We start from the raw sequence: 576716 nt of genomic DNA, 5'->3' as shown, positions 1-576716 counted from the left end.
CTTTGATTCCCATAACTCTAACTTTACCCTGGCCTTTCCTCCCCCTTTGTTGGGTTGTGATTAGCATGGTGTAATGTTCCACAGTTAGAGTGCTGAATCACTGTATCAATGCCAAAATTTAAAGCTCAATGTTTTAATGTATAAAATGTTTATTGAAAATATCTTAAGTAAAATTTACCCCACCAATACTATTGTATGACATTAGTAGGACAGCATGAAGATACAATATCCACAAATATTTGCCAAATATTTTAATCACAGATTCTTAAAAAATGCTCAGTAGTAATTGGGCATAATACAGCCCTGAACAAATGTAAACAATTGTCAATTTAACTGGAGATTCAAACTACATTCATGTTTGAGCTAGTCTTCCCATTAGTTCCTGTAGGAGGAAGACTGGAATATATATCTCTTGATACATGTTCCACCAGTGGTTTCAAATGCAAAACTTTGAAATGACAAGGACTCCATAGCTGAAGCCACCTTTCTGTGCCAGGACTCTCATTGAAGGAACAAAGGTTTTAGACTTGCTTATTATGTAGTTTTTTCCATCAAACTAACTATTCTTACTGCCTTATTCATACAGTTAGTGGGATCTCCCTGTGACAGAGCTCCCATACTCCGGGAGTACTTCCACCCAGTCAGATTCCTAGTGACTTTCAGGGACCCTGGAATACTTCAGCCCCAGTAGACGAAGCTTGACTGGGAGCTCTCTTACCAGGTTGCCGCTATCTTATACCAAGCAGGTATTGTCCCCTCGGCCTATTCCTCTGCAGCTCTCCTTCCAGGCAGGTATCCACACCTATGCCTGCAATGTGATTAGCTCCTGCCTTTATAAAGGTATGTAAGCCTCTCAGGCCTAGTTCTTTTTGAATTGTCACAGGTTACAGAGACCATGCAGCCAGCCAACAGGTCCAAAGACTCTGTTATTAGAATCCCTAAACAAGTCCACACAGGACACACACAGTTCCAAAACAGCACATCTCTTTATGCCCATACAGCCTCATTTGCATATATAGGGTTAAATTAGTACGCCAAGTTCCCCTTCAGGTCCGCCACCGTAACCACTCCCAAACAGCACAGTGAGTCCAAGTCATCCAATAGCAATATGGTCTTGGGATAGAAACCAATATTCCAAGTCAGTCGATAGCAGTATGGACTTGGGATAGTAACCAATTACACATGCAGTACTGTTTACAAGTAAGGGTGGAGACAGACAATAACAAAGATGCCACTCCCTTAATTCTCCCATGTGGTCCTCAGCCCTTGTTATTGTCTGGCTGAGGACCACATGGGATAATTAAGGGAGTGGCATTGCAGCCACTTTGAACTAGCTTGGAACAATGGCCATGGAACAATGTCCTGCTGAGAAAACAACAAGACAGAAGGGAGGAGAAAATAACTAACAAACAAACAAATACATTATACACAGCCTGCACCTATAATGGGCACAGGGTGACTAAAACATAAGGGTAATCTGGGGACCTAAATAAAGCATACTCCGTCCCCAGTGATGGTGAATATCTTTCCAAAGGTAGATTAACCAGGTACCAGACCTCCAATCAGGGCCGGACTGGCCCACTGTGATACCAGGAAATTTCCTGGTGGCCCGTGGCACTTGAAGCCGCACAGTGCAGTAGCCCTTCCTACCCCCACCCAGTACACACACTCTCACATTGGGGCCTGAGGAGCACAGGTCACCCCTAGAAGACACTTTCCTTTATCCACTCTCGAGCAGCAGGTGCTGGGAATTGAACTTTCAATGCTGCTCACGAGTAAGACAATGAGCAGACAGCCGACAGGAGCCTGGAGTAAGTGCAGGGAGGATGGCAGTCCCAGTCTCTGCCTGAAAGCCTTCAAACATCGGAAGCATGTGACCTGGCAATCAGGCAGAGCAGGGCAGCCCACGCGGGTCTTCTGAAGTTTTGCTTCCTGTGTGTAAAGTGCTGTCAGGAAGGGAGGCCTGTGAGAGAGCTGGAGACAGGCTGTTGGGAAGGAGCTGAATACAGATCATTTCAAAGAGCAAGGTAGGCTCTGTGAGCAGTGGCATTTCATGTTAATTTGACTGATTCTTAGAGTGTGTGTATATTTAAGGGTGTATATATGTGCCACCTTAAACGGTCATTAGTGCCTTCATTTCTGGAATCTTAAATGATTATACAAGCTTTTGCACAGTGAACACTATTGGCTGTTTCTCTCTATCCGAGTGTCAATTATACCACGGACGGAAGAAACACAGACGAAGGAAACTCACCTTATATCCCATAAGCGGGGATCAAACCGCTGTACGCCCTTCATACCAGAGCGGGTCTTAGCTCTTGTAAATGTGAGTTTGCATTCAAGATTCTTTATATTTTTATCTCTACTATTACCAACATACTTCACTATTTGGCTTTCTATATTTTTTTGTCTCTTGCATATCAGCTGATCCATAAGGAAGAACATAATAAGGATAATTGCTCCGGACTGAATACTGCCATTCAATACAACCACAACAGACGTCTTTAGATAAGACTTTCTTTTTTACCCATTTATTTTGGACTATTTTATCTAGTTTTTGGACTATTTTATCTAGTTTTACCAGGCGCAGCCCTTATTCCTATTTTCTCTCTTTGTGTTGTGTCTAAGGGTTTTTGAGGGACTCCCTTATAGGGTTGCTGCCATACTTTGTTACTTAGCGCTAACTCGTTGTTTTGTTTTTATATGTCAGTATGTGTATGGGTTGGCATCAGTAACTACACACTAGTGTGTGTACCAGTGAGTATCCATTAATTACAAATCCATCTATATCTGTTTTTTATTTTATTTAAAATAACAGATTGAATTAAAAAAAAAATATATATATATATATATATTTTTTTTTTTTGCTTTATCTATGTGATTTGGTGATTTGTGGGAGTATTATGCCTCTATATATTTACACAATTGTATGTTAATATATAGGTATTATATATATATAATACCCATATATTACCGTCTGCCTGAGAGCAGTGCCAGGCAGTCGGATCACTGAGGGCTGAGGCAGGCAGGCAGCTGAAGGAGGGAGGGGCGGCTGGCTCAATTATTGCTCAAGGAGAGGGAGGAGTGGCCGGCCCATGGAGAGCTGTGGGAGGGAGGTGGGTGAACTGATGAAGTGGAGTGTCATGGCGAGGGAGCTGTAATCTCCTTGCTCTGCTCCCTCGCGCGGCTTGCAGTGATGCCAGTAGCCGGGTTATGATGTCACTCCGGCCCCTGGCTCACTGAACAGTGCACAAGAGGGAGCTGAGTAGGGAGATGACAGCAGCCCTACTGGACCCCAGTGAAAGCATATCCACTCCAGCTCTCTAAAGGTAGGGAGGCTGGGTGGATTTAAATAAAAAAGTAATTACTTGTGAGTGAGTGTGTCTGAGTGTCTGTGTGTGTCTGTCGGAGTGTCAGTCTGAGTGTCTGTCTCTGTGTCTGTCTGTCTGTGAGTGAGTCCGAGTGTGTGTGTCGGTCACTGAGTGGGAAACTTTTGCGCATGCACGGCAAAATGCCACTGTGCCAATTTAACCTCTCATGGAGATGCATTGAATCAATGCATCCGTATAGAGAACATTAACGTAGGTGCTGCACAGTGTGAAGCACTGACCCAGGAAGCACCTCTAGAGGCCGTCTGAGTGACTGTCGCTAGAGGTGTCACCAGGCAGCAATGTAAACACTGCCTTTTGTCTGAAAAGTCAGTGTTTACATTTAAAAGCGTTCAGGGACAGGATATAGACTTCAGAACAACACATTAAGCTGTAGTGGTTCTGGTGACTATTGTGTTACTTAAAATTTTGTATTATTGATGTTGATTTCTCTGGCTCCTAACTTTTCTAGCTGGCTGCTAGATTTCAAGCAAATTTGTCAAGACATGTGTGTATGTGTATATATATATATATATATATATATATATATATATATATATATATATATATATACACACAAACGTAATCTTATAAATTATTCACAAAAATAATTTGTTTAGTGGATAACCCTGCTCTTCTCTCAGTCTTTCATTCCCTTGTATCGAAGTATATCCAACGCAGAGTGCACGCATAGAATTAAGGACTAAACAAAATAAGATTAATTTAAATCAGACATGCAGCAACAATCAGTCAAAGTTTCATTTACATTACTGGACTATTCAAGTTTTGGGAATGAAACGTTGGGTTAATAATTTTCAATCCTTTGTGTTTTTCCACCTGTATATCTGTCACAGTTGGCACAATTAATGTTAGGGCTGGTGTGAAAAATTTCCAGGGCTGCTTTTTATTCCAGCCCTGCCTCCAAGTGGTCTGTGGCCTGAATTGGCCTGAGTTAGTCATGTAACCAGTCCCAAAAAGTTCATCCATACTGGCAGCCTCCTGGACAAAGTTCCACATTCTAGCTGTGATCTGTTGCAGGGGATCTGAGCTACATCAGATTGAAGTGTCAGTGGGTTGTGCCTCTCCTTTCCTCTTGGCAGTTACACACAGTTTCTAAGTTTGTCCTGCTTTAGGCGCATGGAGCCCTCATAGCCAATCAGCCTGTTGAAGTCTGGTATGGGAAGGCCAGACAGGGATTCCAGGTCACCCTGTGAACCTAATAAGCGCAGGGTGACAGAAATAAGAGGGAACTTGGAAGAGGAGAAAGGAAGTTCTCCATGAATGGCCCACTCTCCCAAACTCAAACCTACCCCCATATGACCCCACTTTCAGGGGACAACCATGACATCCACACACCCCAACAGCAAATCTAGAACCCTGTGTCTCCAACCCAGGATAGCTCCTGTCAAACTCCCTATAGCAAAATTCACTGGATATAAAAACTGAAAAATACAGGCCAGTGAATAGGTGCATTGTTACACACATCAACATTATCTTCTTTTACATACAAACTGCAGCATCCATTCACCTGAACTATGAAATAGTTAAAAATGTGGCCTTGTTAGTTATGTTCCTGTATAGAACACATATATTGGCTGCACTTCTGAGAACCTGTTCACAGTGTGGCAGATACGATATCCAGATGGTGCAGTTGGCTAGCTGTATTGGATGCTGGGAAATGTATCTGTGCATTTGTTTCAAAAACCAATTCCCTCCGGTCCTCTATTCCAATATCCTGACCCACTCAGATACCTATTATATCAGTCTGAATGTGATAAAACTAAGTCCGTACAGTATGCAATTTCCACAGTTTAGGGAGCAAATGTTATTATTATTATGTTATTATCTCCCATTATATCTTTATGAGAGTAAAAGCAGAAGGTATGGAATGCTTATCTACCAAGCTTGTATACCATTGATTTGACAGTGTTCTGATTTAGAAAATCGATAAGCAGTTGCAGAATTAAATGAAAAAAAATCACGGGCTGGATTCTCTTAGCGAAGTAAGGGTTAACTCTGATTACTGAATAGGAATTTTTCTGTAGACTTCAATGGATGAACATCTATTTAGTGAGTAGAGTAAATCCTCAATACAGCCCAGTGTATAGATTATATTGGTGTTACATAAGTTATTTATGTTCTCAAATTCTTACCTCTTACCTCTGCCAAATGGTTTTTAGTTTTCTAGTTTTCAGCCCATTTAAAAGCTTCTTTTTCATATTTTAAATTGTGAATAGTAACTGTGTCCTTCTTTCTCAACCGTTCCGATTTCAGAGGGGCAGTCACAATTTCAGGGACTTGTCCCATCATCCCGGCTTTGTTCCCAAGATTTCCGCTTTTGGGAACACTAGGGAACTGTTTCCTAAAAATTTGGGAACAAGTGCACTATTAGATGGCCTCTCTGCATGGCCCGACCTTGGTGAGGTGGCCTTTTTGATTGGTAGACAGTCTGGCGAGAATTCATGCTGTAAGTATCCATTTTTTTCTGCAGTCACTGTTAATTTGTCATTTTAATCTAGCAACACATTAAAAGTGAGTGCAAGAAATACAAGAATAATCAGGTGAGTGCAAGAATACTTACTGTCAGATGGCTGTAGGAAAATGAAACTTAGAGGCTTTACAGACACACCAGTTTGGAGTTGACTCATTCTTAGAAACATATATGCAAAAACAATCCACGTGAGGAACGTAACAGCAAAACTTAAAATGGGCTGTGAACTACTCTGCGATCTCCTAATGTGGGCTGAAGTGCGGAGAACTCCACAGGTGGCATTGGAGGGGCTACCACCCTTTCATGTCACCACATCGACAGCACTCTGGTTCCTAGGCTGGCAGAAATACACCATCTTGGGGCACTATGTCCTACCTGCTGCGGTCATAGACTAAATATAACCAGAGCTGTCTTGCTTCATTTATACTGCATGAACCTGTGTTGCGTTTCTTCAAAACATCCAAACCGCATAGTATTGTTTTTCTTTTGCAATTTATTTATAGTCTATGCAGCCTAGTAGATACAGTTAGAAATATTAAGCCAGATGTTTGATAACTGACCAGGGTGCTTCATGAGTATATTACTATTTCAACTCTTCATGTTTAGAAAATGTCACCGTTAACAAGTTTATTTTCAGTAAATTGTTTAGACACGCATGCTTAGCCTGAGTATGATATACAATAAAAAAAATTGCAATATTCTTAAAATGCTGACCAGCTGTTATGATATATTTTATCTTGTGCATGCATGTGTTCTTGGGGCATTGCAAGTTAATCTGTTATACTTCTAGGAACAACAAAAATTACAAAATGTAAAAAAAATAGAATTCCTAAATTTTTTGCCGAGCACCAAGCTGTAAAGCGTCTGTAGTGTCGGGATGCTTACTCAACATACCAAAACTCAGGGTTTTCTGGGAACTTCAACTATAGAAAGATATACAAACCAAAAAAATCCAAATTATTACATAATGTACAGCTGTATTGTGTAAACAAAAATTAAAAAATGGGGTGGGTGTATTAAGCAAAACTAAGTATAATTATTAAGAAAACTACCAGAGATTAATTAAAAAAAGACATGTCCAGCCTTGGAACAGATATGTTTACAGCTTGGGGTGTCCCATAATTATAGAAAATGTACACATAAGGTAAAATGGTGTGATGGGCTGGATTTATCAGATCACTATGGGGAATGAAAATAGACCTATTTTGTTTCACAGCCTTTTTTACATTGCTACTCTACTGGCTCTGGTGTAGAGGAATAAAATGTTCTGCTACCGTCTTACTCACTGATATGTTTCATGCACTTTACCAGCCTTAAAGGACCACTATAGTGCCAGGAAAATGAACTCCTTTTCCTGGCACTATAGTGTTAATAGGTCACCCCCACCTTAATGGCCACCCTCCCGCCGAGCTGAAGGGGGAGGAAGGGGATAAACACTCACCTTTCTCCAGTGCCTGGGGACTCTCCTACTCGTTCCGACGTCATCGGCTGAATGTGAATGTGAATTTCACAGTGAGAAGCGCGGAAGCGCCTCTAGCGGCTGTCAATGAGACAGCCACTAGAGGCTGCATTAACCCATATATAAACGTAGCAGTTTCTCTGAAACTGCTATGTTTACAGCTGCAAGGTTAACTGTAGATGGACCTGGTACCCAGACGACTTCATTAAGCTGAAGTGGTCTGGGTGCCTATAGTGGTCCTCCTCTGGCAAAGTGTGACAAGTGTTATGTTAATGAATTCTGTTGATAAATTTACAAACAAATAAATGAAAAAAATATACTTTCCGTTAAAGTTCCATGCTACCAAACTAATAAAGGGGTGTGCAGCCAATTATTACTGACAGAGTACTGTATACCTAACAAGCAGCTGCATAATGCTAAATTAAAACAAATAAAAAAACAAACATCCTCCTGCTCCCTCCACTAACTGTAAAGATCAGGAGCCAAAGAGTCCCACATCCACAGTTCCCCCCCCCCCCTCTCCTCCCCCCCCAAAGCCTCTCCATAGTGACACCATATACAGGGTGACCGAAAAGTAGTTATACAGTTGAACAATTAAATTCAGATTTTATTGGTACACATACACACTGACAAACGGCTAACTAGCTGTTACATTTCAGGCATTAAAATATCAGTGTGACAGTTTGAAAAAATAGTGAAGGGCAGCTAAATAAACTGTTTCTCTTTACTGTCATTGTGAATGATTTCAGCAAACTCGAGTCAAGAGCAAAGAAAGTGATTCTAAAGCAGTACTGGAAGACTGAAAAACTATACTCTATACCTACTTTTGAGCCACCCTGCAAATATATATGCATATATGTAGTGGGCTAGTGGAACAAATCATACCTGGACACGGAGCGAGAAACTATACCGGCTTGAATGCTACCACAACAGCAGACCCAACGAGAGAGGCTACATGAAACGTATGTAGGAGCTATGGATGAACAAGAGACCATCATCTACCCTAACACCAAAACAGCTGGTTACACAACGTTTGAACAGCTTTAAGAGAAATCTAGTGCCACAACTGGAATTAAACGGACTACAGAAGAAATCAATCATGCACCATGAGGAGGAAGAAATTCCCATAACCACATTCTTACCTGCACCAGAGAATTGCCAACCTAAATCCATACCCCAAGATGGCATAACAGATATAAGGGAAATGATCCTAGAAAAACTAGCAGTCATTGACCAGCGGACAAGACTACCGAAGATCACTGGAAGGCTACCACCAGACAGCATGCAAGCTGCAGTTAATGAAGCATTGTCCACAATCCCAACCTGCACCATCACAGAGACCAACAGGCTCATGTATGCCACAGCATTAGTGGTCCTCCAGCTACGTGACTACAAGATCAGGCTCAAAGAGAAGCAATGCCCACCATGGAGACTGCGACTGGAAGCCAAGATAAAGACAACACGGAAGGAAGTTAGCAAGCTGGATCAACTCAACAGAGGTGGAAAGATCAAAGATGGATCCTGGCTGCTGCGGAAGTAGAAGGATATGCCCATACCAAAGGCGCTGGAAACAGCTAAGCAAAGACGGACCGCACTGGCAACCAGACTGAGAAGATAGATTAGAGAAGCAGAGGCTAAGAGAATCAATTCCCTCTTTACCAAAGAACTAGGGATCGACCGATTATCGGTTTTACCGATATAATCGGCCGGTATTCGGTATTTTCGGCAATATCGGTATCGGCCAATATAGATACCGATATTGCTGACAATACCTCCTAGGACCGCCGGGCTCATTACAAGCCCGGCGTTCCTGGGGGGGGGGGGCGCAGGTAGGGTTTACTTACCTTCCCTGCAGCTCCTCCAGCTCCCCAGTGTAAATCTGGCGAGACCCACGGCCGTCAGAGCGTTGCTACGGGTTGCAACGTTCCGCGCGGCACACAGACCGCAAGATTTACACTGGGGAGCTGGAGGAGCTGCAGGGAAAGTAAGTAAACGCTACCTGCGGGCCCCCTCACTGCTCAGCCAATGCCACTGGACCACCAGGGACTGTCATATCCCCCTTCCCTGGCCAGGCAACAAGCAGGGAGGGGGGGCAAAAAAAATAATAAAACATAAAACATAAAAAAAACATAAATATTAAAAATAAACATAAATATTAAAAATTTAAATAAATCAAACATTAAAAATGTAAATAAAAAAATACCTCCCCCCCCCCCATTTTACACAAATCACATCCCTTCAGGAAAACACACACACACACACTGCATTATAAACACACACTACACACTCTGTATATAATGCAGTGTGTGTAGTGTGTGTGTCTATATAATGTAGTGTGTGTGTATAATGCACACACTACACACACTGCATTATATACAGGCACACACTACATGCACTGCATTATATACACACACACTACACACACTGCATTATATACACACACACACATACTACACACACTGCATTATATACACACACAACATTATATACACACACTGCATTATATACACACACAACATTATATACACACACTGCATTATATACACACACTGCATTATATACACACACACTACAAACACTACATTATATACACACTACACACTGCATTCACTATACACATACACATTACACACACTGCGTTTTATATACACACTACACACTGCATTCACTTTACGCACACTAGACTTCGGAACCAATTAGTTCATAAAGTCGGGAACTACCTCTACTTAGAAGGGAATTGGAAACAACACCAGAGAATCAAAACACCAACTACTGGTAGACCAAGCAGTCACAAGGGATTCTAAGACCAGACAGACTAAATCTGTACATGGCCTGGATTGACTACAAGTAAGCCTATGACACAATGCCACACACATGGATATTGGAATGCTTGGTTCTCTAGAAGGTCAGCAAGACAATAAGCCTTCATCCTCGATGGGCAAGTGGAAAACAACTCTAGAAGCCAATTCCAGGACAATAACTCAAGTGAACATCAAATGTGGCATATACCAAGCTGATGCACTATCCCCAATGCTGTTCTGCCTAGGCCTGAACCCCCTTAGCCAGATATTCAAGATTCAGGAGTGGAGCTACCATCAGCCACCTACTCTACATGGATGACATGAAGCTGTATGCCAAGAATGTGTCACGTTTAAACATTTGTTATGAAGGAACACAACTGCAGATTTCGTATAGTTGAATATTTATTAAAGAAAGTAAAAGGTAAAAACTTTAATTCCAAATTACAGGCACTGTAGCTTAAGTAGTAAATGATAACTGAAGTCCACAGTTAAAGGCACTGTAGCTTTAAGTAGCAAATGATAACTGAAGTCCACAATTACAGGCACTGTAGCTTTAAGGAGTAAACGATAGAAAATTGCAGACACTGAATCAATAAAGAGTCTCTTAATAGAGTTAACGGTTTAGGTGAGCAGTAATTACAATAGCTGTTCCATACTTTAACTTAAGCAAGCCAGATGCAGATAACTGATATGAAGTATGAGTTGAGTTTAGCTGTAACAGGATTGTTTTTACCGAAGGACTTTTGGAGACAGGTAATAACAGCTTTTAGATGCAACTCTTATCACATTGGTTTTACTTAGCTTCCTGCACATAGAACACTGGTTCCCGAGATATCCTCAGAGGCGTATGAAGATTGTTTAATCTTTAGTCTTGGATGAGGAGAGGTGAAGGGAACTTTGCAGAGTCTTTCAGTCCGGTTTGGTAGCAGAGGCTTTCACAATGAAGTTGTAGCCTGGTTGTGAGTAAGGAACGTAGTTCAATAATCCAGCCCTGATCAGCTGGTGCAGTCAGATTAAATAGGCAGACCGTGTCATAGAGGGGTGTGGCTAGACTCCGTGGAACCAGGAAGTAAGAGGATACCGTAGTTAAGGCATTACAGTACCCCCTCTCTAATGAGCAACCTCAGGGTGCTATTGACTTGGCTTAGAAGGGTAACGCTTGTGAAATTTGGAAATTAATTTGTCAGCATGAACGACAGATGAGTTTTCCCATGTATCTTCATCAATTCCATATCCTTTCCATCTGATGAGGTATTGTAAGGAGCCACGATGGATCCTTGAATCCAGTATACTTTGAATTTCGTATTCTTCTTCACCCTGGACCAATATGGGATCAGGAGAAGTAGTGACATTTCTTTGGAAAGGATCAGGATGATGAGGCTTCAACAAGGACACATGAAAAACAGGATGTAGCTTTAAAGTTGGTGGAAGTTTCAATTTAACGACATTACGGTTGATAACCGATATTATTGGAAAAGGACCAAGGAAAAGAGAACTTAACTTCTTTGATGGACGATTTGTAGAGATGTTCTTTGAGGAAAGCCAGACAAGATCACCGATTTTATAAGAAGGTGAAGGTTGTCTTTTTGTATCAAAAAACTTCTTTTGATTGGAGGAGGCCAATTCTAGATTCTCATGCAATTTCTTGAATAAAGAGGACATATGAGAGATTTGATTCGAATCGGAAAGATTAGATGAAGAAACTGTCTGAGCAGGAAATGAGGAAGGATGGAATCCATAATTGGATAGAAATGGAGTCATTTTACTGCTGGTATGAAAAGAGTTATTGTATGCGAATTCTGCCATGGGTAACCATGTTATCCAATCGTCTTGTAAGTGAGAGCAATAACATCGTAGATATTGTTCTAGGCATTGGTTGACTCTTTCAGTTTGTCCATCTGTTTGAGGATGATATGCAGATGATAGTTTACGTTGGATATGAAGAGTGGCACACAAAGCATTCCAGAATTTGGAGGTAAATTGAGTTCCTCGGTCTGAAATGATTTCGTCTGGCAGTCCGTGAAGTTTAACTATGTTATCAAGAAATATTTTCGAAAGTTCAGAGGATGTGGGTAACTTCTTTAAAGGAATGAAATGAGACATTTTCGTGAAGCGGTCTACCACCACTAAAATGGTGGTATGATGATGAGAAGGAGGTAATTCTACCAGAAAGTCCATAGAAATGGATTGCCAAGGTCGTTCAGGAATTGGTAAATTCAATAATTGACCAAATGGTTGATGATGGGCATGTTTTGATCTTTGGCATACAGAACAAGATTTGACATAAGATTCAATAGTTTGGTCTTGACGAGGCCACCAATAGTATCTTTTAGACAATTCAAGGGTCTTTTTTATACCTGGATGACCTGCCAGAGGAGAATCATGAATAAATTCGAGTACTTTAATTCTGAAAGAGGGAGGTACGTAAATCCGGTCTTTGAAGTAGTAGAGACCGTTTTTCTTGGATAATTGAATTGATTTAGGAAGTTCGAGAGCATCTTCACTGAGATCTTTAATGTCATCAATAAGAGAAGATAAGATTCCAATGACTTTAGGCGAAGGAGGTTCAATTTGAGTGTCTTTATGGATCCTGGAAAGGGCATCAGCCTTTTTGTTTCTAGACCCAGGTCTAAAGACGATTTGGAAGTTGAACCGGGAAAAAAAGAGATTCCATCTCACTTGTCGAGCAGACAGTGTTTTATTGGAGTGAAGATATTCGAGATTTTTATGGTCAGTATATATGATTAAAGAGTTCTGATCACCTTCAAGAAGGTGTCTCCAGGTTTCTAAAGCCGCTTTGATACTTAATAATTCTTTTTCTCCTGTAGGATAATTCTTTTCGGCAGGAGATAATGATCGTGAGAAGAAGGCAACAGGATGAAGAGGTTCTTGAGGAGTTTTGTGTTGAGAAAGGACAGCTCCAATTGCAAATTCCGAAGCATCCGTTTCAAGGACATAAAGACATGAAGGATTTGGAAGTTGAAGAATAGGAGCTGTTGTAAATTTTCTCTTTAATTCAGTGAAGGCAGTTTGAGCCTTCTCGTTCCAATTGAAGGGATGTTTTTTACTGTTAAGTTGATTGAGTGGGTGAGCTATTTCAGAGTAGTTTTTAATAAATTTTCTGTAGAAGTTGGCGAACCCTAGAAATCGCTGTAATTCTTTTACTGTAGAGGGAACAGGCCAGTTGATGATACAATCGACTTTTGAATTATCCATACCTATTGAATGAGGGGAGATGACATAACCTAAGAAGGTTATTTCTTTGACGTGAAAAACACATTTTTCGGGTTTAGCGAATAATTTGTGAGTTCTGAGTCTTGATAACACCCATCTGACATGTTTTCTATGTTCCTCAGGAGTGTTGGAGTATATGAGAATATCATCTAAATAAATGATGACACAGACGTCCAATAGGTCTCTAAAGATATCATTTATGAAATGTTGAAAAGTTGCAGGGGCGTTGCAGAGGCCAAAAGGCATCACCAGATATTCGAAGAGGCCATATCTTGTTCGGAAAGCAGTTTTCCATTCATCATTAGCCTTTATCCTGATGAGATTATATGCCCTGCGAAGGTCAAGCTTAGTGTAGATGGTAGCAGTTTTTAATCGTTCAACCAGTTCATTGATGAGGGGAAGAGGATAACGATTTTTAACTGTTATTTTGGTTAAGGCTCTGTAATCAATGATAGGACGTATAGTCTGGTCTTTGTTTCTTACGAAAAACATACTTGAGGCAGCAGGTGAACTAGAGGGTCTAATGAACCCTTTCCGTAGGTTTTCATCTAGATATTCTTTGAGAATTTGTAATTCAGCCTCAGAGAGAGGGTAGATGTGCCCAAAAGGTACTGGGGCACCAGGTATGAGGTCTATAGGACAATCGTAGGAACGATGAGGCGGGAGCGTTTCAGCTTCTTTTTTACTGAAGACATCTGAAAAGTCTGAATAACAAGAAGGTATGGTTGGTTTTTTGGAGATTTGAAAAATAGGAATTTGCTGTAAACATGTTTCTTTACAATAATGTGAGTTAAAGGTGATAGAGAAAGGAGACCATGAAATTTGAGGGTTGTGGTTCCTTAACCAATTGATCCCTATTATAACGGGATAGAGAGGTGATGGAATAACATCAAATACCAGAAATTCAGTATGAATATGATTGGTGGTTACCTTTAGAGGGATGGTTTCATGAAGAATCGGTCCCGAGGAGATAAAGGAGCCGTCAATCACTTTAACAGGAACAGAAATGGCTTTTTGAACACAAGGAATTTTATTCTTTGTTACAAAGGTTGAATCGATGAATACTCCATGTGCACCAGAATCGATGAGAGCTTCAGTCACAATTCTCACCTTATCCCACTGTATTACAAGGGATACAGGTGTGAACGGAGTGGTCGATGTTGAGGGGGGTGCACTGAAGATCGCAGAGGTATAGGCTTGTCTACCGGCCTTTGTCCGTTTTAGTAAGGGACAATCAGAGACCAGATGATCTTGAGAGGCACAATACATGCATAGGTTTAATTGACGTCTTCGGTTCTTTTCTGCAGGAGTGAGAGGACTTCTTATTACCCCTAATTCCATGGGTTCACTTGGTAAAGAAGTTTTTTCTGGAGCTTTTGAGGGAGTAAAAGATTTTCGGTCTTTAGAATGAAAAAGGGCTTTTTCTGCCTTTCTTTCTCTTAATCTTCTGTCAATGCTGATTGATAAGTGAATTAGAGCGTTCAAAGTAGTAGGGAGTTCTGTTCTAGAGAGTTCATCTTTTACAGCTTCAGATAAACCAATTCGAAACTGGTTGCGCAATGTGATGTCATTCCATTGCGTTTCAACAGCCCATCTTTTGAATTCAGCAATATAATCTTCAACGGGTCTATTTCTTTGCTGTAGTGTTCTGATTGTTAAATCAGCTGTAGCTTGTTTATTAGGATCTTCATAGAGAAGAGACATGGCTTCAAAAAATTCATCCAGTGAGCCTAAGATGGGGTCATCATTGTCCAAAAAGGTATGGGCCCAGAACATAGGTTCACCTCTTAGAAAGGAAATAACTGAAAAAACCTTAGATCTTTCTGTGGGATAAGCTCTAGGTTTTAAAGCAATCAATAGTTTGCAGGAATAAAAAAACTCCTTATATTTGGAACGATCACCATAGAATTTTTCAGGGTTACATACAGCAGGATCACTAGCCGAGAGCAGAGTAGTATGAGGAGTACGAGTTTGTAAATCTCTGACATAAGTGAGAAGTCTTTCGTTAGTGACTTGCAGGTCTTGCACATCTTGGGTTAGTGTATCAACTCTTTGATTCAGCGTAGTTATAGTAGAATCGAAATCTGCTGGATCCATTACAATGGCTGGATTATTCTGTCACGTTTAAACATTTGTTATGAAGGAACACAACTGCAGATTTCGTATAGTTGAATATTTATTAAAGAAAGTAAAAGGTAAAAACTTTAATTCCAAATTACAGGCACTGTAGCTTAAGTAGTAAATGATAACTGAAGTCCACAGTTAAAGGCACTGTAGCTTTAAGTAGCAAATGATAACTGAAGTCCACAATTACAGGCACTGTAGCTTTAAGGAGTAAACGATAGAAAATTGCAGACACTGAATCAATAAAGAGTCTCTTAATAGAGTTAACGGTTTAGGTGAGCAGTAATTACAATAGCTGTTCCATACTTTAACTTAAGCAAGCCAGATGCAGATAACTGATATGAAGTATGAGTTGAGTTTAGCTGTAACAGGATTGTTTTTACCGAAGGACTTTTGGAGACAGGTAATAACAGCTTTTAGATGCAACTCTTATCACATTGGTTTTACTTAGCTTCCTGCACATAGAACACTGGTTCCCGAGATATCCTCAGAGGCGTATGAAGATTGTTTAATCTTTAGTCTTGGATGAGGAGAGGTGAAGGGAACTTTGCAGAGTCTTTCAGTCCGGTTTGGTAGCAGAGGCTTTCACAATGAAGTTGTAGCCTGGTTGTGAGTAAGGAACGTAGTTCAATAATCCAGCCCTGATCAGCTGGTGCAGTCAGATTAAATAGGCAGACCGTGTCATAGAGGGGTGTGGCTAGACTCCGTGGAACCAGGAAGTAAGAGGATACCGTAGTTAAGGCATTACAGAATGAGCGGGACATTGACTCACTGATCCACCTAACTAGGATATACCACAAGGACATCGGAATGTCTTTCGGACAAGAGAAATGCGGGCAGATGATAGCAAAAAGAGGGAAGATGATCAGGACAGAGGAGTTGAAGTTCCAGAAGGCCAAACAGAAGATGCAGAGAACATCTACAAGTACCTGGGGGTACCACAAACACATGGCAACCATGAGGAAGAGGCAAGGAGGATAGCAACAAGTACATCCAAAGAGTCAGACAGGTCCTGAAGTCCCAGCTCAATGGCAAGAACAAGATCCAAGCAATCAACACATATGCCCTACCGGTCATCAGGTACGCAGCTGGAATAATAACCTGGCCAAGAGAAGAACTGGTCAAGACCAGAAAACTACTCACTATGAATGGAGGATTCCATCCGAAATCCAGTGCTCATCCTCCAGCTATCTTTAAAGCCCTTCCTAAGAGTCAATACACACGTGTTCGGAGACTTGTATCTGACGATCACATGGTTGAGAGGCGTTTGAATGAGATGACCACTAGATTTATGGAACGGGGTTATCCTTTGTCATTAACAGGAAATAGTATAGAAGTGGCGCTAAAGGATCAAATCGATGGATGGTGCAGCCGAAACCAAGTATATCACCACTATATATACTTAAAGAAACATGTACAACCAAAAAAGTTTAAGCGCACACACACACCAAACAGGAGTGATTACCTGGGGTATAGCAAATAGGTATCTCCTCCTTAGTACACAATGATAGGGTTTGACAAATGGAAAATCCCTATATAAAAAATATAAATACAGAGAAGAACATAGTGCAACCTGTATAGTATATGTACTTTAAAGTGAAAACTTGAGATGGAATCACTCACACTTTTTTGAGCCGTTTAGAAGTAGGCTCAGGACTTATACAGCTTTCATGTCACTTAAATGGGACATGCACATTTGCTTGGATCCTCAGGCCAGTTCCCCTTAGGTCTCAATGATCATCAAGTTTGGAGTCAGGAGTCAGGAGCCAGGAGCCAGGAGCCAGGAGTATCAGGATAGTAGTTTATTTTAACAAATAGTTAAAAGATAAGTAATAAAAAGCAATATTGCACACACAACGCGTTTCAACCAACTAGATGTGGTCTTCCTCAGGTGCTCTTCTAAATTACAATGGATATACCACAGTTTATATAGGGGAATCATTACCTGCTTAATTAATCAATTCACAACACTTGTATATGTAATTACCCTTATATGATCCGGACCGGATGTGGTCTGCCACCTCCAATATGGCTGCACATCCGGTTCGGAAGGGCATATTAATAGATCCAATATACAATATACAGAAAACAATCAATATAAACAATCAATACATCATATCCCCATCACAGTCAGCTACCATGATATGATAAAATCATGTGTGACTGTGAAAATAGGTATATCTAAGGTCCTCTCGATGTTCCGTTTCGTCACTTCCGGTGACGTATCCGAAAATGGAGTCCGCCCGTCGCGTCACTTCCGGTGACGCATATATCAGCCGAGACCGTCGTTCTTGCTTCTGGTATCATAATGAGGAGGCGGAAACACTCTCTTCGTTCTCCTGGGAGTATAGGAGTGTCCATTTTTGATTTGAGGACAAGGTGGCCATCTTAAGAGTGGGCAAACTGTCCTCTTATGAATATTTTCATACGCAAGGCACATATTGCATATAAGTAAAAGAAAACACAAAATATACATGTATTAATAACATCCACTATACAAATATAAATGCAACCTATTCTCTGACTCATTAATACAGATAATGAATGTACTGCATTATTTAGGGGTGCATCAATCTAACAATGTTAAATAGACCTTATATAAAAGTTCCTATACTAGGAAAAATATAAAAAATATAAAAAATAGCTGTCCATTAATAACCCGATCTCAACCGACTAGACCAGAAAAGATATAGAATAAAATAGTTATAAATAATAAAAAAATAAAACATCCTAAAAAGGACCGTTATAAAAATAGAAAAGATATATATGCTATAAAAATTCCTCGTAAATGAGTTCTCAGATACCATCAATTATAGCAGCTTATTGATCTCAAAATCAATGTTGAGACCTTTTGGGGCCAGAGAGCGTAATTCGAAAATCCACTTGGATTCTTTTAAACTAAGGGCTTTCGATATATCTCCACCTCTCCAGTGTCCCACTACTTTTTCAATAGCAAAAAAGCTCAGAAACTTAGGGTCCGAGCCATGATGTTGTAAAAAGTGTCTCGATACACTGTGGTTCGGAAACCCTTTTTGAATATTTCTCAGATGTTCACTAAGCCTAATTTTAAGTTGGCGGGACGTTTTCCCCACGTATTGATATCCACAACTACATTGTAAGAGATAGATGACATAAGTAGAGTGACAAGTAATTAAGGTTTTAATGTGGTATTCTTTTTTAGTCACTGTAGAATGGAATTTCTCTACCTTCTTGTTATTCAGTCTTAGGGTGTTGCAGCAGGCTCTGCACGACCCACAGTAGAAAAAACCTTTTTGTTCTTGTGTCCAGTCACTCAAAAAATTTCTTGGTACTTCAGTTTTAATAAAACTGGAAGTTACCATTTGTTTGAGGTTTCTTGCACCCCTGAATATAAATTTGGGCTTATTGCCTACAAATTGTTTAATATCCTCCTCATGTTGTAAAATGTGCCAGTTTTTATTGATAATTTTCTTAATGGCACCTATATTACTAGAAAAATTAAAAATAAAGGGGATCTGTTTTTGTTCACCTAAATTATTTTTACTTTTATATTGTAACAGGGGAGATCTGTCCATGTCCCCGACTTGATCTATTTTTTCCTGTAAGTCGTCACTCTCATACCCTTTTTGTATTAACTGATTTTTAAGGGACATAGCCTGACTAGTGTAGTCCTCTTTTTTGGTACAGTTCCTTCGTATCCGAAGGAACTGTCCTTTGGGTATGTTGTTTAGCCAAGGACGATGGTGGCAGCTATCCAATTCGATAAAACTGTTAACATCTACCTTTTTAAAAAAAGTTTTAGTCATTAAAACTTGGTCCTGGATAAAAACATTCAGATCCAAAAAATCAACATTATTATTGCTCACATTTTGTGTGAGGGAGATTCCCCACTCGTTATCGTTAAGGTAAGTAAAAAATTCTAAAAGGGTCTTCTCCGGCCCCTTCCAAATGATAAAAATATCGTCAATATATCTCTTATAGAGGACCAAGTTTGCGCCAAAGCCATGTCCCCCAAAGACAAAAGTACGTTCCCAAAAGGACATGAATAAATTCGCATAACTTGGCGCAAACTTGGTCCCCATAGCCGTCCCTTTAATTTGCATAAAGAACTCCTCCTCAAACCAAAAATAGTTGTTCTGTAGGATCATGCGAATTCCCTCCAAAATAAACGATTTTTGGGGGTCTCCATATGCCTCTGTGGCCTCGAGATAAAATTCGACGGCTTTACATCCTATATCATGTTGGATGATTGTATAGAGGCTAGATACATCGCACGTTGCAAGTAGATAATCCTCTTGCCAACTGAAATTTTTTAAGATATTCAATAGACTCATAGAGTCTTGTAGAAATGCTGGAGTCTTTTTAACCAAAGGTTGTAGGTGGTAATCGATATATTGGGATAATGCAGATAAAACCGAGTCTATTCCAGAGACAATGGGGCGCCCTGGGGGGTTGGTTACGTCCTTGTGAATTTTGGGCAATATATATATGACAGGAACTCTCGGATGTTCAGGGAGTAGGAAGGAGAATTCTTTCTTATCTAAAATATTGTCCTCCAAACCTTTCTCCAAGAATGTTTTTAGATTATTTCTAATTCCTTCTAGGGGATTATTCTTAAGTTTTACATATGTAGTTATGTCATTTAATTGTCTGTATATTTCCCGTATATACCAACTTTTATCGAGGACGACTATTCCTCCCCCCTTGTCTGCTGGTTTAACAACTATAGATATATCCTTTTTAATTGAATCTATAGCTTTTCTCTCTTGAAAAGAGATATTTTGTTCAAACTTAGTAAGGGGCTTTATGTTATGTATGTCAGCCAAACAAGAATTTTCAAAACCTTAATATTATCTGTTTTAAGGAAGGTGGGAAAAAAATCTGACTTTTTCTTTAAATCAGTGTGGATAACTCCCAAATTCCCACTCACTGGAGCTGAATTAACCAATGTATCTGGTATGATAGGATCTTGTTTATTAAAAAATTTCTTTAAACATAACTTCCTGGTATAGCGGTTGAGATCAAGAAAAACTTCAAATTTATTAGCTGGACAGCTCGGTACAAATTTAAAACTTTTCGATAGAATCCCTTCTTCTGCTTTAGAAAGGACTCTATTAGATAAATTAAAAATTCTTATCTCACTTCCCTCTGCCTCCTTTTTCCCGGCATGATCTCTCCCTCCTCTCCCTCCTCTCTTTCCTCTTCTGATTTTCTGGTCCTTTTCCTTGGGGTTTCTTTTATCGGGGTTTTTCTCCCCATTCTGTTCCCTAAAAAAACATCCTCCCTAGATTCGGTTCTAAGAGCCTCAAACCGATTCTTAAGGGGTATATATGGAGAATTACCCCTGATTGGGCTTCTCCTCCTATTATGAGAGGTCTTTCTTTCTCTGAACCTGCTCCATCTCTGAGGAAGTGGCGCAGGTCCAGGGAAATCGGATCTCAATCTTTCCGTTTGGGAGGTCTTCCTAGATTTCAAAGGTGTATTTTCCCGAAAATAGGGTTTATGATTGTAAGGCCTACGAGTATCCTCAATTGGAGATTGAGGAACTCCTTTCCCAACTCTATAGTTGTTATGAGACCTAGAGTACTGATGAGTATCGCTATTTCGATATTGAAAAGAGGGTTTCCCCTTAGCTCCTGGGGTCCTCGGTCTCTCTTTTTGTCTCTGATGATTATTCTCTTTTCTGGGCTTTTGGTAACACCCTAACCTCGTTATTGGCATAATCATCGAGATCCCTATTGAATTTCTTTTTTTTGTTAAAGATAAGACTTTTCTCAATTTTGTTTATTTTGATTGTACTCCCTTATATAAACTGTGGTATATCCATTGTAATTTAGAAGAGCACCTGAGGAAGACCACATCTAGTTGGTTGAAACGCGTTGTGTGTGCAATATTGCTTTTTATTACTTATCTTTTAACTATTTGTTAAAATAAACTACTATCCTGATACTCCTGGCTCCTGGCTCCTGGCTCCTGACTCCTGACTCCAAACTTGATGATCATTGAGACCTAAGGGGAACTGGCCTGAGGATCCAAGCAAATGTGCATGTCCCATTTAAGTGACATGAAAGCTGTATAAGTCCTGAGCCTACTTCTAAACGGCTCAAAAAAGTGTGAGTGATTCCATCTCAAGTTTTCACTTTAAAGTATATATACTATACAGGTTGCACTATGTTCTTCTCGGTATTTATATTTTTTATATAGGGATTTTCCATTTGTCAAACCCTATCATTGTGTACTAAGGAGGAGATACCTATTTGCTATACCCCAGGTAATCACTCCTGTTTGGTGTGTGTGTGCGCTTAAACTTTTTTGGTTGTACATGTTTCTTTAAGTATATATAGTGGTGATATACTTGGTTTCGGCTGCACCATCCATCGATTTGATCCTTTAGCGCCACTTCTATACTATTTCCTGTTACTTGCATACTATTTACCACTGTATAGATAAGGCTGCTTAGGAAAATGTCTATATTTGAGTTAAGACAAAATTGGTGCAATTTGGCACATGAAAAGTTTGGTGTTGACACTCTGATTGATGAACCTACAATTACTCTGAGTGACAACCTAGACGAAAGTATGTTTCAATTGGAAAAACTACTTATTCGTGAGTTAAAAATTAAATGGGAGATATTTACTTTGGAGAAATATCTTGAGAGAGAAATCACCCCTAGGGGGCTGAGGTTTACTAAGTTCCCCACATTCAATAGGGAAAAGGAGAGTTTTATTAAAATCTGGACTACTGCTTTAGAATCATTTTCAATTACCATGATTAATATCATTATCACCGAAAGAAGGGATAATTTACGAGAAATTGACGAGTTAATTAAGGGAATTAAAGTCAGACTAGAACCCTTTGTAGGGACAAAAGATTTTGAAAGTCTCTCAGAAAGGATTACAATCAAAATAAACAAAATTGAGAAAAGTCTTATCTTTAACAAAAAAAAGAAATTCAATAGGGATCTCGATGATTATGCCAATAACGAGGTTAGGGTGTTACCAAAGCCCAGAAAAGAGAATAATCATCAGAGACAAAAAGAGAGACCGAGGACCCCAGGAGCTAAGGGGAAACCCTCTTTTCAATATCGAAATAGCGATACTCATCAGTACTCTAGGTCTCATAACAACTATAGAGTTGGGAAAGAGTTCCTCAATCTCCAATTGAGGATACTCGTAGGCCTTACAATCATAAACCCTATTTTCGGGAAAATACACCTTTGAAATCTAGGAAGACCTCCCAAACGGAAAGATTGAGATCCGATTTCCCTGGACCTGCGCCACTTCCTCAGAGATGGAGCAGGTTCAGAGAAAGAAAGACCTCTCATAATAGGAGGAGAAGCCCAATCAGGGGTAATTCTCCATATATACCCCTTAAGAATCGGTTTGAGGCTCTTAGAACCGAATCTAGGGAGGATGTTTTTTTAGGGAACAGAATGGGGAGAAAAACCCCGATAAAAGAAACCCCAAGGAAAAGGACCAGAAAATCAGAAGAGGAAAGAGAGGAGGGAGAGGAGGGAGAGATCATGCCGGGAAAAAGGAGGCAGAGGGAAGTGAGATAAGAATTTTTAATTTATCTAATAGAGTCCTTTCTAAAGCAGAAGAAGGGATTCTATCGAAAAGTTTTAAATTTGTACTGAGCTGTCCAGCTAATAAATTTGAAGTTTTTCTTGATCTCAACCGCTATACCAGGAAGTTATGTTTAAAGAAATTTTTTAATAAACAAGATCCTATCATACCAGATACATTGGTTAATTCAGCTCCAGTGAGTGGGAATTTGGGAGTTATCCACACTGATTTAAAGAAAAAGTCAGATTTTTTTCCCACCTTCCTTAAAACAGATAATATTAAGGTTTTTGAAAATTCTTGTTTGGCTGACATACATAACATAAAGCCCCTTACTAAGTTTGAACAAAATATCTCTTTTCAAGAGAGAAAAGCTATAGATTCAATTAAAAAGGATATATCTATAGTTGTTAAACCAGCAGACAAGGGGGGAGGAATAGTCGTCCTCGATAAAAGTTGGTATATACGGGAAATATACAGACAATTAAATGACATAACTACATATGTAAAACTTAAGAATAATCCCCTAGAAGGAATTAGAAATAATCTAAAAACATTCTTGGAGAAAGGTTTGGAGGACAATATTTTAGATAAGAAAGAATTCTCCTTCCTACTCCCTGAACATCCGAGAGTTCCTGTCATATATATATTGCCCAAAATTCACAAGGACGTAACCAACCCCCCAGGGCGCCCCATTGTCTCTGGAATAGACTCGGTTTTATCTGCATTATCCCAATATATCGATTACCACCTACAACCTTTGGTTAAAAAGACTCCAGCATTTCTACAAGACTCTATGAGTCTATTGAATATCTTAAAAAATTTCAGTTGGCAAGAGGATTATCTACTTGCAACGTGCGATGTATCTAGCCTCTATACAATCATCCAACATGATATAGGATGTAAAGCCGTCGAATTTTATCTCGAGGCCACAGAGGCATATGGAGACCCCCAAAAATCGTTTATTTTGGAGGGAATTCGCATGATCCTACAGAACAACTATTTTTGGTTTGAGGAGGAGTTCTTTATGCAAATTAAAGGGACGGCTATGGGGACCAAGTTTGCGCCAAGTTATGCGAATTTATTCATGTCCTTTTGGGAACGTACTTTTGTCTTTGGGGGACATGGCTTTGGCGCAAACTTGGTCCTCTATAAGAGATATATTGACGATATTTTTATCATTTGGAAGGGGCCGGAGAAGACCCTTTTAGAATTTTTTACTTACCTTAACGATAACGAGTGGGGAATCTCCCTCACACAAAATGTGAGCAATAATAATGTTGATTTTTTGGATCTGAATGTTTTTATTCAGGACCAAGTTTTAATGACTAAAACTTTTTTTAAAAAGGTAGATGTTAACAGTTTTATCGAATTGGATAGCTGCCACCATCGTCCTTGGCTAAACAACATACCCAAAGGACAGTTCCTTCGGATACGAAGGAACTGTACCAAAAAAGAGGACTACACTAGTCAGGCTATGTCCCTTAAAAATCAGTTAATACAAAAAGGGTATGAGAGTGACGACTTACAGGAAAAAATAGATCAAGTCGGGGACATGGACAGATCTCCCCTGTTACAATATAAAAGTAAAAATAATTTAGGTGAACAAAAACAGATCCCCTTTATTTTTAATTTTTCTAGTAATATAGGTGCCATTAAGAAAATTATCAATAAAAACTGGCACATTTTACAACATGAGGAGGATATTAAACAATTTGTAGGCAATAAGCCCAAATTTATATTCAGGGGTGCAAGAAACCTCAAACAAATGGTAACTTCCAGTTTTATTAAAACTGAAGTACCAAGAAATTTTCTGAGTGACTGGACACAAGAACAAAAAGTTTTTTTCTACTGTGGGTCGTGCAGAGCCTGCTGCAACACCCTAAGACTGAATAACAAGAAGGTAGAGAAATTCCATTCTACAGTGACTAAAAAAGAATACCACATTAAAACCTTAATTACTTGTCACTCTACTTATGTCATCTATCTCTTACAATGTAGTTGTGGATATCAATACGTGGGGAAAACGTCCCGCCAACTTAAAATTAGGCTTAGTGAACATCTGAGAAATATTCAAAAAGGGTTTCCGAACCACAGTGTATCGAGACACTTTTTACAACATCATGGCTCGGACCCTAAGTTTCTGAGCTTTTTTGCTATTGAAAAAGTAGTGGGACACTGGAGAGGTGGAGATATATCGAAAGCCCTTAGTTTAAAAGAATCCAAGTGGATTTTCGAATTACGCTCTCTGGCCCCAAAAGGTCTCAACATTGATTTTGAGATCAATAAGCTGCTATAATTGATGGTATCTGAGAACTCATTTACGAGGAATTTTTATAGCATATATATCTTTTCTATTTTTATAACGGTCCTTTTTAGGATGTTTTATTTTTTTATTATTTATAACTATTTTATTCTATATCTTTTCTGGTCTAGTCGGTTGAGATCGGGTTATTAATGGACAGCTATTTTTTATATTTTTTATATTTTTCCTAGTATAGGAACTTTTATATAAGGTCTATTTAACATTGTTAGATTGATGCACCCCTAAATAATGCAGTACATTCATTATCTGTATTAATGAGTCAGAGAATAGGTTGCATTTATATTTGTATAGTGGATGTTATTAATACATGTATATTTTGTGTTTTCTTTTACTTATATGCAATATGTGCCTTGCGTATGAAAATATTCATAAGAGGACAGTTTGCCCACTCTTAAGATGGCCACCTTGTCCTCAAATCAAAAATGGACACTCCTATACTCCCAGGAGAACGAAGAGAGTGTTTCCGCCTCCTCATTATGATACCAGAAGCAAGAACGACGGTCTCGGCTGATATATGCGTCACCGGAAGTGACGCGACGGGCGGACTCCATTTTCGGATACGTCACCGGAAGTGACGAAACGGAACATCGAGAGGACCTTAGATATACCTATTTTCACAGTCACACATGATTTTATCATATCATGGTAGCTGACTGTGATGGGGATATGATGTATTGATTGTTTATATTGATTGTTTTCTGTATATTGTATATTGGATCTATTAATATGCCCTTCCGAACCGGATGTGCAGCCATATTGGAGGTGGCAGACCACATCCGGTCCGGATCATATAAGGGTAATTACATATACAAGTGTTGTGAATTGATTAATTAAGCAGGTAATGATTCCCCTATATAAACTGTGGTATATCCATTGTAATTTAGAAGAGCACCTGAGGAAGACCACATCTAGTTGGTTGAAACGCGTTGTGTGTGCAATATTGCTTTTTATTACTTATCTTTTAACTATTTGTTAAAATAAACTACTATCCTGATACTCCTGGCTCCTGGCTCCTGGCTCCTGACTCCTGACTCCAAACTTGATGATCATTGAGACCTAAGGGGAACTGGCCTGAGGATCCAAGCAAATGTGCATGTCCCATTTAAGTGACATGAAAGCTGTATAAGTCCTGAGCCTACTTCTAAACGGCTCAAAAAAGTGTGAGTGATTCCATCTCAAGTTTTCACTTTAAAGTATATATACTTTACAGGTTGCACTATGTTCTTCTCTGTATTTATATTTTTTATATAGGGATTTTCCATTTGTCAAACCCTATCATTGTGTACTAAGGAGGAGATACCTATTTGCTATACCCCAGGTAATCACTCCTGTTTGGTGTGTGTGTGCGCTTAACCTTTTTTGGTTGTACATTATCCTTTGTCATTGCTGAATGATCATCTTAACCAGATTAAGGATCAGAGCAGGGAGTACTTTCTTCATTCTCATAAACACCAACGAAATGACAATAGGTTAAAATATGTATCCAAATTTGGGAGGTATTCAGATGATTTGCAGAGGATTATATACAAACACTGGCATGTTCTCTCTAAATGCCACCCCAATATAGTGGAATTCTCCCAAAAGCCTATGTTTGCCTATAAAAGAGGCACTTCGCTAAAAGATAGGTTAGTTAAAACTCTGGTCCCTCAACCCAGTAGTGCTCCAATCAGATGCATCCTATATAAGATATAAGGAAGCCAATAATACTTGCAAAAAGGCAATTAAAGTGGCTAAACTAGAAAATGAGAAATTGATAGCCAAAGAATGCAAAACCAACCCCAAACATTTTTTCAAGTACATTAATTCTAAAAAAACAAAAAATTAAAGTGTAGGTACACTGAAAACAGAGATGGGTCTGTTAGTCAATGAAGACCAGAAAAAGGCAGAAATTTTAAATAACAATTTTTCTTTGGTATATATTAATGAGGATCCTATGGCAAGAGATATGCATATGATTGCTGCAACAAACTTGCAGATAACTTGTGATTGGATAACTCGAGACAAGGTGCTACAGCTATTAAAGAAAATTAATGTAAATAAAGCTCCGGGGCCTGACGGTATCCACCCACGAGTACTTAAGGAGCTAAGTGGGGAAATAAGTGAACCTCTGTATTTAATTTTTCAAGATTTTGTTTCAGGTATTGTACCGGAGGATTGGAGGAAGGCAGAGGTTGTTCCTATATTTAAAAAGGTTTCAAAATCCTTGCCTGGAAATTATAGACCTGTGAGCTTAACTTCTGTGACTGGGAAATTATTTGAACGGCTATTAAGGGATAATATTCAGGAATTCATTGGGAAGAACTGTGTTATTAGCAATAATCATCATGGTTTTATGAAACATAGGTCATGTCAAACTAACCTAATTGCATTCTACGAAGAAGTAAGTAGAAATATAGATCAGGGTGTTGCAGTGGATGTGATCTACTTGGATTTTGCCAAGGCATTTGATACGGTTCCTCACAATAGGTTAGTTTTCAAACTAAAAGAAATTGGTCTAGATGAATATTCTCGTTCTTGGGTAGAACATTGGCTTAAGGATAGAGTACAGCGAGTTGTCATAAATGGTAAATTTTCAAGCTGGACAAAAGTGGTAAGTGGTGTCCCTCAGGGTTCTGTTTTGGGACCGCTTCTATTTAACATATTTATAAATGATCTTGAAATGGGCATTGAAAGCCATGTATCAGTGTTTGCAGATGACACAAAACTTTGTAAAGTAATAAAATGTGAGCAGGATATTGCCTTGCTGCAGAGGATAGATTGGGGGACTGGGCACTAAAATGGCAGATGAAATTTAACGTAGAAAAATGCAAAGTTCTGCACTTCGGGGTTAAGAATGCACAAGCAATTTACACCCTAAATGGTAGTGAACTAGGGATAACCACACACGAGAAGGATTTGGGAATTGTTATAGACAACAAATTAGGTAGCAATATGCAATGTCAATCTGCCGTTGCTAAGGCCAGTAAGGTTTTGTCATGTATAAATAGGGGCATAAATTCTCGAGATGAAAATATAATTTTGCCTCTTTATAAATCGCTGGTAAGACCACACCTTGAATATGCTGTGCAATTTTGGGCACCTGTTCTAAAGAAGGATATCATGGAACTAGAAAAAGTGCAGAGACGAGCTACAAAATTGATAAAAGGAATGGAGCATTTTAGTTATGAAGAAAGGTTAAAAAATGTAAATCTCTTCAGTTTGGAAAAACGGCGCCTTAGAGGGGATATGATAACATTATACAAATATATTCAGGGCCAGTACAAACCATTATCTGGAAATCTATTCATAAACATGGCTATACATAGGACATGAGGTCACACATTTAGGCTTGAAGAAAGGAGATTTCATCTAAGGCAAAGAAAAGTTTTTTTTGGAATTCATTGCCGGAAGAGGTGGTTTTGTCAGAGTCTATACAGATGTTTAAATTGCAATTGGATAAATACTTGCAAAAACATAACATACAGGGATACAATTTCTAATTAGTGGGCTAGTAGCTGCTTGATCCAAGGAGACATCTGACTGCTATTTTGGGGTCAAGAAGGAATTTTTTCCTAGTTTGTTGCAAAATTGGGAGCGCTTCAGACTGGGTTTTTTGCCTTCTTTTGGATCAACAGCAAAAGCATATGTGAGGAAGGCTGAACTTGATGGACGCAAGTCTCTTTTCAGCTATGTAACTATGTAACTATGTAACTATGTAATTGTTGGGAGACAAGGAAATTTTCCCTGCTACAACTTTCATCACCCATACAGTGGTAAAAAGTATTTCATTAGACAACATTTCGTTTATGTGTTGAAGTGCCCTTGTGGCCTTCTTTATGTTGGGCAAACCAGTCAGAAATTTAAGATGAGATTTTCTAAACATAAGTCCACGATTAGGACTGGACTGACTGACTTGCCCATACTGTTGCATTTTGTTGAGGCGAGACATGGTGTCTCACAACTTAGATTCCAGATTTTGGAACAAATTACTGAATCACCTAGGAGGGGAGACAGGAATAGGAGACTTCTATTACGTGAGGCTTTTTGGATACGGGAACTTGATACATTATACCCAAGGGGCTTAAATTGTGAAAATGATTTATCTATGCTCATATAAGGAATGTTTGTTTGCTTTTATATTTTATGTTTTTAATTGAATTTTTTTGTTTTACAGGATCTCTTAGATAATTGGTGCTGGTTTCTTTGACACCCCTTTTTTCATTGTTACATGGCATGATACCTTGGAACTTTCAGGGACTACTAAAATATGGACACTAGTTGTTCTTCTTTCATTGCACTGTAGTTGCTTACAATCGATTAACACTTTTCACTTTAGTTGTGTATAACTATTAACACTTCTCATAGATGTATATAATTACGTTGTTAATGTATTTTATTGTTACATATTGTGATCACTACATTATTTGTTTCTACATATGATCTTTTTTCTATGTTTGGCACTTGCACTTTATGATTACTAATCTGCACTTTATTCATGTACACTTATAACATGCTAGTGATCTTAATTGTACTCTAGCACTTAATATTTGTGAGTTATGTATTTGCACATTAGATATTCACTTTGTCCCGGTCTTCTATATAGGTAACATTGATTGATATCCGATGAATATAATCAAATAGGTCATTTTTTTCTTAGTGTTTTTTGCTGGGATTAGTAGTTGATTATACATTTTACATCTTTACTCTAGATGGGGCCCCTTTGTGCCTAGGAGGAGGAGAACATATACTCTCTTTTTATTTATTATTATTTTTTTATTTCTTAACTTTATTTTTATATTTTAGTTTACTATTTATTATTGATTTTTTTTATTATTTACTAGTATTTAGCATGTATTATTTATTTACTACTTTTTCATTTTATTTTATTTTTTAATTTTTAATTTATTTTTATTTTTTATTATTATTTTGTATTTGTTATTATTTATTTATTTTTTTATTATTCTTTTCTTTTTTTACTTTTCTTTTATTCCTTTATTTCTTATTATTATAGTTGCAGAACTCATACTCTACTTGCTAGATATAGGCATGATCTATGATTATATTCTTAAGCTTACTGTATGTAATATATCTAGGGATCACATGGAGTCCTTCTGACAGGTTTTGTGCAGTATCTATGCGCTGTGTATATGTTTTGATACAAAGTCACACTATTTTGGACATCATGCCGATCCGTTTTCAAGGAAGTGCCGTGTTTGCGTTCCAGTGACATCATCTGCGTTTCACAGACCCGGAAGTGAGCCTCGGCCGGAAGATAGTGGATCTATCATATTATTTACTTGTTTATTTAGTTAATATCCTTTTGTTTTTCTTCTCTCCTCTACTCCTGGGCACTTATGGGTAAGCTACCTAGGTAAACATCTGGGTATAATTATCTACCTTTTATGTTGTCATGGGATATTCTTATTTTTACATATCTCATACTATCCCTAGCTATTTACACAATTATATAGTTGATTTTGTTTTTCAACTGATGTTTGATATATTAATGTATGTTGAATTTGATACAATGAATGTTCTCTGTGTTTGTTTTATAAAAATTTTCTGATATATGTTTTTTTTAAAAAAAGAAAAAAATTCCTTGGCTGTATCAATTAACAACTTTTGTTAATTAGTTAATTGAATCATGGATTGATTTCCTGTTTGTCATTTGTTTGCTATATAAGCACATTTTTCACCTTGTGGTGTTAGCTTGAAAAAGACCTCTGTTGGTCGAAAAGTTGCTTGGCGTTGCATTTTTTTCCCAATAAATCTGCATACGGCTTTAATTTGGAGTGCCTGTGGTCTTCTCTTTTTTTACATTATCCTGGGATTGCTGGTCCTGATCCAGAGCACCCTATCCACTCTGTGTGTATGAATCTGACACACAGATACACACACTGGCACATAGTGGCACACAGATAACACACATTGGCACACAGATAACACACATTGGCACACAGGTACAAACACTTTGACACACAGTGTGTATCTGCGTGTCAAGGTGTGTGTATCTGTGTTTGTATGTGCCAGTGTGTCTATCTGTGTGTCAGTATGTATCTCTGTGTGTGTGTGTATGTATCTGACATACAGATACACACACACACACACACACACACACACACACACTGGAACATAGCGGCACACAGATACACACACTGACAAACAGATACACACACCTTGACACACTGTGTGTGTATCTGTGTGTCAAAGTGTGTGTTTGTATGTGCCGGTGTGTGTATCTGTGTGTCAGTGTGTATCTGTGTGTGCGTATGTATCTGACACACAGATACACACACTGGCATGTAGTGGCACACATATATACACACCTTGACACACAATGTGTATCTGTGTGCCAAAGTGTGTATATTTGTGTGTCAAATTGTGTGTATCTGTGTTTGTATGTGCCGGTGTGTGTCAAGATGTGTGTATTTGTGTTTGTATGTGCCAGCGTGTGTATCTGTGTGTGTGTGTATGTATCTGATACTAACAAACAGATGCACACACCTTGACACACAGTGTGTATCTGTGTGTGTGTTTGTATATGTATGTGTTTGTTAAAGTGTGTGGTTGTATGCAGGGGCGGACTGAGAGCCTTTGGGGCCCCCAGGCAAACTTAGATCCCAGGCCCTTTGAAGGCCAAGGCTCTGGACTCCCTCGGCGCTGGTGATCTCTCCTCCCCCGCCGACGTCAGCTCCCGAGTGGAGCAGAATGCGCATGCACAGCAAATGCCGCGTGCGCATTCAAACAGTCCATAGGAAAGCATTTCTCAATGATTTTCTATACACGTTGGATGAGAATTTTGCATCCAGCGTCACAGATGCGCTAGAGGTTGGATTAACCCTGCTAAGTAAACATAGCAGTTTACTGCTATGTTTACATCTGAACGGTTAAAACCTGAGGGTCCTGGCACCCAGACCACTTCATTGAGCTGAAGTGGTCTGGGTGACTATAGTGTCCCTTTAAATATAACTCTCATATAATACGGCATTCCTTTTGGATATGTATATTGTGTATCAATGCATGTTTGTATTTGAGTCCGTGTGAATGTACTTGTGCATGTCTGGATGACTACATGTGCTTTTTTGTATATAGGGTCAGTGTGAATGCATATGTGACAGGTGACAGAGTGTGTGAGGGAGAGAGTGACAGGTGGAAGAGTGTGGGAGGTAGTGACAGGTGGCAGAGTGAGGGGGTACCTGGTGGCAGAGTGAGGGAGGGAGGTGGTGAGTGGTGGCAGAGTGAGGGGCAGACACAGTGAGGGGGGGTGACTAATGATAGAGGGAGGTAGGGGAGGAAGTGACTAGTGGCAGAGTGAGGGAGGGAAGGGATGACTAGTGACAGAGTGAGGGGATGACTAGTGACAGAGTGAGGGAGGGGGTGACTGTCACTAGACACCCCCTCCCTCACTCTGTCCCTAGTCACCCCTCCCCTCCCTATGTCACTAGTCACCCCTTCCTTCCCTCTGTCACTAGTCACCCCTTCCCTCCCTCTATCACTAGTCACACCCTCCCTCCCTCTGTCACTAGTCGCCACCTCCCTCCCTCTGTCACTAGTCGCCACCTTCCTCACTCTGTCATTAGAGTGAGGGGGTGACTGGTGACAGAGGGAGGGGGTGACTAGTGTCAGAGGGAGGGGGTGACTAGTGACAGAGGGAGGGGGTGACTAGTGACAGAGTTAGGGAGGGGGTGAATAGTGAGGGAGGGGGTGAATAGTGAGGGAGGGAAGGGGTGACTAGTGACAGTGAGGGAGGAAAGGGGTGACTAGTGACAGAGGGAGTGACACAGTGACAAAGGGAGGGAGGGGTGACTAGTGACAGGGAGGGGGTGACTAGTGACAGGGAGGGGGTGACTAGTGACAGAGTGAGGGGGTGACTAGTGACAGGGAGGGGGTGACTAGTGACAGAGTGAAGGGGTGACTAATGACAGAGTGAGGGAGGGAGTGACTAGTGACAGAGGGAGGGTTGACTAGTGACAGAGGGAGTGGGTGACACAGTGACAGAGGGAGGGAGGTGGTGACTAGTAACAGGGAGGGGGTGACTAGTGACAGAGTGAGGGAGGGGGTGACAGATTGACAAAGTGAGGGAGGGAGGGACTAGTGACAGAGGGAGGGGTGACACAGTGACAGAGGGAGGGAGGAGGTGACTAGTGACAGAGGGAGGGAGGGGTGACTAGTGACAGAGGGAGGGAGGGTGACTAGTGACAGAGTGAGGGGTTGACTAGTGACAGAGTGAGGGAGTGACTAGTGACAGAGTGAGGGAGGGGGTGACAGAGTGAGGGAGGGAGGGAGGGGGTGACACAGTGACAGAGGGAGGGGGTGACTAGTGACAGAGGGAGGGAGGGGTGACTAGTGAGGGAGGGAGGGGTGGGGTGACTAGTGACAGAGGGAGGGGGTGACACAATGACAGAGGGAGGGAGGGGGTGACTAGTGACAGAGGGAGGGAGGGGGTGACACAGTGACAGATGGAGAAGGGGTGACTAGTGACACAGGGAAGAAGGATTGACACAGTGACAGAGGGAGGGGGTGACTAGTGCCTACTTTTTTCTTTGCTCCGTCTGGTCTCTCCCCGGCTGCTGCTCCTTCACCTCGCTGATTGGTCTCTGTGTGAGAGGAGTAAACAGGAAGTGATGTCACTTCCTGACCCCGCCTCTCCCCATCACACAGAGCCGCGTGGGACAGGAGAAGTAGATCTGGTAGAGAGCTGGTGAAGCTGCCAGGTCTCATGTGAGGGGGGAGGAGGAGGGGGTGATTTACAGAGCGCTTGGTTGCTGGGGCCCTGCGCTGCATCAGGGGCCCCAGCAACCTATTAAAGGAAATTATTTTTTTAATTTTGCCGTTCCAGTTGGAGAGATCTCTGATCTCTCCAGCTGGAGCATGGCTGTGCGGCCAGGCCCCTGGCTGTCTCGGGCCCTCGGTCCAAGACCGATATGCCCGAGTGGTCAGTCTGCCCTTGTTTGTATGTGCCATTGTGTGTCTTTGTATCAAGGTGTATGTATCTGTGTTTGTATATGCCAGTGTGTGTCTGTGTATCTCACACACAGGTACACACACCTTGATACACAGTGTGCATTTGTGTGTGTGTGTATCTTTGTTTATATGTGCTGGTGTGTGTATCTGTGTGTACGTATGTATCTGACACACAGATACACACATAGTGGCACATATATACACACACTGACACACAGATACACACACCTTGGCACACAGATACACACATCTTGGCACACAGCATGTGTAAGTATCTGTGTGTCAAGGTGTTTGTATGTGCCGGTGTGTGTCAAGGTGTGTGTATCTGTGTTTGTATGTGCCAGTGTGTATATGTGTGTCAGTGTGTATTTGTGTGTGTGTATGTATCTGACACACAGAAAGATACACATACACACACACACACACACACACTGGCATGTAGTGGCACACAGATACACATACTGACAAATACACACACCTTGACATACAGACACACACACACACACATATGTTTTAATTTGCTGTTCACTTACCTCTTTTCTGGAGGAGGATCTTCAGTGCTGCTGGCTGAGGTTGGTGTGCTGTTCAGTCCCCTCTGCTCCCTCTCCAGGCGGCATGCTCTATCTGAGAGGAAGTGCTGTCACTTCCTCCCATCATCCCATATAACAGGGGAAAACGCTGCTGTAGTGGGTATTGTGCCAGGAGTGCCATGGCATCCCTTAGCCTACCCCTAATGTAAGAAGTCAAACCAGTTCACTATCGGTTTGACTTTTATCTGGGGTCTGGCAGGCTCCTCTTTCCGCCTCTGCTACTAATGATGGAGAGCAGTAAAGGGCTTAGCCCATTGGCTGAGAGCAATCAGCTGGCACTCTCAGCTAATGAGCAGCCCTGGCACTGCAGGGTTTGTTTGTTTTTAGCTAATGGAAGCTCCTACAGGAGTTTCTAGGACTCTCTTCCAGCTGAAAGGAGTAAAGAAGTGAAACCATTACTAAATGGTTTTTGATTACTGTAGGAGTTATAGTGCTTGAAGTGTACAGGTCAGGTGAGTCACACAGATTACAATATAGAATTATTATTACCAATTGTATTTTTACATAGAATCCAAATCAAGAGGTGTAAGTTTAAGTAACTTTTCTTTTTTTTAATAATAGATTTCTCTTACCTGCACGAGAGCTAGCTAAAATTCTCAAAGTAGATTAAAGTAAAAGCTTTTACTATCATTAGTTAAAATTAATTCTACTGTTTTAAAGGCTTTTCAAAAGAATTCTCTATAGAGTCCCAAATGTTCCGCTACCATTTTTTTGCATATAATTACTCCTGCAGAGATGTTTTTGTGTTGATTGACAGGCAAATGTTTCAGCCACACTCTAGTCTTTCCTTACAGTAACAAGCAGTGTCTATCCAGAGGGTGTAATCCAAAATGAGAGCAGCAGCTGTTTGTACTAAGCCTCGGAATGCTGGGTTAAATTAATAGATTATTGTTCATACCCCAAATCCTAATTGCAAATAAACATCAAACTAAATAAACATCTGCAACACTTTTGCAATTCCCTCATTACTTCAAGGTATTGTAAATAAAACATGGTGTTTCATTCAAACACAGAAGACTATACACTGCATTTATACTTCATAGAAAATAGATCTTGCCTCTGTTTGTGCCAACCATCTGCTAGTACATAGCATGGGTTTTAGCATTGACAGAGACCTAAAATATAAATAGCATCCACTCAAGTGGCCCAAATTGCATCATGTTTAGTCAAGAATTCTGGACAGTACAACGTCTATTCTAGTACAATATGTTAAAATACATGAATCTATAAATAACTATAATAATCTATATCTATAAATAACTATATATATAGTATATATGATGCCAAAATACCAGGGTATTACAGTATGCAATGGTACCTTTTTTTATTGGACTAGCATAATATTTAAAAGACAAGCTTTTGAGAGATACCTCTCTTCCTCAGGTCTGAAGCAATACCTGGGGAAGAGAGGTATATTTTGAAAGCTTGTCTTTGAAATGTTATGTTAGTCTAATAAAAAAGGTATCATTGTATACTGCAATAATCTGGTACTTTGGCATCTTGTCTACAGGACTAATACGGCTAATCGAATCTACAGTACTATATATTTTTATATATATATATATATATATATATATATATATATATATATATATATATATATATATATATATATATATAAGGCTTGGCCTGTAATTGTGGGAGGCACTTAAATTCCCTATTTAAACCCAGTGAGCCCCTGCTTACCTGTCTTCGACGATCTCGGAAGTGCTTCAGTGTACTTCCGGTTTACAGATCCGTGACGTCAGTTTCCCGCCCGCTGGCAGCCCGGTTCAAACGCTCTGCGGCTGTATTCGTGAGTATAACGCTTTTGCCTTACACGGACGGCATCGAAATCGTAAGTTTAGCCCTGTCGCTCACGGGCTCGGCTTCACTCCGCTCCTGCAATCTCGGTCAGTGTAACACGTTCAGTTACACTTACACCTCGTAGTCTCGTTTAGCCGGACCGGGTTGCCACACGTTTTTCATTCAGTTTGGTGCAATACCTTCATTCTGTTTAGTTTTCTGGATATTGTTCACATTTTTAGCTATAAATTTTGTAGTTACGTTTATAAGAGGGGTTTAGGCGGTTTTGTTGTATTGCCCAGTATTCTAAACTTCTGTATTTTAAGTGGTTTATATTGTCCCCTTAAAGTCATAAATAGCAAAGTAGAATAATAAGGGGTATGTTGTTTCCATTGATTTAATGGCTGTTCATGTCCTATTTTCTGTTGTAGTCCTTACTAGTACTGACACTTCTCGCAAGTGGCCCTTCGCGGGTATACGTGTTCGCAGCTTTGTTAAAGAGGTAGGCCTCTGTGTCACCCAGTTCATTTGTGTGTATATCGTAATTAAATAGTACGTTTCATAAATAGGTCACGTTTCTTTCCCTTTAGTTCCGTTGGTTCCCTTCAGGATAATAGTCCATTATTAGGTCAAGTAAAGTATTCCTTCCTCTGCAGGTATGTTATTGGTGTGTCCTGGGGGGGGGGGGGTTTGAGGTCTAGTTGTAATTCTCCCGCCAACTTAGGTATGTTCCCATAGGCCTCTTTGCCTATAAGTTTAAAGGTCCCGCAAGGCATAAGGTCAGCCCTTACGTTCGGAGGTTCAGGCCAATCGTCCCAACGCATAGCTATAGCCTTGCTTCAAAACTTAGTTAGGGCCTCACCAGTCACGGCCAAACGTTTTACTTCTTTTAAGTGTCACCGAGAGGCCAACACCCCGCCACCCACCTCAGTGGCACCAAGGCCCCACGAGCCAAATCATAGATAGTGCCTCTCATAGCCACTTGGCAAGTAGTTAGGGCCTCATCTGCCACCAACTGAAGCTAAGTTAATACAATTTCGCCTATGGGCACTAACCTAGTAAGCGGGGTCCCTCCAGCTGTTTACATTTCAGTACTAAACTCACCCTCTCTGCCCCCCTTAGAATGTCCAACGCTTCGGTATTAGAAGACAATCTGTCGGTTACCAGCACCCCTCTCAGGTCGGGCACACAGAGAAGGCAACCAACCCCTCCAAGTCCAGCTTCCAGCTATCGCTCCTGGACTATCCCTAAGATTACCGCTGAACTAAAAAAGAGGAATATCCCTTATCCGGCTTCAGCCAGGAAGAATGAACTTTTTCGTTTATTGAACTCTACTGAGGATAACGAAAGGCCTGGCCCTAGTTCACAGGTCAATGTACTTAATAGCCTGGCTGAGTTACACGCCATGATGGCCTCCCTAGTGTCCTCAGTTGCCACTATCAATAATAGGTTGGATAACCTGGAAGCTAATAATGTCCCTACAGTCCCCGAGATTCCCGGGCCGGTTGCCCAACCCACACCCGCCCTAGGAGGTAACAGTAACCCTCTACCGGCTAGGAAAGTTACTAACGTTATTAATCCTATTCACCTAATACCGCAGTCTCTCAGACGTGACATCATAGAGGGAAAGGATGTTAACTTGGCCTCGCTACTGATAGCGGCTCAAGACGTGGTAGAAAACAGGGCGTACACGTTTGAGGATCTATCAGTAGTAATGAGGGCCAGAGACCCTAGGTTGAATAGGAAACTTAACATTCCCGAGTTTGTCTTGGCATTTGGCCTATACAGAGACGTTATCTGTACTGCTTTTCCCCTCCGCAGAGAGGAGCTAGACTTATACCTACACAAGGTGATAGAGCTAGCTTATAAGTACGGGGGCTTTGCCTTTTACGACTATCACAAGTCATTCTCCTCTAGGTCAGCCGCTTCATTGTCTCAGTATAATACAGTCACGGACTGGGGTCAGCTGGACACGGAGTTGTTTCTTATGCATTTTGCAGGTCTCAAAACCCCTTCCTGTGCCATATGCTCGTCTGCAGCTCACTCGATTAATTTCTGTCCTGAAAATGTATCTATCCCCTCTACCAGTAACGCCAACTCCGATTTTCAGTCAACTTCCAACCAGAAGGAAATAAGAGACAAATTAGGCAGGCCAATAGTGTTCTTGGGCAAAGCTCAGGTCTGCAATAATTTCAATGCTGGGGGTTGTAGTTACAGTGCTTGTAGACTGCTGCATGTATGCTCGCTTTGTTTCAGGGCACATGCCAAGACGATGTGCCCTAACAAATTGTACCCTAAAAAGGCATCCACTCCAATAAACATACCGAGTTTACAACGTTACCTGGCTAATCATCCTTCTTTACATCTGGTGGAATTTCTCACGTCAGGGTTCACTCACGGGTTTCACACAGGCTTTGTCTCTCTCCCCTCAGGCATCTTGGAGTGCCCCAACCTTCAGTCAGCTCTCACAGACCCCGACACCCTACAAGTACTCTTACAGAAAGAAGTAGATAACGGCTTCATGATAGGCCCTTTCACTACTCCTCCTTTCTCCTCATGGAGAACTAACCCTCTAGGTATCGCCACGGGGAAGTTTAACAACAAAAGAGACTTATTATTGACTTTTCTGCACCACACGCCTCTCCCACACCTAGCCTGAATGCACTAATCCCGTCAGAAGATTTTTCTCTTCAGTACGCTAGAATCGATGATGCCATTCAAGCGATTATTAACTCCGGGAAGGCAGCCTGGTTAAGTAAGTCAGATATTACTAACGCCTTTAAGTTACTTCCCATTCATCAATCACTCTGGCATCTGCATGGAGTTAAGTGGCAAAACAACTACTATTTCGCTACCAGGCTTACTTTCGGCTCCAAAAGTAGCCCCAAGTTATTTGACCTATTCGCCGAAACGTTAACATGGCTTCTCCTGAACTTCTGCAGATGCCCAGTTGTCATTCATTATTTAGACGACTTCCTCACCATTGAACCACACCACTGCACTCCACGCAGCCTTAATCACTTGCTCACTCTCTTTAAAGATTTAGGTGTCCCCGTAGCCCTGCACAAAACTGAAGGTCCCAAAACCGAAATTACTTTTCTGGGGATTACACTCAATTCTGTCACCATGCACGCCAGCCTGCCCCAGGAGAAAGTAGACCGAATTCTGTCTTACATTAGCAACTGCATGTCACTAGGCACTTGCCCCAGGAAACAGCTACAGTCACTTCTAGGCTCACTTAATTTCGCCATGAGAATAATTCCACAGGGTAGGTCTTTCATTTCCAGAATCCTTTCACTTTTGCACGGTCTCCCTGACGATGACTCCACTACACCCTTAGACGAGTCAGCTACAGCTGACCTGAGAATGTGGCAGCTGTTCCTTTCCTCGTGGAATGGCAGGTCACTGTTTGCACTGTTTCACTGTTTCCGACGATTCCCCAGTACTCTGGACTGACGCTTCAGGTACCTTAGGCTATGCGGCCATATTTGGAGACGAGTGGCTGTACGACTCCTGGCCGATCGAAACCACATCACTCGAGAGTTTCAGTACCACCTCCTCTCTTTTTGAGATCTACCCTATCGTAGCAGCAGCTTACACGTGGGGGGTAGAGTGGAGGGGGCAGTCAGTCAGGTGTTTTTGTGATAACTTAGCTACCTGTAACATCATTAACAAGGGCCGCTCTCAGTCCCTCACGATCATGAACCTAGTCAGGAGACTCACTTGGCTAGCAGCTAATCTCCAGTTCTGCATATCCTGTGTTCACGTCCCAGGTATACAAAATACTGCCGCTGATGCTCTGTCACGCTTCAATTTGCAGGAGTTCTTCAGACTACATCCTACAGCTACCCAGCAACCCAGGGTACCTCCAAAATTCGAAGACCTGGTAATGCGTTAAGCTCTCTCTTACAACTAAGCGGCACGCTTGCGCAGGCGGGTCTATCCCTTAACACAAGGAAAGCCTATTACAGAGCATATGAACTGTTTATGTGTTTCGTTCGTAATTACTGTGTAATAAATGTTTTTTCTGTTGAAACCATGGTTGCTTTCACAACTTTTTGCCACTTTTCTCTTAATCTAGCTTAAGACACAATCAAACTCTACTTAACGGGAATCCAACACTACATGTTAACCTCCTTTCCCAACAAGTCTCCTTTCCTATCTTCCTACCCTCTTAAAAGTGTCCTCAAAGGCATTCATAACTTGTCAGTACACATACCCACTAAACGCCTTCCCATAGATAGTAAGCTATTTAAGAATATGTCCGATGTACTCGACACGTCCCCTTTCGAACATATCACAAACCTCGTTATCAAATCAGCGGCTTATCTAGCCTTTTATGGTTTCTTGAGACCCAAAGAATTCACTGTAGAGAGAGCTTCTGATTTCAGCTCGTGCCTCCAAAAGAAACACTTGATTAAAAAACTAGACCACTACACATTGTCCGTTACCCGTACCAAAACAAGCCAAACAGGCCCACCAGTGGAAATTAACTTTTATCCCACTTCAACCAAGTGGTGTCCCGTCCGTGTATTGGATAAGCTAGTAGCAGCCCAAGCTAATTCCGTTCCTGATAGCCTACTTCTAGCTATACTAGGGAAACCCCTGACCACAAAAATCTTCATGCTTTACATACGCACCCTTTTACTCCGCTTGGGACAAAACCCACGTTCATTCTCGGGCCATTCTTTTCGTATTGGAGCAGCCACAGCTGCCTCAGGTAATCATGTACCGACACACATAATTAAAAATATGGGGAGGTGGAAATCATCCGCATACAACAGATACATTCCCAATGCAGAGAAAGAGATAAGGCTGGCTTTCTGTGATATGACTAAATGATGTACCGCTTAATAAACGCATTTTGTTTTAATGGTTATTATTTTTGCCCTCTTTTACAGGCCTAACCTTACGTCAGTTTCGGCACACCTCAACTGACTTGCTATTAAGGAACTACTTATTTTTAACCCTGTTTTCCTTACGTCCTCGGAATGTGCCGTACACAAATAGAAGGCTTGGCCTGTAATTGTGGGAGGCACTTAAATTCCCTATTTAAACCCAGTGAGCCCCTGCTTACCTGTCTTCGACGATCTCGGAAGTGCCCCTCCCACCGCACCCTCAATTTTATCATTTTCCTAGGTGGGCCCTCTTTTACAGGCCTAACCTTACGTCAGTTTCGGCACACCTCAACTGACTTGCTATTAAGGAACTACTTATTTTTAACCCTGTTTTCCTTACGTCCTCGGAATGTGCCGTACACAAATATATATATATATATATAAAATCATTACACACACTTGTGGTCAAGGCATAAAGGCCGTAATTAGAGCATTTTAGAAGTAGGTATGTAAGGTCCCTATGTGAGACATATATAGTAATATGAAAAAAAAGTTGGTTGTGGTGTGCTGGAACCGAATATACTGATGGTCTGTAATAAAAGAGGGCTCACCCTAGATATGAGAAAATGGAGTGGTGGGAGGAGCAAAATGCCAGACTGAAAACGGTAATGGAGAGAGGTCTGGCGTCCTTAAAGGGACACTGTTGGCACCCAGACCACTTCAGCTAATTGAAGTGGTCTGGGTGCTGTGACCCTTTTGCACTTAGTGCTGCAATGTAAAACATTGCAGTTCCAGAGAACTGCAATGTTTACACTGCAGCTCTAAGTCTGCCCTCTGTGGCTGTCTACCAGACAGCCACTAGAGGGCTTCCGGAATCCAATCAGACTTTTGGTCCGTTATCCTCATGGACCTCCAGCGTCAGATTTTCCACATAGAAAGCATTGAATAATGCTTTCCTATGAGGAGGTCTAATGCGCGTGCGGCCATTGTTGCGCATGCACATTAGGTCTCCCCCACCAGCTGACGAGGGACATCGGCGCTGGATTCAAGTAAGTGGCTGAAGGGGTTTTAACCCCTTCAGCCCCGTGGGATGGGGGGGTGGCGCGATGGAGGGGGGACCTATTAAACCTATAGTGCCAGCAAACCGACTTTGTTTTCCTGGCACTATAGGATACCTTTAAGAAGGGAAACCAAGTCCCTCCCACAACTACAGACTCAGCCTTACATTTGTGGTTGGGGCATAAAGGCCGTAACAAAAGCATATCAGAAGTAGGTATGTATGGTCCCTATATGAGACATATAGTAATATGAAAAAAAGTCGGTTGTAGTGTGCCGGAACCGACAATGCGGTGGGCCTGTAATAAAAGAGGGCAAAAATGAATGTACCATATAGTATTATACAACCGACAAATTAAGCATATTACAATATATTACATATTCATATTACGGAAGGCTTGGCATATTCAGAACAGGTTGAGGTATGTATCTGGAGTAAGAGAAGGACCTCCACCATCCCTGGAGGTATTGGTAGCGGCACTGATGCGGAAGGAGTGACCTGCTTAATTAGCCGGAGTAAGACTTTATCTTACCGGTAGTAATATCCTGACATAAAGAGTGAATTTACTTGTCATTAGAGTATTGCCATGAAGGGCTAGTGGGGGCTGATCAGGGGAAACTTGAACAGAAAATACAAACAACAATAGTGTTCACCCTGGACACCAACACCCCAGTAAACTCTGAAAAACGTGATATATATATACACAAAACAAAGCAGAAATGGTGTGGTGAGATAAAGATAAAAGTACAAATAGAAATCTGTATAATGCAAATCAATACCTATCAATTTTCCATCTGGTGTTCCAGAATAACTATGTGTTTTTAAGATGAGTAGGATCAAATCTTCCATATCTTTTAATCACTTAAAATCACAAAAAACAACAACATATAAAACCAACAACACCAATAAAATAGGAAAGAATATTGCACTCACAAATGTAGTACCACTATAAGTGGTCAGTTGAGCATATAACAGGGAAATCAAAGCCCTGCAATAGATTGCAGGTTGGTCCCTGGAAACGGATTCAGTCCTCAGTCCACCCTCCTGAGATCCTTATTAGCATAGGTTTGTAGCTTATATATCCACATTGTCTCTCTTTGGCACACTTTCTGTACCAGGTTACCCTTTCTGACATCCTCCCTTACTACATCAATACCAAAGCATAAAAATTTGTGTTTATTAAAACTGGAGCAATTGTTACAGTGTCTAAGTACACTGTGTTTAACCTAGTTCTTAGTTATTGCACGTAAATGCTCTAAAACACATTCCCTAATAGTCCTAATGGTCCGTCCTACATATTTTGCTCCACCTGGACACTGAAGTAAATAGATAACGTTCTTAGTGGAACCATTGATAAAATTCCTAATCTCAAAAGTTCTCCCTGTAATAGTACTATTAAACGTTTTAATCGACCTCGGTAGGAATTTTATAGCATGACAGGAGGCTTCATATTTGCTTAAGTCTCTCTTTACTAGAACTCCACAGCAGCACATTAACATAGAGAGATAAACACCAAAGACAAAAACATAAGGCATCTATATAAGGCTCCTCCTAAGCCACCATTTCCTCTTTCTTTGCTGCTCCGCAGAACAGTACAGGTCAGAGTACCTCTGCCTCCTGGTTTTTCCTGGGTGGCTGTGTGTCTATTATGTGTATTTTGTGGTTTCATGCTCATGTTTTTGGGTATATAGTATTGCTGCCTTTTTTCTGTGGTGGTTCTGGGATTTGGGCATTGCTTTTCTATCTGTTATTTTTTGCCCTTTCTTCCCTTCCTTTTCATATGTTTCATTTTCTTTGTTTTTATTGTTTTATTGGTTTTTCTCCTTTATTGTGTTCCTGACTGGTTTACTTTTGCGGTCGCCGAGAAGCGGTCTTCCGACCGCTTCCCGTGCCGACCGTCGGGACCGCGGAGAAAGACTCCGGCGGTCCCACGTGTTCTCGTGCTGGTTCTCGCCCGCCGGCTTCGTCCGCCGAGCGGGAATCCTTTCTTTGACCTCCCTGCCCTACCCGCGTCCCCGCTCGCTTGTTACTGCTCCCCGAGCGGCGTGGGGACGGAGCGGGGTGTTGGTTTTTCTACCGCGGGTTCCTCCGCTGCTGGACACCCTTCCCTCCCCGTGACCGCGTGGCCGGCCACGGGGGTGTGCAGCTTGCTGTTCAGTCTCTGCCGCACGTACTGTTTGTTCCTTAAGGGTGTAGTGCTCAATTCTTTTTTTCTTCCCTTATATTTGGATATAACTTTGTTTCTTTTGCTGTGGGGAATCTAACCTATTAATTAAGGGTACATGAATGTTGCATTAAATGTATTTATTTTAATTTTTCATTTGTTTTAGGTTGGGCTTACTCTCAGCCCCCCCCCCCCCTCACCCCACCCCCCCCTGTTTGGGGTATTTTCTACTGGGTTTTTCCTCTGGTTTTCCTCTGAGCATGTTTAGGTGTCTCTACCTCTGCCTGCAGCTGGTTGCTTTAGTGCATGCTATTGTTTATTTGCATGTCTTTGCTGTGGTTGCCCTTGCTGCATGTCCCCAGGGATATAAGTGGCTCGAGTCGTTCCACTACACGCTTCCTGCATGGGATCCGCTTCGACCACTGTGCTGTTGTTGCACCCGGTTGCACCTCTGCCCTACACGCACTGCATGTCAAGATATACCTACACGGCTGCCACAGGGACCTACACTCCTGCTTCACATACCTCTGGGCCGGTGCTGCCCGTGACCATATATTGGCCTGCTTTGTCGGTGCCCTTATGATTGGCCTGCTTTGTCTGTGCCCCTTGATTGGCCTGTTTTGTCAGTGCCCCGTGATTGGCCTGCTTTGTCTGTGCCATATTACGCATGCTATTGATCTGATGGCTCCTTCCCCTGGAACAAGATTTGTTGAGCCTGCATGCGTTAATACTTGCCTCTGCCATACTAGGGGTGCTGCCCCTACTGCCTGCTACTGATACCTGTTCTCAGTCTCCTTAGGTATCACGTACTGTATCTCATACATCATGGAAGCTGCTGCGCAGGAGCAAAACTTGCAGGCATTGATTAATGCGGCTGTGGCCGCCTCTGTGGAGTAAGCCCTGGCGAGGGCTCTTCCTCAACCTCATACTGACCGGGGTGCGAGAGAATCCCCCCCCTTTTGGCAGACGACTCGGCTGAGTCAGACTCTCAGGAAAGAGAGCAGGCAAGTGCGCAAACGCGCTATTGGAAGGGTGAAGGCCCTGAACCACGCTCCCGGAAGGACAAGGCTCCGGCGAAGCGACATGGTTCGAGGTTATGAACCTCGCCGGCCAGGCGCCGTCGTATATCGGGCGCAGGGGAGGAGGCCTCCTTACCCCCCCTTTCTATGGCCGTGTTGGATGAGTGGCGGGCAGACCAGTCCCCTTTCTGTGGAGGATGGAGATTGGGACGAGGACCGTGGCGATGGCCCCAGTTGGCCCTGGGAGGACGAAGACGCGCCAAGGACAGAGGCCCCCTCAGCGGTGCCGGGAGACGACACCTTTCGGGATGCTATGGGAGAACCCCTGTTTGAACTATCTGACACCCCAGGTCCTCAGAATGGTCGTCGCCCGACCACTTGGCACAATTCGTGCGCTACTGGGTCCGTAGACCCCTGGAAAAGGAGGTCCGCAAGAAACTTCGGGCGTAATGCCCCTGGCCGTCCTGCCGGACAAGATGGCGGGGGACCCAGATTTTGACCCCCTGGTGGCCTCGTACTTGAATCGTACGGGTCGGGACCCCACGAAAAGGGTCGAGCGTCGCCTCCGGTCGGCACAAGATGTACAGCTGGACAGGCTGGGCCCCTTGGTGCAGGATGTTGGCCCTGACGGACGTGGCCTACAAGGATGGGACGACCCTGGACCCGGCCGTCATGCAGGATTGGGCGCTACGCCCCATTTGCCTTCTAGGCACTGCTAATGTGGTTTCTGCACCGAACGTAGGTAACGGCTCTGTTCCGTATGGAGACCAAGCTATCGGAGCTAGGGTACAAAGAATTGGGCCCCCTGGCTATAAGACCTACTGTTCAGGGAACTTTTCACTAAGGAGCTACAGGAATGCATCAATTTATTTGCTTCCCTGGATAAAGCACAGCCCTCTATAAAGAGGGTGTTTCGCTCACTGTTATCCCGGCTGGTCTTCGGACCCCACAGATCTCGTGGCCCATCCTCTTTTCCACCATACCAGCCCAGACCTCCCTGCACCCGAAGGGCAGGTAGAGGTCGTGGAGCCAGGCCAAAGGACGAGCGAGACTACCTACGGGTGAGTACATCGCCTGCCACTTTCAATCCCCCTCTATTGCATACAGACAGATTGTTTCACTGCAGGGACAGGTGGCAGGAAGTGTCTTCAAATGCAGGGGTCCATCAGTCAGTATGAGGTTAGGTCATGGACTTCGCCTCCCCACCGACGCCGGTTGGACCTCCGAGTGTCTCCTTCACCGCGAGAGTTCAACGTTCCTTGATAGCTTCGGAGGTTCGGACTCTGCTCACCCTTGGCGCTACCCAGCGAGCCTGGATTTGGGGGTTTTTCCTCAGCTCGTTTTTTCTAGTGAAGATGGAATCAGGGGAGCTCCGCCCGGTGGTCGATTTTCGGGAATTGAACACCTTCGTTGTCTGCTACCACTTCAAGTTGGAGGGCATTCATCTCCTTCGGGACCTCCCCCAGCCGGGGGACTTGTTCATGTGACTGGACCTGAAGGATGCTTACCTCCCCGTCCTGGTGGACAAGCGTGGTCGCAGGTGGCTTCGCTTCACCTGGAATGGCACCCCTCGCCAATTCACCTGCTTCCCGTTCAGTCTCAGCTCGGCCCCTTGGTGTTTCACCGAGCTTCTGACGCGCGTGATCGCCCGATTCTGGTCGGAAGGCGTCCGTTTCCTGTTGTTTCTGAATGATTTGCTGGTCATCTGCGAAGATCCCTCCAGGCTCAGATGTCACACACGTTCGGCGATTTCCTTCTTGGAGCTCCTGGGATTCATAGTTCATCTGCAGAGGTCAACTTCGGAACCTTCCCAGATGGTGGAGTTCTTTGGTGTCGTGGTCAATGCGACGGCATGTGTTCTCTGTCTGCCTTTGGCACCGATGGCATCCGCCGAGGAGGTGATGAGAAGGATCTTGAGGCAAGTTCGGTTTCCCCTTCAAGTGTTTGCTCGCGTGGTGGGCCTCCTCTCAGCCTCGATACAGGCAATATACCCGGGCCCATTACATTACAGGGCCATGCAACGGCTGAAGACCCCTGTTCTACGCATGTGACCTTCCTCAGACCGGATGGTTTTCTCTGTTCCCGGACATGGGGGCCGGACTGCGCTGGTGGCTTCTGCGCATGGCCGCTTGGAACGGCAAGGCATTATTCGGACCAACCCCGGATTTCGTGCTGGAATCGACTGCAAGCCTTGGGGTTGGGGTGCCACGTGCACGATCGGGTCCACGGGCGGCCCGTGGTCGGACAAGGAATCGGAGTTCCACATCAATTGCCGGGATTGTTTGCGGGTTCGTTGGCAGTTCGGCGCCTGGCAAGTCACCTGTCGGACTGTTGCGTCCACCTTCGGAGGGACAAGGTCTCAGCGGTGCAATATTCAGACCGCTTGGGTGGCGCTCGGCCTCACACACTGGAGGTGACGAAGGGGATCTCCAGCTTCTGCCCCCAGCGCAACGTCGCATTACAGGCAGTGTATCTGCCGTGGGGGTCAAACCTCACGAAGGATTGGTTCTCCAGACATTGGAAGGATGCCAGCGACTGGGCGCTCTCTCGACCCATCTTCATCGTACTCGTATGTCGCTAGGGTTTGTTCATGGTGGGTCTATTCGCCTCCGGGACGACCATCGGATTCGGTCGTGCTTTGGTTGACTCTCGGATGCAGTGTGCGCGGTGATGGTCGCGCTCTGACAGGTGCGGCTGTTTTCTCAGGAAGCATAGGTGTTTCCTCCTTTCGCCTCTATTCCCCAGGTGTTACTTCTAGTTTGTGGTCGACGTGTGTCCTTAGTGTTGTTGACTCCGCTATGGCAAGATCGGTCGGGTTCACTGAGCTTCTGGATTTTTCCTGTCGGAATCCTCTTCTATTACCGTCCTCTAGAATACTCCTCTTGGACTCTTTCGGGAGTGCCTGTTATGTCGAGGAGTCGTCACTTTCGGCCAGGGACCTTCTCTGGGATCCCTGAGCTCCCGGGACGAGGAGTTGTTTCCTCTCAGCATGGATTTTTCATAGTGTCGTTGGTGCTTGGGACAGGATGCTGAACACTTTTTCCGGCCCGTGACCAACTTAATGAGTGTCTTGTCCCTCCTCGATGTTGGGACGGTTGTGCCGTCTGGTTCTTGTGATTAGTCGTTTATTTAGGCGGTTGCGTTCCGTTTGGAGGTCTTTTTCCATCGGTCAGGACCCGCTGGTCTGCAGATTTCTTCGTGGGATGAGGCTGGCACGCCCTCCGACGCCTCAATACCCTTCCCTCTGGGAGGTAAGTATGGTTCTAGAGTTTTTCTTCGGGATTCGGCCGGAGTTCCTTGTTTTTTCCCTTCGCCAGCTTTCTACTGTGTCTGCCCTCTCTTTTGTGTCTGGTTTCGTTCAGATGTATTTCTGATGTCCGTTCCTTCGCCCCTGTCCAGTTTCGATGGACGAGATGGTTATTGACACTGGCAGGGGTGAATGCGACTCTTGGAGTGCATTCTTTTAGCGGCGCTACTGCTTCCGAGTTTTTCCTTGATGGGCGTTTTTCCTCGGGACGTTTTTTTGTATGTGGCGGTCCGGTCCCGTGAGGAGTTTTTGCGCCAGTTTATTTTGGACCGTCGGACTATGTTTCTTTTGCTTTGCTGTCGGAGCGTTAAAACAGCAAATATGAAGCCTCCTGTCATGCTATAAAATTGTAGATTATACTAGCTTTAGTGTAACTATAATCTTAATTTTATTAATGACAGGAGGCGAATATTTCCCACCCAGTTTGGTTTCTTCCCCCCCTTTTTTTGGATGGATTGCATTGATTGTATTGCTGTTGATTTGTCTGATTATCTGGGCTAGGTTTGGTAGTCTGGGGTGATGTTGTGGGAAGTGCATGTTATATTGTATTGACGGTCATTAGTGATGGATTTCATGTCTTTATTCTATCAGTACTGGATCGTGGGATTTATGTTTGATCAGTACATTTCGTTCACTAATCAGTGTTTTCGATTCTGTTTATTTCGTTTCAGTTTAATGGTTCGACTTCAGTTCATAGAATCGGCTGTTTGGCAGGATGAAGTTCAAGTTCATCCATTATCCGAAGTTTTTCCAGATGGCATTCATTGCTATGTTGAAAATTTTTCTTTATCTTGTTATTGTTATTGTTGTGTACGTTACTATGTCGCAGCGTGAAAGAGGAAATGGTGGCTTAGGAGGAGCCTTATATAGATGCCTTATGTTTTTGTCTTTGGTGTTTATCTCTCTATGTTAATGTGCTGCTGTGGAGTTCTAGTAAAGAGAGACTTAAGCAAATATTCGCCTCCTGTCATTAATAAAATTAAGATTATAGTTACACTAAAGCTAGTATAATCTACAATTTACACATCTTACAGTGACCACATTTATAAAAGCAATTTGGTTTAGGGGAAGGGTCCTGGTGTAAAAGAGATGGTAAAAGACTTGGCGGTAAAAAAGATTTAAAACTCCTGGCTTTACGATAAATGATCTTGGGTTTTGATGGACATATAATAAACATTATGAAAGAGATCCAATGGAAAGAGACATACATGTGGGCAATGGTGGGTGTAGCATCGTTATACATCGTCATTAATCACAAGAAGGGACTGAAAGCCATTAGGATGGCCTTACGACAGGACTTAGATATAAATGAGGAACAAATCTCTTTTATTCTTGAATGTATCCAATTTATTTTAACCCACAATTATTTTTTATTTGAGAATTCATTTCATCTACAGGTTTGTGGCACAGCCATGGGCACCAGGTTCGTGCCCAGCTATGCCAACCTCTTTATGACTATGTGGGAGGAAACCCAGATTTGGGTTAGGCATGGCTGGACGTTGAACCTAGTGATTTGGAAGAGATACATCGACAATGTGATCATTACTTGGGATGGTGCACACCATGACCTTTTAAATTGTATAGATTACATTAACACTAATGATCAGGGCTTGAAATTTGTGCCTGGAAATCCATAATATCAGTATTTGTATTTTGGACATTTTATTTTACGTCCGGCATACGTCTGGCATACATACAGACATACTGACAGACATACATTTATACAGGTAAACATACATGCATACTGACAGACATGCATGCATATACTGACATCCATACACACATACATGCATTCATAATGCCATGCAGACATACATACAGACATACATTCATACTGACATACATACACTGACATCCATACACACTTACATACATCCATACACACATACATACATACAGACATACATTCATGCATACTGACATACACGCATACATACAGACATACACACACAGACATACATTGATACTGGCATACATACATACATACATACTGACATACATTCATGCATACTGACATACATGCATACATACAGACATACATTCATAATGACATACAGACATACATTGATAAAGACATACAGACATACATACATACTGACATACATACATGCATACTGACATACATTCATAATGACATACAGACATACATTGATACTGGAAAACATACATAGTGACAGACATACATAGTGACTGCTATTTTGGGGTCAAGAAGGATTTTTTTCCTAGTTTGTTGCAAAATTGGAATGCTCTTCAGACTGGGTTTTTTGCCTTCTTTTGGATCAACAGCAAAAGCATATGTGAGGAAGGCTGAACATGATGGACGCAAGTAACATACAGACATATATACATACTGATAGACATACATACATTCATACAGACAGGCATACTGACATCCATACACAGACATACATTCATAATGACATACAGACATACATACATTCATACTGACATACATTGATACTGGCATACATACATATATACATTCATACATGCATACAGACACTGACATCCATACACACATCCATACATACATTCATAAGGACATGCAGACATACATACTGACATACACACACACACACAGATCTCATTTCTCAGCCACGCTCCTGTTCTTACCTTTTCTTTGCAGGAGGGTGGCTGGGGCTGATAGGAGTCGGTGCGGCTCTCCCTCTTCAAGGCCTCCACGCTGGCTCTACTCCCGCGCGGAGTGAGCTTGGAGGAAGTGACTACTTCCTCCCAGCAGCACTTGCGCTACAGCTGCACTTTTTTTTAAAGGGGCCCGGTCGCGCTATAACACGGCCACAGCGATGACCGGGCCCCTGAAGAGATAGGGCCCATCAGGTGGCCCTAAGTGCGTGGGCACCCGATGGGCCCCATCAGTGTGCGGGCCCAGCAGGTGCAACTGCACCGGCGGCAATTCCGTCGCTACACGTGGGGCCCGGGCTGAACAAGAGCTGAACAAGAAAATACAATCATTTAATTTGCCATCATGATGGCTACATATAACAAATACATATGAATTGTTGACCAAATGATGAACTTAGATACATGACTTAAAGGTTTTGTGGCCGAATGTGGGCCAAATGCTTACCAACAGAGTCTAAACAAGGTTATTTGGAACGATATAAACATCTATATAGAGAGTAAAGTAGTATGGAGTATTGCAGTATGCAATATGTATGTTGTAGAGTAAGCATGTCAAACATGCGGCAAACAGTGTGTATCTTTGCGGCCCAGGGCCGGACTAGCCTACTGGGATACCGGTAAATTTCCCGGTAGGCCGCCTGCCCTGAGGCCACTCCCCCTTCCCTGCTACTCACAGAGTGTGGCCTGCTTGAGCAGAGAGGATTGTGCAGAGCTGGACTGGGAGACATCTTAAGGTAGGGGAAGAGGTGCTTGGGGGAACCTTCCTGCAGTGTAGTATATTAAATAGGGGTGGGTTGTGGGAGGGGGCAGTGTATTAAATTGAGGGGAGGGAGGTGGAGCAGTGTATTAGATTGAGGGGGCAGTGTATTACAGTGGTGGGAGGGAGGAAGTGTATTAAATTGGAGGGAGGGAGGTGGGGCAGTGTATTAGAGTGAGGGGCAGTGTATTAAATTGGGGAAGTGTTTTAGAGTGAGGGGGCAGTGTATTCATTTAGGGGGAATGAGGGAGTCAGTGTATCAGAGTGGTGGGAGGGAGGGAAATGTATTAGAGTGGTGGGAGGGGGCAGTGTGTTAATTTGGGTAAAGGTAGGGAGAGGGCAGGGTATTCAATTGGGGGAGAAGTATATTTGAGTGGTGGGGGGAGGGAGCAGTGTATTAAATTGGGAGGAGAAAGGCAGAGGAGGCAGTGTATATTAATTTGAGTAAATTATATATATATATGTGCCCCATATGTACCCAGGATTACATATTGTGTGCATGAGAATGATTCAAGTAATTTTAGTTTGCATAGTATAATAGGGTATTGATGCATGCAGTATGTTACCGAGCATATTTGTAAAGCGTATTGCATTATGTTGTAGAGTCTAGAGTATTGCAGTATGCAGTGTATTGTTGAATGTAGTAATATAGAATATTACAGTAAGTAACCGGGTACGAAGTGCAGTACGTAGTATAAAGAAAGTTGCTGAATATAGTAGTATAGCGTATCGCTGTATGCAACAAAGTATAGTATAGCAGAGAATCGCTGTATGTTGCAGAGTTTCATAGAATAGAGTATTGCAGTACACAGTACATTACAGAGTACAACATTTTAGAGTATTTACACAATAATAATACCAGTACGGTAAAGTGCATTTGTCGTCTTTTACCAGTGTTTGATCAAATGTTGACCATTTGTTCTCATAGAAGTAAGATACGAGACTAGCGACTGCCCTTCCCTTGCAGCAAGTGATCAGTTCACACAATGAGAGAGACATATACCCAGGATAGCTAGGTGGTACTATACTAAATAGACATAGAAATAAGATATTTTTATGTGAACACCATTATTAAATGCCCTGAAAAGAATACTGAGTCGTTAAAACGTAGATCTGAGACAAGTGATATTTCCCCACCTTCTGGTAGTTGCAATATCATAGACAGTAAAGAGTAGTACGTCATGAAGGAGATTCTCTACTGTACTGGCTGGCTAACTAATGCCTAGTGGCGAACAAATTACCTTTGATGACAGGGGACGCCCTGTTAGTTGTCAAGTGGCTTGAGAGGCTATATCTATGCGTTGGCCCGAGGGGATTTCATGGACACCAAACGATGTGGCAGAGTGTTGGCCTCTCGGTGACTTGTAAAGCATAAGATAGAATGGGAATGACAGGTGAAGCCCTCGTTATGCTACCAAGCTAGGTGACTAGCTATAAGTTGGACTCCTCTGAGTATGAGGATGGGTTTTGTCCTTGCATGACCACTAAGAAAAATTAACTAGTGAACTCCTGAACCCTATAAGCCAGTATCCAGCTATTTAAACAGAAACCAGTCGTAGTTGGGAGGGTAGTGGAGTATGATAACATCGAACTGACAAACCTGTAGCGTTAGGTATATAGGTATAGAGTGAATAATAGGTAGCGAACAACGGGTGATACCTATGATAGTAATAATGTTTGTTGTAGACACATAATGCATAACTGCTGTTAGTGTAAAACAACAATTTGTTTACCTACCGATCTATGACTCATTGAACTAGCTGAGACCTAGTACCTAATGACCCAGAAAAGTGAGGTACTCAATTTGGGAATGAGCGTGAGGGCCGGATCGTGGACTCAATTAAGTATATTACCACTAATCTAAACATACAGTAGAGTAAGTGAAGTAATTTGCTGTTACAATCCTGAGCACCCCATACCCTGTAATGCAATATATGACAATTCAGAATCCAGTGACTATTAATATAGCCATTACTAGCTTATAACGTATAGATCCACCTAATTGAGCGTGCAACACAGGGGGTTTATACAGGAATCCTGAATATGATACCTACAGGACGTATAAAGAGTAATTTAGCTACCCGAGTGGAAGGAGACCACGCCTATGAGTTCCAGATAATATGCCACCTATCCACAGACTGAAGAAAGAGCAATAATTCTATATTTTAAGCTACAACAACCTAAAACAGCATTGTGTCAAACCTACATGATAAGAACATTACCTGGCCCTAACCAAGCCATTAACTTAACCAATCTTACAAGCAAACAAATTGAGAATTTAACATGAAATGAAAACTTAAAACAACTGATTGTAATACCATGAATCAACTACTAGAGGTCCAATATAATCCAGAAATAACCAAACGCCATTCTTCTATACAGTTCGTATGAATTCAGCATGCCAATTTACCAATGAAGCCATAATAGGTTGTTCGGTTGCAAATACACGAACGGCCCACTTATGGAGAGCAATTTTAGTATATGAAGCAAACATTCCTTAACTAAACATTTCGTGAAAACTCTAAGTATACGAACACCTTAAGCTAATGTATTTGTGGATATTAGAGCCTAACGATTAGAGCCTAACGAGCTGTGCACCTGCACATGCTCCTAAAACCAACTAGTAGTGAATCTTTAACATGAGAAAAAAATCATATCTGGAAAGAAGCTGAAAGCCTGGCAACCAACTAGCATGCGTATTAATCAAATGAAAGAAATAACGAAAGGATGCGTTTGAATAAGGTAAATATTAACACCATAGAGCCAACCCGTGATGACGCTGTGCGCCGGCGACTGAGATGTGACAGTTTCTCGAGCAGTCTACGAGAACCTAGAGGAACGTACAAGTGCCGGAGAGACCTGGAACCGCTGAAGAGATGCAAAATCAGGAATCGGGTAGTGTTTCCACGAGGCAGGTAAGTAAATGGCGATTTGCTTTACCGGAAGTCATGGTATGCAAATCGCCAGACTAAAAATGGTAATGGGGAAAGGCCTGGCGTCCTTAAGAAGGGAAACCAAGTCCCTCCAAAAACTACAGGCCCAGCCTTACATATATATTTATATTATAAAACATAAAATGCATTTCACTCTCTCTCTCTGTATACATATTTACCAATATATGGACCAATGTGTCACATATCTTAAGTCATTTATATATTCGTATAAGCTGTCATCTAGAGACACACAAACAAAGTACTCCAAGTAAAATCTCTAGAAAAGCATTACGCAAATAGAGCTAATCTATCTGATTAAGGTATTTATCCTACCCGCAGCACTACTTTCTGAGCTTATGACTCAAGCAGACATTTCCTGGTACAATGATGGAAGATAAATACTGTACAGTGGACAAAAAGAAGAGATCAGTGGGAGGGCAGAAAAATAAGTTGTCCTTTTATCTCAATGTAGTGGTCTGGGTGCCATACTCCTGTCATTTCCCTGCAACTGAAACATTGTTGTTGATCAGAAATTGCAATGTTTGCATTATAAGCATAGAAGCTCTTCCACCAAAATAACTGAGTTACACTGGGCTATGTCAATGAGATGGTCTCATAGAGACCATCTGATTGGTGCAGTGCAACATTTTGCAGTGCACTAGCCTCCCATATCTTTCCTATGGGAAAGCATTGGATTGTCTGAGATCATCAATCTTGGGAGGCGGAGCCAGCTATAGAAAGAGCACCATGGCAAGGCATAAAAGGTAAGTGAACTATCTTTTCACTTCACAGGTGGGGGCAGTAACCTAAATAGTGAGCAGATTACTGTAGTTAGGGAATACATGCTTTTATTCCTAATGCTATAGTGTTCATTTAATCAACGCTAAGCAGGTATTATTTTAGGTACAAAATGCTAAATGTTGAGAGACCTTTTGTTTAATTATTTTGCTCCTTATTTAGTATTTTGCCCTTGAATAGCACCTATTTTGTCTTGATAAATCGTTACAAGAAATATTTTTAATTATATCTGTAGTAAACATGTGTGATTTGTTTTGTTCCGAATTTACATTCGTATGAATTTCATGCCATTTGGGCATTCGGTTCCTCATGAATGTCCAAAGTGCCGAAGTCCCAAAACGCCGAACTTCCGAAGTGCCAAAGTTCGGTAGTTCGGAAGTGCTGGAGTGATTTGGATTTCTGAAAAGTGGCAAAACAAGTGAGAGGGAGGGAAAATGATGTGAATGATGACAGGAATATTGACCAATAAGCTAATTTGTTTTGTGCAATGATGTCATATCCTGGACGCGTCACATCGCGGCTGCCAGCGGACCCTGAAGGACGTGCGAAGGAGCTGTGCTGCAAGAGCACAGTAAGTACTTTGATACCTTACTGCCTGGCATGGGATGTTTGTCCCATGCAGTCTCACGCAGTCTCTACTGTGCATGGCTGCATCGGACAAACATCCTTAGCCAATTATTATATAGGGTATATAAAGTAGACATAGGCAATTAGTTTAGTTCCGAATGCACATTCGTACAAAATGTATGCCATTCAGACATTTGGATGCTTGCGAATTTCCGAAGTGACAGCGTTTGGCAATTCCCAAGTGCCGAACTGAACCAAATGCCATTGGTCCAAATTGCCGAAGCAGACACATTTTTTTACTTACCAGAATTTCCAAACCGAACTTAATTTTTTGCCCATGCATATCCCTAATCTGTAGACTTTGAGTTTAAAGGAAAGGCAACTAGTCAATCTGTTAAAACCAGTGTATTATCTTAAAACAAACAGCTTGGATCTGCTCCTTCCCAACACCCGACGCAGTTAAGGTTTTGTGACTACGCTCTGATTGCCTTTTAGACTGATATCTGTAATCCACGCCTCTTTCATTTTACACATGCTAGATTGTCCCCTTAAATCCATAATGATAGCCTCTTCCAGGCTTCTACCTGACCTCCTGCACCTCATCTCTCTTTCATTCCTTATGCCAGCTCTCTATAATATTTAGGGTTCAGTTAAAAGTGCTTACTTTAATGCTTAAAACTCCCTATAACAGTGTCCTATACATCCTCACTTATAAATAAGTCCCATTCTACCACCCCAATCTATAAGACTTCACCATTTTTATGTAAAACCCTTAACCAGACAAGCATACTTTATCCTACTTTGAGTCATTTAAAGGTATACTAAATGCACCCAAACCACTTCATCTCAAAGAAGGGGTCTGAGTGCAGTGCCCCTCTCTTTTCAAAACCTGTAATTTAAAACATTACCATTCTGTAAGAATGTCAATGTACACATTGCAGGGTTAACATGTGATGGAAATTGAATTCTGTGTGATTCACTCAGAAATGTTCTTAGGTTCTCTAAGATCTCATTATTTTTATTTTTAAGTCCTTTTCTTTCTTCTGACAGCAGCTTCCATTCATATTTTGTTGGCTGGACTACTTCTTCTCTCTTATATGTTAAGACATTTAGAGCGGCCCTGATCTGATTAATGGGCTTTATCCAACAAGACTAGGGAATTTTCACTCTATATTCTTTATACTTTCAAATATTACTATTAATACTATTAATGAAATATACAGGAAAGGGGAAAAAAATGAGCCCTTAAAATTTCTCCTAAACTCTAGCCCAAATTAAAATGGCATTCTCCTTATAAGTGAAAAAATTATTAAACCTTCCTCAAATAGTATAAGAAATATACACTCTATCTACTTTAAATTGCTTTATTGCTCTGAATACCCCATGCAATCACTGCCATCAAGGAATATATACTGGTGAAGGATGAGTTGAGCTTTGTGTTAATTGCTTTTTGTGCCTAATGAGGTCATTCAGACACGCCCATATAACTGTGAAAGATGCATATAAACAACTATACCTAATTTTGCATCTATAATAATGTACCAGTCTATGAGTCTCCACTACCTCTAGCAGGCCCTTTCATAATTTTGCATACAGAAAAAAAAGAGTCACTATACAACACACATGTTATGAGAAAATACATGTGTTTTGGAGCTTGGAGGAAAAACGAGACAGGGGGGATATGATAGAAACATTTAAGTACATAAAAGGAATCAACACAGTAAAGGAGGAGACTATATTTAAAAGAAGAAAAACTACCACAACAAGAGGACATAGTCTTAAATTAGAGGGACAAAGGTTTAAAAATAATATCAGGAAGTATTACTCTACTGAGAGGGTAGTGGATGCATGGAATAACCTTCCAGCTAAAGTGGTAGAGGTTAACACAGTAAAGGAGTTTAAGCATGTGTGGGATAGGCATAAGCCGCAGTGATGGCTATCCTTGACACCATAAATTCTTATCTTCCATCACATTCTATGCTTCTATGTTTTTTCCTTCTTGGGTATGTTTTGTGTGTTTGTTCAGTTTTATAAGGTGTCTGTGGGGTACACTTTTTTATGGTGGTTTTTCTGTATAGTACTCTTTTTTTTCTGGTCCTTTCATAGTTTTGCATGCAGAAGCCTGCACACTGTTGGCAACGCACACTGTTAATGAAATGAAATGCATGAAAGGAGCTTTCTGTTTAGTGAAGTGAAAAATTATGTCTGTTTGTCTTGTGTGATGTAATATGGTTTTCTGATTTTAAGGATTTTGAAGATTTATTTGCCTGCTTGGTGAATTTTCTTTGCTGTTTAAAAGGCTGGAAATTCATGACTTACCGTTCTTCTTTTTCCTTTAAATGAAAGAAGCTGTTCAACGAGGTAACATAAACCACACCGTGTCTTCTGATCGCTTGCTCGGCAGTTTTGTTCTTATCTTTTAAGTAGGAAAACTGCTGCCAAGTGCAAAACTAAAAATCTTAAAATCCTGCTGGCCAGGGATTTGTTGGATTTGCTCAGCACTCATTTAGGAAGAAGGTCTAGATTTCTCTAATTTCCAATTTCTTGGTTTGGTAAACAGCCGCTGCAGAGGTTTGGCTGTCTCTGAACATAATGCACTTTACCTTCTGATTGATTTTATTGTTTCCTTTAGATCGTATGCTTATTTGAGCAGGCTGTTGCCAACTGTTGTTCCTGTAAGTAAAACTAGACTTGTTGCAACTGTTTACCTTGTATACCATGTTAGCAGCTTCTAACTAATAGGCAAATAGACAATTTTGTTATCTTATTATGCAACGTATCCGTTCTGTAATATTGTCCATTGAAAAAAATAAGAAAAGGCCTAGTATAGTAAAAAAATAAAAAACTGGACTGCAGAGAACTCCAGATGGATTTTTTTCCCCCAAGTAAGTAGCTCATGAAGCAGACATTTGGCTGTTAGAGTAGGATCTGCCAAAGATGGGGTACATTGACGTTGTGGCAGGCTTATGCAATGTATGATCATATAATGTTACTAAACCCCCATTATTTTTTTCCTAGATTAGGTGTTTTTGAAAAAAACGAACAAAATCTGTCAGCACCAAAGTTGCTGTTTAGTGGCTAAGGGAGTGCGCTGGATCTTCTTTTTAGGGTATACATTGGCTCCCAGCAGCACCCTATTTATGCAAGTTTAGGTGAGTGCAGCCAGCCCCCTGTTCCCTGTTTTCTCATATAGCCTAGTATAGAACACAATACATGCATAAAAATATAATGGATAGTTAATTATTTCACTCAAAAAATAGAGAATAACATTTATTTGAAGTATGAGATATGTAGCTATCATATAATAATAGAATCAAACAGCATTTTTGCAAAACCAAATTTATTCCATAAAGCCTCACTCACCCTCATTTATACTTTAAGAATGACTAACAGCCTCTCCAAGGATCCACTAGCCATTCATTTAATGTCTTCACGTGTGTTTAAAATGACAGCTACATTCTCCATCCAAATAGTGCAGAAGTTTAAGTGGATTATACCATTTCTACAATCAGGGAGGGGGGAAGGATTGAACAGGCTTTTTCATTTCACGGTTAGCACTATGTTAGCATTACAGAGATTCATAACTATTGTTATAGTACTTTTAAAAAACCTTTTAGTTATCTACATTTAATATATTATTAAACTGTATTTACTATATGTTGGCATTATACTCAAAGGTAGGCATTGTTAGTTGCAGTTGAATGCCTTCAGGGACTTACATGTACATATATTGTGAGATATTTGACCATTTTTATTTATCTTTTTTTCTCACACTTATTCTACATGAGAAATATTTAATTTTACTGCAAGAAAAAGGACACTGTATGCCGTCTAAAGTTGTTTATTCCGCAAAAATATTTATAAAGCCTGAATGAATACATTAAAAAGAAAAATTGTGTAAATGTACATACTTTTATTTTTCGAGTTTGTTTAAAAACAAACAATCTATACAAAACAAAAATGCTAGTTTATTATATGCTTATGTGCTATTTATCACTTACTTCAAATACACATTATACTCAAGGATGAACCAGTTTTACTTATTTATATACAATTCCACATTTGATTTCTTTATTTTTCATTTATCATTGCAGAACAAATTGCTCACAGCCACACACTGTATGAAATATTTGTAAAGAAGTAGAAAACATTCTATCACTTGTAATACGTGATAAAAAAAATAAATAAATAAAAATATATATAAAAAAATAATAATAATTCGTTTTATGAATGCTATAATGAAAGCTGCTCTCAGATTAAAAACTTATGTCTGTATGTAAGCAAAATCAACATTTAGTAGGGAGGATTATGCTAAGTTTAGAGATAATATAAGAGTAGGCAAAAGCTCAGAAAAACTCTTTGATTAATCCCCACAAAGGGCTCAAACATTTTTTTGCTCATCTGTGCCCTTACAGAGCGTACCTATACCATTTGCTGATCACAGCAATAAGGGCAATCCAGACCTGAAATGCCAGCAACCCCAGATGATAATTTCAACGTTCTCTGGCCCTCGCCATCTGATGTAGCTGATACTCGTCTAGGCACAGTTTACGCTATTTAATAAAGGGAGAACTGAAAGTTAATGCAAAGCGACTTTCACATTTAAGGCCAGAGTAGGCTAACTGAAAGCATAGCTGACGTTTGAGAATGTTTCCATTAGTGAATATTTACTAAAGTGAAAATTCTAAAGAAATTCAAAGAAAATGTTTAATTTAATAGCCGCAATGGAATATACATATACAGTTTCTGTATATATCTGGGGCACCATACTGCTGCCTACTCAGGGCAGCCCAAGCCCAACCTCATGCTTTTCTTCTACCTGGCTACTAGAATGAAACTAGAATTATGTTTCATCTACAAAAGTAGATGAAAGAGGAGGGGCACAATGTATTTACATCCACTCTGCAGTGGTGCAGAGGACAGAATCAATCCTTGGCAGATACATGTGTTTCTTTGAAGGGTGAAAAGCAGCAATGTTGTGACAAAACCCTGTATTTCCTTGTCCCAGTTATTTTTCCTGCATTTGTTAGATTAATCTACTAAACACCGACCACCCCCCCGGCTCATTTAACTTCAAAGAAAACCACAAACTTAAGTGCTCTCTCTGTTTGGCCATCGTTCATATAACCAAACACCACATGAGCTGGAAAATGGCGGCCATCTTCTTTCCCGAAAGCAGGCAGTGGCACTTGGACATCGAGTATCTGGAACTCTAAAGTCGGACACTCACCCCCGCGAACACCAGTAACTTTGTACGAATGCCTGCTTCTATTCTCGACAAGCCATGAGAGCACTATACGGTGGGATTGTTTGCATGAAGTAGGCGAACAATCGCTACCTATGAGCCAGAGGAACCGTTTGACATTTTGTTCATTTTGGAACTCCTGAAAGTGACAGACCGCTACTCTGGAACTATTTTGGGTAGACTCTATGTGTGCGGTTGGTCAAAACTTTACCCCGGTGGCGATTTGGCTGTGTTCGTGGGAGCTGAATGCTATTTGCATATGTTTGATGCTCAGATCAAGACTATCCCCGGATATAATACTTGAGGGGTTCCTATGTGTGTTATGTGTATTTTGGGTTGTTTTATGTTTTATTTTCAGTACCTCTAGTGCCTGGGAGATAATTAGTTTAAGCGAAGTACACTCAATTATCTCCCAGGCACAGAGACTCCTGGGTGTGTTTTACCATACTTTTGCTGGGGGTCTGTGTATAAAAGTGGGCCATCTGGCCATAATAAAGCATTCCTGTTGTACCCTTGATCAAGTCACGATGAAATGCTTGATTTTTTCCACAATATGTTTGGATTTCGGGAGAGTACCAACAGCCTCTAGCATTTCGGGAGTGTGCGAACGAACGTATCATACGAAATACAAGGGGTCTGTCACATATGGAGCAGAGGGGAATATAGTGATGCTAGAAAGGGTTAAATAAACCCTAGTTTTATAGTTGCACCTATTTGATTAAACCTCCTTCTTTCTTTATTTATTTTTATTGCTGTAAAGTGAAAGAAAGGGAACATTCTAATGATATGCCTTATTGTGCATCACAATTTAGCTAATAAAAAAAAACTTAAAGATTAGTCTGCTTTCTCTATTTTCATTGATATTTTTTCCTTTTATTTTTAATAATAATAAACTGTAAGCTATATAGAAAGGAATAATACATGTCAGAAAGAGTAGGGGTAACCCCTATAATGAATGCAGAAGAAAAAAAAAAGTACATATTAAAACAAAACATTTACTAAATTTCCGGTGCATTTTCTATTATTTCCTAATTTTATAATCATACAACATTGAATAAGGGTCATGTTTTAATATTTACTGTTCTAGGCTGCCTTTCCTTTTTCTTTGTATATTCTTGTGTATTTTTTCACCCATCTGAGTCTGTACATCAAAAAATAGAGATAGCATATGTGTCATGATGAATAATAGTAATAATAAGAATAATGTTACAAACAGAATAAAATAATACAACTAAACCTTCATATTTGAATCAGGACATTAAATCTTTATGTACAGATTGCTGGAAAAACATACTTAGAGATATCAGCTGACACCAGAGATTTATAGCTTAAGACGTTTATTTGAGTAATCAATAATGAATGGATGAACAGATATGAGAAACATCAACAAAACATCATAAATTCTCTCTGATGTCAATATTTTCCATGATATTTAAAAAAAACCCATTATATATATATATATATATATATATACCATACCAGTAGAGAGCATTCAGGAGTGCACTCCTAGGACGTGTATGTATATATATATATATATATATATATATATATATATATATTCCAATGTGGTAATAAGGTGCACTCACAGGACTTTTTTCAGTAACTTACTTTATTCTAAGAAGTGAATTCCATGTGAAAATATCATAAATCGACGTTTCGACCCCTATAGGGTCTTTTTCAAGATCAATCTTACAGTGTACAACCATGCATATATATAGGTGTTTACTAATAGTCACTTACCTAAACGGTGTGTGTGAACAAAGCTCCCGCTCGAAAATCCGAAACCCGGAAGTGATTCTGTGCCACCACGTGACTGCGTGTGATGACGCGTGTGCGTCGTTGCCAAGCAACGGGTCTAAACAAAACATAGCCTCCAATGGAATACCTATTCCGCGGGCTGCGAACAGCTCTAGGGGGGCTCGATCGTGATCCTAAGTGCCAGTGACTGAGTGGTACCTGCCAATAGTAATTGGCAAGGTCCATCCCTGCTTCCCCATGGAGGATTACTGTAATTCATTATCTGGACTGTCCGAGAATTAATCAAGGACTACAAACAGAAGTGACATCACACGTGAAAAATTGTGAAAGTGACAGTGCTAAAACATGAACAATTAAAAATAAAAACGTCCTACCAAATCATCCTCGGACAGTCCTGCTGAACATAGCTCTAGAGATAATATGGTGCTGATTCTTATATAAGATACTAAGTGCATAAATAATGTCACTTTATACACATGTATATTGTATCCTAATACGCAAGTGGAGCATATAATACGTGCTACTATATGATAACAACTTAATATACATATTCTTAACAATTAATCAATATTTACAACATATAATGGTGCCCATCCAACCTTATGGACAAAATATGCACATATCGTGCTGCAGAATGTATACTGATAACCAGTATAAGGCCATAATGCCCTTCTATTATGGGCCTATTAAAGGTGAAAACGTAAACCCAGTTCAACTATACTGGACACTGTGGTATGCCTGATAGATTCCTTACCTATTATTTAATTTTAGTACTTAAGATAACGAGTCAATTATTGATTCACTAAATGAATTATAGTATCTATGAGAAACTTATTTGCAAACATAACCCCGAGGATTACGGTTATTTGGTGTCTCACAGCTAGACTGCCCAAACATGCCCTGAATATGTGCCTATAATTCACAAAAACATAGAGTATGTGTTATATTCGTTCAAGCCACGAGGTGTGACAGTGTCCAAAGTAAAAATCCAATATGCTTCTCTTTGAAGCAATATTTTAGATCTGTCCCCACCACGAGGTAAAGGTGGGACATGATCTATAGCCATGAATCTGAGTGTAGGAAGTCTATGTGATGCTGCAAGGTAATGTTTGGCTACCGGTTTATCCGTCTTTTGATCCCTGAAGGCTGTCATAATGCCAGATCTGTGGCCTCGGATACGATCTCGTAGGGTAAGGTCCGTCTTCCCTACATAGGATAATCCACATGGACAGGTTATTAGGTAGATGACGTGATCTGTAGTACACGTGATGTAGTGTGGAATTTTAATTCTTTTGCCACTATGAGGGTGGGCAAAGGAGTTGCCAGAGTTCATGTGGCTACACGTGACGCACCCACTGCATTTGTAGCATCCCAGTTTCTTCTGTATGACATTTTTCTTATAGCTTTGTATAGGGTCATTCCGAATTAAGATGTCTCGTAAATTTATATTTCTTTTGTAGCTGATGATGGGTTTCTTGTTGAATATGACAGGTAGTTGTTTGTCCGACTCCAGTATGTCCCAATGTTTTTCTATAGATTGTCGGATTTGTGTAGATCCAGTATGGTAAGTAAGTGATAAGTACATTTTGGGAATGTCGCTACTAACTTCCCCTTGTGTTTCATTAGTCTCCTGTGTCCATTTTTCAAATGCCCGAGTTTTGGCTTTCTCAAGTGTTTTTGGCTGGTAGCCTCTTTCTTGAAATCTGTGGGTCATATCATTCAATTGTTTCTCTCGGTTCTTTTCGTCGCTGTTGTACCTAAGGACACGCATATATTGAGAAATGGGTAGGGAGTCTTTGAAATGCTTTGGATGATAACTGGTGTTGGAGAGTAGTGTGTTTCTATCGGTTTTCTTGCGATGGAGTGAATATCCAAATTTATTCCCATCTTTATATATAGTGACATCGAGGAAAGGGATTGCTTCATCACTATGTGTCAGTGTGAACTTAACTGGTGATGTTAATTGATTGATATTGGCTACCATCTCTTCCAATTCTTTAGACGAGCCCTTCCATATCATAAGTACATCGTCGACAAAACGATAATAAGCTAAGATCTTGTCCGAAGATTGATGCAAAATATGTTGATGTTCAAATTGGGACATATAGGCATTGGCATAAGAAGGTGCCATAGCCGCCCCCATTGCAGTTCCAGTCAATTGTAAGTAAAATAAATCTTCGAATTTAAAGTAATTGCAGGTAAGTGCAATGCTTAAGAATTCTAAAAGGTACTCTATTGGTGGTCCATGATATTTTTCTGATATTTCAAGTATTTCTCTGAGGGCCTTTATACCCCCCTCATGGGGTATAATAGTGTACAAGCTTTGTACATCTAAAGTGGCCAGTATTATGTTATCTTGCTCATCCAGCGAGATCCCTTCCAACCTATTAAGTAGGTCTCTGGTGTCACGAATGCACGTCGGTAGTTCTTTAACGCTGTCTTTGATATGAAAATCCACATATTTTGCTATTGGTTCTAACAAACTCCCTCTGGCTGAGACGATGGGTCTGCCTGGGGGGTTGATGCTGTCTTTGTGGATTTTTGGGATGGTGTAAAGTACAGGATATATCGGGTGGTCCACAAATAAGTACTTGGATGTAGACACGTCCAAATATCCCATCTGTAGTCCCATCGTGATATGTTCTATGATCCTCTTTTGAAACTTAATGGTGGGATCGAACGTGAGTCTTTGGTAAGTAGTGGTGTCAGATAATTGATGCATAATTTTTGTCTTGTATTGATGGTATGACATTATAACGATGGCACCCCTTTATCCGCAGCTCGAATGATTATATTCGGGTCTTGTTTTAGATCCATAATTGCCTCCCATTCACCTTTTGTTAGATTTTGTCTATGATCCAGGGGTTTCTTGGTAATGTTTTCAGTATCTTTCTTTAATGTTTGCATAAAGGTTTTAATTGAGTTGTTTGTTGTCTTTACCTCCTTGATGTATTTCGGTTTAAATGGATTTATTGAATTGCCTGGTCGGATGTCCTTCCGGTGTTCATTATTGATGAGGGTTCGTTGTAATTTATACATCTCTACTTCCATTTTAAACGGCTCTGGTTTGGATACCGGTACAAATGTTAATCCCTTTATGAGTGCAGAATAATGATCAGCCTTCAGAATTTTATGAGAGAGATTAAAGACGTTATTATTGGGCATGTTTGGGCAGTCTAGCTGTGAGACACTTCTTGTCACCAAATAACCGTAATCCTCGGGGTTATGTTTGCAAATAAGTTTCTCATAGATACTATAATTCATTTAGTGAATCAATAATTGACTCGTTATCTTAAGTACTAAAATTAAATAATAGGTAAGGAATCTATCAGGCATACCACAGTGTCCAGTATAGTTGAACTGGGTTTACGTTTTCACCTTTAATAGGCCCATAATAGAAGGGCATTATGGCCTTATACTGGTTATCAGTATACATTCTGCAGCACGATATGTGCATATTTTGTCCATAAGGTTGGATGGGCACCATTATATGTTGTAAATATTGATTAATTGTAAAGAATATGTATATTAAGTTGTTATCATATAGTAGCACGTATTATATGCTCCACTTGCGTATTAGGATACAATATACATGTGTATAAAGTGACATTATTTATGCACTTAGTATCTTATATAAGAATCAGCACCATATTATCTCTAGAGCTATGTTCAGCAGGACTGTCCGAGGATGATTTGGTAGGACGTTTTTATTTTTAATTGTTCATGTTTTAGCACTGTCACTTTCACAATTTTTCACGTGTGATTTCACTTCTGTTTGTAGTCCTTGATTAATTCTCGGACAGTCCAGATAATGAATTACAGTAATCCTCCATGGGGAAGCAGGGATGGACCTTGCCAATTACTATTGGCAGGTACCACTCAGTCACTGGCACTTAGGATCACGATCGAGCCCCCCTAGAGCTGTTCGCAGCCCGCGGAATAGGTATTCCATTGGAGGCTATGTTTTGTTTAGACCCGTTGCTTGGCAACGACGCACACGCGTCATCACACGCAGTCACGTGGTGGCACAGAATCACTTCCGGGTTTCGGATTTTCGAGCGGGAGCTTTGTTCACACACACCGTTTAGGTAAGTGACTATTAGTAAACACCTATATATATGCATGGTTGTACACTGTAAGATTGATCTTGAAAAAGACCCTATAGGGGTCGAAACGTCGATTTATGATATTTTCACATGGAATTCACTTCTTAGAATAAAGTAAGTTACTGAAAAAAGTCCTGTGAGTGCACCTTATTACCACATTGGAATATTCATACTGACGCTGAGGTCGGCACCCAGGCAAGAATATTGAAAAAAAAATTTTGAAAAGGGTGAGTGCCAAGTTTATCTCTTTATATATATATATATATATATATATATATATATATATATATATAACAAAAGAAGGGGAAGGTGGCGCCACAGGTGAAAAAAAACTGATTATAAACTAAACAAGACCATATATATATATTTATTTTTATTTATTTATTTATTTTCCCACTCGTGAGGTTTTCAAAAACATCCCAGATTACCCCAAGAGAAGTGCTAGCATAATAGTACATTTTATAGAATGAATTGGCAGTGAAATCAATGTAAAAAACAATTTACAAATATATAGGAACACTGTTAAAAGTAGTAAAGCAGATTCCCATATTACAAGCTTTTTAACATACAGGGTTATTTACTAAGGTTAATTCCAAATTGAATGCCAATACTGCCGAGCTGGAAAAATTCTCGAAGTCAGCTGTGCTTCCAGTCTTCAAATTTGTAATTTACTTTGAACTCACTTTGAATTCTCACTTTAGTGAATTTCCAGGTAAACTTTATTCAAATTGTATCAAATTAAAATCTGAATGGCAAAAGGTTGGCCAAAACAGCTTATCTGGATTCAAGAGAATATTACCCGATTTGAAGCCTCTGGACCAGGATTTGCACCATTCAGTACAGATGTCCGCCATCCGGTGGTGTTCGGTCTGGCTGGAATCTGGACCAAATGCAGGCTTTTTCAAAACCTGAATTACAAAATCCGGACATTGTTGAATTCCATGAACATTGTGTGGATTTCGCAGACTTTAGTAAATAAATAACACTGTTAGCACAACCTAGACTGGGAGGGGATAACCAGGGTTCTGCCACAGTCTTCCTCAGCCTCACCAAACACACAGCACAGCGAGGAGAAAGTAAAATTGTATAACTAGAAACAGCCATATTGTTTCTCATCTTAATGTTTTATTCTGACTGATATGCAGGTAATACCAAATATTACCTCTGAAAAGAGGGCTACAGCTCCTGCCCTTCTGCCGTAGTACAAAAAATAAACAAGAAGGGACAGATGGAAAAGACATACTGTGTGTACTTCCAGAGCGATGTATACACTGTTACCTTAATTATAACAAAGAAAATATAACCAAGCTCAATAAGAAAAATAGTATAAAAAAGGGTGAGGTTAGCGCTAATAATATAATGAACAGGCAGCGACCTTTTAGAGGGTAACCCTCTAACGCTCTATATAAAAGATACACAGTAAAGAGAGAAAAAAGTTGCGCCAAAAATAAAAATAAATAGAAAAAATAAATAAAAAAATAAAATAAAAAATAAAACAGAATAAAAAGTATCAAAATATAAAAATATAAAAAAAATATATAAAATACAGAATAGTTCCAATGAATGTCTGGATATAAGATAGGTATAGTCACTTAATTCCGCTGTGGGGGTAGGTTCTTTTGTTGTAGTAGTTCCCAGCGTCTCGTGATATGAAAAACACAAAGTAAAAGGACTAATCGTGCGGAGTGTATTCACTTAGTGAGATGGTATTAAAATATGTTTGTTACACTCACATTTAGGTGAGCTATAGCCAGCTCAGGGTTTGTAGGCATATAGCGGTATAATCCCTGCTTACAGGATATATTGGTGCTTGTCCTCCAAGGGGTTCGTCCAACTCTCAGGAGAAGAAGGAGATAAAAACAGCAGATAGTGCTCTCTGATGGTATTTAAAGGTGGTGAATAAAATAAGATAAAATATACTCACAAGTAAAGTGCAGGTCACACTGCACTTTAGAAATAGCGTTAGTGGTATAATCCCCACTTCAGGATATTCAGTATAAAAAATAAAATAAATAATAATAATAGTGTGAAAAAATGATAATGGTACAAGTATCTAACCAAAAATCATTTATTCTTAAATAACACAATATTAAAAACCATTTAACGCGTTTCACCGCTGGGGCTTTATCAAAAATTGAATAAATATATATATATTTTTAATACCATCTCACTAAGTGTATACACTCCGCACGATTAGTCCTTTTACTTTGTGGTTTTCATATCACGAGACGGTGGGAACTACTACAACAAAATAACCTACCCCCACAGCGGAATTAAGTGACTATACCTATCTTATATCCAGACATTCATTGGAACTATTCTGTATTTTATATATTTTTTTATATTTTTATATTTTGATACTTTTTATTCTCAGTTTTATTTTTTATTTTATTTATTTTTTATATTTATTTTTATTTTTGGCGCAACCTTTTTTCTCTCTTTACTGTGTATCAATAAGAAAAATAACTTGAAAAATTATAATGTAAGTAACATTTTTCGAAACGCTTTTTCAATTCATATGCTGAAAATGTTTGTCTTGCTTTGTTGTTTCCATGATTAAAACAAACAATCACACAGAGTTCCTGGACATAGCCATGAAATGTGTATATGTTGTATGAGGTTTTGCAGTGTAAAGTGTTTTGTATAGTTTATTGTGTAGGCAGAGCCATGTGTTATATCTAAGCATTGTTTCAGTTGCTTTAAGAAGAGCAAAGCACTGTTTGATAGACACAGGCTGAAAACATTGCCAATTTATCCAGTAGGGAAAATAAAACGCAGAAACAAATTGTACCTATACATAAAAAGACTATACATTAAAAGAAAAGCTTTTAATCCAGATTTGGAAAAAAAAATCATTGCAAAGCACAAAGGAATTTGAATGCTAAAACCTTTTATTTAACTAAGCCTCATATTAGCAGTTACAAATGTAATCCTATTTATTAGATAAAATGCACAGTGGGAGGATATTACTGTATAATATTATAAAACATAGCAACGTTAAACTCTTTATATTATTAGAATTTTCACTTAACATCAATCAGTTCCACCATTATTCCACTCGGGAACGTGGGGTCAGGTCCTTCGAGTGCACTTGTCATGAAATAAGATATGATATAGTAGTATTTTATTGAAATAGCATCCCATCTCTACATTTCACCAGCCAAACTGATAGCAAGTACATAGATTTTGTTTGAATCTTAATGTCTTTTTTCCTCTAATATTGCTAAACCTCACAGCTTTTGAAATCCGCACACAAAGCATTTTGGGATGTAATGAGCATTAATTGGGTTGGTTCACACTCCGTCATGGAGGAGAAGGAAGTGGTCCTCACAAAAAGGGTCATTAAGGATCTTCGGCCTATAGTTGTAGCTCCTTTTGCCCTTATGCTAGTCTACCCCATCTGCTCCTGTTATCTCTCTACCCACCTGCACTAGCTTGCTCTGTAGCAGGCAACATGCCCCATCTGTCTATATTACCAGCCTCCACAACAACTGCCTGTACCAGAGACTCCACTCCTTTACCACTAAGTACACAAAGGTTACCAATGCGGTTTGAAAAACAGGCTTATTCGTCCTAAAGTAACTCAGGTTTAAAATAACACTCACTAGATGTAGATAAGTGTAAGCATTCTCAAGGTGCTTCCCCCGATGTAATGGGGGGCCAGCAATTCTCTCTGATCACATCCAGATAATTATTCCACCACAGGACTTCCACAGGTCAGGGTAATATTTTTTTAGAAATGTATTCAATAAAAAAGTAAGCAGTCACCAATCAGCATAGGATATGAAGAGCAGGAAAAAAAGTCCTACGCGTTTCATTCTAAATTAACTTCCTCAGGGACCGCAATAAAAACAATTGAAATGTATCAATACATATTACAAACAAACATATCCTAACCCCCCCCCCCTCCTTCCCTGTGTCCTTAAATAGGGCTAATCCCTAAGTCCATTGGTGGATTAAGTGGACGTGTAGATCCTCTTCTATTTGGATTGGAGATTGAATCTTCCTTAATCAGCTATTTCTAGCTTCTCCATAAAATTGGCGCCCTTTTTCGGCAGAAAACCGGAAGTGGCCATCATCGCCGAAACCGGAAGTGACGTCACAGGTACATTTGCGTTCTAAATGCGTTCCAGCGACCATTAATCTCTATGGCAACCGGACACACAAATTCAGCAACAATCCATGTAGGTCAGAGAAGAAGTAATTGAAGTTCAAAACTCTGCTAAAGGAACATGTGTTAGCTATATTTGACTCAAAACACCTTCATGCATTATTTATATATCACTATACAATGGATGTTAATAGCTTTTATAGCTAATCAAACTATATCATCTGTAATAACTCCCAATTCAACATAAATTATATTCATCAAAAATAGAACAATATAAAAATCTACTTTGTACAAAATAATAAAGTGCAGTGAATAAAAATGAAAAAGATGTTTCTCTAGATATGAAGAAAAAACTCCAGTCCTATAAATAAACACCCATGTCTATTATTTTTAAAGGGATATGGCAACCTAAATCCCAAGTATAGAGTGTTTGGCCAAACAATTCATTATATATCCCCATTCAATGGATCCACAATAATTATTCTGTCTCATATGTATAGACCCTTGGAACAACTTATAATAATAATCAAAATACAAAAAAGGTTTTATAAATATATATATATATATATATATATATATATATATATTTGTAATATGATAGAACTATATATAATCCTTATTATGAAAAAAATGTATAAATAAAAATATAACTCCTAACTGTAGAAAAAAAAACACAATGGGAGCAAGCACACATACCCATATTATATAGAAAAATATATATGTTTATGTATCAATTGTAATAAACAATATTAATCCAAAAAGCAAATTAAATCAATCTCTATATTTAAACCTCTTGGCGTGAGGGTATGTAGTTTGTGGATCCAGAAAGTTTCTCTCTGGGCTAATCTCTGGACCCTGTTACCCCCACGCCAAAAGGGAAGCACCCTCTCGATCCCCAGAAACCTGAAGTCCTTGAAAGAGAAAAAGGGGCACGATCGACAGTGGGCCGAAACGGAATGTGTCATTAATCCCTTTTTAATATTATTAAGATGTTCTAACAAACGAACCTTTAAGATCCTCTTTGTACGTCCCACATATTGCATGCCACACGGACATTGTAGTAGGTATACCACAAAGTCCGTGTGGCAATTTAAATATTGCTGCGCATAACGAAATTGTGTTGTTACAATATCACACTATGCTTCATTTTTTGTCTTTTCTGTAGATTTATACAGCCATATCCCGAATTGTTTGTTGTGGTTTTCTATATACGATATAGGTCGCTTCTGGGTAACGACCTAGGGAGGCTGTTATTCGTCATCTAAAGTTAACTACTTATTGTAAAATATTTTATTATTTGTGTTTTTCACCTTTTGGTGATACATTTGTTGGTTAAAATAAAACTCCATTGGAAAAATTAGTAGGTATGCCCCCAAAGAAAGCATGCACATATTTTTCTTGTTTCGATTTCTTTTCTAGGAAAGATTTGTTTGCAAAAAAACCTTTGCAAGCTCTCCCCTGAGTCCCCCGTGCAGAATTTCAGGTTATACCAGAGTATTATTATTATTATTATATTATTTTTATAGCGCCATCAAATTCCGCAGCGCTTCACAATGGGTGGACAAACAGACATGTAGTTGTAACCAGACAAGTTGGACACAAAGGAACAGAGGGGTATAATGACACGAAAAGCTAAGGATAGTATTAGACTAGTGACAGTTGCAGAAGAGGAATCAGTCGGGAGCTATTAACAGTTCAATTGATACGCTTTTATGAAGAAGTGGGTTTTTAACGATTTTTTTGAAGGAGTGGAGACTGGGTCAACATCTAACGGAGGAGGGAAGTGAGTTCCACAGGAACGGTGCAGCCCTCGAGAAATCTTGAAGGCGAGCATCAGAGGTGGGAGTACGGACAGAAAATAGACTTAAGTCTTCAGCAGATCATAAGGACCTAGACGGGATATACTTGTGTATAAGGGAGGATAGATAGGTGGGAGCAGCATTATGTAGAGATTTGAAAAGCATATTGACTGAGTTGTAGTATAACTGTGTAGGAAAGTGTTTAGGTGAGGTCAACTTAGCCAGGCTTGCCCTCCATGTCTCTATATGGAGCTAAGAAAATTGAAAAACAACTACAACCTCCCCATCCGTCTGATTGTTGGGGCATGGATTTCTATTAGTGTTGTTTTTTAATTGAAATCAAAGCACTATTATAAATAAAAAAATAAAAATGGCTGGCTCCAGGCACAGAAAGCACTATAGCAAGCTGACGATTATTATTTGTTTGGAGAGTTCCTTTATGCCCCACTTCTGGTGTTCCCTATGTATCATTAAATCTGAAGAAATGTCTGCTGTTGTATCTTTTATCATTCTTGTCTCCTGTCACCACCTGGAGTTTCTAACTATAGAAAAGGACAATCCGAAGGAGAACAAATCTTTACTGTTACCGAAGATTCATTTTATGAAAATAGTGTTCAGGATGCATGAGTGTATCACAGATCACCAAAGCAATGTCATAGGACTGGGCAACAATCCAGTAGTATGCTTTATCACACTGAAACAATTCAATATGCGCATACATACTAAACACTAATTTGATAATTTTATCAAACACATGACACATTAATTAAAACTTCTTCTAGTGGGCATCGCAGGACATACTTGAAAACAGGAGAAATTTATTGTTTCTCAATAATGTTTGAATTAAATAAATGTGCTGGTTTTATTATTATTTTATACCTCTACACCACTCTAATGTGCATTGGGCATAAGCGTTTCAGAGAACAATAAAATGTTTATTTTAATCCATGGACTGCCATTTATTAATCAATCATTTTCAATCCTGAGATCCGTTTCTTGATTCACCATTGAATTTGACACTTGCTTTATGTCACCTATGTGTCTATTGATAGCCATGGTGGAATCTCTTGCTGATTTATGTCACAAAAAAACTCACAGTTTTAAATTCTAGTGTTAGTAGTGTAATCAAATGCTGGGCCTGACAAAACCACTAGGAATTATAAATTATGGTACCTGCTGAACATCAATAGAGAAGAAAACATTAAATAGATGTGAAACCAGTTTGCATACTAAGTTAAGGTCACACGTTTTTAGAAAGACATGCTGCCATAAATCATGCTCGTCCTGATTCAATACTCATTAGTGTGATGCAACCTTTTGTGTTACTAAATGTTTGTATAGACTTCAAAAACAGGAACTTATGAAGATTTTAATAGGTTTGTCTACATATACAATTTTAACAATTTTTATTTAAACATTGCATGTTCTGTTATTGGCACATGATGAAGGTTTATTTACGTCTAAATAGTTATGACGCACATGATATGTAATCATGAGTTTATTATAGTATGTTATCGAATATTACACCTATGATAAAACTATTTTATAGACCAAATATTGCTCCCTGAAAAATGCCCCCTTTCTCTCAGGGAGGTATCACAGAAAGTAAATGGACTAAGTAAAAAATGCAGAAAAAGAAATCGAGAGAAGTATCCGAAAGCGGTGTAAAAAAATATATTATTTAGAAAAATCCAATATATTCATTAGAAAAAAATAACAAGTAAGGGAAATTATTAGAATAAAAATGAATTGTTCCCAATTCATCACTATACGTCTATTTGTCTGTCTATATTTAACAGTCCCTATAGTACTGTGCAGGAAATATTTGCCTCTGCAAAAACATGAGCCCTTATTGGCATGGAATTAATATTATACAGGAAATATTCCTTAGGGATTTTGGTATTAGTTGTTCCTGGGAATGTTTGCATTGCAAATTACTTCTGTGGTTCTATTCCAGAAAATTAAAAAAAATCTGGAAAGATTCAAAATAAAAATGCTCTTATGGTTAGTTGTCTATTTAATGGAAAAATCCATCTATTTGCTTTATATGTTGATATGATGTTGCTGATCCATATGACGTACATAATTTAAATGTTAAGCTATGTTGATTTATTTCCTGATTGGCCCTTCTGGTAAGCCACAATTTTGTTAATCTGTTTATTTTTATATTTGTTTCTAAACAATAAAAAAATAAAATATTCCACTTCATTGTTATTCCAGTCAGAGGTTCATCTCAGTGAATGAGATGTTATATTCTTAGCTTTAAAATGATCTTTATGAAATTAAATCACTTCATGGATTTCAAGTGGCCATGTTTCTATTTTTTATTGATATTAAAAAACACCATATTATGGCCACTTTCCAAAAAACAAACAAAAAAAAAAACTATTATTAGCAATCAGTTGTTCTAGAATTCAGTATAACTGATTTCTGTAGCTCTGAGACATTAAGCTATATTTAAAACTTAAAAATATTTAGAAACTTAAAAATATACTCAACTAATGTCTGGATAATTGCAATTAAAATCGAACCCAGATGTGCAGCCTTTTCAATTTGTGGTAAAAAATGACCTCTTTCATGACTAATCTGTAGGGGGGTGCTTCATGTTTGCACAATTAATGGTTTCTGTGTAAATTTCTACCCACGTGATGTCTACATTGTCATAAGTATTGTCAAATCAATGATTAATGTGTTTTAAATCCATGTTTTTTTCCATTAAAACCCAAAAGCCACCATATTACGGTGTCTTATGTACATTGTATACCGTGTGTATCCATTTAAATTAACTGTAAATTCACATGTCTTATTCTACCAAGTTAATATTATAATACAATATTATAGTGTAATGTCAGTTATAATACACTATTGAACAAAAGTTCTAGAGCCCACATTTATCATTAAATCGTTAATATTCCATTTAAACTAATTTAGCAATTACCTTCGTATTCTCTGTGCTTATTCTAACATTCCCACGTGTACTTCAGGATTTATCTATTTTTTTATGCTCTGGTTCTTTTCATCTATATGTCTACAATTCCTATCACATATTAGGTTTCCTCTATAAGATCTATGATTTCATATCTGCAATATAATTAAATCCAGCCACCAGTTTCCACTGGAGTTATAGCTGATACATTATGTGAAAGCAAATTTAACACAAGCACTTTTCCATTATGTGAACTTAATTTTATTTCAAAACTTTGCACAATGACCTCAGCTGAACCCCATTCCACTGAACTCAACCACATTTAACGTTCTATGTCACTACACATTCTCCTCATTTAGAGTCTCCTCCAACATACCAGCAATTCTATTCCAAAAAAATAGCAGATCTTCTTCAATTCAGGTATACTAAGTCATGACTATAAAATCGGGGCTGAGAATTTTCACAAGTAACTTTTCAGGCCTGCCTAGTAGCATATAACTTCACTTTTTAATCCCTGCCTTAAATGATTGTACTCAAGTGTAAAGGTAATGTGTTCTCCTTTGTACTCCAAGTCATTAACACTTCTTTACCACCCCAATCTCCCTTTTGTCTTTTTATTTTAAGCTCATTCTTTAAGACCTCCCATCTTCTGATTATTTGTACAAGCATGACCTAAGATTATACCTCCCAATGCATTCTATATTGTACTCGTGCTATGATTGTTGCAGACAGTTGAATGGTATCTCCAAAAGCAGAACAGCAGAAAACTAAGGCTGTACATTGTAAAAATTAGAACTGCTCCGCTGAAATCGGAATGGTTGGGAGGCATGTAAAGCAGCATGATCACCTCCAGCTCCTCAGAATAATAAATCTACAATATGCTAAACACAAGCACTTGGGAGACAACCAACAATTACGTTGAGAAAGAAGCAAGCTACTCGACAACACTACCTGAGAAGTGATTATGCAGTGAAAGTTACATTTTAGTCCATAATTGTTGAGGTGACACAATCGGACATTAAGGTTATCTTTCCCCTTAGTAACAGAAAACACCACCACCACAATTTGTTTAGGCCTTCCTACATTCTTAATGACCTTCATACAGGAAGCATTGTTCCTTTGTTGATGAGACAGGACATCTTAAATTAAAATAAAAAAAAGTAAATAATTTTGTGGTCCTAATCTTTACCAAGTACATTCATTTTGAAGTACTCTACAAAGTACATGTTTTTATATTCGAGTTGAAGCGTCTTCATACATTTGAAGTGATTTCTCCTCTTTTATTCTAGAGGAATACAAGGATGGTTTAAACAATTTTTTATTTTTTTTATTTTTTTTAAACTGCCTGAGGGTGAATACAAATGTATAATTTTCAAGATTTAACTTCTTGGCTAGTGCAAGTTAAAATCGAGAAAAGTAAGCGCAACACCCTGCCTTTCACGAATATTGATTTTGACTTGCAGAATTATAACTATCCATTAGAAACACTAAAACAATAGAATAAAGCTATAATAATTTACGAAGCTTTGCATGAAAAAAAATTATGGAAACTACACAAAACACAACCTACAGAGTTTAAAATCAAAACATAGTAATAATAACAACAGACAAATAATATAGTGTACACTAAATGATAATTAATTGTGACAATCCATGGCTTTCCATCTGATTATGAAATAAAAATAACTTTAATCTAGGCCAGGAAATATCAAGTCCTGTTTACATTGGTCACTGGTTCATCGCTTTACCAGTTTAAGCCACGTGGTCAAAATTTCTCTCATGATCAGCACAATTTTCCAGCCTTCTAATAGATAAAAAAAAAGTACCGATAAGATGGTAATTGTAATGTCTATTTATCAGCTGCTGATCAAACGAAGTTCATATGTGTACACTATTTTGGGTAAAATGTTACTATACTTAGATATTATGGTTATTACATTTGAAAGCAGGGATATGGGACAGTAAATGTGGTCTTATCCCTGTATGGGCATGCAAGGCAGCTGACCAGATGTGAGGGGATAAGGTATGTCAGTTTACGAAGATATTCTGATATTAATATAAATGTGTCCATAATGTAAAGAAAGAAAGTAAACTAGCCCCAACATACATTCATTGTTATTGTAAATATTCTACATGGATAATCAATGAAAACTTTAACTGGGCTATTCACTAAAGTGGAAATTCAAAGCGAATTCAAAGTGAATTTAAAATTTTAGAACACAATAGCCGAAGTGAGTTTTCCATTTCATCCATTTTAGCCTTAAATTCTAAATTCACTTTGTATTAATTTGAATCCACACTTTTAGTTAATTCATTTTTTTTTTCTTCTTCATTTTTACAGGTGATCTGTCATTCACAAAAACGCTCATTCTCTTTGGAAATTCCATCTATACATTGTGCTGGCAGTTTTGCTAGCAAATGTCTCAATTGGGAGAAAAATCTATTTAAAAATAGGTCTCTCACTACTCAGCCAAATCTTCAGCATAGAATCTTTTCTAACCATTTGACTGACAAGGGAGAGCAGAAAAGACCACCGAGAGGTCTCCCAAGCATACCAACTACAACGCATGTGCTGCAGTTACTATGGAAACTCCCTAGCCAACACTATTAACATGACTCTGTTCAGACCCTGGCATGTTGGCATACTGGCAACAAAGTTGTGTCATGTTAGAGGTAAAAACAAAACAAAAAACTGCTTCAGTAAGTGAGCTTTGACTTTGCTGTTTAATGAATGAGTAAGAGTGCTAAATCATTTATGTTGTATGAATTGGCACTAGCAGCACCCTTATAATCATGGGCATCCGCAGAGCAGACACTTGTATATATACATATATTAATATAAAAATACACTTATAATTAAATTACACACGTATATATATAATATATATATTGTATATATATCTATATTATTATAAAATACAAATAATAAGTAATTTAAATTATATAAAAAAAATTGAAAAATAATAAAAATGTAAAAAAATATATATATATCTATATGAAATTTTATTCTAACTGTATTTTGATATTAATATATATATATTTATATCAAAATACACTTAGATGAAATTGTATATATATCTACAGTTGCAAGAAAAAGTATGTGAACCCTTTGGAATGATATGTGGGGTGTTATTCAGGACAGATAATAGTGTTACAATGTCACTATTGATAAATTTTAAAAATGTATGTTTTAAAACCGCAATATCCTACTTGGACCCACCTAGGTGGGTCTGCCTTGACGTTGGCAGGTGTGCTCATCCTCTCATGGCCATTGGAGGTAACTAAAAAAACCTCAATTTGTTTAAAAATACATAGGGATTAAGGAGAGAGCGCAGGTAACTTGTTTTTCTTTGGTTTTTACTATATATTGGGGCTGATGTGTACTGTAGTCATTGCAGCCGCCCAGTGATGGGAGTGAGCGCAGGACTTATCTTTCTGCATTTGTATCCATTTTTTGTATCACTCAGCCTTGTTACAATGCAGCTGCCCATCCCATGTGTTCCCTATTAAGGGTTAATAATATATAGGGGCGTACATAAAAAAATACCCCTTTCTGTCTCAGTGGAGATTTTTGCCAGAGGCTCAAGGAAGCAAGGTGAATGGTTAGAGTTAGGACCCACCTAGGGGGGTCTGCCTTGAAGTTGGCAGGTGGGATCATCCTCTCATGGCCATTAGAGGTAACTAAAAAACCTCCATTTGTTTGAAAATACATAGGGATTAAGGAGAGAGTGCAGGTAACTTGTTTTTCTTTGCTTTTTACTATATATTGGGGCTGATGTGTACTGTAGTCATTGCAGCCGCCCAGTGATGGGAGTGAGCGCAGGACTTATCTTTCTGTACTTATACTTATAGCCCTATAACTTGCAAAAAAAAAAAGCAAAAAAGCATGTAAACACTGGGCATTTTTAAACTCAGGACAAACTTTTTAATCTATTTAGCAGTTTTTTCATTCACTTTTGTAGATGAGTAAAAGATTTTTCAAGTAAATGTAAAAAAACATTTTTTTCAATTTTTTATCATTTTTTTTTCAATTAAATTACATGAGATTATATAAATAATGGTATGTAAAGAAAGACCTTTTTTGTCCTGAAAAAAAACAATATATAATTTGTATGGGAACAGTAAATGAGAGAGCGGAAAATTACAGCTAAACACAAACACCACAAAAGTGTAAAAAGAGGCCTGGTCGCAAATGTACAACATCGCAAAAAACAGTCCAGTCCTTAAGTTAAGTTTGTACTGCAGAGAGTCCGAGGAGGGAGCATTTCCCAAGTAAATGGATTAATCTCATAAGAGCAGGCAAAGAGTAGGTTCTGCCAAGAATGGGTGGACCTGCCTTTGGTGTTGTTGCAGGCTTATGTAGTGTATGATTATATACTGTAACTAAACCCCCAATATTTCGTGTTGTCTAAGTTAGGTGTTTAAAAAAAAAAAAAAAGCCTATTGTATTTTATGAGCTTTGAAGTTGCTGTTTAGTGAATGAGTGAGCATGTTATACATATATATATATATATATATAAAGATTAAGTATTTATATACTTTTATATCTATGCGCAGTGGTGTATCCTGGTTTTCTGCTGCCCTAGGCAGGACAAAACTCAGGCAACCCCCTCCCCCCCGCGCCACCCTCACCCAACCCTTCTCCCCACCCCGCCTTCTAAATACACACACACATTCACTGACAGATACGCATACACTAGCTAACAGAAACACACACACTAACAGACACACAAACACACTCACTAACAGACACACACACACTCACAGGAAAACAAACTCACACTAACAGACACACACACTCACTAACAGACACACTCACTCACTGACACACACAGACAAACACTAACAGACACACACTTACAGAAACACGCACACACACTAACAGACACACACACACTAACATACACACACACACTAACAGATGCACACACACACACTAACAGACATACACACACAAACTAACAAACACACACTAACAGACACACACACACACACTAACAAACACACACACACTAACAGACACACACACACTAACAAACACACACTAACATACGCACACTAACAGACACACACACACTAACAGACACACACACTAACAGACACACACACTAACAGACACACACACTCACTAACAGACACACACAGACAAACACTAACAGACACACACTTACAGAAACACGCACACACACTAACAGACACACACACACTAACATACACACACACACTAACAGATGCACACACACACACTAACAGACATACACACACAAACTAACAAACACACACTAACAGACACACACACACACACTAACAAACACACACACACTAACAGACACACACACACTAACAAACACACACTAACATACGCACACTAACAGACACACACACACTAACAGACACACACACTAACAGACACACACACTAACAGACACACACACACACTAACAGACACACACACACACACACAAACAGACACACACACACAAACAGACACACACACACAAACAGACACACACACTAACAGACACACACTAACAGACATACACAGACACACTAACATACATACACACACACTCACTCACATTAACACATTTGTTTTTTAAATTTAACCCCCCCAGCCTCCTTACCTTTGGGAATGCTGGGGGGGTTCTCTTTCTCCCTGGTGGTCCAGTGGCTGCTGGGCGGGCGGCATTGGTGGGCGGCTGGCGGGGGAGCACTTCCTCTGAGCTGTCTGCTCAGCTCCCTCGCGAGCCGCAGAGTGAGGCTTGGAGGCGGAGCCGGAATTGACGTCATATTCCGGCTCCCAGCCTCACTCTGCGGCTCGCGAGGGAGCTGAGCAGACAGCTCAGAGGAAGTGCTCCCTCGCCAGCCGCCCGCCCGCCAATGCCGCCTGCCCAGCAGCCCAGCCCGGCATGTCAGTTAGCCGCAAGGCTAACAAGGCATTTGCCCTGGGCATTTGGGGGTGGCTTTTTTTGCCGCCCCCTGGAAAATGCCGCCTAAGGCAAATGCCTTGTTTGCCTCGCGGCTAAAACGTCCCTGTCTATGCGGCAACATTTTGTATGCTTACTATATAGTGGCTGAAAGCATTCTAAATTAAGGCAGTCTTACTGACAGTTTGCAGGCTAGCTGATGTACGGAAAAATCATTGTATCACCTAATTGCTGCCAGTGAATATATGTAGACAAATGCTCAACAGAGTTGACATCTCAAGGCTGAGGAGGTCAATCAAGTCCATGTAAGTCATGTTTGTGCTTCTGGCATTACTCCGGGCAGATTTAAGTTTGGAAGTACTAATCTACATATAAATGACTGTATTCTCCTGATAACCAATAATATATATGTATGTTATTGTATTCAGCCATTGCTCAAATCTTATCAGGTAGCATAAAGTGCTCCATAAAACCTCTAAACGCACAACAAAAAAACAAGAATCTCCTGTGTTTATGGAGCAGATATGTCATAATAAAGTGATCTGAAAAGTGTTGCAAAGTACTAAAAGTAGCACAAACACCTTGGAAGCCCACATAATCAGCAGGCACATTTCAATTGTGATTATTCTCCATTTTTATCTTAGCGCCACATTTTATATCATGATAATTTGATACATTCCACCCCTGCGGTTCCTTGGTTTAAATTTATGAGTGTGTTAGGATGAAGATACACTCAGTCAATGATGCTGGGAGAGAAGAGGGGGACCATGAATGTGGTCTGTATGTCCTGCATTTGCAGACCAAGTTTTCTGCTTCTTCTACTTTTTTAGAGCAGTGTTACTGGTTTAATACATACCCTCAGCACTAGCCACTAGCCACAGATAAAGTGCACCTCCCACTGGAGTACAACATACTATCACCTCCTCCCTAGCCAAAAGTAATATATGTTTTGTAATTAAAAATTTTACATTTATACTTGCCCTTCATACCATAATCCAGGCATATAACACAACAACTATAATAATAACAAAGTATTTAACCAGGAAAGGCACATTCAGATTACTCTGGTTTTCAAGTACATCCTGGGGATATTCCCTTAGCTCAACATCCAGGGGTTGTTACTATTACCCAATGTAATGGCACTCATTTTACCTTAGAAGGATGAAGGGCTGAGTCAACCCTGCCGGGATTTTAACCTGCAACCCAAGGGTAGAACAGATTCTACTGATGATGTATTAGCCCACTGAGCTATCTCACCAGCCTTCATGACAGCCCCTATCCCCCCCAACACTACAGCCCCATCACTCATATACCACAGACCATATTTTTCCCACATAGTAAATATCCTTTCCCCTTACACTCTACAATCCATATTCACCCATATAACACAGCCTTAAACCCCACACCCATTATCTCCCCACATACTAGTGTGGTAGGATGATGATGCACTCAATCAATGAAAAGGCACAATGAGTTTTAGTGAGATATCTCTTTGCATGCACTTGTGTATGATGTCATACGCAGATTTTGATTAATGTTCTGTAGACCTTCCTCATCAATGTGTTGTCCTGATCATGCAAGAAATTCCCAGCAAGTTGGTAGCAACACATTAACCTGTTACTGAACCCAAATGATCATATCACCCTTATCATCACTTTTATTGCATTTGTGCACATTGCAACAATCCAGATATGAAATAAAAAATGTATACAGAGAAACAAAACAGACTCACAGCCTTCATTTTAGCACAGCACTGCTGAATGCATAGAGTTACAGCCTCTATTCCCCATATTCTACAGCCCCTATTGCCCCCACCTACTACAGCCACAAGTGGGTGGGGAACAAAATTGTAGGACATGCTGGTGGCAGGCTTGGGGCTCTGCATGCCTCTCATAGTGCCCCACAAGTGTTTGGTACAAAGCTTAGCAGATACAGATTTTGACATCAACAGGGTTAAAAAGATGACATAACCTTCTGAACATTATCTACTTCAGATATGTTATTGGGATAAAATCCAGATATACCCTTTTTTGGAAAGAGAAATGGAATGACAAATGCTTTTTTGCTCCTTAAAATATTAATGTTAATGCACGTCTGTTGGAAACCAACCCATAAATGAGTTATTCCAAAGCACAAGTAATGAGGCTGAGCATTCAATAATTTAGCTTAGAAATATTAGATGGCCGTGTGTTAACGGCTCGAGACTTTGTTTTGGGAATCAAACGTTATGTGATCCTTGTCTGAGATACAAAACAGGAAGTGTTGAAGTGCAAAGTATGCAAAATACATTTAGTGTTGATAGTAATATAGGTCCATTTTGTCTACTCACTTTAGAACGCTATCAAAAGCCATTCATATCTAAGTTATAGTTAATGCAAAATGTTTAAAAATATTAAAAAAGGCAACAAAGGGGAATTGGTCATTATCTCCAACCCACCATCACTGCTATCAACATATATGTATGATTTAATACATCACTCCAAGCACTTAAAACACTTATACTTGCAGAAATATTGTATGTGTGAAGGGGGTGTCGTCTTTTGTTTTTCACAAAAAGGCCTTAAGTACCAGGGTGTAGCAGAGCGCTTCTCCTGACAAGGACTTTTCCTCCGCTGGATCTGTGAAGACAGGAACTCTGGAACAAGACGCTGTGAAGTGAATAGCTCCATCCCTACAACTGATTTATTCAGTACAAACAGCATTTTATGCACAGATCCCCAGCATGGGGTCTTCATTCAAAATATACACAAGCCCCTCCCAGGCGTCCCTGTGTCTGGGAGATAATTGAGTCAAAACAGAGTAACCCAAGTTGTCAAAATAGCGTTCAGATACATTTGGTAGAATGGAATCGCCATTCGGGTAACTTTCTGACCGGATGGACACGAGGTGATGTCCCAAAACAGTTCCAGAGAAATGAGGGCAATGGTTGGTCAACTTTCAGGGGTTCCTGTGCGAACACTGACAAATGCTCCCCCTGGCTTTCAGGGAGCAAATGCTCCCCCCAGTCAGCAGATCCTGTCTGCCAATCGTCATTTGTCTAGTTGGTTGGGAAGTGGGAGCAGTACCATCTTTGCCGAGGTTCGTGAGATCACATGGCTGAAAAGAGTTCCAGGTGTTCAACGACCAAGTACCACTGCCTGTGTTCGGGAGATAAAACAGCCGCCATTCACTGGAACACGTGCGTTCGGTCATACTAATGGAGGCAACCCAGGGAAAGCACTTAATTTAGTTGCATGGGATGGTTGGTGTTCAGGGTGCTGGAAGACATCTGGGGCAACTTATTGTGGATATCTTAAATGAAGGCAAGAAGATTAATGGGACTGTGTAGTGTCTGCATGAGTCAGTAAGTGTGTATGTCTGTATGAGTCAGTAAGTGTGTATTTCTTGTGGGTCAGTTTGTGTGTGTCTGTTTGCAAGCATGGATCAATATGAGTGAGAGTGTATCTGCATGAGTCAGCGAGTGTGTACTTTCCTGTTGCATGGGTCACTGAATATGCATGTGTCTGCACAAAGGGCATACATCGAAACTTTTAAATTTTGAGGGAGTATTATGCATGTGCATATATATATATATATATATATATATATATATACAAATAACATATAATATATATTTTTATATATATATATATATTAATATACGTGTATTATATTAATATGTTTATGCACTGTATATATATTATAAGCAGAAAATTATTTATACACAAGAATTACTAAAACACACATGCATTAATATACATGTGAGTGTACAGTCCCCTAGTGGGTATGAAGCCTAGTGGCCAGGAGTAGAATACATACATTGTTAGTGCATGGCAGGGGCCTCCCACTGATCTGGCTTCTTTGCTTACTGTCTTCATTCTTGTGTCCTGCTCTCTCCTGAGGTTTATCGCTGGTGAATCTTCTCCACCATGTACCAGACTCGTCATGTGGCTGGCCACCTTACCCACAATGTGCAACTGTGTATATTCTAGCCGGGCAACTAAGGAGATCTGATTTCTGTGCTCTCCTTGCTCTGCTCCCTCAAGCCTCTGTATTGATGAGGGGAGCCAGAATATGACGTCACTCCAGCCCCAGCACTATGCGATGGCTAGGGAGCAGAGTAAGGAGATTATTGCTTCTTCGCTGCCTCCATTATATGCCTGTCTGCATGACAGCCAGCCTACCCACTTGTCAGCTTTCATGGCCCCTAGGGACATCAGCCCTACTGGATCCCAGGGAAATAATCCACTCCAGCTCTCCCAACGGTAGGATTTAAATTAAACAAAATAACATAATAATTTGTGAGTGTGTGAGAAAGTTAGTGTGTGTCTGTCAGTGTGTGTGTGTGTGTATCAGTGAGTTTATTTAGACTGGAAAATGAGATTTAGTCTAAGGTAAAGGAAAGGGATTTTTACAGTAAGAACAATCAGTATTTTGAATTCACAACCTGAAGAAGTTGTTTTAGCAGAGTCTGTACAGATGTTTGAACAAAAACTGGACGAATACTTGCAAAAACATAATATTCAGGGATTTAACTTTTGATTTTGGGGGCAAAAGCTTATTGACACAAGGAGAAATCTTACTGTCATTCTGGGGTCAAGAAGCAATTTTTTCCTAGTTTGTTGTAAAATTGGAAAGTGCTTCAAACTGGGTTTTTTGCCTTCTTTTGGAGAAACAGCAAAAACAAATGTGAGAAAGGCTGAACTTGATGAACACATGTCTCTTTTCAGACTTTGTAACTATATAGCTCGTTAAAGTACTTAACCAATTCAATATCAACTACAAGTATATTGTTTTCATATTTTTTGCAAAATAGAATGTAGATCATAAACCCCACACTCAACCTCATTTGTACTCCATTTATGATTACAAGCCTATAGAGGATATAATGATATAATAAATGTAAAGTTACTGGAAATGTCAACTTAACCGCTGATTTCAAACAGTACAGGAAGTTTCACTGGATCACAATATCACAGTCAGAGAGGGGAGGAATGTATTGACTATACCATTTAACTGTCAGCATTACATTAGCATTCCAGGTATCAATAAAAATGACTATAGCAGTTTTTAGTTACTTTATATTTCACAAGTATATGATTTAACTGAAAATGTTGCCATTTTAAATAAGATGTACTGCTGGTAATACATCCAAAGTTCTTTCAAATACCTTTAAGCTTGACCTGCTGTTGTTACATCTACTGTATGTAAGAAAATTAGCATTTTTGCTTGTATACTAACATTTCATTTATGTAAAGTTTTGTAGGATAAGGAACACTGTATCCTGTCTAAAGCTTTTAATCTCCCTGATATTTTACGCAGGAGGAACGAATAGGTGAAAAGTAAAAATTGTGTAAATGTACATATTTTAAATTGTTTAATTTTGTCTTCAAAGCAATCTATCAACCATATACTGTGTCATGATATATTTATATGCTAGCTATGCAACCCATTGCTTCAAAGAAATGTTATGCCAATATTTGTATTCAATCAAAAAGTGCTTGGTAGAGAAGGGGTTAAGCAAAGGGAATGTAGATAATTATAACTCCAGTTTGCACTGACCAGAAGCCTACATGGCTCACTCTGTAAAATGCTTCTATAAAGGAGCCTTGGGAGCAATAGTTTGATGAACATAAAAAATGCATATTTGCAAGCATTACTATGCTTTGAAATTACAAACATACAGAAGTTTGAAGGTAGAATGGGACATGCCTTGTGTAATGAATAGGACTCTAATAAAACATTTAAGGGAAAATAGTGTAAGGATACACCCAGTGCTTTACTAAAGTCATTCCATGCCAATACTCTCCCACCACAAGTCTATGCAGAATAAACATGAATGTCTGGCTTTCAAACACCATGGCCACAAAAAATATACAACGATAGAGACTAAAATGGTACCAACTTTAAAAGGGAACTGAATTCATTCCCGTATGCTCCTGTCTAAGCATATCTGGAGATAAACAGGCCTAAAAGACCCCTACCAACATCCATAAGGAATAAAAACTCCCAAGTCATGTTTTGCAAGATTTTAAAGATTATTACATTGGTATATACAAATGTTTAATCACATTATTATACAATTCTCTCTCTTTAAGTTATACTCTACACCAGGGATGCCCAAAAGGTAGATTCACAGATATTGTATAACTACAACTGCCATGATGCTTTGTCATTCTAAATGCATTCTAAAGACATGCAAAGCATCATGAAAGTTGTAGTTCTACAACATCTGTGGATCTACCTATTGGGCAGACCTGCTCTTGTGGCTGTCTGATTGATAGCCACTAGAGACAGTCTTAGTCCTGCAAGGTAATTATTGATTTTAAAAGCTGCAATGATTACCATTGCAGGACTCAATGAGAATGGGACACTGTACCTAGACCAGTTAAATGAGCTGCCACAATAAATGTGTTTAGAAATCAGTTTGTGTGAATAAGATACGTTGTACTAGTGGCGACTCAATAATACTGCTTTACATAGTTACATAGTTACATAGCTGAAAAGAGACTTGCGTCCATCAAATTCAGCCTTCCTCACATTTGTTTTTTGCTGTTGATCCAAAAGAAGGCAAAAAACCCAGTTTGAAGCACTTCCAATTTTGCAACAAGCTAGGAAAAAAATTCCTTCTTGACCCCAGTGAGTGTGCTTGCATGCAGAATTACATCCAGGGTTCACTGGTTTGTCTCCCATGGTTATCTAGTCATCATGTGTTGTGTTTATTGTAAACACCGTAAATTAGAAAACTAATTATGTCTATGTTTTCTAATATTTCTGAATTACATACTGTTTAGTTAACAGAATTAGAGTTGTTAGCATGCAAATTATTCCATTAAATTTGACACATTTATATGCATCTACATATGAAAATATCACGTAATACATACAAGCTGGCTTTCAAAACCATGTGTGCATTAATATTATTATTTATATATATTTTTTATAGATTTCTTTACATAAAATTATAAAGAATCTTTTGAACCTGCTCCATTGTGTTGACTCTACAAGGCTTTATTCCAGTTATTGTGGGCAAATAAATACGTTCTGACTGTAGAGCTAAGGGGTGCTTGGCGGCCACCTGTCACAGCTAATAATTAATTTAAATACATTTTGAATTAATTATTCCCATTCTGTTGCTGTTATACATCTACAATACTGAAATCCTGCAGCTATGATTTAAATGAACTAAAATATGGAAACTCAGATGTTAATCTGGTTGACCTACTAACCAGTATAGACTCCAGTATGATGTTTGGAAAATCATTTTGGAAACAAGTATGTATATAATTTAAATTTCCATGGATGTAAACAAAGGACTACTGCCTTTTGCGTACAAGTAACATGAAAAGATGCTATAATGAGCTATGTGAAAAAAGTGCTACTTTAAAATAATAATAATAATAACAAAGTATTTAACCTGGAAAGGTTAATTCAGATTACTCTGGTTTCCAGGTACGTCCTGGGGATGTTACCTTAGCCCAACATCCAGGGGTTGTTACTATCACCCAATTTAATGGTACTCATTTTATCTACCTCGGAAGGATGAAGGGCTGAGTCATCCCTGCCAGGATTTGAACCTGCGACCCAAGGATTAGAACAGATTCTGCTGAGCTATTTCACCGGCCTACTGCACTTAAGTGCACAAAATACTATATGAAAAGTGCTACTTAAAAATAGTTCAGAATTTGTTACAATTAATAAAACTGTCAAAAATATTTTAGTGCATTAAAAAAATTCAGAAGAGATTAGGAAAATATAGGTACAGTTTTCCTGGTTATACAGGAAGAAGTATTTTGTTAGTGTTATAATCTAATGCAACAATTTTATATTGTTGGATAAGCTTTATCAATGATTCATTATTTTTTTATAAACTTTTTTAAAAAAAATTATATATTTTTTTGATAGTTTTTGATATATTGATATTTAAATATGTTTACCAAACAAAACTTTAAAGTTTATCCAAAGATATTAAATCATTTGGAAAGTTTATCCAACAATTCTATGTTTCTAATTTTAATTCGAAGTCTAAGTTTGACAATTCTGCTTTCGATACTTTGACATTGCCTTGTTTGTGACTATCCTTTATTGTTCTTCACTTTACCATTTAATTACTTTATCCTACACCAGAATCCAGATATCAGATAGCCACCATTTGAATGACATCAATCCTGTTTCCATTAGACTCAATCTTTAGTTAGCAAAAAATATTGCAGGTCCATTTGGATTGCAAAATCTATTAATTGTTTTCAAAATTTGCAGGTGTTAATCATGCATCATGTTATACATCCATCGTTGTTTTTTCTTTTATAAACTTTTTTTCAAAATAGTTTTCAATAGAAAATATTTGAAAAGATTTGCAGATGTCTGGATTTTCAATAAAGCCTCAGAACCAGACTAAATGTAAATCCGATTTCAGTCTGCCCAGATGCATTCGAAGTTGTAAGCAAATTACTGGAATTCTCAACCCAACAGTGATAATTAGACAGAATCACTAGCTGTCTTGCTACCAATTTGGTTCAACCAAATCTGAACAATTCGGATGAGTAAATTTGCAGGCAAATAGCTAGACGTTTACATTATTAAAAGTAGACATTGGCCCAATTTGATAGATAACTTATGGGGAGAAAAGGGTTAACTCAAAAAAAGCATCCAAAATACCTCATTATTTTTTATAATTGTAATACATCTATAATATAAGGATTTATTTTATAACTATGCACATCCTACAAAATTCAGTCCTTAGTGAATAACCCCATGAGTTCTTTCTGATACGTCTGTAATGGTACTGTGAGTTGATCCCAGCATTCTCTAAAGGACAGTATTTGTTTTTTTATTTTCCCTTTTAAATATCTGTAACCATTCATTGCCCTTTCTACAATTTGTCCATGGCTAGAGCATGGCAACATTAATAAGAGACATTTAATACTGTTGAATTTGCACTGAAAAATCCATTAGTATGGGGGGTTTTGGAACCAGAATTGTTTATCAAAGAAAAATACCGGTGCTGTTTCTTTCTTTTTTTTATATTGTTCTCAAAATGTATATGCTTAGAAACTATGCTAGTTAATGAATCAGATTTATGTCAAATGTGTTGCTGGTGGGGGGGGGGGGGGGGGAGGGGGGAGAGGCATGGGGGTGTGGGGGGCTGACCGGGACTGGTGTCCTTTGTGGGTTTTGGCACAATTTCATTGTTAGCCCTGAGTATTATTACACAATTTTAATACAGTATGGTGAAGGGTAAATACAGCATGAATTGCAGTTAAAGGACCACTATAGTGCTAGGAAAACAAACTTGTTTTCCTGGCACTATAGTATTAATAGGTTTCCCCCCCCCCCCCCCCCCACCCTCATGGCCCCCCTCCTGCCGGGCTGAAGGGGGAGCAAGGGGTTAAAATCTTACCTTTCTCCAGCGCCGGGCTCCCTTGGCGCAGGGGACTCTCCTCCTCCTTCGGATGTCATTGGCTGAATGCGCGCGCATTCAGTCAGTCCATAGGAAACCATTCTCAATGCTTTCCTATGGATGCTAGCGTCTTCTCACTGTGAAAATCACAGTGAGAAGCGCGGAAGCGCCTCTAGCGGCTGTCAATGAGACTGCCACTAGAGGCTGGATTAACCCTAATATAAACATAGCAGTTTCTATAAAACTGCTATGTTTACAGCAGACAGGGTTAACCCTAGAGGGACCTGGCACCCAGACCACTTCATTGAGCTGAAGTGTTCTGGTTGCATATAGTGGTCCTTTAATACAGCAGGTGTAGAGTGCATAAATATAGGTTAATTTCATACTTACAACTTTAATAACTAGCATCCAACTGCATATGGGGCCATTCACACTGCAAAATAGCATTAATTCACAGTATTTAACCGAACATGCATGGATCTGGTTCAGTTGGACCGAACACTGCCAGGCAGATAAAATCCAGAGCCGGATGCTCCAAATCTGACCATGCATGCTTCGTATCCAGGCCTGTATTTAAAAGTGTATCTGAATATTTTCCTGCTGGCAGTGCTAGCAGCCAGCGTGCAAATAGTTAGAAGTTAAAAACCCTCTGCACTGCAAAGGTTAATTATGTGGCGGCTAGCCATCACTTGCTAGCCAGCTGCCACATTAAATAGTTAAAAAAAGAATAAATAAATAAACCCTAGGGGGGTAATTCCCCAATATACCTATGGTGACAATAGGTGTATATAGGGTATCCTCCCTATGCCTATCTCCTAAATGTTAAAACTAGCAACTGGGCAGCCATAGAGATAGGCCTGTAATATAACAGGGCTTGTCTCTATGGCTAGGCATAGAGTGGCGACTTTAAATTAAAAAGTGATGGTGGGGGTGTTTAATTAAAAATATGAGGGGACATCCTAATCAGGTGAGGGCTATTAAGTTTTTCCTCCCTATGCCTATCTTCTAAATGTTAAAACTAGTGACTGGGTAGCCATAAGGATGAGCATATAAAATATTAGGGGTAGACTTAGCCCCCCCATTCCCCTACCCATAGGCATCAGGTAGGGGGCTTTACATTAAAAATGAGGGTGGTGATGTTTAATTAAAAAAATGGGGAGAAATCCTAATGGGGTGGGGACTATTAAGGTTATACTGGGGGGACATAGTATCCCCTCCACCACCTGCACATGGGCAGCGGGTGAGGATTATTGTAATATATTTTGGGTGGATCTAGTGTCCCCCATCCCTGACCATCCTTTGATGGTGGATGGGGGCTCTGTGGCGGACCGCCTGGCACCCAGACTGGGGGTGCAGGGTTTTTATGTGAAGAGGTGGTGCAGGATTTTTATATGAAGGGGGTATGAATTTGATGTGTAGGGAGTTTGCAGGGTTTTTATGTGTAGGGGGGGTGCAGGATTTTTATGTGTAGGGGTGTATGGTTTTTATGTGAAAGGGGGGTATTAATTTGATATATAGGGCGGTGCAGGGTTTTTATGTGAAAGGGGGATGTGTAAGGGGGAGCAGGGTTTTAATGTGAAGGGGTGGTGCAGGGTTTTTATGTGAATGGGGTGTATGAACTTTATATAATGGAGTGCCGGGTTTTTATATGAAGGGGGTATAAATTTGATGTGTGGGGGTGCAGGGTTTTTATGTGTAGGGGTGCAGGAGTTTTATGTGCAGGGGGTACAATATTTTTATGTTTAGGGGTGGTGCAAGGTTTTTATGTAAAGGGGTGTAGGAACTTTATGTAAATGGGGTGCAAGATTTTTATATGAAGGGAGGTATGAATTTGATGGGTAGGTTTTTTTCTAAGTTCATATATATACAGTTTACAAAAAAAAACTTGTGGGTGTTTCTAACATTTTAAAGAGGGGGGGGGGGGGGGTGAGAGGGTGCCAAACACAGGGTCCACCTAGGGTGCCAGATACTCTAGGTATGCCCCTGATCACATGTATCTTTAATCGAACTGGAACAGAGAAACTCTGGTTTGGGTGTTTAAGTTGCCTACTTCTCTCAACTGTATGTGCTAGAAACCTACTATCTCTACATTTGAAAAAAAAGCTTGCCTGAAAGGGATGCATGTCCTTTTAAGAACACAATTCTCTCTACTGTTCTATCTCTCCCGTTCTCTATAAGGTGCTAAACATACAGGGTTCTAATAAAACTTAACAATGTTGTAAACTCCTTAGAATGACTTGGCAAGTGAGTGATAGAATGTTTCACTAGTATAAAAATAATGAGATATTATTAAAGGGCTAAGTTAGGATGTGACAAGAATCAGGGCTGAGTGATGTGTTCTTCAGGTGGTGCCAAAAATATCCCCCAGGGAAGGATGGATTGCATTGCTAACATATAAAATTTAATGTTAATTCTTATCTATTTCCTCTTTATATTTCCCTTTACTTCACAAACACCACGACAAATAATCTACGCTAGAATAGGAAAGGGGAAAAAAATCATGGTTCTTATTAGTCTTCTTTTTTCATGTTTAGTAACTTAAACCCAGCAGTAAATATGCCTAGAAATAGACCCTTAATCCTTTATACATAGAGCTAGTCATTTTCAATATTAAATGTATATATATATATATTTTAACTTGCTCTGGCAAAAACAATGCATCAAAGTTCTCTCCTGAGAGTAAAGGAGTCTGGGACAGAATTTAAACAATGGTGCAAGTATAAACCCATGGCACTGATATGTTTTATTCCTATTTATTATCCCTATGTTGCAGACGCTTATGCTAATTTAACCCTTACATTGAGGTCTCTGTAATATCAAATGAAGCATAGTGAGCTGACCGCTATGATGGTTACATTTTGAGGAGCCTTGTGACAGAATTCTTACACCATGAGAAAAATCGTATATGTATTAATAGTCAATGTTCAAGATCCTGGGTACATGCCAGGAGGCTGCTTGCAGGATTTAATATTTCTCAGCTCGTGTGGGCCTTTGGGACACTTCTATTGTGCTGTCTTTCGATGTCAATAAATCAAAGGTATGAAGTCATGTCTATTATTAGCTGAAAATAATAATTTCAACATTGGTGCCACCGGGGCATTGGGCATTGTGAGGCAAATTCCCATAGGATGCTTAATCAGCACATTGCAGACCACATTCCCCAGCCCTTGATTAGAACATAATGCTTAATGAGATGTATGTAAAGCCTTTACCAATATTTAACCTTTTTTAACCCAGAAAGGTCAGCAATGCATTACAGAGGTCAGCAAACCCTGCTGGTATGGATTTAACTGTAAAAATCCTGGAAACGAGGGGAAAACAGCAAAGCTAATATTATCTCCTGTAGGGCTGTGAAAGCATTCAGAGAATTTAATTTTGGCTAGTACAGAATTCAAAGGTTTTTTTTGTCCACAGTGAGAAACTATTACTGAGAAAACAATCAATAAACCATTGATTTAAGTTATTCACATCACAGCATTACAGGTAGTGGTTTTGATTTATATTTCCTATGTAGGTGCTTGACTGTTAAATTTGTATCCACCCAAATGGTGCATAATTTACTAACTATTTCTGTTTTGGTCTTTTGATGGTTATAGTATTTCGGAGATAGTTTTATACATTTTCCACATATGTGCTCATTTATTTTGGAGCAATTTGGTGTCTGCTATAAACCGTAGTGAAAAATGCCTAAATGACATGCAAAATATATGCATTTAGTAATTCATCGAACACCAAGCTGTTTCTGAATTACCTCCAAATATGTCCATTCAGAAATTGGTTTGAAGATTTATTTTTCCATTCACAATAATGCACAATTAAACCTCAGTGAGAAGTCTTTGCAAGGCAGGTGCTCTGGGCAATTGCTGCCTCCTGAGTTTAGCTCCACTGAGCTAACCAAACCAGGAAGTAACATGACACTTGTCTGCTTGAATGCCAAGGGGGTGTTACTAGGTTAATATATAAAAGTGTCAATATCTATTGAAAACTGCACTTTTTGTGAAATGAAAGTAAACAGGATACACTCTTTACATATAACGCATTTCAGCAAGCCTAACTTCTTTAGTTGTTTGAAACTTCTAAAGGAAAGAATGGTTAAAGCACCATAACCATAGTGCTCTGGTAAGGAATCAAACTGTCTGTAAAAAGTTTGAGAGTTATCTGGATCTCCTCAAGCACAACAATTCTTCTGGACTTATCAATACAGCTGGTGGAAGTTCATATTCCCCTTTAACAATAACAGTTTTCTGCGATTTTTCAGAACATTTATTGGCTGAGAAGTCAGCAAGTTAGCAAGGAATCGAGAGGGAAGTTAGGAAAACTCTTGCGGTTTAGTAGTGGCCATTGGCACATCATTGTTTATGCATAATGAATGTGTTTGTCAGACTAAACTGTAAGCAGAGTTGTTACAGGTAAACATATCTCGGGTCAGGTCCGATCCTGGGGGGGGGGGGGGGATAGAGATGCATGGGTAGGGAGTGGAGCACTAGGCCCTGCCCTCACACAAGACTCTGGCCCTCACATTAGACCCCACCCATTGAAATATGCTCCACCCCTTGTATTAGGCTCCACCTATCAAACTTGGTGCCTTTGACCACCAGTGATCAGGATTTCCCTCTCTCTGGCCCAAGGTAAGCCTCAGGGATGCCATAACTCCAATTGCAACCCTTATGCCCTACAACCCCCAGTCCCTCATTCCCTACTACAGCCCCTTACTCCTTACTCAATACTACAGTCCCCACCACCTTACTCCCTTCCACAGCCCCTTACTCCCTGCTACAGCCCATAACCCCCTACTCAGTCCCTTACCCCCAAATACAGCCCATATCCTTACACTACAGCCCCTATTATCCCAACTTCAGACCATATCCCCCCTGTAGCCCTAAATCCCCTTTTACAGTCCCTTTACCCGACTACAGCCTCTATCCCCAACTACAGTCCCTTATCCCAATTTTACATACCATATCCCCCACTACAGCCTCTATTACCTAACTACCCTATGTTACAAATCGCTATTTGTAACTGGCCCTTTAAATGAGAAATTGCCCTGCTTCCCTGGATTGTGGAGAAGCATGTTTGCCAGCCTCCGTCCTCATGACTATGGCCCCTGGAAGATTGTGCCCCTGAGAACTGATGAACTTTTATTGGGTGTGTATGGCCCTTTAAGAACCGTCTGGGGACATAGTGTGACTTTGCTGAACAATACCCCTTTAAGACTATGTCCCCAGACCTGTAAAATAACTTGCCCCTGGCTCTCTCCCACTTGGTTCAGTAAATAGGGCTTACTGAACCAAGTACCACACAGGCGGACCACCCAGAAGTTAAAGTGTGCAGGCAATTTACCTCCCAGGCTGTGAGGTTACTGCCGGTTAATTGCACGTGGCGGCGGCCATCTTTGTTCAGTCGAACGCGGTCAGCGGTGTATGCTAAAGATTCTGTGGAACTGAAATCGGCTACACATTTTGCCGAACACCGCTGACCCTTACCTTCTCCTACACTTCGTTTTTCAGCTCCAGAGACTAAGTCCCGTTTGAAATGGGACTTAGTCGTTTTTTCGGCATGAAATTGACCGTCCGCACAGCCCAAATCTATGGAACTGTTTTGGGCAGGAAATTGTGCTTGCGGTCGGTCATAAAGGAACCTCCAGCTAACTTTTGATCCACTGGAGGGATTTGGCTGATTTTTGGAAGTGTTTATGTTTGATGTATGCTGAGTCTCCATATGTTATGGAGATTGAATGTATAGTTTTAAAGTTACAGTGTATGTGTGAAAACTGTATTTTTACTGTATGCTATAATTATGTTATATGTTTATCTGAGGGGAGGAGACGTGGGGGTGGTACCATGTATGTGATTGGTTAATTTCAACCTCCCCCTGGGAGTGTCCTGTGTGTACCTTTTTGTAATAAAAAGCAGGCTGGGTGTCCCAGTCCTCAGTTCTTCTTGACCCTTCAAAACGTAGCCTTGTCTCGTTATTGGAGGGAATTGCTGTATTACACTGGGGATTGCTATGCTCTGCATATTCCCCTGAGCTTAATCACTTAGCTCTTTTAAGAGCTTGTTCCGGATACGCTCTCCTGGAGGAGAGGTCTTCCCCACACGGTCCTGGAGGACAGAATCCGATCCAGGGTGGAAGGAAGACGGCGCGGCTCCAGTTAAGCTCCGGCGGTTGTGGAGCCTGCGGTGGTTGTGGTGTCGTCTGCAGTGCTTGGAGTCCTCTGAGAGCGCTAGGAGCATCCATCAACGGAGGGTACTCGGTCGGAGTACACGGAGCTCCGTTACACCCTACTTAAGCCATTATCCCTCTCACTACAGCCCCTATCCCTCCACTTGCAGCATCTATCCCCCACTACAGCCCCGACCCACTTTTATACACTATACCCACCAGTACAGCCCCTATTCCCTTACTACAGTTCCTACCTTCCACTACAGTTCCTATCCTCCCCACTTCAGCCCATATCCCCCACACTACAGCCCATTTCCCCAATTGTAGCCATCCTCCTTCCTTAATCTCCGACTACAGCCTCTATCCCCCCACTACATTTCCTAACTCCTCAATTACAGCCCCTATCACCACATTAGTCCCCCTCCTGAGATTAGATTCTGGATCTGCCCCTGGCACTGATAAGCTATTTTGGCGCAAATATGGCACCGATTAGCTATTTTGAGATTAAGATGGCAATGATTAGCTATTTTGGGACAAATATAGCACAGAGAAGCTGTATGGGGACAGAGATGGCAATGGGAAGTTGGGCACAAAAATGGCACTGATAAGCTTTTTGTTGGCAAAGCTGGCACTGTAGGAAGTGGATGACATGTTACCTGGTAAAGTTGAGGGGCCCAAAGAGGTGGAGTGCTTTCCATAGAAAATGGGTGTGGTTTGAAGTGTTATGTTTGTGAAGGAAAGGAGGTTGTGATATAAGCAGGCCCATCTGGGTGCTAAAAATAATCTTGCATCCTTGCGTCAGTGACCCCGGGATCGGTCCTGCTCAGGTACAGTTTGTCTTTTTGATTAACTGACCTTGTTGTCTCTATTGTGCTGATTTACACCTTGTTTATTGATGCCAGAAACATTTAATGTTCTGGCTCTTTCAAAAAGAACCACTAACATATGTCATATGTTATAGCTGATGGTTCTGAGTCTTTAGCATATATATATATATATATATATATATATATATATATATATATATATATATATATATATATGTGTATATATATATATATATATATATATATAGCTAACGGTTAGATGAAGATTTCAGTGTAGTTCTTTAATTCTTACATTTTGTCTCTTTATTTTTTTATGTCTACCCCCTTCTTTTCAATTAGTTAGTTATATGGTAAGAGGCACTACATACTAATCACTTTAAAGGTCCTATCTTTGTATGGGACCCCACAGCAGCAGTCTAACTTACAAAAAGAGGGGGCAGGCTTGAACGCTGATGGCGCCGGCTGCCTAACCTCGAAACTCCGACCCGCGCAGCAATAATGAGCGCACGAATTGCAGCACAGACTCTCCTAAATGGGGCGCACTAAACGCCCAGACACACACCAGACACCCAGGAGGCAGCTGACCACCCCGCAAAGCGGCTTCTTACGTGGTACCTCCACGTGCCGAGAAGACCGCTGAGCGCCGAGCAAGGCCCCAAGATGGAAGACGCCGCCGGAGATCGAGCCGCAAGCTCTGTCTCTGGCAGACATCAGAGCCCTAACTAACAACATGGTCACTAAAGCAGACCTGAAGGCCACATCTGACACGCTCCATGAGGCGATCCGAGCGGAAGTTGCCACACTGGGGAATGATATAGCCGCACAAGGCACCCGTATACAAGCACTGGAGGCCGCAGAACAATCGATGTCAGGCCGCATTGAAGCTAACAACCTGGCTATTAACCAACAAGGTACAATTCTCCTACACCTCAGGGGGCAGGCTGATGACCTAGATAACAGGGGACGTAGATCAAACATTAGAATCCGCAACCTCCCTGAGCCACACAACGAGGAAAATGTGGAAGCCACACTCACAGCACTATTCAAAGAAATACTGGGCCCAGACGCACCGCCTAACATAAGATTTGACAGAGCACACAGGGCACTTCGGCCACGAAGCACTGACAACTCGCCCAGAGATATTATATGTTGCCTTCACGAATTTAAAGTGAAAGACCTTATCATGTCAAAAGCCAGATCCAGACAAAGCTGGCCATTCCAGGGAACTGAGATAGCCCTGTACCAGGACCTCTCACCCCTCACACTAGAAGCCCGCAGAGCTCTAAGACCTGTAACACAATTGTTATGGAGCAGAAACATACCATACAAGTGGGGGTTCCCCTTTAGCCTGCTAGCCCGCCATGAAAATGAACGGGTACCCGTGAGGTGGCCGGATGAGGTCCCAGTGTTCCTGAGAAGGCTGGGCCTGCCGCACACAGAAGTGGCCGACTGGATATTGGGACCACTTGAACAATGACCCAACGACAGAGAGCCGCCAGAAGACGCAGAGAGGACTCACCGCGCAGACCTCTAGCGCATAGGCCGCGCAACCCAGCCCAACATGCTGAGTGAGAGACATGCTGACCCAATGGGCCAATGAGAAGCCCTCCCTTATTGGCGGTCCGGAGACATCGACAGACAAGAAGCAGGGGACTTTCTACCCCCCCATCTTTTGACATGCACTGACTGACAAGTTTTGGCCCTTACCCATCCCTCCCGAGACTCACCCCACCATGGGGCACAACATATGACGGAGGCATATAGCCCACTACTGACTGTGAACATGGCTTACGTATGCCCGAAATAGAGCAGATCACAAGCCGACAATACCGATACCACTGTACGTGGAACCGATGAGCCATAACCCGCCATATAGCTCTTGGGGAGGAAGATTGGGGAATCAGGAGAGACTGGACGGGCCTCTGTGACACCTGAGAACCACGCTAAGCGGAATGGCATGGTTCTGGGAGAGGGGACAGCACCCACAGACTCTAACTTCACAAGAAATGCCGACGGGGGAAGCGAACTAGAATGCCGAACACATTGGCAGACCAACGGACGAAGCGGGGGGAACACACAACAGTATTGGGTGGAAGCATTTACAGAGGTGGGGAGGGGCACATCGGATTGGGGACTAATACATGTAAAGACAGTACTTAGCCCTGTCCGGACACTTAGCTTGGCATACTGGATTGTGCAGCATGCCCTGTATGCTTACAGACTTTTCCTCCTGTCACACAAGTTTACTTATGCTGTGTAGTCGGCTCTAGGGGGAAGGTGGGGTGGGGGAGGAAGGAGAGGACGGAGGGGAGGGGGATGTTTAAAAAAAAAAAAAAGACTTGTAACTGCACGACACGCTCTAGAACGCGTTATCCTACACGAGACTTATCCACATACAAAGCCCCATACCGTACTAGACGAACCACACTGCAGATAGCAGACATGCCTGACACCGCGACCACGCACAGGCGGATGGTCACCCCCCCTCCCCTCGTCCGACACATAAGGCCGTAGACTCGACTGACAAAACAGCATGGGGACACGAATAGACACGCCCTACCCCAACCATCTGATCACTATGCCGAACACCAGTAGATAGACGACACAACAAGTTGAAACTACGAGATGCTCCGGACCGCCCAGAATAGGGAGACCTCACTGGCACAACATATATTTGACTAACGAACCAGACCCTAGATGGAGAGTACACCTTAGCGCACGACCCGATCGCTAAGTGCACAACTACAGGCACTCATTTAGCAGAACAGGAGCCCAATTCAGACACCAAGAGACACACTCACATAACTAATATCGCTTAGCGATTGCCACGGCCCGAACTAGACCCGAGTATACCAGGACTACTGGGGGAACCACGCTTCCAGCCGCTCCGGTTATTACTGTGTAGTGGTACAGCTCTGGTCACCCACCCAGTTACACGGGACTCTACCCGAACTAGGGAGAGACGACCCCACACACTGACTGTAGGGGCTTACACCCACACACACACTAACACACACTAGGACGACAACACACAGGACGCACAACTACACCTGTGAACGAGACAACGCGCCTCTCTCTTCTGCACCCCCCCGGGTTCCCAAACAGCCGCTGCATCCCCTGCACCTGTCGCCCGACCCCCTGCCTTTGCCTACCCGTGCTGCTGGTAGTCCGGCGAGCCTGGGTCCCTGACCCACGTATAGGAGGGCTGGCGTAACAACGCCTACCATCCACAATGGCTTACACCCCGACGCCTTTGACTGTACTTAAGCAAAACTACAGGGGACTCAATGCCCCAGAAAAGAGATCTCATCTTCTGAGGGATCTCAAGAGACAACACGTCTCAATTGCATTCCTACAGGAAACCCATCTGAAGACGGAAGCGAACACCCTACTTAAAAAACGATATTACCCGCAGAACTCTACAGCAATCACCCCTCTCTGAAGAAAGCGGGTACTGCCATCCTGATCGCAGCTAACCTCCAATTTGTGGCTTCCGACCAACTAGTGGACGCTGACGGTAGATTCCTCTTTGTGAAAGGGGACATGGCCGGGAAAACATACACATTTGCAAACATCTACGCCCCGAACTCGGGACAAGCCAGCTTTATTCGCAGAACACTGATGAAACTGGCCAAATTCGTAGAAGGAGTCCTGATACTGGGAGGAGACCTAAATGTCCCACTGGACCCCCTGACGGACACGTCAATGGGACGGAGTAGCATACCAAGCTCAACTATTAAGAACATCCTGAAGACCCTCAGGGACCTTCGACTCAGACGCTCCACCCAGTGGAACAAGACTTTACATAATACTCCACACTACACCACCGGTACTCCAGAATTGATTACATCTGCATACAGCAGGAGGGACTCACCTACTTCAGGAGGGCTGACATCCAACCTACGCCCTGGTCAGATCACAGTGCGGTGAAAGTGGAACTAGAATCACCCCTATACCACCCGACCAAGATGGCATGGAGACTAAACGATGCCCTGCTCCTGGACGAACCAACGAGAACGCAAGTAGCTGAGCATATCCGTCAATACTTCGAGGAGAATACGACGGAAGAACTGTCAGGCATGACTATCTGGGAAGCACACAAAAGCGTCCTGAGGGGACACCTAATACGGATAGCAACACAGAAGAAAAAAGATGCAGGACAACAACTAAGAGACCTCACCCAACAGATAGCAGACCTGGAACAGATGCATAAAAGGTCCCAACGTGACCAGACATATAAAGACCTCATCGCGAAAAGAAGACAGCTAACAGACATCATAGAACGCAGATATGCTAGACAACTGCAACGCTCAAAAGCATTCTTCTACAGACATGCCAACAAGGGTGGGAAACTGCTTTCCCAAATGCTACGGGGTCCGCAAAACAGGGCCCAGGTGCACGCCCTGCGAACCAGACGAGGCAGATTGTGCAATTCCCTGAAGAAATCGCAGAGGAATTCAAGTACTTCTACACAAACCTCTACAACATAGACGACTCAAACGGGGTGCCTGATGCCGCGCGAAAGCAAACGGACACGGTGAATTACCTGCAGGACTTCAACCCTGACGGCCTCACCCCGGAAGAAGCAGAAACGCTTGACGCGCCGGTGACAGAAGAGGAGGTCAAACTAGCCCTAAAAGTAGCTAAGAATGGTAAAGCACCAGGCCCAGACGGTTTCCCGGTGGAATACTACAAGAAATTCAGCGATGAACTGGTACCGAAACTGGTTAACGCACTAAATAGCCTACGAGACGGAGCATCCTTTCACAAGGAATCCCTAGCAGTGGCGATCACGGTGATCCCGAAGCCGGGCAAAAACACAGAACAGGTGGGGAACTACCGCCCGATATCTCTCATCAACACAGATGTTAAACTTTTCTCGAAGATACTGTCATTCTGACTACAGACATACATGCCGCGACTGGTCCACCCGGACCAAACGGGGTTCATCCCAGGCAGTGAGGCCAGAGACAGCACCCTCAGGCTCTTTGTGATCCAACAGGCAGCGAAACACCTCAAGAAAAAGCTACTTCTGCTATCCACGGACGCAGAAAAAGCATTTCATAGAGTAGATTGGCGATTTATGATGGAAACACTGCGGAGAACAGGCATCGGAGACCAGATGCTGCAGTGGATCGCAACACTCTATCATCAACCAAATGCTAAAGTCCGAGTAAATGGGGCACTCACAGATAGCTTTAACATAAAGAACTGAACCAGGCAAGGCTGCCCACTCTCGCCGCTTCTATTTGCGCTCACCTTGGAACCACTCCTGGATAAAATACGAAGAAACCCACGGATACTAGGCCTCAGCCATAGAACGCAGGAACACAAGGTCGCTGCTTACGCAGACGACATGCTGTTTTTCCTGGCTGAACCCCTGAAATCGATCCCTCAGCTCATGGCAGAATTCCAGACGTATGGCAATTTATCGGGGCTCAAACTTAACATACCCAAATGCAAGATACTAAATGTGACGGTACCAGTGGAAGAATGCGAGCAGCTGCGATGACAATTCCCGTTTCACTGGTGCACGGAGAGCATGAAATACCTGGGGCTACAAGTTACCCCCGATGCGAAAGATCTACACACCCCCCCTGACCACCGTCCTGGAGGACCTCAAAAGATGGAACTACAACCACATCTCATGGCAGGGACGTATCGCAGTTGTAAAGATGAATATCCTCCCTAGGATACTCTACGTGTTCCACACACTCCCACGCATAATCCCACAAATTTTCTTCAAAACACTCCGGACAGCGATCGTTGAATACATATGGAAGGGGGATAGAGCCAGGATAGCACACGAAAAACTGTGCCTTCCCAAAACATGGGGGGGACTTTCCCTACCGGACCTGAACAAATACTACCAAGCAACGATTCTACAGCGCATTAGAGGACTTCATATCGCCACACCTAATAAACGATGGACCACACTGTGCAAAGACCTAGCAAATAATCAGCTACACCAATACATCTGGCACGGTGGGAACGAGGCCTTGAACCCGCTAGGGGAAGACTCCCCCATCACACAAATGCTCAAATCTTGGACCAGACTGAGGAAGGCACCCTACATATCCCCCTCTCCCAGCCCGCTGATCCCCATCACCCACAACTCGAACTTAGGAGACGGTCTACCGCCGTCAGCGTGGCCACTGGACGCCCAAGAAGGCTACATCCCACTACATACGTTACTAACTGGAACCGGACTGAAGACCCTACGGGAAATATCAGGCGGAAGGACGACTACCCTCATGCACCAATTTCACTATGCCCAACTCAAGCATTTTTACCACAATCTTCCACACAAGATCAAGCTGCACAGGGACCTAACCTAGTTTGAACAACTCTGTTTCCAGACACCCGAGGCGGATGGCACTGTCTTGACCATATACCAACGACTAGCAACGGGCGAAAGGGAAAAGAAGGACGTGTTCAAAAGGCAATGGGAAGACCTCCTGGATAACAAATACATGGAGGGACAATGGGAACAAATATTGCTGCTACAACATAAAAGCTCATTGAGCACGAACTACCAAGAAATTAATTATAAGTTGTTATCTCACTGGTACCGCACGCCGTCTCTACTACATCGGATCAACCCGATGATACCAGACACCTGCTGGAGATGTGAAAATGTAACCGGCACTCTCAAACATATCTGATGGGACTGCGACAAGATCCAACCATATTGAAAGGAAATTGAAGCAGAAATACAAAATATAACGGGTGAACCCACAATCTTGACAGTGGACCTGGCCCTACTACACCACACGAAAGCCACTCTCTCAGGATACAAAAGGTCAATCCTCAGACACCTGCTAAACGCAGCTAAGGCACTGATACCAATACTGTGGAAAACACCGAACCTGCCGACAATCGGGCAATGGAAACTCAGGGTTGAAGACATACACAGGGCTGAATCCACAATAGCTAGTCTTCGGGGGAGACAGGAAAAACACGCAGAGCAGTGGAGACTATGGTATGTCTATTGCTCTCGGAACACATCTGATGCCTAGATGGGGGGTGGGGGGGTGGGAGACGGGGGATGGGGCACCTGGACTCGCCGGACGCAGCACCACTGATCACAAGCCTAGCCCCCCCGCCCACTGGTAGTAGCGGGATGGGGACCCAGGGGGGGAGCGGATACACAATGAGGCCGAGCTTACTCAGGACCCTGACAATGGGCAAACGGTAATAACTAAGACCTAAGGGGCGGGAATAGGGGGGCTCGCTACTAGATGACAGGAGGACAGACACCCCCATGACTCCCGAAACCAGGATACAAACTAGCACATAACACATGAGGAAAAACAAGGTGGGGAACAGCATCATCCACCACCACAGGTCTACACCAGCCCAGGGCATACGTACCGCACTCCCACGCAGAGATTCTCCACGCAACCACCACAGCACGCGCATACATACAAACCATAACAATACAGCCATACCCCGAATCACGGGGTCAACAGCATGAAAACACCGAGGTCCCCACTGGGCAGCAGATTGGATGCCTGGCATCCCCTGGAATGACTCACACCGAACAACTGCTCTGACAGTCACATAGATACCTGGTGTTGACGGGACCGGGAGGAACTGAAGGGGAAACAGCAATCCCAGGGGTGAACAGGACCCTACACTAGACCTCAAAAGACAGACACAACCTATGCTTTACAGAAGCAAACGCAGAGGGTTAACCCCCCTTCCCTCCCCCCCCCGACTCACGGGGGAGTCAAGACACTAGTCAACACGAACCATGGACGCAAGGGGGGCCTAGATAAAGGGGAGACACACCACACGGCACACCACTCCACACATACAATACCACACAGACTTAGACAAACATGAATGGAAACACTGCCATATAAAGATATAATAAAAAACAATAAATAAAAAAGGAAAAATATATTTTGAAAGACAACTAGGTAATGAAAATAAAAACGAACTGATAAATAATAACACTACGACAGACCCACTGTGATCAAGCTCACTAATTGTTAAAGGGACCTCTGCGTCCCGTTGTTCATAAGCATTCAAGTTAACTCTTAACACTTCACTAACTATATTCAGGCAAACTGGTTGATCAGGTTCTTCGGACCATATGGAGCAATGTAACCACTTTCACTCTACGAACGAATATATACCTAACTAAAGTGGATCTGCATATCCAAACCATATGTTATTGATGTCACCCAAATGGAGACCTGCGTGTCCCACTGCTACATCAAATAATTGCCATGCTTGCCTGTCTACTTTCTCCATTACTTACAATAAAACGTGACTTTACAAAAATAACTTACAAAAGGACTTGTAAGCACAGTGATAATTGTTCAATAAAATAAAGTGATATGATCAAGTAGAAGCTTATCTTTACATAGTATTAATAAATGCAATATTTATGTGCATGTCCCAATACCAAATCCCAGATACATGTAAAAAATACCAATATAAAAAAATAACAAGTATGCATCACTTTATTGCAGTTGTTTTTCTAAAGTGTTAAATATACACATTGCAGATCTGTATCTCGTTGGTTCTTATAAGAGAAGCATACTCCCATTTCCAGCAACAGGATTTGTCAAAACAATACTATTGTTGAATGTACAGAGAAGTAATTGGAAATGGACAGAGGGAGATATTGTAAAATGCAGGCAATTTAGTACAAATACTATATGTAACTCACTTTAAGATTAATCAATAACATTATGTATGTATATATATATATCAGGTTTTAACATTGAGCTATGATGAGTTATAAATGTGTTTTTACATTATAAAATTAATAACAGTAATATATAAGGATGTTACCGTTAAATGACTTTGAAAAAGCACAAAAAACCTGACATACTAAGTCATATACATTTGTATTTTCATACATTTCATACACAGGAAATCCACAACATGAGCACAACTTGTGGCAGTATTAAATACAATAAGACCTTAAGTAATCACCCAAAAGGGACCATGGCTATATGGTTCCGAAAATGATATCATATATCAAACCTCACCAAATGTAGGAGATGGATGTAAATGCTTTGAACGCATGCTTCGTATATCATACAGAAACCATTAAATGGCAAAAAAAAGGATGTTAACAGTCTATATTTCAGCATTCCTACCTGTAATTACATGCAATTATTTATTATATTTATTTATTTACAAAACATTTTACCAAGATGGATACATTGAAATTTCTCTCCTTTTTTAAGTATGTCCTGGGTCTTTGTCCACAAAACATTGCATTGTTACAGTAGGATACAATATTACAAAAAAATACAATATACAAACTATATTTATATATATATATATATATATATATATATATATATATACACACACATATATAAATGTAATACATAACAGGTAATAAATCTATTCAACCATGAAAGGTGCATTCTATGCCTAGGTATATTGATCTCTTAAAAGATTTTAGATTGAATGAAAAAAATGACTGTGTCCCTGAGGTTATTCCATAATTGCGGTGCTCTGTAGGAAAAGGAGGATCGAGCCACTTTATTAATTTTTGTATTGCGGTATGCTAAATATCGTGCTGGATCGGAGATAATAAGAGGTGGGAACAGCTGGGGAGAGCATTATGCTCAGGTAGGGTGGGAGTTTCCCAGAAATGCTCTTATGCACAAAGCTGGAAAGATGAAGAGTGCGTCGGGATTCCAGCGATAGCCAGTTTAGCTCTTTTAACATGTTACAGTGGTGGGTATAGTAATGACATTCTAGTACAAAGCGGCAGAATGAGTTATATAACATATTAGGTTTATTAAGGTGGGTTTGCGGTGCGGGTGCATACACCACATCCCCATAATCAATGACCGGCATTAGCATCTGTTTCCTTACTGTAGGACTTATGCAGGATTTGTTTCTGTACAGGGCACCTAGTTTTGGGTAAAGTTTTGAAGAGATTTTTTCAATGTGAAGGCCAAAGGATAGATTGGGGTCTAGCAACTTACCTAGATATTTAAAAGAGCAGAATTCAACAAAATGTAAACACAGGGGTGCAATGTGGTAATTGAGGGGTTAATCTGTGCATTTCAAGGCATGCTATAAATGCCTGTGTGCAAAGTTAAGAAAAAGAGATTTAAATATTCTGATTGTATAGTAACAATATAAGGCACTAAGCCAGCTGTGTCACTGTCATAGAACTGACACAACCACATTTGGTAAAGATAGTTCATATAGAACATAATAGATGTAACCACTTTAACCCTTTAAGGACACATGATGGAAATATTCCATCATGATTCCCTTTTATTTCAGAAGTTGTGTCCTTAACGGGTTAAAAGTAAACATGTCTATCTGGGGCAGAACTTCTGAGGCCCAGAGTTTCATTAACATTTTAAGCGGAGAGAGCAGAAACAGATGTTGAATGCCGTACAGGTAATTTTGTGCTTACTAAGCTAATTTATGAAAATATGATAATGTTTTGTGATTCAGACTAGTAAAGATACCTGATGTCACTGGCTGTCAAAGCATCACTTATCAAAACAAATTTCTAAAAAATACATTTTAGACAAGTAAAATACACAATTTCAATGATGTGCAGTCTTATCTTGTAATTCGATTAGATGTCAATAGGAGCCATTGACCCCCTTCTGTCAGCTGACTGCCTTCCTCAGGGATGTCCAACTGCATCCTCCAGCTGTTGTTGCTCTATATTTCACAGCATTGGCAAGGTTTAACATTGGGTTTATATGGAGATTAAAGGGTTGGATACGGTTGCAAACACAGGCACCATCACAACAATTATATATGTGGTATGGCATCATCATACAACAATCATCTAGATTGTGTACATGGTGTAGACAGGGCCGTATTAAGAGTCCATTCGGCCTTGTGCTGACAATTATGATAGGCCAAATTACAGAATCTTATTGACAGAAAACACTGATATAGTTATACCTCCCAAGCATCATGTATCTGGTGGAGGTGATGCTGGAGGGAAACTCACAGGATATAGCTATCAGAAAACACATATTCAATGCTAATCTCTCGCTTTCATATTTCAAGTAAATCCATGCCCCCTAACAGCAGTGTCCGGTGAAGCACGATTTCAGTGGGCAGGATAAAAGGGTGGGCCACTGACGGGAATCACATAACCAGAAGCACCAAAAGGGACAAACATGCCCAAAAAGAGGGTGTGTCTACGCAAAGATTTGGATGTTCAGCCTGGCGTGAATGCACATCAGGCTGCCTGCCAATCATGCAGGATGATCAACCAAGGGGATACTGTGCAGACAGTACCCTGAGCTTGGCATAAATGCATCTAATAAAGCGTTAGCTCGACTCTTTCTAAGGACTGTCCCCTAGCACTCCCTGGTCTACTCCTCTACTAACCTACTAACCTTCTTACTAGCAGGCAAAAGCTCCTGTTATACAGTCTAGGACAGAGAAAAAGTGTAGTGAGTATAAAAGAAAGGGAACATGCCACTGTGTTAGAGAGACTGAAGCAGCAAGAGCATTTGCATAGTGTGCAAAGTCAGCTTTATCTTAACTAATTTCATTGTCAGCTTGTCCAAAACAGTTTTGTTCCCCTACATCCCTCTTAAGTTTCCATACTTAAGCAAGAGCATGTGAATGAAGAGTAGTAAAAAATAAAATAAAATATATATATATATTGATATATATATAATTATTTTAATTTTTTTTTATCAATGGGCCTACTCCATAGGCATGGGCCTGGAACTGTAGCTCCATCAGCCCCTATGTTAATCCAGCCCTTGGTGTAGGATGTAGGACTTTGGAATTTACTCTATTTTCAGTTATGCAATTGATATGGTTTTAAAACTGCTTTTAAAACGTGTGTTTTAAATGAATAGGGTCACTAAAAATTATACTGTGCTAATTGATGCTTCAAAACTATTGTTGCAGATGGGGGTTATGTTTGCATAGTAACCCAAGCTCAAAAAAGACTTGTGTTCATCAAGTTCAACACTTAAACACATTTATAGGAATCTTTTAGGGGTGGAGTTAGCTTTTAGGCATGTCTGGAGGGTTTATGGTTTGGGTTTCATTAAAAAGACAAAGAGTTATATTTAGGGTTAACTCGGATTTAGGGTTGAGCAATATTTATTGTTAGAAGGTATATTTTTTCAGGGTACTGTTGAATGTAATGTCCATGATTCACTGCTACTCTAAGCCTCGGTAACCCTATGTTCCACTAAACTTGGAATATGAGTAGACTTGTGCATCACCTAGTTAATGTCACTTTCTCTCCTCCTTCTTCTAGCAGCTGGTGATTTCTCTCCCAGCCCAGGGCCCTTCGCCTACTCTGTACACACACTAAGACAACCAGAAACAACACAAACTCATCACAATACCCTGCCCTTTACCCTCATTTGCCAACATTCAGTGTGCACTCTAGAATGCCCGCTCTATCTGCAGCAATCTGAAATCAACAGCCATACATGACTCTTCACTCTTCATCTCAAACTCACTCATACTACTAGCACTCAGATACCTGGCTTTCCCCCTCTGATAGTGCTACTCTTGCCTCTTAATGTTTTGATGAGCTACAATTCTCCCATACTCCCAGACCCAACAACTGTAAAGGAGGTGGTGTAGGCATTCTTCTCTCTCTTCAATGTACCTTTCAACCAATCTCCCCTGCCCATGGCCTATCCTTTACTTCCTTTAAAGTTCACACTGTCCGCCTATTTAAACCCACTCCTTTAAGAATTGCTATCATCTACCGCTCCTAGCACTCTTGCACTCCTTCCCTTATACTGGGGGATTTCAATATTCCCAATCAACAACCCCAGCTGCACTGATGCCTTTTGTCTGCTCTCTGTAACCTCCTCCTTTGGCCTCATGCAATGGTCTAATTCAGCAACCCATACAGCGGGAAACACTCTTGATCTTGCCTTCACCAACCTCTGTACTGCCTCTAATCTCTCCAATATTCCTCTATCTGACCACCATCTGCTTACTTTTGACATTAGCACACTCAGGACTCAACTGACACCACCCTCTGCACATCAATATCACAAAACTCCAATGTCTTGACCTAGAGAACTTCTCCACTAGCCTCCAAACTCTCCTTTTACCTATCTCAAACCTCACCTGCCCTAGCTCTGCAATCCCCTTCTACAATTCCACCTTCTCCCCTCAACTAGACATCATGACACCTCCTACACTTAAATGCAGCAAGTGCCCCCAACTATAACATTGGCACACCAAGCTGACTCGATACCTCCAAAAATGCTCCAGAACTGCTGAACGCTGCTGGAGGAAGTCTCACTCCGCATCTGACTTTCTCCACTATACATTTATGCTGCGCTCTTACAGCTTGGCTCTTTCCTCTGCAAAAGTAAATTACTTCAATATCCTCATAACCACACTATCCCGAGAACCCAAATGACTATTCCACACTTTTAACTCTCCTCTTCGCCCTGATGCTCCTCCTCCTCCTACCGACTTAACCACCACAAACTTTGCAACTCAGTTTACTGACAAGATCTCTGCAATCAGGGAAGAGATCTCATCTCTCTCCTTCCACTTACAATACTTCCCCCAACCTCACTCCCTCTGCTGTTCTATGCTCATTCGTACCCGCTACAGGTTTCTGATCTGCTCCGGTCCTCCCGCCCCCACCATCTGCTCCCTTGATCCTATTCCCTTGCATCTCATCCGTACTCTGTCTCCTTCTCTTGCTTTGCCTCTTACTAAAATTCTCAATCTCCCCCTCTCCTCTGGCATATTTCCATTACCCTTCAAACATGCAACTGTAACCCTGATTCTAAATAAGCCCCACCTTGACCCTACCTCCCCTGTCCAACTACCGCCTTATCTCGCTACTGCATTTTGCATCCAAGATCATTGAAAGACTTCAGTGTATGTGAGATTAAAAGACTTCCTTGAGTCCAATTCTCTGCTTGACCCACTTCAATCTGGTTTCCACCCTCAGCACTCTGTTTAAACTACTCTAACCAAAGTATCAAACAATCTACTCACTGCAAAATCTCTGTCAGGATTACAGTATGATCCAGCACGTAGAATTGTGTAACACAGAGGACTGTTAGGTAACGTATACCGGACCTCAGAATGGCCGGACTAACGTACCAAAGAATAGTCAGGAATAGCCAAGGTCAAGGGACACAGAAAGAGACACAACGATAAGGAAAAGCCAGGGGTCAGGTTTGCCAGAAAACAGGGAAGTCAAAATCAATGCCAAAGTCAAATAGCCAGAAAAAACAGAAACAATAACGCGCTCTCGGACAACCACAAGGAAAACCACGACAGGGCACTGAGTAAGAGGTGAACTGGGCCCAAATACCCCATCTGTGGATCCAATTGGTTGTAACCGGCCTTTGACCCCAAAGGCAGTTACCAGGTTCCTATTTGCATGATTGCTGCTCAGCACAAACCCTCCTGTGTATTGATTGCTGCTCGGCACAACTTTTCCTGTCAGGACATTAATTTTGCTTAGCACAACATTTCCTGTCAGAACAGTAAATGCCATTAATCACATTTTTATGTGCGGAATACGTGACAATCTCATGGTCACTACTCTATCCTGATTTTCCTTGACCTTTCCGCTGCTTTTGATACTGTTGATCATCAACAGCTTCTTCTCATTCTCCGTATTCTCGACCTTCGAGATATTGCTCTCTCCTGGTGCTTCTCCTACCTCACCAAGCTCTCTTTTAGCATTTCTTTCTCTGGCTCTGCCTCTTCCTCACAACATCTCTTTGTTGGTATCCCCCAAGGTTCATTCCTTGGTCCCCTACTGTTCTCTATCTATACTGCCTCCCTTGGTAAACTCATCAGGTCTTGTGGCTTCCAATATCACTTCGATGCCACACAAATCTATCTGTCCTCCCCTGATCCCTCCCCGCCCCCTATTGACTAGTGTATCTGACTTCCTCTCTGCTAAACTGTTAATGGCTCTAAAACCCCCCACACTAAGTCTTCATTGAATACTATTCTACCAATCTACTTCCCTAATACTTCCCTTACCTTTTGTGTCACTTTACCCCAGTCCCTCTAGCATGTAAGCTCATTGAGCAGGGCCCTCAACCCCTCTGTTTCTGTGTGTCAAACTTGTCTCATTACAATTACATGTTTGTTAGTCCACCCATTGTAAAGCACTACGGAATTTGTTGGCGCTATCTAAATATAATAATAATAATAAATACAATTGTCATGTGTTTTTACAAACACAATTCACAGTTTATGACCCAAATTACTATATACAGTGTCATGTCAGTGGTATTGTAACACTACTAATGTCTAATTAAGCATGGAAAATATCAATATCATAAACACAAAATCCAAAATTATCCGTGTAAACATTCCTCTTAATTATTTTTGTTCTTACGTTCTCCACACTTGGTTTGACACAAAGATAATCACTAGATCATCGAGCTGATTGTCAGTTTTCATTGTTTCTGTGATATGTAGTTGGCAAGAATATACAGAAATTGCTCAAAAGGTCTTTTGTTAACATAAAGTAATTGATAATGAATGTAGCATAAGACTAAATATATGTGTGTGTGTACATGTGAGTATAATGCAAGTGAGTAATAAAATATGATGGATGACGAATATGATATAAACCTAAAGACAAAGAAGTGATAATATCTATGCATATAAGACAAGTAATAAGCAAAATAACCTTTTGTTATAGCTGAGGCTGCATACTATAAGGAGGTAAATTAACATGGAATGATGTGAAATAAACCATTGCAGCTTATGAATAAGAGAAACAAATTCACAAATAATGAATAAAAAAATATTATCTTAAATTAAATTATTCAGAATTATGAGTGATGTGAAATTTAAATCTAATACCAGTAGGATATCTGGAGCTTAAATGCAATATGCAGTAGATTCCCAGTGGCTTAAACCCTAAAAAAAAGTTTCTTAGAAGCTATATCACATCTGCCTGCTGAAAAGAACAGAATTTTTATTTTTTTAATTGTTCGTTCAATGAAATGTCAATCACCTATCATTGGCTCATTCCCAGTTAAAACATATTGAATGTGTTCTCTTCTTTTAATGTTTGGTGGTCTTGGGCGTATTAAAATTCTGCATTAATTAAATAAAATCACAGGAAATGCAATTTTTCACTAAGCAATTAATACAAAATGAGTGCATATGTTGCTTATCAGTTGTTTATTACTGGAACTCAGGAGGCATGAGTACGTTTAACAACATTTACACATTTTCTAGCACTTGTCAACATATCCCTATAAAGTGTAGCTTTGTATAGCTTATTCAAAATACACTATGATAAACTGATTCCTATGTCAGTAACCATGAGCATAGAAACACAACAATCGGGGTGGGGGGCAGTTTTCAAATCTGTGCCCCCTTTTAATGAGATTGCATACCTTAAACAAGAACGTTTTGTAAAACACAAATACACACGCTACACAACACTATATGTAAAACAAAACCACAATGCACCAGGACAATGGGATGTTTAATTCACTGAACAATGAATTATGGTGTAAAATGTCGTTTGGAATCGTCACAGTTAAATCTTCTTAATTTCTTCTTGTCTTCAGTTGATTGATATATATATATATACGTCTTTTGTATATATAGTCTTGGGCCAAATGCTCGCCACAATAATATATGTCTATATTATTGAAAAGTACTAATACGCAATCTGACTTACGGTTTCTTCAGGTTTATTCTTAGTTACGGATACATAATAAAACAACAAAGGATGTTACAGGATAATGGATGTTCAACAGCAGATGGTAATTGCTGGACTCCTGAAGTCCTTACATCTTTACATCGAGAGAGAACCAGAGAGAGCTCAGAGAGCCAAGAGCGAAGAGCGCAGAGAGCAGAGAGAGAGAGACCTCGTGTCCCTCTCTTACTATATAGAAGTGCCCATACTGACGTCAGAGCATACTCTTGCCATATAAGGAAATTCTCCATATAAAGACCACCCCAAATCTCTTATACAGCAAATTCCAGAGACCTCATGGTACAGAATAGGAAACACCATCTGTTCTGTTTAACCCATTAGACAGCCACACCTTAATATGTATTTGAATAGGAATATACAGAATATGCAATATTCTACATTTCCCTCTGTTTATGGTTTATTTATAAACCATAACAAAATGTTATTTACCTGTCCATTCATACATCATTCGTATCACATTTCATATCATATTCATTGGGTATAAGAAGAGATGTGTTCATAGCTACCCAGTATCTGAGATTCCTTGGAAGTATTGTGTATTACCCTGTTTACAGTTTCCTTTAGTGTATCCTCCTTCTGTTTAACCTTTTCATTTACGAGTATATAAATTTTTCTAATTCTACATTGCATAATTACTTGTAAAACAATACATATTATAGATACACATATAACAATAATAAATGGATGAAATAAAATATTTACAAATGTTGATCCGATAAACAATGTAAAGCAATCAGAAAGATCAACCTGCTCAGCTACAGTCATGTCTTTGTAGACAACAAAATCAAGATCATAACTTTCTAAATAATAACTGTGTATCACTATCATATTCCTACAGACACGTATTTTCATTCTCAATACTTGATATTACTTAAGTACTAATACATGTATTGCTTGTATATCCCGTCCAATTATACTTTCATGAATCGTATGGTTTCTAGCAACCTTAAAATCTTTAGGTCATTTGTATTCATGAATTACATTCCTATATCTTAATACCAGTAGTGATAATTGTATCAGTACTTTACAATCATAGTATTTAATTTGTATATTCAGTAGGCTTTCACTACCTGAAATATATCAACGCTACTTATAAATCTCATAATAGTTTGCAAACCTTCAAAGGTTGTGTTGTTATCAACCATGAAGTTTTATAATAATTCTTCAAATAATATTCATGGTGTTGACAATACTTATTGTTCTAGAAATTCTCCACCTGGAAATCTTTCTATCATAGATTTGTTTTTGTTTACATAATTATAATTTTCACTAAATTCCACCTTGTAGTAACAAACTTTTCATTCAACAGAAACATAGTTTACTTTAAAAGAACTTGGAAAGAATAATATAAATTAATTAGCATCACTCTTCTCATTAGACCTTAATTGTGATGACTTATTAATGTAATACATCTTAAATTAAAAGTAGGATTGTCCTAATGTTACCCAAACATTTCTTCTGACCAATCCGTATTCCTTAGTACACTTCAACTGACTAAATTAAAATAAAATAAAATAAACTTGGGGTCATACTGCCCAGAAACTCTTATTCCTAGTCTGTGTCTAACAAACTCAGGATAATCATCAAATAACATATTCATTCATTGGATATCACCATATCCAGAAACCTATTCTCCCTAGTCCATACCTTTATAGACTTAGGTCAAATATAATCGTGTACTATACTCATAACTAAACTTTAATTCAATTCCTCTTGGATCTCTGAACTCTTATATCCAAGGCATTCTTAATGTATACCATTACTTAATATTAATCAATATAAATTATCCTTCCTTAGTTTTTCTTCCTTATGTTACCATAGTTTGTTTTACTCCACCTCAATATAAACAAATTACTCATTATAGTTAATCTATGAAATACTATTGAACTCAATCTTTGTAGAATTAAGTAACCATGATCCTTATTTAATCAACTTCATATCTTATCTACTTCTGATACTTCTCATCCTATGTATAGGTAATAATGTAATAGTTCTCTTCATAATACTATCCTTTCATACACATTTATAAGTACTCTCTTTTGGTATTAATACTCATAACTGTTATATAACTTTTCATTGTCTGTTTTCTTTTCCGTTAATATTTAGGAATATATATGTATGTTAGTGTCAATCTTTTATTTCTTTGTAAGTCTGTTAATCTGTATCAAATGAACTCTGTAGAATCTTCCATCACAGTTTGCAGATCAGATGAAAAGTCTCTTTCCAACAGTCGATGTCCAGTTGTCTGAAGGAATGCTTTCCTGATTTATTGCCACAAGGATCTGTCACGCTTTAGCTACATTAAAACAAAAATATGTGCAGCATCAATACAATGGCTTACAATGTTTATATCTCATTATTATTATACAGTTTAACATTAAATTATATTGACTACACAAAACGTACTCATTTCTTCTCATAAGATCTACCATCTAGAGATCATTACATTTATGCCATGTGATGTATGATCTTTAAATTTCCTTTATATCAAGATCTTTCTGAACATTTTAATTTTCCAAACATTTTACTAATCATACCCCCCTTTTAAACTGTTTAATAATCTGGAGGTATAACCTAATCACATATCAGATGTTGCAAAAAAAAATATTGTTTCCCACTATACTTTAGCAATAGCGGCCATTTTGTCTTAACACTGGCACCATTTTGTCACATGAAACAAACTACAAAAAAACATATATTGTTTCCTACATCAAATGTATTTGTAAATCTAGGTTTTATTCTATCAAAACTTTTGTCTTATATATAGTCAAAACATATGTATGGCGAGGCTTTGCAAAATATAGTAATCCATAATCAGTCATGATATTAAAATCTCATTCTCATGAATTAAATCAAAGATTTTAAATCAACCTCAGAAGTAACAAAGAATAAATCTATTGTTTTTTACTTCTGTAAAACAATTGGAGTTACTGTATAATCGCATAAACCCAATATAACTAACTGCTACATTAGTGTATTTCATCCTGCCATATTTGCAAACTTGTTGTAAATTTTTATTTTAATTAATTAACCTAATACTTTTTTATAACACACATAAAAACAATGAAAAAACAGTTCAGACTAACAATACATTAAGACTACAAACTAACATAGATCTCTATTCTTGTGTGCTGTTCTTAATTCTGGAATAGGCCTGTGTACATCTGTTGGCACACATATCCATGCGCATTCCCTAAACTGATCATGTCTCTTGAAGTTATCTGATTCTTATAACTTTCTGTGTTACACTGCATTGCTTGTCTGTCTCCTAATTTTGATTTAGCTAAAATTGCTCTTATTTGTCTGATTATCAGTTTACAAGGAAAGGCCTTTATTGATTTATCACTACATGTATTTTGTCTGTCAAAATTTTCAATCAACAAATTTAATTTCTCATTTGCTTTTGATTTGATATCTCGGATAAAATATCTGCAAGACCTTAAATAATGTTGTTTATTGCACCAAAAACAAATAACTTTAGGAGTTATATTCTGCCTTTGATTGTTAACAGTTTTTTGTAAACAGTTTTTAGTTGAGCAAATAGGGAGTGGCTCAGCTGTCTGTATAATTATTTTACACTCTGTCCTAGAAAAAGGAGGAGGGGTATGAGGGGTGTCAGGTCTGAGTTTCTTTCTCTGCCTCATTCCACAAGTCATTTTAACCCCTTCATTATTGGTTACTCTGTTTAAGTTATCTAAGAATAAAGCAACATCATTCAAAGTGCTTTTTTCTCTAGCAATTACAATTGCAGTTGGATCTAGATATTGAAATTTTTTCACAAATTCATGAATTAACTGATGTTCAGGAAAATCAGCAACAAGTCTATATGCATTTTCAAATTTTACAAGAAAACTAAAAATATCCTCATCCTTGTGTGGTTTTAGTTTTTCCAACATTTCAATGTCTGCAAAATCATTCCCTGTTGTTAATTTTATTAATTGTGTTAATCTGTCTTGCTTATTTCCATATATTATTTTATCATTGTCCTCACATTTTACAGGCGTGGTCAGCCTACATGCCATTTGAGTCGGCAGCCATAATTGAAATAGTCTATTCTTTAGTTCGTCATTAAGGCTGTATTTGTCCAAATTTGACTCAAAAATCTCAGCATTAGTAAATGCATCCACTGACGTGTCATAAACTGGAATACATTTCACAATTTTCATTAATTGTTCATGTATTTTCAAATTACGTTTTGCAGCACTGTCTTGAAATTTAAATTTCTGCAAATCACTTTGTGAGGATACATTTTCAGTATCTATTGGTTCTGGTACTAGATTTTGTGCCTGTATTTTTCTTGTATTAACACACACTAGCTTTACTTCATTTCTAAGCTGGCAAATAAGATCATTTCTTAGTTCAACTCTATCCTCTAGTTCACAGACTGTTTCTGACAATCTCTCACAGTTACAGCATGTACTCTCTGTTACATTGTTACACTGTTCATTTAAATCTGATTTGTCTTCTGTTAACATATTCAAATCTACTTCTTTTTCTGCTGATTCTAAATTGTCTTGACCTGCATCTCGTTTACAGATCAATGCATTGTAAGTACAGACTAGTTTCATAAAATTTCTGATCTTTTGTTTTTTCTTATTAACAAACAATTTCTTGTCAATTTCACGATTGGCAATTTCACATTGTGTGTATAATGATTGCCACAAAACAGCATCTGAATAGCTGCTATTAAATGCTAACTGCAATTTACTTTTCTCTGCAATATCATTTATGAATTCCATGTTACTCACCAGATCAGTTATCTCTGTTTATTCCGTTGCTTCATCCACACAGCTGCGCAGTTTTAGGCTTAGATCTGGAATCTTGCCAATCTCTGCCACGTGCTTGCTTCTAGAATTCACGTTGTATCTTGTGCTTTTTGTCTCAGTTATAGAAAATAGTCGTTTGGAATCGTCACAGTTAAATCTTCTTAATTTCTTCTTGTCTTCAGTTGATTGATATATATATATATACGTCTTTTGTATATATAGTCTTGGGCCAAATGCTCGCCACAATAATATATGTCTATATTATTGAAAAGTACTAATACGCAATCTGACTTACGGTTTCTTCAGGTTTATTCTTAGTTACGGATACATAATAAAACAACAAAGGATGTTACAGGATAATGGATGTTCAACAGCAGATGGTAATTGCTGGACTCCTGAAGTCCTTACATCTTTACATCGAGAGAGAACCAGAGAGAGCTCAGAGAGCCAAGAGCGAAGAGCGCAGAGAGCAGAGAGAGAGAGACCTCGTGTCCCTCTCTTACTATATAGAAGTGCCCATACTGACGTCAGAGCATACTCTTGCCATATAAGGAAATTCTCCATATAAAGACCACCCCAAATCTCTTATACAGCAAATTCCAGAGACCTCATGGTACAGAATAGGAAACACCATCTGTTCTGTTTAACCCATTAGACAGCCACACCTTAATATGTATTTGAATAGGAATATACAGAATATGATATGCAATATTCTACATATGGCTAACTACATATTTTTTTGAAAATGTAAATAAAACAAGCTTTGTTGGAACATCAAGTTCTCCAGCTCAGCGGCTTTTCTAAACAGACTAATTAAGCCCAGTGTTTGCAGTTAAGCTAATTTGTTTGGTATCATGGTATTTGAATTCTGAGTTACATATTCTTGGTGTGTATTTGAATGCCACGTTGCATTCGTATAGAAATTCAGTGAGTGAGTTCAAGGTTGTATTTGTATGGAGTGTCTCTGTGTATGTATTTGCACAGAGTATGTCTCTCTGTGTGTGTTAATGTCTGTTAATGCAGAGTTGTACATGAGTAGTGTCAATGTATGTGAAATAGGTATGTATGGTATGTGCAACATCCCTCAATTTTATCATATCAGAGAGCAGCTCTTTCCATGTTAGCTTCTTCACTCTCTTTGTATGTCATCTCACTCTCCTTTTATATTGTCCCTACCTGTTTCTTTTCTTTTATTTCTCTCAATATGTTCAAGTCGCTCTTTATTCCTCCCATGTACATTTCCCAGTTTGCTTTTTCAGACTCCCGTGCTTATCTGAGCCAGCCATCTTTTATGTCTCTTTCACATTCTTCCCACCTCATCTCCATCGGGTGCTCAGTACTCCTCCATGTTTTAGCCCCAGCTAGTTCTGCCTGTAAATTCTTGGGTTCTTGCTGTCTCTGTATCTCTGCCAGATGGGAAGAAAATCTGGGACTGCTCCACAATGGCTGGTTCAATGGAAATAAAAATAGACATTAATAAAAACTAGTGCAACAAGGAAATCTCCTTAAAGGCCAGTTAGCTGTGAACCTAATATAGCATCCATGGCCGTGGCTTCATGATGAAGAGTAAGGGGAGCAAGTTAAATTGCATATCTGCAGTGCATGTACAGCAATATGGCATCTAACCTTTTCTTTAGCAGATAAGATTAACCCGGGTGAGAGGGTCTATCAGTGGATTCTTGTCCATAAAGGAATTTCAGACAGTGCTCCACCAGATGTTTTGCAAAAATATATATTATTCACAGTAGTTTGGGACCACTAAGATTTAATTTCTCCTGGGAGAATGTTGTTAGCTAAGCAATATGGTAACAATAGATTAACATTTTTTCCTCCATTAACTTTTTGTTTTTCAAACTAACAAATAGAAATGTGTCTCATTAAATCTGTAGTAGGTTTCAGTACTGCAGGGACCCTCACCGTCATTAGTGGCTGCCTGAGAAACTTCCTTGAAACTTCCTTGCTGCTTTAACCATGTACACGTTGTGTGCTGAGAGCTAATAGTGAGTCAGGAGTATCTAATATGTTTAAAAACAGCAACAGCAACAATTATTAGAAAGCAATAGTTGTCATAGCAGGAGTACTACTGAATGTGAGATCAGAAAAGGGAGACCCAGAGACTCAGAGAGTGGTAGAGTAAGACCGCGAGATATGAAGTATTACACAGAGTCGTTGTACTGTGTGGGATATATCTGTATTGCAGTTTCGTGTAATCCATCACAGTGACACTAGCTGTCTGTGTGTTGTAACTCTGTATCCACATGTGAATCTCTGTAATCAATACATCTCTGTGTATTGTATGGGTATCTCCTTATTGTGTTGGGTTCTATGCATGGTATGGGTATATCCTTTTTGTACTGGGTTCTCTATAATATATGGGTATCTCAGTATTGTACGTCTCTGTTTATTGTTTAGGTATCTCTGTATATAGCCTAGCTTTGAGTTTTGTATGAATATCTCTGTATTATACCTAGTTATGAGTAATGTATGGGTGACTCGTGCATTGTTTTCAGCTTTGTGTATTGCATGGGGACTTCCATTAGGGGTTGTGTACATGAGGTTAAATGAACAGATATGACCGGTCAAAAGATGGTTTCTATAGAGTTAATGGGAGGAGCCGTTTCTAGAGGACGAGGCCAGCACCCCACCGCCTTAATACATCTCTAGCCGCCACTGCTGCTAAACCTAGCTGGAGACCTAAGTAGGGCATGTAGAGTGGTGCCCCGATGTTTATTTTTATGCAACTTTAAATATGATTTGACTATCTGCTGGCCCCCTATAGCGCCACAGCAGCCTCCCTAGATAGATCAATGAGAATGACCATTATGTGTTTACGATCATTTGTGTAATAGTATTTAAATGCATAGTGCTGCCCTTATAAGCTACGTATATTCCATTAATATCATGCTTTGGTATTATCTTTTTACTCAAATGTTAAAGGGACATTATAGTCACCAGAATAACTACAGCAGGGGTAGGCCACCTATGGCACGTATACCATGCACGGCGCTCGAGGTGTCTTTGCACGGCACTCAAGGCTGCTAGAGCCAAACATGCTCTGGCCTATCAGGAGTCCCAGTGATATCTGCTAATATGAAAAGGTGGTGAAGGACCATCCTTAGTTTATGCATTGCAGCACGTAGAGGAAGTGATCTCAGATCACTTCCTCCCAGCACTTGTAAATGGGGATTCCACAATGTAGTAGAGCAGCCCGCAGCTGCTGTTGCACACAATCCGCACAAACTCAACACCACTGGCAATCCACATATATGCACACAGCCCCACATGCAACCTCTCACATGCAATACCCCAAACAGCCCCTCACATACACACACTACCAAACACAATGTGACATATCCATCCACACATACAATTCCACAAGCAGCCCCCATACACAGCCCACATTCATAGGTATTATACACGATACCACAAACTACTAGTGAACATATACAATATAATAGCTCATATACACACAAATCCAACGATACAAAACAACTGCAGTATAAATAACACAAGCAGAATACGACAACATACACGCCTCAATTTTAAAAAAAATCGGATCGGCACGCTACGGGACATCACAATCTTATTTAGGCACAGTGCTGCTAAAAGGTTGCCCACCCCTGAACTACAGCTTATTGTATTTGTTCTGGATGGAGACACTGAACTTTCCTCATAGAGATGCATTGATTCAGTGCAGAGACGCTGATTGGCCAGGGCTGTGTTTGGATAAGCTGACTCTGCCCTGATCTGATCTGGTTCAGATAATCACTTCTGATGATGACAGAAAAGCAGGCAGATCAAGAGCAGAGTCAGCAGCTGCAGACTTGAATACAAGTAAGATTTAAGAGTAACACTAAATGGGTCAGGAATACATGTGTGTTCCTTTAACATGAGACATAGAATATATCATAGATTATGCATTAAAGGAGACAGAGGAAGTGGCAGCAGGTGTCCAGCGGTCCGCAGGTAAGTTATCAAACTGTTTGTAAATAGTTTGACTACTTACATTGGGAGACACCATATCCACCATAGCTGTGTTTGTTTGAGTATTTGTGTATGTATTTCCAAAACAACATGACCAACATATGTATGTATTTGTGTAGGACGTGTGGTTATTTGAGTTTTGTCAGCACTCCAATAACATGTATGTTTGTAAATATAGGTACATAGTTAAATAGTAGCTAATTATATAAGCACAGCTTATTTGCTGTGTGCATGAGAGAGACTGAGCTTGTATGTGTGAATGGGGATACATTCATCAGTTCAAAACAAAAATATTATTGTATGCGTGCATATGTGTGCCTGTTTGTTTGTTTGTTTGTGTGTGCTGATTGTCTAATTGTGTGTGTCCTTGCACAGCTAGATCATGCTAAATCATGCCTTGTAATTAAATCTAAAACTGACAGTGCTGTATTTGTGGGCACACAAGCTCATACAGCACTATGGAAGGAGTGCCTTTGTACAGTTATTTTCTGTAGAAGCATTGCAAGTAATAATGTCGCCTGTACACAAACATGCTGTGGAGGTGAGTGTACTTTTTTAGTTACCTGCTGCTTCAAAAGTGTTTACTGGGGTGAGGGAATAAGAAATGGTCACCTTCAGATAAGTGACAATTCCACTTTGAATGATGAGATTATTAATCTTACAAACTGTTCTAGAGGCATATTTTTAGATATTTGGCTATATATATATTTATTTATTTATTTTAAAAAAAAATTATTTGAAATCAAAAAGTCATTACAAGTGAAAGAAGTTATTACAAGTGAAAGAAGTTCATCACACTGAGACAATGACACATAATAGGTTCCGGAATACTAGTGGTTGTACAGCGAAAACATGTGTTCATGCGTCGTTACATATGAGAAGGTCTGAGGACATCCATGTACACAAGGTCTATATACAAAAAGAATAATTTGGAGTTGGAGTTATGTGGATAGTAATGAAGTGTTTCCCCACCCGGATTAGCAGCTAAGGTGGTATAACCCCTGAGCATTGTGATTCAAGGGTGTGGTTTGGGGATTGGGTGGGGTGGGGGTTGGTAATATTCTTCACCCAGCTAAGTTTTGTACATGTGTACTTTAGGCTATTCCTTCCAGAGGCATTTACTGGAGGTCCATTCACTCTGCCTCGGACGGTCCTGGGTTGTGGAGGAAGGGGAACAGCGCCGTACCTTTGCCTTAGAGTGGTTTACCATATGTCGATCAGCAGTACATATTACAATCAGTAGTAAATATGAAGACATTTTAAACAATAAGGCTTCATCTGGTATGTACCCTAGGATTTACAAATTACAGAGAGTAAATATATAAATTTCGGTTGGTGATTAGAAACAGAGGTGATCATCCTAGCATCAGAATCCATTTCACCCCTATACAGGGTAGCCGGTATGGGGATGTGTAGGATGGAGAGTTATGTTTGGGTAAGGAGAAGTTCAAACTGGGTTATCCCTGAGGTATTTACACCAGGGGGTCCACGTGAGGGTATAATAGTGGTACTGTTTCGAAATGGAGTAGCACGTTTCCTCTAGGATTCTGGTGGTTTCAACTTTCTGAATCCAGTCCCTTAGGGATGGGGAGTTTGGTTTCTTCCAGAACATTGGGATCAGTTGGTTTGCTTTAGTTATTAGGTGTTGGAGTAGGGTATTTGGATATATTTTATGTCACCTGTAATAAACTGTAAAAGACTGGTACATCAACCTTGCCAGTGCTGACATCAAACACAAGCCTTAAATTAACAAAGAAAATTAAACTGGCATTATCCTTGCACTTAGGTGTGAACACTTGGCATTCCTTAGCTTGAGACATCCCTTGCCAATTCCTGTCTCCTTGGCATTGAATTAATCTCAGAGTCACAGGAACACAACGTTATAATGACTTACAAAATTATAAAATGAATAGCCAGTCAGGGAATGGAGACTAATCTAAAGATGGAAAATTCATTTTCAAGACTGAAAAATGGAGATGTAAGTGAGAATGCTTTATTAAAATGTTTGAAAACTGTTGAACATTTAAAAGGAGAATAACATATTACTAGGTTTCAATATTAATGCATGCTCTTTTTGGTGAAATTAATTTTAAAGCCAGTCCTGCAGACTTATCTAGGTACTTAATATACAGTTGTTATGGTGCAGAGAGCACACATACACCTTCTCCTTCGTAATTTCGGTAATGGAGCTTTGTACTGAGCAGAAGTCTCTCTCCCTTGTATAGCTCAGATGTCCAGAGTGATCATAGCTTGCCTAGCAGTCTACCCAAACATCAGCTTAGACTTGATAAAGGGTGAAGTCTGGGTGCACAGAAACCCTCATATTTATAGAGACTCAATGTATCCCACCCACTGAGACCAATTCAGGTAGGACACCGGGATATCAGAGCTCCAAGACCCCCTACCCCAACACAGAATCGATACAACCAGAACATCCATGAACAGATCACCCCCTCTGCTACCCACTGTCCTGATTCCACATATGGTGTCTAATATCCACTTGGTTAAAGATGTGGTTATGTGGTCAGCTAGGACTTCTGCATCTCACCCTGGTCTCAACCAGTATGCTAATGTGGTTGGGTGGCTAGAATCCTGGGCGCTCAAGTAAGCTGCATTTGCTGGGTAGAGGTGAAGACCTCAGGGATGGGGGGAAATAGTCACTTTGGCATATTTAAGGTTATTTTCTGACAGGGTCTATAGTCTGTGAGGAGGAGGCTGGCCTTACATGAGCCAGGGTAATGGAGGCTTACATTACAATATCATACTGTTTTTGAAGTAACGTGATCCAATAACGTGATCCACCCTCCCAGTGTCTAAAGCACGGATTGTAAACTCTAGTCCTTCATATGCTACTCGCCTATAACTCCCAGTATTCTTTGAACACAATGGATGACCAGAGTATCATGGGAGTATTAGGTCTGCAACAACTAGGAAGCCAGAGTTTGAAATGATTGGTCTAAAAACTGGCCTAAATTTGGCATCTTGGCTAACACACCAGTGAATTACCTCATTAGAAACTCAACTCTGGACAGCAATATCAAGCTGAGAGCACACTGCTAATCTGCTCCTATAACGAGCCCCCTTTACTGCCAGCCTATCATTGCTTGGACAGAGATAAAGGTAAGTGGGGTTTATTGGAAGATATATTATTTTTATGGCAATGCATGAAAAATCAAACCGTTCTTTGTATAAACATGCAGAGATCCTGGTAGTGATTATATTATGATGTTATAATGCAAAACATAATGTAAACATTAATTGTCAGATTGGTTGGAAGGCTGTTTTGACTATAACATTTTGTGGCACGTTCACTTTAAAATGTACATAAGAACAAAAGGAATTACTTATTATAGTAGAACAATGTATTTATTTTGCTGTGTTTTTTTAAGGCAATACATTAAAATGATTAAGTACAAGAAGCAAAAGATCTTCTTAATTCATGCATATTTTTGAGATGTCTTATCTGAATTGCAAAGTATGTTCTTGCATACGAACCCTTAAGGGGAATGCCATAAATTAACCCTTCTGCTAGTGGAAGAATTCACAGGGATTATGTCCTCTTAAAATATTGGTCTATCACAACAGTGAGCAACATAGAAATAGGAAAGTGTGTTATAAAAGCGGAATTGTTTTCATGAAAACAAATACAATTGCAATAATGCATTAACACAAGGTATGATTAAAGAACACTGGGAACAAAAGGAACAAAAGTGATAACTGATAAGATAAGTTAATTCACTAAAGAGTGAATCGCGGTGATCGAAATTAGAATTTCACAATTGGCCCAGATTGCCAAATTGTGACTATGGTTGACCTAAAGATTTTTTCCAAAACAGCTTTTGTCTGCATTTAACAATTCACTTTTAATGCAATACAATTCATTATTTAATATATAAACCCCTTATTGTGAATATCCATCTATCATCCATCTACCTGCTGATATACCTAATCTATATGTTTTAGAGTTATTGTTCTGTTTTCCTGTTTATCTGTTCAAAAATCACCCCTTCCCATATATTCTAGACACAGACAGGCCTCTTTCCTTTGCTAGACCCCTGAGTGTGCCAGTCTTTCTGGTCAGTACACATACCATCTGGCTATGTCTGTTAATTCTTGTTATATTTTATATTAATGATTTAACTAAAATGTAGTGAATTGAAGCTTTACTTGGTGTTCTACCTGCTGTTATTCTGAAGAGACGCCACATGGAAAGTAAAAAACATGTGGATTTGTTCCTCTGACTTTGAATAACGTTTAGCACCCCCACCAAAATTGTATACAAGCAAGTTTGATATGTACCGTATTTTTCGCTCCATAAGACGCACTTTTTTTCCCCTCAAAAGTGAGGGGAAATGTCTGTGCGTCTTATGGAGCGAATATGAAGTTTTACTTACCTGTCTTGTAGCGTTTCTCTGCAGCACAGGGCGCACCGCGGTACTGGAACTTGAATTTCATGTTCCGGTTTCCGGCGGGACTGAAAGGAAGTGCGCACTCAGCTCAGTGTGCGCACTTCCTTTCAGTCCCGCCGGAAACCGGAACATGAAATTCAAGTTCCAGTACCGCGGTGCGCCCTGTGCTGCCGAGAAACGCTACAAGACAGGTAAGTAATTATGGGACAAGGGGAGGGGGACAGTATGGGAGAGAAGAGAAGACTATGGGGAGGGGAGGGGAGGGGAGGGGGGATGACGACTATGGGGAGGGGGAGGGGAGGGGGGATGAAGACTATGGGGAGGGGAGGGGAGGGGGGGTGAAGACTATGGGGAGGGGAGGGGAGGGATGAAGACTATGGGGAGGGGAGGGGAGGGATGAAGACTATGGGGAGGGGAGGGGAGGGATGAAGACTATGGGGAGGGGAGGGGAGGGATGAAGACTATGGGGAGGGGAGGGGAGGGGGATGAAGACTATGGGGAGGGGAGGGGGGATGAAGACTATGGGGAGGGGGTGGGAGAAGACTACGGGGAGGGGGTGGAAGAAGACTATGGGGAGGGGAGGGGAGGGATGAAGACTATGGGGAGGGGAGGGGGATGAAGACTATGGGGAGGGGAGGGGGATGAAGACTATGGGGAGGGGAGGGGGATGAAGACTATGGGGAGGGGAGGGGGATGAAGACTATGGGGAGGGGAGGGGGATGAAGACTATGGGGAGGGGAGGGGGTGGGAGAAGACTATGGGGAGGGGGTGGGAGAAGACTATGGGGAGGGGAGGGGAGGGATGAAGACTATGGGGAGGGGAGGGGGGGTGAAGACTATGGGGAGGGGAGGGGGGATGAAGACTATGGGGAGGGGGTGGGAGAAGACTATGGGGAGGGGGTGGGAGAAGTCTATGGGGAGGGGAGGGGAGGGATGAAGACTATGGGGAGGGGAGGGATAAAGACTATGGGGAGGGGAGGGGGATGAAGACTATGGGGAGGGGAGGGGGATGAAGACTATGGGGAGGGGAGGGGGATGAAGACTATGGGGAGGGAAGGGGGGATGAAGACTATGGGGAGGGGGTGGGAGAAGACTATGGGGAGGGGGTGGGAGAAGACTATGGGGAGGGGGTGGGAGAAGACTATGGGGAGGGGGGGAAGACTATGGGAGGGGGACACTATGGGACAGGGGAGAAAAAAAATATTCTGAACAAACTGTCCCATAGTAAGAAACACTATGGGACAGTTTGTTCAGAATATATTGTTTTCTGGGTTTCTTCCTCTAAAAACTAGGTGCGTCTTATGGTGAGGTGCGTCTTATGGAGCGAAAAATACGGTAATCTCAATTACTTAATAAAGCCTGATTAAGATTTGCAAACTCCAGGATATTTTTTGAATAGTGTTCCAACTAATTCTATAATGCTTATAATTAGTAATCATGTTTTTGCTTAAAAATAAATAGGTTGCTATCTCCGTGTAAGAGACTTGACTGAAGCATTTGAATAAATGTTCACAAACAAAATAATTTAAAAAAAAAACACAATGGATTAAATCACATAAACACACAGTTTTAAGAGGACATGACAGTTGTACAGAATTCTAATGATGTTGCTGATCCTTTTTAAATGCCCTGTAATGCTAATTAAACTCTCACTGTACCTGTGATGATTTAACAGTAGTGATTTATTTTGCAGGGTCTTCCTGGGCTGTCTGTAATTCGGATAAATAGAGCAGTTACATTTCTATAATGTTTTGTATTATTTTTATATATACCGTAAATATCGCATTTTTCCGTGTATAAGACCCCCCCCATGTATAAGATGACCCATATTTTTTGAGCCTAAAATTAAGAAATCAATATTTTAAACATCAAATAGAACAACTTTGATAGTTTAGAGGTGACCTCCGAGGAGAACAACACACTTCTGACTGTCATGCCTACCCCCCTGTGAAGTTAATGGCTCTATAGTGCATGCTAGGAGACAACAGCACAATACAGCAGGTGGTGTGAGGGCATGCTGAGACATCACAGTCGTATTCCCTCTGCTCCCTGGTTCCCATCCCCCCCCCCCCCATAAATATAAATCAGAAAGCAACACCTACCTGAGGTGGGGCAAACCTTAATATGGCTGCTTTTTCTTTGGTGTGGCATTGTAGCAGATGCTCTTGTTATTGGGTTTGCACAGACTCACTCCGGACACAGATCGTAAGAAAACAGACTTAACTCTTATTCTACGCAGAGTCACAGTGTCCGACTAATGTCCAAAATACACTGTGCCCCAAATCATCAGCGAACAAGCATTTATATCATAAATGACGAGATTCATACGTAAAGAGGAAATGCAGCAAATATTACCCAGTTAGCAAGCTAGTACTTATCGCTACATATATTAGCTACTTGTAAGCATTCCTGGCATTCCACACGTGCGCCCTGGTTCTAAGTGTAAACCACATAAGTTCCAGATGTTTCTAGGATATCCTATAGCTTCCACCACATTCCCCCTTTGATGCTACAACACCTGGGTACTGGTGGCTGATATGTATCATTACTGTAGAGGCCTTGCATACCATTATTCTTCTTTTGGGACACAGACAGACATAATTCTTGGACTGTGTTTTGAGAGGACATCTCTCCCCAGGAGGTGAATGGGACAGTCTGACATGTACAGGAACTGGTGTTGAATGACGTGGCCCACCAAGTTGCATGTCCTTTCTTGTAACAATGGTCTGGTGGCCGATTTGCCAGTGGCCCCTACGATGGTGACTGTCCTTTCAGATGATGGGGCAATTGGTTTAGTTACGACTGAGTGTTGGGCCCCAGTGTCAACCATGAAAAGACTTTTCTTTCCCTCAGTTGAAAGTTCAACCAGTGGCTCTTGATGACCTAGGGGTATGGAGCCAGGCTAGCATCAGTATTCAGCTTCAGAGAACACAGTATAAGCCAGTCCCACGAAGCCCCTGTAATTCTGGTTAGTACGGTGGTATACTCCGCCAGTGGAGATGTATCCTGCACCTGTTGCAGTATATCCTCCGTCAGTGGACCTTCCTCTGGATTAATTTCCATGATAGTCATGCCCTCTTCTCCTCTGTTCGTTAGTTTGCCTTTCATCCCTGTTTCTTTTATTTGGACATTCGTTCTTCCAATGGCCTTCTTCCTTACAATATGCGCACTGGTTTCTGCTCAGGGAAGTGCGGCCAGTTCATCTCCCTCTTTGCACCAGGGCTCCCCTCCCCCTTCCTCTGTGGTTGGAGGACGTGCCCACAATGGCGGTGGCAAGCAGGTCCTCCTTCACTTTAATCTCCCTAGTTTTCTCTCGCTTTGTTTCCACTTCCCTATTCATGAAAACATTTTCTCCAATTTCCAGTAGTTGCGTAAGGGACTTACCGGCAAAACCTTCCTGCTTTTGTAATTTGCGTCTGATATCGCTCTGGGACTGGCTGAAAAAGGCGAGATTTACCATGTGGGAATTCTCAGTAGTGGTGGGGTTAAAGGGGGTGTAAAGACGGAAGGACTCATACAGCCTTTCAAGGAACGTACTAGGGGATTCATCTTAGCGCTTTAGCACTTCAGATACTTTAGTAATATTAGTGAGGTGTTTACCTCCCCCCCCCCCCCCGCTCCACCTGCTTTCATGACAGCTAGGATAGCCTGTTGGTTAGGCCGAGTCTTCGGCTTTATTGGGTTCCCAATTGGAATCTGCTTTAGGGAAGTGGGTGTTTGCCCAGTCATCGGGGTTGTTGATCTCGTCCATCCCCGAGTATGCCTTGAGAAACTTAAGGGCCTCCTGGGTAATACGGGACCTTTCTTCAGTATTGAGTAGGGTTGTTACGGTTGCCTCAGGCTAGCTGAGAGTTGGACCATTTGGATGTCCTTGTCCCCGATACTGGAGAGCGGTAGAAAGCTCCAATTCAGCATCTAGCGATAATCCTGCAAGTGTAGAGTATCCCTAGAGCTCTTAGCAGAGCTAGTGATCAGCATTTCCCTACAACACGAGTCGAGGCTGCGAGTTGAGGGCAAGAAATCTGGTTTATTGAATGGCAAGGCATTGCTTATATACACATTTTCAGGCCAGAGGCACACCCCTCTGCACCTGATGGTACACAGTGTTACAAGCAACAATAACCAATGGGGATAAAGTGCATCTTCTAAAACCCTCCCCTCTATCCTGGAGATAATTAGCTTAAATTGTTACACTAACTTAATTATCTCCAGGTACAGGCAATATTCTATATTTGCAGTTAAATGGAAAATCACAAAAAAATCTATAATTCTTCCAAAATATTCTTTAACTTATACATTCAACATATCCCCAGACAGCTTGGATCTGAGCGTATAAGATTTCCGAAAAGCGCTTAGATCTCACGAATAGAATGGAAACGCCATGGGGATAAAGATTGTCTGTAGGGCTGTTCGGCAAAAGGGCAACCCAGAAATCAGCTCCATAATGTCCAGCATAGGGTCAGTCTAACCTCCGTAGTCTCAAAATACCGAATGGCACGGTGTTTGACGCATTATACACAAACGGACGGGGCTTTGGTGGGGAATAGTGTCCGAAAATAGTACCAGAAGTTTGACGACCAAGTCCAGCTGGGCATTCGACAGTTAAAGATGGCCGCCGCGACATGTTACGGTGCATACGAACGACGACCACCCCGTCGATTGTCAATTAGGCTGTGGTTAACCACAATCTGCAACTCGGTGGTTCATAAGGGGCACACTCCTCATGTAGGGCGGTCGGTTGTTCGGTATTTTATTTGGTAGTTTGTTCGGCACTTGAAAGGTGAACGAGGTTAATAAGTGTGAAACTGCAGTTTCGGAGTGGTTAGTAGGTGGCACACGCCAAATGTCGAGTGGTCAGTCATTCGTGTATACGAATGACCTGGGGAAGGTTTTCGTGGATTTATAGCAACAAAACAGTAGCAAAGTAGCAAAAGGTAGCAGACAGAAGGTACTTTGTAACAAGGGTCATCAGTAGCTGCTGGCAATCTCACCACGTAAGGTTATGAGTATGAATGATAGATTGAAACAGATCAGTCATGGCCTGGGGCTTCTCCGTATAGGAGGGGTTGTTTGTTTTCCAATTCAGCAAGGCAGTAGTGGTGAAGGGGATATATACAAATATCTAGGGAGAGTTAACTATGTGACCTTCACCATCAATCATGGGCAGACCAGGTTGGGTTTTGAGGGGTAAGATTTTAACACCGGTTCTATCCTGGAGGTCATATCGATGACCAGTGGGGCCTTTGGGGGGTGTAAGGAAGGCCTCTGCTGGCAGAAGGGATTCTGTGCTGTGTACAACACTGGGTACAGGCTGTATGGGGCTGAAGGCAGACTGTGTGGTGGTAACCGGGGTGGTCCAGTGAACCGTATTGGGGTATCCAGTGAATGCTGGCCTTCTGGCAGTTGATCCAGGGGAGGAGGTGGGGGCAAGTCGTCCAGGTTGGGGTATAAATGGGCATTGGGGGCGGACGGGTCCCCGATAAGGGGGTGGCCCGTGCAGCCCAGAATCACTAGAATCGTAGGGATCTTAGAGTATGGGCTTCGGGGCACAGGCAGACTTAGAAGCTGAGGCCAGTCTGGCAAGCATTAAGTGACTTGCCTCTTTTGAACACATTTTTAACCATTCTGGCTGCTTTTCAACTACCTTTTTCAAGGCATCAATATAGGGGAATTGTTTAGGGTGACCTGGGGAACCAGTCACTAGAGCGTGGTAATTTAATCCAAGTCCAGACTAACCTCAGGGGCCCAACCGGGGCAGATGAGGGGCCATTCCCTTTCACACAAGATTATCAACTGTTTAGGATACATCTTAACACCATAATCCGCTCTATAGCCTTTCCTAAAGTTATTATAATGTTATTATTTATATAGCACCAACAAATTCCGCAGCGCTTTTCTAGTGGGTGGACAAACAATCATGAAGTTGTAACCAGACAAGTTAGACACACAGGAACAGAGGGGTTGAGGGCCCTGCTCAATGAGCTTAAATGCTAGAGGGAGTGGGGTAAAGTGACACAAAAGGTAAGGATAGTATTAGACTAATGACAATTGCAAGAGAGTAATCAGCCAGGAGCTATTAACAGTTTAATTGATATGCTTTTATGAAGAAGTGGGTTTTTAATGATTTTTTGAAGGATTAGAGACTGGGTGAGCCTCTAAAGCAAGAACCAGAATTTTAAATTAGGCCCTATATCTTACAGGAAGCCAATGTAGGGACTAACAGAAGGTTGAGGTGGACAGGTAGATGAGCCTCGCCACCGTATTCATTATGGGCTGTAACGGCGCAAGTTGGAAGCACGTAAGACCACTGAGAAGTGGATCAAGTAGTGGAACAGTAGTCAAGGCGAGAAAGGACAAGGGATTGGACCAGCCCCTTAGTCGCATCTGGCGTTAAGTAGGGTCGGATGCGCGCAATGTTTTTGAGATGGAAGCAGCAGGATTTGGTGATAGACTAAACATGAGGGGTGAAGGAGAGGTCAGAGCCAAAGAGAACACCTAGGCATCAAGCCTGCATGATGGAGCTGATGGTAACACCGTTGACTTGAAGGGAGACAGACACAAGAGTAGCAACACTTGAGGGAGGAAAGACCAGAATTTCAGTTTTGGTCAAGTTGAGTTTAAGGAAGTGGGCAGCCATCCATTTAGAAATAGCAGAGAGGCAGTCAGAGACACTAGTCAAGAGGGGCGGGGAGAGATCAGGAGAGGACAGGTAGATTGGCGTGTCATCCACATAGAAATGATATTGGAAGCCAAAGGAGCTAATGAGTTTACTAAGGGAGACAGTATAGATGGAGAACAGTAGGAAACCAAGGACCAAACTTTGGGGGACACCAACAGAGAGGAGTTTGGGAGAAGAAGCAGAGCCAGGAGAGGTAGGAGGAGCACCAGGAGAGAGCAATATCTTGCAGACCGATATTGCGGAGGATGAGAAGAAGCTGTTGATGATCAACAGTGTCAAAAGCCGCAGAAAGGTCAAAGAGAATTAGGATTGAGTAGTGAGCATGAGATTTTGCATCGAGTAAATCATTGGATACTTTGGCCAGTGCTTAGCGCGTAAACCAGACTGGAGCAGGTCTAGCAGAGAGTTGGACTTGAGGAAAGTCTGTCAATCTTGCATACACAACTCTTTCAAGGATGCAAAAGGCAGTAGCAAGATAGGATGGTAGTTGGATGGGGAGTTAGGGTCAAGGTTGGGTTTCTTTAGAATTGGGATTATAGTTGCATGTTTGAAGGGCAATGGGAATGTGCCAGAAGAGAGAGAGAGATTGAGAACTTTAGTGAGAGGTAGAGAAAGAGAAGAAGACAGAGTAAGGATGAGATGCCTGGTCTTTGCATTTGTTAATGTTGTGGCTTCTCAGTGTATATATACAAACATTTCATTTGATTAGTCTATTTTTACAACAAGAGTACTTTGCAAGATATTCCTTGCCACAAGATGAGGTACCATTTAATTAATCTAAACTTTCCTATGAAATCTACATGAAATTGCCTTTCTTCTTCTTTTTGATGTTACTGCAGCCAAATATTGAAGCACTACAGAATCTGTACCCTACCGATAATCATTTTAATGGAAATTGCATTCCTTATATTCTAGATCTATTCAATCAACACATGTGAAGTTTGTGAATACTCATGTAAACTTCCAAATTAGAAAACATTGCAGCTAAATTGCTATTGCCTTGTAAAGCAAAACAGGTATTTCCTTATTTAGTGTTGCAAAGACCCGCAAATTAATCTGACTGATCAGAGGGAAACATTTTGATGGTTATTTTTTCAAAGCTATATTTCATTTTTCAATTAAATATTCATTTCATGTCCTATATTTTTTATGTACATTTACAGCAACATGTAATGGGCTGTATAAGTATTTAGATTTAGATTTAACCCCTTAAGGACCAAACTTCTGGAATAAAATGGAATAATGACGTGTCACACACGTCATGTGTCCTTAAGGGGTTACGTTGAGGTTTGCATGAGCCAGTCAGTATATTTCTCATTTTCAATGCCATGAGCTCAACTAATCCTGGCAATTATCATTTTTTCTTCCTAATCACATGAAAATGCCAACTAACAGGTTCTTGCACCTTTGGAACAAAATATAGAGAAAAAAATCTAGTGCAGAACATCAATAAATTGAAAACAATGCACTAAAGTTTAGATAGTATCACACGCACAAATATCGAGTGGATTAAATGCCACTCTCGCTCTACATGCTCTGGAGTGATCAGGCTTCTTGTCTACGATGGGTTCAATAGACGGTGGAATAGGTATCTGGTCCGGAGATATTTAAATAATACATTTGAGATGTAAGTCTTGTGACTATGGTAAGGAACCTCTCATACAGTAGTACCTCAACATTCCCAAAGTATAAAAAATGCTAATAATAAAGTGTTTTAATTTGTAAGCCTCCACATAGAATCTTCAAAATTTACAGGAAATATTACAAGATTTGTAGTATATTTTGCACACAAAATAGTTTTCTCACTTTTCTGCCCACTATACCCTTTTAGACCTTACAGCAACTGGCCAGTCACTAAATTCTATGAATCTATAAAACATCTGAAATACACTGAGATGTGTAAAAATAAAGTAACGCGTTATGTATATGTCATATACCTAGAAAAAGAGCAGATATGTATGTCACAAGGTGCTTCAAACGCACGATCTTAGTGCATACGCCTTATCTCTTTGTTCTGTGGAGCAGAAAGTAGTGTCAGGCTCAATTTGGGTATAGCATTGATGTTGCACATATGCTATCTTGGAAAAGAAAAATTACTGTTGTACCAATATTGGCATATTTACATATTAACAACTCCTCAAACATTTGCAGATGTCTCTCAGAGCAGAGGTGACCTTTTCACACTAGATTTGTACATTGGCAACAATCTCTGGTCTCTTTGATGTTGTCAGATCTTCTTGTAGTCAAAGCGTTAGCTTTATGCTCTGAGCAGCTCCGATAAATGGCACTTGCATCAAAGACTTATTATGGCATTCATTGTCTAATTTGAATCAAATCGTTGTCTATGCAGCTGAATATCAAACTAACTGATTACTTCTCTGATATCCCAGGAATTAAATCTCCTGAAAACTTTTACTTGGATCATCTTTGAGATCATTTGCAAAAACATTTATTGTCAGAAAGCTCATGTAAGAGATTAATTCAGATGTGCATTCCTTGCTTAAAGCTATTCCTGTTATTAGTTTAGATTTTTATATCCAATCATCCCTACAAATGATATTATTTAAAAAAAGAATAAACACAAAATAATCAGATGAAGTGTCTGTCTGTCTGTCTCTATGTTTGTCCATCTATTCAAAAATCAATGCTGAGCAGTACATATGGTACGTAGAATGAAACAAACAAGGGATTGTTTAGTGGTCTTGCTAGCATGAATCAGAAACATAAAGCCACTCATTCGCATGCAAAGTGTGGTGATGATAACGGACTATGTCCGAGAAAGTTGGTGTTTTTAACACTATAGGGTCAGGAATACATGTTTGTGTTCCTGACCCTGCAGTGTTCCTTTATTGTGATGAATCCATAAATGTAATTACAGGTACCAGAATGAGTGTAAAAGGAATGGGAGTTATATTGGTTGATTAAGAGGCATGCACGATGTTTGCTTCCACAATATCGATCTATTTATCTATCTATCTATCTATCCGTTGCTGTGTCAGTGGGCAAAACAAATGCGTAAAATGTCATAAAGCAAAATATTCAGCCCTGTCTGATCTTGAATGTGATGGATCTCAAACACTCTTAGAGGATTTTCCTAACATACGAAAGATATGATCTGATATGGGTTAATTGTTGGATTCTATGTCCACAGTCCTACCTTACTAATAAGGTCTATAAGTGAGAAAACATACTGGGTTTGCTGTTTCTTTTGTAAAGAGTTAACTTGTCTGACATTTTGGCATACAGTAAGCAGATATGAACATTATTATTATTATTATTATGTTATTATTTACCGTATTTTTCGCTCCATAAGACGCACTTTTTTTCCCCTCAAAAGTGAGGGGAAATGTCTGTGCGTCTTATGGAGCGAATATGAAGCTTTACTTACCTGTCTTGCAGCGTTGGCCGGCAGCACAGGGCGCACCGCGGTAGTGGAACTTGAATTTCATGTTCCGGTTTCCGGCGGGACTGAAAGGAAGTGTGCACAAGCTGAGTGCGCACTTCCTTTCAGTCCCGCCGGAAACCGGAACATGAAATTCAAGTTCCACTACCGCGGTGCGCCCTGTGCTGCCGGCCAACGCTACAAGACAGGTAAGTAATTATGGGACAAGGGGAGGGGGACAGTATGGGAGAGAAGAATATGGGGAGGGGGGGGATGAAGTCTGTGGGGAGGGGGGGGATGAAGTCTGTGGGGAGGGGGGGGATGAAGTCTGTGGGGAGGGGGGGGGGATGAAGTCTGTGGGGAGGGGGGGGATGAAGTCTGTGGGGAGGGGGGGGATGAAGTCTGTGGGGAGGGGGGGGATGAAGTCTGTGGGGAGGGGGGGGATGAAGTCTGTGGGGAGGGGGGGGGGATGAAGTCTGTGGGGAGGGGGGGGGGATGAAGTCTGTGGGGAGGGGGGGGATGAAGTCTGTGGGGAGGGGGGGGATGAAGTCTATGGGGAGGGGGGGGATGAAGTCTATGGGGAGGGGGGGGGGATGAAGTCTATGGGGAGGGGGGGGATGAAGTCTATGGGGAGGGGGGGGGATGAAGTCTATGGGGAGGGGGGGGGGTGAAGTCTATGGGGAGGGGGGGGATGAAGTCTATGGGGAGGGGGGGGATGAAGTCTATGGGGAGGGGGGGGATGAAGTCTATGGGGAGGGGGGGGATGAAGTCTATGGGGAGGGGGGGGATGAAGTCTATGGGGAGGGGGGGGATGAAGTCTATGGGGAGGGGGTGGGTGAAGACTATGGGGAGGGGGTGGGTGAAGTCTATGGGGAGGGGGGGGATGAAGTCTATGGGGAGGGGGGGGGATGAAGTCTATGGGGAGGGGGGGGATGAAGTCTGTGGGGAGGGGGGGGATGAAGTCTGTGGGGAGGGGGGGGGGATGAAGTCTGTGGGGAGGGGGGGGGATGAAGTCTGTGGGGAGGGGGGGGATGAAGTCTGTGGGGAGGGGGGGGATGAAGTCTGTGGGGAGGGGGGGGATGAAGTCTGTGGGGAGGGGGGGGATGAAGTCTGTGGGGAGGGGGGGGATGAAGTCTGTGGGGAGGGGGGGGATGAAGTCTGTGGGGAGGGGGGGGGATGAAGTCTATGGGGAGGGGGGGGGGATGAAGTCTATGGGGAGGGGGGGGATGAAGTCTATGGGGAGGGGGGGGGGATGAAGTCTATGGGGAGGGGGGGGGATGAAGTCTATGGGGAGGAGGGGGATGAAGTCTATGGGGAGGGGGGGGATGAAGTCTATGGGGAGGGGGGGGGATGAAGTCTATGGGGAGGGGGGGATGAAGTCTATGGGGAGGGGGGAGATGAAGTCTATGGGGAGGGGGAGATGAAGTCTATGGGGAGGGGGAGATGAAGTCTATGGGGAGGGGGAGATGAAGTCTATGGGGAGGGGGAGATGAAGTCTATGGGGAGGGGGAGATGAAGTCTATGGGGAGGGGGGGAGATGAAGTCTATGGGGAGGGGGGAGATGAAGTCTATGGGGAGGGGGGGAGATGAAGTCTATGGGGAGGGGGGGAGATGAAGTCTATGGGGAGGGGGGGAGATGAAGTCTATGGGGAGGGGGGGAGATGAAGTCTATGGGGAGGGGGGGAGATGAAGTCTATGGGGAGGGGGGGAGATGAAGTCTATGGGGAGGGGGGGAGATGAAGTCTATGGGGAGGGGGTGGGTGAAGTCTATGGGGAGGGGGTGAGTGAAGACTATGGGAGAGAGGAGAAGACTATGGGAGGGGGGGACACTATGGGACAGGGGAGAAAAAAAAATATTCTGTACAAACTGTCCCATAGTAAGAAACACTATGGGACAGTTTGTTCAGAATATTTTTTTTCTGGGTTTCTTCCTCTAAAAACTAGGTGCGTCTTATGGTGAGGTGCGTCTTATGGAGCGAAAAATACGGTATATAGCGCCATCAAATTCCGCAGCGCTTTACAATGGGTGGACGAAAACACATGTAGTTATAACCAGACAAGTTGGACACACAGGAACAGTGGGGTAAAGTGACACAAAAGGTAAGGATAGTATTAGACTAGTGACAGTTGCAAGAGAGGAATCAGATGGGAGCTATTAACAGTTTAATTGATATGCTTTTATGAAGAAGTGGGTTTTTAATGATTTTTTTGAAGGAGTGGAGACTGGGTGAGCATCTAACGGAGGAGGGAAGCGAATTCCAAAGGAACGGTGCAGCCCTCGAAGTCTTGAAGGCGAGCATCAGAGGTGGGAGTACAGACAGAAAATAGACGTAAGTCTTCAGCAGATGGTAATGGCCTAGACGGGACATACTTGTGTATTAGGGAGGATAGATAGGTGGGAGGGGATGCTCTCAGCCAATGACCGTGATCCTGCTTTGCTGAATATAATTAATTGAATTAGACCAAAAGCAAGGGATTCGGCCATTGGGCACCTGTCAAGACTCATTCTAAAATGGTTTGACGGCTTACCATGGGACTGCGCCAGGGCACATAAACTACATAAACATAAACTACAGTCCCACTAATTATTTTGAAAAATATTTGTTACTCAGTAAAATGATAGAAATATACAACCATGGTTAAACAGCAAATTAGTTATCTATAGTAAATACATATAAAACAACTGACTCACATAGTATACATTCTGAGCTAGACAGAAAATGTATACTCAGCTGAATACAGAGGTGCTCTGTAAAAGTTTACTAAACAGCATAGGGCACACAGTAGGTAATATCATTTATTGAAGGTGCTACACATTTCAAGGTATCATTTGTCCATTCTTCTTATTAAAGGAACACTCTGGGCCCCATAACAACTTATTGGAATTAAAACATCTGTATTTGCATTAATTTGGATTAAGTTGTTATTAAACTGTCCCTTTAACTAGTATCTAAAAGACATTGAATTGTCCACTCCTGTAACTACTACCAGATAAAGAAACCTGGTCAAATAATCGGCTGTGGGGGAAATCTTGGCAGGCTGACAGGACTGTTGTGAATCTGTGGGTCATGGATATTGTATTCTTACTAATGTCCTCTCGTCTCACTTTACCCAATCCCATCGTTTCAACATTTTGCTACATTGTTTAGTCTCATTATTTTTGTTGGTCTGTTCATTAATCAGACTCTGCTCAGGGTTTAGTGATTGTTTGAATGCTAGAATCGGCAGATTAAGAAAACCGTTTTTCAAGGCAACATTTTTACCTGGCACTGGCTGTGAATCTCTAATTATTTTATGTATTTCCTCTAGAGCTAAGCTGAATGTGGCCATACGTGTATTCTTTCATTCTACATTTTTTAGAATGTATATTCTTGTTGACTGGCATGAAGAATTCTGCATGAATGGCTCAGACAGTAACTTTATACAGGTCATCATTGTTGCAGCATATGTGATTGTATAATATGTTTGACACATATAACCTGGCTATAGGTAATGGCATGTTTTACAGAAGACAAATTAAGATTTTTAGAATAGCTATACAGTCTTCTTAGGGAAAAGTACTTAGTTTAAGTTATACTAATTACGAAGGGACTCTCTTCCATTAGTACTATTACAGGCTCTTCCATTAAAGGGTTACTCTAACCTTTTCTCACTATTAGCCATATTAGACTAACAATACACTGTTAAGCATTGTTTTTAGGTATCCCCCCTTGAAACGTTTAATAAATAATATTAAAAATTATCTGTAATCCAGTGCTGGGCAAAGCTCCCAGCGCCGATCTCCATTTGATGCTACAGAAGGGCTTGCGTGGTCCAATCACAAGTTTTCTATAGGAAGCATGTGATTAGACCATTCGCCGGCTCAGAGCATATGTGTGAAATCTGACCCAGTGAGGGGAGTGGGGAATAAGGGAGGGAGAGATTCTGAATTAAAAAAAATAATAATTACAACACCAAAGAGAGGCAGGAGGGAGTGCCCAGTGGGAGGGGAAAGGAATATTTTCCTTTCAAGTGCTCTGCCTGCAAAGGAGAAGATTATTACGTCTGTCGCCAGCGTGCGCATTGACGACAAATGTAAAATATGCACAGAATTGACATTAGGCAGCCTAGATTAGAGTTATGGAGTGTAACTAGCCCCAACACAAGTGCAAAACTCTGAATGTGCTGTGTTTTAGACAGAAGCACTGCACATCCAGGCTTCTACCACTTCAAATCACTGATGTAGTCATGGTGGTTGGAGTAAAAATTTAATTATAGTATAGAGACTTTAAGTGCTCCTGTGCCTCAATATATGCCTTGAGCACCAATATATTTGTTTTCTGTAGTTTTTTTCTTAAATCATTTTGCTGTTTTACTTTGCTGGACATTCACATTGTAATTTACTTAAGTAAAAATTTACTTAAGTGAAAATTAATTCAAAGTGAGAATAAAATATAAGGCCATAATAGCCAGACTCAAACCGGAACTGAATGGTAGATTTTTTCTAACTCTATTCTAACTCTGCTTTCTAACTCTATTAGCTATTTTGGCATTCATTTTGAAATTCACTTTAAATTACGGGCAGTTTTCACTTTAGTGAATAAAAATGTGTCATTGTATGTAATGCTTTATATTTGATTATGCAAAAAAAATGCAATGCAATTTTTATTTGGGTTCAGTTCAGGGATGGACCACACTTTACACAAGTTGTAGCAATAAAGACATCTCAGGATTGCAACAGTGCAACACTTTCCTTCACCAGAGCTTTCAGGGCCCAAGATAATCTGTAGGCATGTGCATGGGGAAAATTTTCATTTCGGCTCGGCATTCCGAAATTCGGGATTTTCGCAATTCGGCACTTCAACACTTCGGAACTTCGGCAACTTCGGAACTTCGGCACTTCAGCACTTCAGAACTTCGGCACTTCGGCATTTCGACACGTCGGAAATTCGGCAACTTCGGCATTTGGGCACTTCGGAACTTCGGCACTTCGGCGTTTCGACACGTCGGAAATTCGGCAACTTCGGCATTTGGGCACTTCGGAACTTCGGCAACTTCGACACTTCGGAACTTCGGCATTTCGGAATTTCGGGACTTCGGCACTTCGGGACTTCTATTGCAGCCGCTTAGTAGATAACTCCCTAATTCCCACGGTATTAGGGAGTTATCTACCAAAAGGCTGAAATACCTAAATTGTCTAGTAAACAGTGAGAACAGTGACAGGACTGTTCTCACTGTTTACTAGACAATTTAGGTCTTTCAGCCTTTTGGTAAAACAGTGAGCAGCCACAGGCTGCATGTCTAGTAAACAGTGAGCAGCCTGTGGCTGCTCACTGTTTAAAAAAAAAAAATAGGGTCCCCATTTTTTAGGGACCAATTGCCCCCCCGGCCCCCACCCCTGAGCGGCGGGTGGGGGCCCTAAAGTAAAATGATGGGGGGGACCTATTGTCCTCCCCCTTGGCCCCCACCCCTGAGCAGCGGGTGGGGGCCCTAAATTCGAATAAGGGGGGGACCTAATGTCCTCCCCCTGGCCCCTACCTCTGAGCGGCGGGTGGGGCCCTAAAGTAAAATGATGGGGGGGACCTATTGTCCTCCCCCGGCCCCCACCCCTGAGCGGTGGGGACCCTAAATACTAATAAGGGGGGGAACCTAATGTCCTCCCCCTTGGCCCCCACCCCTGAGCAGCGGGTGGGGGCCCTAAATTGGAATAAGGGGGGGACCTAATGTCCTCCCCCTGGCCCCCACCCCTAAGTGGCGGATGGGGGCCCAAAATACTAATAAGGGGGGGACCTAATGTCCTACCCCCTGGCCCCCACCCCTGAGCAGTGGGTGGGGGCCCTAAATTGGAATAAGGGGGGGACCTAATGTCCTCCCCCCCTGGCCCCCACCCCTGAGCGGTGGGTGGGGGCCCTAAGTACTATTAAGGAGGGGGGACCTAATGTCCTCCCCCCTGGCCCCCACTCCTGAGCAGCGGGTGGGGGCCCTAAATACTAAAAAGGGGGGGAACCTAAGGTCCTCCCCCGTGGCCCCCACCCCTGAGCGGTCTTGTTTGGGGGGGTTTTAACAGTGAGCAGCCACAGGCTGCTCACTGTTTAATAGACATGCCCCTACTCGTGGTATAGCCCTAAATCAGAATAGGGGGGTGGACCTAATGTCCTCCCCCCTGGCCCCTTTACTCAGTAATAGTAAATTTGGCTGAAAGACCAATTTAGGTCTTTCAGCCTTTTGGTAGATAGCTCCCTAATACCGTGGGAATTAGGGAGTTATCTACTTATTCATTCCTGTCATTACACTGACTGGCCAAGTAACTTACATTTTATATGAATGTATGTTACTTGATTCTTGTAAGTGTTGCAAATGCTTACAGGTTAATCCTGGCTATGTTTGTATACTTTTTATTTAAAATTGTATACAATGTAACATTCTTCTTCTTTCACTGGGTAAGTATATTAGTACTTAGGCAATACTGTGCTTCGGAACTTCAGCACTTTGACACTTCAGAACTTCGGCAACTTCAGAACTTCGGCACTTCAGCACTTCAACACTTCGGAAATTCAGTAATTTCGGAACTTCGGGACCTCGGCAATTCAGCACTTCGGCAATTCGGACATTCAGAAGTACCCGAATGTCCGAATTGCCTGAAATTTGTCTGATATTCGGACCGAAACGAATTGCACATGTCTAATAATCTGTTTATAAGTGAACTAGGACTCACAATCAGTGTAGCCTGTCATGCACATATCCAGCTCCACATCCTACCTTAAAATAATACTGTACACATTATAAAAATTTCATCTAAAATAAGTTGTTATAGTGCTTACAGAAGTCTTAGCCTTAAAATTTATATATTTTAATAGTCAGAAGATTAGAAGCATGATTTCAAGTCACCCCTCCAAGTCCTGTGGATAGGAGAGCCCTGCTCTCATACCCAGCCATACCGTAACATCACGCACTCATTCAATGATTTTCTGTGACAGAATCTATGGTGAGCTGCAGTGAGTGCCATGCATTCACCAGCGGTATTTTTCAAACCTTACAAATACATATTCATTAAATATAGGTATAAGTAAATATAATGGTAAAACTCCAGGGAAGTGATTGTTCCCCATTAATTAAGTGGTATTGCTGCATAGATTATGTACATGCAGTCTTACTGCTCAGGACTCACTGTCTCAGCCATTTAGAAGGTAAATTCCTTTATTTCTGCAAACTTAGCCACACCTCCCCTGACTGTCAATAACACAGCCTGCTTTCACCTTTCCTAAAAATAATAATTTTGGCCCTATCTTATGTTAAGTGTCATATGCCAGCAGCCTCCTGTGTGAGAAAAGATAAGTATATCACATAAGGACACCATCAGAGTATACAGAGAACCTGGACAGCATCAGAGAAGCTCCTTTTTTTTTTTTGAAACATTATATCACAAAATGATTGTATTTTCTTTTCTTTTTTTTTTTGACATATAATTTGTAAAATATCCAGAATGTAATTAGAATGAAAATTATTGCAAGATTCTTTTCAGAAAGCAGCAACCATTATATTTATAATCATTTAACAGATACTTATCCATTTTACATGTTAAATTATGTTGCTGTCGTAGTCTCTTCATGTTATCTTCCGTGTGTTCTGCTTGACTGTCTTGAGTGTTTATTCAGTCATTCTGAATGAATGATTACCAGATTAGTTTCTTTACTATATGGTACCTGCATGACGTGTTATCCCATCTGGTTTATCTGATTATCCTTTTACATTTTTGATTAATGCACATGTTCTTAGATGACTGTATATTGTCAAACCATTGTGTAAATACTCATAGAACATTATGAAGCATGCTCGACTGAAACATCCTTTTCTGTGTACTTTTAGTTTTTTACTACATTGGAAACTTACAGCTCTTACAGTACTATGCCTATTTATTAATCCGCAATATTTTTCTTCCATCAGCTCAGTGTTTGATGAACAGATATATCTCTTACAGTTTTACATTTTGATAGAAATAGTTGCCAAATAGTACCAGATATATGATGAATCCACTCACCCTGGTTAATACCATTGAACTTCTCGATTTATAGCAAATTAAATATATTCCCATAACTTTTTATCTATACTGAAGTTGAAACTATTAATCCCCCTTTATAGATACATATATTTACTTGTAAAAATATGTAAAAATAAAGATTTAAGTTGTTGTAGTTTGGGTTGGACAACTTTGCAGATCAGGAATTGACTATGCAACTTTTGGGAGAATCCTACAAGGTCTTGAAGGATGATCAATTTCACAGTACCTTGACAGAGCTCCTGTATGTGGCAGTACTTACCTTATCTGAGGGCCGGCTGGGGTCCACAGCTTGTGTGCGGCACAAGTACTCCCGTCTCCACACGAGCCCCGCGCGACTCGATCTCCTCTTCTTAACACAGTGAACAGTCATGTGGCCTGCCTCGCACTAGGAGCGTGGCTCGCAGCACTAGCACGCTCTTAAAGGGGCAGTGGGAGCCACAAGTTAGTTCAGGCTCCCATTGGCCCACTTCATTCCGGCGCCCCCACACATGCACTATTTGGGGGTGTAGGCATGACATAGGTCAATCAAATGTTAAGTAAGGCTATTTAAACTCCCCTAGTCCTATCCGCTTTGCCCTATTGTGGTTTCAGTACCCTTTAGTGTGTTCCTTCATCTTTTGTGTATTCTGGTATTGACCTTGGCTTTTTTCCTGACTCTGAGTTTATCATTAACCCTTTCCTGTTTTGTTTGCATGTCTGACTAATTACCGTGTATCTGACTCTGGCTAGTTCTCGTTTTCGTTGTCTCACAGTTGGCCTGACCTCGGTTCGTCTCTGACTACGCTTTATCTCTGTCTAAAGTTTAGTCCGGACATTCTAAGGCCTGGTAATACGTTATATCCTTGTCTTGTCCCTTGCAGTTCTAAACTCTGAATGTTGGGGTATTACAACGTGACACTGTAGAACCTTCACCATAATAGGTCACTGTTGGAAGATGTATACTTCTAGTTCAGTGTTTCTTTACTCAGCAAAAACATTGGTTTTGAGAATACTCCCAACCTAAAAAATCTCTTTTTGTATCCTGTCAACACAACAGTTTGATGCTCTATATAGACTCGTGAAAATTTAAATGTATTTGCTAAGCAGATTGTCATGTTGAGTTGGAAAAGAGTAACAGTATGAACAATTTACCACCAATTTAGTCCTATGAAATTGATGCTGGGGAGGGAGAAGTTCATTAGAGCTTACAGCAAATAGGGACAGTGAGTAATTGATACAGAGCAAGTCAGTTCTTCCAAATATAAACCCAAGAGCAGGTTTCAAAGAAAGTGACAGGTAGTTAGTGCTTTTGGATCAGTCATCCAGATTGTATGGTTAAGAGGACAGCGAGAAAAGTTAAGAATAGATGTAATTGGGACTAGCTAAGGAGAGTGAGCGCATTTCTAGAAGTAATATATACACTGAGATCCACATGCAGAGAGTTACTTAGGATAACATTCTAGTTGTGGATAAAGAACCTCTTTGAGATTGGTAGCATTTATGTTTAGAAACTTACTTGAAAATTGTCATTTTCATTTATTTTATTCCAAATCATTTTGTATTAGTATTAGTCCAAATCATTTTGTTCAAAATTAAAATTTAGTTCACGTGGTCCCAAAGTTGCTTGCATTTAATGATTGAGCTTGCCTGTATATCATCCATACAAAATATTCAGGGGAAAGGATTCAAACAAGCTAAACAGTGCACGAAAATGTGTCTGTCAATGCACTGCAAAATATATACATAATCTAAATATTCACATTTTCCTTCCATTTGCTTCACAAATCAAGTGAAAAAAGTAACCAATAGAGTTACCTAGAGGAGGGTCAGTAAAAAAAAAACAAAAAAAAAAAAACGTAATTGTATATTTATATAATATATATTTATTAAATACTTAATATATAAATATGGATTTTTTTTACTGCTTCTCTCTTTTTCCCTCTCTTGGTCACTTCTCACTTAATCTGTGAAATAAATCAACATCTAGTGGCTGTCCCCTAACCATCAATCATCTTTTTTCCCTCAGAGTTATGGAATACGAATGACCTGATGGTTGGCCTAAATTCAGTTGAATGGCAATCCAGACAAAAATGAGTGCAGAAGGCTATTGACAACATTGCACACTTAAGTGTTTCTTGTTGGTCCATTTATCTTTAAAGATCTACTATTATTATTAATATTTATGAAACACCAACTAATTCCACAGCGCTGTACAATGTGTGGACGAACAGACAGGTATTTGTAACCAGACAAGTTGGATACACGGAAACAGATGGATTGAGGGCCCTGCTCAATGAGCTTACATGCTAGAGGGAGTGGAATATAGTGACACAAAAGGTAAGGATAGGGTAGAAAAGTCGGATGCTTGGATACTATTCACTGAAGACTTAGTGTCTTGTTTTGTTGTGTTTTGTTGACAGTTGCAGGAGAGGAATCAAGGTACGGGGAGGGAAAGTTATTAACAGTTTAATTGATTTCTGAAGAAGTAAGTTTTAAATGATTTTTTTTCAAGGAATAGGGACTGGGTGAAAGTCTAGCGGAGAATAGCAGTGAGTTCCACAGGAACGGTGCCGCCCTAGAGAAGTCTTGAAGGAGAGCATTAGAGGTGGAAGTACAATCAGAGGATAAAATTAATTAAACATGTTATTTGTAATATATACCATCATAAGTATCAAAAACTGAGAATAAGATGTGTGCTTCAATTAGGATTACAGTTAATTGAATATAAATAAGGAAATGTTACGCTTTTAGGTTTCCCATCATATACAAGCATTAATCTATCCTTCTTTAGCGGCAATGGGTTCCTTAAATGCATTCATGATGAAAGGCTTCATTTCTGACTGCATGCGAGCAATGTGTAACAAGTCTTCTAGCAAGCAAAATAGTTAAATGTCGGGGCGGAGCCAACAGCCGAGGCGAGCGGTCGCAACTTCAGCGAGCTCCGTGCTGCACAAGCCAATATACTGCCCAAATCTACGAATATCACCCCCAAAATCGACAAAAAACCCTCACTGCTTACCCCGATGATATAGGGAGCAATGGGGAAGAAAAACAAAAAACAAATCGGACGGGACTCGCCCAGGCCCAAGCATTGGAGACTTATGGCGGAGAGCATGTGAAGCCCAAGAGTCCCACATGGCAGACTATGCGGACTTTGCAGACGACCTCACCAACTCTGATGCCTTAACCTCGGACCAAGAAGAGGTGACCATACCCACTACCCGACCACAGATGCAGCCTAAGATTCCGTCGGATACGTCCCCGGTCACGAAGGCCGAGATGAGGGAGCTGCTGAAGGAGCTACGACTAGGCCTCCAGGCTGACATGGCAGGTATGAAAAAAGATATTCAGGGCCTGTCAGACCGACTGAGCACCGTCGAACGAGACTCCAAGAGCTATACCCAACAACTCACCACGCTACAACGAGAAGTGGCCTCCTTACAACGCCAGCACCTGCAAGTAGACCAGAAAATGGCGGTAATAGAAGACACGAGGCGGGCTCAAAACCTCAAAGTAAGGGGAATTGCAGACTCAATTTCCGACGCCGAAATCCCCCACCTCATACAATGCCTGGTGAGCACAATCCTCCCCACAAAACAGGCCAAAGGTATGTGCATTGAAAACATATTTCGCATACCCAAACCCACGACGGCCCCGGCGGCGGCACTCCGGGACACGATAATTACATTTCAGAAGCGCCAAGACAAATCGGCACTACTGGCCGCCCTTAGGGATCACTCTCCTTACATCTTTGAAGATATGTCCCTCACCTTCTATGCGGACCTGTCTAGAGGTACAATGGCATGGTGCGCATCCCTTAAGCCGCTCACCGCCTTACTCCGCACACACGGCATCAAGTACCAATGGCGCAAACCCCATAAACTACAGGTGCTTAAGGGGGAAGATTCTTACCTGATAGCCGACCTAACAGAGGCAAGAAGACACCTAACGGTTTGGGGCCTTCCTCACGACGCACTGCAACAACCGACTAGATACAACGCCACTCATACATGGAATCCAGCCACCTCCAAGACATTTGTCCCGAGAAGAACCTCCCCAACGGTACCATCACTGAGCCAGCCATGACACCTCCCGTGAAATAAGGATCCTCGCTTTTCCGCCGCAACAGTTCCCTGGTTTATAAGAACTGCACTCTTCATACAGTGGATTAACCCCTAACGGACACAAGGAATGGCAAGTGCATTTTTCTCCGACTTGACTTCCCACCTTCTGAGGAACTATCCACATGCTATAGGGGCACCAGGCCATTACCTGACCGATGTAGGCTGAACAAGAAGGCATTACAAACTGTCTGCCTCGAGGACTGAAACTATTTGTGCCGATCAACCCACTACCACCCAATGGACTTACTCTTATTTCGAATGACTCATGCGTGTTTTCTCCGGCATCTAGCCTCAATAGACTATTCATTATCAAAGTTTGTAATGCTAGTTATGTTTAAGTAGTACAGGAGTAACTATGCCTAAGCACTCCGGGTAGAGTGCTGAGCGAAAGATCTGAGTCCACACAGACACCCATGTGAGGACGGTTACCCATTACCCACTGCCTGCAGGCACATGCTAACTTTACTTTTTACTTTATGGTTTATTTCAGGCCGATGGCTACCTTTATTTTTCCTTACAGGGGTGTAGTGAGGCACTCAACCACGGTACTTGCCGCCACCCCAGCCTGAGAGGATACTAGATTGCCCTTTTCGTTCTGGCGGCTACCCATAAGGTAACTGCAACCTACCCAACTGCAACTGCAACACTTTACGTTTTTTATTGTTCGATTTGTTCATTATCACTTTTGTGCTCAACTCGCTCCCAAACAGCTGATATGCACGAACCTATTCACCGCAACAGAGGCCCAATGGGGCCTGAAATCAGCCCCTCAAACCCCCCCTAGATGACCAACCCTATACCCTAGATGACCAATCATCTACCAATAGCGACACACAGAAGCGTAAATCAAGCGACATTATCAACCAACTCTCCCACATCCTAAGACACACGCCTAGCCACGGAACCTACTTACTGCAAACGGCAGACTACACAAGCTTGCGCACTATTACTATGTCTTAGCATGTTCTTAGCCTAATGTTACCCTCTTAATCTACCTAATCTGCTACACCAAAGCTGGACTAGCCAGATCTGCCTTATTGTTGTTGCTCGACCCAAACTACCTACATGTTTTCGGCAGGTTTCCTTACCTTTACGGAGAGGCAGTTTAGCAGGTGTCTTAAAACCCAGCAAACTAAGCAAGCCAACATTCTAGTCGACCTAGCTTAATATTATAATCAGCATATAACACTGACTTTGGACCAGACGAGCACGCTTAGCCTGTTCATTGTTATACACTTATCTCACCAGTTAAGCTCGCCATCGTACTGATCTAGTCCTATAGTACATAGTGCTTCCTGATTTAACCTATTCTATTAACCTATTCTAGTAACACTCTCAAGTCTGACGTTTCCTAAGACTGATTCATCAGTCAGGTGTCCTGTACTGTATGCATGTAACGTTAACTACCCGGCAACAACTGTTTTTACCCAGACCTGCAGGTTAATGCACATACTAGAAGGTGATAATACATAGTAACTTCATTTTAACTCACTTGCATGCTAGAATACAGTGAAGTATCTGTTAACCACTGTTCAACCTGTTATATCGAATTTGTTTATGCTCAAAAAAAAAAAAAAAGTGCACTTACTAATGCCACGAACAAACCTATATGAATCTTTATATGAACGCTGTTGTGGCGTATGGAAATGTCATGTACCTACCTGCACAATCAAAAAATAAAGAATTAAAAAAAAATAAAAAATAGTTAAATGTCATCGTCATTTGGCACTCAGTAGTCCAAATTGAAAAGATGGACAGAGTCACCATGGCAACTCTGCAAAGCTATGCTGACAGCCACATTGTGGCCATTAATCAGTGTCAGTGATGAGTGTTGATTGCTCGTCATGTATTCCATGTATTGTCCCATTTATGATGCCTACACACTTAGACGCTGAATACATTAGGCACCAATTTCCTGTAAACAAGACTTAATAGGGTGACAGTAATCTGTTGGGAGAACATTTTAATACATTTCTCCATGTTAACATATAAAATAGATCCTGCCAGTGAAATTATTAAACAGTGATAAACCAACTATATTAAAAATAAATGCCTTCTTGAAAACAATTCACTGGTGTTCAAAAGCACAGACGGTATGAAGAAGCATTAATGCATTTTTCAATGTTTACTTCTGTTTATTCTGTTCGGTTTATTATAACACCTTGTCAAATAACTTCACAGCATTACTCAAGCAGAAAAAAGTACAGTACCCATTAAAATAAAATCTAATTGCTGATAATTTGTTTCCTAGTCACGTGGTCATTGTGCATGGATAAAACAAACAAAATTTAGTTCAACCTTGAAGTATTTTTTTCTGTTCCGTTTCTACTCCTTTTAAGTAGAAATAGAAACTGTTAGGTTGCATGGATATTACTGGAAAAAATAGCTACATACAAGTTACAAATACAAAATTAAAAGAATGTTTGATTTTTGTAATGTTTAAGAATTATCGCTTTTATTGTTTTCAACATGACTACAGTCTACACTACCCATCATTGTGATGTGTTAAAAGAGCTAATCTATGTCTTGAATCCAGATGCAACCTTCTTTTAGAAGCACACTCATTCAGCACTATACGAACATCAGCTTCACACATCTACTAGTGTGCTTTGTCCACAGCCAGCACTTTGCTCAGTCTTCCCCACTGTAGAAAAGGAAATGGGTCAAGTTGACCCAGATTTAGACAAAGTGGCATATAACTTCTAAGAACATATAAAATCTTCTATCCGTATAACAATTCCTGAAAATATCAGACTCGTGTTTAGATTTCATTATATTAAATTAACTTGCAATAACTAGTAATTATTAATGATTACGTTTTCTTTAATGAACTCTAATAAATGTGTAACTTTTTTTTTTTACATTTTGCCATTGTATTGAACATATTATTTATGACATCAATGAAAACATGATGTGATTAATGTCACTTAACAGAGAACAAAGCATAGTTTAGGCTAAAACAGCCAAAATGGTCAAATTTTAAATTTTTACCATACTTAGTTCTGCTAATGAATAGCTTAAATTAAAATAAATATTAAAGCAGACTGCACCATGTCATAATCTCTCACCCTTACTGCATGCCTAGGTGGATATTAACAAATGTGGGTTCCTGCAGATCCTCATATGTACTAGGAATAGGCAGAAAAATTATGTCCTTTCCTCCACCCCTTGTGCAACCCAGACCAATGGATGTCCATCGATGATAAACAATAAAAGTGTTCTAAAAGCTATTTAACAACCTGATTATGCAGTTTAAATATTTATTTAACAGAAAACTATTCTTGAAGGTTTATTTTGTATTTTATCAACATTTGAAAGAAGTAGCATGGTTTGCATCACTCGGTCCTGCTGTTGATATTTTGTAGTTGTCCATCTCTCTCTCTAGGTCATATTTAACTTTGGCATCACCTTCTATATAGAGCTTTCTCTCCTTAAAATCTTAAAGGAACACGCTGATGTTATGGATAAATATATTTATAAAGTTAGAGTGTTTCTTTTAACTATTGGATTATTTGGATGCTGCATTTCATTTCAACTATAAACTAAGTAAAACTATGAACTAAGTAACCCTCACCTTTAATCCAATGCCATCCCAGACTCATCATAACATCCGCTCCAACCTCTGTGAGGTCATCACTGATGAGGATCTCAGTCTACTCTAGTCTAATGTTTTTCATAAAGATGCATTTGGGTACTACTGCATATGCACCAGCGTTAAATTTGACAGCAAATTTAAATTGAGTTTTCGTCAAACCTGAGGTTTGTAGTGACACAACAATCAGTGTTGAAAAAAATATGTCCCCATATTATAGAGAACGTCTGGTGTCATTAATGTGTAACACAATGCATGCAGAAGACCAAAACAATATTTATTCTTTCTTAAATTTGCTAAAGTGGACAATTAGCAAGATGTATATATTCTGATATATATAAAATGTTAATCATTTTAATATTTTTGTAATGGAGTATTTGAACATATTTTGAGGATCTGGTGCTCAAAAACACATTAACCTGTAGCTATAACATTATGTCGAGATAGGTATTTTAAAGTGAGTGATATTTTAGTGTTAATGTATTTGCAGCATAATTTAATAAATAAAAAATGAAGCAGATATGACTCAATGTGTAAAAAGCTCCCTTTAAGGAAATGCACATATAATCCACAAAATCCAGCACAGTATGTCGCTACATCCTTTGGCCAGTATTGCCCTCTGACCTTTGACTTCAGCCTCAGGGACCTAAAGATTCAGAAGGACGTTCGGCTGCGGGAGATCCTGCATCTAATAGTATCAGATAAAAGCACAATGAAAAAGCAGCCGGTGCAGAACAGAACACACAAGTGATTAGTGCTACTGTATATACCAAGAATTAAAATCCCTTTGTTGCTGATTGTGTTCCAGCATATTAAAGAAACAAGGAATCCGTGAAAAAGTATGTGTATCATAGTGCATGATCATTATAGCAGAGGCCCCTGGAGATATTTAATTCTAAACAAGTTCACTGACCCGCATTTTCACTAAAATGGCAATTCAAAATAAATTCAACGTGACATTCGTATTCAAGGCCAGAGTAACCAAAGTGAAAATTTTGAATTTTTCTAGTTTGACTATTTTGGCTATAAATGTAAAATTATCTTTCAATTTACGTTGAAATTCTCACTTTAGTAAATAACCATGTGAAGATTCTGGTGACTCTCGCTTGTTTTGTTTTCCCTATACTGCACATGTATGGTGTGGAGGGGGTGATAAGAGTAGAACTTTTCTAGGTTCCTTCTGCGTTCTAGAATGCTGGTTATTTAGTTTCTTATTATTATTCATTACCATGACTGTAGTCTGCGCAGGCTAGACTGGTGCCTTGCTGCAGGAGAAATGTAATCTTGCATTGCGATAACTTGGAGCTGGCAATTTTGCACCAGAACTGTCGTCATTAATCAAATCTGCCGTCTTACAATGTTTTTATTCCAATAACATAGACCAGGGCTTGAGAAATTTGCTTTGAATCTAGGAGCCAGCTAAAAAAGATAGGAGCCTGATTATATAAAAAAAAAAAACTTAAAGGGGCACTCTAGTCACCAGGACCACTACAGCTTAATGTAGTGATTCTGGTGTCTATAGCCTGTCCCTACAGACTTTTCAATGTAAGCACTGCCTTTTCAGAGAAGGCAGTGATTACATTGCTTCCTAGTGACACCTCTAGTGACCGTCACTCAGATGGTCACTATAGGTGCTTCCTGTGTCAGCGCTGAACGTTCCCCATAGAGCTGTATTGATTCAATGCATCTCTATGAGGAGATGCTGATTGGTGCAGCGTTTTGCAACCAACTGTATGGCAAAACATTGGATTGGCTGAGATAATAAAGCTTGATAATCTCAGCCATAAAAGCAGGGCCAGTCTAGGGGAGACCAGCACGGCGTGGGAAAAAAGGTGAGTAAAAACACCATTCCTTTGCGAACAGAAGGGGTCTGGTCACCTAAACAAACACATCATGATAGACACACAAACACCACGACAAAGACAGACACACACACCATGACAGCCACACACACACACACACCATTTAGTTAGTTATTTTAAAATTACTTATAGTTTAATTTATTTGACTTTACACGCTTTGCTGGGCAACACCAGAGAAAACATGAAAATTAATTAGCCTCTGCAGTGCCATAAGCATGGCGCATGTACACATACGGCAATGATGGTGCCAAGTGCGAAGCATACATTTAAAATGTACTCGTTGATGCCCGAATATGCCAAGGTGTGTCTGTGACAAAAAGCAGTGAAGTTGCTTAGAACACAGAAATACACCAAAGGTAAGTAAACGCTGTAATAAATAATGAGGAACTGTCATTTGTGTTATTGCCAAATCTCTTGCTAGATTGTAAGTTCACAAGATCTCAGTCCTTCTACTGTTATATTCCATGTAATGTTTCTGTATACTACCTCTTGCAGTAAAACTGTACAGCACAGAGGTGATTATTGTAGTTCATTGCTATATATTATCAATATTAGTAATAATGGATGATATTCCGACAGTATCTAAAACCATTCTTCTGCTCACTAAATAATTTTGACTAACTGTGAATAAAACCATAGTAACATATCTTTATTTTTTTTTCTACTCTACTGAATAAGTACAAGAAAATTATCTTCAAAATAATTTAACTGCCATTTTTATTTACCAAGGGTAGAAAACGTTTGGTTATTTAATCTTCATCTTAAACAAATCTGAGATCTGATGGTCCATACCTCTGCCACTGAAGGAAGCGCTCTCAGCTGCCTGAGATAAGTCTGGTTACTGAGACATGGTATAATGAGAAAAATGACTAGGACATAGCAATACCAGGGCACTCTTTATATAGAAAAGACAGGGAAGGCATGAAAGGGGAGGGGTGGCCCTGTATGTGAAGGATAGCGTAAAATCTAACCTAAACAAAGTTAGTGAGCGGGACATAGAGTCCATTTGGGTTACATTACAATTTGGTAATCACACAGTAACTCGTGTAGGTGTGATTTATAGGCCCCCAAGACAAATAGAAGAGTTAGATAATCTACTAGTTGAGGAAATAGTTAAAATGACAATGAAGGGGGAAGTTATCTTAATGGGTGACTGTAATCTTCCTGATGTGAACTGGAAAACCAAAATAGCTGCTTGTGCCAGGAGCACACATATTCTAAACTCCTTACTGGGATTGTCTCGAAAACAAGTCGGTGAGGAGCCAACTCGTAAAGAGGCCATACTAGATTTAGTGTTAACAAATGGAGATTTGGTATCAGATATTACTGTAGGTGAAAGTTTAGGATCCAGTGATCATCAGTCAATGTGGTTTAATATAAGAATAGTGACTGAGTCACACCACACAAAAACAAAAGTTTTAGACTTTAGAAAAACAGACTTTTCTAAAATTAGAATATGTGTAAAGGAGTCATTATCAGACTGGAGCAATTTAAATGGTGTCCAAGAGAAATGGGATTATTTAAAAGTTGCACAACAGAAAATTGCATTAGGCTTGTAAGTAAAAGCAAAAAATTCAAGAAACCATTGTGGTACTCCGCGGATGTGGAAAAATTTGTAAAAAACTAAAAGTTAACATTTAGTAATTATAAAAAAAACCTGAGTGAGGAAGATAGACAGATCTATAAGATTAGGCAGAAAGAGGCTATGCAAGTTATAAGAGTTTTCAAATCACACAGAGAAGAGAAAATAGCATAGTCAGTAACAACAGGGGACAACACATGTTTTAGATACATAAATGAGAAAAGGAAAGTAAAACAAGGATTGGTTAGATTAAAAACAAAATAAGGAAGGTATGTAGAAGAGTATAAAGGTCTAGCTGACTGCCTCAATGATTATTTTTGTTTAGTATTTACAGATGAAAATGAAGGAAAGTGGCCTCAATTAGGAAAAAGGACAAATGAGTAATTTGTTACATGTGAGTTTACAGAGGAAGAGGTTCTATTTCAACTGCCAAAAGTAAAGACAAATAAGTCAATGGGACCTGATGGTATACACCCAAAGTTATTAAAAGAGCTTAGTGGTTTACTAGCAAAACCCTTAACAGATTTATTTAACCAATCATTGTTAACAGGAGTAGTCCCAGAAGATTGGAAGTTAGCCAATGTTGTACCCATTCACAAGAAAGGTAGAAGGGAGGAGTCGGGCAACTATAGGCCAGTAAGTCTTACTTCAGTAGTGGGGAAAGTAATGGAAACCATGTTAAATGATAGGATTGTTGAAGATCTAAAATCACAACTAAAATAATAGATCAGGCAGGTGCAGTAGACATTGCTTACCTAGATTTCAGTAAGGCTTTTGACACTGTTGCACATAGAAGGCTTATCAATAATTTGCAATCTTTAAGTTTGGATTCCAATATTGTTAAATGGGCTGAGTGACAGGCAACAGAGGGTTGCAGTCAATGGAGTATATTCGACGCTTGGGCTTGTCACCAGAGGGGTACCTCAGGGATCTGTACTTGGACCCATTCTCTTTAATAGTTTTATTAGTGATTTAGCAGAAGGTCTTGATGGTAAGATATGTCTTTTTGCTGAAACTAGGTAAACTCTATTTGATAGAGTCCTAACCTCAACATCTGAGAAAAGGGATTTAGGGGTGATTATTTCTGATGACTAAAAGGTAGGCAGACAATGTAATAGAGCAGCAGTAAATGCTAGCAGAATGCTTGGTTGTATAGGGAGAGGTATTAGCAGTAGCAGTAGCGGATCCAGAGCCTGATATCGGGAGGGGCACTTGTAGATTATTTAAAGAAATAATCCATGCACAATAACCACTGCAGCTCTGAGTAGTGTTTATGGTGCAAGGAGTGCTGGAATCCCCTTCAAAGAGTAAGTAGTCAAACCGTTTAAGAACAGTTAAACTACTTACCTGGGGTCTGCTGGGATATGGGGCTGTAGTAGGGCATAGGGGCAGTGGTATGTGTGAGTGGTGCAATGTGTGAAGGGTGCAGTGTGTTTGAAAGATTCTGTGTGTGTGTGTGTGTGTGTGTCCGGGGAGTGTAGTGTGTGAATGTGTAGGGTGTGTGGGGCAATGTGTTGTGGGGGCAATGTGTGTATCGGTGTGCAGTGTATGTGTGTGGGGCAGTGTATGTGTGTATCAGGGACAGTGTGAATTTGTATGGTGTGTGTGGGGCAGTGTGTGTATGGGGGCAGTGTGTAAATGTGTATGGTGTGTGTGGGGGCAATGTGTATGGGGAGCAGTGTATATGTGTCTGGGGGCAGTGTGTGTATGGGGGGCCACGTGTGTATGGGGGGGCAGTGCATGTGTGTGTAGAGGAAGTGTGTGTATGGGGACAGTGTATGTGTGTGTGGGGGCAGTGTATGTGTGTGTGGGGGCAGTGTATGTGTGTGGGGGGGGGCAGTGTGTGTAGGGGGGCAGTGTGTGAATGTGTAGTGAGGAGGGTAGGTTTTTTTTAAATAATTAAAAAATATATGTATATATAAATGTATGTCCCCCCTCCCTTCTTACCTTTACTGAGGGAGCAGGGATGCATTTCTCGATCCCTGGTGGTCTGTGGGGAATCCCTGGTGGTTGCAGTGTTGAGAGTGAACTCTAGCCCGAAGCTCCAGGGCCAGAGTTCACTCTCACGAGATCCGGAGCTTTGCTGTGGTAATCATGGCAATGCTCCGTGCTTGTGAGAGTAGGACCCGGAGGAGCTGCAGGTGGAGCTCCCAGGTCCTCTCTGCCTGCGGACCGGGGAGGGAGAATTCTGATCTTCCCTCCGGTCTTTGATGGCCCAATGCAGGGCAGGCGCTTTCACAATGCCAGCCCTGCATTAGCCGGCAGGGGAGAGCCTCGGGGTGGGAGGGAGGGGGACAGTGAGCAGTAAAAAGAGGAACGTGTTCATGCCATTGTACAGAACACTGATGAGACCTCACTTGGAGTATTGTACGCAGTACTGGAGACCGTATCTTCAGAAGGATATTGATACTTTAGAGAGAGTTCAGAGAAGGGCTACTAAACTGGTTCATGGATTGCAGGATAAAACTTACCAGGAAAGGTTAAAGGAACTTAACATGTAGCTTGGAAGAAAGACGAGACAGTGGGGATACGATAGAAACATTTAAATACATAAAGGGAATCAACACAGTAAAGGAGGAGGCTATATTTAAAAAAACTACCACAACAAGAGGACATAGTCTTAAAGTAAATAAATATCAGGAAGTATTACTTTACTGAGAGGGTAGTGGATGCATGCAATAGTCTTCCAGCTAAAGTGGTAGAGGTTAACACAGTAAAGGAGTGTAACCCCTGATATGTCATGATTCCCTTTTATTTCAGAAGTTTGGTCCTTAAGGAGTTAAGCATGCGTGGGATAGGCATACGGCTATCCTAGCTATAAGATAAGGCCAGGGACTAATGAAAGTATTTAGAAAATTGGGCAGACTAGATGGGCCAAATATCTCTTATCTGCCGTCACATTCTATGTTTTTTATGTTGGTGATGCGGTTGTTATGGTGTTTGGAATTTTCCTTTAATAGCATGAGGCCTCCTTGGTACCGTTTAGTTTTCGGGTTTTTTGTGCCCAACTAATTTCATCATCCTTTTGCTTCCCTTTTCCTTCTCCAGATTGCTTGACATTGATGAATTTGAAAGAAAACTTGTGTCTTGGGAATTGCCTCCCAATGCTTGTCCAGACCTTGACATTCTGGTGGTGTCTCCTCGTGATGGGTTAAATTTGATTGTGTATGTGTGTGTTATGCCATTCCTTGTTCTTAACTTAGGCATATGCATAAGTAATTTTATTATCTTGAAAGCACTCCTCTAAAGCAAAAGCTTTTACAAAATTGCTTGTCTTACAGAAAAATCTAACTAAATATCAAACTAAATATTAAATAAACTGCACAAGCCACTTACTTACTGTGAATAAATGTCCTTGTATTTTGTTTTACTTCATTATGGAAAATGTGGAGCATTTTTAGTGTAAAATTGTCAATGGTGTTGCTATTTTTGCCTGTGTTCAAGTACCACATTCGTTTTTTTTAAGCTAACATTTTTTGCTTCATTCTTACCTGAACCTTTGCATTTTGACAGTGTTTCTAACGTTCAGTTTTTCTTTGTTTATTTATTTATTTTCACTTATATCTGCTTGTCTGGGTGCACTCATTCATCTTCATGTTCCTTCAGATTGCTAACCTTTAAAATCACACATTGCTTCACAGTTTTGCTCATTGATGCATGCTGTCAATCATGTACACAGAATTTTTTGCATTACCGTTTAAACCTTGAAAGCTAGCTACTTGTTTTTCAATTGTTCTGTTGAACAACTCACATCTAGGTTTGTGTTGTACATTTCAAGTATTTTGGTTTCCGTATCTAACCTTTGTGGCTGAGAATTCTCTGGATTGCTCATTTTCTGCCTGACTTTGACCTTAATTCTATATTATTGACAAAACCAAGTTGAACATTATCACATTATAAACTAGTTTTGTCTGATATTTTTAACTTTTTACTTGCCAAAATTCTAGCGGTTTACTTTATATTATAGCCTCTGGTGGGCACACCGAGACAATGTGGTTTCTGCATAATTATTTACTTTGGTAGCCCACTGTGAGGACACAGGGGGGTCCACTTCAAGAGACTGTTTGCCCGCTGTTTAGCAGACACTTTTGTCATTATAAGTGGTGGCATGGGGCAGGTGTATAGCCTCCCTTCAACTAATTTGGGGGCTATACTGACCCGCATAGGTTTTTGTTTAAACCAGGCCAACCTGTGGCCCCCCAGATGTTGCTGAACTACAACTCCCATGATTCTTTCAATGAAACAGATAGCCAGGGAATCATGGGAGTTTTAGTTCAGCAACATCTGGGGGGCCGCAGAATTGACAGCCCTGGTTTAAACTATGTGCTGACAAGGAATGGCACTTAACAATAAAAGTTGGTCAGAGTAAAAGTACAATAAAGTAGGCAGAATGACTATATTTTAATTAACTTATGAAGTTCAATAAGACTTCAAATTATTGGACAAGTCTTCTTTATGCAACTGACACTAGACAATGTTGCACCTGATCACAACACAACATTAAATTTAATGAGCTCTTTCAGCAGTACAATAGGCTATAGTTTAAGTGTGGACCATGAATAGAGCACGAGTTGTATTATTTTCTCCCAAGCTCCTGTTCATTTTAAGACACTGGGTAATGATGTCTACGAAAATCTCAGAACTGATTATGTAAGTAGAATGAAATCTAGTGCCTGAAAAAGAGTTAAGGTAGTTAGTCAAGGAAACCAAAATGTATTAACTAGCCACCTGAGCAAACAAAGACAAAAACACGGGAATGCAATATCTGGAACTTAAAGGACCACTCTAGTGCCAGGAAAACATACTCGTTTTCCTGGCACTAGAGTACCCTGAGGGTGCCCCCACCCTCAGGGACCCCCTCCCGCCGGGCTCTGGAGAGAGGAAGGGGTTAAACTTACCTCTTTTTCCAGCGCCGCGCGGGGAGCTTTCCTCCTCCTCTCCATCTTGATCGCGACGTCATCGGCTGAATGCGCATGCGCGGCAGGAGCCGCGCTCGCATTCAGCCGGTCGCATAGGAAAGCATTTACAATGCTTTCCTATGGACGCTTGCGTGCTCTCACTGTGATTTTCACAGTGAGAAGCACGCAAGCGCCTCTAGCGGCTGTCAATGAGACAGCCACTAGAGGATTTGGAGGCTGGATTAACCCTCATTATAAACATAGCAGTTTCTCTGAAACTGCTATGTTTATAAAAAAAAGGGTTAATCCTAGAGGTACCTGGCACCCAGACCACTTCATTAAGCTGAAGTCGTCTGGGTGCCTAGAGTGGTCCTTTAATAAGCGATACTAGGAGAACTAGCGTAACAAACAAATATAAAAAGTAAGAAGTGAAATTAACAGGTTTGGCAGAAATACTAGACTCGATAGGAATGTTATCCTGGACAAGATCACAGGGTTGGACAAGAATACAGAGAGAACACAGATAATGAAAAACATGATCTACTTTAATTTGGAATCTGAAGCTGATTCAGACCATATTCTGCATTAAAGACTTCATATGACATTTATCCTTTTTACTCTCTTCATTAAAACGAAATATATCCACCAACATATTACTCTTTGAGGACCCTTCGTACTTCAAGATCTGTAACCTAGAATACATGAAAACATCAACATAGAACACATGAATGCATCAACAATTTTTACATCTTTTAAATCAAAACCAATAATATTTTGTAATCCCTTTATTTCCTAACACTTGAATTTGGATAGTATAAATACTGCTTAAACAGCTATGTTTCTTGTCCCAGATTTACTTTTTGTTCTTGGATCCTCTGCAGGAAAAAAGCTTCTTGGCTTGAAGGATGGAAACATAGCAATGATCTCCGTGAACAGCCCGTGATTTTGTACCTGTGTTTGAAGTGTAAACATATTACTGCACAGTACAGTTTATAATTAGCATGATCAAAAGCTATTCAGAGAGGAATGGTGTACAGCAAACCTGCAGAAGCACGGATGTGAAACATAAGCTGTTAGAAAAAAAAAAGATGTATTCTACGAATTACATAACAATGTATCTAACTCTACAGGGTTATTCACTAAACATTGGATTTTGTAAAAGAAAAATTGGGTGAAAATGACAGAATACCGACTGTATTCTTTGGATTTACTAAAGCCAGTAAATTGGCAGGTCAAATGCAGTCAGTTTGACTGATTCTGTAACATTCGGAAAATTACTAATATTCACATGTGAACCAATTGATAGCACAGGAATCAGAGATTTATCAACAATCGCATGGCAACCGAAGATAAACCAAAAACATGCGACAGAATGCACATTCGCAAATTATCATTCACTTGCTTTTTGCAAGTGAATAATAATTTGAAGTACTATTTGTCTTCTGGAAGTGTTAGCTGATAGTGGGCAAAAAGGTAAAAACCTTTGGCGGCTAAAGGGCTAATTATGTGGCAGCTGGCCACTCATGGGTGGCAGCCTGAATATTAATACTTAAGGGGGGGACCTTTTGTCACCTCTCCTGACCCCCACCCATGGGAGACAGGTGGAGGTCATAATATTAATAACAAAGGGGTAAAAAAATTTCCAGGCCCCACCCATGCGTGGTGAATGGAGCCCTATTTTTAATACTAAAGGATGGCACCTATTGTCCCCTTCCCTGGCCACTTCATTGGCTAAGGGTGGGGGGCCCTGAAAGTCATACTGTGAGCCCCACCCATAAGCAGAGGGTAGGGGCCCGGTCTACCCCCAAATAATATGCCACCCTTGTGCCAAGGGGTCTCAAATCCCCTACCTAACCCCTAAAATAAATTTAAGTCCCTACCTACACACTTCAGCCAATAATAGGGATGAAGGGGTCAATAATGCTAAAATGTGTTAAGAAATTATACTTACCATCAGAAGTTTTATATTCTTCAGTTCTTCAAAAAAGGCCAATCACTACTAATAAAAACAAAAAAAAGGCGCACTAGCCAAAAAAAAATGCTGTTTTATTAAAAAAGAACATGTCTTCACACATGGAAGGCTCACCACAGAATGAGTGCTGATAAAGTTGAAAGCCCTTGTATAGGCTTTCCCATGCTATGACAGCTATTGTAAAGCATGGGAAAATTTCACATGCTTTGCAAAATAACCAAGAGCGCCAGCGGTGTATATACTGCCGTCGCAGGGGTCGCAGCTGCAACCGGGCCCGGCACTCCAGGGGGCCCAGCCGCCCTGCGGACCCCTGCGACCGGGTACCAGGCCTGCTGCCACTTTTTGCGGCCCCGGCCCGCACGGCAAACCGCCGGGGCCACATATGGAGGGGTCCTGACAGCATGGGCCACCCGATGGTTATGGATTGTGAGGGGGCCCGGTCTGCGCTGGGCTCTTTAAGAGTGCGACCGGCCCCCTGTGGTTACATCAGAGCTGTGAGGAAGTGATTCCCCGGTCACTCCTCCCAGCATTCTGAGAGCCCGCGTGGGAGGGAGGAGGAGGAGGAGGAGGGAGTCAGAGTGGGAACTCTGACTCCCATCAGGCTGAGCCACCGCTGGACCCCAGAGAAAGTAACAAGGTAGGAAACATTTTGTGTATATGTATGTTTTTCTCTGTATGTATGTGTGTGTGTCTCTGTATGTGTCTGTGTCTATGTATGTGTATGTGTGTATATCTGTATGTATGTGTGTCTGTGTCTCTGTATGTGTGTGTGTGTGTGTGTGTGTCTGTGTCTCTGTATGTGTATGTCTCTGTATGTATGTGTATGTCTCTGTATTTATGTGTGTCTGTGTCTCTGTATGTGTATGTGTGAGTGTGTCTCTGTATGTATGTGTGTCTGTGTCTCTGTATGTGTGTGTATGTCTCTGTATGTGTGTGTGTGTCTGTGTTTCTGTATGTATGTGTGTCTGTGTCTCTGTATGTGTGTCTGTATGTGTGTCTGTGTCTCTCTGTATGTGTGTGTGTCTCTGTGTCTCTGTATGTACGTGTGTGTCTCTGTATGTGTGTGTGTCTATGTATGCAGTGGCGTACACACAATCCATGGGGCCCCATATGTATGTGTGTGTGTGTCTATGTATATGTGTGTGTCTGTTTCTCTGTATGTGTGTGTGTCTGTGTATATGTGTGTGTGTGTGTGCCTGTGTCTCTGTATGTATGTGTCTGTGTGTATATATGTGTGTGTGTGTGTGTGTATGTATGTGTCTGTCGAGGGATGTGTGTGTGTGTCTGTCTGTGTGTATGTTTGTCTGTCTGTATGTATGTATGTATGTATGTTTCAGTGGGGATGGAGGGGCACGGATCGGGGGAGAGAGGGGAGCACGGATTGGGGGAGGGAGGATCAGTTTCACACTGGGGCCGCATGGATTGTGTGTACGCCACTGAAGAGCGCTCTAATTGGTTTGCTAGAAAGCCATACCAAGTCATGGGAGAAGTCTGATTGATTGAGATGAAGTGGTCCAGGTGACTTTAGTGTCACTTTAAGACTGACCTGCTCACGGCTCCAGGAAAGTTGCCCAAAGTCCTGTGTTCTGTTTGTATGTGGAAGCAGCTATATGTTTTGATGTGTGTGTTTGGTGATTATTCTTTTGATCTAGCTGCTAGCTAAGGCAGGTGCCCTCCCAAAGACAAATCCAGTGCTCAAGAGCCGACGCCTTATCTGCCTAATAGGTAATTTAGTTCTGGGCCTGGCCTGGCCTTGACCAGCATTCTGGATCTTTGTTGAGAATGGCAAGGAAGCCATGAAGATCAGAGTACAAACGTTGACTGATCATTCACTTCTGCCCTAAAAGGAAAGTTGCTTCTGGACAGACACAACGGTTTGTCCTACAAATGTATGCTAAATATTGATGCAGGATGTACTGAATGTTACTACTCATATTAACTTTATTTATAGCAAGCTCATTGGCATTGTGGACCACAAGTAAAAAGTCAACAAGCATAACTACATTTTTAATGTGCTCTTATTGCGATTGTTCATAAGAGAGAACACTACCAGCCCTCTATACAAATCAGTACAGTATTAATTTTCTTATTTGTTGTCTCAATGATCCCTACCCTTATCATCTTTCCAAATGCTTTAACCAATGTGTCTATGTCTATAATGCATACTTTCTAATTTTGGTGGAAGCCCATCCAATTGTCTTTGTTTAAATGTTTCCCCTACTCTACCAAGCACTGAAAATTTTGATGTATCTGGGCTATTCAACTATTCATCTCAAAAACTCCAGAAAATCTGATAATAAGCTGGTTTACACAATTTGTGCATGCATTTAATATGTTATTGCTAATTTCTGTAAATAACTCCTTTTCACTGAGTTTAAAAAAAAAAATGCCACATGATCTTGACAAAAAAAAAAGTAATTACATTTCTACACAATTCCATTCAATCTTTTTTCATTGGCCCCATACTCATGATGATGACCTTAACTGCCTTTCTACAAAATTCAATGCTAGATATAGCCTTACTTTATAACCTGGTCAATTTAAGCTTGATTGTGGTGGGATTAATGGTGTGATATTGGCACTAACTTTGCCCTTGAGGTCTTTTTTTGATCATTTCTCTTTATGGAATGTCCTTTACGATGATCAACTATCCCTGTGCCAGATGCACTTATTCAGCTCATTTGTAACACTATAGTACGTTTTCTGATATATTATGTAGTGTGTTTATGTTAGCAAGAATACAATTTTCTTTTGATTTTCTTTATTTTTCTTAATTATTTTTATAATATGTAACATTTGAGAGAAAGAAACTATAAAATCTCAGAAAACATATAAACATAAAAAATGTAACTATAACCTATTTACTTTTGCAATGTATTTCTTTGTTTTATGTATATTCTTGTATAATGTGTTTGTAATGTACATTGCTTATACTCTTTCATGGCAGTTTCCCAAAGATTCTTCGTCATGGTCCTGAGGTAAATAAAAGGACATGCTAATATTGGGTGTGGATTGCCTTTCACCCAGAAGCAAAAAGTGGATGCATTTTAGGCAGCCATGACCCAGGAAGGATCTCTAACAGCCATATCAGGAGTGGCCAGTGAAGCTATAACTAGGCTGTAATGTAAACACTGCATTTTCTCTGAAAATACAGTGTTTACAGCAAAAGGCCTGAAGGTAATGATTATACTCACCAGAACAAATTCAATAAACTGTAGTTGTTCTAGTGACTATAGTGTCCCTTTAACATGATTGAGAATATAGTTGACACTGGCTTCTCCTGTAAATAATGTGTATTCTTTTTACAAGAATTATAAAAAAAATATGGCTACATTAAATGTTTCATTTTTAAACAATGTAACAGTATTTAAAGAAACAACACACTGTTTATAAAAAAAACAATTTATGTTAAATAAATACATGACTGTTAAAATCGTCAGATAAAGGATAAAGTTTGTACTTATGCAAAGCTCACATGTAAAATAATTTCAGTTATGTGGTTGATGACCTATAATTGATACAAGATATTACAAATGTTAAGTGTTACCTGCCATGATTAACCCTTTTATTCCAAGCCCATGTATAAAGGGGCTAGTTTTAGTTTGGCATTTCAAAGCAGCAAAAAAAAATTTAAATAGGTAATAAATCTTAACCTACCTTCTCTATCAACCACATTCATCCAGGTGCAACTTTGCACAGAGACTGCAAAATGCCACCTCCTTGACCCACGCTATACAGATGCTTTTACAAGTCAAAGTAAATTCTTGCAGTGAGAGGGAAAGTGAGGGCAGAACAGGTTTGTACAAATACCCATACAGAGGCTATCAGATTGTATTTAGGTGTTTTTGTCACACTTTTGTTATTGTTATGGATTCTGTTTTAAATATTGACAGTTAAGCTATACCATATATATATATATATATATATATATATATATATAGTTAAAACCTTTTAGCCGCTGAAGATTTACTTAAATTATGAATTAAAAAAGTACAAAAAAAGATAAGTTTTTTTGTATCACTGAACATCAACATTTATGGAAAATGAAAGTTTTGTATTATAGTACCTGACTATGCATTATTTTTTTAAATAAGCATTCAAGTATTTTTCCAACTAAAATAACTTGGTAAGGAAAAACCACCAGTTAAACAAATTCCTTTTTTTAACAAGCTCATTTAAGAAACTCTTTAAGATTGAAGAAATATCTAATTGATGAGAGTATAACTAGATTTATATGAATTTGGCAATAATTTCCAATATGCACTGCAAATGTTATTATACAGTTATACATATGGACTTCTACAGGTTGTAGTGATTCACAGGTTGCCAGTATAAAAAGTCAAACATAATTTAATTATACGAATAATAGGCGTTAAATTCTTACCATGTTAAATCAATCAAGCATTTATAATGATCATTGTGAAATCAAATAAAAAATTCTAAATATGAACATTCAATAAAGACCTTGACATTTTTTGCAAAACAGCAGACAAAAGATACAATAAAATTGATTTTATTCATACATTACTCTTATCATTAAAAAAAACCACTAGGACTTTTGATATTTTTTGTGGTATTATTAAATTTAAACTTCATGTAACAATGGTATTTCAGGTCCTTTCATTAAAGCTATTGGACACTAATTGAATACCTTGCACAATAAAATGGCAAATTGGACACACTACTAATAAAACAGACAACGAAAAGGCGAGCAAGTCAAGGATGCCAATTACCACCATTCTTATTCATCCTCTGCATGGTAATGTTAGTCATAGTTATTCAATGGAATAATACAACTCATGGATTTGGAGAACATGAATATAAATTAAGTGTCTAAGTAGATGATATTATTTTTCTGTTATTGCTCACTATTAGTTCTTGAAACCTTAAAAGAAGTAAATGTCTTCAAAACTATGGTGGTATGGGGGTGTGGCCTGACCACTGGAGAGGAAAGTCGCATGGCCTCAGAGCTCCGGCAAAACGACAAAAACTAACCCCTAAAAACCGAGACAAAAGGCACCCAGAAGACCCTAACATAGCTCTAATGGGCAAGAAGACGAAAAGACTAAAGCCCGACAGACCCCAACAGGGGCGAAGCATCGGGGACCTCTGGCAGCAAGCACGAGGCGTCCAGGAGGCCGCAATGGCGTCCCTTCATGGCGGCTGCTCCGACTTCTCCGACGGAGTTTCGGATGAGGAAGATGGAGACCACATACAGACAGCAATGCGGCAGCCAACAGCGAGGATGGAACCCCCACACAAGGCTCCCGATGCTGCTCCAGTGACACTGGCAGCCATCAGGGAGATCATGGCGGACTTCCAATCGAAAATCTCAGCGGATGTGGCCTTGCTCCGACAAGACCTGCGGGGACTGACAGACCGTCTCGGTGAGATGGAAAATACCACGCAGACCCATACAACACAAATCTCCGACCTGAGGCAGAAAGTCGAAGAGCTCACACAACAGAGCCGCAACCACGAGAAAAAGTTTGCAACACTAGAGGACAAACGAAGGCAGAAAAACTTGAAAATCAGGAGAGTAGGGATGTCGGTACCGCCAGACGAACTCCCACATTTTGCCAGGCGACTCCTGACGGCCATACTTGTGCCGAAGCAAGCCAAAGCGACACAAATCGAGGGAATATTCCGTCTACCAATACCTGCCAAGGCACCACCCGCAGCTCCGGGCGACATAGTGCTACAATTCCAAAGCATCAGGGACAAAGCAGCCGTAATGGCGGCCACCAGGGGACATACCCCATACAACTTCGAGGGGATGGCCCTGACATTTTTCGCGGATTTATCCGGGGGAACCCTTGCTTGGAGGCGGACCCTCCGACCCCTTACTTCCCAACTACGTGAGAAGAATATCAGTTACCGCTGGAGCCAAGCACGGGCACTTATCATACCTCACAGGGAAACGGTCATCACTATACATGACTTGCCTGATGCAGCACACCACCTGCAGATGTTAGGACTGCCACTGGACTTGCTCCGTCCAACGAACCCACACGGCTGGAATCCCGAGACCACACGGGACTTTGTACCCAGGGTCAAGGCCCACACCTCTCGGGCTGTGATCACAACCTGAACACACAAATGACCAACCCGGCAAAACCGGGATGAACCCTGACAATACCTGGCCGCCAGCACAACTGGACCCCGTCCCTCATGTTGAACTGTCAGCACGCCCACATCCTAGAGCACACGGAGGCATGATACCCAAGCCTCTACCACAGGGGCCGAGACATCGCCCTGACCCGCCACTTACCGTGGAACTGCTCCCCCACCACCTATTGCCCCAACAAAGGGAACTTTTACATACGGTGCTCGGTACCTGCCAACTCAGCTTACCCATACCTGACACCGGCACCCCAGCCACGGAATACCCACAGCTGACTTCCACCCGATCAAAAGTGACTCATACCACAGTTTTGCTTTTTCATTTTATTTTCCTACTGTTACACTCCTTCATTAGCTTCGATTTTGTTTATTTTTAGTAGGATCCATAAAGTACCAGGCTTGGGCCACAGAGCACAAGCCACTCTCCAGTCTGATCCCACCGAGCCATTAATACCTAATTTGACTCATAAAAATAACACTTTGTTTTACTTGCACCCACCAACTGTATATCTCTCTATTGTACCAGCACAGTTTAACTATCGTGTTTAACTAAGCCTTGTTACTCCCCCTAAGAGTCAAAAGTAGCCTCAGCTTTATTGTCATAAGGCCAAAGATGGCAACGTAGCCAGTATGCCTAGGATCTCTTGTTTTGATTATGTACACCTTCCGCAAGCCCATCACTACAACGGGGCTCTCAACAACTTGCTTCCCCATGAGGTGTCATGTAATCGCTATGATGCGGTACTTATCCATATGTCTAGTTTGCTTCGTCTGTTTAAATATTGTGTTTAGCATGTATAACAGGAGTGACCTAGCCTGGACCAACTGAATTTGTAGCCACAGAGGGGATCCCAACCTGACACCCACTTACTGCTCCACACGACTGATATATGTACAACTTAGGACTCCGCTCAGAACCGCGATCTAGTCCCAAGCTAAACATGTGATAGATCGCTGCCTAGTGCCGAGTAACTGCTACACCGATAGGCACAGTTTTCCTAGTCAATGGTGAACGCTATGGCGCTCCAACCTGTATAAAATCTATAGAGGAACGGAAGGCTTATCCGTCCGTACACCTGACAGCCGGTATCAACCCCAGTAGACACTCGTCAATTCACAGAATAATCATAATATAATACACAGTAATCGAAATGTCATAGCAGAAGCTAAGCTCCTTTACCACAAGCTGTTTACCACCTGACTTCACCACATACATATATATAAAAATTGTGCTAGTTTTTATTGTACCTTGATGTTATAATGTTTGAAATGTGCTAGAGGTTTACCTTTGGGGTACCTCACGAGCAATTGTTGTAAACTTACGCACTACAAAAATAAAGAATTAAAAAAAAAACTATGGTGGTATAATGTATTGATCATCTTTTTCTTTTAAATTAAAAAGTCAAATAGTTTCCAAATGGTCAATCACTAGTGATTTTCCGTTTGCGAACGGCGAACGTGAACTTCCGCAAATGTTCGCGAACGGGCGAACCGGGCGAACCGCCATAGACTTCAATAGGCAGGCGAATTTTAAAACCCACAGGGACTCTTTCTGGCCACAATAGTGATGGAAAAGTTGTTTCAAGGGGACTAACACCTGGACTGTGGCATGCCGGAGGGGGATCCATGGAAAAACGCCCATGGAAAATTACATAGTTGATGCAGAGTCTGGTTTTAATCCATAAAGGGCATAAATCACCTAACATTCCTAAATTGTTTGGAATAACGTGCTTTAAAACATCAGGTATGATGTTGTATCGATCAGGGTTACGCCCGCTTCACAGTGACAGACCAAACTCCCCGTTTAGCGCACCGCAAACAACTGCAAACAGTCCATTTGCACAACCGCAAACTTCCCATTTGCACAAGGTTGGATACCAAGCTAGCCATGTCCCGTTCCTTGTCCTCACTGATGTCATTGAAGGTCTCTTCCTCCACCCAGCCACGTACAACACCAAGGGTCCCCGAAAGGTGACAACAAGCCCCCTGTATTTTTTTTTTTTAAATGTACACTACTGTTACACCAGATATGAGTTGCACTGGTGTGACACTGTGCCCTGGCAGGCCCTGAAACACACATGTGTGAAGGAAACTGACTGCTATTATATTACAGTCAAAAAAGTGTGTTTGTTTTTTAAATGCAAGCTATTGTGACACCAGATATGAGTGGTGGCACTGGGCAAGTGGGCACAGTATACGCTGTGAGTCTGACACACACGCTGGCAGGCAACTGCAATTAGATTACACAGGAAAAAAAAGCAGACTGATGTTCTAGCCCTAAAAAGGGCTTTTTGGGGTGCTGTCCTTACAGCAGAGATCAGATGAGTCCTTCAGGACTGTAGTGGACACTGAATATACTAGCCTAGCTATCGATTTCCCTATTAAATCAGCAGCAGCTACACTGTCCCTCCTCTCACTAAGAATGCAGCTTCCGGGGGGCGGGGCCTAGCTGTCATGGAGGAAAGACGCACTTCGTGTGAGCTTCCTCAATATCTCACTTTAAGCAGCTATCAACAAGCGAATTTCACCCCAGAAGGGGATGACCCAGCAATGTTGCTCCTACCTGACCGACCCGACATGCTTAATAGTGGTCAGCAACTCGACAGAGTCTTACTTACCTCTGCATGGCAAGTGTGGCCTCGTGCTCACCGGGCGGGAGAGGCGGCCAATCTCCCGATCCTGGGATGCCCAGGAGCAGCTACTTCCCGGCAGGAGCTCCGTTACCCCCCCCCTCGGCCCGGTGGGCGTTATCCCGGTCCACCCCTGAGAGGCTGTCTGGAGCTAATGGACGCACAGAGCCCAGGCTGACATACTCATCTGCGACTCTCCCAATATGGCGGCAGCCGCGTGTCCTCCTGGTACCAGCAAAGCATGGCAGGATATTGAGTCTAATCTGGACAGACTCTTTAATCAATTTTGGAAGCAAATAACAAGCAGGAAGCCCCAACAAGCTCCACCACAGCCCCAACAAGCTCCACCACAGCTAAGCAAAGCAGTCCCCATTAAAATCCACTAACGCAAAAGGCGTCGAAGACGGGACCGGACGCACAAACAGAAATGCAGAGCCTGCCCTACGTCAAGCACTTGCCTCCACCTTAAGCCACCACAATCCTGCACCGGACGTGAAGCACCACCGGGACAGATCTGACCACCCGACAAAACAAGCTTCCACCACCTCAAGCCGCGAACCCAGCACTCAGCCAGAGACTTGGCTTTGTTGTTCCAGGTATCAGGGACTCCCAGGGTCTGCACCTGGCGCCCAGAAGGGATCGGATGAGCACAAGCAGTAAACAGCAGCCTGCCAAGCATCTCCCACTATAGCCGATCCTCCACACCATGCTTTTGATCACATGAACTGTTCTCTGCACATTAACTAATCGTAAAGTAGCAAGCGTTTAAACATGTCATTATTTCACCTCCTAAAGAGTTTATTGTCGTAGTTCCTTACATGCCTTTACCTTAACAGTTCATGTATTATGTTATTCACTAATATCATCTCATGGGGTGACTCACACTTGATTTATAACTAGTGGTGGAGCTGCTGATATAAATACACAGTTGATAATGTGCAAGCTACACCCTAAACATGACAGCCATCTTTCACAACAATGTACAATATATACTCATACCCTCAGTGCAACTAGCCATGATATACGCACGTTCAGCCTAGCATGCTCAAATATAACACAGTTCTGTCTAAACAAAAAATACAAAAAAAGAATGCAGCTTCCGAATGAATCTAAAATGGATGCTGTCCAGGAGGTGGGAGGGTCTGGGAGGGAATGTGTCTGCTGACTGTGAGGTACAGGGTCAAAGTTTACTCAATGATGACGAATAGGGGGCGGACCGAACATCGCATATGATCGCCATTTGTGGCGAACGCAAACAAGCTATGTTTGCCAGGAACTATTCGCCAACGAACCGTTCGGGACATCTCTATCGATCACTAGCATTTCATGTTTAGAAACACAACTTTTAATGATTAAAGATGTTTATTTAAATCAAATTATATTCCTATTTTTATTTTTATTTTCAAAACGTAACTCAACTTTAATTAAATTTTGCATTTCCAGAATTGGTTGAAACAATTAATGACATTCATAAAACTTAAAATAAATTAGGACCAGGCACTAAGGATTGCTGCAGGAAGGCAGGTTTATTGGAAGAAAAAGTGCAACATTTTGGCCTACACAGAGGCCTTTATCAATCTACCACTTCAGTGCCACAGTACCCTATTTAACCCCTTAAGGACACATGACGTGTGACATGTCATGATTCCCTTTTATTCCAGAAGTTTGGTCCTTAAGGGGTTAAATTGTATCAACCATAACCACAATTAACAAATTATAAGCAAAATTAATGAATTAAATAAAAACAGTCAGTCAATTATACATCAAATTCATAAATATACATATTCCATGACAAAAACAGTGCATTTATAATTATTACATTCCTAATAAATTAAAAAGTTCATCCATGAGAAAGAAAGGAAAAAAAAGAAAAGGAAAAAAATAAAATACAAAATAAGGATAAGTGCAGCAATATCCCCATACTTACATACACCTGGAAGGATTCCAAACCAGGATGTCCAAATATGCTTATGGAGACTACCTGGTAATTTGCCAACCAGGCGACCATGTCTGTTGCCAACCGTAGGTGGATGGATCTATGGTGGCCTGAACTAGAACAATAAGTTAAATGCACTCACAAAAATGGAGGTTCCAACCGAAGCCAACACTGTCCAAAAATTTAGTTAAGCAAAAAAGGCTCTAATACTCTTATAGTATAGGGTAAATTTAAGAAATTAAGTGAATGGGACATTCGGAATAAAGTAAATTCAAATTAAAAAATAAGAAAGTAATATTCAAATTAAGAAGAAAAGGAACTAGAACAGTAAATAGAGGAAAAAAAACAAAAAAACACAACAATGTATGATCACATATAAAGGAAGGAAAAAATATACAATGGATGGTGGTGTATATAAGAAAATATAAGACTAGTATATACATACAGTATCTCACATAAGTGAGTACACCCCTCACATGTTTGTAAATATTTTATTATATCTTTTCATGTGACAACATTGAAGAAATGACACTCTGCTACAATGTAAAGTAGTAAGTGTGCAGCCTGTATAACAGTGTAAATTTGCTGTCCCCTCAAAATAACTCAACACACAGCCATTAATGTCTAAACTGTTGGCAACAAAAGTGAGTTCACCCCTAAGTGGAAATGTCAAAATGGGCCCAATTAGCCATTTTGCCTCCCCAATGTCATGTGACTCGTTAGTGTTACAAGATCTCAGGTGTGAATGAGGCGCAGGTGTGTTAAATTTGGTGTTAGCGCTCTCACACTCTCTCATACTGGTCACTGGAAATTCAACATGGCACCTCATGGCAAAGAACTCTCTCAGAATCTGAATAAAAGAATTGCTGCTCTACATAAAGATGGCCCAAACCGCAATACATGCCAACTTTTTTTTTCCTCAAAGTGCCAACACGGCAATTAAAGCTGAATACTGAGGTTTAAGTTTAGCAAAAACAACTCGTACAGTTGTCCGAACTAATTAACAACTTAACAGATATTGTTCATAGACTGCTGTATAAGAATACCTAAAATATTAAATGATGTTCCATGGGGGGTCCTGACTTCCATCTTGACATGTCACATCAATATGGATTACACTTGTGCATTTGTTTTCTCCCTAATTGCAGTTCGCCCAGATTATGGGCAATCAACAAGTTGTCCGTATTCCGCAACTCAGCTCTACCATACAACCTAACTGCAAAACAACTGAACCGGGCAACAGATCAGCATGTGTTGCCAAAAAAAAAGATAATTCGTGCAAAGGGGACAGCCACTAAATCAAATAAACAAATAAATAATAAATAAATAAACTAGGGATTAGCTGGGTGGAATGCTTAAAATGTGCAACCAAATGCTCAAAAGAAAACTAAACAGTCAAATGAGTGAATACTGAAAGACAACAATTAGAATGTTAAATTCCACCACAATAGATGGTTTATTAATAACAATTGCAAGTAATTCAAAAAAACAATGAACAAAATGGGTACTATAGAATAGATGGTAATGAGCATATTTATCAAATGTCTCAAAGAAATACCTTACCACCATTCAGTAACCCTATTTAAAAGCTATCACATTATAACAGGATAAAAAAAAACAAGCATACGCTTTTCGGCTAGGCAGCCTTCTTCAAGTGCTAAAGTCCTATTCACATCATAGTGCTTTTATACCTTCTAATCTAAAAGGTATAAAAGCACTACGATGTGAATATGACTTTAGTCGTCTAAGCACCTGGAAATCCCTCTAGTGGCTGTCTGGCAGAGGTATGGTTAACCCTAACAGGTAATTATTGCAGTTTTTTCAGAAACTGCACTAATTACCACTGTAGGGTTAAAAGACATGTTAAAGGACAATGAGCTGAAGTGGTCTTGTTGCCTACAGTGTCCCTTTAACGCAAAATGTGATGCAGATTTGTAGCTCTAGTTGCCCAGCCCTTTTGAATGCAACGGCCACACAGTTCACATGCTCACTCAACGTCATCTAGCACCCTCACTGACTAGTACAGTAAAGTTGCCATTGTTCACACATGTGCATTCCAATTATCCACTGTCCTTGACTGCCATATTACATCAATGTCCAGGCACCCAGACCACTTTTGCCCATTGGAGTGGTCTGGGTGCCAACTCCCACTACCCTTAACATTTACCAGACAGACCCCGTATGTATCATATGCCGATAATCTGTTTTCTAATGCTTATACCTTAACTAAAATAAATATTGTCAAAAATTTACATTTTTAAATCCTTATTTTTTGTTCATCCTCTGAATAAAAATCGGGTTAGGGTATACCATAGATTAAAGAATCCCTTGTATTGTAATATTTCATAGATTTATAAAAATATTGACAAATAAAGACAAATGTAAATTATATAATAAGTGTGAAAAAAATAATAATAACATTGTCTATCTATGAGAATTTGATGATGCCTGCTGTTTTTTTTTATGATTAAGAGATTCTTAAAATATCAGTAGAGTAAAGCCATTATGAGAGTAAGTATGCATAAACCCAACATAAATGCATTTGTATTGCTATTATTTGCAGTCTGAATATATGAACTATGATGTGCCCTTCCCTGCTCCACTCAAAGTTGTCTGAATGCAGCACTGTACTAATCAACCCTTATAGACTCCTGTAAAGTTTAAGAGAAAATGGCTAGCAGCCAGCCAGAGAAAATATTTTCACCAGTAAATAAAGACACCTGAATCCATTATAATAACATTGACCCTTTTGGCCCAGCGGCTGCCTAGTTTCTTAGGTCCTTTAATAGCTTGGCTCAAGAGATGCACTTTAATTCCCATCTATTGTTAATGATAGGGTTTCCATGTTGGGGGAACAGCTGCTACTCACTAACAGTAGTGAAAGGCTTGTTAACGAGTAGCAGCTGGCTTGTTAAACTTGCCGACAACATTGGAACATGCTTTTAGTGAAACACAGTAGAGCAATGTAAATAAATAGTTTCAGTGTTAAAATATATGATATATCTGATTACTATAGAGGAATAAGACAAGAAATAACTTAAATAATGTTGTGGTTCAACAGCAAGCATTGTATTAGAACATTTGGCAAATTGCTAGTCTGTTGGTAGGTATTGCAGTTCTCTGGTTACGTAATCTAGCCACTGGTTGCAATCAAGTTGGTGATATCAAATTTGGTGGCATGTACTACTAGAGGTTAAAAAAAAATAGGCATAACATTCATGACGGCACAAAAAATATTACTAGAAAATCATTAACTTCTAAAACTATAACTATTTTGCAAAATGCATTTAATGCATTTCAGCTAAAGAGAATAGCCGGATTGGAATAATAGCATGTCATAATTTCACATTTCAGATATGAAATTAATTGAACGCATGGAAAATGTATTTGTGAAAAATATTTTATAGTGGATTTTTCAATTTTTCCTATATTTACTTCTTACCTATTATTATTACTATTATTACTATTATTATTACTATTATTATTACTATTATTACTATTATTATTACTATTATTATTACTATTATTATTACTATTATTATTACTATTATTATTACTATTATTATTACTATTATTATTACTAATAATACAATTTATTCACTATTTCCTTTCCTTTATGTCTCACAGAAATCAAAATAAAGACCACCTATGGAGTGCTCAAAAGAGTAACATAAAAAATTGCTGAAAGAGTTACTCCAAGAACCATAACGACTTCAGTGACATGGTGATGGTGCCTGAGGTCTGTGTGTGCAGAGCTTCATGATGAAATGCTACACATATGGAGTTTAACTCTTCTGCTGCCGGAGTTGTAACTCCACCTCTGAGCGTGTCATTATGCTATTAGCCAGGGATTAGAGTTCCAGGCCGGCTAATGTCAATTCTGTTCAAGTATCATTGCACAGAATGCCATTCATTTGGCTGAGAGTGGTCGGCAGACGTGCTCATCTAGGGAATGGTGAGAGCCATGGCTTTTGGCTACTACAGAAGCAGGAAGCAGATCAATGGACCACCAGGGAACATCAGAGCCCAGCAGGAACCCAGGTGCTAAATGGGTTGCCCCATTACTGGGGAACTGTGCCAGGGTACTCCTAGCATCATAACCATTACAGTGAACTATATTAATTATGATGATTAGAGTAACCCTTTAACAATAAAGAAAAGGAATTCCCAACCTCTGGCTTCCTGGGCTCAGTGAAACATTGCCCAATATTGATTCTTTCCTTTTCAGTACATTTATACAATATGTTATTAGCTCTGTTTATGTATTCATAACTAAAGTTAAAGCTAGTACATTTTATTTCAAATCCTGCCTACTCATTTTTATGTTACACTCACTACATATTTATGTTTGCTATATCTTTAACCAGAATGTTAACACGTCCAATCTACATCACCACTTTGGTCTGTACAAACTTATTGTTGAAAATCAGCAAAATAACAATATCACCATCTAAATGAAACATTGTGGAGCATTCTGGTCATGTCAACTATCCCTTTCAGTGCCACCAATCCGATACAGATATTCGGCATCGCCATATTGATTCAGGTTCCTCCTGTGCCTGCATCAATATCTCAGCAGTAGAAACAAAATAGCAAAAGATACTTTATCGACATTTATATATGATTTTACCTATTTCTGCACACAATGTTTTTATTACAAATTCAGCTCTTTCAAGTATAACTAACAGGTTTATTCTCTTTGACTCTCGTTGACTCTCGTTGACTTGTGAGGTTTTCCAAATTTATCAAACCGCTTTTGAAAACATCTTACTAGCCGTTTGTGAACTCTCTATCTTGATATTTAATGAAAAAAAAAAAAAAAAATTCACTAGTTTTAAATGTAGGCTATCCAGTGAGCATACGAGCCACTCTTCGTGACTTTATGCCCTTTACACTGTATTTAGGTAAATTGCAAATACTCATGCATTAGTCTTTCATTCTGTTTTAACAAAAAGAACAAAGACATCATGTAAAACAATGAAACTTTAGTGCCAGCTAGAATGATAAAGAATAGTACAGAACATTGTTTGAGTTGAATGCTTTAGGTAAGAATTAATATCTGTTGCGATATTCAATATTAGGAAGCACTTTGAAGTTGTTTTCTATAGCAAAACACTTAAAGGGCAATTTCCAATCAAGTACTGCTAGTTCTAACACAAAAATACTCTATAATTAATAAATGATGTTACCTGCAAGGACTCCCTGAGTAGGATGCTGTAGAGAAGGTTTAACAAAGGAAAGCAATTAATTTATCCCAGTTAATAGACAGCGCGGGCGACACACTGATTGGCATTTTAATATCTCGTCATCTGCACAGTTGACAGGATCTCATTAGAAACTAGTAGGAAAATTATAGGTCATGTTTGATAAAATCTGATCAGTCAGCAAGCCACCTTAATTGCAAAGACATCTATAGATAGACAAGATGAAGTTCCAGTAACCATACTTTGTGTGGGCTTTCATTGTAAGTTCATACCAAGTATGGTAACTGGAACTTCATCCTCCTATAGTGAATTACCATTTCTTCCGTTTAAAAAGAAATACAAGTATTAAATGCATTCACAAATCTTAGTGCACGTATCATACAAATGTAATGTCTTTTAAAAGCATCTGCTAATTGTACCAAGATTTTTTCTATTACTATAGTTCACCAATATATCATCCCAGTGTATTTTGTGTCCAGATCTGCCTTCAGCTATAGCTTACTATATACATTTTCAGTAAAGTTTCCACAATTATTTGAAATATTTATAATGGCCTTGAGATTTTTGTATCTCTTGGTTAGTCGGGAAGTAATACTAAAATCACTTTACAAATAAATTACTTTTTGAGAATAGTGTCTATTGTTTTAATTGAAAAAAGTGGGTAATTCATAAACCAACAAAACCCTGGTGCTTTATCAACACAGAATTGATTGGGAAAAGATAAAATGTTAAACAGCCAAATGTAATTTAATAGTAAAATGGCAGTTCACCACAGTGGTACAGTAATGCCAAGCTATCTGTGTGCTCACACTAATTTGAACATCCATATGTCACGGGTGGCGGTACGGAGACCGGGACCCCTGTGTGCCTGATGATAGGAGTAAACCTCATGGAAATGAACAATCAGGGCCTGGTATAGGGTAACCAAATGCCCCTTCGTGTTGAGCACCTGGGTTTGTGCGGCCACATACCAGGGCCCTGATGCAGCGTCTGTGTCATGATATGAAGGGGTGCTGCCCTGCAACAGCACTGTCCCTTTAAGTGTGGGAACCAACTTAGCAGAGAAATAATTCTAGGACACGATAAATGGAGTAATAAAGAAAATGTATTAAGGCAAACCAAAAGGATATAGATATATATAATATATACAAAACATGACAATGCCACAAATATATAAATATATACAATAACCCAATATATACAATAGAGCAGGCAGAGTCCACAATAGTCCTAGGCAAAGGTAAAGGCTTAGTCAGGTTAGTACAGCCACCAAGTACAAAATGAACATCAAGGGGCAAAGTCCTAAGCAGGTCACACAGAAATAATGCAGCAAGGTCAGAATCACTGGAGAAGGAGTCTAGACAGGAACACTGCAGGCGAACACTGGAACAGGAGGCACAGGACACAGGACCATAAGGACATCGGAACACCAGATACTCAGGATACTCAGGAAACAAGACACAGGAGACAGGAGCCAGGAGCCAGAATCACGGGAGCCAGGAAACAGCAGGTACAGGGTCAAGGATAGAGGATAATGATCTGACAGGGAGTGAGGGGAGAAACCAGAATATATAGGTGCTAAACAAGGGCCAGGTGTAGTGCCTAACGAAAGGAAATGAGAAACAGTGCCAAACAGAAACAGTGGTGAGTGCGAGTACTGCACGAGGGCATGTCGACTAAGGAGTGTCGTGACAGTCTGTGGATCTCAGGAGCTAGGAGAAAATATGCAAACATCCCAGGATCTGGATAGGGAGGCTCTGCAGCATATATATATCCAGTACTAGAAACGATGCAAGACTAGAACAGACACCAAACAAGATAAGACAAGACTAGACTAGAGGAACCCAGAACAGGACAGAAAGCAGAGTCCAGAACATGTACACAAGACATGAGGGAAAACCAGAATAAGGCATGGACGGGACAGGACTGTACATGAACTGAGAAGACAAAATAAGACAAGAGATACAAGGCAAACAAGAGGAGACATAACTAAGTACTAATATGTGTAATAAACATTGAAAATGTATTTAACCAATCATTGTTAACAGGAGTAGTCACAGAAGATTGGAAGTTAGTGAATGTTGTGCCCATTCACAAGAAAGGCAGTAGTGAGGAGTCAGGCAACTATAGGCCAGTAAGCCTTACTTCAGTAGTGGGGAAAGTGATGGAAACCATGTTAAAGGATAGGATTGTTGAACATCTAAAAACACATGGATTTCAAGATCAGAGACAACATGGGTTTACTTCAGGGAGATCATCCAAACTAATCTTATTGATTTTTTTTGATTGGGTAACTAAAAATAATAGACCAGGGTGGTGCAGTAGACATTGCTTACCTAGATTTCAGTAAGGCTTTTGACACTGTTGCACATAGAAGGCTTATCAATAAATTGCAATCTTTAAGTTTGGATTCCAATATTGTTGAATGGGTAGGGCAGTGGCTGAGTGACAGGCAACAGAGGGTTGTAGTCAATGGAGTATATTCGAAGCTTGGGCTTGTCACCAGTGGGGTACCTCAGGGATCTGTATTTGGACCCATTCTCTTTAATATTTTTATTAGTGATATTGCAGTAGGTCTTGATGGTAAGATATGCATTTTTGCTGATGATACTAAGATATGTAACAGGGTTGATGTTCCAGGAGGGATAAGCCAAATGCCAAATGATTTAGGTAAACTAAAAAAATGGTCAGAGTTATGGCATCTGAAATTTAATGTGGATAAGTTCAAGATAATGCATCTTGGACGTAAAAACCCAAGGGCTAGATTTGATAGAGTCCTAACCTCAACATCTGAGGAAAGGGATTTAGGGGTGATTATTACTGATCATTTAAAGGTAGGCAGACAATGTAATAGAGCAGCAGGAAATGCTAGCAGAATGCTTGGTTGCATAGGGAGAGGCATTAGCAGTAGAAAGAGGGAAGTGCTCATGCCATTGTACAGAACACTGGTGAGACCTCACTTGGAGTATTGTACGCAGTACTGGAGACCGTATCTTCAGAAGGATATTGATACTTTAGAGAGAGTTCAGAGAAGGGCTACTAAACAGGTTCATGGATTGCAGGACAAAAAACTTAACAGGAAAGGTTAAAGGATCTTAACATGTATAGCTTGGAGGAAAGACGAGACAGGGGGGATATGATAGAAACATTTAAATACATAGAGGGAATCAACACAGTAAAGGAGGAGAGTACATTTAAAAGAAGAAAAACTACCACAACAAGAGGACACAGTCTATAATTAGAGGGACAAAGGTCTAAAAATCATTTAAGGAATTATTACTTTACAGAGAGGGTAGTGGACACGTGGAGTAGTCTTTCAGCTGAAGTGGTAGAGGTTAACACAGTAAGGGAGTTTAAGCATGCATGGGATATACATAAGAGTATCCTAGACTTAAGAGAAGGCCAGGAACTAATTAAAGTATTTAGAAAATTGAGCAGACTAGATGGGCCGAATTGTTCTTATCTGCCGTCCCATTCTATGTTTCTATGTTACACTGGATGTGATACTCCTGCATAAACAACTTATTCAACCAGCAAATGGCTGTAAATTATCATCCAACCCTAGTCCTGTAATTGCTTTAAATTGGAGACCTACACATTTTCATAAACCCATGGACTACATAACACAATTGGGCAATGGGAAAGGTGTGTTTCTCATGAAAATTTTACATCAAAGGGGCACATTTTTGATATTAAGGTGCATGTGTTTTTTGCATTTTCTTAGCAAAAATATAAATCTGGATTATTGTCCCATTGGGTTATATCAGAGAAAATCTTAAATGTATCAAGTGTTTCTGACTTTAAATCATAGTCAGTGACTAGGTACTGCACAGATGACGGTAAACTAACATCAGCAATTTTATATTTCTAATCTTAAATTATTATTATGGAAATAATTTTTTTTTTAAAAAAAGCTCTTGTACTTTTTAATTTAATCTCCTCTATATATGCAATTTTCACATAATCTGAATTTAAGTTGAAAAATTATTGTCTCTTTTATAGCTGTATATAAATTATATTTTACAATGGCGGAGCGATAAGATTGTTCTGTGTGTAAGAGGGGATTATGAACCACTGAAAGGAAGATTTATGTTGAATTATTGAATTGTGCTCTTTGGTTCAATGAAAGGACTTATAAAGATTATTTCTGGGGGCTGTAGAGGATGTTGATCACATGCCTGGCTTTTTATGGGTTTATTCACCAAAACTATATGTTGACCTTTCATTTAAAATCAAATCAGGCAGTATAAAAGAATACCAAAATCTTAATTTTGTTTTAGTCTAGACAGCATAGGACTATATTGAAATCTTTATCTAAATGTAGCACAAATTATAGTGTAGCAGTGATACAATCTATTTAATACATTTATTTAACTTTTTCCTTCTCTAGTTAGTATAACATTTAGTTGTTATGTGCAATTGAGGTGTTACAGACAGTACAAAATCAATGGTGGCTGGTGAAGTTTTAAGATGGTGGGGTGAGAGACTCCTCCCTCAAAATTGCACTCCTCTTTTACACTACAGAGATGCTCATATGCTACAGAGAGCTGAGCATAAAACAGAGGTGCCTATACAATAAAACAAACTGGGAACAGCATAAAGACAGCTAAACAATACATAGAGTTAAGTACAATACAGAGATAACTATTCCACAAACAGGGCTGAGAAAATAGATATATAATTTCTATTATGCCTCCACTCATGGGCAGCTGGCTCTGGTGCCTGAATGGTAACTCAATGGAAATTCTGGAAATTCCTTCTTAAAGGATACTAGGCATGTGTAAAATCTGTTGAATCAGGGCAATTTTATAAACCAGGCCCATTTATTGACATGCCTAGATGCTCTCAAGTAAGCTTCTTTAAACAGCTACCAAAGATGGGTGAGGGACCCTGCAGAAATAAAAAACTATTATAGAATTAAAGACACTGCATTTTTCACTACATTATTTTGGGGGTTTACCACCTTCTCCAGAAAAAGAATTTCTAGTCTCTAGACAACTGCAAATATTATTTTTTTCCCCACATAATAACTGGTGGGACACTGCCCCAAGTTCCCCTATGGACGAGCCTTCACTGTACAGTATATACTTGTACATCCAGCTACAGACCATAAAATCTAGCATTTTAAAGTTTTATATATATATATATATATATATATATATATAAAACCATGCTCATGAGTTTATAGTCTGTATGGAAGGACTGAAAAAAGTTATAGGAGGTGTCATTAAAAAATTTTTTATGGACGTGGTGAATATAGAATATCTGCAGGATTAAAACTGACATATTGAGCAACTGCATTATAAATAGAAAATCCCTTTTAATTTGTACAAGGTTTAAGTTGGATGCTACAGCTCTTTTAACATCACAAAACTTCATGTTCCAAATGTGAGTCAGACTCAGTTCTGGCGATGTTTTAGTTGAGCAGGGAGTTCTGCATGATTGCATTTCTTCTGATTAATTCATATTCCTCCTTCCCTTATGGTCAGTGATGAGCAGGCACAATACCAAGCACAAAAGGTACACAGCACGCAGGGGACATTCAGATGATGCTGACTGCTTGTTTCAAGGACGTCCAGTTAGACCATTTTATTAGAAATGACAGATCATGGTGCTCTCCCTAGTTATATTGTATAGCGTTTCTTGTGATGGGCAGTGATGCCAAAAACCATCCTAGACACATCTGGCGATGTTCTCCCTTAACTCATTAACTTTGTTGTCCCAGATCATGATGTGGCTAATTCTAGCTAAATCTTTAATGATGCAGTTAATCCCAACAAAAAGATTAGTTAAATGTAGGTAATAGATTATTCAGCAAAATGTAACATTGCACATCCCTTAAAAAAATTAAAGCATGTTGGTATAAACTATTTTTAGAAAAAATCCTTGTTTAGTGTTCCTAATTTTCACAGCAAGACAGAGCACTCTTTGTCCACTACATTGAGTTTCATGTTAGAAAAAACTTTTAAAGACTAATTTTCTGACTTTTATATTTGTATTCATTAGGAATTATTACTTGAAAAATTGGTGTTCCAAATTCCATAATTAATACAGTTTTTTTTTTTAGCTATTTTGTTTGTCATTTTATATTAGTATGATTGTGATAGGTTACTAGAAACACAAACGTTTTGTGCCACTTACCCAATTAGAATTATAACAAGTTATAATATTGTCACTGAAAAAGAAAAAAAAACAAAGTATATCACTCACACTGTCCAGACTTGCACAATTGGATGTCCACTATGCTGGATTTCTTTTTTCACAATCAAGAAGTAAATTAAGCAAAAAGACATGAGCCTTTCTCATGCATCATCCAACAAAGTTTCATAAGGATGGTCCATGAACGGAGATGTTTTTTTCAAAAGAAAATTAATCTGGCATTGCAGAGATCAGACCATACAAGTGCAGGTAAATGTAGTGACATAAAAGGAGAAATGCCCAAACACCTCAACACTTAAGAAGAGAAGGAAACATAACTAGAGAGAAACTGGACTCATAGAATTTACTAGCAAGCTTCTTCAGTGGCAATTTTTTCCTAGTTCTGCTGTCCCTTTCTCTTCCCCTATTTTTTTTACAGAAAGCAAAAAGGGGGGTTCCCCTCTTTTTTATATGTTCAGGTGCAGGGATGTTTTGTTTTTTCTTTTAATGTCACTACATTTGTCTACACCTGTGTGGTCTGATCTCTGCCATGTATGATTGATTTTATCTTGAGTAAATAATCACCTTTTATGGAACTTATTCTTGAAAATTTGTTGGATGCTACATTAATTGATTTACCTTAAATTTCTTCCATATACATTGAATACACCATATATCATAAATATATATGGAGTATTCAGTATAAAATCTAAAAATTTACTTACTTTTCCTCCATTTCAGTGTTGTCACAGGGGTGTTACTCTTTGTGAAACACCCACCTCCTGGCTGTCCTCCAATACGCATGTACTCTGGCTCTGTTCTTTTATGATTTGGGCAAATATTGTTAGTGACATCAGCATGCTGGCTTGTTCCGTCATGTCACTCCTAGAAACGCTGGCTAGGGAGTTTCCATAGCAACCGCAGTACATACGCTGAGGCATTGACTGACAGCTAGGAGAAAAAACTATTTTTAAATAGGTTTTCTCCTCGTCTATATATTTGCTAGCAAAACTGCTAGTATAGTGTATATATAAAATCTTATACTCAATGTGACAGGATGACAGGTGCCCTTTAAGTCTTTATCATAGTGATAAGTTATTAGGGCCCAAGATAACTTGGCGTCTAGAGGGAGAAAATGGATTGTGGGACAGTTGTGAAGCATGCCCAATCTATTAATTTAATTATATAGAAATTGAGACATATTTGTTTTTTGTCAAAAGTCTAAAAATTAGTAACAATGATCTTTATATTGTAAGCATACTATTGTATTTGAATATTGTTTACATATACAAAGCACTTTATGTAAGATAAATTGTTTAGCAATATTACAAAAAAATATGTGATTTGTAATCTATGCACTTGTGTTTGTTTTGTACAGCATAATAGCATATAATTGCACTATGAACAGGGAATAACCCCTTAAAAAAACACTATTGGCACCCAGACCACTTCAGCTCAATGCAGTGGTCTGGGTGCCAGGTCCCACTAGTTTTAACCCTCATGGACCCCCAGCGTCAAAAAAGATCCCCATAGGAAAGTACTGAGTAATGCTTTCCTATGGGCAGGTTTAAATGGGTGCGCATCTGGCCGCGCATACGCATTCAGCTCCACTTGGGAGGAGGAGAGGTCACCAGTGCCGAGGGAGCCCGGCGCTGGATTAAGGTAAGCAAATAAATGGTTAATTAACCATTTATTCACCATGGAAGGGGCCCTAGTCACCGTTTTGGTGACTAGGGCTCTATAGCGTTAGAAATACATATTTGTATTCCAAACGCTATAGTGTTCCTTTAAGGATGGAGTCAATAGTACAAGTTCTGACCAAAACAAAACCAAAACAAAATATCAAAATACACTGAGAATTAACCCCCTTAACCCATTAAGACCGCAGCCAAATGTACAAGTTGTGAACAGAACAAAACGTAAACAAAACCTGGCATTTGCGCTATATGTCTGTTCACCTCTTTCATATTAAATGCACCCCCCCTTATTATATATCATTTTATTCAGGGGAAACAGGGCTTTCATTTAACATCAAATATTTAGGTATGGAACATAATTTAATATAAAAAAAAATAAAAAAAATGGGAGAAAATAAGATTTTTTAAAAAAAATTCTGTTCTACGTGACATTTTAACTGTGGATGTCAAAATACTGTTTGCTTTTACTGCAATACAATACACATATTTGTATTCAGCGATGTCTCACGTGTAAAAAAGTACCCCCTATGTACAGGTTTTATGGTGTTTTGGGAAGTTACAGGGTCAAATATAGCGTGTTACATTTGAAATTGAAATTCGCCAGATTGGTTACGTTGCCTTTGAGACTGTATAGTAGCCCAGGAATTAAATTTACACCCATAATGGCATACCATTTGCAATAGTAGACAACCCCAGGTATTGCAAATGGGGTATGTCCAGTCTTTTTTAGTAGCCATTTGGTCACAAACACTGGCCAAAGTTAGTGTTAGTATTTATTTGTGTGTGAAAAATGCAAAAAACACCAAATTTGGCCAGTGTTTGTGACTAAGTAGCTACTAAAAAAGACTGGACATACCCCATTTGAAATACCTTGGGTTGTCTACTATTGCAAATAGTATGCCATCATAGGGGTAATTTTCATTCTTGGGCTACCATAGGGTCATAAAGGCAACGCAAGCAATCTGGCGAATTTTAATGTGAAAAAAATGAAACACAAGCCTTATATTTGACGCTGTAATTTTTGAAAACACCATAAAACCTGTACATGAGGGGTACTGTTGTACAAATATTTGTGTTTCAAAACTGTAAAAAGTATTGCAGCAATAATATCGTCCGTGTAAGTGCTGTTTGTGCGTGAAAAATGCAAAAAACGTCACTTTTACTGGCAATATCATCGTTGTAATACATTTTACTGTTTTGAAACACTAATATTTGTGTTCAGCGAAGTCTCCCGAGTAAAACAGTACCCCCCATGTACAGGTTTTATGGTGTCTTGGAAAGTTATAGGGTTAAATATAGTGCTAGCAAATATAGTGCTAGCAAACGTATATATATATATATATATATATATATATATCATTTTTTAATATATATATATATAATATATATATATTAATATCACAATACAGTTAGAACTAAATAAAACACATCTATATATTTTTTTATATTTTATTTTTAATTATTTTTTTATTTTATTTTTTTACGTATTTACATATTTTTTTATATTATATATAAATATATATATAACAATAATTATATATATATTTAATCAGTATCAGTCTACGTGTAATTTGATATTAATATATATATATATATATATAATTATATATATATATATATTAATATTAAAATACACCTAGACAGTGTATGTTTGTGTATGTATATGTGTATATATATATACTTAGATAATATAATATATAATAGATAATATATATATATGATCTAAGTATATATATATTTTTTTTTTACACTTTTAACATGATTTGATTTGATTTTTAGCCAGCAGGGGGACCAACTGTCATTACAGTTAGTTCCCCTGCTGGCAATACAGAAGCCAGCTATACCGGCCATGTGATTGTGAGGTCCTTGCAAGGACCTCACTCTCACATGACCGGGGGGGACCGGAGGAGGAAGATCTGCCGCGTGGGGGCTCCCTGGGAGTCCCCCCAATCGCGATCGCCGGCGTGGGACCGCCGGCGACCGGGTAAGTAAGGAAAAACCGGAGGGCGTACTATTATGCCCTGCGGCGTTTAGAGCCGATTTAAAAAGGACGTAATAGTACGCCCTCTGGTCTTAAAGGGTTAAGGACCGGCCTCTTTTTGCCATGTTGTACGTTAAGGACCAGAGCGGTTTTAACACTTTTGTGGTGTTTGTGTTAAGCTGTAATTTTTCGCTCTCTTATTTACGGTTCCCATACAAATTATATATTGTTTTTTTCAGGACAAGAAGGGCTTTCTTTACATACCATTATTTGTATCATGTCATATATTTTACTTTAAAAAAAAAAATGGTGTAAAATTGAAAAAAAAAAAACATGTTTTGGGACTTTTACTTGAAAAATCTTTTGCTTATCTACAAAAGCTAATGCAAATAACTGCTAAATAGATTCAAAATGTTGTCCTGAGTTTAAAAAACACCCAGTTTACATGCTTTTTTGCTTTTTTTTTTTTTACAAGTTATAGGGCTATAAGTACAAGTAGGAAACTGCTGTTTCAATATACCGTATATATTTTTAAATCTATCAATAGTGACATTGTAACACTGTTATCTGTCATAAATCCCTGAATCACACCTCACATGTACATATTTTTTCAAAGTAGACAACCCAGGGTATTTAATATGGAGCATGTCCAGTCTTTTTTAGTAGCCACCTAGTAACAAACACTGGCCAAAGATAGCATTTATATTTGTTTGTGTGTTTAAAATGCAAAAAACGCTAACTTTGGCCAGTGTTTGTGACTAAGTGGCTACTAAAAATGGCTTAACATACCCCATTTGCAATACCTTGCGTTGTCTTCTTTTGCAAATGGTGTGCCATCATGGGGGTAATTCTCATTCCTGGGCTACCATACGCTCTTAAAGGCAACATAACCAATCTGACAAATTTCAATGAAAAATTAAAAAAAAGTTAAATCAAGACTTATATTTGACCCTGTAACTTTCTATGAAACCCTAAAACCTTTACATTTGGGGTTCTGGTATACTCTGGAGAATTCGCTAAACACAAATATTAGTGTTTCACAACAGTAAAATGTATCACAGCAATTATATAATCAGTGAAAGTGCTGTTTGTGTGTGAAAAATGCAAAAAACTACACTTTCACTGACAATATCATCACTGTGATATGTTTAACTGTTTTGAAACACTAATATTTGTGTCCAGCGAAGTCTCCCAAGTAAAACAGTACCCCCCATGTACAGGTTTTAGGGTGTCATAGAAAGTTACAGGGTTAAACACTGTGCTACTAAATTAAATTCTCTGGACTTTCGGCCTGGGTTGTCAGGCATGTCCCTCAGCACAGACAGTCCCCCTGCAGGCAGATACACAGGCACCTATTGCGGCCATGTGATCGAGTGATCATGTGGCCGCGGGGGTGAGGGGGGGGCAGTGATCCTTTCAATGCTCTGTGGACTCAATGCCTAAATCTGGTGGGCCTCCATCGGCACAGTTTTCTGTCAGGTTTTTTTGATTGGCGCCCCATATGTAGATTGTGTGGCTGCGGTGTCATTAGTTGGGAGTCCAACTCTATGGTCCAAAAAGCTCTCGAGAAGTGTCTCCAGGTCTCGTGTCTGCGGGGCGTGGCCCCATCTTTGCATGTTGGCTTTGTGTGCCTCGGTGTGAACAAGAAAGGCATCGATTGATGCAGCCTGTTGCCCGGCTTGCAATGCCTCGGTTTATTTTGGTGATTGTCGAGTAGTTACTGTGATTTCAGGTGAGATTTGCGAGGTAAGTGAGGAGCATTCAGGAATGGCGTCTGCTCGACTCAAGCGTTAGCTCCACACCCCGAAAAGCTTCACATTTTAAATTATTTTTTCCAAATATTGAAATATCAAAACACATTTCATACATAAAAAATCAATCAAATACAAAAATATAAACATTTTGAAAATCATTACAAAATTAAAACAGTTCTGTATATTAAATAATTTTAAAGATGTAACCAAAATATTAAATAACTTAGAAAGCTTATCCAACAATATTAAATTGAGGCCCTAGTATTGGGAGATATCCCAATAGCCAGACAGGCCTTCAGCTTTTTTTGCTACAAATGTTGGGAAACATTCATGACATCATTTTTCATTTCCAGTAGAACACCATGGCAAGGTCAATTACAGAACTGTACAACATGTAATCCCAATTATGTGACAATATTTTTTTAAATTTAGAATTTTTTTTAATTATGTATTAAATAACAATGATAGTAGAGAGTTGCATACCTCTACAAAGTTGCTCCTGTGTACACTGTGTCCAACCAACAGTCAGTAAAGTCACGAACAAATGTGGGTATGCTGTGCTCAAATTGTTATTGCTTATTTCAATCAAGTTCACTCCAATGTCATAGATTTTGTGTTGATTTATTAAAAATGTAATATATTTTCCCACAGTTGTTAGGTATATAATATATACATTAACTTTGTGAACGTAGTGTTAGTTTGAGTACATTGCTCAGTGGATAGAATTGCCTTTTTACTTTTTTTCCTGTAAAAGTAATTATTTTGTAATGATAAAATTAATATCAAGGATGGTGTTATAATTTATGGGATAATAAACTGCCATTTGTCAACCAGCAAGACATGCAAAATGTGTGTCCACTCTGCTTGAATATCCTTCATTAGGAGCAGACATTTACTTGATGTGCATATTAGTTATTTGATTTACAGTATAAATAATTGTTGTAACTAATGTACTGAAACTACTCGTTTGACATTAAGTGTCATTCATTGTCACTCAGCCTCCATCAATCTATTCTTACTTCTACCAACTGCTTATTATCACTTCTCAAACACCGAAATAAGACTATTTAAGTGCCTCCCATCCTATTTTTTGTACCGAACAGGTTTATTGAAACTTAGTGTTACAATGTTACTAATAGTCCATCACTATAACTACAACGGAACCTGACTTCAAAATGAAATTATCATAGAAAAAAAAACCTTTATTAACTAAATTAAGATCTCTAGTATATACACGTCACATAACCAAAGTAGAAAGGTTTATATATAATAAGACAAACCAACACAACTGTGTTAAAGGAACACTATAGTCACCTAAATTAATTTAGCTAAATAAAGCAGTTTTAGTGTATAGATCATTCCCCTGCAATTTCACTGCTCAATTCACTGTCATTTAGGAGTTAAATCACTTTGTTTCTGCTTATGCAGCCCTAGCCACACCTCCCCTGGCTATGATTGACAGAGCCTGCATGAAAAAAACAACTGGTTTCACTTTCAAACAGATGTAATTTACCTTAAATAATTGTATCTCAATCTCTAAATTAAACTTTAATCACATACAGGAGGCTCTTGCAGGGTCTAGCAAGCTACTAACATAGCAGGGGATAAGAAAATCTTAATTAAACAGAACTTGCAATAAAGAAAGCCTAAATAGGGCTCTCTTTACAGGAAGTGTTTATGGAAAGCTGTGCAAGTCACATGCAAGGAGGTATGACTAGGGTTCATAAACAAAGGGATTTAACTCCTAAATGCAGAGGATTGAGCAGGGAGGCTGCAGGGGCATGTTCTATACACCAAAACTGCTTCATTAAGCTAAAGTTGTTCAGGTGACTATAGTGTCCCTTTAATGTAAATGTGAATGTTAGTAACTGGGGGAGTAGTAACCACACAATATCTGTTTAGAATAGATAGACAACCAAAAAATCTTCAACCCTACACTTGTAGCTTGGATTTAAAGACTAAGGATCAATACTCTCCACAATTAGATTAATAAAGATAATGTCACTCTAAGAAAAATATAATGACATGATGGTCAAAGAAAATGATAGTTCAGCTAATATTAGAATGGAGGGTTAGAAATAAAGTGAATAGCAGGTATTAATTAGTAGCAAACTAAGAGCACACTCAAAGTATATAGTGCTAATTGATTTACATATACCTAGGGGTGTCTAATGATACACTACAGAAAGAAATCAGTTCCTTATTGAATCGAATATCCAAAGATAAAGAGTCTATGAGTTTGAGTAAAGATAGATTTGTCCTTATGTCTAATAAAGATGAATTTGAATGCAACAAAAGTTCAGTCTGAATTTAGAATTTAATGAGCTAGCGAGCTTACTTAGACTATAAAATGAACAGAGAGGATGGTATATAGTGAATTAGGTGTAATCGCCATGTATCATTTGAAGAAAAATAATTCAATTATTAGCACAAAACAAATAGCCTGCTACAAAGTAGCACAGTACATCGTGGTAATACATTCCATTTGTATAAAAAGCTGGGATGTATTAGAATTTAAAGAAATGAAGCGTAAGACAGGACAGACTCCTTTTATCTCATATAATTATAATTAGAACTGGGTAATGGGAAGAGAGCACAAGAGGGAAAAAGAGAATGAAAAAAAAAAAAACTCTTGTCATAAACCTAAAAACGTCCCAATGCTTCAAGGCATTCCCCTAACTAATCAAGGAACCCCTGCTTTAACATATAAACACCTCCCTCTGTCAGTGGTGTATCCTGGTTTTGTGCTGCCCTAGGCAGGACAAAACTCAGGCGCCCCCCTCCCGCACACGCCACCCCCACCCAACCCCCCCCCGCGCCACCCCCACCCAACCCTTCCCCGTCCCGCCTTCTAAATACACACACACACATTCACTGACAAATACGCATACACTAGGTAACAGAAACACACACACACTAACAGACACACACACAGTCTAACAGACACACACACAGTCTAACAGACACACACACAGTCTAACAGACAAACACACTAACATACACACACACACTTACAGACACACACACTAACACACACTGACATACACACACACATTAACAGACCCACACACACACTAACAGACACACACACACACAGACACACTAACAGACATACACACACACTAACAGACATACACACACACACTAACAGACATACACACACACTGACATGCACACACACACACACACACTAACAGACACACACAGACCCACACACTAACAGACATACACACACACTGACATACACACACACAAACACACACACACACACACACACACACTAACAGACACACACACAGACCCACACATTAACAGACACACACAGACACACTAACAGACATACACACACACACACATACTAACAGACATACACACACACTAACAGACATACAAACACACTCACTCACTCACATATTTAATACATTTTTTTTTTAATTTAACCCCCCCAGCCTCCTTACCTTTGGGAATGCTGGGGGGGGGGGGGGGGGTATCTGTCTCCTTGGTGGTCCAGTGGCTGGCGGGCGGCGAGGGAGCACTTCCTCTGAGCGGTCTGCTCAGCTCCCTCGCGCGCCGCAGAGTGATGCTGGGAGGCGGAGCCGGAATATGACGTCATATTCCGGCTCCCAGCCTCACTCTGCGGCGCGCGAGGGAGCTGAGCAGACCGCTCAGAGGAAGTGCTCCCTCGCCGCCCGCCCACATACCCGCACTTCCCAGCAACCCGCCAGCCGCCCAGCATGCCTTGTTAGCCGCAAGGCTAACAAGGCATTTGCCCTGGGCATTTGGGGCGGCTTTTTTTGCCGCCCCCTGAAAAATGCCGCCCAAGGCAAATGCCTTGTTTGCCTCGCGGCTAATACGCCCCTGCCCTCTGTACTAAAACCTTTGTTAATAAGTGAGATAAAAGCAACTAAAGAACAAATACACTCAACATGTGTATCGGCGCAATATTATTTTTATTATTATTATTATTATTGCCATTTATATAGGACCAACAGATTCCGTAGCGCTTTACAATATTATAAGAGGGGGGATTTAACTATAAATAGGACAATTACAAGAAAACGTACAGGAACAATATGTTGAAGAGGACACGTCTCAAACGAGCTAACAGTCGTTGTCAAGAGCTTAGGGAAACTGAGCCGGCTTCGTTACCTTCCCACAAATATAAAAGGGAATCACCCTTCCCACTGATGACATATCATGCCAATTGAACGTTGCAACATCATAACACATTATTAAAAATAGAAATGTAGCACTTGAAAAAGCAAGTGTATACTGAACACTGTATATCATACCCTCCAGATGCTGCTGAAAGGTAACAGAGAATGGTTAAGATAAATAACGCCTAGTACTGGTTATAAAGTAACCCACCCTGGGCTAGAAAATGCAAAGATAAAAGAAGTAAAAGAAGAGGATATACACTCAAACGTTCTACCAGGAGTCAGTATGAATATAAAAGGTGTATTAATTAAACTGTGAAATAGTTTTTTTTTTTAATTCATTAAAAAACAATTGATAAAAAACACAATCGAGATATCCAGTGTACCAATTGTCAGGATTAGTGTATGATCCAGTACGTAGAATTGTGTAACACAGGTGACTGATAGGTAATGTATTACCGGACCTTAGAATGGCGGACTAACGTACCAAAGAATAGGCAGGAATAGCTGAGGTCAGGGGATACAGAAAGGGACACAACGCTAAACGTAAACTAGAGGTCAGGGATGCCAGGAAACAGGGAAGTCAAAATCAATGCCAAAGTCAAATAACCAGAATAACCAGAATCAATAACGCGCTCTCGGACAACCAATAGGGAAACCACAACAGGGCAATGAGTGTCAGGTATAATCAGGTTTAAATACCTGTTCAAATCTTTTGATTGGCCGAAATCATACTTTGACCCCAAAACGTGCGTGCGGCGCGTGTGTCGTCATGCGCGCCGACATCATCAATCACGTGAGCGGATTTGGGGGTATATTTTGCCGTGGCTCCGCAGCGGCCAGCATCCATTAACATGCCGCAAGTGTCAGTCATGCAGACGCACAGCCACTGGGTGCAGAGACCGCAAGGTGAGGAAGAATATGTTACATTACCCCCCACCTGAAGACCACCCACCGGGCGGGCAGGACCAGGCTTAACCCCTTAAGGACACATGACAAGTGTGACATGTCATGATTCCCTTTTATTCCAGAAGTTTAGTCCTTAAGGGGTTAAGAGGAAACCTAGCGTGAAAATAGCGATTCTTGCGGCCAGCATGTATGTCAGATGCTGGAACCCAAGAACGGTCAGCAGGCCCATAACCTTTCCAATCCACCAAGAAAAGTGCCCCGAGAAAACCTGGAATCAATTATGGAGGAGACCTCATACTCTTCCTCTCCAGAAACAACAAAGGGAGGAGGAGGGACACTTGGGAGAGTATATTCATTGCAAACAAGAGGCTTGAGTAAGGGCACATGAAAGGTATTGGGGATTTTCAAGGAGGCCAGAAGGGCCAGAGAGTACGCAACAGGATTAAACCTACGAAGGACACGAAAAGGTACAAGGAACCAGATTTCATGCTAGGGACTTTGAGCCTGATGTTACAAGAAGATAACCAAACCCTCTCACCCACTTGGTAAACAGGGTTGGCACCTCAACGTGTGTCAGCATAATGTTTGAAATGGTCAGCAGCAGTCCCCAGGGCAGAGTAAACTTTAACCCCGGTATTGCAAATGGAAGCAAGACAGTCATCCAAAGCAGGAATAGCTGTGTCAGAAAAAACAGCAGGGAGAACAGTAGGATGTCGACCATTATTAACAAAAAACGGGCTATGTCCAGAGGTGTCATGGTCAGCATTGTTCCTAGCAAACTCGGCCCATGGTAGTAATTCGGACCAATTGTCTTAAGTGCCATTAACGAAACAACGCAAATATAATTCTAAGGACTGGTTAGCCCGCTCAGCTGTACCATTAGTCTGGGGGTGGTAAGAGGGTGAAAAAGACAATGCAATCCTTAATTGTTTATTGAAAGTCCTCCAAAACTGGGACACAAACACAAACAGAGAACTGGCCTTTATTCAATGAATCCTTAATATATTCCTCCATTACTCTACTCTCCTGAGGTGACAGAGCATAGACTGCTCCCTTAGGTGTTATAGCACCGGGTAGTAAGTTAATGGAACAGTCATATGGTCTGTGAGGAGGTAGAGTATTAGACTGAGTTTTGCTGAATACTTCTTTAATGTCTCGGTATTGTATAGGAATCTCAGGGTTTCGAGGTGTACTAGTGTGTAATTCAATAGTGTGTAATAGTACCCACTCTTTTGGTGACATGCAATATACACCTTTCATTACAATCCTTACCCGATTCTAATATTTCCCCATTAGCCCAGTCAATATGAGGGTTATACAGAAAATAGAATATGGCGTATACTGCGCCCAAAAGTAATACGTACATACACCTCAGGGAGGAAAAGCTGGTAAATACCTAAAATTAATAAAACAGAGAAAACAATAATAGTGCAATACAGTATTATAAAGTGCAAAGTATTAGCTAAATAGCTGTAAGAAAACCACTCACATAGGGTAGAGCTATATAAGAGCTCTGCTTTATTCCGCGTGGACGGTACTGTCATGGCCGTTACCTGTAATTCCTGTCTCTTCCGGGTTGACGGACTGTAGCCACACCCCCTCTCTGACGCGGTCTCATTGCGCTACATAATGCGACCGCGCCAGGCAACAGACGCTGGATTAATGAACAGCGTACCGCGGAATTAAACCGGCTGCAACTCTTCTCTACAACTTACCTGTGTACCGAACCGGACTCGTAATCGACTAACCTCCTTCTCCTTCCTCGACCACGGCTAGCACTTTGACTCCTCTCGACCTCTCTCCACGGAACCTCCCCGGAGGGCACTCTGGGATCAACTTCAATCCTCTGGAAGCTAAGTTACCTCACTGTGTTATACGAACTTTTCCCCCTGACTACTGAGCTCTCAAGCTTCAGCCTGCTCGCACATTCTCCTATCGTTATAGGAGTAATTCCTTTTCATTAACCTTTCTGCCTCCATATGAGATGTTTTCTATCAATTAAGCTAAATCAAATCTCTGCAAGTTAATCTGCATTACCTTCCTTCATTTTATTGCTGCAATTCAATTGTATAAGATAGTCTAAGAATCCACTCAGCAATCCTGAAATATTTAAAGATACAGTACCTATGTTTCTTCAATCAAATATATTAAAGACACAGTATCAGTAAACTCCCTGGTGAACTGTCATCTCTTTATTTCCTCAACTTCTCACATTCACATCTAATAAATCAGAAATCTGCAGTTGAGCTCCATCAAACTCTATGTGAACGTGACAGATTAATCCAGCCTTTGTAATGGATCCAGCAGATTTCGATTCAAAATTGACTATGCTGAATCAAAGAGTCGATACACTTGCTCAAGGCATGCAAGATCTCCAGGTTACAAATGAACGGATTCTTACTTATGTCAGAGACTTACAAACCCACACTCCTCATACCGTTATGCACTCAGCCAGTGACCCTGCTGTCTGTAATCCGGAGAAGTTTTCTGGAGATAGATCAAAATACAGGGAGTTCCTTAATTCCTGCAAACTATTGATTGCTCTAAAACCTCGATCTTATCCCACTGAAAGATCTAAGGTTTGTTCAGTTATCTCCTTCCTAAGAGGTGAACCTATGGCCTGGGCCCACTCCTTCTTGGAAAATGATGATCCCATCTTAGACTCATTGGACGAGTTCTTTGAAGTTCTCCTTTACGAAGATCCTAATAAACAGTCTACAGCTGATCTAACCATCCGAACCCTCCAGCAAAAACATAGACCTGTCGAGGATTACATAGCTGAGTTTAAGAGATGGGCAATAGAAACTCAATGGAACGATATAACCCTGCGCAACCAATTTCAAATTGGGTTATCCGAAGGAGTAAAGGATGAACTTTCTCGAACTGAACTTCCTGCTATATTAAACGCTCTTATTCAACTATCTATCAGTATTGACAGACGGCTTAGGGAAAGAAAGGCCGAAAGAGCTCTCTCAGGTTCATCATTTAGGAAACCAGCTGCTCCTCCAAAACCAGCTGAAAAACCTTCATCGCCTAACGAACCTATGGAAATTGGCACTATAAGAAGTCCTCTCACACTAGAAGAAAAAACTAGAAGACGACTACTTAACCTTTGTATGTACTGTTCCTCACAAGACCACTTAATCCCGGACTGCCCTCTATTGAAAAGACCACGGAGTGGTAAGCATGCTCATACCACTTCTATACTGAGTGCACTCCCTTCTAAATCAACCACTCAATTTTTCTCCATTTCTCTCATATTACAGTGGGACAAAGAAAGAATAACGACTGAAGCCATCATTGACTCTGGGGCTAACGGAGTGTTCATCGATTCATCCTTTGTAATCAAAAATAAAATTCCTTGTGTCCGTAAAAGCACTTCTGTCTCTGTCAGAGTAATTGATGGCTCCCTCATAGCCTCGGGTCCTATCACAAAAGAAACTATTCCTATACGAACAGCCTCACTTAACACTCATATCGAATACCTCATATTCGATGTTATCTCTTCTCCCCTTTATCCGGTCATCCTAGGAATCAATTGGCTAAGGGACCACAACCCTCAAATTACCTGGTCTCCCTTTTCTCTCACTTTTAACTCCGTGTACTGTAAGGAAACATGCTTACAACATATTCCACTCCTCCAAACTATTGAAGAACCATCTATACCTTCCTGCTATTCAGAGTTCTCTGATGTATTCAGTAAAAAGGAAGCTGAGACACTTCCACCTCATCGTCCCTACGACTGCCCTATCGACCTCATACCTGGTGCCCCCATACCTTTTGGGCACATATACCCTCTCTCTGAATCTGAATTAAAAATCCTCAAGGAATACTTGGAGGAAAACCTCCGTAAGGGGTTCATTAGACCTTCGAGCTCACCTGCTGCCTCCAGTATGTTTTTTGTGAGGAATAAGGACCAGACCATCCGTCCCATCATAGATTACAGAGCTTTAAATAAGATAACAGTGAAAAATCGCTATCCTCTTCCCCTGATAAACGAGCTGATTGAAAGGTTAAAAACAGCCACTATCTATACTAAGCTTGACCTCCGTGGGGCATACAATCTCGTTAGAATCAAAGCTAACGATGAATGGAAAACTGCCTTCAGAACTAGATATGGTCTCTACGAGTATCTTGTGATGCCTTTTGGCCTCTGCAATGCCCCTGCCACCTTTCAACATTTCATAAATGACATCTTCAGGGATCTTCTGGACGTCTGTGTTATCATTTACTTAGATGACATTCTTATATATTCTAATACACCTGAGGAACACAAAAAAACACGTGAGATGGGTGTTATCCAGACTTAGAACTCATAAATTATACGCTAAACCAGAAAAATGTCTCTTTAACGTCAATGAAATAACCTTCTTAGGTTACGTTATCACTCCTCATTCGATTGGAATGGATAGCTCAAAAATCAGTTGTATCCTCAACTGGCCCATTCCTTCTAACGTAAAAGAATTACAACGGTTCTTGGGCTTTGCTAACTTCTACAGGAAATTTATTAAAAATTACTCTGATGTAACTCATTCCCTTAATTCACTTAACAGCAAAAAACATGCTTTCAATTGGAATGAAAAGGCCCAAAAGGCTTTCGATGAATTGAAAAGAAGGTTTACAACTGATCCTATCCTTCAACTCCCTGATCCCACATGTCTATATGTCCTTGAAACAGATGCTTCAGAAACTGCTATCGGAGCTGTCCTCTCCCAACACAAAACTCCTCAAGATCCTCTTCATCCTGTTGCCTTTTTTTCCCGTTCCATGTCTCCGGCTGAAAAGAATTACCCTATAGGAGAAAAAGAATTATTAAGCATAAAATCAGCTTTAGAAAACTGGCGACATCTTCTAGAAGGAACACAAACTCCTATAATAGTTTATACTGACCATAAAAACCTTGAATATCTTCACTCCAACAAAACTCTATCTGCGAGGCAAGTAAGATGGAACCTCTTCTTCTCCCGGTTTAATTTTCAAATCGTTTTTAGACCTGGGGCAAGGAACAAAAAGGCGGATGCCCTCTCCAGAATTCATCAAGAACCTGAATTAGAAACCCCACATACAGTCATCGGAATTGTCACATCCCTTATAGATGACATAAAAGGCCTTCATCCAGATGCTCTTGACCTTCCTAAATCAACTAAATTATAACTGAAGGACGGTCTCTATTATTTTCATGATAGAATTTACATTCCTCCCCCATTTAGGAATAAAATACTTGAATTCAGTCATGACACTGCTCTGGCAGGTCATCCAGGTATAAAAAAGACCCTCGAATTATCCAAAAGATATTATTGGTGGCTGCGCCAGGACAGCACCATCGAATCCAACGTGAAAAACTGTTCAACCTGTCAAAGATCCAAATCTGACCATCATCAACCCTTTGGTCAGTTGATGAATCTATCGGTTCCAGAGAGACCTTGGCAATCCATTTCTATGGACTTCCTGGTGGAACTTCCCCCTTCTCAACACCATTCTACCATTTTAGTAGTAGTAGTAGACCGATTCACAAAGATGTCCCATTTCATTCCTTTGAAGAAATTACCTTCATCATCAGAACTTTCAAAAACATTTCTCGATAACATTGTAAAACTTCATGGACTCCCAGATGAAATCATATCGGACCGCGGAACCCAGTTTACCTCCAAATTCTGGAATGCATTATGTACTTCTCTTCGTATACTATCTTCGTAAACTATCTTCCGCTTATCATCCTCAAACCAACGGACAAACTGAAAGAGTTAACCAATGCCTGGAACAATATTTACGTTGCTATTGTTTCCACCTACAGGATGATTGGATGACGTGGTTACCTATGGCCGAATTTGCTTATAACAACTCAGTTCATACAAGTAGCAAAATGACTCCCTTCTTCTCCAATTATGGATTTCATCCCTCCTCATTTCCTTCTCAAATAATTCCTTCATCTAACCCCACTGTCTCGGATCAAATCTCTCATATGGGTGGCCGAGCTGCGGAACGGAATGGTCGCATAATCGCATCGCTCCTCCGAGCACACCCGTGAAGCCCGAGAAAGCTGACCCAAATCCCCGAAATGGGGAAACATTCAAAGACCGGGAGCACCCCCAAACCCTCGGGTACCCGCCAAGCGCTGGTAAATTCCTCGATGCGGCAATACTTAGCCGCGACGCCGGACCTAACCTCCCAGGCGGCGTCTGAGGCCTACACACAGTCAGGAGCCTCCACCCCTAACTCCCACTCCCCGGACAGGGGTGAACACATGGCGACCCCACCAGCAGACTGGCTTAACCTGCTGAAGGCTCTTCCCACCCGAGATGATCTGACTAACGCCACCACGGCCCTCCAGACATCTATTAGGGCGGACATTCAAATGATGAGAGCGGACATACAGGGCATGGCCGACCGCATGGCCCAAATTGAGGCTGACCACGACAACTTAACCGCGGCACAGGCGGCCCACTCAACGGCCCAGTCACAACAACTGACTCAAATGCAGGCTATGGCACGCCACGTCGAGGACCTAGATAACAGAGGCCGCAGGAACAACCTGCGGATACGCGGCCTAAAAGAAGGAGAAGGAACACCCGCACAGCTGGTAACCATCATCTCTACCATATTCAATGGCCTCCTGGGACGCCCGGGTGAGTCTCCCATCGCATTCGTCCGGGCTCACAGAGCACTGAGACCGAGAGGTCCGCCAGATGCCCCTCCACGAGACGTGATCTGCTGCCTAGAGAATTATGCTCTGAAAGAAGAGATCTTACACGAGGCCCGCAACAGAGGTGAGCTCGACCACGACGGTCATCAGCTTCAACTATACCCAGACCTCTGCCCAGCCACTCTGGGGTACCGCAGGGCCCTAAAACCGCTCACTAGAACATTGACCGCCCAGAAAATTCGATACAGGTGGACCTTCCCGACGGGCCTGATCGCTCACACGGCGAGCGGCCCTAGACCTATACGCACGGCGCAAGACCTACAGGATCTTACAACTGAACTCCACCTGCCACCACTTAACCTGAGATGGCCTGACCCACTGGACTTCTATAATGGCCCACCACCACCGTTACAAGATCAACCACAGCCGCAACGACGATCCAGGACTCGGATAGAAACCGTGAGACCAGCCGGGGCAACCCGCTAGCTATGCCAGGCGACTCCGAAGATGCGAAAGGACACAAAAGACACGTAAATATAACCACCCACACCGGGGCAGACAACCCCACACACACACGAGCCACGCACATAGTTCTTCGAATCCATGGCCCACGGAGACTCCTGGGGTGGGAAACAGGTAATGGGGGGAAAGGGGACAGACCTACAAGGCCACAAGAGAACTGCTGACTCTTTCCGAACCTCCTGCTATGGGGTATTTGATGGCCGTGAACTGGCGTGTGACTGCACTGACATTTTGGGGAGGGGGGTGAGGCGGGAGGCACCGGTCAAATGGCTGACCAGGGTATGGAAGTGGGACATCATCACTGTATTTGATTGGTTTAGTTGAATCGAAAATGTTGGGACAATAAATCACCACCACACTGGCCCCCGCTGACCCACTGTAGTTGACTTACCCCCCCCCCCCCCGCAACTAAGACAGCTCACATGGCCTAGAGAAAGGGACACCACGCCAACACCAATGAGTAGACTGGACCACGCTGATCCCACAAGATAGGCCACATCCCCAGAGTACGTTGAGGTACTTGAGAATAGGGTCTCCCGACTGCTGACATTACAGGGGTCAATTATATCCACTATCATACGGGTAGTGACGGAGGACGCAGGTGACCCCCGTAGAGTAAAGTTCTCCCACTAGCCGCCCGCAGAAGGGGCGCTCTTTAGTGGCACACCACCCACTAAGCCACGGTAGTAGAGCAGGGATTAACCCCATAGAGAGACAGAGTGACAGGCCACGCTCCCACAGGACAGGGGTGTACAGTTTGTGGCAGGGGGACTCGGCTGGACCGACAGGTGCGGTCGAACCGACTCCTACCTCGCCCACACCTTTACCTTTTTCATTGTATATTTGGTTACTGAGTTGGTATTATTGTTTACTGTTGTTGTATTTTTTATTTACAGCCTCGCGCGCTCCTCGCTCGACGTGCCCCCGGGAGGAGGGCCAAAGCCCCGCCTACTCCTACTGACCGGCTCCCACAGCCTTCTCCCCCCCCCCCCTTACCCACTACTCCTACCACACCCGCCCACATAGGCCACTTACGCAGCGGTGCCCTCACTATGCCACCCCAGACCACACACAAGCGAGCGGAGATCAACCTCCTGTCCATAAACGCTAAAGGGCTAAACATCCCTGAGAAACGCTCGAACGCGCTGCGTCACTTTCACAGCCAAAGGGCACATGTGGTGCTGATCCAAGAGACCCACTTTAAAGAGGGTCAGGCCCCTAAACTTGCAGACGGACGGTACACCCAAGGCTTTTTTAGCAACAACCCAGAGGGGAAAACCAAAGGCACCGCGATACTGGTCCACAAATCGCTGCATTTCACCCCCACAGACACCCTCAGTGACAACCTAGGCAGATACATTTGTGTCAAGGGACTAATAGCGGACAAACCCTACACATTTGCATGCCTTTATACCCCTAACCGACGCCAACACTTTTTTCTGCGTTCCACAATCAAGACGATAGAGAGGTTTGCCGAAGGCTGCCTGATCATAGGGGGAGACCTGAATGTAGCCCTAAGACCGACAGTAGACACGTCCACCGGCACCTCTTCATTACCCCGCCACATCCTCACAGCCATAGACAGGACCTTACACGACGCCCGCCTGGTAGACTGTTGGAGGGCGACACACCCAACGGACCGTGACTATACCTTTTACTCGACCCCCAATAACACCTACTCGAGAATTGACTATTTCCTGATGCCACACTACTATCTGACGGATATCAGACGGACGGCCATCAGCACGGCGACCTGCTCGGACCATGCCCCAGTCCTAATGACGGTGACGTCCCCACTTTATAGATCCACTTGCAACAGCTGGAGGCTCAACGACTCCCTCCTGAACGACCAGGTGGTGCTGACAGAAGCCAGATCGCAACTTATGCAATATTTTTTAGATAATGACACACCGGACGTTACGCCCTTCTGCCTCTGGGAAGCTCACAAATGTGTGATGAGGGGACACTTCATAGCGAAAAGTGCAGCCCTCAAACGGGCGAAAGCCGCCAGACTACAGGCCCTATTAACAGAAATCCGCACAGTAGAGGACAGACACAAACAGACCCACCTCCCAACTGATGGGGCACAACTAACGACGCTCCGGAGGGAACTCTCTACCTGTCAGGGTACCTGCGGTCTCTACCTCCGAAAGAGGTAGAGACTTAGCTGTTCCTCCATCCAGACGGCCTGATGGCTCCCTTTCCCACGGTCTATCCGGTCATGCAAGGCCGGCCGCGAGGGAGTGACTGCCTTTTACAGCATCTAGGCAGGAAGTTGTCATCAGGACACTCCTCCGGAACGACCTGTCACTCAATTGCTGCAGGACCAATCAGGACGCCTCGGAGGCGTGGTTACTGCTCTGAACAGGGTATTTAACAGAGCTTCTTTCATTAGCTCATTGCCCTGTCGTGGTTCTAGCTTGTTCTAGTCACTCAGTGCTTGTGTATTCTATTATCCCTTTTGGTTTTGACCCGGCTTGTTTACCTTACTCTGCTTATCTCTGTTACCCTTGATTCGGCTTGTCTCTCGCTTACCTGTCTTCTGTTACCCTCGACCTCGGCTTGTCTTTGACCATTCTATACTGTACTACTTACGTTAGTCCGGCCATTCTAAGGTCCGGTATACGTATCTGGCTACTGTTTGTACTCTGCGTGTTGGATCCCTGTCCCGATCCTGACACTACCATCCTCAATGCCAACTATCACAGAGCATGCATACACACCAAGGCATTTTTCTATAACAACGCTAATAAATGCGGCACCCTCCTTGCACGCATGATAGCTAAAAAGAGGGCTACAGCCTATATCCCCAAGATCAGGGATAAACAAGGGAGGATCCAAGGCATGCCGCGGGACTTGGCAGACGCTATACGAACATACTATTCAGACCTATACAATCTAGAACCACACACAATAGACAACGCACTAACAGACAAAGAAACACGAATTGCCAGGTACCTAGAGCCCCGTATAGGCAAACGTCTCACCCTAGAAGCAAGCGCAGAATTAGACGAGCCAATCACTGCCCAGGAACTAGCGTGGGCCCTCAAAACGGCCAAACCCAGCAAAAGCCCGGGACCTGACGGTCTACCTATCAGGTACTACAAAGCGTACGCGGAGCTCCTCCTTCCTCGCCTCCTGGTAGCGCTTAACGCGCTTAGAGACGGAACACAGATCCCCCCTCAGACCCTGGAAGCAAACATCGTTCTGATCCCCAAAGAGGGGAAAGATCCGGAACTATGCGCCAACTACCGGCCGATATCCCTGCTCAACTGCAATCTCAAACTTTTCACGAAAATCCTCTCGCAGAGAATGCAAACCTTCCTCCCGGACCTAATACACATGGATCAAGTGGGGTTCACCCCACAACGGGAAGCTAGGGACAACACGATCAGGACGCTAGCCCTGATCCATTCTGCAAACACCAGCAAAGAGGGCCTTCTCCTGCTCTCCACAGACGCGGATGTGACGAAGTGCCCTTCGCCACTTTGTCCTGGAGAGGCCTGCTTGCCTGCCTCCTCCCCTGCGACTATGGTCCTGGACTATATTGCACTGTAAACCCTATATTCGGGCATATGGATTTGTATTAGGCTGTCTCTAACCCTTTAACTATGCTGTAGGTCTGGACTGCTAATATAACCGAACAGCCAGGGGATTTAGGCGAATATATTGCATGGGAATACCATTACTGGAGAATACAGCCGTTCGTATGATTTCATACGAATTCTTTGTGCTCTGAATAGGTGGCCGCCATTTCGGGACTTTTACACGTGTCCGCGGCCATCTTGCGTACGAACAGCGGTGTTTGCCTGTGAACGCATGGAACTGAAATCGGAGGCGCAAACAGGCGAATACCGCTAAGACCTCCAGACATCCAGAACTGCGTACGGAAACTACCGAACGACCGGCCGTTCGGTAGTTATACTTAACTTAGTATGGGGATTCTAGCGATCACAAAGATGCGAATGGATGGCAAGAATTTCGTCTATTTTACCGTGCGAACGGAGACCGACCGCAAGGCCAAAACTCATGGAACTATTTTCGGCTAGTTGGTCTGTGCGGTCGGTCAAAACTTTGGAGCTCTGTATCTCCCGAACCATTCATCCGAATGGGCTGATTTTTGGGCAGACTGTTCCCCTGAACAAGGGCTATTTGGGGATACCAGACTTAAAGCTGTACCCCCTGTTTTTGGGGTACATCCAGAACTTGGGTAAAATAATGTACGTTTTAATTGGGTTATGTGTTTATCTGAGGGGAGGAGACGTGGGGGTGTTACCATGCATGTGATTGGTCAATTTCATCCTCCCCCTGGGAGTGTCCTGTATGTACCTTATCCTAATAAAAAGCAGGCTGGGTGTTCCAGTCCTCAGACCTCTTCTGACCCTCAATACGTAGCCTTGTCTCGTTATTGGAGGGAACTGCTATATCACACTGGGGATTGCTATGCGCTGCATATTCCCCTGAGCTCTTAATCACTTAGCTCTTTTAAGAGCTTGTTCCGGATACGCTCTCCAGGAGGAGAGATCTTCCCCACACGGTCCTGAATGCTGAAGGTTCATTCCAGGGTGGAAGGAAGACGGCGCGGCTCCAGTTAAGCTACGGCGGTTGTGGAGCCTGCGGTGGTTGTGGTGTCGTCTGCAGTGCTTGGAGTCCTCTGAGAGCGCTAGGAGCATCCATCAACGGAGGGTACTCGGTCGGGGTACACGGAGCTCCGTTACAGTGGTGGCAGCGGTGGGATGGCGTCCTAGTGCGAGGAGAAGCAGCTCAGAGACACTGGTAACGTTGGAGTTACAATTGAGGGCAACGCTAGCCATCGGGCAGCGCCCCTGGCTACAGCAGGATGGAATCAGCTGGTTTGCGGACAGCGTTCCATGATAAGGAGGAGGAGGAGGCCGCAGATTACAGGGATGCAGCCAGAAAGGAACTCTGGTATGATGCCCTGGAAGACGCCCAGTGGCGGCGAGGTGAGAGTCTCCCCAGTGATGAGCAGCGGCTACAGAAGCGTGTGGCAATGCGAATGTGTCTATTGGGAGAGCAGCCCCTGGATGAATGGGTGGCAAGACTAGAGACCCTGGTATGGCGAGAGATCGGGCTAGACAACGCATACCAGGCCCTCTGGTGGCATACCATTCGACTTACTCCCTGGACAGCCGAGCACGACTTACCGGAGGGGGATGATTATGATGGTCCTGGTCTACTTCTGGACGCCATGGAGGAGGAGCCTGATTTCGGCAGCACGGAGGAGTCTAGGTTCTGGGACATCTACGACTACCGGATGGGCATGTATGTCTGGGCTGACGAACGAGAGGTGAGAAAAGACATGACCCACCTGGCAACAAGGGAGTGGGAGCTGGAGCAGGACTACCTACACCTGCTCAGCTTCGTGCAGCCCCAACCTACCCGACAAGCAGAACCAGACCTCCCTGACTGGTCCGGCGATGCCCTCCAGATGGCAGGTAGAGATGGGACCGAGGTCTCTCTACCGGCCCTACAGGGATGCTGGGCAACCAACCCAGATCTCCAGCGGCAGTGGGAGTTACAGGGGGACGAAGGTGTCGACCTTCCCCCCCAGCAGCAGTGTGTCCTACAGAGAGCAGAGACAGTTGGTCCCTCTCTACAGCAACAGGACAATGGTAAGGGAGTGGAGACAGGCGGTCTCCCTCTCCAGCGGCAGTGTGTACCCCAGGGGGCCGAAGGTGCCGTCCTTCCCCCCCAGCAGCAGTGTGTCCTACAGAGAGCAGAGACAGTTGGTCCCTCTCTACAGCAACAGGACAATGGTAAGGGAGTGGAGACAGGCGGTCTCCCTCTCCAGCGGCAGTGTGTACCCCAGGGGGCCGAAGGTGCCGACCTTCCCCCCCAGCAGCAGTGTGTCCTACAGAGAGCAGAGACAGTTGGTCCCTCTCTACAGCAACAGGACAATGTTACAGGAGTGGAGACAGGCGGTCTCCCTCCCCAGCGGCAGCCTGTGTTTCCGGGAAAGGAGCACAGCACCCCTTCTCCCCAGCGGCAGCCTGTGTTTCCGGGAAAGGAGCACAGCGCCCCTTCTCCCCAGCGGCAGCTTACCCTAACAAGGGGAGACACCAATCCCCCAGACGGCACAGATGGGACCGTGGTCTCTGTGCCTGACCTCCAGGGATGCTGGACAGCCTGTCCAGATCCCCAACTACCCTCACCAGGACACCCAGAGGAGGGGGTAAGTACAAATTCCCCTCCCCAAGTAACTCCTAGCGTGGCACCAGAGTTAACAGAGGCAATATTAACCACTACTGACGTCCATGTTCCCTTGGCTACTGAGCCGGACTATGTCCCAAGCATCCCAGCAGCAGAGCTGGCAGCTGGGCAGAGTGCAGTCGGCCTCTGCCCTACCTTTGTCCCTGGTCCAGAGCCTGATGTCCTGCAGGCTACCCCAGCAGAAGAGCTGGCATCTGGGCAGAGTGCAGTTGGCATCTGCCCTTCAAGTACCCTCGGCATGTGGCCTCATTACCACAGCCAAATACCCAGGTGCAGTAACTGTGTGTTGTGGGTGGGCTGTTCCTGTACTTTGATGTTGTGGGGGGGCTACTCGGACATCTGTTTATTGTGGGTTGGTGGATCGACTAACGGAGGCACTGACCGACAGAAGGTCAGGTGCCTGGTTAGTCTTCCCCCCAAAGGGGAGATGTGTGACGAAGTGCCCTTCGCCACTTTGTCCTGGAGAGGCCTGCTTGCCTGCCTCCTCCCCTGCGACTATGGTCCTGGACTATATTGCACTGTAAACCCTATATTCGGGCATATGGATTTGTATTAGGCTGTCTCTAACCCTTTAACTATGCTGTAGGTCTGGACTGCTAATATAACCGAACAGCCAGGGGATTTAGGCGAATATATTGCATGGGAATACCATTACTGGAGAATACAGCCGTTCGTATGATTTCATACGAATTCTTTGTGCTCTGAATAGGTGGCCGCCATTTCGGGACTTTTACACGTGTCCGCGGCCATCTTGCGTACGAACAGCGGTGTTTGCCTGTGAACGCATGGAACTGAAATCGGAAGCGCAAACAGGCGAATACCGCTAAGACCTCCAGACATCCAGAACTGCGTACGGAAACTACCGAACGACCGGCCGTTCGGTAGTTATACTTAACTTAGTATGGGGATTCTAGCGATCACAAAGATGCGAATGGATGGCAAGAATTTCGTCTATTTTACCGTGCGAACGGAGACCGACCGCAAGGCCAAAACTCATGGAACTATTTTCGGCTAGTTGGTCTGTGCGGTCGGTCAAAACTTTGGAGCTCTGTATCTCCCGAACCATTCATCCGAATGGGCTGATTTTTGGGCAGACTGTTCCCCTGAACAAGGGCTATTTGGGGATACCAGACTTAAAGCTGTACCCCCTGTTTTTGGGGTACATCCAGAACTTGGGTAAAATAATGTACGTTTTAATTGGGTTATGTGTTTATCTGAGGGGAGGAGACGTGGGGGTGTTACCATGCATGTGATTGGTCAATTTCATCCTCCCCCTGGGAGTGTCCTGTATGTACCTTATCCTAATAAAAAGCAGGCTGGGTGTTCCAGTCCTCAGACCTCTTCTGACCCTCAATACGTAGCCTTGTCTCGTTATTGGAGGGAACTGCTATATCACACTGGGGATTGCTATGCGCTGCATATTCCCCTGAGCTCTTAATCACTTAGCTCTTTTAAGAGCTTGTTCCGGATACGCTCTCCAGGAGGAGAGATCTTCCCCACACGGTCCTGAATGCTGAAGGTTCATTCCAGGGTGGAAGGAAGACGGCGCGGCTCCAGTTAAGCTACGGCGGTTGTGGAGCCTGCGGTGGTTGTGGTGTCGTCTGCAGTGCTTGGAGTCCTCTGAGAGCGCTAGGAGCATCCATCAACGGAGGGTACTCGGTCGGGGTACACGGAGCTCCGTTACAGCGGAGAAGGCCTTCGACAGAATATCTTGGGACTTTATGTTCCAGATACTGGAAGGGCTAGGGCTGGGCCCGTTCATGGTGACATGGATCAAATCACTATACACGAGACCGACCGCCCGCGTATGCGTGAACGGGGCCTTTACAGACCCCTTCCCGATCAGGAATGGAACCAGACAGGCTGCCCACTCTCCCCCCTCCTGTTCATACTTGCACTGGAACCCTTCCTGAACTCGATCCGGAACAACCCACTCATCCCGGGTCTAAGGCTGGGGAGCAAGAGGCACTCCGTTGCAGCGTATGCGGACGATCTCTTGTTCCTTGTCACCAAACCTGAATCGGCAATGCCGGCTCTCATGAAGGAATTCGAGACATATGGAGAACTATCGAATTTCAAAATAAACTTCTCCAAATCCACGATACTAAACATCTCCATTCCGAAACACACAGAAAAGGCGCTGAGAAAGGACTTCCCCTTTGGGTGGTCAGACACCTCTCTGAGATACCTATGGGCAAGGATCACCAAGGACCTCACCCAGCTATATGAGGCGAACTTTCAGCCGCTGCTGCGCACCATCCAAAACGACCTCACTGACTGGGGACGGGTGCGGCTCTCGTGGTTCGGCAGAGTGGGGGTTCTCAAAATGAACATCCTGCCGCGGGTGCTGTACCTGTTTCAGGCCATACCCTGATCCATTCCAGAGGCTTTCTTTGCCTCGCTCAGATCCATGACTCTCAGATTCACCTGGCAGAAGTTGAAAGCCAGAATAAAACATGATGTGCTCACACTGCCCAAAGAAAAGGGAGGGCTGGCCCCCCCTGACTTCAGGGAGTACTATAGAGCCACGCATATTCAACGGATCATGGAATGGACTATGTCAGGGGTAGTTAAGCTATGGAAAGACGTGGAGACCACACAGGTAGGCAGACCTATCGCAGTCCTCCCCTGGTTGGACGTCCAACAAGGCAGGCAGTTAGCAGCCCCACACCCCCTCATCAAGGCGACCATACAGGTGTGGCATAGACTAGCCACACGACTGTCACTTACCACCACTTCCTCCCCATTACTCCCGCTGACCCACAACGAAACCTTCCCCCCAGGAACGGAACCGAAAACGCTAGTCCGCCTCCTGAACCGAGAAGTCCCGAGGCTGTGCCACGCAACCACCGGTGGCCGCCTCAAGTCACTAGAAGCCATGACCGGGAACTCGAACCACCCATTCATGTTACAATTCAGGTACAGACAACTGCAATTATTCACTCAACCATTACTTCAGATCCACAACACCACTAGAACACTGACACAATTCGAAGAACTCTGTATGGACCCAATCCCCCTATCCAAAGGCCTCTCCACCCTCTATGGCATACTCACGCGACAGAGAAGACAACCACCCCCAAGCTTCATGGGGAAATGGGAACAAACTTTAGGCACAACCTTCACACCACCTCAATGGGACAAAATTTGCACCCTCTCGCTCCACTATGCGCTGTCAAGCGGAACGCAGGAAACGGCCTATAAAATTCTAGCCCTCTGGTACCGCACCCCACTCCAGACCCACACATATGACCCCACTACAGACGACACCTGCTGGAGATGCACTAGACACACAGGCACATACCTCCACATCTGGTGGGAATGCCCACTCATCCAACCCTACTGGGAATCCATATATCTAATCATTAAGAGATTTACCGACTGCCCCCCACCGAAGGACCCTGCAACATTCCTCATACACCATACCAAGACACAGTCATCTGTTTACAAAAAATCCCTCACAATCCGAATACTTAATGTGGCTAAAAGTCTCATTCCCACTGGAAAAAACAAATTGCACCGCCCATAGACATCTGATACGACGCATGGAGGAACTCAGAACACTAGAGGAGCTATCCCTGATGGCAGAAGGGAAATCCCAGACTTACCTGACGATTTGGACACACTGGCTGCTAACCACTGCACGCCCAGACTTCCAAGCCTTGCTCCACTGACCTAGACGAACAGACTTAGTCTATACGAGGTCCCGACAAGACGTGAACCCCACCCCTATCCGCCCCCTCCCCCCCATCCGCCCCCCCCCATCACCCCCCTCCCGTGGGACTGAAGGCGAGGACCGCTGGGAGGATAACCCACGGTAATATGGCTAGGCAAGCCTGGCACGACACGTAAAAAGGTAGCACACGCAAGGTTGGAGAAAGGAGACCTGGAACAGGGACAACTCACACAGGCCTTCGAGCCTGACTCAGATACACCTTGATGGTTACGAGGCATTTAACACTGCCGCAGGCACACAAGCAGTAGCCCACGAGACAGGGGGACCAAAGAAGGGTATAAGGAGCGGAGACCCCCAACAACGATAGGGCAGGCACACCCACTAGGGGTAAGCAGACACACACCCAGGGCACAGGGCACGGAACCCCCCCTACGGGGAGGAACACATTACAACCCTAGCATCCACCCTCGTGGACCCCCTAGATACTGGGTGCCACTACCACCAATATGGCAGCACTCCTCCTAGTAGAAACACAAGAAACGCACTAGCCCGTTATGGCTCAGGTGTCAGGGAGACCCCAACAATTGCCTTGGGCCACCACCTAAGGCATACATACTGCGGGCCCTGCGAATCCCGCCAATATATATACCACACATGTCATAGAGGGACCCGCGAGTCACCAAGGTTTGCATTCGAGACAAAAGTTCCAGGGGTTAAATTCCCTTAGAAGACCCTACCAACCTGCGGGACCTGCGAGTCCACGGCGATAAAGTGCCATATTGTCATGACGTTGAAAAGTACTTAATATACAGGATAACCATGAAAACAAACAAAAAAACAACAAGGGTGAGACCTGCGAGTCTCAAAACTATTGATGCTCACATACCTGATGAAACCTGCGAGTTTCGAAATGTTCACTTGACATGTTGACACAAACGGATACATTTTGGAGACCTGCGAGTCTCAATGTTTCTTAAATTTTGTTTTGAAAACGAATAAACAGATATTTACAAATCTCTCATATGTCCTCCTTATTTCGACAGTTACATGAAAATCTTGAAGTGGCATCTTCTAACCAGAAGAAGTTTTTTGATGCTAAGAGACAACCTTCCCCCACTTACAAAATTGGCGATTTTGTCTGGCTCTCCTCAAAAAACATCTCCACCAACCCTGTTTCTTGGTCCTTTTCAAATATTGTCTATCATAAACTCTAACGTTGTGAAATTGAAGCTTCCACCTACTTTTAAGCTTCACCCTGTCTTTCATGTGTCCTTGCTCAAGCCCTATCATCCTGATCCTTTTCAAAGAAATGTAATCACTTCTCCTGATCCTATCTTGGTACATGGTACTGAGGAATACGAGGTCCAAAAGATTCTTGATTCAAGGATCCATCGTGGCTCTCTACAGTACCTCATTAGATGGAAGGGTTATGGAGTTGATGAAGATTCATGGGAGGATTCCTCTGTGAGTCATGCTGATAGGCTGCGTACAGCATTCCACAAACGTTATCCATCCAAACCACGTGGATAGCACCCGGTGGGTGCTCGTTACAGGGGGGATACTGTCATGGCCGTTACCTGTAATTCCTGTCTCTTCCGGGTTGACGGACTGTAGCCACACCCCCTCTCTGACGCGGTCTCATTGCGCTACATAATGCGATCGCGCCAGGCAACAGACGCTGGATTAATGAACAGCGTACCGCGGAATTAAACCGGCTGCAACTCTTCTCTACAACTTACCTGTGTACCGAACCGGACTCGTAATCGACTAACCTCCTTCTCCTTCCTCGACCACGGCTAGCACTTTGACTCCTCTCGACCTCTCTCCACGGAACCTCCCCGGAGGGCACTCTGGGACCAACTTCAATTTAAGCCCCTAATTCACCCTAGTACTTTGCCATGTCGTGGTTTCAGTTTTCTGGTTTCCTGAAAGTGCTATTTTCGTGTTTCTGATTTCCTGGTATCCTGATCCTTGGCGTTTCCCTGGTTATTCTGATCTCTGGTTTCCCTGACTTGGCTTGTTTTATCGGTATTGAGTATTTTCTGGCTTCCTTGACCTCGGCTTTCCCTTTGACCATTCTCTGTCTCTAGCGTATTAGTCCGGCCATTCTAAGGTCCGGTTTACGCTCTGTCCTGTTATTTTTCCTTTTCTGACTTATGTATATGTTTACATAGTTTCTGCGTGCTGGACCACATTACTAGTCGTGACATTACGACATGGCCATGGATCCTGCAGAACTATGCAAACATATGATCGCCTGTGAAAATAGGGTGGAGGATATGGACCACAGGTTAGACCAATTTGCCCAGGCATTTCAGACCTTGCTCCAGAGGACTGCCTATTTAGAGGTCCCTCCTGTACCACCTGTGGTTCTGCCACCTGTAGTGGTTCCCGTACCACATAAACCACCGTCCATAACCTTGTCACCGCCCCCTCGTTATGGAGGTGATTCTAAGGAATTTAGAGGTTTTTTAAACCAAATAGAATACCACTTTGAGGCCTCCCCAGGTTCATTCCCAACAGATAGATCTAAAATAGGCTATCTGATGAACCAACTAACTGGAAAAGCTTTGACTTGGGCTAACCCCTTATGGGAAAGTGGTGACGCAGTAGCCCGTGATTACAGTACCTTTCTTACGGCCTTTAAGGCTACATTTGAACCTAAAGGCAGGGAGAAGAACGCTGCCAAAGCCCTTATGAGAATCAAGCAAGGCAGTTGTTCTGTAGCCGATTATGCAATAGAGTTCAGGACATTAGCGTCTGAGGTTGATTGGACCAATAGCGGTCTGGTGGCTGCTTTCTCTGAAGGTTTAGCTGAGAATATACAAGATGAGACTGCAGCTAGAGACCTTCCGGTTAATCTTAATGAGTTTATTGCCTACATGATAGACATTGATAACCGGCTCAGAGAGAGAGAGAAAAACAAACAACGTAACAGACGTTCTAATTTGTCCATAGCTCCTCGTTTCTCTAACCCAGTGGTGAGTAGCCAAACACCTCTTCCAGAACCTGAACCCATGCAATTGGGTAGTGCTAAACTCACTGAGGCAGAGAGACAACACAGACGTAACGAGGGGTTATGTATGTATTGTGGCAAGAAGGGACATCTAAGATCGTCATGCCCGGTTCGGCCGGAAAACCTGCACACCTAAGGCACGTACGGGGACCGACCTTAGGTGTGAACTGCTGCAAAGCCACTGCCGCAGAGACATACTAGGAATGGCAGATGGATTACTGTAGGATCTGGTAGACTTGGAGTTGTGGATAAAAGGCATATTGCACAGTCTGTTGCTCTACATAATTCATTTTCTGCACTTTCAGAGTGTATTGGTGTCGTGGAGAGAGGCACTGAGGCTAGTGGTGTTGTGCAGAGAGGCACTGAGGCTAGTGGTGTTGTGCAGAGAGGCACTGAGGCTAGTGGTGTTGTGCAGAGAGGCACTGAGGCTAGTGGTGTTGTGCAGAGAGGCACTGAGGCTAGTGGTGTTGTGCAGAGAGGCACTGAGGCTAGTGGTGTTGTGCAGAGAGGCACTGAGGCTAGTGGTGTTGTGCAGAGAGGCACTGAGGCTAGTGGTGTTGTGAAGAGAGGCACTGAGGCTAGTGGTGTTGTGAAGAGAGGCACTGAGGCTAGTGGTGTTGTGCAGAGAGGCACTGAGGCTCGTGGTGTTGTGCAGAGAGGCTTGGTGAGGCCTAATAGAAAGCAGTTGTTGGTGGGGGATTCCATCATAAGAGGTGTGGAGATGGACAATGGTGGTCTTGTGAGGTGTCTTCCCGGAGCTACTGCTCACAGAGACAGGAGACGTATCGGTAATATTGTTAAGCAAGCAAAGCAGGAAGGGGAATTGGATGTACTTGTCCATTTAGGGACAAATGACTTGGCTTGCAATGAGGTTTCAGAGGTTAAGGAAGTTTTTAGTGTTTTTGCCAATGATATACGGCAGGTTGCTTCCACATTGTCATTCTCTGAAGTTCTGCCTGTGCATAACACTCAGAATGACAGGCGGATGCGTATTAGGGACTTTAACTTGTGGCTTGGTGAATGGTGTCGGGAGCAAGGATTTGGCTTTATTGCTCATGGTAGCTCTGTTTGGAATGGAAATAAACTGTACAAAAAAGATGGTTTGCATCTTTCTCAAAAGGGAACAAATGTTCTCAGTGAGCAGTTCAGAGGTTTTGCTAGGATGTATTTAAACTAGGAGGGGGGGGCAAAAGGGTGATAAAACATCAATCCAATTGTCCCCCAAAACAAGGACAGAAGGTGCCTGTAGCAAGTGTGTTAAAAAATGATAAGCTTAGAGTCATGTCTACAAATGCTCGCAGTTTAGGGAATAAGATCCATGAACTTGTGGCAATAATGGCAACTGATAGTGTAGATTTAGTCGCTGTTACTGAGACATGGTATAATGAGAAAAATGACTGGGACATAGCAATACCAGGGTACTCTTTATATAGAAAAGACAGGGAAGGCAAGAAAGGGGGAGGGGTGGCCCTGTATGTAAAGAATAGCATAAAATCTAGCCTAATAAAGGTTAGTGAGGCGAACATAGAGTCAGTTTGGGTTACGTTAGAATTTGGTAATCACACAGTAACTCGTGTAGGTGTGATTTATAGGCCCCCAGGACAAATTGAAGAGTTAGATAATCTACTAGTTGAAGAAATAGCTAAAATGACAATGAAGGGGGAAGTTATCATCATGGGTGACTTTAATCTTCCTGATATAAATTGGAAAACAAAAATAGCTACTTGTGCCAGGAGCACACATATTCTAAACTCCCTACTGGGATTGTCTCTAAAACAAGTCGTTGAGGAGCCAACTCGTAAAGAGGCCATACTAGATTTAGTGTTAACAAATGGAGATTTGGTATCAGATATTACTGTAGGTGAAAGTTTAGGATCCAGTGATCATCAGTCAGTGTGGTTTAATATAAGAACAGTGACTGAGTCACACCACACAAAAACAAAAGTTTTAGACTTTAGAAAAACAGACTTTTCCAAAATTAGAATATGTGTAAAGGAGTCATTATCAGACTGGAGCAATTTAAATGGAGTCCAAAAGAAATGGGATTATTTAAAAGTTGCACTACTGAAGGCAACAGAAAATTGCATTAGGCTTGTCAGTAAAAGCAAAAAATTCAAGAAACCACTGTGGTACTCCACAGATGTAGCCAAAATAGTAAAAAACAAAAAGTTAGCATTTAGTAATTATAAAAAAACCCAGAGTGAGGAAGACAGAATGACCTATAAGATTAGGCAGAAAGAGGCTAAGCAAGTTATAAGAGCTTCCAAATCACACACAGAAGAGAAAATAGCACAGTCAGTAAAAAAGGGGGACAAAACCTTTTTTAGATACATAAATGAGAAAAGAAAAGTAAAACAAGGATTAGTTAGATTAAAAACAAAAGAAGGAAGGTATGTAGATGAGGATAAAGGTCTAGCTGACTGCCTCAATGAATATTTTTGTTCGGTATTTACAGATGAAAATGAAGGAAAGGGACCTCAGTTAAGAAAAAGGATAAATGAGTCATTTATTACACGTGAGTTTACAGAGGAAGAGGTTCTATTTCAACTGTCAAAAGTAAAGACAAATAAGTCAATGGGACCTGATGGAATACACCCAAAGCTATTAAAAGAGCTTAGTGGTGTACTAGCAAAACCATTAACAGATTTATTTAACCAATCATTGATAACAGGAGTAGTCCCAGAAGATTGGAAGTTAGCGAATGTTGTGCCCATTCACAAGAAAGGTAATAGGGAGGAGTCGGGCAACTATAGGCCAGTAAGCCTAACTTCAGTAGTGGGGAAAGTGATGGAAACCATGTTAAAGGATAGGATTGTTGAACATCTAAAAACACATGGATTTCAAGATCAGAGACAACATGGGTTTACTTCAGGGAGATCATGCCAAACTAATCTTATTGATTTTTTTGATTGGGTAACTAAAATTATAGATCAGGGTGGTGCAGTAGACATTGCTTACCTCGATTTCAGTAAGGCTTTTGACACTGTTGCACATAGAAGGCTTATCAACAAACTACAATCTTTGAGTTTGGATTCCAATATTGTTGAATGGGTAAGGCAGTGGCTGAGTGACAGGCAACAGAGGGTTGTAGTCAATGGAGTATATTCGAAGCTTGGGCTTGTCACCAGTGGGGTACCTCAGGGATCTGTACTTGGACCCATTCTCTTTAATATTTTTATTAGTGATATTGCAGAAGGTCTTGATGGTAAGGTGTGTCTTTTTGCGGATGATACTAAGATATGTAACAGGGTTGATGTTCCAGGAGGGATAAGCCAAATGGAAAATGATTTAGGTAGACTAGAAAAATGGTCAGAGTTGTGGCAACTGACATTTAATGTGGATAAGTGCAAGATAATGCATCTTGGACGTAAAAACCCAAGGGCAGAGTACAGAATATTTGATAGAGTCCTAACCTCAACATCTGAGGAAAGGGATTTAGGGGTGATTATTTCTGATGACTTAAAGGTAGGCAGACAATGTAATAGAGCAGCAGGAAATGCTAGCAGAATGCTTGGTTGTATAGGGAGAGGTATTAGCAGTAGAAAGAGGGAAGTGCTCATGCCATTGTACAGAACACTGGTGAGACCTCACTTGGAGTACTGTACACAGTACTGGAGACCCTATCTTCAGAAGGATATTGATACCTTAGAGAGAGTTCAAAGAAGGGCTACTAAACTGGTTCATGGATTGCAGGATAAAACTTACCAGGAAAGGTTAAAGGATCTTAACATGTATAGCATGGAGGAAAGACGAGACAGGGGGGATATGATAGAAACATTCAAATACATAAAGGGAATCAACACAGTAAAGGAGGAGACTATATTTAAAAGAAGAAAAACTACCACAACAAGAGGACATAGTCTTAAATTAGAGGGACAAAGGTTTAAAAATAATATCAGGAAGTATTACTTTACTGAGAGGGTAGTGGATGCATGGAATAGCCTTCCAGCTGAAGTGGTAGAGGTTAACACAGTAAAGGAGTTTAAGCATGCGTGGGATAGGCATAAGGCTATCCTAACTATAAGATAAGGCCAGGGACTAATGAAAGTATTTAGAAAATTGGGCAGACTAGATGGGCCGAATGGTTCTTATCTGCCGTCACATTCTATGTTTCTATGTTTCTATGTGATGTATATGTCCCCTAAATTGACTAAGAACCGTTTCCTTGTCAAAGTAACCTTATCTTTCGAGAACACTACTGTTCAGTGTGAGGCTATGATTGACTCTGGGGCAGCGGAGAATTTCCTAGACAAAGAATTCTCTGCAAAACATCTCCTGCCCTTAAGACATAAAGAGAAACCTATAGCAGTCGAGGCTATTGATGGAAGGCCTCTTACCCAGCCTTTCATCACACACGAAACTCTGCCAATCACTGTTTCAGTGGGTATTCTCCACTCTGAAGAAATGATCTTTCAAATCATATCTTCACCTACAGTTCCGATAATACTCGGTTTCCCTTGGCTCCTGAAACACAATCCACGTTTGGATTGGATTGAAGGAGAGATTGTGAGTTGGGGAGAGAGATGCAAAGGTGTTTGCTTTAAGCAAATCCCACAACCTATTGGCACAATTAATGTTCCTGTTACACCTCCCTTGACCACACAAATTTCACAGCAGTATATGGATTTGAAAGAGGTATTTAACAAGGTCCAGTCAGAAGGGTTACCTCCTCATAGACCTTATGACTGTACTATAAACTTATTACCAGGGACTATGCCTCCCAAGGGAGGAGTCTATGCCTTGTCCCCCCAGGAAAATCTTTGTTTGGAGGAATATATTAAGGATGCTCTCAGAAAGGGTCATATCCGTAGGTCCTCCTCTCCAGCCGGGGCTGGATTCTTCGTTGTCTCTAAAAAAGAAGGAGACCTACGCCCTTGTATTGATTATAGGGGTTTGAATAGGATTACCATAAAAAATGCCTACCCTATTCCCCTTATATCAGAGCTATTTGACAGATTGAGGGGAGCTCGAGTCTTTACCAAGCTCGATCTCCGAAGTGCATACAATCTAGTCAGGATTAAGGACGGTCACGAATGGAAGACCGCATTTAACACCAGAATGGGACATTACGAATACCTGGTTATGCCGTTTGGATTATGTAACGCTCCAGCGGTATTCCAGGATTTTATTAACGATGTCCTAAGAGAGTACCTTCACATGTTCGTTCTAGTGTATTTGGACGACATTCTCATCTATTCCCCAGACCTAGAGACACATCACGAACATGTGAGAATTGTACTGAAAACCCTGTTACAGAACGGCCTTTACTGTAAACTGGAGAAATGCCAGTTTGACCAAACGGAGATACAATTCCTTGGATACGTTATATCTCCGTCTGGTTTCCAGATGGATCCTCGCAAACTGGAGGCAGTCTTACAGTGGCCATTACCCAAGGGCCTTAAAGCTACTCAACGCTTTATAGGTTTTGCGAATTACTACCGCAAATTCAGAAGGGGATTTTCCTCCGTGATTTCCCCTATAACCAATTTAACAAAAAAAGGAGCAAATTGTATATCTTGGCCCAAAGAAGCAAGAGAGGCATTTGAACGATTAAAATCTTTATTTTCCTCAGCACCTGTCCTGACCCATCCTGATCCATCCAAACCATTTATCCTAGAGGTGGATGCATCAGAGACAGGAGTTGGAGCCATTCTGTCTCAAAGAGAAAGTCCTGATACGCCTTTACATCCCTGTGGATTTTACTCTCGCAAACTCACACCTGCAGAGAGGAATTACGACATAGGAAATAGGGAACTTTTGGCCATTGTACTTGCCCTTAAGGAATGGAGGCATCTCTTGGAAGGTTCCAAAGAGCCACTTTTGATCTTTACTGATCATAAGAATTTGGCTTATATTGGGGACGCTAAGAGACTGTCCTCTCGTCAGGCTAGGTGGTCATTGTTCCTCTCCCGATTCAATTTCGTAATTACTTACAGACCTGGTACTAAAAACACCAAGGCAGATGCACTTTCTCGGCAGTTTGAGACAGATGAAGTTCCGGAACAGGTGATATATCCTATTGTACCTCCTGAATGCCTCATTGCCACTACAGTTTCCGAAGTGTCTTCTCCACTCTTCTGTGCCATAATAGCAGATCAAACTTAGGCACCTGTGGGAAAACCTCCGGACAAACTGTATGTGTCACCTCAGTTTCGAAAGAAGGTACTAGATTTGTTCCATGACAATCTCACAGCGGGCCATCCTGGAGTCCATAAAACTCTCTCTGCCATCTCCAGGAGGTTTTGGTGGCCTGCTCTTAGAAACGATATCAAAGATTATGTTGGGGCATGTCAAATATGTGCCGTTTCTAAAGTTCCTCCTAGGTCACCTCCTGGACTGTTACAACCACTGCCCATACCTAGTGCTCCATGGACCCACTTGGCCATGGATTTCATTGTGGATCTACCCAGTTCAAACGGGTTTAATACAGTCCTTATGGTTATTGATAGATTCACGAAGATGGCACATTTCGTCCCACTTAAAAAATTACCATCTGCTCAAGATCTAGTTCAAATATTCTTGAGAGAGATCTTTCGGTTGCACGGTGTACCCAAAAGCATAGTATCTGACAGAGGTACCCAGTTTGTTTCTAGGTTTTGGCGTTCCTTTTGCAAACAATTGGGCGTCGAACTCTCCTTTTCGTCAGCATATCACCCTCAAACAAATGGAGCAGCAGAGAGGGCGAATCAGTCTTTAGAAGCCTATTTACGTTGCTTTATAAATGCCAATCAATCTTACTGGTATGAGCTCTTACCCATGGCTGAGTTCGCCAGAAACAACGCCACTCATGAATCTTCTAATCACAGTCCATTCTTTGTAAATCAGGGTTATCACCCCGCTGTTTTTCCTTCTGCATTCTCAGACACGGAAATCCCTGCTTTGAACACCCGTTTAGAATCGATTCATGATACCTGGGATTCCGTCCATTCAGCTCTGCAAAAAGCCTCATTACGAGCAAAGGTCCAAGCTGACAAAAAACGGGGCGCTAATCCTGTCTATCTTCCGGGTGACCGGGTGTGGCTCTCCACAAAACATATCAAGCTTAAGGTCCCGTCCATGAAATTTGCCCCTCGGTACATAGGTCCCTTTCGAGTTACCCAACGTATTAATCCAGTGACCTATTCTTTGGCACTACCGGCTCATATGAGAATAGCGAATACTTTCCATGTGTCTCTGCTCAAACCCCTTACTTGCAATCGCTACACCAGGGTATCCACTCCTCCTCCGCCCTTGGTAGTGGGTGATCAAGAAGAATACGAAGTCCGTTCTATCATGGACTCCAAATTATCCAGGGGTGTCTTGTCCTATCTCGTTGACTGGAAGGGTTATGGTCCCGAGGAACGTTGTTGGGTTCCTGCTGACCGGGTCCATGCGCCCCGTCTTATCCGGTCATTTCACAACCGCTTTCCTCTTAAGCCGGGTCCTTCCCGCCCGGTGCGCAGTCTTCGAGTGGGGGGTACTGTTGCGGTCACCGGCCCGCCGAGCCTCACGGTCGTGCCCGACCGGCACGACCGCTCCGACTACACGAGCTTACCTGCTCGTCGGCGAGCCGGGAACCGCGCACGTAGTTCTTCCGGGCATCACGCCCGAATCCAATATGGCGCCGACCACGTGGTCGCGTCTATGGATAGCCCCGCCCCCGAGAATTATACTAACGTGTGCGTGATGTCACGACGTCAACGCACACGCACGTTCTGGGGTCAGAGGTCGCCCTCTGACCAATCATAGCTTAGAGAGGGGTATTTAAGCCCATAATTCACCCTAGTACTTTGCCATGTCGTGGTTTCAGTTTTCTGGTTTCCTGAAAGTGCTATTTTCGTGTTTCTGATTTCCTGGTATCCTGGTATCCTGATCCTTGGCGTTTCCCTGGTTATTCTGATCTCTGGTTTCCCTGACTTGGCTTGTTTTATCGGTATTGAGTATTTTCTGGCTTCCTTGACCTCGGCTTTCCCTTTGACCATTCTCTGTCTCTAGCGTATTAGTCCGGCCATTCTAAGGTCCGGTTTACGCTCTGTCCTGTTATTTTTCCTTTTCTGACTTATGTATATGTTTACATAGTTTCTGCGTGCTGGACCACATTACTAGTCGTGACATTACCTCACTGTGTTATACGAACTTTTCCCCCTGACTACTGAGCTCTCAAGCTTCAGCCTGCTCGCACATTCTCCTATCGTTATAGGAGTAATTCCTATTCATTAACCTTTCTGCCTCCATATGAGATGTTTTCTATCAATTAAGCTAAATCAAATCTCTGCAAGTTAATCTGCATTACCTTCCTTCATTTTATTGCTGCAATTCAATTGTATAAGATAGTCTAAGAATCCACTCAGCAATCCTGAAATATTTAAAGATACAGTACCTATGTTTCTTCAATCAAATATATTAAAGACACAGTATCAGTAAAGTCCCTGGTGAACTGTCATCTCTTTATTTCCTCAACTTCTCACATTCACATCTAATTAATCAGAAATCTGCAGTTGAGCTCCATCAAACTCTATGTGAACGTGACAGGTACAATCCCCGTCTAAGGATACAGGATAGTAAAGGGGGTACTGATCCTCCAGATGCGAGTGTAAATATAAAAATGAGAAAGAGAAACACTCTGATAGTGTAGTAAGTACTATAAGCTAGGATGATTAAAGAAAATTGTACGTACGTACGTAGAGCAATTGTACGTACAATTGTAGAGCAAGACCTGCTCTAGTAATCACAGCATGGGTGGTACTATCCCCACCTAAGGATATGGTGGCACCAGGTAGCAAACAGGATGTGGGGTGTAGGGTAAAATAATAAAAAATATATATAAAGAGAATAAAATTGACTATTTATTATAACAAATATAAGTATATGTAGGTACAAATGTCCAAATAAGTCCCATTTAACGAGTTTCGCCTCTCCAGAGCTTTATCAAAAATTGAGGGTTATGCTTGCTAAGCCATGGAAAGCTCAATATGATAGGACAAGAAGGAGATGCAATAACCTGAAATGTAATCTCTTCTTTATGTAAGGCACCAATGGACATATTGATGGATAAGGTTTCGTGAGTAATCAATGGTTGTGAGAGTGGTCTCCCATCAATAGCTTCAACGGCTAGGACTGATAGTCTCTCCTTGATGGGTATAGTATTACCTTTAACAAATTGAATGTCGATGACGTTTCCAGCAGCACCTGAATCCATCAGGGCTTTGCATGAAAAGTTATTTTTGTCAAGGTCGATAGACATATCAAGGAGAAACCTATTTTTATTCTTTCCAGAGGGCGTCTCCATTACACCTAAGACCTGTCCCCTTAAGGTGCTTAGGTGCGGTAGTTTTCCAGACGTATAGGACAATTGTTTCTCATATGTCCTTTTCTACCGCAGAATTGGCCTTCTTTTTTCCTATATTGTCTTTCCGCTTCCGTTAGTCTAGTGTCCCCCAACTGCATGGGTTCGGGTTCGGACTGTACAGGAATTTCAGGGACAATAGGTCTGGAGAAACGGGGTGCTAAAGGCATAGTCATGCGTCTGGTCTTGTTTCTAGTAGCTTCTCTAGTTCTCAATCTATTATCACTCTGCATGACAAAGGTGATAAATTAATTAAGCTTTTTTGGTCTTTGGCGGCAATCTCATCTAACATAGTTTCAGATAGTCCCTTTTTAAATGCAGAGATTAACCCACTATTAGTCCAGTCTACCTCAGACGCTAGGGCACAAAATTCTATGGCATATTCCGATATAGACCGGTTCCCTTGTCTGATATGCATCAGGGCAGTAGAGGCATCATCCTCCCTGCCTAATGGTTCAAAAGTAAGTTTAAATTCCATAAGGAACTCCTGGTAATTGTGTGCCACACTCCTATTACTCTCCCATAATGGATTGGTCCAAGCAAAAGCTTTACCTTTTAACTGATTCATTAGGTAACCAATTTTAGCTCTGTCTGTGGGAAAAGATCCCGGTGAGGCCTCAAAATGATACTCCATTTGGTTAAGAAATCCCCTGCATTCTTGAATATTATCAGTCTCTAAAACATAAGTCCATTGGTGTAAAACAAGATATTGTCCTTATATAGTCCAAAGATGTTTCAGCTTGTAATAGTATATCTTGGAATATTCCTACTATGAAAAAGTCAGGAGATTCCAAGTGGATGAAATATAATTTATTATAATATATAACTGAATCTTGGATGGATAAAGTAAATACACACAAGTGTAGGATCTTATAGATGTTTGTGCAAATGTCTGTGGTGCGATGATCCGATGGATCTGGAATACAGAGGACAGGGTAAAAATGCTCTCTGCAAACAATTTTATTGATATAAAATCAGAATGAAAAACACTCACAGGAGAATGTGCAATGATGGTTCTCCGCAAGAAAGGTGGCATAAGTCTGCATAAGAACCCTGCTGGCGGCTAGGTAGCAGGTCGGGTTCTTGAGACGTGCAGGAGCTGTCTGTTACTGGCGTGCTTTCCACTGCAGACTTGATTTGCGTTCCACTTCGCTTACTGTCTGTGCAAGCCGATGCTGCCTTACATGTTTCGTGAAACAACCGATCACTTTATCAGAGCATCACAAAGGTGTACGGTTATATAGCTGCCGGGCAGTTCTTCTATTAGACTGTTAACCCTTGCATTGCTGGCCATATTTCCAGTCTACTGACAGTCCATATTGGCATAGAAATAATGCGCCATAAGTTTGTGAAGACATAAATCAATGCATTATACTCAAAGAATGTCGTTGTCAATATAAAAAATTATTGTTAGGAAACCACAATATTCCTTAAAATTAATACAGACCTTACAATTAACAGAAGCCATAAGAATAGCAAAAAACAAGAATCGCTAAAATAATCAAGCAAAAATGTATACATCAATATAATTATTAATGTACTCATAGTGGATCATAATGAATACTTTAGAATCGCTCTAAATAGCTATAGACAGCTTGATTAATGAAACCAATGGAAACATAATGTGTAAAAAAGATGAAAAAAGTTATTGTACAAAAATAGATACATTAAAGATACATCATCATTCACTATATGTACAGAAAGGGAAATAGCGTGCGGGAAAATATTTGTGAGGTGACTGCCAAGCACTGACTGATCGGCGATTAAAAGAGATGTCATCTGCTCCGCATTGTATTGAATATACATATGTCGGGAGAAAAGTAAACATGATGGGACCAGTACAACTCCATGTTTGCTAATAAGTCTTCTCTCCGTTATTGTGCCCCAACCTACGAACATCTTATTCTATATGCAAAGCATAGTTCTAATAGAATCCATATATAGTTATAGCTATAGATCTACTCCTACTAGAATAGATCTAAAAAACAGAAATCTAATGATTATGTAAACAAATAAGAGGCCACAGGCACTAAGCACCTTAGAATATATGTATGGTGGCAATAGAGGGTTAATAGGTCAGTGTAAGTTCATGACCCCTGATCATCTTGTTGGGCAGAGTGGGACAAGTAGCTGGCCAGATTAGGTGACACAGCTGTTGCTGGGGACAAGAACTGGCTGATGATTGGTTGCTGTCAGTGAGCCAGAAAAAGAGCAGGAAACCAGGTTAGTATAAAAAGTGACAGTGCAAGGCAATACCTGTCAGCTGTCTTTTCTACAGGATGGGAGAAGCACCGACGGACACCCAGCACCTCACCTGCTCCAGCTGCAGCATGTTTGCAGAAGAGCTGATGTCCCGGCTAGGAGAGATCCTGCGTTCGCCTGGAGGGAATCCTGGTTAAGGGACTGCCTAATCTCGGTACCGGGCTTACAGCGCTGATAAAGAGTCTCTGGTAGCAGCATCCTACTGAGCAAGCTGTTTCCGACGTCTGACTGACGTTCCGACCAGAGGCACGTCGTACACAGCTGGAAAGAGGCGCACTTATGCACGGCACAGCTTGGGAAGAGCGCCACATGCTGACAGAAAAGGAGAATGCATGCCGGTTAAGAAATTGGCTCCAGAAATAAAAGAAGCAGCTTCTGGAAGAAGAAAAAGGTTTAAAAGATGCCTTCCTTCCTCCCCTGTGCCTATGGTGGGTCAGGGTAGAGTTGAGGGTCGGGCTGAGGACATCCTGACAAGAAGCGAAGAAAGTTCGGATGATGAGAGAGCATGTTATCGAGACGACATGCCAGTCCTGGAAGAAATGGAGGCGCAAGGCAGAGCTGGTACTTCAGGTGGCGAGTATGAACGAAACACTGCTGAACTGGCTAAGATCAGGGAGGCATTGGTAGCGGTCGCTGGAATGGTAAAGGTCTTTACCATTGTACCATTACAAAAGTACAGCTCAGGCTTTGAGGGTAGTGGGAGTAGTAGTTCAAGAATATTGTGAAAGAAGAAAGTGACAAAGATGAAGAAAAGCGTAGATTTATCCCACATAATTGTAATAACTGGCTGCAAGCATTTGTATTTTCTCATCCCTAATGGGAGAGAAGAAGCCGAAGATATGTAGCGGGCCTTTCCAGCACGTGGAAGTTATATTAGAGGCATTGGAGAATTTTGATGGCTTGCTATTTGGTGGTTAATAAAGTTAAAGTTTTTTAAAAGTTGGTGAACCATATGTTATATGGTTATGGTTACTTACAAAGTTATGGTTACAAAGTTATGGTTACAAAGTTATACAAAGTTATAGTTACAAAGTTTTGGTTGTATGGCTTGGTTTACCTATGATGAACATTAAAAAAAAAAAAAAAAAAAAAAAAAACGGGCCGTCCGCTCTTCCCTAAGTGGGGAATAGAAGGATGTTGGCCTTTGACTGAACTGATGCTCAAAGTTTGTCAGTTAAACCAGCAACTAATGTCGGTACTTATAGTACAGTAAGAACAATATTATTATGGAACTCTTATTAAAAAAAATATATATATATTTATATATATATATATATATATATAATTTCATTGGTACTTTTTACTGAAAGTACTCATATTGTTATTTAGGACTCCAGGCAGCTGAAAGGCTGCGTCCTTATCGGTAGGTGTACCCAAACAAAGAGAGAGTTAAGTTATTGCTTCAAGGTTTTGCGGAAGGTTTTAAGATTCCAAGGTTTTATGGTCCAGGTTGTTCAGTTGTTAATAATTTGAAATCAGTTTTGCAGGATGTTTAATCTGTTAGCAAATTTACAGTCCTCCTTGCACTAATTTCACCTTTCTACTTTAGGTTTAATTAAAAAAAAATAAAAAAAATAAAAATAAAATAAAAGAGAGACAGGGTCATTCAGGCTAATTCTCCATTTATTGCCCCTCTGTTGCGTCATTATATGCCGAATTTGACAAGGATACATGCTCAGTGTCCTACGCATAATGTGATGATGCACTCAGATGGATAAGAGAATTTGGACCGGGCGCACTGTTGGCTGAAGGTGGACATGGAGTCAGCCTATGGGCTATTAACGGTGCATCCGGAGGGTTTCAATTCGTTGGGATTTTTATTCCTTGGCAAGTTTTATGTTAATAAATGTTTACCAATGGGTTGTTCCATTTCCTGTTTTTTACTTTGAAGCTGTTTGGCATTCTTAGAATAAGTTGTTAATGTGGAGACCAGTTTATATTCTATTGTACAATATCGGGATGACTTTTGTTTATTGGTCCTAGTTCTGTTTCTGAATATGTTAGGTTGTTAGAGTTTTTCTGTAGTTTAGACAAAAAAGACATTGCGGCCAGTGACAAGTCTTCATTTTTAGGGATAACAATTGTTTCAGGGCTTTTGAAGGTAAACGGATGACGGAAGCAACAGTGAAGCAGTTCAGTCAATGATTAGGCCTATTAGCATTTGCAAGTCGTATTATGCCTATAGAAAATTTTGTAGGCGAATGGCGCTGGCTTGTGTTAAAAGAAAATCTGTTCACTGTTGTATAAGGATTTCTGCAGAAATTAAGAAAGACTCGAAAGTGTGGGGGCATTTTCTGCAGCAACAGAATTTTCAGGAAATGGGAGATTTAGAATTATTTGTGGATGCTGTGGGGTCAGTTGGTTTTGGCATATTTAGAACTAGAAATGGGCCTTTGCTCAGTGGCCAGATAAATAAGTAGAGCAAGGGTTGACCAAGAATGTAACCCCCTTTTGGAATTGTTACCAATTGTGGCAGCAAGTTTGGTATGAGAAAACGAACTGCAGAATAAACGAATATTGTTCCACTGTGACAATAAGGCAGTTGTACAGGACTTTAATTCTATGCATTCTAAAAGTTGCTTTGTTATTAATTTGTTGCGAAATCTAGTGTTGTTATTTTGAAACATAATATTTGGTTGAAGGCTGTGCATATTCCGGGTGTTGAGAATAAGATAGCTGATGCTATCTTCGTTGCCAGCTCCACGCTTTCAGGAGCTTAGTGCCGGATGCAGAAGAAAAGAGCGTGGAATTGCCGAAAGGCTTTTGGCAAGTCATATGGGAAGAACCGGGCAATTTCTCATGAAAGCACTTGCACAGGGAAAGTGGAGAGCTAATGCGTCACCATGAAATGAAAAGTATAAATTACATACGAATTGATCCAGTAGGTTGAAATATAGAAGCTTTTGTGGTTCAGTGTATTAGCAGTGGTATAGCAAAAAAAAATGTAATTTCCAGGCGTTTAGCTGGTAACAAATTTGAGGTTTTGGGTAGACCAGTAGTGGTGCATTTGTGAGTAAAAGGTTATTTTTAAAACGCTTCGGATGGCTGACGATAGTCGCCCATAATATATTCGGCCCATAATATTTTCAGTGTTGGGAGAGCTGCTGGAAGTTTTGAAACACTGTTTGCTATTCACAATTCAAGTAAATTTGTTTTCAGCAGCACTTTATTTAGCCTTTTGTAGCACTTAGGATCAGTGAGTTGGTTTCTTGCAGTAGATTTGGACTATCAGGTTTTCGGTTTAAGAATGTGTTGAGCAGGGACGCGAAGGTAGATGTTGGTTGTAATCTTAAAACCGATTTGAAAAGGCAGATGGTTTCATTTGTCAGGTATTGAAAAAAGCTGAGTTTGCCCAGTGGAGACGGTGCGTGCATATTTAAGCTGTCAGGCCTGCTGCTAGTGGCATACCTCAGGCTCTACTCTAACATGTTCTCAATTTTCAGAAGGTTTTGCAGTGATGTTTTGAAAGACTTGGTTACAAAGGCAAATTTACTACTCATTCCTTCGGAATTGGGGTAGTATCTGCAGCAACAAACTTAGGTTTTGGAGCAGAGGCTATAAAAGGAATTAAGGTCAGGATTCAGATTGTTTAAAGTTTTATGTGCAGAATGACATGATGTAATGTTTGTTTTCATCCTTTCACTCTGTTATTACTATTATTTTCTCAAGTACCGTAACAAATGTTTGGGTTATGGGTCATTCTATTGTAAAGCAGGCCAGGTAAGGGCAGTAGCAGGGATTTATGGACCGGATTTGGACTTCAATCGAGATGGCGTCACAATATATTGGAAAGGTGTAGGTGGTCTACAATTTCACCAATTAATGGAACTCATATTAAAGAGTTGGTATTGGCCTGCTCCAGCTGTTCTAATATTTCATATAGTGGTAATGATATAGGTGTGGTTAAACCCACGCAGTTATCACGTAAGGTAAAGAAAAATGTTTGTTTGTTATTGAAAAAATTATTTCCTTACACCATTCTAGTTTTGTCGGAGGTGGTCCAGCGCTGGTGATGGTTAAGTGAACCAAGAGTTAAAAGCGCTGAGAAGATGAGTGGTAAGTTGAATTTGGCAAGGTCAAGATTTGCCACGATTGGGAAGGTTTTTGTTTTTTTTTTGGGAGGGGGGGGTTTCACACAGACATTGCAAATGAGATCAGAATGAACAGGGCCTTTTTAATGAAGGCCAAGTTCATTTGTGCTATATCAGTCTGAATATTTTAAACATGATTGAAAAAAGGGCCTTGGCTGTGGGGGGCCTCAGGTGGGATAATCATCCTCAGGTTCAAGTTCTGAGGAAGGATATGTGTTAAATGATTGTATTTATAAGGCAGTCAGGTTAGTTATGACTGACTGACACTAAGTGATGGTGATAAATGGTTGTATTTATAAGGCGGTCAGGTTAGCTATGACTGACTGGCACTTAGTGATGGTGAAAGTAAAAGTTGAAGTGAAGTGAAAAGTTTTGAAGTGAAGTGAAAAGTTTTGAAGTGAAGTGAAAAGTTTTGAAGTTAAGGGAAAAGTTTACCTGAATATGTTACCGTTATCAAGTTACTGGTGGTATGCCCCATTTTTAAGCTTTAATAAACACCATGGCCAAGCCCATTGAAATAAAATGAACGATGTCTGTGTTTATTGTGTGGTCTAAGTTATTTATGCGAATTATTGCCTACCAGACATATAGTGTAACCAAATAAGTGCTACTTCAGACAGTGGATAGAAATTGATAGAAAATAGATCAGAAAAATACCACAATGAATAAAATATAATATAAAGCAGATAAAAAAAATGCAAAAAATGTCATAACTCTTAGTGCCATATAAACAAATAGTATCCATTAACCTAAAATTTGCGAGGCAGTAAATCTTGTAAATTCACATAAAAATGCTTGCATAAAAGAGACTTGTAAAAAGCATGGAAAAAATAAATTTAAAAAAGGTATAAATTTTTTTTATAAAAATGTCAAAATGTACAGATAAAAAAAGAGTATTGCCCGGTTTGCCCAATGGCCAGCCAGGCCTTGTTACAACTATAAGTTTCACATTAACAGGTTGTTTAAAAATATCAAACTATTTCTAATTTTATAATATATTATTTTTGCCTAAAAGTGTAATTTGTTTTTTAGTTGACTGACGTTCACAATTTAGTAAAAAAAAGCCCTTATGACACTTGATTAACAATGATAATTTGCTTTGATGTTAGATTTGACTCAATGTACTGCTGTTATACATTTATATAAAGTAAAATATTTAAATAGGATTTAATCTTAGCTTTTACCAAAAGCTCCTTAGAAAAATGTGTTATGTGTGTTGTAAAAGGATTTATTTTATTACCTTTCTCAAAATGTAATTAACCTTCTTTCAGTGCAATGTACTAGTATAATGATATGCTTACTCAGACCATTCTATCTTTGTACACAGTCTACTAGGGTGGTCAAATTATCATCTTTATGTTGGACACGTCAACGAAATATGTATTCCAATTCAACTAACGTGTCAATTCACCACATTTAAAAATTTAATTAATAAACCCCATAATTTTGAAGAACAAAAAGAGAGATGCATATACTAAAATGTAGTTTGTGGTGAACTGCAGGGCCGGACTGGGGATACAAAGCGGCCTTGGAAAAAAATCTCTGCCAGCCCCATAAGTAACTGCAACATGTACTGTCACATGTGTATATAAATACACTGAACAAAATTATAAACGCAACACTTTTGTTTTTGCCCCCATTTTTCATGAACTGAACTCAAAGATCTAAGATGGCTGATGTACACAAAAGCCCTGTTTCTCTCAAATATTGTTCACAAATCTGTCTAAATCTGTGTTAGTGAGCACTTCTCCTTTGCCGAGTTAATCCATCCACCTCACAGGTGTGGCGTATCAAGATGCTGATTAGACAGCATGATTATTGCAAAGGTGTGTCTTAGGCTGGCCACAATAAAAGGCCACTTTAAAATGTGCAGTTTTATCACACAGCACAATGCCACAGATGTTGCAGGTTTTGAGGGAGCATGAAATTGGCATGCTGACTGCAGGAATGTACACCAGAGCTGTTGCCCGTGAACTGAATGTTCAATTCTCTACCATAAGCCATCTCCAAAGGTGTTTCAGAGAATTTGGCAGTACATCCAGACCACATGCTGACCACGTGTAACCACACCAGCCCAGAACCTCCACATCGAGCATCTTCCCCTCCAAGATCGTCTGAGACCAGTCACCCAGACAGCTGCTGCAACAATTGGCTTGAATAACCAAAGAATTTCTGCACAAACTGTCAGAAACCGTCTCAGGGAAGCTCATCTGCATGCCCGGCGTCCTCATCGGAGTCTCGACCTGCCTGCAGTTCGTCATCGTAACTAACTTGAGTCACATTCAATGGTGTCTGGCACTTTGGAGAGATGTTCTCTTTACGGATGAATCCCGTTTGTCACTGTATAGGGCAGATGGCAGACAGCGTGTATGGCGTCGTGTGGGTGAGCGGTTTGCTTATGTCAACGTTGTGGATCGATTGGCCCATGGTGGAACAATATTTGAGAGAAATAGGCCTTTTGTGTACATGGAAAAAGTCTTAGATCTTTGAGTTCAGCTCATGAAAAATGAGGACAGAAACAAGTGTTGCGTTTCTAATTTTGTTCAGTGTAAATGATGATGATAATTATAATAATTTAACAATAAATAAAGGAATATCATGGATTTGAAAGGTAAGTTAGCAAGGACAACGTCCTAGTACCATTCCTACTACAATAAGATGCAGTGCTGATGGTGCTTGTTGTTTTTTTTTTTTAAATTGTTTTTTCTTTATGCGTTTTTTTGCCTATACAAATATATGTATGGAAGACTGGGCCTGTAGTTGTGGGAGGGGCTTAATGTCCCTACTTAATGATCACCAGACCTCTCCCCATTACCGTTATTGGTCTGGTGATTTGCATTCCTTAACGTCCAACCACAGCAGATCGCCATTTTGCTTACCTTACCACATCGTTACCTTACCTGCTCTTACAGAGTGGGCCCCTTCCTGTTCGAGACATTTCAGCCGTCGCAGGCATCCGGGATACTTCCCCTCTCCTCCAGTTTCTACCGCTTACTATCCTGAAGCTGCTGTAACAGTAAGTTATGTTGACCTTCGCGATCCTGTTGTGGGCACACAGCGTCATCACGGGTCAAATCTATACTTATACTTACCTCTATTTCGTATGCTTTTCATGAGGTTATTCGTTCACTTTCATACCAACATACGGTTTTGTAGTAAGTCTAATTATTCCAATGCTTGTTGTTTCGTATGAATTGGCTTTCGTGAGTTTGCGCTCACCCATTTGGCCCCTTTTTACGTACATACGAACGAGGTTTTACAATTCATACAGCATGTCTAATATATTGTTCGGTTAAACGTGGAACGTTCGGTTGTTATGCGACTCTTTGCTCCTCAATGGAGCCATTCATATAATTACAATTGAATGCCCTATTATAGTTATAGGTATTTTTCCCGAGTCTATGCGAAACATTCATAATTGTTAAATATGCTTAGTGGGCTGCCGGCCTCTAGAGGCTATAGGGGAGTACTGCATGTTAGATATTTTTCTGTTTAAATTTACTTTAAGCAAGTGCATTGTTTACTGATTTAGTTTCTGCCTTTTAGATATGTTATAACAAGATAATGTATTTTATAGGTTGTTGGGCTTGACCCTTTCTTTTGGCTTTGCCTCTGAGGGTTTTTCAAGTCTCGTAGGTTCAGTTTGGCTCAGTTACAATTCATCCACTTGCCTTAGGTGGGTCTTTTTACTTCCATCATTTGGTAGCTAGTCATGCTTTATTGGAGGTTCTGATATTGGTTGTATCATATTACAAATTAAAGGCGCTCTGCTATTAGCTTTCAATCATCTCCTCTTTTTCGATTTTCTACGATTTCACATTGGTTAGTGCTTTTAGATTTTGTCTTAAGGTCCACGATCTGACCCTCACTACCTAGATAACATAATATGTTTAACTTCTTTATTATATATATTTATTATATATATATGGTTCTACAACCACTTACGCTTTTGTGCTGTTTAATTTTAGGCCAAGTCAATATAATGTTTACAGACTGTTCATATTTTCTATCTGATTCATATTGTTTAATTTTATATACTGTCATTCCATGGCCTGAACACAAATGGAAGGCTGGGCCTGTAGTTGTTGGAGTGGCTTGGTTTCACTACTTAAGGATCACCAGACCACTTCCCATTACCGTTATTGGTCTGGTGATTTGCCCCTCCCACCACTCCCTTTACTAGCACTAAATAGGTTGGGCCTATTTTGTTACAGGCCTACTGCATCGTCGGTTTTGGCACACCACAACCGACTGTTTATATTTTCTATCTGGTTAATATTCTGTAAGTTTATATACTGTCATTATGGCTTAAGTGCCCTAAACACACATATATATATATAATTGTGTCTGATTGTGTGCCTTTATGACTGTATGCCTGTGGGCATCCTTGGGCAAGACACAACAATATGTATTTGTCTACCATAAATTGTAAGCTAGTTTGAGCAGGACCACTCTCTCTAATTATAAATTTCTGACGAATAGGTTGGTTGTATTCTCCAAAAAAAACTACATAATTGTGTACCTGGATGTCTATTTCTGTATGATTAAACACCTGTCTGCATGTTAATGTCTTTGTACATGGAAGTTTATAATATAATTTGCATGACTTCAATAACTGAAGAAACAAAAAACAAGAAAAAACATACAGACACATTTGTGAGAACAAAAAGTCAGTTTGTTAGTTTATTTACTTGCACAGCTCAGCCACGCTAAACAGTAAGAGGTAGGACACAGCTTTTAAAGGACCACTGTAGGCACCTAGATCACTAAATATCAATAAAGTAGTCTGGATGCAGTGACCCTGTCCTTTTAATCCTGCAACGTGAACGATTGCAGTAGATATGGCAACATTTTCTTGCAGGGCTAAACACACCTCTAGTGGTAGGATGTAAAGAGGGGAGGATAGAATCAATCAATGTATTTGCACACACATGCTTATGCCTAATAAATGTATCACAGTCTGCACTCAAACTGCATACAGTACATACTCACTGAATGCCGCATTCACACACTGAGGGTCCACAGAAATATAAGCCACATTCAGACACTGACTGCAAGGTAGGTAATTAGCACCAAATTCACACACTGACACTCAAAAGACAAAAAAAGTCTGAAAGTTTGGTCAGAAAAAGTGTTGGAAAGATTGATAAATCAGTTGAGACGCTGAAAAAAATATTGTATATTCAGAATAAATGACAGGGTGCAAAATAAGCAACAGATGAAAAAAACTTATTCGCCAAAAATGAGACATAAAAGTCAAATCGACCCAGAAGTGTCCCTGGAAATTATTTTCTAATTTTGGCAACTATATATGTATATTTTATTGTTTGCTGTTTATTTCTTCTGTGTGTTTTATTTTGAACTTGTTTTTCTGATTTTGTTGTTTCTTTTTTTCATTTTTCATATAACTCTGTTTTCCATTGCATTACTGTTAGTGAACACATGCGATGTAGAGATATGACATAATTGTGACTTGCTGTGTCTCTCACTCTCACCTATTTCAGCTGCTATAGATATTTTTTTCACATTAAACATTATTGCTTGTTCTCATTTACCAATTATTTAACTACACTATTTTGGCAGGTTGTTATATGGCATTTGACTTAAAGGCTACAATTGTTACCTGATGTGTTTGTTTTTTTTATAACCTTAAGCTTTCTTTCTCTCTTGTATTTTCTCTCTGTACTTTACACAAAATTGAATACAATTTCAGAATGAAAAAGAAACAGACTAATACATTTTTCTTCGCATTTCACCTATTTAAAGTTAAATAAGCAATATATATATATATATATATATATATATATAGTTGTAATCAAAATTATTTAACACCCATTGAAAATCAGGTTTATTGTCAAAATGTGCAGACTTTAAGCTGTTTGCAATGAACAAATCAGACAAAAGCAAAAAAGCCCAACACAACGAATGCTTCAAGTGGTTTCCCCTAATTTAACAGAGAATGCAAGTTATAATGAATTATCTAGTCTCAAAATTATTCAACCCCCTGAATATGCAAAATAGGTGTTGTCTCATGCACACCTGATGCAACTAATCAAGGGCTTCATTAGTTGCACCAGGTGTGCTAGAGCTGGAACACTTGAAATATCTGAACTCGCTAGGGATTTGTTAGAAATATGTATGTTATGCATGTTAGAAATATGCATGTTAGAAATAAGTCAAAATAATGCTCCACAAAGTTAAAAGAAAGATTATCACCATTCACAAGCAAGGAACTGGGTACAAAAAGATAGCGAAGGCACTGAATGTTCCTAGAAACCCCTATGGAAGCATAGTTCGCAAGTTCAAAGTTGAAGTAGTGGTTACACTAGCCGTACAGGGCAGAAAAAAGGAAGCTATCAATGGCTGCAAACAGATTTCTGAGAAGGCTGGTTGTGAAAAACCCTTGAGTGATTGAAAAAGACATGCAGCAATGCTTGGTGGTAACAGGTACTAAGGTTTCAGTGAGTACAGTAAGGCGCGTGCTAAATGCAGAAGGTTTCCATGCCAGATCTCAATGCATCTCAGGTCATAACAGCAAAGAGGTGTTCTGCTAAGTACTAAAGATGCATGCCATGAAGGGGTTGAATCATTTTGAGACTTGAGAAGTCATTATAAGTTGCATTTTCAGTTACATTTTGGGAAACCACTTAAAGAATTTGTTGTGTTAAGCAATTTCAATTGCTTTTGTTTGATTTGTTCATTGCAAACAGCTGAAAATCTGTAAGATTCTTTATTTTCATTTACAGAAGTAAAAAAGCATATACAAATACAGTCGACATGCACAACTGGAAGGGTAACATTAACAAAAATCCAGAATATTTTGGATACTAATATACATTTTAATTTAAAGTGTGCATGTAAATGAAATTTTCCATAATTTAGTTTACTTATCAGGTATATAAAGGTATAAAGTTGTACAATGATCTGGATTATAACTATGACTTGCATGTCAGTAGAAATGTTACTTAACCCCTTAAGGACCGGACTGTTTTTGCGATATTGTACATTTGCGACCAGGCATCTTTTTGACACTTTTGTGGTGTTTGTGTTTAGCTGTAATTTTCCGCTCTCTCATTTACTGTTCCCATACAAATTATATATTGTTTTTTTCAGGACAAAAGGGGCTTTCTTTACATACCATTATTTATATAATCTCATGTAATTTAATTTTTAAAAAAATGAAAAAATATGATGAAAAATTGAAAAAAATACACGTTTTTTGAATTTTATGTGAAAAATGTTTTACTCATCTACAAAAGCGAATGAAAAAAACTGCTAAATAGATTCAAAATGTTGTCCTGAGTTCAAAAATACCCAGTGTTTACATGCTTTTTGCTATTTTTTTGCATGTTATAGGGCTATAAGTACAAGTAGGATATTGCGGTTTCAAAACATACATTTTTAAAATGTATCAATAGTGACATTGTAACACTATTATCTGTCATAAATTGCTAAATAACACCCCACATGTACATATTTTTTTAAAAGTAGACAACCCAGGGTATTCAATATGGGGTATGTCCAGACTTTTTTAGTAGCCACTTGGTCGCAAACACTGGCCAAAGTTAGCGTTCATATTTGTTTGTGTGTGAAAAAAGTAAAAAACTAAATTGAACGCTAATTTTGGCCAGTGTTTGTGACTAAGTGGTTACTAAAAAAGACTGGACATAACCCAAGGTATTGCAAATGGGGTGTCTTCTTTTGCAAATGGTATGCCATCATGGGGGTAATTCTCCTTCCTGGGCTACCATACACTCTCAAAGGCAACGTAACCAACCTGGCCATTTTCAATGTAAAAATATTTGACCCATATATTTGACCCTGTAACTTTCAAAAACGCTATAAAACCTGTACATGGGGGGTCCTGTTCTACTCAGGAGACTTTGCTGAACACAAATATTAGTGTTTCAAAACTGGAAAATGTATCACAACAATTATATCATCAGTAAAAGTGCTGTTTGTGTGTGAAAAATGCAAAAAAAGTCACTTTCACTGACAATATCATCGCTGTGATATGTTTTACTGTTTTGAATCACTAATATTTATAAACTGGCTCACTGCTCCAGATGGTATTTATAAATGTGGGCATTGCAAGGCATGTCCATTCATTAACCAGTCCAAAATGGTAAAATGTTCTAACACACGAAAAGAATTTAAGATTAACCAGTTCACTAACTGCAGTACCACACGTGTAATATATGTCATCACTTGCACGTGTGGCAAACAGTACATCGGTAAGACCTATCAAGAACTTAGGAGGCGCATTCTACAACACGTGAACTCAGTAAAAAACATCAATTTAAGCACCCCAGTGGCAACCCACGTAAGAAACTTCCACGATGGGAATCCTAATTCTCTATCCTTCCAGGTTTTGGAGAGGATAAATCTAAACTCTAGGAAAGGAAATTTTAATCTTATACTTCTTCAGAAAGAGTCCAGGTGGATCTATGAATTTAAAACTCTTGCCCCTGGGGGCCTAAATGAAGAATTTAACTTTACCCCTTTTATCCATTCACATTAGGGGTCTGGAAACAATAACTAATGCACCCATGGCAGGATTTAGATCTACTGCCCCTTTCTCTCAACCCAGTGAGAACCTTCCACGTTTTCTTGCAACGGTAGGTTACCATATCCGAACCCTAACAGTTCGCAGCTATTTGCTTACTACCTATACTCCACAGCATACTCTTGGACTGGTATTTGGTTTCAACCTCTAATCGGTCCCTGACTCTACACTACGAACTCTCCCTATTTTCGGAAGAATCTCTCACGACAACTTTTTCTTATGCAGTTAGGGACCTTAATCAAGTCATTTTCCAGGCACTCTCTGAGTACTGATTTTAACACACTGATCTTCTCTCTGAACCATTCAATACTCCGTAACTGTACTTTGCATGAAGATTGTTTTTACATCCCTCTTACTACCAAAATCCATTAGGTCTAGATTATAGAGGCAATCACAAAAGTTACTCTATGGTTTAGTACTGAGTGTAGTCGCCAGCACTAAAGGAAATTCTGATCACTCAATGGCTTCAAGTCTGTATGAACCTTATTGCTGTTCAGGTGAACCACCGGACTGTCCATTGGAACCAATTATTTTCCCTTCCCGTACACACTCGACATTGGCATGAGGATATCGGCACTCTCGATATTAGCACCAATCATTCCACATCTCTAATGCCATCACTAACCATACTTGTTGATCGGATATCTCTATGCGGACGTTCCAGCTCATCTCTGGAATTTTACCAGACAGGGTTAATGATCATCGGCACTTAACAGGTCATCGATAGGGACCTAAAAACCTCCCTGTATACCCTCTGGTTCCTTAGCGGTACTCAAGAATTCCTTTCCAAGAGTATCGATGTACCCACATCCTTATTGGAACTAATGGACAGTCACCAATGACTGCATTTGCACTCTGTATGTCTGTCAGCCGATTAGAATAATCTCCGGTCTCTCTCTACAATTAAATATTTAATTATTTTTCTCCTTACAGAATACATGTCAATCTCTACATTGTCTTTACAGGACTATGTATTATGGGCTGATTACCCCATATTTGTATCGGCACAATAATTGAACATGCTGATCGGACACTTCTTTATGCCGATCTTCATGTTCAGGGTTTTGAATTTTCACCCGACAGGGTTAACGAGGGCAGGCATCCTATTGGCCATCGGCAATCCTAAGCCAATATGATAGGCCCTTTGAATTCAGCAGGTTTTTTTGAACCCTCCAATCAGCTTCAACTTCTACTTTTAAATAGCTGATACTCACCACACATCGGTTCCCCTCTGATGAGGTGTGGCGAAACGCGCGCGTCAGGGGACTCGGTAGATTCAGTGTAACAGCACACAGCGCGGTCTAGAGATCACTTACACCGTGCTCCCACAAGAATCCCGAGCATTCATTCTGGTGGGACCTGCAATACAGTTATTCATACTGTGTCTAAACTGGCAACTTTTTTCAGTTTACTGTTGGGGCACTTCTCAATTTTGTTAATCACTATGCCGTAATCTCTATGTTACATTGTATCATCTAGAGTTTATAGTGCCATACTCTAAGCTGGTAATCACTATGCCGACATTACAATACAGTTATGCATACTGTGTCTAAACTTGCAATTTTGCTTTGTTGCAATAGACATTCCAGAGGTACCCTGAAAACTTTAGAACAGGTCCTCTGTTGAACAGGTCCTTTGTATTGGTGTCTTATTAGCCTGTTGAGGCACCAGTTACATTTTTTCTCAGTCAACAGGGGCACTCTTTAAGCGGCTAACATAATGCCTTGATTGCTAAGGAGATTCGGTAGATTCAGTGCAATAGCACACAGCGCGGTCTAGAGATCACTTACACCGTGCTCCCACAAGAATCCCGAGCATTCATTCTGGTGGGACCTGCAATACAGTTATTCATACTGTGTCTAAACTTGAAACTTTTTTCAGTTTACTGCTGGGGCACTACTCAATTTTGTCAATCACTATGCGTAAGTGCTATGTTACATTGTATCATCTAGAGTTTATAGTGCTATTCTTTAAGCTGTTAATCACTATGCCGACATTGCAATACAGTTATTCATACTGTGTCTAATTTGCAACTTTGCTTTGTTGCAATAGACATCCCAGAGGTACCCTGAAAACTTTAGAACAGGTCCTCTGTATGTGTGTTGTATTAGGTTTCCTGTTGGGGCACTAGTCACTTTTTTTTAGCAGTGCCATACTTCAAACCGTTAACTCTATACATAATGCCTTGATTGCTACACAGCTATGAATACTATATTCATGGGCACTAGTTACTTCTGTATCGTCTATAGTTAACAGTGCCATACTTGAACCCAGTAACACTGTGCCTAAATTGCTACACAGTTATCCATACTGTATCCATACTTGCAACTTTGTTTTGTTGCAATAAACACTCCAGAGGCATCCTGAAAAATTTTAAACAGGTCCTCTGCATGGGTGTTTTTTATTTCTCTCATTTTTTCTCCCTTTCTTTTAGCAAGGACGGTTTAATACCTGGTTGGTCCTTCTAATTGACATGTCATACTAGGTGGACATGACCAGTGTTGGAGTACATCTTATACTCTATCTATTTATTTGATATAATTGTCACTTTTATCCTTGGATTATTAAAAGTTAAATTTTATTATTTTTTCCTAAATAGCGCACTCACTGTCTTCTCCTCTCCTTGTTACTACCCTGGTAGTTTATTGTGGGTTAACCCCACTTATTTGAGTGTTTCCCTAAGCTTCCATTTTCTTCCCCTTTTTCCACTAATATTTGTGTTCAGCGAAGTCTCCCGAGTAAAACAGTACCCCCCATGTACAGGTTTTAGGGTGTCGTAGAACGTTACAGGGTAAAATACAGTGATAGCAAATTAAATTTTCTGGACTTGGGTCCTGGGTTGGCAGGCAGGTCCCTTAAATTGCAATCAATAAAATAACTTAATTATGTAAAAATATTACATAAATACGCAAGTAGAATTTAAATATATATGCATATTTATATATTTGAAGTCTACGTGTATATTTATATAATTATTTATGTAATTTTGTATATGGATATATGAATAGTTCGCATTCTTTTTATTTATTTATATATACATAGATATATATACAATTTCATTCTAAGTGTATTTTGATATAAATATATATATATATTAATATCAAAATACAGTTAGAATAAAATTCCGTATAGATATATAATTTTTTTTTAATTTTTATTATTATTTTTAATTTTTTTAATTTAATTTAAATTATTTATTATTCGTATTTTATAATAATATATATATACAATATATATAGTTATTATATATATATTATATATATATGTGTGTAAATTAATTATAAGTGTATTTTTATATTAATATATGTACATATTAATATAAAAATACACTTAGCATGACATTATATATATGATATATAGACATATATTATATAGGTATAATATATGTCTATATATCATATATATACACATATATAATAATATTTTTTTTTATTAACTTTCACTTTAAATTTTTTTTTATTTTACAGTTGCAGGGAGACTGCCTGTCATCACAGACAGTCCCCCTGCAGGCAGACACATGGACACCTATTGTGACCATGTGGTCGCCCTGTTGGGTGATCACATGGCCACAGGGGTCCTAAACCGCCATGGGGAGACTGTCTGGGCTGCAGGCAGTCTACCCAGACCGGGAGCAACGCCGATCGCCGCCGGGGGAACGACGGCGATCGGGTAAGTACATTTTAAATTTAGGACGGTTCAGGACCGTCGTCGGTCGGCAAGGGAAAAATGCCGATGACGGTCCTGAACCGTCTAGCGTCCTCAAGGGGTTAAGGTAAGTTGTTCTATGTTTTGGATGGCTTCAAATGTTTCTATGGGTATCGATCGAAGTCATCAACAGGTTGTGGTGACTTATAGAGATAAAAGAGAAAAAGGAGGGAAGGTAGGAGGGAATAAATAAAAACATAGTAGAAGATGTAGCTTGTTCAAAGCTTATCGAAGCATATGGGGATTAATTTCAGAGTGAGTAGGAGAAGGACAGAGTGCCGGGTCCCGTTGAAACAAAAAGTAAGTGAGGACGTAGAGACTGAGAGAAAGGTCGGTAAAAAGGTTAGTTTTTAAGAGGTTGGGTCAAGACAGAGTACCCATGTGTTTTATATGTAAATATCAATAAAGGTAAGGATTATGTCTAAAAGAAGAACATGAGATGTCTCCATTCAGCCAAGGGTCACAACATTTGGTTAAGGGGTATCGTGGAGTTGTGATGTAAGCCTATCCATTTTGATTGCTTCTTTAGTCATCTTTATTATTTATTTATTTTACATAGGGTATACATATAGTGGACAAACTTCCCCTATTGAACTATAGGTGGATAATGCTTCTTTTGCTGCCAGTTTATTGTCTGCTCAGGTAAAAGCAATTATGGGTTTTGATACTAGTAGGACTCATGGGTTTATTGGGTATGGTTTACCTAATATTAACAACAGAATAGATGTATCCAAAGTGTCTTGAGTTTTGGAGAGGTACACTAACGGTGTAAGATGGTACCAACATGTCTGTACTTTTCCAGCAATGGTTGAAAGGAAGAAGTTGCATTAGTGCCATTCTCTGAGGCGTTAGATACCATGAAAATAACATTTTATATGCCTGCTCCTTGTGTGTTACACAGACGATGATTGAGGCATTCATTTAGATAGAGGTGACACAGCCCAGACAGGAACTCCCCAATTCCCACTCTCGAGGTCAGCAAATTAAATAGCATTCCTCATTTATCCACACTGGGATTCAGACATTACACAATATTGCTGTAGTAGGTCTGGCATTACCAGTATTGATGTGTCAAAGTTAGTAAGAGTGAGGTGGATGTAGCCGCTACTTTTAATTCCTCATCCCTAATGGTAAGCCTGGTAAGATCTGTGGGCTGGACCATATTGCATGTAACAAGAGTTCAAGGAGTAGGGCAAATAGGAGAAGAGAGAGCGGGCACACCTGCCTAGTGCCATTAGCTATGGATAAAGAGGAAGCAGAAACATTTGTCAGTAGAAGGTATATGGCTTGAGGAAAGCTTAGAAACTCTGCTAGGAAGTCTAGATGTGTGTGTAATGTCAGTTGCTTGTCTGTTTGACATAGAACCAAAGTCAGAATGTATTATATTTCAAATATAGGTTTAATCTATTAGCCATGGCTTTTGTTAGTGTTAATAGCTTGTGGGCCAATATTCAAATGTAATTGGCATTTTCAAGGTAAAGGACCGCTCTACACCCCAAAATATAGAAACATAAAATGTGACGGCAGATAACAACCATTCGGACCATCTAGTCTGCCCAATCTTCTAAATACTTTCATTAGTCCCTGGCCTTATCTTATAACTAGGATAGCCTTATGCCTATCCCACGCATGCTTAAACTCCTTATTGTGTTAACCTCTACTATTTCAGCTGAAAGGCTATTCCATGCATCCACAACCTCTCAGTGAAGTAATACTTCCAGATATTATTTTCAAACCTTTTCCCCTCTAATTTAAAACTAGACATGTGCATTTGTTTTCATCAGAAAATTCTTTTTTTTTTGTACAACTAAAACGTAAACGAAAGCCCTACAAACTAAAAATAAACTAAACAAAAGGGCAAATGCCAAATGCATTACCTTTTTGTTTCATTTTGTTCCTTTAATAGACTCCGTGCTGCAGGGGAATTAACCCCCACAGCACGGAAGAAATGACAGTACGCATGTACGAAAAAAAAAACCAAGATGGGAGCTGGCAGCCCTACCAGTTCCCTCCTTGTAATAAATATTAACTCCAACCTCCCCCCCACCCCTGTATTAAAACCTATGGGGGTCACTATGACCCCCATATTAATAAAAGGGAGGTTAAATCCTGTCATTTAAAACTAAATATAAATCAGTATGGGGGTCACTATGGCCCCCATATTGATAAAAGGGAGGTTAAAACCTCCTGCATGCCCCTACTCGCGGCATGCCGCGAGTTGTGGCATGTTGCCTAAAGAAGTTTAAGAGTACTAGTGACTGGGCAGCTATTGCCATCTAGGGTCCTGGCTTAGACTCAGGTGGGACTTTGTCAAGGCCTGGTGCCTGAAAGAGTGGACCCCCCGTAAGCCGGCAGGGAGTTCAAAAGATGTCCCTGCACTCTCTCATTCTTTCACTTCATACCCAATATTAGGTACAGACTACTTTTAGAGTGCCCTTGCAGTGTCCACTGATGCTACTGGAACCCAAGGAAGGCAGGCAGGAGTAGGGGGGGTGGCATGCACAAACACCATTCAGACTCTTCTAAACACACAGCACTCAGGCTCCCAAACACACACCACACTAAGCACACTCAGACTCCGCTAAATACACACACAAGTCAGTCACTACACAGGCATACTCAGCCTCCTCCCCTCACCCTCCTCCACACACACAACACTCAACCACTACATACACTCTCACACACAACCCTCAGTCAGCATGCACACCACACGGAAACAATGTCCAGGGTGCCAGGAAGGGGCACCAATTTGGCACCCTTCCTAGGGCCCTGGGCAACCTTAATCTGTCTCTGTTTGGTTGTCAGAATCCGCTGAATTTCTGTAACTATGCCCAATGTCCAGACCTTGAAATGATGAGAATGATGTCACCTTTGTATGTTATACACCTATCAAATTACTTATATCTCATATTAGATGTAGTTAACTCGCCAAGCTATTTTTTAAAAAATGCTCTCAATTTACATGTCTGATTTGCACTTAGCTCCCATTTAAAATGTCCAATTAACATAGGGAATGTATGTTTTACTCCTCTGGCAAATTTGTATTTATTTTAAATTTTATTGCCGGTGTCTTACTGTCTTTCATGCTTGCAATTACTGCTTTACCAGTGAAATGATAATTATAAACCCAAACTGCAATCATATAGATGAACGAGCTATTATAATGATTTGACCAACATGCTTGACTGAATTACATGAAGCTTTTATTCTTCGTGTGATGATATTGTCGCCTCTTTGGAGGGGGACGGGAAAAGGGAGGGGGAGATTATGCTGTATCATAAAGCATGTAAGGATTCAAAAAAGGGATATAACCAGCACAAAATATTCATCGTGTAGTCTAAAAGCAAGCAAGACGGTGGTGTGTCAAAGGTTAACTAATATGTCCTTTTTGAAAGCATTATCTTTGAAAATTTTCTTTTTGTAAGTTGCAGTTTATGCAATTTTATTTTTAATGGCAATTAAAACATGATTACCTTTGAATCCTCTGTGACGCTTAGCTGCTTAGTAACCAATTCTTTGAAGAATACTTGCAAATAATATTGCAGATGGAGCAAGGAAGAGCTTGATCATTTATTTTATTTTTATTCTCAATCAATGTTGCTTCACTTAAAATGATTGAGCCCTGCTTTCTAGCGTGAATAAATCAAACTTCAAACAGAAAATCTATTGCAATATAGGCTTGCTCTTTAACACTTACACGCTTATGAGAACACATGCAGTATAACCGCCATTTTTTTGAGTGCTAAGTTGTATTTCTGTCAATAGAGCATATAGCATGATTAACTGATTCAATGCAAAATAGAGATTATTTCCATTTTCCAAGGGTACTTACTGTCTTGGTGATACTGAATAGTGCACCCTGGCACCATCCCCTAATTTTATTGTCAAACTTGGCATTCGGTTGCTACTTTACCTCAGCTACATTGATCATGTAAATGTGCACTCTTAATGTCTATTTTATCCAAACTGAGCCACATTGATTGACTCAACACTCTCAGCCAGTCACTGTTATCCAGGATGGCCTACAGTTAATATTGATAATATTAATTACATGTTAACAAGGTGGCCATATGGAAGCTGTTACTGGGAACTGGAATAAGTTCAAGTTGTATCAAAATGTTCCTAAATGGTTTTCCATTAAATTGGCAGGACAGTTCCAGTTCTAATGAGCATAAACACTATTACAAACTGAAGTGGCTGAGTTACTTGCAATGCACTGTTAATTTCCTAAAGGGATACTATAGTTCCAGGAATACAAAGGCCTTCCCCGCTGCCCCCTTCTATCCCCCTCCCACTTGAATAAAGGAATACAGGGTTAAAAAAAAAAACTTTATTTACTTACTTACCTCCTCTGGTATCCCGCGACGAATGGCGCTAGTGCGCGGAAAATGAATGCTTTCCTATGTGGAAAAAGCTGACGCTGCATGTCCTCATGCAGAGTGTGAGGATGTCCAGCATCAGTTACTGGACCAAAAGTCCAGAAACTATGAATGGTAGACAGCCACTGGAGGCAAACTTGGTGCTGCAATGTAAAGAGGTTGGCTCTTTATAAAGGGAGAAAAATACACTTTGGTTGTGTTCTTGGAAATCACATTTTCCTATTCATGTTGCTCCAGCTGGATGAATCAGTTATTTAACATAAATCTCTTGAATTGGGTATACAATACAATATTTATAGCACGTCAGTCAATATTTGAGAAAAATTCTATTCTCAGAAGATTACAATTTAGATTAGAGTTTTGAGTATTTATAGAAATGTATGAAAAGAAGACATTATTCTTTTTATGCCCATCAATGTACGTACTTGATATAACTTGATATAGCAGTTCTTTCATCAATGTTTGCTTTAAAAACTATATCCGTGCACCAATTACTGAACATTTAGAGAGAAATCACAACAGTGTGATCCCATGAGTCGCATTAATCAAATGTAAAATATCTATTATAGATATTTACTCTAACATAAATCAGTGTAAAAGCTGTGTGTATGGTGCATGCGCAGTCAGGCATTCTCTGCTCATTGGGTTATCATGAAGTTATTCATGAACATGACAGTAGGTTATCATCTCACTGAACATGCCACACTGACAGTGCATTGTAGCTATGGGGATGCTGCTTATGGGTTTATTTGTGTGAAGTGGGGATGTTTGTGTGTGGGGGGGATGCTGCTTGTGAGATTATTTGTGTGCTGTGGTGATGTTGCGTTTAGGGATGTTTGTGTATGTGTGGGGTGGCTGCGTGTGGGAATATTTATGTGTTGTGGAGATGCTACGTTTGGGGATGTTTGTGTGTATGTTGGGGAAGCTGCTTTAACCCCTTAAGGACCAAACTTCTGGAATAAAAGGGAATCATGACGTGTCACACACGTCATGTGTCCTTAAGGGGTTAAGGGTTGCGTGCATGTGTGAGGTGCTGCTGCTTGTGTTGTTCTGAGTTGTGTATGGATGGGGCTGTTTGTGGGGTAGTAAGTGTGTGGGCATGTAAAAAGGGGATGTATGTTAATAGGGGCTGTAGTGTGTTTTAAGGGGGATAGTGGCTGTAGTGTGTGTGTGTTTGGTAGGAAAGGGCCTTTTTGTGTGTTTGTTGTCAAGGACAGTGGGTTTATAGGGACTATAGTGTGTGTTTTGGGAAGCAAAAGGGAGCTGCATAGAATGTATGGAGAATCAGATCCGTAGTGTATGTGTGCAAGCAATAGAGGCTGTAGTGTGCATTTTGGGGTGATAGGGACTAGTGTGTGTGTGTTTTGGGAGAGACAGGGACTGTTGTGTGTATGAAGAGTCAGGGGAGCGGCTATGGTTGTGGAAAAGGGAAGTGTAGATACTGTAATAGGTAGATAGGGGCAGTGGTCAGATGACAAGGGCTGTGATGGGTGGGATTGTATAAGAGCACTGGGGAATTGTATCAGAGCGTTGACGTGGCAATCCGTGGCAACATTATGATACAATATCGAGATCTCCCCTGTTGACTTGCTCAGTCCCACACCAGGAGATCTGGCCTTGATCTCCACACCGGCCAAGCCGCCCCTCGCTTGCCTGCTACTCCAAGTCAGTGATTCCATGGCCATAAGTGAGAATTGTTAGAAATTCATTGTGAGCTCTAAGTGAATTATACATTAAAGGACAAAGCCGTTGAAATGGAAACATTCTCCAAATCAGTTACTTTTTTCTTAAATATAAAATTCATTTTAAACTCAGAACAATTTTCACTTTAGTAAAAAACCCTGACAGGTGAATTTCAAGTGAATTTATAATTTAAGGCCATGATTAGAAAAAAATATCATGCTTTAATTTCAGCTCACTTTGAATTCCCCAAAGTCTCTTTATTTTAGTGTCAGTTTTAATCTCATTCAATGACATACACTCACAGTCTGTGGATAACATAGTGAGCACAAACCCACTCACTGGATTAGATCTCTACTCCACTCACTGAGTGAGCACACTAATATTTTTGTATTGTATAAACACAACAGCTCGCAATGAGTTACAGTGATGGGAGACAAATAGTGATACATTGTGTACAGTCTCCTCCTGTTTGAGTAGTAGGTATACTGTGTTTAGTGTGCTCATTGTTTGGCAGTGACAGTATGTAATGATCACTGGGTCCTAGTATTGCCGCCTGTGTGTGTGTGTGAACACATAGCAGTGTGTGCATCTGTCAGGGACTCTTTACATTTACTGGCACAGGCGACGATGTCCTTATATTTTAAGAGCACCAGGTGCTGACATTAAGCCTTTTGCAGCAGCTATAATTGTTACTAGTTGCCCTCTAAAAGCATTTGCCCTTGGTAACCCTCACCATTCATTCCCCAGCAGAGAAAGGGTGAACTGTATCCTGGAGAGGGTTTACAACACGCTATAGAATGTCGGCAGATTGTTTCCCCGATAAGAAAGGGGTTAATCAGACTCATCCCTCTCCCCACTCACAGACATCTTGTATCCACAAACACCCACAGAGTAACCCACAGCAATAACCAACCGACATATAAGGGAATGTATGTAGAGAGTCCTTGAGCCTTGTCCGGATCGGTCTCCTGTAGCTGCTGCTATTCTGCTTCGTCACCTCGAATGGCTCAGCAGATTTACAGCTTCCCATGTACTGACTGCAAGCTCCCTGACCCACCTACCGTGCATTTGATGCATGCTTTCTACAGCCACCTCTCTGCCACTTACCTTTCCATGCAGTGCCAACAGCTCCCTGCCACTTACCTCTCTATGCAGAGTAGCAGTCTTTCTGCCACTTACCTCTCCATGCAGTGACACTTACCTCTCCATGCAGTGCTAGCAGTCTCTCTGCCACTTACCTCTCTATGCAGTTCTTACAACTCTCTGCCACTTACCTCTCTATGCAGTGCTAGCAGTCTCTCTGCCACTTACCTCTCTATGCAGTGCTAGCAGCCTCTGCCACTTACCTCTCTATGCAGTGCTAGCAGTCTCTCTGCCACTTACCTCTCTATGCAGTGCTAGCAGTCTCTCTGCCACTTACCTCTCTATGCAGTGCTAGCAGTCTCTCTGCCACTTACCTCTCTATGCAGTGCTAGCAGTCTCTCGGCCACTTAACCCTCCATGCAGTGCTAGCAGTCTCTCTGCCACTTACCTCTCTATGCAGTGCTTACAACTCTCTGCCACTTACCTCTCTATGCAGTGCTAGCAGCCTCTGCCACTTACCTCTCTATGCAGTGCTAGCAGTCTCTCTGCCACTTACCTCTCTATGCAGTGCTAGCAGTCTCTCTGCCACTTACCTCTCTATGCAGTGCTAGCAGTCTCTCTGCCACTTACCTCTCTATGCAGTGCTAGCAGTCTCTCGGCCACTTAACCCTCCATGCAGTGCTAGCAGTCTCTCTGCCACTTACCTCTCTATGCAGTGCTTACAACTCTCTGCCACTTACCTCTCTATGCAGTGCTTACAACTCTGCCACTTACCTCTCTATGCAGTGCTTACAACTCTCTGCCACTTACCTCTCTATGCAGTGCTAGCAGTCTCTCTGCCACTTACCTCTCTATGCAGTGCTAGCAGTCTCTCTGCCACTTACCTCTCTATGCAGTGCTAGCAGTCTCTCTGCCACTTACCTCTCTATGCAGCGCTAGCAGTCTCTCTGCCACTTACTTACCTCTCTATGCAGTGCTAGCAGTCTTTCTGCCACTTACCTCTCTATGCAGTGCTAGCAATCTCTCTGCCACTTACCCCTCCATGCAGTGCCACTCACCTCTCCATGCAGTGTAAGAATGCACTCTAGCTCTCGCATTGCCTGTCTGCACCCTAACATACACAGTGATTCGCAGAGTCTTGCTAAAGCTGTTAACAGTAGAGCTCTTGCCTCTCGGGACCGAGCACACTGGCAGTCTGAGTATAAATGCTGAGAGAGTCTGAGTGATGTCCTGACAGAATAAATCAGCCGTGTTACCTCTCCAGCTGCTTCTAAATCGAACATTTAAAATCATTCACCATCTACAAAGCACGAAATCCCTTGATCTCACTTATGATCACTGCAACTGTTACACAGCAAGTGCACTATTGTTCAAATAACAGAAAAATCAGCTGTTTGCTCCCTCCTCCACAAGCTTCATCTGCTCAGACACATCTCCCCTCTTCAGAGACTGATATCATGGATATTTTTTTTAATCAGTTCCAGGGGAATCACCACATTCTACCAACATCTGGAACTGAAAGGGTTAACACATATCCACTGTCAATCGCATCTCACAAAGTCCATGATTTCTTTCTTTTTCAAAAATAGGTGTCTTTGATAAACTTTTCCTTTCCACAGTAATCAGCACACTTTACCAACCCCAGAAACTGAAAATGTTAGCATATATACACACTTTCAATGTTCTCTCTCAGCATGCCTCCACAAAGAGCCTGTGTGACAGAAAATGTTTATATACAGCCTGTGACTAAAAGGGTTAATATAGTAAGGCTGTTCCCTGGGCATGACACAGTGTGTGCACGTTCTGAGATAAGGTAACAGATCTCTGAGGGTGACACAATGTAACAGGACAGCTTCTCTCCCTGGAACCCCTGGACCTGGTTCAAGTCTCCAGGGTCCACGCCCACTGCAGCAAAGCCCCGCCCTCCCCTATGACACTGACTTTAAAATCCCATTTCCCCCTCTCATAGTATAACTCTGGAAACATGAATCACACTGCAGGCACTCGCCAGCACAGGGACATCACAACTGATCTCTGAGCTGTTAGACACTGCACAGCCTTCCTTATCTCTTCTCATCAGAAACTACTTCTCCTGTATTCAACATTGCCATTACTTTATTTGTGCAATTTGTACATTTCTCTGCAGCAGTAGCAGCACCTGATCAAGATCTGCATCTCTGGGTCTGAGAGCTGAACACCCATCACCTTTTTATTATATCCTTCTAAAAAAAAATCAACTTATCCCTCTATCTGTTAATTTGCATTACTCTGGATACAGAAAGCACCATCATTGGGACATATTCAAAGTAATGCCATGGTACCCTACAGTTGATCCCACCTTGGTGTTCACTGGACTGTACAATCTTTGGAAGAATTCCAACAAACTGTTGAACACAGACACGCACAGACAATGAATGTCTCCATGCAGAATTCCTCATTGAACAATGACACTGGGATCAATGGCACCATCACCAACCCATTTCTTCAGCCAGCCTGGCAGATAGCTCTCTGGGCTGTGGCATATTCCATTATAGTCATTGTTTCGGTGGTTGGAAATATCATTGTCATGTGGATCATTTTAGCACACAAAAGGATGAGGACCGTCACCAATTACTTCTTGGTTAATTTAGCTTTCGCTGAAGCCTCAATGTCTGCTTTCAACACAGTGGTCAATTTCACCTATGCCATTCACAACCATTGGTACTATGGGCTCATATATTGCAAATTCCATAACTTCTTCCCAATATCTGCTGTGTTCTCCAGTATCTACTCCATGACTGCTATAGCCCTGGACAGGTGAGAGCTCTTCTATTAGCCTGTCTATACACAAACAATGCCTAGTTAGCCTAAAGAGAACAGGACAATCACAGAGTTAGCCAACCACTATCAGTGCAGCTGCCCTGGACTCCAACTCCTATCACATACAACCAGACATGGACTTGGAGTTTCAGTTCACTGACAGCTGGGATGCCAGATGTTTGGTACTTTAGGGAAAAGCCATATGACACACTTGTTAATAAAGGAATTCCTCAAAGTTCAGGATAAATGTAACTGCTAGAAATTCAATCATTCCTGTCCAATGGGAATGGCCAGGGATAAAATTAGAAAATTCTACTTTACAGAAAAGGTTAAGTATTCGAAAAACTCCACTGATGCATAAAAGTTGGCACATAGTGATATATATCAGAAAGTGTATGGTACAGTGAAAATGTTTCCCCCTTTCTATATTCTTGTATGTTAGCCTGTGTATTTTAATGCTATATATAAGGGACATGAAGCTCATTAAAATGAGGTTAAGTTACCATAAAATATGTAGTTTTTATTGTAAACAAGTACTGAAGAATTCAAATGCATAAATGCTGCAGAATTATTATTATAATTATTATGTTTATTAATACTACTACTACTACTACTAATAATAATAATAATAATAATAATATGCATTTGTACATTTGTATCTTATTTTGTTGTCACTCTGCCATCTTTGGTCAGAATATTTAGGATCCTCATTAAAGGTGTTCTTTCCTTACATGCTTAAAGCTAAGTAGTATCTTATATCTTATTATTATTATTATTATTATTATTATTATTATTATTATTATTATTATTATTATTATTATGTTAAACCTAGCAAGGTTTTGACTTGCATTTTTTATTTTGGTCAATAATGCTTCCGACATAGTAAAAGGAACAAGTCCTCGGAGCTTGTTCTCCCAAATTCTCTTATCCTTGTAATAAAGCTATCACAATTCACAGTCATTTACATACGAGTCCACTAAAAACTGATGTATTATGATATACAGATTATATTCTATAAGATGGAATGTATCATTTCAAGATATACAATTTGAAATAAAGGTAGTGTATACGTGAATAATTTTCCAGTGGTATTGTTTTTTTGCAAATACCTAAAAATAATTAATAAAAAATGTCTGACGTCTGACATAACCTTTGCTTATTCTTTAATCAATGAGCAGATGAGAAACTCTTAGTATGTGTTATAATATTAGTGTATATGTATTATTCTAGAATTGAAATCTATTATTCTAACCGCGTTCCACTAGTGCTTACAATTGTATGAATTATATATTATTATATATGTATAGGCTTGTAGATCATAACAAGTACAAAATCAGCTAATTTAGGGATGTCCAATCCTTGGACCTTCATCTGTTGGCTTATAATGCACTGACAGCCATTGTAGGGCCATATTTGGACACCTCTGCTATAGCTGTAATAAAGGGTTAAACCTTTTGTTTCCTTCTAGTGTGCGCATGTTTATTGCTGCCAATGGACTGAATATGTTTATCTGGGAAAATGTAATCTGCGTTTTCTCTCCATTTGTTTTTCTTTTGGATATAAATGTGTCTCTTGAGATTGAGTCCAAAATAGATAAGGTTTATTAGGGTCAGCACAAGTCAGGTGTGTATGGGTGAAGCTTTCCAGTGTTCATTCAGTATGTGTAGTGGTCTAACAGCTGACAGATTGTAAGCATATGCAAGTAACCTGTATGAGTGTGTGCAGACAAATACGCAAACCATTGTGAATGAGTGTGAGACTCTTGGATATTATAATCTCAATGTATCCATTCTGATAGAAAATGTTGTAATTAAACTTGTACACTAGAGGATGTTATTTCAGCCTGTGGTATAATAAACAAGGCCCACCAACAAGTTACATCAGTACCTGTTTAAATTGAAATATTCTTTATGTGGTCGTAGGAAGGGTTGCCTGTGAGAATGTTGGTTTTGGGGTACTTAGGTGGGAGAATCTTTGGTACTTGGTTAAAGATCGATGAGAAACAAAGCCCTATACAGGTAATTATTAATATTGGCATTTATATGGCGCCAATTTATTCCGCAGCACTTTGCAATATTATAAAAGGGGAAATTTTACAATAAATGAGACAATTACAAAGTGTTACAGGAGCAACAGGTAGATGAGGAAATATGTGTGTAAGCCTTGGCAAAATTCATCAACAAGCTGTGAGTGTGAGCAGTGTACTGTCTGACAGTCAGATTGAGTGCATGGACACAAATCTGTTGTATATGTGATGAAAGAATGGGGAAAAGGAAAAACGAATATGAGTTACATAGTTACATTGTTACATAGCTGAAAAGAGACTTGCGTCCATCAAGTTCAGCCTTCCTCACATTTGTTTTTTGCTGTTGATCCAAAAGAAGGCATCCGAGTGTTCCGTTAAATGAGATTGATCAGTAGGCTATATGAGAAAACTGTGTGAGCAGTGTCTTCTGCTTTATGGAGAGTGTGTGGGTCATGCTAGACGATCTTGGACTACATTTCCCCTGATGTTTTGCTAGCATTTTGGCTAGAAGAGCATTATGGGAGATGTAGTCCAAGACATCTGGAATGCCAAAAGTTTCCCTCCACTGATCTAGGATATGAGAATTTGATCGCATCCTGTGTATGTGTGTGTTTGGTTGTCTAAAGCTCTGGAAAGGTGTATTTTGTTTGTATAAAATGTCGCTTTTTCACATCTAGAAATATACTGTGTATGTTTCTGTAAACATTTCAATACATGGAATAGCAGAGCCCTCTATAGTCAAAACCTTCATTGTGAAAGGCAAAGGGAAGCAACAGAAAAAATATTCATAAAAAAAAAAAAATCTATGGAACAGTCTGGGATGTGCATTCTGTGTGTATTTGTGGTATCAGCATCAGATGTGTATGTGAGAAGTGTCTTATTTTAGTGGCTATTGTAGGTATCATCCTGTAGGACTGTGATTAGCTGCAACCACCAGTTAATCAGACAGAACCCTGTGTGTTAATGAGAAGGAGGCTTTTATATATGAGATGTAGGACGAGTACAGGAGAATACATGAGTGGGTATGAGGACCAGGTATACAGGAGAGCAGTGGAGGCTCGTTAATAAGAGGCAGTAGTGTAGTAAGGTTTTTGATCCCGAGGGAGGGTGAGTAAGGTTAAAACATATTGGAAGAAAGTGGATTCACATGCTTGCCTATGTGTGTGTCAAAATAAGAAAAAAATAATAATTCTGTACTATGTTTCAGTGCTATCCCATTGACTTGCCATTTGGGCAGTAGAGCTTTCTGCCATGTATTGAGGCATGCTATTGGTCTCTTTGTCCATGGGCAATCATTAGCTCATAGCACCAAGGAGTTACGGTGTCCAAAGGAGAGAGAAGCAAGACACCATTTTGGAAGTAACACAGAGAGAGTACAAATGTAAGTGTATAAGATTATATTTTCCTCTCCCCCAATATAATCCCTGTCTGCAAGCAAGACACACTGCGGGACTGGGGCTGTAACTCTGAGGACTGAGCTGATTCTGATAATGACGGTATGAAATGTTTGCTGCTTCTGTTAAGCATCACAGGTACTTCTTGGCTCTATATTGCCACTGCAGATTGATGATATCACAAGCTCTAAAGTTAATAAGGAGTATATCATCACCCTTCTACTTAAACACTGTACAAATTGTGTGCTTAGAACCAATAGTGAATCCGGAGCAGCTGACATGTTTTCATAGCTTCAGCAGCTGCAGCAACCTTTACTAAAAAGCTGAAGTTGGCATAGGACAGCACTACTGAAAATGAGATCATAAAAATGAGAACTGGCGACTCAGAGAGGGCTAGAGAGCTATAGTTAGACAGAGAGAGCTAGACCATTAGACCAGTGTTTCCCAACCCAGTCCTCAAGACACACCTACCAGTCCAGGATTTAAGGATTGCCCAGTTTTGTCTAAGGTGTTTTTAGAAAAAAAAGAAAAAACACCTTAGACAAAACTGGGTAATCCTTAAATCCTGGACTGGTAGGTGTGCCTTGAGGACTGGGTTGGGAAACACTGCATTAGACAGAGACCTTGTACTGTATGGATTTATCTGTATTGCAGCTCTGTGTAGTTCATCACAGTGGCTGTGTGGGATAGTTATGGGCATTATTGTGCCAAGTTCTGGGTATTTTACTCTGCTCTGTCTGTTGCATGGGTATGCCTGTAGTATATACAATTCTGTGAATTTTATGGGCATATTTGTGTTGCAAACAGCTCTGTGTACTGTATTGGTAGTTCCTTTTTTAATTGGGTTGTTTGTCTTATATGGGTATCTCTGTATTGTACCTGTCTATGTATATTGCATAGGTATCTCAATTTTGTGTATTGTGTATATATATGTTTGTACTGTTCCTAACCTTGTGTTTTCAGTGGGTATTTTTATATTATACCTGCCTCTTAATATTGTATAGGTAACCCTGTACTGTATGCATCTTTGTGTATTATATGGGGATTACAATAATGGATTAAGTACATGCGGTTCAGTGTACAGATATTACAGGTCAGACAATGTTGTCTACAGAGTTAAGGGGAGGAGTCAAACTCTGGGGGAGAGGTCTGGCACCCCACCATCTTAATATAAGATAATAAATGGTTTGGAGGAGAAGTTGTACAGAAGGCTACAAAAAGTGAGATAAAGGAGCAGCTGTACCGAAGACACAGACAAGCAGGTGTATAGCAGGTTATAATACGTGAGAGGGAGCTTCAAATGTACTGTAAACATCATGTGAGATAGTGAGAATCACTAACATTATAGTAGCATATGAAAGTGTCATTTATGTGAGAGAGAGGAACAGGTATACAGAAATCTATGATGTGGCAATATGATGTGTTAAGGTTTTTAAGGTTATGGTGTTAAAGAGAGGTACAGATGTACCTTGTGAGCAGGAGAAGGTATATGGAGTGTTATGTGAGAATAATAGAATGTGTTATATTGGTGCTATATAAATTCCAATAACAATAAATACAAAGGACAAATAATAAATATAACTTGTTTTAACAAGTGTAAAGGCATGCATACGGTGCCAATTGGGATTCTCAGTTGATATATTTATATTCAACATAGCGTGTATATATGAGTTAAAAGTATACGAATCTGTAACATCCATCACCATCGCCTTGGACTTCCTGTTCTGGAGCTGTTGTCACACTAGTCCACAAGACTTTTTCAGAATCCCCCTTCAAAATCTTTCTACACCTCTCCTGGTACTGTCTCCCATGGCATCTCTAAAATCCATGTGCTCCTCCTGAATACCTCCACCTCTTCATCTCATGCCTTTCCCTTTTGAGCCAAATGAGAGGAAGAAGTGCATATCACATTTACTAATGAACCTAATGAATGCTATGGGAGTTTCTTATTCTCAATAGGCAGGTCAGATTTGCATGTCAAATATATTTATATATGGTTTAGTTAGGGTAGGAAAAAGAGTGTTTAGGGCATGTGGAGTACGAGGGTTATTTGCAAAGTACTTACCATGTTTTCTGTAGTCCTGCCAGCCTCATATGATTGATTCTAGAACTGCAGGAGCTGTTAAACAATGTGCATCACTCAGTGCTTTTCTATAATACACTGTGTGATTTGCAGCACTAATTGCTGTTGCCGCTCCTCCTGCAAGGCATTTCCTGTATGAGAGGTTGTTATTTGGCAGCTGAGAAATGATCCTTTTCACTTCATGTTCGGCCTCATACACAGTCATTAGAGGAGCTTGGATAGCATTGAGTTTTATTGCAGCTCTTCCATCAAGCATAAGAGGCTGACTTGATTACAGATGATACTGGCCAGGGCTTTTTATACTTATCTCCCCATCAGCTCACTTAAACTCCAAAAAGGCACATTATAAAGTACTGAAAACAGGCACTCCATAGAGGACATGCGTCTGTAGGCAGGTGTCTACCCTGTCTAAGATGAGACACCTGTATCATAGAGGTACCTATACAAAGCAATTCTTGAGCAAAGATCTAAAAAGGAAACCATCGGCATAAATATTCAATTGGCAACAAAGGTGATTGCTACACTTTTAAAAAAAAATAAAACATTTTTTATTAATAACTATATAGATAGATAGATAGATAGATAGCAACATCCACCACCCTTAGACAGGTTTGGTAAAATAGATAACACACACTGACACCCTGACACACACACGTACATACCAGAGTAGGTGATAAATATCACAATCTGTGTTAACATTGATTAAAAATGCTCTATTATATTATCTACAGAGTTTCTGCCTGAGTAAAATTTATTTAATTATTGAAATCAGTCCTTTTAGAGTCTCAGGAGGAACATTTGTTTAGCCTCAGGACACCTTGGAAAGGCCATTATATCAGGCACAAAGCCACAACGCAAAGAAAAATCTCTTTAAAAATCTTTTGCCTCTGAGTAATGATTCAAGACCTCTTTTATTAATTGAGATAGATACAGAACGCCTTGGTTTGTTTTGCCTGTTTTATGAAGGAGTATTGTTTACCAGCAGGAGGCTGTGAAATATTTAGGGATGTTACTGACTGCACTCAAGTAAACTGTGCACACATCTGTTCTTTCCTATCAAGAGAGCCATAATATCTCTTTGCTCTTTTATATCATGTTAAGGATACTCGAAACATAGAATTTGTGTTATGTTGTATTCTTGGGAACATAATTTTAATAATTCAGTTTAATAAATAGACAACAATATATGCAATGTTACATTCAATATAGCAGTGACCATGGGCACTGCTGGGTTCTAGAAACACCTGAGGCTTGAGCCCAAATGAAAACTTGATGTCCCCTACACTAACAGAGGTAGGGACTAGTGATGTCGCGAACATAACATTTTCGGTTCGCGAACAGCAAACGCGAACTTCCGCAAATGTTCGCGAACCTGCGAACCGGGTGAACCGCCAGAGACTTCATTGGGCAGGCGAATTTTAAAACCCACAGGGACTCTTTCTGGCCACAATAGTGATGGAAAAGTTGTTTCAAGGGGACTAACACCTGGACTGTGGCATGCCGGAGGGGGATCCATGGCAAAACTCCCATGGAAAATTACACAGTTGATGCAGAGTCTGGTTTTAATCCATAAAGGGCATAAATCACCTAACATTCCTAAATCACAATGGATATGGATTGACACCTGACATATGGCATATTGACACCTCGACATATGGATTGACACCTGTCCTCAGAGACCCTGATACACACTGACACAGAGCAGAATAGGGACTGTTCCCCCTACACAGGGTCACTTGGCAGGTATGGATTGACACCTGTCCTCAGGGACCCTGATACACACTGACACAGAGCAGAATAGCGACTGTTCCCCCTACATAGGGTCACTTGGCAGATATGTATTGACACCTGTCCTCAGAGACCCTGATACACACTGACACAGAGCAGAATAGGGACTGTTCCCCCTACATTCCCCCTGACTTCTATTATATTACAGTCAACAACTTTTTTTGTTTTTAAATGCACGCTATTGTGACACCAGATATGAGTGGCACTGTGCACTGGCAGAGGTTGGCAGAGTACACGCTGTAGGCCTGGTACACACTTATGAAGGACACTGACTGCTATTATATTACAGTCATAAAGTTTTTGTTTTTAAATGCAAGCTATTGTGACACCAGATATGAGTGGCACTGTGCACTGGCAGAGGTTGGCAGAGTACACGCTGTAGGCCTGACACCCGCTTGAAGGACACTGACTGCTATTAGATTACAGCCAAAAACTTTTTTTGTTTTTAAATGCACGCTATTGTGACACCAGATATGAGTGGCACTGTGCACTGCCAGAGGTTGGCAGAGTAGACGTTGTAGGCCTGACACACCCGCTTGAAGACAACTAACTGCTATTCAATCTATAACAGTGAAAAAATGTTTTTTGTTTTTAAATGCACGCTATTGTGACACCAGATATGAGTGGCACTGTGCACTGGCAGAGGTTGTCAGAGTACACACTGTAGGCCTGACACACAGACGCTTGCAGACAACTAACTGCTATTCAATCTATTACAGTGAAAAAAAAAATTTTGTTTTTAAATGCAAGCTATTGTGACACCAGATATGAGTGGTGGCACTGGGCAAGTGGGCAAGGTATCCACTGTGAGCCTGACACACAAGCTGGCTGGCAGGCAACTGCAATTAGATTACACGGGAAAATAGCAGACTGATGTTCTAGCCCTAAAAAGGGCTTTTTGGGGTGCTGTCCTTACAGCAGAGATCAGATGAGTCCTTCAGGACTGTAGTGGACACTGAATACACTAGCCTAGCTATCCATTTCTCTATCAAATCAGCAGCAGCTACACTTTCCCTCCTCTCACTAAGAATGCAGCTTCAGAATGAATAAAAAATGGATGCTGTACAGGAGGTGGGAGGGTCTGGAAAGGAGGGTCTGCTGCTGATTGGCTGGAATGTGTCTGCTGACTGTGAGGCACTGGGTCAAAGTTTACTCAATGATGACGAATAGGGGGCGGATCGAACCACGCATATGTTCGCCCGCCGTGGCGAACGCGAACACGCTATGTTCGCGAGGAACTATTCGCCAGCGAACCGTTCGGTACATCACTAGTAGGGACATGTCATGACAAATCCCACCTTTCTATGTTATTTACTCTCCTCTCTACCTATGAGCAGACGGCTACAGATGCTCTCCGAGATCTCCATGAAAGTATAGCCAAAAACAAGCACAGCCAGATATTCAATATGACCCTGCCATGCTACCGAACTAACAGAGGGGTGTGCTGTAAAGTTCCCCAGGACTCTCTGCCAATTGTCACTGGGTCACTGGGTGTACAACACTCTCCCCTTCGATACTACAGATATTTCTGTTTATAACACGTGGCTGCTTTGAGGAGCTGCTTCCTGGTGTTAAATTAGAACTGGAGAAACTAACATCCTCTTGTCCCCTCCACAAAGAGCCCAACATTCAGGACTTCAGCTCTCAATCCCCTCCCCCCCAACACCTATTGCAGTGACTACTTATTGCCAACATAATGCAGCCAAGTCCTATAACAAAGATAATAGATGTATTGCATTTTTATACATGTTGCATCTGTTTACTAAACTGGGGAATAAGTTGGCACGTTGCAAACATAGAATTAATCATATTAATCAAAATCAGGAAATGCACAAAAGACACTTATGTAGTAAAGGTTTTAATGAATGGGGCCCATGCCTCCTAAATATATTACTACCGATGCCTACATTTTTATATTACATAGAAACATAGAATGTGACGGCAGATAAGAACCATTTGGCCCATCTAGTCTGCCCAATTCTCTAAATACTTTCATTAGTGCCTGGCCTTATCTTATAGTTAGGATAGCCTTATGCCTATCCCACACATGCTTAAACTCCTTCACTGTGTTAACCTCTAGCACTTCAGCTGGAAGGCTATTCCATGCATCCACTCAGGGCCGGCGCGTCCATAAGGCGGCACAGGCGGCCGCCTTAGGGCGCCAGAGGAGGGGGGCGCAAAAATCCGGATCTCCTGCCTCTGGCTGGAGACTCGGATTTGTAAACTCACCTCTCTCCCTGCAGCCAGCACACAGCAGGAGCAGGGCAGTGAAGTCAGCCGTCCTCCTCTGATGATGTCAGAAGGGGGCGGGACTTCTACTGCTCCCAGACTCCCCAGCGGTCCTGACTGCAGCTCCAGCCTCCCAGCCGACCACCAGTTGAAAGGTTCTCCCTCCCTGGCCCAAGGTAAGCTTCTGGGAGGGGAAGGGGGTGGGGAAGAAGCATTTTTTTTTTTTAAATCAAAACGTTTTTTTTCCAGCCCCTTTCTACAGCCCCTGCCCCCACTATACTCCCCCCTGCCCCCACTATACTCCCCCTGCCCCCACTATACTATCCCTGCCCCCACCATACTCCCCCTGCCCCCACCATACTCCCCCTGCCCCCACCATACTCCCCCTGCCCCACCATACTCCCCCTGCCCCCACCATACTCCCCCTGCCCCCACCATACTCCCCCTGCCCCCACTATACTATCCCTGCCCCCACCATACTCCCCCTGCCCCCACCATACTCCCCCTGCCCCCACCATACTCCCCCTGCCCCACCATACTCCCCCTGCCCCCACCATACTCCCCCTGCCCCCACCATACTCCCCCTGCCCCCACCATACTCCCCCTGCCCCCACCATACTCCCCCTGCCCCCACCATACTCCCCCTGCCCCCACCATACAGCCCCTGCCCCACCATACTCCCCCTGCCCCCCACCATACTCCCCCTGCCCCCCACCATACTCCCCCTGCCCCCCACCATACTCCCCCTGCCCCCCACTATACTCCCCCTGCCCCCACCATACTCCCCTGCCTCCTCTATAGCCCCTGCCCCCACCATACTACCCCTGCCACCTCTATGGCCCCTGTCCCCTCCAAACTGCCCCACCATACTACCCCTGCCCCCTTTACAGACCCTCTATAGCCCCTGCCCCACCATAGTGCCCCTGCCCCATTTGCCCCTCTACAGCACTTCTATTTCCCTCTATAGCCCCTGCCCCACCCCCACCATAGTGCCCCCTTTACAGCCCCTGCCCCCACTATAGTCCCCCTGCCCCACCATACTACCCCTGCCCCTTAACAGCCCCTCTATAGCCTCTGTCCCCACTCTACTGCCCCATGTGCCCCTCTCCAGCACTTCTATTTCCCTCTATAGACCCTGCCCCACCATACTGCCCATGTCCCCTCTACGTCCCTCTATAGCCCCTGCCCCATGTGCCCCTCTACAGCACCTCTATAGCCCCTGCCCCCACCATACTGACCCTGTCCTCTACTGCCCCCTGTGCCACTCTATAGCACCTCTATTTCCCTCCATAACTCCTGCCCCACCATACTGCCCCTCTACAGCTCCTCTATTTCCCTCTACAGCCCCTCTTTCCCTCTAAAGCCTCTGCCCCACCATACTGCCCATGTGCCCCCTATACAGCCCATGCCCCCCTCTACAGCCCATGTCCCCACTATACTGCCCATGCCCCCCTCTATTGCTTTTGTGCCCCCCTCTTTATCCCGTGTGCCTCCTCTATTTCCCTCTACAGCCCCTGCCTCTGCCCCCCTTTCACACGCCTCTACTGCCCCTGTCTCCCCCTCTACTTCCTCTACCCGCCTCAACAGCCCCTGTCCCCCCCTCTACTTCCCATTTACCCCCTACCATACTGTCCCTGTGACACCACTTTATTGCCTCAGTGTCCCTCGTTACAGCCTGTGCCCACACCATACTGCCCGTGTCCCCCTCTACTGCCCCTGTTTCCCACCATACTGCCCGTTTCCAACCACTTTGCTCCCACCACAGCCCCTATACTCACTTCTACAGCCTCTAACTCCCTTACTTCACATCCCTTCCACTCCCTTTTACACCCCATAACTCCAGTACAGCCCCTATTCCCTTACTACAGTCCTTACCCCCACTACAGCCCCTCTCCCCCAATTGCTGCCCATATCCCCCACACTACAGCCCCTGTTCCCACCATCAACCTACTTCAGTCCCTAACCCCCTACTACAGCCCCAATTCCCCACTACATTTCCTAAACCCCCAATTACAGCCCCTAACTCTCAACTACAGCCCCTGTCCCCCTACTAAAGACCCTAACTCCTCAATTAGAGCCCCTATTACCCCACTGAAACTCACTACCCCCCCCCCAAGATTAGGTTCTGGATCTGCCCCTGCTCTGTATACCTGTCTGCATGTCTCTGTATGACTATGTCTGTCTGTGTATGTCTGTGTCTGTATGTCTCTATGACTGTGTCCGTGTGTTTCTGAATGTCACTGTATGCCTGTGTCTGTATGTCTCTGTATGACCGTATCCATATGTCTCTGTATGCCTTGTTCTGTATATCTTTGTGTGACTGTCTGTGTATATATGTCCCTGCATGCCTGTGTAAGTATGTATCTGCATGCCTGTATGTATCTGTATGCCTTGTTCTGTATGTCTCTGTATGCCTGCATCTTCATGTCTCTGCATGTCTGTGTTTGTATAAATGTGTCTTTATTTATCTATATGCCAGTGTCTGCATGTCTCTGTGTGTGTGTCTGTATGACTGTATGTCTGTGTACCTGTATGTGTTGATTGTATGACTGTTTGCCTGTATGGCTGTGTTTGTTTGATTGTGTGCCTGCATATTTCTGTGACTATGTGCCTGTATGTGTGTGTAGCTATATATCTATGTCTATATGGCTTGGGAGGGAAAAGTTACACAAAGGAGCCTGAGGGGAAGAGGGACACACAAAAAACAGGCTGAGGGGAGAGACCCACAGAAAAGGGCTGTGGGAAAGAAAGACACACAAAGGGGCTGGGGGGGAAAGGAGATACACATGGGGGTTGTAAGAGACATACAAGGGGGTGTAAGACACACTAAAGGGGGGTACAATACACTACATGGGGATTTCAAAAGGCTGGATATGAGACACCGCTAAAGATACATCTTATTCGTGTGTGTGTGGGGGGGGGGGGGGGGGGGCGGCAAAATTCATCTTCGCCTGTGTAGCAAAAAATCCTTGCACCGGCCCTGCATCCACTACCCTCTCAGTAAAGTAATACTTCCTGATATTATTTTTAAACAGTTGCACCTCTAATTTGGGACTATGTCCTCTTGTTTTGGTAGTTTTTCTTCTTTTAAATATAGTCTCCTCTTTTACTGTGTTGATTCCCTTTATGTTTTTAAATGTTTCTATCATATCCCCCCGACTAGTCTTTCCTCCAAGCTTTCCTTTAACCTTTCCTTGTAAGTTTTATCCTGCAATCCATGAACCAGTTTAGTAGCCCATCTCAGAACTCTCTCTAAAGTATCAATATCCTTCTGGAGATACGGTCTCCAGTACTGTGTACAATACTCCATGTGAGGTCTCACCAGAGTTCTGTAGAATAGCATGAGCACTTCCCTCTTTCTACTGCTAATACATCTCCCTATACAACCTAGCATTTCCTGCTGCTCTATTACAATGACTCCCTACCTTTAAGTCATCTGAAATAATCACCCCTAGATCCCTTTCCTCAGATGTTGAGGTTAGGTTTCTATCAAATATTCTGTACTCTGCCCTTGGGGTTTTACGTCCAAGATGCATTATCTTGCACTTATTTACATTAAATGTCAGCTGCTACAACTCTGACCATATTTTTAGTTTACCTAAATCATTTGCTATTTGGCTTATCCCTCCTGGAACATCAACCATGTTATCAATACCTTACCATCAAAACCTTCTGCAGTATCACTAATAAAAATATTAAAGAGAATGGATCCAAGTACAGATCCCTGAGGTACCACACTGGTGACAAGCCCATGCTTTGAATATACTCCATTGACTACAACCCTCTGTTGCCTGTCACTCGGCCACTGCCTTACGTATTCAATATTGGAATCCAAACTTAAAGATCGCAGTTTATTGATAAGCCTTCTATGTGCAACAGTGTCAAAAGCCTTACTGAAATCTGGGTAAGCAATGTCTACTGCACCAGCCTGATCTATTATTTTAGTAACCCAATAAAAAAAATCAATAAGATTAGTTTGGCATGATCTCCCTGAAGTAAACCCATGTTGTCTCTGATCTTGAAATCCATGTGATTTTAGATATTCAACAACCCTATCCTTTAACATGGTTTCCATTACTTTCCCCACTTCTGAAGTAAGGCTTACTGGCCTATAGTTGCCCGACTCCTCCCTACTACCTTTCTTGTGAAAGGGCACAACATTCGCTAACGTCCAATTGTTTGGGACTACTCCTGTTAACAATGATTGGTTAAATAAATCTGTTAATGGTTTTGCTAATACACCACTAAGCTCTTTTAATAACTTTGGGTGTATTCCATCAGGTCCCATTGACTTATTTGTCTTTATTTTTGACAGTTGAACTCAAATGTAACAAATATTCAACTACATGTATATATCTACCACTATCTCAGCTTTTAAATAAAAAGCAATTTGGCTCCTAAATTAAGATTTATAAATGTTTCCTTTATTGGTGGGTATAAATATGCAAGCTTAAACGATGCAGTCGTATAGTGAGCACTTTGTATACCAAGACACGTGATTCTAAATCCTCGTTCAGTTAAAGCAGCTGTAGTATAAATTTACAATATGCCCCTGGTAAAGGCAATGTATAGACAGAGCACAAAAGGAAATCAAATTGACTGCTATAGAACTCTTGTATTAATATATGTTGGGAACTGCGACAATGATTAGCTCCTGGTGACAGATCCTGACACACTTGGGACTCAGGGTTAATCTTACCATCTTAAAATTTCCTTGAATGCTGAAAATAGAGGATTCCCTATAGGGATCCTGTCAGAACAGTGAAACCAAGCAGCACGTGATGGGGGGAGGGGAGGAGGTACTTCATATTTCCACCCCCAGTTCAGTTTAATGTATTTTTTTTTTTTTAAATATACCAGCTAGGTGTCAAACCTTAGTTGCAAGAGCCAGGTGCAGTGATTGAACCTCATAATGTAAGCACATACAGACCAACACCTGTCCAGTAACAGAACTGCAGATAGTCAGCAGAACAAAGTTGTGTGACAGTAAGCAACTGTTTTGGTGCTTTGTTTAGCATGATAGAGTGAAACAGATATAAGACGTGTATTATTATTATTAGTAGTATTTATATAGCGCCAACTAATTCTGCAGCACTTTACAATATTATGAAAGCCAAATTTACAATAAATGAGACAATTACACAGTGACACAGGAACAATAGGTAGATGATGGCCCTGCTACAGTCTAGATGAGATGGGGTACAAACACACAACAGAGCAGCAAGGGTGACAGCCACCAACAAGGTGAAAAAGCAGCAGCACTGGAGGTGAGAGTGGGGTATGGTTCTTTAAGAGAGCAAGAGACATTTAGATAGGTATAGATAAGTTACTCTGGGAGTTCATAAGCATTTCTGAACAGATGTGTTTTGAGGGACTTCTTAAACAATTGAAGACTGGGGGAGAGTCTAATGGGGGTAGGTAGGCTGTTCCAAAAGAAGGGAGGTGCCCGGGAGAAGTCCTGCAAGAGTGAGTTAGCAGTAAGGGTGCGAACAGCGAACAGGAGAAGGTCACTGGCAGAGCGGAGAGACCAGGAACGGGCATATCTATGAATCAGGGAAGAAATGTAAGAGGGGCTAGAGTTGGTTAGAGCTTTATAGGTAATGGTTAGTATTTTGAATTGACACCTATAGGATACAGGAAGCCAGTGTAAGGATCGACAGAGGGGTGAGGTATGGGAGGAACAAAGAGTGAGAAAGATCAGCCTGGCAGCAGCATTCATTACCGATTGTAGTGGAGCAGTTCGGCTTTTGGGGAGACCAACTAGGAGAGACTTGCAGTAATCCATGCGAGAGATTACCAGAGCATGAACAAACTCCTTGGCAGTACTTTGAGTGAGAAAGGGGCGGATGCGGGCAATATTTTTAAGGTGGAATCGACCGGTTTTAGCAACATACTGGATATTTGGTGCAAAGGTGAGGCCAGGATAACACCAAGACAATGAGCTTGCAAGGATGGACTGATGCAAGCACCATCAACTTGCAGGGAAAGCAAAGAAGGAAGATCAGCATTATGAGGGGAAAAAATAAGAAGCTCAGTTTTAGAGAGATTGAGTTTCAGAAAGTGGGAGGACATCCAATCAGAAATTGAAGAAAGGCAAGCAGTGACCCTTTGCAGGACCGCCAGAGAGAGATCAGGGGAGGAGAGATATATCTGGGTGTCGTCAGCATATAGATGGTAGCGAAATCCAAAAGAGTTAATGAGTTTGACAAGAGAGGCAGTATAAAGAGAGAACAGAATGGGACCACAACAGATCCTTGGGTGACTCCCACTGGGACAGGGCAAGAGGAGAAGGTGTCATTGCAAAAGGAGACACTGAACAAACATTGGGAGAGATAGGAGGAGTACCACAAGAGGACAGTGCCACAGAGACAGAGAGATTGAAGAGTTTGGAGAAGGAGGACATGATCAACAGTGTCAAAGGCAGCAGAGAGATCAAAAAGAATTATTATGAAGTAGTGGCCTTTGGATTTAGCTGTGATAAGTCATTTGTAACTTTAATAAGAGCAGTCTCAGTAGAGTGGAGGGGGCGAAAGCCAGATGGAAGAGGATCGAGGAGGGAATTTAGATAGTGAGTCATTTGAGTAAAGCCAGTGTAAGGATCGACAGAGGGGTGAGGTATGGGAGGAACAAAGAGTGAGAAAGATCAGCCTGGCAGCAGCATTCATTACCGATTGTAGTGGAGCAGTTCGGCTTTTGGGGAGACCAACTAGGAGAGACTTGAAGTAATCCATGCGAGAGATTACCAGAGCATGAACAAACTCCTTGGCAGCACTTTGAGTGAGAAAGGGGCGGATGCGGGCAATATTTTTAAGGTGGAATCAACAGGTTTTAGCAACATACTGGATATTTGGTGCAAAGGTGAGGCCAGGATCAAAGATAACACCAAGACAATGAGCTTGCAAGGATGGACTGATGCAAGCACCATCAACTTGCAGGGAAAGCAAAGAAGGAAGATCAGCATTATGAGGGGAAAAAATAAGAAGCTCAGTTTTAGAGAGATTGAGTTTCAGAAAGTGGGAGGACATCCAATCAGAAATTGAAGAAAGGCAAGCAGTCACCCGTTGCAGGACCGCCGGAGAGAGATCAGGGGAGGAGAGATATATCTGGGTGTCGTCAGCATATAGATGGTAGCGAAATTCAAAAGAGTTAATGAGTTTGACAAGAGAGGCAGTATAAAGAGAGAACAGAATGGGACCACAACAGATCCTTGGGTGACTCCCACTGGGACAGGGCAAGAGGAGAAGGTGTCATTGCAAAAGGAGACACTGAACAAACATTGGGAGAGATAGGAGGAGAACCACAAGAGGACAGTGTCACAGAGACAGAGAAATTGAAGAGTTTGGAGAAGGAAAACATGATCAACAGTGTCAAAGGCAGCAGAGAGGTCAAGAAGAATTATTATGACGTAGTGGCCTTTTGATTTAGCTGTGATTAGGTCATTTGTAACTTTAATAAGAGCATTCTCAGTAAAGTGGAGGGGGTGAAAGCCAGATTGAAGAGGATCGAGGAGGGAATTTAGATAGTGAGTCATATGAGTAAAGACAAGTCTTTCTAGAAGTTTTGAGGAAAAAGGAAGCAGGGATATGGGACGATAGTTGGAAGTGAAAGACGAGTCTAGGGATGGCTTTTTAGGATGGGTACGACAGGATCATGCTTAAGGGGAGCATGGACAACACCAGATGAAAGAAAGCAGTTTAGGATGTGTGTTAAGGATGGTACAAGACAAAGGGAGCGAATTGTGATAAGGTGGGAAGGTACTGGATCAAGCAGACAGGTGGTGGGACGAGAGGAGAGGAGCGAAGCCACCTCTTGTTCTGTAGCTGGGGAAAAGGCCTCTAGGGTAGGGAAGGAACAGTCCATGTGTGGTTGCGAGAGGGAGGAGCAAAGGGGGGAAATATATTTAGTTACCTATTCAATTTTGTCAGTAAAGTAGCATGCAAGGCTATCTGCTATATTCACTCCCTCAAGAACACTGCCTGAGAGAAGCCTGCTCTGTGCTTTGCAGTTACTATAACTCCACCTTACACCTGGACATGACAGGTAGCAAGTGTTAGAATGAGGGGAATTAGGAGAGTAGGAGAACAAAATGAAAGGGAGTGGGGAGAGATACACGGCTAAAGGTGATATGGGGAGAGACTTAGGATTAGGAGGAAATCGTTTGAGCAATAGGGTTAAGCTGGGCATTCGAAGAAACAAGGATGAGGGAATTGAGACGATATACTGAGTTATTAATATTATTATTATTTATATAGAGCCAATAAATTCTGCAGCACTGTACAATGGGTGATTTAGGAGGGGGTTGATGAAACACAAGATTATTGGGGTCAAAGAGTTAAGTTTCCTGTTATTTTATAATTCTGGAGCCGGCCAGCACAATTACTTGGGCCAGTCACAGATGAAAAGAGAGCACCAGCTTCGGGTCACACACAAAGCCTGGAGTTTGTCTTAAGTATTTTTTCCATCTGCCCAGCCTAGATGAGCATGATAAAATTGTAGTCCGAAGTTGGTGAAGAGCCAGCGCTTGCTTATATGTATGTGTCATCACTTCATCACCTCAAGCTCCTCTGGAACACAACAGCACATGGAGCGAGAGTGATATTCAAAAGGTACTATGTCACCTCCTGGCCACTAATCCTTGTTATAGTCGGGAAGATTTAGCTGTGTTTTGACGTGCCAGACAATCACTGAACCATGCTGCATCCCTTAGTGTGAAAAGCCTGGAGCTGATGCCATTTTAGTTTTCTCAAAATGTTTTCCATTCAGTCTCAATTATCACAAAATCCTGATTTCAGCTGCCTACTTTTCCTGTGGTAAACAAACTACACATCTTACTGACTTGTATCCCATATTAGCAGCTTAATTACCTTGGTTGTCACTCACATCTGCACTGTACACCTTGAGCCTTCTGGCTCTGAAGAAAGTTTAAATCCTACTGCAGTTTATGTTATGCATTCACAGCTCTTTAGTAATGCTGTAGAGGGTTTTGCTTTCATATATAGGTTGTTTGTGACTGGAGCATACTTTCAGCCATAAACAACTTAAATAGCTTTTACTAACCTGCTCAACAGGATCTTACAAATTGAAGCTATTTAAAAAAAAAAAAAAAAAACATTTATTTGTTTTTCAGGATCATAAATGGAATTGGGGTTCAGAAGGAAGAAAAGGGGACAATAGGGTACACACAGGGTGAAGGGAACATTCTCATAACATCACGTTACAATATTTTCAGTGTGTATCGGTGTTGCAATGGTACAATGAGGTTTCATTATGGTGAGCTAGACCTTCCTTTGACTGGATACCAGCTGATACAAATAATAACATGTCAGAATACACAGGTGTTGAGATCAAAATCGGGAAGTCGGTCAGCGTGCCTATCATTGTCTGTGTTTGGTTTTCGCTACCCATTCTCTGTGGGCTTCTTGGATGCCTGTGCATATGCCAAATTGATTTGTGGTCATTAGCTCGTAAGCCCAGTCTTGGTCTACCTGTCTAATACGGTCTTCCACTGTCGGAGTTTGGGTCTTCTTCCATAACCTGGATATTAATAGGTTGGCCGATATTAAAGTGTGGTAGAGTATGACCCTGGTGTGTTTAGGGATGCCCCCTGGTAACATGAACAGAAGACAGGTCTGTGGGTTGTCTAGTTATGGTGTTGGTAGAAACCTCTGGAGTAGATGTGATACCGAATGCCAGAATGGTTTAAGTTTACTGGAAGACCACCATATGTGGAGCATGGTGCTCACCCCCTCACCACACCTCCAGCATAGAATACTGGTCTCAGGCCACGTCTTGTGCAGTTTGTATGGCACCAAGTACCAGTGATATAGTATTTTGCACTGTAGTTCGAGGTGCATGGCGCAGGCTGTGAGCCCTTCGTGCGCTATGAAGGCCCTTACCCATTCCCTGAAATTTTATGATATTTTGATGGCATTTACCACCGTGTTTAGAAACCATAGAGTGCTAATTTCTTCTTGGTATAACAGACCTGTTGGCCTTCTGTATTGTCATAATATTTGTCTTGCTCCACACAAAAATTGTTTTTAAATAAAATTAAAATTTTGATACAATATTCAAATTTAAGCATATGATTCAATTGTAAGAAATCCTATCCATCAGTGCTGGTTTTGGACCACTGTCCACTCGACCAGTTTTATTCTCTGGAGTCACACTTCTTGCACTGTGTGAATGCAATATTGTGTAAATGAAATGCAGGACATGTTCTTCAATGTAAAATGTGTCTGCCCAGGGGGAGAGCCAGATTTTCAACGAGTCCTGGACTGAATGCCCCAGGTTTCCATCTGTTACAAGTTTGTCTGCTTCACTAGTGACACGTAAAGTGTCAGCGATAATGCACTCTGTGATTGCCCTTCCTGCCTCCTTCACTCCTGATATTCTAAAGAGTATGGGATATGATTTAACCATGCTTTATGGGGATACGCGTTCTGGTTTGATCAGCTTAGTATGCACATGAAATGTTACTTACCATAAAGTATCAGTGTTATTTTTTTCCTGACAGGTGCACTTTAAGAAGCTTTCTTCCCTAACCATAAAGCCATTACTTCTTTACATGACACAGTGACAGAGGTTAGCAAAGGTCAGCTGCTCAAATCACTTCACCCTTATTGAGGAGAAAATGATTTGTGATGTGAAGGGGCTGATGATTCCAGCTTTATAGAATTTATGGGCCAAAGGACACTTTTTGGCCATCAGAGTTTAACTCTGTGAAACAACACTGGACATCTTCACACTTTGTCTGAGGACATCCAGCATCTATAAAATCCCCATAAGAAAGAACTGAGTCAATACTTTCCTATTTGAAGGCCTACTGCATACGGCACTCGCCGCCAGGGCCGGTGCAAGGTTTAAAGGCAGCAGTCAGGATAATTGGCTGTAGTGATGGATAGAGGCAGTAGTGGATATTAGATGGCAATAGGGTCAGTAATAGGGCTTAGGACCTTTAGTGGGCGGTTAGGGGCAATAGTACGGGGTTAGTGGCAGTAGTGGGTGTTAAGGGACATTAGCGAGGAGTTAAGGGCAGTAGTGGGTGGTTAGGGGCAATCGTAGGTGATCAGGGGCAGTAGTGGGTGGTTAGGGGCTTAGAAGGGGGTTAGAGGCAGTGATGGGTGGTTATGGACATTAGTAGGGGGTTAGGGGTAGTAGTGGGTGGTTAGGAGCATTCGTGGGTGGTTAGGGGTAATAGTAGGGGATTAGGGGTGGTAGCGGGTGTTTAGTAGCAATAGTAGGGGGTTAGGGTTAGCAGTGGGGGTTAGGAACATTAGTAGGGGGTTAGGAGCAATAGTAGTGGGTTAGAGCCATAAGAGTAAGAAAAACAGCAATAATCAGGCTTCATTAGTTGAAGTAACATGAGTGTTGACCTTACAGAGATACCTATAGGGCTGGGGGTTATTGCGAGAGGTATATTTAGCAAAATGACAGAGTGCTGTGTGAGGTCTGCTGTACAAGGGGTCTCCACCCCGCAGCACCCGAATTGCAGGTTGATCTGTAGCCGCAGGGTTTTGGGCCCTCCATCTCTGTGCTGTGTGAGAGCGGGTCCAATGGTACTCCGCCGGTTGGAGGGCTTTTTGTGTACCTGGTCAGCTGCTCGTGGATTTCTTCGTTTGGGACCCTGGCCTGAGGCGAGGTCGAGTAGTCGTTGCTGCCTTCAGCCTAACCGACACAGCAGGTGTGGATGGTCGGTGGTAAATGTGCCTCCAAAATTTTCGCAAAGAGCATCAAAGCGCACTTAAAAACTCTCTCTCCATTGCAGTACAGCGGTACAGTCCTGGGGTTGCTGAGGATGAGGAGTGGCGGCCATGTTTTGGCGTTTCAGCAGGGCATCTTGTTGTGTGAGAGAGGTATGTTTCCCCAATGGTGACCAGGATAACCCCCACTGGTCTGTAGGTGGGGGGTTGCAGGGCAGCAGACAAACCACTAATCAAAGCGAGCCCTGCACTAGGAGATCGGCCACCTCCACCCGTCACCAGGCTGCTAGTCATGCTAGGCCGCATGTTTGAACAGTGGATTTCCTGGGTGCAGAGGAGTAGAAAGGACACCCACGAGCGCCAACTCGTTGTAAGATCAATCCACTATCTACTCCACTCTGAGTAGTAAAAGCTTTGATTAAACTCAAATGTTGAGGAGCTGTTAACAAACATGTCTGGCCATCTTGGCTGTCAGGCCCCGCCCCCAACTTGAGGATTTTTTTAACCTATGTTACTATGTAACTATGATGATTTGATGATTAATCATCTCTCTTTTGCTTTTGCTGCTTGACAGAGAAAAATGAAGTTTCAAGAAATATTGTTTTAGCTTCTTTTTGTAATGTTCATAAATCATACACAGTCAAAAAATGTTTTGCATTTAGGCCTATAGTGATCATTTATATGGCTGACAGGGAAGACATAAGATAGATCAGATGGCAGACTTGAAAGTGATTGGGGAGATTAGGAGGAAAGGTTGGTAAGGATTAGAGAGTTTAGGCTAAGAGTTAGGTAAGGATTAAGGAGATCAGGTAATAGGTTGGGTAGGGATTAGGGAGGTTAAGTGTTGTAAAATGGTGTGTACATTCTATTAGATTCAGTTCATTGTAACTCATATCCTGCCAGGTCTCAACTCACCTGGCATGCTATAATATAGGACCGAGTAAGAGGAGACACATAAGGGGATACTTGGGAAAAGCAGAGGCATAAATCACGGCAAGGAGTGACACATAATAGTAAGGAGGGTAATGAGATAAAAACTGGTTTGAAGGGCAATTATGGTATTAACAGACATGCATGGTTATAAAGCAGTAAGGAGACAAACATTCAAGTGTATGGTTGCGGAGGGGTCACAAAAGGCAAGAATTTGGAGCAGCATTTAATTTATGTATTTTTAATTACAGAGGGGGTGGGCAATGGAAACTTCTGCCCTAGTTGACAATAATGCAAATTATGCTATGTTCCTTTTTGCTTATTTTAAGTACCGCACTACCCATATTAATTCCTATGAGTGTTCCTTTTCAAAGGGATAGGCATATACTTCCCTCATAAAGGATCAGGAAGACTGAAAACAAGGGGACATGTAGTGTATTGTATGATAAAGAGTAATATTCTATATTTGTAAAATAGCATAGGTTAAATAGTAAACTACCAGAATTATCAGTTATCAAGAAATCCAGTGAGCAGATTATCTGAATGCACATCATATCTTGTCTTTATAGTTGTAATGCACAATAGTGTATGTCAAACCTGCTCTATATGATAGTTAAACTTTAACTCCAATTAGCAGATTATCTGAATTTTGCCTTGACTTTTAAGATGTACCTAAAAGGAAACTTTAATTGTTTATTTTATTATTATTAATAAATTATTATTATTATTATTATTATTGAAAATAAAAGATTACATACGAAGTCACCTTGGTGTGTATTAATATGTAATAGATACATGTGTTAGCTCTTTTCATTGCTTCTCTTGGCTTACCATAACAGGGCAGCCATCTTTAACCCCCTTTTCTCAGAAAGACGACAGATCATGCACCATATTTGAGAAAAGTGGATTTTCAAGATTCCCTTTACTTGGACATGATGTTAGAAATCAACAACACACACTAGTTCAGGGGTAGGCAACCTACGGCACTAGTGCCATGCACGGCACTCGAGGTGCCTTTGCACGGCACTCAAGGCTGCTAGAGCCAAACAGGCTCTGGCCTATCAGGAGTCCCAGTAAAACTTCAGATATCTGCTAATCCGAGAAGGTGGTGAAGGACAATCCTCAATTTATGCATTGCAGGACGTAGAGGTAGCGATCTCAGAGCACTTGTGAATAGGAATCCACACTGTAGCAGAGCAGCCTGCAGCTGCTGTTGCAGCTCCTGTCCTTGACCTGTACCTGGCCTGCCTGGCCCCCACTGGAACCCAGGGAAGCCACACACACTGCTAGATATACACAGAAATGTAGAATAACCCTCCCCTCATACAAATAATACGGACAGCCCACACACAAACATACACACAATCCGCACAAACGAAACACCACTAACAATCCACATACATGCACACAATTTCACATGCAATACCCCAAAAAGCCCCCACACACTACCAAACACACACTGTGACATATCCATCCACACACACACACACACAATTGCACAAGCGGCCCCCATACACAGCCCACATTCATATGTATCATACACAATACCATAAACTACTCATGAACATAAACAATATAATAGCTCATATACGCAGGGCCAACTTTAACGCAGGGCAAACTGGGCAGCTGCACTGTGAGCCCTGCTGGCCTCAACTATTTCTAACCCTCTGGCCGGTAATCTGCACACTAAGGAGGCCCACCGGGTGGCCCATGCACAAAGGACCACCTGGTGGGCTTCTGTCAGCAGGGGCCCGCTGCACGCTGAGGCGCTTTAACAGCGCAAGCGGGCCCCTTGCTTTTCGGCAGCAGGCTGGGAGGAAGTGACGGCCGCGCATCACTTCCTCCCACAAAGAGAGGAGCGCGCGGGAAAGAAGAGTAGGCAGATTGGAGGGGGGCTGGCCGAGAGCGCTAGACCCCAACTCCCAATACCTTCAACCACCAGCAGGAAAGGTAGGAAACTGGAGGGTGGGTTTTAAAGTGTATGTCTGTGTCAATATGTCTGTCATTGTGTGTGTGTGTTAGTGTGTCTGTATGTATGTGTGTCATATCTGTGTGTGTCATATCTGTGTGTGTCAGTATGTGTGTCAGTATGTGTGTCAGTATGTGTGTCAGTATGTCTGTGTGTGTCAGCATGTCTGTGTGTCAGCATGTGTCAGTATGTCTTTGTGTGTGTCTGTGTGTCAGTATGTCTTTGTGTGTGTCTGTGTGTCAGTATGTCTTTGTGTGTGTCTGTGTGTCAGTATGTCTTTGTGTGTGTCAGTATGTCTGTGTCAGTATGTTTGTATGTCAGCATGTCTGTGTGTGTCAGTATGTCTGTGTGTGTATCTGTGTGTGTGTGTGCGCATTTCAGTGTGTATATATCTCTGTGTGTGTATATGTGCATACATCTCAGCATTCACACACTAACACTACACACAAATACACCTCTGCATTCAAACCTCAACACTACGTACAAACACATGTCTGTGTTACACACCAAAATTATATGTAAATACACCCCTGCATTCAAAAACACTACACAAATACATGCTTGCAATCACGCCAACACCACGTACAAACAAATTCCATACAAAAACCTGTTTACATTCAAACAAACAAAAACTGCTTAGTGCTAAATACAGACCTGCAAACATGTGTAAATGGTAGAGCCCCAGCTATCAATGCATTTCTGGAGTTGCACGACAGATGGGGATCTACCTTTTAATCACCCGTGCAACAGGGAGACCCCCAAAAATTCTTGCACCTCTCTACTTTAGGTGCGTTGAGGTACAGGGTGCAGGGGGCCCTAAGCAAATGCTTTGCCCAGGGTCCAGTCACTATTAAAGAAGGCCCTGCATATACGCACAAATACAGCAATACAAAGCAATTACAGTAAAAATAACACAAGCAGAATCCGGCAGCATACACACCTTGATTTAAAAAAAAAAAAATAGGACCGGCACGCTACGGGACATCACAATCCTATATCGGCACAATGCTGCTAAAAGGTTGCCTACCCCTGCACTAGTTCTTCCTTGCCTGCATGATTTTGTGCATTATTTGCTATTTTGGTGTGAAAGGACCGCACCTTTAACAGTGAAAAAGGAACAAGGCTGAACCAAGATTTAAGGTACAAAGAAAATTCTTCAAGGACGTTACGTTTTCCACACTGATTAACTTTGAGAGCTGTGAGAAGATTGCAGCAAACAGATATATTTATATTTTTGGTCTGATAAGCATTTTGTGCTTCCGACCAAAATTCCCACAGAGCAAGGTTAAGTCAGGAGATTAACTAAAAAGAAATATTTAGTCAGATATATGCATTACAAAATAATACACCAAAATGCGATGATAATATATGTAATCTTTTGTTTGAAATATTAATAAAAAAGAAAACAGTTTGCTCCATGATTGCCCCACATTACCACTTCAGTCCACTTTTTAGAATAGAAGACTTTGATAAATCTCCCAAATATTTTTTGTGTTAAAGTCAGAGTTTCAACTTTCATAATAACACTCTGTCACAGATCTTGACTAGTTTCCCCAAAATGTATTTTAAAATTTAGGACAATTCAGTTTTTATTTTGAGTCAGGGCCCAACATTAGGTGCCAGACAGAATTGTCACTTAGGCCTCAATTTATTATTTTCCGATACGCTTTCCAAATGATTTAATACTATGAAAAATATTTTCATGGATTTAATTAATGATATATGTTTTGATATTTTAATATGTTGAAAAAAACATTTGGAAAGTTTATCCAAAAATAAATAATTTGGAAATTCTTAAGCCACTCTCTTTATCTTTCTCACAAATACACAAATACCTACTAAACCACACTCACAGTGATATCACATCGTGTCCTTCAAATATCACCAGTACAACCCCTTATATATTCATACAGAGACACACTTCATGTGGTTTTTTTTTTATAAATTCTTTATTTTGAAAGATTTTGTTGTTTGGGGTTGGGGTACAGAAAAGAAAACTTGGGGATGCATAATTGGTACCTGTTTCACAGAGCAGGTATGTTTTAACATGACAATTTATCAAGCTTAACAGTTTTACATGTCTGTAACAGTTTGTTTCATACATTATTTGCAGTGGTCGTTCTTGTTGTTCAAAATACAATACAATTGTTTATAGAGTTAGTTTTTGGGCGTTTGTTCATTGGCCCAGTGTTACAGATGTGTTTCGTATCATCTTTTCCTTGTCTAATGGTTGGGGTGGGGTACAAAAAGAAAAGAAGAAGGGGGGGGGATTGGATATCCTAATATTTTGTTCTTTTGTCTTTGCTCTGATGTCGTATCCTCTTACTGATTTGTGGGTCGGGTTTGTCTGGCATCTGGTGTGTGTGTGAGTTTATGGGGGATTAGCTTAGGCAATTCGGTTGTAGCACTTCTCTGTAGTGTCTGTGGGTTTTGGAGGGATTGGGTTGGGGGGTGTGAGTCTGATGTTTGCTTGTCGTTGCGTCTGTGGTGGGTTTTTGTAGCCTTTTGGAAGGTTGTGTGTGTAGTCGTATGTGGTGACGGTTGATCGTGTGTGTGGGTGTTGGTTCTTGTTGGAGTTTCGTTTCGAGGTGTTTTGAGGTGTCATTGTGTGTCCTGTGGGATGGGTCTGTTTGTGTTGATCTCCCCTGGTTAGTGGGAGGGTGTTTGTTGTGTAGTGGTCCTCCTCGTGAGTCCACTTTCTCTTCCTTTCTTATGTGTGGGCTCGGTGTGAGTGCGCCCTTGGTTAATGTCTTTGCGGTTTCGGGTGTAGGTCTTTATCAATTAAGCGCTCTCCGTAGAGGGGTTTTGTGGGTTTTGTGAGTGGTGGGTTGGGTTGTGTTTTGAAGGTGGTGGTGGGTGTGTGTGTTTCGCCAGCGGGTGGGGATTGTTCCCTTCTTATTTCTTATGGCAGGGTTGGGAATTCATAGAACCAGGGGTCCCAGATCTTGTTGTGGTGTTTTGTAGTGTCATGGATTAAAGCGGACATTTCGTCCATTTTTATAGTGTCTTTGATTTTCCGCTTAATTGTGTCCATTGTTGGGGTATCTGGGCTACCCCATTTTTCTGCGATTGCTCTTCTGGTGGCCAGAGCTATTTTGGCGATGAGTTTGTTTTGGGCCCGTGGTGTGTCTGCCAGGGGTTTGGACAGGAGCCATATCCATGGGTCCAGCGGGATGTTAGTGTGCAAGATCTGTGAAACCATAGTAGCAATTTGGTGCCATAGTTGCGCTGTGTGGGGGCATTCCCACCACATGTGAAGGTATGTTCCCTTCTGTCCGCAGCCCTTCCAGCATGAGTCGTTGTCTGACCTGCCCATCTGCTTGAGTCTTAAGGGGGTGAGGTACCACCTCATGAGGGTCTTGTAAGCCTGCTCTTTATGGTTGACGCAAATTGAGATGGTAGCTATAGCTTCCCAAATGTCGGCCCAGTCTGATGGGTCTTCTGCCGGGCCTAAGTCCCTCTCCCAAGCCGACACGTACGTGAGTGCTCCGTCTTTGGTGTGTTGTATTATGTGTGAGTATATCTCTGAGATTTGGCCTTTACGTGCTGGGGTTTGTAGGCATTGTTTTTCAAAGAGTGTCTGCTTTCTGGTCCCTCCCTGAGTTATTGTCGGGGTTTCTAGAAAGCTTTTTATTTGTATGTGGCGAAACATGTCGAAGGTGCGAAAAGGAGTGTTTTGTGGAAGTTCTGCGAATGGAATCGGGCGGCCGTCTTTGTAAAAGTGTTGTAGTCTCGTGAGGTCATTATCTTCGAAGCGGGTAAAGTCTTTGGGCGTCATGCCCGGTGGGAATTGAGTGTTCCGGAGTATGGGGGTTAGCGGGGAAATTTGGGTTGTCAGGCCATGTTTGTGTACGATTTTATCCCATACCTTAATAGTGTTTAGGATTGCGGGTGATGTTTGAGGGAGGGGGGGTCTCGCTGGTTTGGGCAGCCATATATACATTGAGGGGAAATCCCTGCCAAAAATATTGTGTTCCAGGTCGACCCATCTCTTTGCCCCTGGTGGAACGTGCCAGTTCTGTGCTTGTGCCAGCTGTGCAGCCTGATAATAATGAGTGAGGTGCGGGAGGCCCAGACCTCCTTGTTTGTTGGGTACATATAGGGTCTGTCTTTTTATTCTAGCGCGTCTGTTGGCCCATATAAATTTATCGATCTTTGACTGCAGCTGTTTGAAGTCTGTGGGGCGTATTGGGATCGGAAGAGTTTGGAATAGGTATAAAAGTCGCGGTAGGGCGTTCATCTTGACAGACGCCAACCGTCCTAGCCAGGATATCGGCATGTCTTGCCATCTATCTATGTCGCGGGTGATGTTTTGAATTGTAGGTGTGTAGTTCAGGTCATAGCAAAGGGAAAGGTCTGCCGGGATGGTTATACCCAGGTATTTAATGTGATTGAGAGTAAGGTCGAATGGATATATGTTGTGTATAGCTGTTTTAGTGGTGGGGTCTATGTGTATTGGTAGTACCTCCGTTTTGTTAATGTTGAGTTTATATCCCGAGACCTTGGCGTAGGCATGCAGGGCGTCTAAGAGTGGTGGTAGGGATGTGACTGGTTCTGTAATTGTTAGGAGCAGGTCGTCTGCGTACGCCGCCGTTTTGTATTCTTCCCCTCGTATCGTCATTCCTTTTATGTCCCTATGAAGTCTGAGGATTTGTAGGAGTGGTTCTAGGGACAGAGCGAAAAGTACTGGGGAAAGTGGGCATCCCTGGCGAGTACCGTTATGGATTGTGAAGGTTGGAGGGCGTGTGAGTGGGAGGAGGAGGTGTGCTTGTGGTGAGGCATAAAGCACGTGCAGGGCATTCATGAATTTTTGTGGGAGTCCAAATTTTTCTAGTGTGGCGAATAGGAAGGGCCATAGGAGCCTATCAAATGCCTTTTCGGCGTCTAGTGATAGGAAGAGGGTTGGGGTGTGTGTCTTGTGGGCTGACCAGATGAGGTTGTATGTCCGTCTCGTGTTGTCGCTTGCCTGTCGTGTCGGTATGAAGCCCACTTGATCTGGGTTTATTAGTGTGGTTAGGTTGGGGCTTAGGCGGTCTGCTAGAATTTTGGTGAATATTTTAATGTCCACATTTAGGAGTGAGATTGGTCGGTAATGTCCAGGGTCGAGGTTAGTTTTGTTGGGCTTAGGTAGGAGGCATATATTCGCCTGTAGCATGTTATTCGGTAGTTGGTCTCCCTGTAGGATGGTGTTGTATAGTGTGCACAAGTGTGGTATCAGATTGGGTGCGAATGTCTTGTAATATAGCCCAGTGAACCCATCTGGACCTGGGCTTTTGTTGGGCTTTAGCTCTTTTATCGTTCTTGCGAGTTCTTCTGGTGTTATGGGGTTGGCTAGGGTCTGTGCCGCTTCTGTGGCTAGGGAGGGTAGTGGTATTTGGGCTAGGTATTGGTCTATTAGTGTTTTGGTCAGTGTTGGGTGGTGTCGTGTTTCAGGGGTGTGGTCATATAAGGATCTGAAGTATTCTTGAAAGACTCTGGCGATTCTGTCTGGGTCTTCTGTGGTGTCTCCATTTGGTGTTGTTATTTTATGTATTTGTTTATGTTCGTTTCTTTTTTTGAGTCTGCGGGCGAGTAGTGTGTCGGCTTTGTTCGCTTTGTCGTAATATAATTGTTTTGTCCAGAGTATCGCTTTGGCCGAGTCTTTCGCCATGTGTTCTTTTATCTCTGTCTGGCATTTTTTAATTTGTTCGTTGAGTTCTTGTGTTGGGTCTATTTTGTGTTTGGCCTCCAGGGTTCGCAGAGTCTGTAACGTTTGTTCGAGATGGGCTACCTGCTTTTTTTTGTGTATTGACGCTTGGTTAATTAAGGCTCCTCTGATTACGGCTTTGTGTGCCGCCCATAGATTGCCTTCGGAGCTTGCCGTGCCTTTGTTGATTTGGAAGTATTCCGTTATGGCTTTGTCGATTGTTTGTCTGATTTGTGGATTGTGTAGGAGGAGTGGGTTTAGGCGCCACGTCCAGGGTCTCGCCGTTCCGGGTAGGTTGAGCGTTAGCGTTATGTCTGCATGATCAGACCATGTGATGGGGCCTATTGCTGTGTTTTTGATCATGGGTGCTAGTGACGGTGACGCGAGAAAGAGGTCTATGCGGGAGTGTGATTGGTGTGGGTGTGAAAAGAAGGTGTAGTCTAGAGCTGTGGGGTGTTGAGCTCTCCATGTGTCAATGAGGCGTGTGCGTGAAATGAATGCTGAGAGTAGTTTATCTGCGTTCGCTGTTGGTGGTCTATTTTTTCTGCAGGTTTGTGAGCGGCGTCGGTCTACCTTTGGTGATGGGGTAGCGTTGAAGTCGCCACCGATTATGGAGTGGTGAGAGGGAAAGAGGGCTAGGTGAGCCTGTATTGTGTGCCAGAATGCGTTGGTTGGGGCGTTTGGCGCGTATAGGGTGGTAAATGCATAGGATTGCGTGCCTATCTTCCCTGCAACTGTGAGGTATCGGCCTTGAGGGTCCGCTACAGTTTTCTGTATAGAGAGGGGGCAGGATTTTCTTAGTACTATGGCTACCCCGTTATGTTTCTCTTGTGGAGAGCTGGCAAAGTGGTTGACTTTGTAGTGTCGGCTCAGGAGAGGGAACTGTTTGGCTCGAGTGTAGTGCGTTTCCTGCAGTAGAAGTACGTCTGCTTTGGTTCTATTTGCCCATCTCATAAGTTGGTGTCTCTTAGAGGGGTTGTTCAGACCTTTACAGTTGATTGATAGGCAGGTCAGAGTGGCTGGCATGCTGGTTGGTGTTGCAATAGACCGTAGCGTGTGGGTTATCTGTCTGCGGGGGGTTGTTTTGGGTTGTGGAGTGTGGGTTGTGGTTGGGGGGGGGTTGGGGTGGGGTGTGGGTGAGAAGCGCTGTTTTTTGGGGGGGTGTTTGTGTGGGGTTAGGAAGGTTGAACCAGTGGGGTGGGTGGGGGAAAGTGTTGGGAGGGGCCTGGTCTTACCAGTCAATCGCCAGGCGTCGAGTGGGCGGTGTTGGTTGGTGTTGTTGGTGTTTGAGTTTTGTGTATGTGGATTTGTTGTTGCCTGTATGTTTTGGAGTGTGTTAAGTGTAGATAGTTGTGTTTGGTTGTTAGAGTTTGTGGGGAGGAGGGTAGTGTGACTGTGTGTCTCTTTCCCCTCTTCCCCGGGCACGAGGTGTCGTCTCCGCGGGTGCAGTGCGTTTATGGCGGGTTGTATGATTGTATGCTGTGTTGGTACCGGGTAGTCTTTCGGGTCGTATGTACGGTAGTGTTCTGGAATTATGCTTTTTGTGTGTGTGTTTTTGTCCTGTCTGGGGTGGGGTCTTTGTTAAGTCAGTGTACGTGTTCTGGGATTTATGGTAGTTGTAAATGTTTGTCGTTATCCTCATGATGGTGGTATTCTTGTGTGGGTGGTCGTGCTATGGCTGTCGGGTGTGTGTGCAGTCGGGTGCGATTTGGTGTGTTCGTAATTGTGGCCTGTAGGTTTTGCTGACTAACCTGTCTGTGTCTATTTTTCGTTGTAAGACCCAGTTTGCATGCTGATGTGCTGTCGTCAGGGTGTCAGGTTTTCATGAAGCAATAGTGTAGCACTGGTAACATATCTTTAACAAAAATAAACATAAACATAAACAACATGTCATTGAAACTTTTAAACATCACATATATAGTAGGTTCTTAGTATCTTAGCATCAGGTGCTCAGGGTAGGTGTTTAGGTCCTGTGTAGATTGTGGCGGGGTGATCAGTCCCTACTGCCCGGTTCCCGGGTTTCCCTTTTTTGTGGGGGTCATCAACCCTTTACAGTTTGGGTGTTTGTCGTGCAGCATCACTTTAGAAATGCATGTTACCCCTTAGAAATCTAGTAAGTGGGTGCTTCGCGTCAGGTATCGGGGGTTAGCCCCCTGTTGTTTCGTGGGGTTTTTATGCTGCCCTACGTTTCTCTGGGGTGGAGTCCTTCTCCCCCCGGCACCCCCTGTTATATAGCACCCTGTAGTGTCTTACTTATTGGTATGAGTGTGATCATTATGAGCAGTATTATAGACCTTGGTGTGTAGTGGTCCCACATTGGGGTGTGACAGTATTTCCCTGGGGTGTTGTCCTGCATTTTGCCGGGGTGGTGTCCACCCTTTATCGGCGCCCCTTGCTTTAAGTGTACCAGGTATTGGCAACTGTATTGGTTTGATTGCGTCTGTTGCAATTATTGATCTGAGCATTAATGGATATTAGCCTGGTATTTGGGGTATAGCTATATATTATCTGGTGAGCCATCTAGTGTGTTGTCTGGGTGTTGCCCGCCTCCCTCCGGCCACCATTGCCTTGTGTATATCCTGTGGTGGTACCCATATTGATTCATTGGTGTCGGTTGGAGTTCTTATTGTAAACCTTGTTGGGCAGTATCCCAGGATTGGTGTATAGCATTATCGTACTGGCATGTAACCCCTCTTTTAGTCGGGGTGGTACCATCCTCTCCCCGTTACCCTCCCGCCTTAAGTATACCCTGTGGTGGCAATCTTGCTGGCTCGATTGTGTCAGAAGTGGGTCTAAGCATAAACATAAACATAACCATATGTGAACATTAAACCTTAACCCCCTATTGGGGTATAACAGCGTGTTATGACATTGATACTACCGGTCTTGGAGTTATTAATGGAGTCCTTTTACCCGGTCCTTGGCGTGGGTGCCTGGGCTCAGGTAGAATCAGAATTATATGAAGGAGTCCTATGCGCACCAAGCGCTGTTGTTCAGGTGTCCTTTTGTGGATGATCTTGCGAGGCCGGTGAGGTGTTCTTCTTTGACTGTGTGCGCGCCATGTTTGCGCGGGAATCAGTTCGTCGGTTTCGGCTTTCGTTTGCGGTAATTCGGGTGTCTGTCGTCGGGTAACGTAGTTGTAATCCCAGATGTGTCGCGAAATCCCGCATGTCGGAGACTTGGTGGAGGGTGTAAGTTTGATCCCCTTTTTTTACCGTGATTCGGAAGGGGTGCCCCCACGTGTATCGCCAGCCGGCTTCCAGTAGGGCCGTGGTGAGGGGCTTAAGATCCCGGCGTTTTCTCAGTGTTGACGGGGCCAAGTCCTGGTAAAATTGGAGCTGTTGTCCCTGGTAAGTTGGTGGGTGATCTCTCGCTGCTTTCATAAGCTGTTCTTTTACCGGGAAATGTAGCAATTTGACGATGATGTCCCTTGGTGTATTTGAGTTAGGGAATGGGGGCCTCAATGCCCTGTGGGCTCTTTCGATGTAGATGTCTGGCCCCGGGGTGTCTGGTAGTAGGGACTGGAATATGGCTGTGATAGTGGGGAGTATGGCCTCTGGCAGGACAGATTCCGTCAGGCCTCTGATGCGTATGTTTTGCCTGCGAGATCTGTTATTAAGATCCTCCATTCCATCTTCCAGAAATAGGATTCTGTCTTTCAGCATCCCTATGTCTTTGCTGTGATCTAGCACCTGGGTTTGAGTTTCTTTAAGCGCATTTTCTGTGTCGCCGGTGCGTGAGGCCAGTGCCTCTATGTCGCCTTTGAGGCCTGCAATTTGTTTTTCAAGAGCTGCTGTGGTGTAGGCTTTGATGTCTGCCGACGTTTCTTTCAGCATGAGCCGCAGGTCCTCTTTGGTGAGGGGTGTCGAGTGGGTGCTCTCGTGTTCGCTCTCTTCAGAGTCTGAACCGGAGTTTCCCTGGCTCTGGGCCCAAGATGGCTGCCTGTCTTCCTTTGTCCGGAACATCGTGGCCACGGATGGTGTCGAATCCTTTTTCTTTTTTGCTCCCCCCATGAAGGTGAGTGTTGTTGTTGGTTGTGGATAGTTTAGCACCTGTTTAGCACTTTTGTGGAGGCTGATGGATGCGGATTTCGTGCCCGGGGTGAGAGAGCTGAGGGAACACACGTCCTACTCCATTGACAGTTAGGCTCCGCCCCCTTCATGTGGTTTTTAGTGGGCAGTCTGCTGTTTCTGCACTCTGCAGTTGCAAAGAAGTGGAAACCAACCCACAAACAGCCAGAGTGTGCGCACAGTGTGGCAGTACAGACGCAAACATTGAGACACCTTGTCTCTTGTATCTAATGATTTATTAATGTATGCATACTTCTGTCAAATAAACAGCGACAATCAAAGCTGCCAAGGAGAAGTGATCACATAAAAATAGGTTCTCATGGTGGCAGTAACTGGCCAAATATGTTACAACTACAACAAGAGCCAAAAACCACAACTTGAATGTGACATTTCTTCAGAGAAGTTTAGAGTTATACTTCCATATCAATGTCCAGATAATTAAATACTCTTTCTGCTCTCCTGCATGACATCCTGACTAAGAGTACTGGGATGATGGGATAACATATCGTTTCTACCCAGCACTTTTAGTCAAGATGCCATAAGGGAGAGCAAATGGCGAAGCTGTCTCTAGCACCAAGCAAAAAGAGACAGCTTGTTCCATTGAAGTCCATGGAGCAAGTAAAGAAAAAATCTTGGATTTCCTTGAGCAGTAGGGAAATAACTTTTTAGTGTCTGGTGACGTTTCTTTAAAAAAAAAAAAAATTTCATTCTTTTTGCACTGACAGAAAATTGTGGCATTTCGACAATGTAAGGCTTATGCAAAAGCCAAGTCACAATACATGTAACTTTTGAGTTACAGAAAGGAAGGTCATATTGTTAAGGCATGTATTACTTCATACAATGTTGAATGACTTGTTCACATTCTATCCGAGTTTTACATTTTATTATTAAAAAATTAAAAGAACAATACATCCGAAAATTAACATCATTAACTTGAAGTGAAGTAGCAGAGCTGTGCATTTGATATTTTCCTGGTAGCCAGACAGCCCTCCCTCTAACTGGTGGTCTGGTGACATTTCTGTGTTATGATACCATGAATTTGTTAAGCAGGTCTATCCTGAACATGAACTGGTTATTTTATATGTTTGTTAACCTTACAAATACCTTGTATTTGGATATTTGAGGTTATGAGCAATCTCTTGCATCCCATCTCGATTGAGCATGATGGCGTTGATTCTGAATGAAAACGTTGTGTTGTAATCAAGGTTATAAATGTGGAATATGTACCAGTCTGCATTTACCATCTGCTGCTATGACAGAGATAGTAACAGGATTCAGTTTATTAGGTCAACGGAGATCAAATAATGTGCACGTTAATAATATATTTTAATATCAATATTTATTTACTTAGTTACCACACACATACATCTAATAACTGTGATGAGTGTCTATATTTCCCTCATAAGCGGGATATTTCTAGAGAAAAAGCATGCATAAACAAACACATATAGCACGATATCTTTTAATGATCTATCTTTCTGTGAGATAAAATAACTCACATATACATGCATAAAAGATTACATGCAAAATCACCTTGTTGTGTATTAATATGCATAGGCGTGCGCAGCCTATTGCATTAGGGTGTGCACCCTAAAGTACAAGCACACGCCACGTATATATATACACACATATATGCACGCACACATACACTGCTGTGTGTGTGTGTGCTGTGTGAGGGTGCTGTTAGTGTGATGTGTGTGTGAGGGTGCTGGTAGTGTGCTATGTGGGTGAGGGTGTTTGTGTGTGTGTGTGCGCGCGCTTGTGAGGGTGCTGTTAATGTACTGTGTGTGAGGGTGCTGTTTGTGTGTGAGGGTGCTGTTTGTGTGTGTGTGTGTGTGTGTGTGTGTGTGTGTGTTTGTGTGCGCTTGTGAGTGTGCTGTTAATGTACTGTGTGTGAGGGTGCTGTTTGTGTGTGAGGGTACTGGTAGTGTTCTGTGTATGTGTTTGTTAGGGTCCTGTTTGTGTTTGTGAGGGTACTGTTAGTGTGCTGTGTGTGAGGGTGCTGTGTATGTTTGTGAGGGTGCTGTGTGTGTGGGTGCTGTATGTGTGTGTGGGTGCTGTATGTGGGTTGGTGCTGTATATGTGTGTGAGTGCAGTATGTGTGTAGGTGCTGTGTATGTCTGTGGGTGCTGTGTATGTCTATGGGTGCGGTATGTGTGTGGGTGCGGTATGTGTGTAGGTGCTGTATGTGTGTAGGTGCTGTATGTGTGTGGGTGCTGTATGTGTGTAGGTGCTGTATGTGTGTAGGTGCTGTGTATGTGTGTGGGTGATGTATGTGTGTGGGTGCTGTGTATGTGTGTGGGTGCTATATGTGTGTGCTGTGTATGTCTGTGGGTGCTGTATGTGTGTTGGTGCTGTGTATGTGTGTGGGTGCTGTTTGTGTGTGCTGTGTATGTCTGTGGGTGCTGTATGGGTGCTGTGTATGTCTGTGGGTGATGTATGTGTGTAGGTGCTGTGTGTGTGCTGTATGTGTGTGGGTGATTGTGGGGGTGGAGGTGGGGGTACATTACTTAATATCCCCCCTCCCTTCTTACTTTATGTAGGGAGGGGGGATTCTTGTTCCTTGCTGCCTTCCCTGGTGGTCCAGTGGAGGTGTGGGCAGGTCAGTTAATATCCCCCCTCCCTTGTTACCTTATGTAGGGAGGGGGATCCTTGCTGCTGCCTTCCTTCCCTGGTGGTCAAGTGGAGAGTGAACTCTAGCCTGCGGGGCTAGAGTTCACTTTCGCGAGATCTGAGCGTTGCCACGGCAACGCTCAGATCTCGTGAGAGGAACCCGGCGAAGCTGCTGGCAAAAGCTCCCCGGGTCCTCTTCTGCCTCCCTCACTGCCTGTGGGTCGGTGGGGAGGGAGGCTAAGAGCAGAGCCGGCGCTCGGAAATCGCTGGCTCTGCATGAGCCGACAGGGGAGATCCTGAGATCTCCCCTGCCGGTCTCACTCCATAGGCGTGCAGTGGGGCTCAGGGCCGGACTGGGAATTAAAAGCAGCCCTGGAAAAAAAATATTTACCAGCCCCATAATGCGTTGCGCCAGCATAGTGTGCAGATACAGAGTTAGAAAAGATAACTTAAAATTTAAAACTATTACTCCAACGTGGGAAAAAAAGCACATATAAGCTTAAAAAAAAAAAACCAAGAGTGCAGATTTATTTTAAGCAGACGTGCATGTAAGCAATGTTTCAGTCCAACTACCATGACATTTTAAGGGAAGCTTGGTAATGGGACTGAAATGGTGAATGTATGTAGGCCACAACTGTGAAAAATGTACGTTCTCTTGTTTATTTTGAAGTCCTGTGGGTGCGCTCTTCACTTTAAATATGTTATTGTGCTGGAGTATGCACCTAGCAACAAGTCTGGGCCAATATCTGCTCATTACATATGGTACATATTAATGACATTTATCTGTGTATTATGCATACATAAATGTACATTAATATATGTGTAAATATTAAAGGCATAATTATTTATATATATATATATATCTCTCTTTCTCTCTCTTGTGTCTCTCTCTCTCTCGTCTCTCTTTCTCTCGTCTCTTTCTCTCTTGTCTCTTTCTCTCTCTTGTGTCTCTCTCTTTCTTTCTCTCTTGTGTCTCTTTCTCTCTCTCTTTCTCTTGTGTCTCTTTCTCTCTCTCTCGTGTCTCTCTCTCTTGTGTCTCTCTCTCTCTTGTGTCTCTCTCTCTCTCTTGTGTCTCTCTCTCTCTCTTGTGTGTCTCTCTCTCTCTTGTGTCTCTTTCTCTCTCTTGTGTCTCTCTCTCTCGTGTCTCTTTCTCTTGTGTCTCTTTCTCTCTCTCGTGTCTCTTTCTTGTGTCTCTTTCTCTCTCTCGTGTCTCTTTCTTGTGTCTCTTTCTCTCTCTCTCGTGTCTCTTTCTTGTGTCTCTTTCTCTTTCTCGTGTCTCTTTCTTGTGTCTCTTTCTCTCTCCCGTGTCTCTTTCTCTTGTGTCTCTGTCTCTCTCTCTTTCTCTCTTGTGTCTCTTTCTTTCTCTCTTTCTCTCTCTTGTGTCTCTTTCTCTCTCTCTTTCTGTGTCTCTTTCTCTCTCTTTATGTGTCTCTTTCTCTCTCTTTCTGTGTCTCTTTCTCTCTCTCTTTATGTGTCTCTTTCTCTCTCTCTTTCTGTGTCTCTTTCTCTCTCTCTTTCTGTGTCTCTTTCTCTCTCTCTTTCTTTCTTTTTTTTTTTTTTTTATTATTTCAGTTTTGTAAATGGTACAATAACAATTCTTAGGCATAGTGGTTCATTCAGTCAACATGACAGGGTATCAAATATTTTCATTTGTGTACTGTACATTTCAGCGTCTTATATATACTATGGTCAAACATTTGTAAGGTGTTGTCTGCGAACGGCCTGAACTTCGTGGTTCAGTTATCAGATGGAGAGTTTTCGTAGGTACTGAATCCATGGGTCCCATATATGTGTGTATTCCTGGTATTGGTGTGTTAATGAGTAGCATGTTTCTTCCAGATTTCTAATAGTTTCTACCTTTTGTAACCATTCCCGTGTAGTGGGTGTCTGTGGTTGTTTCCAGAGGGCCGGGATGAGTTGGTTGGCTGCTGTGATGAGATGTATCAAAAGTGTTTTCTCGTGTTTATGCATTTCTAGGGGTGGTAGGAGAAAGATGTATGTGTCTGGATGTAGGGGGATGTTCATCCTGAAGATCTTGTACAGTGCCCCTGAGATACGCGTCCAGTATTTGCGGATCTCAGGACAGGTCCACCATATGTGCGCGGTTGTGCTTTTGGTTTGCTGGCATCTCCAACATCTGTCTACAGTTGTGGGAAAAAGATGGTGAAGTTTTGACGGTGTATAGTGCCACCTGGCTATCCGTTTGTAGTTACTTTCCTGTGCTATCGTATTTCTAGAAGTTTTGTGTATTTGTCTGAAAATCTGTTTCCATTTGTTTTTGGGTATCTCTATCTGTAGTTCCCTTTCCCAAGTGGTGGTAAACGTTGGTAGATTGTGGGTAGTTGTTGCTTGGATAATAGTGTACATTAGTGTGATGTGTTTCTTTTTGATATCCTGACTGGAGCAATGGTGTTCAAATGCCGTTTGTGACCTGCTCTGTCTCTGTGTTAGTGGTCCTGAGTGTACGAAGTGCTTTAGTTGGTTGTAATGGAACTTTTGTATCACAGTTGGGGATTCGATTAGGTCCTGTATTGGTTTGATCTGCTGTTCCCCAGATTCCTCTAGAATGTCTTGCAACGAGAGGTATGTGCTCGTGCAAAAGGGTTTTAGAGCCTTACCATCTGCCCCTGGTTGGAAAAGTGGGTTATGTGAGATCGGGTAGAGTGGGGACGGATAAGGTGAGATAAGTTTGTTTGGCTTGAGGGTCTCCCAAATGCGCAAGGTGGGTGTAATCGTGGGATGCGGGCCCTGTATCAGTAGAGGTTGTCCTGTTTTGTGCCATGGAATTGTGTATATGGGTGCTCGGAAGAAAGTGCCTTCGATGGTTACCCATTGTTTCATAGTGTTAGTGCTTGACCAATCATAGAGTCTGGTCAGGTGGACCGCTTTATAGTATCTGCCTATATCGGATAGGCCTAGGCCCCCCTCATCTTTTGGGCGTGTGAGTAGTGTATGCGCTAAACGAGGGCTTTTGTGCGACCAGATGAAGATCGTGAATAATTTGCGTATTGTGCTGAACCATGCCTTTGGTATCGTTATGGGGAGTACCTGAAGCATGTACAGGATCCTGGGCAGGACATTCATTTTTAGAATGTTTAGCCTGCAGAACCACCCAAATTGTGGCTTATTCCAGGCTATAAGATCTGATTGGATTGCTTTTTGTAGGTTTGGGAAGTTGCTGTCAAATAGGCGTACTGTATCTCTGATGATGTGTATTCCTAGATATTTTATACTATGTGGGGCCCACTCAAATTGATATTCACGTTTCAGTACTGTTGCGGTGTTTGCATGTACGTTTATTGGAAGGATTTCACATTTAGTGAGATTTAGTAAAAAACAAGAGGAATAGGCGCTCACTAAATAAACTAAAGGTGGGCAGCAGTGAACCGAGCAGGAATTCCCAATGCCTACTCAGAATAGTGAAACAAACAAGAAAAATAGTGGTAAACCGCGCCCAAACAGTACAAGTAATAATAAAAATGTATACATACAAAATATATATTTTTTTACACCACCTCTCAAGTACCACTTTAAGATTTTTTATGCATGGTTCACTTTATGCATGTCCATTTTTATATTTATATTTGTTTTATATATACCTATACTATTTGTTCATATTTTTACTTTATGTAAAACATCATTGCCCCTTGTGTTGGAAAATGCCCTTGCTGTCTCTTTTACTATAATTATGTCTACCTTTTTTGTATGTGCATATTTGCCCATGTTTTATATTCATAATTATCTTTGTTTATCTTTTTAATATAAACCAAGGTGTTTTTTGAGACATTATTATGCTCATTTATTTATTTATTATTCTTTCCCTTCCGTGTACTTCACATTCCATATCGGCATTTTGCCGAACTACAAATCCCATGCTACTGTGCATTGCGATACGTCACTTCCGGGTGACGAAATTATATCTATGAGAAAGAGGACATTATGAACTACATGCCCCATAAGGCACCAGGAGCCATACTAACATCACTTCCTGTGTTGCATACAACACAAACGGCGGGAGACTACATGTCCCAGCATGCCACGGAACGATACGATGACGTCACTTCCGGGCGACGTGCGCGACCCGGAAGTAGGAAGCAAAACCACATCAGGACTTAATTTCATCAATCAGGAACACCTATATAAGCGGATTTTACCCAAACTTGGACTTGATACTTCTGAAGAAGCCCTAGACTGGGCGAAACGCGTTAAGTAGTTGATTTTATATATATTTGTCATATTTTATATTCAAATAAAGCTATAGTTTTTACTATTTTATTTGCTGTTCCTGATTTTCCTGAATCCTGATTTATATCCGTTGGTGGGGATTATACCACCGTATGCTGTACATACCAGAGCAAGATATTTGCTCTAAAATCTGTAAGTAGGATACTTTTCCTTTTTTATCAACACTGTTTGCAATACATGCTATACTATTGGATCCTATCTCTATATTTTTTCCATATACTACTGTGGAGGATTGGACCGCGCACTGCACCATCACCTGACATCCCGTGACGGGGATTGTACTGTCTAGGCGCTATACGGCAGAGCTCTGAGTAGCTCTGCAAAGTGTGAGTTAGTCTTTTATAAGTTTTAACCACTTTTACTTGCCTGATATACTGCACTATTATTATTTTGTATTTTTTATTGAAGGTTCCATACATTCCTTGTTATAGGACATTTTGTATGTATACATTTAGTGAGATTTGCCTTGAAGTTAGAAATGTAACTGTATTTATTCATTTCTTCCATCAGGTGTGGTAGTGATTCTAGCGGGTGTGAGATTGAGAAGAGCATATCGTCCGCAAATGCGGCTATTTTATGGTCTTGTTGACCCGCATTAATGCCTCTAATGTTGATGTTATCCCGTATACCTTGGAGGAATGGCTCTAAGACAATAACAAAGAGGAGAGGGGAGAGGGGGCACCCCTGCCTAGTGCCATTGGAGATTGGCACGCTATCTGATAACTGTCCATTAACTCTAATGTTGGCTGTGGGATTTGAATAGATTGCTTTAATCCATTTTTGCCAGTTAGGGCCAAAGCCCAAGTATTGGAGCGTGTGTAGCATTAGGGCCCAATCCACTCTGTCAAATGCTTTTTCCGCATCTATGGACAAGAGTAGACTGGATTCTTCCGAGCGCGCGGCTTGGTGTATTAAGTTTATGATTTTCGTGGTATTATTTTTTGCTTCCCTACCGGGTACGAAGCCTGATTGATCTGCATTTATTATTCCCGGTAGTAGGGGGCGGAGCCTGTTGGCCAGGATTTTAGTAAAGAGTTTGAGATCTACATTTATCAAGGAGATCGGTCTATAACTACCGCATTGGGATAAGTCTTTGCCTGGTTTCGGGATAAGTGTGATTGTAGCATTTAACGCTTGAGGGGGAAGTGAGGTGCCTTGAAGAAGGGAATTAAAAGATTTTGTAAAATGTGGGATGAGGGTGGTGGCGTATGTTTTATAATATTTCGTTGTAAACCCGTCAGGGCCTGGGCTTTTCCCTATCGGGAGGTTTTTAATCGTGTTTCGGCATTCTTCCGTTGTGATTGGGTATTCTAGAGTTTCGCTCAAATTGGTCGGTAGTGTAGTATGTATTCTGTTCTCGAGGAAGCTCTGAATGTCCCGGGTCGATGGGGGTGTTTGTCTTAGGTTGTATAGGGAATGATAGTATTCCTGAAATGCTTTGGCTATGTCTGTTACAAGGTGGGAGATGTTCCCCTTTTTATCCCTTATGCACGGTATGAAAGTGTTTTCTCTCTGTTTTTTGAGTGCATTGGCTAATAAACGCCCAATTTTCCCTCCTTGTGCATAGTAGAGGCTACGTGTCTTTGCTATTGCGTATTTTGTGCGGACGTTCAGGATTGTGTTGAGTTCTGTTCGTTTCTCTAAAAGTCTTTTGTATAGGGGTAGTGTGTCGTTTCGGGCGTGAGCTTCTTCTAGTTCTCTGATGTCTTTTGTTAGTTGTGTCACTTGTGTCTCACGTTGTTTTTTGTGTCTGGATGCTATTTGTATAATTGTTCCTCTAATAGTACTTTTGTGTGCTTCCCATACGATGGGGTGTGGTGTTTCCGCTCTAGTGTTTGTTTCAAAGTAATGAACCAAATGTTCATCTATTTGAGTCCGTATTACTTGATCGTTAAGTAGGTTGTCGTTTAGTTTCCATTGAGCCCTACTGGGGTGTAGGGTGGGTATTGTCATCGACATGGACAGTGGGGCGTGGTCCGACCATGTTATAGGGGCATATTCGTAAGTCTTGATAAGGTTCAGGAATCTATGTGGGGTAAAGAGCATATCTATTCTTGAGTATGTTTTCGATGAGTGTGAGTGAAATGAGTAGTTTCTGCTATTAGGGTGGAGTACCCGCCAGGTGTCATATAGTTGGTGTGTGTCTAGGAGTTTTTGCACTTGGTTTCTCGTTGAAGTCTGATAGGATCGGGCTTGAGAGGTGGTATCCAGTATCCCATCTAGTGAGACATTAAGGTCCCCACCCAATATTAGTAGACCCTCTGAGAATGTTTCTAACTTGTGAAGTATTTTGCGTAGAGTGGGGGCTTGTTTCCTGTTTGGGAGGTACACATTAGCTAGGGTTGTGGTAGTATTTCCTATTCGTCCTTTTAGGAAAATGTATCTGCCTCCCTCATCTGAGAAATGTTCTTTGTACGTGAAGGGTAGTCGTGAGGAGAGTAGGATCGCAACTCCCCTTGATTTTGAGCCACTATAGTTACTGAAGTAACCATTGGTGTAGGGTTTCGATCTGAGAGTGGGGGCTGAGTCTTTACGGAAGTGTGTTTCTTGTATATAAATGATGTCTGCTTTTTGCCTGTGGTAGTCTGCCAGTGCTTTGTGTCTTTTCTCGGGTGTGTTGAGGCCCTTAGTGTTGTGTGTAAGTATTTTTATGGTTGTCATTGTTTTGCTGTAGGACTTGTTGCGTAATCCTTATGACGTTTGTGTGGGCTTGTAGTGTAGACTGATTTAATTAGAGTGTGTGTTCTGTGTGTTTAGCCTTATGTTCAGCAAGTTCGCACAGACACCTACAGTACACAGCTGTACAGTTATTAAGTTTGTTAAACAATAAATATAAAACAGTAGTTAAAACAATATGATTTAAAACAGTAATCACATATGAAACCAGAGACCGTCTGTAGTTCCCTTCTGGTGTTCCTGTGGGTTGTCGGTCAACTATTTACAATGGTATGATACAAGTGAGTATCTAGGAGAGCGGTGCTTCTTACTTCGGAAGGGTGGCACTCTCCTGTGGGTGGAATTCACTGGTGTCTGCCCCTGAGATGACCCTGTATCTGCAGTGGGCTATGTTGGATGACACCGTGTTTCGTGTCGAGGGTGGTGCGTCTGCGTTAGTGTATAGTTTAAATATTGAATGGTTGTCGTCTATCGGTGAGATGGTTTCGTGTTGTGTAAGGTTTCTGTTAATTTCTATTTTTTGTAGTAGTGTTAGTAGCTGGTCGGGTGGAGCTTGCGGGCGAGGTCGCTTATTCCGTTTGTCTGTTTGGAGGAGGATATTTGCGTGGGATAGCGTGGGTGTAGTGGGGAGTGGGGAGCGTGTGGTTATCTGTGTGTTTGTTGTGCAATCCCAGATGGACTGTGAGCTGTACGATTGTAGGTGGTTGTCTTGCGTAGTTATTTGTGTTCTCGTCTTTGTGTGGGCCTAGCGTCTCTTTAGGGTCTAGTTTAGTAGTGTCTCTGTTTTGTGTGTCTGAGTATCGTCTTTGAGAGTCGACCTAGAACAGCTGAATGTCTCGTGGTTTTGGTTCAGAGTGTATAGGTCGCGTGTAACATCTGAGTCATACTGCTCAAATAAGTATGGTCTTACTTAATCTTGTGCATTAGACCCAGTATGGTGCTACAGCCTAAATATCTTTGACTTATGCAAGGAGACAGTATATAAATTATAAAAATCATACGACCTGTACAGGAGCCTCACTCAATTTATCTTTCAGCAATGTTTTTATGGGTTTTTTTTTTTTTTTTTTTTATGTTTTTGTTGTGTTCAGTCTCTGAGTCCCATTTTCAAGTTTTTTCGGCTCTAACGTCCCGTTCTGTATTTGTTGCTTGCTATGGGGAATTGCGTGTCCCTTGGCTTATATCAACAATTTTAGGACTGTCCCTCTGGGTGTAGTCGTGAGGTCTTGGCGTGAGTGCTGTACGTTGTGATATTCTCGATTAGTCCCATCTATTTGTGTCCTGTGAGTTGCTTGTAGTCCATCTGGGAGTTTCACAGATGCGTTGCTTATTCATCCCTGGGTCTTCTGGTTCGTCTGTCGTCCCTCTGTGGAAGGCCATTCTGTCCCATTCTTTGCCTCTTTGATGGTGTATGCCAATTGTGGCCGTATGGTTGTGCGTCAAGCGTGACCGCCGGGTCCGGGGCATACCAGTTTGCTATGCTGACTTTTGTCAGGTTCAGGGCTTCGGTGAAAGGGATGACGTCCTGGTATGTGGCGATCGTGTAAGTCGACCCTTTCAAGCCTACAATCAAGGCGAAGGGGAATCCCCATCTGTAACGTATGTTACGTGCTCTTAATTGGTCCGTGATCGGTCGTAGCGCTCTTCTTGCCTGGAGGGTATGCCAGGATAAGTCGGGGTATATCTGGATTTCGTGTCCCTGGTACAATAGCGGTGAGGACGTGTCCCTTAGTGCCTTTAGGATATCCTCCTTTAGGGTATAGTAGTGAATGCGGCATATCACGTCACGTGGTGTCTCGCCCGTGCTATTTTTGGGTCGTAGGGATCTATGTGCCCTATCTAGTATCACTGGGGCGTCTGGGGAGCGGTTTAGAATTAGGTTGAATAAGGTGGGTAGCTGTACCTTTAAATTTTCTTTTTCTGTCTCAGGCATCCCCCTAATGCGTAAATTGTTCCTCCTGCCCCTATTATCTATATCATCTAGGGACCTCTGTAGCATGGTCAGATGTCTTTCTTGGATGGTAAGTGCCTGGGTGAGATCCTGTATTTGTGTCTGACATGAGCCCCTGTCATCTTCCAGGTCCTGCACCCTTCTGCCTACCTGTTTGATTTCTGAGCTCAGGCCCTCCATTTTGAGTTGGAAGGTATTCTCTAGTTTTCCTAGCATTTGTGCTAGGTCTAGTCTGGATGGCAGGCTTTTCAGGATGTCCTTGATGTCTATATCCGCAGATGAGATTTCAGACTGAGCAGGGCTTGGTGGCTCGGAGTCTGTGTGGGTTGCCGCCGGCGCCATGTTGGATTCCCCTGTGTCTCCCACGCGGTCGGCGTATTCTTTAAACAGACGGGTAACCGAGCCCGGTTTACCCGCTGGCGGTTTCCCCTGTTGTTGGTGAGGGGTTTGCTGCCTCCTATTGTTCCCCATCTCAGTTGTATTCCTCCGTTTGGTTCCGATCTCTGCCCGTTTTGCTCGGAGCCTGTTTAGTGTGCGGCCATTCCGGTCGGCTGCAAGCCACGCCCCCCTCTCTCTCTCTTTCTGTGTCTCTTTCTCTCTCTCTCTTTCTGTGTCTCTCTCTCTCTCTCTTTCTCTGTCTTTCTCTCTCTCTCTTTCTCTGTCTTTCTCTCTCTCTTTCTCTGTCTTTCTCTCTTTCTGTGTCTCTCTCTCTTTCTGTGTCTCTCTCTCTTTCTGTGTCTCTCTCTCTTTCTGTGTCTCTCTCTCTTTCTGTGTGTCTCTCTCTCTTTCTGTGTGTCTCTCTCTCTTTCTGTGTCTCTTTCTCTCTCTCTTTCTGTGTCTCTCTCTCTTTCTGTGTCTTTCTCTCTTTCTGTGTGTCTCTCTCTCTCTCTCTGTGTCTCTCTCTTTCTGTCTCTTTCTCTCTCTTTCTGTGTCTTTCTCTCTCTTTCTGTGTCTTTCTCTCTTTCTGTCTCTCTCTCTCTCTCTCTTTGTGTCTCTTTCTCTTTCTGTGTCTCTTTCTCTCTCTCTCTTTCTGTCTCTTTCTCTCTCTCTCTTTCTGTGTCTCTTTCTCTCTCTTTCTGTATCTCTCTCTCTTTCTCTCTCTCTTTCTGTGTCTCTCTCTCTCTCTATTTCTGTCTCCCCCGTTACCCCCCCCCCCCCCGTTACCTGAGAGGAGTCAGGGTGGCCGGTCCGGTGGCACAGTTAGAGGGGGCCGGCCGTGTTCCATGCTGGAGCTGCCGGGCTGGTCCGGCGGCACTCTTAATGCTGAGGACTGAAGGAGGAGGGAGCATGTCTCTCTACCATGCTCCCTCGCGGTTCCCACAATTCACAGCACAGCTGCTGCTGTGAATTGTGGGAACCGCGACGGAGCATGGTAGAGAGACATGCTCACTCCTCCTTCAGTCCTCAGCATTAGGAGTGCTGGCGAGGCTGCAGCCCGGCTGCTCTAGGGTGGAACACGGCCGGCCCCCTCTAACTGTGCCACCAGACTGGCCACCCGGTGGCACATACCTGCGCAGCCCCCAGGTGCCCCCCAGGTGCCAGGTGCCGCAGCCCACCGGGAAATTTCCCGGTATCCCGGTGGGCCAGTCCGGCCCTGGTGGGGCTTAGGGTGTGCCCAGGCACACCCGGCACACCCAGTGCGCACGCCTATGGATACATGTATTAGCTATTTTCAGTGCTGATACACCTGATGCTCAATTTATCAGCTTTGAAAAGGCCAGACATTTATGTTCATTAAAGTGACTGTTTATGTACCGTGACCTTAATAGCCCACTGTTGTGGTTATGTTGCTAGCAGGATACTGATGCACTGCCTCTATTCTGTGTCAAATTATTTTCAATCAGTTTGACACAAACCGAGGGAGCCTCAAGTACCAGTGGACCATCCTTACTCTCTATAAATATTATATTTTTACAGATATGGGCAGCATTGATTAGCTGACTCTCTCAGCCGATCACTCCTGCCTAAATATGGACAAACTTGTGGACAAACTATGGAGACACCAGAGACAAATTTCAAGCAAACACAGTGCAAGCATATTATTAAATTTGGAAAGAGAAAAAATCAGCGCTAGATTGCCACACAAGAAAATAATAGTAAGGCTGCAATCCTTAAAGGGGAGTCCCCTATAATCCCCAATGATAAGAAATGATGCAAAATAGAACAAAAAAAGGTTGCGCCTAAAATATACAGTAAAACATATAAGAGTGTATATAATAAATAATATAAAATAATACAATTTAATATTGAATATTAAATGAAATATAAATGGATAATTGGCAATAGTCCAAAGCACTTATCATAAGTCCATAATGGTAGATGCCGTGTATAAGAACAGGGATCCTGAGGAACACACCCCATTTTACGCCTCAGGATCCCTGTTCTTATACACGGCATCTACCATTATGGACTTATGATAAGTGCTTTGGACTATTGCCAATTATCCATTTATATTTCATTTAATATTCAATATTAAATTGTATTATTTTATATTATTTATTATATACACTCTTATATGTTTTACTGTATATTTTAGGCGCAACCTTTTTTTGTTCTATTTTGCATCATATTATTAAATTTGCTTGCGCTGTGCAGAACAAATACTGGGTCTTTTTCTTATGCTAGAGCTCTAAAGCAGAGCTCTGCACATGGTGTGCCCTGGAAGAGCATTGAACCAACATGCTCACTTTGTGATGGGGCGGGCTTGTCATTGGTGATGACAAAACACACCCTATCTGGCCCCTCCCCCTTTTTAGTGGGCCGCTGTAATTAAAAAATGCCCGGGCCGAATTTTCTTCCCAGTCCGGCCCTGTTGACACCCATCACCTGGAGTAGTCCCAGACGTGATTTAGATTTCATATTGCTATTTGACTGCTCTTTTGCAAAACTGTTACCATCAGTTGTATTTGTGAAATGTACATGAAATGGAGAAATGTGACAGTTACTTATAAATCATGTGAGGGTATTTTCCTCTAATCTATTATACCAGATGGACAGCTGAAAACAGAGGCACTTCGTCTATCTCTTATCTTCTATTTCCACATTGTGGGTCTCACGCTACTAGGGGCAATCTGCTTGCTAATTCTAAGTATTAATTTAATTTGTTATGTTTACACATTCATTAAGCAATACACATACAGAGAGAGCATGCCTAACTGTGAATAGTGTGTTATGGGAGAATAATGCCTTTGAGGGGTTATAAAAACATCAGATATATGTATCTTGTATTAGACAATCCTAGGTATCACCAGGATATACCCTTTCATTTTAGGGGTGCATTCAGGGGTATGGGTAGGGGTCTAGTTATTGTGAGAACATTGAGGTGACTAATAACAATTGATAAAAAATAAAATGTAAATTAGATCAAGAACCATGAATCTAATTTACACAAACACATTTATTGTAGTTTAAAGACACATTACTGGGTGTATTATTGCTGTGGAGTTCTGTGATACACTCAGACACAACAACAATATAACGCTAGAAAAGTAGGGCATTAGAATAGAAAAGAGGGATTTGAGTTCAAAATAGGGACTGTGCCCTCCAATTTTTCTATAAAATGCATTAAAAAGTGGGGGGGGGGAATTATTTTTATATATATATATTACGTAATGTTGCTATACTTGGACAGGAAAATGTCAGTAACAGACAGACTCTAATGGGATTTGTTTCTTATCCCAAACTGATGTCTATCATTGTTTTATGGGATATAGTTCATCTATAGTTCATCTCCCAGCCACTTGTAGTGTTTTATAGCATTATATAGTTTAGCCCCCAGGCACAGTTCCACTCATCACTTGATGAACAATTCTATTCTATTTAGAACAATACACAGGACACAAGGTCACACATTTAGACTGGAGGAAAGGAGATTTAGTTTAAGACAAAGAAAGGGTTTTTTTACAGTAAGGACAATAAGGATGTGGAATTCTCTGCTTGAAGAGATGGTTTTATCAGAGTCTGTCTTAACAGCAACTGGATGAATACTTGCAATGAAAAACACAATATTCAGGGATATCCTTTTTAATTTGTGGGGTAAAAGCTTATTGGTCCAAGGAGATATCTGAGTGCCGTTTTTCCTAATTTGTTTTTCCTAATTTTGGATCGTTAGCAAAAAGAAATGTGAGAAAGGTTAACTTGATATACACATGTCTCTTTTCAGCTATGCAACTGTAACTATGCTCACTTGCTCAGTAAGCTGATAGCAGCCATAAATCAGATTTGATCAATTTATACACAGCTTGGTTTATATAGTTATGTGAACAGGACTGAGTGCAACAATGTACAGAACCACTGACTGCACATACATGCAGCTTTCGCTCCCCAGAGGAGCAGGGAATTATCCTTCCCAGATGTATGTAAGCAACATGCAGATCTCACATTAGAAAATCCTCTCTTGTTGTATGTGGCAAATCTCTTAAATTATGAGCCAATCTCAGCAGGGGCCAGGGTGCACTGTGCTTTCTATGCTACACGGTTTACAATGAAACAGTTGTTATGTTGCTTAGAAGAGCCCTTTAAACTTTTGAGCGTTAAAGGGAAAAGTCCTAATGTTATGTTTGATTATTCCCTCTGTTAACATACCTGTATTTATGAGTTCAGAAAAATAAAGTAAAATGTTCAAATCCCCTTTTTTTCCAGGAACCAATTTCCCCAATTTTAACTTTGCCTATTGCAGCCATCACAAGAGAGCATAGAGAGAGCATAGAGAGAGGGGTCATGTTTCATTTTCTCCTCTGCTAATGCAATGTGTGCCCTGACTATATATTGTTTGAAATGGAGGGTGATGTTTGTTGCTAAATCTTTAAATCTTTGTTGCTAACTCTTTAAATCTTTAAATGGACCCTCCACACACCCACAGCACTTTACCTTGCTAAACTTTTTTATGTGTGGAGAATGTGCACACTTCTTACATTACATTAAAAAAATGCAGAATTAGATGAAAATTTTATAAATTCATATTGTTACACCCCTGACCGGTCCTCTTAGTTCCTGGTAATTTAAAGCTAAACTCAAAAGTCAGCAATTGCCCACAGCACCTGCCTTGCAAAGACTTCCCATTGATCAGCTTTGGGAAGTCTGTAATAGGACAGCAACAGAAAGTCTGATCTGACTTATAAAGCGAGGGTTTGCAAAGGCTGCAGACAAAAGATCTGCAGCTTTTGCAGGCTGTTTTTTTAGATATACCTTTATAGAAAAAAAAATGCATAATTAAATGCATGCAAGTTTTCATTGGGGTAGCCCTACTAAACATGGAATTTTGTGAGGGGAGTGGGCAGTGGAGCATACTTTTTATATACATTTAAATAGAGCATCACATTTAAAAATATACATATATATATATAAATATATAACATTAGCATGAGGTACATAATATTTTCAATATTTTTTTCAGTACTGTAATTTCCATAGAAGTTGCATTTCCTGTTTAAAATAGTGCATTACAGAATGTACAAGATAAATCTTCATGGAATGTGCATAAGAAGACAATAAAAAAATAGAGATTAAGTCCAGTGGAGTTTTTATTTTCCTTTAAATCAGATGTGTGACAGCAGGGATTAACAAGCATACATGGCTATCGTACATTTAGTACATGACCGCTGACCATATAACCAAACTTTCGCGTTGCTTCCCCGTTTATTTAACCATAAACATTGTGGAACCTGTCAGCTGTTGGGTGATTAGCCCAACAGACAGTTCCACTCCACCTTGTCTCCATGAGCCCTAACAGCCGGCACTTGCCATCAACCTCCTACAGACTGTCGCCTCCCCAAACCGCTTCAGCTTCTTACTCCTTCCGCTGCACTGACCAGGAATCCTCCAAGCTGTGACAAAACAAACACAAGACAACCACACCACGTCCACCAAAACAGGGAGGGAGGGCGGGAAAATTAGTCACAATCCCTCAACTTCACCTGCTGACTGGTAAGTCCCCACCCCCTCTTTTCCTCTTGAAACCTCCATTTGCCATGCAACTTCATATCCTCATAGATCTAGCCCACTATCCATGGGCAGCGGTCATGCTCCCCCTTCCCCAGTTGTCCAGGGGGATCACTGTAATAGCAGAAAAGACACTGAGCCCTAGCTTTGTGCAGAGGGAGAAAGGCAGGAAACGATGAACGCTGGAAAATCCATTTACAGTCAGTATATTATAGTTCATTAAGTGGCATCATTGAGAGATAAATATCACAGCTGGAGAGTAAGGCACTAAATATTTTCACATTCTGGAAATGGTATTGCACTTTTGTTTAAGTAGCACTACAGACACTAGGTACTCATAATGGATTTTAGCTCATAAATCAAGGACCCATGACATTAAAAACCTGCCACCCAGATTGCCATTTTACTCATTTTGTTATTCTTTCATCCTACTTAAAAGAGACAATATAGACATTTTATCTTGTTAAACAGAACAAGCCTTAGAAATCAGATTAGCAGCCACATGCATTATATGTTCTGTCCCATTCAATATGACCTAATAGTCATATTGGATCTCCTTCACTTGTCAAGCTATTCTCTTGCCGTGGGGTCAGGCAAGCTGACAGGGGAGATTTCTGTCAGGGCTGGTGCTTTAAGGGGCACTATAGTGTCGATAACACAATACTTTATTTACATTCAGGACTAATCCTTATCTGCATTACAATAAACTTATGGCAACATACTCAATCCAATACATAAATCATAATTATATGAGGAATTATACAGGTACTCATCTAAGACAAATATAATATTCAGAAAGTGCCAGGGGAGACAAACACTGACAACAAAATATGTTCCCTGTCTACATAAACCCTAAAATACAAATCTACCTGAATATGCAAATTAACAAGCCTTACTATGCAGGCAGTGCACATAACTGCTGCAACCACCAGGTGGCATTGCACAGGTCCCACAGCAGCACAGGGGATTACACAAGACATTCCTTCAATAGCATAATAAGTCATCCGGGGACCTGATGTCAGGCATATGCTCCAAGTGATGGTGACTACTATCACATTGAATTGTACCAAGATTATTTCCTTAGTAACTATTGACATTCTAGGCTCCCTCGTTTGTTACCACTTTTACTTACTTTGCTATTATGATTGCTGTTTTTGTAGCACCAACATATCATTCACCACTTTCAGTAGTATATAAAAAAAAATAGCTAATATAATTTATTCATACTTTAAATTATAGAAAAGAGATATTTGAAGGTGGCCAAAGCCCTGTCCAAACAAGCTTACAATCTATAAGAATTTAAGGTAGGCAGATATACATTAAGTGTCTTGCCCGGAAACACTTAGTGGTAAGAGTTATAGCTGAGAGTAGTTTTGAACTTGGGTCTCTCAGTTCGAAGGCAATGACATTTTTATTTATTTTTTGTTATTCTCTCTTTCTGTGTTTAACAATACAATAATAGACATTCCACACACACACAAAAAGACATGCATATATATATATAATAATACAAAATGTAAAAGGGAAAAACAGGGAAACTGCTTTAACCAAGCATGTTTCTTACTTTGTTATCTGTTCTCTTTTATAACTCTTGTAACAACCTCAGGAATAATTTTGAGGGTTAATTAAACCCGAAGTCTAAAATTAGTTAATTGACAGTGCATTTATTTTCCCACTTAGTCCACTAAGTTTTAGAATATTTTTCCAATATTTTGTTGATACTTGTCTACTTAGCATTGAGTTGGCTGATATTTCCAACAAATATTACTTGACTTCATCTCCACTATAAAGCCAGCCCCTGCAATCTTTGTACATTGTTTAGCTTCCCCAGAGCACAGTTTTGTTGTATTTTCTATGTTTGGTTGAAATTGGGGGACCTCAAACAAATTCTACGGTTGCAATCAGCTATGTTTAATGACAATTATTTAGTATATTTTGTGTATTTTTAGGTATGAGTATAATTCATAGGAAATGTATAATTCTGGCAATGAAGGACCCTTGATAATTAACGCCATTGAATGAAGCACAGCAAATCTTATTAGCATTATGAAGATGGATACATTTCTACAATAGCTTTTGTTTGTCCCCATTTGTAGTGTTGAATGAAATCTCTTAGAATGTTATTTTGAAACATGGCGCTAAATTGTTTGCTACAAGCCTCATACAGTTCATCGAGGAGCCATTGCGTTAAAAATATATTCTCCATCAAAGTGATAATTGGTTCCTAATTCCTATCTCTATAATTAGCGAGAGAGTGTGAATGAAAGTACTGGAGAAGAAAAGCAACATTTAGAGCAAAATAATGTGACAAATTAACCGAAATTTGGCAGGTAAATGTGTAACAGAGCTGAGGATAACATACAGGGGAAGTATAATGGTTTTTGCCTCTTACTAACCTTCCATGATGTTTGTTCAAAAATATATTCTTGTAAATTTCATGTAGGTTTTAATGCTCTCAACCCAAAAGTAAGAACAATGTGTAGGCTCAAACATCCCAGGATATTTGTTATCTGTTCTGGGATAGAATCATCCAGTGGGAATCAAAATCAGTAGTTTCAGTAATAACCACTAACCAGTCTCTCTCAGAGTTGAGAATGGACTCGAGTTTAGACTATTCTCAAATAAATATATATGTCAAAGAATTATGCACATAGAGGAGTATTCATTATTCTCCCAATATGCCTACAAAAAAAATAGCTCCCAGGTGTGTATAAAAATTTTAATTTGGAAACTAACTAAACAATGTAATACAATGAATCTGAAAATTCATTTGAAAATGAGTTACAAATTTGACTTGGAGCAAATCAGTGTCTGCTAATTTATGTGCTTGAAAATATTTGATCTGAATACCAAGTATAAGGAGTACAAACATTTATCAAACTCGGACCACAAATCTGTTCATTTCGTGACAAATGTGTGGATATTTGCCAGCATGCTTTTTCAGGCAAACAAAAATTAATAATAAAAAAAGAATACATATTTGTGAAATAATGTAATATTTAAATAAAGAAAAGCTGATAAGTAACTACGAGTTAACCAGGACCATGTTTTTGGAACTTTATTCTCATGTGCAGGACGTGATGAGTCCATGTCTAATTAGCCAATCCAACCTAGAACCTAAATGTATTCCTTCCAGTGACATACTTAATGAGTCAGTTCAACCTAAACCCAAAGCTCAACAATGACATGTTTAATAAAGTCACTTCATCCTAGAAGTAAATGTAATGATGACAGTGACAAGTCCATCCTAGATCCAATGAGGAATAGTGACAATGACTTGGTTAGGTTGTCAGAACATTCTGAAAAAAAAAGTCTTATTATGGAAGTGGCATGTTTAATGAGCCAGTTCATCCTATAACCAACATGTTATAGTGACAGTGGCATGCTTAAGAAGACAGTCCATTTTCCAATCTCTTACAATTCTATGTAGTCTTGGCAATATCAAGTTAAGCTGAGACACCATCATACTACCAACTGTTACTATAAATATATTTAGTTTGTCATTCTCTATAGAACAAATGCTTTCTAGTGGCAGAAGTGTATAATGTACTGTCATGTTTCATACCGTGGTACCTCATATGCTTTTTTTTGTCTCTTCTTTGGTTTTGTTTTTAACTAACCAGTTTGCTGTGAGTCATTATTGTGAATTTATTATCAATATTAAAATCTAATTTAATTAAATATTCTTCGTGCATTCTTAACATGCTGGATATCAGTGTTTGATATCATCTGTCCATGGTAAATCGTTATGAATAAACAGTGAGCTCTCGGATAGGTTTTTTTTATTTCTGTTTTTGTTGGGGATTTTTCGTTATTTTGCTTCATGGTTTACAAGATAAGATAACGTCTACAGCAAGACAGAAAATATCTGCAAGCCGCGATTGTTACTGAGTCAAATAATATCCACGCCATATTTAAAACATTAAAGTTGCACTGTAATGTTTTGTTTTTTCCTGTTATTTCCCATTCCTTCTGCCCCTTTGTTTCCCTTAGTAATTATACTACCTCAATTGTCCTTTGCCTTTATTGATATTTAGCTTTTATTCCATGAGCTGAATCACAATAACCGGGGGACTCCATTTTGTTTTCCTCTGTCCATCAGATCTGCAGTTTGCCTTTCTGTGGGATTCCTTTGACTGATGTATTGTGAGAATATTAGTTTAGCAACTGAATTGAAACTTTATTTTAGCTCTGCCCACGCTTTCTATAAGAAAACGTAGTCACTTTTTAAAAATATGTTTAACTAAAAACAAGTAGGAAAATTCATATAAAAAAGAACAAGGAGAAACAGAGGGACCAAAATTATTAATTTACAAACAGAACCTCCAAAGTGACACTGCCACTTTAAGAACTGGTTTCATTTAAAGTTGTTATCAATATATGGATCCTACAAACTCTGTGATAGTATGGATTGCACTGCTAAATTACCATTTACAACTCTGCATATAACAGTAAACTTTTATATATGATAGTTAAAGGATATTTGGATTGAATTAGTCTATCATTGTTTAATTTACTTAAAGGGACACTCCACTGCCCAAATACAAAAAAAATAACCTGCATGCATTTAACTATAATTTTTTTTTCCATTGGAGGATATATCTAAAAACAGCTTACACAACCTGCAGTTCTCATATCTGCTGCCTTTAAAAGCCTTCCCCTTCTAACCCCGCCCAGACTTCCTGTGGCTGTCCAATCACAGATTTCCCAAATGCAGCTCAGTGAGAAGTCTTTGCAAGGCAGGTGCTCTGGGCAATTGTCTGACTCTTGAGTTTAGCTCCACTGAGCTAAACAAACCAGGAAGTAACAGGACTAATTGTCTGATTGAAAGCCAGGTGGTGTAATTAGGTTAATTTATAAACGTGACAATTTCTGTTGAAATCTGCACTTTTTCTAAAATGAAAAAGAGGACTCACTCTTCACAGATAATGCCTCTCAGCAAGCTGAAGTGTTTTTCGGGGTCTCAACTGTCCCTTTAATTTATATATATATTTTATTTTATATATAAAATAGGATACATTTATGACAAGTTGAAGCAATACAGAGATTTAAGTAGCTTCATCTCAGCAAGCAGAAACTATACAGGCATATCATTATTTTTATGAGAAATCTTCATAAATACATATTCAATAAAATAACTTGGAATAATATATGAACGTAAAATTAAAATTCATAGAAAAAAGTTTATTGGCATGATTGTCTCTAAATGTATGTATAGTATCCCATATACTTCAATATGATTAGTACTTACTGCAGTATGTAATTCTATAAATTATAGTACATCCTAAATTAATATGACATATGCTACAAATTCTACATTAATTTCCCCAAAAATCTAATTTAGCAGCTGTCATTTTTTTTTCTATCTTTTTTTTTTTATTGTGTATCATAAAGTTGCTTAGATACAAATGTCGGAAATATATTTCTATAATAAATATGCATCAATTAATCATATGTAGAAAATAATAAAATTCTAATTTTGTATGTACATAGTAATGCTTTGTAGAACTCACTGCATAGTGAGTCATTTACAGCGCAGGGGGATAAGAGTTTGCTTAAATGCTGGTGTGCTAAATATGCAATTGTTTCACGAAACCTTATTAAAACTCAATATAAACTCTTTTAGAGATGACATTTATATTTGGGCACTCAAACAGATATAGTGAGATTTTCGAATGATAAAATCTTAATTAGTCTAGTCTGCTGACAAAAAAAAATGTTTTAAAAAAAATAGTCACACATACCTTTAGCTATGCTTTTTTTTGCAAATATGTCTAAAAAACTTTGAAAATGATTCATCCACATTTGCAAAGCTTAAACTTTGTATTTGATATGCTTAGATGAAAGCAGTACGTGAATAGCTAATTCAAACAGAAATGGAGAAAGGTTAATACTTCTCTGATCTAGATATGTTTAACTTTATCTGGGATTCAGGGTATAAGAGGGATCCTGTAGTTTTATCATCTTATAATGTTATGATATTCATAGTAACAACAACGCATGGAGAGACAACAAAAATAGGATAGAAACACGAGGTGCAAATCCTCTCAGGCAGTCCCTCAAGTGCCCTAACAACAATTAACTACACAAATAGAGAATGCACACTAAAACCACCAATTCAAAATATATAAATCCTTTATTAAACACAACATGCTTACGTACATAAAGCAAATAAAGAAAGAAACAAAAAATGGGCAAAATAGTAAACAACAAAAATTATTACCTAACGTCCACAAGCCTACAATGACAGAAACACGAGCCAACAATACCCCCAATGTTTCGTCACCAACTGGCTACCTTTTGCAAAAGTGTTTAGTTTCCCTGATACCTGTGTCTACTTATAACTCCCCAAATCAATGTGTTTTTTTTTTGTGTTTCACTATAGGAACACTATAGTCACCTAAATTACTTTAGCTAAATAAAGCAATTTTAGTGTATAGATCATTCCCCTGCAATTTCACTGCTCAATTCACTGTCATTTAGGAGTTAAATCACTTTGTTTCTGTTTATGCAGCCCTAGCCACACCTTCCCTGGCTATGATTGTCAGAGCATGCATGAAAAAAAAAACTGGTTTTACTTTCAAACAGATGTAATTTACCTTAAATAATTGTATCTCAATCTCTAAATTGAACTTTAATCACATACAGGAGGCTCTTGCAGGATCTAGCAAGCTATTATCATAGCAGGGGATAAGAAAATCTTAATTAAACAGAACTTGCAATAAAGAGAGCCTAAATAGGGCTCTCTTTACAGGAAGTGTTTATGGAAGGCTGTGCAAGTCACATGCATGGAGGTGTGACTAGGGTTCATAAACAAAGGTATTTAACTCCTAAATGGCAGAGGATTGAGCAGTGAGGCTGCATGGGGCATGTTCTATACACCAAAACTGCTTCATTAAGCCAAAGTTGTTCAGGTGACTATAGTGTCCCTTTAAATGATTATTGTAATGCATTCAGTTTTGTTACGTTCATCACCAAATAATGGACGAACCGTAGTTACTCATATGTAAAGTTGATCAGACATTGTAGAAAACATTTGCAGATATGTTGTAGGAAAAAAAAATCACCATCCATTGGTCAGACAGACAGGCATGCAGGACTACTATCCCAATGGTCTCATAACATTCAATATTCACATTTCTTATCTCGGTCTAACAGGTCAAGTCAACACGACTTAAGAAAAAACAAAAATATTTTCCTAGCTAATTTCTTTAAATGGCTGATAGTTTGTTTCTAATAAAAAGTTGTTTTGACCCAAATATAGTAGAAAAGTGTCACATCTTTTTCCAGTTTAGTGCGTAATTTGCGATTTGAAGAATTCAAAATGTTTTGTAAAGATCACAGTTATGTGCGGGAATAGCAAATGTATTACCCAATTTTGAAAAGGAAGCAATTGGCAAAACTTGCACATTTTTATATCTTCACACTTATAGAAGCTTCTGCTGGGGGCACATTTATAAACTCTTTCTGAGTACTGTCTTTAATCTGCTGTCTAATAAAGCAGCTAATCCAGAATCATAAAGTAACAGATGCCAGTTTCGTTCCCATGCTTTGTGTTTAGATAACTTGCTGCATAGTACCTTTCAGCTGTGTTGCTTTGAGTTCGTGGGTATTATTGGAATAGTAATGATAAATCTGTATGCTGTATTTGTATTTATATTGGATATTAACAGCTATTTGTGGGATTCAGGAACAATATTGCAATTTAAGGATTAATGTCACTGCTCAGAAAATCTCCCTCAAAGGAATGAAATAAATACTTATATGAATTAATCCAAATAAAATGTTTTCATACATTTTTAAAATTGTGGGTTATCGCACATTTTAAACATGCAAATAAATGAGAAGGGATTCATTTTTTCTAGCTTCTTACTACATTTAGGGATATTATTTAGTGTACTAGATATTTAGTTAATAAATGTTTACACATGTGTACCTAGATGAAAATGAAAGTTTGGGGGATTTGGCAACATTTAACTTTCATACTGCCAACACAGACAGATCAATGTAGAGTCTATAGTAAAATGCACAGAATTTGCATTTTTTTTTCCATGATGTGTTTACATGAGGTTTAGGGTTTATGTAGAGCTGTGCATTTCTGGTGCAAAATCTGTGACAATCCCATGTTGATTCCATGGAGATGTTTTCCTTGACTTTTGCCTTAAAATTGCATCTAATTTGCTCACTGTGGGGAATTAGCATTGCTGCAATATGCATTGTGAGATTTGATTTTAAGGGCACACTGGGCTAACAGTATATGTTTAGAGTTCAGTGGGTGCTTCAGCAGTCAAAAGCAAGACGGCATAGAGTAGGGCAGTGATTATAAACATGTGGCTAGTAATATTATGCCATGGCACATTTGCTGGGCACACAAAGTAGTCATAAGCAAGGCTTCATTGTGTAGGATAGCGATTCCCAACCCATTCCTCAAGACATACCAGTCCAGGGTACTGACATTTCCTAATTCTAAAAAAACCCTGGAATGGTGTTTTAACATGACAACTGGTTTATTAAAGGGAAACTCCAGTGCCAGAAAAACGATCCGTTTTTCTGGCACTGGAGGGTCCCTCTCCCTCTCACCCACTAATCCCCGGTTACTGAAGGGGTGAAAACCCCTTCAGTGACTTACCTGGGGCAGCGGCGATGTCCCTCGCCGCTGTCTCCTCCTCCGCGACGCTCCTCCTTGTGATTGCGTCGGCCGGTGGGCGAGACTGATCTCGCCCACCGGCTGAGGAGACCTAATGCGCATGCGCGGAAATGCCGCGCATGCGCATTACGTCTCCCCATAGGAAAGCATTGAAAAATAATTTCAATGCTTTCCTATGGGGTTTTGAGCGAAGTTGGAGGTCCTCACACAGCGTGAGAACGTCCAGCGACGCTCTAGCACAGGAAACCTGTGCTAGAAACTAGGAAGTGACCTCTAGTGGCTGTCTAGTAGATAGCCACTAGAGGTGGAGTTAACCCTGCAATGTAATTATTGCAGTTTATAAAAAAAACTGCAATAATTACACTTGCAGGGTTAAGGGTAGTGGGAGTTGGCACCCAGACCACTCCAATGGGCAGAAGTCTGGGTGCCTGGAGTGTCCCTTTAACTATTGGTGTAGGACGCAGCGAGAATGGACATTTAAGTTATTTTATTTTATATATTTTTGTAATGTTGCATTTTTTGTAAATTCATTTTTGAATAGAGGTCTCACAGAAGGGCCCCGTATTCTGGGGTTCCTACTCAGACCCTCGTGGAATTTTTTGCACCTAGTTTGAGATGAGCGCCGAGGCTAAATTTTTTTTTTTTTGTTGCTTTTAAATTTATAACATAGCAAAACTCTTGGACAAATTGAGTAAACTAGCAAACAAAGCAGTGTTACGTAATGTAGGGCACTAAGATTGAATATTTGTAATCAGTGACGCACTTTTTGGGCACAATTCTTTGAGAAACGTGTACTCTGCCAAACAATCATTGTTTGATCCTGCCGTTCTGAGCTCTAGGCAGGGCCAGCGCTACCATAAGGCGGCCTAGGCAGCCGCTATAGGGCGCACCGGCCCTGGGGGCACAACGCCTGCTTTCCGCCTACGGAGCCCAGCCTCATACTGCCCATCCAGCCCAGCCTCTTACCCTGGCATAGGCATGCGCATGGGATGTGCCTGGGCTCACTCTAATCCTGCGGCCTGCACTTTGTGTCTCCATGGGCCAGTGAGGGAGATAAAAAATCTCCCTCACCGGCACACAAGCAGGGAGGGAGGCAGGCAGGAGAGGACTCGGCAGGAGCCAGCAGCTCCACCGGGTTCCTCTCGCGAGGTCGGAGCGTTGCCACGGCAACGCTCAGATCTCGCGAGAGTGAACTCTAGCCCCGCAGCATGTTCCCCCCTCCCTACAAAAGGTAAGAAGGGAGGGGGGCTATTAATTAATGGTTCCCCCACCCCCTCATAATACACACAAACAGCACACACAGCACGCTTACACAGCACAGACTAACAACACCCACACACATACATCACCCTTACACACACAGCACCCTTACACGCACATTACACACACACTAACAGCACCCTCACACTAACAGCACCCTTACATATGCACACACACACTAACAGCACCCTTACACACACACATCACCCTCACAAACACACACACACCGCACCCTCACACATACAGCACCCTTACACACACACAGTGCCCTCACACACACAGCGCCCTCACACACACACACACACACACAGCACCCTGACACACACACACACACAGCACCCAATGTGTATGTGTGTATACATATATATATATATATATATATATATATATATATATATATATATATACGCGGCGTGTGTGTTTGTGCTTTAGGGTGCACACCCTTATGCAACAGGCTGCGCACGCCTACGTACCCTGGTGTCTGCTGCAGGCTGTGTGGAGGGGGCGGGTACATGAATGACATCATATCCCTGCTCCCTGTGTACCACACAAAAAATTAATTAAACAAAATAAAACATGAATTAATTAATTAAACAAGTCTATTCACTAAACACACAATTTAGGTTAAATTATAGCTGAGTTGTAGAATAATTTCAGTTTTTGCCTACATTTTGCAGTTTGGTTTTTTCAATTTTTCACCATTCATGAATTAATATATTTGCTGGCTGCTCAGCTCACTCACGTTATTGATGAAAATATTAGTAGATTAAAATAGGACATAGCTAATTTTGACAATTACCGTTAATGATATTGTAAGAAAAGTCTAACCAGATATGGTGAAATTATAATGAGAACACAAATGCATGCCTGGATTATATCAGAATCCTTGTTAAATGCGGAGTTTATAATCCAGTGATTAAAATGTCCAATAATGTCTAATTTATATTTATGCCGCAGCACACATTTATTATATTACCTGTATCCAGCTTGACCAATAAAGTTAATGAGAAACATGATTATTGTCAGGTGTGAACAGAAAAAGCAAATAAACCAGATCCAAAGTCACTCATTTATAAAATGAATAATGCACAGCAGAGCAAAAAGCATTAAATAAGAAATTGTCAGCTGTAACAAGGCTATGAAATAATAGTTTCAGTACATTTAAACATTGCTGCTACAGTGTTTTATATGCATTATAATGAGTGTAGAGCTATCTAGAAACGGTCTAGGGACTAGATATGTCCATCTAGATTTTTGTTTTACTATGCTCAACCTTTCTCCGATATAACATCTATTCCATTGATCATTCAGCACAACTGATCCCTACCAGCTGTTACATGGCCATTAATCTGGTAAAAAGGAAGTAGCCTTATACGTCATTTTGATCTTGTCCATTCTAGTCACCTTAATCCTATATCTAGATTATCGGTATATATGACCATGACTATGAAACCAAGATACTCCTTCCCTGTTTATATAATTCCTGGACCGGAATGTGAATCTGTGTGATTGTGTGTTGAGGTTATTCCCACCCTGGAATTCCCATGTACAGATGTACTGGATCAGTTTCGCACTTTAGGTGGATACCTCTTCTCTGATGCCATGGCAACAGCTTTTTGGTATCATTTAGTCTTTTAGGTTTGCTCGTTTTTATGAAGAGCTTACCCATAAGCATGGTTTCATTCCTCTCCCTATGGACAACTTATACTTGAATACAGATGTCCAGTTGACCTGTCATTTATCTATTTTATTGCCTGAGAGTTGCTCATTGTATTCTGGCAAGACACTCACTGACACTGAAATAGTTAAACAAATACATGCAGAGCATCACACACAAATGCTGAAATAGTTAACTCAATGATCTTTACAATCCATGAATTAACGTTCCTACCGAATGAACAGAAATCCTTCTGCACTTTTCTTTTCTCACACATTCCATCTCCTTACATTATCCCATCACTGCCAGCCATATTATCTATTCCTAGAATCCTGTTTTTGACAAACAAACAAAATGCACAGGCTATCACAGAATTATCAAAATGCTGCGTAATAGCAGCTTATTTCCCAGGGTACAGAGAAAACCCAGTAGCACGCACAACATTAAAAATTTAATATAAAAAAATGGCTGCAGTGTTATCACTATTACTTTTTTATTGAAGTGTCAATAACAGAAGGTACATTTTTTTTGGAGAATAAACATTGTGAAGTATAACCATTTGTCTATTATATAGCACAATAAAAAGAACATACAGTAAGTAACTTGTTGAAAAAAGTTGTCAAACAAAAAAATATATATATCTAATGGAACAAACGGTATATTCGCATGCATAATATATTTACAATTTGTGCCATGCTCTTGTTCCTTCTACAACATGGCAATCTAATCTATCTTAACGTAAAACCTCAAACATCATAACCACTACATCATGCTGTAGTGGTTATGGTGCCAGGAGTGCCTTGGTGCCCAACCCCCCCACACACACCACACACACAAATTTGAATGTTTAACTATGGTTAACCAGGTACTACTCAGCGCTTCCTCTCTGCCTGAAGGAGAGCCAGGAGCTCCTGTTTAGGAGCTTCTATTAGCAGTTTTCACGACTGGACTTAGCTCAATAAAGATAGCTTCCCTTCAGACAGGTGATGTGGAGCAGTGCGGAGATAAGTCTAACTATTACTAAGTGTTCTGACTCCTTAACTTTGTAGGGGAGGGGCAGCATTGTCCTGGCACCGTAACTACTACATTACAATGATCCTTTAGAACTCCATGCAATACGTTGAGTGGTTAAGCAGAAGAGTGCATGGGCAGTATAGTGATTGATACAGGGATAAGTTGATTAGCTTATGGACATACAATGAGTCAACAATGAGAAACAGCAATAATGTATACATCCAATGCTCCCATCTGCCCATGTACAGGGAGTGCAGAATTATTAGGCAAGTTGTATTATTGAGGATTAATTTTATTATTGAACAACAACCATGTTCTCAATGAACCCAAAAAATGAATATCAAAGCTGAATATTTTTGGAAGTAGTTTTTAGTTTGTTTTTAGTTATAGCTATTTTAGGGGGATATCTGTGTGTGCAGGTGACTATTACTGTGCATTATTATTAGGCAACTTAACAAAAAACAAATATATACCCATTTCAATTATTTATTTTTACCAGTGAAACCAATATAACATCTCAACATTCACAAATATAAATTTCTGACATTCAAAAACATTACAAAAACAAATCAGTGACCAATATAGCCACCTTTCTTTGCAAGGACACTCAAAAGCCTGCCATCCATGGATTCTGTCAGTGTTTTGATCTGTACACCATCAACATTCCGTGCAGCAGCAACCACAGCCTCCCAGACACTGTTCAGAGAGGTGTACTGTTTTCCCTCCTTGTAAATCTCACATTTGATGATGGACCACAGGTTCTCAATGGGGTTCAGATCAGGTGAACAAGGAGGCCATGTCATTAGATTTTCTTCTTTTATACCCTTTCTTGCCAGCCACGCTGTGGAGTACTTGGACGCATGTGATGGAGCATTGTCCTGCATGAAAATCATGTTTTTCTTGAAGGATGCAGACTTCTTCCTGTACCACTGCTTGAAGAAGGTGTCTTCCAGAAACTGGCAGTAGGACTGGGAGTTGAGCTTGACTCCATCCTCAACCCGAAAAGGCTCCACAAGCTCATCTTTGATGATACCAGCCCAAACCAGTACTCCACCTCCACCTTGCTGGTGTCTGAGTCGGACTGGAGCTCTCTGCCCTTTACCAATCCAGCCACAGGCCCATCCATCTGGCCCATCAAGACTCACTCTCATTTCATCAGTCCATAAAACCTTAGAAAAATCAGTCTTGAGATATTTCTTGGCCCAGTCTTGACGTTTCAGCTTGTGTGTCTTGTTCAGTGGTGGTCGTCTTTCAGCCTTTCTTACCTTGGCCATGTCTCTGAGTATTGCACACCTTGTGCTTTTGGGCACTCCAGTGATGTTGCAGCTCTGAAATATGGCCAAACTGGTGGCAAGTGGCATCTTGGCAGCTGCACGCTTGACTTTTCTCAGTTCATGGGCAGTTATTTTGCGCCTTGGTTTCTCCACACGCTTCTTGCGACCCTGTTGACTATTTTGAATGAAACGCTTGATTGTTCGATGATCACGCTTCAGAAGCTTTGCAATTTTAAGAGTGCTGCATCCCTCTGCAAGATATCTCACTATTTTTTACTTTTCTGAGCCTGTCAAGTCCTTCATTTGACCCATTTTGCCAAAGGAAAGGAAGTTGCCTAATAATTATGCACACCTGATGTAGGGTGTTGATGTTATTAGACCACACCCCTTCTCATTACAGAGATGCACATCACCTAATATGTTTAATTGGTAGTAGGCTTTCGAGCCTATACAGCTTGGAGTAAGACAACATGCATAAAGAGGATGATGTGGTCAAAATACTCATTTGCCTAATAATTCTGCACTCCCTGTAGAGGTAAAGTGTATAGCTGTAGATGAAATACATATTGTGGTTGCACTCTTCATACTCTCCAGATATGTTGTTGTAATTATTCTTATTATACACCAACATTTTCGGCATTGCTATGCAATGGGTACACAAGACATACAAGTAAAGACAGCATCATATGTTTGACTTACAGGGATAAGAACTAGTAGTAAGTGCCAGTTATTCTCTAACACAGAAATTGTCAGAAATTGACTACCGAATTACAGATTTTAGGTCAAAACAAATAAATTACAACATTTCTGCAACTCTGTTATTTTTAAGCTTTTTCTTAAATTTTATGATTTCTTTCCCGACATTTCCAATTCTTTGTTTTAGTTAACTTTTAGATAACGTTTCTAACGATTTAATAACTTTTACTGTTACGTCTACTCTAATTTGCTAGTAGATTGTTGTTAGATTGTGCCATAGTTAGTAAACATGATTAAGCTCACCTACAATGCCATGTACATTGTCTTCAAATTAAGGACAAAATACATAAACTGAGTTTATCACTTTTCTATAGCTAGAAGTTCAAGTTTTGTTGTAAGTTCATGCCAACCATATGGTAGTGTAAAGTAATCCATACGAACAGAAGTAACGTGAATTATTGAAATAAATGACTATAGCACAATTCTCTCGGTGACTGACTTTCATTTAGAATTCTCTGATTAACTTGTAATGCTGGTATTTTTGACTGCCTTTAGGGAACTATATATTGCTGCTGTACGAATCACCCCTAATGATCTGTCAAAAAAGCTGTGTGAAAAGAGTTACATATACTGTATCTGCATCCAAAGGCTCTTTATAGCACTATTCTATTTTTCATGTGAAGAACACATTTAATGTTTTCCTGATTCATCTGTTGTAAATTGAACAGAATTTTTTTGTGTTGTAAACACTCTGCTGTTTTAGCTTTGACACAGGCAAAATGTTGCTCTGATTTTAGACAGGGCTGCCCTGTTATCTAAATGATTCACCTTCTCCTTCCAAATTTCACAGCTGACACAGGAACAATTGATTAGACATTGTAGTGTACCTCATCATTATTATTATATTATTTATAGAGCGCCAACAAATTCCGCAGCGCTTTACAATGGGTGGACGAACAGACATGTAGTTGTAACCAGACAAGTTGGACACACAGGAACAGAGGGGTTGAGGGCCCTGCTCAATGAGCTTACATGCTAGAGGGAGTGGGGTAAAATTACACAAAAGATAAGGATAGTATTAGACTAGTGACAGTTGCAGAAGAGGAATCAGTTGGGAGCTATTAAGAGTTTAATTGATACGCTTTTATGAAGAAGTGGGTTTTTAATGATTTTTTGAAGGAGTGGAGACTGGGTGAGCATCTAACGGAGAAGGGAAGCGAGTTCCACAGGAACGGTGCAGCCCTCGAGTTCAACAAGTGATGACAGCACTTTAGTTATCAAGGCACAGAACAATATTTCAAAGGAGGAATAAAATCAGCTAGATTTATAATATTACACAAAGGTGTGAGGGAGGGGAAAAAGAATGATAGGACACGAGGAGGACCTACAAAGAAAACACTTGTATGGTAGTTTGGGGAGGTCATTAACAATTCAAAGTAGCACAGAAGAAATGTACATTTGTGTTACCATGGTTCACAATACACATGTCCAGTTAAAGGTAAAAGTGGTTTTGAGGGATGGTAAGTAGTCCATGTCCAATGAGTGGAGGACAGGTGTTTGTGGCACAGGTGTTTTTATTATTTTTAATGTGTAATTGCGGTGTTCAGTGTGCAAGTCCATTCAGTCCAGTAGATGTAATGACATCTAGCATTCTACAAATAAAAGGCCAATTGAGAGATTTTTCAAGGTAGGCTGGTTTTGTCTCTTTATTCATCAACATCAACCAAGTATCTTCATATCTGTATAGTGAACACATATATGGTGTAGGGATTTTCACTATACAAGAAATTGATGGGAATTTTCCTGAGGATTACATTGTCTAGGGTAACATAACTGAGTTCATAAAATAGCTCAGCTGCAGATTCTTTTTTTCGTTATTTTGGACGAAAGTTCCCAATTTCCTCGGAAATTCTTGACTTAGTAAATGATATGGTCTATATAGCCAGCCATATGAAGTGCAAATGCTGCTATTTTCTAGATGCAATTAACAACCTACAAAACCAAAACTTACTGTCCTCAGTCTGGTCCTAATCAATTTAAATGCTCCTACTGTCCCTCTTTAGATGCTTACGTGAACAAAAATTACCTTTCATTGTTTTTTTTTGTTTTTTTTCCCAATGTATTGCACCTTGTGGACGTCTCTACAAACTATAACCTCCGAGATGCAGGCTTTAACAAACTCTACCTTGTGGATGTCTCTATAAACTATAACCTAGACCCAGGCTTTAACAAACTCTACCTTGTGGGTGCTAAACAAAAACTACAATCCATTGTCTGGTCTTGCTTAAACTAAAATGACTGTCTACTCTTCATTACGTTCAGCGAGGAGGAGATCGAAACCTGTGCGACATTTTCAAAGGTGAAACAGGTTGGATAATCTATGGACCCGTATATTATGTGTTCCATTCTTGGCTTTGTTAGCATATGCATAAACACGTAATTTATTACATATTATTGTACAACTTAAGCCTTCAGGCTATTATTCTTGCTTACGGGGATTTGGATGCTGTTCTGTTTTGCTTCCTGTAGTTGATATTTACCAGAGGAAAGCTAATGTTGACGTGGGTTTTTCTGACGCACTTGGTAGCAAGTGTTGGTTAACAATAAAGAACAAGGTAAAGCCGATGGAACAGTATTTCTTAGTGCCTTGATTTGGTGACACATTGACCACTTGGCAAACTCTTCAGAAACGTCATTGTACATGGACATCTGCAACCATCATTTAATTATTGATTTGCTTATTGATGTGTTCATTGGTTGTTTGTAGTGCTTCATTTTTTTCTAGAGGATGAAGCATACAAGACATAGAACAGATTCCTTTCTTTAATCTCTGATACTAATGTGTTTGCAATCCAATTTGTTTAAATCAAAGACCAGCTTTAAGTGGACCAATCTATACCAAGTTTGTCTGCTCAAGGTCAATTAGCGGTGTATCTGTCACTCAAACATTTATACTGTTTTAGTTTAAAAAATTATAGTATTCTCCAGTTATTTGGTATGTTGAGATTAGGATGTGCCACCACCATTTACTGTGAGTAGCTCTACAAAAAAGAAATACTGACCAAAAAAAAAAAAAGATAACATTACCTGCTAGTAATTATATTGTTATGTACCACTCTTTCAGCATAGTACAGTGGTATTGCATTTTATTTATCTTGATTCTGGAAAGACCTAGGAGCAACAGTTAGCATGAGGATTTTCACTAGCTGACAAAATAAGATAATAAAGAGTTTGATCTCCATATGAGGGCCAAATTAAACTAAACACAAACATTGGAAATTTGTCAGCTGTCTAAAAAAGTATATTTGCTTGAAAGACATTTGTAATATTTTGTTACCTGTGTGTTATCTGCCAAGTAATGTAGTAATGGGAGCTTGTATCCCACAACCATGTCATCTCCCAGACAGCCCTTGTTATATTTGCTATATTTGTTTTTCATGTTGCATCCTGTGTTTGACCAATTTTATGATTTGCAATTCCTTCTGTGTTTATTTTTTAAGAATTCCATTTTATATAGCACTTGACATTTCTGTCACCTATCATTCTTACTATCTACTGTAGCAATGTCAATCTGTCAAAGACTCTGCAGATATAAATCCATCCACTTCTGATGTTGCACTACAAAACATGATTTATCAAGCCGATAGAATTTCTTTGACACTTTGATGCATCTTCTCTTCTAAGTAACTTCGGACTGGAAGTGTTCTGACAACGGAGATTTGCTTTTGTTATCTACAGCATTACGTACCTAAGCCATAATTTTTCTATGACACTATCCCTGTCACAAAGGCTTATTTTTTTCTTGTTATTTCTCTCTGCCTGGTTTATTTCCCTGTTTCCATCTTTCTGTAGACTTGGTTCCTGTGACGAAAGCAACTTTGCCACTGGTTTTTGGAGGGGCCTGTTTGCCAGCCTCCTACCCTGTGACTATGGCCCATGTGATAAACCTGGCTAAAATACTTTAAACAGGCTCTGTTCCTGATTTATCCTCAATCTAGAGTCTTGTCTCTTACTGGGGGAAACTGCAACAAGGGATTGCTTTGCTCTTCATACTCCCTTGAATAATCACTAGCTCTTGTTAGAGCTGTTCCTGTTTCGCTCTCTGGAGGAAGAGAGGTTCACTCACTGGAACCTGAAGCCTTGTCGTAGGTCCAGGGTGGGTAGGAGATGGCGAGACCCCATCTAAGCTGCGGCGGTTCGTGCAGGACTTATGGTGTCTAGAGAAGTGCTTGGAGCCTTCGGTAAGCACTAGGAGCATCCGTCGGCGGAGGTACCCAACCGGTTACAGGAAGCTCCGTTACAGCTCCCATTCCCTCCAGTAGGTAAACACCTGTAATAGAGAGACTCACATTTACTTTTGATCAACATCAATAGGCTTTGTGGAGTCTTAGCATGTAAGTGAGGAGCTGTGTTTGCACAATATGTTAAGAGTATTAGAGCTTAAGTGCAACATTTAAATTGCCAGTTTAGACTTCATCTACAGGGTTCACAAGTGTGTGGCCACTAGGCATTAAAGTGACTCTGAATTCAAGTGTCTTTGCTATTGTTTGCTGGAAAACTGGTTTATGTAAAAAAGCCTGTGTAATCTAATTGCAGTTGCCTGCCTGCCAGCATGTGTGTCAGGCTCACAGCGTATACTGTGCCCACTTGCCCAGTGCCACCACTCATATCTGGTGTCACAAAAGCTTGCATTTAAAAAAAAACAACAACTTTTTTGACTGTGAAATAATAGCAGTCAGTTTCCTTCACACGTGTGCGTTTCAGGGCCTGCCAGGGCACAGTGTCACACCAGTGCAACTCATATCTGGTGTAACAGTAGTGTACACAGGGCCGGCCTTAGGCATTTAGACGCCCTGTGCGAAAAATCTTCACAGCGCCCCCCCCCCCCCCGTCATCCATGTATGCTGTAATGTTTGTGTTGTCTGTGTATGTGATAGTAGGTGTGATGACTGTGTGTGATATGTATGCTATGTGTGATATTTGTAATGGGTGTATTAACAGTGTGTGATATGCGTGTATTGGTTGTATGTGACACACACAGAGTCAGACGGCCATACACACACACACACACACAAAGACACACAAAGGCAGACAGTCTCACACACACACACACAGACACACACAGGCAGACAGTCTCACACACACACACACAGACACACACAGGCAGACAGTCAGTCATACACACAGACACAGACAGTAATACACACATACACACACAGAGGCAGTCAGTCATACAGACAGTAATACACACAGACACACACAGAGGCAGACAGTAATACACACAGACACACACAGACACACACACAGTCATACACACAGACACACACAGAGGCAGACAGTCATACACAGACACACAGAGGCAGACAGTCATACACACACACACAGACAGTAATACACACACAGAGGCAGACAGTCATACACACACACACACAGACAGTAATACACACAGGCAGAGAGTCACACTCACCTGACAATCACAGTTACCTGTGGAGGCAGTGCAGCTCCTGGTGACTGTTTGGTGGGGAAGCAGAGACTCCTTCCTGCTTCCCCTGCATCAGTTTTCCGGCGCCTTTAGCTCCGCCCCCGCCGCACGTTAAGCTCCGCCCCCGCTGCAAATGTAAAAAAAAAAAAAAAAAAAATTTTTTTTTTTTTTTTTTTTAAATCCCGGCCGGCTGTGCGGCCGCACGGCGCCCCCTGCTACATGGCGCCCTGTGCGGCCGCACAGCTCGCACACCCCTAAGGCCGGCCCTGAGTGTACATTTAAAAAAAAAAAAAAACAACACTTTTTTGACTGTGAAATAATAGCAGTCAGTTTCCTTCACGCGTGTGCCTTTCAGGGCCTGCCAGGGCACAGTGTCACACCAGTGCAACTCATATCTGGTGTAACAGTAGTGTACATTTAAAAAAAACCTAGAAATTTGACTGTAAAATAATAGCAGTCAGTTTCCTTCACATGTGTGCATTTCAGGGCCTGCCAGGGCACAGTGTCACACCAGTGCAACTCATATCTGGTGTAACAGTAGTGTACATTAAAAAAAAAATAGAAATTTGACTGTGAAATAATAGCAGTCAGTTTCCTTCACACGTGTGCGTTTCAGGGCCTGCCAGGGCACAGTGTCACACCAGTGCAACTCATATCTGGTGTAACAGTAGTGTACACTGAAAAAAAGAAAACTAGAAATTTGACTGTGAAATAATAGCAGTCAGTTTCCTTCACGCGTGTGCGTTTCAGGGCCTGCCAGGGCACAGTGTCACACCAGTGCAACTCATATCTGGTGTAACAGTAGTGTACATTAAAAAAAAAAAAAAAATTTTGACTGTAATAGATTGAATAGCAGTTAGTTGTCTTCAATCGTGTGTGTCAGACCTACAGCGTCTACTCTGCCAACTTCTGCCAGTGCACAGTGCCACTCATATCTGTTGTCACAGTAGCTTGCACGCATAGTACCACTAATCGAAAACAAAATAACAGGCAGAGGCAGGCCACCCTGCAGGGGCCGTCGTGGTGCTGTGATTCCCTTTGGCCCTAGAATAATGACCAGTGTTCCGAGGCCACGTACCCTGAACTCGAAAAGTTCTGAGGACATAGTTGACTGGCTAACACAGGACACCCAATCTTCTACAGCTTCCGCTCGGAGCCTTGACGCACCATCCTCCTCCAGCTTAGTTTCGGGCACCTCTCAAGTTACCACTCGCCCGCCTTCCGCCACCACCAATACTAGCACCATAGCCGCTTCACGTGATCTGTCAGAGGAGTTATTTACACATCAGTTGGAAGAAATGAGTGATGCGCAACCATTATTGCCAGAGGATGTAGATAACAGGGATATGTCTCAGTCAGGCAGCATTACACACATGGACGTACGGTGTGATGATGATGATGTTGTACCCGCTGCTGCTTCCTTTGCTGAGTTGTCAGATACAAGTGAAGCGGTTGATGATGACGATGCATCCGTGGATGTCACGTGGGTGCCCGCTAGAAGAGAAGAAGAACAGGGGGAAAGTTCAGATGGGGAGACAGAGAGGAGGAGGAGATGAGTTGGAAGCAGGGGGACGTCGTCGCAAGGAGCTAGTGGCACAGTCAGACAGCAGGCACCCGGGGTCAGCCAGACAGCACGCCAATCAACGCATGCTGTGTCCACCACCAGAATGCTGTCATTGCAGAGCTCAGCAGTGTGGCATTTTTTTGTGTGTCTGCCTCTGACAACAGCGATGCCATTTGCAACCTGTGCCAAAATAAACTGAGTCGTGGGAAGTCCAACACCCACCTAGGTACAAGGAGGTGACAAACCTAGTCAGTCGCACCGAAGGCACCATCAGCAACATCATACCATTTGTTTTCTTCCTGGAGCGTGCCCTGCGAAGAGTGCTGGATCAGGCCGTAGATGAGCGTGAAGAGGAAGAGGAAGAGTTGTGGTCACCATCACCACCAGAAACAGCTTTATCAGCATCGCTTGCTGGACCTGCGGCAATGCTGGAAGAGGATTGTGAGGAAGAGGAGTCAGAGGAGGAATGTGGCTTTGAGGAGAAGGAGGAAGACCAACCACAACAGGCATCCCAGGGTGCTCATTTTCACCTATCTGGTACCCGTGGTGTTGTAGGTGGCTGGGGGGAAGAACATACCTTCAGTGGAATCACTGAGGACGAGGAACAGGACATGAGTAGCTCGGCATCCAACCTTGTGCAAATGGGGTCTTTCATGCTGTCGTGCCTGTTGAGGGACCTTTGAATAAAAAGGCTGAAGGAGAATGACCTGTACTGGGTGTCCACGCTACTAAACCCCCGGTATAAGCAGAATGTGCCTGAAATGTTACCGAATTACCGCAAGTCGGAAAGGGTGCAGCAGTTCCAAAACAAATTAAAAAGTATGCTTTACACAGCGTATAAGGGTGATGTCACAGCACGGGAATCTAACAGGGGAAGAGGTGAAAGTAATCCTCCTCCTCCCACGACCACGCCGGCAAGGACAGGACGCTTTACAGACGTGTTGTTGATGGAGGACATGCAGAGCTTTTTAAGTCCTACGCATTGCCACAGCCCTTCGGGGTCCACCCTCAGAGAACGACTCGACCGACAGGTAGCAGACTACCTCGCCTTAACTGCAGATATCGACACTCTGAGGAGCGATTAACCCCTTGACTACTTGGTGTGCAGGCTTGACCTGTGGCCTGAGCTATCCCAATTTGTGATAGAACTTCTGGCCTGCCCCGCTTCAAGTGTCCTGTCAGAAAGGACCTTCAGTGCAGCAGGAGGTACTGTCACTGAGAAGAGAAGTCACCTAGGTCATAAAAGTCTAGATTACCTCACCTTTATTAAGATGAATGAGGGATGGATCCCGAAGGGACTGACAGTGGGCGATACATTTGACCAAAAAAGGCATGATGAGGGGGACGTAACAGGGATTAAACTGATAAAAATAGTAGGAGGACCGACCAAGCATCTTTTTCCATCTCCCGGTTCCTAAAATCGATGCCATATACACGTCCCCTGATAGGGGACGTAACAGGAATTAAACTGATAAGAATAGTACTACTTAACACACCACTCCTATCTGGTGGCACATTAGATTAGAAAGAAGAGAGAAGGTGGAATAAATCCCACCTAATTGGGGCGCTAAACGCTAGAGCTAAGTAGTGTCCTATAGGAAACCAAACATACACGAGATAATACTAAGAAAATATAAATGACTTAAAAGTGGAATTTATTCTGCATCACAGTGCAAAAAGAAATGTTAAAAAAGAAAATTAAAAAACAAAATGCATAACATCCAGTACAGAGATGATTACAGTATACAGTCCTATTGTAAGACCTGGGAACAAATGCCCGGCATCAACCACTAAATAAACCAGTAGTGAGTAAAAAGGTGGAATGAACAATCCCTGGTCGCGACTTCCAGGGCTGAAATATACTTGCAACTGGGTCAGTGGTGATGGTATCGTGGTCTCTGGACTTCAACTGGATGATAGATATGGCTCAACGCGTTTCGTCCCACTTTATTCGGGACTTCCTCAGGAGCTGTGGATGTCCTCAATTCTTCCGGGGTCTTTTCTTATCTTCTGTATTTTCGAGCTCAATTAATTTATTACGCATGCGCAAAAGGACACCTGCTTCCGTCAGGATTGTTGCCGGAAACACGACATCAGTGTGCCCGCCCCCAATATCCATCAGGAAATGACCGATGCGCATGCGTAGCTAAAATGATGCGTGTTGAAACTTTATTAGCATCCGAAACACAGACACATTGTAACACCAAGCTATATTAATAGCAGTCACATGTGTCTATATGTTCGTTACAAATAGATGCTCACAATCTATATTACAGGACCTTGGTGAAATATATGTGGAAATAAAAATAGAATAAAAGATATATATGTATGAAAAAAATATATTCAAGAAATATTTTAATAATCTTAAAAATGTTGCAGGTGTAAATCAATTTGTGACAAACCTTACAATCTAAGGTCCAGAATGGACCAAAAAATTATACCTCACTACATGAAAAACAGAAAAAATGTAAACATATATAAGGTAAATAGAAAACCATATATATTCATCAGAGTATAATATCCAGAAAATGATAGTTATAACATTAATGTCTAATAAAACGAATATAAAAGATCTTAGATCAAGTATACATCCTACTACTCATTAGAACGTATCAAACCATAAAATACTAAAATGCATGGAAAAATGGTGAAGAAACAAAAAATACTATCTGATTTAAGGGAACAAAAATATTCATATATTCATTATATGTGGCAATAGATGTATAATGATTTTTTATATATACAGTAAAGAAACGACTCTACGTTCAATTCCTAACACAAGATATTTACATTCACCAATTTAGACATATCCATGGATCACCCTCCGGTATGCCACAGTCCAGGTGTTAGTCCCCTTGAAACAACTTTTCCATCACTATTGTGGCCAGAAAGAGTCCCTGTGGGTTTTAAAATTTGCCTGCCTATTGAAGTCTATGGCGGTTCGCCCAGTTAGCCCGTTCGCGAACATTTGCGGAAATTCGTGTTCGCCGTTCGCGAATGGAAAATTTTATGTTCGCGACATCTGTAGTTTTGAGTTTTTTCTAGGTTTTTTGCATTTACAGTAGTGAATCTTGTGCATCGTGACTCAACATCATACGGCTTTACAACATGTTATGCCTATATTAACTAAAAAAAATGTTCAGCCACTTCCAGGTTCCAGCAGAGGTGAGCAGCCAAATGGCCAAAACACTAAGTCAGAGGTTTATCCTTTTATTTATTATCTAGGAAAGGATTGCAATGTGGTGCGCACATGTGTGACCACTCATACATGGTATGTAAATTACATCATGGGCAATTGATGGTCTTGACATCTTGTGCATGCTCAGGGCTTCTTCCATTTCTATGTGTACAGAGAAATAAAACTTTACTAAGAATTAAAGCAAGAATATTATAACCCTTTCCTTATTATTGCTGCAAAATGGGCATACCTGTGGGAATACCTGTGCACAGATTATTTTCTACTTGCATGAAGAAATATTCATTTTAATCTACGTCCAAGCAAATCGATCAATCCAGGATTTACCTGTGGAGTATTAATCAATGAATAAAACTCCACAGGAAATGAACAGATCGATTCTTTCAGGAGTAGATTAAAAGAAATTTGATTCTTTTTTTTACAGCTGAAAAATAATTTATGTAGAAGTCTATTCAGAAGTGACACATTTATTATTATAAGACGCGGCATACAAATTGTCTTTTGGTGATGGGCACCCAGGCAACATGTTATTAAATATGGTCATCTAAAAATAGACATGGAATAATGTGGAACTAGACATAATTTAGATACTGACTTGAATATGTATGTGATTATCATGGCTATGTCTCCCATATGACTATGGCTCAATGGCAAAGGAAATAACCAGTTCTTCTCTTACTTAATGCATTATTTGCTTTACACAATATACCTACTGCTGCTGTTAACTTACTGATGGAGAGGTTGAGTTTGATGAGAGCTGGGTGGCTTGTAAGATGACTTGATGACTGATGAAGACCACAAACCTAGCACTATATACAACTTGTGAATTTAAGTTAGATAACACATCAGTAATGGCACAATTCAGTCACAGACTCCTGCATTGTTTTATTTTTTTCTATTTGCAGAATAAATTATGTATGGATGGATATCACCTAATTCCATCTGATGACAACTTTCATGTTCAATATAATAAAGGAACACTTTAGGTTTAGGAATACAAAACTGTATTCCTAACACTAAAGTGTCATTCTGTCCCTGCCCCTATTCTCCCCAAATTACTAAAGGGTTAAAAAGACCCTCAGTGCTGTGTCGTGCATCTCCTCTGCCAATATCAGCAAAAGGGGGGATTTGATGCCCATGCATTCAGTCTTAGCACTGTGCATGCAGTTTTAGGACTGCAATGTAAACATTGCAATGTCTTTACAACTTCAGTGTTTTACATTGCAGGCTAATAGAGACAGGGGCACTGCACCCAGACCATGGTGATGAGATGAAGTGGTCTGGGTGCCTATAGAGTCCTTTTAAGTCCTGTATGGGAAGCAGTAATGCCCTATATTTAAAGAGGACACCAACCAATGATTAAATATAAGTCCTGCACAATCATAGACCGAGGACATACTTGAAAATGAGAGAAATCTCAATGTATCTTTCCTGGGAAAATAGTTTATAAATAAATAATAGTCAACATATAGAGACAATAATTGTCAATTATATCTGTTCTTCTGTAAATATGAATATCTCGGGTATAATGCTCTATTTAAGTGTGTTGATTATTTTGTCCCTAGTTAGTGTTCAGGGGATCTTCAAATTTTAGCTTTCTCTTAGCTGAGGATATGTCAAATGAACAGAACAATCGTAAAATAATCATTCACAAATACATTGAAAGGCCTTTGGTGATAATCAGGTTTTTGTTATGTATATTACCATATATTGATAATGGAACAGGAGTTAGATTATTACCCTCGGTTGAGGTGTAGGAAAGTCCCTCTACTCACATAGTTCTTCTAGCACCATGGACAGGGGGCAACATTTGTGGGCTATTACAATGTTATGTAATTTGTTTCTGCAGTTGATTAATATCAACATTAATGCACAGCCTACATGACAGTGGACTGGAAATTGCGGAAATTGCCAATGTAAGACAAATTAGGATAGAGTATGATTGAGTCCAGAGAACATAGCTAAGCTCTGGAGTCTGGCAAAAAGCTGAAATATTTGCCATGGCAAATCCAACAATTCCCAAAGTATATAATAGGAAGCATTGGGATCAAATACAAAAATATCAGAGCACCACCTTTAGGGCCCCTTTTCCTTCAAATGACTGTTGATATGGGTGAGCTAGCATGACATTTCATTCTTAACCAGTGACCACCCCTTAGCGAGAAGACTTAAATGGACTGCAGATGATTGGCATTGCTATAAAGAACTTTCAGCGAGTCTCCCTGTGTTACAGAATGCTTTATTTCTGGCTAGTGTAAAATCCAGACCTCCTTGTCTTGATAAATTTCCAGTTACTATATATACAGTAAAAATGGAAGTTAAACTATTCATAGATCTCAATTTCAAATATGCTTTTAGTACTGTATATAATACATACCTGAAAACTAAATATTTCCTTTTACATAATGCTGTTTGAATTACTCAATGTTAAACAATTGCCATTCAATTTCTTACTGGACCCATTACGGAAAAGAAATGGGGAAACGGTCTCTGCATCTAGCAAGTGATACTTATCATGCATTATGCCTCATTAATCTCACTTGTAGAGTTATTTTTACATTCATTGGACAGAAGAAGACAAAACTACCTGTCCCATGTAAACTCTGCGAGTTTTAAAGGGGAACGCCCTCTTTCCAGGATTTTTTATATTATGATTTCATATTACCAATGTTTAAAACATATCATTATGTAAAGTCTGAAAAATAAAATTACAAATAAAAATCTATGTTGCTTTATTTAGCTCTGTCTTGCAATTGAAAACGTCCATCTTGGCACCCTATCAATCAGAGATGATAATCAGTGGTACATTCTGCCCCTGTCTGTCATATATTTATATATAGAATAAATAATGCATTATATAGAATAATGCTTCAGTTTCTCCTTCTTAAATGTGATTTGTGCCTGTACTTAGCTGGATTGTAAAGTCATTTGCCAAATGTTTAATATTCGTTAAAATATCATTTGAATATTTTACTTAATGGTGTGATTTCCAGAAAACTAATGTTTCCCCTTTAATCCATCGTCATTAATTAAAACTGAACTGAATTAACTGATCACATGGTTTTAAGTATCAGGAGATTTTAGAATTTTTGCTAAATGATAAGTGATCAATGAGCTGTGTTGTAACACTTTTCACTGCAAAATGTGACTTCCAATAAATTGTTCGTCCTCCTGTCGGTCAATCAAAATGTACTTTGTGGACAGAAGTCCCCCACAGAGATGCAATATTAAACCTTGTAAAGATCTATATTTTATTGTGTTTTTTTTATATGGTAAGGAATTGACTAAATTGGCCGATATAAACCAGGGGAGGTTTTTAGATATAAATGTAACATGACATTGGAAAGTTATACACCTGATGAGGATGAACACATTTGAAATTGCCCTAGGCCTAGGTTTGTCCTGGAGACTCTATAATTAATTGATGACAAAAGCAGTGCTTTTATTAAACTTAATCAACACCTCTGCTTGCTCTTAGAAGAGAATTAGAGGCTACAGTGTCACTAGCATCCGCATTTATGCTTGACCTTTGTTGAGTCCAATGCTCCCCACGGATGTATCAAGTTGATTAGTGAATGATCTGTCCTCCATATACAGTAAACTTATCGGGAATTTGACGAAGAGTTTGTAGAGTAGGGCCACATTTACATCCTGGCTATTTTAGGGAACCTCAGATTTCTTTGGCAACATACCATTGATGAAAATGTTTTCACGTTCATTGTTTTATGCTGTCTAGTTACCAGACAGCTGCTTAGGGGTGTTGCTAGAGGGGGAGGGGGGGAGGCTGACATGCCTGGGGCCTTAATTGGGGTCCTTACTATCCATGAGTCTATTGTTGGCATCATTTTCTTGTTAGACCCGAGTCCTCTGTAATATTGAGAGAGAAATAACTACTCCAAATATGCAAATTGTTACAGAGTCACACTAACGCACCATATTTGTAGTTAATTAAACAGCACAGTGTGGAGGTATTGCTGTGGGTGCAGTATTTTCATGCTGTGGAGTGAAGTGTTAATACGGCAGTGTTTATAAATATAGGTTCAAGCATTATTCTGATTTCAATCAATAAAATAATGTCACAATGTGACTTATAGAACACATGGGGGTTAGAGATCAGGGTGTAGGATTGGATATAGGACATAACATAGGGCTGGTTTTAGGAGGGGCATAAGTTGATATATAAGAGAAGTGCCATAAAATTTACCCTTGCACTATATTTCAAATGTACAATTTAGCAATATATATTTTTTTAAACATTCCTCTTCCCCATGACACTGTGCACTGCCGGTTATGTGCCATGATTCACACAGTACTGGCACCTCTCCTTATCATTACTGCATGCAAAGTGTTCAGAAACCCAGAACCATGTCATTATGACCTGGCCGAAACAATGAGACTGGCACCTACTGTTATGTCCTTGAATTAATCTCTTTCACCAATCATCCAGAACCTAGCAATATAACAGGCTAGCCATAAACAGGCTGTCTGAAGGATCCGCAGTGTGTAACTGTAACCCTCTGAGTGCCAGGCTGACAAAACAGGTTCTTGGCGCCAAAAACACCTTGATATGTGCTAAACACAATGATGTTTACACTGTTGTGACACTAAAGAGATCACTATCTAGGATTACATTTTTGTTTATTTTAATTCTGGAGAGGCCTGAAGCTTTCTGCATTACAAGTGCTCATTGTTTAGCGCTGGATTGTCCCAACTGCCAACCGCAGAGTTCTGAAGTGCTTTTTGTTTCTAATATGGTGGATTTATGAAACGGTGTTGTTTGAGCTCCAAGCAGTCCTCTTCACTCTGAAACATGTTGTAAACTATTCTCAATACCAGAGTTTATATCTAGAGCTGGCGCTCAATAATACGTTTTATAAAAAGTATGGAAGGGAAATACCAGGCTGAATTAGATTTTTGACAGAACTTGATGTTGTTTTACACTCATACATATCTGGAATGGGGTTTTTTTTTTGTCTAAAAAAGGGTGAGCTTCAAGCAGATGTGGACTGACATCTACATGGGTCCCTGAGTAAAAATAAAATCCTTGGCTCATTGAGGCAATCTTTTTTGTTTGTTTTATCTTTAGTGATGATTACAAATATTCTGGCCACAAACGTGGTTCGTCCACTAAAATATACCTCCCAAAATTTCAAAAATATATATTGGCAAATAGCCAAAAACTGGTAGTTTCCTATTTACGCATACCTCCCAAGTGTCCCTGTTTAGGGCCCAAATCCCTCTGTCCCTTTTTTCTATACACATTTTTAGGAGTTCCATATTGTTGGGAGTGTATAACGGATCTCCGTAGCAGTAATATTCATAGTAATGTGTCGTTAAACTACAATAAATGTGTTTAGAAATCAGAAGTCAGTGTACATAAGATATGTTGTTCTTGTTCAGATTCAGCATAACCAGCCCCTGGCCACCTACAGAATGAAGTGTCCCTATTTATATTTGAAATGTTGGCATGCTTAAGTTTACTTTCTAAACACATATTTTGTAAATGAAAAACAATTGTTTTTCCTTTTTCATTTCAAATTCTGTTATTCATTCATACATGCCAAACATTTCAAGCTAATTTAGATTAGAAAAGACAGACAGTGTGATTTGAGCCTTAAATAGGAATTGACCATTCTAAAGAGGTATGACTAAAGAGTGGCCTAACTAAACTGCTCAATTTATTTATAATTTAACTGAATAAAGGACTCTTTTTAACCCCATTATTTTACCTACTTTTAATAATTAGGCTGTCAGCTCACTGCAATATATTGTTTAATAGGTAAATGTTATTTTATAATTTGTGACAGTAAGAACTTAATTCAGTTTCAGAAGGTTGCTTTTGTAATGGGCATTTGATTGATATCCATCTGCCTAATTGGTTAGTTAAAACCTGGTTTATTGTAGGCCATCTGTTCTGACAATTATAAATACAAACATTCATTATATAACATATTGGATAATGATATATAAACAGTGCACATCTAATCTTCCTTAGAATTTCTGGATTTCAGGAACTGTGCTATGTTTTACAACCTCTGAACAAATTTGTCCAAAAATAACATGACTTGGAGATTGGTTATTCATTATTACACAGACCTCTTCAAGTTAAAGAAAAATAGCTACTCAGATTAATATGGCAAAAATGTAATTCAGTAATATTAGATGTTAAATGTTATACTCACATATTTCATGGAATAAATATTATTTACATTATAAAACTGCATTATTTTGTATATACCGTATATACTCGAGTATAAGCCGACCCGAATATAAGCCGAGGCCCCTAATTTTACCCCAAAAAACTGGGAAAACTTATTGACTCGAGTATAAGACTAGGGTGGGAAATGCAGCAGCTACTGGTAAATTTCTAAATAAAATTAGATCCTAAAAAAATTATATTAATTGAATATTTATTTACAGTGTGTGTATATAATGAATGCAGTGTGTGCGTATGAGTGCAGTGCGTGTATGAGTGCAGTGCGTGTGTGTATGAGTGCAGTGCGTGTGTGTATGAGTGCAGTGTGTGTGTGTATGAGTGCAGTGTGAGTGCAGTGTGTGTGTGTATGAGTGCAGTGTGTGTGCGTATATATTAATTGAATATTTATTTCCAGTGTGTGTATATAATGAATGCAGTCACAGTGTTATACTTATATCTGTACATAGGTGGTCCTGTCAAAGATCTGCCGGATCGATCTAAAAACAAATTTTGTACATAGCATAATACTGTATAACACAAATGGTGAATGAATATGGTCTGGTATTGGGTCACTCACGATCTCCAAAGCCTATTGTAGCAGGCTTAGACTGTAACAGCTCTTCACAAGGTCATGCAGACTATGATTTTTGAGATGTTCCACTTTTCTGATTTCTCCCCGATCACATCAAAAGCTCCAATAGCCAAATGGATACGATTAAAGGGATTTATTCAATAAAATAACAAATTCACAAAGTGATAAAAAAGTATAAAAATACAGGGCACAACGCGTTTCGACTCTAGGTCTTCTTCCAAGGTGCATATGGTCCGGACAGTTTCAAACTCTTTAAATAAGTCCGGTGTTGCCGGTTTTCCCGGGCAAATTTTCAATTCGCTTCCGTGTTGTGACGTCACTTCCGGGTTCCTCCGACGTGACTTGCGTCGGTGACGTCATCGCGGATAAGTTCGTATTCAGTCCTTGACCCGGATACTGCTTTACTTTGACGCCATCTTTAAAGGTGGCAACTTATTTTATAAAGTCCACTTATAAGTTTGCCCTTTTGGACTACTCTTTCCCTTTGTATTTTTATAAAATAATTTTTTGTATTATTCAAAATTCTTTTATTATTCAAAAATATATTTTTTATTATTCTAAAAAAAAATTTAATTTTTTTTTTTTTTTTTTCCATATATACATATATATGTTTTTACCTATTAGGATCTTTTGGACAAAACCGTTTCCACACCTGTGTTCTCTACTTATGTTGTAGAATAAATAGATACTACCTTTAGAACTAAAAGTATATTTTGTTAATCATAATCTGATTTGTATATTTGCACAGTAAGATGTGGATTAACCATTCTTAATGGCTCTAATTCCCCTACCGAAGAGTGGACTTTATAAAATAAGTTGCCACCTTTAAAGATGGCGTCAAAGTAAAGCAGTATCCGGGTCAAGGACTGAATACGAACTTATACGCGATGACGTCACCGACGCAAGTCACGTCGGAGGAACCCGGAAGTGACGTCACAACACGGAAGCGAATTGAAAATTTGCCCGGGAAAACCGGCAACACCGGACTTATTTAAAGAGTTTGAAACTGTCCGGACCATATGCACCTTGGAAGAAGACCTAGAGTCGAAACGCGTTGTGCCCTGTATTTTTATACTTTTTTATCACTTTGTGAATTTGTTATTTTATTGAATAAATCCCTTTAATCGTATCCATTTGGCTATTGGAGCTTTTGATGTGATCGGGGAGAAATCAGAAAAGTGGAACATCTCAAAAATCATAGTCTGCATGACCTTGTGAAGAGCTGTTACAGTCTAAGCCTGCTACAATAGGCTTTGGAGATCGTGAGTGACCCAATACCAGACCATATTCATTCACCATTTGTGTTATACAGTATTATGCTATGTACAAAATTTGTTTTTAGATCGATCCGGCAGATCTTTGACAGGACCACCTATGTACAGATATAAGTATAACACTGTGGTTTCATATATATAGCACCCCCCTCCCTTTTTTATTCTTTTTCACTATTTGTATTTGTATAGTGCCTTTGGGTGATTTGTTTGGCACTTGGGGGTTGTTGCTGTTCCCATTATTTTCTAAAGCGCCAATCCACCCATATATTTCTCTAACCAGAAATAATTATTTGAATGAATGCAGTGTGTGTGAGTGCAGTGTGTGTATGAATGCAGTGTGTGTGAGTGCAGTGTGTATGAGTGCAGTGTGTGTATGAATGCAGTGTGTGTATGAATGCAGTGTGTGTGAGTGCAGTGTGTATGAGTGCAGTGTGTATGAGTGCAGTGTGTGTATATGAATGAAGTGTGAGTGTGTGTGAGTGCAGTGTGTGTGAGTGCAGTGTGTGTGAGTGCAGTGTGTGTATGAATGCAGTGTGTGTATGAATGCAGTGTGTGTATGAATGCAGTGTGTGTATGAATGCAGTGTGTGTATGAGTGCAGTGTGTGTATGAATGCAGTGTGTGTATGAATGCAGTGTGTGTATATGAATGAAGTGTGTGTATATGAATGAAGTGTGAGTGTGTGTGATGCAGTGTGTGTATGTGTTGGTGGGGGTGGGCATTTAATATATTATTAATTTTTTTTTAATATTATTATTATTTTTTTAATTATTATTTATTATTTAATTATTATTAATTTTTTTTTAAATTATATTTTTTTTTCGTCCCCCCTCCCTGCTTGATACATAGCAGGGAGTGGGGCTCCTTCCCTGGTGGTCCAGTGTCATTGGTAGTTCAGTGGGGGGGCTGTGGGGGCTGCAGAGATGTTACTTACCTTTCCTGCAGCTCCTGTCAGCTCTCTCCTCCGCGCGGTCTGTGCAGCTCCCTCTGTCAGCTCCCAGTGTAAGTCTCGCGAGAGCCGCGGCTCTCGCGAGACTTACACTGGGAGCTGACCGAGGTGCTGAACGGACGGCGCGGAGGAGGAGAGAGCTGACAGGAGCTGCAGGAAAGGTAAGTACAGCTCTGCCAGCCCCCAGTCTGTATTATGGCAATGTAAATTGCCATAATACAGACTATGACTCGAGTATAAGCCGAGTTGGGGTTTTTCAGCACATAAAATGTGCTGAAAAACTCGGCTTATACTCGAGTATATATGGTACATTTGGCTAGAATGCCAGCCAGACATTCCTTAGCTTGAAGTAAAAAGGTTGATCCAATTTATATATGTTTCAGACCAGAGTCGGGTGTCAGGCTCTGTAATATGTGAGGAAGCTGCATTCCATAATAAAATTAAAGGACCACTCTAGTGCCAGGAAAACATACAAGTTTTCCTGGCACTAGAGTGCCCTGAGGGTGCCCCCACCCTCAGGGTCCCCCTCCCGCCCGGCTCTGGAAAGGGGAAAAGGGGTAAAACTTACCTTTTTCCAGCGCTGGGCGGGGATATCTCTGCCTCCGATCCTCCTCCGTTCCGCCCCGTCGGCTGAATGCGCACGCACGCCCAAGAGCTGCGCGCGCATTCAGCCGGTCACATAGGAAAGCATTTACAATGCTTTCCTATGGACGCTTGCGTGCTCTCACTGTGATTTTCACAGTGAGAATCACGCAAGCGCCTCTAGCGGCTGTCAATGAGACAGCCACTAGAGGATTTGGGGGAAGGCTTAACCCATTAATAAACATAGCAGTTTCTCTGAAACTGCTATGTTTATAAAAAAAAATGGGTTAACCCTAGCTGGACCTGGCACCCAGGCCACTTCATTGAGCTGAAGTGGTCTGGGTGCATAGAGTGGTCCTTTAAACAACAGCACATTCAAAACTTTACTAAAGACATGCTGAGAGCTAATTGTAGCGATCAATGTGTACATTTACCAGTTTATATATTCAAACTATACACAGCAATATGGCCACATGCATGTGAAAGTAAAGTATGCATATAAAACATCATCTCCAACACTGATTGTTGGGAAAAAGGCTAACCTCATTATAATTTGCAGTTTGATAATATACACTATTTTACTGTACAGCTGGATTATCAATGTGTCCCAATGTATTTCAAAACCTACATAATTATATAGTTCTGTAATAATTAACTTTGAATACAAATAATAAATCTAGGTGTAAATAACAGTCAGCATATAATGTCCGCAATCAGTAACTCTAAAGATCGTAATAAAAAACTAAACAAACAAATATATGCACATATATAAACACAGTACACTTTATTAACATACAATTTGCATAAAACACTTTCAGCAAAAACATAATTTGACAAAAATATTTGGACATAATCTCACCATACTCCATCATTTCTCTGTGATTTAGATAGTTGCTAAGGAATACACTTGAATTGTTACCATTAGAAAAACAAACATTAACAACACTCATAAAAACATTTGGCTGGTTAGAGCTACGTACTGATAAACTCTACGTATTAGAAAACTAGATTTATAAAGGTTACGTAAATCAAATGCAGCAATAAGTCTCTTGGACTTTTTTGTTTGCCGATGAAATTCAAATTCTGCATGACCTAGTTTCCCAGTGTGGCCCCCTCCTCTCCAATTGCTGAGTGCAGAGACAATTCCCGTAACGTGTATTGCCATTGAAATGGGGCAGGAGGGATGTAGGAAGGCAAGGACATGTCTAGAACACAAGGGAAAAAAAATACACAGTGACGAGCTGTGAGCCAAAGTCAACTGCCCATATAAACGTTACGCCTTGCCAAATCTGTATCTAGGGGTGATCATTATGTATGTGTATAACACCTAATAAAAGAACTGGACATCCTGGTATGCATGTCTGTTAGAGTTGGGAAACAACGCCCAACGATATCTGTATTTTCTATAACATGTACATATTCAGCAGGAGTTTTAGATTTAAACAAAATTCACAAATATAGAAATCACTGTGTGCTAGTTCACTATCCAGAGACATAAAAAGGTAATTCTAGTACATTACATTATGGGATGTGCCACTGGAAACCGTAGTTGGAGAGTACCATAAACAGAGACTAAGATTTGTTTCTGTCTATATTGATTGCAGCTGCTGTAGTGGTTATGGTGACAGCAGACTGCTGGTGACATCTCCTGGCTCTGTGGCAAACCACTTTCTAGCACTTTGAAACAAACCACATGAACCAATAGCTCAGCCCCTTGCCGAAAACACCAACAAACAATATTCAGTGGAACGCTATATTCCTTAAAGGGACACTATAGTCACCTGAACAACTTCAGCTTAATGAGGTTGTTTAGGTGAGTGCTACAGCTACCCGGAGCCTTTTTCTTGTAAGCACTGTATTTTCTGAGAAAATGCAGTGTTTACATTGGAAGCTTGGAACACCTCTTGTTGCAGTCAATCAGACGGCCACCAGAGGGACTTCCGAGTTCAGAGGCCCTAAAAAGGCCTCTCGTCCGATGCATTCTGGGTGAATGCATCAGACGGGCTATCAGCACACAAAGCACTGTGAACGCGCTTTGTGTGCTGACAGCCTGTCAGCACTGCTGTGGGCGTGGCTTCAGCTGACAGCTGAAGCCCGAACCCACAGGGATGCTGTCTGGCCACAACAGTGGTTGAAGGGGGGGGGGGGGGGACGGACCTACTCTCCTCCCCCCCCCCCCCCGGCCCCCACCCCTGAGCGGTGAGTGGGGGCCCTAAAAATAAGGGTGGCACATACTGCCCCCCCGGCCCCCACCCCTGTGCGGCCGGTGGGGGCACTAAAATTATCAATAAGGGGGGACCTATTGTCCCCCCCCGGCCCCCACCCCTGTGCGGTGGGTGGGGGCCTTAAAATAAAAAATAAGGGGGGGACATACTGGCCCCCCCCCCGGCCCCCACCCCCGTGCGGCGGGTGGGGGCCCTAAAATTCACAATAAGGGGGGGACCTACTGTCCCCCCCCGGCCCCCACCCCTGTGCGGCGGGTGGGGGCCCTAAAATTCACAATAAGGGGGGGACCTACTGCCCCCCCCCCGGCCCCCACCCCTGAGCGGTGGGTGGGGGCCCTAAAATTCACAATAGGGGGGGACCTACTGTCCCCCCCCGGCCCCCACCCCTGTGCGGCGGGTGGGGGCCCTAAAATTCACAATAAGGGGGGGACCTACTGTCCCCCCCCGGCCCCCACCCCTGTGCGGCGGGTGGGGGCCCTAAAATTCACAATAAGGGGGGGGCCTACTGCCCCCCCCCCCCGGCCCCCACCCCTGAGCGGTGGGTGGGGGCCCTAAAATTCACGATAGGGGGGGGACCTACTGTCCCCCCCCGGCCCCCACCCCTGTGCGGCGGGTGGGGGCCCTAAAATTCACAATAAGGGGGGGGACCTACTGCCCCCCCCCCCCGGCCCCCACCCCTGAGCGGTGGGTGGGGGCCCTAAAATTCACAATAGGGGGGGGACCTACTGTCCCCCCCCGGCCCCCACCCCTGTGCGGCGGGTGGGGGCCCTAAATACAAAGGGGGTGGGGACCCTAGTTAACCCCCCCCCCCCCCCACAAAAAAAAAAAACTTATCTCCCTACCTACCCCCCTCACCCTAAAAATAATGAGGGGGGACCATTAACTAAAAACCTGTAAAAAAATGAGATAAAATCAACTTACCATTTGATGTTTTCTTTCTTCTAAAATCTTCTTTCTTCAGCCCCAAAAAAGGCCAAATAAAAATCCATAATAACCGACGCAATAAAAAAAAAAAAAAAAAAACCCGAGCGCAAAAAAAATAATCCATCTTCACCCATGGAGGGCTCCGCGCAGACTGAGCTCCGCAGGGCGGGGGAAGGCTTATAAAGCCTTGACCCGCCCTGCAATTAGGCTAAGAACACTCTGATTGGTGGGTTTAAGCCAATCAGAGTGCTCTTTGTCATTTTACAAGCGTGGGAAAGTTCTTTGGAATTTTCCCACGCTTGTAAAATGACACAGAGCAATGTGATTGGATGGCTTGAAATCCATCCAATCACAGTGCTCTTTGTCATTTTACAAGCGTGGGAAAGTTCTTTGGAATTTTCCCACGCTTGTAAAATGACACAGAGCACTGTGATTGGATGGATTTCAAGCCATCCAATCACATTGCTCTGTGTCATTTTACAAGCGTGGGAAAATTCCAAAGAACTTTCCCACGCTTGTAAAATGACACAGAGCACTGTGATTGGATGGCTTGAAATCCATCCAATCACAGTGCTCTGTGTCATTTTACAAGCGTGGGAAAATTCCAAAGAACTTTCCCACGCTTGTAAAATGACAAAGAGCACTCTGATTGGCTTAAACCCACCAATCAGAGTGTTCTTAGCCTAATTGCAGGGCGGGGCAAGGCTTTATAAGCCTTCCCCCGCCCTGCGGAGCTCAGTCTGCGCGGAGCCCTCCATGGGTGAAGATGGATTATTTTTTTTTGCGCTCGGTTTTTTTTTTTTTTTTTTTAATTGCGTCGGTTATTATGGATTTTTATTTGGCCTTTTTTGGGGCTGAAGAAAGAAGATTTTAGAAGAAAGAAAACATCGAATGGTAAGTTGATTTTATCTCATTTTTTTACAGGTTTTTAGTTAATGGTCCCCCCTCATTATTTTTAGGGTGAGGGGGGTAGGTAGGGAGATATTTTTTTTGGGGGGGGGAGGGTTAACTAGGGTCCCCCCCCCCTTTGTATTTAGGGCCCCCACCCACCGCTCAGGGGTGGGGGCCGGGGGGGGACAATAGGTCCCCCCCCTTATTGATAATTTTAGGGCCCCCACCCGCCGCTCAGGGGTGGGGGCCGGGGGGGGACAGTAGGTCCCCCCCCTTATTGATCATTTTAGGGCCCCCACCCGCCGCTCAGGGGTGGGGGCCGGGGGGGGGACAGTAGGTCCCCCCCCTTATTGATCATTTTAGGGCCCCCACCCGCCGCTCAGGGGTGGGGGCCGGGGGGGGGGACAGTAGGTCCCCCCCCTTATTGATCATTTTAGGGCCCCCACCCGCCGCTCAGGGGTGGGGGCCGGGGGGGGGGACAGTAGGTCCCCCCCCTTATTGATCATTTTAGGGCCCCCACCCGCCGCACAGGGGTGGGGGCCGGGGGGGGACAGTAGGTCCCCCCCCCTTACTGATCATTTTAGGGCCCCCACCCGCCGCTCAGGGGTGGGGGCCGGGGGGGGCAGTAGGTCCCCCCCCTTATTGATAATTGTAGGGCCCCCACCCGCCGCTCAGGGGTGGGGGCCGGGGGGGGGACAGTAGGTCCCCCCCTCATTGATAATTTTAGGGCCCCCACCCGCCGCACAGGGGTGGGGGCCGGGGGGGGACAGTAGGTCCCCCCCCCTCATTGATAATTTTAGGGCCCCCACCCGCCGCACAGGGGTGGGGGCCGGGGGGGGACAGTAGGTCCCCCCCTCATTGATAATTTTAGGGCCCCCACCCGCCGCACAGGGGTGGGGGCCGGGGGGGGGACAGTAGGTCCCCCCCTCATTTATAATTTTAGGGCCCCCACCCGCCGCACAGGGCGGGTGGGGGCCCTAAATTATTATTGATAATTTTAGAAAGCGAGCTGAGCTGTCAGTCAGACAGCTCAGCTCGCGAACGCGCATTCCGCGCACATGCGCGGTAAAGCGCTCAGGTTCTTCATAGGGCGGCATTCAATGCCGCTCTATGAAGAACGCGATTGGTCCAGCGCGAAGCCGTCCCATTGGGCCCCGCGATTTCGTCATTTTGACGAAAAAGGGGGCGCGGCCTAGCGGGGAGCTCGGCGCTGGAACGGAGGTAAGTTTTTAATATAAAAACACCGATTTTTTTTTTTTTAATGAATGAAAGTTCATATAAAAGCAAGAAGGAAGGCTGGGGGACCTGTCTTTCTTGCTTTTATATGGTGACTATAGAGTCCCTTTAACAACAAATTGGTGCAATAAAATGTGCACTATATAACTTAAATACAAATGTAAACACTTATCTGAATGTTCAAAAAATCCAGTATATATACTTTTAAATTCTAAAATGTAATAATACAAAATGTTCTTGTTTTGTTTAGAATTTAAAGGTATATACACAGGATATTTTTAAGATTGGGTATTTAGATAAGTGCTATTTACGTTATACCGTGCCATTTTCTTGCAGAGTGATTGTAAAGGAATGTAGTACTTTACTGAACATTGTTTGTTGGGTATTGGTTCAGGATGATTTTGCTGAAAATAGATTGACAAAAATCAGGAGGATGGCACCAGTAGCCAACTAGCATCCGAGCCACTACAACAAGTAGTGGTTATGGTGCTTAAAATGCATTGGTAAACACATAAATATGTGCATAAATAATATTTAATTGAGCAGATAATTTTCAGGATTTTAACTATGCATAACATATGCTCATTAACTACAGTATTTATTTCACCCAGCTGTTCCTCTGTCCCCATTAAATCTTTGCTACTACTTCGGTCTGCACTAAGAGAATATGCTTCCTCCTTCAGTCTAAGCCATCATCTTACTTACAAAGCCGTGACAATAGCAGGTAAATCAAAGAGGAAACGGGACCAACAACTGTAGAATGTAATACAGTAATCAGCTAAGCAGGAATGTTATCCTAGCTATAACACTTCCCTGTAAGGCTTTCAGTGTCTGAAAGAATAACAATATGTTTATTATCCCACATTATGAATGTTAACAAAATAGTAATTGACTTAGTTGTGTAATTAATAAAATCAGTCAGTCCAAAGCATTCTGCCTGTGAGAGGGTTTTCCGGACTCAGCAACCTTGGCATGGTGCAAATGTATATTTGCCTACATTACTAATTCACAAAGTAGTATTTTTATTTATATGGCATTGTCGCAATGCTGTAAATGTTTTAGAGCTACTAAATAGTTAAGAAGATTTTCTGAGTATGAACGCCTGGAAACGTACCACAACTACAACATTGATGTACATGAAATTATTAGCTTATATTTCTAACACTGTCACAATGCTGCATGTTATGTGTCACCAAGTATTCTGTATGTATCATTGCATCCTCTATCTATTCGTCATATAATATATATAAGCTATGACTGCTTACCTGCAACCCACACTACATTTCCCCCTAAGGAAATGAACATAAATCTGCTGAAATGTTTATATATCAGTCCACATGACTTGTTTATTAGAGTAAAACGTATGTATTAGCTCATTCTCAACCAGTTGTTTGGAAATGTCCCTAATATGACAGACCTAGTATATCACTCATCGTAAATGAGTTTAGAATATTTTTGGAAAAAACGTTTCGTAACTGCTTGTTTTCATATTGTTCTGCAAGGTGTTTTGGGTACAAATCTAGCATTCAATGGGCTTAGCGTAGGAACCAAATAAAATCTCGTCAGGAAAGCCTTTCATAACAGATATGTGCCCCCTCAGCCGCATACATTTTCTGTAGGCAAGATGATAACTATAATTGGAAGGCTATTCATTTAATCGGATATATACCTAAATAAGTTACCAGACCTCACTGTTTAATATGTATAAAATATATATAATTTCTTATAAAAATAATGTGTTTACAGTTTCTGGTTGAAATGCAAATGTTTTGAAAGTTAAAAGTAGATGATAGCCAACTATTTTAAGATATCTTTTGTGTGTTACATCTTTCTTAAATAGTAAAACACGATTTTAAAAGCAACACTGTCATGACTGGCAGAATCTAACTCCTTTCGTCCTCTCGATTGCAATCATCCCATCTCCGCGTTCTCCGCACCCATGGTGAAATCACTAAATGCAATTAAAAGGCACATAAAGCTAGCTTGCTGAAGTGCTTTATGTGTGAAAAGTGCCTTCCTTTTTATTTTTACAAAAAGTGCAGCTTTAAGTAGAAATTGTCTCTTTTATAAATTAACCTTGTTACACTCCCTAACTGTAAATTAGACAACGAGCCTTGTTACATCATGGTTTGGTTAGCTCAGTGGAGCTAAATTCAAGAGGCAGCAATTGCTCAGAGCACCTGCCTTGTAAAGACTTCTCATTGAGCTGCAATTGGGAAGTCTGTGATTGGACAGACACAAAACTTCTGGACTAGGAAAGAAGAGGAAAACGAGATCTGCAGCTTTTGCAAGCTCTGTTTAGATATACCTTAAATGAGAACAGGGCCGGCGCTACCCTAAGGCGGCCAAGGCGGCCGCCTTAGGGCGCACCGGCCCTGGGGGCGCAAAATCAGGCTGACCGGAGGAGGGAAGCGCACTGCGCTCCCCTACAGCCGACGACCTATTGTAGCGTGGCCGAGCGCTACCAGGGTCGCAGGGGGCCCGGCCTCCCCTGCGACCCGGTGTGTACCCACTGGTATCACCGGGCGTCTGGTTCTGCGGGCGCGCGAGGGAGCACTCTCCCATGTGTGCTTCCTCTTCAGCTCCCTCGCGCGCCGCATACTGATACCGGAGCCGGAAGATGGCGTCATCTTCCGGCGCCGGCATCCCTACACAGTGCGCGAGGGAGCTGAAGAGAAAGCACACATGGGAGAGTGCTCCCTCGTGCACGCGCCTACCTACCTGCCCAGGAGCCCAGCAGCACCACTGGACCCCAGGGAATCCCTCCAGCACTCCAAAAGGTAAGGAGGCTGGGGGATTAAATAATAAAAAAAAAAAACATGTGTTAGTGTGAGTGTCAGTGTGTGTGTCTGCTAGTGTCAGTGTGTGTGTCTGCTAGTGTCAGTGAGTGTCTGCTAGTGAGTGTCAGTGTGTGTCTGCTAGTGTCAGTGAGTATGTCTGATAGTGTCAGTGTGTGTGTCTGCTAGTGTCAGTGTGTGTGTCTGCTAGTGAGTGTCAGTGAGTGTGTCTGCTAGTGAGTGTCAGTGAGTGTGTCTGCTAGTGAGTGTCAGTGAGTGTGTTACTGTGTGTCTCTGACTGAGTGTGTTTGTGTGTGTATTAGTGAGTCTGTTTGATGTCTTTTAGTGAGTGTGTGTTTGTCAGTGAGAGTGTATGTTTTGTAAGTGAGTGTGTATGTATGTCTGTCGCTGAGTGGTTCTGTCAGTAAATGTGTGTCTGTTAGCTGGTGTGTATGCATCTGTTTGTGAGAGTGTGTGTGTGTGTGTCTTCTGCACTTACCTTTCTCCAGCTCCGGACTCCCTTTGCGCTGGGGATCCCTCCGCCTCTCAGCTCCGAATGCTCTTGCCGCGAACGCATTCAAACCACCCATAGGAAAGCATTACTCAATGCTTTCCTATGGATGTTCAGTGTCTTAGAATAGCGGAAGCTCCTCTAGCGGCTGTCAGTGAGACAGCCACTAGGGGCTGGATTAACCCTCGGTGAAACATAGCAGTTTCTCTGAAACTGCTATGTTTTCAGCTGCAGGGTTAAAACTAGAGGGACCTGACACCCAGACCACTTCATTGAGCTGATGTGATCTGGGTGTCTGTCATGGTCCTTTAAGTGTGTGTGCATCTGCATGCACTGGCGTACATACCGCGGTCGCAGGGGTCACACCCCTACAACCCCTGCGACCAGGTGCCCGCCGCCATGTGTTGCGGCCCTGGCCCGAGCAGAGTAAGCGCGAGGGGGGGGAGGGCCCACGGATCAATTTTCGCACCGGGGCCCAATGGGTCATGTGTACGCCACTGCACCTACCCTGGTGTCTGCCGCAGCCTGTGTGGAGGGGGCGGGGATATGAATGACATCATATCCCTGCTCCCTGTGTACCACACAGCACGGCTGGCGCCCTGTGATGGGGCTGGGCTGCAGGACAGGACTCCAAGGAGCCGGACAGCATGCACCCAGGGGACAAGATTGAACTGATGTAAGTATGTAATTGTGTATGTCTCTGTATGTATGTATGTCTCTGTATGCCTGTATGTCTTTGTATGTATGTTTCTGTATGCCTGTATATCTCTGTATGTACAAATGTATGTGTCTGTATGCTTGTATGTCTTTGTATGTATGTTTCTGTATGCCTGTATGTCTCTGTATGCCTGTATGTCTTTGTATGTATGTTTCTGTATGCCTGTATGTCTCTGTATGTACAAATGTATGTGTCTGTATGCCTGTATGTCTCTGTATGTATGTTTATGTATGTCTATGTATGTATGTATGTATGTGTCTGTATGACGGTATGCCTCTGTATGTATGTCTTTATATGCCTGCATGTCTCTGTATGCATGTATGTCTCTGCCTGTGTGTCTGTATGTGTCTGTGTCTGTATGTCTCTTTCTGATTATTTCTGTGTTTGTATGACCCTTGTTTTAAACGAGGGTGGGGGGCACCAAAATGCATCTTCGCCTGTGTAACTAAAAATCCTAGCACCGGTCCTGAATGAGAACATGTATAAATACATGCAGTATTAAAAGGGGAGTTTCCATTTAATATTTTATTGAATTTTACGAGAATCCTGTGACAAGGTTACTATCATATGTTGGCACAAACACAACCTACAATGCCCAGCAATGTTAGCCTAATTGTATTTTTCCTTACAAATAGTGTGACGGGAATTAATCTTAAAGATTACTTTCACTTCTCACATTCTTTTAATCTGCACTGCACAGGCCAGTAGAGTTATGATGGATGAAGAAATACAAGCCTCACTCCAACTTTGCTTAATGTAAATCATCTGTCAAATTGCTGACAATACTGGGCCCTTGTAGCCACAAACTGGGTGACTGCCAGAACCTGGAGGAACTTGAAGCTTTAAGTGCTAATAGGACATAAAAAACTAACCGTTACAAACCTTTTCACTCAGAAATCAATTACTTGGCACTTATCCCAGTGTGCTGTTACATAGTTTCCCAGTAATCCTCCCTTTGTTTCGTTGTTTGCAATTGTTATGAATGTTAAAAAGAAACCCTTCGAATTTAACGCACACTAGTCAAGAAAAACATCATCAATGAAATGTGTAGAAAACCATTGCTATTGTTATTTTCTTTATAACCAACATATACCGGGGTTCTACAAATTTCTGAGCGGAGTTATTTTTGCTTCAGAAGGTTATAGGATTTGTTTATTTAGTAAACAGTGAATTAAAGAAAAGCAGAGATTTGCAAAACTGACTGGAGTTCCAACTCCTGTAAAATTGAGGTAATAATTTGCAATTCCCTGGTCAGTTTCACTGGTATTAGATATACATCCACAGAGCTGCCATCAGAAATTGTGGGACCCTGTAACCCTTTAGGGTTTGAAACAATTAACACAGAGCATAGAGCTGTTATATATGAAATGTGTTTAACTGGAGACCTCACCATTCTCAGCTTTTTTGGAATGGTTATACATGCTTTAGATTGACATCAATAAATGCCTATGATTAAGGGCTTAGCATAAGCTGAAGGATATAAGGAGTTTGTCCTTATGTGATCCCTTTCCTCTGCTGTATTGCTTTTTAAAGACATTTAAAAAACATGTCTAGTGTTAAGGGGTTATTCACTAAATAGGGGACAGTGGTAATTGCAGATTTTTGGACATAAAAGCCGAGCGGCAAAAATAAATAATAAATTCTATCTAGTGTTAAAGACTTGGTGCTTTTATTGTTTTTCAGCTTATAGAGTGTGTACATATTTGCATCTGTTGTTTTTCTTGTAAGGGGCAACAAAATAAATTCTAGCTTTATTGGCAGATACTACTAAGAGCTGTATTGTGATTGGCTGGTACTAATAAAAGCTGTATTCTGATTGGCAGATACTAATAAAAGTTGTTTTGTGAATGGCTGATACAAATAAGAGGGCAATTAAAATGAAGTTTCTCATTTTCTTCTGTGCCTGCTTTTTTTTTTTTACCTGCTTTCCTTCTGCATTACTTAAAAAAAGAGCACACAGATGTAATAATGTGTATCAGTGGCTACTTTACATAGTAGTCATTCATAGTTTTGTTTATCTAGAATACCAACCTGTCAGCTCAAGGGTTTCAGCAGTAAGAAAGTCCTATTTTTCTTACGGACAATAAATTGTATTATGAACACGCATTCAGAAGCAGATCAGAACCACTTGACCTACCACCCATGCTTTAGTCATGCTTACTTTCAAAAATCATAACCTACATGATCATTGGAATCATTGCAGCTCTTTAAAATATTATTGGGATGCTTACGATAGCGTTACTGTGTGAGATGGCTCATTACATTAATGTATCTGCTGTAGAAATCCTGCTGGGACCACACGGCTTTTTATCCTTTTGAGATTGACAAAATAAGTATCAGATCTCTTATATTAAATGAATATTTTGTGACTTACTGTAAAGTGCTTTAATGCCTGCTCAAGGATGAAACATAGCATATGAACTAACGATTGCATGAGCAAGTAATGTACCATAGAATGCAGCTTTGATGTATAGCAGGCCAACACCTAATTATTTTCAGACTGAAGATTGAGCATCATTCAAAATATACATAGACCATCATTAAAAATAAGCATAGACCAAGTAGAAACAATGAACATTGTCAAGATTTTCTCATACCCGTGTTACACCACAAGCACAGAAACGCACACGTGGGACCCTCTAGTCCGTGTTATCTATCCCCATTATACAGTAAAAACAATAGTGTAAATATAATTGCTATGTGCCTTGTGCTAAATCTTGAAGGAGATTTTGACAGCCATCATCACATACGTTGTAAGTTATTTCAACGGGAACCGGATTCTATTACCAAAGCACATTTATTCTGCAAAATGAATACCAGATTCTTGTAGACTACAATCGGGAAATTAAAGATAAAAGGCTGTGATGCAATGTACTCTAGATAATGGGCTCCAGTTCCAGGTATGTATGAATGCTAGTGCATTTCAGATGGTAGTTATGCTAAGATAGGTCTTGATTTAAGTCTTAATGCACACGTATGACACAAAAAGGGTCGAGTTTAGTTTTCTTACATTTTGTGATCTTTATGGTACTAATCTGGTATGGCTACATGAATGTTGTGTGCATTATTTCAATGTAATTTGGGAGCTGTAATTCAAATGAGATTTAAACATTTCATGTATATTGATTTGTTGTATATTTCACGTCTTGGCCTTCTATCAATCATTGTTATACGCTCTGTCCTTTGAACTTGGCAGTCAGCATAGATATTGCATGAAGAGAAGAGGAGAAATTAAGTTATGCTTCTCCTCCTTGCTTGAAAGATGGCCTCTGGTTGTGCCTGGACATTATACTGGATTGTGATGTATGCATCAGAATGGTATCAAATGGGATACAAATACAGAATAATACAAGTTATAGGTCATTTTCAATGTTTTTTAAGGGTTACGCCAAGCACCATAACTACTTTGTGGTCTTGGTGTTTGGAGTCTTCATGTGCAGTGTTTCCGATTAAAAAACTGCACATACAGAGATATCTAAGGATGCTGCTGGAGGTGTAACTCCATTTCTGTCAGCGCCATTAGCCAGCCCGGAATAAGAGCTTGGGGCTGGCTAATGCTAATTCTATGCATATGTCATGTTTGTCTTCAGCATGCATCGCATGCTGGCCTCAGATGACTAATGGTGGACCAAGTTCTCCCTGCAGGGAGAACTTTGCCTTGGTGTGGCATCTAGAGTGATTTTTTTTTAAAATTCTTTATGTATTTTGTTCTTTTTACTAGGGGGGGGGGGGCGAGGCAATGCCAGCAAGGGTTACTATAAACAAAAACAGTGTTTGTTTATGATATAATTTGCAGTGTAGTGAGGACCCCCCCCCTCTAACGACATCAGACTAGAAGAGGGATCCCCATTCTCCATGACCTTCTTGCTGAATACCAGAAATGTGTGCCCCATTGCAAAGCACCATGCTGTTCAGTTACATCAGAGTGAATCATCCAGAATTGTAATCTAGATAAATATTTTTTGGCACCCACTTTACATTGCATACTCTATATTTACAAGACTCCTTATTATGATAAAGAGGGATGCATTCCTTTGGCTGAACTCAGTGTCATTTGGCCCATTACCCAGAACAATGTTGGAACAAAATATATTTAAAATGTCTAATTGTGTAGAATTCCTAGACTGTTACTTTAAAGGTTGGATCAAAGTGTATTAAAAATATGTTTCTGTTTAACTTTCCTTCACTTACAATAATGATGATAATCAGATGTAGTATAAGTAATTTCATATTAATGCAATGAGTTAATGTTAGAGTACCTTCACACTGAACCCTCTGATCACATAATTACCAGCAGTCGTAACTTACATGATTTACTTGTCAAACTTAACAGAACATTATTTCATGTATTTCCTACTGAGAAAGATTCTACAAAGTGCATATTCCATTACTCAAAATATTGCATGTATAAAAAAAATATAGTATTACAAGGAACTTAATACCTGAGAAGTTTGCATGACCAAAGTTTGCCAAGAAATGCCTAATTAATCATACAGCATTTTGCCCTTTCCTTATTATCTTATCTGATCCTTATCTATAATCATTTCAGTCGCAGAGAGATGGCACTTAAAGACTGAACTGCTTTGTAACCATGTTTGCATAAAATTCTTTATGAGAGTTGCTTGAAGATTTTCATAAACGGTTACTCCAAGCACCATGATCACTTCAGTGATTTGAAGTGGTTATGGTGCCTGGCATTTGTATGTGCAGCATTTTGTTGCAAACACTGCACATACAGAGATTTACCCCTTTGCTGAAAACTCTGCCGCATTATTTGGGTGCAATTAGACATCATGCAGTATACATAGTTTTAAAAACTCCATCCTGTCCATTCTACATATCAATGTGTGGGCTCACTGAGAAACTTGGTCCATTTTTCCTACTAACCATTTGGTGTATAATACATCGTCCATATTTGATTTTACCTGTAATATAATCATGGACACGCAACTTTATTGGACATTCTTATTTTTCAAAATGTATTGAATTGAAATACATTGTTTATTACATTGAAATAGCTGAAGGATCCCAAACCTCCAGCGGTGTCCCCATGCTGATGTGAAAGGCAAATAGAATTTAATTACTACACTTGTAAGCTTGTGTGAGGAATTTCAGTTCTACCGACTGACTTTTTCCAAACATTGCACATTTTTTGGGACACCTGAAATTCAGTCTGGATCTGAATTCAGCTCGGTAGAGTTTTGATCAGAATCAGAACAAACCATAAAGGTGCAAAAATGGGCCAATCGGTGTACTGCAAAATATAAATACACAATATAATATGTTTAGATTTTGCAGTACACTGATAGGAACATTTTTCTGTAATTTTATTCACAAGTCAACACAAATAGAATTACAGTTAAGTCCAAAACAAATGTCCATTCGTCCATTATTTACTATTCTACACAATGTTGTTGGACTCACCATATCAGCCAGCCTCATGAAGAAACTAGTTATGGTGATTTCCTTTCATTGGGATGCTTTATAGTGTTTCATTCTTAAGATTACCTTTTTATCCCTGGATTTCATTTGGTCATTGAGATGCTTAAAGTTCCTGAAAATAGGTTTTATCACTAAGATCCACCATAAACCCTAATGCGATTATAATATATTTATGCTATGTAGATGATTAACTCAATAGTGAGTAATCTTACTGGTGAAATCTGTGCCTACCTCTTTAATATGCTATGTTAGCAATACATATTGAAGTGCAGACAGATTTCAATGTTTTTCACCCATGGGAGCAGATTCCAGTATGTCTAATTCAATATTCATTACAATTTTCATGAGTCGTCTTTACATTTTGCAAGGAATGGTTTATTTATATCCCTTAAATGCAACTGTTGGCCGATCACTGATTTTAAAAGAGATACAACTCTTTTTTTTGTATGTAAGACATAAACTTCTTTAGTGCATTTCATTTAAAGGAAGACTCAATATAAAATTTTATATATATATATATATATATATATGTATACACACACGCACACGCACACGCACGCGCGCAGACGCACACGCTCTTTTAATCAGATGTGTTTCCTTTGTTGTTAAGTTTCCATTGCAGGCCTCCCCTTATTTATTTTTAATAATTTAAAAAAAAACAAAAATAAACTATGAAGATTACTTTAATAATGTCCTGAGACAGTCTTTTCACAGTTGCCGTTCCTCCCATGGGGAAGCCATCAATCCTGACTACTTTTGTCCAATCATATACAAATTTCCCAGACTGTGTCAATGTTGGTTATGTGGGTCATTATTTAGAGTGTACTCCCTCAATCCACCTGTGTGCACCTCTTCCTGTATTGACGCATATGACCTGAACTTTAATTTGTAGTTTTGTTTTTAATTGTAGCAAATGTTAAAATAACATTTCTGGATTAATTGTGCGTATATGAGGAATAAATATGAAAAAAAAAAAATAATGCTCCCTGTCCCTGATCTTCTCTCACCAAGGTTTAAAGAGGGATACCATTTCTTTAAAAATCTAAAAAAGATAATGACTGACATGCGAAAGTCAGAGTTAGACAAATAGCCCTTCATGCATGTGCCAATATGTTTCTGCTTGCCTAGCGTCAGCTGTATGGCTCACTTACTTATTGATTTCATATAAATTCACCCTTAATGACCAATAAGTCACCTGTTCTAATGACGAACAACCTCTACTTATGGTATGACACCTTATGCTGTAATAGGACCACCCTCAAACAAAAAATAAATAAACTATTACGAACTTTAAAACATTCTGGTCATTTCAGCTTACATACGGAAGTTTAAGAGTGACAATCTGCAGGAGTAGATCTCTAATGAAAGGATTGATCATTTATGATCAGTTATTAAAATGGATTGCCTTGAGATGTTTGTCCTTGTAAATGTGCATTGAGATGCACTCTACTGTTTGTGTTTCTGTCTGTTCAAAAAAGCACAATAGACTTATTATTGGAGTTATTATTTAAGGGCTTAGTAGAACAGATTCTTGTTGTTGTGCCTTGTGTAGGAAATCCTGCTTAATCATCCGATCACATGTTCAGAACCCATCTTCCTTCTTTTCACTTCTCATTCTAAAACTATATATAAGCACAGCTATCACCTTTCGGTATTTAGTAAAGAACATGCATTAAAAGAAAAAAGAAAACTATTAGTTTTGTTGAAATTTCATTTTTTTTTTAAATAAATAAATAAATATGAGCCATGAGCCATGGGATCTTCCACAAGTTGATGTTCACTTTTCTTGTGAATGTGTACACTCTGATTTCTCATTCAAAACCAGTTCCAGGGTTTTGCCGTGGTGTAATCTCATTCAGGTTTAAAATAAAATGACAAAGGTGAACATTGGGGATGGATGAAGCAATTGGAAGCGGGTCCAGATGAGACTATCTTCTTAATCATTTATTCTCAGCTAAGGAATATTATACGTACGCTTTCAGTATGGAACCAAACCATCCTGACATACTTTGTCTGTCTCTCTTAAATTGGATTGTTGTTAAGTGCTTGTTTAAAAAATCCTGTTCTCTGTAAAACAAAAACGCCAAGACCCCACGAACAAGAGTGTTGCTATATTAAAGTACGCTGACCCAGGAACCTATTGATTTCCAAATTGATGAGCATTCAGTATGGAAATGTCAGACAGATAGGTAGATTTCACAAAATAAGTAAAATAAGCACAGGTCTGCTGGTCGCCACCTGGGTACTGGGGAACTACAACCCATTCTTCCAGATGAGCCAACAAAGCATCATGGGAATTGTAGCTGTCAACAAATGGAAAGCTCAAAAGTAGCTGATGATATAAGCTGCATTCATATAGTATTGCTGGGATCAGCTTTTACTTATACCGTCTGTATATTCTACTGGACAAAACAATTATCATTTTTATATCTTCATTCAATAGGGGCACCATATCTTTTGCACTACTGTTTTTCTAATTAATCCCTTATTCACACGCAAAACACATTGTAAACATAACTCTTTGAGTGCCAGATATAATTGAAGTTTTAAATTGTATAACTTTGACTGTTGCTTGGGTCCAACTCCATATTTGGCCATTTTCAAAGCTGTATGATTACAATATGAAACAGATTGCCTTTCACCATTCTATACTGGTTTAAGCTAAATGTTTCTACTGTTTAAATAAATAAAGTATTTCACATGGATAACTGGAAAATATTATTTACATCAAGAAACCAGGCAATATAAATAATTACATTTTAGTCTACCTTTCTTTATCTACGCAAAAATAACATATTATATATGATTGGACATTCGAAGAAATATTACTAAATAAATGACTTTTATTTTAAAACATTCATTTAGTAAAGCATTACAAATTGTATCATTTAAAAATATATAACCTAAATACTTCTGTTTTAAATGCAGGGATGCAACAGATCAAACCAGGAAGTGACTGGGATATTCCAGCCAACCTGGTGCCCTCTATTAATTTGTAGGAGATATTTGATGAGAGTTTTTGAATACATGACATCACACGTAAGCATACTTAGTAATGCCTGCCTACAATTATAGCTATTAGTTTAAACCATTATAAACCCTGTTTCTTATGCATGTAGTCTGAATACATTTATAGGTGAATGACCTATACATTTTTATCCAGAGACATTTTTATCCAGGGCCCACCCATTCTTTCTCCACGGGTAGAATTCCAGGAATTTATCAATATGAACTTAAAATGGTTGGTTTCCATTCATTTTTATCAAGTGAATGGGAAATCCCACATATTTGTATAGAGCTTGCATTATTAGTTAACATTAGCTTTAACCGATAGGACTGCACATTTGATCAAAAAAAAGATGTACATCTGAAGACTTTCTGATAGTTAATAAGGGAGTGAAACGAATCCGTTACCAAGTCTCAGACTTAGGTTACCCAAATCCCCCAATTTCTGTCCAGGCGTTTTGACAAACCCAGAGTGATTATTATTATTTTTTCAGTATGGTGTTTTTTTAATGTCAGGTTCCTCCAACATGAAAAAGTAAAAACAATAAACAGTAAAAAATACAGCACTGCCTAAGGCGTATTTAAAACATAATCACAGGTAGCAGCACACAAGGAAATACACAGGCTGGGAACAGGAAGAAAGCCAAAAAAAAGGAAAATAGTTGCTAGAGAAGTTGCAGGAAGGAGTACAGGAACACGGACTATTCTCATTGCCAGATCAGAATGCCCAGAGGACATAAAGACAAATACACAACAGCCAACGAACAGCATTCAGAAAAGAACAGCAGAGCAGGCTGTATGCAGAGTAATCATTGGGTTGCTCACTTTCTTATAGCTGGCAGAAAGGAGATGGATCAGATATTAAATTGCTGAAGATAAGCTGCCTTTTTACTGTACATACACTGTCATCAGATTAAAACCACTTGTCTCGTTCGTTTGACCTTCTAAAGCAAGTAAAACCTCAGACTCAACTTGATCCTCAATATTCTCTTATACGCCAGACTGAATTAAAAATCGTTCTTACAGGGAAGCCCAGCGTAATGGATAACCTTAATGCAGAATAAATCTATGCATAATCTTGGATTTCAGGCTGCTTTCATCATCTGCCACAATTTATGATATTTTCTTTTACGTATTTGGTATGTAGGCTTCCAGCTGATTCGCTAGATTGAGCTGTTCAGCCATTTTTGTTACATATTTTACTAGGCAAAATGCATTGGAATGTCTCAAAATATTATTTTTAGGAATGCAGTTTAAACAATTGAATGAGGTTAAAACATTTAACTCCTTAAGGACCAAACCTCTGGAATAAAAGGGAATCATGTCACACATGTCATGTGTCCTTAAGGGGTTAAAACAGTTACACATTAGCAGCTGTTAATGAAGCTGTTAATAGAAACACAGAGAAGAAGAGCTTTTCAGACATTTCACATGAGTTTATATTGTTTGTGAAGTTTTTTTTTTCCCCACAGTTCTGGAGCTCTTTATTAGATAAGAAACCTGAATAAGAAGATAGCCCAGACTGCTTCCTTCTTGCACGGGGGACAGCGAGTAAAATGTTGGAGCGGGGTTCAGAGTTTTAGGGGGTGTAGGGAGCTGGTGAACTGACTTTTCTTAAATACAATGTTATGAAGATGCATCTGGATTTGAGTACTGGCCACAATATATATGTTTAATCATATCACAACAATGACACAAAAGGCAGAAACAAAGGCAACGGGGAACCCCGATGACAGAGTTTTTAAAATGTATATAGAAAATTATGCATTGAGCTCAGACATGAATTATGTGTTTTGTAGAGAATGATTTTTCCTGCGAACACGTAGAGTAAATGCATCAGTCATTGATACAGTTTTATGTGCAAATCAAGATATAACACAGTAACAAAAACTCATTATTTCCTACTTTAATGGCCGCAACATTCTCTTTGTCATTTTCACACATATCCGGTTCGCTATCTTGCAATTTATTTTAGATGCTGCTAACAGGTTTCTCATCTATAAGCACCTCTCTTCTCACTTTGCACCCCTCCGTCAACACATATTTTCCCTTCCAGTGATCCTGGTTCTTACCTTCAAAGCTTCCTATAGCTGCTGCCACTGTATTACTATATAAAAACAGGCGACATTTACATTATGTTGTAAATGGAGACTATTTACTATACTGTAATCTTTGGTAGAAAGAAAAGTGAATTCTCAAAATGTTAGCTAAAATGATATTTATGGATTAAAGCAGAGACTGAGATTGGTGTTAAAATAACACTATAACATTAGGAAAGCAAACGCCTTTGTAACACCACAGTGTTTTAGTAATTATTTAGATGTTCGGGCTACACCTAAATGAAATAAATAGAGTTACTCATCTTTCCTTCCTGGTGCAGTAGAAACATCACAAGGCTTTTGCGCATGCGTTGCAAATCTCCACGCTGCACCAATCAGCATCTCCTTATAGATATGTATTGAGTTAATGCACCTGTGTTGGGCGTTTTCAGCGTTTCCACACAGAGCATGGAGCAGCTGAATGTCAGTCATGCAATCTTTGCAGAACCTAACACAGGAAGTCCTTTTTGCTGTCTGAGAGGCAGCCAGTGCAAGAGGTGTTAAATATGTTGTTTTTTTAATATTGTGCAATAGGTTGTTAAATATGTTCTTATTTTACAAATAAATTATAACGATAAATAATTACACATGATTTTAAAATGCGCAGAAAATTAATACAGGGCGTACCCATTCATTCTTACTGATCGCCAAACTGTCGGACATTTTCTTTTCAATTAGTTACCCAGTGCTTTTGTTGATTTACACTGTGTATGTTGTTTTGTTAAAATTTACACTTTTGATGCAATGGAACCCACTCTGAGAAACTCTGACATTAAAAAGAGTTCATACAAACTTAACCCCTTAAGGACCAAACTTCTGGAATAAAAGGGAATCATGACATGTCACACATGTCATGTGTCCTTAAGGGGTTAAACTAAACATACACAACCCATTGTTGTTAAATATGTTATTTTACAAATACATTATAACAATAAATAATTACACATGATTATTAAATACACAGGAAATTAATACCTATTCACTCTTCCTAATCGACAAACTGTAGGACATTTTCTATTCAATTAGTTACCCAGTGCTTTGTGTTTATTTCCAATGTGTATGTTATTTTGTTAAAATTCCCACTCTTGGTGCCATGAAACACACTCTGATAAACTGTGACATTAAAAAAAGTTGATTAATAATTAAGCTAAACATACACAGCCCATTGTTGTTTAAAATGTTGTAATTTTACAAAAAAACATACAAATAAATAATTACACATCATTTTAAAATATGCAGGAAATTAATACAGGGCGTACCCATTCACTCTTCCTGACCGCAAAACTGTAGGACATTTTTTATTCAATTAGTTACTCGGTTTATTTCCAGTGTGTATGTTGTTTTGTTAAAATTTGCACTTTTGGTGCTATGGAACCCACTCTGAGAAATTGTGAAATTTTTTAGGCAGATCCGTTTCCAGTTGAGTGTTAAAATTTGTAGGCAAGTTATTTTCCTGAGGCCAGATTGGAAAATTATCTACTTATTTTCGAGGAAAAAAGTAAATAAAGTCTTAAAAATTGTTATGAAAAGAAAAAAATAAATATTTAGATAAAATATTTTGTCCAAATCATTTATCATATTATTGAAATTTGTCTAAATTATTACTTTGTGTTATATTAAATTAAAAAATCTAAAAATGTTTTATAGAAAGTAAAGCTCATGAGATAGTTATCTTCTATACATAAAGTTAAAGCAGCACTGTCACCAACACCGGTGACTTTGCATAATTTACAGAGACAACTGATGGTGACATTACCACATGTGGTCCGGTGGCTGGGTGACAGGGAAAGGTGACATGCACTTACCTGAATCTGTTGCAGACTCTGCCATCTTCTTCTGGCCTTTCCTCTTCTGGAGGAGCCGACATCACTGCTGTTCTCTCGAGCTTGCAGGAGAGTACTGCATTGAGGTTTGTGGAGAATCCTGAGAGCCTGCAGGATCCTCCATAGATGCAGGTAATATTTCTGTAGCCATCACTGGTAAGGGCTGGGAGAATGACACATCTCGATGGCGTTAGTCCACCATACAAAATGAAAAATTGGTATCACAGGACATGGGACGGAGGTCTAAGCCTAATGTGTTTTGTGCATTAGCACTTTTTCAAAGGACTGACTACTTCTTTTACCACGCCATGGACTCTAGAGTGAACACTAATAATCAATGGTGGACAAGACGGACCCCAAGGTCCGTAGTCCAATAAAGAACAAAGGAATCCATCTATTATAATCCTTAAAGTTCTATTTGCCTAATGCAAGAGACCATTTGGATGTGTTGTGTTGAATACTTTTTCAGTCTTTTAATCTTGTAAATGAATATTGCAGTCACAAAAAGTTTGTTAGTCTAGTTAAATTTAATTTCCCGTTGTCTCTCTTTGCCATGCCATCCATCTTCAGTTTGTTTGTTTTTTAATGTGACTAGTTTGTCTCAAATAATAGTTGTTTGGAAGTTATAGAGATATGCACTAATATGCAAAAACTATCTGTGTAAATACAAATAAAGAAATGCCCCCCTTGAAGATTTGAAGATTTTGTCTTTTTTTAATTTCTCCATTACATTTGTAGCACTTTTATCCAAAGATCTGGGTTAGCTAGTGAATTGCCTTATGAAATTTAGAAGCAGTCACTGTTATTTATGATGTAACCGGTCCATGTGCAATGCTGTCCTTTAAGATCTTTTGGCAAACTGAGATACAATTACAGCTTGATATAAAAAAATACATAGCACACAAAACTCCCAGTAATGCCAGCTCCTAAAAATAGATATGCCCTTAACACCTTCTCTAGTTATTTATTTCCATAAAAAAATAGTTTAACCCCTTAACGCCGTTACGGCGTGCTATGCCGTCACGGGTTAAGTGGGCTTTAACGCCGTTATGACGGCATAGCACGCCGTAACGGCTTGCAGCCCCAGGAGGTAAGTTATACTTACCTCCGCCGCGATCCGCTTCGGGAGGACTGCCTCACAGCCCAGGCAGCCCTCCCACGGCAAATCAGGCCCCCGGGGGCCATGTGATCGCTCTCAAAGAGCGATCACATGGCCCCCTATAGCTGGCTGTGGATATGCCAGCAGGGGGACTGTTTGAAATATCAGACAGTCCCCCTGCTGGTGGGAAGAATTAAAAAAAATAATTAGACATGTGTAAAAATAAAATAAATGCATTTTTATATATATATAATATGTATATATATTATATATATAATATATATACATATTATATATATGTAACGTCATACAAAGTGTATTTTAATATTAATATAAGTATATATATTAATATTAAAATACACTTAGAATGACATTACATATATATAATATGTATATATATTATATATATAATAGATGTACATATATATATATTATATAAATACGTATAATTAAAATAATAAATAAATTAAATAATAAAATAAATAAATAAAATATTGAAACAAAATTTAATATAAATTATATATGCATATGTAATTTCATTCTAACTGTATTTTGTTATTAATATATATATATCGGTAACAAAATACACTTAGAATGACATTCTATATATATCTATCTATATATAAAATGCAAATAACCGCAAATATATATATATAGATAAATACATATAATTACATAAAAGATTACATCAGTATACACGTAGAATTTAAATACCTATAAATGCATATATATTAAAATTCTACATGTATATTTAAATAATCTTTTAACGTAATTATGTGATTTGATTAATTAAAATTTGATTGACATGCATGACAACACAGGGAGAAAGTGCAGAGAATGTAATTTGCAAGCACTATATTTGACCCTGTAACTCTCCAAGACACCATAAAACCTGTACATAGGGGGTACTGTTTTACCCGGGAGACTTCGGTGAACTCAAATATTCGTGTTTCAAACTGGTAAATTGTATTACAACGATGATATTTTAAGTAAAAGTGACGTTTTTTGCATTTTTTACAAGCGAACTGCACTTTTATGGTCTATATTATTGTTGTAATATGTTTTACTGTTTTAAAACACTAATATTTGTGTTTAGTGAAGTCTCCCGAGAATAACAGTACCCCCCATGTACAGGTTTTATGGTGTTTTGGAACGTTAGAGAGTCACATATAAGGCTTGCATTTCATTTTTTTCACATTGAAATTTGCCAGATTGGTTATGTTGCCTTTGAGAGCGTATGGTAGCCCAGGAATGTGAATTACCCCCATGATGGCATACCATTTGCAAAAGTAGACAACCCGAGGTATTGCAAGTGGGGTATGTCCAGTCTTTCTTAGTAGCCACTTAGTCACAAACACTGGCCAAATATTCGTTTTTTGCTTTTTTCACACAAAAACAAATATGAACGCTAACTTTGGCCAGTGTTTGTGACTAAGTGGCTACTAAAAAAGACTAAACATACCCCACTTTCAATACCTTGGCTTGTCTACTTTTTCAAATGGTATGCCATTATGGGGGTAATTCTCATTCCTGGGCTACCACACCGTCTCAAAGGTAACATTACCAATCTGGCAAATTTCAATTTGAAAATGTAATGTTCTATATTTGACCCTGTAACTTTCCAAAACAACATAAAACCTGTTAATGGGGGGTACTGTTGTACTCGTGAGACATCGCTGATTACAAATATGTGCATTTTTTTTGCAGTAAAACCTAACAGTATTATGACATTCACAGTTAAAATGTCAGACGGAAATGCAAATTTAAAAAAAAATCTTATTTTCTCACATTTTTTTTACTTTTATTCATAATAAATGATGTTCCATATATGAATAGTTAATGATAGATTAAAGCCCTGTTTCTCCTGAACAAAATGATATATAATAAGTGTGGGTGCATATAATTTGAAAGAGGGGAACTACGGGTGAACAGACACATAGCGCAAATTCCAGTTTTTGTTTACGTTTTGTTTTGATCAGAACGTGCACTATTGACTCCGTCCTGAAGGGGTTAACATGTATTTCAAACATGGGATGCATAGCTAGTACATCACTGTAGGACAAAACAGCAATATTGAAATGTATTTGCTATACAGGAATGATTAAACAATTTAAACTATACACGACACAGTTTAAACACCCTAATTACCAAGTTCCTTTTATTAAAAAAAAAAGAAAACACTAACATAGAGCACACGGCTAGTACAGAAATTGAGTATAAAACAATAATTTTGTTGTTCAGTAAGTGAAAAAAACAAAAACAAATTATAAACCGACTTTCTCATATATTTGTCCACCCATTACATAAATATTAGTTTAAATATTTAATATTTCAGGCAAAAGAGATGAAGAGGTTGAAGAGATGGCCCACAGATTCAACAATACTTTACATAAATTCTGGAATATTTGAAAGGCCTGGGATGTTCCTTATCAGGATATCACCTAAAGATAATTTAGTACCCCATGGAACAATTGTCTTCCCCTCTTCCCCTATCATCTCCCCTCTGTTCATCTACATTTTCTTGCCTATATCCTTCATATATTACTCTCCCTTCTCTGTTCTTATCTTTTATTACCCCATGTGCATTTTTCTTCTCTGCAATTGCAAACTAGCCTAGACTAAATATAAGCATTTGCTGTCTATATTGTCATTCGATTCTAGAAGTTTCAGACTCTATGTTGTAATGTTGCTAAACTCTGCTGATGTGTAATTAATGGGCCATACAATTTATCTGTATCATTGAAATTTGGTGACTAACACTCTGAGTAAGAAGTTATACATTAAAAAAAATAATAATAAAATCAATGTGATATGAGTAAAGGTCTGGGCACCCTTTCAGTCCGTATTTAGGAACATCTGCTTTGGCTGATATTTCTTGTTGCCACCTTACTGTCTTTTTGTTCTTGCGTTAAGATGATTTCTCTCCACATGAGGATATTTATACATCGGAAATATTCTTAGGTTGCCTCTTATGCACTGTATGAGGTATATTTTGGATCATTGACTTGCAATATCCAACTTTGTTTTCAGCTTGTGAGATGTTATCTTCCAGGATTTGTTGATATAAAGCAGAGTCCATTCTTCTATTTACAGTTACAAGATTTCCTATGCCATTGGCAGCAATATAATCCCACAGGCATTGGTGGTCCTCCAAATTCATAACAGTCAACAAAGTGTTCTTTTTTTTTTTTTTTACAAATGCTTCTCCTACTTTTTTCAAAACATATCTTTGATGATTGTAGCAAACTAGCTAAATTGCTTCTTCATCAGCACTTGGTTCCACAGTTCCTCGGAGTTATCTATGTAATGTGTTACATATTTTAGACGGTTCCACAATGCCTCAGGCTTATCTATGAGTTGGGATGCATATTTTAGATGTTAAGTTTTGTAAAGAGATCACAAGTAAAGTTTCTTTCTGCTGACTATTCCGTGCCAATCTTGTTTGTGCATCAGACTTAAGTGTCTTTTCAAGTAATTTTCACAAGTTAGTTCTAGAACTGTCACAACTAGAATATGATCAAAGCATATCAATTCATATCAATTCATATCAATTAGTCAAATAATCAATTTTGGCAATTAAAGGATCACTATAGGGTCAAGAACACAAACATGTATTCCTGACCATACAGTGTTAAAACCACCTTCTAGACCCCTGGGCCCCTCATGCCGCCATAAATATAGCAAAATCTTACTGTATTCAAGCCTGAAGCTGTACATCTGCATGCTGTTTGCCTCACAAAAAACAAGCTGTCTGCTAACATCATCAGAAGTGGTGGCCAATCAGCATCTCCTCATAGAGATACATTGAATCAATTCATCTCTATGAGGAAAGTTCAGTATCTACATGCAGAGGGAGGAGACACTGAATGTTTGGATGCATTTTAGGCAGCCATGACCCAGGAATGATCTCTAACAGCCATTTGAGGAGTGGCCAGTGAAGTTATCACTAGGCTGTAATGTAAACACTGCATTTTCCCTTACTGAAGGGAATGATTCTACTCACCAGAACAAATTCAATAAGGTCTGTGCGCATGTCTGATTTACTGTTTTATTTTTTTTCTACTAGTTAAATGCACAGCAAATAAATATTAACTGCATTTAAATTGCAGAATTGTGTAAACTTTACATTTCCTCACAGCTTTAGTTACGTTAACTTTTCGCTTAGAAAGTCAACAAAATATGCCATTTGGTCAGGAGTGTCAACATTTTTGCAAATAGCTGTAAGCATGGAGCAGACATGACATAGAGAAAATAGGAAGAAAAAAAAATAATAAACCAGATGTTTTCTATATTTAGTTGTATTACCCCCTATACAGCAAACACAAGTAATAATATACAAATATTGTCCTTTTGAAGAAAATGTATAGTGCACCAATGCGCGGTAAATAACAAGAGTAACTGTTACTTATCCATATTTTTTATATTATGTTTAGGTATCCTGTATATTTGACAGATTATGTAACTGTATGGAGTAAAAAATAAAACCAAGTGTAGAAATACACATCTTTTTATGCGGCAGCTGAGAGTCCTGTAAATCATTACGTTTTGCACCTGGAGTCAGAACAGAGAAAACATGCAGCGATGAGGAGAATGAAAATGTGGGGGATATTTATCAAAGTGTTGCAGTCACTTTTCTGTCTAATTTTCAGCAAGTGTTTGGCACAATTTAGTAAATCTGTCAGGTTCTTTTAATCTGTTACTTTTTTGCATCCTAATCACCATTTTTTTTAATATAGCCATTTTTTTCTGTAAAATAAAAGATTTATGAATTTGCCAGCACTTTTGCTGACAGAAAAGTGTTCTGCTTTAATTTTATGTTTTCTGACACTGTAAATTTAACGGTCTTCTGAAATAGAAATTTCTGCAAAAAAACGGTGCAATTTAATATAAAAAAGTCACTTGTTTAGATCATTTTTAGAAAACTGTTACAGAACACTTTGATAACTATCCCACAATGTTTCTCTTTCTCCTTTTCATTTGCAACGTTTGCTTTGGCGTTGCCTTATCTGAACTCAGTTATAATGTAATTTGCTAAATCTTTAATTTGAATTAAAGAAAAAACAGAACATCTCATCAAAAATATTTTAGGTGATTTTCAATGTTTTATTTAATTATGTAAATTCCAGAATAGTGACGGTTTGCCTGTGACGCCCTGGTTGGATAATTTTTCTGTTTTAGTGTTTAGAAAAAGTTCATAGATTATAGTGAACATTGATTAAATGTGTTATCAAAAAAAGTTGATCTATTTTGCAAAGAAAGCTGTGTCTTAAATGTTTAAAAAATACCTCACTATCCAGTAAAAATTGGCTGTGTGACAGGGTTGCAATTTTTTTTGGAGGTAAGTTTTGAAGGTCCATTTTAATGCTTATGTAGTGGTTGCTAAAATGAGACAGCATTGTTTTGTGTTGAAGTTCCTTTCAAACAATATTCATGTACCAGCTAGCAGGCTTCCCCAAGCTCCTGCCCTCCAGATGTTGCTGAACTACAACTCCCATGATTCTATGAATGAAACAGCAGCAACACCTGGAGGACCGAAGTTTGGGGAAGCCTAAGCTAAAGAGATGAATGACTTAATTTGCCTTCAGCACTCAAAGAGTGGGCATCATCATAGATTTAACCAAAAATGGATAGGATGGAAACTCTTTTGATTATTATCTTCCTACATTCCTAAACAGCAATCATGCTAGAACAGTGATGGCGAACCAATGGCAAGCGTGCCACAGGTGGAACACTGTGCACTCTCTGTGGGCACGCGGTAATAGGTTGCCCGGGGGTGGGTGGACGCTGGCGCCAGTTGGCAGCAATGCAGAGTAGGCACCTGCCTGCCCGAAACGGCAGGCGCCTACTCTACTTTCGTGTCGGGAGCAACTGAAGACAGGGAGAGGGATCTGGGAAGCAGCTCTCCTTTCCTCGCGCGAGCAGGCTATGTGGAGCTTTGCTGCACGTTCCCATGGTAACGCTTTACACAGCATGGCGTGGGAGGTCAGGAGAGCTGCAGCCAGACACATACTTGCCACCACCGGACCACCAGGGCTGGCTGTGACCCCACCCCCCCCTCCTCCCCACACACAGCACCCCTACCCCACACACTCAAAGCACCACTACCCCACCACAAACAGCACCCCTACACCCCACACACACATCACTCCTCCCCCAACACAGCACAGCCCCCCACACACTGTGTGTATGTATTCAGCGGACTGTGTGTATGTATTCAGTGGACAGTGTGTATGTATTCAGTGGACTGTGTGTATGTATTCAGCAGTCTGTCTGTGTGTGTTTTAGCAGTCTGTGTGTGTATTCAGCAGTCTGTGTGTGTGCGGTGTGTGTAAGTATTCAGCAGTTGTGTGAGAATGTGTTCAGCAGTCTGTGACTGTATTCAGAAGTCTGTGTGTGACTGTATTCAGCGGTCTGTGACTGTATTTAGCAGCCTATGTGTATGTATTGTATGTATGTATTGCATTTGTTGGAGTTACTAATAAATATAAGTTTAATTTTATCTATTATTTATATCATTATTTCAAATTTGTATCATTGAACTCTCTGTTTTGTTCTTCTTTTAAAACAAAAGATGTTAACTAGTTCGGACAACTGTACAAGTTGTTTTTTCTAATCTTAAACCTCAGTATTCAGGTTTAATTGCCGTATTGGCACTTTAAAGGAAAAAAAAAGATGTCATGTATTGCGGTTTAGGGACTCTGGCTCAAAAAGGTCCGCCATCACTGTTCTAGAACATTGCTGTTTTATCTGAAATCCTTATTCAAATTATACAACCTGTCTTTAAAACAATGGTATGTTTGATTTTTACTAAAAGGTACTGATGGGTGAAAGGGTTCATGTCCGCATTGGGAAAACTCCAGCAAAAGTGGAAGTTAGATTCAGAGGTGAAGCCTAATTGGACTTGAAAAGATATTCTTTACCCCATTATGTAAGAGCAGTCAGAATCATAAAAGTGATTTTTAAAGCATGATTGGCTCAGTTGCTATGTATTTTATGGTCACTTCCATTGGTAAAAGAATGCAGTGATCAATATAAAAAAAAAAACACTGTACGAGAAAGCAATACCTCCTTAATGATCCAACAATTTACTCAAGAAAGGAAGCAATTTTTCTGCTCTTATGGCTTGTTTAGTACTAACATATTCTCCTGTCTTGTAAAATATGTAGCAGCTCAGAGACAGGAATAGCAATAAAGAAAGCCAAGTCTTTAACAGAGCCAAATGTAGAAGCAAGCTAAAGGTAGGAGCGTGTGATTGAACTACCTAGCAGGGGGCAACAATATCGATGAGAAGCATCAAACATCTCTACCCTTTGCCTAATGCCAGGGGGTGGGAGTGTAGATGGTGCCCAGTATGAATGATTACAGTAAATCGTACCCCGGCAGCTAATCTCTTAGAGGTGACATTTCATATGCTCTTTCTTTTGATTAAATATATTGTGTGTGGACTCCTAGCTGAATAAAATTCTACTGTTAAATATCAAAAGTATGCCCCCTGAGTCGGATATCGATTTAGGAGGTTGCAGCTGTGTATAATGAAAAATAATATTATGGCAGATAAATTACCATGTTTTAAGTTCCTATGAACTATTAATTTCCTTTAAGGATGCTTTCTGATTAATTAACTCCTTTTAAAGCCCTGACCACCCACCGACTATAACAAAGATTAGGGGCCATAAAGAAAAGTGAAGGGTTTAATGTATGCTAACGCTCTAATTAGCTTTTTTTGCTATTAGTATTAGTATTTTGATAAATATGTCTCATCCTGCTTAAACTACTTTTGCATAATGATACGTACAGCCCATATTTAATATTATTACATCATCAAGGCTGGGGTGGTATTGTTTTAGTTTGTGATAGTTTTCAGGTAGGTCTATTTGGACGGTTATTACCTGAAAAAGGGGTAGACAACCTTCGGCATTCCGGATGTTATGGACTACATTGCCCATAATGCTCTTAGAACTATAATGCTGAATTCATCAGGGGAGATTTAGTCCACAACATTTGAAGCGCCAGTGGCTTCCTACCCGTGACCAAACCTAACATTGGGGCACGGTGCTATACTTGGAGCAATGAGCACAGAAAATAGCTAAAAATAAGTTACTATGTTGCTCTTGACTCCTCTGGTCGCTTCTTTCTTTCTATGTTTTGCTTCTTATCTTTTTATTTGCACTTTTCCCTGACCCAGTGCTCAGTAAAACACTTGTTGGATCTGGTCCTGACGATTATGATGGGCTACTTACAGAATCTACACTGAGACAGCCAATCCACCTGAGTGTTTTGAGTGTCTCTGCTGAACGTGGCACTGGAGAGACACGTAGAAGAAAAAAAGAACATTTACACATACACTATGTCAAACTATCTCCTCCATCAACCCAGTCCACTTGTCCATCTAATAAGCCCCAGAGCTCTAATTTGCTCTCTCGCTGATCACATACATTTATTCCTCTCTGTTCAGGACTTATAGGTCCCCTTCCATTTTTACTAAGTGGCAGAAGCTTGCTCCTGGTTTGCAGCCTTGGACAGAGAAAGAGCTGGATGTAGTGAGTGTAGCAAAAAAGGACACATGTCACATGATAACAGGAGCATATTGAGCTTTTAGAGTGACAGAAGCAGCAAGAGCATATGCACAGAGTAAGCTTTAAGTTAATTATTTTATAGGGAGCCAGTCCACAAAAGTTTTAAGTTGTGTCCTTCCTATTTTCCATTCCATCTAAACAGCAATTTAGAGCAAGAGCATGTGAGTAGGGAGAGTGTGTGTTAAAGGGGAAAATGAACGGGGGAGGGCGAGAAATAAACAAATATGGGGCATATTCCATGGGCATGGATCTGAAGTCCCTATGCTAATCTGGGCTTTGCCGAACCCTTTCCCAGCATAACTTGAAGGCAGCATAACTGTACACTAGAGTACAGTCTAGAGTGAGTAATACAGATATAGAGTATATTGTCTCCCATATGTAAAACGACAACAGAATTCCTGGACACAGTGGACAAGCTCAATGTGATATAAGTTGACTCTATGAATTTCATAAATGTAGCATTTTTCTCCTTTAAGCAGTGGCCTAGCTGTTTATGTGGTATTAAGTTTCCAGTCTTTGATGTAAGCCATTAACGCTGGAGTTATGGAGTTAATCAAAAAGTTAATCATTTACTATTAGTTTTTCTTTGTTAATAGTTTGTTCTTTTAAGCTCAAAACAGGATTTGTAGAGTTATGGCCCAGGAATGCAAATAGATTTAATTTCCATAAATAATTCTTACCTCTGCTTAGAAGGATTACATATTTTATACTTAGCAAGAAATGAGAAGTCAGTCTTAATTTTTCAAATTTGTTCTGTCTGACCCAGGTTAAAAGTGCTCAGTCAATATCCTAAGGCTGACTTCCTAGATGTTGGGTAGGTTAAACAAACATTTCTGTTGACACGATGGAATTAACAGTTCCCCATTTCCTTATTACCTTCGTACAGAATTTAATTTACACAGCGCACTCTGATGGCTCCATCTGCATGACAATAAATCTAAGGTCAGAGTGCTGGCACATTGTGAGGACAGAAATATTGAGTAATAATATGCAAATTGGTCTACTTTATTTTCTGTAAGCTATTTGACAGTTTGTTTTTTTTTGTTTTTTTTTTAAATCAACTTCCTCATCAATGCATGGTATATTGTTGTTATTAAAACTATATGAAAATTGTTACCAAAGTAAGGTAGTGACAGCTTTATTGATTGCCTCTCAATCCAATTTAACATTGAGCCAAAGTGCTAATTAGCATCTACTGCCTAAGCCCAATTCCCAAACATAGCTCTCAGTTAGTACATTGTGTCTATCTGAATCCCTCCTCAGTCACACTTGTCCTATTTTTGTAATGGTATTTGTGTATTTGTACAACATGTTACAGAGTTTTTTTTACAAATATATACATGTTTTAGATTCCCATACCACAGAGAAAGTGACATCATCATTGCAATTAGTCCCCATAATGAAGGGGGACTAGTGCATTGATCATCATCACCATGTAGTCTGGGGGTCCCCATACATACATGCCCCAGGCTGCCGGAGATAGAGACTTTTACTACCAAACACTACCTGCAACATATTTATGGCAGCAGCTGGTGAAGCTGCCACAGTAGACTGTAATTTCCACTAACCTTATGTATTTCTCAGACATATATTTGGGCAAAGTCCTACCCTTAACCCCCCACTATACAAACACACTACACTACTCATCAAGTTGTACATTACACTAGCTTTGCAGGATTTACCGTTATATTCCCTGATCATTCCTATTAAGTTCAGTGCTACTGAAAAACATTGCTCGAGTGTAATCATCTTCTCTATTGTCTCTCCTTTACACAAACAAAGTCATGACGAGAAAGCATTAAATAGCAAGTTTATTCATGTGCACAAGCAAAAAAGAAGTGAGCCAACATTTCTACAGCTATCTGTAATAATTCTTTATTGGTGCTCTTCGTAACGGTGTTTTTGACATTAACAAGTCTTTGTCTAGGACATCCAGAAGTTTTCATTTTTCGGACCTCTCCGATTTTACTGTCAAAACTGAAATGTTGACATTATATGTGGAAGTGTATGGCCATAGTTTATACTATGTTTAATGCTGCCATTTGCAACCCATTTCTGCCTACTACCAGTCTCTTTGCAACCATTCACTCTCCATTAATACCCCGAATTCAAAATCTACGTCTCTGTTCCATGGATCTACTAACGTAAGCCTTATATGTGATGATCCATTACATTAAACATTTCCTTTGAATAATAAGCCATAAATGCTTATCAAAGAAAGTGTTGTTCTTCCTCTTATATACTCATTTTCTATATGATGACAAATTGCCCTGATAAACTCTGCCTATTGTTTATCCCATACAAGCTTGCCTAGCCATTGTGATCATTATCATCATGACAACTTCATTTTTTAGTGTTCTCTTTTCATTTAATGTTCTAGGACCCACTCATCAATTTTTAAACTGCAGCTCAGTAGAATAACATATGCATTTGCTCCCTGCAAGTGTTCATCTCTTTAAAAACCTGTCTTTAGAATATACTGCACATTAAAGATGATCATTGTAAGAGTTTTGTGGTCAAATATTTTAAATAGTCACAGGTATATCCTTGTATGCGCATCTATATTGAGACCAAAACTCATCTTCAATCCTTTTAACTAGGATAACCACCCCATGATCTCTCATCTAAAGTGGATCCAGCCTGTATGTTACATCTTGCCCGATCACAGAGATTTTGCACTAGTTTTTATTTTAATAACTTCAATTGATGTAAGGGAAAAGGATTAATTATTTCTAAAAATATCTTGACTTGCTCGTCTGGTCTTCAGTTGCAAATGGAAATGACTTGGAGCAGTAATTATTAATTTTTGGAGTAATAAAACATGTCATTTTACAGCAGATAGATCTAAGCAGAATTCCTGGTTGTGTGCTTGACGGACTGTCAGCATAATTAAGAAATACACATATTGGTTAACAGTTGGATGAAATGGCATGTTATTCCTCTTGACACAATTAACTCATTGATGTTAAAACAAATGCAAGCGTGCCATTAATACGTCAACGCGTTGAGCTTATTCTCTTTATACTTTGATAGTGACTAATATCAGTATGCTGTTAACTAGTCACAAATGTTTTGTTAATTGGATTGCTAATATCAATAAACAGTTAATTAGAATTTGATGGACACACTTGGAACATCAGTTTATAGAAAATCTGCCTTGGAAAGTTGCCAAGGTTACCAATCCCATTACTAATTATAATTTACAATCATAGTCTGTTCTCCCTTCTGCTTTTTTAATCCCTCCTACTCGGTTTGTCTTTTTTTCCCTCCTATATCAATTATTGCCCCTCCTAGATTTTATGCAACTATTTCTCATAGTTCTCATATCATTTGTCTTTCCACCTCCTTCTTATATGTACCTCTTTCTCTCCCTTCCTCCTTCTTTGCTGCCTGTTGTCTCCACCCTCCAATGCTCTCTCTTCCTTTTATGTCTGTTGTGTCTTTCCTTCCCAAATCTTTTTTCCACCCACATATATTTTCCATTTCATGTCTTCTGTCTCTTTCTTTCCCTCCTATATTTGCTCACTTTCTCCCTATCCTTTCTCCGTCTCTTTCTCAGCTGTTGGTGCAATTCTGACACACCTGCTCACATTTTATTTTTTTTAGGCATGGGGTTTTACATTTATTTTAAACCCCTCCCACTGTTTGATTGAAGGGTCAGAAGGTTGTTGTGTGTGATCTGGTCAATTTTTTTAGAATGCTTTTAGTGATCTCTGTGTGTGCCTTGATAAGGAATTGGGATATTTAAATGTTATTGTTTTTAATAGATAAAAAATTATAGTAAAAATATTTAATTTATTAATTTGGGAGGAATCTCAGAATTTGTCCCAAATGACATCTGAGGTTAGATTTTGCAATGCAGAGTCACATTTAGAGATTAGTAAAATACACTGTTATAGAACAAACTCCTGTAGCACATAAACAACACAACAAACCTGGAACTTGAGCACCGTCTGGTGTGTGTGCTCTATTAATCACAACTTCGTAAATCTCAACTTTCATTTATTTATCCCTATTCATAAATGACATTCTTTGCATTTTTTTTCCTAACTGTATGGTTTATTTTATTTATTCTCCAAATATGTATTTGGGAGGTTTAGCACTTATAAGCTTTTGTGAGTCAAACAAGCATTAATAATATATATTAATAATTGAGATATGAGCTATTTTGTGATTTTTAGAATTTTACATGTGTAGAGCTTGTAGAACACTCTGTAATTTAAGTCTATTTTAAAGCTCCTAGGTCAACTCTGGTGAATGCGCTTTGGCTTGACTTTTTATTCAAACAAGGGATACAATTACAAAAAAAATTACCCTGTAATGAACATAATTGAAATAAAATCAAAAGGTATACAAATAAATAAAAAGAACACAGGTATGCCAACTGTCCCAGTTTTGAGCGGACTGACTATATTTTGCAGTCAAATGCTTTGGAACTTATTCTTTTAACTGTTTCTCCATTCTGAGAGCTCAACTTTGTTTACTATAACAGAGCTCCAAAGCAATGATGTGTGTCATAGGCGTGCGCAGCCTATTGCATTAGGGTGTGCCCCCTAAAGCACAAACACACGCCGCATGTATATATATATATATATATATATATAGATATACATATATACACACACATACATATACTGCTGTGTGTGTGTGCTGCTGGTGCGCTGTGTGTGTGTGCTGTTAGTGTGATGTGTGTGTCAGGGTGTTCGTAGTGTGCTATGTGGGTGAGGGTGCGGTTTGTGTGTGAGGGTGCTGGTAGTGTGCTGTGTGTGAGGGTATTTGTGTATGTGTGTTAGGGTCCTGTTAGTGTGCTGTGTGTGTGAGGGTGCTGTTTGTGTGATATGTGTGTGTGAGGGTGCTGTTTGTGTGATATGTGTGGTGTATTTGTGAGGGTGCTGTTATTGTGCTGTGTGTGAGTGTGCTGTTTGTGTGAGGGTGCTGTGTGTGTTTGTGAGGGTGCTAATTGTGTGCTGTGTGTGTGGGTGCTGTGTGTGTGTGTGGGTGCCGTGTGTGCGGGCTGTTTGTGTTAGGCTGCTGTATGTGTGTAGGTGCTGTGTGTGTGTGTGTGTGTGTGCTGTATGTTTGGAGGGATTGTGAAGGTAAGGGCAGATTAGTAAATAACCCCCCTCCCTTCGTACCTTATGTAGGCAGGGGGGATCCTTGCTGTCCAAGGGAGAGTGAACTCTAGCCTGCGGGGCTAGAGTTCACTCTCGCGATATCTGAGCATTGCCGCGGCAGCGCTCAGATCTCGCGAGAGGAACCTGGCGGAGCTTCTGTCTAGAGCTCCCCGGGTCCTCTCCTGCCTCCCTCCATGCTGCTGTGGGCTGGTGAGGTAGATCTTTGATCTCCCCGCCGGCCCATGGAGGCTAAGAGCAGAGCCGGCACTCAGATAGCGTCAACTCTGCATGAGCCGACAGGGAGATCCGGAGATCTCCCCTGCCGGCAGGGGTCAAGTCCTGGGGACTAAAGTGTGGGATCTCTCCCAAGATTCCCACCCCCCCCCAAAACAAAATATACACTCGTGTGTGTGTATATATATATAAATATATACATATATATATATATATATATATATATATATACACGCGTACACACACATACACTCACACACACATACACACATACATTCACAGGCACACACACATACATTCACAGACACACATACACACACACTTACAGACACATAAACTCAGACACACACACACATACATTCACAGACACAAACACACACTTACAGATGCACACATATACACACACTTACAGACACATACACATTCACAGACACACATACACACACACTTACAGGCACACAGACACACACACTTACAGACACACACTTACAGACACATACACACACTTACAGGCACACAGACACACACACACTCAGACACACACACACACACACACTTACAGACACATACACTCAGACACACACACACACACACACTTACAGACACATACACTCAGACACACACACACTTACAGACACATACACTCAGACACACATACACAAACACTCTTACAGACAATCACACATACATACATTCACAGACACTCACACACATTGACAAATTATTTTTTTTTAACTAAAAATTGTCCACCCAGCCTCCCTACCTGGAGAGCTGGCGTGGACTTGTCCCTGGGGTCCAGTGGGTCGGGCGGCTCTCTCCATACAACAAGCGGCGAGGGAGCTGTGTGCTCTCTGCTCCCTCTCGCCGCGCGGGCTGTCTGCTGTAGCTGGGAGCCGGAATATGACGTCATATTCCGGCTCCCGTTATCAGCAAACGGCGCGCGGCGAGAGGGAGCAGAGAGCACACAGCTCCCTCGCCGCTTGTTGCATGGAGAGAGCTGCCCGATGGGGGGGTGTCCATCACCTCTTACTCCCCCCCCCCATGACAGGGGGAGGAGGAGGGGGGCATTTGGGGGCGGCAGAGTACCTGCAGGAACAGCGTTCCTGCAGGACTCACAGGCGTGCCGCGGGGATTAAGGTGTGCCCAGGCACACCCGGCACACCCCGTGCGCACGCCTATGATGTGTGTTTAAAATGAAACAAATGTAGTAATTCCCAAACAGAGGATATCACACTCACACTTGGGAATCCAGGTGCTTATCAGGGCCAGAGCTGGCATAACTCAGTGAAGTAGATAAAATAAAATAGGTCCAGGCACTCAGGATCGCTGCAGAAAGGCAGGTTTTCAGAGAAAAGGCAGTGTTCACATTGCCTATAGGGACACCTCCAAGTGGCCACTCCTTAGATGGCCATTGAAGGTGCTTCCTGGGTCAGTGCTGCCGAAAAAGCAGCACTGCCGTTCAGCGTCCCCACGCTCTTTATGGAGACGCTGAATTTTCCTCATAGAGATGCATTGATTCAATGCATCTCTATGAGGAGGTCCTGATTGGCCAAAACGGCATTTGGCCCCGTCCCCGTGATGATTTTACCCAATCCAATGCTTTCCCGTAGGGAATGGCTGAAAATCAGCAATTTTGATCCTGTCACAAAGGGGGTGGAGCCAATGCCGGCAGACCCGCGCGGCGCTGGGAATAAGGTGAGTTTTAAACTTTTATAGGGGGGACTAACGTGGTCAAGCCACCTAAATGGTGGGTTAAACACTATAGAGTCAGGTATACATGTTTGTGTTCCTGACCCTATAGTCTTTCTTTAAATTAACAACCAATGAGTAAAGGAAGTGAAATGTATGCTGGGAAAATTATGCTATAATTGTGAATTTCATTATTATCAATTTAAACTGCATTAACACATTCAATCTTCTCAGTCCTCTTCTCTCTGAGAATCCTCTGCTAAAAATACACCCAATGCAAACATATGATGTCATAGCACCCCGATCATTGATTGAAACTGTAGACCAGGGGTAGAAAACCTTCAGCACTCTAGGTGTTGTGAACAACATCTTCCATAATGTTTTTACAACCATAATGCTGGCAAAGCATCAGGGGAGATGTTGTCCACAACATGTGGAGTACCCGAGGCTGCCTACTCCTGCTATAGACCAGCAAAGAAAAAAAGTCCATGAAAGATTTAGTATTCACAAATCATTATGATTCAGAGGCTTAATTACAGCTGCACCTCCCCTATTGTTACAAGAAACCGCAACGGAGTGACTGAACCACATCCAATTAACTTGCTATCCCGTAATCCAATGTGTTTAGCATCAATTCATAAAGAAAAAAAAATTCTAAATGTACAAATATCCGTTACTGACTCATCTTTACAAACAAGAATTGAAAACATGACATGATAGCATGAAAACAATAGTCAAGACAATCTAGTATCATCAGTATTACTAAAACAGGTGCCTTCACATCCACATGTTGTCCCTTGGCACTCTGAAAAGCTATAAGTGCCCTCACGTGAATGATGGTGAAAAGTAGATCTTGGGCTATGGATGCCCCCCAGAGTGCTTGTCTCTTTAACTGAAACCACAGCAGGTTCCTTAATTTGTTGTTCATGTCCTGAGACAAAGAATTTATCTTGTGAAATATCCTCTGTAATAGCTGGAGAAAATATTTTGCGAGTGGAAAATGTGAAATATTATTTTAAGTCACATTATAACGTTATTTTATTGTTTCTTTTGTATTCTTCAGGATTCATTTCAGCAATCATTGCCCTGCTGTTTTCAGACAATTCACGGCTAAATTGCAACAGCTGGTTTTATGCACAACTTGAACCAAATGTTCCTATTACTTTCAAGTCATTCTTACAGATAGTAGTTCAGAAAATGTCTCAGATGCAGAATATTAAAACATTCTTTTAAAACCTTTCTAAGGTGATCATAACCGCTGCACAGATTAATTTTTTCAAGTGTGCAGAATGATGTAAATATAAGCAGGGTTATTCACTAAAGTGAGAATTCCATATTGAATATATTCAAATTTAATTTAAACTGAATTTCAGATTAAAAATTCAGTTCTGGCACGTTGGCCTTAAATTTGAAATTCACTTTGAATTCTTACTTTAGACTAGAGAATAAACCTGAAGTTCTAGTTATATGGATTATTACCATTAGCATAATAAAGGATAATCCAAGTACCATAACAACCTATTATACCGGAATAAGCTGTGATATAAATAGCTACCTGACTTGTCTCTGTATGTAATTCGAGCAATGGACTAATTTGAAAAAAAATTCTATAGCTATATTCCCACCAGGTCAATTCTTTCTATAACTTGAAGAATTCACTGGCAAAAATTATAAGTACTTGTACTCTGTATATGTCATCCATAAACACATCTGGCTCTTGGTCTTCTGAACTTCATATTATACAATGCTATGGGTGGGTTTATGAAATAATCACACTGAAAACAATGGGTAAACTGGGATTGGCTGAGGATACTAAGTCTTGAGAAGCAGAACATTTGCAGCAAACAATGGAAGTAAAGTAAAGAATATCATTTATAGGCATTTTTAAAACAGTTGCATATATTTAAAGGGACACTATAATCACCAAAACAACTTTAGTTTAAAGTAGCAATTTTAGTGTATACATCATGCCCCTGCAGTCTTACTGCTCAATTATCTGCCATTTAGGAGTTAAATGCCATATTTTTCCATGTATAAGACTGTGTTTTAAAAAAAAATTTTGTCTAAAACTGTGGGTCATCTTATACGCAGAATGTCACTGCAGCGGTTAAAAAAAACAGTTGTGCGCGGGCCTTTGATGCAGGTTAATACTTAATGTATTTGAATTAAGTTTATAACTATAGATTAACAAAGTTCATTTTCAGTAAGCTCTTCTAAAAGAAGAAAGGGAAGAAGAATACATTTATAAAATATATATATATATATATATATATATATATATATATACATACCATAAATATACAAAACTAATTAATGTAATGGTCTACCTGCCAATTAAACATATTCAGGTTTCTTCCCAAGCAGAGGTGATTGTATTGGGTCTTTCAACTATAATTGTTACCCTGTTATGAAGTGTTTTCTGAAAATGATAGATCATATTAAAAAGAAAAAAAAAAAGAAATGTCCAATGTGACATTAATTAAACAATAAATGTAATTGTACCTGCCTCCATGGGCTTGTTCTGTATTGGTGTAATCAGAGCAATGCACCAGAGCCCATCAATTCTGAAAGGTCTTGAAGTCATCGTTGGTTTTTCAGATCACTTCTTCTCTATTAGAACCTCTTCATATATAAGTGTGAATTTTCTTTAAGGGAATCATCATTTAAAATAATTCTTTGTTGGATGATTGAGAATTAATTTATGTAGCTGTGATAAAGCTCTCTATAAAGTAATATGAAAGAATAAAAGTGGAATTGGAGTAGATAGGCTAATCTGTTTTATCAGACAAGCTCATAATTAACAAATTACAAGCTTTCAAAGCTCCCAGGCTTCCCTTTGAGGGTTTAAACTTGTTAATTGCAGAGCTATTAAACTATATGCTGGTCCAATTAACGGTATCAAGTTATTGATGTTAGTGTAAGTCAACCTGTTACCCTAATCAACTTTGACTTTTCAATAACATATGTGCCCAGATAACCAGGGCCTGTTCCTCAATAAATGTATTTCTCACGAGTTTACATGGTAAGCAACTGTGCCACTATTTTTGCTGCCCTTCCATGAGGTACAAGTGTATTCTTTCATGGGTATACTGACTAAGAAAAAAAATAATAATTGAAATGTAAAGGAACACTCCAGGCACTATCTAAATTAGGTTGTTATGGTTCCAGGAGGCCCCTAAGGTGCACTCTTATTCCGATGGGTTAAACCGTTCTCAAAAGATTTAACCCCACAAAAAGTTATCCAGCACCAATCTTATCTCCCCCCAGGCGGCATCGGCTTCTGAAATCTCAGTTTCAGGAAGTCCCGCCAGACAGGGGCGCTGCTGATTGCCTCAAAGAGGTCAGCTGACACGCTCAGCCAATGAGTGACTCCCCATTCACAAAACTGGCTTGGAAAGAAATGTACCTTTTCTAAGTCAGTTTTGTGAATGGAGAGTCACTAATTGACTGAGATCGTCAGCTGATTGCTCTCTGCTAATCAGTGGTGCCCCTGCCTGGTGGCACTTTGCACATTTTGGAAATTGAAATTTCAGAAGTCGGATGCCTCTGGGGGGGGGATGAGGTCAGTGCTGGAGGAAGCTTTCGGTTATAACCATTTTGACCCCACGAGGTAAGAGTAAGCCGGGGGGGGGGGGGGGGCCTCCTGGTACCAATCATGGTAAGTGACCAGTATATATTCACAAAGTCAAATAATCTACCTCTTGTGTGCGACAAAATGCATGCTTTTCTGATAAATAAAGAGTAAAAATAGCATGTCCCATTATTTTACTGTCTCCTATGACAATATAGAAAATAAAATAGAGTGAATAATGATAATATAACAAGATAGAATAAATACTTTATGTTGTATGCAAAAGAGATGCCACGCGAATAATAACACGGTAACATAGTAACTGAGGTTTTCAAAAAACGAAGTCAATCAAGTTCTACTTTTCACACATTCCTGTTGCTGGTGATGATCCATAATTAGAATTCAATTAGAATTAAAATGAATTAATGTAACAGTTCTGTAAACATAATAAATATAACAGAACTTTCCATTATAACAAAACTATTACTCCAATTAAATTCCCTGTGGAATCTGTACTGTGTAGCCTTCACTGAATAAGCTTTCACAATAAGTGTTTGTTTATCTTCTGTGCTAAAATGCCACGTAACACAGATGATAAAAAAAAATGGCAATGATAAATCGGGCTTAGAATTTAAAGTAAGTTTATATTGTTGAGTCAATACTCTGAAGCTCTCTTCCCCTAGCTGATTTATTCAGCGAATGGAGATCGGATTAAGACAGTTCAATATTTTCTTTGGACTGGTAAAGTTCTGAATTATGCAGAAAGAATATAAATCTTGGTGGCTAAAGTGATGGATATATCTTGTTTCTGAAACCAGAGGAGGTACCTAGCATTAATTAATGTGAGAATGTCCAAGAATCCACCTGTTCATTTGTGAAATGTCTATTGGCCAAAGACAGGTCCCAATGCTTTTAGACACTCATCAGCACATCTCAAACATTTCCAATAGGATCTGGAAAGGTTTTGTTGATGTTCTGTCCCTGAATAACTTAAACTGTTTGAAACCTGCCCCATCTAGTATGTTAAACTCAATAGCATAATATAGTATGGTAATGCATAAAACATAGAACAATGCCCTAAGGAACTCTGTATTTTCTATTCTAATGGTCATCTCTTTTGCTCTAGCATACTACCGTTAACCACAGAGCCTACAGACATTAACTGTGAAATAACATAGGGATTATCAAGGGACACACAATGAATACCAATATATTCATTCTTCAAGTAAACAAGGTTTAGTCCTGACTCTTCCTGCATCACATCTTTATATATCTGCTCTGATTTTGATCAAACAAGACTCGCCCCCTTCATGGTCACTATTGTTTTCTTCTCTTCTCTAAATGGTTTTATTTCTCTCCCTCCCCCTTTATGCCAATTTTGTGAAAATTGCAGGTTGAGATTCAAGAGACAATTACCAACACATGAAACTAGGAATTGAAAGGCGGGAAATGGAAAGTAGCTGCCTTGGGTCTATGATACAGTAGAAACAGAACAAGACTGGAATGAGGTTCTGAAAATTGTTAACCCCTTCAGGAGTCAGTTTAGGAAGATCCTTTGCCGATCAATCATGACAGCTCTGACATAATATTGATTCCGGGGAGGTTAAACGGAATAGTGTTTTGTGGTTTTTAACGGATTTTGTAAAAAAATAAAAAAATAATTATACCTGTTTGGGGCTTGTTTGATAAACTCAAAGCTTACATATAGAATGCACACAGAATGAGGGTAAAATGAAACACCTCATAATGCTTTTTCAGTGAGTAGCATGGCTTTCTATGGAATACATGGAGGAGTACTTAACAGATCTTTACCAATTTTGTATCTAATGGATTCTCATTGATTGGGAAGAATGCTGATGCAGACTACTTGAACAGTTGTCATACAGCATAATTAAAATAATTAATGTTGTTCTAAAAAAAAACTATGCAATCATGGACTGTTTTGCCAAGTACTTGATCTAGTTTCTATTCAAATGTAGTGCAAGCATGCTGACTCCAAAGCAAGGAGTGTGCAGCATCGGACTGGGCCTGCAAGACCATTTTAAGACTCTGATGACCTCACCACAATTATCTGGCCATTCTTCAATTATATCTTTGACACACAGTTCTCTAGTGCAAAACCTTTTGATGCTGTACGCATGTAGAAAAATAAATAAAATAGCTACCATAAATTCACAAAAAAACAATTAGAGAACTAGATAGAATGATACACAGTATGAGAAAAAACAGCAGTACATTCAAGGTATGAGAGTACAGGAATAATTACCCCAACATTTACAGGAAATCTAAACACTGTACAGTGCAACTAATTGTTAAATGTGTTTCCAAAATAAATAAAACATCTACTAAGAACACAATTTATAAGAGCATGTGTTGAGTGTAGTCTATAACGGAATGCTATTCATGTTCAATTAGCAAGTAATAGTCCCATCCAAGTATATAAACACAAAGCTTTTTGCATGTTCTGCCTTTTGTACTTTGTTTTTTTGCATGAAGATGAACGGCTCTGGCTAAGATTGGGGTGCCCCTTTTGACATGGAGACACTGCTGGGATGAAGCTGGATCTTTGTACTAAATACTGGAAAAGAACAACACACACACACACACACATACACACACACACACACACACACACACACATACATACACACACACACACACACACATATACATACATACATACACACACACAAACACACACACATACACACACTCTCTCTCTCCCTTCTCAATTACCTTGCCATGCATTAGCATCACATCATACCCTTAGGTCGCTAAATCTAACAATACTGTATATCTAGCTATATTTAATTTTTTCCTAAAACTCCAACATATTCTGCTGAACCCAATAGCAGAAGCTCAAATAAATAATTTGCAGCATAGACAGGTAGACCTATTGGACAAAAGGAAAGGGTGTCCTTAAGGCAAGAGATTACAGTCTGTATGACTGAGACAAAATGTTATGTTGATGATAGAATGTAAAGCATAGCATATCAATCACCTGTATGTTAAAAATATATATATTGAGAGTATAGTAGAAGGTACATCCAATATGTTGCTTTTATGATGCGTAGTTAACTATTAACATATCATGATGGATCTTGCTGAAAAAAAAATAAAAAGTAAACAAACAGGGTTATTTATTATAGTGAGAATTAATGGTAATTCAAAGAGAATTTTTAATTTAAAGCTAAACTAGCCAAACTGGAAACATTCTCAACTCAGTTATGCTTCCAGTTTGTCTATTTTGGCATTACATTTGAAATGCACTTTTAATTATCAACAATTTTGACTATTTAAATAATCCTGTGAATCATTATAATAAAGACATGATTATATTACTTTACAGTTTATTCATTTAAATTCACATAACTATTGTTTCATTTTTGCTGATTGTTGCACCAAACTGGACCTGACACTATGCAGTTTTCATCATCACAAAATACTATATATGTTTTGCACTAGGTATAGCATGCATGCTTATATTACTTTTTTATAAAATATAATGACTTATAAAATAATAATTAATATTATCTTCACCAAAAGAGGAATTATATTCCATATCCTGTAGCACACAGTTAAAGGGACAATGTAGACACCATAACCACTGGTTAGGGTGCACTAATACTGTCTCTGCAGTCTAATGCAGTGTACTTTGTTTTCTAGAGGTCTTGAAAACAAAAGAGCAGTATGTAGCTTGTAGCTCTGCCTGAAAGCCCTGTCAATCAGAGAGCAAAATTTATTCCAACCAGTGGCGGATCCATGGGGGCACCGAGGTGAATTGCTCCCCACTCCCCAAGAGCGCAGGCTCTCCCCTACATGGCCGGTGCTTTCCAAGCGCCGGCCCTGCTATGCGCCTTCACGGACTGGAGGGGAGATCAGAGATCTCCCTCACCAGTCCGCAGGCACATTGCTGGAGCTGGCTGTAAAGGGAAAGAGGACCCGTGCTCCTCCGGGTCCTCCTCTCGCGAGCATGGAGCGATACCGTGGTTTCCGTGGCAACGTTCTGGATCTCGCGAGAGTAAACTCTAGCCCAGAAGGCTAGAGTTCACTCTCACCACTAGGGATTCTCCACCGGACCACCAGGGATTGAGAAAGATCCCCCCTCCCTGTCAAAGGTAAGAAGGGAGGGAGATCTAAAGATTATTTATTTTAATTAAAAAAAACACATATATATTTGTAAATCTGCCACGTACCCCCACACACGAAAACTTCAACATTCACACACTGCCCCCCACATATTGCCCACCCCACACATTGTACCCCCCACACACACTGTACATCTCACACACACACTGTACCCCCCCCACACACACTCTGTACCCCTCACACACACACACACACACACACACACTGTACTCCACACATTGTACCCCTCACACACACACACACTGTACCTCTCTGACAAATACTTTACCCCTCACACTACACCACCCCCCCCCCCACACACACACACTGTACCCCCACATAATGCACCCCTCACACACACACACTGTACCCCACACACACACACTGTACCCCCACACACAAACTGCCCCCTTACACACACACAAAATGTACCCCTCCACACACACAGCACCACTCACACACACTGTATCTCTCACACACTCTGCACCACTCATACACACACACACACACACACACACAAAATACACCCCTCCATGCACATTGCACCCCTCACACACACGCACTTCACTCCTCACACACATTGCACCACTCACACACACATTGCACTCCTCACCCACACACACACACACACACACACACACACACTGCATCAGGGGCGGGCTGGGAAGGGGGGCAGGGAGGCAATTGCCCCCCAGGCCGCCTTAAACCCAGGGGCCAGGGCTGCCCACATCCAGCAAAAAAGGAAAAATCTGAATCCCCTGCTTCTGGCTGAGGAGTCAGATTTTTCAACTTACCTCACTCTCTGCAGTCAGTGGAGTCGGCCGGCCTCTCCTGATGATGTCAGTAGTAGGGGGCATGACTTCCACTGCTCTTCTCACAGGACCGCTGGGGAGTCTGGGAGAAGAGCAGAGGAAGTCACGGCCCCTCCTCCTGACATCAGGAGAGGACGACTTCACTGGCTGCTGCTGTTTGCTTCTCCTGTTGGCTGCTGTCCACCCCTCCCTGGCCTAAGGTAAGACTCAGGGAGGGGGGAAATACACTTTAGTGTTTTTTTTTTATTCCCCTCCTCAGCCCCTGCCCCCTCCTCAGCCCCTGCCCCCTCCTCAGCCCCTGTCCCCTCCTCAGCCCCTGTCCCCTCCTCAGTCCCAGTCCCCTCCTCAGTCCCAGTCCCCTCCTCAGCCCCTGCCCCCTCCTCAGCCCCTGCCCCCTCCTCAGCCCCTGCCCCCTCCTCAGCCCCTGCCCCCTCCTCAGCCCCTGCCCCCTCCTCAGCCCCTGTCCCCTCCTCAGCCCCTGTCCCCTCCTCAGCCCCTGTCCCCTCCTCAGCCCCTGTCCCCTCCTCAGCCCCTGTCCCCTCCTCAGCCCCTGTCCCCTCCTCAGCCCCTGCCCCCTCCTCAGTCCCTGTCCCCTCCTCAGTCCCTGTCCCCTTAGTCAGCCCCTGCCCCCTCCTCAGTCCCTGCCCCCTCCTCAGCCCCTGCCCCCTCCTCAGCCCCTGCCCCCTCCTCAGCCCCTGTCCTCTTCTCAGCCCCTGTCCCCTACCTCAGCCCCTGTCCCCTACCTCAGCCCCTGTCCCCTACCTCAGCCCCTGTCACCCTTCCTCAGCCCTGTCCCCTTAGTCAGCCCCTGTCCCCTTAGTCAGCCCCTGTCCCCTTAGTCAGCCCCTGCCCCCTCCTCAGCCCCTGTCCTCTCCTCAGCCCCTGTCCCCTACCTCAGCCCCTGTCCCCTACCTCAGCCCCTGTCACCCTTCCTCAGCCCCTGTCCCCTTGGTCAGCCCCTGTCCCCTCCTCAGCCCCTGTCCCCTCCTCAGCCCCTGTCCCCACCTCAGCTGCTGTCCTCACCTCAGCCCCTGTCCCCACCTCAGCCTTAGTCAGCCCCTGTCCCCACCTCAGCCCCTGAACACACCTCAGCCCCTGTCCCCACCTCCCCTTCGTCAGCCCCTGTCCCCTTAGTCAGCTCCTTCCTCAGCCCCTGTCCCCCCTCCTCAGCCCCTGTCCCCTACCTCAGCCCCTGCCCCCCCTCCTCAAGCCCTGTCCCCTTAGTCAGCCCCTGTCCCCTTGGTCAGCCCCTGTCCCACCCTTTCCCTGCTCCTTTCCCCCCTCTCAGCTCCTGCCCCCTTCCTCAGCCCCATGCCCCCCACCACAGCACCATAACATCCCCACTACAGCTCCTCTCCCCCAATTGCAACCCATATTACCCACACCACAGCCCCTTTCCCAAATTGTAGCCATCAACTTGCTTCAGCCCCTATCCCCCCGTACATTTCCTAAACCCCCAATTACAGCTTATACCCTCCACTACCAGCCCCTGTCCCCCACTACAGCCCTGTCCCCTTACTCAGTCCCTGTCCACTGGCTTTAAAAGTGTAAAGTTTGGGTGTGTGTGTATGAGTATGTCTGTGTGTGTCAGTATGTCTGTGTCAGTCAGTATGTCAGTATATCTGTGTGTGTGCATCAGTATGTCAGTATGTCTGTGTGTGCGTTAGTATGTCAGTATGTCTGTGTGTGTGCATCAGTATGTCTGTGTGTGTGCATCAGTATGTCTGTCTGTGTGTGTGCCAGTATGTCTGTCTGTGTGTGTCAGTATGTCTGTCTGTGTGTGTGTCTGTGTGTGTGTCAGTATGTCTGTCTATGTATGTGTCAGTATGTCTGTCTATGTGTGTGCAAGTATGTCTCTGTGTGTGTGCCAGTTTGTCTGTGTGTGTCAGCCAGTATGCCTCTGTGTGTGTGTGTCAGTATGTCTGTCTGTCTGAGTCAGTATGCCTGTAACAGTGTGTATTTCTGTGTGTGTCTGTGTGAGTACCAGTATGTATCTCTGTGTGTGTGTCAGTATGTCTGTGTGCAAGTATGTCTGTGTGTGTGCCAATTTGTCTGTGTCAGCCAGTATGCCTGTGTGTGTCAGTATGTCTGTCTGAGTCAGTATGCCTGTAACAATGTGTCTTTCTGTGTTTGTCTGTGTGCCTGTCAGTGAGTGTGTGTTTTTTAGTGTGTGCCAAATCAGCAAGTGTGTGTGCCTGTCATTGATTGTCTGTTTAGGTGACTGCTTCCCCTCCCCCCCCCACACACACACGCACTTTCAATCACATGGGAAAGGTGTTTTTACTCTCCTCTTGGTGCAATGGGCCACTTGACTGGATTTGCCCCCCAGGCCTAAGGCTGCCAGCCCTCCCCTGCACTGCATCCCTCACACACACACACACACTGCCCCTATATCCTACTAGAGTCCATATCCCAGCAGTTCTAAAATGGTTTGACTACTTATTCTGGGAGGGCTGTAGTGGTTATTGTGTTTGGATTGTTCATTTAAATAATCTACCAGTGCCACTCCTGAGATTAGGTTATGGATCCGCCCCATTCAGCTCTTTTGGCACGGATTACAGGGTAGTTAAATTCTTCTTTTTACCACTAAAATGAATTTAAAAAAAACATAAAATACTAATGAAAATATAATATATTTTAATATATTGTCCATTAAGATGGTTGGTCTCATTATTATAAAGCAATGGTTCATAACACCTTTATTAACAGTGACTCAAATTATGTACATTGAATTATTTTTAGTAGCCAGTCCTCTAGGTGGGAAATTAGCTATTTCTCTTATTTTTACTTGTCATTTAATATACATGGATATAATAATAATAATAATAGTAAACCATTTATTGTGTACAGTTTCCTGGGTACCATGACAAATGATGTATCTGTTATAACCGGTGTGGGCCCACTAAAATTGCATGAAGACTCAATTTTTAGTATGGCACAGGGTTTAAAAAAATACAATTGTAAAAAATAGATTACTTTCTAAAATATGCTTTGTTGACACATGCTAGATTATTTTTTATCAGTAAATAAAAAGGCAACAGGTCAATGCTATTTTTAGAAGCCTCCAAGTATGCTAATATCTCATTAAAACTATCCATTGAGTTGTGGTGACAAGAGAACCAACTTGGACAATTTAGAATAAAATAACATAAGAATTAATAATCCTGCTGAAATGAAAATGCGGGACAAAAAGCATCTAAGTAGGGAATTCTATCCAACTGTGCTAATATTGCATCAGTTTTGCAAGTCACTGATTATTTAACCACAAACTAATTTGAGTTGAAAGTTCCTATACAGATTCTTCAAAACATAAAAAATAATTAATAACAGTGATGGCTGGCATTGTAACAAGGTGATAGGGTCCTAGATCCTACCCTCAAATCTTGACACAATGAGATCTCATGTTCTGCTCAACATCATAAGCCTCTAGATGCATGAATTTGGAAAAACAACATCTACTTTATAGAAGTCTGACTCAATACCTCGATGCAATTACCCAATGAGAGCCTTGCAATATAGGACAATATGCAGGCCTATCATTTCTGGTGCCAGTGCAAAGGGAATGGGTGATGTCATAAGCCCCACTAGGGCAAACTAAGCATGTCTGAGGATTGCTACCCAGGATATAGGGCGTTTTTTCAATATGCCCCAAAATCTTCCAATGATCTCTTGTTCAGATCCTCCATAGCATTTCCACTGTCAAGAAAAGGTTGGGAGAGTACACTGCAAGACTAATCATAACATATACAACTTTGTTTTTCCCTATTAAACTCTTTAGATTATTCCTTGCAACTCTAATAGCTTTTTTTATATTGCTACAAAAACTGTGGGGTGCTGCCCCACCTGCCCCTATGGGCCATTCTCTACAATGATCCGTTTCCAATAGAAAAACTCGGTATTGTATGGCATAAAAACATTTATTAAGATTAGGAGCTCCTGTTTCTTTTAGCACATAACTGAACTGTGAATGTAAAAAGCTTTGTTATATTCACAAAACACGAACACTTAGCTTTCGACAATTGTTCCATTATTGAAGCAAACTGTAAGATTCATTTTGATTGTGCTTAATCCCGGTTCCTATGCAGTAGGCTTCATGGAAAATTAGTATTTAATTTAATTCACATAATTACTTGCACTTAATTGAAATGATGTGGATGAAAGATATGTTATGAATATTAATTTATATCTTGTCTCTTGATCTGTCTGTTACAGCAGTCAGGACTCTAATGTGTCGTCCCTCTGGAAGTTGTAATTCTGATATAAATTCACGATTAGATTAGAAGAGGAGTTATCGCCTTTTTTTGGCACAATTTCTCTTTTACTCACCCCTTGTAAATATTTATATGATTTGCAGCCACGATATGCTTGAATGTCTATTGAGAGTTACGATATATATGTAGCAATTATCATGGCATCACATCAGGATTCATGACTTATAATATTGCACTATACACATGGGCAAATAGCTTGGTTTATAACTATTCCCGCATAATATGCTGGGATAAAAAGTCGAACATATTATATGAACAACGTTGAGGAATAAAGCTCTGTACAGCAATACTTTGTTTTACAAAGCTTTGCTTTATGGCGCTTCTCTAATATAAAGCTTTGCAGTTATATTCAAACAATGAATCTTCACTATCCCCACCATTTGAAACTTAGCAATAGGTAAAGTGGTAGCCTTTCATTATTTTTTTTTTATTTACTGTTTTCGCATCAGGTTTTATTTTCTGGTCTAGCTCTGCACCGAACCCGATAAATGAATTGACTGCTAGAGAAATAATCACCAATAAATGTGCTTCAGAAACACATTTATCACGATTATTAATAATTAACCTCATTAGTCATTAAAGGACCACTATAGTGCTAGGAAAACATACTCGTTTTCCTGGCACTATAGTGCCCTGCGGGTGCCCCCACCCTCAGGGACCCCCTCCCGCCGGGCTCTGGGGAGAGGAAAGGGGTTAAAACGTACCTTTCTCCAGCGCCGGGCGGGGAGCTCTTCTTCTCCGATCCTCCTCCTCTCCTCCCATTCGGCTGAATGGGCACGCACGGCAAGAGCTGCGCGCGCATTCAGCCGGTCTCATAGGAAAGCATTATCAATGCTTCCTATGGACGCTTGCGTGCTCTCACTGTGATTTTCACAGTGAGAATCACTCAAGCGCCTCTAGCGGCTGTCAGTGAGACAGCCACTAGAGGATTTGAGGGCTGTATTAACCCATTTATAAACATAGCAGTTTCTCTGAAACTGCTATGTTTATAAAAAAAAATGGGTTAACCCTAGCTGGACCTGGCACCCAGACCACTTCATTAAGCTGAAGTGGTCTGGGTACCTATAGTGGTCCTTTAAAAAAGAAATCAAACAAAAAAACTACAGGGGTTAATATGACCTTCATATTAGTATAGGGAGAGTTTTACTCCTCCCACATGCCTCCATCCACCATACCTACTAAACAGCAAGCAGCCATCCACTGTAATAATAAATTAATGACTGGACATCTATTATCATACAGGAGGACCCGACATATTGGTGGCAGGTTGGACCTATAATTAAATATAGAACAGGCGGTGAACATGCCTGTAATGGACCGTTTCGCTCACAAGGGGATAAAAATCGTTTAGGCGATAATCCCCTTTCTCATAGACCAGCAGCTACTGCAATCACCAACCTCCCGAACTCCAAACTGCACGTATTCACCAACTCTCGAACAGCAGACACACGAACCCTGGAAGCAGCCGAATAGGAAAAGCAATACGAACAGCTTACACTCCTGGCAATCGGCATACAGTCAAATTCCCCCCAAGCATGAGACAACACTTCAGCTTCAGGGTTAAACAGCAACAACAGATTTATTCACACACAGGCTTATATGTGATTCTCCCATGCAAAGGAGGGATTTACAGTAATTACACAATACACCAATCACACATGAGTTACCTCCCACAATGCCTCACAATCCCTCCTCTCTGCCCTGGAGATAATTGGGGAAGGAATCTAATTATCTCCAAGGACAGAGGCAAAACTCCATTACCCACATGGCAGACAAAAGGACAGTAAAAGACATAAAATTACCTATTGATGCATTTAGTACACAAAACACATACATGCAAAATATCCCAGCTTAGATCTGAGCGCACATTATTACCGAATGGCGCTCAGATCACATACATATAGTTCAATCGCCATGGAGCCAAAGTCTTTCACATAGTCTTTCGTTACACGAATAGGCTCCATGGCATGGCTATCTGGGGTGAGGCTGTTCATACGGTCAAACTACCGAATGAACAGCCAGTCGGTTCCACTACCGAATGCCGAGGTAAGGAGGCTGGCGGCTCAGCGGTGTTCGCACAATAAAGTGTCTGTTTTCAGTTCCATAGTTTGAGCGATGAACACCGCTGGCCGTTTGGGAGTTAAAATGGCCGCTGCCACGTGTTCGGCAAACGAACAAAGGCCATCCAGCATTCATCAATTAAGCTGCCGTTAGCCGCAGCTTCTGGGCGGTTACTTGACGGCACACTCCAGCTCCTAGGGGGTCCCTCATCCGGTAGTTTGTTCGGTAGCTGGAATCTACCGAACACCCCGGCTGAAAGGCACGAACAAGCCTTTCTGCAGGGAGAATAAACGTTTTTCAAGTCTGGTCCATAGTCCAAAGGGAGCAGGCGAGCAACCAGGCTTCTCCAGTTCACAGTGGCGAGATTGGTTTCGCCACAATGCCATTGTCTACTCCACAAAATTATGCTCACATCCATCCCCCAAGATGGTTAGGTGTCCCCGAATCCCTAGCCACCCCCCAATAATCCCTGTCTACTTCCCTTTCCCCACTAATAGTGAAGCAAGGGTAAAATATCTAGTACCTATAAAAGGAATATATATATATTTACCATCAGATGTTTACTTTCTTCTTAAATCTAAAACAAATTCCCAATTCAAAAGTCCTGACTCAACTCTTAAAATGAAAAAAAAAAAAAAGCAGAAACGATGTGGAAAAAAACAGTCATGCAATAATGATACAATTAACTAATCTACCGTATTTTTCACTCCTAAGACGCACCACACCATAAGACGCACCTAGTTTTTAGAGGAAGAAACCCAGAAAAAAAAAATATTCTGAACAAACTATCCCATAGTGTTTCTTACTATAGGACAGTTTGTTCAGAATATTTTTTTTTCTCCCCTGTCCCATAGTGTTCTCCGCCCCCCCTCCCATAGTCTTCTCCTCTCTCCCATAGTCTTCTCCCCCCCTCCCATAGTCTTCTCCCCCCCTCCCATAGTCTTCTCCCCCCCACCATATTCTTCTCCCCCCTTTCCCATAGTCTCCCCCCCCCCCTCCCATAGTGTTCTCTCCTCTCCCATACTGTCCCCCTCCCCTCCCCTTGTCCCATAATTACTTATCTGTCTTGTAGCGTGGGCTGGCCTTGCAGCGTGCACCGCGGTACTGGAACTTCAATTTCAGGTTCCGGTTTCCGGCGGGACTGAAAGGAAGTGTGCACACTGAGTGCGCACTTCCTTTCAGTCCCGCCGGAAACTGGAACCTGAAATTGAAGTTCCTGTACCGCGGTGCGCGCTGTGAAGCCGGCCCACGCTACAAGACAGGTAAGTAAAGCTTCATATTCGCTCCATAAGATGCACAGACATTTCCCCTCACTTTTGAGGGGGAAAAAAGTGCGTCTTATGGAGCGAAAAATACGGTAAGTTCGCCTAATAAAGGGGTTAAAAGACTTTACCATGCTATAAAATTTCAGTCAGTGCCCTTTATCATGAGACTTGCATGCCCACTTTATTTTTAACAGGCACTAGATTAATCTTTTGAGTTCACTCACTATTATTAGGGTGAGTGGGTACTCAGGGTTGTTGTCAATAAACCACAGCTAATACTTATCGGGCGGGATTAGATCGGTATTGGCATTGCACATGCTTACAAAACTTTATTTCCAATGATAATCCTCACTGTATTGTATCCATCTTGAAATTATATTTTCTACTATCTCTTTAAAAGAATAAAATAATAAAGCTAGCATTCATGTAAAAAAACAATATATATCAAAACCCGGTGACAAATATATTGCAAGTCTAATATGGTTTTTCTCTAACTGAATTCAAAGTGGATATCAAATTTAAACTAGAAAACTTCTCAGACAACTATGCCAGCCAGCTATGCATTCAGTTTGGGTACTCTGACCTTCAATTTTAAATTCACCAGGAATTCACTTGGAATTCTGACTTTAGTCAATATCTCTGTCAGTGCAAACGTCAAATGAAATGATGCAATTCTGCACTTCTCTCAATCCGCATGTGTGGGGAAATATATAAAGGATCCCTGTCGTATCAAAAATGACATGCAGGCTAATTCACTTAACCATGGTTGCAGGGAATTTAATGAAGAACAATAAATGAAAATCCTAGATAGTCGCAGTATAAACTTAGTCATATTTTTCAGATCCAGTTTGCAATTGTGTTTTCACTAATTGAAAGTTTAGTGCATAACTCTCATAGTTCCACTTCAGAGAAATATTGGATATATTGTATATGTGTATTCTTGCAGTGCAGTGATGATAAATGTCTGCTATTGTTTTCGTTTTCAGGTATATGGCTATCATCCATCCTCTCAAACCAAGGTTATCTGCCACAGCAACTAAAATAGTCATTTGTGTCATCTGGGGATTTGCATTCTCTTTGGCATTTCCACTGGGATACTATGCAGCGGTCGAACCAATGCACGATCGTGAAGTCTGCTACCTAGAATGGCCAGGATATGAGCTAAACCGGAAATACGAAAAAATGTGAGTCTGTTGTGCTTATTCCCGTGATAAACTGGATGCTGTTCAAAATTTAGGCTAGGCTGGAAAAATAGGTCTTACACATATAAACAATAGTGATGTCGAGAACATAACATTTTTATAGACTTCAATGGGCAGGCGAATTTTAAAACCCACAGGGACTCTTTCTAGCCACAATAGTGATGGAAAGGTTGTTTCAAGGGGACTAACACCTGGAGTGTGGCATGACGGAGGGGGATCCATGGCAAAACTCCCATGGAAAATTACACAGTTGATGCAGAGTCTGGTTTTAATCCATAAAGGGCATAAATCACCTAACATTCCTAAATCACAATGGATATGGATTGACACCTGACATATGACATATTGACACCTTGACATATGGATTGACACCTGTCCTCAGAGACCCTGATACACACTGACACAGAGCAGAATAGGGACTGTTCCCCCTACATAGGGTCACTTGGCAGATATGGATTGACACCTATCCTAAGGATCCCTAAAACACACTGACACAGAGCAGAATAGGGACTGTTCCCCCTACATAGGGTCACTTGGCAGATATGGATTGACACCTATCCTAAGGATCCCTGATACACACTGACACAGAGCAGAATAGGGACTGTTCCCCCTTCATAGGGTCACTTGGCAGATATGGATTAACACCTATCCTAAGGATCCCTGATACACACTGACACAGAGCAGAATAGGGACTGTTCCCCCTACATAGGGTCACTTGGCAGATATGGATTGACACCTATCCTAAGGATCCCTGATACACACTGACACAGAGCAGAATAGGGACTGTTCCCCCTTCATAGGGTCACTTGGCAGATATGGATTGACACCTGTCCTCAGGGACCCTGATACACACTGGGGGGGACCTACTGTCCTCCCCCCGCCCCCACCCCTGCGTGGTGGGTGGGGGCCATAAAAATAATGAGGGGGTCCTACTGTCCTCCCCCCGGCTCACACCCCTGCGCGGTGGGTGGGGGCCATAAATCACAATGGGGGGAGGACCTACTGTCCTCCCCCCACCCCTACCCCTGCGCAGTGGGTGGGGGCCATAAAAATAATGAAAATAATGAGGGGGGGACCTACTGTCCTCCCCCCTGGCCCCCACCCCTGCGCGGTGGGTGGGGCCATAAATCACAATGGGGGGAGTACCTACTGTCCTCCCCCCGCCTCCACCCCTGCGCGGTGGGTGGGGGCCATAAAAATAATGAGCGGGGGGACCTACTGTCCTCCCCCCTGGCCCCCACCCCTGCGCGGTGGGTGGGGGCCATAAATCACAATGGGGGAGGACCTACTGTCCTCCTCCCGCCCCCACTGCTGTGTGGTGGGTGGGGGCCATAAAAGTAATGAGGGGGGGACCCTCTGTCCTCCCCCCAGCCCCCACCCCTGCGCGGTGGGTGGGGGCCATAAATCACAATGGGGGGAGGACCTACTGTCCTCCCCTCACCCCCACCCCTGCGCAGTGGGTGGGGGCCATAAAAATAATGAGGGGGTGACCTACTGTCCTCCCCCCGGCCCCCACCCCTGCGCGGTGGGTGGGGGCCATAAATCACAATGGGGGGAGGACCTTCTGTCCTCCCCCCGCCCCCACACCTGCGCGGTGGGTGGGGGCCATAAAAATAATGAGGGGGGACCTACTGTCCTCCCCCCGGCCCCCACCCCTGCACGGTGGGTGGGGGCCATAAATCACAATGGGGGGAAATCCTACTATCCTCCCCCCGCCCCCACCCCTGCGTGGTGGGTGGGGGCCATAAAAATAATGAGGGGGGGACCTACTGTCCTCCCCCCAGCCCCCACCCCTGTGCGGTGCGTGGGGGCCATAAATCACAATGGGGGGAGGACCTACTGTCCTCCCCCCAGCCCCCACCCCTGCGCGGTGGGTGGGGGCCATAAATCACAATGGGGGAGGACCTACTGTCCTCCCCCCACCCCCACCCCTGCGCAGTGGTTGGGGGCCATAAAAATAATGAGGGGGTGACCTACTGTCCTCCCCCCGGCCCCCACCCCTGCGCGGTGGGTGGGGGCCATAAATCACAATGGGGGGAGGACCTTCTGTCCTCCCCCCGCCCCCACCCCTGCGCGGTGGGTGGGGGCCATAAAAATAATGAGGGGGGGACCTACTGTCCTCCCCCGGCCCCCACCCCTGCACGGTGGGTGGGGGCCATAAATCACAATGGGGGGAAATCCTACTATCCTCCCCCCGCCCCCACCCCTGCGTGGTGGGTGGGGGCCATAAAAATAATGAGGGGGGGACCTACTGTCCTCCCCCCAGCCCCCACCCCTGTGCGGTGGGTGGGGGCCATAAATCACAATGGGGTGCGCGGTGGGTGGGGGCCAAAAAAATAATGAGGGGGGACCTACTGTCCTCCCCCTGGCCCCCACCCCTGAGCGGTGGGTGGGGGCCCTAAATAAAACATTTTCCCCCCAATCAAAGGTGACTAGGGGTCCCCAAGCCCCTAGTGTGGGAAAGTGCTTTGGAACTTGCCCACGCTGTGTAAAATGACAAAGAGAACTCTGATTGGTGGGCTTGGAAGCTAACCAATCAGAGTGTTCTGTGTCATTTTACACAGCGTGGGAAAGTTCTTTGCAATTTACCTACGCTGTGTAAAATGACAATGAGCACTCTGATTGGTGGGCTTGGAATCTAACCAATCAGAGTGTTCTGTGTCATTTTACACAGCGTGGGAAAGTTCTTTGGAATTTACCTACGCTGTGTAAAATGACAAAGAGCACTCTGATTGGTGGGCTTGGAATCTAACCAATCAGAGTGTTCTGTCATTTTACACAGCGTGGGAAAGTTCTTTGGAATTTTCCCACGCTGTGTAAAATGACAAAGAGCACTCTGATTGGTGGGCTTGGAATCTAACCAATCAGAGTGTTCTGTGTCATTTTACACAGCGTGGGAAAGTTCTTTGGAATTTTCCCACGCTGTGTAAAATGACAAAGAGAACTCTGATTGGTGGGCTTGGAATCTAACCAATCAGAGTGTTCTGTGTCATTTTACACAGCATGGGAAAGTTCTTTGGAATTTTCCCACGCTGTGTAAAATGACAAAGAGCACTCTGATTGGTGGGCTTGGAATCTAACCAATCAGAGTGTTCTGTGTCATTTTACACAGCGTGGGAAAGTTCTTTGGAATTTTCCCACGCTGTGTAAAATGACAAAGAGCACTTTGATTGGTGGGCTTGGAATCTAACCAATCAGAGTGCTCTGTGTCATTTTACACAGCGTGGGAAAGTTCTTTAGAATTTTCCCACGCTGTGTAAAATGACAAAGAGCACTCTGATTGGCTTAAACCAGCCAATCAGTGTGTTCTTGGCCTAATAGCAGGGCGTGGCAAGGCTTTATAAGCCTTCCCCCACCCTACAGAGCTCAGTCTGCGCGGAGCCCTCCATGGGTGAAGATGTATTTTTTTTTTGCGCTCGTTTTTTTTCTTATGGCTTTTTATTTGGCCTTTTTTGGGGCTGAAAAAAAGAAGATTTTAGAAAAAAGAAGACGTCAAATGGTAAGTTGAATTTTTCTTTAGAGGTTAGTTATTTTATTCCCCCCTCACTATTTTTTAGGTTGAGCGGGGTAGGTAGGGGGTAACTTCTTTTGGGGTAGGGGGGTGGGTGTCTAGGGGCTTGGGTACCCCTAGTCACCTTTGATTGGGGGGGATTTTTATTTAGGGCCCCCACCCACCACTCAGGGCTAGGGGCTGGGGGGGGACAGTAGGTTCCCCCCTTATTGTTTTTTTTAGGGCCCCCACCCACCGCTCAAGGGTGGGGGCCAGGGGGGAGGACAGTAGGTCCCCCTCATTATTTTTATGGCCCCCACCCACTGCGCAGGGGTGGGGGCCAGGGGGGAGGACAGTAGGTCCTCCCCACATTGTGATTTATTGCCCCCACCCACCACACAGGGGTAGGGGCCAGGGTGAGGACAGTAGGTCCCCCCCTTCATTATTTTTATGGCCCCCACCCACCGCGCGGGGTTGGGGGCGGGGGGAGGACAGTAGGTCCTCCCCCATTGTGATTTATGGCCCCCACCCACCGTGCAGGGGTGGGGGCCGGGGGGGAGGACAGTAGGTCCCCCCTTCATTATTTTTATGGCCCCCACCCACCGCGCAGGGGTGGGGGCGGGAGGAGGACAGTAGGTCCCCCCATTGTGATTTATGACCCCCACCCACCGCGCAGGGGTGGGGGCGGGGGGGGAGGACAGTAGGTGCCCCCCCAAGTGTGTATCAGGGTCCCTGAGGACAGGTGTCAATCCATATCTGCCAAGTGACCCTATGTAGGGGGAACAGTCCCTATTCTGCTCTGTGTCAGTGTGTATCAGGGATCCTTAGGATAGGTGTCAATCCATATCTGCCAAGTGACCCTATGTAGGGGGAACAGTCCCTATTCTGCTCTGTGTCAGTGTCTGGAGGGAGTATCTGCAGTAACACAGGGTGTCTGGAGGGAGTATCTGCAGTAACACAGAGTGTCTGGAGGGAATATCTGCAGTAACACAGAGTGTCTGGAGGGAGTATCTGCAGTAACACAGAGTGTCTGGAGGGAGTATCTGCAGTAACACAGGGTGTCTGGAGGGAGTATCTGCAGTAACACAGAGTGTCTGGAGGGAGTATCTGCAGTAACACAGAGTGTCTGGAGGGAGTATCTGCAGTAACACAGAGTGTCTGGAGGGAGTATCTGCAGTAACACAGGGTGTATGGAGGGAGTATCTGCAGTAACACAGAGTGTCTGGGGGGAGTATCTGCAGTAACACAGGGTGTCTGGAGGGAGCATCTGCAGTACCCAGAGTGTCTGGAGGGAGTAACTGCAGTAACACAGAGTGTCTGGAGGGAGTATCTGCAGTAACACAAGGTGTCTGGAGGGAGTATCTGCAGTAACATGGGGTGTCTGGAGGGAGTATCTGCAGTAACACAGAGTGTCTAGAGGGAGTATCTGCAGTAACACAGGGTGTCTGGAGGGAGTATCTGCAGTAACACAGAGTGTCTGGAGGGAGTATCTGCAGTAACACAGGGTGTCTGGAGGGAGTATCTGCAGTAACACAGAGTGTCTGGAGGGAGTATATGCAGTAACACAGAGTGTCTGGAGGGAGTATCTGCAGTAACACAGAGTGTCTGGAGGGAGTATCTGCAGTAACACAGAGTGTCTGGAGGGAGTATCTGCAGTAACACAGAGTGTCTGGAGGGAGTATCTGCAGTAACATTTATATGCACTAAAAAAAAATAAAAAAAAAATAAAAAATAAAAAATAAAAAAAAAATGGTTGCAGCTTCAAAATGAATCTAAAATGGATGCTGTCCAGTAGGTGGGAGGGTCTGCTAGGAAGGGTGTGCTGCTGATTGGCTGGAATGTGTCTGCTGACTGTGAGGTACAGTGTCAAAGTTTTCTCAATGATAAAGAATAGGGGGCGGACCGAACATCGCATGTGTTAGCCCGCGGCGGTGGCGAACACAAACATGCTATGTTTGTCAGGAACTATTCGCCAGCGAACCGTTCGGGACATCACTAATAAACAATGTCTTTAAATGCATGGATATTGCAGCCATATGTAAAATATTTCCACATGCATATATCAGCTGGCCTCTGCAACCTTATATAAACCTATCTCCACGAAAAACGGGATGCTGTTGTGGATTTTGAAATGATAAGTGATCATATGTTTTCATTAATCATTAATTTTGTATTTTATTGTACACTAACTGTAACAATGCAATTATTTGTGGACCCAGGACATACTTGAAAACGAGAGAAATCTCAATGTATCTTTCCTGGTAAAATATTTTATAAATAAATAATATGTGTGATATATAAATGTCCTCTATAACATTTGCTGTACTATACTTGCAATCAACCTGACCCCAGTAGAAAATGATAGAAGTTATAATATTGCACAATCCTGGATTAAGGAGTTCCTGAGAATATGAACTGAAAGGTGCTATAGGCCTTGTAGCGGCACCCCGGAGTAGTAGGGGTTTACGCCGCTGAGAAGGTGTTCTTTTCCCCCAAGACGAAGTCAGCTATAACAAAACACGTTCCAAGAGAATACGAATCAGCATAACAACCATCCCCTCCATGCACGAGACGAGACTCTGTGTTGAGGGTCAAAAGTAGGAATAATCTTTATTCTGCCGCTCGGGCTTTTATGCCGTACAACAACTCCTCCCCGTATCCGGAGGAGATAATACATTTACAGTGGGAATCCCTCCCACTGTACCGGGCAGAATATTTCACGGTTATTACAACGTTTAATAACACACGCAATATATAACGAAAATACAATGTGCTACGTGTATTAGGGAACGGAGATCTAGGGGAACATTATACGTGAAAATCCACCAGATCGGTTGGGCCGTTCGCTAGATACACGTTCGCACCATTTACTCTGGAACCACATAACATAAACGAAAACTCTCTCGTGGATCCGATGTCTCTAGTTCGGTACTCTGGATCTGTCGAACAGCATGGATGTAGGTCACCGACAAGGTGGAGAATCGTTGTGTGCAAAGTTCGGGAGTGTTCGGGCATTAGTTCGTGCGGTCAAAATGGCCGCGACCCATTGTTCTCCCCACGTGGCTGCGTATACCGTACAGATCCAGAGATATCCGAAGCCCACAATAATCCAAGTAAAACAAAAAGGCAATTCTCTGAGAGGGTTCTTGGTTACTCAAAAAGGGGTCTGTCACAGGCCTGTAGATTAAAATTATAAAAAATTTATTTTTCTTACACAAATGTAAGGTATGAATTGCTTTAACTGAAAAAGATTGGTGGTTAATCGCTTAAAAATGGTGAATTGTAGTCAATTGAAAAGCACATTTCAAAATTTAGGCTAGGCTGGAAAAATAGGCCTGACAGATATAAACAATGTCTTTAAATGCATGGATATTGCAGCCATATGCAAAACATTTCCACATGCATATATCAACTGGTCTCTACAACCTTATATAAAGCTATCTCCACGAAAAATTAGAAACTAGTTGCTGCAGCTTTAAATGAAAGTATCTATAGTCCATACGGAGATAGCCACAGACAAACTGTTAATTTATTTAATGGCAATTAGATAAGAGATAATACATACACATTGATAATTTGTGTATGCTATCGCTTTGGTACAGTATCTCTGGACAAACATTGATTTTATAATTCACACCCTCAATATCCTTTCATAATGTTTAAGAAAGAGTGATTTTCTAATTTTCAATTGGTTTTACTTCTACAAGTACTCTCTTCAACCCTTTTAAATACATACTTCCCTTAAACATTCTCTCTTACATATACACAGATAAGGTTTTTCCTGATCACTCTCCATTATGTATTCATACACACATGTATTGGTGTATACATGTGTGCACACATATAATCTCTCCTGCATTTATATATAATGTGATATACATGCCCAGCAACACTTTCGTACATATACATATTATTACAGTTATTTATAGAGCACCATCATATTCTTTAGAGCTGGACAATAGGCAAATAAGACAAAAAATATTATTCATATAAAGAAGCAATTTTTATTTTAGACCTTTTTTCTTTACTTGGTTAGTAGACTGCAGGTCAAGGAGCTGGGACAGGGATCAGCTAGTGGGTGCTCCATATCAAGATCACTTTGATAAGAGACAACATTGCAGCAGTATGATCTGATCCAAAAAAAAACCTTGACATCAATGGTCTTCTTGCAGTTTGCCCATCTGAATTAACTCTGGCCCAGATGAAAAACTCCAGTAGCTGACACAATAGTGCATCAAACCTTATTTGTGTGCCAAGAAAATGTGTGGTCAATAACTGCTAGACAGATGGCGTGGGTCCACCTACCCCCATGTATACCAAAACCATTACAATGAATTCAAAATGTTATATGCCATAAGCACCAAATTGTTTCCAATTTTACTGATGTTGTTTGGGCCTATTTTAGGGACAATAGGCCTAGTGCGTCAGCTCCATCAGCCCCTATGTTAATCCAGCCCTACTAATGTTACTATTACTAATATCATAAATAGTCATTTTTCGATAACTGACATTTTTTATATGTTGATAGAGAACCATCCGGATTCTGAAATTAATTGAACATGTTTTTCAAATAGTTAACTATTACTCTTTAGGAACTATTTGAGAGGAATAATAATTCCCATCACCAACTGTTTGCAAGATGTCTCTGTTATTTTAGTAGGTATGTGTTGCACTCACATGGCTAAATCACTGTTAAAAATATAAGTTCATCTTACATTATGTGAGATCTAATAGCTTTTTTTTCCATGGTAAAAAATTCTCCCTACATTGAAATTGTAATTTTGTTCACTTTTCAGGCAGGAGAATTATTCTGTTATACAAATGTCCTTTCTTTGCACAAATTCACTAATCTTCAACATCATAGTCACTCTGATCAGTCCGAGTATCTGAATTTTATTAAGTCTGTGTTATATTCCCCTACAATACCCTTATCTGCTATTATTTGCTAGCCTTTGTTTCTTTGCTTATACAAAGAGTAATCCTGCCCAAGCATGCATCTTCACTAACGGTTCATTGAGAGACAGCCCTGCTTATTGCTTTCATATATTAAAGCAGTAAATTACATTTCCTTAAAACGCGATCTTCTCAAACCATCAACCTGCTGTTTCTGGATACAAGCTTATAATATATGACAGTGTAACCATTTGACCATGGCTTGCCACTGTTTATTTTTTTATTAAATATATAAAATAAATATGTATATATATATTTTTTATATATATATAAAAAAAAGTATATATATATATATATATATATATATATATATATATATATATATATATATACATATATACAGTATATACAAAATACAGAATATATATATATATATATATATAAAACAAAAATAGTAATGCACTCCACCTTCCTTGATGTACTTGCCCGGTGCTTATCAGCAAACAGATACAGCCAAAAGTACAAGATAGCACTCCAGGGACTTCCAAGTTGAATGAATAAAACGTAGCTTTTATTAGCTCAAAATAAAAATCAACGTTTCAGTCTGTATCACTTCCTGATGAAAGTCTGTGATACAGACTGAAACGTTGATTTTTATTTTGAGCTAATAAAAGCTAAGTTTTATTCATTCGACTTGGAAGTCCCTGGAGTGCTATCTTGTACTTTTGGCTATATATATATATATATATATATATATATATATATATATATATATATATATATATATATTTGGACCTATGGGATATATCAGTGAAAAGTCACAGAAATTGCATATTGACATAACTAATTTTATGGTCTGATGAAGCATTGGCCCTCCTGGTGGTTCCATCTATCTACCTTGCAATTTCTGACGTTTGGGCGTGCTATATCATCCTACAAAAGTAGGGCTTTAATGCTGTTAGGGCAGCATAGCGCACTCTAACAATCGGGCCCTCCCTCTAATTGAGGTAAAAGCCTGACTAACCAGGTACTCCCCTGCAGCCAATCCCGCTGATCCGAGTCATGTGCGATCATATGACTCAGATCAGCGTGATTGACAGATTGACTGTGGGAGAATGAGTGGGTTGTCAGGAAGATCCATAAACATATAATTAATATTAGCACATCATTATGTTTAAAATAAATACATAAATAAATTTAGATTAAATTATTTGTATTAAATATATATATCATGAACTATGGGTTAAGATTCCTCAGGAACACTACCAGAATCTGGTGTCTAGCTATGCATCTCATTTCCAGCAGATCATAACAGCAAAAGTATGCACTACTAAGAACTAAAGATGCTTGCCATGAAGGGGATGAATACTTTTGAGACTGTAGAAGTAATTTGTTGTGTTGAGCTATTTCAATTTTTTATTTGATTTGTGTATTGCAAATAGCTGAAATTTTGTATATTTTCACAATAAACCTGATTTTCAATGGTGGTTGAATATTTTTGATTGCAACTATATTTATATATATACACATTTCCACAATCCCAGCACTCAAGCACTCAAGTTCCCTGGTCTTTATATATATATATATATATATATATATATATATATATCTCAAAACACTCTTATTATAAATAAAAAAAAGACCGGGTAATTGTTCGAATTCCCAAACTCTGAGCCAAACTGTAGCCAAATCACAAATCACATAAAATTAAATTGGCATTAACTAAGCATGTTCGTTTTGAATTGCGATTGTGTGGCACCATAAAATTAAATGATTGATGGCTTGGGGATAGTCGTTAAATGATGATTTTATTCACAGATTAAAATAGGTTAAATTCAAACATCTCGGAAAAAAATTATATTTTTGTTGACAGAAGTAATTAGGAGCAGAACAAATTTTTCAGCCATATACATGTCTATGGGAAACAAGCACCAAACCACCAACCAGCAGATACAGTTTATTCAGAGTAGTACTTGAAGAGAATCAGTCACCAAACCCTCCCCCCACCCTTCTCCCCCCCAAAAAAAAAATTACTGAGTGTTTCATAATGATAAAATCATTATGAAATACTTATATTGACTGTGTTGATATTTAACGGAAATTTCAACCAAAGTAAAAGTAGGGACTACTTTGTCTCAGTATTTTTCCTACACCTGACACTTGTAGACACTGAGTGGAGCTACAACCATCTAGAAGTGTCAGTCCCCTAGTCTGCAGGGAATTTGCTCCATCTGTGGAGAATCCAACCGAAAGAAGATGGTGGCTCTCGCCTGCCCCTACCCCAGCCATCGCATCCCTAGTGGTGATGTCCCCATCGGGGGTCTTTGCAAATTTGGCAAAGTCCCCAGACATTGATATTCCTGGTTTAAAGGAAAATTCTAATGGCTAGTTACCTCATACCCTTCTATTCACCAAGCCACCCTATGCCGCGAGATACTCGGTCTACTTGTTTTGCATCCAAAAAAGAGAAAGCACCACTGCACAGTCTTTGAAGTTGTAGTAGTTTTTGTACCAGATGTAGTCAATACCTTTAAAACAATGTTGTTCATTGTATTGTTTTTATTTACTTCTGAGTTAAATAATGGTCCATGGTCCAAATACAAAAACCCAAAGATACCAAACATGTGCTGTCTTTTCAACCATAACTAGCCCAATACATTGTGCTGCCTGGGTTCAGAATAACAGAATATAACAGGAAACGTAACTCTATCTAATTAAGAGTTGCTCCACTGCCCAAATAAAAATAAAACAAGAGGACACACTTACATAGAAACATAGAAACATAGAAACATAGAATGTGACGGCAGATAAGAACCATTCGGCCCATCTAGTCTGCCCAGTTTTCTAAATACTTTCATTAGTCCCTGGCCTTATCTTATAGTTAGGATAGCCTTATGCCTATCCCACGCATGCTTAAACTCCTTTACTGTGTTAACCTCTACCACTTCAGCTGGAAGGCTATTCCATGCATCCACTACCCTCTCAGTAAAGTAATACTTCCTGATATTATTTTTAAACCTTTGTCCCTCTAATTTAAGACTATGTCCTCTTGTTATGGTAGTTTTTCTTCTTTTAAATATAGTCTCCTCCTTTACTGTGTTGATTCCCTTTATGTAATTAAATGTTTCTATCATATCCCCCCTGTCTCGTCTTTCCTCCAAGCTATTTATGTTAAGATCCTTTAACCTTTCCTGGTAAGTTTTATCCTGCAATCCATGAACCAGTTTAGTAGCCCTTCTTTGAACTCTCTCTAAGGTATCAATATCCTTCTGAAGATAGGGTCTCCAGTACTGTGTACAGTACTCCAAGTGGGGTCTCACCAGTGTTCTGTACAATGGCATGAGCACTTCCCTCTTTCTACTGCTAATACCTCTCCCTATACAACCAAGCATTCTGCTAGCATTTCCTGCTGCTCTATTACATTGTCTGCCTACCTTTAAGTCATCAGAAATAATCACCCCTAAATCCCTTTCCTCAGATGTTGAGGTTAGGACTCTATCAAATATTTTGTACTCTACCCTTGGGTTTTTACGTCCAAGATGCATTATCTTGCACTTATCCACATTAAATGTCAGTTGCCACAACTCTGACCATTTTTCTAGTTTACCTAAATCATTTTCCATTTGGCTTATCCCTCCTGGAACATCAACCCTGTTACATATCTTAGTATCATCCGCAAAAAGACACACCTTACCATCAAGACCTTCTGCAATATCACTAATAAAAATATTAAAGAGAATGGGTCCAAGTACAGATCCCTGAGGTACCCCACTGGTGACAAGCCCAAGCTTCGAATATACTCCATTGACTACAACCCTCTGTTGCCTGTCACTCAGCCACTGCCTTACCCATTCAACAATATTGGAATCCAAACTCAAAGATTGCAGTTTATTGATAAGCCTTCTATGTGCAACAGTGTCAAAAGCCTTACTGAAATCTAGGTAAGCAATGTCTACTGCACCACCCTGATCTATAATTTTAGTTACCCAATCAAAAAAATCAATGTTCACACATAAAGCACTGTTCACACATAAAGCACTTCAGCGAGTTAACGTGCTTTAATTGCTTGGAGTGTCCCTTAAACAAATTGAAAGACTGAACTTGTTGGACATTGGATGTTATTAACTACAACACTCGATGAGAGAGAACGTTTTGCTCTGTCCTTCGGATCTCTCGGACAGTTATTTGTTTAAAAACTTGCAAGAAGCTTCTCTCTGGCCTTCAGTATTTAGGCATTTATTAGTATCTTTATTTTTTTTCATTTAAGCAGCTCATAAATCATTACAACCTTGTGTATATCAGTAACATGTAGATAAAATCCCAACTGTTAAATTTCAGTGACCCGCAAAAGTGGCACACTGTGTTGATATCCTGAGTGATTTATCTGCTTTTATGAATTGTTGCTCCATTGTGCCACTAACTGCACCTTATTTTGGATGCAAAGCAAATCACTGACCTCTATCTTTTATAACACCTTGCCCTTCATTTATCATGTGTTCCTAAAGCACACGGTTAGAACACCCTGTTCAAAGCAGTCTATCAATTCCTGCCTACTTGGGACCCAGATACACAATTTGTGACTATTTTTTTCACAGGGTTAGCTGAAGATATTGTGCTGGGTCCAAAGGGACAGTGCTGCCCCTCCTCCATTCTCCAAAATCAATCCAATGAAGCCACACCACAATAATGTATCCCCATACATAATGCTACATAAATCTCAGTGGCTATCCCCACACCGCCACAGTGCATCTTTCAAATTCCCCCTGTTTTCCCCCATATCCCTCAATTTTGTTTCCATGTATGTACCCTCCAGTCCCTCCTGTTCATCTTCATCACCCACATTACAATGTGCATTTCTCCCACATAGTCGTGATGGCACCTGACACACACTGACACATTTATTAACATTCTTACATGCAAATTTACAGATGAATTATAGACTCACACATACAAACATACATAGCTACATACAGAATCAATCAGTGAGCAACCATCACTCAACACTTTTTTTCCTTACTATAGTATGGTCCTACAAAACAAATTACAGAAACAAATAAGTGATCATGGACGAACATTATCCACGCACTTTGTTCATTCGTCATTCATCCGAAAACAAAGAGTCGGCTACCATTCCTGTAGAGGTTTAATTTAATCGTGCATGCTTAGTTCAGAAGAGATATCTCCTGCATGAAGCATGAAATGAAATGGCTCCCATATTCAGGGCCGTCTTTAAGGAGGGGCAAACGGGGCAGCTGCCCTGGGCCCAGTTACTCATGGGGGGCCCAAAGCAGCTGCCCCGTGGGCCCCGCCGCCTGCATTAAAGGACCACTCTAGTGCCAGGAAAGCATACTCGTTTTCCTGGCACTAGAGTGCCCTGAGGGTGCCCCCACCCTCAGGGACCCCCTCCCGCCCGGCTCTGGAAAGGGGAAAAGGGGTAAAACTTACCTTTTTCCAGCGCTGGGCGGGGAGCTCTCCTCCTCCTCTCCGCCTCCGTTCCTCCCCGTCGGCTGAATGCGCACGCGCGGCAAGAGCTGCGCGCGCATTCAGCAGGTCGCATAGGAAAGCATTTACAATGCTTTCCTATGGACGCTTGCGTGCTCTCACTGTGATTTTCACAGTGAGAATCACGCAAGCGCCTCTAGCGGCTGTCAGTGAGACAGCCACTAGAGGAAATAGGGGAAGGCTTAACTAATTGATAAACATAGCAGTTTCTCTGAAACTGCTATGTTTATAAAAAAATTAGTTAACCCTAGCTGGACCTGGCACCCAGACCACTTCATTAAGCTGAAGTGGTCTGGGTGCCTAGAGTGGTCCTTTAAAAAAATATTTCCCTACCTAATGAGCCCGCGGTGCTAGTATCGCGGCTGCACCGGGGCCCGCACACTAAGGGGCCCACCGGGTGGCCCATACACTTAGGGCCACCCAGTGAGCATGTTCCAGCAGGGGTCCGGTCGGCGCTGTGGCCCTTTAACAGCACGACCGGGCCCTTGCTTAACGGCTGCATGGGAGGAAGTGACGTCCGCGAATCACTTCCTCCCACCTCACAGACATCGGGCCGCACGGGAGGTTGCTGAGCCAGGATCCAGAGAGCAGGGGGAGCAAGCAGAGCCAGACCCCCAACTCCCAACTACCCCAGCCAGCACACTGGACCCCAGGGAAGGAAGCCTCTTGCAAAGGTAGGAAACTGAAGAGTGTCTGTCTGTCTGTCTGTGTGTGTTTATGCCAGTATGTTTGTCTGTCTGTGTGTGTGTGCCAGTATGTCTGTCTGTGTGTGTCAGTATGTCTGTCTGTGTGTGCCAGTATGTTTGTCTGTGTGTGTGTCAGTATATCTGTCTGTGTGTGTCAGTATGTCTGTGTGTGTGTCAGTATGTCTGTGTGTGTGTCAGTATGTCTGTGTGTGTCAGTATGTCTGTGTGTGTGTGTGTGTGTCTGTATGTATGTCTGTGTCAGTATGTCTGTGTGTGTGTGTCAGTATGTATGTCTGTGTGTCAGTATGTCTGTGTGTGTGTCAGTATGTCTGTGTGTGTTGAATGCAACACCGCCACCCCACACTGCCACTGTCACAACTCACCGCCACTGTCACCCCACAATGTCACTGTCACCCCACACCGCCACAGTTTCACATAAAGTAAAATATAAGGGGAGTTGGAGGCTTTCCATATTAATGCATTCTTTGCTATGTTATAAATTGTTTGTTTTTCTGACAATCAGATGAGAAACACGGATTTATCAAACCAGGAAACTGGGGAAACTGAGAATAAATTGCAAAGTTTAGGCTGAAATACCCAGACCGCGTAAAAATTCTATATCTCAGTTACATAATTGAGTGTGTCAGTATGTATGTCTTTGTGTGTGTCAGTATGTCTGTGTGTGTGTCAGTATGTATGTATGTCTGTGTGTGTGTCAGTATGTATGTGTCAGTCAGTATATGTCTGTGTGTCAGTTTGTATGTCTGTGTGTGTGTCAGTATGTATGTCTGTATTTTGTCAGTATGTATGTATCTGTGTGTGTGCCAGTGTCTATACCTGTGCATGTATCTGTATGTAGCCAATGTGTGTATCTACATGTGTGTCAGTGTTTGTATCGGCATTTGTCATGTTATGTATCTGTGTGTCTGTATGTTGTCATTGTGTGTGTCTGTGTATCTGTATGTTGTCAGTGTATCTGTGTGTGTGTCAGTGTGTGCATCTGTGTGTCTGCATGTGTGCCAGGTTGTGTGTCTGTATGTGTGTGTGTCAGTGTGTGTAAATGCATCTGTATAGCTGCATCTGTATGATTGTGTATATCTGTGTATCTGCAAGTGTTTCTCTGTGTGTATGTGTATCACAGTGTGTGTGTGTGTTTGTGACAGTGCATGTGTATTTGTGCATACATCTCAGCATTCAACACTACACTCAAATACACACCTGCATTCAAACTTCAACACTACATATAAACACACCTCTTTTTTAAACAACAACATTATATATAAACACACCAGTGTATTCATAAACCAACAATACACATAAATGCATACTTGCATTTAAATGCCATCTCCACATACAAACACACCCCTACATTCATACAAACATACTCCATACAAAAACATGCTTACACTCAAACACACAAATACTGCTCAGTGCTAAATACAACTCTGCATGCATGGGAAAATGGCAGCGCCCCAGCTGTCAAAGCATTGTTGGAGTTGCATGACAGATGGGAATCTACCTTTTGCCCCCTCTTGCCCAAAATAATTCATGCACCAGAGCCCTCTCTACTTTATGTCTGCGTTGGGGTGGGGGGCATGATTGCATGCCAGGGAAGGGACGACAGGGTTCAGGGGGCCCAAGCAAATGTTTGCCCAGGGTCCAATCCATATTAAAGACGGCCCTGCCCATATTAGTATGACTTCCCTCATGCCCCTACCAACCATGCCATGGGTAGGGGCATATCTATTAAACAGAAAGCAGCCAGAGGTTTTAAACCACGCATCCTACTATTGGAGTCATATTGAACTTACGTTAATTTAACCTGCTGGGGGATTGGGAGAAGGAAAAAGGGAAAAAATTTAAAGCAGTTCTCTGAAATATTTTTGCAATGAAGATATGCAAACAAAATTTGGGCAAATCGAACTAAACAGGGACGCAATTTACTGTAGTTCAGCTGGATTGTTTATTTTCTAACTAAACTATCTGGATGAGCCAAATTGTCAGTCTGTTCACAAGTCTACAAGACAGTACCTTAACAATCAAACATTAATTATATGATCAATGGGACTTTTATTGTATCTGCAAAATGTTTTTATTCTCTGTTTTGGAAAATAATTTCGCAAACCCATCATGTTCTTATGGAGTAAATGATCATGCCAGGACCAGATAGATATAAGAACTATCTTGGTACCTGGTTGATTTAGAGAGACCGTGATCAAACAAGATGTACAGTGTGTGGCTCTTTGTAAGCTGTGATGGCTTGTGGCATTGTAATACCGTGACCGTGATTTCTCCTCGTTTTTTATTTTCTCTACTCTTGTCATTTTAGTACTTAAGGCCAACCCCCGGAGCGAATAGGGAGGGGGGAGTATGACTGCTGCCCTGAGGAGTTGGCATAGCAACCAAAAGGATACAGTTGGTTTTACAGTTGAAAGCATGGAATTCTGGGAAAAATTACCAGACTACTGGTGAACAATGCTGAGGGAGCCTGGCAGTGTCTTTCCTCTGGTAGTCTCTGTAAAAATGACTTTATTAAATTGAGTTTCCTTCCATGAGGAAACCTGGCAGTGCTGTTTCTCCTGAGGAAAAAAAAAAAAAAAGACAGAAATTACTTTTACCTTCTACTGGGGGTACAGGATGGCCCACACCCCTGCTGTGTCTAGAGAGGCCTTGCTTACCCTATTGCAGGCCTTCCAGAGGACCCATGGGGCTGAATCCTTCAACTCGCTGCTCCACAGTGCCCAGGGCGAGCAGGCTGCTTAGGAGGGCCCGGTGAAGGAAGTGCAGACTAGGAGTGGACATCGGGCCCACCGTTCCAGACTGTATTCCAGACTGTTCCCTAGTCCAGTGCGGAGGTCCAGGGTCGGAGTACCACAAAAGGGTCCGGGGGCCAAGTGAGGCTGGCTCCAGGTGGCAGGATGCGGGCAGCGCGAGGTGGAGGAATGGCAGCAGGTGCTGCAGAAGTCAAGATGGCCGGGCTGGGCCTGGGCAGCAAGATGGCGCCGGAGGCGAGGTGAGGTCCCACAGTCCTTACCCCTCTCTTCCAGTGGCTGTGGAAGTGACGTCAGCGTGTGCGGCCGCACGCAGGAAGTGGCGGAACTCGGGGGGTGCGTACGTGACGTCTGCAAATCTCGCAACGCAGATGTCACAGGCCCCCGCCGAATCCGGAATTCCCAGAGTTCCTTGGACTGGGGAATCGGAGGAGAAGCACAGCTGGCTCCCGGCAAGTGGGGCAGGCCAGCGGGTGGTGACGTGCTGGTGGAGGATCTCACCAGCTTCTGGACCGGAGGCCAAGGAGCACTAGGGAGGAACGCAGGATTCCCCTCCACATGCCTGGCATGGACGGACTGGAACTCCCTGGGGTGTGAGCCTCCGCTCCACTGGCAGAACAGCAGGTAGGTGGACTGCAGAACCCTCACAGCAAGAAGGACCGGAATTATAGCCTGGGATAGAGAGACCCCTTCTCCTGAACCGTGAGTTGGAGTGCGCTTGCGCTTGCGCTTGGCAGGAGTTAGGGGGGACTAAGGGCTAGTGGGGAGGGTCAAGGAGAATTGGTGTAATTGCTGCGCTTAGCGCTTGGCTGGTGGGCACCTGCAGGGACCGTTGGGGGAACAGACATGCGCAGGGCTCAGCGCTTCCCTCTGGGGCTCCCCCTTCAGGTACAAGAGTACTTCAGGGGGAACTGTCTGTGACATTGCACCCCTGGGGTTACATGTGTCTTTGGAGGTGAGAGAAAAGATACTTAAGGGTGTGTATGTGGACCTACTATCCTTGGTACCATTTGACAAGGAGTAGGCGGATAGACTGCGTCGGTGTGACACAGCTGAGGGCGAAAAGGTATGCAGATCCCCCATACCTCAGGGAATTGGTTGCATCCTATCAGCTAGGTTTCCGGAAAAGGCCCCGTCACGTTTTTTTTTTCATCTGGACTTGATTTGGGGGGATTATAAGGTGTACAGGGGGCAATGCTGGTTTAAAGACGATCAGCAGTTAAAATAAATAAATAATAATAACAAAAAAAAAAATACAGCGGTTAGGCCAAACTTGCATTGTGGTGTGAAAGACGGAAACCTATGGTTGCTTCTCATTAATCCCTGTCGTCCGTCAGGTTCTTACTTTCCGTCGGCACTTCCGGAGGAGCATCGGCGGGTCACAAGAAGGGCATCTATTGGCTCTTTAACGTTTAACATGAGTGCTCCCACTGTGGTGGGGCTCACGCAGCCGTCCTTTGTTTTAATAAGTGAAAACCCCACCTGATGTCATAGTCCAAGGTTTACGTTCCTTGGGGAGAGGACGCCATTGAGGGCAGAAAGACAGGTGCCGTGGCTCTCACTCTGTCTCAGGCGTTCCCATTTACTCCATCGGGGGAGGCGTCGTTGCGCCTAGCCTGTCCTCGGTTCGGGGTAAGGAGGGGGTCCTGGCAGCCGATCTAGGGGAGGAGGTGGAGCTGTAGGAAATCTGTCTTATCCGTCGGGGTCCTCGGTTCATGATGGGATTTCAAAGGAGGACTGTCGGGTGCGATACACTTCTTTTGATCAAGCTTTGGATTTGGTTTGTGGAGTAGTACCTGGGGGCCCTGTTGGCAAAGTCTGATATCCAGTCGGCTTTTCGGGTGCTGCCAGGTCACCCAGATTGTTTTCATCTGTTGGGGTGTCAGTTTCAGGGTGATTTTTCTTCGACATGTGCCTTCTCATGGGTTGTTCGATTTCTTGTTTTTATATTTTAAGTTTTTCAGTTCCTTGCTGGAATGGATCGTGGCGTGGGTGTCGGGCTGTTCTTCCCTCCTTCACTATCTCAACGACTTCTTGTTTGTCGGTTTTCTAATTCATCACAGTGTAGTGGTTTGTCCATCTCTTTCTGCACTAATCGGGTTCTCAGGTTTGTACGGACTTGTTGTTTCACTTTCATAGGGTTGTGGCGGGTTTTGCGGTTCCAACTAGTACGATTTTTCTTCCTGGGGATTTAGATACAGACTAAGCTTTAGGTTGTCATATCTAGTGTCATATCTAGGGGGCTCCCTATTGGGCTATTTGAATTCTGCAATCCCAAGAGGGCCATTTGATTTTTGGCTGTAAGCCATGCCCATGGGGCGTGCTTTCAGTCACTTACTTACCTTTTAACTGTACTTGCCTTTTGGGAGTTTGGAGTTTTGTTCCTCGTGGGTTACAGTGGTCAGACATTTTGGCGCAGTAAAACAGTGTCTAACTTGGCCTTTGAGCTGTTTACGGAGGCTGCAACTCAGTTGGTTTTGGTGCTTTTTTCTGAGGGCTATGATGTTGGCATGGTCAGATTCCTTTTTGGTGCTATTCCTGATTGTAGTGTCGGCCAAGCTCTGGGTCTTAGCTTTGGCAAAGAAGCAAGTTCTTTGCCATGCAAAAACCTTAGTGGGTTCATGTCGTTAACCAGTTATCTTTGAGATCTCTTCTGGGATGGGCTTTATTGCGACAGTTGGTTCTGCATTGCTTGGAATTTAATATTTGTTTGGGTGCAGGTGCCAGGTGTGTCTAATGTATTGCCGACTCTCTTTCTCGCTTCCAGGAGGATGAATTTCATGAGGTGACTCCAGAGGCAGAAGCTTGTGGAGGGCCCTGAATTCTTCTGGAACCTCAGTTTTGGAACTTGACTGACTTGATTGAGAGATCCCTGTCTCCTAAGTTTTGAGCAGCATACTTGACGGTGTGGGATCAATTTGGTTGGTCTTCTTCAGAAAGTAGGTTGTTATCCACTTAGCCTTTCTTTCTGACTTGCGGCATCGAGGGACATCCGTGTCAGTGGAACAGGGTATGTCAGCTCTTTCAATCTTAATGCACTGCATGTGAGGGGAAGATGTGACTAAAGCATTTGTGGTTCAGCGAGTATTGCACTGTTGGAGACGTAAACTGGTGGCGGTCGTTGGGCATCCTGTATTTGTGCACTTTCTGGTAGACATAGGCGGGATCCTGCCTGCTATTTATGTTTTCCCATTGGAGGCAATTCTGTTTCAGGTAGCCTTTTCTGTGTGTTTTTATGCAAATCTATGTGTCGGCAGATTGGTGGAGTTCTAGAGCTCAGTCACCCCTTTTTAGAAAGGAGGTTCTTTAGTTTCAAAGAGAAGTGAAATTTCTAATTTGGCGATCTAATACTGATCAAGCGGGTAGTGGTAGAGTGATTAGGATTGGAACGTCCATAATTGGAGATACGTTCCAGTGCATTCATATGGGTTATTAACCATTCACTAGAATGTTTATGTTGGTGTTGCGCTCGTTAGGAGTTGATTATACTGTATTGCGCTTGTTAGGAGTGGACTCCCAAACAAAAATAAAAAATGATAGTGGTTATTCAACTCATTCATTCCGCATCAGTCTGACTCTGCAGGCTAGCTGGTTAGGTCTGTCAGACTCTTCCATTTGGCTGCTGGGTCGGTGGGAATGAGCAGGTTTTCGATTGTATGTTCGGCCTTTAATAGGTGCCTGGGTATGGTTAATGTTCTGTTGATTTCTATATTGCTAGATATTCTCTATGTGTTTGGATCCTTGGGCATTCTTTTATTTATTGGGCAGCTTGTCAGGTAGACCAGAGGTCGTATGACCAGGATCTTGGGATTACTCATCACTAGGTCAATGTTAAGTGGTGTGGGATCAGAGGGTTGCGCTGGCAGCAATTTTATCTGAAGAGATCGCTTCAGCGATATGTGACGGAACCAGTTATACTGCTGATTATGCTGATCCACGCTGGTGGTTATTACCTGGGTCAAGAGCGCGCAACACTTTAACATGACAATATCACGATTCGTACAATGCTTGGGTGGATTGGTGATTCCTCATGTTGAACTAGAAGTAGATAACCATAATGCTATACATACTGATTTGGTACATCTTACTCATGTTAGTTTGGATACATTTAAAATGTGGTTACAAGCAATAATGACACAGGCGCTGGCTTTGGGGGACGCATCCCCTTCCCTCTAATAGGGGTGGGGTCTGCGGTGGCGGGTTTCCTGCGCCAGCAAGTTTGGTAAATGAATAATGCCCGGACGGGCTTGGGGAGTCGCAGCCTGAATGTGGTTGATGACGGAGGACAGGCTGAAGAGGCTCTGGAAGAAGTTTAAAGTGTACCTGTCTGCTGGGTAAAACCAGCAGCTGACAGTATTTGGTTATGCTGGTTTAAATAAAGCTGTGGCCATTGCCCTTACCCACTTAACATGGTTTTGCGTTACTTATTGGGAATGGAAGGGTAACGGGATTTGGTGATCGAAGGAGTCAGCAGTCAAGTAATGTAAGGTTAGTGATCTTGTCATTAGCTAATTTAAGTAAAGCATTTTAATTTCATAAGTACTGCTGCTGCTTTGCAGTAATACACAAGCTGTATACATCTTTGTTGGATGTGGATTAAATGGAGATATATGTATAATTAAATATATATTGTGGTAAGTGTCATATTTATGAGTTTTATATGTTGGGGAATTAAAACCACAAAAATTGGAATTCAAGATTTTTTTTTCAAGCATCATTTTTATAACTATATTTCTGGAACAGATGGATTGGTAAAATTCCTTACACACTTATACAACATTTTTATACTATTATTGATACTCATATGACTAGATTTATTTCTTGCGTAAAATATTTTCCTTTATTTTCTGGTTTTTCTTACATTTCCTGCAAATGTAATACTAAGCTATATAGCTATGACCTGGCTCGCTGCTCTTTGCAGATAGTAGATAAGGGTTTGGGAAGGAACAGCTTTCCTCCATTAAAGTCAGTGAGCTCCAACATTTCTTGTAAATTATAGGGACTCTATACTCACCAAAACAACTTTAGCTTTATGGAGCAGTTTTGGTGTATAGATTATGCCCATGCAGTCTCACTGCTCAATTTTCTGCCATTTAAGAGTTAAATCACTTTGTTTATGCAGGCCCAGTCACACCTCCCTGTATGTGACTTACACAGCCTTCCTAAACATTTCCCGTAAAGAGTCATATAATGTTTATACTTCATTTATTGCAAATTCAGCTTTATTTAGAATTTCTACACCCTGCATGAGCCTCCTGTATGTAATTAAAGTTCAATTTACAGAGCATGAGATTAACTTTTAAAACAAGTTACATCTGGTTAAAAACGAAACCATTTTGTTTTCATGCAGGCTGTGTCAGTCACAGCCAGGGTAGGTGTGGCTAGGGCTGCATAGACAGAAACAAAAGTGAGTTAACTCCTAAATGGCAGTGAATTGAGCAGTGAAACTTCAAAGGCATGATCTATACACAAAAACTGCTTTATTAAGCTAAAGTTGTTTTGGTGACTGCATTGTCCCTTTAACAACCAATGCCTGTTATCACTCTTACATCACTATACTTATTCCTGGTTTATCAGAGCTTCTGGTGCCTTGGTGGACCATTACAACTACACTTTCCCCCAACACCTATTACTCATATCCAGATTTTCCATATCCAAAGGGTAACAGTCACTTTGCAGGTTTTATGTTTACTTATCCCCATATAGAAATCCCCATCTATTTATCCTTCAACTTGACTTCCCCAACTTAGGCCTCAATTTAATAAGTGTTCCAAATTATTAAATACTCTTGGAAATATTTCCAAATGATATGATGATATCTAGAGATTTTAATTATGACTTCTGTAGATACACCACTTTTTTGTTTTCTGTTTCTGTTTATGCAGCCATAGCTAAACCTCCCCTGGCTGCAACACAGCTCACATAAAAAAATAAAAATGCTTTATTTTCAATCAGATGTTAACTTACTTTAAGTTTTATCTCCTGCCCTATAAATTGAACTTTGATAACACACAGGGGTCTCCTACAGGCTCTAGCATGCTATTAACAGAGTAGACAATGTGAAATGATAAATGAAACAGAAAGTTTGATAAAGGAAGTTTAAACATTAGATCTCTCTTTACAGAAATTGTGTAGGGAGACTGTGTAAGTCACATGCATGGAGGTGGGGCTAGGCCTGTATAAACAGAAACAATATAACTCCTAAAAGGCATGAATTGAACAGTGAGACTGCAGGGGTATGTTCTACATACCAAAACTGCTACATTACATTGTTTTGGTGCCTCTAGTGCGTTATTAACAAAAAATATAGACTCAATGCTTAACTCAATTATGTATATTCAGAAGTGGCAGTTTCCCTTTAATTCCATGGAGAATTTTTAGATGATTTAACCTGATGGTATAAGGGAATGTTGTCATGTCCCACCTTCCCTAGTATTAGCATTTGTTCTTGTGTCCTAACGTTTTATATATAGATCCAAAAATCCTTCCAAATAAATCATTTCAGTCTCTGACCTACAAAGCTGTCATAACAGCATAACTGGTCCTTCTTACACCTTGTTTGTTCATGGAATGCTGCACCTTGTTCATCAAGTCTCATTTTGGATTTCTCCCTTTGCTAGCCAAAGGGTAGGCTTATTTTCTTGTTGGCTGATGTGCTGTTTTGCAAAATGTTCAGCTACTCAAAGTCTATTTTCCATTTTATCACATCTAGAAGAATATTTTGACAAGTTTATATCTTCCTTGCAGCAAAGAGTACATAGAGAGGCAGGCTGGGATACACATCCTGGTCCTTCATCATTGACATTAAAATGTGTTTATGTGTGAGAACTTTAAAATGCTTGGATAAATAGTTATATCTCAGCCCAAAACCTTGACAATGCCATTACATTTCTGATCTCTCCTGACAATACTCTTCAACTGCGCATCTTTTCAACATCACAGTTTTCAACATGTTTGGGAAACATGCATGACAGCAGGTTTATTTTAATATTATTTATTAAATATTAATATTATCATTAAAGATCAAGAATATGAAATTTAAAGGAATACTTCAGGCACCATAACCATTACAGTAAATTGTAGTGGTTATGATGCCTGGAACACTATGGCACCCCCAATTTAAATAATCAAACCATTTGCTAATGATCTAGGGTCTTCGAGGTCTGTCTCTCCAGTTCCGCTGTGAGAGCTGGAATCCCCTGCTAGAACCTTTCCTTATCTCCTCCGAACTAAAGCTCATTCGCATTCACAATAATATTTCCAAGAAACCATGTTCCCACAGTGTTCTAAGTCCCCAGCTTGGCATGCACACCAGCATAGCGAGACATCATGCATTTAAAATAACCCTAATGTTTAAACATTACCTGACTCTCTGCTTGTATAATCATAGGCTCCTTCCCAATGGTTTCTCAGTGCTTATTATTTCCTTCCTTGTATTTCCCCCAAATATATATTTTTTTCGAGACAAAATACTTTTTACCCAAGGCAAAGGTTTACAATTCCAGATGCTTCCTAGAATATAGTCACCAGTCCTATAGAATGTCACTGGACAGCTGGTATTTATTATGTAATATATGTTATCTCAGTGTTGACAGTTCCCTATGAATTCAGATGAATATATTTCTCCTCTTAAACTGCAAGCCCCATTAAGAGAGGATCTAGACTAATTCTCTCTTAATGTGTTTTAATATTATGTGTTACCAGACTCGTGCTTCATATCTATTATGTGAGTTTGTGGAATACAGTATATTGGCATTTTAAATATTGTTGTCTTTTTCTCTGAGACTAAATTCAACAGGCCATGTGGCAAATGCAATCTGCATTCACATTATAAATACGTAGATATCCAGTAGCAATTTGCCTAATCCTACAGAGTCTCAATAAATTTGTTTATGGCATGTGATGAAGCAATGCTGAAGCATACTTGTAACGCATACAGTAGAATGGGCATACATTGCATGCGCTTTTGCATAATAATATGCAGCATGTTGGCTAATGCATGTAATTGGACCTCATATGAAGATCCAGAACTCTGGTTGAAAGATCATGGAAATACTTAGGATGAATATCTAGAGCTCCGAGGAAGCAATTACTGCCAATTAGGATGATATTAGTTCCATTACAACTCGCTTGAACATAAAACAGACCACCTCGTGCTTTTGACACGTAGTGATCTTTATTGTTTAGATTTGGATAAGATCCCACACAGCGCACACTAGAAGAAAATCTCCGATAGATCATATTGAGCAGATGCTGGATGCACAACAAAGAAATATCTCGAAGAGACTAGGAGAGCAGGAGTTGTTGGATGGTGTAGCTGTATTGGGCTATTTGCCATTTCTTTTGTACATTTTGTATTGTGTACATTAAAAGATACACTCACAATTTCACAGCAAGCTCTTACTTACCAAGCTAGAAACTATGGTTGCCTTATATAAAAAGGAAAATATCCGGATTCGTAGAATTGATTTTTCTCCTGAGAGAGTATATTACTTTTTTATGTTACCATGGTAACCTCAAACTTAAAAAAAAAAAAACATTTTATTTTTTTGTTTTAGACACAGATAAATGTGTATTTTTTTATGTCAATTTACTGCTTTTCAAGTGTTGTTTTTTTAATTTGCTAGAGGAAAAATGCATAGAACAAGATTTTAAGATTTAAAATCGCTCCCTCCTCTCCGCTGCTTTTTTGTTCATGCAGGCTCTGTCAATCATACCCAGGGGAGGTGTGGCTAGGGCTGAATGAACAGAAACAAAGTGATTTAACTCCTAAATGACAGTGAATTGAGCAGTGAAATTGCAGGGGAATGATCTATACACTAAAACTGCTTTATTTAGCTAAAGTAATTTAGGTGACTATAGTGTTCCTTTAAGTCATCAGCGTGCTCAGCATGCACGTAATTTTACATGAGGGCTCTAGGGAAGAAACATGTGAGAAACATTAAGATGTCAGCACAGATCAAGAAGGAATGACAGGTCTGCAGGGCAATGACAAGAACAGTAAGTTTTGACATAAATTTTGATAAGAACAATAGATTGATGAGGACCCTGCTTGACAAACTTACAATCTAGAGCAGAAAACCTTTATAGAAGATATACACACATAATCATTCAATCAATCTTGTTTGGACCAGAGCACACCTCAGTAGGAGACAAGGAGACTATCTTCTGTTTTCTTTTACCTTCATCAGCAGCTTATGTTGCATTTTATTGAGTCCTGACAAAATAAATATGCATAATTCTAGCCAAACTGACATTTTGGTTTTAATTAACTATTACATGGGTTTTCTCAATTTTAATGATGAAACTTACACAAAAAAAAAACAACGTATTTTAATGTTTACATTGAACCTATTGCAGCCCTGAAGTAAAGGGTTTTGAGCACACTTTGAGATGGCTTAACACACTCCATGTGTCTCAGGACACTTAATAAAAATCACAGAAATGGGCAACATTTGGCACCAGTTCCATCAGCAATGTGGAAGTTTTCTACACACATCAAGTTGAGCTATTAATGCTCTTTAATATATACCTTTTGGTCAACAAACACAGCAACACAGTGCTCACTCATTTAGTTATTTGTGTGAAATGCTCCCAAGAGTCTTTAGTCATACCTATTTGTAACATTTAATTTAGTAAATGCATGTAAATACAATAGCTTCACTCTGAATTATTCCTATTTCCTACGCCACACCGGAAGACACTGAAATGGTTGAGATATGAAAATAATGCAATATAACAATATAAATAAAATGTCTAAAGCAGTGAAGTCTACAAAGATGGATAAGAGCCCAAGCTACAACAGACTTTCAATCCAAAATAAACATTTTGCTTCAGTCATTAGCTTCATAAAGACATTTGACTGCTTTCTCAACAAGTATCACTTCCCTAGACTGATTTTGGCCGCTAATATCTTCATTATAAAAGAGGGCATGGACACAGAGTGCTGTAAGAACTATTGACCAATCTCACTCCTTAAAGGACCACTTTAGTACCAGGAAAACAAACTCGTTTTCCTGGCACTGTAGTGTTAATAGGTCACCCCCACCCTCATGGACCCCTCCTGCCGGGCTCTAGGGGGAGGAAGGGGTTAAAATCTTACCTTTCTCCAGCGCCGGGCTGCCTCGGCGCTGGGGACTCTTCTCCTCCTTCCAACGTCAACGGCTGAATGCTCATGCGCGGCAAGAGCCGCGCGCGCATTCAATCAGTCCATAGGAAAGCATTTCTCAATGCTTTCCTATGGATGCTGGCATCTTCTCACTTCGAAAATCACAGTGAGAAGCGCGGAAGCGACTCTAGCAGCTGTCAATGAAACAACCACTAGAGGCTGGATTAACCCATATATAAACATAGCAGTTTCTCTGAAACTGCTATGTTTACAGCAGGCAGGGTTAACCCTAGATGGACCAGGCACCCAGACCACTTCATTAAGCTGAAGTGGTCTGGGTGCCTATAGTGGTCCTTTAAATGTGATCTGACATTATACTCTACAGTGAGGATAAAAAGTATTCTATCCCCTGCTGATTTTGAATATTTGTCCACTGACAGTCTGTAATTTTAATGGTAGGTGTATTTTAACAGTGGGAGACAAAGAAAAAAAAATCCAGAAAAAAACGCAAGTCAAAAAAGTTATAAATTGATTTGCATTAAAATTATAGAATTATCATTTCTTTGTTAGTGGGCAAATGTTCAAAATCAGCAGGGGATCAAATACTTTTTTTCCCTCACTGCATATACAACTATAGAAGAATGTTGGGGCTGAAATGCCTCCAAATAGACCCAAATCTACAAAGGTATTTTTTCTCTCCCATCCTAGTTTTTCACATTGGTCATTGGTTATTCTTGTACCACTGATAGAATACTTTTTTTTCTCTACCAAAATACAAAATTAAAACAATAATGTATTCATTCTATTATTTGTTTTCTTCTTTAATGGACACTGGATCATGACTTTTATTTCACTTGTCTTAGTTCATGTAATTCATGTTTTGTGTTCAGATTTAAAATTATAACTCTGGCGGAGCCTAACTGCCGAAGCGAACGGACTCACAACTCTGGAGCTCCGGGCCAAAACCAGAGATAATAAGCCTAAACACGGAAAATTCTACCCCCACTAACCGTGGACCACACGCAAGAACCCCTACAGCTCCATGGGACGCAAAAACAAAAATCAAAAGCCGGACAAACCTGCCCCAGGGCTCACAATTGGGGAGATGTGGCATGTGGCCCGAGTGAATCCAATATGGCGGCGCTCCACGGAGGCTGCTCAGATTTTTCGGAAGACTACTCAGAGGGAGCCGATGAGGACTACCCCCGAGCACCGGACCCTAAGCCGAAGACGAAATCGAACAAACCGAAGAATAACACTGATGCCGACCTGGTAACCACTGGAGTGCTTAAAACCCTATTAGCGGATTTACAGAAAAATATCCTTGCGGATGTCACCGCTCTGAGGGGAGAGCTACAGGGCCTGACAGGCCGTATTACAGCACTTGAAAACGTCTCGCATGAACACCAGCACACTATCACCACGCTGCAGAAGGACATGCGCGACCTGACCCACAAAAACAGGCAGCTTGAACGGCGCTTAGATGCCCAGGAGGACACTAGGCGGAGGTGCAACATAAAGGTTAGAGGGATACCGGAGGGGATGTCGGAGGCAGAGCTGCCGCACACGATCAGGCGCCTGCTGGCCACCATACTGCCCCCAGGCCAACCCAATCATGTTACACCTGCAGATCTCTTCAGGATCCCGAAACCCGCTGGGGCCCCAAACACGGCCACAAGGGACACTATACTCACCTTCAAAAATGGGTCAGACAAAGCAGCAGTCCTCACCGCCCTCAGGGGTAAACCCCCCATACAATTCGAAAACGCTAAGTTGACCTTCTACAATGACTTGTCTAATGGGACTTTGACATGGCGCAGAACACTCCGGCCCCTCACGGCCACACTCCGGCGCTACAACGTACCATACCGCTGGTGGTCCTCCCATACACTACTCGTGCAACAGGGCGAGACAACTCACCAGATCCAGGGTCTGCGAGACGCAGCAGCCCTTTTGCAGACCTTGGGTCTGCCTCAGGAGTCGCTCACACAAGCGGAACCCCGAGCCCCCACCACCCCGACCCACAACTGGGACCCGGAGAGGAGCGCTCCATTTATACCACAGAACACCACGCCAGTGACCTACGCCTCAGTCACGACTTAGACAGAGCTTCTACTCCGACCCCAGCCGCACCGCAATCCAATCGCACCTCACTGGGAGCTTGCTGGAACTTGCTCCCCACGGGAACCCGACCAATGCTACTTCTCGGACCGAGATAACGCCTTTCCCAAGTGACTGGGCGACACCCGGGACATTTGCATCATGGACGCACGTAAACCGCTACTTTTTCTGGGGACTGCACTGAGACTACGAGCAGGCACAACCTATGTTCAGCTGGAAGTGCTATGGCCTGGAAGGAGTACGGACCATCCACATGCCAGAACCCCGCACCCTCAGATGAGGGAATCCTAGGGATCACGTGGTCATACCAAGCCGGAGCATTGGCAGGCAGTGCCAATTGCCTCCGAGCGCGGTACCCGTAAATGCACCCCAGGACTCGAGCCGTCAAACAAACGGCTACAAGGTGCCAAGATACCTTCGTTGAATTGATGTTATATTATGTTTTGTTTTTGTTCAGTTACAACCACATACCGTTTCCAGCATCCACAATTGTTAACATTAGATACACAGACAGGGCAAAGTACCCAGGAATAGCCCACAGCCAGCCAGATTACGATACGCCCACGACAGGGGACCATACCTCCAACTATGTAGACGCACCATTCGGACCACACAAGAACGCCTCACAAGCTAGACACAACCATACACGGGACCCCCCCTGACACACATACGACACACTAGAATGGAAGTCAAAGGGGGCCCGAGGGTCAGCCACAACCATCATCACCCCCTCAGACACACTCCACTAACAGGATCGGTAGTCTGCTCAGAAATAGCCTCTCAGGCACGCCCCAACCCAAAGACGACAACTTAGGCCTTAACACGTAAGATATGCCTTGTTCTTCCTGTATAAGCCCATATCCTAATGACGAATGGACTGAGTAAAGCAGGAGCACACCGTAATTAGCCCTACACTCTACCATGCATACCAACAGGCTCGGGGGGCATGTGGGTCGCTTTATATCTCATCACAGACACAATTAGACCTGGTAGTCAATAGACGCGCTGCTTCCTATATCCACGATGCATCTCAGTTCAAATGTATACACAAATGGACCCCCAACAGTACATACGCATCGGTATAGACTATAGGTCTTCCCTGTTCAACTGAGAGATGGATGACAAGTCACAGCCTGAACTAATTACCTCAAAACCCTTGTCGTAACATACGTGTGCTAGAATACCATTACAACTATGTTCTGAACAAATGTGTTGATTGCCACGCAGCAGTGAAATGCTGTACTACTGTAAACGGCTGAACCTGTACATATACCCCAGATACATAAAGCATGTAACTTTCAACAGTACCCAGCCGACCAATCATTCTACGATACACACACCTAGTCTACAGAATGCAACTCACCAACACACATACGTCAGTAATGAGTACTGTTATTCGGAGGATTTTATTTTATTAGTACTTAAACCTCTATGTACATTCCTTTGCACTAGACAGGTTCTCTACTTATGTCGCTCTTCTACCCTCTTCACCATGATGTGTACATTTTGTTACTATTCAACTCCCCCCAAAAAATAATATTAGGTTTCAATTCAGGGCAAGTGTTGTTTAATTTTATAAAGACTATTTTTTTTTACTAATAATGATCAGTGATTTGAGTACATAGTCGTAGACGGGAGAGTAGCGGGTTAACTTGTGCATAGTCTACTAATTGCTCTGTCTGCTGGTATGTCTGATTGTACAAGCCTGTTTAACACTTGGCATGTTTAATTTCCTATATATATCTGTCTTATGACAAGCACAGCTTAAGTAATCTTTACATATTCTTACGCTACAGTTAAACCTAGCTTGTGTCCTTATGTTCACTTATAGACACATTTATCAACCAGACTCATTCTGTTAATGCATGCTACCTACCTTGACTCTACTTACTAAAAAAATAATCTGTTGTTTAACACTTAGCAAGATTAATTTGCTATATTCTGCTCATGAAAAGCACCGTTTGAGTAATCTTTATAATTATTCTATGAACCCATTTTTTATACCTCGCTTGTGTTATTATGCTTACTTATTGTAAAAAAATGTGGCAGTCTTTCTTGGCAGTGTACCCCAAATCAGGCTGATACCTTGTAATAACTCCTTTCTGTATTCTGTACCCTGTGACGCAAATGCCACAATAAAAGAAAGATTGACAAAAAAAAAAAATAATAATTATAACTCTAGCTTGTTTGAACAAAAACTTTGATTAAAAAATTAAGAAAAAGTGCCCAGTACATTCTGCATAGTGAATAAATCCACATCTGGAACTGTGAATTCCGCAGAGATGTACACAATTGTAGGCAAATCATAACTTGGAAAGAAATGATTAATATATTTGCTCTGTATTTGGCAAGGATAATATGAAAGTGGCCCTGTCATTTTTTTTCTTTTGTGGATAAGTGTAAGATAATGCATCTTGGAGGTAAAAATCCAAGGGCAGAGTACAGAAATATTCGTTAGAGTCCTAAACTCAACATCTGAGGAAAGGGATTTAGGGGTGATTATTTCAGATGACTTAAAGGTAGGCAGACAATGTAATAGAGCAGCAGGAAATGCTAGCAGGATGCTTGGTTGTAAAGGGAGAGGCATTAGCAGTAGAAAGAGGGAAGTGCTCATGCCATTGTACAGAATACTGGTGAGACCTCACTTGGAGTATTGTACACAGTACGGGAGACCGTATCTTTAGAAGGATATTGATAATTTAGAGAAAGTTCAGAGAAGGGCTACTAAACTGGTTTATGGATTGCAGGATAAAACTTACATGGAAAGGTTAAAGGAACTTAACATGTATAGCTTGGAGGAAAGACGAGACAGAGGGGATATGATAGAAACATTTAAATACATAAAGTGAATCAATATAGTAAAGGAGGAAACTATATTTAAAAGAAAAAAAACTACCACAACAAGAGGACATAAATTAGAGGGACAAAGGTTTAAAAATAATATCAGGAAGTATTACTTTACTAAGAGGGTAGTGGATGCATTGAATAGCCGTCCAGCTGATGTGGTAGAGGTTAACACAGTAAAGGAGTTTAAGCATGCGTGGGATAGGCATTAGGCCATGCTAGCAATACGATAAGGCTAGGGACTAATGAAAGTATTTAGAAAATTGGGCAGACTAGATGGGCCGAATGCTTCTTATCTGCCGTCACATTCTATGTTTCTATGGTAAGTCCCCTGTATCTTAATGATTATATTCCCCTCCTTGCCACTTGCCATTATTTATATTTATATTTTTTTCTTCTTGGGTGCAGCCATTTTATTCTCATTTGCCCATGATGTCTGCAGTTTTCCTTCTTTCTGACTGATTTTACTGATGGATTTTGGGTAAATTTGATTGGCAACCGATTGGCCTGCTAATTGTCAATTTTGTCAACCTGACTGCTCTACATTAGGAAAAGCAGTTCCCTAGTTTTATTTATGTATCTAATGAAAACTATAGCATTCAGGAAAATAGAAAGAGATTCAGATACAGATAAATATATAGAAACAGATTTGATGATGTTTATTTTTTATGACTTTAAGTTAAAAAAAAAAAGTTTGCTCTGTAAAGCCACTATAATAATTTAAACATGGCTGCAAGGTCCGCTTTAATGCGGGGCAAAATGGGCAGCTGCCTCGGGCCCAGTCTTTCCTAGTGGAACCAAAGCAGCTGCCCCTTGAGCCCGCAGGAACTACCACTGCGGGCTGCACAATGAGGGGGCCCATCGGGTGGCCCATGCTCTTAGGGTCACCTGATGGCAATGAGTCTGCAGAGGACTGGTCAGCGCTGTGGCGCTTTAACAGCGTGACCAGGCCCCCTGTGATGAGTTCAGCGCTAAAAGAAAGTGCAGTCACTTCCTCGGAGCTAACACAGAGAGTGCCACGCAGGAGGGAGAAATAGAGGAGTAGCACAGACTGGGAGAGAGGCCGACTCCCAAAAGTCTCAGCCAGCCACTGGACCCTAGGGAAGTCACCCTCCTGCACTCAAAAGGTTATATATATATATATATATATATATATATATATATATATATATTTATATATATATATATATGTCTGTATGTGTTTATGCATGTGTCTGTGTATCTGTTTGTCATTAAGTGTGTCTGTGTACCTCTATGTGTGTCAGTGTGTTTGTATGTGTATGTCTGTGTCTGTATGTGTGCCTGAGCATCTGCATGTCAGTCAGTATGTGCCCCTGTGTATCTGTGTGTGTCTGTGTATCTGTATGTGTGTCAGTGTGTTTCTGTGCGTCTGTATGTGTTAGTGTGTGTCTGTGTAACTGTATCTGTGGCCGTGTATGCATCTGTATGTGTGTTATTGTGTGTATCTGCATATATGTTAGGGTGTGACATATGTTTGTCTGTTTATCTGTGTGTGTGTTAGTGTGCGTCTGCATGTTTGTCAGTGAGTGTATCTGTGTGTCTGTATGTGGGCCAGTGTGTATCTGTGTATGTACCTGTGTGTCTGTGTATCCGTCTTTGTATGTCTGTGTATTTAAATGTATGTACCTGTGTATGTCTGAGCCTGTGTATGTGTGTATCTGTATTTGGGTCAGTGTTTGCATCTGCATGTGTGTCAGTGTGTGTATTTTCTCTAAGTGAAAAATAAGTGTGGCTACGTCTACGATCTATGTTTGTGTGTTTTTTTTTTTTTGTGTGTTTTCTTTATGTGTGTCTTTAGGTGAAAGGCGTGTTTGCATGCTAGAAGGTGGGAGGGAGGGGACCAAGGGGCCCAAGAAAATGCTTTCCCAGGGTCCAATTAACATTAAAGACAGCCCTGCATGGCTGCCTAGACCAGTATGATTCATATTACTGTAAAACAATTTTGTGGATTCCCTGGAATTTGAAATGATAAACCAGATATCAATTAGTTTTATTCATGTGTGTTTTTGAAATAATTAAATTTAAAGGTGTTTTGTCTGTGGTTTATGGAAAAAAAATCACTGTTCGTTCTTGAGAACAGATATGAATTGATGTGTGTTTATTTAATTGTATCTATGTTAATTATAAAGCTATCATTAGTCAGACAAACAGAAACAGGGCATGTGCTTAAACTCATAGAAGTAAAAACAATACAATTATTTATTGTATTTGATGTGGTTAAAGTTGTTTAGAAACTAGCATGGCTGAATATTTCCTGAGATCACAGCCACACTAATGACCAGACCTAAAACATTACCTTCTGTTGCTGCTAGTTCTGTATTTTCAAATAAATCTATATACATATTTTACAGATACCTGGTACTGTATTTTAGTAAGCAGCATCATTTTAGATTCCATCCATATCTCATGCCAACAATGAGAGCATAATTATGGAATTAACTGTATTACAAATTCTCATAGCTATACACTTCTTGTGAGCATTTGTAGGTATGTAGTGCGAAACTATAGGTGCGGATTCAAACGAATGGGAGCCATTTGTAATTGGTGGTCAGATTCTCAACAGTTGTATTATCATTTTAAAATTTAATTTTGTAGATGAAGACATTCCAAGTACCTAGCCTCCATAGCAAATAACTTAATAAATGAAATAAGAGTTTTAGATGTTTCACTTTTTCAAACTTTAAATGCAGACTGGCGCTAGACCTATGTGCCTGTCACTGAACTGGTAGGCCAATCAGGAGTTGGGACACAATAGCAGTGAAACAGCAGGCCCTTGCAAGCACAATCTCTAGGGGGACTTGGAAGTATTGTGTTATGTAGTGGAAAGAGAGCTTTATGAATAAAATTAAGTCCAAGCAAGTAGTCCACCAGGAGCCCACAAAAGTGAGGTCAGATCATCACATGATTTTGGTTCAGATCATCCAAGGTCAGGTGAGGCAGCAAAGGTTTATGAACAGGTAAACGTAGCCATGTCCAAGTAGCTGTGAAATCCAATGATGCTGGGAGCAGGGTAGCATCATGGAGCAGGTATGAAGGGCAGTACAGAAGCAAGAGCATGGTCTGGGTAAAGATCAGGAGCAGGGTCTAGGTCAGTAGCATCAACATGAAAATCTACCCCTGTGTCTTTGGATCTCTTCTAAAGCAGCAACCTAATTCTCACTGCAGCATCCTAAAAAAAAAAAATTACAAAAATTGTATTCATTTCAATGTATTGCTTTTTGGTTGTTGTTTTTTTCACCTTGCTTTCCATGGGAATAGCATGTTAAGTGTCAGAAATGTTTTAGTCTCCCAGGCGCTGTCCAGATATTAGCTGGTGTCTGTAAAGTTACATGCAAGGAGAAATAATGTCAGAGAAGATGCAGAACAATCTAATCTCTTGAAAAGTTATTACGAGGCTCTGCGAGTGACAAATCCCTAGAGTAATTACATATCCTGCTGATCCTTTGGTGCAGACACTGTGAGATAAGCCGTCCTTAACATGAATATTTTTAGAGGGTCCAATTCCTCCCAGGACTAAAGTGAATGAAGGACACAGGAATGTTTAATGGGCTGAATGTGTACTGACAAGTAATTAAACAAATGAGAAGAGATTGCTCTATCCATAATGGGGTCATATGAAATGTTGCTGTTAGGGATTGGATTAAGGTGTTAAATTTGCAGTGATATAAGATTATGGTCTGAGTAGATTAATAGTTAGGTGGAATTTATGGTTAGGAAATACTTGCACTCGAATGTTTATCCTTCTCAGCCAGGTGTAATTCCGCTGGCCCTGCCTTGACATCACTAATACAGTGATTAATATTTGTGCTTGTGGCATTAAAACCCATTAGATAGGCTTGAGTGACATTTTTAGTGTTCCGTTCCGAAATGCTATTAATACACATTGCCGTCAGGTGGGACAGACAGCGGTGTGGGACCCATTTGCCCCTCTCCCTCTGTTGGTATCTAAAGATATTTAATTGACCTGTTTTTTAGTGTGAAATTAAAGATTCAGGGTGTTGACAGCACATGTTGATCCTTAGGAATAGTGACCAGCCATTATGTTAATAAATACACCTTGTTAGACTCTGACGTTTAGTAATATAATTTCTCCCATTCAGATCTTTACATTTGGATACTAAGACCATTTAGTTCCATCCTTACACTGTGCTGTATTGCCATGACAACGTTAACTATCACGCTGCAGCGATGAATCGGCATGAGCTGTTTAAATGTGAAACTTGAATATGACAATTTAAAACTACTATACTCCTGTATTTACAAACAAGAATACTTTGCAATCATTCTCTCCAAATTCTAAGGAAACATGCTTTTGTTATAACTCAGCAAAGCAATGTAGAACAAGTGTCAAAATAGCCCACTGGAGTTTATTCACTAAATACAGAATTTAGATACATTTAGACATTTTGCAATATGGCTTTCATTTTGCTACGGTTTTATGTTTAATAATTGAATCCCACAGATGTGTTTATATTGGTCATTAAAATATTCAGTTATGTATTTCTTTAATGTAACTACAATGTTAAATAAGAATTTATATATATATTTTTTAAAAGTCAGCTTTCTTTTTATATAAAGAATTTCTTAAATATTTGTGAACAATAATACTTGGAACACACCTCTTCTCCTCTTCATGATTGATTACCCTTCTGGTATATGTTTTTAATTGCTAGACTCTCTTGAAAAATACTTAAATCTTACATCTACATTAAGTCATTAAGTCTTTGTAGGTAACTGATGCACTAATTAAACATCTAAGTGCCAGCCTTGCTGTGTGCATTCACGGGCAAGTGGGAAGATAAAAGATTTGCCCTTACCAGCCATGTGCATATTACTGCAGGAGAGGGAGGACCTGGAAAGCTTTAGACCTGTACTTCCAACGGGTGTAGAGGATTCCTCCTGCGAGCTCCCGCTGTTCAGAGCATTGAAACGGGTTACCAAAACAATGTTCTAAAACATCACTATGCCGGAGCTCATAAGAAGACTGTTCTCAGCCTGCACCCAATGGAAGTACAAACTAGAATCACTAAATACCACTGGGCCAGGGTTTGCAATGTCCCCCTCCCTGGTCAAATGTAAGAAGAAGTGAGAGGGGAAAATAATGCAGTTAAAAAAAAATATATATATATAATTAAAAAAAAAAACATATATACAATCATGAGAAAAAGAAAGTACACCCTCTTTGAATTCTATGGTTTTATATATCAGGACATAATAACAATCATCTATTCCTTAGCAGGTTCTAAAATTAGGTACATACAACCTCAGATTAACAACAACACATGATATATTACACCGTGTTATGATTTATGTAACTGAAATAAAGCCAAAATGAAGAAGCAAAGTGTGAAAAACTAAGTACACCTTATGATTCAATAGTTTGTAGAACCACCTTTAGCAGCAATAACTTGAAGTTACCGTCCCTGTACGACTTTCAGTCATATCAGTCTCTCACATCGTTGTGGAGGAATTTTGACCCACTCTTCTTTACAATGTTGCTTCAGTTTATTGAGGTTTGCTGGCATTTGATTATGCACGGTTGCATAATTGATTATTAAGGTCCTACCACAGCATTTCAACCGTGTTGAGGTCTTTACTTTGACTGGACCAATGCAATGCCTTTATTCTTTTCTATTTCAGCCCTTCTGTTTTAGATTTGCTGGTGTGCTCGGGATCATTGCCCTGCTGCATAAACCAATTTTGACCAAGCTCGAGCAGTCGGTCAGATGGCCTTCCATTTGATTCTAGAATAGTTTGGTATACCTAGGAGTTCATGGTCGACTCAATGACTGCAAGGTTCCATGATCTTGTGCCTGCAAAACCAAGCCCAAATCCTCACCCCTCCAGCTATCCCTACGTCTTTCATCTTTATTAATATTTATTACTTATACTAAGTTTAAAAAAAAAAAAAAAAAAACACACTAAAAAAACAATTCTTTCACTTCTATTGGTGGAGATTTTTTACAGCTCATCATCTATTTTTAATTTAATTTTGTCACAGTTTAGTGAATAATCTCATAGGTCATCAAATTTATGTTTCTCCAATTAAGACCATAAAGCAGAAATACCCATAATTCAATAAATCAAATAACACAACAAGTTCTCCCATGATGCTTCCAGATTTCATAAAGATACACAGGGAATAGAATGCTGTGAGTTTATATGAAATGGTGCTAAGTTTCCCATACAGAGTAATGACTTCCTCTTGATGTATATACCTCATGTTTAACATCAGGCTGAGCTCCAAACAGTTCTGCTATGGGGAAAGGCTCTCCCTTCCTGAGCTGAATAAATCTCACCAGCCTTTCACTGTGTTTATCTTCCGTTTTCCAGTCTTTCATTTGCCATTTCCTTGCTCTGCACATTTTCTATTAAATGAAACTCTTTGAGTGCTTTGCTATGTGTATTACGAATGTCAACCATGCTAACTCCTTTTTGCGTGTGTTTTACACAAGTATTTGCAAGAGCTTAGTATTAGCTCCATTAGACAGGCTTATTGGAATAATTGGAATTACATAAGGATTTTGCCTAAAGGGCATTGCTTGATACAGGTCTGACTCACATACCACCAACTTTTCATATTCCAAGATCTAACCTTGTTTAAAAATGCTGTTTGGTTTGGTATTACTGGCTGTTTATGTACATGGGTATTTTATTGATGTTATTTCACTAAAAAAATGTAACAAAATAAATATTTAACAGGAGATTAAATGCATGCACACGCTCATACATTTTTTAAACACTTGGCAAAAGTGAACCTAAACCTGTATAACAGCTCCTAAGGTATTATATTTATCATAAAGATGAATAATTTATCATACAGATTAATTCTATATTCATTTGCTCAAGAAACTTTTCATATAGTTAGAGGATTACTAACCTCCTCTCCAGCTTTCCAGTATAGCCATTAAAGCTACGTACTTTTTTTTTTTTTTTAAGGATGGGGAGCTACTTTTGTTTTAGGACATCAGCAAATTGCTCTCAGCCAACCATAGGCCGGCCTTAGGCATTTATTAACAGTGTGTGATATGCGTGTATTGGTTGTATGTGACACACACACACACACACACACACAGAGTCAGAAGGCCATAGACACACACAGGAAGACATCCACACACACAAAGGCAGACAGTCACACACACAGACACACACAGGCAGACAGTCACACACACACACACACAGACATACACAGGCAGACAGTCATACACACAGACACACAGTCATACACACAGACACACACAGACACAGACAGTAATACACACAGACACATACACAGAGGCAGAGAGTAATACACACAGACACACACACAGTCATACACAAAGATACACACAGAGGCAGACAGTCATACACACACACACACGCAGACAGTCATACACACAGACACACACAGGCAGACAGTCATACACACAGACACACAGAGGCAGACAGTCATACACACAGAGGCAGACAGTCATACACACAGAGGCAGACAGTCATACACACAGTCACACACACAGAGGCAGACAGTAATACACACAGACACACACACAGAGGCAGACAGTAATACACACAGACACACAGTGGCAGACAGTCATATACACACACACACACACACACACAGGCAGACAGTCATACACACACACACAGACACACACAAGCAGACAGTCATACACACAGACACACAGAGGCAGACAGTCATACACACAGAGGCAGACAGTCATACACACAGTCACACACACAGAGGCAGACAGTAATACACACAGACACACAGTGGCAGACAGTCATATACACACACACACACACACACACAGGCAGACAGTCATACACACAGACACACACAGGCAGACAGTCATACACGCAGACACACAGAGGCAGACAGTAATACACACAGGCAGAGTCACACTCACCTGACAATCACACAGTTACCTGTGGAGTTCATTGTGGAGGCAGTGCAGCTCCTGGTGACTGTTTGGTGGGGAAGCAGGGACTCCTTCCTGCTTCCCCTGCAGCAGTTTTCCGGCGCTTTTAGCTCCACCCCCGCCGCACGTAAGCTCCGCCCCCGCAACACGGTAAGCTCCGCCCCCGCCACCGGTTTTTTTTTTTAATCCCGGCTGGCTGTGCAGCCGCACGGCGCCCCCTGCTCCATGGCACCCTGTGCAGCCGCACAGCTCGCACACCCCTAAGGCCGGCCCTGCCTGCCGGATGCTACGCGAGCCTTCCGTTATCTAAGATTACGGATATCACAAGGTTAGGGAGGCAGAGTGATCCAGCGCTGGAACACGGACATTGGAGTTAAACTGTTCATGGACGTTTTAACCCCTAAAGGCAAATCAGCAACAGGGACCTCCTGGCGCCATAAGAGCTTAATTTCAACAAAGTTGTTATGGAGGTCCTTTAAATGGACACTATAGTCACACAGACCACTTCAGCTCAATGAAGTGGTCTAGGTGCCAGGTCCCTCGGGTTTTAACCCTTCAGATGCAAACATAGCAGTTTCAGAGAAACTGCTATATTTACATTTGGGGTTAATCCAGCCTCTAGTGGCTGTCTTCCGGACAGCCACTAGAGGCGTATCTGCAACGCTGGATGTGAATTTCGCATCCATCGCGCAGAGCGTCCATAGGAAAGTATTGAGAAATGCTTTCCTATGGACACTTTGATTGCGCGCGCGGCACTTGCCACACATGCGCATTCGGCTCCACTGACATTAAAACCCCTTCAGTTACTCACGTTCTTCCACCACCGGGCTCCCTCTCCTCCCCCGCTGACGTCAGTTCCCCCGTCTGACGTCAGTGTAGCAGAATGCGCGTGCGTGGCAGTGCCGCGCACGCATTCAAAGTGTCCATAGGAAAGCATTTTTCAATGTTTTCTTATAGACACTCTGCGTGATGGAGGCATTAAATGCCTCCAGCATCGCAGATGCGCCTCTCTGAAACTGCTATGTTTACAGCAGGTATGGTTAACCCTAGAGGGACCTGGCACCCAGACCACTTCATTAAGCTGAAGTGGTCTGGGTGACTATAGTGTCCCTGCATGTGTGACATGTCATGATTCCCTTTTATTCCAGAAGTTTGGTCCTTAAGGGGTTAAGGTTCCACTGCTGATTAGATCCAAATGTTTTTTTTAATAAAACAAAGCTTTTTTTCTAACTTATTACAAACATGACCTTTATATTATCATGCAAGCAGTTTCACTCGAAAAAGAATATAGGTAACTAAAGTAACTCTTGAAATTTCAAGAAGTTTTCCTAGATAATGGCATGTGCTGTAGCCTGTATGCTATATCTGCTTTGTCAAAATAAATCTCTCTGTTTTCACCAGCAGTTGCTCTTTAGAAGTCTGAAAATAGCTGACAAAGGGCAGGTGGCAGTTGAATGTGGCAGGGCCAGCTTAAAATAGTCCATGGTCTGTCTTGATCAGTTACCGTCAGCACTTCCAGACAGGATAAAAAACTATTATATTTGTTCCATAAATCTTTGTGTAACCTATCACACAGTTGACATCGCATGAGCTGTCTTAAAATTGTATATGACAAACATAAGTGAAAATTCTCTTATTTTCTAAAATTTTATTATTCTAATTTTAAATGAAATGACCACAAATATTCTATTGGATTAGATTACTCTGATTTTAAAATAATTTGTAATTTACTTTGAATTCATGACAATTCTTACTGTAATGAATAACCCTGGCGGTCTTGTCTTCCCGTTCAAACTGACCTCATCAATTCCCACTCTTCTCAGAGTCTAATAGTTTGCAGAAACGGCATGGTAGGAATTACAGGTCAAACAGATGATTGACAACAGGAGAGAATTTAAAGGGATTCTTTAAGAAACATAGCTAGTACAGTCCATTGTGTAGTGGTATGGTGCCAGGAGTTGACGATAAACAGTCAAACCATTTAATTCTACGCTGCTTCTGGTCAAAGCTGGTCAAAGCTGATATGCTAAAGCAGAAATTCATACTTCCGCATTAACATACCAGCTCATACCAAGTTTGGACATTATTTATTGTCTGAAAAAAACAGTTTATGACTCTCGCCCACTTGTGCTCTGTTCCCAATTAAAACAAACTGAAATGCATCTGAATAGATGTGTGCTATTTGTCACCACTCTAGGAATAATGTAAAACTGATTTCATCTTCGGGATGAGCACAGTTGCATATTTTTTTTTTCTATACGTTAATTGGATTTTAAGGCTATCATACTTTGCAAATATTGTAAGATTATATGCAGACAACGTACGCATAGTGCACAATCTATTATTACAATTTAAATTAAGGGGCTATTTTAAGAATATAACAACGAGATTGGAAATGAAGTGGATGTGGACCTGGTGGAATTATTGAATAGTAGTTGACGCTGTAGAAAATATTTAGATATTTATACATTACGTAATAGAATACAGTACATTATAGAAAAGTTGTCTCTATTCCTAGTCTCTATGGTCTATCTCTATGATTAAATTACTTTCTGGTTTTACTGGTTTTAACTAGTCGGTTGTATTACATTAATATAAAGATTAGTCACCTGCATTCCTTTGAATCCCGATCAAGTACTTTCTTAATATATGTGGCCGTAAAGAAATGATGTTCTTGATATCATCCTTCTGATTTTATTCTTGTGGACCTGTGCAAAGACACTAGATATGTAAAAGAAATTTAGGAAATTCCTCCAGCAACGTGTTTTAATCTAGTTGAGCTAGATAAAATGTGGCTGCAAAGTGGTTCTGGTGTCTGTAGCCTATCCCTGCAGGCTTTTCAATGTAAACATTGCCTTTTCAGAGAAAAAGTTCACTGGAAGGGGTATGGTGCTGAGGAAGGGTCCTGGGTTCCTACCTCCGAACTGCATGCGGCTCGCCTGATCCAGTCTTTTAATGCCAGGTTTCCTACTAAACCTGCTCAGTCTCAATCAGCGAGGACAAAATAAATCTAAAATGAATAATACTTACCTCTTGCCGGGTCTCCCTCCACTCTCTATGCTACATGGCTGAGAACCGCGCTGGCGTTCCTCAAACCCCCGGGCGTTTCCAGAAGGCAGTGATTTTAAGGCACAGCATCCAATTTTGATGCCGGCGACGCGGATGTGCATGCGTCATCACGTCACCAGGTCCCAGTAACCAATCAGAGCCCTCCTTTAGCTATTTAAACTCACTGGTGCATTTGTTTGATTCACTGTTGTGAATACTAAAACAAAAGATGTGAATAAAGTAATAAAATATAAACAATAATATTTATTCAAAACACTGATCCCTCTCTATACAAATAAAATACAATAATATATAAAATTATATTTCCCACTATATGGCACACATTTATTTTTATTATCTATGGAGATTTACGAGAAACAGTTAAATTGTTGTTCATTAAATTGTTGTTATGATTAATTTAGAGTATAATTAATTTAGAAAATTGCATTTTGTAAGTAATATTTCTCAGTCTTGAGTACTTAACGAGGAAAAATGTCAGACCTTACAAACTGTGCTACTTTCTTAAATACTAGTAATATCAATTTTTATCTTCGTTCTGCAAGTTTATTTGTAACACAGAAAGTGTATGTTAAACAAGGTCAGTTCTGTAATGCCAATATTTTCAATTTACTCCCCCCCCCCCCCCACCCATGGAAAGTCAACTTAAGTCTAATGATCAGTAGCAGTGTGATCACTAGATGGGCCATAGTTGACTTATTGGATCAGATCTACGTATGTAGAGTATGTCTAAGCTGTTGAGTTATTTCCAGGTTCAGCTCAACTGCTGGGTCTACACTGAGGTCAATAAAAATGTCACCCGCCACTCCATGGGGCCCGGCCGCCTTGCGGACCCCTGCAACCGCGGTGCCCGTTGCTATGTGTTGCGCCCCCGGCCCGCACAGTATAACCGCATGATAAGGGGCCCATTGGCCCATGCTGTTAGGGCCACCTGATGGAAATGACTACCCTGGTCACTACCTCCCAGCAACCACCGGGAGCCGCTCAGTAGGAAGGAGAGGAGGGAGTCAGAGTAGGAACTCTGACTCCCATCAGGCTGAGCCACCACTGGACCCCAGAGAAAGTCAACCTCCTGTACCTAAAAGGTAGGAAACAGGAAGGTGACTAAAACATTTTGTATATGTGTGTTTGTTTGTTTGTTTGTATGTATGTAGAATGTAAGCTCATTGAGCAGGACTCTCCACCCCCTCTGTTTCTGTACGTCCAGTTGTCTGGTTACAATGACATGTCTGTTAGTCCACCCATTGTTCAGTGCTACAGAATCTGATGGCGCTATATAAATAATAAAATAATAATAATAATAATAATAATGTGTGTGTGTTTGTGTATGTGTGTTTGTATGTTTCTGTATGCATGTTTGTGTGTATGTGTATGTGTATGTGTATGTCTGTCTGTGTGTGTGCACGTATGTGTCGGTATGTGTGTATGTGTGTATGTGTGTGTGTGTGTCTGTATGTGTATCTGTATGTATGTGTGTGTAAGTCTGTCTGTGTGTGTGTCTGTGTGTGTGTGTCTTTGTGTGTGGGTGTGTATGTATGTATGTGTGTCTGTGTGTATGTGTATATTTGTGTGTGTGTGTGTCTATATGTGTGTCTGCATGTGTATCTGTTTGTCTGCATGTGTGGGGTGGCAACGTATGGGAGGGGGAGGGTAGACATATATAACGGGTAGCAGGGGTAGAAGTATGGGGGGAGCCCAGGGCAATTCTTTCACTGGGTCCCCATGGTTTCTAGTTACGCCTCTGATCACAGGCATATAATAGTTCAAACCTAACTGTTTAATTTAATTTCAATTTAACTTAGTTAACGTGATTTGAGGGGTGAGTGTGAATATTACATGTATGTTCCTGTCTTTTCTGAATGAGAAAACATGGCATTTGGAAAGGGAGAAACTGATGGACAGTGTTTTTTACAGTCTAACTGATAGGGAAGCTATGTAAGCTTATACGAGAGATGGTATTCACAAGTCTAATACATAGCTTATTTTCTTTATAGCATAACTGTATCTTTATCATAGCAAGAGCTGCATGCCTCGAACTCCTTCTGGTTAAAGGTATTTTAGCAGTTATTATTATTGTAGCTTATTTTTAAAACATTGGAATAAAAGGCGGCAGATGAATTCCTTTGATATGTTTATTACTTTCAGTCATCAAGCTCTGAAATCTAAATGTTTATATATGTGACATCTTCACAAAAGACTTTATATTATTAAAGCAGACCTAAAAAGCTATTACCCAATAATCCAAATAGTGACGTGGAGTGCTCTAATATGCAATTATATCCACCAACTGTGCAAAACAATATAAAAACACTTGCCTTCTTGAATGTATTAATATTTTGTCCCAAAAAAATGAAATATAAATGGGACACCCTTGGCACCAATACAACTTTAATGCATTTGATAGATTTTGGCCTTGTTTATTTGCTGTGTGCATGGCATGCTCAAAAGTTTATAGTTTTTGCATAAAATAAATAAATGTTTTGCAGAAATCTACGCCATAAGCCTGCCTCCTCAGTCAGACCTCCTCATGCCAGAAAGACTACCTTATCAAAGACACAGCCTCAGCCCCAACATCATCAGTAAGAGGTTTTAATTCACAACCTGGCTGCAGACAGTTAGAGAAACTACAAACAGATAGTGATATCTTTACCATATAAGAAATAGCAAGAGGATTGGGTGGCGCCTTAGAAGTCCATAGGAGATATATGTAATGATAAAAAAGAGAACCTGAACTGATAGTGTAATATATTAAAATGGTAAGGAATAAGGTGGATTAGATGTAGACTTACACTTTTCTGGAGCTGTCCATAACATGCGTCAGCCCATACCATAACCCCCACCGCCACCATGGGCCACTCGATCCACAACGTTGACATCAGCAAAACATTCACCCACACAAAGCCATACACGCTGTCTGCCATCTGCCCTATACATTGAAAACCGGGATTCATCCGTGAAGAGAACACCTTTCCAAAGTGCCAGATGCCATCGAATGTGAGTATTTGCTCACTCAAGTCGGTTACGACAAGGAACTGCAGTCAGGTCGAGACTCCGATGAGGACGATGAGCATGCAGATGAGCTTCCTTGAGATGGTTTCTGACAGTTTGTACAGAAATTCTTTGGTTATGAAAACCAATTGTTGCAGCAGTTGTCCGGGTGGCTGGCCTCAGAGGATCTTGGAGGTGAAGATGCTGGATGTGGAGGTCCTGGGTTGGTGTGGTTACACATGGTCTGCAGTTGTGAGGCCAGTTGGATGTACTGCCAAATTCTCTGAAATGCCTTTGGAGATGGCTTATGGTAGAGAAATAAACATTCAATTCACGGGCAACAGCTCTGATAGGACAAGGTCAAGTAAGGAGTTGGATTGATGGAAGTTATGTATGTATAAGGTGTTCAGGAATAAAAGGTAGAAGGAAGATCACACATGTGGTGGATAGGAAATTTACATTGAGTGTAGGCATTTTTAAAAATTGAAACTTCTCTAAAGGTAACCAGGTAACCAATGACCTGATTGCTGACAGATCTAGAGGTCACTGTTTTCTAATACCACTCTTTGAGCTCTCTGCTGCTTTCAACATTGTGTACTACCAGTTGCTTCTTCTCACTTTCTGTAGCACAAACAAGATTTTTTATACCTTCTAACTATTGTGTATTTGTACCTTATTTCCTTTGGCTTGTAAGCTTGTTTGTGCAGGATTCAATTATGCGTATATGCATGTCTCACAAACCTATTGTACAGTGCTGCAGAAAATTGTACTTTATCAATTATGATAGTTAGGAAGTTTTGTAAATTACCTTTCTTTAATAGGAAGACACATACATAGACATACCCGTAACTATTTTAGGATAGGAATACATTATTTCCATTTGGGAAATGTATTACAGTTCTGAAAGTAATCACACAAGTAATCATACGTTCTGTTGTGTGTTACATTACTGTTTGAATTATCCTTTATAAAAACTTTAGTGATAACTCTGATAATTCGTCATAAAGACAATCAACACCTCAAGCATAAAGCCATTCAATCCTGTGTGCGCTTTACTTAGGATTTGTAATCTACTTGGCTGATCATTGGCTAGTCTGGAGCTGTTTAGTCTGTCTAGGAATGTGTATAATATGTGTGTTTAATAACTATATACATCCAGTAGCTTACTAGCTTATACAATTAAACTTTGTCTAGTAACTTTGTATCCATGTCATAATAGTTTTACCATGGTGAAAAATGAATCTGATTTTACGGATGTATATATATTATTGTATTTCTTACTTAGAAGGAGCTGTAATATTCAGATTAATCTGAGTTTAAAGGTTTCCATTTCTCGTGTTAGAACAAGAGGACATCCTTTAAAGCTGGAAGGAGGAACATTAAACTTTTATTGAACAATAAGTAAGGACCTAGGGGAATCATTGTGGAGATGCAATAATCTGGGAGTGTATCCTTCTAATTTATTGCTAATTATATTTCCAGAAAAATAGTGTTTGGCTGGGTTTCTATACGTATTGGGAATGCCTTGTTTAGTGAATAGATACCGTGGAATTTAATTTCTGTGTTGCATTTTGATAAACTTATACAGGGCCGGATTAACATAGGGGCTGATGGAGCTGCATCTCCCAGGCCCATGCCCATGTAATAGGCCCATTGATTAAAAAAAAAAAAAAAAAAAAAAAAAATATTATTATTAGGTTTTTATTACACACTACTCTTACGGTTGCCACCTGCCCATTATTTCTCTGGTATTAGAGGCTGCTTAGCCTTTGCCGCTATTGCAGTAAAACCGGCAATACAAATGTCGGTCTCAGTATAAACAGAGGTTATTATGCAATACCAGTGCCGGCCAGTAGGGGTCGCTGTGTGTGTGGAGAGAGGCAGGGATAGGAAGTTACAGCATCTCCCTCCCTGCTTCTCTCTATTCACTGATCCGCGGGGGAGCAGCTCTGCCAGAGAGTCCAGCCACAAGAGACAGCCTACAGCTCAGGTAATTAAGGGATGGGGGGAAAGGCTGCAGGGAGACATGGGGACACAGACACTAGGGGACACTGGGAGACACTATGGGAAAACTGGGAGACCTGGGGACACTGAGACACTTGGCGACACTAAGACACCAAGGGGAACTGGGAGACCTGGGTACACTAAGACACTAGGGTACACTGTGAGACACTAGGGGACACTGAGACACTAAGGAACAGTGGGAGACATAGGGACACTGGGAGACATAAGGACACCTGGGGATACTGAGACACTAGGGGGTGCTGGGAGACCTGGGGACACTGATACACTAGGGGACACTGTGAGACATGGAGATGGTGAGAGACTTGGGGACACTGGAGAGACATAGGGACACTTGGGGACACTGAGACAATGGGGGCACTGGGAGACTTGGGGACACTGAGACACTCAGAGAAACTGTGAGACATGGGGATGGTGAGAGAATTGGGGACACTGAGACACATTGTCTCTTGGGGACACTGAGACACATTGGGGGACATGGGTATCCTGATACACTAGGGACACAGTGGTCCCATGTCTCCCAGTGGCCCCTAGTCTCTCAGTGTCCCCATGTCTCCCAGCCAGTGTCCCAAGTGTCTCAGTGTCCCTATTCTCCCAGAGTCCCCTAATCTCCCAGAGTCCCCTAGTCTCTCAGTGTCCCCATGTATCTCTGTGTCCCCAGGTGTCTCAAAGTCCATAGGTCTCCCAGTGTCCCCTAGTGTCACAGTGTCACCATGTCTCACAGTGTCCCAATGTCTCTCAGTGTCCCCTAGTGTCCTAGTGACATGGGGACACTGGAAGACATGGGGACACAGACACTAAGGGACACTGGGAGACATGGGGACACAAACACTAGAGGACACTGTGCGACATGGGAACACTGATGGTGTCTCTCAGTGTCCGTAGTGTGTAGTGTTTCAGTGTTTCCTAGTCTCCCAGAGTTCCTTAGTCCCCTAATCTCCCAGTGTCTTAGTGTCCCCATGTTTCCCAGTTTCTCAGTGTCCCCTAGTATACAAGAAAAAATCTCAGGCACTCACTGTGATAGATTTAAGCAGGTTTATTGGACACTGCAACATTTTGACCTGTACTCAGGTCTTTATCAAGTCTCCAATGCCCCCTATATATCACAGTGTCCCCTATGTATCACAGTAACTCAGTGCCCCATGTCTCCCAGTGTCCCTGGTGTCTCTCAGTGTCCATAGAGTCTCAGTGTCCTTTATGTCTCAGTGTCCCTTAGTCTCCCAGAGTTCCCTAGTCTCCCAGTGTCCCCAAGTGTCTCAGTTTCCCCTAGTATGAAAGAAATCACAGTTGAAGCATGCTACTGATATTCCTGCTAGATCTTCACACATGTCAGCTTAACAAAGCCAGCTAGTATTAACCACACTTATTCACCCTCACTCTAGCAACAGTTAACTCATGTTTATTAAACCTTTTAAAAATGTGCAAGTTCTATCTAATGTCCTAAATGTGATCATATGCATTATAAGCTCACTAGCTTGTTATTTGCTTTTGGGGCATGACAAGCATGTATGTAATAATGATATGCACAGCTAAAATAAATCCCAAAGTGTTGGAAGTAATCTGTTAAAGAAACAACAATAAAAAAATAAAATAAACATCCATTTCCACTATAAAAGAAAACATCTCAGGCACTCAATGTTATAGATATAAGCAAGTTTAATGGACACTGCAATGTTTTGACCTGTACCCAGGTCTTTATCAAGTCTCCAGTGTCCCCTTTGTATCACAGTGTCCCCTACGTATCACAGTGTCTCAGTGCCCCATGTCTCCCAGTGTCCCCTTGTGTCTCAAAATCTCCCAGTGTCCCCATGTCTCCCCAGTGTCTCCATGTCTCAGTGTCCCCAAGTGTATCAGTGTCCCATGGTCTCCCAGTGTCCCCAAGTGTCTCAGTGTCCCCATGTCTCATAGTGTCCCAATGTCACTGAGTGACATGGGGACACTGAGACACTAGGGGACACTGAGAGACATCGGGACACTGAGGGAGACATGGTAACACTGGGCGACTTTGAGACACGAGGGGACACTGGGAGACATGGGGCACTGAGAAACTGTGATACATAAGGAACACAGTGATACATAGGGGACACTGGTGACACAGACACTAGGGGGGACTGAGACACGGGGACACTGGGAGATTAGGAGACTGGGAGACTAGGGGATACTGGAAGACATGGGGACACTGAGACTGGGCGACATGGGGACACTGAGACACTGGAAGATTAGGGGACTGGAAGACTAGGGGAGACTGGGAGACATGGGGCACTGAGAAACTGTGATACATAAGGAACACAGTGATACATAGGGGACACTGGTGACACAGACACTAGGGGGGACTGAGACACGGGGACACTGGGACACTGGGAGATTAGGAGACTGGGAGACTAGGGGATACTGGAAGACATGGGGACACTGAGACTCTGGGCGACATGGGGACACTGAGACACTGGAAGATTAGGGGACTGGAAGACTAGGGGAGACTGGGAGACATGGGGACACTGAGAGACTGGGAGACTAGGGGATACTGGGAGACATGGGGACACTGTGATACATAGAGACACTGGGAGACCTGGAAGACTGAGACAGCGAGACACTGGGAGCAATCCATAGATACAATAGAATCAAACTGTAAGTAGTTTTTTTGTGATTTTACAGAATTATCTCTTATGTCACTCCTTGTTATTTACATCATGTGATGCCACACAGACAAAATGCATTATGCAAATTAGTAAGGCCGCTATTTTTTTTTCAAGAAAGGTTGCAACCCTAACTACTTTTCACATACTCTTGCTTAAGTATGGAAACTTAAGAGGGATGTAGAGGAACAATCTTGTGTGGACTGGCTATCAATTAAATTAGTTGAATTTTATGCTGACTTTGCTGACTTTGGTCTCTCTAACACTGTGGCATGTTCCCTTTCTTCTACACTCACTACATACACCTTTTCTCTGTCCCAGACTATATACCAGGTGCTTCTGCCTGCTAGTAAGAAGGTAAGGAGACAAGTGTACATGTGAGTGCTAAGGGACAGTCCTTAGAAAGAGTGGAGCGAGTGCATCATTAGACGCAATTATGCCAAGCTCAGGGTGCTGTCTGCATAGTATGCCCTTAGTTGGCCAGCCTGCATGATTGGCAGGTAGCTTGACATGCATTCATGCCAGGCTGTCCATCAAATTCTTTGGGCAGACATGCCCCCTTTTTGGGTATGTTCATCGTTACGTGAGTCGCGTCAGTGGCCCATCCCTTTACCCCGTCCACAGACTTCCTGCTTCACTGGACACTGCTGTTAGGGGGAAGGGATTTACTTGAAAGATGAAAGTGTGAGATTAGCAAAGGGTATGTGTTTTCTCACAGATGCATCCAATGAGTGTCCCTCCAGCACCATCTCCATCAGATACATGACGCTTCTGAGGTAGGACAGTTTTAGTGTTCTTGGTCGATATGATTTTGTAATTAGGCCCATTATAATTATCAGCACCAGGCCCACTGGGCTCTTAATCTGGCCCTGCACGTATACACACACCTTCTCACTCATCCACACAGCTTTTCACTTTGAGTTCAGTGCAGTGGAGATATGTACCATGCTCATATTTACAAAATATACTGAGCTTATGGTATCAAGTAAGGAGAGACCATAAGGTGGATTTAAAGTCCAAGATACTCTCTGCCTCCATAATAAATAGCCAGAAGATCCTGCTTAGGAGTTTCCATTAGTTGTTTTGAGTTAAGCCCTGCACCACCAAGCTTAGTTCAGACAGCGAGGAGGCCGGGAGCAGTGCTGTGAAGTCAAACTATTCTAAAATGATTTAACTATTTATATTGGTGGGGGAGAGGGAGCAGGTACTATCGGCATAGAGTGATCTGTATTGATTATGGTGTGTGGTGTGTGATTCTTTCAATACAGTGGGAATTTCTACATTTAATTCTATTTCTGCGCCTTCACCAACAAATATTTATTAAATATAGGGGAGAGCAAACATAATAATAAAGGATTAATCCATGAAGCAACTACCTACAGGGATTCAAGAGAGGGATTTAAATCCATTTATTTTTGCAAAGTTTTAGCACACGGGGAATAAAATTCAAAGTATGCTGTGATTGATAAATATTTGTTTTAGTTGACAGATTAATGTAGAGAATGCAGGATAGATATAAATCAGATTGTGTCCCTAATTGAAACCATGCTGGGCCTTACTGTAATGGGCTTACAATGTACAGTAACAAATATACGTCAGATTATTTCAGGTGCTTTGTTGACCACCTCTAATAAAAGAGAGTTACCGTAATAGTTGCTATCTCTCAGATAATACACGCTTTGCTTTCATTTTTTTTGCATGTTGCTGGGAAACTCAAATTCTATGTATTTGTAATGTCAATTCCTAATCAGATCTTGAGAAAATGAAAAAAAAAAAAAACAATTTCCATTTTTCTTGTGTTATTGTCTGCTATCTGATGAATATATTTATATGTTGAGCTTATTGTGCAGAGGATAAAAAAAATGCTTGATGGCAGATAAACTATTTTTCCTTTATTGTAATGTCACCTCTCTCTGTAATGTAATGAATCTCTGGGACCTTCATTGCTGCCTGAGGTTTTAGGAATATATTGTGCTGTAGTGAGAAGGAAATCAGTTGATGCTAATTTAATTGGAGGAATTGATCATATTTATTCACATTCCCACATCTCGGAGGGTTATAAAATGTATTGTGTGTTATTTGCTTATACGTATGTAGAGCTTGGGGTTTATTCACTAGACTTTGGATTTTAGCGATTTGAATAGCACATTTGCTAAATAGAAGGAACAAGAGCTGAGTTGCAAAAAATGCTCTGGTTCAGCTATATTTCCAATTTTGTAACTTTGGCTTAAATTTTGTGATTCGGCTTTTCAATCCAGCACACTTCTCTGTTTAGTTAAACCAACAGCCAAACAGTATATTGGTGAAATAAGTACATACACAAATATACAAATCCTTATAAGATACATTTTACATTTAGCAACTTTATGACAATACTTTTTTTTTAGAAAGGAGCTATTAATATACATGTCATTGGCTTGGTGACCATAGCTAAACAACACAAATTGTTTATGGAATGTCAGGCCAGGATGCTCACTTTCCCAGATGTCTATTAGTACAATTTACATAATAGCCATAAAAAGTGTGGATCCTTTTGATGCTGTTGAAATTGTAAAATCAACACAGAGTTGGCACAAGGTCACCCGGTTACTTCCAAAAAAAGAAAGGAAACAGCTTAAAATATACATTTGCATACAATCATGGTTTTTAAGGTTTCCCGAATCCCGATGAATCACATCCTGTATCACCCAAGAGTCTTGAGTTAGTTTCTTTATTGTAACTGTGTCCATTTTATACATTTCATTTAAAGTCTCTACATATTTAAACATGCATATAAATGGACCATTAAAGGAGTAGCTTGGCACTGTAGCCTTGTCAAAAAGCCTTGTAAGTTTGACACTTACCTGAGTCCCCTGGTGTCTGTACCCCTTCCAATATTCTGAGATACTTGTCAAAGAGAAAGCTCCACCTACCAGACATCATCATGAATCCCCCCTTCCTGGCCAAATGTGAGAAAGAAAGTGGAAACATAAAAAAATATATAATATCTCTATTAAATTAATTTATTTGAAAAAACAACATTTGTATAAAACAGTCAATATACAATATACAGTCAATAAAGAACCCTGCTCCCACACACATACTTAGGTCATACAATACCAAAAGCAGCACACATACATTTACATACAACCCTAACAAGCAATAGGTACGTTTCTATTAGAATGTATTACCGTACTAAGTAAATGCTTGAAAAAAGCCTGATTTGTATAATTTGTATAATTTCTATAATTATAGAAATTACATTTATTCAGATTATTCACTTTTTGATATGGTATAATGAATAAAATTCAGGCTTTTTTCAAGCATTTACTTAGTATGGTAATACATTCTTATAGAAACGTACCTGAGCAATTGTGAGTGTGGTATCATATGATTATGTGTATAGAATTTTGAGGTATCAAGAGTGGGCTACCTAGATAACCAGCACATATTTGGATGGAAGAGTGCCTGTACACATCTCCTATTTTTCTAACAAGCAATAGAACCACACACTCACACATGCACTACTTTACACAGCCAACATACACATGCACAAGCAGAGTGCAGCCACTGCACTCATACATAGCACAGGCAGAATTCCCCAACACATACAAAACGTTATTTCTAACGCTATAGTGTCCCCAGTCTCTAACTTTAGCCCGCCTCTGTGTGCATGAAAGGGTTTGAAAATTATTTTAGCACTCACCCTAATTCCAGTGCGGAGGTCCCTCGGCGCTGGACCGATCTCCTCCTCCAGCGACGTCACGCCATTAAAGGAAGCTATTGTGCATGCACGGTGAGTATGCATTGTGCATTAGAGCTTCTCCAAAGGAAGACATTGATTCAATGCTTTCCTATTTGGATTTTAAAGATATTAGATGTTGTCATGCAAAGTTGAGTACATCCAACATCGTTTCACAGAGTAAAACTCTTTGAGAAGCCAGAAAGTGCATCTAGAGAATCAAAATAGAATTCACTTTTAGTCTGGAGTGTCTCTTGAAGTTCAGTTTTGACACATTGTACATGGAACATAATTTTACATGGTAAATAATTTTAAATCACTCTCTGAATGCTGACACGTTGAATGTGGATACTTTTAGACAAACGTGCAAGTGTGACTGCAGCATTTCATTTATTTATTTATTTTATATTAATACATGGCTGTCTACCAGCACTGTACTAATCAAAAAGTTTTGCTGCAGGAAGCTTCTCTCATAGTAGATGAACAGTGATCACGTTGTCCCAATCTTGCAATAGTGTAAGAAACAGCTATCTTGAAGCAAAATCTGCAATGTTTCACTGAATATTTACAAAAGGCATCAAAGAGAGTTACCTAACAAGAAGAACACAAATACGTCATAAAAAATGTTTGGAGCTCAAGAAAAACACCCTTATACAAAAACATTGATTGCACTCCTACACTGATAATCCAGGTAAGGGGTTGTGCTTACTGTTTCACAAGCTCATTAGAACTATTTTGGGGCCAAATTTTCAGGGCTCATTGAGGCTGGAGATTAGCAAACGGTCTGCAATTACCGAGCAGATATTTAACTGAGCTGAGTGGTTCAAAGAGATCCAGGTACAGGGCCGGTGCAAGGATTTATGAATACACAGGCGAAAATGTATTTTGGCGCCCCCAAAAAATTGTGTCTTTGCCTGTGTCTTTCTTTACCCCTCCCCCTTAGTGCATTTGCAGTAATAGCAGAGCGTGTGCCAATTTCTCCAAGAATGGAAGGGACTCTGTTGACACTGACAGTCTCCCAGGGATTGAGCAGGGTTCAGCAGTAAAAGAAGACTCAATGTCAGATATTTTTTGGGGGGGCCTGGCACCTACTGGGGTTAAGGAATTCCCCAAACGTTAAAACCATATAGTGGTTTTTAACGTTTGAGTGTTCCTCATATGTATATGTATTATATTAATATTTGTATATATATTATAAACATAAAATATATACATATCAATATATGCTAATACTAAATATGTTAATATATTACACATATATTAATATACTTGTTCTTGTTTTTCTTGAAACTTGATGTATTAAAGACACATGGACACAAAAACACAATCACATTGACACTGACATAAACGCACACGTACCAACACACACTCATCACTGACACACATTAAAGCACACAAATGGATACACTCATTGACACACAGTGTGCCACACAAACACACAATCTGACACACACTCATCATTGACACAGTCTAATACATAAACAAGCAAACAATCATTGACAAACAATCTGACACACAAGCACAGTGACACACACAAACAGACACTGACACACACACTCATCACTGATACACAGTCTCACACACAAACACACTGATATACACAAACATACACTCATCATTAACATATAGTCTGACACAGAAACACACTAACTGACACACACAGGCATGAGCAAATTTACTGTCACACACACACTCACTCTGACTGACTTACTGTCGTCAGGTAGCAGCTGCCATGGAACTTTGTAAGGCAGCCTGATGCTTCATTACAGCTATTCATAGAGCTAAGGCTACTGGATATGGCATCATGTATCCCAGCAGCCTTAGCTCTGTGCACTGCGAGGAGCGACGGGCTGCTGGCGCTCCTCCCTCCTCCAACATCTCGCAGCAGCGAGATTTCTAAAAGCCACCAGTAAGTGCCATCCCCAGGTCATATAGAACCACTGGGAAATTTTGCTGTATCCCTGTGGGCTCAGAATGACCAGCGGGAGGAAAGAGCTGGGTGCTCCTCCTTCCTGCAGGTCACCCGAACTTTGCGCCCCCCTGGCCGCTGCGCCCTAAGGCGGCTGCCTGTGCCGCCTTATGGTAGCGCCGGCCCTGTCCAGGTACTAAACTGATCAAATTGATGGATGGCCTTTTAAAAGCTGCAAATTATCTGTAGGGTTGTATACATTATTATACTACAATTGAATAATTGATTACTGAGCCAAAATGAAAAAAATTTGATCTTTTAGTAAAGAGACGCCATTTTTCAAATTCACCCAATCTCTCAGGGGTTTATTTATTAAATGTAGAATTATATTGAATTGAAGAAAAACTTGTAAAATTTAGGCTACAATAATCAAGCTGTGACTATAGTCGATTTGTAGAATTTTTCAAAATCAGCAATATTTGTCCAAATTCTGCATTCTTGTTTTCAGTTCATTATTTAGTCAATATTTTCTGAAGATAGAGTCCAGAAGATTAAGAAATCTATCCATTCTTTCATTAAAACTATAGGACTAGCGGCAATCTGTTCTAGCTATGTATCTATGTGTTGTTCTGGTAATGGCGTAATGTAATATAGAGCTAAGCAGTAAATAGGTCGATAGAGTAGCATTGAGTATTATTGGAATTCTTGCTCTTAAAGGGAAACTCCACTGCCAGGAAAACAATCCGTTATCCTGGCACTGCAGGTCCCCTCTCCCTCCCACCTCCCAATGCCCGGTAGCTGAAGGGGTGAAAACCCCTTCAGGTCACTTACCTGAGACCCCGCCGATGTCCCTCTGCGGTGGTTTTGGGCCGCCGCTGCTCCTCCCAGTCATCACGTCGGCCGGTGGGCGAGACTGATCCCGCCCACCGGCCGAGGAGACCTAATGGGCATGCGTGGCAATGTCGCTTTTCAATGCTTTCCTATGGGGAATTGAGTGACGCTGGAGGTCCTCACACAGTGAGTTTTCTGTGCTATAGAGCAGGAATTACCCTCTAGTGGCTTTCTAGTAGACAGCCACTAGAGGTGGAGTTAACCCTGCAAGGTAATTTTTGCAGTTTATAAAAAAAACTGCAATAATTACACTTGCAGGGTTAAGGGTAGTGGGAGTTGGCACCCAGACCATTCCAATGGGCAGAAGTGGTCTGGGTGCCTGGAGTGTCCCTTTAAGGGCACTATAGAAAACAGTGGTGATTAATGGAGGGCTTCACTATTAGCATAAATTGTATACAGCCGCGAACTTTATGACTGAGTATCCCAGGTGTGTCCAAAAGGTAGATCCCCAGATAATTCAGAACTACAACTTATTATGTTTTTTCGTTCTCAATGCTAACAAAGCATCATTGGATTTGTAGTTCTTCAACATCTAGGTGTCTACCTTTAGAGCACTCCTGCAATAGGCTTTAAATTCCCCCAATTCATATACCCCTAGGCATACACACTCACGTGTTGGTTTTATAGGTAGTTAACTAAGACTAATCGAATGCATAGATTTGCCTATCACAATTAATTTGCTATCACAAAATGACAAAAAAAAATGTATGTACGTTTTAGAAGATATGTCATTCACCTCTAATAATATTTGCTTATACAATTTAAATGTTTTAGAATCTGAGTCTCCAGGATGTATAGTCAGTGAGTGCTTCAGAAACATATTGTACTATTGTAATTGAGGGAACAGAAGTATGCAGCACTGCTCCGAGATCCCTAGACATTGCATGTAAATTGAGTTTCCCATTCTCTTCCGTTTTATTGTTTGTAGTCACTGCTGAGTGTTTATCCCTTTGCAATATCTGTTACAGTGTGCCTGTATATAAATTAGAGCTCAATGCAACCCCAGGAGATCCAGAAGTAACAGGCTTCTGTTATATACACAGTCATAAACACACACAGTTCCACTATGGATAGCACGTAGTGTGAGATATAAGGGTATATTCACTAAACTTTGAATAGTAGCTTATAATATGAATAAAAAAATGTGTGAAAAATGGCAGATGTGGAAATATTTTTGTGCCCAACGTCACAGCTTGGCGATTTTTGCCCAAATTTTGTCATTCAGATTTTAATTTGCTTTAATTCAAAATTTAGTGAATAAGTCCCATAGAGATAGATAGACAGAAGTGCGATTTCCTGGGATGCAATTTACAGAAAGAATTACTTTAAAGCCCACATCCTATTGATATGTCCTAGAATGAACAAGGAGAAACAAGCAAAGCAACTTGAAGATGGGTACTAAAGAGCTATGTTTGCAGATCTTAACTACACAACTCTCCCTGTTCTTATTTCTGAGTGTTATACTGCTGGCAGATCATCTTTCAAAGTGCTCCTGGCACCAAGTCTTATAAATCTTGCCAACATTTACAATGCAGTAACTGTCTATCTTTATATTCAGTGCTTCTCAAATTCCTACATCAAAGAATTCAGTCCTTGAGACCCTGTAAATTAGATTCCAAAGGAGATTCTTGTATCATTAAAACTGCATCATGCATGAGTCTCTGAATACTTCCAGGACACTTCAACTATGCATCCCGTGTAAAATCATTGGTATATTCATATTATAAATACTTATTTTCATGTACACTTTCCATTGCACCTGCATTGGTAGTTATTTCTTCTGTTAATTATACTGGATAATATCTGATGCTGATTTCTGCATCCTGACTTGTTAAAGTTATTTTTCTGTGCTGGCAGTGACCATACCCGTCCTTGACTTGTTATATGACTATTCGGTCTCTGATATACTATAAAAAAAAATTTAAAAACCACCTTAAAATCCACCACCTTAAACAATAATGTTAATGTATCCTGCAAATGAAATCACCATTTAGTAGTCTTGTCGTAACCAAGTGCACCATTTATGTACTCACCTTTCCGGAGTTTCAAAGGACGAGATCTGTCAAAGGTAAGAACACAAAGTAAACAGGAACAGGCAGAAATAAAATAAACAACATATTTTATTGACCCCTTAGGGCTGTTAAAATCCAAACACATAAGAAAATAGCATTGGGATTTTAAAGGAACACTATAGGGTCAGGAACACAAACATGTATTCCTGACCTTTTAGTGCAAAACCACCTCTTACCCCCTTTAAAGGCATGAAAAACTCACCGTATTTGCAGCTCTGTGTGGGTCCGCCAGCACTGGCCTCGCCCCCTTGGTGACATCATCTGAATTGCTTATTTTTAGTCAATCCAGTGCTTTCCCCCAGGGAAAGCACTGGATTGGCTAAAATCGGCAAGGGGGTAGGGCCAAACGCGGTTTTGGCCAATTAGCCCCTCCTCATAGAGATGCATTGAATTGAATCAATTGAATAATTGAATAAATGCATCTCTATGAGGAAAATTCAGTGTCCCCATGCAGAGCATGGGGATGCTGAACGGCATAGCTTCCTACTGTGCAGCACTGAGCCAGGAAGCCCCTCCAGTGGCCATCTGAGGAGTGGTCACTTGGAGGTGTTCCTAGGGGCAATGTAAACACTGCGTTTTCTCTGAGAAGGCAGTGTTTGCATGAAAATGCCTGAAGGCAATGATTATACTCACCAGAACAACTACATTACGCTGTAGTTGTTCTGGTGACTATAGTGTCCCTTTAAAAGCCCTAAGGGATGAATAAAATACTTCAATTTTATATTTCTGGCTTTTCCTGTTCTCTGATATACTAACTTCATCTCATTTATGGCCATTCTTCCTCTTCTGGGCCATTTCACAAATAGGGTTATTCAATAACGTGAGAATTGCTGAGAAATCAAACAGGGTTATTTACTAAAGTGAGAATTTAAAGTGAATTCAAGGTGAATTTTTTCAGGTCATAGTAGAGAATGTATAAAAATTCTCTGTCACATAAACTTTCAGTCCGGCAACTCTGAGTTTACCTTAGTAAAGAACCTTGAAAGTTAATTTCAAAAAGCCAATTCTGTCTGTGCCTTGTGGTTTGATTAATAGTAGACACAGCCTGCCAGTCGAGGCTACAACTATCAAGCAATACATGTATGTATTCCTTACGCTGTAATGTTCCTTTAAGTGCAGAACACAGATGATATTTACAGGATGTATTCACAAGCCATAGTGACCAATTAATAAATGTGGGGGAAAAATCTCAGTTTTTACAATGTAGCTGTTTAAACTAAATTTTAAATGCTCCTTGCTTATTGAATAAACCCCTGTGTGTGTTGAGAAATGAAAATGGCTACCATTATTTGTTTTGAGAGCTTGTTTTTCCTTCCTTTTCTTGCTGAAAGACAAACATCTATGGAGTTTATTAGTGGGATTAGATCGGGTGAGCAGGTGAACTTTCATTATAGAGTCCATTATAGCACAAAATAAATCAAATAGGACCTACGGGACTCCTATTTCTATGTGTTTTCCTGATATTTAGATTTTTATTTGATATAGTTTATTATATAAAATGAAAGTGTTTTTAGTTAACCTCTGTCATCTGTCCTATATATTAGCAGAATGTCAGATACAAGAAGCATCTAAAAATAATTAGTTTGAGCTTGTTTGACTGCTCACACCCAGAATCCTTTGCTCTAGATTTGTTTTCCTTATGTGAGCCTGAAGGAGTCTAGATCAGCCTCTCTGAGCCACATATAATGAGCCGTGAAGAGTTTATCCTACACATGTTGGTGGAAGCTGTGAGCGACTTCAAATCCACTTCTGAAAGGAGTCATTTTTCATTGTCTCCAAATGTGATATGAAAGCCCAGGGCTCAGGCAACAAAAACACAGGTTTCAACTCTGAAATGCATCTGGACAATTAAAAATGGTTCTGCGTTAGTATTGTTTTAATAGAAATTTAGATTTTTTTTTTTTAATTTGGCCGAATGAGTAAACTTCAGTAGCTGCAATCAAGTATGTGCACATTATTCTTATTATAATCGATAAAGCACTGACATATTACGCAGTGCTGTACAATAGGTGAACTAACAAGTAGTTACAACAACCAAGTTGGACGTATAGGAACAGAAAGTGTGGCAGGTGATTATGCAAACTGCTGCCCTACAGCAAAGGACACCGTTATCAGCGACTCATTTAACCAATAATGGCACTCCAGCTGCCCTCCTCTGCTAGTCTAGCCTATAACATTATTAGTTCGTTCAGGGGGGAATGACTTTAGCTGAATTTTGGCATTTTCTCTCCTGGTGATGTCATTTGATTTACATTTTGCAGTCTTTTTTTCCGACAGGTTATCTCAAATTTATTTAAAAGTATAATGTCACTGCTCCTTTGTATAGCACCTGACTTTTACCCACAGAGCATTATTGTCTATGGACTTAAATCTGAATCAACTCTACGTGTGATGCAGTCACCGTGTTATATAGTATTTAGAAATACTTTATTTTTAGCAACATATTTTTTTCATTTGTATTATATATGTATAAGTATAAAAAGAGGGTTTTTGAAATGGGCAGTGTCAGTTCATTTATATGCACTCTCTGCTATTTCATGCCACACTCATTTTATTCTCACTCAATAAGCACTTGCACAGTTGAACTGCACTTTTATTTAAGGCGTCATTAATATCCCAGTGAAACTGTATCCCCTATTATTAAACTCAGAAACAGCTGGAATTGTGATGAATTTGTCCCCTTGGTTAGTTACTGTAATCTTTAATTAATTCAATAATGTGTGTGAGATTTAGTGTGCCTACAGCACAGCGTGTAATACCAAAGAAACTGAGAACACATTTCCTTTTTCTACATAGATCTGTAATAATTTCATTCCGTGCCTTCAACTTTTTTCTTCCTGCCAATTATAGGTCCGGTTTCCAATGGAGGCTCATCCACATGGGCACTTGGAGCAACGCCCCACCAGTTTTAATGTGCAGAAAAAAAACATTTGCAGTATTTTAGAAACATTAAGATAAATGAGGGTGGTAAGCCAAAATAAATAAGGGGAAAAATTGGTGTCTTTTTAATTCTGTAATAGGTTTCAGTTCTGCAGGCCCCCTCTCCCTCATTGGTATTTGTTTTGGAAAGCTTACTTGAGAGCATCTAGGCATGTCAAAAAATGGGTCTGGTTTGAAATTAGCCCTGTTTCAGCACGTGTTGCACATACCTGTTGTCCTAGAAGAAGGAATTTCCTCTGAGCTATTATTTAGGTAGGAGAGCCAACGGCCCATGAGTGGGGGCATGCTATTGGCCTCTCTATTCATCATTGTACAAATAAGGTGAACCCGGTGGAACACACTACAAAAATCTACCCAGTGGAGCGCTAAAATCTAAATACACTTACCCTCCTATCATTTGAGGGACGTATATAAGCACAACATAGGAAAAATAGGAGTATAAATGGGCACAAAATAGTGGTGTGTAAATTCAAATGACACTCGTTTCAGTTCAGCTATTTTGACCTTACATATGAAATTCACTATCTTATTATTTTGAATTTTACTGGGATAATGAGCAATAGCTGAAGATGTAGCTGTCAGAGAGGTTGTATTTGTGTTAATGGCAAATCAGAGAACACAACTACTTGCCAGATATTTTATTCTACAGGTAGAATTCTCCAGATTATACAATAACAGTCGATTCCCTGTTCATTTACCAGGAGTACCACATTTCTGACGCTGAAATGCCTCTTTCAAAACTGCAGCATCAGGACGGTGGCACTCCTGGTTATGGCGACAAGCACGAATCAGTGGGTAGCAAATTATGAGGGGATTTAGGGTGAGTATGGTAAAAGCAGAGCAAGAGATGCAGCTTCAACCAAATAGCGCTGAGATACTATTTAAAAATAACATTTATCTATACATTTGCTAGTAAAAACATTTTTTTTTTTAAATTGCACATTTGCTAGCAATTTGAATATAATAATGTATAGATGAATTTGTATGCCCCATAACTTGTCAACACGTCATATATTTGTGACCAATCCACTCTAGGATTAACTTAATTAAGCGTAAAATCAAAACAACTCAATTGTTTATAAAGAAAATATATAAAACATACAATAACAGCAATTTTTCTAGCAAGGTGTTCTTGTGCTCCTGGGTCTGCGTTTAAATCTTTGCCATCCTGATGGATTTTTTGCCAGCTTTGTAATTTTTTCGTAAGACACATACATTCCATATATCATTGTTATATTTAGCATTCTGATGTTGACAGGGGGAAATCAATTAATTCATATGATCCTCTGCAATGCCAAAATGTTAATTGGTTTACAAACATTAACCACTTCACCGGCAACGTGTAAACTGGATTGGTAACATTAATCACCGAGCTGGCTGACTCTCTTAAAAGGGCGCTGTTGCTTTATTGGAATTTACCCTGCTGAATAAAACATAGTAGTAAATCATCTAAAATTAGTATTAACCTTTTTCATGAGATACTCGGTTTTCTTTTAAATTTATATTAAAGATTTAGCAAGTAATATCATGATCCAGTTCAGATCCAATAATGTGTGTGAGATTTAGTGTGCCTACAGCACAGCATGTAATATCAAAAAAAAATTAGAACAAGCTTTCTTTTCCAACATAGATCCTTAGTAATTTCATTCCGTGACTACTACATTTTTTTCTACCAAGTATAGGTACGTTTTCCACTGGAGGCTCGTCCATAGGGGCACGTGGGGTGTTGCCCCTGCCAAATTAATATTTCTTGAAGCTAAAATCTTTATGAAATACTGTGTTGGGATTTTCTTGAAATTCCAACCCATTCAAATGATATACTGAGACAAAGTAGGGACCCCACATTGACACCATCAAGAACAAGTCTTTTCTCAAAAGTCAGTGCTCAGAGGAGACTTGTGCTAGAGGTCAATGATTCTTATGAAGGGCCGTCAGCGTTCTGTTGGTGGGAATGTACTAACAGCTGGTCTGTAACACAGGACTGTATGAGGGCAAGAAAGGAACTGTTATTTAAAATGTGCCATTTGATAGAATATTAGAAAGCATGACAATTCTCAGACTGCACTGTGGGAAAAACTTTACTAAATTACATCAAAATAAAGACAAGTGTTATTGAGAACAGGGACATGCTTAATAGAATGCTCTAATTTTAGTTCCCACTAAGGATGTCTCAAATGGATTTGAGGTCTATGGAATGAACTTATACCATAAGCACATCAGATCAATCTCAACTACAGGGCAGTCCACAAGAGAGATACTAGTCAATCATCTTCTACAAAATATACAACAAAACTAGATGATCATTCAGAATCTCAAAGGCCTTGTCATTGGGTTTTAGCTGTGTGGCAAAAGTAACCTCGCCACTGGTTCTTGGAGGGGCCTGCTTGCCAACCTCTTGCCTCAGGATTTTGGCCCTTGTATTAGATTTTGGTTCAGGACTATGGAAAGGCTTTGTTCATGCCTTTTGTACTGTATGGTTCGGTATTTGGGGCTTGCTGAACGGATCAGATTAATGCTGTTCGTATAGCGAACAAACTGCCGAACGGACAGACCACCCCAGAACAGTCGTGTGCTGCTTATTTACCCAATTGACCTCACTAACCACAACATTCTAAGTGGTTAGCTGGGTTGCAGTCATTCGTATGTGTGAACACATGGCAGCAGCCATCTTTAGCCGCGAACACATAGAGCAGTGTTTGACCATCGAGTGCATGGAACTATAATCAGACACTTGACGGCGCGAACACGGCTGGGACTTTATTCTCTACATATGTTCGGCTTGATTCGTATGGGAAGGGCGGCGTTCAGTGGAGGCAAGCTCCCGAATGAGGGATATAGACTGAACCTACCCACGAACTGTTACGTTCGGTATTTTTTACTATATTGGGTATTCCCGAAAGAGACTGATCGCACAGCCTGAATTCGTAGAACTCTTTTGGGAAGGAGCCTCGTGTGCGGTCGGTCAAAACAAGACTTCCATAGAAATCCTGAACCCCTGAACCGATCTGGGTGCTTTTTAGATATGTTGGTCCCCCAGATCGGGGCTATTAGGAGATATGACTGTTATGCGGTTTCCATGGGTGTTAGGGGTACCTTTGGGGTATTGCTGAAATGTTTTTTTTTTCTTACTGGAGATAATTGAGTTAGTGCAGTCCATGACTCAATTATCTCCCAGGCACAGGGGACGTATTGTCTCAGTATGCATGGGAGTGTCCTGGATCTGAGAGCCAATGTAATCATGTATTTGTTTCTACTGTGGTGTGCTCCTTGCATGGGGTCTTGCATATAAGGCCAGTTGTGGCTACCAATAAACGAGTTTCTCTTCACCCTCAACATAGAGCCTTGTCTCATGTGTGGAGGGGACAGCTATATTCACTCTGGGGATTGATATATCACTATACTCCCCTGGGATTTTAATCACTTGCTCTTTTAAGAGCATATTGCTACACTCTATTGGAGGAGAGGACTACCCACTGGAAGCTGGATCCTGGTCTTGGGTCCAGGGTGTGTGAAGGACGGCGAGATCCTAGCCAAGCTGCGGTGGCTAAGGGGCTACGGTGCTTATGGTGTCCGGTGCAGTGCTTATAGTACTCCAGGCTACTAGGAAGCAGCGATTGGCAGAGGCACCCAGTCAGGATGCCAGACGATCCGCCACAAGCTGAAATCCCTCTAGTCACAGTGAGCAACAAGTCTGAGTGTCAGTTTCCATTTTCAAGTTTAATATCCTAAGAATGTTCAAATGATCTGAGAACAAAGCACAAATCATTCAGCATTTGTCTGTTCTTGGTGTGTATCGTAAAAGTGAAAGACGAGTGAATAAAGCAATATACAGGGTAATCATGCAAGAGATTCTACTTAAATCTATAAACAAAACTGTACCACAACGCCAAAGTAAAGCAGTAAAGGCTAACATCCAGAAAGGTTAGTGTCCCAGACAAAATCTTCATCCCATTTACAGTCTTTGACATTGTTTGAAAACTGTGTTCGACAAGTGACTTCCAACAAGCATCAACATATTTAAAATATGTTTACAATATGTATTATAGCAAGCATTCTCCGGGCACCGTGTTGGACTCTTCAACAACTATCAGACAGAATAATGAGGGATTATATCTGCACTCATATACCACTGCCTGATTAACTACTAATTTACTGAATGGATATTAATCTCACTTTCACTTATCTGTATTATATTACACATATTTTTGTATGCTTTATTATAGGGTGGCTATGTATTTAGAATGATTTGTAATGGAATTTGATAGTTTGTTAATTGGCAGTTCGAACAAAAACTGTGTAGTCTTCTTCACAAAACTGTATGGCTGCTATCAACCTAATATGCAGTTGTGCTATATGATTAGACCCCATCAACCAGACTAAGAGGGCTCCTTTTTGTGGAGCTTCTTGCCTCTGCTGTTTCCCAATGGATTCACAGAGGGAACTTTAAAGATGAGTACAGTGCCAGGTAACTCAAAGCACTATAACCAATTCTATGAGATGAAGTAGTTATAATGCCTTCAATGTCCTTTAAAAGAGTTATCTAAGCAAAACAATAACAATAAATAAATATATACAAAGGCTACTCCCTCCTTATCTACGCAGATAATGTGATATTAATACTTACTACTACATTATTAGTGTCACTTGCATCCCACCTTGATTGGCTAAGTGTCCTTCCAGATTGGATTAAGTTGGTAATGGTATTGCAGATGTGTTAAATCTACACTATTAACGTGGATTAAGAGGGAAGCAGTGTCTGGGTGTCACATGGGTCCCATTTATGTCAAATTGCTTTATGTCAAACTACTTACTTGTTTCTCCCCCTCCCTCCCCCTCACCCTCACCCACTCTAGTTTTATTGCAGTTTATTTCATCCCAATTTGTATACCCTTTCCTTAACCTGTGTCTTTCCCCCACACACTCTCTATTATCCTTTACCCCATTCTCTGTATTTTCACTTCTCTGATGTCCTACATTTTAGCATACTTCACCATTCTTTTCCAGTTGTTCTATTGTCTTTGTTTATTTTCTTATACAAGTCTCTTTTTTTGCTGCATAACAGATTTTTGTCTTACGTTTGGTCTCATAGACATGCCGAGTTTTAGTGATTACATGGTCTAATATTTTCCTAGAGAGCCTAAACACTTAGCTGTGAGCATGCATGAGTAGTAACTATGGATTACAGTGTGTAGATAGATAGATAGATAGGTAGGTAGGTAGGTAGGTAGATAGATAGGTAGGTAGATAGGTAAGTAGATTGATAGGTAGATTGATAGGTAGATTGATAGACAGATAGATGCAGAATATTGTCATATTATCATAACTTAAATACTGCCAGTGATTTACAGAGACCTGTATTTGATCACCATCGGTAATACAAGGCAGCAGGGATCCTGCATGGTGAGACGTGATTTGATATTCTGAGTTACCTGCTGATGGTCCCAACACCCAGCACATTGATTGATATTCAATATGAATATAACACTGTGAACTTCGATTACTTGTTACATTCATTCTGCATCACTGACACTAACATTAGGAGCACTGGAGCATTTTCCAGAGATTGGGAGGAATGCAGATGACATTCCATGATGTTAAAAGGGTTCTGCACTTTCTTGTAGGCAGGGGTGCTAGACTACAGCTCAGTCATATGGGAATAAGAAGGAATAATAATAGGCATATCATGAATAGGATGCACAGTTCACTGGCTCCATAGCTCCCATGTAAAACCTAGACCGAGAGCCAGTAAGACATGCATTGGGCACATATTGCTAATGGTTCAGAAGGGAAAATATAGCATTTTCCAACTAACTCTCAGGCTCCCACTGACAAGTATGAATAACTTATATGAATTTCTATAGAAGTTACTTTTACTGTTGTCATCCTAATTAGAACAGCAGGGGTTTTGCAGATAGTTACATTATTGACAGTAATTACATACATCTACATGTCATAAGAGAGTAAATCATTAAACATGTTGTATTCATTTTTACATTAACTGTAACAATGCAATTTTTATTCTTGCCTATGCCAGCTTTAGCTTTATTTTATTTATTTATTTTTATTTGATCAGAGAGGGTGAAAGCACAGCAAACGTTACTGTAACTATTCTAGTTTTTTATGAACACGCTGGTTTTCTTTTGGTTGGATTAACCCTCTTTCTTTATTAGATAACCCTGCTTGTTTATTGTATGATTCTGCCGTCTTTTCCCATTAATGATAATAGACCTAAGTTACTGAGTTGATCTTCAATAATGCCTCTGTGTTTGGTGTCTAGTTTTTGTTTCAATAAGCAGATGTAAGAGATGTCGGCTAATGATACAAAAGAGCATTATTTAATGTGGGATAAGCTGGAACAATGATTACTTTGCAAATCCAATCATTCCCCAGCAACATCTTTTGCAGGCTTTCATACAGGTTTAAGGAGGTACATACACATGTACACACAGAGGCACACTAACAAACATCTCAAACTATTCAAACATGGTACATATGTATAAAAAGATGTAGATACTCCAACATCCATATATACTGTATATAGACATGCAGGTCCACATTTAGCTTCCATCTGCCATCAGCAAGGTTATGGTCCAGAGGCAGCTTAGAGCTTCTCCAGGGATCCTCTTGCAATATCTGTATAGCTTCACTATCCCCAAAGATGAGAGAGCAGATGTACTCACAGTTACTGATGGTTGCTAACACAAATGTATCAAAATGCTCTAATCACATTGGAAACAAAAAGAATATTCTTGGTGATTTAATTGGCCTCGGGGAAAGTTGCCGCAATTTTGTAAATTTCACTCACGTTTCTAGTAGAATAATTTTTATTCATCTCATCCAATATTTAATTATGCACGCTAGTCAATACTATGAGGTTTCTCTTTTCTTTACCATTTCATCCAATATATACCTAATATCTCTAATATCACTAATCTAGCTACTTGATCCAAGATACAAAGATACCTGCTTACCTGAAGTAATTGTAGCATGCACACATACATTCAGCTCATGTATGCATATAAGCACTCACAGATTTCTGCACAAGGAATTCATGGAAGCATGGAAGACTTAATGGAAGCACGCAGACACTGAGATGTGTGTGTAAGCACAAACACTACCCGTAACGGGATACTTGTACCTAGTTAAATATTGTTGAAGCAGTTATTTCTGGCAGTCTGCTTACTTCAGTTAATTGCACTTTTTGACTTGGCACTCTATGCACTAGTTGATGTCTTCTGATCCAACTCTTCCCAAAATATTCACATTTATTCCACCCTTAATTCTATATAAATCCTCCAGTCTGTGTTTCACCAACCTTTTCCCCTCGTCTCTTTACCATTACTTTCTGTATAATGTTTCCCTCAATTTCCAGGTTTAGATTCCCAAATTTTCTCTCCTCCAGTCTGTTTTACCCCAAGTATTCCATATCACCTTTCTCTCAAAGCTGGGTCTTGTTTTCCTTTATCATATACTTATTTAAGTTGGAGGTGGCTTGTCCACAGAGTACTCACTCCACCATAGTGATTATGGCATTCCATGTGCCAAAAGTTTGTACATCTTTGTAATAGGCCTCCACATGTTAAATGATTGTGCAAGTCGAGCCAGTTTGCTACCAATAATCCACCAAATGGAAATTTTAACTAGGTATTCTGATGAGCCAGTTTGACGCTGAGTTGCAGTTTCTTATATATATTGGAGAGGACTAATGCTGTATGTACTTTCTTAGAAACTCATAAACCTATTTGGAACACTTCAGTCGATGGTAATGCAATGTAAAGTTCTGTCCTCTGGAGAATTGCTTGCAGGAATGAAGGAATACTTATCTCTTCGCTATACATTTCCACACTCTCTTTACTAATGATATTTGAAGACAGAGATGCCTTGGGCAGCTTTCAAGGGCCTGAGTGTGCATTCTCTGTTCTTCAGACTGCCAGGGGTGTCTAAAAGAAAGTGCAGTACAGCAGCTCGTTTAATGTTTAAGTTGGCCATGAAAACTTCAGAATCATTCCCAATGGCTACCCTAGATAAAGCCCAGTCAGGAGAAAGATTGGAGATTTTTCAACTTTTACTTGTCACTACTCATATATAATCCTTAAATCACCCACAAGTACTCTTGCTAAACTTATACAAATAATAAGGATCTGTCTTTCAATGGTGTGCCTTAAGAGGCTTGCTTCAGGGCGGAAGTAAAGTTTGTTGTACACACTGTGCTGACCAAATCACTAGCAAGCATATAGATAAAGTAATGTACCTGCGATGCTCTGTGTTATATGAAGTCATTCTAAATGTATTTTGATTTAAATATATATGAATATTAATATCAGAATACAGGGCCGGATCGGGCAGTGGGGGTCTGTCTGAGCTCCCAGGCAGACCCCAGCATCGCGATCGCCGGCAGGGGATCGCCAGCGATCAGGTAAGTGGTGATTTAGTTAATGACATACCAGGCACGTCCGCGGTCATTACCGACCATTTTTTGGCGGACGTGGTTCCTGGTACGTAATTGGTTGGGAAGGGGTTAAAGGAACATTCCAAGCACCATAAAAAGTACAGTGATTGTTGTGCCTTGGTACCTTCCAATGTAAGTTGTCCAACCATCTAATAATGGTATGACTTCTTACCTGATTGGGTAATTAGAACAACAAGTAGAACAATTAACTGATGCTCTCTCAATGAGCAGGCGTTAGACTGCAAGAAGAAGCTCAGGAGATTTTAACACAAGCTTCCAACTCTCACTTCCTGCTGAGAGGGTGAGAGTGGCACCTGGTGACCCCAACTAAGTCAGACTATTACCAAACAGTTTAAATACTTACTGTACTGGTGGTGTGCCAGTACACCACTACGCTCTGTAGTGGTTATGTTATTTGGAGTGTTCTTTTGATGCTGTACCACTGGATTTTTATTGCAAGGGTGATGTTTTCAGTGAGAGGATTTGTTTGAGTTTTCCTCCGCAAACAAATTTGATCATAGACCCAAAAGTCTGCAATTTGTGCTTCAAAATTATCAGTAGCAATATGATGCACAAGCAGTCTTGCGGCACTTTTGAATATTTTTGCCAAGTGTCTTGATTGTAGGACTTGATTACCAATGAATACAGGAGGAGAAATACCTCAGAAAGCAGTGATGTTTGCCCCATGCCTGTCCCATGTATTCAGCACTAAAAAAGGATTAGATTAATTCTGAACATCACGTTGCTTTTATTTACTGAGGCTCCAGTCATACTGAAGGGACTTATAACATTGTTGTAAATGAGAATCAAATGCAAATGAAAACACTAATGTTCACCAAATATATACAAGGGAGATAAATGGTTAGATCATGCATCTACCAGGAATTCTGAATGCGTAAGACTTCAATCTGCTGCCTGTCTGCCGATCTGTCTTGGGGAGAGATTGGATGCCAGTATAAACTGCTGCTAGGCTGAGGCAAACTGCCATATTTCTGCTAGGGTGACAAGGACAACTGGAAGTCAGAATATATAAAATATGTCCTAGGGCGCAGAATTCCCAGGAAGCTATACACTAGCCAATCATTCCAAGCCTACACTAGCATTTAGAGAAAGGCTGCACAGAATGCCAATAATACGTGCACATAAAGAATCTAAGTAATGCAAATGATGGCTAAATGCTAATGATGTTTAGGTATTGGTTGCTGCAGATGGTATACATGTAAATTGTTGCAGTCAAAGGCAGCTGAGAGTGATAGGAGTAACAGTCCACAGCACCTTGGAGGCAAAAACTCCATAAATCTCACTTAATCTTATGCAGGATTTCTGTATGGGGTACAGTAAGATCCTGCATCATTACATCTGTAGGTACAGCAGTGATGCTAGTCATTATAAACAGAGTTATAATTAAAACACACAATTTCAATAACAATTCATCTGAAAATTCCGCAACTACGAATTGCCATATGGATGAATCACAAAGCAAAAAAAAAGGTCAATGGAGTTCCATCTGTGACACAAAAAAAAGAAAATTATGAATGGGAAAGAAAATATGATTGCTGGTTAGAACAACTAAATAATGTCTTTATTTTGATTCTATTTATTAAAGTGATCTGAACGGTGGAGGTTTTCTTTACAGGGAAGTCCACCTGTTTTGCTTAAATTTCCATTTCACAAACCAAAAAAAAAAAAGTCTGCCACGTTTCTGTTTGAAAAAGGGGTGTAAATCGTCATACATTTGTTGCATTGATGAAAAAATGGCAAATACAAAAAAGTGACTGTTAAGGTTTAACAGATAAAAAAAAAAAAAACTGGCAGATTTAATAAATTGTGCCAAAAAATTGGCAAAGATTTGACAGAAAGTGTCAACAACACTCTAATAAATCTCCTCCAATGAGTGTCTGTTCAATCACAAAAAGCCACATCTGGTTAAAGTGTGCGTAGAGTTGTCAGTTTGCTTAGTCAGAAGAATTATCTATGTAAGGCAATGCTGTGACTGTACTCCTCTCAAGCAGACAGCAAAAAATACATTTTGGCCATATAACTGTCTTGGGACCATAAAAAAAGAGGACAAATAGGACACTACTATCAATATAGGAAACTGCAGTCACTGGAGTTTGGTAAATCTCACTAGTCCCATGAGTTGCAGATTCTATTCATGTACATTTCATAAAGAATATATCTACAGATATATCTTGCTTTGATGATAATTCAGGCACTTGGTATTTAAAGGTAATACAGGTAGTGTGTTATGATGTATGTATCTGATGTTCTGATGTAAGTTTCGCAGTGCAGAGCTCTGTGTAAAGTGATGGATAAAACTGAAGAGAGAACTTATTCTATGGAGAGGTGATGGACCTCATTTTCACACAGGCCAGGACCAAAAGGGGGGCTGGGGGGGCAGCAGGACAGGTGTTCCCACAAGATGGTGCCAGCCAAAAACAGGCGTTGGGGTGCCTGGAATTAATTTATATAGGATGTCAGGCCACCACAATCTATACTCTTATATTTTGATAGAAGCACTAGCGCATCCGACAGAGTGGCAAGTCAGTGAGAGTTCTGAGATCAAGCACACTTTGACAGGACTCCACTTCAGTGCCGGATGCTGGGATGTCTGATGAAGTAGCAGGATATGACTCTCACTCAGGGAAACATAGAAGGGCTAAGAGACAAATGAAAGTGGGGCAATGGACAGAATTACACAAATTGGGGAAATGGCCAGGGACATAATGGGGGTGTGGCAGATGGAAAGAGATGCGAGGAGCTAGATGGAGTGAACTAGTAGGGATTAACTGTGATAGGCAAACACAATGCACCCATATACACCTGCATACATGCACACTGCTTTCTCACACTGGTACTCTACACAAATATGATCCTGCATTCACACACTGGAAATCCACACAAATATAACCAACCTCACTCACTCACACACACTATACCACTTAACACAAATACATCTGTAAGATGAGGTGTTTGAATTATATTGCCATGGAACTATTTTATGCATTTATATACAATGAATAATACATTGCACAGCCCCACAACAAATCACACACGGGATTATTCACTGAACTCCGAATCATAGCAAATTTAAAGCCAAATTTCAAAATTGATCATAATATATCCAAGGGCTATAGACTGAGTTGGATTATTTCTTAAAATCATCTGTTTTCTTTAAAGGAACACTATAGTGTTAGAAATACGAATATGTATTCCTAACGCTATAGAGCCCTAGTCACCTAAATGGTGACTAGGGCTCCATTCCGTGGCAGATAAATGGTTAAATAACCATTTATTTGTTTACCTTAATCCAGCGCAGGGCTCCCTCGGCACTGGTGACCTCTCCTCCTCCATCGATGTCAGCTCCTGAGTGGAGCCGAATGCGCATGCATTCAAACCCGACCATTGGATAGCATTACTCAGTGCTTTCCTGTGGGGATCTTTTTTGAATCTGGAGGTCCCTGAGGACGTCCAGCATCAATTAATTGTGATTTACTCTGTGTAAATCGCGGAAGCGCCTCTAGTGGCTGTCAGTGAGACAGTCACTAGAGGCTGGATTAACCCTGCAGTGTAAACATAGCAGTTTCTCTAAAACTGCTATGTTTGCAGCTGCAGGGTTAAAACTAGAGGGACCTGGCACCCAGGCCACTTCATTGAGCTGAAGTGGTCTGGGTGCCTATAGTGGTCCTTTAACGCCTTAAGGACACATGACATGTGTGACATGTCATGATTCCCTTTTATTCCAGAAGTTTGGTCCTTAAGGGGTAATGTAGTGATATGGATATATATTAACTACAATACGGAGTTCAGTAACCCCTCATAAATACTCTTAGAGGAGCATTAGAGACTAATGCTCATTAGCAGCGAGTGCCGCCCACGCATCAAAATGATCCTCATGGGAAAGCATTGAGTTTGATGCTTTCCTTTGAGCTGCATTGGTCACCTGACCTAGTTGTACTCGGTTGTTCCTGGGGAAGCAACTCTAGTGTTTGGTAGACAGTCATGAGAGGGGTGTTTAACCCTGCAATGGAAAAATTTCAGTTTCTAAAAAAACTGCAATGTTTTATATTAAAGGGATAAAAGGACAGGAACTCTGTATCCAGACCCCTTGGTTTAGTGGTCCTTTAAGTCAGGGTATTAAAAAAAAGGTTCTCTAGCATTTACTCATGAGGGTACTTAGAAAATAGGCATCAGGTATACTTTGCTCTTTTAAACAACTTCACACATTTGCGGTTAGATTTTCTATTTCTTCTGCTGAGAGGGTACTATCTCAAAGTGTGCACTTGGATGCCTTCTATCCACTAGTCTCTCCTTTTCAAAATACAGTGTGAAAAAAATGTTAAGATCAGTTCCTCAAATGGACAAGTTCGTAAAGTTAGAATCCATTGCTAAAATTTAGATTATTAAAAATGTGTTATCAAATCATATTAAACTGCAGAACCATTTAAAATATTAAACAGAAGGCATATGCATTCCATTTTAGAAGGACGTACACCGAACAAAATTATGCACACAAAACTTTAGTTTTTGCCCCCATTTTTCATGAGCTGAACTCAAAGATCTAAGACTTTTTCTATGTACACAAAAGACCTATTTCTGTCAAATATTGTTCACAAATCTGTCTAATTCTGTGTTAGTGAGCACTTCTCCTTTGACAAGATAATCCATCCACCTCACAGGTGTGACATATCAAGATGCTGATTAGACAGCATGATTATTGCACAGGTGTGCCTTAGGCTGGCCACTATAAAAGGTCTCTCAAAAATGTGCAGTTTTACTGTATTGGTGGAGGGAAGGGGGGTCTGGAAACCAGTCAGTATCTGGTGTGACCACCATTTGCCTCACGCAGTGCAACATCCTCCTCTTTCACTCTCCCTCTCTCCCTTCAAGTTAGTGGTAGTCCATCCTTGCAAGCGCACTGTCTTGGGGTCATACTTGATTCTGGCCTCACCTTTGAGCCTCACATCCTGCAATTACTGTAAGTGGACCTGCATTTTAAAGATAGTTGGTGTAATTACTCCATGGGACATATGGCCAGATGCTTTATTTGGAAACAAAATAGGATATACCTAAACCTATAAAATAAAGAAAGAACATGCTCATAGGGGATTAACGTAAATTCTCAAGTGGCCCCTTATTTATAAATCACACTCACAAAATGGAAGTGGTTTTCGGGCTCATCAATTGAGTAGATTCTCACGAATTCCTCATGATTTAAATGGTAGATGTTACATGTAAGAAATAGAAAGTAACATAGTATAGCACTGTTATAAAGTATACATCAGCTTTTAATTGTTGCACTTACAATATAAAAGGTATAAAAAGGCCCATCAGTACAATTCTGTTTGTCCCATCGGTATGGAGTAAAATAATCCTTGTAGAGATGTCAGGCAGGAAAACAGAAAAAATAAAAATACAAATACAAATAAATTAGTCTCTCTACGCGTTTCGTCTGTGTTCCCAGACTTCCTCAGGAGTGATAAGGGAAGCACCTGACTAAAAGGAAGTAATTATCCTTTTTATTTCTATACACTGCACCTGGGTGGTCCAAACTTGTATTTTTGTATTACAGATACTTTATTTGTTGCATTCTGTTGCAAATTTATAAAGATACATTAGGTTACAAACATCCAAAAGCAAAATAATTAACCATTGTTATTTATCTATTTTTTTACATCTACTATATGTGACAAAATAGTTTTTCTGCTTCTCAAACTAAATTTATGAGAACACTAAGAAGGTCGGTGATTCAGTAGGTTGCCTTTTGGATAGTCCTACACAGGCCTCAAACAAATATTAGCTCCCTTTTGCATTTTAGAGTTAACCTATTACATTACTTTATCAGACAGATCCCATTCACAAAGGCAGTTCAGAACTGGATTGCTGGAGGCCGAATTGACATCTCAGGTTTCTGTAAAAGCCCGTCTTGCACTGTCTTTGTATTCTATCAGTCTGATATATAAATGGCATTGGTTTCCTCTGTAATTAGCACTATTAAAGTAGGACTTGAGACCTGACCAGAGGCAAATCTAAAGGAAAACTTATAATGTTTTTGTCAATTCTCATTTTGCAGCTCATGCTCAATTTTCTGTTTTGGTTTATTTCTACTTTAGAAATAATATAACGTTTGTTTAGGTCTAATATTTTAGGCGGTGTCTGAAATATTACAAGAGATGTCCATGAAAAGCTCTTAAGTATTCCCCCCCCCCCGACCCCCCACAAACAAAAAATATAAACATTTATTTTACTTTGTTGGTATCAGTGAGCAGTGATATAAACACACATACTGTCTTATTGTAATTATTTTATTGTGTTCTGGCTATGCAGCTTTGTTTCAAATAAACGTTATACTGTGCCATGCTACCTATTTCTCAAACCGAAAAGAACTGTGTTAATGTCAAATGACTTTGCCTTACTGAGCGTTGGAGAAACAATGCTGATACACACTCATCCCTTCCCCATTTTTCTTTCAGGTACCAAGTATCTGTCTTTGGTCTTATATACTTTCTGCCCCTTTTGGTGATAGGCTGTGCGTACACTTTTATTGGATTAACCCTCTGGGCCAGTGAAATACCTGGTGACTCCTCCGATCGTTACCATGAGCAAGTGGTGGCAAAACGTAAGGTAAATATTTCAAAATGGCCAATCACAAGCTTGCCAGCTAACAGCAAGCAATGCACCGGGACCAGTAACTAGTAATGTTTTGTTAAATGTATTCTTACAAACATTATGGGCGATAAGAGCAGCTGTTTAGATTGTGTCGCTCTACACTAACAAACATTGCTTGTGAGAGAATGGAAGTTTCTGCTAATATCATCTTCTGTTCACACTCTTGGCAGCGCAATGGATACACATTTGTGTTTATTGGCAGCGTCATATGTGCAGAATAGGGCTTTCAGTTTTATAGATGTAATCTGCATCTAGTACCAACCAAACATATATACCCTTCACATCTATCACCTGACACCATTCAGGCAGTGTAAGCACAGTATTAGAGGTAGGTTTCAAAGTCAACCTACTAATTTTTACCATTACATTTTACCTAACAGAAGATAGTGTCAAATATACAGTTTAGGCCCTGGCCCCCTTGGCACACTTTCAAAATGTTATTATTAATTATTATTTTGTTTTTGTTATTTATAAAGCATCAACAAATTCCATAGCGCTGTACACTTACACTTACACTTACCTTTTTTACAGCATCGCACAGGTTCAAGGTTCACCTCAGCTGGCCCCGTCCCCTCCGCTTCCTTGGCTGAGAACATCAACATTTACGTTTTAAGCCAATGACATAGGAAAGCATTTGGGGGGAAGGGATATTGCGCATGCACGGTAAAATGTCACGCTGCGCCAATCAGCATCTCCTAATAGAGATGCACTGAATCAATGCATCTCTATGGGTAACGTTTAGTGCACCCATGCAGACCATGGAGATGCTAATGCCATTGCTTCACCCTGCAGCACTGACCCAGGAAGGACCTCTAGTTGGCTCAGTGCTTACATTGAAATACCTGCAGGGACAGGCTATAGGCACCAAAACAACTATATTAAGCTGTAGTGTCCTTTTAAACAAAAAAAAAGGTCATAATTAATGTTCAAGGATTGTGTCACAGGCCATCTGTAAAAATTGTGTTAAGACCCCACATATTTCACATATTTTATTTTTTATATTTTACATTGTTTCTCTACAATTATTTGCCATTCTGTTGCCGCGGTTTCTGTACTCTTTACAAACAAAAGTCTCTCTTGCGCCCCTTTATTCGTATTCATAAAAATATTATACATACCACAAACACACATAAGTAAAAAGAAAAGCCTAATGCTTACTATTGGAAACAGCTCTGTTAGGTATATATTGCACTGGTTGTGTTTTAGAACGTGTTTTTCAAAACAAAACTAACAAAATATATAAATAACTGAGCAATTTGATTGTCCAACTTACATCAATTCCGATTACAGTGATTGGCACAAACATCCTGTTTCCATTAAAACACAATCCTAATTACAATGTGGCAGACTCAGATTGCCATCATTCTGACTTCTTTGTAGGCTACTAAGTGATGATTTACAGCCTGCTTACTTCCTCTATATAGCTTTAGGTCAAGAACTAAAATCTTGTACGGTAACCTACCCACATTTATGCAATTTATTCATAAATAAAATAGGAGTTGTCTTACATGTTTCCTTTTTTTTAAGAAGATAATTGATTTTGATGACTACTTATATACTTGCAGTACTCTCCAGCAAAATATATAACTTTTCATGTGAATATTACTTAGAACTGTCTGGCATATATAAATTGTCCTAATTATAGCTACTTTAAATGTTTCACAGCACGAGAGGATCAAATTTCTAAACATTTTATTATGTTCTATTATGTTTTGCAGGTGGTGAAAATGATGATTGTCGTAGTTTGCACATTTGCAGTTTGCTGGTTGCCGTATCATATCTACTTCCTGCTACAGATCTTTCTTCCGGACAAGGACCAGAAATTCTACCAACAGCTATACCTGGCCATCATGTGGCTCGCGATGAGCTCAACGATGTACAACCCCATCATCTATTGTTGTCTGAATGACAGGTAGGAGGACGGTTGGAGATAGTTACATGGTCAAGTTTTACAAATAGATACATGTTTTATGTTCATATGACATCTTCATTACTGTGAAACCCATGTTTTGTGGCATAATATTATAGCGTAGTGTAGGACTCGAGTGAATAAAGAAGTATTAAATTATACACCTCTTAATAAATCTACTCCCTAGTATACTGTTTCACACAACTTGTCATACAGAACATGGGTTTTAAATACAGGACAAATGCTGCAACTTCAGGAGCATTAAAATGTGCACTTTCAATTGAAGTAATACATTCATATCCACATAAGCATCAAATAAGCTGTTTTATTAGAAAGACAGGTCTAAAATGTTTGGCACAAAGTCATAACAAAATATATTACACTTTATACCCTCTTTTTCCTTTTCATACAAACAAATCATTTGACTTCACTGTTTAATCTTAGAATTATGAGTACATATTGTGTATTAGCTTTTACCAACATAACTGCAAGCTTAGTCCAGGATTCTATAACACACTTGTATTTATCTATATTATAATGAGCAGCAAAGTGACACTTCATATTTTAGTAAGAACAATTTTTTTTGTCATTAGGTTCCGTATCGGCTTTAAACATGTTTTCCGATGGTGCCCGTTTATCCGTGGGGGTGAGTATGAAGGTCTGGAAATGAAATCTACACGCTACCTACAAACCCAGAGCAGCATGTACAAAATCAGTCGTATTGAAACCACCGTCTCATCTGTCCTAAGCGCCAACGACGAGGATGCAGAGGAGAGTGGGAAGAACAGCAAACGCCTGTCCTTGGATCTCACCTCTAATGGCTCCTCACGCAGTGTCTGTAAGACTACGTCTGACTCATCCAGCTTTTACTCCAACAACTTATCATAAATGGGCCACCACATTCAGGAGTGCCACAGGTGTCCATTTATGGTTGGAAATTTTGCTAGGCTGCTTAAGCCCGCCCCAAAGGAGGGATTCATTTCTGATTGTTCTCCACCTTCTTCAGGCTTTAGTTGAATGAGAGTTTGTTTACAATCTCCAAATCCTTCCTCTTTCCTTTTTGAATTCCGTTTTACACCTCCCTCTTTGAATTCCATCAATGAGAGTTTGTTTACAGAATTAAAAGGATTTCCCTTCCCTTTACACCATCTTTATTATCCTTTATAGTAAATGCATGGCCAAAATCTGTTTACAGCCCTAGAGGGTCTGCACTTTTGTAAAGAATAAGCTGTGTCTGTTATTTGTTTACATGTTTTCAAGCCTACAATTCTTGCTGTTGTCTGGAGCCTCTTTGCTCAAATTTCTCCTCTTATTTTCTTTTCCATAATTACTGCTCTGTTTTACACGAACAGCACTTAAGAGAACATTTGAATCTCATGAGGTCCTACCTTGATTAAAGATAGCAGAGTGTAGTACAATTGTAGGACCTAGAAAATGCCCAAAGTAAACATTACCATATTTGATAAAAATAACATTTTATCTTTGCTACATTTTGCGTTTTTCTTTTAAAAACCAAAATAAATAGCACAATATTTTCTTCTAACACAAATACTCTGCAAATTCTGCTTTCCTTTAATCCATTTGTATCAGGGGTCAAATGACACCCTTTGCAGTCACCATGCACATACAGTATTAATATTATTAATTTATGGCACCGTTGGATTTTATTAGCCTTTAAACCCTATTTGTCTATCTGAAATCACCCTATTTAGCCTTGTGTTTTTTTCATGCAGTTTTAATTTCTATTAGAAGCCTATTGGAGAAAAATAGAAACTGTGAAAGCTTACAACATATCCTCAATTTATAACGTTTTTCAGGGGATTCAATACTGTTGGAAAAAACTTTCCAAATGATTTATCTATAAAAGTCACCATGAAAGAGGATATGTCAATATCATGGGTCTTTGAATATTTTGCAAAAACCACTAGAAACAGAAAACTCCTGTTTTGGGAGGTACCCGCAGGGTGTACAGGAGGTGAGTTTTATTTGCGTCAGGCTGTCCCTCGTGGATACCTCCATCGTCATGCTGCAAGCCTTCTTTGGCTCCTGGTGCTTCAGTTGCCAGTAGCCACGTCAGTGCTGTTCTCTCGCACATGAGCGAGAGTGCCACACTGAGATCTATGAAGGACGCCACAAGAGCACAGGACTCTCTATAGACTGAGCCTGAATCCCAGAGACATAATTTGTGATGGCTGCTGGGATTGGACAAAAGTTGAAGGCTCTGCCTTTTGTCAGCCTCAGGCTTTACCATAGGACAAAGTAGTTCCTACTTTGATTATGGTATCTTTGGTTTGAATTGAAATTTCAATGAAATTCCAACACTGTCTTAATCAGTTTTTCACAAAGACTATATCTGTATGAAACACTGTAACGTGACAGATCTGCTTAAAGTCTATGGGAAATTATGTAGATAAATAATTTGGAAAGTTTTCCAACAGCATTGGATCATTAAGAAAGTTTATTAAATCAAGGCCATAATAAGATATTAAAAACTACGGGTTACAGCGCAGAATGTTAAAAAGGCATTGTGTACTCTTACAAGTACATGGCTCCAATACCAAAGGGTCATATTCTGTTATCTTGGAAAACTGTCACTGTGACTTTTCCAATTTCTCCGTAAACTGTAAAGATAAAATAAATAGAATAAGTAGGATAATGTCAGTGATATGAGAAGGAATAGCCTTAGTGTTTTAATAAAAATGTATTCTTATAATTCTTTTGCAGGCTTAGCTAACAGTAAAAGCATAATCAGTGTGTGAAGGTGATTATAGAAAATATAATTTAAACCAAAACAAAATATTCAATACATCATTTATTTTTATGGTAAAAACCATGTGTCTTAGAGAGTCTATTAAGAGGAGAAAATAAAAGACTTATTTCAGTATCAGAAGACATTTCTTAAAGTAAACCTTCCTTAAATCCTATACGATAGTGTTCAGTATTTTGTACTGTTAAATAGGTTTTTGGAAAATAACTAATATGTTAAATAGAAATGCATATAATCAATCTGCCAGTAAGAGCATCGTAAGTACCATAGATTTAACATGTATATTATTGCCCACTAAGTCAAATCTCCCTTTTGTGGGGATGTGGTCAGCCACACAAAGTGTGAAGAAGAGCTGTTGCAGTTCTGCGATAGTGAAATAAATATCCGTATGGCCCATAACACATAACAGTAAGCTTCGCATTACTGAAGTAAAATAGTCCATATCTACTAAAATAAATATTTGAAACAATTACATCAACTGAAAAATAAGAACATACTAAATGTAGGTTTAATAAATACATTTTGGCACACATTCTTTTTTTAATCCCAGAAAGTGTTCTTTTTTTAACTCAATTCTAATTTGGCACGCTTGCAATACAATACATGTGTAATATTGTTTTGTCACAAATTTTAGCAATATTAATTGTGCTTATTATTCATTTTAGAGCATATGAAGATAGACATGTATATTTTATCATCTGTACCTTCCTTTTATTCTCATCCGTATTTCAATGAATACAGTCCATCACAACCCTTTTAATTAGCCAACATTCCAATGAGACCTAAACCCGCTAGTTGCCACTGTGTTGCTATAACATGTATTTAAGCATAAAGCATTCATTGTATATGCCACCGCACTTTCTCATCTTCTAAAGGAAGCCATTAAGCAGGAAGCAATGTATTCTGGGAATATTTTCAGAGTCCCTCTGAAACAGCCTATACACTTTCATAGTTTACATATTTCATTTGAACAGGTTTTGATTTTTGATTTTTTTTCAGGGAAACAATTCAGTGCTCATCACCGAGCACCCATTGTGTGATTGGCGCAAAGGTGATCTTTGGAAATTCCTTACAAATGATCCTTGTGTCAAGTTCAGCACAACATTTTAACAGGGTCTCTGCTATATTATGAATGTGAAAAAAAAATATGTATGTGTTTGTAGTATCTTTATGGAAACAAGTTTCCCTATGGACTGCGGAGTAATGCAACAGTCTAGTAAGGCTGTTTGCACAATGACTATATCCACAGCAGTTTAAGGCCAAGCAGAGGGCGCCATATTTGCAAGTTGCTGTCTGGTGGTTCTTTGTAAATGAAGCCATTGGACTGGCCACTGTTTCTTAAACCATTATGGTTTTAAAGAATGCCTATGGCTATATGATAAAGACCAGCAGCCTGGTTTATGATGTTCTCAGCCATCTTCTTGATAAACACAGTGTAATTGTAATCTATAACATGTTTTTCACGAGCTGTAACGTTGATGTATTGAGTGCGAACTGCTTCGGTTAGCTCTGTAAAGCGATGCATATGTTTTCACTGTCAAAGCAAAATCAGTATTTTCACAAATAAATGTGTTGGTTCATTAATGCGTCTGTAGTGCACATCCGTGATGATAAAATAAAATCCAGGTGTACATATTTCCAAATAAGGTTGTCACATTATGAAATCTCATGTTCCACTTTATTAGCAGAGCATATTGTCCTAATTGAATCTCACGCTTTTCATTTTTTTTTCTACCAAACTTTTAAGTCTATATATATTTATTATAAAATAAGTTTACAGGGCATGGAACTGAATGAACATCTGTGTAAAACTTCAAAGCACAGCATTTCTATTCAGAGTATATTAGTTGGATGAGTTATATAAATACTAGGCTTGTGCCAACACATAAAAGTCAGTTTCTTCATTTCTTGCCATCTTTTTTTTTTGCCAAGCTTCAGTACATCCCTTTATTTATCAGTTCTTATACTCTTAGCTTAATGAATCAAATATAAATACATACTTTTACATTTTAGTTTGAGTTCTACTCATGTTGTTGGCAGGTTTTCCATTAGCATTTGGAAAGACTTCATGGCAATTATCCATTCAATATATAACATGCATGTATATGTGTGTGTGTGTATATCTGTTTAAATATACAAATCTGTTGATTTATAGAGTATATACATGTCAGGCCAAGCTTCTTTTCTTATTTAAAGTGACACTGTTATTTTTTTTCAAAGTGAATTTTAAATTTAAGGGCAAAGTAGTTGAACTGTAAAGATTAAAATTCTAATTCAGTCGTGCTTCCATTCAGCTGCTTTGGCCTTACATTTGAAGTTCACTGTTACTTCTTTTGGAATTCTAAATTTAGTGAATAACCCTGTAAGTATCAAATTAACTATATGCGTGATATGGCTTTCAATGCCTGGGGAGCACAGAAACACACACACACACACCATATTGAGATGACTCACTCTCATCTATATGATTCTTTGCTAACAAGTAGGGAAATAGCACATTTCACTTACCTTATAAAAAGCTACAGACACTGGAGACCTCTCTCCCTTTTACACAGAGATGAGAAAGTGGTAGGAAGACCTACATTCAAAGTTTCATAGTAGTGAAAATGTAAATTCATCACCTAAAATATGTTTAGCTCAGCTGCAAATGACAGAACAATGTTGTTTTTTTTCATTGTGCTTAAGCTATTGGCAAATTGTTAGATAGGTGATGTCTAACTATTAAGTTCAATATTATATATATATATAAATTTTGTTATATCTGAGTACATGCCAAAGGTTGGTGTAGGATCATCAGATGTCAATGTTGTAGTGCTGTAAGAGATACCTTAAGCACCAAAACCACTAAATCACTGAAAAACACTGGAGTTTTTGAAAAGTTGAAATCCTTACATTTGTCCAGAAAGATGCCTCTAGTGCTAGACAGACAGACATTATCCTTAAAATCTTTGATTTTAGAACTTCAAGTTTGTTTGTGTGTGATGATACCAAACACAACTAGATTCTTGTTCATGCAACTAATTTGGCAAAACAAGTCAGTGTACTGCAAAATGCAAATGTATTATGTATATATTTTGCAGTAAAATCATAGGCACATTTTTGCACCAATTGGTGCACAGATCAAGTGCACAGGTCTAATCTAAACTATAAACTAAAACTCAAATAATGGAAATAAATACACTGAATTTGTAAGCTACCTGGGTGGCATCTGTGGTGTTATACCCAGCAAAAATAAGTATATAGCATGTCCATATTTACATTGTGGCCCATGTTTATTAAGAAGGAATATGATCAAGATGCTATAATTTCCACTTCCAGATTATAGATTGGGATGCACTGCTTAACCTCTGAAAATATTATGTAGAGAGTTTACAGAATGCTTTTAAAGTACAGAGAGTATTTCTTTTTTTTTTATATTGAATAAAAACACGTAAGTAATAAATAGAAACATGCTTGATGTTAATGTGGGTTCACAGTTTGTACAGAAAATAATACAAAAAAATGTGGAAAAAATAACTTGATTCAGTCAGACAGCTAATTTCACATTGCTTTTAAAGTCAACATCATTAAAAAATAATGCTTGACAAATGTTCTGATGTTTTTTCTTACTTTTTTATGACTGTTGTACCACAGTTAAAAAAAAGCTGATAAAAAAACCTTATATTAATGTGAACTGGGTTAACTCGAATATTGTGCAAAATCTACTACGTTCAAATACCAACAAACTGTTTCACTTCACTGCCTCTATAAATAGTCTCTTTATGGTAGAATTTTGCCATGCCTTCTGCCCAAATGCACCCAAAAAAATCATCAAGTCATAAACTGGAGAGTGCAAAAAACATCCTATCGCAAAGTACCTTGCAGATAGTTCTTTGAAGGACACTTTTAAATTAGCACAAAGTAGTCTGCCGTAGCAATTATTTTACTGTAGTGCATACTATTTTGATGTTTTGGCTGGCCCCATGGTGCTCCAGAGCACTTTCACTCCTGTTAAAATGTCAGAGCACTTTCAATCCTGTTAAAATGTACCTATTGTGGTGCTATTCTTGATGATGAGGTACCTATTGTGGTGCTGTTCTTGATGCGGAATTACCTATTATGGTGTTGTTCTTGATGCGGAATTACCTATTATGGTGTTGTTCTTGATGCGGAATTACCTATTATGGTGCAGTTCTTGGTGAGGAACAATTGTTTCGTCCTTGTATGGTACTGCTCTGCTATGCACTTTTCCTGTTACCTATAACAATTGCTAGCCTATGAGGAAAAGATTTTTTTTTTGCTAAGCCATACATTTTGCACTTTTAATGAACCTTTCCAATCTTTCCAATTTTCCAAAAGCCTTGATTTAACCGCAAACTCATAGGGTTACAGTTTCACTCTATGCCTTAAAGTGGAACTATCATATTTCTGTAAATACCATAATTGAATAAACCATTGAAAATCACTTAAGAAGTGTGTTAACTGTTTTTTTTGTTGTTTGTGATGCCCCATTTTCTTTAAAATGCATATTAAATATTCAGCAAGTAATATTATAATCCAGTTCTGCCCAGGCGTAGTCAGGGCGCAAAATACAAATGTAAAGGAGAACAGAAATATTGTTTTTGGTTCTCCTCTTGCATTAATTCTGTTAAAAATGTTAACATTTATAACCGTGGTTGACAGAGAGCTACAATGGAATCACCCAATTAACAGACAAAAAGGTGTTGATTTCTATATTTAATTTCAGGTTTAACAATTCACAAATATAGATTTTTTAAATATAAGTGATAAGTAAACTTAATACTAAAAATTCCGGGAAGTGGCAATTCTCTTTTAAAATCTTTTGGACATGGAGTGATACGCTCCTCATATTCTCCTAACAGGAGAAGACCGTAAGGAGCTCGATATGATGATGAGACCCTCTGAGTCCAGGAGAATTGAAGAAGTGAATGGCCGAACAAGGACTCCTGTACGATCGGAGGCCCTAATAGCAACCAGGAAAGAGACACAATGAGAAACTGGATGGATGGAACACCAAAGCACAAACTGTTTTTTTACATTTCTGTAGAATTTTGGTATTTCTTGACTTTTACTAATATATTGGCAATGAGTGATATAATGTGAAATTCAATCATTTGGTAAATATGGTAGTTGATTTGTTTTTGGTTTTTACACATTTTATTAATGGTTTAGAGAAATGATATCTGTGCACATCAAATGCTTTCCCACCAAAAATGGACAAGAGTAGGAAAAACATATTTTGATATAAGATTGAATCCAGTTCACTTCTGGAACTCTGGCTTTAAATTTAAATTCACTTAGAATTTTTACTTTAGCAAATAACCCTATTCGTGTTAACAGGAGAATAATATATCTTGAGCCGTCCTGAATTGCTCTGTAAAACACAATATAAACTTCTCCTTCCTAAACTTGCCCATATATTACACAATAAACATCCATTTGGGAGTAGCACTCTTCTGCAATCTATGGTCCTCAACAATAAGGTTTAATAAGCAAGTAGTCCACATCTGGATAACCATTTAGAATTAGGAAATTGGAACAACTTTCAGCAAAAATATGCCATGCATATAACGCTCGGTATATGTTCCCTTATACATTTGAGCTGTTTAACATAATTAACATAATTAACATAATATAATGATTTTCTGCTAACTGGTCCTATTTTGGTGTCTATTCATTAAATAGCAAGATCAATACAGTTGACAAGTACGATGTTGCTGAAATAACAATGCTTTAAACAATGTCCATCTGAATGTAGTATAATTTCTAGGGGTTATGATTCTGAGTTTCTACAATTCTCATTGCTGAATCCATAGAATATATATACAACTAAATGTTACTGACACTATGACTCTAAGGCTAATGGCACTATCATACTGCGTCTTACTGTCATTTCGTTTTACACCCAATACACAGTTGGAGCACACACCGTACAGTGGGATTGGATATTATATAGGCCAAATGTTAACTCATGAATGTGTTTAAGCAAGGAAAACATAGACATGTGCTAAGCACTAATAAAATACTTGAATGTTTAAATATTACACAGCAAGGGAAACATTAATAGCTTCTTACACATGGGTGTGCGTCACTTAAATGAGCAATAAGCAACATGCCCATCACTAAATGGGTTTTAAAACATATAGCACTTATGAGACAGATTCCTTAAGGAGTTGTGGTAAATTGGTATTAGTTAGCTGTTTTATAAATGAATGTAATAAACATTTTTTTTTTTTATAAATTCTTTATTTTGAAAGATTTTTTGTTTTATGGGGTGGGGGTACAGAAAAGAAAATGGGAGGTTCAAGGTTTAAAATACACATTGCACATAACAAACGAGTATTTTTAACAGTTTGCGAACAGAGCAAATCAATACATCATTTCGGTGTACATTCTTATCAGCTTTGTGTATTTTGATAGGGTTGCAAGGGTACAGAATGGGAACGGGGGGGTTAGAAATTGGTTAGGGAAAAGTACATGCTATACAGTTTGTTTACATATAGGCATTTCGTTGGTTTATACATATGGACAGTAGCTCTGTTTTGTTCGTTGTCGGCTATTTTGTCCTAGTGAGTGTTCAAGTCTCTTGTAGTGTGACTTGTTCTAGTGGTCTGGGTAGCGTATTTGAGACTGAGGGGTTCAGTTTATGGTATGGTTTCTTGGAGGTTTTGTTGTGCCCCTCGTGTTTGCTTACAGAGGTGGTCGGATCGGTTCGTTGGGGTTCGGGCTCCCCTCGTGTGAGGGGGGGGGTCGGTGTGGGTAATTATTCGCGTCGTTCTGGTCCATGTCAGATGTTCTTCGTGCTTTAAGTAGTTCGTTGGCTGTCGTAGGGTGTCGGTTTGAGTGCAGGTCGGGTGACTTTCTGGTGTTGTGTGTAGTGTGGTGTGGGGTGCGAGTCTTTGGTGTGTCGGTGTTCAGTTGAGCATTGGTAGGTGTTCGTGTGTGCCCTAGGTGTCAAATGTGGAGCTGTCTCCTAGGTATGTGGGTCCTTTATCCTTGGGTTGGCATCTGGTTTCGGTCCGTGCAGCTGCTTGGATTGTGGGGGAGTGTGGGGGGGTATGGGGGAGTGTGTGGATGGTCTCCAGGTTCAGGGGAGGGGATGGGAGGGATAGGGTTCTGGTCTTAGGGTGTGTGTGGTTATTGGGTTTGTGAGGTGTTGTGTTATGTTAGTGTTGGTTGTTGGCTAGGTCGTTAATGGGAATGCATAGAACCACGGGTCCCATATTTTTTTGAAATTTTTAGTTGTGTCGTGGATCAGTGCGGACAATTCGTCCATTTTAATTGTGTCCTTTATTTTTCTCTTCACTGTGTCCAGTGTGGGTGTGTCTGGGCTGCCCCATTTTTCGGCGATGGCTCTTCTGGTGGCGAGTGCGATTTTGGCTATCAGTTTGTTGTGGGACCTTGGTGTGTTGGCCATGGGTTTGGATAGGAGCCATATCCATGGGTCATGTGGGATGTCTGTGTGGAGGATCTGTGAGACCATTGTTTCTATTTGGTTCCATATTTGTGTGGTATGGACACAGTCCCACCACATGTGTATGTAAGTGCCTCTGTGTCCGCAGCCTTTCCAGCATAGGTCAGTGCTTGACCTGCCCATCTGTTTCAGTTTTAAAGGGGTGACGTACCATCTTAATAACGTCTTGTACGCTTGTTCCTTGTGATTTACACATATGGATATGGAGGCTGTGGCCTCCCATATGTTTGCTCAGTCTGATGGGTCCTCGGCCTGCCCTATATCCCTCTCCCAAGCCGACACGTATGTGAGTGCGCCGTCCTTAACGTTTTGGATTATGTGGGTGTATAGCTGGGAGATTTGTCCTTTATGCGTTGGGTTTTGTAGGCAGTGTTTCTCAAAGGGCGTGAGTGGTTTTGTGCCGGCCTGTGTAATTGTTGGTGTTTCTAGGAAGCTTCTGAGTTGTAGGTGGCGGAACATGTCAAAGGTGCGGAGTGGTGTGGTTTGTGGAAGGTCTGCGAATGGTATCGGTTGTCGGTTTCTGTAGAAGTGGTGCAGTCGTGTGAGGTCGTTTTCTTCGAAGCGGGCGAAGTCTTTTGGTGTCATGCCGGGTGGGAAATGTGTGTTGCGAAGTATCGGTGTCAGTGGTGAGGGTTGCGAAGTCAAGCCGCTTTTTGGGGTTACTTTGTCCCATATTTTGATTGTGTTGAGGATTGCAGGTGATGTTTGGGGTAGGTGGGGTCTGGCTGTTCTGGGGAGCCAAATATACAGTGAGGGGAAGTCTCTACCAAAGATATCGTGCTCTAGGTCTACCCATCGCTTGGTGCCGCTGGGGGCGTGCCAGTGTTGTGCTTGTGTTAGCTGGGCTGCCTGATAATAATGGATGAGATGTGGGAGGCCTAGACCCCCTGCTTTGTTGGGGACGTATAGGGTCTGTCTTTTAATCCTGGTACGTCTGTTGGCCCAGATGAATTTATCGATGGTAGTTTGTAGTTGTTTAAAATCTGCGTGATTGATTGGGATTGGTAGGGTTTGGAATAAATGTAATAAACATTTTAATGCTATATATAACATTTAGCCATGCATATACTACTGTTCAGTTAACACCTAAATGAACTGTTGTTTAGATTGTGTAATTTTTAAATATTTTTTTTTTTATCATTAATGTGAATTTAGCTTGATTAAGTCATTGTCTTTTTAAATGAAATATAACCGCTTAAAGGGTCACTTTAAGCACAGAACCACTACAGCCTAATGTAGTGGTTTTGGTGTAAAGAGTCTCTCCCTCCAGACTCTCTTCTGTAACTTGTGAAAAAGGTTGTATTCATACTTCACTCTAGGGACAACTGTAATGACTGTCACTTAGACAGCAACTAGAGGCATGTCCTGTTACAGACTAGAGATGTGCATGGGGGAAACATTTGTTTTGTTTAATTTTGATTCATTCATCATCTAATTTTGGTTTGTCTAAAATTGTGAACATTTTGATTCGGACAAGCCAAATTTCATCTGAAAGTTTTGTTCATTTTCGAAATGTGGATGCCCATTCCCCACAGGTGGTAGTCACAAAGTTACAAAGTATAAATTTAAGGAGTGTTTTGCTAAACTCCCTGATCTGAAATCCTTATGTGGGATTTCCATAAGGAATAGGATATCAATTACTGAATAAGAGGGGTATTTGCTATAGAGCACCCTATTTTTTTTACCCTTAAATATGGCAATCCCACACAACGGCACCAACTTAAGGAGTTATCTGCTTTTCTTAATTTTCCTCTTTCAGTTATTTAGTGAATAACTTCCTAGTTTGGTATCCTTAAATATGGAAATCACACAGGATAACACATTAGGCTGTTATCTGCTAAACAGCTGAAAGCTCAAAATTAAGAAAATCTATCTATTTTGCTCGCTTCTGAATTGCCAAATTCAGACTAAATTTGATTTGGAACAAAATGAGTTGCACTTGGTTACTGCAAAATTTGCAAGACTGATAATAAGTATTTCTCATGTAAACGCAAAACACATTGAGAACACCGATCACTGTGAGACTGGTGCAGAGGCAGATGTATGCTACACAGTCAGGTATTCAATGCAATCCCACCGTGCTAACAGATGGGTGCAAAGTTCTGTTCTCTAGCACTCCTTAATGACGTGGGGGGACATCACCCACTAACCCTACGTGGCCTGGCAAAGTACTATACTACTAAGATTTCTTTCTAGGTGGTTACATTAAGAAGCTCATGCCTGGTTTAAAGTGAAAAAAAAAATAAAATAAACCACAAATATCCACCCGTTCCCTCCACCAACTGTAGAGATCTAGGGATAAAGAGCCCCACATGCAGGGTTTCCGGAACCAAAGCCCCTAACCCCTAGCATCACCAATGGAATACATGTATTTCTAACATTAGTATCTACCTTTATAAAAACTATGATTATGGAAGTAAAATCACATGACTGATCAAAACTAAGTGCAATTATACTTGGACATATGGACATTATCTGTCAGTCAACCACACAAAAAGAGCTGTTTTGGGAGCTACACTATATCAGTTGTGGCTCATCAGTGTGAGTGTAGATATATAAAAAAAAAACATTTATTAAAACATTAATAATTCTCACACACTGCACCATGAATGTAGGGGTGTATTTATATAGGGCTTATTCACAAAACTCCAAATTGTAGCCAAAATGTAGCCAAATTGTGTGGGGGGGGGAGGGTTAGAACTGCCTACATTTAGGCAAACATTGTTTTAAGCAAACAAGTCATTTAGATTTTAATTTCCTACAATATGAACTTTAGTGAATAGCTTTGAGCAGATGTATTTAGGTTTTGTACTGCCCTAAAGACACATTTCATGCACCTCCTGCTTAGCTGAACATCACAGGAAATATAGTTCACAAACATATGGCTAGTTAGCAACTGTATATATTATTAATCACATGGTACAAGATGGCTAACCTGGGCAACCCAGATGTTTGTTTAGAAACTACTGAAGCATCTAGGGTAGCAAGACAGCTAAGACAGCCATATTTTAAATTTTATAAGTTAGTATTAAACGAGAGAGAGAGAGAGAGAGAGAGAGAGAGAAAGAGAGAGAGTGTGTGCGTGTGTGTGTGTGTGTGTGTGTGTGTGTGTGTATAATATTCAGGGCTGCCATCAGAAATGTTGAGACCCCTTATACAGCTCAATGTAGTGCATACACTTCCACACACACTGTGTTACATAGATACACAGACACACACACACACCGACACATGCAAATACACAGACACACAGATACACACAATGACAAACATATGTACACTGACACACAAATACACACACAGACACAAAAGGACATACAGATACACACATTGATACACAGAGACACACACTAATACAGATATTCCTGACACAAACACACACATGCAGACACACAGAAATACATACTGACACACTGACATACATACTCACAGACACACATACTGAAACAGACATACATACACATAGATACAGACATACATACTGGCACACCCATACAGTGATACAGGCATACACACACACACATATATACTCACACACATACATATTGACATACATACAGAAACACACACATATATACTGACACACACATACATACTGACATACATATACACACATACTGACACACACAGACAAACATACTGACAAACACGCATACATACTGACATACATACAGACACACAACATACATACTGACATACATAGACACACATACAGACACCCACATACACACTGACATACATAGACACACATACAGACACACACATATACAGACAGACATACATACTGACACACAGACACACACATACATACTGACATACATACAGAAACACACACATGCATACTGACATACATATACACACATACTGACACACACACATACATACTGACATACATACAGACAAATACATACATACTGACATACATAGACACACACACATACATAGATACAGACACACACACACATCTATGCTGACATACATAGACACACACATACATACTGAATCACACACATTCAACACATTTTTCAGCCATCCACCTGTTTCTTACCTTTTGGGTGCAGGAGGCTGGGTGGGGCTGAAGGAAGTTGGTTTTGCTCTCCCTTTCCTCCTTTGGCTACAGATGGGGAATATGGTCAGTTCCGTCATGGTTGTCACCCCCTGATAGCAGCCCTGATAGTATTACACTCTTTTGAACTGTAAAAACAAAGATTCATCTACCAGATACATCCTGACATTTGTGAGCAATATGCGCACTATATAAAATGGAATGATGCAAAGCAAACAAGAAATAAAGGCACACTACTTCTTATATTATACGTTTCTCTTCTTCTAACGACTCTCAAAAAACTGTTTATTTCTCCATTAACTTAATGTTCTCTCTTCCTTTTAAGAAGGATCTACCTATGCTAACTATACCCTTTGGGTCTGTAGATACTATTATGGTTTTTATCTACGTAATGCAATTCATCTTTATTAAATTTACAAAACTCATCAGCCCACTTTGTAGGAAATGAACATATTTATATTCTTTTGAAATGTTTAAAAGCCCTGTGTTCTTCCTCTAGATTAATATTTGGATATAGCAGTAATTCGAGTACAAAATGAGGAGATTGAAGATTTTGAATGAAAGACCAGAAATCGTTTAGTATAAGCTCAGAGCATCCAAAAATCATACTTTTTTTACCATTTCAAAATAGATTTTGCAAAATGTCCAGTTTATTTTGAAATGAATTATGTATTTTGTAGGAAATAAAAAAGATATAGCATTGTCAGAAAGACCTTACATTCCTATTTACCTCGTTTAAAGTTTATATAGGCAGGACCGGTAATACCACTAGGCAACTGAGAGCTTTCTCAGGACACACAGAGGCCTGGGGGGGGGGGGGGGGAGACATGCAGATGGGCTAATGGGACAAAGACACACACAGAGTGCCAGAGGAAGAAAGAGACACACAGAGGCACTGGGTGGGGACGAATAGACATACAAAGTGGCTGGAGGGACAAAGAGACACAAGAGAGGGGCTGTGGGGAAAGAAAGAGACCCACAGATAGGCCAGGTTTGGACAAAGAGACACACAGAGGTGCTTTGGACAAAGAGACATACAGAGGGGCTGGGGACTTATAAAGACACACATAGTGGCTGGGGGGAGCATAGAGACACACAGAGTGGCTGGGGTGGAAAAGAGATACACAAAGGAGCTAGGGAGACAAATAAACACATGGAGGAACTGAGGGACAAATAGACACACAGAGGGGCTGGGGGGGACTGAGACAAAAAAGAGGTGCTGGGGGACATAAAGAAACACAGAGTGGCTGGGGGGGCAAAGAGACACATAGACGGGCTTGCGGGACAAAGAGACACATAGACGGGCTTGCGGGACAAAGAGACACATAGAGGGGCAAAGGAGACAAAGATGCACAGAGGGGCTGGGGACAGACAGGCACATAGAGAGGCTGTGGGGGGACATAGAGACATGGACTAGGGGGGAAAAGAGAAACACAGACAGACTTTGGGGGGCAAAGAGACTTACACAGGTGCTGGGGTGATATAATAGTTACAAGTGTTATGCTTTTAATTTTTTAAACAAATCAGCTTTTAAAAATTTAAGTTGACAATTTATTTATTTTTTATTTTTTTTGTGGGCGTGCAAGTAGCTGGTCTTGCCTAGGGCGCAAAATGGTTTAGCACTGGCCCTGCATAAAGTTCTGTCCTTGGAAACATTATTTTGTGCTGCATTAATTTATTGTTATTTAGACTGGACGATTTATTTTATAAACAGTATTTTAAGGAAAAGGAAGTAAGTGCTGTGTTGGGTGAAAATATCTAAATGAGATAGTGTTGCTGGAAATATTTTTCAAAGTAGCTTTTCACTCTAAATTTTTCTCCCTTGCAACTTTGCCAAAGTGCACAGATTAATGATAACCACCTATTTTTTGTTTGTTTTTTGGCTCTTAATTTTTGCAAAACAAAGTCTTGCATCATGGTCATCCTGTATTTAAAGGCCGATTATGGTATAATTCCTTCATGCAGATTTTTGCCCTCTTGGACTGTGTCCCTGCGAGTCCTGGAGTCACCATAGCTATTGGGACATGGGGTCCCCCTCCGTCAGCTGGGGCCAGATTTTGAGGCTTCATGAAGACCAATGAGTTTACCTTAAATCCTTGATGTTGTTTTAATAACATGGGGCTTTATCACACTACAAGAAGACGCAAAATAGCATGTATTGCAGTTTTATTAATCTACATTTACTGTGTAAAACAATGCCCTAAAATGCCACCTGTACCTATCCTTAATTATTTTGTTTTTAAAAGCTGTAGTGAGCTGGTCATCAATTTTACCCAGTATCTTCACAAAATTTGATAAAGTTATAAAAGGGGGTTTTGTTGTACTCAAAGGTGAGTACAATTTAGGGGATGTAACTATAGTAACACAAGATTTAAAAAAAAAACACAGAAAAAATACAAATGCATGAAAAAATGCAAAATAAAAACTAATACCATAACATTTTAAAAATTAGTGAAACAAAGGCCAAATTTCAGAATGTAAAAGACTATGTTGTATCTACAGTTGCATGTTATAAATTCATGAATGAACTACAAACTAACTCGAAACTGCTGCTAAAATGCCCCATAATCTGACATAGACCCAGTATCGTTATATTAGGTTAGGGAAAAAAAATAATAAAACTGTAAATCAGTGATCTTTCACAACTTCACACAAAATAGGCAAAGATATTCATGGGTTGTATTGCTCTGCTCAGATATAACTGAACGTTATTAAAGTTTTTCATTTTCACGACAGCAGGACACAATTTCTGGAATAATACACGACAACATTTTAAACCCCATGTAAGAAATGAAAAAAAAAAAAAACCTCAAAACTTTGAAAGAATTTGTTGAAATAAATGTCCACTGAATACATCTGAAAATATATCATACGAGAACCATAAGGTGTCTACATATGCAAATGATATGTATTTATAGAGAAATTAGAATGTGAGAGCTACCACAATCCCCCAAAAGGCACCCTGGTCCAACCGCAATATTCCATGTGTAAGAAATTGAAATGAACAGAGTTCTAATTTGACATTACAATTTCTCTTTACAGGGGAATAAAGGGAAAATCATTATTTACTCATGAGATGCAGCTGAGCAAAATGTAGTGTTTATATTTTACACAGCTCACATCAGGTTTACAAAATACACGGCTATATTGAAAATATATTATTGGTGAAAAAATGTTGACACAGTAAGGATCTAAATATACTACACGCGGATCAGACCGTTGCCATGAAGGGGTGCACGTGGGCTGTAACAATCTCTAGGTAGGTGATACATGTCAAAGTGACATCTACATGAATGCCAGGGCCCAAGACTTCCCAGCCAAACATTACCCAGTGCATAAAACTTCCTCTGTCAGCCTGTCTTCTTCCCATAGTGCATTTTACTGCAATCTCTTCCCCAGGGGAACAACGAAGACACACCTGGCCATCTACCTAATCTAAAAGAAAACAAAATTAATCAGACCAGGCCACCTTCTTCTATTGCTCCATGGTCCAGATCTAATGCTCCCCATTAATGGTTCTTTCCGCAGTGAACCGGGGTCTTCATTGGCATACTAACTGGATGGGGGCTGCATTGTCCCCAGGGCCGGCACTACCATAAGGCGGCCAAGGCGGTCGCCTTAGGGCGCACCAGCCCTGGGGGCGCAACATCAGGCTGACCGGAAGGAGGGAAGCACACTGCGCTCCCCTCCAGCTGGTTAATACTTGTAGCGTGGCCGAGCGCAGCCCAGAGATTCCCGCCCACGGAGCCCAGCCTCTGCCCGCCTACCTCCTACCCTGGTGTCTGCCGCAGGCTGTGTGGAGGGGGCGGGGTTTTGACAACATATCCCTGCTCCCTGTGTACCACACAGCGCAGCTGGTGCCCAGTGATGGGGCTGGGCTGCAGGACAGGACTCCACAGAGCCAGACAGCATGCACCCCAGGGACAAGATTGAACGAATGTAAGTATGTAATTATGTATGTATGTATGTCTCTGTATGTATGTATGTATGTCTGTATGTCTCTGTATGTATGTATGTCTCTGTATGTATATCGATCTCTGTATGTCTCTGTATGTCTCCGTATGTATGTATGTCTCTGTATGTATGTCTCTGTATGTATGTCTCTGTATGTATGTCTGTATGTCTCTGTATGTATGTCTCTGTATGTATGTCTCTGTATGTATGTATGTATGCCTCTGTATGTGTGTATGTATGTCTCTGTATGTATGTATGTATATGTATGTATGTATGTATGTATGTGTATGTATGTGTGTATGTATGTATGTCCCTGTATGTATGTATGTATGTCTCTGTATGTATGTCTGTCTGTATGTCTCTCTATGTATATATGTCTCTGTATGTATGTATGCCTCTGTATGTGTGTATGTCTTTGTATGTGTGTATGCATGTCTCTGTATGTATGTCTCTGTATGTGTGTATGTATGTCTCTGTATGTATGTATGTATGTCTCTGTCTCTGTATGTATATATGTCTCTGTATGTATGTATGTCTCTGTATGTATGTCCGTCTGAATGTCTCTGTATGTATGTCTCTGTATGTATATATGTATGTCTCTGTATGTATGTATGTATGTATGTATGTCTCTGTGTATGTCTCTGTATGTATGTCTCTGTATCCATGCATGTATGTATCTGTATGCATGTGTGTAACTGTGTGTCTTTATGTCTCTGTATGTACGGATGTATGTATGTGTCTGTGTGTCTCTGTATGTCTTTGTATGCATGTGTCTGTATGACGGTTTGCCTATGTATGTATGTTTGTATGTGTGTATGTTTGTATGTGTCTGTATGTATGTTTCTGTATGCCTGTATGTCTCTGTATGTATGTATGTATGTATGTATGTGTATGTATGCCTGTATTTCTTTGGATGTATGTTTCTGTATACCTGTATGTCTCTGTATGCCTTTATATATGTATGTGTCTGTATGGCGGTATGTGTCTGTATGGCGGTATGTCTCTGTATGCATGCATGTCTTTGTATGCCTGTATATATGTATGCCTGTATGTCTCTGTATGTATGTATGTGCCTGTATGACTTTGTATGTAAGTTTCTGTATGCCTGTATATCTCTGTATGCCTGTATGTGTCTGTACGATGGTATGCCTCTGCATGTATGCATGGCTTTATATGCCTTCATGTCTCTGTATGCATGTATGTCTTTGACTGTATGTGTCTGTGTCTGTATGTCTCTGTATGATTATTTCTGTGTTTGTATGACAGTGTACCTGTGTGACTGAAAAATGATGCCTGTGGCTTGGGAGGAAATACACACAGGTGAAGATGCATTTTTTTTTTTTTTTTTAAAGATGGGTGAGGGGTAGTGATGTCGTGAACATGAAATTTGCCGTTGGCGAACGCGAACTTCCGCAAATGTTCGTGAACGGGCGAACCCGGTGAACCGCCATAGACTTCAATAGGCAGGCGAATTTTAAAACCCACAGGGACTCTTTCTGGCCACAATAGTGATAGGCCCCCCAGGGTGGGGGCCCTAAACAAGAATAAGGGGGGGGACCTAATGTCCTCCCCCTGACCCCACCCCTGAGCGGTGGGTGGGGGCCTTAAACACAAATTGGAGGGGGACCTAATGTCCTCCCCCATGGCCCCCACCCCTGAGCGGCGGGTGTGGGCCCTAAATACCAATAGGGGGGACCTATTGTCCTCACCCCGGCCCCCAACCCAGAGCGGCGGTTGGGGGCCCTAAATTCCAATAGGGGGGGACCTTATGTCCTCCCCCCCAGCCCCCACCCATGGGCAGCGGGTGGGGGCCCTAAATACCAATATGGGGGGGACCTATTGTCCTCCCCCCAGCCCCCATCCCTGAGCGGCGGGTGGGGGCCCTAAATACCAATAGGGGGGGACCGATTGTCCTCCCCTGGCCCCCACCCCTGAGCGGCGGGTGGGGGCCCTAAATACCAATAGGGGGGACCTATTGTCTTCCCCCCCGGCCCCCACCCCTGAGCGGTGGGTGGGGGCCCTAAATACCAATAGGGGGGACCTAATGTCCTCCCCCCCGGCCTCCACCCATGAGCGGCAGGTGGGGCCCTAAATATCAATAAGGGGGGGGGACCTATTGTCCTCCCCCCCGGCCCCCACCCCTGAGCGGAGGGTGGGGGCCCTAAATAAAAATTTACCCCCCCCAGGTGACTAGGGGTCCCCAAACCTCATCTTAAAAATTATGAGAGGCGGAACCTTATCTAAATACCTGTAAAAAAAAAAAAAAAAATTACATTTGATGTCTTCTTTCTTCTAAACTTTTTCAGCTCCAAAAAAGGCCAAATAAAAATCCATAATAACCGATGCACTTAAAAAAAAAAAAAAATTTCACCCATGGAGGCGCCGCGCAGACTGAGCTCTGCAGGGCGGGGGAAGGCTTATAAAACCTTGCCCCACCCTGCAATTAGGCTCAGAGCACTCTGATTGGTGGGTTTAAGCCATGCAATCAGAGTGCTCTGACAGGTAAATGAAGACACTGACAGGTAAGTCTCTACATTTACCTGTCACAGCACTCTGATTGGTTGGCTTGAAATCCACCAATCAGAGTGCTCTGTGTCATTTTACACAGCGTGGGAAAGTTCTTTGGAATTTTCCCACGCTGTGTAATTTGACTCATAACACTCTGATTGGTTACTTAATCCACCAATCAGAGTGTTATGAGTCAAATTACACAGTGTGGGGAAAATCAAAAGAACTTTCCCACGCTGTGTAAAATGACACAGAGCACTCTGATTGGCTAGCTTGAAATCCAGCCAATCAGAGTGGTCTGTGTCATTTTGCACAGCGTGGGAAAGTTCTTTGGAATTTTCCCACGCTGTGTAATTTGACTCATAACTGTCTGATTGGTTACTTTCAATCCACCACAGTGTTGTTATGAGTCAAATTACACATCAGAGTGCTCTGAGCCTAAATGCAGGGCGGGGCAAGGCTTTATAAGCCTTCCCCCGCCCTGCAGAGCACAGTCTGCGCGGAGCCCTCCATGGGTGAAAATTAATAAAAAATTGCGCTCTTTTTTTTTGTTTTTTTTTATTTTGTTTTTTACGTGCGTCGGTTATTATGGATTTTTATTTGGCCTTTTTTGGGGCTGAAAAAAGAAGATTTTAGAAGAAAGACAACATCAAATGGTAAGTTTGTTTATTTATTTATTTTACAGGTATTTAGCTTATGGTCCCCCCTCATTATTTTTAGGAGGAGGGGGGTAGGTAGGGGTTATTTTTTGGGGGGAGGGGGTTACATTTTTATCTAGGGCCCCACCCACCGCTCAGGGGTGGGGGCCGGGGGAGGACAATAGGTTCCCCCCTTATTCTAAATTTAGGGCCCCCACCCGCCGCTCAGGGGTGGGGGCCGCGGGTGGAGGACAGTAAGTCCCCCCCTCATTGTTATGTAGGGCCCCCACCCGCCGCGCAGAAGTGGGGGCCGGGGAGGAGGACAGTAGGTCCCCCCCTTATTCTACATTTAGGGCCCCCACCCACCGTGCAGGGGTGGGAGCCGGGGGGAAGGACAGTAGGTCTCCCCCCTTATTCTAAATTTAGGGCCCCACCCGCCGCTCAGGGGTGGGGGCAGGGGGGAAGGAAAGTAGGCCCCCCCTCATTCTTATTTAGGGCCCCCACTCACCGCTCAGGGCAGGGCACTGAGCAGGATGATCACTGGGCCTAAATACCACTTCTCTGGATCTGATAGGCTGTAACCCCAAAGGCAGTTACCAGGTTTCCATTTGCATAATTGCTGCTCAGCACAAACATTCCTCTTGATTTGATTGCTGCTCGGCACAACTTCTCCTGTCAGGACAGTAATGTTGCTCGGCACAACTTTTCCTGTCAGAACAGTAAATGTCATTAATCACATTTTTATATGCGGATGAATACATGACATATGGCTGATCAGTGTATGTATGACTTCTTTTTCATATGGTATGTTTTTATAGAGTTATTTCATTTGTGAAATACTAAAACTTCCCAAAAGAAGATGCTAATTTTCTGTATTATTATTACAGCTTTCAATATATTTACAGCCTCTCAACAACTTTAACTAGAGCAAACTGAGAGCTCTTTATGTAGCAAAAGAGAGACAGAGTGTGTCTAAACCCATATATAAAGTAAACAAAAGAATTAACTTATCGTTATAATACAGCAGCTTCCTCTCATGATGTTTCAGACCTTATCCTGTACAAATAGAGTGTGTATATATGGATAACAGAGGAGTATAGCTGATAACCCACAGAAAGAAAAACAGTACAATAGTGTAATACTGTAAAAAAACAATAAAACTGCGCCAATATGAATTGAACTCTCAAGATGTTGATAGTAAGATTGCCTTAGGGTGCCTCCAGTCCTTCCAGTCCTTCCTTATATGTGTCTGTCATCTCATTCAATTGGTGGTCCAGGGGGCATCTTCCACACTGTCCAGCTGTTTCAGAGGATTTCTCAATTGATTTTTGCGGGTGCTGTACCCGTATGACATCACTTCTGGTATGTCGAAAAAAAAAAAAAAAAACTTCTGGTATGTCACTTCCGTTTTTCACTTCCGGGTGACGCATGCGTTCCAACTGGCAGCTATTATGCGTTCCACCTTTGGTAATGTGTATTACCAGTCAGATGTTGATATAAATGTGTTTGAGTCCTTAGTAAATTGTAAGGAAGTCTGCAAGGCTCAAAATCAGTGCATATAAATCTACATCCAGCATATTTCGTATCAGAACGTAATATATGAAAAAAAGATATGAAACAGAAATCAGAAAAAGGCAGAAACAGGCAACTATGTGGTAGCACTTCCCATGTATGAAGCAAGAATACAATTAAAGGAAATTGCAGTAAACAGAAGTTGTGAAAATAATTAGTCTCATCTTTAATAGTATAGATTAGAAGATATGAAAATATTAATAAGAATCCAAAGATATATTACTTATATGATGTATTCTGATATATTTTTGTAATATTTTATAATACTAAGGAGTATTACCATATAATTGTCTAAATAGATGTGAAACATATAAACACATAAATATATATATATATATAACCTGAACCCCTCACATGGGTGGATATAGTGTGGATATTGGATAGAAAAATACTATCCTATTGGCTCAGCAGTTAATTGCTACTGTTGAGCACTTATTGTCCGCACTCTACCTTGCCTCCTTCGAAACACGTGTAGCAATCCTTTATAATGCTGACACATATCTGGGGTCCATACTCTACACATATGGCAGGCAATATGATAAATACTTCTCTGGATAATGGAAGATTGTCAACCTTGCATGGAAACTCTGAGTTTTGATATAGATTGCATCTGCAAAGAGGTGTATGCATAGTCATAACAAAATGCCTCCTAAATGCTGCCAATTTATCAAAAGTTGTGTGAGTCAGCCAAAAACACCAGTCTGGTAAGAACTTACTTGTGGAATGTCTGTAAATCATTCGGAGCAACCATAATCTTACATTTTTAAACTTTAATGGAATAAGCTGAAGCATAGACTAAACTATAGTCATGGGTTTGTATAATAATAATAACCAAAGGACAAATAACTCATTTTCAAAAAATTGTCTTCAGCACCACGGAACCCAAATTGGAATGAATTATATAGCTGGATGAACTAAACTGGACCATAGTCCTGCCTGAATTAGAAGTTGGACTAACAAAATAAAGAACTAGAGAAACCATGGTTCTGTAGACTTGTTACGGCTGTATTAATACTACATGAATTGAGTTTTGCATATCAATAATTAAAGCATATCAGTAGTTAAAGGAACTCTATAGTGTTAGGAATACAAACATGTATTCCTAACACTATAGTGCTGGAGGTTTCTGGCCCCTTAGCAAGGAGTTAAAAGGTATTTTACTTACCGTTTTCTCCATTGCTGTGCAGGTCTTGCTGTGGCAGGCCCCGCCTTCATGGCTGAGATCATCAATCTTGACGATTTCAGCCAATCCAATGCTTTCCATGAAAAAATGCTGCACCAAAAATGCTGCACCAATACAAGTTGTATTTACTATTAGATGCTACTGTAAATTGATATTATATTTCCCTTTTTTCAAAGTATTCTTAATAATAGCTGTATTCAATATGTATTTAGAGAACTAATTCATAGTTGCTCATATATTGCAGCATGTATTTTACTGCTCATGCTTTCTCAATAAATGTGTTTTAAGGGAATAAAAAAATGTCAAAATGATCCAACCCTGCTGGCTTCTCTTGCTCAGAGGCGGCTCTCAAATTAAATGATTTAGGCAGCCGCCTAAGGCCTCGCGCTGGCTGGGGCCTTGTGGCGCCTAAATTGCCTTAGGGCAGAGTGACTTGTCAGGAGGGGGCCTGGCGGCTTGCCTTGTTTGCTGCCAGGTGCGAGGCCCCTCCAGTCTGCCCTGAAAGCCAGCCTTCAGTCTGCAGCTCTGCTGGGTGTGAGCTGCAGACTTACGTGTCTCGCGATCCCCAGCCAATCAGAGCGTTGTCGCGGGTTTACACGGCAATGCTCTGACTTCTGGAGATCACGAGACTGCTATCACGTGCTCTGCAGCTCACACCTGGTGGAGCTGCAGACCGGATAGGAAGGCCACCGGACCACCAGGGAGAATGACAGCCCACAGGACCACCAGGGAGCCAGGACACTGGACCAACAGGGAAATACATCTCCTCTTTATCCCCTGTCACCCTCTCCTTCCCTCCCTTTTCCTACTGTCACGCCTTCACTCTGCCCCCTGTCACCCCCCATTCAGCCCCCTGTCACCCCCTCCTTCCCTCACTTTGCCCTCTGTCACCCCCTCACTCCCTTACTCTGCCCCCCTGTCACCCCCTCACTCAGCCCCCTCCTTCCCTCACTTTGCCCCCTGTCACTCCCTCACTCTGTCCTCTCACTCAGCCCCTTGTCACCCCTCACTCAGCCCCTTGTCACACCCTCACTCTACTCCCAGTCACCCTCCACTCAGCCCCCTGTCACCCCCTCCTTCCCTCACTTTTCCCCCTGTCACCCCCTTACTCCCTCACTCTGCCCCTGTCACCCCCTCACTCAGCCCCCTGTCACCCCCTCCTTTCCTCACTTTTCTCCCTGTCACCCCTTTACTCCCTCACTCTTTCCCTCTGTCACCCCCTCACTCTACCCCCTGTCACTCCCTTACTCTGCCCCCTGTCACCTCTTCACTCCCTCACTCCGCCCCAGTCAACCTCTCACTCAGCAAGCTGTCACCCGATCACTCAGCTACCTGTCACCCCCTCCTTCTCTCACTCAGCCACCTGTCACCCTCCCCCTCTCAACACTCTGCCACCTGCCACCTTTACACTCTTTGCCACCCTTCCACACTCTAAAAATAGAAATCCAGCGCACTCACTTATCAACTAAACAGCTACATTGATGCTGACAGATTTGACTAGTTTTATTAAAAACACCTAATCTAGGCAAAAAATAATGGGGGTTTAGTTACACTATATGATCATACATTGCATAAGCCGGCCACAAACGTCAATGTACCCCATCTTTGGCAGGTCCTACTCTCACTGTCTACTAAATGAGCTACTCACTTGGGGAAATCCTTCCATCTCGAGTTCTCTGCAGTACAAGGCTTAAATAGGGTCCTGAGATGAGGCACCTGTGACAGGGGGCGGTGCAAAACCAAGGAGCTGGCTATACTCCTAAATATATATGGGAAAACAAGGGGCTGGCTGCACTCACCTAAACACCTAACGCACGGCCCCATGTTGCAAGGATCTGTCCACAATTCCTGGAAGCTGAAATCATCCCAGGTCTTTCATGGCCAGTATACTCACCGGACATATCACACATTGAGCATGTTTGGAATGCTCTGGATCAGCATATACGACAGCGTGTTCCAGGTCCTGCCAATATCCAGCAACTTCGCACAGCCATTGAAGAGGAGTGGACCAACATTCCACAAACCACAATCAACAACCTGATCAACTCTGTGCGAAGGAGATGTGTTGCACTGGGTGAGGCAAATGGTGGTCACACCAGATACTGACTGATTTACGGACTAAAGCTGCACAAAGTAAAACTGCACAGAGTAAAGCTGTACATTTTAAAGTGTCCTTTTATTGTGGCCAGCCTAAGTCAGTGGTGTGTCTGTCTGTCAGTGTGTGTGTGTCTGTCAGTGAGTTTATGTGTGTGTGCCTGTGAGGGAGCCTGTGTGTCTGTCAGTGAATGTGTGTGTTTGTGGGTGTATGTGTGTCTGTCAGTGAGTGTGTCTCAGTGAGTGTGTGAGGGTATGAAGGAGTAACAGGGGGATCCGCTTTTTTAAGGTCTGGCCGAACTCCGGACACTGCTTGTTGGCTGTTTTTTTAATTTTTAATTTTTGTAAACAGGGGCAGGGGTTTTGTTGACAGGGGACTGGAATATAGTAGATTATGTGGGGGCTAGGACTTAGTAGACGAGGGGGGGATGGAGTTTAGTAGATGGGGGGTTGAGGTTTAGTAGAGGGGGTGAAAATTTTTGCGGCCCACATAAACGTAAACATTGTTTATTCGGCCCTTGCTAGCCTTTGAGTTTGACATGCTTGGTGTACATAGAAAAAGTCTTAGATCTTTGAGTTCAGCTCATGAAAAATTGGGACAGAAACAAAAGTGTTGCGTTTATATTTTTGTTCACTGTAGTTTCAGTGGTGATAGGAGCACTCAGGGCTTAGACTTCCAAGTAAGAAGAGTGACTGCACAATATTCCAGGTAGGACATCTGAGATCTCTGTCCAGAAAAGTGCAGTTCTAGGAACAGCTAAGACAATGTACAGGACACTAAGACTTCCATTTTGCAGGACCCTCAGGACCCTAAAAATTAAGGAATACACAAAATACTGTGTGTGTGTGTGTGTTTTCCAATAGAATGTCTCTCAACATTCAGCACTATACACCAAGAAAAGAACCAGTTTTGTCTCTCACAATACCCAGAATGTAGTGCACTCAGCACTAAACCAAATTAAGAACCCATAATAGAATCCATAGAGAAATAACTAGCCTAGATTTCAAAAATGTTTGTTACTCAATATGTTCATATAGTGCACGATATTGACCAAACATACATAGTCAAAATGAAAAATCAATATACTTGGATATGCTGTAGGATATTTTAATACGCACATTAAAATATAGGTGCACCTACTGATATAATGTTGACAAGCCGAATAAAGGTCAGTGTCCTTTTTCTGTTGATAATGGCTCGCCTATCCATAGAGTTACTTTATTTATTTTATTTTCTGATAATGCATTCACTATATGGTCTACACGCTAGAATGAGTGCGCTTCCTTAAAATATTTCAAATACTGGTACAAAAGCAGGACTGCATTAATAGCGAATCTGGTTTGCAGATTGTGACTTCAGCAGATATTCTTCCTTGTTATCCTTCAGGTGAGAACCAGTGATTCTTCAACCTTCTTTGCCTTATTGAATTTTCAGCCTCAATACCCTTTATCTGCTTCGATTAAAAAAAATGAAATAGAGTGCCAACCTTCCCTCTAAAGTGTGTATTTCAAATGTCCAACAAATCTATTTATACTACCATTTCCAGAATAAAAAGGCATCACATATATATATATATATATATATATATATATATATATTAACCATTTTACTGCAATGTGTTTAAAATCTGTATTTCTAACTAATCTGGAGAATATTGAGAGACCACTTCCTAGGCTGTTGAAAGAACACTATGGTGTTAAGAATACAAAACTGTATTCCTAACACTAAAGTGTTTCTCCTGCCCTCTCTCCCCACACACACACACACACACACACACCTCACACCAATCAAAGGCTTAAAAACCCTCACAATACACTTACCAACACTTACCAGAATCCAGCGCTGAGGTCCCTGGCACTGGCTCTATCTCCATCTACTCCAACATTAGCGCAAGAGGGAACCTAATGCATGGCAAGAGCTGCCCGCTCCTTAGACCTTCTCCATGAGAAAACCTTAAGTCAATGCTTGCCTATGGGGGATTTGCAAGACACTGGACATCCTTATAAAGCTGTGACTGCAAACACTGGCAATGTAAATGTCTGTAATCACCATTTCCATAAAGGCTGACTGTGGTTCACAGATATCTGCAGGAGTGCATGGAGAGCCCAGTGATTTTTAAATGTGATGTATTACAGCAATTGAAAAGAAAAACATTTTGCTAATGTGATCGGCTGAATCACATCAGCCAATTAATTTCAAACTGCTGTAATACAGAGACATTCAGAGACTTTGCAGAGCAATGGGATTGGCTCATATCCCACATTCAATTAAATGGCCATATAGGACATAGTGTTTTTAATCATCAATGCTTTTGCTCACCTGGCTGCATTTATAATTTCCTGTCTCTTCTACATCATATTGATCATTTTATTTTATTTATGTATTTATTTTACTTGAGAATACATATTTTATAAAATGTGGACATGTGGATATTGGTTGCCAGTAATTGATTAGTTTAATGAAAATAGGATTTTTATTTCCAAGACATGCAATCCAAGTCTCCCTGAGAGTCTGCAGTCTATTATTGACAGCAAGGTTGGATGGATACTGCAGCACAAAGTAATTCTGGTGAATGAACTGGTGGCTTTTTTACTACACACCATACCAAATTGCAGGAGTGTCAAAAATATGTTAACCAAAGGTAAACATGAACACGATTTCTTTATTTCTGAATATATAACAGGTCAGCACTGGGAAAAGTGAGATGAGAATCTGACACATGCTGCTTGGCAATTTATCAATGACAAACTGCATTCTTAGTGAAGTATCAAACAATGAGGAAAGGGGAGGATTTAACAAAGTAAGTTACAACCTTAACAAAACATTTAGCGATTGTACACACGCATACACACATTGACACACAGGTACACAGAGATACACAAACACACATAGGTACATAGACACACAAACATACACACATATACACATGGACATACCAATACAAGTCATGACATACATATTTTAGCCACTCTACTTTTCCTAAACCTTTTGGGGGTTGGGTGCATGTTCTTCCCCTCCTCTCTCTGTCTTTTTCTCACTACCCCTCCATGCATAGCAATCAGCACACAGAGAGGAAGTGAGGTGTAAACATCATACCCCCAGGACTGAGGCTGCTGGGGAATTGCAGATTATTATTATTATTATTATTATTTTATTATTATTTATATAGCGCCATCAGATTCCGTAGCGCTGTTCAATGGGTGGACTAACAGACATGTAATTGTAACCAGACAACTGGATGTACAGGAACAGAGAAGTGGAGGGCCCAGCTCAATGAGCTTATATTCTAGAGTGAGTGGGGTATAGTGACACAAAGGGTAAAAGTAGGAGTATGAAGTGGGTTGTTGGAAAAGTATTCACTGAGGGCTTAGTAGGTAATTTTTGACAGTTGCAGGAGAGGAGTCATGGAGGGTGGGGGATAAAAACCTGATAACTGTTTAATTGACATGCTTTCTTGAAGAAGTGAGTTTTCAATGATTTTTTGAATGAGTGGAGACTGGGTGAAATTCTTACGTAGAAGGGAAGGGAGTTCCACAGAAGAGGTGCAGCCCTGGAGAATTCTTGGAGGCGAGCGTTAGAGGTGGGAGTACGGACAGATGATATACGTAGGTCTTTGGCAGAGTGTAGGGGCCTCGATGGGACATACTTGTGTATTAGGGAGGATAGGAGCAGCATTATGAAGGGACTTGTAAGCAAGCACCAGAATTTTAATTTAAGCCCTATATCTAACTGGAACCCAATTCAGGGACTGACAGAGCGGGGCAGGTGTGGGAGGTGCGAGCAGACAGGAAAATGAGCCTTGACGCTGCAATCATTATAGATTGCGACAGTGTAATCTGGGAACAGGTAAGACCACTGAGAAGAATATTGCAGTAGTCCAGGCGAGAGAGAACAAGAGCATGGACCAGCACCTTAGCCGCATCCGGGGTTAAATAGGGGAGGATGCGCGCTATGTTTTTGAGATGGAAGCGACAGGATTTGGCGATTGATTGGACATGAGGGTTAAAGGAGAGGTTGGAGTAAAAAAGAACACCCAGGCAGTGAGGCGACGAGGTAGAGGTGATGGGAGCGCCGTTGACTTGGAGGGACACAGACACGGGAGTAGTAACACTTGAGGAAGAAAAGACCGAAAGTTCTGTTTTGGACAGGTTGAGTTTAAGGAATTGAGCAGCCATTTATTTGGAAATTGAAGAGAGGCAGTCAGAGACACGAGTCAAGATGGGGGGGAGGGGAAGAGATCAGGAGAGGACAGGTAGATTTGCGTGTCATCCGCATAGAAATGATAGTGGAAGCCAAAGAAGCTAATGAATTTACCAAGGGAGGCAGTGTAGATTGAGAACAGTAGGGGACCAAGGACAGAACCTTGGGGGACTCCAACAGTGGTTGGGGAGAAGAGGCAAAGTCAGAGAAAGAAACACTGAAAGAGCACTGGGAGAGAGCAGTATCCCGTAGACCACAATTACAGAGAATGTGAAGAAGTTGTTGATGATCAACAGTGTCAAAGGCAGCAGAAAGATCAAGGAGAATTAGGACAGAGAAATGGCCGCAAGATTTAGCAGCAATTAAATCATTGTATACTTTGGTCACAGCCTTTTTGGCAGAATAACCAGCGCATATCCAGACTGAAGGGGGTCAAGCAGAGAGTTGGTTTTGAGAAAATCAGTCAGTCTGGTGTACACAACTCTCTCGAGGATCTTGGAGGCAAATGGCAGTAGCAAGATAGGGTGGTAGTTGGATGGGGAGTTGGGGTCAAAGCTGGACTTTTTCAGAATTGGGGTTACAGTTGCATGTTTGAAGGGTGAGGCAAATGTGCCAGAGGAAAGGGAGAGATTGAAAATTTTAGTGAGGGCAAGAGCAAGAGAGGGAGACATAGTGCAGATGAGATATGAAGGAATATGATCATGGGAACAGATGGTGGGCAGAAGGACTGGAACAGAGCAGAAACCTCTTCTGCTGTAGCAGGTGCGAATGAGTGTAGAATGATGTAGGGAGTGGGGTTGGGGGATGTAATGGTAGGGGAAGGAGAGAAATCAGAAATCTCTTCTCTGATTGTAGAGATCTTCTCAGTGAAGTGAGATGCAAAGTTTGTGGCAGACAAGGTGGTAGAAGGAGAGGGATTAAAAGAGCGAAGAAGAGCAGCAAACGTGTGAAATAGGTGTTTGGGTTGATGGGACAGTGTACTTATGAGGGTATTAAAGTAATTTACTTTTGCAGCGGAAAGAGCCAGGCTGTAGGAGCGCAGCATAAATTTATAGTGGAGGAAGTCAGATGCAAAGTGAGACTTTCTCCAGCAGCGTTCAGCAGTTCTAGAACATTTTTGGAGGTAACGGGTCAGCTTGGTGTGCCAGGGTTGTAATTGGGGGCTCTTGCTGCGTTTAATTGTAGGAGGTGCCATGATGTCGACTTGAGAGGAGAGAGTTGAGTTGTAGAGTGAGGTAGCCGAGTTAGGGCAAGTTAGATTTAAGATGGGTAAAAGGAGAGTATTGAGGTTGGTGGAGAAATGCTGGAGATCAAGGCAGTTTAAGTTTCTGCGAGATTGGAGAGTTGAGGGTGGTGACATTTTGTGTACGGGGTATGCTGATGTCAAATGATAGTAGATGGTGGTCAGACAAAGGAAATGGAACAGTGGAGAGATTAGAGATGGTAGAGAGATTGGTGAAGATGAGGTCAAGAGTGTTTCCTGCTGTATGAGTTGCTGAAGTAGACAACTGTGTGAGGAGGTTACAGAGAGCAGACGGGAGGCATGTGGGCAGTTGAGGTTGTTGATTGGGATGTTAAAGTCCCCAAGTATGAGGGAGGGAGTGTTAAAGGAGAGAAAGTGGGGTAGCCAGGAAGAAAAGTGTTCAATGAATAGCCTAGGATGACCGGGGTGGGGGGGCAGGGCGATAGATGATGGCAATTCTTAAAGGAGTGGGCTTAAAAAGGTAGACAGTGTGAACTTCAAAGGAAGTAAAGGAAAGGGCAGGGGCAGGGAGGATAGGTTGAAAGGTACATTGAGGGAAGAGAAGGATGCCTACACCGCCTCCTTTACAGTCGAGCCTGGGAGTGTGGGAGAATTGTAGTCCACCGAAACATAAAGAAGCGGGAGTAGCGGTATCAGGGGGGGACAGCCAGGTCTCAGTGAGTGCCAATATTGTGAGTGAGTTAGAGATGACAAGGTCGTGTATAGCTGTTGACTTAATATTATTACAGATTGAACGGGCGTTCCAGAGTGCACACTGAATGTTGGTAAAGGAGGATAAACTGCAGGGTATGTGGAAGAGGTTTGTGTGGTTTCTGGTTGTCTTAGTGTGAGCAGATGAGTTGAAGGGCCCCGGGTTGGGTGAGACATCACCAGCTGCTACAAGTAGGAGGAGAGATAGTGACAGAAGGTGTGAATTGGTTTTATATGAGCGGGTCTAGGATGAGATTGAGTTAGAGCAGGAGAGAGAGAATAGAGAAATTAGTGCAGGGCTTGACACAAGAGAAGGGGGGGAGTGAAGCAGAGAGGGATTGATGTTAATGTAATTGTGTTGTTGAGGGAAGTGGGTGTAAGGGGATATTTTGATGCTGAGGGAGATGAGAGAAAAGGAGAAGAGGAGAAGATAGAGCATTGCTCCTATAAGTAGGCCCTTTGAGGAAAACAGAATGAGCAGAAGTAAGGAGAGTGATGATGTGACAAGTGCCCAGTCAAATGGTTGCAGTACCTGACCAAACTTTGATCAGAGATGGCCATTGGTTGTCTCTAAGTGTGAGGGCTACCGATTGCCACCCCCAATCGTATAGGCCCTGTGACGATTGCACTGGCACCACCAGTAGTTCCACTCTAGTCAGCACATGCTCTCAGCCAATTACTGCCACCCAATGTTTCCCAATGCTTTCCTTCACTACTCAGTACAATGGTCGGGGCAGAGAAGGGGGGAATTAATACGACAAGCACCCAGGGATGGAAATATAGCACCTAGAGATTCCAGCCATCAAAATAACTTTGTTGAGATTTAAATGTTTTGAAGGAAGGCATTCGCTTTAAATGAATGGTTTAAAACTGAATGTGTAAAGGGTCGTATAATTATTTTATGAAGCACAGCCCATTATATGAAACAGGAATGCATGTGATTTAATCCACGGACCAAAATACAAAATAATTAGTACGTTCTTGGGAAATTATATTATTTTTAGTGCGACGGCTTTTGTGAAAGATCTAACTTGAAACACATCCAAAAACACTGGTTCCAATTACAACCTAAATATAGCCTAGTGACTCACCTTAAGTGCTGTGTGTTTTCACATATTTTTATTCCAATCAGGTTAAATTCTGGATAATGTTACCATTATTCTTCAGACTAACTCAATATGCAAGTTTGTTTACAACTCATTTTCAATTAAGAGAGGAAATGTTGTTGAATCACTTGATAAAGAGCCTGACTATGCCCCTGTGTGCTTTTAGATTGCAACTTCCATAATCTTCTGTACATATCGAAACTCTTCCCTACTATATGCATTAACTATAAACAAATAGCAAAACTTAAAAAGACACAAAACGAGAAGATGGTTTTAGTGGAGGCCTGGTTTATGCTGTGGAATGTTCTGGAACTGGTATAACACAAGATCCAATTACAATAGCTGGCGATGGATTGCATTAAAATAAATGTAAACTTATTAAAAAACTGTTCTCGGCCGTGTAATCAAAATCAAAACTGTCTTTTGCCTGTTTTGTGAAGGAAAATATGAAATCTTTTTTGTTTGCCTAATGAGTTTTCTAGTTGCAATGTCAGATTCCATAGATGATTGCATTTTTTAGTTAGAGGAACAAATATATGTGTTACATTTTTAGGTCAATATCTTTCTGCAAATTTCACAACTAAACAAAAAATGTGTAGGTCAAAACATATTTTTACACACCTCCTAAATTATTTAGCCCATACCATTTTGAAATGGGAAGAGGATTAACCATGGCAAACTGTATGCCAGAGATACATGCCATCTGACAGAAAGGACGGCTTCATAGTAATGCGTGCTCACATTTGCTGCAGGTGCACTGATGATGTACTTTTTTGATTTTTTTTCTCTTGTGTCCCCATTATTAGATTAACAATGGAATTAACTGGGAGAGCAGTTCAGGGATCCCAAATTAGTGCCATACTGCCGGTTTAACTTAAGGACCAAACTTCTGGAATAAAAGGGAATCATGACATGTCACACATGTCATGTGTCCTTAAGGGGTTAAGGTCATTTGAGAAATGTATTATTTTTTATTGCTCTGGTGCTGCAGATTGCTCACAACAGGATCACACAGACAATAAATCACTGTATTTGCATATGTTCCACGTTCCATGTTATTTATAAACTAGGTTTCCATATTGCTTGCCTTAAAGTAACAGGGAGAGCAATAGCAGACATCTCCAGCAGAAATAAGCATGATTTACAAATCCAGATACTGCCTATAGGAAATTGTAGGATATCCTCATGTGATCATTGCGAATGAACAGTGCATTGTTAGTGACCTCACAACATACTTACGTTCACCCTAGCTTTGTATATCTCTTCAAGGATAACACAGAAATATAAGTAAGAAAACAAAGGAGCAGTCTGTTTTTGTTTAAATATTTTCCAGTTCAGCTAGTGGGACACATTTATTCTGAATAACCTTTAATACGTTTTGTTAGAATAAAATATGTCTAATTGCAAATCTGCAGCATCTCAACCTGTGAAAATATCCCTAAATATACAGAATTTGTTCCAAAAAAGCATATGCCAGCATACTGCAATAGTTCATAAGTCCATTAAAATTAGTAGACGATAAACTAGTGATGTCCCGAACAGTTCGCCGGGAACGAACATCGCGCGTGTTCGCGACCGCGAACACGCTATGTTCGCCGGCGAACGGTTCCTGGTGAACTGTTCGGGACATCACTACGATAAACCAATGGTGGTGTGAACACAAAATAATATCATGTTCTCGAATGTTGCCGCAACACCAAATAAATGTTTGAGTGTACTTGTAAGTCAGTCATTTGTTATATTAACATGATTCTTACCATGCTGAACTTTTCCCAATAATGGATAATATTTCAAAATGAATGCATGTAGGTCCGTACACATAGATGATCCCAAGTAATCCACAGAAAAAGTGCACATTTATTAATTGAAAACCGTATACATGTGAAAAATCCATTGTGTCACGCTGTCACAGTAGCCTCATAGATGCTACATGGCTATACATAGGACAAAGGTCATGCATTTAGCCTGGTAGAAAGGAGATTTTATCTAAAGCAAAGAAAAGTTTTGTTTTTTTTACAGTAATAACTATAAGGATATGGAAATCTCTCCCTGGAGAGGTGCTTTTATCAGAGTCCATAAAGATATTTAAACTGCAATTGGATACATACTTCCAAAAACATAACATACAGGAATATAATTTCTAATTAGTGGGGAAATAGCTGCTTGATCCAAGGAGATGTCTGACTGCTATTTTGGGGTCAAGAAGGATTTTTTTCCTAGTTTGTTGCAAAATTGGAAGCGCTTCAGACTAAATTTGCCTTCTTTTGGATCAACAGCAAAAACATATGTGAGGAAGGCTGAACTTGATGGACGCAAGTCTCTTCAGCCTATGTAACTAGTACATGCATATGGCACAAAGGCAGAGTTGTGTATTAAAGTAGCATGAATTTCCCAACACAGGAGAAAAACAGAAATATAAAGCAGAATATTCAAAAAATATCAATCAGAATTGATTGAGTGGTATTGTAAATACATATGATGGTCTCACATAAATAAAAAAACAAACAAAAAGCAACCACCCAAAAAAACATTAATTTGTTAAGTTATTTGCCAGATAGAATTGTTATTGTTGTAGTGGGATAGATACACATCCTTTTCTCAGGAATTCCAGTGTGTGTTATATATATATAGCATACGCTGAATTGATCCTGATGAAAGCCACACGAGTGGCTGAAACGTTGATGACAGCAATCATGTTTTAAACAAATTGGAATAAAGAAGAATTGTTTTAACCTAACAACAGACCGTGAGTGCAAGCCTTCATTTATTATAATTCATAGTATTTTTTGGCTATGGCTGTAATGCACCCGGCATTTTTTGATTTTTTGAGTGTGTGTGCTGGGTACTATTGGATATATATATGTATGTATATATATATATATATATATATATATATATATATATATATATATATTGGTTGTCCAACATAACCATCACGTCTTTCCAGCTTTAAAGGGATTTAAAGGGATTCAATCTAATGTGTACTTATTTTATGAAGCACAGCCCATGAAACAGGAATGCGTGTGATTTAAAACACAAAATAAATAGAAAACTATATTATTTTTAGTGTGACTGCTTTTGTAAAATATCTAACTTGAAACACATCCCAAAAAAGTCAAATAAAACATGTTTTGAAAACACTGTAATACCAGGTGGGTTTTTTAAATTGTAATAACATGTTAGGGACTAGCGCCAATAGTGTGTACTCTATCAAATATAAGTTCTACATATATCCTATTGCAAAGTTGGATGTTCGATTTATTGAATGACTAAAGGACTGCATGAAACTAGCAAAACTAAATTTGCAGGATATTCCACATTGCCACCAGGGCTTTCGAAGTGTAACATTTATCCTGTAGGAGTTAATGACCTGCATTTACCTAGGTGCCCAGTATGGAGATTGCTTCCTGATTCCATAAATCAATTTCAGAAAAACACCAGACAACCAGACGAATCTGTCCTTAGCTGTCCAGATTTTGATTAAACGTTTATTGTAAAACCGATGCCACAGGCTGTGTAACCTTACAGCCAAAATGTGTTGCTTTTTAATAGAGCACAGGTGCTGTCAGTAATTGTTTATGAATTATAGTACAGGGTAATTCATCCCCCACTGAAAACTAAGGTAATCCTGACAAAATGGATTAATTATTCTCTGGAAAGTGGACTTGAACACGGAAAAAAAAATAGTTTAAAGGCTCATACAGAAATACAATAGTTAGAAATATGTCATATTATAGTTTATGTGCATCCCATACAGATGAATTGGTCGTTAAACTAATCGGTCAGTAGTGAGGATGCGCTAGAGAGCATGTCTTTGTTCAGGGGAATTCCCCCGAACATAGACCAGCTCACCTATGTTAGGGATAATTCCCCTAACATAGACGAGCTCTCTAACATGGGGAATCACTCGAATGCCCGCACTAGAGAGCTGGTCGTAAGTACGGGCCGTTATTATGAAGGTAAGTCGCAAAGTGAGGAATGTGTAACAAGAGAACAAAAGTGGAAACCACCCAGAGTATGTATAGTGAACAAAATACAAAAGGACAACCTGGTATAGGTCAGATATCCTCAAATGGAATCTGTGTAAGAATAGAAAGCACTTTCATAGCGTAAAAAAGTTAATCCAAGTAGTGTTTAAAGTGAGATAGAAATACACTCACAAACGAACGAATATTCAGGCCTTTCACCCTCTCAGGGGTAGTGTGATGAGCAAAGAAGTCCTCCAACACGATATATGTGGATGTAAAAAATGCAATATAGTGAAGTTTGTTTATAAATATATAAATTCACATTTATTCATTGCACTTACAAATTAGCAGCATAAAACAGGCATCTCTCCATACATATATGGAACTCCTGGTGATGATAATCGAGTATCCACAGTCCAGAGATAGGGAGAAGATACAGCATTCAAATACAAATAAAAATAAATAAAAACAATATAAGTACGTAGAAGTAGAGTTATCCAACGCGTTTCGTCCTATTTGGATGTCGGACTTCTTCAGGGATAGTTGTGGATCCACTTCTATGGGTTTTTATACCCATCAGCAACCTCTTCTTAATCCGATACACATGTGAACAAACATGCGTTTCACTGTGGAACGCAGAAATCCAGCGTGGAGTGCAGAGAGCTTGTCAAACAGTTCCGGGTTGTAATGCGCATGCGCGTGAAAATCGCGCATGCGTCAACTGAAAAGACCATTGCCTGCAGGGGACAAAAGGCATAGAAAGGCGAAAACGCCTGAGAACAAAACCGATCATGTTTTGCTACAGATTTTTATAGAGTGGGAGAATTCCCCATAATATTACAGCAAATACTTTAGATATGTCTCCACATCCTAGTATGGATACACATATCTGTACATAGACACAAAATTAACTCCATAATGAAAATTACACATATATATACACACAACCATATGCAAGTGTAAATTTATAGAAAAGAAAGGGATTAAAATCCAATTAATATGGATCAGATGGAGGGCATGTAGCCCCATTTATAAGCAATTGGTGTGCAGAAATATTAAATTATAAACTTATTTTACGTGAAAATAGAGAGTAAGACTTACTTAAAGGGTCATATATACCCATAATATATTTTATTTTATTGATGTGTATGGAACTGTAAGTATCAATTAGTAAGTTAAAGAACTTCCTACAAATGGGTTGGGAAAATAGAACTGTGACAAGGGATAAAAATAAAATTAAGTATAAAAATAAAGACTATACAAGTGGAAGGAGTTAAACTCAATTGGAGGGTCAAGGAATTTTTTTCGAACCCTTACTATGGTTCTATTTATTAATTCATTTATGGGAAGCTCTTTAATTAATTTAATCGACACCTATAGTTTCATATAATATAATATATGATGGGTTCAAATGACCCTCCAATTGAGTTTAACTCCTTCCACTTGTATAGTCTTTATTTTTATACTTAATTTTATTTTTATCCCTTGTCACAGTTCTATTTTCCCAACCCATTTGTAGGAAGTTCTTTAACTTACTAATTGATACTTACAGTTCCATACACATCAATAAAATAAAATATATTATGGGTATATATGACCCTTTAAGTAAGTCTTACTCTCTATTTTCACGTAAAATAAGTTTATAATTTAATATTTCTGCACACCAATTGCTTATAAATGGGGCTACATGCCCTCCATCTGATCCATATTAATTGGATTTTAATCCCTTTCTTTTCTATAAATTTACACTTGCATATGGTTGTGTGTATATATACGTGTAATTTTCATTATGGAGTTAATTTTGTGTCTATGTACAGATATGTGTATCCATACTAGGATGTGGAGACATATCTAAAGTATTTGCTGTAATATTATGGGGAATTCTCCCACTCTATAAAAATCTGTAGCAAAACATGATCGGTTTTGTTCTCAGGCGTTTTCGCCTTTCTATGCCTTTTGTCCCCTGCAGGCAATGGTCTTTTCAGTTGACGCATGCGCGATTTTCACGCGCATGCGCATTACAACCCGGAACTGTTTGACAAGCTCTCTGCACTCCACGCTGGATTTCTGCGTTCCACAGTGAAACGCATGTTTGTTCACATGTGTATCGGATTAAGAAGAGGTTGCTGATGGGTATAAAAACCCATAGAAGTGGATCCACAACTATCCCTGAAGAAGTCCGACATCCAAATAGGACGAAACGCGTTGGATAACTCTACTTCTACGTACTTATATTGTTTTTATTTATTTTTATTTGTATTTGAATGCTGTATCTTCTCCCTATCTCTGGACTGTGGATACTCGATTATCATCACCAGGAGTTCCATATATGTATGGAGAGATGCCTGTTTTATGCTGCTAATTTGTAAGTGCAATGAATAAATGTGAATTTATATATTTATAAACAAACTTCACTATATTGCATTTTTTACATCCACATATATCGTGTTGGAGGACTTCTTTGCTCATCACACTACCCCTGAGAGGGTGAAAGGCCTGAATATTCGTTCGTTTGTGAGTGTATTTCTATCTCACTTTAAACACTACTTGGATTAACTTTTTTACGCTATGAAAGTGCTTTCTATTCTTACACAGATTCCATTTGAGGATATCTGACCTATACCAGGTTGTCCTTTTGTATTTTGTTCACTATACATACTCTGGGTGGTTTCCACTTTTGTTCTCTTGTTACATATTTCCACAGGTGGTTGTGAAGTTCACCTGAAACCATCTCAGTATATGTGTATTTTCCTAGTGTATATACTTTATTTCTTTGTCGCAAAGTGAGGAATACCTGTATGTAAAGTCCTAAGCTACTTAAATGGAACCTCCATTTTCCCATAATACTTTGGCAAGCTTGGCACTCCAGATGTTTTGGACTATATCATTTCATATACTTTGCCAGCATTGTGGCTGTATGAGTACTATGGGAGAAGTTGCCACAACATTTGGAATGCGGAAGGTTGCTTAACCAAGCTCTAGACCCTGGGGTTCTGCGGAACACCAATTGGAGCTCCGCCAAAAGTTTAAAAATAAAATGGCCACGGGCGGCGAGTGAGCAGTGATCTCCCTGCTCAGCTCCCTCACGCACACAGCAGCAATGCTGGAGCCGGAATATGACGTCCCTCCAGCTCCGACATCACTAAGAGGCGTGCGAGGGAGCTGAGCTGGGAGATCACTGCTCCCTCGCTGCATGCACGCCAGCCACTCAGCAGGCCCACTGGACCCCAGGGACTGCACACTTAGCACGCCAGTAAAATTTAAAAAAATAAATAAATTGTATGTGTGTCTCCTAGGGAGTTTGTATGTGTTTGTGTGTCTGTCAAAGAGTATATGTGTGTTTGTCAGTGAGAGTGAATGTGTGCTTGTCAGTGAGTGTGTGAGAGTGTATGTGTTTGTCAGTGAGAATGTAATAAAGAAGAGATTGCACACTAGGTTGCTCCTAAGAGATACATATAAATGTTTTATTAAACCTCACAGGTTATTACAAACACAAAGCAAAACATCAAATGGAACACAAAACCAAAATTAGAGTGACAACAATAAGGCAAATATTTTAAACAGTTGCAATAACCACAACTTACACAAGCCTTTTCCGGCAGAAACACGAGCTCCTAATACCCCCAATGTTTCGGCACCTCTTGGCTGTCTTTCTCAAGGGTGTTTGACAAGGGGTTCCACAATGTTTATACACTATGTCAAAGGTTTCCACAGGAATAATTCATTGGGAACCTCTGCTCTACACACACACAATCACACACTGAATCACCTAGAGCTTTACACACACCAAAACAGATAGACATACGCATTAATTCTGAAGCTCATGAGGCACAGACACACTGAATGGGAGATAAATAACACTGTCCCTTGATGTATTCTAATGTCTTTATTTGAGGAACATAGCAGGAACTTGTTACGGAAGCCCCTCTGTCGGCCACAAGAGCAATACTTTTCTACATTTTGGTTACTGTTGCCACTACTATGGATAATATTTTGTTATCACTGTTTGGATACTTCTCTATTCTCAGATACTCGAATGAACAGTGCTACCCATTTGTATATACGAATATCAGACCACCCAGCCTTGTCGTGTGTCTCCAGTTAACCTCAGTCACCTTTCAAACCACTGAAAGACCAATTGAACGATTGACCACCATAACGGCAGAGTGTGCCAACAATTAACCACCCAGGAGCTGCGGTTTGTGGTTAACCGCAGCCTAATTAATCGGAATCCAGGTGGCCTCATTCGTATATTCCAATTAGACGAACGAGGACCGTACTAAATATACGAAAGAACTGTCGAACGACGACCACCCGTACCCAGCGTGTGTTCTCAATTAAGTGGTGGTTTCTGCAGTTAACCGAACACGAGGCGGCGGCCATCTTGTTGCCAGCGAGGGTTCAGCTGTACTTGGTATAAAAAATAAAAAATGAGCTATCTGGCGAATGGTCGCATGAACTATTTTCGTATTAAAATATTAAAGTTATATATTTTTATGTTATTTTCTTATGGGTGTAAAATGTGGTATTTCCATGTGCTTGGAGATAATTAGGTCATTGTAACTGTTAAGGCCAATTATCTCCAAGCAAAGCGGGGACATTTTCAAATGTTGCACTGTGTTTCCATTGGATAAACTATGTCATTGTCCTGTGTACCATCAGGTCCAGAGGGGGCTGTCCCTTGGTCTGAAAGTTGCATAAATTGTCCCGACTGAGTTCCATTAAAGCCAGTTCATGTTACCCTAAAATCGCAGCCTTAACTCATTTTGTAGGGAACAGTGTATCCTAGCTGTGCCATAGCTAGTGGGATTATTCTACACTTTCAGGAGAACCTTGTGGATGCTGATATGAGCGACGTTCTATCTCTCCAATATCGGGAACCAGGATATCCAAGCGGTCCAACCTCCAGCTAGCCCAGAGGTAACCGTAACAGAACTGAAGATCCCTGGTGTGTAATGTAATGAGATTTTATTTTGCTGGTTTTGGGCTGATTTATATCATAGTCATTAGTCGTGTTATATAGTGCTAAATGGAATCCTGCAATAAAAAAAAAAAACAGGAGACAAACATAGAGTAATATAGTACAGATAAAATATAAAGTAGTGGATAAGTGGTCACACTCACATATTGCTGAGCCACTTAATAAAAGTTGGCTCAGACTAAAAGCATTGAATAGACTGGTGTTAGTTGTCACTGGATACAAATACTGCAGACTCTCTTGTTCTCTCCCTTGTAACAGAATCCAGGATGCAGGATCTTATTGTACAAAGGTAAATACAGCAATCAGGGCTGCCATCAGAAATTTTGGGGCCCCTGACAAAGCACAAGGTCTGGGCCCCCCGCCCCCCCCCCGCCCCCTCCCTCCCGGGCCCGCCCACGCCCTACCTAGTCCGCTGACAATGATGCGGGACTGAATGTGGTGTGTATAGTGGAAGTGAATTAGAATGTGTGTAATGGATGTAGTGTTTGTGTGTATTAGATACTGTTTGTGCAGTGAATGCAGAGTGTGTTAGTGTAGCGGATGCAGTGTGTATAGTGAACGCAGAGTGTGTTTGAGTAGTGGATGTAGTGTGTGTACAGTGATGTAGTGTGTGTTTGTGTAGTGGATGTAGTGTTTGTATGTACTAGATGAAATGTGTTTAGTGGATGCAGTGTCTGTAGTTGATGTAGTGTGTGTATTAGACACAGTGTCTGTGTATAGTGAATGCAGAGTGTTTCAATTTGTGGTGGATGTAGTGTGTGTACTGTGAATACAGGATGTTTGTGTAGTGGATGCTGTGTGTACAGTTAATGCAGAGTGTGTGTCAGTATAGTGAATCCAGAGTGTGTGCATAGTTTAGTGAATGCAGAGTGTGTGTTAGTGTGTAATGAATGCAGAGTGTGTGTTAGTGTGTAGTGAATGCAGAGTGTGTCAGTGTAATGAATGTAGTGTGTGTGTTAGTGCAGTGAATGCAGAGTGTGTGTTAATGTGTAGTGAATGCAGAGGGTGTGTTAGTGTGTAGCGGATGCAGAGTGTGTGTTAGTGTAGTGAATGCAGAGTGTTAATGTGTAGTGAATGCAGAGAGTGTTTGAGTAGTGGATGTAGTGTGTGTACAGTGATGTAGTGTGTGTTTGTGTAGTGGATGTAGTGTTTGTATGTACTAGATGAAATGTGTTTAGTGGATGCAGTGTCTGTAGTGGATGTAGTGTATGTATTAGACACAGTGTCTGTGTATAGTGAATGCAGAATGTTTAAATTTGTGATGGATGTAGTGTGTGTACTGTGAATACAGGATGTTTGTGTAGTGGATGCTGTGTGTACAGTTGATGCAGAGTGTATGTCAGTGTAGTGAATGCAGAGTGTGTGTCAGTATAGTGAATCCAGAGTGTGTGCATAGTTTAGTGAATGCAGAGTGTGTGTTAGTGTGTAATAAATGTAGAGTGTGTGTTAGGGTGTAGTGAATGCAGAGTGTGTCAGTGTAATGAATGTAGTGTGTGTGTAAATTTGTAGTAAATGCAGAGTGTGTGTTAATGTGTAGTGAATGCAGAGAGTGTGTTAATGTGTAGTGAATGCAGAGTGTCTTAGTGTAGTGAATGCAGAGAGTGTGTTAGTGTAGTGAATGCAGAGAGTGTGTTAATGTGTAGTGAATGCAGAGAATGTGTTAATGTGTAGTGAATGCAGAGAGTGTGTTAGTGTGTAGCGGATGCAGAGTCTGTGTTAGTGTAGTGAATGCAGAGTGTTAATGTGTAGTGAATGCAGAGAGTGTGTTAGTGTGTAGCGGATGCAGAGTGTGTGTTAGTGTAGTGAATGCAGAGAGTGTGTTAGTGTGTAGCGGATGCAGAGTGTGTGTTAGTGTAGTGAATGCAGAGTGTTAATGTGTAGTGAATGCAGAGAGTGTTTGAGTAGTGGATGTAGTGTGTGTACAGTGATGTAGTGTGTGTTTGTGTAGTGGATGTAGTGTTTGTATGTACTAGATGAAATGTGTTTAGTGGATGCAGTGTCTGTAGTGGATGTAGTGTATGTATTAGACACAGTGTCTGTGTATAGTGAATGCAGAATGTTTAAATTTGTGATGGATGTAGTGTGTGTACTGTGAATACAGGATGTTTGTGTAGTGGATGCTGTGTGTACAGTTGATGCAGAGTGTATGTCAGTGTAGTGAATGCAGAGTGTGTGTCAGTATAGTGAATCCAGAGTGTGTGCATAGTTTAGTGAATGCAGAGTGTGTGTTAGTGTGTAATAAATGTAGAGTGTGTGTTAGGGTGTAGTGAATGCAGAGTGTGTCAGTGTAATGAATGTAGTGTGTGTGTAAATTTGTAGTGAATGCAGAGTGTGTGTTAATGTGTAGTGAATGCAGAGAGTGTGTTAATGTGTAGTGAATGCAGAGTGTCTTAGTGTAGTGAATGCAGAGAGTGTGTTAGTGTAGTGAATGCAGAGAGTGTGTTAATGTGTAGTGAATGCAGAGAATGTGTTAATGTGTAGTGAATGCAGAGAGTGTGTTAGTGTGTAGCGGATGCAGAGTCTGTGTTAGTGTAGTGAATGCAGAGTGTTAATGTGTAGTGAATGCAGAGAGTGTGTTAGTGTGTAGCGGATGCAGAGTGTGTTAGTGTGTAGCGGATGCAGAGTGTGTGTTAGTGTGTAGCGGATGCAGAGTGTGTGTTAGTGTGTAGCGGATGCAGAGTGTGTGTTAGTGTAGTGAATGCAGAGTGTGGTAATGTGTAGCGAATGCAGAGTGTGTGTCAGTATTGTGGATGCAGTGAGTGTGTTAGTGTGTAGTGTATGCAGAGTGCATGTTGTATTAGTGAATGCAGTGTGTGTATTGTATTAGTGTATGTACTGTGTGTGTGTTTGTGTATGCAGTGTGTGTTGTATTAGTTTATGCAGTGTGTGTTGTGTCAGTGTATGCAGAGTGTGTTGTGTTAGTGTATGCAGTGTGTGTTGTGTTAGTGTATGCAGTGTGTGTTGTGTTAGTGTATGCAGTGTGTGCTGTGTTAGTGTATGCAGTGTGTGCTGTTATGTCAGTGTATGCAGTGTGTGTTGTGTTAGTGTATGCAGTGTGTGTTGTGTCAGTGTATGCAGAGTGTGTTGTGTCAGTGTATGCAGAGTGTGTTGTGTTAGTGTATGCAGAGTGTGTTGTGTTAGTGTATGCAGTGTGTGTTGTGTTAGTGTATGCAGTGTGTGCTGTTAGTGTATGCAGTGTGTGTTGTGTCAGTGTATGCAGAGTGTGTGTGTTGTGTCAGTGTATGCAGTGTGTGTTGTGTTAGTGTATGCAGTGTGTGTGTGTGTTGTGTTAGTGTATGCGGTGTGTGTTGTGTCAGTGTATGCAGAGTGTGTGTTGTGTTAGTGTATGCAGTGTGTGTGTGTTGTGTCAGTGTATGCAGAGTATGTGTTGTGTTAGTGTATGCAGTGTGTGTTGTGTCAGTGTATGCAGAGTGTGTGTTGTGTTAGTGTATGCAGTGTGTGTTGTGTTGGTATATGCAGTGTGTGTGTTGTGTCAGTGTATGTAGTGTGTGTTGTGTTAGTGTATGTAGTGTGTGTTGTGTCAGTGTATGCAGTGTGTGTGTGTGTGCGTTGTGTCAGTGTATGTAGTGTGTGTTGTGTCAGTGTATGTAGTGTGTGTGTGTTGTGTCAGTGTGTGTCAGTGTATGTAGTGTGTGTGTGTGTGTGTTGTGTCAGTGTATGCAGTGTGTGTGTTTTGTCAGTGTATGTAGTGTGTGTGTGTGCGTGTTGTGTTAGTGTATGTAGTGTGTGTGTGTGTGTGTTGTGTTAGTGTATATAGTGTGTGTGTGTGTTGTGTCAGTGTATGTAGTGTGTGTGTGTGTGTGTGTGTGTGTTGTGTCAGTGTATGTAGTATGTGTGTGTGTGTGTTGTGTCAGTGTATGTAGTGTGTGTGTGTGTGTGTGTTGTGTCAGTGTATGTAGTGTGTGTGTGTGTGTGTGTGTTGTGTCAGTGTATGTAGTGTGTGTGTGTGTTGTGTCAGTGTATGTAGTGTGTGTGTGTGTGTGTGTGTTGTGTCAGTGTATGTAGTGTGTGTGTGTGTGTTGTGTCAGTGTATGTAGTGTGTGTGTGTAAATGTCCAATGAGGAGGGGGAGGGGGGGCATTTTAACATTATTTAAAAAAAATAATAATTTAATTAATTCAATTGTTTCTCCCCCCTCCCTGCTTACCTTTGTCCAGGGAGGGGGGAGATTCCATGACCCCCGGTGGTCCGGTGGGGGCCCCCCGGCTCCCTGTTACCGCAGAGGGGGCCCAGGCAGCACACAGCTTCTCCTCTTCTCTCCTCCAATAACTCTTGCGAGACCCGTGGAGCGTTGCCATGGCAACCGGGTCTCGCAAGAGTTATTAGCAGGGAGGAGAAGAGACGAGGCTGTGTGCTGCCTGGGTCCCCTCTGCGGTAACAGGGAGCCGGGGGGGCCACGGCTGCACACATAGATAGCGATATTCGCTATCTATGTGTGCAGGGAGGGAAAGTGGGGCCCAGGACTGCCAGAGCAGTCCGGGCCCCCCAGGGCCGCCGGGCCCGTGACAACTGTCACGGTTGTCACCCCCTGATGGCGGCCCTGACAGCAATACAATATAAAAATGTGACACCACAGGTACACTGACACGTTTCGGCAGTAGCCTTTGTCAAAGTGCATGTCTATTCAGAGCTTTCCCTCCTTTAAATATGTCCCATATTCGCGCCTTTTTGTGCCCGATATCGGACTCCTCCCACTTCCTCTTCCGGCGTTCAGACGCAACCTTCAAGGGGCATCCTCCCGTCCTGACGTTCTAACTTGATCTTTTCGTTCCATATTCATCATCAATGACGTGGAGTGTACAGAATACCGGAACAGTTCAGTCTGATTTAAAGTACTAAATGCCCAAAACTAACATGGCGTTCCAGCGTTTCCCATGGGGCAGTAAGGCACATCATATCAAGAAATGTATTGATTAATAAAAAACACTTAAAAATAAAAGTAGATTGATTTAAAAGAAGAAATGGGACAACAGAGTAAGGGAGAGAAAGCACCATGAGGGAACATAAAGCATTGCTGAACAATAGTATTAAAAATCATTATTGCTCATAAGAACAAAATATAACAAATATATATAAAAAAAACTATTATACAAACTATGTTTAAACAGAGATTTGTTCTCTTAAAAAGTTACATTTACTTTCTTTCTTTTCCTTATCTAAAAAACTATTTGTTAAAATTTGTCTAAAATTATTTGCTCCTCTAAACACAAATCTAGGATTTTCTTCTAAATAAGGTCAAATTTCCTCATCGGTATTTAAAATGTGCCGATTTTTGTTAATAATCTTACGTAAATTGTAATTATTGGAATTAAAGTTAAAAATAAGGGGAATAACATATTTTCCTTTTTTAATTTGTTTTTTAGTTTTATATTTCAACAAGTCCACTCTTTCTTCCTTTTCTACTTGTTTGCATACTTTTTCCAAAGAACTCTTATTATAACCTTTTTTCTAAAAATTGTTTCTTTAAAATTTCTGCTTGATTATCAAACTCATGTTTTTCGGTACAGTGGCGTACACACACTCCATGGGGCCCCCCCTACCGTGAACCTCTCCCCACTGACTGTGGGCCCCTCCCCCCGACACATACATACAGACACAAAACACATACACACACACCCGACAGACACATACAAACATACATACACACATGCAGACACATACATACAGAGACACACACGCAGACACATACATACAGAGACACACACAGACACACACAGAGACACAGACACACACATACATACACACATACAGAAACACAGACACACATACATACACAGACATACAGATACACACATACAGAAACAGACACACACACACAGAGACACAGACACACAATCATACACACATACAGAGACACAGACACAAACATACATACACAGACATACATACAGATACACACACACACACACACATACAGAGACACAGACACACACATACATACACACACACAGAGAGACATAGACATACATATGGATACACACACACACACAGACACAGACATACATACAGATACACACACACATACATACACACAGATACAGACACATACATACACACATACAGAGACACAGACATGCATACACACAGACAGAAACACAGACATACAAACACACATACAGAGACACAGACATACATACACACATACAGAGACACATACACAGACATACATACAAACATACAGAGACACAGACACAGACATACATACACACATACATAGACACAGACACAGACATACATACACACAGACAGAGACACAGAGACACAGACATACACACATACAGAGACACAGACATACATACATACACACATACAGAGACACAGACACAGACATATGTACACACATACAGAGACACAGACATACATACACACATACAGAGACACAAATACACAAAATGTTTCCTACCATGTGTGGGTCCAGTGGTGGCTCAGCCTGATGGGAGTTAGAGTTCCCAATCTGACTCCATCCTTTCTGTTTCCTCCCGCGCGGGCTCTCAGTATGCTGGGAGGAGTGACGAGCGGTCACTTCCTCCCAGCGTTGGATGATCTCATCACAGGGGGCCCGGTTGAGCACTTAAAGCACTCAGCGCAGACCGGGCCCCCTTAAAATCCATGTCCATCGGGTGGCCCTGACAGCATGGGCCACCCGATGGACCCCTTAACATGCGGCCCCGGCGGTTTGTCGCACGGGCCGGGGCCGCAAAGCGTGGCAGCTGCTTCCCGGTCGTGGGGGGGCCGCAAGGCGGCCAGGCCCCCTGGAGTGCCGGTCCCGGTCGCAGCTGCAACCCCTGCGACCGCGGTACGTACGCCACTGTTTTGGTACAATTTCGTTTAAGCCTTTCGGTATATTTAATAGCCACGGTATAAAATGACAACTGCTAAAATCAATAAAACTATTAACATCTACAGATTTTAAAAAAAATTCTACTTTTAATAAAATGGTCCTCCACATATAGAAATTTTAAAGAAACAATTTTTAGAAAAAGGTTATAATAAGAATACATATTTATTTATATGTATTTGGTTTCATGGGGTTATCCTGATAAAAATCCTGATGACTGAAACGTTGATATGATGTAACCCGGGTGTGATTACTAAAGACACATTTTCCTGATTAAGAAGTCCAGCGTGTGCCTTTCTTCGTAGATATTTATATATTTAATGGTCACGAAGGAGAGCTCTCACTGGATTCTTCAACCAAGTTCAAATATTTATTGTGAATACAGTCACATTGCATCAATGTTTCAGTCTATCAAAGTCTTTCATCAGGATAACTGTTACTAACTACAAACACCATTAAATACCCAAGATGCAAAAATCACGTTACCAGTTCCAACCAATTAGCCCAAGTAATCAACAAGGGACAGCCCAAAGCAATCATCCAAGAGCAGTAATACCGGATCAAATCTAGTGGTGCATAAACACACAAGTGAAGCACATACCCTAGCACACTCATCCATGATTCAATGTGATTTTTGAGGTCTCCTTTGTGATCACTGTATACCTGAGGCTGGATATTGCTCATTGGCAAGTACTTCTGACAGGGCTGTGTAGGACATTGGATTTTATTAGCTCTGCCCCCACTATCATTCCTTGCGACCAGTTTATAAGCAATTGCTGGTCTCTGCACGTGTGAGCTGTGTCTGCGGCCCATCTTACACATGACATATCCCTGGCTCTGCATGGCACGCCCCTATCTAGTGGGGCGGACTGTCCCACCCACCCCCCTGCTTTAGTAAGCCGCTGGGTATGGGTAGTCTCTGCAATTTGAAATTCACTTTGAATTCTCACTTTAGTGAATAACCCTGTGTGTGGCCATTTAAATAGTGTTTTGTTTCATCTCCATCTATTTTAACTTTATTTAATCATCCATGTGATATATTTATATTGCCCATCACATCAATGCATGAGGCTGTTAACTTCTTTTTCTTTTCTTTTCTGTCAAATTAATTCGTTAATATTGAAAATCACATTTCTGTACAAAACCAAATGCAACATTTTGCTGCCAAGAAATAAATACATGTTTTAAAGTAGAAAAACAATTAGTTATAAAATATACTTCAACTGTGGCATGAAGACATTTGATTTTTTAATAGGATTAACTACATGCCCAGTTATTTAAATGGACATGCAAAGAGAGTCTTAATACTAAAATAACCCCAAAAAATCCTGCCCACACTCTCACCGGGCTATAATACAGAAGTTAGCTCACTCATCATTGTTGTACATTGTGTCCATTTACCAACAAAACAAATAATAGGTATATTTTTTTCATTGTGGGAATTCCATTAGCACAGCTCTCTTCTCAGAACAACTTACTTGGCTCCCCTATTGAAATTGTTGTTGTATAAGGGACTGTGAACATTAAATCACTACAGTGTAATTCCATTATGAGTATTCTACCAACCCTCCATGCTGTCTTTATGATTTAATACACAGAAGCTCCAGGGTTGATGTCTGAGAGAGAGAGAGAGAGAGAGAGAGAGAGACAGACAGACAGACAGGGAGGATGGATAGATAGATAGAGTGATAGATAGATAGAGTGATAGATAGATAGAGTGATAGATAGATAGAGTGATAGATAGATAGAGTGATAGACAGACAGACAGCATTAGTGTTTGAGGGTTGTGCTACCTAGAGATTTTAAAAAATAAATATGCTAATACTTCAGATTTAACTTTTAGGGAGAGAGTGTTAAAAGTGCATCATACTGTGGTATTAGGAACATTTCAGCGATTAAATCTTGCAATCTGTCCCAACAATATCTAATTCTGATCTGCCAACATTACTTGCATTTGCTGTGTAATTGGAAAAAATGGGCAGATTCTCACCACAGGAGAGTCTAGCAACATTCCAAATGTCCCAGTTTTCATATTTCTAGTGTAATGTTCTTGTTTTTCTATAATTTATTCAATGTCATAGTAAGAACAAATAAAGTGACTTAGTGTTTCTTTCCCTTCTAAATATTGCTAATTTAAAAAATACAGAGACGGTTTGTGCAAAAAATGCTCATAGCGACTAAAAGAAGGAGAACATACAATGGCTTAGCAATCTAGAAATTAAGGCAAACAATCAGTTTGACAAAAGCTCCCTTGCCATGGCCTTTTCGAGAGGCTTAAAGGCCAGTCTTTTACCCACAAACTATGGACCTGGTCCCAACACTCCCTGAAAGAGGTGTGTGACAGCAGCAATCAATGTACAGACTATTCATTGTTACTGATAACTCTGCCCATGTCCTCTGCAGACAGTCTAGAAGTGTGTTCATTTGCATAGGACTTGTATGCAAATTAGGGCAACCAATAAATAGTTAAATGTATATGTTATTGCTTTTTATTGTGTTTGAAAATGTTATTGGTATTATATAGTGCATGTATTAATTGTATTTGTTGTTTACTAATGTTCTCTATATTTGCATCTTATTAAAGTGTCACAGCAATCTATATGTCATGATCATATGGGCTAGTCCGGAGTAAAAATAAAGCTTTGCATGTTAGTTCATTTGGGAACTTGTGTCCTGGGTGGATTTTTAGAGAGCTGTTTGCTGTATGCACGATCTCTCTATGTAATGATTTACCCAACACGCAGAGTGAAAACACACCAGTAGAAACAGAAAAAAAATCCTTAAGCCAGTACTTAGAGGGGCTGGGTAAAAGAGTAAACTACGAGAAACATTAAATACAAGCCAAGGTCAAGGGAAGCCAGAAATACACAAAAACGAGGAGCAAAGCCGAGTCAGGGAAACCCGAAATCAGAATAGTCAAGAGCAAGCCGGGTCAAAACCAAAGAACTATCACAAAGGATACAGGAACGCACTAAAGGGACACTAGTGACACAAAAACTAAAATTATATACCCCTCAACGGGGAAGTATATAATAGGATAGGGGGTTATGTGATACACCCAGATAGGAACAATACCACCGGTGTGGCAAAAATCGTGGTATTGGTATAGATCTACAAATGAAAAGGACAAAATATGGTGAAGTACATAAGAATGAGATAAGAACTCCACAAGGTAGAGAACTTATAAAATGTAAGGAATAATGTGCCTGTCTCCCCTCAAGGGTATTTTGAGCTGCTGAGGATCTTTCCAATGGAGCCAAAAACATCAAAAGAACAGATGGTACAAAATAGTGCAAAATTGTTTAAAATATAACAAATTTAATTACAAGTTGCACTTACATCCGAATAACAAGATAGGCTTGTCTCCACTGACAAGTGGACCGAGTGTGCAGACATCCAATCCAAGATATGGGATGGAGATACTGGACAGTTTAACACATAAAAGATAGAAAAGCAAGAAATATATATATATAAAAATCTAGAAGAACAGCGGGTGTCCACCGCGTTTCATGAACCAGGTGACTTCCTCAGGGATATGTTGATAGTCGGTATCCTCACGGTTTAAATACCGTATCCATTCTGCATTTCCAAACAAAAAGGAAAAGGGACTGTCCCTAAATAGCGAAAGATATCAAAAAAATAAATATACTTTAATAAATTGAGATAAAAACACACACACCAAAGACTAACAAAGTAGCTATGTACTACTGCCTCAATAATGGATAATTGGGGCAGGCGAGATGACTATGGCTACAATTGCTGGGTGTGCATAGACGGAAAGACAGTGAACAATCAAAAAGGACACACATATATCTAAAAACATGAGCTGATATCACCCTTAGGAATACCCCTGTGTTAAGGAGTGTGTGTATGGAACAGGGTCCCAATGGGTATATAGTATGATATAGCTCAACAAACAGCACGTTGCTTATACGAGAAGGGTATGTTAACGGTCTAAACAATTCCCATAGTAAAATTAGTTTGTATGGCTGGTAAGTGCCTTGGTGAGCACTTCGCTAGAATAGCGATAAAGTTGTACAGTAGCTAGTATCAATGGCTGCAAGGGCTAACAACCTCCTAGGTAATTTCCCTGTGTGGCAATAACGTGCAGCAGGGGCCCCAATGGGTATGCAGGAGGGTAGAGCCAAACAATAATAATAAGTAAGCAGCTAATGATAGGTATACGAGACTTGGTATAGTCACACTGGTTGTCAGGCTATCAACCCCCTAGGGAATACCACAGCGTATGTACAGAGTACAACAGGGTCCCAATAAGTATGCAGGGGGGGTATAGTCAAAGTAAGCACTATAGTGGCAATACTGTACAATAACTAGTGGCTAGCTGTAATAGCAAACCTGTACGTTGGTTAGCAGTAATCCTGAACTGTGCCTTCATGGGCACCTAATATAAGGAAAAATATATATATGTTAATCTATTGCTAATAAGTGCCCTGAGCTGTGCCTTCAAGGGCACCTGGCAGTGAAGTAATTAGCCCACTAACGTGCTAAGATAAAGTATACAGGCTTTTGCCCTAATCTGTGCCTTCGTGGGCACCTAGCAATGAGGGTAATCAGCTCACTAACGTGCTAAAGTAAAGTCTCCAAGCAAATGAATAACCTAATCTGTGCCTTCGAGGGCACCTAGCCGTGAGAATAAAAAGCTTGCTAACGTGCTGAGTAGAACTGTTAATCTGATGTTACGAGATTAAGAGAGGAGAGGTCCAAAAATCCTGGGCAGAGCAGAGGTAAGTGCAATGTCTCTGTGCATGATAGCACCAAAATCAACTTGAAGTAAGTTGCACAGGACCAAACATCGAGCCCCGACGCGCGTTTCGCCAGAGACAGGCTCATCAGGGGGAACCGGCTCTCCAGAGAGGGTGAGTTTAAATACCCCGCCAAGAGTCATCATTGGATCGACCAAAGATGTGATGTCATCAGCGGTAGTGAGTCACTACGGAGGCTGGGCGCATCCAAAATTAAAGGTATAGCGCTAGCCAACGAAAAGATCGTGATCTGTGTGTCTGATCACGAAGCATTCAACGACCCAGGAGTGGTGCTGACAGGGGAAAGGGGGAGAGCAGAAAATTAGGATCTGCCCCTTAGCCCAACAGTAATACTTATTGACCACTGCCAGCCCTTAAATTATAATAAGGGGTGGGTCGCATTTGTGACAAAAAGATAATGCATGTTAATGCTATAGTTAGTGGTCTATCAAACAAGTTAGACCTGTCATTATTGGTGTGAGTTAAAACGATTAATAACGAATATCAAAAGTAGTGATAGTGCAACAAAGTGCTAATAGGTGAAGAATAAATTGTTAACAGTGCTTGTCATCGGTGAATGAATGCGGTATAATTGAATTCTTCATTCAATCCCGATGGGGCCAACGTCTTAAAGAGATAAATCCACTTAGATTCTTTTTGTAACAAGATCCGATTAAAATCTCCTTTTCTGGGATTGGGCAACAGTTTCTCTATTGCCTGAAATCTTAGATTATCCGGTTTGCCTTCATGAAAATTGATAATGTGTCTAGCCACTGGTGTAGGGGTGATGGTGTTTGCTATTGAATTAATGTGCTGTAAAATTCTCCTACAAAATTGCTGGAATGTTTTTCCGATGTATTGTGCACCACAGCTGCATGTTATAAGATAGACAACCCGGGTGGTGCTGCAATTCACCAGTGCATTAGTGGCTATGGTGATGTTAGACTGTGTTGACTGGACAGTCTTGGAGGGTGTAATATATCCACATGCCTTACAGTGGCCACACCTGTACGTCCCTTTGGTGTTGGTTAGCCAATTGTTAGGTGAGGATGGTACTGCCAGGTGGCTATGGACAAGGAGGTCCTGTAAGTTGGTGGGTCTACGTGCTGTTAATGGAGGGTAGTTGGGGAGAATGTCTTTCAGAAGGGGGTTATGAAGTAAAATTGGCCAGTTCTTGTGCAGTATATCAGACATGGTATTCCAGCCTCGATCGAACGTGGCGATACACCTTGGTGTCTTTGAGTCTGCTTTAGGTTTGCTAGTCGTCAGGCTCACATGTCTGTTTATCCCACTGGCTCTTTGGAATGCCTGCTTGAGAATGCGGTTCGGATAACCTAACTCCTTGAATGTAGATCTTAATAGTTTGCATTCATTATTATATGTAAGGTCTTCAGAGCAATTTCTTCTTGCTCGTAGGTATTGGCTAAAAGGGATTGAGGCTTTTAGCTTAAAAGGATGATGGCTGTCCCAGTGAAGGAGACTATTGGTCGAGGTTGATTTTCGGAATAATTCAGTTTGGATACTGCCACCTTCTGTGAGGATTATTTTGAGATCTAGGAACACTAATTCTCGTTCGTCGATCACATGAGTGAGCTTCAAGTTGATCTCATTGTCATTGAGAGTTTGTACAAACTGTTCAAAAATCTGAATGGGGCCAGTCCAAAACAGGAGCACATCGTCGATGTATCTATGCCAGTTTAGAATATAACCTTTAAACTGGTCAAATTTCGCTGAAGTAACTATGTGCTGCTCCCACCATCCCAAAAAGAGATTGGCATACGTAGGTGCACAAGTAGTGCCCATAGCTGTCCCTGAGATTTGCAGATAATAATGACCATTGAATGTAAAGTAGTTATGGGTCAAAATGAATTGAAGGGCATTGATAAAGAACACAGTTTGTGAATCGCTGTACGAGGTGTTCTCCAAAAAATATTTACAGGCTAGAAGACCCATCTGGTGGGGTATGTTGGTGTACAGAGCCACCACATCAAGACTGGCTAGCATGGTGTATGGGGGGACTGACATATCATGCAAAAGTTGCAGAGTGGTCTTAGTGTCTTGGAGGTATGAGGGTAACCTTAGTACAATTGGATGTAGAATCTTCTCCATATATTGACTCAAACGCTCAGTTAAACAATTGTTCCCAGATACTATGGGTCTATCTGGTGGTGGGGATATACCTTTATGTACTTTGGGAAGACAATAGAACGTAGCGATTGTCGGGTTTTTGTGAGGTAATAGGAATTTAAATTCCTCTGTAGTAATGACCTGCTGTGTCCTGGCTTCAGTTAGTAAGGTGTCTAGCTCACTTAAGAATATGGTGGTTGGATCAGAAGGAAGGGTCCTGTAACTAAGGCTGTCATTAAGATGGATCATACACATATTGATGTAGTCATGTCTATTTTGTAGGACAATGTTCCCCCCCTTGTCAGCAGGTTTAATAATGATATTTTCAAGTGTTTGAAGTTCTTTTAATGCTAGGCGTTCTTGCGGGCTCAGGTTATTGGGGATGGGCATGTGGTTAGATGTCATCTCAAATTGGTTAAGCGACATTTCCACAAAGAGGTCTATGTGTGGCGTGTCCTTAAAGTTGGGTGTAAAGCAACTGTGAGGTTTGAAATTAGTCAGGGGTCTTAGAGGATCCTGTTCATCTAGAAGGCTGGTTAGTGTTTTAGAAAGTTCATAATCCTTTAGAGACAGTCCTAACTCATTTGCCAGTTGTTGGTCGCGTTTAGCATACATGATGTTGAGAGCTAATTTTCTACCAAATAGATTTATGTCCTTAGACCAGTTAAAATTGCTGCAGGTCGGAGTGGGAACAAAGGAAAGTCCTTTACTGAGAAGGTTAATATGGCGTGGTAGTAATGGAAAGTCTGACAGATTGATAATCCTATTCGATGTTAAGTCCTCTGTGTCCGGCCCTGGGTTTTGTACGCCCACCGATCCCTGTCTCTGAGTCTCCCCCGTTGTTGTCGCGGGGGATCCTGCTCTAAAAAAGTCGCAGATTGTGCACTAGACTGGGTAGGGGGGTTGTTGATTTCCAATGGAATGGGAATGGCTTTGACTATTAAAGTGTATATTTCCCATTACTTATTAAAGTGCTTGTGTCTCATGACTGACCTATTGGACAAATTGGGTGATCCCAACCTAGGACAGGATGAGATCACCAACGTCTTTTCGATTAATCCACTCACCAACAGTGACACTATTAATAATGACATAAATTTCTCTTTTTTTGCCATTCAAAAATTATACCAGGAACAAATTAGAAGTTTCTGGGAATTGACTAGCTTGAGACAATACTCACAACAAAAATTAGTACCTAGAGGTTTGCGTCCCGACATTCTCCTGCCAGATAAAATACAAACCGAAGTACAGCTCAATGAATGGAACACCATTCTTTTAGACTGTTCCTTCCGGTTGATGGATTTTTTGATCAAATTAGAAACAACCAAGTTTGACGAGACTAATGTTAAACTTCAAAACGAAATCTCAAAAATAAAAAGCTTTAAGTCTGATAATCTGTATATACCTATGGAAAATAAGTTACAGAATAACATCACTAGCTTTAGACAACATTTGAAAATAAAAAAACACCAGAAATTCCAACGTGATTTCAAAGACTTCAATAACGGTGAGATTTTCAGACAAAAAAGACAGTACAACAGGAGACCGGGTAATTACAGAGGGTCTTCATCCGGCGAGACCGATTGGTCAGACCAAGACGAACCCCCCAGACCACGACGTAAATCTTCATCTAGAAGCACTGACCGCAAAAGAGATTTCAGTGTCCAACCATACCGTAATAAGAGCATACTCAGGAATACTGACAGATCGGTATCCTTTCTGGATATTCCCATTCCATTGGAAATCAACAACCCCCCTACCCAGTCTAGTGCACAATCTGCGACTTTTTTAGAGCAGGATCCCCTGCGACAACAACGGGGGAGACTCAGAGACAGGGATCGGTGGGCGTACAAAAACCAGAGGACTTAACATCGAATAGGATTATCAATCTGTCAGACTTTCCATTACTACCACGCCATATTAACCTTCTCAGTAAAGGACTTTCCTTTGTTCCCACTCCGACCTGCAGCAATTTTAACTAGTCTAAGGACATAAATCTATTTGGTAGAAAATTAGCTCTCAACATCATGTATGCTAAACGCGACCAACAACTGGCAAATGAGTTAGGACTGTCTCTAAAGGATTATGAACTTTCTAAAACACTAACCAGCCTTCTAGATGAACAGGATCCTCTAAGACCCCTGACTAATTTCAAACCTCACAGTTGCTTTACACCCAACTTTAAGGACACGCCACACATAGACCTCTTTGTGGAAATGTCGCTTAACCAATTTGAGATGACATCTAACCACATGCCCATCCCCAATAACCTGAGCCCGCAAGAACGCCTAGCATTAAAAGAACTTCAAACACTTGAAAATATCATTATTAAACCTGCTGACAAGGGGGGGAACATTGTCCTACAAAATAGACATGACTACATCAATATGTGTATGATCCATCTTAATGACAGCCTTAGTTACAGGACCCTTCCTTCTGATCCAACCACCATATTCTTAAGTGAGCTAGACACCTTACTAACTGAAGCCAGGACACAGCAGGTCATTACTACAGAGGAATTTAAATTCCTATTACCTCACAAAAACCCGACAATCGCTACGTTCTATTGTCTTCCCAAAGTACATAAAGGTATATCCCCACCACCAGATAGACCCATAGTATCTGGGAACAATTGTTTAACTGAGCGTTTGAGTCAATATATGGAGAAGATTCTACATCCAATTGTACTAAGGTTACCCTCATACCTCCAAGACACTAAGACCACTCTGCAACTTTTGCATGATATGTCAGTCCCCCCATACACCATGCTAGCCAGTCTTGATGTGGTGGCTCTGTACACCAACATACCCCACCAGATGGGTCTTCTAGCCTGTAAATATTTTTTGGAGAACACCTCGTACAGCGATTCACAAACTGTGTTCTTTATCAATGCCCTTCAATTCATTTTGACCCATAACTACTTTACATTCAATGGTCATTATTATCTGCAAATCTCAGGGACAGCTATGGGCACTACTTGTGCACCTACGTATGCCAATCTCTTTTTGGGATGGTGGGAGCAGCACATAGTTACTTCAGCGAAATTTGACCAGTTTAAAGGTTATATTCTAAACTGGCATAGATACATCGACGATGTGCTCCTGTTTTGGACTGGCCCCATTCAGATTTTTGAACAGTTTGTACAAACTCTCAATGACAATGAGATCAACTTGAAGCTCACTCATGTGATCGACGAACGAGAATTAGTGTTCCTAGATCTCAAAATAATCCTCACAGAAGGTGGCAGTATCCAAACTGAATTATTCCGAAAATCAACCTCGACCAATAGTCTCCTTCACTGGGACAGCCATCATCCTTTTAAGCTAAAAGCCTCAATCCCTTTTAGCCAATACCTACGAGCAAGAAGAAATTGCTCTGAAGACCTTACATATAATAATGAATGCAAACTATTAAGATCTAGATTCAAGGAGTTAGGTTATCCGAACCGCATTCTCAAGCAGGCATTCCAAAGAGCCAGTGGGATAAACAGACATGTGAGCCTGACGACTAGCAAACCTAAAGCAGACTCAAAGACACCAAGGTGTATCGCCACGTTCGATCGAGGCTGGAATACCATGTCTGATATACTGCACAAGAACTGGCCAATTTTACTTCATAACCCCCTTCTGAAAGACATTCTCCCCAACTACCCTCCATTAACAGCACGTAGACCCACCAACTTACAGGACCTCCTTGTCCATAGCCACCTGGCAGTACCATCCTCACCTAACAATTGGCTAACCAACACCAAAGGGACGTACAGGCGTGGCCACTGTAAGGCATGTGGATATATTACACCCTCCAAGACTGTCCAGTCAACACAGTCTAACATCACCATAGCCACTAATGCACTGGTGAATTGCAGCACCACCCGGGTTGTCTATCTTATAACATGCAGCTGTGGTGCACAATACATCGGAAAAACATTCCAGCAATTTTGTAGGAGAATTTTACAGCACATTAATTCAATAGCAAACACCATCACCCCTACACCAGTGGCTAGACACATTATCAATTTTCATGAAGGCAAACCGGATAATCTAAGATTTCAGGCAATAGAGAAACTGTTGCCCAATCCCAGAAAAGGAGATTTTAATCGGATCTTGTTACAAAAAGAATCTAAGTGGATTTATCTCTTTAAGACGTTGGCCCCATCGGGATTGAATGAAGAATTCAATTATACCGCATTCATTCACCGATGACAAGCACTGTTAACAATTTATTCTTCACCTATTAGCACTTTGTTGCACTATCACTACTTTTGATATTCGTTATTAATCGTTTTAACTCACACCAATAATGACAGGTCTAACTTGTTTGATAGACCACTAACTATAGCATTAACATGCATTATCTTTTTGTCACAAATGCGACCCACCCCTTATTATAATTTAAGGGCTGGCAGTGGTCAATAAGTATTACTGTTGGGCTAAGGGGCAGATCCTAATTTTCTGCTCTCCCCCTTTCCCCTGTCAGCACCACTCCTGGGTCGTTGAATGCTTCGTGATCAGACACACAGATCACGATCTTTTCGTTGGCTAGCGCTATACCTTTAATTTTGGATGCGCCCAGCCTCCGTAGTGACTCACTACCGCTGATGACATCACATCTTTGGTCGATCCAATGATGACTCTTGGCGGGGTATTTAAACTCACCCTCTCTGGAGAGCCGGTTCCCCCTGATGAGCCTGTCTCTGGCGAAACGCGCGTCGGGGCTCGATGTTTGGTCCTGTGCAACTTACTTCAAGTTGATTTTGGTGCTATCATGCACAGAGACATTGCACTTACCTCTGCTCTGCCCAGGATTTTTGGACCTCTCCTCTCTTAATCTCGTAACATCAGATTAACAGTTCTACTCAGCACGTTAGCAAGCTTTTTATTCTCACGGCTAGGTGCCCTCGAAGGCACAGATTAGGTTATTCATTTACTTGGAGACTTTACTTTAGCACGTTAGTGAGCTGATTACCCTCATTGCTAGGTGCCCACGAAGGCACAGATTAGGGCAAAAGCCTGTATACTTTATCTTAGCACGTTAGTGGGCTAATTACTTCACTGCCAGGTGCCCTTGAAGGCACAGCTCAGGGCACTTATTAGCAATAGATTAACATATATATATTTTTCCTTATATTAGGTGCCCATGAAGGCACAGTTCAGGATTACTGCTAACCAACGTACAGGTTTGCTATTACAGCTAGCCACTAGTTATTGTACAGTATTGCCACTATAGTGCTTACTTTGACTATACCCCCCCTGCATACTTATTGGGACCCTGTTGTACTCTGTACATACGCTGTGGTATTCCCTAGGGGGTTGATAGCCTGACAACCAGTGTGACTATACCAAGTCTCGTATACCTATCATTAGCTGCTTACTTATTATTATTGTTTGGCTCTACCCTCCTGCATACCCATTGGGGCCCCTGCTGCACGTTATTGCCACACAGGGAAATTACCTAGGAGGTTGTTAGCCCTTGCAGCCATTGATACTAGCTACTGTACAACTTTATCGCTATTCTAGCGAAGTGCTCACCAAGGCACTTACCAGCCATACAAGCTAATTTTACTATGGGAATTGTTTAGACCGTTAACATACCCTTCTCGTATAAGCAACGTGCTGTTTGTTGAGCTATATCATACTATATACCCATTGGGACCCTGTTCCATACACACACTCCTTAACACAGGGGTATTCCTAAGGGTGATATCAGCTCATGTTTTTAGATATATGTGTGTCCTTTTTGATTGTTCACTGTCTTTCCGTCTATGCACACCCAGCAATTGTAGCCATAGTCATCTCGCCTGCCCCAATTATCCATTATTGAGGCAGTAGTACATAGCTACTTTGTTAGTCTTTGGTGTGTGTGTTTTTATCTCAATTTATTAAAGTATATTTATTTTTTTGATATCTTTCGCTATTTAGGGACAGTCCCTTTTCCTTTTTGTTTGCATTCTTTACGTAGGGTTATCCCCTGTACTGTCCTGTTAGTATACAATTGACGACTAAAGGGCTTTTTTCTTATTCATTCTGCATTTCCTGTTCGTGGGCATTCCTCCATGATGCGCAACTTCCAGTTCCGGCAGATCACTTGCATTCCACTGCGTGTGTGTGTGTTTTTCATGCAAGATATGAAGGTTGGTTCTGTGTGAATGAAACAAGGCTTAAAGGCTCTGGGTATAGCTTTAGTTTATAACTTTAATGCATTTGATCTTTAACTTTAATGCAATTTGGGTCTCATTAATATGCTGTATTTTTGCATGCTCAAATCTTTGTAGTTTTTGCCTCCTTAGTCATGTCCCCTCACTCCAGAAAAAGGTATCCTCATCAAATGTATGTATGTGCAACACTAGATCCAAGGCCAGACTGGGAATGAAAACCAGTCCTGGAAATAATTGCATACCAGCCCAACAGCATACAAACTAATACACTGACCCCCCCGCCCCCGTCCCTCCACTCTAATACACTGCCCCCTCCGCCCTTCCCTTTCCCCCAATTCAATACACTGCCCCCACTTCCTTCCCCAATTAAATACACTGCCATTCCTCCCAATTTAATACACTGCCCACTCCCCCAATCGAAAATACTGCCTCTGCTCCCTCTCCCCAATTTAATGCACAGCCCCCCCCATCAATACACTGCCCACACACCCCCCAATTTTAAACACTGCCTTCCCCCCAATTTATTACACTGCCCTCCTCCAATGTAATACAATACCCTCCCCCTGGGTGTCTGTGTGAAAATGTGATCATCTGAAGGCTCCAAGTCAATTCTGCCTAAAGTCACCTGTTGTGTATGTAGTGGCCCCCTGGGAGAAGCTCTCAAACTTGACTCCAATATTGTGTTCTGTTTTTGTTTTTTCTTGTATAGTTACCTTAGTAACAGAACACACCTCCTTGGTAGGAGTTCTCTATTTTGGCTTCAAAATTACAGGCGTTTAAACTATTATGTTGTAACACCATTGGGTGGAAACTTTGTATTTCTAAGTGTTACTGTCTTCATTAACTTCATTAAGCATCCTTCCTGTTGAACCTGTGCTGTGGACTTTATATCGAATACTATTGCATGGAGTTTGTAGACCTCCATGACAGAGTACCAGAAGGTACATTGGTTCCCATTCTTATCCCCCAGGAATACCACATAGCTTTGCATGGAATGAACAATACTATTTAATATTTGATTATCCAACACTCCTTTGTGAAAAATAAAAATCACATTGGGCTTGTTCTTCGTGACCTTTCCACTTGTAATTAGTCTGGTAAAAATTGCTGTATTCAGACTGAAAACATTGTCATATATCGTTAATGGAATATATTATTGTTAGAGTATAACATTATTATACCATGCGCATTACATCTTCCTTTGTCAACATACTTTAAACATTCTGTTTGTTTTATCTTTGTTTTTAAACTGGTTCATGGATTGCAGGATAAAACTTACCAGGAAAGGTTAAAGGATCTTAACATGTATAGCTTAGAGGAAAGACGAGACAGGGGGGGATATGATAGAAACATTTAAATAAAGTCTTAAATTAGAGGGACAAAGGTTTAAAAATAATATCAGGAAGTATTACTTTACTGAGAGGGTAGTGGATGCATGGAATAGCCTTCCAGCTGAAGTGGTAGAGGTTAACACAGTAAAGGAGTTTAAAGGGACACTCCAGGCACCCAGACCACTTCTGCTCATTAGAGTGGTCTGGGTGCCAACTCCCACTACCCTTAACCCTGCAAGTGTAATTATTGCAGTTTTTCATAAACTGCAATAATTACATTGCAGGGTTAACTCCACCTCTAGTGGCTGTCTACTAGACAGCCACTAGAGGTCACTTCCTGGGTTCTAGCACAGGAAACCTGTGCTAGAGCGTCGCTGGACGTCCTCACGCTGTGTGAGGACCTCCAGCGTCGCTCAAAATCCCATAGGAAAGCATTGAAATGATTTTTCAATGCTTTCCTATGGGGAGACGTAATGCGCATGCGCGGCATTTCCGCGCATGCGCATTAGGTCTCCTCGGCCGTTGGGCGAGATCAGTCTCGCCCACCGGCCGACGCAATCACAAGGAGGAGCGTCGCGGAGGTGGAGACAGCGGCGAGGGACATCGCTGCTGCCTCAGGTAAGTCACTGAAGGGGTTTTCACCCCTTCAGTAACCGGGGTTTGGTGGGTGGGAGGGAGAGGGACCCTCCAGTGCCAGAAAAACGGATCGTTTCTCTGGCACTGGAGTTTCCCTTTAAGCATGCGTGGGATAGGCATAAGGCTATCCTAACTATAAGATAAGGCCAGGGACTAATGAAAGTATTTAGAAAATTGGGCAGACTAGATGGGCCGAATGGTTCTTATCTGCCGTCACATTCTATGTTTCTATGTTTCTATGTTTATTTTAACTTTGATACTCAGTAGTTTGAGTAAGCTCTACAGATGCAGTTACAACTTACAATTACTCTCCTGACTGTAACACAGCTAGGCAGACAATAGTTTTAGAGCAAATATCTATGCATCCCGATAGTTTACTGGGTTAAATTGAATTGTCTAAATAAAGACATATGTATTTTCTTTCATTGGAAGCGAACATTATGCATATGGAAATGAGGCATGCTTTGCCCAGAAAGTCTTAATGTTGAATGTCCACTAAATATTGCAAAGAATTGTAATGTACAACAACAGAAGCAACCCAGCGTATCAACGGCCTGATCATGCAGTACATTGTATGAATGTGAATCTTTTGTCTCTGCAGCACTTGTTAAATCATATCATTTTATATGATTGATGATGTGTACTGGTAACATATATTACTGCATTGCTTGATCAATGAGGCCACACATCTTCATGTTAATAAACAGCTTCTTGTACGTTCATTAGTACAGGAGCTTTCGTGATTAAAGAAACTTTTCGACTGTAAATACCATTATCTGATTTGTCATTTAACATCATTGTATCTTATCATTCGCTACAAGCCAACACCACATGGAACATCTTTCGGAGCTTTGTCACATGTTAATTTAAACATTATATATTACATCAACACAACAAATGTGAATGTTCAATTAGTTGTTAGTATACTTACTGTGAAAAAGCATTGTGTGTGTGTGATTTCCTTAACCTTGTCACTGCCATGTTCTGTACAGCAATTTTGTATATAGATCACTGTTTAAAGATTGGTGAAATATATTAAAGTAAACATGTTTTTTGTTTATTTATGTAATCTTTACAGAATATTGGAGATTAAAACTGTTTATAGATTATATTAGATGCATAAAAAATGTTTTTGTTATCATATGATGTGTGACAATAAAAAATACAAATGGTCAAATGTCTGGCTCAGTGGTTCCCAAACAGTGTGGCGGGCACACAGGGGAGCCACAAGATATTTTTCCGGTACTATGATCATATGAGCTGTGCCTCCCTCTCCCATGCTGCACACTGCACCCCTCAAACACATGCACACGGCACACTGCACCCCTTACACACACACTTCACCACTCACACACACACATTATTATTATTATTATTATTATTATTATTATTATTCCCATTTATATAGCGCCAGCAGAAACCATAACGCTTGACAATAATATGAGAGGGGGAATTTAACTATAAATAGGACAATTACAAGAAAACTTACAGAAACAATAGGTTGAAGAGGACCCTGCTCAAATGAGCTTACAGTCTATAGGAGGTGGGGTATAAAACACATTAGGACAGGAAATATCAATCAAATAAGGTAAGAGTGAAGCAGACCTGGAGGAGAGAGTAAAGTGCTGCCCTTTAGGAGAGAGAAAGAGACAGCTATGTGAGGTAGAGATTATTCTGGGAGGCCATAAGCTTTCCTAAAGAGATGAGTTTTAAGGCACTTCTTAAACGATTGAAGATTAGGGGAGAGTCTGATGGCAGTAGGCAGGCTATTCCATAGGAAGTGGCCATATGGGTGCGAGCAATGGACAGGAGAAGGTCACGGGCAGTGTGGAGAGACCAAGAAGGGGCATACCTATGGATCTGTGAAGAGATATAAGATGGGCTAGAATTGTTCAGTGATCTATAGGTATGGGTTAGCACTTTGAATTGACTCCTATAGGATACCGGAAGCCAATGTAAGGACTGACAGAGGGGAGAGGTGTGAGAGGACCGACTAGAGAGGAAAATCAGTCTGGCGGCAGTAATTATTATAGACTGTAGCGGGGCAATACGGCTTTTGGGAAGACCATTTAGGAGAGGGTTACAATAATCCATGTGGGAAATTACTAGAGCATGGACAAGCTCCTTGGTGGCATCTTGCGTAAGAAAGAGGCGGATGAGGGCTATGTTTTTAAGATGGAATCTACAGGATTTGGCAACATACTGAAGCCCATTGAACAACGCAGTGGGGGAGTGGGCCTTGACAGAGCCAGAGAGTGGGCAGGTGCTAGGGGTTTTGGGGTTGGGTTAGGGTAATGGAGCTAGGGGGGCGGGGTGTTGGCAGATAAATAGCAGCCATGTTAGGTTAGGGGCCATTTTAACCAGAGCCTCACTTACCTGTTAATTGTCCCACCCACCCTCCCTAGGTTCAGGCAGTTTTCCCGTTTGGTCACATTGACCCTAAATATGTTAATTTATTATAATTAATTTAATATAGCTGTGGACTTTATACTCCAACAGTATAATCTGTGTCTGAGTCTTATTTAAGTTTAAGGTTATGCCGAATAACGACTGTGCAAATGTCATGAATGTGAGGCTCAAAGTTGAGGCCAGAATCAAGTATGACGCCAAGACAGCGCACTTGCAAGGATGGACTTATGTGGATACCACTAACTTGCAGGGAGAGCGATAGAGAGGGATCAGTATTAGGAGGAGGAAATACAAGAAGCTCACATATTGCACACCTCACACACACTACTGCCCCTATCCCCTTCTACAGCCCCTATCCTGGCAGATCCCAGGTAAGTTTTCAAACTGTTCTTACACAGTTTTACTACTTACTTACTCTAGTGGCTGATCGCTGTCATTTAAAACTGGACATATATCCAGTATGGGGGTCACTATGACCCCCATATTAATAAAAAGGGAGGTTAAATCCTCCTGCATGTTGCCTAAACAAATTTAAAACTCCTAGTGACTGGGCAGCTATTGCTGCCCAGTCGCTAGTGCAATAATGGGGGACCTGGCACAGGTTAAATCCTCCTGCATGTCCCTACCTGTGCCAGATCCGCCTGTGTAGTAGATGCCTGTCATGTAAATATGCCAGTGGCTGCTCGCTGTCATTTAAAACTGGATATAAAAATCTGTATCTTGTATATAAGTGATAGAGAGCTACAGTAAGAGTATGTGTAACCAAAAGTTAGAGCAAAAACAATAACAATGTTGCAATATGAAAAAGTAGCTATTTAGATCAGTAACACAATAAGGCTGTGCTACTGATCTAAATAGCTACTTTTTACACAGACTCTTACCGTAGCTCTATCACTTCTATATAAGATACATTTATATCCAGTTTTAAATGACAGTTGCTCATGGGTGGGGATAAGGGGAGACATTAGGTCAACCCTTTAATTAATTAGGGTCCCCACCCACCACTCATGGGTGGGGATCTGGGGGGGACATCAGGTCACAGGGGGTAAAGTGCTGCCCTTTAGGAGAGAGCAGGTCACAGAGGTGGTGCGGAGGGGCACTATGCCCCCCCCCATTTTAGTTATTTGGGTTCCTAGTCATGGGTAAATGGGGGGACATGTGCACTAGCGACTGGGCAATTTAACCTCCCTTTTATTAATATAGGGGTCATAGTGACCCCCATAGGTTTTAATGCACGGGAGGGGGGGGGGGGGGTTGGAATTATTATTTATTACAAGGAGGGAGCTGATAGCACTGCCGGCTCCCTCCTTGCTTTTTTTTTTCGAGCAGGCACAGTGTTATTTCTCCGTGCTTTGGGGGTTAATTTGCATTTACCCTTTTATTTCGTTTACATTTCGTATGTAGGACGTTCGCTTACGTTTTTAGTAAAAGAATATGAAAAAAAACACATTTTCAGATGAAATTGTATTCGTACGAAAACGAATGCACATGTCTAGTTACACCTACTGCATAAGTCTTTTCAGATGTCTGTATAAATATACATCGTGACAAAATGAATCATGTACCTGATTTCCTGTGAGTTTGATGTTCTGTTCATGGTCTAATGCCTGTTTATAACAGCTCAGTTTGTTTTGCTGCATTTGTTTAAATTTGTTTAAATCTTTTTTTTTAGAACTAACATGAATGAGGCTTTGTTTAACTATTATCAGACTATTATCGGATTATAATCAGATAATATTAGGTGTGAAATATGTGACAATCCTAAAGGTTTACAAAATAGACTGTGAATGCAGGTTGCTGGTAGTATAGTAAAAGATAGGAGAGACTCTTTAACCTTAAGGAAACAGGATGTTTATTGGCATAGGAATTTAAAGCTGAATCCAACAGGACGTGCAATAAGGCAGGCACTGAAAGGCATGCCAAAGGAAAGAGCACTCACCAGAAACATGTAGACAACAAAACGCAAAACGGAACAGACAACAATAACGCTTCTCCAGCAACAATAGCTCGCCTGCGGCATTTCACCATTTACTGGTCCTTATACATAGGTGCCAGTCCAGAAGATTTCATGAAAATTATTTATCAACACGTTACAGTTCTGCTACTGCAGCACCCCTTCTGTATTAAGGGCTGATGAGAAAGTGCAAGCTCTGTAAAATCCAGATACTCCCTCTGTAAGCCGTTGTAGATAATTTAATGTAATTGTATGTTTCAATGTAAGAAAACAGCTTCACATGGTGACTGAAAAAAGTCTGTGAAAGGTATGGCAAACATCACCCAATAGCATGGTAAAATCACCATGTATTATTGTAGGAAAAAAACAATATTTCTCTGACACTTGTTTATCTATAGCTATATCCAGGGCCGTCTTTAAAGGACCACTCTAGGCACCCAGACGACTTCAGCTTAATGAAGTCGTCTGGGTGCCAGGTACCTCTAGGATTAACCCTTTTTTTTTATAAACATAGCAGTTTCAGAGAAACTGCTATGTTTATAATGAGGGTTAATCCAGCCTCCAAATCCTCTAGTGGCTGTCTCATTGACAGCCGCTAGAGGCGCTTGCGTGCTTCTCACTGTGAAAATCACAGTGAGAGCACGCAAGCGTCCATAGGAAAGCATTGTAAATGCTTTCCTATGCGACCGGCTGAATGTGAGCGCGGCTCCTGCCGCGCATGCGCATTCAGCCGATGACGTCGCGATCAAGATGGAGAGGAGGAGGAAAGCTCCCCGCCCGGCGCTGGAAAAAGAGGTAAGTTTAACCCCTTCCTCTCTCCAGAGCCCGGCGGGAGGGGGTCCCTGAGGGTGGGGGCACCCTCAGGGTACTCTAGTGCCAGGAAAACGAGTATGTTTTCCTGGCACTAGAGTGGTCCTTTAATATTGATTGGACCCTGGGCAAAGCAGTTGCTTGGGCCCCCTGGAACCTATCCCCCCTCCCCAGGCATGCAATCACACCCTCCACCCCAATGCACACCTTAAGTAGAGAGGTGCAAGAATTGTTTTCGGGCCTCCTTATCGCACGGGTGATTAAAAGGTAGATCCCCATCTGTCGTGCAACTCCAGCAATGCATTGACAGCTGGGGCTCTAACATTTACCCATGTTTGAAGGTTTGTATTTAGCACTAAGCTGTTTTTGTGTGTTTGGATGTTTGGATGTGGTGTTGGCGTACTTGCAAGTATGTATTTATGTGTAGTGTTGTTCTTGAATGCAGAGGTGTGTTTACATATAATTTTGGTGTGTAACACAGATGTGTGTTTGTACGTAGTGTTGGAGTTTGAATGCAGGGGTGTATTTGTGTGTAGTGTTAGTGTGTGAATGCTGAGATGTATGCACATATACACACACACACACACACATATATATATATATATATATATATATATATATACACACACACTGAAATACATGCAGACACACAGATATACAGACACATATACACACACTGACACACATGCAGATACACAGATACACACACAGACTTCATACAGATACACACACAGATATAGAGACACATATAGAGGCAGACAAACTGACAGACATGCTTACACATACACATAAACTGACAGATATACTGACACATCCATACTGACATATGGCATAGACACATACACTGACAGACATGCTGACACACACACAAACACATACTGAGACATACTGACATACATTCAAAGGCACAAACAGACCTACTGAAAGACATACTGACACACACACAGACATACTGACCCACACCCAGACAGCTATACTGGCACACACAGACATACTGGCACACACATACACAAATACCTACTGACAGACACATACTGACACACACACAGACAAACATAGTGGCACACACACACCGACATACTCACACACAGACAGACACACTGACACACAGACATACTGGCACACAGACAGACATACTGACACATACACAGACAGACCTACTGATGCACACACAAAAAGACATGATGGCACGCACACACATGGACCTACTAACAGATACACACACGGACCTACAGACAGATACACACACAGACCTACTGACAGACACACACACACACAGACCTACTGACAGACACACACACAGACATACTGACACACACATACCTACTGACAGACACACACAGACATACTGACACACACACACAGACCTATTGACACACACTGACACACACACACACACACACACAGACCTAATGACAGACACACACACATACCTACTGAGAGACACACTCACACCTACTGACAGACACACACACACAGACATACTGACACATACACACAGACCTACTGACAGACACACACAGACATACTGACACACACACAAACACAAAACTACTGACACACACACATAGACCTGGGAGCTACACCCCAACCTGGGAGCTACAAGGCTAGGCTCGTGGCTGCCCAGAAAAGCGCTCTCTCAGGTGGATACCAGCGTGGGCATAACCACCGGGGAGAGAGACGCGCACCAACAAGGAATCCCTGGGGCTGTGAGTCGGTCTCAGCATGTGGAAGTCTGTGCCAACCAATGGGAGAAGGGGCGCACATTCAAACTGGGTTTGCGCCATTCTCCTGGTTGGTCAACACAAGGGAGCGCTGGTTGGTCGCTGCAAGGAGCCAGCACCCAATCAAAGCAAGAGCGCCCGTTCCAACGGGGTTTCACACCCTTTCTCCTGATTGGGCGGTGAACCCCCTCTCCTTCTTGAGCACTGATTGGTGCAAAATTGTTTCGCGCCCTGTCCTCTCCTCCCAGAGCACTGAGTGCCAAGCAGATTGGCTGTTGCTTGGTTTGGGCATGAAGTTTGAATTCACCGGACCAAACCAAGCAACTCTATGGAACTAATTTCGGGCATGTACAGAGCCTCAAGCCCCAGACTTTAGTTGCTGGTATCTCGGATTCTGTACACCCGATAGCCCTGCTATATTCAAGGATCTCAGACGAGACCCGGGGTTATCTAACGATATGTGTTTTACCTGTGTGACCCCTTCCCTGCACGGGGCATTGTGCCCCAAAGTTTACCCCCCTGTATGTAATTTGTTGGTATGTGTGTCAATGTATGCTAGTGGTATCTCCAAGAGTGGGAGATGGTTATCTGTAACACTGCCCCCTCCTGCCTGGGGTTGTGTTGTGTTGGATGGAGACCCCCTGTGGGGGTCTGTGAATAAAAAGCTGTGTGCCCAAATAAAGATTATCAAACATTGTACCCCTGGAACTGTGTGTTGTCCACTTACTTGAGGGGGAAGAATGGGTCTCTTAATACACTAGTAGCGGGGGTAACTATTTGATAATGGGGGTGGAGACTAAGGGGATATAGAGCAGCCATCTTAGCAAGTGGCCATTTTAAATGAAGCCTTCACTTACCTGTTAGTTGTTCCACCCACCCTCCCTGAGGTTTAGAGGTTGTTTCCCATTTGGTCACAGCGGCAGGGAAGGGCTAGGTTAAATGGGAAGTAGGTGGAGTATAAAGTGGTCATGGCAAGGTTTAGGCTGGATTAGGCAGGAGGGTTACAGTTGGTTGGTAGGTTCAAGCTCATCGATGGCTCAGAATCTGGGGGTGTAGGGGTGTCTCGGTACACCCCTACAGTTTAAACAGTTGGATATGGGCCTCTTTGGTAGGCCGTGTTTTATGTTATATGTTATTTATACTGTTATATATTGGTATATTGGTATGGGGTCATTGCCTGGGGTATTTATTGGAGATTGTATTAAAATGTAATTATTATTTGGCAATGACCCCAATTTGTTAAATTAAAGATGATAATTAAATACAGCTGTGGACTATATATTTCCAACAGAAAAGCTGGCGTCTGTGCTTTATTAAAGGAAGTTGGGTGTGAGTTAAAGCCAATGCCGAATAAAGACTGTGCACATGTCATATATTTGTTCAGTCACTAACTCACAGCATTTGGAGTGCCAGGGATTGTCCATCCTTACTGATTACTTTAGCTCTTAATTTAAATATGGCACATTCTACCCCTCCCTGGTTCATTGTAATTTAAATTGCTGAATGGACTTTACATACACACACCACTGCTGTTAAGTTGTAATTTTCAGTTCTAAATTGTGTGCGACTTGAACTGATTTATCAGGCATGCTCAGGCATTAGAATATAGGACAGATTTGGGCGTAAACGAATAAAATACATTTCTAGAAAACATATTGGTCCTGAGTTCCTGAAATTCAGCAGATTCTTCTATGATCAGATCCCTGACGGAGTTAAAATGTAGGTTATGTATTTAAATGAATATTTGTGTGTTCTTAGTTCTTTTAATTTGACTTTCTCTATAGCTCTCCTGAGCCCAAAGCCTTGTCGCTTTTTATGAGAATACTCAATATTTCATAACACTACTTTTTTTAATTTAAAATACCTATTTTAAGCAGATTATTCTTTGAAAGTTTATTTAATTTAGTGGGTTTTTTTGTATCCATGTCCCAGAAGATATATATATTTTTTTTCTTCTTCTCTCTCAGATTTTATGTTCAATTATTTATGCAGTGGGATCCACTGTCCTGCTTTAATCATGGTTTTGCAGAAATTAGTAGGACAAATTCTTTACACACTTAAGAGTTACTGGTTCTTATTTAGTTTGCCACGGTAGCTTCCGCCATCTGGAAAAAAGTATTTAACAACTTTTCCTTCTATTGAGAGTATATGTAAATGACAGATGATAGAGTTTGTCTATAGCTAAAATAATAATGTAAAAAAAATATGAACGTGTCTGTCAGACATAATTAGGGAAGTATCTTTCTATCATAAGTATATAGTAATTTATTATATTTTATTTGTATTGTGTCAGCTTTATTACACAGAAATTGAAGAGACACTGAAAAATAACCCAGATGACCATACTATGCAAGATCACAATTCATACAATTATACACAGTTTAAATTAGACAAAAACTATGGATGATAACTCCACCGTCAAATGCATATATAAGCAAGCTACAAATTGTGCTGACAAAATTACCAGGCAATATGTGGATTAAAAAATATATACTCCAAGGTGGCCACTGCAATGAATAAATAAATAGATGCTAATGGCATCATGTGAGTAAATCTGAAGAATTTTCAGCAAGAGTTAATTAAAAAAGATTGCCTGTGATTCTGAAAGGAGCCAATGTTTTGAAATAAATTGAGAGACAGAAAAAAAAATGTCAATTTTTTTTAAAATTAATCAACAGTTCAGTTTATGAACAGAAATAAAATAACTATAAACAAATGAAAAAGAACACATCTTCCATGAATTTTGTTTTTTAAATTCAATTATAGAGGAAATCTAGTCAATGTCAATGTCATTACAGATTTTGATTGTGCTTTTTGTTTTAAATATTTTTATTGTTTTCACAGTATAAACGCGTGTTTCGCGTATAGCGGTTAGTCGCCTACACAGAGGCGTGCGTTTTAAAGTTGTAGTTAACATGGGACAAACATATTATGGTTTCATCTGAATATCATGCGGTTGCCTGCGCAGAGGCGTATGGGTCAATGTATGCATGTATTCACAGATATTGGGTGTACATAGCCTTTACGAAATTAGGCATCACAATCAAAAGCATGTCGTAATAAGCTAGTATAGTGGAGGAGGCAATTAAAGACTATTAAACTATTAACTGCGGTAACATTAGGGTCTGCACCTGGTTGAGTCCTATAATTGTATATATTCTCTAATATTAGGCGTGGCCTGGATATAGTCTGGTAGCCGCACATGTCACTGGAGTGGCATGTAATTGCGCAGTTATTATGGCCTATTTCTGTGTATGATCCTAGAGAGCCTCTGATTCCCGTTGCTGATGTATGTGACATTGTGTGCTTCATATAAGGATCTGATTTTCCGCTGCATGGGACTTAAAAGCTTGGTGCATTTACAGCCGTCAACGTGCTGGTGTCAATATCTGGTACGAAGCTATTCTGGTAGTCGTCGCATCAGCAGTCTGTCGTTTAGAAACCGTGTTGGTAATGCTGATGTTGCTAATTATGTGAAACAAGCTTGTACATTATATGTGCAGTCATATTTGTAGTGCGATGAAAGGTATAATATGATGCATGGCGGCCTGGTAACTTGGTCTCAGATGTTGAGACATCTCAATCTATTGGATATCTGAGGCCTGGTGCATACAGGTCATGCAGTTTTAAAAAGTCAGTGCGTGGTCAGACAGTACATAAGCAGTACAGCTAGAGCTACAAACATATAAAACGCATTGTAATTGCCTGGCATAATATATAATGAAGCTATCTGGTTATCAAGTATGCCTACCGTGGCCTCTTGTTGGCTTGTGCCAAGGGTGCTTCTATTTGCCAAGCTGGTCGGTCATTGCAAGGTCCCTCTAGCTCCCCCGGTGCAACCGTCCCCCTCTTCTCCCCTCCAAGCCTGCTCTGGCCGGTCAACCGGGAGCACTGCGATGCTGTGGGCACTCAGGAATGTCAGCAGTCTGGCAGACTCCCACCCCTGAAAAGTCCTCGGTCCCTTGTCCCCTGCACCTCCCCAACTCCTGCATTTCGCCGTCGGAGCTCCAGCCCCATGGTGCCTCACCCTTCTCCGGTCTCATGCATGTCGCCTGTCCGCTGGGGGTCCAGCTTACCCCAATGCCACAGGGCTCACAAAGTTGGGGGCACCCTTCCCTGGACCACCACCAAATGCTGGTGTTAGGGCCGGCTCCGAGCCGACCATTCTGCCGCCTGGAGGGGTCCATCCATGAGATCTGCCACACCGGAGGGCCCAGGTGACCCCGCGTAGCTCCCTGCAGCTTGCGTGTTCAGCGGCCATCTTGGCTCCTCGTGAGGAATGATTCCTCATTGTGTGGGCACTCCGCCTCCAGTCTCCAGAGATTCGACTTGTGGGCCGGGATCACCCACGCCAGACCGAAGGGAGGGGGATCGGGTCCGGGTCCGGATCCCCCTCTCTCCCTCTGCCGTTCGGTCTCACGCCTCCGGTCGTCGTCACATGCATGTAGGCCTCGTGGGCTCATCTTACTCCAGTTATGCGGACTGCTCGGCTGTGGCTTAGCTGGAGTTCATGCGTTATGCTCCGTTCCTCCCCCCGCTTAATGCTTATCTCTGTTTCGGTTCCAGGTGGGCTTTTAGTGCATTATTTCCTTGTATTGATGCGGCCCATTGCCGGAGCTAGCTTGGATGGCTGCCGCTCGGCTCGGCGGCTCGTCCCCGTCCCTGATTGTGCTTTTTGAAGGTTTATTTGTTTATATTTTTCCAATTATATCTTATTAAAAAGCTTGAACTGAAATTCAAAAATTTGCATGTCTTTTAAATTATAAGGACATCACTAAACAGAGGCATTGATTAGCCCTGAATTGTGATTACAGAGGTTAAAAGGATGGAGCATACAAATCAAACTAATAAAGTGGAATGGTTTCATATGTGATCATTAAAAAATTGTATTTTCCCAGGGACCAAAACAAAGCAATTGTGGAGGTGGGGATTGGTGTTCACCATAAATTTCACCCAAGGGCACCGATTACAGCTTTAACCCCTTAAGGACACATGACATGTCTGACACGTCATAATTCCATTTTATTCCAGAAGTTTGGTCCTTAAGGGGTTAAAATATGTGTCACGCTGACTTAGCGTGCAACATTGGACTAGACTAGGGATCTCTTCAATAGACTCTGTAGACCAACATAGAAAATGACTCCCCTTCTCAGAGCTCCAACAAAAATATAATTCACCTAATTAATTTGCCTTTCAATATCTTCAACTGCGGAGTGTGTTATCCACTCATGTGCATTAACTTGCTGACGTAATAAAGGCTCAAACAAAAACTACCACGCATCTATATGACAGATGCTGGAAGGCTCCAGGTAGACCCAAAGCTCTGTCTGCATGTTATCATGCACTGATGCACCGTATGTCCTCTGCCCCATTCCTGTTTATCAGGCAGTGGAGATCTGAACACACACGTTGTCCAGCAGACCTAGCATGGGTCTCCTCTATTAACTCCCTCAAAGGGATTACAACCTGCTACTCCTATATGGAAGCACATGAGAAACTCATTTACAGGTGGTACCTCACACCTAATAGACTTCATAAAATATATCCCAATGTTACTGTGTTTTGCTGGAGATGTAGCAAGGGAATATGATTCATATAGGGTGGGAATGTGGGAAATTAGGTTGATAATATATTTGCTCCACTTCATTTATTAAATACGCCCATTAAACCGATCACAAGTTTATTCCTCCTTTTCCGCACTGTTACTGCCAAAGACACTAGACACATTGCTTCCAATATTATGCAAGCTGGGAGAAACTAAATAGTGCTTAATTGGAAAACAACCACTTGCTCAACCAAGGCTCAACTTATAGAATGTTTTTACCAATACTATATTTATGGGCGGCTGTCTCATGAGGGGGTAAAACAGGGCTCAGCTTATTATAAATAACTTTATAAATAACTCACTTTTTCACTCCTTCATTAGAGGACAGGTACACAGAACAGGTGTACAAGATAATATAAATATAAATATATATATATATATGTACTGCTGGTAGGACATTCGTAGTTACTCTAATCCAATGTTAGCCCTCTCCCTCTAATCTTCACAATGGAGAGCGGATTATCGCAATGGCGCAGTTTATGTACTAATAGCTGACACTTGTCTATACACCATCTTTGCCCTTAAAACATTCACAGATTATTGAATCACACAAGGTTGAAACATAGGATTAGTCTGAAGATATGCATCTTTTAAGATCTGACTGTGTTTTCTCTCTCTTTTCTTGTATCACAATATGATGTCTTGTTTAATAGCATGTACAAATTGAAATTGAAATGAAGAGAATAAAAAAGGAAAAATCTCCAGGAAGATTATGCCCGGTGTAACATACACATAAGATCAGACAATCCACGTAAATATGATATAATATGCTTGACCTGCTACCCATTAATGCGATGTTCTTATTGCCACCGCTGTCTTTTTCTCCCCTGCTGTTTCCCCCTTTTTCTTTTTTCTGTACCCCATATTACTTTATCAATATACGGTAAATAAAAAATTCCAATTTAAAAAAAATATAAATTTTGATGAGAAAGATCAACTTTTTCTATGAGTTGAAATAGGCGTATACATTCTAAAACGGCACATCTCGATCAGGTGTTAATCATACCGGTTTTAATTACAACACATATTGATGTTACATTGCCATTAGTAGTTCAACAGGGTTTTTTGAAGGCAGTCCATTAGTAGAATAACAGCAAGTGAAAATATGCTCATCTGGATCTGGTAACTAATGGATCAGGGTTTTTATCTTAATCATTTACATAAGTTAACATAACATGCTGTTTTTAATTTATTTATTTATTTTTTTTAAAGTATGCCAGTTTTACCATTTACATACATATCCACTAAAACATGAATTGTCTGGAATTCAAAGTGAGTATCAATTTTTTTGCCACAATTTAATAAATGAAAATTAGAAGTCAGCAATGTTTTCAGTTTGGAAAATTTTGTTTTACTATTTAACATTCACTTTAATTCCCAACAATTCAGGTTTTAGTGTATAACCTTGCTAATTTGAAAAGGACAGGCCAATGGCTTATAAAACTAATATTTAAAAAATATATATAAATGTTCTTCAATCTGGAAAAATATATATGAAGAAGCAAATAAAGCATTTGTATCTTAAAAGAGTGGTCAATTCGGAAATAATTAAAGGTAATTGGTTTTTCAAATAAGTCAGACAGGTCAGTTGCATTAAATATATATTTTTTAAATACGTGATTGCAAAACTAAGGACGAAAATATCAGACAATTGGAATGAATGGATTTGTTAGTAAGGACCAGATGTAGGAAAATATCTTAATTATATAGAGTAGAAATACTACTAAATTAGGTAAAGTAGTTCTGCCTTCAAGCCTCCAAGTAAATGGGATCTACAGAGAATATGTGTAGAACAAAAGTTTCTAAAACAAAAATAGATACATGCTAGAATAAACTAACTAACAGACGCTGGAAATCACCAACACTAAACTGCTATGAAGAGTTGGACTTGACAGTTTGAAGAGCAACAATGTAACAGTTGGGAATAAGCAATTTAAGGCTGATACATGTAGCTTTATGAAAAGCATGTTGTAATAAATATTAAAACAATTAGGCTAGACTAGACTAGATTAAAACGAGGTTAGACAAAGCTCCAGGGTCAGATTGTATAAACCCATGTTTATTTAGAGAGCCAAGTCTAATAATAGCCAAGTAATATCTATGTTCTAAATATCTTTATTTTTTGCAGCTGGGTCAAAATATGTGTTTGTTACATTTAAAATATGATCAAAATCTCACAGAAAAAAAAAGTAATCTTAAAGGGGCAATTTGAGCATCATCACAACTCAACTTTGAATTCTATGTGTCATCTCGCTCAGAAATGCTTCAGACTTGAGAAAGGGAGTTTCTCCCTAAAGGTTGTCATTAAAAAATTCTGTTAGTCCAATAAAAAAGGTATTACAAGATACACATTTGATCTGTTGTTTACATCTACATCAATGGACTAATACAGCTACAATCTCTACTTATTCATATATTTTGTTATATCAATATATTTTTTTCTTGTATACACTCTCTGGTTGGTGGTGTCTTAAACCCCTTGTGGGTCTAGTTTGTTGTAGTTATATCATTCTGCCTTGACATGACAGACATATCGATTTATTAATGGTTAATTGTCTATCTGAACAGTTGGTGGCAGGCATCCCAACATTTGGACTGATCTAAATAAATAAAGGATGGATACATTGATCAAAGGAAGCATTACATGTGAAATGCAACATCGAAGGTGGAGCTGGGCTGAAATTTGCTTAATAAGCCACAAGGAATTTGGTGTGTGTTTTGAGAACTCTGGGTGCTATATTTATTTGCAGTGTACTGTATGCTTGCAGTTCTGAACCCATTACTAGAACATTCTGCTATAGATCCAGAAGGGGAAAAAGACAGGGCTTTTTCACAAGCAGGGTATTGTGCAGTGGCGTACATACCAGGGTCGCAGGGGTCGCGGCTGTGACCGGGCCCAGCCTACCAGGGGGCCCGGCCGCCCCTGCGACCCGTTATGTACGCACTGGGCCAACCTCTTCTCCTGGGGGGCCCAGGAGCCGGTCACCTCCGGGCCCCCCGAGGCTGGCCCTGCTTACACCTGGCAGGCAGTCAGGCTGGCCGGTGCGCGAGGGAGCACTCTCCCCTGAGTGCTTCCTCTTCAGCTCCCTCGCGCACCGCACTGATACCGGAGCCGGAAGATGACGTCGTCTTCCAGCTCCGGTATCAGTACGCGGCGCGCGAGGGAGCTGAAGAGGAAGCACTCAGGGGAGAGTGCTCCCTTGGGCGCCCGCCAGCCTGACTGCCAGCACCACTGGACCCCAGGGAATCCCCTCAGCACTCCAAAAGGTAAGGAGGCTGGGGGGATTAAATAAAAAAAAAATGTGTTAGTGTGTGTGTGTGTTAGTGTTACTCTGAGTGTTAGTGTTACTGTGATTGTTAGTGTTACTGTGAGTGTTAGTGTGTGTGTTAGTGTTACTGTGTGTGTTAGTGTTACTGTGAGTGTTAGTGTTACTGTGAGTGTTAGTGTGTGTGTTAGTGTTACTGTGTGTGTTAGTGTTACTGTGAGTGTTAGTGTGTGTGCTAGTGTTACTGTGTGTGTTAGTGTTACTGTGTGTGTTAGTGTGTGTGTTAGTGTTACTGTACGTGTCAGTGTGTGTGTTAGTATTACTGTGTGTGTTACTGTTACTGTGAGTGTTAGTGTGTGTGTTAGTGTTACTGTGTGTGTTACTGTTACTGTAAGTGTTAGTGTGTGTGTTACTGTGTGTGTTAGTGTTACTGTGAGTGTTACTGTGAGTGTTAGTGTGTGTGTGTTAGTGTGAGTGTCAGTGAGTGTGTTACTGTGTGTGTCTGTTACTGAGTGTGTTTGTGTTAGTGAGTCTGTTTGATGTCTGTTAGTGAATGTGTGTTTGTCAGTGAGAGTGTATGTTTTGTAAGTGAGTGTGTATGCATGTCTGTCGCTGAGTGTGTCTCTGTCAGTAAATGTGTGTGTCTGTTAGTTAGTGTTTATGCGTCTGTTCGTGAGAGTGTGTGTGTGTCTTCAGCACTTACCTTTCTCCAGCGCCGGACTCCCTTGGCGCTGGGGATCCCTCCGCCGCTCAGCTCCGAATGCGCATGCACGGCAAGAGTCGTGCGTGCATTCAAACCGCCCATAGGAAAGCATTACTCAATGCTTTCCTATGGACGTTCAGTGTCTTAGAATCGCGGAAGCTCCTCTAGCGGCTGTCAGTGAGACAGCCGCTAGAGGCTGGATTAACCCTCAGTGAAACATAGCAGTTTCTCTGAAACTGCTATGCTTTTAGCTGCAGGGTTAAAACTAGAGGGACCTGACACCCAGACCACTTCATTGAGCTGATGTGATCTGGGTGTCTGTAGTGGTCCTTTAAGTGTGTGTGCATCTGCATGCACTGGTGTACATACCGCGGTTGCAGGGGTCGCAACCCTGCAACCCCTGCGACCAGGTGCCCGCCGCCATGTGTTGCGGCCCCGGGCCTGCGCAGAGTAAGCATGCGGGGGGGCCACGGATCAATTTGCGCACCGGGGCCCCATAGGTCATGTGTACGCCACTGGTATTGTGAGTCGTACAAATTCTGATATTGTGTATTTGTAACACATCTTTTTTTGCTTGTTTTAGCCCAATAAATGTGAATTACTTACTTGGCCTGCTATATCTCTGTATCCCCTTGGTAATCCATATACAGAGGTAATATAGAGGTCTTTATACAAGTGGAAGGATAAGTCATTTTTTCCCACATGAGATGGATTGCCATTACTGAAACTACATATAGAGCTAAGGTTGAGTTGTTTCTGGAATGTGGCTAGTGTGCCATGTCTCGCATTTTTGTTTCACATATTGAGTTGACATTGATATTTAAAGGAGCCCCTTGGTTTTTGTGTTGTCACTTTTTGTTTGAAAGTTGACCTGAATTACGCTATTATATAAAGATTTGGCATAGAATGATAGAAAAGTAATGCATTGTCATGATATTATGCATATCTCCAAAAATGTATATTGATGAGGAAGATCGACTTTTGCCATGAGTTGAATTAGGCATATATATTGCAAAACAGCGCACCGGCATCAGGTTTTAACCATACAGGTTTTAATTAAAAAATATATAGATTTTTACATTGCTATTAGTAGCTCAACTAAGGCAATCATGCTTTTGAACATGACAAATGATACCTTCTAAGGTATCTGTTAGTAGAAAAAAAAAAATAGATGCTTCTCTAGGTCTGGTAACTGATCATGTAGAGCAGTGTTTTATCTTTTTTGAGAGGCGGTTCAGAAATCGGAATTTCAGACAATCACCCATTTGTTCTGAATTCAGACAAATTACAAATCAGAAAAAAACTAATTTCCAAGACTAGTTATTTGTTAATGTGAATTGTTGGGAATTTAACATTGTCTTTATTGTAACCACCAGAAGCAATCTGGAAATATTTCTGCCTCTGGGGTCAGAGGCATAGGAAGATCATGAGGCGTCCGGTTGAAAGTCCTACCCGTTATAACTATGTCAGAGCATAGCATGTTGGGTGGGTGTGGTATTTCCGCTACCAGACAGTGTGCAGATTATGTGTGAAAACTAGCATGTAAGACGAGAAGTTCTTTCTATGGTTTTACTCATGTTCGGTATTGTAGTCCTGTTTGGAAGTCTCCTTTACAGTATTGGTTTTCCAATTCGGCAATATACTAAATAACCATTAATTACCGCAGGGGTTACCTTGGCAATGCTCTGGCTCATAACCGTAGCACCAGGGCTGGAAGAGCTTAAACAAACTTGAAAAGCCAGAGGAGCTGACCTCTGTTCAGCAGCTACCCAGGACCACCAGGAATCATGCTCACTATGGACCAGCATGTAAATCATCATTACTCCTGCCTCTCTACCCACTGAGTCCTAACCCACTTCTACTTTATAGCCATTAACTGATGAACTAAGTGTATTCCTGCCTTCTACCGACTGACATCTGAGCTTCTGGACAAAGGCTCATGGACCACTGTACAGTTCTGCAAACAATATTGTGGTTTTATTAAAAAAAAAGAAAAAAGTATAGCAGTAATAATAATAATGTGTCCTTAATGGGTGTCTTATTATATATAATGGGGAATGTGTGTACTCTTTTGCACACTCTTATTCTTTACAAATAAATATAACACTGAATGTGCAGATATATATTATGCACAGGCAGGTAGTCGCATGGTTGGGTTTTATGCACAAGTAGGAGTTACACATAGCTACACACCGCCACCACATACACAACACAAGAGATGAGGGGGGGTCCTTCTTTGAATCGGGACCCAGTATTTCCTGATTATGCCCGTGTTCATATCTAGATTGTGCTAGCAGAATTGCGAGTAAATGTGTTAATTGGGAGAAAAATATATTTAAAAATAGACCAAAAACAAAACTGACCAAAAAACAAAAGATACACCCCCAGCCCTCCAAGTGATGATGGTTAATGGTGCATTAGGTAAGTATTTTTTTTACTAATGGTTATATATAATTTGGATCATTAGATCATAATCAGTGTTCCAATTTAAATAGGGTCTGTTAATGATAGGAGACAATCTTTTAATGAATCGCTCTAATCAAGTGAAAATAATCATGTTACCAGTATACAAAATAATACAAAATAAAATCCTACACATATAATCTATATCATTGTATCCATATATGGGCAGTGTATAAACTCCTCCATCTGTCTATGATGGCTATGAGGTCAGTGGAAGGAGCATTATGACATCACCAGACTGAAAGGGTTAACATAGACAAGAGCTGCATCAAGCTGCATTTGGAAAAGGATTCTGATCAAGGAGTAAGTACAATGTTTGCCATACATTTTTATTACAATACCCGCTTACTAAAAATCTGTGATTTAAAACTTAACATGGCAGGCTTATGGTTGTATATTGAACTATATACAGCAGGTGATAGAAACTATATACTGTGAAATATTCAATAGTAAATATAAAGAATGAATATACTGGCTGAATTAAGTAACTTTAGTTATTGTTTGTTATATTCACATTTGAACACTCCATTTTTTGAGATTGTTATGCATCTGGTTGTGTAGTTACAGCATCTAGATAATTCCTGGATCAATCTATCTATATATTTATCTATATTATCTATCCTCGATCGATCTGTCTATTTATCATCTAGCTATATATCGATTGATCTATTATCTATCTATCTATCTATCTATCTATCTATCCATGGATCGATCGATCTATTATCGATCTATCTATCCATGGATCGATCGATCGGTCTATCTATTATCGATCTATCTATCTATCCATTGTCTATCTGCCTGCCTGTCTATCTGTATATATATATTTCTTTGTTTTCTTTTTTTTTTTTACCACATATGGCCACTTACAACCTGTGTTTTGTCCTTTTATAGCCTCTTCTCAGCCTGTGTATCCTGTGAGCCAGCACTGGCCTACAATTGATGAGGGTTTGGAGGAGAATGAGGAGAATCTGGAGTTACAGCTATGAGCAGCCAACAAAACACAGGAAAACTTACAGCAGGTTAGTGCTTTAAACAGGTGCCGTGAAATTATGGAATAATTCTTACTGTTGTATACTGAACAATATTCAATAGGTGATACACAATGTATACTGTACAATATACAATAATGAGAATTTGGAAGGATTACAATCTCTCCTGCTGCAAACTGAACTTTGACCAATCTCATCTCCTGTGATGTCTGTTTCTTCCAGGAAATTGTTAAAATATGTCCAGCAATCTTTGAATGAGTCAGACAGACTCATCGGGAAAATGCGTCAGTCAGCTGAGGAGCTGCACAAGATAGTCAGGCAGGGTAGCGAATATATTAACCTTGTGTATAAACAGATAAGGAGGGGGTTTCCAACTCGTCAAGTTATACAGTTTGTTATGTACTACACAAATTGCAAAAAGTTCCCACATAGTGATGTACCGAACTGTTCGCCGGCGAATAGTTCCCGGCGAACATAGCGTGTTCGCGTTCGCCACGGCGGGCGAACACATGCGCGGTTCAATCCGCCCCCTATTCGTCATCATTGAGTAAACTTTGACCCTGTGACTCACAGTCAGTAGACACATTCCAGCCAATCAGCAGCAGACCCTCCCTTCCAGACCCTCCCACCTCCTGTACAGCATCCATTTTAGATTCATTCTGAAGCTGCATTCTTAGATAGAGGAGGGAAAGTGTAACTGCTGCTCATTTGATAGGGAAATGTATAGCTAGGCTAGTGTATTCAGTGTCCACTAGAGTCCTGAAGGACTCATCTGATCTCTGCTGTAAGGACAGCACCCCAAAAAGCCCTTTTTAGGGTTAGAACATCAGTCTGCTTTTTTTTCCTGTGTAATCTAATTGCAGTTGCCTGCTTGCCAGCTTCTGTGTCAGGCTCACAGTAGATACTGTGCCCACTTGCCCAGTGCCACCACTCATATCTGGTGTCACAATAGCTTGCATTTAAAAAAAAAAGCGTCTGTGTCTCAGGCCAACAGCGTGTACTCTGCCAGTGTGCACAGTGCCACTCATATCTGGTGGCACAATAGCGTGCATTTAAAAACCCACAAACTTTTTTTCACTGTAATAGATTGAATAGCAGTTAGTTGTCTGCAAGCGTCTGTGTGTCAGGCTCACAGTGGATACTGTGCCCACTTGCCCAGTGCCACCACTCATATCTGGTGTCACAATAGCGTGCATTTAAAAACAAAAAACTTTTTTCACTGTAATAGATTGAATAGCAGTTAGTTGTCTGCAAGCGTCTGTGTGTCAGGCCTACAGCGTGTACTCTGCCAACCTCTGCCAGTGCACAGTTCCACTCATATCTGGAGTCACAATAGCGTGCATTTAAAAACAAAACAATTTTTTTCACTGTTATAGATTGAATAGCAGTTAGTTGTATGCAAGCATCTGTGTGTCAGGCCAACAGCGTTTACTCTGCCACCCTCTGCCAGTGCACAGTGCCACTCATATCTGGTGTCACAATAGCGTGCATTTAAAAACCCCAAAACTTTTTTTTCACTGTAATAGATTGAATAGCAGTTAGTTGTCTGCAAGTGTCTGTGTGTCAGGCCAACAGCGTGTACTCTGCCAACCTCTGACAGTGCACATTGCCACTCATATCTGGTGTCACAATAGCGTGCATTTAAAACCCAAAAACTTTTTTCACTGTTATAGATTGAATAGCAGTTAGTTGTCTTCAAGCAGGTGTCAGGCCTACAGCGTGTACTCTGCCAACCTCTGCCAGTGCACATTACCACTCATATCTGGTGTCACAATAGCGTGCATTTAAAAACAAAAAAACTTTTTTCACAGTTATAGATTGAATAGCAGTTAGTTGTCTTCAAGCGGGTGTGTCAGGCCTACAAGCGTGTACTCTGCCAACCTCTGCCAGTGCACAGTGCCACTCATATCTGGTGTCACAATAGCGTGCATTAAAATTTTTTTTTTTATTTCACTGTAATAGATTGAATAGCAGTTAGTTGTCTGCAAGCGTCTGTGTGTCAGGCCAACAGCGTGTACTCTGCCAACCTCTGCCAGTGCACAGTGCCAATCTTATCTGGTGTCGCAATAGATTGCATTTAAAAACCAAAACATTTTTTTCACTGTTATAGATTGAATAGCAGTTAGTTGTCTTCAAGCGGGTGTCAGGTCTACAGCGTGTACTCTGCCAACCTCTGCCAGTGCACATTGCCACTCATGTCTGGTGTCACAATAGCGTGCATTTAAAACCAAAAAACTTTTTTCACTGTTATAGATTGAATAGCAGTTAGTTGTCTTCAAGCGGGTGTCAGGCCTACAGCATTTACTCTGTTAACCTCTGCCAGTGAACATTGCCGCTCGTATCTGGTGTCACAATAGCGTGCATTTAAAACCAAAAAACGTTTTTCACTGTTATAGATTGAATAGCAGTTACTTGTCTTCAAGCGGGTGTGTCAGGCCTACAGCGTGTACTCTGCCAACCTCTGCTAGTGCACATTGCCACTCTTATCTGGTGTCGCAATAGATTGCATTTAAAAACCAAAAAACTTTTTTCACTGTTATAGATTGAATAGCAGTTAGTTGTCTGCAAGCGGGTGTCAGGCCTACAGCGCCTACTCCGTCAACCTCTGCCAGTGCACATTGCCACTCATATCGGGTGTCACAATAGCATGCATTTAAAACCAAAAAACTTTTTCCACTGTTATAGATTGAATAGCAGTTAGTTGTCTTCAAGCGGGTGTCAGGCCTACAGTGTGTACTCTGCCAACCTCTGCCAGTGCACATTGCCACTCATATCTGGTGTCACAATAGCGTGCATTTAAAACCCAAAAACTTTTTTCACTGATATAGATTGAATAGTAGTTAGTTGTCTTCAAGCGGGTGTGTCAGGCCTACAGCGTGTACTCTGCCAACCTCTGCCAGTGCACATTGCCACTCATATCTGGTGTCACAATAGCGTGCATTTAAAACCCAAAAACGTTTTTCACTGTTATAGATTGAATAGCAGTTAGTTGTCTTCAAGCGGGTGTCAGGCCTACCGCGTGTACTCTGCCAACCTCTGCCAGTGCACATTGCCACTCATATCTGGTGTCACAATAGCGTGCATTTAAAACCCAAAAACTTTTTTTCACTGTTATAAATTGAATAGCAGTTAGTTGTCTTCAAGCTGGTGTGTCAGGCCTACAGCGTGTACTCTGCCAACCTCTGCCAGTGCACATTGCCACTCTTATCTGGTGTCGCAATAGCTTGCACGCATAGTACCACTAATCCTAAAAAAAATGACAGGCAGAGGCAGGCCACCCCGCAGGGGCCATCGTGGTCGTGGTGCTGTGATTCCTTTTTGCCCTAGAATAATGCCCAGTTTTCAGAGGCCACGTACCCTGAACTTGAAAAGTTCTGAGGACATAGTTGGCTGGCTAACACAGGACACCCAATCTTCTACAGCTTCCGCTCGGAACCTTGACGCACCATCCTCCTCCAGCTTAGTTTCGGGCACCTCTCAAGGTACCACTCACCCGCCTGCCGCCGCCACCAACACTAGCACCACAGCCGCTTCACTTTATCTGTCAGAGGAGTTATTTAAACATCGGTTTGAAGAAATGAGTGATGCGCAACCATTATTGCGATAGGATGTAGATAACAGGGATATGTCTCAGGCAGGCAGCATTACACACATGGACATACGGTGTGATGATGATGATGTTGTACCCGCTGCTGCTTCCTTTGTTGAGTTGTCAGATACAAGTGAAGCGGTTGATGATGACGATGCGTCCATGGATGTCACGTGGGTGCCCGCTCGGCAAGAAGAAGAACAGGGCGAAAGTTCAGATGGGGAGACAGAGAGGAGGAGGAGGAGACGAGTTGGAAGCAGGGGGACGTCGTCGCAAGGAGCTAGTGGCACAGTCAGACAGCATGCATCGGCACCCGGGGTCAGCCCGACAGCACGCCAATCAATGCATGCTGTGTCCACCACCAGAATGCCGTCATTGCAGAGCTCAGCAGTGTGGCATTTTTTTTCTGTGTCTGCCTCTGACAACAGCGATGCCATTTGCATCCTGTGCCAAAAGAAACTGAGTTGTGGGAAGTACAACACCCACCTAGGTACAACTGCTTTGCGTAGGTACATGATCGCACATCACAAACGCCTATGGGATCAACACATGAGTACAAGCAGCACACAAACTCAAAGCCGCCATCCTCCTCCTGGTCCAGCATCTTCAGCCACATCAACCACTGCTGTCCTCCTTGCCCCCTCTCAACCATCCGCCACTCTGTCTCTCGCCTTGAGCAGTTCCCGCTGCCCACAGTCAGGTGTCTGTCAAGGACATGTTTGAGCGTAAGAAGCCAATGTCAGAAAGTCACCCCCTTGCCCAGCGTCTGACAGCTGGCTTGTCTGAACTATTAGCCCGCCAGCTTTTACCATACAAGCTGGTGGAGTCTGAGGCGTTCAAAAAATTTGTAGCTATTGGGACACCACAGTGGAAGGTACCCGGACGAAATTTATTTTCACAAAAGGCAATCCCCAACCTGTACTCGATTGTGCAAAAGGAAGTAATGGCATGTCTGGCAAGGGGCAAGGGTCCATCTGACCACTGATACCTGGTCTGCAAAGCATGGTCAGGGCAGGTATATCACCTACACTGCGCATTGGGTAAACCTGCTGACGGCTGCCAAGCATGGAATGCGTGGCTCTGCAGAGGAGTTGGTGACACCGCCACGACTTGCAGGCAGGCCTGCTGCCACCTCCTCTACTCCTCCTACTCCATCCTCTTCCATAACCTTTTCGGCTGAGTCCTCTTCTGCTGCTGCGTCTTGCTCCACATCAACGGCACCCCCCCAGCTCCCCAGGTACTATTCCACATCCCGGATACGGCAGTATCAAGCCGTCTTGGGTTTGACTTGCTTGAAAGCAGAGAGTCAAACCGGACAAGCACTCCTGTCCGCCCTGAACGCACAGGTGGAAAAGTGGCTGACTCCGCAGCAACTCGATATCGGCAAAGTGGTTTGTGAAAACGGAACAAATTTGTTGGCAGCATTGAAGTTGGGCAAGTTGACTCATGTGCCGTGCATGGCACATGTGTGTAATCTGATCGTACAACGCTTTGTGCATAAGTACACAGGCTTACAGGACGTCCTGAAGCAGGCCAGGAAGGTGTGTGGCCATTTCAGGCGTTCCTACATGGCCATGGCGCACTTTGCAGATATCCAGCGGCAAAACAACATGCCAGTGAGGCGCTTGATTTGCAACAGCCGACACGTTGGAATTCAACACTCCTAATGTCCTAATGTTCGACCGCCTGCTCCAACAAGAAAAAGCTGTTAATGAATAGTTGTATGACCGGGGTGCTTGGACAGCCTCTGGGGAGCTGGGAATTTTTTTGCCACATTACTGGACGCTCATGCGCAATGCCTGTAGGCTCATGCGTCCTTTTGAGGAGGTGACAAACCTAGTCAGTCGCACCAAAGGCACCATCAGCAACATCATGCCATTTGTTTTCTTCCTGGAGCGTGCCCTGCAAAGAGTGCTGGATCAGGCCGTAGATGAGCGTGAAGAGGAAGAGGAAGAGTTGTGGTCACCATCACCACCAGAAACAGCCTTATCAGCATCGCTTGCTAGACCTGCAGCAACGCTGGAAGAGGATTGTGAGGAAGAGGAGTCAGAGGAGGAATGTGGCTTTGAGGAGGAGGAGGAAGACCAACCACAACAGGCATCCCAGGGTGCTAGTTGTCACCTATCTGGTACCCGTGGTGTTGTACGTGGCTGGGGGGGGAAGAACATACTTTCATTGAGATCACTGAGGAGGAGGAACGGGAAATGAGTAGCTTGACATTCAACCTTGTGCAAATGGGGTCTTTCATGCTGTCGTGCCTGTTGAGGGACCCTTGTATAAAAAGAATGAAGGAGAACGACCTGTACTGGGTGTCCACGCTACTAGACCCCCAGTATAAGCAGAAAGTGGCTGAAATTGTACCAAATTACAACAAGTCGGAAAGGATGCAGCATTTGCAAAATAAATTAAAAAGTATGCTTTACACAGCGTATAAGGGTGATGTCACAGCACAACGAGAATCTAACAGGGGAAGAGGTGAAAGTAATCCTCCTCCTCCCACGACCACGCCAGCAAGGACAGGACGCTTTAAAGACGTGTTGTTGATGGAGGACATGCAGAGCTTTTTAAGTCCTACTCATCACCACAGCCCTTCGGGATCCACCCTCAGAGAACGACTCGACCGACAGGTAGCAGACTACCTTGCCTTAACTACAGGGAGTGCAGAATTATTAGGCAAATGAGTATTTTGAACACATCATCCTCTTTATGCATGTTGTCTTACTCCAAGCTGTATAGGCTCGAAAGCCTACTACCAATTAAGCATATTAGGTGATGTGCATCTCTGTAATTATCAGGTGTGCATAATTATTAGGCAACTTCCTTTCCTTTGGCAAAATGGGTCAAAAGAAGGACTTGACAGGCTCAGAAAAGTCAAAAATAGTGAGATATCTTGCAGAGGGATGCAGCACTCTTAAAATTGCAAAGCTTCTGAAGCGTGATCATCGAACAATCAAGCGTTTCATTCAAAATAGTCAACAGGGTCGCAAGAAGCGTGTGGAAAAACCAAGGCGCAAAATAACTGCCCATGAACTGAGAAAAGTCAAGCGTGCAGCTGCCAAGATGCCACTTGCCACCAGTTTGGCCATATTTCAGAGCTGCAACATCACTGGAGTGCCCAAAAGCACAAGGTGTGCAATACTCAGAGACATGGCCAAGGTAAGAAAGGCTGAAAGACGACCACCACTGAACAAGACACACAAGCTGAAACGTCAAGACTGGGACAAGAAATATCTCAAGACTGATTTTTCTAAGGTTTTATGGACTGATGAAATGAGAGTGAGTCTTGATGGGCCAGATGGATGGGCCCGTGGCTGGATTGGTAAAGGGCAGAGAGCTCCAGTCCGACTCAGACGCCAGCAAGGTGGAGGTGGAGTACTGGTTTGGGCTGGTATCATCAAAGATGAGCTTGTGGTGCCTTTTCGGGTTGAGGATGGAGTCAAGTTCAACTCCCAGTCCTACTGCCAGTTTCTGGAAGACACCTTCTTCAAGCAGTGGTACAGGAAGAAGTCTGCATCCTTCAAGAAAAAACATGATTTTCATGCAGGACAATGCTCCATCACACGCGTCCAAGTACTCCACAGCGTGGCTGGCAAGAAAGGGTATAAAAGAAGAAAATCTAATGACATGGCCTCCTTGTTCACCTGATCTGAACCCCATTGAGAACCTGTGGTCCATCATCAAATGTGAGATTTACAAGGAGGGAAAACAGTACACCTCTCTGAACAGTGTCTGGGAGGCTGTGGTTGCTTCTGCACGCAATGTTGATGGTGAACAGATCAAAACACTGACAGAATCCATGGATGGCAGGCTTTTGAGTGTCCTTGCAAAGAAAGGTGGCTATCTTGGTCACTGATTTGTTTTTGTTTTGTTTTTGAATGTCAGAAATGTATATTTGTGAATGTTGAGATGTTATATTGGTTTCACTGGTAAAAAGAAATAATTGAAATGGGTATATATTTGTTTTTTTGTTACGTTGCCTAATAATTATGCACAGTAATAGTCACCTGCACACACAGATATCCCCCTAAAATAGCTAAAACTAAAAACAAACTAAAAACTACTTCCAAAAATATTCAGCTTTGATATTAATGAGTTTTTTGGGTTCATTGAGAACATGGTTGTTGTTCAATAATAAAATTAATCCTCAAAAATACAACTTGCCTAATAATTCTGCACTCCCTGTAAGAGAAGTCGCCTAGGTCAAAAAAGTCTAGATTACCTCACCTTTATTAAAATGAATGAGGGATGGATCCCGAAGGGAGTGACAGTGGGCGATACATTCGACTAAAAGAGGCCTGATGAGATGAGCTGCCTTGGGCTAAAAATGGTGACCCTATGTAGGAGGAACAGTCCCTATTCTGCTCTGTGTCAGTGTGTATCAGGGTCCCTGAGGACAGGTGTCAATCCATATCTGCCAATTGACCCTATGTAGGGGAAACAGTCCCTATTCTGCTCTGTGTCAGTGTGTATCAGGGTCTCTGAGGAAAGGTGTCAATACATATCTGCCAAGTGACCCTATGTAGGGGGAACAGTCCCTATTCTGCTCTGTGTCAGTGTGTATCAGGGTCTCTGAGGACAGGTGTCAATCCATATCTGCCAAGTGACCCTATGTAGGAGGAACAGTCCCTATTCTGCTCAGTGTCAGTGTGTATCAGTGTCTCTGAGGACAGGTGTAAATCCATATCTGCCAAGTGACCCTATGTAGGAGGAACAGTCCCTATTCTGCTCTGTGTCAGTGTGTATCAGGGTCTCTGAGGACAGGTGTCAATCCATATCTGCCAAGTGACCCTATGTAGGGGGAACAGTCCCTATTCTGCTCTGTGTCAGTGTGTATCAGGGTCCCTGAGGACAGGTGTCAATCCATATCTGCCAAGTGACCCTATGTAGGGGGAACAGTCCCTATTCCGCTCTGTGTCAGTGTGTATCAGGGTCACTGAGGACAGGTGTCAATCCATATCTGCCAAGTGACCCTATGTAGGAGGAACAGTCCCTATTCTGCCCTGTGTCAGTGTGTATCAGGGTCCCTGAGGACAGGTGTCAATCCATATCTGCCAAGTGACGATAGGTAGGGGGAACAGTCCCTATTCTGCTCTGTGTCAGTGTGTATCAGGGTCTCGGAGGACAGGTGTCAATCCATATCTGCCAAGGGACCCTATTTAGGGGGAACAGTCCCTATTCTGCTCTGTGTCAGTGTGTATCAGGGTCCCTGAGGACAGGTGTCAATCCATATCTGCCAAGTGACCCTATGTAGGGGGAACAGTCCCTATTCTGCTCTGTGTCAGTGTGTATCAGGGTCTCTGAGGACAGGTGTCAATCCATATCTGCCAAGTGACCCTATGTAGGGGGAACAGTCCCTATTCAGTTGTAACAGTTCCACAACTCTTCCTCTTCCTCTTCACGCTCATCTACGGCCTGATCCAGCACTATTCGCAGGGCACGCTCCAGGAAGAAAACAAATGGCATGATGTCGCTGATGGTGCCTTCGGTGCGACTGACTAGGTTTGTCACCTCCTCAAAAGGACGCATGAGCCTACAGGCATTGCGCATGAGCGTCCAGTAACGTGGCAAAAAAATTCCCAGCTCCCCAGAGGCTGTCCTAGCACCCCGGTCATACAAATATTTATTAACGGCTTTTTCTTGTTGGAGCAGGTGGTCGAACATTAGGAGTGTTGAATTCTAACGTGTCGGGCTGTCGCAAATCAAGCGCCTCACTGGCATGTTGTTTCGCCGCTGGATATCTGCAAAGTGCGCCATGGCCGTGTAGGAACGCCTGAAATGGGCACACAGCTTCCTGGCCTGCTTCAGGACGTCCTGTAAGCCTGTGTACTTATGCACAAAGCGTTGTACGATCAGATTTCACACATGTGCCATGCACGGCACATGTGTCAACTTGCCCAACTTTAATGCCGCCAACAAATTTGTTCCGTTGTCACAAACCACTTTGCCGATATCGAGTTGCTGTGGAGTCAGCCACTTTTCCACCTGTGCGTTCAGGGCGGACAGGAGTGCTTGTCCGGTGTGACTCTCTGCTTTCAAGCAAGTCAAACCCAAGACGGCGTGACACTGCAGTATCCGGGATGTGGAATAGTACCTGGGGAGTTGGGGGGGTGCCGTTGATGTGGAGCAAGACGCAGCAGCAGAAGAGGACTCAGCCGAGGAGGTTATGGAAGAGGATGGAGTAGGAGAAGTAGAGGAGGTGGCAGCAGGCCTGCCTGCAAGTCGTGGTTGTGTCACCAACTCCTCTGCAGAGCCACCCATTCCATGCTTGGCAGTCGTCAGCAGATTTACCCAATGCGCAGTGTAGGTGATATACCTGCCCTGACCATGCTTTGCAGACCAGGTATCAGTGGTCAGATGGACCCTTGCCCCAACACTGTGTGCCAGACATGCCATTACTTCCTTTTGCACAATCGAGTACAGGTTGGGGATTGCCTTTTGTGCAAAGAAATTTCGGCCGTGTACCTTCCACTGCGGTATCCCAATAACCACAAACGCCTCAGACTCCACCAGCTTGTATGGTAAAAGCTGTCGGGCTAATAGTTCAGACAAGCCAGCTGTCAGACGCTGGGCAAGGGGCTGACATTGGCTTCTTACGCTCAAACATGTCCTTGACAGACACCTGACTGTGGACAGATGAGCGGGAACTGCTCAATGCGAGAGACGGAGTGGCGGATGGTTGAGAGGGGGCAAGTAGGACAGCAGTGGTTGACGTGGCTGAAGGTGCTGGACCAGGAGGAGGATGGCGGCTTTGAGTTTGTGTGCTGCTTGTACCCATGTGTTGATCCCATAGGCGTTTCTGATGTGCGATCATGTGCCTATGCAAAGCAGTTGTACCTAGGTTGGTGTTGGACTTCCCACGACTCAGTTTCTATTGGCACAGGTTGCAAATGGCATCACTGTTGTCAGAGGCAGACACACAAAAAAAATGCCACACTGCTGAGCTCTGCAATGACGGCATTCTGGTGGTGGACACAGCATGTGTTGATTGGTGTGCTGTCGGGCTGACCCCGGGTGCCGATGCATGCTGTCTGACTGTGCCACTAGCTCCTTGCGACGACCTCCCCCTGCTTCCAACTCATCTCCTCCTCCTCCTCTCTGTCTCCCCATCTGAACTTTCACCCTGTTCTTCTTCTTGCCGAGCGGGCACCCACGTGACATCCATGGATGCATCGTCATCATCAACCGCTTCACTTGTATCTGACAACTCAGCAAAGGAAGCAGCAGCGGGTACAACATCATCATCATCACCCTGTATGTCCATGTGTGTAATGCTGCCTGCCTGAGACATATCCCTGTTATCTACATCCTCTGGCAATAATGGTTGCGCATCACTCATTTCTTCAAACCTGCTGTGGAATCACAGCAACACGACCACGATGGCCCCTGCGGGGTGGCCTGCCTCTGCCTGTCTTTTTTTTTTAGGATTAGTGGTACTATGCGTGCAAGCTACTGTGAGACCAGATATGAGTGGCAATGTGCACTGGCAGAGGTTGGCAGAGTACACGCTGTAGGCCTGACACCCGCTTGAAGACAAGTAACTGCTATTCAATCTATAACAGTAAAAAAGTTTTTGAGTTTTAAATGCACGCTATTGTGACACCAGATATGAGTGGCAATGTGCACTGGCAGAGGTTGGCAGAGTACACGCTGTTGGCCTGACACACAGACACTTGCAGACAACTAACTGCTATTCAATCTATTACAGTGAAAAAAAAGTTTTGGGGTTTTTAAATGCATGCTATTGTGACACCAGATATGAGTGGCAATGTGCACTGGCAGAGGTTGGCAGAGTACACGCTGTTGGCCTGACACACCCACTTGAAGATAAATGACTGCTATTCAATCTATAACAGTGAAAAAAGTTTTTTTGTTTTTAAATGCACGCTATTGTGACACCAGATATGAGTGGTGGCACTGGGCAAGTGGGCACAGTATCCACTGTGAGCCTGACACACAGAAGCTTGCAGACAACTAACTGCAATTCCATCTATTACCGTGAAAAAAAGTTTGTGGGTTTTTAAATGCATGCTATTGTGCCACCAGATATGAGTGGCACTGTGCACACTGGCAGAGTACACGCTGTTGTACTGACACACAGACGCTTGCAGACAACTAACTGCTATTCAATCTATAACAGTGAAAAAAGTTTTTTATGTTTAAAAAAAAGCTATTGTGACACCAGATATGAGTGGTGGCACTGGGCAAGTGGGCACAGTATCCACTGTGAGCCTGACACACAGACGCTTGCAGACAACTAACTGCTATTCAATCTATTACAGTGAAAAAAAGTTTGTGGGTTTTTAAATGCACGCTATTGTGCCACCAGATATGAGTGGCACTGTGCACACTGGCAGAGTACATGCTGTTGGCCTGACACAAAGACGCTTGCAAACAACTAACTGCTAATTAATCTATTCCAGTGGAAAAAAAAATTTGTTTTTAAATGCAAGCTGTTGTGACACCAGATATGAGTGGTGGCACTGGGCAAGTGGGCACAGTATCCACTGTGAGCCTGACACACAGACGCTTGCAGACAACTAACTGCTATTCAATCTATAACAGTGAAAAAAGTTTTTTGTTTTTAAATGCACGCTATTGTGACACCAGATATGAGTGGCAATGTGCAATGGCAGAGGTTGGCAGAGTACACGCTGTAGGCCTGACACACCCGCTTGAAGACAAGTAACTGCTATTCAATCTAAAACAGTGAAAAAAGTTTGTTGTTTTTAAATGCACGCTATTGTGACACCAGATATGAGTGGCAATGTGCACTGGCAGAGGTTGGCAGAGTACACGCTGTAGGCCTGACACACCCGCTTGAAGACAACTAACTGCTATTCAATCTATAACAGTGAAAAAAGTTTTTTGTTTTTAAATGCATGCTATTGTGACACCAGATATGAGTGGCAATGTGCACTGGCAGAGGTTGGCAGAGTACATGCTGTTGGCCTGACACACCCGCTTGAAGATAAATGACTGCTATTCAATCTATAACAGTGAAAAAAGTTTTTTGTTTTTAAATGCACGCTATTGTGACACCAGATATGAGTGGTGGCACTGGGCAAGTGGGCACAGTATCCACTGTGAGCCTGACACACAGAAGCTTGCAGACAACTAACTGCAATTCCATCCAGTACCGTGAAAAAAAGTTTGTGGGTTTTTAAAGGCATGCTATTGTGCCACCAGATATGAGTGGCACTGTGCACACTGGCAGAGTACACGCTGTTGTCCTGACACAAAGACGCTTGCAGACAACTAACTGCTATTCAATCTATAACAGTGAAAAAAGTTTTTTGTTTTTAAATGCACGCTATTGTGACACCAGATATGAGTGGTGGCACTGGGCAAGTGGGCACAGTATCCACTGTGAGCCTGACACACAGACGCTTGCAGACAACTAACTGCTATTCAATCTATTACAGTGAAAAAAAGTTTGTGGGTTTTTAAATGCACGCTATTGTGCCACCAGATATGAGTGGCACTGTGCACACTGGCAGAGTACACGCTGTTGGCCTGACACACAGACGCTTGCAAACAACTAACTGCTAATGAATCTATTCCAGTGAAAAAAAAATGTTGTTTTTAAATGCAAGCTGTTGTGACACCAGATATGAGTGGTGGCACTGGGCAAGTGGGCACAGTATCCACTGTGAGCCTGACACACAGACGCTTGCAGACAACTAACTGCTATTCAATCTATAACAGTGAAAAAAGTTTTTTGTTTTTAAATGCACGCTATTGTGACACCAGATATGAGTGGCAATGTGCACTGGCAGAGGTTGGCAGAGTACACGCTGTAGGCCTGACACACCCGCTTGAAGACAAGTAACTGCTATTCAATCTATAACAGTGAAAAAAGTTTGTTGTTTTTAAATGCACGCTATTGTGACACCAGATATGAGTGGCAATGTGCACTGGCAGAGGTTGGCAGAGTACATGCTGTAGGCCTGACACACCCGCTTGAAGACAACTAACTGCTATTCAATCTATAACAGTGAAAAAAGTTTTTTGTTTTTAAATGCATGCTATTGTGACACCAGATATGAGTGGCAATGTGCACTGGCAGAGGTTGGCAGAGTACACGCTGTTGGCCTGACACACCCGCTTGAAGACAAGTAACTGCTATTCAATCTATAACAGTGAAAAAAGTTTTTTGTTTTTAAATGCATGCTATTGTGACACCAGATATGAGTGGCAATGTGCACTGGCAGAGGTTGGCAGAGTACACGCTGTTGGCCTGACACACAGACGCTTGCAGACAACTAACTGCTATTCAATCTATTACAGTGAAAAAAAAGTTTGTGGGTTTTTAAATGCACGCTATTGTGCCACCAGATATGAGTGGCACTGTGCACACTGGCAGAATACACGCTGTTGGCCTGACAGACAGACGCTTGCAGACAACTAACTGCTATTCAATCTATAACAGTGAAAAAAGTTTTTTTTTTAAATGCACGCTATTGTGACACCAGATATGAGTGGTGGCACTGGGCAAGTGGGCACAGTATCCACTGTGAGCCTGACACACAGATGCTTGCAGACAACTAACTGCTATTCAATCTATTACTGTGAAAAAAAGTTTGTGGGTTTTTAAATGCACGCTATTGTGCCACCAGATATGAGTGGCACTGTGCACACTGGCAGAGTACACGCTGTTGGCCTGACACACAGATGCTTGCAGACAACTAACTGCTAATTAATCTATTACAGTGAAAAAAAAATGTTTTTAAATGCAATCTATTGTGACACCAGATATGAGTGGTGGCACTGGGCAAGTGGGCACAGTATCCACTGTGAGCCTGACACACAGACGCTTGCAGACAACTAACTGCTATTCAATCTATTACTGTGAAAAAAAAGTTTGTGGGTTTTTAAATGCACGCTACTGTGCCACCAGATATGAGTGGCACTGTGCACACTGGCAGAGTACACGCTGTTGGCCTGACACACAGACGCTTGCAGACAGCTAACTTCTATTCAATCTATAACAGTGAAAAAAGTTTTTTATTTTTTAAATGCACGCTATTGTGACACCAGATATGAGTGGTGGCACTGGGCAAGTGGGCACAGTATCCACTGTGAGCCTGACACACAGACGCTTGCAGACAACTAACTGCTATTCAATCTATTACTGTGAAAAAAAAGTTTGTGGGTTTTTAAATGCACGCTATTGTGCCACCAGATATGAGTGGCACTGTGCACACTGGCAGAGTACACGCTGTTGGCCTGACAGACAGACGCTTGCAGACAACTAACTGTTATTCAATCTATAACAGTGAAAAAAGTTTTTTTTTTTTAAATGCACGCTATTGTGACACCAGATATGAGTGGTGGCACTGGGCAAGTGGGCACAGTATCCACTGTGAGCCTGACACACAGATGCTTGCAGACAACTAACTGCTATTCAATCTATTACTGTGAAAAAAAAGTTTGTGGGTTTTTAAATGCACGCTATTGTGCCACCAGATATGAGTGGCACTGTGCACACTGGCAGAGTACACGCTGTTGGCCTGACACACAGATGCTTGCAGACAACTAACTGCTAATTAATCTATTACAGTGAAAAAAAAAATTTTTTAAATGCAATCTATTGTGACACCAGATATGAGTGGTGGCACTGGGCAAGTGGGCACAGTATCCACTGTGAGCCTGACACACAGACGCTTGCAGACAACTAACTGCTATTCAATCTATTACTGTGAAAAAAAAGTTTGTGGGTTTTTAAATGCACGCTATTGTGCCACCAGATATGAGTGGCACTGTGCACACTGGCAGAGTACATGCTGTTGGCCTGACACACAGACGCTTGCAGACAACTAACTGCTAATTAATCTATTATCTGCCCAGTACATGTATTTAGACAGTTAAGGGGAAGCACAAGACTGTGATGTCTTTTAGTGAGGGTCAGTGATGTGTTAGGTGGGGGTTAGGGAAGCTGTTTGCTCCAGATGACAAGTCATAGGGAAGGGCCACACAGCAGATGCCAGCTCTGCCTCTCTGAATGCTCTCATTACTGCTGTGGTGGGGTCATTAGAAAGTTCTTTGTAACGGTGTAGTCATTATACATTAATTAAATAATGATTAATGATTGCTGTCTCCTTCTGTGAGATATTCAAATTGTGAGGATGCTTGAATTAAAGTAATTGGGAGGATTCTTGTCTCTCCTTGGCAATTCTGTGAGAGTGACACAATATTCTTTTTATGTAAAAATATATGTATTCTGATATTTGTAAATTTTACTAGATAAAATTTCACCCTAAATATAATATATGAAGGTGATAACAAATTATACGCATACAAAAGTCAAGTGTCCGCCTTCCTCAGACTGCCCCCAATCGGTGATCTTACATCAACCAAAGTATATATACAAAAAAAGGAACCAGCTGATGATCTAAAAATAAGGAAATATACAAAACATGTGTAAATCCACGTTAATTGAATTATTTGCGCTGTTATCAAAATGCACTCACAA

At 41.1% G+C, this 576716-nt stretch overlaps 1 protein-coding gene across 1 annotated transcript; it reads left to right on the top strand.

Moving 5' to 3' along the window:
* The first annotated feature begins 254626 nt into the window (after window positions 1–254626).
* LOC134603055 (substance-P receptor) lies at window positions 254627–480748 on the top strand. The gene is made up of 5 exons (XM_063448667.1): window positions 254627–255433; window positions 396579–396776; window positions 474293–474443; window positions 476207–476400; window positions 476991–480748. Exons 1-5 carry the CDS (start codon window positions 255048–255050, stop codon window positions 477283–477285), a joined length of 1224 nt encoding a protein of 407 aa, XP_063304737.1. The 5' UTR covers window positions 254627–255047; the 3' UTR covers window positions 477286–480748.
* Window positions 480749–576716: the final 95968 nt, after the last annotated feature.

The sequence above is a fragment of the Pelobates fuscus genome, chromosome 3 (assembly GCF_036172605.1).
Source record: "Pelobates fuscus isolate aPelFus1 chromosome 3, aPelFus1.pri, whole genome shotgun sequence".
In the NCBI taxonomy this organism is placed as follows: Eukaryota; Metazoa; Chordata; class Amphibia; order Anura; family Pelobatidae; genus Pelobates; species Pelobates fuscus.
This window is presented reverse-complemented; position numbering and strand designations above follow the sequence as displayed.

Excerpts from the sequence above, each read along its gene's own strand:
- LOC134603055 (XM_063448667.1), top strand. The coding sequence starts at position 255,048 with ATGAATGTCTCCATGCAGAATTCCTCATTGAACAATGACACTGGGATC. Across the intron at positions 396,777-474,292 it reads AACCGGAAATACGAAAAAAT|GTACCAAGTATCTGTCTTTG; the intron begins GTGAGTCTGTTG and ends TTTTTCTTTCAG. Across the intron at positions 476,401-476,990 it reads TATTGTTGTCTGAATGACAG|GTTCCGTATCGGCTTTAAAC; the intron begins GTAGGAGGACGG and ends TTTTGTCATTAG.